The 576,716-nt window shown below is 47.4% G+C and overlaps 8 protein-coding genes and 1 non-coding gene across 10 annotated transcripts; 5 read left to right on the forward strand and 4 right to left on the reverse strand.

The window, feature by feature from the left end:
- Window positions 1-29,444: 29,444 nt before the first annotated feature.
- On the reverse strand, window positions 29,445-42,156 carry LOC119390361 (uncharacterized). Of its 2 annotated transcripts, none has more exons than XM_037657965.2 (6): window positions 41,898-42,156; window positions 37,918-38,157; window positions 35,581-35,709; window positions 34,022-34,233; window positions 33,188-33,454; window positions 29,445-30,800 (listed from the first exon to the last, which is right to left on the reverse strand). In XM_037657965.2, exons 1-6 carry the CDS (start codon window positions 41,902-41,904, stop codon window positions 29,634-29,636), a joined length of 2,022 nt encoding a protein of 673 aa, XP_037513893.1. In that variant the 5' UTR covers window positions 41,905-42,156; the 3' UTR covers window positions 29,445-29,633. The 2 variants fall into 2 exon arrangements, with proteins under 2 accessions (XP_037513893.1, XP_037513892.1); XM_037657964.2 differs by having other exon boundaries at window positions 35,581-35,715.
- Window positions 42,157-42,783: 627 nt separating this feature from the next.
- On the forward strand, window positions 42,784-63,267 carry LOC119390364 (DNA polymerase interacting tetratricopeptide repeat-containing, protein of 47 kDa). Its single transcript, XM_037657967.2, has 11 exons — window positions 42,784-43,049; window positions 46,554-46,668; window positions 47,492-47,653; window positions 52,248-52,325; window positions 52,714-52,781; window positions 53,123-53,179; window positions 53,290-53,376; window positions 55,636-55,794; window positions 56,828-56,962; window positions 60,108-60,190; window positions 62,248-63,267. Exons 1-11 carry the CDS (start codon window positions 42,906-42,908, stop codon window positions 62,546-62,548), a joined length of 1,389 nt encoding a protein of 462 aa, XP_037513895.1. The 5' UTR covers window positions 42,784-42,905; the 3' UTR covers window positions 62,549-63,267.
- Window positions 63,268-64,899: 1,632 nt separating this feature from the next.
- LOC119390363 (BICD family-like cargo adapter 1) lies at window positions 64,900-256,200 on the reverse strand. The gene is made up of 9 exons (XM_037657966.2): window positions 255,438-256,200; window positions 101,798-102,130; window positions 92,325-92,471; window positions 89,553-89,747; window positions 81,010-81,120; window positions 71,825-72,040; window positions 69,869-70,134; window positions 66,991-67,111; window positions 64,900-65,893 (listed from the first exon to the last, which is right to left on the reverse strand). The coding sequence occupies exons 1-9, from the start codon at window positions 255,711-255,713 to the stop codon at window positions 65,699-65,701; spliced, it is 1,860 nt and encodes a 619-aa protein (XP_037513894.1). The 5' UTR covers window positions 255,714-256,200; the 3' UTR covers window positions 64,900-65,698.
- A 676-nt stretch (window positions 256,201-256,876) lies between these two features.
- On the forward strand, window positions 256,877-359,312 carry LOC119390366 (citron Rho-interacting kinase). Its single transcript, XM_037657970.2, has 41 exons — window positions 256,877-257,004; window positions 260,905-261,144; window positions 267,612-267,787; window positions 268,917-269,167; window positions 272,482-272,575; window positions 276,752-276,964; window positions 279,196-279,349; window positions 281,817-282,003; window positions 283,656-283,902; window positions 284,469-284,596; window positions 287,243-287,453; window positions 288,763-288,858; window positions 289,119-289,367; window positions 294,806-294,976; window positions 295,648-295,752; window positions 297,060-297,136; window positions 304,090-304,222; window positions 304,590-304,817; window positions 307,778-307,831; window positions 309,050-309,121; window positions 312,907-313,023; window positions 314,369-314,478; window positions 316,282-316,365; window positions 317,918-318,146; window positions 319,858-319,998; window positions 320,983-321,090; window positions 325,723-325,879; window positions 328,200-328,343; window positions 328,776-328,970; window positions 331,126-331,348; window positions 337,097-337,411; window positions 337,723-337,813; window positions 338,114-338,197; window positions 338,689-338,827; window positions 339,892-340,124; window positions 348,358-348,466; window positions 350,033-350,164; window positions 350,777-350,854; window positions 351,231-351,312; window positions 354,872-355,030; window positions 358,756-359,312. The coding sequence occupies exons 2-41, from the start codon at window positions 260,919-260,921 to the stop codon at window positions 358,841-358,843; spliced, it is 6,090 nt and encodes a 2,029-aa protein (XP_037513898.1). The 5' UTR covers window positions 256,877-257,004; window positions 260,905-260,918; the 3' UTR covers window positions 358,844-359,312.
- On the reverse strand, window positions 358,953-378,843 carry LOC119390367 (notchless protein homolog 1). The gene is made up of 12 exons (XM_037657973.2): window positions 378,589-378,843; window positions 378,364-378,512; window positions 377,044-377,267; window positions 376,075-376,154; window positions 375,907-375,983; window positions 375,062-375,159; window positions 372,718-372,910; window positions 371,334-371,463; window positions 369,984-370,230; window positions 364,856-365,015; window positions 360,609-360,679; window positions 358,953-359,096 (listed from the first exon to the last, which is right to left on the reverse strand). The coding sequence occupies exons 1-12, from the start codon at window positions 378,602-378,604 to the stop codon at window positions 359,084-359,086; spliced, it is 1,458 nt and encodes a 485-aa protein (XP_037513901.1). The 5' UTR covers window positions 378,605-378,843; the 3' UTR covers window positions 358,953-359,083.
- A 234-nt stretch (window positions 378,844-379,077) lies between these two features.
- On the forward strand, window positions 379,078-387,095 carry LOC119390369 (m7GpppN-mRNA hydrolase). Its single transcript, XM_037657975.2, has 2 exons — window positions 379,078-379,623; window positions 380,438-387,095. Exons 1-2 carry the CDS (start codon window positions 379,240-379,242, stop codon window positions 381,050-381,052), a joined length of 999 nt encoding a protein of 332 aa, XP_037513903.1. The 5' UTR covers window positions 379,078-379,239; the 3' UTR covers window positions 381,053-387,095.
- A 704-nt stretch (window positions 387,096-387,799) lies between these two features.
- On the forward strand, window positions 387,800-429,555 carry LOC119390368 (uncharacterized). The gene is made up of 20 exons (XM_037657974.2): window positions 387,800-388,573; window positions 389,373-389,467; window positions 392,920-393,003; window positions 394,176-394,263; window positions 394,885-395,056; window positions 396,057-396,149; window positions 402,399-402,512; window positions 403,198-403,295; window positions 404,765-404,805; window positions 406,049-406,124; window positions 406,840-407,007; window positions 411,447-411,495; window positions 411,616-411,659; window positions 414,069-414,148; window positions 417,395-417,500; window positions 418,641-418,728; window positions 421,246-421,386; window positions 421,852-421,965; window positions 426,568-426,612; window positions 427,788-429,555. The coding sequence occupies exons 1-20, from the start codon at window positions 388,154-388,156 to the stop codon at window positions 427,868-427,870; spliced, it is 2,199 nt and encodes a 732-aa protein (XP_037513902.1). The 5' UTR covers window positions 387,800-388,153; the 3' UTR covers window positions 427,871-429,555.
- Window positions 429,556-512,938: 83,383 nt separating this feature from the next.
- Trnas-gcu (transfer RNA serine (anticodon GCU)) lies at window positions 512,939-513,020 on the reverse strand. The gene has a single exon. It is a non-coding gene; the product is annotated as a tRNA-Ser (tRNA).
- An 11,967-nt stretch (window positions 513,021-524,987) lies between these two features.
- Window positions 524,988-576,653, forward strand: LOC119391375 (5'-3' exoribonuclease 2-like). Its single transcript, XM_037659058.1, has 24 exons — window positions 524,988-525,112; window positions 526,309-526,383; window positions 527,387-527,514; window positions 528,474-528,585; window positions 528,680-528,844; window positions 531,866-532,028; window positions 532,299-532,349; window positions 534,022-534,129; window positions 539,193-539,242; window positions 540,113-540,220; window positions 559,163-559,242; window positions 559,478-559,535; window positions 562,666-562,723; window positions 563,869-563,918; window positions 564,019-564,063; window positions 565,201-565,257; window positions 566,944-567,035; window positions 568,491-568,575; window positions 570,460-570,510; window positions 572,444-572,551; window positions 573,284-573,373; window positions 574,172-574,244; window positions 574,523-574,606; window positions 576,403-576,653. The coding sequence occupies exons 2-24, from the start codon at window positions 526,309-526,311 to the stop codon at window positions 576,651-576,653; spliced, it is 2,142 nt and encodes a 713-aa protein (XP_037514986.1). The 5' UTR covers window positions 524,988-525,112.
- The last annotated feature ends 63 nt before the right edge of the window (window positions 576,654-576,716 follow it).

Here is a 576,716-nt window from a genome sequence, read left to right on the forward strand (position 1 = left end):
ATTCTACGGAGAGCGTTGGTACCTGCTAAACGCATGTAAGGCATTATGCGCACTTTGTTGATGCTGTGCCTGTTGACGATGACGAATTATGGCAGAGCCTTTTGTAATGGGTTGGAAGCATTCAACAACCTGCTCGTTGCGGAATTCGCATTGTGTGACGCCTGGTTACAGAATTTGCGTTGTGCGACGCTTGGTGCTTATTTTACTCTTCTACCACGCTATATTGCATATGCTAATGTGGTTCCTTCCCGACATGAAGCCTGTATAGGACCTTTTTGCAAAGCAGTGTCAAGCACCGGCATGGCTCAGAGGTTGAATACTGGGCTCCCACGCAGAGGGCCCAGGTTCGAACCTCGTTCCATCCTGGAATTTTTTTCTTATTTCGTTTTTTTTTTTCTTATTTCGAGCAATACTGGTTACGGACACCGGCGGCGGCGGCAGCGGCGGCGGACAACTACGGCGCCAAAAACGGCCGGTGAAATGATCTCATAATAGCTTTCGCTGTAAAATGTTCTGAGCCATCGCAGTCCGGTGCATGTTTGGGCTAGTTGGTACTCCATTTGAACAGCTAAATAGCGCGAACTTCAGGGACGAAAGACAGGAGACTGCGGCACACACAAGCGCTTTCTTTGTGTGTACGGCACTTATGGGTACTTCATCGCTCAGGAACAAACACGAAGTTTTAAATTTTCTCGTCTCAAAGTGAAGTCTACGTACGACCTGCATAGACGATTTCTATGAAAAAAGGTGATTTAACAAAGAGACAGTTTCCTGTTTTCGTCACAGATGTGATTCTCATCGCTGGAAGAACCTCGCTCGAGAATATGCACACTACGCACGGTAGGAACAAGGAAAGAAGAGCCGGGTTACGTTGGCCAGACTAACAGGACTGCACGAGCTGTGTCATGTGCGAAGTCATGAAGTTTAATTACCTCGTGATTTTCAGCAATATATACAAAACAAGACAAAGTACTTTTGTTCATCAAGGCATGCTTCGCATTTCAACCAGCACCGTTCACGCCAATGGCTAGCAGACCATGTGCGTGCACTCCGCAAACTAAGCATGTGCCCGACGCTGGCTCTGCTCTATTTCGCGGGGCATAATTTTGAGGGGCTGAAAACAGATGCGGAAATAACACGAGTACGGCAGGCCACTCTATATTGACGAGCCGCCTTTTAAAAACTTGGAGGACGCTTGAGCTTCGTCTTCAAGAATGGAACGCGATAGCGTAATCGGGCCCCGTTCGCATCGCCTTCTCATTCGCTAGCAAGGCTTAACTTCTCGGTGGGCACCTGAACAGTGTCGCGAGAAAAAGGACCGCCACTTTAAGCTATCCCAGAATGCCTACTGCAAGTCTAGTTGCGAAGCGACCACTACACCATAATTCATCGTTATGCGAATTAGAGAAGTACCCACTACGTGTCTATGGCATTACGTGCACTTACTCATCTGCACACTTTGTTGATGCTGCCACTGATGGTAATGATTAAATATGCCCGAGCGCTTTGTAATGGGTGAGCCTTTAAGCCACCTACTCGTTGCACAATTCCCATGGTGTGACGCCTGGCGCGATTCTACGCTTCTGCCCGTGAACGCTATACTCCTCGCACTATATGACACCTGTATAGGAATTTTCTTTTCTTTTCTTTTCGGAACAGTTTCAAGCACTAGCGTGGTTCTGTGGTGGGATACCTGCTCGCTACGCAGAAGACCCGGGTTCGATTCTGGCCCGGAGCCATGATATTTATTTTCGCGATTTTTCGCTCACGGAAAACGCCGATTTTTTGCTCGCAACCAACGACGCCAATGCCGACACCGGAATTTCTGCGTAAGGAACTCTCTAATATTATCGCGTTAATAACCTATGAGCGGGAAGCTTCAGTGTAGCCTACCTTCCAAACACGTAGACAAATCGTTACCTTTCAGAATCACGACTCTGATAACCTTTCCGTTGACTCTGGCGTTCCCCAAGGTTCGGTTCTTAGGCCACCCTTCTTCTTGCTCTATATAAATGATCTTGCAAAAGATCTACCTGTTAAGATTAAACTTTATGTCGACGACTGTGTTTTATACTCCGAAATAGATAGTCCTTGCGGTAAAATATTACTAAATGATGCATTTCAGAAGGTTGCGAAGATTGGCCTGGTGCGAAGATTGGCAGACGTCGGTCAATTTCGAGAAAACTGTTTTTATGTGTATTACTCACAAAAAAAAATAAATAAACACAGTTTCAATTACTCGGCTAACAATGTTTTTTTCTGTCTGAGGTAACAGAACATAAGTACCTGGCCCTGTGGATAACTAACAACCTAAAATGGAACCTACACATCGATAAAGTAACCGCTAACGCCTGCCGTAAATTGTTTTTTTTTTCTTAGGAGGGCGTTAAAGCAGTCTACATTTTCCGTACGCTCATTAGCATACAAAACAATTATACTTCCAGTCCTTGACTATGCCGCTATTATTTGGGACCCCCATACGCAAACTAACATAAAAGAAAACTCGAGCGGGTGCAGCGAAAGGCAGTTCGCTTCACTTACAATAACTACACCCGTACCTCTGCAACTGAACTCCTAAAACAAGCCAACTTGCCTGCACTTACGGAACGCAATCGTGTTTCCCGACCAAAATTCTTATTTCAACTTATCAATAAACATTACAATATTAACATATCTGATATAATTACTTTTTCTTCTGGGTATGCCACAAGACAGAGGCATCACCTAACAATTACTCCATTCAGCGTAAAAAAAAATTGTTTCAAATATTCCTTTTTTCCAAGGACTGTGAGTGAATGAACTAACCTGACTAATACCCAAGTTACTCAACCTTCACTGTCTTTATTTGCTGCAAACATCTGTTAATTACCTTCCAATATGACCTCCTTCATATGTATTTCTTTTTGCCGAGTTTTGTTGATTTAGTTGTTTTGTATAAGGGTTGTATTTGTATGCGCAATAGTCTAAAACAATGCATTCGTTCGCATAACATGTATTTGTTGTGTTTATATATTTGAATCAATGTATTCTACCTTGTTTTGTTTCGTTGCCTGCATTTGTTCCACAATATGTTGTATTTTCACCCTGCTAAAATCCCTTACGGGGATTGCAGTATCTGTAAATAAATAAATAAATAAATAAATAAATAAATAAATAGTCGCACGTGAAACCATGCCCCTCAGATATCTTGGGCCTAATACTCATTTTATACCAAACGTGGGCAAAGCGAAATGTATGCAAGTTCTGTTATCCAGGCTACAATGCATGGATAATAAAAGAAATTACTGTCACACGCCGCCCCGACATTGTGACATCGGGAGCTAATAACTGTGTTCGCTAGCTTACTCAACTTGCCTGACCTTGGCAACAATAATGAAAAGAATATACTTGTGGGTTTCTTTGCGGGGGCGAACCCACGATATCAGTATGAAGCAGTCAAAGCGGAAAACTGCCGTCGTTGGCTTCCGTTGATGGCGATTTGTTTGTTCCGCATGATAATCGCAGAATACGCATTTACCAGGCGGAGTCCTAGACAGGCAATAAACAGAATCGGTTCCTTCGAACCAGTTTTCAGACCGTTTGTGCCGTGTTTACCAGACGTTTTGGTATTACGCTCACACTGCTGGTAATGCGCGCGAAAAAAAAATACGAATGATAAAAGGGGTGAATGAGGTTGGATGTAGCAGCGCACAAAAGACACATTCACGCACATAAAGAAAACACAAATAAAAGTGCTCGTATATGTCAAGTGAAGGGGGTGTTTAAAAATGGAAACTCATGAGACAGCAATTAGAGACGAGAAATAATATTTCTTATAGGGTATATATGCCTAGTGGTTGAGCATCAGTTCCGCAATAAACCACTACTACTATGTTATGCTATAGGAGCTGCTTGGCACATACCTACTTTCTTTGGAGCTGGTCACGCGAACCGGCGGACCGAGATGTTTTAACAGCTATAATTTGCCTCAATGTATCGCCACATTAAAAGTCACACGGTCCGTTCTGCATGGTTGTTGTCCTCTGAGCAGGGCACATATCCAGTGAGGGGACTGGCCGAGCATTCCCCTACACTACTCGAAGGCGAAAGCTTTTGTTCTCGCTCGATGACTTTGATCCTCTCCACTACCCCCCCCCCCCCTGCTTTTACTAAACCTTTCTGCACCTCCCGGCCCCCGCTTCCCTTGACCCCAGCAAGGACAAAATAAAGTTATGTCTCTCTCTCTCTCTCCCGTGATGTTGCGCTTCCTCGAGGATTGCCCCAACCTTGACCAAGCGGCGATTTCATGTGAAGACGCCATCACATTTCGTCATGTTATGTGGCTTGATAGTGACGTCATGGTGTCTTCACCAATTGCGACGATATGTGACGTCATGGATAGCTTCATTGTGGCGTCATTTGTGATTAGGTTGTTTTATGGGCCATTCCTGTTGCCGCCAACGCCGCCGAGGCGCACTCTTCGGGCCTCAAGAGGCATGAAAGGCTTTTGCCTTAAAACACACGTACACGCATTACTCCTTAGAGAGTATATCGTAACCGTCGGTATTCCTTCCATTTGTTCCCTCATAGTACAAGCCGCCTTCATAAATTTCTCGTCGATTGGGGCGAGTCTCCCACAGTACATATCAGCCGTCAGTAGAGGGCCTACCGCTTGCCGCTCTTCCACTCGGTCGGGATGGATGCACAGCGTAGAATGTAGCTGTAGCGGCGCAAGTTAATAGCATCCGCTCGCAACAGCACGCAAGGATGAAAATGGGCCCATGAGTGAACGCAGAACATCAAGACGAGAAAAAAAAACAGTAATCTTAAGTCGCTCTTGCCTCGAATGCGCGATCATTATGAGTTCTATTGGTTTATTTTCACTAATCTACAGAGAGCACCAAAGAAAGGCCCCCTAAATATTCCCACGCATCATCTGCTTTACTAAATCTCCTATCATTTTTATCCACATATTCCTTTCCGTTATTCACGATAGGCGATATTTATTTTTCAAAACGCCACTAGGATCGTTGCCCATCCCTCATAGTGGGTAGGCGCCATCACTGACGGATTAAAAGAAGTCGTCAGGTGCTCGCGTCGCGCAGGTGAAAGCTGGGAAGGTCGCTGGACGGACTTTCAGTAACTGCGTCGCCACCATGCCGAAAGACAGGATACCAAATATACTCGTTGTAGGATGTTTGAATGTGACGATCACTATCAGCGCAGCAAAGCGCGCCAACGAAGAGGATGAGCCAGTCCGTCCAGCGAAAAGAATGCTACAGGACACAAATGCATCTGCATCTGTGACATCCAGTGCCAGGCCAGTACAGGCAAACAATGTCACACTCGGCGTCGAACGTGACGCCTACTGCAACGCCGAGAGGGAATCGCGTTCAGCGCTATCCTCGGGACCAGACCCTGCGAGTGCCCCTGCGGTCCCCGAAGAAGGTAAGGACGAGATTACGTCAATAATTACATCCGAGCTGAACCAGGGCTTCTGGTTAACGATGCACATATGCTTCATAGAGCAGGTAGCGCAAAAAATACGTTGACACAAGCCAGGAACATTAGCGCTCGTCTCGTGTTTATGTTCCTGGCTTGTGTCAAAGCATTTTTGCGCTACCTCCTCTATGATGCATTCTTACAAACTCGCCCAGATTTCCGTTCACGAATGCTTCGCCGATTTCCTCCGAGAAAAGCTGAAGATGTCCAACTTCAGCCACGATATTTTGTCAAAGATACTAAGCATTATCTTTGACGCCTTTACCAAGAGCGGCAGCACAGCGTCCTCAGCACTCAAGAACTCCGTCTTGAGGAATACTCTCTCCAAGGAGCCCTTTCGCTTGTTATTCAAATCAATCTACGCTAGCCTGAAATCCCTGCCGTTGTACAATGGGTTGCAGTAGGAAGCACGTCAGCTCATCCGCCAAACCATGAAATCAGCCAGCCGGTATGTGTTGGACAAGTTTGCTCCATGACTTAGCGTAAAGATCATTCATCTGAAATTCGCGCAGCAGTAGCATGCATACCGCTGGACAACACTTCTTGAAAAGCAGAAAACCCTGTCGTTTCAGGACAGTGCAGCGGTGTTGCCCATTAGCACCATGACGTATATAGTGTTAATAATAAATTATAAGGATGAATTCAACAATGTATTTCAAACTTATGGGTGAAAGCTGCACAGTAGACGCACATGCATTGTATAGATGCTATTTCAGTGCATGTCATTAAGGTAAGCACCTTAATAGTAGGTATTTCTGTGTGGAGTTACAGCAGTACTTTATCTCCACAAAGAGAGACTTACTTGTGGAACGTCTTTATTCCATCGGCTATATACTAACAGTCACACACACAAAGCGAAAACCCCCATCCAAGTATCCCTGAATGCACACATCTAATCACGAACCGGCACATACACAGAACAACCACTCGAGTCCACGAATCACAATCGCTGCGCAGTCTTTCACGCGTGCATGTTCCGATGCAACCCCACGGCGCGTTGGGCGCCTCGCCACTGCGCGTTCGACACAACGCCGTAGAGATTTGGATGCGACAGGTACGATGATAGATGCCATTGGCATATTAAAGTTATCAGTAATTTACAGTTATCAATAATTAGTAATCATGGTTATTGTAATTTTCAAATAACTTAGAAATTGGTGGTCATTGGTGTCAAACGAAAAGTATCCGAGGCAGTATCGTTTACAATTAACAGCAATGATATTAATAATCGTTAAGCAATTATCGTGATCGCCATCATATTTTGTGTCACCTGCACGACGAAGTCATCCACAAGTGATGTCCAGTGTACCATGTCCTGCGTGAGGTCGTTTGACTTTGTCTTCAAACTTCTTAATTTCATCTCCTCACTTAACCCCCACACGTTCTCTGCGGTGCATCCCATCCCTTGGTGTCCATTCCGCCGCTCTAGTTAATTATTAAGATGGGGTAATTATTAGTGCAAAGGATCATGTTGTAATGTACCAAACAAAGGCGTGGAGCAAGAAGATGAATGCACTGAAAATCTGAAGTTGATGCACAAGTACATACAAAATTTAGTTAACTCTGCATCTTAAGATCAGCGGTACAAAGCTCACTTTATCAGAAACGAATGGCCCCGGCGATTTTTGCAACCTGCATTCAGTTCTCGCTTCCTGTGCGTTGAACTGTTTTATTAGGCATCCTAGAATGTTCTGTTGACGGTTGTCTTCCGTGTTATATACTGCAAATGGGGATACGTGCGTGTCCGCTTTGGCGGGGTTCAAGGGAAAGCAAAACTATCAATCAAAACAAACAAAACAAACCCAGGGTTGTCCGGTGGTTCTGGAAATCGAGCACAGCGCCTCCCACATCGAACGTGGACGTTTTAGCCACTAAAACAGCACTTAGGCGCATCTTGTGTGGAATGTTCGCTACATTAATGTGTGCGCTATTTCACTACTGCTGCCACCGATGTCAGAGATTTGCTCAAATTAACTCCGGTCGCTCGCGTTCTTCCAGGTGAAGAGGGAGAGAGCGTGATCGGTTCCAGCCAGCCGGGCGTGGTGGACCGCCTCAAGTCATCGAGAAGCGAGGTGCGTCTGCCGGGGACGAACAAGGAAACCGTGACCTTGTACAAGGAGCGTGACATTAGCTTCTGCAGCGACATGTCGAGCGTCATCCGACCAAGCTCCGCCACGTTGAAACCGCTCAAGGACAAAAGCTCTAAGCTTAGTTCTAAAATACATTTCGCTGAGCCTTAGGAGCCAGGCGTGAGCACAGATAGACATGTTAGGGATGCAGTTACGACGAAATTAACAAACAGAAAAGAAGAAATGCGACCAATGCATTTTGTTGGCTGATGATGAATTTCGCGTTTTCAAGAGCAAGGCCCAATTATGACCACATAGCGCTAAGGAAGTGTTTGGTGCCGTGGTAATGCAACGTTCTATCACGAGATGTTGATGTGGTGTGTTTGTAAAGGGGCCTACAGCAGCCCTGGTAAAGTGTGGAACGGTGAAGTACTCACGGATTGAAACGCGAAAATTTAGGGCTACGTAGTGCACGTATTTTCATTTTACAGCTTGTGCAGCTCGCGTCATATTGGTGTAGCGGCTTGGCGACCCTGTAGCCAGTGGGGCCCTGGAAGAGGGGCACCGCCCACCCTAACCATTCAAGCCCTGATATGAATAAATGCTTCTTTTCTCTTTCTCTCTCTCTCTCTCTCTCTCTCTCTCTCGCTCGCTCGCTCGCTCTCTGTCATATTGCTGTAATATTGTTCGAGCACTTATACCAAAGCCAATATTACCTTTTGTTGATATATTTGCAGTGACGCGACGGGGTTATCACGAGCAATTGCTAATACAAGCCATTATCTAAAAAAAAATTCGGCAGATCCCACGTACCGTGGGAGTCGATGTTATGCGAAGCATGCGGCGGGAAGGTGACTGTGGCGTAATTTTTTTTACTGAGCGACACGCCACAAAATGACGCTAAAGATTTGTACGAATTTTATACGCACACATATATGTTGAAGAGCCCTATATGTTTTATATAACCAGTTGTTTACGGTTGGGTAACGCTGCCAACGGCAACGTGGGTATTACCAATACCAGAAGCGGTAAGCTGATATGTAGTGCTTATCCTTGTCCCTTATGATGGAGAACGCACGCACGTTTCACGAACCCGTGTGCATGTGTGGAAGAAGTTCTTGACAGTTCTTGAACAAGGTCATCATCACCGTGATCAGTGAGCACCAGCAGTTGGTCATGACTTGTTATAGGATCCGGTCGTGATCGCGGGGACAAGGGGTCCATCTGTAGTGAAGTATATAGTACAGCTGTTGGAATTCGTGGATGCCTCAGTAGTTTCATCGACAAATTGTGAGTCGATAGAGCCGGCGATATGTCGGAACCTGAAGCCACCCTTCGCGTTGGTGAGGTATAGGCCGTCGAGGCTGGTAGCCTGGATAATGCTACGTAGGCCAACATCAGTGGATGGCGCTTGTCGTATTCGTAGACTACCTGGGCGTATGTGGCCTACGTTACCTTGTCTACAAAGCGGCTGTCAATCAATCTACCATTACCTTCGGTCAGCATGAGGCCATCGCCCAGCCTCGTAAGAAATCAAGAGGACACTGCGTCATTCTGGCGGACGAAGTGCACTTTACGGTGCGGTGATATGGATATCATACGTAACTTTCGTTAATGTATTCCTCCGGGGTCGAGCGATGCTTCAATATAGCTTGCTGAATCAAAGGAATAAAAATATAATGTTTACGAGTATTAGACTGCTATAAAGCGGAGCCAACACTCGAACCACAGACGTTAATCTGATATGACGCCTGTATCGTATGAGTACACATCGTAGGAGTATCATGTAGTGCTCATTGCTTTCTTGTAAAATTAGATAGCAAGCACCACAACCACAATTGACGTTGCACTTATATTACGCCTGCGTAGGCTGTTTTTCGAAACCAGTTTATAGGTCTGGCGTGGCTCAGTGGTAGGATACCTGACTGCCACGCAGAATGCTTGGGTTCGATTCCTGCTGGGATCCTAATTTTCATTCTTTCCATTCGTCAAGTCAACGCTGCCGATGTTGGTTTTTCTTAACGCTCTCGCATTTAAGTTACCAATGTCTGCTCTCGCCATTCCTGGGTAGATATAAACTGTCAATCACCTGTGGCGCATGGCCCGTGGCAAACGGGTATGTGCCACACGTGTCTAGTGGAAAGGGTTTGACGAAGTACGCGACAAGATTTTCACATTATTCATGTCATGACCCGACAATCATATTCGTCAAATCCTCTTACCTTCCCATGGCAATTTTGGTCTACACTAGGTTAAGGAGGCGATCATGAGAGCACCCAGAAGTAGGCGGCTAGATAGATAGAAAGATAGATAGAAACGCTCAAAGTGCCAAAGGTTCGCTAAGAAATGCTTCGCATTTAAAAAGCGATGTATTCCAATCCGTGAGTAGTGTAAACCAGTGGCGTAGCCAAGCGATGGCACACCGAAACCCGTGCCCCCCCCCCCCCCCCACCCACCAAATTTGTTTCTGCTGTGGCATACAGAGCCCAAAATGACATTATACCACAGCTACCTGCCCGGCCTCCACTCGGGGTCAAGGAAGGGGGTGCCCCCCCCCCCCCCCCGAAAAGAACTTCTGCGTACGCCGCTGGTGTCCACGTAATAAAATTACCGCAATGAGCGATGTTGCGCACAGTGAACGTAGAGAACATAAAGATGGGTACTACGATAGGCTAAAATGTGTCAAGGGTGAAACATTGGACGCCGCACTACAGCTCTTGTAAAGAAGGGTCCGGAGAACATCTACAAAACGCTTCTACCGCAGCAGCGCCCTCGCGAGGCACGATGGACTCCGAATACTTGCGTGAGTTGGAATTTTATTTAAATGGCAGGAAATGGCAAAAAATCGACATGGTAACGGACGTCCAAAAGTGTTTTACCTTGTGCTCTTTTCATTCCGACTGAGAATGCGAAGCCTCTTCTCAATACTTTGCGCGTGCTGCCTTATGCTGCTGTCTTAAAGGCTACAGAACATCTTGAACCAGTATGTGCGTATTTTATGTACTGCGGGTGTCTCCCATAATCGAAAGTTTCGGCCACTGGGCGCCTTCAATTATTCTACACTGACAGTCTCGCACAGCCCCAGACGCTGCTCAGGTTTACACTCATTGCCTAAACGCACCGCCTCGCGTAGCCTATGAACCTTTGGAGACGGACTATCGAAGCTGCTCAGTATTCCCACAATAAAACTACGGAATTTAATGTTCATCATTTAGCGTAGCTTAACGGAGCCTCATTTAATATCATAACGGCCAGCAAAAAGACATGCGGGCAAATATACGCCACCTGATCGCGTATGCCGTGAAATATGACTGTACAGTAAGTCGACAGTGTTGAATGTGCGCGAGCGGTAAACAAATGAATTCAATTTGCTCTAAAGTAATCGGAGCTTCCGTCACCGATGCTCTCCAGGAGAGGCAGCCTGATTATATCCATGGAAGAGCCATCTGGAAGCGACAGCAGCGAGGAATTCATGCTGCCGGTCGGCGAAGAAGGCAAAGGCGCCAAGCCGGCCAGACCACCGGTCAGAAATGCTAAGCCTCTGGCCTCCCTGGGTCCGGCGGCTACCATGTCTGAAGAAAAGCAAAACCTGCTGCAAAGGCACAAAGAAGCGCGCATGGTGGCTGACAAGTACACCGAACAGGATAGATGCGGAGATACTGAGGTATCTCCGAACAACGATATAGATGCGGAGATACTGAGGTGCCGGAGATTCCCCTCAACCAGCCATCCACAAGAAGAGGCCGCCGTAGCGGTAACAGTCGCAGGCCTCAGATGCGTCGGCTCCCGGTCAGGTCTACCGAAAGCATTATTTCACCGCCAATCACTTAATCGTCGCAAGGGAATGATTACGAGGCTTACCTGGAAGGGTACATGACAGACGACGAGAAACCCTTTGCCTGGCCCTCCAAGTAATACTTATCACCCCTTTCTCAACCTAGCACATTGCACAACCAACTTTTCCGAGTCAGTGCGAAGTCCTATTCTCCGACCCTTGCAACGTTTTCGCGGCGTACCCCCCCCCCCCCAGAGGACGTTACTGGGCCCCAGATGGTGCCCTACCAAGGGGCCCTCATGCCGGTCATGTCGGGACCATCCTACCGTTATACAAGCACATACGAACCGTGATACTCGGAGTTCTTCGCGCATTTCTCTGGTTATGCCAGTTACGAGCGGCTCCCACCAGGCTAGCGCGTCGTCCGATCGGCGCGAACTGCAGCGGACGACACGGGCACCACAAGAAACGCCAGCTTCTGCTGCGTCTACACGTCGTTGGAAGTGTCGTGTTCCAAGTCGACCAAGAGTATGACAGCGAGATCCTCGTTGAAGGCCAAGGACAAGGCCAGCGAGGCTGAAAGCTAGACGCTCGGTGACAAACGTGGCGAGAAAAGAAAAACAGACGAGAAAACACCCAGCAAGGTCTGACGCTTGCTCACCTACCCTCATGGATTCCACAGCGCATTGGTCACATGTATTTATAGTTTTTTTTTGCTGCTTCAGGGAATCAGTAGAACAGCGTGGGAAATACAATGAGTAGAGAATACTTTGTAGCATCTGCGGATGAGGCCATCATCTTTTTATCCTTGACAAATGCTAGCAGTAATATTTTCCCTTTTTTGCGGCAATGTCTGCTCTCCACGGCGTCACTATGTGGCTGATGTTCCGGTAAATGTACAGGGATCTGTGAGCATGTATGCACTCGCCTTGAATGTCTGGCTACTACATGACGTACTAGTGACAGTCAAGGGCGCATCGCCGTATTCGTTGCAGCATAAGTTCCCATATTGAAACGTGTTTGCTGTGTATCCAATACCAGAGCCTGTTCACTGATGTCAGCACCATGCCTGCCTCGAAAACAGGCATTGTTCTCGTTTTTCTTCTGCTTTAATTCCTGATATAGCGGCAATAACGGCTTCCTCGCGTAGCATGATTCTGTTGCCTATACCATTTGCAAAATCGCATATACTGTAGCATTTAAGATTTTTAGTGTCGATCTTTATAAGCGACAAATAATAAAGCTTGCGAAACTGTATTACGAAGGTTTATTACTTGTTTATAGCGCAGTTAATACTCATGGAGAGCGCTCAGCCCTTGAGTGTGATTTAGTAATCGTGAACAAATGGTGCTCTGACATCAAACGCCAAAACTGACCTTACCCTCGAGAGTGCAATTATTACCTTTGAAAATTAGTAACACGGAACCGAGTTCCACTGCCGGACATAAATATCTGAAGGTTAACAGCGCGGAAACCACAAGGACGAAGGCGAGCAACTAACACAACAGAATGTTTCAGGGGTGTAGCCTGAAATTTTTTTTCAGGTAGTGGGGGGGGGGGGGGCAGCGTTCAACTATACGTTATGTATGTTCGTGCGTGCGTTTGTATGTGTGAGTGTACGTATCCACATTCAAAATTGAAAACTCAGGGGGGGGGGGGGGTTGAAGCCCAACCCACACTGACCCCACCCCCTTGACTAGGCCAGTAGTATGTTGTCGGTTAAGCTCTGTTAGCCTTTGAAATGTACCACCAACTTGTTATTTTGTTCTTTAAATATCTGTTCTTTTAAATATACTGTTCTTTTAAATATCTGCGATCGGCAATGACAGAGGAACTTAGGTGGATAAATCATGCTAACGACATAATTGCGACTGCACTCAAAACTTTTCTTCATCGGAGGCCGCCTTCGATCAGATCCCATCGATATTTCGTTCGCTTTTAACGTATTTCTTAGACCAATATCAGAACGCCCAAACATCGTGTGGTTTTCTTTCGCGAAACTTTACGAAATAAGGCATCACAGAACCTCAAGGCAAACAGAGAAAGACAATCACATTTTTTTTTTAACGAGTACTGCTCTCCTGCCTTAATTTTCACTTGCGCAGATCAGATTTAGTGGACTCACCTCTGTGCTGCCTCTGTGATCAGGAGGAAATGATTGGCCAGTTCTTTCTATGCTGTCGCCAGTTGGCGATTTCAAGAAAAACAGTACTCGTACCACCTTGCGATGTGCGGGAGCATTGCTCCCGCACTTCGCCACTCAAGCCGGACCAACCATGAAAAGACGGTATACCCCCCTCAACTCACACTGTCTCCCATGCCTCCTCATTCTTCAACCTGACATCAAGGGGCTGGAATGTCCTTCCCACCTAGGCAGTGCTTCATTACGACCTAGACATCTTCAAACGCATCATAAAAGAACTGTTTTTGTAGATATGCCCACGCCTCATGCAAAACCCTTTCCTTTAGGGGCCTTGGAAGTATCATAAGTAAATAAATAAATAAATAAATAATAAATAAATAAATAAATAATACTGACGTATGTCTTCTAACGCGAGTGCTTACGTTACGTCAGACCGTAAGTTACCCTTTAAACGCCAGTGTTGTCGACGTGCCTCGTAAGCACACGATGTGCACACAACCACTACACTTACAAAAACACGTCGATCCGCCTCGTAACGCTTGACTCAAAGCAAAAAAAAAAAATGCAGCACAGAACTCTTCGCTGACTGAATAGCATGGAACCGATTCCTACAAGGTGTGGGATCTGCCGAATTTCTTTCTTCCATAGGACACAGAGCACAAAATGACATTCGACCGCACTTTATTGCACGGAGCCCACGTCGGATCAAGGGCGTGCCTCCCAGACCCCCCACCCACCCCCACCCCGAAAAAATTTCCGCGTATACGCCACTGCCTACGGCTCCTTGAAGCTGTATTTCAAGCAATCAAAACATCCGCAGCCCTCTCCTTCAAGCTTGAAAAGTGCCGCTTTGCGTACGAGGAGCTCTTGTTCTTGGGGTCACGTGATCATCAGGTCTGGAGTGCGCCCAGACCCGCGGAAAATAGCTGGCATCGCTGCTTTCCCACCACCCATCGACAAGAACGACGTACGCCGATTTCTCAGATTGTGCGCCTATTGCATATCTCTCGTCAAGGAATTTTCATGGATCGCTGAGCCACTAACGCAACACATGAAGACCGACGTCGAATTCAGGTGGGAAACGGCGCAAGTCGAAGCCTCTCAAGAACTGAAACGCCGCCTGCAAACGCCTCCGATACTTGCTCATTTTGACGAATACGCCGATACGGAAATTCCCACCGAAGCAGGCTCTTCCTCCTCCGAACGAAAATATTCTTTATCTCAGTTCGCAATGAACCAAATTTGAAAAATTCCTGTGGTACAGCGCTTTTGATTGGGCGCGCAACAACTTCCAGTATCTAACTATAATTTTCTATGTGGCATGATGATGGTCCCTTTAAAACACACGTGCAGCTTCGCTCACATCTCTTATTCGGGAGTATATCGTAATTGTCGGTAATGTTTCTGTTTGTTTCCTTCTAGTGCTAACCGCCCTCATAAATTTCGCTGGGATCGGGGCGAGTCTCCCACAGTACATATTAGCCGTCAGAGGGGGGCCCTCCACTTGCCGCTCTTCCACTCTGTCGAAATGGATGCACAGCATGTAATGTAGCTGTAGGGGCGCCAGTATACATAGCATCCTCTCGCAACGGCGCGCAAGGAAGGATTAGTGGTCAAGGTGCGAGCGCAGAACATCAAGACGCTAAAAGACCAGTAATTGTAGGTCACTCTTACCTTGAATACGCAATGATTATATGAATTCTATTGATTTATTTTCAATTATCTACAGAGAGTATCAAAGAAAGGCTCGCTAGTTTTTCCCACGCATCATCTGCTTTACTAAATCTCCTATCACATTTTTATTCACATATTCCTTACCGTTCTTCATGACTGCCGGTATTTCGTTTTCAAAACGCCACCACGATCGTTGCCCATCTGTCATAGTGGGTAGGTCCCATCACAAGGATTAAAAGAAAATCATCTCAACAATTCTTGGCCAATGAGGAACAACAACAACAATCCCCCAGTGTGGGTATGAGCCATGTGTAGAGGCACATCATCATAATCATCATCATCATCACCGCTGAAAGCCTGGGGAGCCGCTGAAAGACCCTCGGAACCGTGTGGCCGCCATGTCTGAATGTCACGGCAAGCTCCAATGTCACCATCAGCATAAACATGTGCAAACGCCACATCGACGAAGAAGACCCAAATCGTCCGGCCAAAAAACGGCACGGTAACCTGAGCGCGGCCTCTGCAGAGATGACATCCAGGCAGGGTAAAGAGAAGACCGATCATATGCTTGCCCATTTGCCGAAGAGAGCGGCCAAAGCAAACCATCTGGCACTTATCGCGGCAACAACGAAACCGACGCACTGGAACTAACAACGGCGGCGACAACGACTACGTCTTCGATTACGTCAACATCAGCTGCACCGGTGCCCACCGAAGACCCAGATCGTCGGGCCAAAAAACGGCACGGTAACCCGAGCGCGGCCTTTGCAGATATGACATCCGGGCAGGGCAAAGACATGACCGATCATGTTCGCCCATTCGCCGAAGAGAGCGGCCAAAGCACGCCATCTGACACGCAGTGTAACAACGAAACCGACGCACTGGAACTTACAATGGCGGCTACCATGGCTATGTCTTCGACTACTTAAACATCAGCTGCACCGGTGCCCACCGAAGACCCAGATCGTCGGGCCAAAAAACGGAACGGTAACCCGAGCGCGGCCTTTGCAGAGATGACATCCGGGTAGGGCAAAGAGATGACCTATCATGTTCGCCCATTCGCCGAAGAGAGCGGCCAAAGCACGCCATCTGACACGCAATGTAACAACGAAACCGACGCACTGGAACTTACAATGGCGGCTACCATGGCTACGTCTTCGACTACTTAAACATCAGCTGCACCGGTGCCCACCGAAGACACAGATCGTCGGGCCGAAAAACGGAACGGTAACCCGAGCGCGGCCATTGCAGAGATAACATCCGGGTAGGGCAAAGACAGGACCGATCATGTTCGCCCATTCGCCGAAGAGAGCGGCCAAAGCACGCCATCTGACACGCAATGTAACAACGAAAACGACGCACTGGAACTTACAATGGCGGCTACCATGGCTACGTCTTCGACTACTTAAACATCAGCTGCACCGGTGCCCACCGAAGACCCAGATCGTCGGGCCAAAAAACGGAACGGTAACCCGAGCGCGGCCTTTGCAGAGATGACATCCGGGTAGGGCAAAGACATGACCGATCATGTTCGCCCATTCGCCGAAGAGAGCGGCCAAAGCACGCCATCTGACACGCAGTGTAACAACGAAACCGACGCACTGGAACTTACAATGGCGGCTACCATGGCTATGTCTTCGACTACTTAAACATCAGCTGCACCGGTGCCCACCGAAGACCCAGATCGTCGGGCCAAAAAACGGAACGGTAACCCGAGCGCGGCCTTTGCAGAGATGACATCCGGGTAGGGCAAAGAGATGACCTATCATGTTCGCCCATTCGCCGAAGAGAGCGGCCAAAGCACGCCATCTGACACGCAATGTAACAACGAAACCGACGCACTGGAACTTACAATGGCGGCTACCATGGCTACGTCTTCGACTACTTAAACATCAGCTGCACCGGTGCCCACCGAAGACACAGATCGTCGGGCCGAAAAACGGAACGGTAACCCGAGCGCGGCCATTGCAGAGATAACATCCGGGTAGGGCAAAGACAGGACCGATCATGTTCGCCCATTCGCCGAAGAGAGCGGCCAAAGCACGCCATCTGACACGCAATGTAACAACGAAAACGACGCACTGGAACTTACAATGGCGGCTACCATGGCTACGTCTTCGACTACTTAAACATCAGCTGCACCGGTGCCCACCGAAGACACAGATCGTCGGGCCGAAAAACGGAACGGTAACCCGAGCGCGGCCATTGCAGAGATAACATCCGGGTAGGGCAAAGACAGGACCGATCATGTTCGCCCATTCGCCGAAGAGAGCGGCCAAAGCACGCCATCTGACACGCAATGTAACAACGAAAACGACGCACTGGAACTTACAATGGCGGCTACCATGGCTACGTCTTCGACTACTTAAACATCAGCTGCACCGGTGCCCACCGAAGACCCAGATCGTCGGGCCAAAAAACGGAACGGTAACCCGAGCGCGGCCTTTGCAGATATGACATCCGGGCAGGGCAAAGACATGACCGATCATGTTCGCCCATTCGCCGAAGAGAGCGGCCAAAGCACGCCATCTGACACGCAATGTAACAACGAAACCGACGCACTGGAACTTACAATGGCGGCTACCATGGCTACGTCTTCGACTACTTAAACATCAGCTGCACCGGTGCCCACCGAAGACACAGATCGTCGGGCCGAAAAACGGAACGGTAACCCGAGCGCGGCCATTGCAGAGATAACATCCGGGTAGGGCAAAGACAGGACCGATCATGTTCGCCCATTCGCCGAAGAGAGCGGCCAAAGCACGCCATCTGACACGCAATGTAACAACGAAAACGACGCACTGGAACTTACAATGGCGGCTACCATGGCTACGTCTTCGACTACTTAAACATCAGCTGCACCGGTGCCCAGCGAAGACCCAGATCGTCGGGCCAAAAAACGGAACGGTAACCCGAGCGCGGCCTTTGCAGAGATGACATCCGGGTAGGGCAAAGACATGACCGATCATGTTCGCCCATTCGCCGAAGAGAGCGGCCAAAGCACGCCATCTGACACGCAATGTAACAACGAAACCGACGCACTGGAACATACAATGGCGGCTACCATGGCTACGTCTTCGACTACTTAAACATCAGCTGCACCGGTGCCCAGCGAAGACCCAGATCGTCGGGCCAAAAAACGGAACGGTAACCCGAGCGCGGTCTTTGCAGAGATGACATCCGGGTAGGGCAAAGACATGACCGATCATGTTCGCCCATTCGCCGAAGAGAGCGGCCAAAGCACGCCATCTGACACGCAATGTAACAACGAAACCGACGCACTGGAACTTACAATGGCGGCTACCATGGCTACGTCTTCGACTACTTAAACATCAGCTGCACCGGTGCCCAGCGAAGACCCAGATCGTCGGGCCAAAAAACGGAACGGTAACCCGAGCGCGGCCTTTGCAGAGATGACATCCGGGTAGGGCAAAGACATGACCGATCATGTTCGCCCATTCGCCGAAGAGAGCGGCCAAAGCACGCCATCTGACACGCAATGTAACAACGAAACCGACGCACTGGAACATACAATGGCGGCTACCATGGCTACGTCTTCGACTACTTAAACATCAGCTGCACCGGTGCCCAGCGAAGACCCAGATCGTCGGGCCAAAAAACGGAACGGTAACCCGAGCGCGGTCTTTGCAGAGATGACATCCGGGTAGGGCAAAGACATGACCGATCATGTTCGCCCATTCGCCGAAGAGAGCGGCCAAAGCACGCCATCTGACACGCAATGTAACAACGAAACCGACGCACTGGAACTTACAATGGCGGCTACCATGGCTACGTCTTCGACTACTTAAACATCAGCTGCACCGGTGCCCACCGTGACGAGTTACCGTGTTACCGTGCCGTCAGCAGAAAAGATGGAGACGAGCCACGGCTTCTGAGACAACGCGTATGTGTGCTTCGCAAATTTCGTTGAAGAGCACTTGATGATGCCAAACTTCAGCAGAAATTTTGTCTCAGTTGTTCTTAAATTCACATTTGGCGCATTTGCGGAGAATGGCGACGCGACGCTCTCAACCCTGACGAAAACGCTCTTAAGCAATGCCCTCAAAGCCAGTCGAGTGCACGTCAGAGACGCCGTCTATTCAAAGCTTGAGTCAATACCGTTGTACGCAGTGTTGGACGAGCAGCTTCGTCCACTGGTCAAGAAGACGGTGAAGGCAGGGTGCCATTACATAGTCGACAAGTTCACCACAAGAGACAGAGTTCCCGCACCTAATTCGTTCAGCCCCGAGGGCAAAAAATCCTCCTTGATACTTTGACGGGACGCTAAAGTAAAGCAGTGTAACACATTCGGAACAGCGGGCAGCTGTTTCCCATCGGCGCTCTCACACGCAGGGTGTTGTGATAAATTGTATTTATGAATTTAACAATGTATTTGATTCTTATGGGTGAATACTGTGGAGTAGAAGCACGTGTATTCTATAGATGCTATTTCAGTGCATGTAATTAAGGTACAATGACAGATGCCATTGGCATATAGGTGATTGGTAGTATTTACAGTTATCAATAATTACCAATCATGGCAAATGCAATAATCAAATATTCTGCAAATTCGTGTTCATTGGTGTCAAACGGAAAGTATCCGAGATGGCAATATCGTTTATAGAATTATCAGCAATGATGTTTATAATAGTCAGGCAATTATCGTCATCACATCAATTTATGTCACCTGTAGGCTGGAGTCATCTACTTAATGATGTCCAATTTACCCTGTCCTGCCTGAAGTGATTTCATCTAATGCCTTCATACTTCTGAATTCCATCTCCGCACTTCACCTTCACACATTCTCGGCGGCACTTCCCATCCCTTCGTGCCCATTCCGTTTCTCTAGTTAATTACCAAGGTGGGGTAAATATGAGTGAAATTATCTGGAGGATCGCGTTTTAATGTATCAAACGAAAGCGTAGAGCAAGAGGATGAATGCACTGAAAATTTTAACTTGATGTATCGATGGAAAGTCCTTTATTGTGAAACGGGGAGGCGCAGCTCTTCCGTGGGGATAGGCGGGACGTTGTCAGACTACCATAATCGTCCACAGCATCTTAGGTTTTCCACTCGTTTAAGTAGCAGTCACTTGTACTGAGGTTGTGTGCGGTCACTACAGTGGCTTGTCAGTCCCCCTAAACCACCCTGATCAGGCCGCTCTGATTTCTATACTACGCAAATAATAGCTGCGTGTTCGCATCTGTAAGCAGCGCTTCACCATAATTCGTGTATTGCAAAGTTTGTACCGCCTTTCGCCTTTGATCGAGTGCAAAACACTCCCATAATAAGTGGTCAAGGTCGGCGCGGCGGCGCAGCCTGCATGCAGTGTGTGTACGTCACTGTCGCAATGTCGGGTTGTCGCCATTTTGCTAGAGAGTGCGGTGTGTAGGGACAATGTGCGAAGACCTTATTGACGAATGCATCTTCAGAGCGCGAAAGGGGAGCCTGGCTCGAAAAGAGGACCGGTGGGGTAACCGCCGTAACGCGGTGTTTAATAGCACTGCGTAGGGACGTCCGCACTTAGTGCATTGCGGCCGAAGGAGCCATTTGGCGTATGGGCTCATAAGGGTTCATTCTGAGCGTTGGGGGCAGATAAAGATTGGTTGACCCACCTGCGGAAGCAGCAGCGGCGTGCGCCGCCGCATTGTCCCCGAGCACACTCGTATTCCCCGGCGTCCAGGTCATTTCTATAGACGTCAGACTCTGCCCAGGCAGCGCTACCAGAAAAAAAACACCAGCAGCGACCTCATCGCAGTCCTGACACTTACTGGGTAGTGCAAAGACAGCCGTCCGCAAGCGAATGTCGAGCCACGGCTTCCGGAATATAATGGCCCTGGAAAGCTTCTTCTGCTAATCCACGCTTCAGAAAAGTAGGAAGCTCGTCAAAGCCAAACTCTGGCTACAATACAAGAGAAATTTCAGTTATATTTGGGAGCGCTGCGACTCGCAAGGACAAGTGAAAGTGAGCATTACACGGCACCGATTTCGAGGCATGCAAGCCCTCCGACATCCGCTCTTTCGCGCCTAAACACACTAAATTTGGGTATATATATAATGTCAAAGTGATGAAGTACATACGCAATCAATTTAGTTAGCTCTGTATCTTACGATCAGTGGTACGATCAGTGAAGGGACGAATGGCCCTGGCACTTTCCGCCTTTTCAATTGCATTCTCCCTCCAGCTCTCGCTTCCTGTGCGTTGGACTGTTTTATTACGCATCCTAGAATGTTCTGTTCACTGCTGTCTTCCCTTTGTAAATACTGCAAGTGGGGATACGTGCCTAGGCCCGGTGTGCTGATAATAGGAAATGCATTTTTGCACAAGCTTTACCGGGCTGCACGAGGTAATGCTACATAGTGGCACTATGAGACATGCATAACTACCAGTGTCTTGATCGAGCTACACAGTTTCAGATAGACAATGGAATGTGCTGGACGCATGCACTTTAACCAGCACAGGTGAGGTTGTGACACCCAGGTTGTCTCTGTGAGGTAACTGCCGCGTACGGTGCGTCTTTGACGGAGTGGCGGAGCGAAGCTGGGGACTCGGGAGGGTTGGTTTGGAGGGAAAGATGACCGCCGTACATAAGTGGTCGACCTTCAGGGTCAGGGCTGAAACCGGTGCGTTTGACCGGAATGGCAGAAGAGGGGCGGGGTGTGTCATGAAAATAAAAAGGAGATGGTCAAGCACAAGGCGCAGGGTGAAAGGGACCGCCGCATTAGTTGTCCGATTCGTGGAGGCTACGACGGTGACGGGTAAAATAAGGGCGCTTGCCGGTTAGCGCTTCCTCATTGACAGATAGACTACTTCGCCTTTCCTTTTTAAAATGCCAGTATGTAACTATTCTACGTATGTAACTATTCCTTTTGCCTTCATCCACACACTGCCACATTTCGCAGCTGGTAGCAATTCGGTTGTGCGTGGCGAAAAGAGCTCGCTCACTGGGAATCGGGTATCTGTGTACGAGAAATATGCATAGGAGAATTTTTGTAGGAGAGATGGAACGATCAGCCGGTTTGTGAGCATATCGCCCCCCCCCCCCCCCCCCCCCCCCCCGATTTTTTTTTTTTACCATAGCATACAGAGCTCAAAATGACACTCGATCACATTTGCCTGCCCGACCCCCACTTCAGATCAAGGAGGTGCCCCCCCCCCTCCCCCCTCGAAAAAAATTTCTGGCTACGCGCCTGGATGCGTTTTGCGGGCGCCCAACCACTCATTCATGTAGGATGTCGTGGTATGTAGCTGGTGCTCGTGGAGGGGTGGTTCAGTCATTAAGTGAATCGCGGGCCAGCGCTCGTGGCCGGGGCTAATGCTCTACAATCGCCCTGTTAAGACAAATCAAAGTAAACCAATAGCACTCATATTCAGCATGGCATATTCAAGGGAAGAAAAGTGACACACTTGCTGTGCATTTGCCCAGGTATGCCGTATTCGCCACATCCGCGCGAGGCCTCGGTCTAGTACGACCACTCGAACTTGATCATTGTTTGCGACCATATGATAGTTCACTGTTTGACTTTCTGCACGAATCAAATCTGTTCGTGTATATTTGACACCGTGTTTTACTATGCCCAAGGACAAACTATTTATAGGAAAAAAAAAATAACTTTTTAGGGGCGAAGCTCCTCTTAGTCTAACTTTGTCACGCGTCCGGCGTAAGGCATAACCGGCCCATCACCGATTCTTTGCAAACTGCCCACTACTTCGTCTTTGCAAACATCCCACTACGATCCATCACCGATCCATTACTTCACCGACCACAAAGCCGTTATAATGAAGGGGAACGGAAGCCACCTTTGCCAACTACCCACTACTTCGTCTTTGCAAACATCCCACTACGACCCATCACCGATCCGTCACTTCACCGACCATAAAGCCGTTATAATTAAGGGGGAACGGAAGCCACATCTAGCTACCACTTACGATTAATAAAATTTCTTGTATAAATAGATACAGTGTTTGTCACGTCTTTGATGATGTACTGGGCTATCGCTTTGATTACTGCTGGGCGAAACCACTGAAGATTTCACGGTGTAACCATGATTGCTTCAGGAGCTTCGCCCAAGCTCTTCATCATTCACCCGTGGATATGCTGTGAATTTTTTTCTTCTGTCGTGATGTTCTGCGCTCGCGCTTTGACAGATCTTTCTTGCGTGCCATCGCGAGCGGACGCTATATTAGTGCGCTAAAACCTACATTTGTATCAACTTCGACAGAGTTGAGCAGCGGCAAGCGGTAGGCCCTCTACTGATGGTTGATATACCTAATGTGGGAGATTTGCCCCAATCCCGATGAAACTTAGAGAGGTGGTTAGTACTATGAGGAAACAAAACAAAACAAAAAAAAATTGGCGAACCTTTCACTAAGCACTAAGCCACGCAAGCCTTGAAACAGCGAAACGGGACGATTCTGAAGACTAATCTTGCTTCTATAGATTGCTTCTATAGACTGTTCCCACGCCTTAGCTAGGTGAACACACGGGCGCCGCGCTGCTCTCGTTTCTTTTGATCACCTCGGTACATGCTAGAGAACAGTGACGTGCAGGCGTAGGGTAAGATATATATATATAACTACATACAGTCATACAACAGATACAACATCCCCTATGCTTTGCTTGCCATTATTGTCTGTTAGTTCTCATTAATATAGTTTCTAACAAAGAAAAACGAGTCCTTAAAGATCTCCTTCTTGCGACATCAGGGCAGCTTTTTCATGAAGCTAATAAAGGAGGACCGAAGCCGACACTCTAAGGAACATGCACACCTCTCGTCATTCAAGAGATTAGGTCGCAATTCGTTTTCAGGAACCTTAAAAACAGGTATGCCACACATGTCTCGTTATACGTAAAAAAAAAATATATGCGGCGAACGTTCACACAGAATTCGCAGCCCGGTGCATGTTGCCTTGCAAAAGTATCAATGCGAGCAACAATAACAGCATACGCGTCAAGAAACGAACGATCAAAAGCGAGCCTAATGGAAAGTGATTGCACTGGAAATGTTGTCAGTTTCCATGGCGCGCTGATCGTCGTTATCTGTGAGCTCAAATGCGTCAGTTTTACGCCAAACGTAATGGGAGCTACCCGCCAATGTTATTGTGCATGAACGTTCTCAGGTAACCACGCGAAACACGCTGCGCTACTATAGGGGTGACATGAACATTCCCCGCAACAACATTTGCGAATACTCAACGAAGCATTTACCTCACAGCGGCCGCCCCCCCTAGTCACCCAAGAGGGGGGGCGCGGAATCTGCCCTGTCCATTGACCCTTCCAGTCACCAAAGAGGGGGGGCGCAAAATCAGCCCCATACATTGACTTAGTCAACGTTGGACTTAGTAGGGTGGGGGGGGGGGGGCGCTGCGATGAACCAGAGGCGGTTATAATTCGTGGGAACTTTTGCCTTATTCCGTGCGGCCACACAGCCCGTCGCTTGTCGTCTTTTGCTCCGCTCGTAATAGCAATTTAAGCGCGTTTTGCCCGCTTCTCGCCGGTCGCTGAATCCAAAAGCGCAGCACCTAGGCAGTCTTCGATGTCTTGATAAGCTTGCTAACGATCAAGCGTCTAAACGATATCGCAATTAAAGACTATTAAAAGTCGGGGCATATCCTTGCCCCGCACTCTTGCACAGCTAGGACCTATCCCGAAATTCAGACGTGAAACACTTGCGCGCTTTGCTCAGACTTTGCCAGCTTAGACCACGTGCTCTGGCGGTGCCCCGCGTTACGGTTTGACGAAGACGTTACGTCGTCCAAGTGGGATGCTGCGCTACGCAGTCCGGATTTAGAAGCACGACTATGGGCCAGGAGCGTAGGCAGAAATTTTGTAGCGTTAGCTACACTTGCCTAGCCGGAGCCGATTTCGCGTGGATCCTCATGAGCCGTGCTGCGTATGCGCGAGGATCAGTGATGTCACACAGCTGGCTCACCGGAGCCGGCATCTCACGCGCTCTCCGCTACCGCTGCGCGCGGCTCGCCGCTGCTGGTCTGCGCGTTCGGGAGGAGGGGCGTCGTAGCCGCGGCAGACACATCGGCGCCGGCGCGCGCGAGACTCCGCCACCGCCGCGCGCGACTCGCCGCTGCTGGTCTGCGCATTCGAGAGGAGTGACGTCGTAGACGTACTGGCGCCGGCGCGCGCGCAGCTATTCGCCTTCGCTGTGCAGTCGCCGTCTGACACTGCGCTGGAGCCGCTTGATAGCGCCTATGACTGGCGTTTGCAGGTGGGTAACGCCATGAAGAAGGAGAGCGCAAATGCTGCTCCACGGCGCAGAAGAGCCGAGAAGCTTATCTCATCGGATCCCGAAGTAGTTGCCTGGCAATTAGCTGTTCAGCGTATGAATGAACAGAAGAAGGCTAATAATCCTAGACAATCTGGAAAGCTGAGAACAATCAGCTGAACATTTGCTAACGCTACGTATATCCTGGCATAGCCGAGCTAAGCCACTGCAAATTTTTTTTAGATACGAAGCATCTCTTGCTCGGGGATATGTCCCGCGGCGTGGGCGTCCGCGCTCACACTACGCGTACGCAACTCTCCTCCTTCCCTCTCTCCAACAGCTGCGCGTTACTCTCTCCGCTTCTCTCCCAGCACTTGCTTGCGCTTCTCCTGCGTTCTCGCTTCTGCTCCTGCGGCGCATGCGCTACTCTCCTTCTCTAATCTCCTCTCCTTCAAGTGGTAGAGCGCTGCTCGCGTTCAGTCCAGCGCTTGCTTCGGCTGACTCCTCTGAAATGCGGGCTCGACATGCCGAAATTCTCTCCCACGCAATGCCGCGATGAGCGCCAGCGCATGCGCGTCCCCTACCCCTCTCTCTCCTCTCCTAAGCTGCCCCCTCTCGCGTGCCTGTCGACCGCGTTCCTCGCTCGCCCTGTGAGAATTAACGGCCAGGCTAGAGGGAAGGCACGACGCGCGTAGCGTTCCTCTTCGCGTTCCACGACGCGAGGTCGGTAGCATGCCCAACGAACGCCAACGGAACGCGATCGTGCAAGTGCTCCGGCTTCGCATCACCTCATGGTCCCCTTTAGCGGGAGATGGTGTAATTTTTTCGGGGGGTGGGGGCACCTCCTTGATCTGAAGTGGGGGCTGGGCAAGCAGATGTGGTCGAGTGCCATTTTGCGCTCTGTATGGCATGGCAAAAAAAATTTCGAGGGGGGGGGGGGGTCACGGGCCCGGTGTGCCACCCCCTGGCTACGCCACTGTTATGGGCAGTCCAACGGGCCTGCGACGTGGCGGAGAGGCTTGACCTATCTGTCCCGACGTGAGAGCGGCCCGCTGCGTGCTAGTTCACGCCCAGACGGACCTGAATAAAGTTTTTCCCATTCCATTCCATTCAGAAGCGTAGCAAGAAATTTTTTTCGGGAGGGGGGGGGGGGGTCAACCCCCCCATCCCCCCCTGGCTGCGCCCCTGATTCCATTCCATTTTAAAGAGAACAGTGAGCCGGCCGTCTCGAGAAACAAGCGAGGCGAGTGAGCGGGACCATTTATGGCGCCAAATGATCACGTGACCGTTAAAAACGAATCGCGAGCGTGCGCGTGAGGGGGCCGGAGCTGGGAGGGCGTGGCGGCGAAAACAAAACGAATGCGTTACTTTTCTCGTTCCAGTGACTTTAAATGTATTGAACATATACCGCGCCCCCCTCCGAAAGCTTTCTGCAACTACCGTGGTTTTGCAGTGCCTCCAGGATCGGAGGCATCGTAAGCTTTCTGCACCTTACCTTGTTTTGCACTGCCTCCGTGATCGGTCCACCTTCGCCCAAGCAACGATGTCATGCGATGACGTCACCATGTAACGTCACGTTATGTGGCATACTGATGACGCCATAAATTTTGGCGATCTGTGACGTCATAATTTTTTGCATCACGATCGTGTTTGGTGAAGCATCTAAGGCTTTCGCCTATTTTATGCGAAGTAAGGCTGACTCCTTCAACATGGGACCTGGCGCAACTCAAACAAAACGCTGACGTAAGAAAACGCGGGCGCTGCAGCGGGTGTAGCGATCTTCGTGCTTCAACGCAAAACTTTGCGATGAGAACACAACACGTAGAAAGGCGTGAGGCGTCTGCTGATCTATTCTAAAGATACGGAGCTCGCTACTGCGGGCGACCACGCCTGGTCGTCAAAGTACGCATTTTCTGCTGGACGCGCGCAGACCCCCTCCGGCTCCTATGGAGACGTAGATGGGCTGGTTCGTTTCATCTCTGCTTAAGTTGCGTACATCGGCAGCGCTCGCGCACTTTCACTCGCACCTAGAACATACGACGCGCGGGGCGATGTTATCGATTTTAACTGTAAGCGGTACATTACGGTGACGCCGACGGCGACGCAAAAATTTGCAATGATGTGTGAACTTTGTGGCGCCAGCAGGGGCGTAGCCAGAAATTTTCTTCGAGGGAGAGGGACCCTTCAACTTCAACTATGCGTAAAAATTATGTATTCGTGCGTGTGTTTGTATGTGTGCGAGCATATATACACACGCAAAAATGAACAAATGACGATTACGATATTATAGAGAAGCACTGAAGCGTGCCTAAATCAAAGCTGCTGCAGCAACCACCATCGTTCATCAACCCGAACAACAAGAAGAAGCAGCAGCCGAACTTTAATAAAACACTGCGTGCATAGTCTCTGAAATTGGAATTCCTGATAGTAGCTTAGATGAGTTGGACAGTTTCCAGAAATGCTCTGGCAGTGTGAATCTCATTCCGAAAAAATGAAAAGAATCTTTTTTATGTATTCAAGATGGCTTTATTTTCTCAAGAAGCATTTGGATCCTCCGTAGATTTTCTAGGATGTAACACAACGTGTGCAACAGACTATGACCACTAAAAAGGATTTCACGCTTTAAAGTAGAACTCCTGTCATTCCTGTATAAAAAGCAGTCCTCATTTTCCACATTCATTAACCTTGGATACGGGTTACACAATTAGTATATTACGTTGCAGCTTCGCATGATGCACGTGAACCATACAGCATTACTTATCTTGAGCAATTCATAAAAACTCTGAAAGGTAGGCTAGCAATAACTGCAGCACTGTCTTTTGTTGCATGCATATTTTTCTGGCAAACAAAGCAACTCTTCTCAAAGTTCTCATCTTATCAAGGTAGCTCTTATCAGAGCTGGTCCACAGGCATAAGCTACCTGCAAATGTGCAACACCATGATAAGTCTGATATCCCGACACACTTACAATTCTCAAAAGGGCATGTGTGCATTCTGCACGCTCACATAAAAACATACAGGATTCTGAGCGTACATTAGCCGCTTAATAAATAGGCAGTAATGAATGAACTGCAAATGTACACCACAAAATTTATGCATACATTTTAACTAATCAGCATTGTGACCCTACTTAGATGCACTCTTTCAGCTTCACATTTTGTTGAATGGCGACGCTCACGCCATCGCCAATCCCTAGCCTATGTCAATTACAAGAAGATGAGATTCACATCACAGCATTGAGGATGTAAGCACCCATGAAACAGGTCATCTTTCACATTCAGTTTCAAGCAAAATGCTAATCAATTTACTTGAACTTGAACAGAGTGGCTAAAGTGGCTGATGCAACCTTTGCATATTGCAATGAAATGGAACATTCTTGCCACAGCATTAAAATTAGGAATGGTCCCATTTCTTGAACACATGTGCATGTAGTCATGAAAAAAAAAATCACCAGTCTTGTTAAGAAACACTAAGGGTTCAAAGATAGGAAGTTGATAAAATATCTCCTGGTTATGTAGCAATAGTATTGCTGCCATTAGCTTAGATTTCTGAAATTTAGCCGGCAACTTGCAGACAACTAAAGAAATGCTCAAAGCTGTATAAAGACAACTGACAATTAATCCAAGAAACTCAATGAGGAAATTAATTGCTCATTCAAACTGTACACAACAGCAAATCGTCTGAACTTAGAATATTACTCAGACATTTTGGTAATGAAAGAGTAGGAATAAAAAGAAAAATGGGGTTTTGTAAGGAGGATGGTTACATATAATTTGCAATCATCGCAATTCTAATCCTGATCCTAAATAATAATTAAATTTGAAATTCAATTATTAGTTAATCTTACAGCTCAATATTGAAACTTTTATTTCCCTTTTTGTCATGGCATCATACAGTTGCTACTAACATACTGAGCCCCTCGGGACACCTGATGCTTAAAACTAGCAGTTTAGCACCTTAATATCCCCAATGCATACGAGATGGCTTTTTCTTTTTTGCATGGCCATTTAATTAAGCTCGAACATCCTTCGTCATTGTCCAAAGCATCGCCTTGGTACAAATAACCTGCTTGAGCATTCACTTCAAGTACCACAAGCACGACTCACACAAAACTGAAGTATCTAAAATTGCTTATGCCTACTCGCTGCTCCTATGACATTCACTAAGCTAAGAACCTATCAGTTCATTTATTACAAGGAAGGAGCCCCATCACTGATCAGTCTTCCCATCTCTGTGGGCGCATGAGGGGGGAGCACACATTCGCACGCACTCAAAAGGGAGCAGCCGGCTGCGAGGCCGAATGTCCTTCCCGCGCTTTGCAGTGTAGTCGTTCCTGGCAACGACTGTCGTGAGAAGCACTCCGGCAGTGCTTCTGCAAGGTGCACGAAGCATTGGGTGGCCGGAATCCCTGTGCCTCCAGACGGGCCACCTGCCTCGCAACGCTCTGTCGTGGAATTGTATGCACTGCCTCCACATACGGTTGCACAGTCACAGAACCGTTCGGCTTCGGACCCGCACCAGTAACCTCCGGCGTCCGCTGTTTGTTCGTTTTCGAGGAGGCAGACGCCGACGAAGAAGAAGAATGCGGAGACTCTGCCCGGCAATCCGTCGCGCCACTACTGGGCGGTTCTGTCCTCACTGGCCTGCACTTGACCGTGATGACCACAGGGCAGGCGGAAGCGAGATTCTTGGGCGTCGACGTGGCCGTCGGAAGATCTAGGGAGCTGGGACGCGTGGCGCCCCTCACTCTCCCCGCAGTGGGTGTAGCTGCTTCCGATGCGACGCGAGCTTCCGACGGATCGCGTGCTTCGCTGCAGCCTTCTGGCACCCTCCGCAGGACTGTGCTGTCCCATGAGGGGAGTGAGAACAGCTTTCTTTTGCCCGTCTTCTTCCTTGTGACCTTGTCTTCCGCAGTCTCTTGCAGGGTGGCAGAAGAGTTCCGAGCCTCTGTTGGAGGTGCAGACAGCCGTTCGAGGCCACCGGCACTCTCGGGCAGCTGCTGGTTACCCTGTGCCGAAGAACCCGTAGCCTTGGGTTCCCCGGTCCGGTTCTTGTTCGACGCCACGCCCGAGCTGTGGCCGAGGCAGCAGGAGGTGGCGATGCCTTCGGCCGACGACGACGCCCCGGCTGCGGAGGCCTTCTTGGAGGCCTTGCGTTTGGGCATAGAGAAGCGTTTGAGCCTTTGCAGGGTCCTGTCTAAGGGATGCCTCGCCTTGGGCGGGTCTGCAGCGGTGGCAGCTGCGGGCTGCGATACTTGGCCGACCTCCGGGGCATCTGCGGAAGCACTCGATTCGCTGCTGGTGGGGCTGAATGCACCCTGACGGTCGTCCACACTGGCAGTGCAGCTTGAGCTTGTCTCACTTCCACCTTCTTCGCCTTCTCCCCCCCAGGAGGTTGGGTCAGGGTACACATTGTTGTTCTGATTCGGAGGAGGGCCCTGCAAATAATGACGATAGCAGTCAATAACCGAGAGACGAAACTGGCTGTGAGTGAGCAGCTTCAAACTGCTTTAGCTATTAAAGAAGTAGAGCTAAGCCCTTGAAGAGCTATATCTTCATAGAATCGAAGGATAGTATTCACGTAAATGTAGCAAGAAGAAATACATTGAACTTAAGCAAGTTTTTTGGATGAAAACCTTTTGTTCTGTTTGTTGTACAGATTTTCACAGAGTTAGTCTGCTTGGAGAATAGTGTTTCTTGTAGTAATTAAAGCTGCAATATGAATTGAACTGACAACAGGTTTTTATCAAAGCCCTCAGGTAGAACCAGTGGCAACAATAGTGAACACTGGTGCTGAATGGTCATGTTTTGAAGTTGCGTACTAACAGGCAAAAAAAGAAGCATAGCTGTGTTACGTCACTTGTTCTGTTCCCAGTCACGAACGTTGGAACCAGTAAATCGTACAAAACAGGCGCATCAATTAGGTTTCAAGTGCATAGCTCTTAAAGGTGTATACAAGCCCGTTTTCTGCTCTAATGACATTTTCATAGCAGTTATGCTGAATGTTTCCCATTTTTCTATCAAAACATTGTACACTGTCATTACCATATCTACTCATGTGTAACTTGTGCACCTTTTCCCTCCTTACTTTATTACTTGAAAAATGCAGTGTGCAAATTACGCAAAAATTTCCAAGCACGCACTCGGTAACATCCTGCTAAGGTTATAAATGCCGTGGAAAATATTGTATTTCCTTGATTCTACCCGAAAAATCTCACAATTAAAATGAAAGATAAGCTGACCAAAAGTGGCCGCAAGTAACGATAAGCACGAATAATTGACAAAGCCATAAACCCATGTCCCAGAATGCTAAGCACTATAATAAAACCATGTTCACATGACCTGTAGGGAACACGTGAACAGGCCTATTCACCAACAAATACTCCAACACATTTTGGCTTGTCTTACCATTGCACGGAAAAAAGAATGTGCTCTCACACTGCCACGCAATAGCACACAGTGGCGATACCAGTGAACATTTTGAAACTACAAAAATGAACATGGTGGCTGAGCGGACAACATGTTCGCCTTTCCTCGATGCACGTGCACATGTTCGTAAAGTGATCTGCTACTGAGTGGAAACCGGCACTGCATCACTGAAACGTGGTACCTGCTGCTGCGTGGAGCCAATGGTGCCTAAACCTATGTGTGCATCACATCACCTGCTAAGCGAATGACATCAGTGCTAGGACACTTGCTACACTTCATGTGTGTGTTTGCCGCAGGAGTGAATGTGCAGTGAGGTGTTTTCATTCCTAAGCCATTCCTGACCGTACAGGAGTGTGGCACTTATTGGACCAACACAGTGACAGCAAGCTGCCAGTTTCTGCTAGTAACATGTTAAGCAGTCCTCCAAAAGTAGGCAGTGGCGTAGTGCGGTTGGGTTGTTTCCTATAAAGGTTTGGTTGTTGCCTATGGATACACTTACACAGCACTACACTAAATGTGCTGCCGCGATAGCTAAAGATGCTTATCATGACAGAGTTGTTGGCAATAAGTCGTACTGGCGTGTAGGTTGATGGCTACTGCCACACCTCTGTGCATTTCCGATGCTTATCTATAGAGGCCTCACCACGCTCACACCAAAGTAAGGCTGACTGATCGACCGGCCACTGTACTTACAAAATAAGTGGAAGATATTTTACGGCACTAGCCACACCGCAAGTTGGTGGGGGCAGGTAATCTTAAAAAAAAGTTAATCTGAAAAAAAAAAAAAGATGACACTCAGATTCTATTGCGACTAGGTTGGGGGATTCCTTGCAACTATTTTTTTTAGCTGTTAGTACTTTTGAAATGGGTAGTTAAACCTTGTTATAACAAAATTGCATCTGACATGAAAATAACTTCATTATATACGAAAGTTCATTATAAACATATATTCTTAACACTGTATTAAAGGCAAGCTTATTGGTCATTTAGTTTGTTATAACCAATAATTCGCTATATCCATTTCCGTTATATCGAGGTTTGACTGTACATATTAATGAAGTAATATGACAATTTCTTAGTAACAAAAGAAGAAAAATGAATCAAGACCCCCACCCCTCTTTTAAAGGGAATTCTGTCTGAATTTTTTCGTGCACCAGCCGAAGTGTGCATGCTACATTGCAACAGCAGGTCCCCCCCAAGCATGCCATGCGTCAGCGCGGGGATGGACAGTCGGCGCAAAATATGTGGGGGCACATACCATGCAAGAGGCAAGTTATGCAAATATATATAGTACGTCACAAGCTACTCCTCTCGAGTCCCGTAGGTTGGAATACGGAATATCTCCGCAGACTGGTTTGCATGTGCAGGAGTATGGCGTCTGTACCCGATTGTTCACCTGCAAGCTTAGCCTCTTGTCGCCATCTTGAACCAGGTGCCGTACAGACGGTTCGCAGTGTGACAGTCGCCTGCGTGCTGCCTGGTCCCCGACGAGCACGACTGTTACGTGTCGCAGCCCGTCCTCGTAGTAGGCATCCGAGCGAATTGCTCGTTGCTGCTGAGGTGGCTCCCCTGCCTCAGAGCTGGTTGACGAGCCTCCACAGAGCAAGGGAGGTGTGGCCGATGCAACGCGCGGCAATGGCTCGGTAGAATTTGGCGCAATTTCCTGCGTAATCAGTACGGCGTACGATTCTTTTTACAGGTGCACTTTTAAAGCGCCAATGCAAGTTTCATTAAAGGCTAGCAATTAAAGTTGTACAAGCTGAACCACCCGAACTACAACAAAGAGAGAAGCAAATAATAGACAGGTAGGGTAACCAAAAGAGATGTCTGGCTGGTTAACCTGTACTTGGAATGGGAAAAGGAGGCGTGAAAGATAATGTGAGAGGAGAAGAGTCTATGAAGGTGCCACAATGTTGTCATGACTACAACAACGGGCACCTAAATCAAAGCATGCGCACGTGTTCTATTTCAACCCCATAAAAATGCGGCTGCCCTTGGCTAGGAACTGAACCCGCATCCTTGAGCTTAGCAGCACAAGACCTTAACTGCTGAGCTACCACAGTGGGTGGACAAGAATGGTGTTTGTGGTATTGCGGAAAGGTAATTTACAAATTCATCCTACCTCTACTTGTGATTGCAGTCTGTTATATTTCACACAAGTTTCAGATGATAGCAACTTTTTTTTTTTCCATTACCAAAGCGGCGCACATATTCAAGTACCACTACTGACCTGCTGTCGGTCAATAAGTGCAGGAGGAGCATCGTAAGGAGGCGGGGCCTCTCCTGGAGGCACGTAAGCCTCTGGGGGCTTCCAGAAGGTGTATGGGGGAGGGGGGTCAGGGCAGAAACCGCCCAGGAAGCCAACACCCTGTTCCTCAAGTGCCAGCTGCCGCGCCAAGCAGGCCTCTTCCAGGCTGGCTGCTGCCCGGCACCCATTCAGCCCTGTTGGTCAGATAAATAGCCCATTACACGAAAGTACCATTCACGGCAAGTATCCATGCAATGCGTGTAATAAACGAAACCTCGTTGACACATTCCTACACCAGAATCTCGTTCAATAGAACCTTGAGGAACTGGCAACATGTGTTCGAATTAAAAGGTGTTCCGAGAACAGAGAAAGATGTGCCAAGGTGCAGCACTGTCTGCCATATGCCCTCTTAACATTGTTAGTTATGTTAAGCATAACAAAGTAAAGGTATCAGCTAGTTTGTCCTGTAGCACGGGGCATGGTCATGGGTTCTGAAAGGACAAGGCTTTGCTTGTTTAGATTCCAAAGAAACGCCAGCGAAATATTTAAAAAAAAAAGAGTTAGCTCTTACTGCTCTAATTGGTGGCTGACTATAAGATGCAGTTGTGCTGGGAGAGCCCTGGTCACTGTTTATTAAAGATGGCTTTCCAGATGGAAGACAGGTGCCATAACAATACAATATTTCAGGTTGTGCCTCTTTTGGGAAAAGTTCTTTACAGCTTGATGCTGAGAATACGTTTATAAACAGTTGCGAAAATTCTGTTCCAAGTAATGAAGGTCTTTTTTTTTACGCTACCCAAATCTAAAACCAAACAAATAGGGAACTGTCTCGTTTACGCAGTGATTCCATTTAGATGATTACTGTGTACTGAACTTCTGTATTTGTAATCTCCTCCCTGCTCTTACACTCTGAAGTACCAGTCCGGTTTAGTCTCCATAGAGTCATGTTTTTTAGCTTCCTTTTTGTTATCATTTACTCGTATTATTCTTCAGCCTCGCAGTTGTGCAGCAACTGAGCACTGCAACGGGTGTGGCAACCACCCGTTCATCGAAATCAACTGAGTTGCACTAAATGAAAAATTTTGTTGTGCAACACAAATCACAGCTACAATGCCCATGGTTCCACAGGTTTACGATATAAGGCTGATAATGGGAGGAAAAAGCTTACTCTTTCACTTTGACAGTGATGATCCACTTGCCTAGAGTTTATGTTGAAAGTCCTTTTACACTTAGGTACACTGTAGTCAAACTTTGGACAGAAAAACATGGGGTTTGTCACCAAGTGCAAATAGTGCAAGTTGAAACAGTGCCAAACGCGCTATGAATATCATCATTTCATAGTGCTTTTTTGTGAACAGCTCTTGACATGGCATAGATGTAGACTGTTCTTCACTGAACAGACAAACAGACCTTGTAATTCAAACAATGCTAGGTATGCGAAGCTCGCTACATCTGATCATTTTGTATAAATCATTCCAAGTTATTTTCTGAAGTCAAAACTAAATCGCTGCATGGGAACAAAGAAAGCATTGAGGACTGACTTCGTATCATGACCAGTAGGCGCCTCTTGCGTAGTCGATGGATCATGAACAGCAGCAGAGCCACGATGAGGAATGACGCCACCGTGCTGGCAACCATCCGAAGGCCCAGGGTAGTGGCACTCTGCACATCTGCTCCTGGCACCAAAGTGAAAGGGAACTAGATTAAAGCTGAATGAAGCTTTCTCACTAGCCCCTTTCTCTTCTGAACGTTTCAGACGGCACAGTGTTTGGCAGTTGAAATTCAACACACGAAGTGCATGGCTGAATGCACTTGTTGCGCCCTCTGCAAGTGATCAGGAAAGTGAGCTGATGAAATGGGGTAAACGCAGGGCAACAAGAGCATTAGTGCTGCTATGAGACCTCCTCCAGTCGATATCCATTCATCATTGTAGGCATCGCGAATTTTACGAAGAACAGAATACAGAAAGGACAAGAAAAAGGATATTCATTCGTTCTGTGTTTTGTGGCTGTGTGGATGGACTGCTGCAACCGATGGGCTTGTGACTCTGCACTCACGTGCCACATCGTACAGAGCAGGTCACTTCCATGGCGATAACTTATCGGATGTCCATTACGAAGGATTTGACTGCGCACTTTTCACAAGTGCATTTTATGTAGCGAAGTGTAAGGCTGATAAGACGGCCAGCAGATACAAATCAAACAGAGACAACAAATGAAATGAACCGAGACCATTCTTTTTTTTTTCCACGAGCCCTGGAATTTTTGTTTGTCTGTATTCAGGAGCACAAATTATAACACCTTACCTCTGCTCCAACACCATCTGACACACTAGCATGTCTCCATTAATGTGCATTGAAATCCCTCACAGCATGCACACAACCAGCTCGCATCCTCAAAGCAGCAACCAGAAGGTCTCTTCAAGCAGCATGGCAAGTGAGCATGGAGTAGAAAGCAAACAAGGCATGCAGCCATGAAAAAACATGGAGTGGACGATTGCAGGCCAGATGCCCTCTCCAAGCATCACAAACACACTCGTCAACACCACATACTACAATTCACCAGCATGCTTTCACGAGTGCTCACGAGCAGCGCAACATGTACCGGCAGCTGCGGCCTCAGAGCAACACATTTCAATCACTAAGCGCAGCACTTGCTACAAGCTGCTGGTATTTGCCCTACATCAATCTTTGACGCATCTATCAAGAAGAATCAAAGCATTATCCATGATCACTCTCACATGTGCCACTTTCGCATTAACCAATTCGCTACCCCAGGAGAAGCGAACATGGCAAAAAAAAAATTGTCTGAAAGCATACTCATCACAACATTTTCACAATTTTTCAGACTACTTAGCTGTCGCATGCATTGACAAAATGGGCACATTGTACACCACATTACTGAATGCCTTGTCGCATGATTCATTGAAACAAGTGGTTCCACAAATGTGGAAGTGCTGCGAAAAGTGATTAATCAAAAATGCATGCCAAAGTAACCCTTAGATGATTTGGCATGCGCTATGATGTAAAAGAGCTTCGTTCCCACACTAGGTTAATGCAGCAGTCCCTAATGCCTGTTATGCACAAACCTGGGTGTGACAATGACATTCTTGGCTTTACTTTGCACTAAGAATGACAAGAATGTCTAAGAAGGGCAAGAGTGTGTGGTGGAGAAGGTAACGCATTTCAACACAAAAGATGCGTCTACAACGAACATGTTTCTAGAATGAATTGCAGATGTTATGCACTCTTCCTGTGACATTCTGGAACACACAAAAAAGCCATGCGCATCACTAAAGAAGTGGCATCCATGGTAGTTCCGAAATCACATGCAAATAACTAGCTTTGCTTCATTCAGAAAGAGTGTCACATCTTTCACGAATATCCCATCACATCTACACAGCCACTGGTATGGCCGACGGCCGCACAGGTGGCGTGTCGCCACCTGCTTCCTAAAGGCTTACCTGGGCAACCTTTGATCTTCATTAAACTCGGCGAACGTGCCCAACAGTTTGCATTGTGGGGCATATTCTAAAATGCTTAACAAGAACTGAAACACAGATGTCGCCCTACTTTATAATGCATGTCTTTTGTCAGCTTCTCACCTTTCTCTATTCTTACTCCATTACTGCAACGCAGAGTAACCAACCAGGCAGTGCTCTCTGCCCTTCATCTCTTATTTTCTCTCCATATTGTGTGCAATTCTTCTCAGCCTACACTGTTTCATCAGGCACTGAGCGAAGTGTACAGCGCCTTCATCATTACCAAGGCACTACTACATCGCCATAAGCCTTCTAACCTAGTTTTTTCATACACATTTCTGCATAAAAGGCCATGCATGTAAAACAAGAACAAATATGTAGTGCACAACGTGACCAACCATCGGGTGAGCCAAGCGTGGTGCCATTGCAGGCGTAGTCGCAGCACTCGCCCGAGCCCCTCAGGTACGGCTGGTGGCAGTGCGCTGGTGGGTAGCAGGACGTGATGGAGCAGGAGTCTGGTCGTCCACGCTGGCAGGTACACTGCTCGCAGGGGTCCTTGCCCTCGGGTGTGTACCGGTCACCATGCTCCACAGGTGTGCCCCGCCTGTCCACGCAGCCTCCCGGTAGGGGCAGCCCATCTGCACACAGGCACAAGATTATGATAGGTGAAAGATGAAATGAAAAGCTTTGCGGAGCGTGGCAAATGTAGGTGTGGCACTTTGCAGGAAAGACTAGTAATGTGGCCTACTTCGAAACATCACCACAAGAACCTCCAATCATAGATCTGTCAAGTGAAAGACGGCAATACATTGCCATGGGGAATGTGAGCTGTTCTAGCGTCGTTTTAGGTATATCATTCCTCCGTAAAATGAACAAAGTGACACGGCCGAATTCCCCAGTGAAACGTTCACCAGCACAAGCACATGACATTGTGCGAAGTCATCACACGAGCACAGTCTTAGGAGCTTCTAAAGATACACATATTTGGCATGATTTTCAAGCGTATCCCACAACAAAATGTATTAGCAGAAGACAACAGCACTCCTGCCACAAACGAGATAGAAATGAAAATTTTTTGGTACACAGGGTGTTGGAAAAGTTGGAACCACTGGCTCCAACGACACCCCGTGTTCCAAAGATTTTACATCTCTTCAGCATTCCATCTTCCCCTGAACTTCTACCAAACAAGGTAGAAAGGTTCATGCCAGTTTTCTGCAAGATAAGCCAGCGGACTGTCTGCCTGTTGCCATGGCAACATGACTGTCTGCTTTCATCCTACTTTTCACTTGAAACAAGGAAATCATTATGAACTTCCTTGTAGCTTTTGTGCTACAAGTGGGTGGTGGTCAATTTTCCTTTTCATAACCGTTCCGCCACCTTGCGGGATTCCGCAGAACTGATTTGAAATATTCCGTATGCACAAGCTTTGAAATACCGACTAATTCGCCCTCACGCTGCCAATTGCGACCATCCTAGTTAGCTCAGTTAATAAAGTGACCATCCTGAAATTCGACTTGCGGAATCTGGTTCCTCGCAGAATGCAAAAAAGGCAGTGAAAGCGCCATGCGTACGTTTGAGTTAACAGTGGCAAAGCCAAGAACAAGCATCGCACTGCTTCAATTCTCATCATGATGTTGTTAAATCTTCCAGATGTAACCAAACTTTTGAAAAGTTTTGCATCTTAGACACTGAACAACCTTGTCTCTCATTTCTTCCACTTTACGTTGGCCTGCCTTACATGCATTATTTTCCAGAAGTCATGGCTAAAACTGTAGAGACAATGGCAAGGGTAGGTCTAGTGCCTTTATATTCATTTCGCAGGCATGGCAAGACTCGTAACTTAGCTAGTTAAAGAAAATTATTGCGGTGCTTACGAGCAGCAGGATTAGAAATGCAGAACAACGGTCATTTCCAATATGACAGGCACAGCTCAATGTTTTGGCCGAAGTGAGCTTTCCTTTCAACTTGCGACTGATGCCTTGCTATATCGATGTGCCAAAAATAAATACCACGTATGGTGGCATAAAGTGCTATTTGCTTTAGGCCTTTGTGCAGGCGGTTTGCATGCAAGATAGACATAATAGCAATCAACGCTTTTAACATATGCAAAAGGCCAGTGCTCATGTCTGCTTACAGCAAGCTAATTATAATATCTGGGGTTTTACATGCCAGAGAGAGAGAATTAAACTTTATTGTACGACCAGGCTCTCTTCGCCCAGAGGTGGGTGACTTCCTTATTCCACATAGCCATGGCTTGCAGCTGATGCCAGAGCCCTGTCCTCCAGCCGGAACTGGTCCTCAGGGTTTAGCGACGTCAGCAACGCCTCCCACTGGTGTTCCGGATTTCTTTGGATGCTCTGTTCGTCTATGGGCAGGATACTTGGGTTGTTCCGGCATCCCCATACCTTGTGGTAAAGGGTGTTAGCAGTCTCCGGGCAGTATCTGCAGTTCCTACGGAAGCTGCCGGGGTACATTGCGTGGAGTAGTGTACCGTACGGATAGGTGCCTGCCTGGAGCCTTCTCCAAGTCACTGCTTGCTCTATAGTCAGCCTTTTGTGAGCATGCCAAAACCACGATATCATCATGAGGCATGTCATAGAGGAGGGCGGTGTAAACTTTGACCATCTGGTGTCCTTTGAAGTGCATTGACGTCGCACAGTACACGGGTCTCTTAACAATACACCTCCCCTCCATTGAAATGCGACCACCGCAGCCGTGCTTACAGCAAGCTGAACAGCTGTTTCCACTTTTACTCAACCACTGCAGTTCCAAGAGTGCCAGGAATCAACACATACTTTTGTTTTTTACACCACAAGTAATACCATCGACAGCCACTGCCATGGTTCATGCAAACTTCCAAGAATCTGCACTGTGCTTGTGTGATAACACTATATGAATCTATAACAAGCTAACCTTGCCTTCACTTGAGAGTCCTTTTCTTATCGAAGAGCAATGCACAACCAGCCACATACATTTTTAGATGCTACTTGAATGATCTACTACAGTGAAAGCTAACTGGGCAATGTAGTAGCCAGTCTCTCTTCAAACCTGTCCCCAGTTGCCATGATGCTTTACATATTGGTATGCAGCTTGTGTTCCGTCAGCTTTTGCCAGGCAAAACATATTCTCCTGGCTTACCATTTCAAATAGCATGAGATCCACTCTCTACATACTTATAATTTAGTTTTTCTATGTAAGAACTCCGAGTGGAGTCTAGCGGAAAAATTTTTCTATGTTCCATAGTTTTACACAAAGCTTCCCTGAACACACTGGCACGAAATAACTGCTTAAATCAGCAAAACTGAATTTAGCGATAACAAATAACTTTTTACTGATTACATGCTCAGTGACCTCACGTTTATACCTTCGGCACACTAACACAAGGCATTTTATGTTCGAGTGGTGTCGTAAACCAACTTATGGATGAAATGCTACATATCAGGTCTGATTCATATTTCAGATCAGACTATCAGTACCTGGGGATGGCAACGTTACGTAGCTGCGTTGAACATTACCCAGAACTGAAACGTCTTTGAATGAAAACGTCGTAAGCCACTTCAGTGGCGCGAATCTTGCATCACTGGGTTGGTTGCGCCTCAATTCAAAGTCATTATCTCGCCAGCGACCCATCGAAGCGGCATCGTTTCAAATGGAGAGGGCTATAAAGTAGGCGAAGCGGTCTGAGGTCTCGAAGTTTTAGCGGTCAAGCAGGGAGGATCTCGAACAATGCCTCTCTTCCCCTTTTGTTCACTGCGCGCAAGATATCCAGGTTACGCGGCTCACTGTACTTCCGGAACGACCTCCCACGCTTGGCTGACCGTATCCTGTCGGCGTCGCCAAACGGCGGGCCGCTCCTTTTGATTTTTCGCCCGCTTCTCAATGCGAGGCCAACGCCGATCGGCGAAGCGCTTTCGAAACTGTCGCTTGCGCCGGCGTTGTCAAGGCAGCGTGCTGGTGTTCCCGTTTCGAAAGACGCCGCCGACGTGACGCGAATGACAACCCAGATGTTTGTAAGCAAGAGACCCTTCCGGCACTACCGACGCCCGCAATGCGAGCGCCCTAATTTGGGCAACGATCGTGGCAAGTAGCCACAAAAGTTACACGTTACCAACGAACCGTCGCAAGCTGTGTACTCACTTCTAGAAACAACCATCACGCAGGCAGGTCGAAACGGGAACGACGGCGTTTTTGCAGCCAGCGAAACACACAGTAGCAGCAGCACTTCACTCCCGAAAGTCAACGATCGCTGGCCGCGTGAGGCTCGAGCAAAAATTAAGAAAGGTAGACGGCCTCTAACGCCGCTGCCACCACGCACACGGGCTGCTTAGGTAAGCGGAAAAAGAAATGTTTCTCGAAGGTCGTTCCTTGTAACACTCACCCATCATCACGGCCGCTGTTTTCCCGAGGTCTAGTCCCGAGGTTGGCAAGTTTCCGAGGAGACGGTCCGGTTAATCAACTCCTTTCCGTAAACAGTCCGCGCGGAGAGACGACCCGTCATACCTACAACACGAGAGGTTCCGCGAAAAACATGAACAGAGGGATCACACGAAGACAGCCTATCGAGGATGTCCTAGACTTTGGAGCAGGATCGCCAGTCGCCTGCGCTCCATGTCCAACCGAGGTTCCTTTGGCTGGTTCCGACTTGATCCCTTTCCCGAATGGCGTCCTGTTTGTTTCTCTCTGTGCCTAGAGGTGGCGGTAGTGGCGAAAACGAAACTAGAAATTTTATAAGCATATTCTGGACATTGTGGCGAAACGTTGGTGGCAATCGTAGCTTGTCGGATGTTGGTGATTCGTGGTACTTTAAACACGTGCGAGTAACAATGCAGGGACCTAGAAAGACAGGAACAAGCGCATGTCTTGGTGTTCCTGAGTCCCTTTGTTGTTACGCGCTCGTATTTCAAGTATCGGCAATAGCAGAGTTCCAGGTGGCAATGAAGTGTTTCGGCGCTTTCCATGAGGCTTGCGGTACACCAAAGCACAACCTTTGACATTTGGGGCTGGTCATCAGCACCCGTGGCGTGTGCTCGGGCACTTATTTAGACATGTACGCTGGAAGCGCCAAAGAACGAGTCATAGCCGCATTGTCTAAACACTACCAATGAAGGTAACATATCTTAACTTTAATTATAACACCATATATAATTTTTTACAAACTACTCAATTTTTCTTGTTTGTAACTTATCTCAGAGTTAAACAGCTAAGCCAAAGGCGAACGTTTCAAGTCGAGCGAAGTCATAGGAAAGTCACCTGAAGAACGATAAGTGACGTGCGCGTGGACGTGAGCACGTTGTCACGTTGTTTTTGAAACATTTTGAAGAGTTCAGGAAGGTTCGGAGTTGTGCAGTGAAGTCCCGAGGAGAGTTTCTGACAATCGTAAACACCTATGGCTGAACAATCACACAGTGTCATGGACGACGAAGCGAGAATGAGGCTGCTTGAAAAGCTCCAACGAGAAGAGGAGGAATTCATTGCCAATTTAAAACCAAGTAAATATCGGGATGGCTGGAAAGAAGAAACATGGGAAAAGGTGGGCACGCAAGTGACATTTTTTTTTTCTTTCTCAGTGGTCGAACTCCACGGAGTGCTTCAATAACTTTTATCGATAATTACAAGTGATTTGATAAGACGCGAACGAACTGAAACCACCATATCTGTAACTAGCTGCAGCTCACAGTGAACCGCAGCTTCTGTCGTGGCGGAAAGTTTTTGCTGTCGTAAAATAGATCAGAAAATTCACACTGGCGATTAATGTGCATGATCAGCCCTTACCCTACTGTACGATTACGAACCGTCGTCATGTTGCCAAAATGGCAATTTTAATTGGGGTTATCCGAAAAGAACTGTGCGTTGCCGGCAGAGTAGGCTGCACGTAATGTTGCCGGCATCGCGCCCCCGTTGACTCGCCGCAGTCACGTTACCAAACTGCCGGCATTTTTAACTGCGAAGCTGTTCTTGGTCGAGCCTTTCATGTCCGGGATCCGCGCTAACGTTTGTGGGCATCATAAATGGGTATGCGCCACAAACATTGGATAAATCCCACTACTCGCCACTGGTCCACTAAAAATGAAGGCTCAACAAACTTGTATGTGCCACAGCAATCTGTGCGGCCTATCGGAAAACTATCATCGTCATAAACGCGAATGTGCCACAGAAATTGGGTAAATCCCACTACACACAAATACCACTAAAGAGGTAGAAGGCAACACTTAGCCCAACAAATGGCAAGCTCGTTACCATAGTCACACCACTGTCACATGATACTTTGTAGTTACAAAAAGTGGTGGTTATACTACCACCTCAAAGCTTAACCAAGAGTGTTTAATAAAGAGCAGTGATACAACATATGCGACAAGCTTGGAGAAGCCAAACAAACAGTCTCATTTTGTGTCTTAGGGTCAGACTGAGAACCCTCATTTATTAGTACTTTTCTAATATTTGCGAAATGCGTCCTTCAGTCATAGACTCCATCTCGGTGGTGTGCAACGACTCGCGGTGACTTGCCGCTTGCGAAGACTTTGGTGGCTGCGCACGCAGCATATCGGGAGCATCTTAAGCAAAGGCTTCTTTGTAAACCTGTGTATACATGGTGTGCACTGACGTCACCTTTCCGCCATCTTCGGGTACCAGCTGGCTGATACTAGAATGCGCAGAGCAAGAAACTGTGACATCAGATTAGTGCCGGTGCCCCCTCGCGTTCCTTTGTGTTCACCCTTGGTGCGGCTGGTGAACAGAAGAAAGTGGGGGGAGCAAAACACAACGCGGGGACGGAACGCTGTGTGTCCTCCCCTGCACTGACACTCTCCAATGAGATAAAAAGTCACGGTGGCCGCCATGTTGAGGTACCCAGTGCAGGGAACCTGTCGGCGACGTCACGTGAACACTATGTATAAGAGTGGTATGGTCAAGATGCAACAAAACTATACTACCACGTCAAAGCTTAACAGAGAGTGTATAATAAAGAGCAGTGATACAACATATCTGAAAGACTTACAAAACATAGAAATGTGTTAGCCTACGGAGGGAACGCCACCAGCTTCACTATTTCATCGGTGTCCGCAAAGCAGAGCTGGTTGAATTTTACATCACTGGTATTGTGCCCGCCCTGTCGCAGTTGACTCGGGCTCTGACAGTAGCGATGCAGGCAAATTAGTCAGAACCTTGGAGCGGCACGGCCTAAATTACTGGTCTCCCCAGTGACACAGTCCAAAGCAGTGTTGCGGAATGGGCGCCTCCATTCCATTCCAGGGAATTAGAACTTACCACAATTCCATTCCTTTCAATTCCTCGGAATGAAAAAACTTAGCCCATTCCCACTCCGAGAATGGCCAGGCAGCTCAATTCCATTTCTGTAATTCCTCAATGTAGGAAAGACACCTTGATAGTTTTATTGAGTTAAGAATGAACATAAAGCTGATGTCATCAGATGCATTAAGAACTGGAAAAGTACGCAAAACACGTTACCAAGGTCAAGTGATAGTAGCTTAGTGACATATCTCCTGCGGTACAACCACCCTACTAATTCCCATAGGGGCAGTTCTCCCGCTACCTATAGCATTTGCATGGTCAGCAAGTTTGAACGAATGGTGATATTAATGTTGTTTAAGCTTAAATGTGTGAATGCTAAAATGACGACATAGCGTATTTGTATGCTGACAAAAGTAGTGTTCCAGAATACTAAACAGTTTTGCCATGCGTCTGGAGCGCCTAGAAAGGGGCACAGTATTTCAAAAGGGTGGGAGGGAGTATGAGGTGAGACGGCAGGCAAGCTGGTATACCACCGCCGTAGTTCCACACGACGGATACCAACGGCACAGAGCCGCGGTTACGCAAAGAATAGAGACAAACTTCAGAGCAACACAGTCTATATAAGGACAGAATTGTGGTTGGCACGTTGCTTATAAATGTACGGTGCTTGTAATCAGCCAAGCCATTTTAAAAATACTGCTTTATTGTTAAATTAGAGGCTCTGACTTACTAATGGTTGAAGTTTGAAAAACAGCGCATAGTGGGGGGGGGGGACGAAAACATGCTCTATTTTCTGAACAAGACGTAATTCCATTTCCATTCCATTCCGTGAAAAAGGCACTTAATTCCATTCCCATTCCATTCCTCCAAGCGTTGACCCCATTCCCTTCCAGTGTCACGAAAATGTGTAATGATTCCGTAGTCATTCCGATTCCGGAGTGGCATCTCCGCAACACTGGTCCAAAGTAGCGATAACACAAGCAAAAAAGAACAAAGAAAGAGAGAAATGGACAGTGTCAGCGATTGGCACGTGTCTGTGGGGGCCAGTAACCTACAACGTGTCGCTTCGTGGTTATTGCTATTTGACCCTGGCTCTGACCCTGGCTCTGACCCTGACTTGACCCTGGCTCTGGCAGTAGCCTTGCTACTGCCAGAGCCAGGGTCAAGAGTACCAGCTGCTGGCAGTTTGGTCACGTGGCTGCAGCCAGTCAATGGGGGCGAAGAACCAGCAACAATCCATACTGCCTGCTCTGCTGGCTGGTGGCAATGGGGACATTTCCACAAAGAAATGCTGCTAATAAAGACATTTGATGCCCTGATGAATACAAGTCTTGTCGAAACGTTGGCTCCAGCGTCATTCCCTGTTCAACGAAATGTCATCACTTCAAGGTGCTCTCTGAACTTTGGTCTTGTTTGCATTTTCCTTGATGCTAAATGGTGTATTTTAGTGCGTCTAGCCACTGATAACGCTATCGTTTACATTTGTTTTGCAAGGCGCCAATTACCTTCACAAAAGCGGCAAGTATAAGCTGACTCAGCACCGGTGGTTACTCTTCAGGATCAAATTTCTGTACTCTGCCCATCCGAGTGCTACCAAAATCGTCGTGATTTCGTGCAATTTGGAGTCGTGCGATTTCAGTCCTGCAAGGACTGAAAGTGAGCTCACTTTCAGTCCTTGCAGCTCATAGTGATTGCCATCTCAGCTCAAAATACTTATGCAATGTGTGTATATCTCTATGCAAAAATTCCACTATTCCTAAGTGCATATGCTTGTGCTTTGTCGCAGGAAATGGAAGAGCATCCCCTTTTCACCAAAAAGCTTTCGGACACTGGGGAGTTGCCACCTCTTGTAGAAGCCATGCAGCAATTAAAATATGACACTGAACTGAATGGCCCAGAAGGTAACTCTTGATTTGACTTATTATTGCATTGGATGTTATTACATATGTTTCTGCTTTTTGTTTTGCTTTTTTTGTCACGGCGTGTGTAACAGAGTCATACTCTCACACTTTATTTGTTAAGTACACCTGATAATCTCCTGGCATAATCATAAAAAGCTTTTTGACAGTGTATTGACAATTTACACTGCCGCAGTGGCCTAGTGTGTAAGGGTGCTCGGCTGCTGACCCAAAAGATTTTGGTTCGGTCTTGGCCACGGTGGTCAGGTTTCGATGGAGGCGAAATGCTGGAGACCCGTGTACTGTGCGATATCAGTGCACGTTGAAGAACCACGGGTGGTCAAAATTATGCCGAGACATCCACTACGGTGCCTCTCATAGCCTAGGTTTGGAGCTCTCCCCAGAAATTTTTGAGGAGTGGACATTTTGAGACTTCCTGTTTTCAACGCACAACCACATTTCATTTGTTTTTGCACGTTTCTGGCATCTGTGACAAACGTAAAAAAACGAAAGCAAGGGCACTTCTGTTCTAGCACTGGCGCTCGAGTTGGCGATCCTTGAAACCACAAGGCCACCTGTTCGGGCTTCTTTTTGCGTAACCAGGTGGCGCGAGGCATGTCCTGATTATGTTGCACGGGCACAGTTACTGTGTATTGGTTTCTCAGGTGCACATTTCAGAGGGGTCAAGCGGAACAGTGGGTGGCATTTCCATTGTTGCCCATTGTGGGGAGAACCCTGCCAGGGTTGCTTTAGGGTGTTAAACCCCATAAACGAACCGACAATTTTGATAGTCAGTTCAATCAGACATCGCTTATTCTTTCTCCAGATTTGGCTGAGCAGTACAAGGAGGATGGCAACAACAACTTCAAGTTGAAGAAGTACCGCTGGGCTGTGGCTTCGTACACGGAGGGACTCAGGCAGAAATGCAAAAGTCTTGAGCTTAATGCCCAACTGTACTGTAACAGGGCAGCAGCCCATTTCCGATTGAGTAAGTAACTGTGGCTTTCTTGCTTTTTTCTCTCGATCACATTTGTAGCATGTACCTCTTCCTATTATAACCCTTACTCACCGCAGCAAAAGGCACAGATTTTTTTTAGTACTGCACTTATCCTTTTCCTATTACAGCTGAAAGGCAACAAAATTATATGCCACGTAAGTAGTCTAGCATCAGGTAGTGTCAATGTGAAGCAGCCTCTATGCTAAATTACAAAATTTGTTATAGGAGTGGCTGTGTCGTGGAAATCTTTCGAGCATGTTCTTGATGCCAAGACAATGATGCTGTTACCGCTGTCCACAAAAAATGCAGCAAAAAAAAAAAAGCTGCGTCAGTGTTACTTCCCAAACACAGCCATTACCTAAGACCTGGAACCAATTTATTTATTATTTATTACATTTACTTTCAGAGCCCGAGGGCATTACAGAAAGCAGTGGTTAATACATATACGAGTGCGCAGTAATACAATTTATGGAAATACAAGATAACAAAATACAGTATCTTTATGGCACTTTCGAAGTTAGTGTCAGTAATTGCAGCTATGGAGGCGGAAAGCTGGTTCCATTCTGTGCTGGTTTTGGTGGATAAGAGAGTCGTTGTATAGGTTAGTTCGGCAAAGTGGCACACCAACCTTAAACTTGTGGTCCACTTGTGATGAAATGTACTTCGGTTGAAGATAGATTTTTCACGCTTCATTTTTACGATAAATTTTGGGAAAGAGACAGAGATGAAGACATTTACGACGTAAAGACAGATCGGGCAGTTGTACGTAGTGTGTTCTTCATTGTGGATACAGAAGCGTAGTGGGAGTAAACGGGGCTGCGCAAGTCTGAGCAGAGTCAGGCGTATCGTTTAGTATGGATTGACTGCGGTCCCAGATGCTGGATGCATATTCTAGTTTTGGACGGACTAAAGCTTTGTACAGAATTTAGTTTTAAGGAAGGGAGCGCTTCAGAAAAATTATGGCACATGTTGCCAAGAGAATGGTTAGCATTGAGGGTTATGTAATCAATGTGCATATTCCAGGATAGGTCTTTAGTAATATTAATCCCAAGGTATTTGTAGGAGATAATGGAATTCAAGGGGGCTCGTTACAGCTGAAAAGCATAGTGTGTGCATTCAAGTTGCTGGGTTCATAGAGTTAGTACAGACTCCAGAGGAAAAGCTGGGCTGAAAGAGCACCAACCACAAGAACACCGCCATTACCCTACCATTGTCATTGTTGCTCTTGCAATGATTTAAAGGTTGGCTAAAATTAGCGCTATTCATTGCTTGTAATACCAGTGATATAAATCAAACACGGGCATTTTTACAAATTAGAAACGTGCAGACAGTGTTTTATGTTCATTTAGAATATTTCTAGGAAAGATTCAAGGACATTTAGGCAATTGCTACGCGCGGAACTCGCGGGGCAGAAAGATGCGTTTCCAGGCACTTTTGCTTAGTGGCGCCACCACATCCACCTGAGTTCGAGATCACGGCCGATTGTGTGTCTTCCAACTGAGTTGTGAGTAGCAGTGCATCGTCGTCTTCGCTTTCTGTTGTCACGTACTTACAACTCTATTTCACGTGAGCTCACTTTCATTAATTACGATGGAAACTTAATACCACCGTCAGGCAAAGCATGCGTCTCAGGGGCTGGTAACGCTCGCACGGTAGGGTAATGGCGGCAATGGCAGCACACTTGTGGTCGGAAGTTCTGATGTATGGGTTCTATGGGGGTCCTTTCCTCTGGAGTCTGTACTAACTCTATGGCTGGGTTATTATCACGATCTTACATTTACTAACATAGAGATGATTGGCACCATAGAGATGATTGGTCAAGATCATTTTGGATATCTAGTGAATCAGAGGAGTTTGTTAATTTGTGATAAATAACACAGCCATCTGCAAAACGTTTAAAGGGATACAGAAATATAAGTTTGCAGGCGGTGTTTTGTGGCAGAACAAGAGTTTAGCTGGCAAAAACGACAAATACAACGAAGTGATTCGAAAAATAAAGGACGAGAAGCATCTTTTTTTCAGCGATTTTTGGTTGTGCCTAGCGGCTGCATTATGTCATGACATCCCACGCGTGTGGCCGCAGCAACTACGGGGGCCGCAGGGCCTGTTTGTTGCTGTTGGTGCTACTCGCTTGTGGTACATCTGAAACAGTCGGTGAAACATACCTCTTTGTTTGACACATGCTTTCCCACGGTCGGTCTTCAGTTTTGAAGCTTTCATCGCGGCGGAAGGAAATGCCTAGCTACTGCTAGCGCGCTGAAGGTTGTCATAACATCATCGTCGGTCACGCACACCGTCACATACATTTTCTGGAGATTTCTAGCTGCATCGACTTTGGATATGTGCTGCTTAGCCATCACACTAAACCTGGACACATTTTAAAATTGACTTCATTTGCTAGCTTGGAACACTTTGTTGTTTCACTTAGATACACCTGAAAAAAAAGGAGCAGCAAGAGCATGGGACGATGGCACCATCTAGCCGTAATGCGTGCAAGCGAGGCTTGCTTTCGAATATTCCGTGCTCTCCATCGTGACGAAGTCAAACGATCTCAAATAGTTCAACCTGTAAATGGCTCGTAGTAACGTGGATGTGATAGTAGCTGCCATATGCACAGAGCTATGAAACAGCTGATGGATTGCACACATGGTGTGCCTTGTCGTGCAAGAACAAACGGCACAGCGGTCGGACAAAATACGATGCCTCGATTCGGCCATAGTAACTGCTTTTCTGCCTCAACGAAGCTGATGAAACCATTCATTTTACATCCTCCGTAACATTAATTTATCTACTGCTGCCACTGCACGTTGGCCAATGTTGCTGGCCCGGACTGCCTGTCCGGTACGTGCGCGGCGTCTTGCTCCTCTTCGTTGCTTGGATCAGGAGGCTCGTAAACCGCAAGCAGTTATATTTCTTAGCAAGTTGAAATGGCTTGCATCATCAGAGGTGAGTTCATCGCTGGTAGAGGGACTATGACACGAATGCACACTGTGCAGCTATGTCACCACGTGTGCTTCGAAACACCACGGCCGGCCAGCCAGCTATGCGACGTGGTTGTTCGTTACGTCGTGCCTTCCAACTAGCATCAGCTGATTGGCTTGGCGGGCGCTCATAAAAACGTCGAAAATAGGACCACCGACTGAAAAGTTCGCTTAGTGACGACTTCTTTTGATGTAATCGCGCACTTATAACTCATTTTCGGCATTTCCGCAAGATTTTCAGATTTTGCTTCAGTAGCCCTTTAAGTGATGGAAAAACAATACTGTCAGGGAAGTCGTTGATATAAATAAGAAACAACAAAGGGCCCAGCACAGACTCCTGTGGTACGCTGGACGTAACAGAAGAAAGAGTAGGCGAATGATAATTGGCAGTCTTTTTGGAGAACCCACGTGACCTGTGAGACAGTATGATACCTGCAGCAGACTGAAGATCTCGTAGGTGGTGCGCCGGAATTTGTGTGTCAGCTAACCACTGGGTACTCATGTTTTCTGTTGGCTTAGGTTAGGCCATTAGTGACTGTGCCGATTGTCTGAGATCATATTGAAAATACAGATATACTCGTACTCAATTACGTATGTATAACCAACCGGTTTAGACAAAGTGAATTTCCACTTCAGTTTGGCTGTGACTGCTGGTCTCTTCATTGAAAACAATGTGAATGTGAACTGTTGAGAAGTTCTGTGACATTTGTGCACAAAACCTGGAAAAGCACAGAAAGAGATTACAATAATTGCCATTTGAAGTGTTTTTGAGCTGCATTGGCAGAAAATAAAGGGAACAAGGAGGGAATGTGCAGAACTATTTCCCATGCCTATGTAGCCAACTCATGCCATGATGAGAGTGGTGCGCCTTCTTGCACTAAACTTTAGTGCTGCGCAAACCTGCTCTAGAGTGCGAATACGTGCATCCATATACCCATATGTTGGTAGCCTTGGAATCCACTTCTGGGCAATCCATTCAGCCCTGCCATTTTCGAACTATGAATGATTGGTGGTGCATTGTGACTTGGTTGCAAGGAAATTAGTGAACTGTATTTCTGATGTTGGGTTTGATCCAGCCTTTGGAGGCAACATTTCGGTGGAGGCAAAAACACTTGTGCACATAAAGTTAAGTGGAAGCAAAATAATGCCAATTGATCATGCCCCCTACGGCACGTTTCATTACAAGAGCATGGTTATGGCATGTAAAAACGCCAGGATTTAATTTTGAATTGAACTGTTGTTTCTAATCTGCACATCTGTGCGCTATGTGGACCAGTTAACAATGTCTTTAACTGGAACTCTTTAAACAGCTTAGCATCAGTGGCTAAGCAGTCTGCATTTGTACAGTAAGTCAAAGTAAACGTGCCCCAAGTCCCTTCAGCATGTGGCTGGTTATCGGTTCATTTTTATGGATACATTTTAGCGCCCAATTGTGTCTGCTATCACTAAATATGCGTTGATTACTAAAATATGCTTAACCGAGTCTGGTCACAGAGCACTGCGTCCATAAACAACCTGCTTGCTCTTGTGAAACTTCTTTTTTCTTTGTCATTTTGAAAATTACTTTATGCACTTACACTTCCTTTGACCTGCATTGCTTACAGAAAATTATGGCTCGGCGTTGGCTGACTCAACGATTGCTTCAAAACTGAAGCCGAACTACACGAAAGCAATGACAAAAGGTAAGGGTTGGCACAGCTGCTTCATTAACAATGTGATAAGGCCACCACTTTGTTGGGCTTTTGATGTTGTTAGTAAATAAATGTATGCCCACTGGATTTTGTGTTTGTTGCCATTTGGTGAACTAAATTTGCGCATCTTGTAAATCTCAATACACTCAAAGCTCATTATAACAAAGTCACATCTGCCACAAAAATAACTTTGTTATATCCGAAAATTCGTTATAAACGTTTATTTGTAACACTGTATCTATGGCAAGACTATTCTTCATTTACTTCGTTATAACTGATAATTCGTTATATCCATGTTCATTATATCGAGGTTTGAGTGTATCTCTTTGTCAGTTGGATGTACCACTGATCTTTTCCATCCCCATCTGTTTGCTTTTAGCTGCCCTATGTTGCTGGGAGTTGGAGCGTTATCAGGAGTGCATAGACTGGTGTAAACAGCTCTTAGAGGTAACGCTATACCTTTCATCTGCTTGCCTTTGTGTGGTTAGATCAACCTTGAAGTGGTGCGCTTGGTTTAGGATACCAAATGAGCGCATTGACTGGACTGTCCATTTTGGTGCATGGCTTGGTGAAAGAATTGTAGCCGGTCATCACGACCGGTTATCCAACCCTGTCCAGTCCACGTACGCCGAAGTAGACAGTCCATGTAGTGGACTCTTACAGAATAACCCACCTGTTTGTTTCTAATTGCGCATTTCTTAGTGCTAAAATATTTTTCTGATACTTTCGCATACCAGTCACACTCCAGGTTCACAGTTTGTCGTCCTTCTTTGTTTTGTTTCTTTCAGTTGGACGCTGCGAATGCAGAAATGACAATGCTTAAAGACAAAGCCGAGAAAGCCCTGGTATGGCACTAAGACTGCTCAAAAGCTGCTCGTGTTTGCATCGCAGCTTTCATGCCTGTCGTGTGCTGTTCATTGACTTGTTGCACTGCGCCTGCTCTCCCCGATTACAGAAATTAGCTGAGCGGAACCGGAGGAAGACGGAGCTGAAGGAAAGACTGGCAGCCCGGCAAGAGGCGGCTCTCAGAAATGCTCTCGTGGTGAGCGTGTTCTCATGCTCACTACTTTGTGTGTTTGTGCCAATGTGAAATACATGGTGCCAAACAACGAGGATGTAACGGAGCAGTGCTACTACTATTTTTGCAACAATTGCCTGTGTTTTGTTGCATACTTCTAACACACTTGGCATGGTTTCCTTAGCGACAATAAATTTCCTCAGCGACACATTCGTTAAAGGGGTCATGAACCACTTTTTTTGAGTAGCCATTATTGTCATCATCTAAGTGACCTCATTGTCGGAGTTTATCCCCTCACGAATCAATTGCCACAAAGATTTCTCGAATCCGTCAAGAACAAGCGGAGTTACAGGAGTTTTTTATGTGCTTACTCTCATCCCTTGTTATGACGAGCGCGCTAGAAGTTGCACGGGGGGGGGGGGATGGCATGGTGGAAAGACGTTACGTCAGCACGTGTCATGACCTTGAGCACACGTGATGAAACACGATCGCTCTCTCCCGTTGCGATTCCTGTGTGCAAGTGTGGCTCACTGTGTAATGTCAGCAAACTATGGAGCGCAACACCGACACTTGGTGGCACCCCATCACAAGAAGTGCGTCTGATCCAAACGCCACTATTGATTTATGTCGGCTGTTGGCCAATAGCATGCTATCTGCTGTTCGACGTCAAAACAGCAGGCGCGGGCTGCTCCGAAGAGAGTGAACACGGGCCTCTGTATGAAAAGAGGATGCCTGATCAAATGGCAACTTCACGCTCCGCTTGTAAACTCTCCTTGCCGTGCACGAGTGCAAGACTTGGCTCAGATTGTCATAGCAGTGTCTGCTATCTGCAGGATGTGTTTTTTCACCATACCCGAGGGGTGGTTCATGACCCCTTTGAATTTGTGCAGAAAATGTGCCTGCTGAGTGCATCTAGGCTTATTGCGAATTGGCAAATGTTAGTTTTAAGGCTTTTTCTTTTGTTCCATTGTAGGGCAGCCGGTGCTAGGACTTGGAGAAGGAACTAGTCGCACTGCGACAAACGTTAGTGGGCACTGCTCTGCACTTCCATTATATAGTAGTACCTTTCATTTTGGATTCCCGCTCATTTTGTGACTTACGAATGTTCTATATGTTTGCAAAAATCTTTTGCCTGTCAGTCTCTGGCCATACCTTTGGAAGCCTTTTGATTGTGAAAGGCAGTCGAAGGATCATTCGACTCAAGTAAGTTTATAAAAACGAAGTTCTTGGGTTGAGGTGACGTCAACATAACTGGAAACTATGACAATGTGTTGTTTGTTGGTCCATTGCTCTTCCAAGATTGCTGCTGCTTGTGTGCAGCGTCTAAAAATAAGTCATTATTATCTACAGTTTGTACGTATCCTTCAAAAGGTGTCAGCCTGAGGCTAGCTTGGGAATTACGTGTGCAGTCACCCCTCGTCACTTCGGTGTCCTGCCCATGGTATTTTTGCAGTCTTAATGTTCACATGTTGTTAGACATGTTTCTGGGGGCATTCTTTGGAACTACATACACAAAGGCCACTTTCAGGAGAGTAGAAGATACTAGTGCAAATATATTGTGAGCATAATCACGTCCACTTATTGACTCTACATTTTGGTGAAACCATAGGCATGCGCAGGGTTCCCCTTCAGGGGGGGGCGAAGGTTCATCGCAGTGCCCCCCTCCCTATTAAGTCAATTTATGGGGCAGACTTTGTGCCCCCCTCTTCTTAGGTGACTAGCGTGGCGGCCACCTCCCTTCCCCCCTCTGCGCACGCCTATGGGTGAACCGTGTGCTTCTTTAACACTCACACTGCAGCACTAATCACATGGAATAATTTAGACGAGGGATTGAGTGAGTGTGGGAAAAACAAAGGGTGCTTCTATACTGCTTGCACATAATAAACTATGTAAGTGCCAAGCATTGCACACAGCATCTGTATCCACAAGAATTTGCACCTAGGAACAGAAATGATACAATGAAAATGTGGTGCACTGATCCACGAGGTACTGGGATTCCTACACGCATGTTTATTGAATGGAAATCTTGTACTCACGAGAATCATATTGATGTTACATGATGGTCCTCGCTCACATATTGTTCCTGTCATAAAGCAGAACCTCACTAATACGTTCCTTGCAAATGTGCGTTGTCAACTTCAGATTCGCTGAAGCCTGTCCTTTTCGCTGTAGCTTTGCGTGATCTACTTATGTGGTTTCCCATCTACCTGAGTCTGCTTGCGCAGTTTTGTGGACAAGGGGTGCGCATTACAAGGGTTCTCCTCTTGCTTTTATAAACTACAGGAACGAGGAATTGAACTTCCCAAACCGAAGGACGAGGAACTGGAGTACAACCCCTTTGAGCCACTCACGCCCACCCACCCTGCCTTGCAGGGCCACAGAGTGCACCAGTCACCGTCAGGTGATGGCCTTGTGTGGCCAGCCATTTTCCTCTACCCCGAGGTACTTGGCTTTCTCGCATGTCCTTGCGTGAAATTCGAAGCTTAGCATCTTAAACGAGAAAAGGGGGAGCTGAGCGATTTGGTTTTTCTGTTGGTCACAGCTGCATAGAGCCAGGGAAAGCATCGACGAAGTTATCCGTTGGTTCTAGTTGAAATGTAGAAATATTTTTTAATTACTGTAGACCCTCGATAATTCAACTCAAAGGGACCTCAGGATGTTGTTTGAATTATTAGAAGTATGAATAACCAGAAGTTCTCATAAATATGACTCGTGACAACATACCAACTAGTTTTGGGATCTTTATTGTTTCCCAGCACCACAGCAACATCATAGACAGCTCTGCATGATCGCCATTAAAGTTTTTAGACATAAGCAATCATACTGGTACTCGTTATTATACGACGCATGCACGCAACTGTAGATAAGGGACAAAATGTGTTGTGTATTGCGATAGCTTGTAGCCCCTTTCGATTCTTATGACGCTTTCCCTCACGACAACAGTGTACTGCGGCGAAATTGACTTTAAGAAACATTCCGTATGGGATAGGCTAAGGCCAGGCCTCCTCGGTTTTTTTTCTTCCTCAGTCAGCATGCGATTGTTAATGCATGTGGTTTGACTAGTTTGGCCGTTTCGTAGGCTGACGATTGGCTTTATTTGTGACTGTTAGTGACATAAAAACGCAAATGTTCAGCTAGAAGCAACAAAGGCAGCACATATTTCCAGGCATGGACAAGCAAAAAGTTTGAATTAACCGAATTTGTGCAGTGGGGCAGTTTGAATTAAGCGGTATTAAAATACATTGAAAATACAGTGGGCCAACCAAAAATTAGAGACTTGTTTGAATTAACCAAAAGTTTGAATTGTCAAGAATCTAGTGTATTCTTAGATATCAAGCTCATTCCTAGAATGCCATAGGTGCCGAGTCACGGCAGTTCGTGACATTCAGCTTATTGGAGCACCCATCTCTGCCCATTGTAATGATAAATGACGGCGATGAACACCATCACCTCTTCATTTTGTCAATGCCTGTAGGTGATGGAGTCGGACTTTGTGCAAAGCTTTGACGAGTGCTCGACCTTTGGAGAGCAGCTTGAGCTGCTGTTCGGAGACACCGTCGACCAGCCCGAGTGGAATGCCAGCAGTCGCTACACTCCCAACAGTGTCTCCGTAGGTCACATACTAGTTGTGTTTTCCTCATCTGCACTTCTCTGTTGTACTTTTGCTTGTAGCTAAAAGGAACAGAGATAAAAATTCCCTGAACCACTCTATGGAGCAAAGGACGCACTGCTGAAAACAAAGAAAAGGTTACTTGTAAACCCTGTAAACCTTGTAAACAGTACGCCAGCCGGCTGATGCAGTTAAACTTCGACATAACAAACTTCAATAAAATAAAATTCTCAATGTAACAAAGTATTCATTTTTTATAATTTTTTATTCATAGAACACCATGTATTTTTAACCTCAATAAAACGAAGCATGTTTATCCGTGATTTCAATATAATGAAATTTCGCTGGGGCTTCAAAGGTGAAACTTGTACTGGTCGAGTGGTTGAGTAGCATGCAGTTTTTGCTAACATGCAACAACTTGAAACTTGAAAATACCCATGTTGTTGCACAAGGTGAAGAAGTTGATGGCAAAGTGAAGTTGCTTACCTTGAATCTAAGTACTTTAGCTTCAGAATAGTATTTTGCCAGCGTTTGCTAAATCCGAGTAGCTATACTCGGCGACAACTTATCTTGGCAGTGGAGTGAAGGCTACAGAGGAGGGTCATCCACACATTTGTGCTACTACGCAAGTAGTCGGGCCATCTGCACATTTGTGTTACTACGCAAGTAGGCGGGTCATACACACATTTGTGTTACTACACAAGTATTCAGGTCATCCGCACATTTGTGTTATTACGCAAGTAGTTGGGTCATCCACACTATTGTGTTACTACACAAGTAGCTGGGTCATCAGCACATTTGTGTTACTATGCAAGTAGTCGGGTCATCTGCACATTTGTGTTACTACGCAAATAGTTAGGTCATCCGCACACTTCTGTTACTACGCAAGTAGCTGGGTCATCCGCACATTTGTGTTACTATGCAAGTAGTCGGGTCATCCACACATTTGTGTTACTACGTAAGTATTCAGGTCATCCGCACATTTGTGTTACTACGCAAGTAGTTAGGTCATCCGCACATTCGTGTTACTACGCAAGTAGTTGGGTCATCTGCACATTTGTGTTACTACGCAAGTAGTGGGGTCATCCGCACATTTGTGTTACTATGCAAGTAGTCGGGTCATCCGCACATTTGTTTACTACGCAAGTAGTTAAGTCATCAGCACACTTGTGTTAACACGCAAGTAATTGGGTCATCCACACATTTGTGTTACTACGCAAGTAGGCGGGTCATCCGCACATTTGCGTTACTACGCGAGTATTCAGGTCATACGCACTTTTGTATTACTACGCAAGTAGTTAGGTCATCCGCACATTCGTGTTACTACGCAAGTAGTTGGGTCATCTGCACATTTGTGTTACTACGCAAGTAGTGGGGTCATCCGCACATTTGTGTTACTATGCAAGTAGTCGGGTCATCCGCACATTTGTTTACTACGCAAGTAGTTAGGTCATCCGCACATTTGTGTTAACACGCTAGTAGTTGGGTCATCCACACATTTGTGTTACTACGCAAGTAGGCGGGTCATCCGCACATTTGCGTTACTACGCGAGTATTCAGGTCATACGCACTTTTGTATTACTACGCAAGTAGTTAGGTCATCCGCACATTTGTGTTACCACACAAGTAGTTGGGTCATCCGCACATTTGTGTTACTACGCAAGTAGTGGGGTCATCCGCACATTTGTGTTACTATGCAAGTAGTCGGGTCATCCGCACATTTGTGTTACTACGGAAGTCGTCAGATCATCTGCACAGTTGTATTATTACGCAAGTAGTGAAATAAGCTTGCAGCTTATTTCAGTTTCAGTTTCGGTTTTGCTTGTTTGCTGCATTCGTCGACAGTTCAGGCTGATGACACCTTACACCTAGCATAGACGTTGCAGGTAACTTGCTGGGTCTGTTTTGACAGCCACTTTCTGTCACATTCATAGGTCGGCAAAAAAAATTGGAGCTAACTCGGAATCACTTAAGAAATATATTTGACTCATGAGTCCGCTGGCGTAAATTAGCTTTTTCGATCATGTTTTCAATCCAGATTAACGACAATATCACTTATAATAGGTGCTCTACTATATACGCCTTTTGACCTTGTACTTTCAAATACTAGTTACCATCATATAAATCATATATCATCATTGTCATATATCAATTCAATAGGGACATTTTTATGAAATGCGCGATTCACGCAAGATATTTTTATTGAGAACTTCCCAAGAAAGAGATTGCGGGGGAAGGTCATGGCACCCCTCCTCCTAACTCACGCCTCTGATCGATAAATACTGAAGCGGCACATGAATGCTAGTGTGCTGAGATATGTGTGAATAGACTTGAGTATGAACGTAAGCCGATAGAAGGCTGATAGTAATGCTAAAGATGTGTAGACAGAACCGTAAGTCGGCAACAAAGGGTGGAGCTCACTCGGACTCACTCAAGAAGTATATTTTGCGCTTTGGGCTCACTCGGACTCAGACTCACCAATATTTTCCTCAGTTTCACTCACTCGGACTCAGACTCACTAAAATTTTTCTTCAACCGGACTCACTCGGACTCAAACTCACCAAAATATTACTCAGCCAGAGTCACTCACACTCAGACTCACAGCCCGATCTGAGTCTGAGTGAGTTGACTCACGAGTGAGTTTGCCGACCTATGGTCACATTTCGCATATGTCTTTCTCAGAGAACGAAACTGTGGGCTTGCGGCCGCACGTGGTCCAGTCGGCATCGGGGACGCCATGTTTACTGCAAGAACAGGCACGCAGAAAACATGGTGCTGCCCATAAAATGAAGAAAAAAAAAATTTTAAGCGGGTAATAATTTTTTCCCGCCAACGGCTTCTCATACTTGTTTTATATTTACAATGCAGAAAGCTTTACTTATTCGAGCTGGGTATTTCTGAAAATTGGAAAGTAAAAATAGGTACTATTTCTCGGCGCACGCGCAGGTGAGCGTTTCAGTTCTGTAACTTCCATAGCGCTGCCAAGAAAAGTTGCTGAGTATAGAAGCTCATTAGTGCTGTTTAGTCACGACTGACCTGCTTTTAAGAAATGCTTGTTGATCACATTTCCAGGTGCTTTCAAATTTCTAATTTTTTTACCTATGTTATATCAAACTAATAATTATAGCATTGGGCTTTGTCGTAGGTTTGGTTCAAGGACCACTTCACTGGAAAGCCTGTGGCCATCTCACCAGAAACTACACTAAGGACAGTAGTTTTTGACAAAAGGCAAGTTTTTATAATTTCTTGTGCAGAAATGCAGGTTAAGACCTAATGGTAAGTAATATGGTCCATTCTAACTCGGTAAACATTATTTTTGTGAGGACACTCAGTCCAACATAACCACAGTGCAGCGTTACAAAGTTTTGAAAAGAAAGATATTAAAAAACATCCTTGGCTAAGGCAAGTGTTAGGTGTGCTTCTGCAAAATGGTGAGTCCTGTGCATTATTCTAAAGTAACTTTTTTTGATAACCATTCTCAACTGCTTTGTAGTTAAATGATAATCAGCTTGCAATTAGTAGTTTGACTCAGGAGGCAATACCCAATGTCCATGTACATTTTCTGTAAAAGAAGCAGAGGCTTTTGTGCTCGTGTCTGTGTCAATTAGTTTTGTGAGGACATGCAGTGTTTTTTGTCCTTTCAAAATACAGTGAAACCTCGGTGATACGATCACAGCTCATACGAATTTCGGGGTGATATGAATTTTTCGTTGGTCCCGGCCAAGGCCCATTGGCCTGCAATGTAATGGAGTACGGTTGTTGCGAACCGATTTTCACGAGCGACGTTTTGATGCGAACGTACGCTACCGCCCAGGTACGAATAGGTGGTGTCCGCGTTGTCGCGGAAGACGCGCCAAGCACGTGCGAGCGCGGGAACGCAGGCGTGGGCATGCGCGCCGCACCGGCCAATCGTCAGAATCACGGTGTAAAAAAAAAAACACTGTTCTTACGGTTAGAATAAACCTTCAGAGATGCGTCACGGCCTCTGAGGTCGTGCGCGCGAATCTTTGAGGCTCTTATGTGCCTCCGTGTGCCTTCGCGTTTAGATTACAGAGGACATTAGTGCCATGCTTTTTTTTAACGCATCGATGCAGGCCGTTGTCGTTGTACTGCGCTTACACGTGCCTGCCTCGTGCATCAGACATCCTATGAAAGGTGGACGAGGACCGAAAGAAGGCGAGGACGGTCTTGGCGAAGGAGTCGGGCCTCACAACGTCAACATGCACGACCGTTGAGGTCGCACTTGTGCGGGCACGGCCGTAAATCTCAAAAAAAAAACATCCCCAACATCTCCGCGATAACAAATTCATAACACAAGACCGTGGTTCTGTAATTTTGTGGTCTTGATCCATCGCGTCAAATCGCTTCTTTTGGTACTTTTGCTGCAGTACTCCGGTGTCATGCAAAAAAACACACTAAAAGTTGGAAGGGGCTACTGCTGTCGCGGGTCACAACGCACCTGGTTCTTTAAATAAATACGCGCGTACGGGCCGTATATTTACGAGTGCTGGTATGATTGCCGACATCTAAAAACTCAACTGACAATCATCCAGGGTTCTTCCTGACGTTGCTGTGGCCCTGAAAAAGAATAAATGAAAATGTACGCCAGCTTCCTTTTGTCGCATGCTATTTTCCATGCTTTCTGGTGATACGAATTTCGGATGATACGAATATTTTTGGTGGTCCCGTGAGATTCGTATCACCGAGGTTTCACTGTACTTCAAAGTGCTGTGAAATCCTGGTGATCTACTAACGGCTTTTTCTTCTTGTTTCAGTGAGAGTGTCCTAATAAGTGTTTTTGGGCAATAATAATCCCATGTTTAAAATGTGTGTATATATAAATTTCAGAGAAATAATTGCCCGCTACTGTGTCTGCGTATGCCTAATTTGTATTTCATTGCTACTGTGAGACCAGCAGTTCTTGAAGCCAAGCAAATGGGAGTCTCTGGACATATTAAGACTACACAAGAAGGGAAGCCTGGGCTAATTGGTGATAGTTCATTTTATAACAGCTTACAGCACTAAACAGACGAGGATGAAGTTCAGAGAAGGTAAGGACACAGCGCTCGTGTCTGTACCTTCTTTGAACTTCATTCTCATCGGTTTAGTGCTGTAAGCCGTTTTAGGACTGCACCAGAAGGTGCTACCTCTTAAGCAGCTATGCCTAACGTTGCATTATTGTTCCCGTTTTTTACTATTTGATGGTTATTCATTTCCTTTTTTATGCTCCCCATTGGCGTGATTGTCGTCTTAATCTCAAGACATTTTCTCTACTTTCCCCTCAGGTTCCACATTGACAATGGAACCACGTCATTTTGGGTCTTACCCAAAGGCACGGAGTACGAGGCACGTTTCCTTGCGAAACGGGCAGCACGTGACATCCAGGAGAAAATAAATGATGCGGCGTTCTTTTCGCACAAACATGAATGTGACATCTTTTATTTCACAACATTTGATACCTCTGTATTCGTTTCTTTTTTTTTTACAGTATTTGCATGCACAATTTCAACAGATCCAAAACCAAAATCAGCCCTGAATTTGGCTCTTTTGCTCATATGCCCCCAAACAGCAGCGAGTGCAACATGACCGCAGTGCCATCCGTAGCAGCAGCACTAGGTCACGGTTGGTCTTTAAAACGTGATTTTATATCAGGGAGTTGAGGTGCTTTGATTTGCGACATCGTGGGTAAGGCCTAAACAAAAAGTTTTGTTTTCCATGTTTTAAGGCCTGTTTTGGTGTACGTGTAGCCTACCCAAACTTTAGTAAACAATTGCTCTTTTCAAGTCGTAAGCGATTCTCGTAGAATGTTGTTCTCGGGGGCTCAAAGTCGACATTTAAAATATTTCGTACAAGTGACGCTGGCATTTGACCTTCCCGCCTGCAATAGTAAGTTTATACTGATGCTGTTACGGTGGCTAGCAAAAATATGCTCACTCCTCGAGTAGACGCACATCATGGTATATGTATCCGCAGCGTCACTTGTTTGCCGTATGGTTTTAAAAAGCAGTAGTAGCATTAATCGGTTATTGCTTTGCGAATGTTTGCCTAATACTCACTGCATACTATTTTCCAGTGTCTGTTGGCCCTTTCTCAGTAGTATCTTTCACCTCGGTAGCTACTTTATTTGTTGATTTTCATTTCCACAGGAGCCTCGTTGCGTTGTGGAATCTTTTGTCTCACTGTACATTCAAAATAAAGAAATCTATCAGTACGTTATCCTTTTACTGACTTAGATAAAACAAAACACAAGTGATGCCTTCGTGCACGCACAAAGGCAATAGACCGTATGTACAGTTGTACAATAAAGCTTGTATGAAGAAACTGGTGGTTGTGAAATGGGAAAACATTAACATCCTAAGCTCAATGTGGACAAAGAAAAAATGTGGCTAGTTTGGCCAGGAAAGCTGTCTGTAAATTGTGTTTGAGGGTGATCGTGTGCACTTTCTTGTGACGCAATAAGCAGAAGCTGACATTGACAAACGAGACAAAAGCATGAGAACATTTTGAAGCCAGTAAAAGCGTGCCGTTGTAAAGACTCGATGTTGTCAACTAGTCATTCTTGCTACAGGTTCATAGCATTAAGAAATTTAAACTAGATCTGAAACACTAGTGGTTGTTTCAAATAAGGGGCACGCACTCTTTGAAATGAAATGCCCTTAAAAGGTTCGCAGAGCTGTGTGTACTGAAAGCTTTTTTTTTGCCGTGTGCCTTGAATTTGTTGCTCGTTATAGCTGGCAATGCAAGACGCGAAACAGAACTTGTCTCCGTGCGAGGCCATTTGCCGTACGAAACGTGGCAAGACTGTTTCAAAGGTGAGAAACTGAAACACTAACCTTTAAAAGTAATGAAGTTAACAGGCAAAGAACATTCTACGATACTTCAAAGGCCGCGATCAAAAATATTTCCACTCGTTCAATATAGCACTCCTGCCTAGATTTAAAATTTTTGCGAACACGTTCTACGTTTCTTGTCTGTCTCGGCTGTGAATTCCGGTAGAAGGTGGCCTATGGTGATATGTTCCAATGACAATAGCTGGTCCCATGTGCACATGCGCCAAAGAACATAGCAATTTCACATTGGTGGTTGACAGGCACACCATGAATCCAAGTATATGTGTATGCATTAACGCGGGTCCACACTTCTCACGTAAGCACATAATTTTCAGGCCACAAGAGACTCGATCCAAACACCAGGGAACAACTTTTGTTTATGGAGTTCAGTGAACAAGAACTACATGCACAAACTTTACTGCATTTTTCGCTCAAAGTGATCGAACAAAGCTGTCAGTGAATGATAAATGCGTGTGCACCTTTGCAGCCAAACAAAGCACTCTAATCACCATGGCAAAGCGTTTCTAACAAAGCTTTGAACAGAACTCCATATTTACACACAGATCTTGGAAAAGACATTGATGTCCTTGAGATGTCTTCATTATCGTTTAAAATATGTACACTTTAAATATAGAGCAACACGTGCCGTCAAAAGGGGGCAACAAGTGCACTGGCACCTGTAAACACCCTTTGGCTGGGCCAAGGCCTGACAACATTTTTGTAAATAGCCTATAGTGACAATTGCAACGCGTATCTATTCTAGGGATTCTGTATTAGACTACAATTCGGTGTGCGAGAGAGCATTGTTGCTTGCATGAAAAAGAAAAGGCGTGCCGTGCATTACTTCTACGAATGCCAGAACTAACCTGCGCTTGAAAAAACTGTGAAACTGTTGCCTGCATAGCTTGCACAAACTTTAGTTCTCGGTGAGTATGTCCAATTTTCGCCGTAAGGATAGTACGACTTAAATCACTGGAAATTATCTTGCAATTATGCTGCAAGAAGCGCAAAACTGAACGAATGTCGTGTCGAAATGCATTGTGCAATGTAGCAAGATCATTTGCACTTTGTGGCAGTGTTGGAGTGTGACATAATCACAACCAAGGATACTTAAATTACATTATAGCTTTGCTCGTTGGCAATCAGTGCCAGAGAGAGAAGCAACAACACAACAGATTGAACAACTGTCAAAGTAGTTGCAAATAAATTAAAACTGCTCAACGAGTGCATTCCTCCGGAGTAAGGCATCACCGGAAAAACATTGCATGATTGTTCGCTCGTAAACATTTCACCCAAGGTACAGCACGTTTGTTTCTGAATCCTAAATAATGAAACTACAGCTAGTGCGTATATATTAGACTCTTCGTAAATCGTACGTTTCGGTATTGCTGCCCAAACATTTCTTTCGCACATAAATATAATGTGCAGTTAGGGATAAAACCCACTGACTGAACATCGAAAAGCCTTTCTCGCGATAACAGCCTCTCGCTCGACTGAAAGACAGTCCATAGAAGGCAAGATCACAAAAGTACGCTTGCAGAGCAGCGCGAGATGAGAAAGGGCCTGCATCAGTTAAAGAGTGCTAAAATGTGTGACACGCAACAACGTATTTGACAAGCAACAGTAAATATCCTAATCCTCGCTTCAGTGTGCCCAACGCGAAAGAGAAAGTCTGGGCACACGTTAACACTACGATGACGTCGATGAGATGAGAAAATGTGTGCTCGAGAGTCTGTCCAGTCTCGCTCCCTGAATGGGACCGAGGCCGGTTTCAAGATCTCTCGAATGGCAGCGGAACACCGTGGAGACCGCACTGTAGAGTGGCACTTCTGTGGTCAGTTCGTGAGACGCGCGCGAAGGGGATAGAGACGCGGCAGTGCACACACACACAGTCTCGAGGGAGTGTTCACTGGGGCGTCTGAGGACTCTGCTGTTTCTTCCACAGTCCAAACAGCTTGCCCCCCTTGCTGGGCGTCTTCTGCTGCGGCGACGCTGAGGCACCGTTGGCGGCGGCTGCCTTTGCCTTTCGCCTACGGTCCTCAGCCTCCTGAATGCGAAGTTGCTTTTGGACGCGCTCGTCCAGCAGGGACTGCATGTCCACCTGCAAGGATAAACAGAGTGGCGTAGCTGTAGTTGCATTCAGCTTTGTGAAACTTTTGAAAGTTTCCTGTACAATTATCTCACAAGAAGAGCCTATGCTGGCATTCCATTACGTCCTCAGTACTCGGAAGTTTCGGAGGGTGATGAGCAAATCTGTACTCGTCCGTAATTGCTTTGGAATACCAAATGCATTGTGGGGGCTGCACTATAGTAAGCATCTTCAAAAGTGCGCAGTTAACACACCAACTAGCACGCCTTATAGCTCTCCTCTATAATAAGCAGTTCGCTGCTCCTTGTCAGTGCCAACAACAGAGTACTAGCAGGAACTCGCAGTGTTCTTTTGCTGTGTACAGAATGACTGTGGTATAATAAACACGCATCTAATTAAGACATAAAGAAGCAAAACTAAAGTACCTCAGTTATGTCGATCTGTAACCAATATCTGTTTAAAATTAATATTAGATATAAGCAGGTATTTTCGTGTCAACCAAATTTATCATAACCTGGTTTGACCGTACCATGTACGTTACATTGCTCATATTGAGCTGGAGGAGTATTTGCCTCCAATTGTGCATAGCATTCCTTAAAAGTTTTGCAAGATAATATATGTTGATTCCTTGAAGAAGGGAAGGGAAAACCGAAGAGAAAAAAAGAAGGCTGCCCAGCTCTGCACTTCCTTCAGGCTTGGCACCACTAGTGCGAAGCTGCCTCAGTTTTTTTTTTTCATGCCCCTCTCCCCATCCCAAGTAAAGGGTAGCCAACTGGAATCTCTGGTTAGCTTCCCCGTCTTTTCTGTCTCACTAAACATGTACTTGACATGTAGATTTCTTGAAATGTTTTCAAACCACACCTGGCCCTTAGATTACGCAATGGTCAGGTAAAAAAAAGCCCTGTAGGTCAGCTGTGGATCAAAGTGTGCTTCATTCCCCAGAAGTGACTTCTTGCAAGTTATCAATAAAGCATGGTCTTCAGGGCAACTTCTGGCACTTATGCTCCAATATCCAGCTACTATGTATCGTTGCAGCCTCTCGTTCAAACATGTTCACACTAACGCCAGGAAGGAAGAAAACACAAGTAAAAAAGGCGCCTTAAACCAACCTGCCACTGCTCCAGCTGCTGTGAGAGTTCCACCTTCTGCTGGATGGCCTCCATGAGTTGGCTGTTGATGTGCATCAGCTCGATGCGGGTCTTGGCCAGCTCGATCTCTGTGTTGTTTTTCCTGCGAATACAGGACGCCGCTCGAGATTAGACGTCATGCTTAAATGCACGTACAGGGCTCAATGAAAGGAACGTAAAGCAGCAAAACGTAGCGCCCAAAACAGACCATACATGTACGTGTTTTGAGCTTTGCAACTGCTTTTGGCACATGCAGTCATCAAAATCATAGCTGCCAAGATCACCGGTTTCAATATCAACTAGCTCCGGTAAATACCGTTTTGACTTTCATTTCATTTCATTTCATTTTATTATACCCCTCAGGGCCAGAGGCATTACAGATCAGATCATGAACAGATTCATGATCAGTTCCTGGAAAGAGACGTTGCTGGGATATTGATTTAGACGCAATTCGAAGGTCGTGGCTTCCGATCTCAGTGACGGAAAGGTTGAATTTCGTCCACTTTAATTCATTTCAATATATTTCATAATTACTACACTACGGTTAAAGACAACAATTCATGTTTCCTATGCTTTTCTTGACCTAATTGTCTGCTGGATTCAATTGGTTGTATCTAAGCGGTAGAGCTGTGCACGGGCCGTATTTCCGAGCCCGAGCCCGGCCCGGGCCTGCTGACTTTGTCGAAGGCCAGCCGGACCCCGACGGCAAAGGGCTGCGAGCCCGCCCGGCCCGGCCCGACGTACGAAAACACAATCCCGCGCCCGGCCCGGCCCGGCCCGGCTTTTTGAAGGTTCGCTGCGAAAACAAAACATCGTTTTCCGGTAATTTGGCATTTTATTGAGCATATCAAATATGATCAAACGACACACAACGAACAGTCTCTATTACACAGATTACAAATTACAAGTAGACGGCCTCATGCCAGCAACAATAGAGTTCGCTCGCCAAAGCCGTCACGTGTATAGGGTATGCCCATGAAAGCGTCAGCTTGCACGAAGGCGATCGGTCGCTCGTCGCTGTCGCGTGCATTTTCACTCATATGGGATTTGGCCTTCAATCTAACGCGAACAGTCGCGTGGCGCCGTCACTAGCTCAGGTGGTGTTACTTCCCTGTTTGTCGGAGTGCAACAGAGGCAGTGCTTTACCTGCTCCCCTTTTGTTTAAAGTAGCGAATGGAAGGGAAAAGCGGTAAAGGGCGGTCGTGGAAAAGGCGCTGTATGCGTGCTGGAAAACAATTCCCGCTCATTCTCTATATTTCGGGCTTGAGTCGGGCTTTGCGCCGGGCCCGAGCCCGGCCCGATAAAACTCCAAGTAGCCCGAGCCCGGCCCGGGCCCGAGGTGAAAATACGTCGGCCCGCCCGAGCCCGGCCCGCGGACCGGGTCGGGCTCGGGCTTTCGGGCTACCCGGAGCCCGTGCACACCTCTACTAAGCGGACATATATAGCTTGCTACATACAATCATGTATTTTACGGCAGTCACTGTTTTCTTATTTCGTTTTTGTGAGAAACCGTAAGATAGCATTTTAAGTACCGAAAACAGAAGGCAAACGCTACGCGACAACGAATCCGGACTCAATAAGCGCTTTCCTTGAAGCCGGCAACACCACCGCAATTTTGCAGCGTAGGTTCACCGGCAAGCTGGTTTCACTGCAGAGTGAGTTGTAGTGTGGTGAAGCGAACAGGAAGGAGCAGATTTCTAAGCCACGAGACATTACGAAAATACTGCTATAATAATCGGATATAAAGAGGATGTAACTAAGGTTATAAGGGCACCATAAAATATTGAAAAATAACGATAAGTGGGAGACAAAAATTCACACGATTCCTTAAGAATTATTCTAAGAAGACTCGAAGGCGAATGATTCATCATTGTAGGTATAGCGAACACTTCACGAAGGACGGATAAAGAAAGGACAAACGACAAGCGCTTTAGTATAGTGCTTGCGGTTTGTCCTTTCTGTATCCGCCCTTTGTGAAGTGTTGCGCTACCTACAATGATCGTCCTTTTTCTTTTCAACCGATGTATTCACCCCCCCGCCCCTCCCCGACAGCTTTCTGCACCCCACGGAATTTTGCAATGCCTCCGGGATCGGCCCACCTTTTTGACCAAACGACGTCATGTGACGTAACGAATATTGGTAATCTGTGACGCCATGATGACGTCATCACGTGATCTTGTTGCATCACTCGTGTTGACGCCGACGGTCAATCTTCGCGTTTGATGAGAGCATCTAAGGCTTTCGCCTTAATAAAATGGCAACGAAATAGCGACGATTCGCTCCTGTGAATGTAGCCTCGAGCTATCGATGAGTTGACTTCGATATAGACTGCGTACAAACTGCCACGGTGGTCTAGTGGCTATGGTGCTCGATTGCTGACCCGAAGGTCGCGGGATCGCATCCCGGCCGCGGCGGCCGCATTTTCGATAAAGGGCGAAAATGCTTGAGGCCCGTGTATTTAGATTTATGTGCATGTTAAAAAATCACGCCATCTTCGCTAAAGGGAACCATGAGGCGATGCGAAGCAGCATTTCGGCATGTCGAGCCCGCGTTTCATAGGGGAAGTGGAGAGGGGAGGGGAGAGGGGGAAGTGAGAGAGGGAAAGTAAGGGGAGATGGGAAGTGGGAGAGGGGAAAGTTGGAGAGGGTTCGCGCATGCGCAGTAAGGGTGGTCACGCCGCACAACACCACCACCACAGGTTTGAACTCTGCCATAAGATGCTTATCTAAAAAAATCCCAGGTGGTCGAAATTTCCGGAGTCCACCGCTACGGCGGCCCGCATAATCATATTGTGGTATTGGGACGTTGAACCCCCAACAATTATTATTAGACTGTGTACAGAGAGAGAGTGGAGGCATACCTGGCGACGGCCTGGTCTCGCGTGTCCCACGCCCTCTTGACGATCTCGTCCTTGGCCATGCGGCTGCTGCCCACGTCATCGCGCAGCCTGTCCCGCTCCTCGTGCAGCGCCCGCAGCTCGGTGTCGCGCAGCGCCAGCTGCCTCTGCGCCTCGGCCAGGTCGGCGCTGCGGCGACGCAGCTCGTCGCTCTTGTCGGCCAGCTCGCGCCGCAGCTCGGCCTCCTCGCGGGCGCGCTCGGCCGCCGCCTGGCACGCCTGACACACGGCCTGCGCACGTCATGGGGTGAGGACGAGTCAGAACACGGAGGCAGCTAGGAACAAGGTGAACTATCCCGACAGCTAAACATATTGTATGTACAGCGCAACAAATATAGGAAGGAAAACAGAGATAGCATGAACCAACTCGCCCAAATCAAGCTTTTGTCACCCATGTCAAGCTCTTGTTGTCCCAACGGCAAAAGTTTACGGGGCAGTGGCTCCACAACACATGAGAATTTCTGCTCTGTTAATGCGTAATGCTTCCAATCTAGCTGGTGACTGTATAGGTTGCAATTCCAACTACAGGCTCGGACATTAATTTAGAGCATGATGTTGAACGGCGCAAATGACAAGGTACGGTTGAAAAGAAGACAGGCGCTGACTCGCAACCAAGTTTAACCAAATACGGTCGGAGATGTTTTCTTTTCAACCGCTCCTTGTCATTTGCGCTGTTCAACATCGTGAATCAGTACCAACTTGTCCAACTTTCCACTCTAACGCAACTTATTTGGCGGTTATGTTACCAGACGAAGCGAGGGTATAGGTTTCTCGAACATATTGCGTGTCCCGCAATCTTTTGCTGTTGGGTGTACTAACGTTAAAGATTGAGCCAGTTGGTACGACATACTTTCTGATGGAAAGCGCACGCACATAGAACGCTAACTATACAGCGAGTTGGGTAAGCGGATGATATTTTGTTGATCTAGGTATCTAATTACCGTTTTTATCACAAGGAAAAGGTCAGTCACGATGTAAACACAAGGCATCTAGTAGGTTCTGGCGCCTGCCTCGTCATTTTCCATTAGCTGAAAGATAGACGTGATTAGCAGTTTATGGAGACAGCGCAATTAACAACACCAATCGGTATATACTCGAGATCGTGTTCCGATATCTCGGGAATATCAACTTTCTGGGATTGTCCAAGCGAGAGGATGACGCTTGCGGAACGAAACCACCTATCAGCAGGCCTATTTTGACGTCGCCTGTATTTCGCTAATTCATCGACAACACTTGCCTGTTCATCTTAATGACAAATACGTTTCAGCTCAAAAAGTGGTCGACTGAAAACACGGGGTTCGCTCTTTTCTGAATGAATTACCCGTGAATCCTTCCTTACAGTTGGTTACCACTGGATCTCTTTTTACAGCTATTACGCACTAGCTCGGTCTTAAAAAACCGCTGAAATGTCCAATAATTTCTTTGGCGGTAAAAAAAAAACTCACAAGGGTCCCGCCTGCATTCGCCTAACACGACTGAAAGGCGAAAGCCATCTTCTACATTTTCTTCTCAGTCGATGTGTTGATCCTGCCCCGCCGCCCTCTGAGAGCTTTCTGCAACTATCGCGGTTTTGCGTTGCCCCCAGGATCGGAGGCATTACAAACTTTCTGCACCCCATCTAGTTTTGCACTGCCTCCGTGATCGGCCCACCTGTGACCAAGCGACAACGTCTTGTGATGACGACATCATGTGACGTCATGATGATGTCGCTGCTTTTGGCGACTTGTGACGTCGTCATGACGTCATATGGTGGCGTCATCACGAGATGATTTTTTGCATCACTCGAGTTGACGCCGACGGTCAATTTTAGCGTTTCATGAGGCATCTAAGGCTTTCGCCTTGAAGATTTTCCACACTCATTATAGGATATCGAATCTTAATGAAAGGCCCAACTCCTCAATATATGCACGATCATTCTCACCGCTCCTCCGGCAAGCATGTCGTGCAGCAGCGCCCTGAGGTCGGTGACCACGGCGTGCAGCATGTGGGCGCTCACTTCGCTCGGGTCGAGCTCCTGCGGCGACGGGGGCACGCCGCTGTCCGAGTTGGTCGTCGAGCTGCTCTCGCGCTGACGACGGAGCTCGGAGGCCAGCCGCTGCAGATCCTGCACCGCCTGCGCCAGCTCCTGCCGAAGATGCTGCACCACATAACACCACCAAGAGCTCGAATCACGTCAGGATATATAAGCAACTTGCATAGCGTATACTAAACGGGAGAGCGTATTACAGAGACTCGTAGACATCGTCACCTTCACTTAAAAGCCTATATTTTGTCCACTACAAAGAACGAAGGTTCAATTTGCGTGCACTGTGTAGCTGGTAGTCGTGCAGCAAATGGCCTACCGAATAATTTTGAAAACTGGGAGTTCTTTAACGTGCACAAAAGCTTCTGTAAGCGCAAGTATATTGACATTTAACTGCCGTCGCAGAAGGGTAGCCAGTATTCTATATGGCGAGTGCATTCTTAAAAGTGGAAAGTTCTAATTAAGAACAAGAGCAACGATCGCAAATGTTCTCGACTATTAGTGCCATATTCACGGATATATATTTAAAATAACAAAAAACTTCCGGAATACTCATGTAGTAGGGTTCACTCTGCATAGGAGCTAGCAAGGTTCTCGTACTCCATACGAAAGAGCGATAACTCTTGAAAGAGGGAGTCAAATGGCGAACGAGCTAATAAGTACTCCGCAAAAGGTGTCGCCAGTACCGCGGCGTGTCTTGACACTAAGACCAAGAATAAACGAAAAAAAAAAAAGAAATCTAGGCAGTTTTCACGTGTACGTACGTACGGCAAGCGCATATACATACTAGCTGTCGCGACATCTCGATGGATGAGGTGCAAGAAAAGAAACTATGCGCTACTTAACGGCTCCTTGGGTTATGGCCTGGACAGGTGAACATTTTAACGAAATATTCCCTTAATCGCAAATCGACTTACGCAAAGAAAAAAACGACGATAAACAAGTTCTGAACGTTATCGAGATTCATATGCAAAATCATTTTAACGTTTACAACTTGACTACTTTCTTTTTCTTTAACACTGTAGCACTTAAATCTGGCGACGTGTTAGATCTTGTTCACCACATTAGAAGCTGCCGATTCTGGGGCTGAGAAAGCGGCGTGCAGTGAAATCACGACAGCGGAGGTTCAGAACTGTTGAATTTCGCTGAGGGACACCATTTCCCTCGTGTCCTTTCTGTACTCTAACATGATGGTCTGAGTTACACACAATGTTAATATAAATATCACTTACTTAATATAACGAGAGGGAGTCAGGCACGAACATTTATGACCATTTTGCGAATAAAAAGCTGCAAAACATCGTTTTGCGCACGACATACATATTGCGCTCTTGTTTGGCTTCCAACTTGCACCGATCACATCCGGAAACCTTCCTGCACACAGTGATCGCTTATTCTTTTCCCTTTTTTTCACTTTCGTATGTATGTATGTATGTATGTATGTATGTATGTATGTATGTATGTACGTGTATGTATGTATGTATGTATGTATGTATGTATGTATGTATGTATGTATGTATGTATGTATGTATGTTATGTATGTATGTATGTATGTATGTATGTATGTATGTATGTATGTATGTATGTACGTACGCACGCACGCACGCACGCACGCACGTACGTACGTACGTACGTACGTATGTATGTATGTATGTATGTATGTATGTATGTATGTATGTAGTACAAAACTACACAGCGCGCTGCCGTTGAAGCAGATGTTATGTACGGCTGTACAAAAAAAAAGAAAAGTCGTGTTTTGTGGCCGCTATTGTTTCGATACGTAGAACAAGACACTGTTTAAAGCCACAACATAAATCTTCCAAGGCGTTTATAGATAAGCTCTCGTGGTCTCAGTGAATCGCCCAACATCATGTCATTCCGAGGAAAAGCGCTACAGGCATAAGTAAAGCTAAAGTTAAGCGCGCAGCAAAGATTGGTGAAGTGGAAAGTTGGGATAATTGACTGGGCGTTTGTGCTGCTATAATACGGAGGTCAAGTAACTTGAATCACGGCGCCGCATTCTGACAGAAAATCTACACAGAGTTAAAAGAAACACAAAACGCAGCTGAAAGATGATGGAAAAAGAAATGATGCGGCATCTCACCAGGCCTGCGAAGCAGACCAAGATAAGCATGATACAATTATGAACGTGTTCATAATTGTATACCAGATTAACACATGTCCAGATGACACGTGAGCTACGCGAAAGCCTCGCATACCACGGAAGAACGTTGCAGACGCGAATTCGTTGAATCATTAATGTACCTGGAAGGACCTAAGCCTTCAGTGAGATGAAGCATCATTTAAACAGGGAGGTAACAAGGCGGAACACCGTTTCGCCTTCCTTTCTCAGTTCATAACTAATTAACCATAACAAAACTGTTACGATACTAACCACTTAATCGATATAGCATAATGTACGTTGATTTTTAGCGAATGTTATGCGCAACACGTTTGCGAGTAAGGTCCGGCGTATAAGAAGGGTGCGGTTCGGCGATGGACCTTTCTGCATGCTACTAATCTGGCAGGCGTACGTCGGCCAGGAAAAATCTCTACTGCTGTCGCCCACCCCATTTCCATGGGGTATTCGGACCACTACTCGATTCTATACCGCAGATATGCCTGTCTCTTTCAGTCCCTGAACGTGCGCGTTCCGCGCAGAATTTCGCGCATGGCGACTATAGCAGTACCGGTCCGCCCGACAATGAATCTTCCCTTCGTGATCAACGAAACAGCCGCCGGAAGCAACGCCCTGGGAATCGCTTCCGGGCAAGAACGCGCGTGCGCAAGTAACTAATCCACCCGCCCTGAGCTACAAGCTCACTTGGTTCGACCGCACGGAGTCTGGCCAGGAAACGGGAACAATTAAAGCTTAAGGGAGACAGAACGCGGACGAGAAACCGTTGTAGCAACCTTAAGCAGTCACGCTATATCCGCACAGAGAGAGAGATAAAAGACGCTAGTAGGTTTCCTCTGGGTGGGTTTAGCCCTGCCTTATATTGTTCCGAGGACGCCGACGGCACGCGCACGAGACCGGTGAAATAAGTGCCACGCCGCGAATACGGCGCACGACCCAGACCAACGGCAAACACACGGAGTACGCCTTCGGGGCATTCTCAAGCAAAAAACAAAAAAAAATACTCCCTCTTTTCCTCTTTTCGAAAGGATCGAGCTTACTCGGAGAGTGGCGACATTGTACCACAACCTAAACAGTACCCCCCCGCTTCCTTTTTATTGTTTCCGCGCGACTTTAAACGGCCGCATACTTAGCCCGCTGTGGACGGTGCACAACCACTGGACCATGTGTGTCTACACCTACAAATCCGCTAGCGAAATGGCGTATAAAGTATATACCAAAGCCTTGCCAGGACGGAAAGCGAAAGTCGTCGTCCAGTTTAGCTCTCTCTCTTCCTTTCATCTGGCCTCAGAAACCAAAGGAGCCATTATTGCTTCCTCCTCCTGCGAAGGCGCATTGAAGCGTGCACGGAGGCTGCTGCTGCAGCCTACGAAATGCCTCCTTTCAGTGGTGCCTCCCAAATCCCGGCCGCTGCGTGGAAACGCTCCATTTGTTCTCGCTGTCGTGCGTTTCGGCGGCGTGCTTCGTTATCAGATGGACACTCGTGACGCTGACCTCTTTCTTTCTTTCTTTCTTTCTTTCTTTCTTTCTTTCTTTCTTTCTTTCTTTCTTTCTTTCTTTCTTTCTTTCTTTCTTTCTTTCTTTCTTTCTTTCTTTCTTTCTTTCTTTCTTTCTTTCTTTCTTTCTTTCTTCTACCTGCCCCTTTCTTTTAAGTGCGTAATTGTGGTGGCTCTTCGTGACTTTTGCTTTTCTGGTGTTTGCTGTTGCCGATGTTTATATTCCGTTTCCTTTTTTTTTTTTTGCCAGACGGCGTAGTTCCGCAGTTTACTTACGATACACTCGGCTAACCATTTTTGAGCGCTCCGAATACATTTGGCTGGTTCCTACGGAGCACCACGCTCCGGCTCGGAGCGCTCTGAGGCGCTCTAACTTCGACGACGTTCGGAGCGAGACCAGATCGTTTGGCTGGTTCCTACGGAGCACCACGCTCCGGCTCGGAGCGCTCTGAGGCGCTCTAACTTCGACGACGTTCGGAGCGAGACCAGATCGTTTGGCTGGTTCCTACGGAGCACCACGCTCCGGCTCGGAGCGCTCTGAGGCGCTCTAACTTCGACGACGTTCGGAGCGAGACCAGATCGTTTGGCTGGTTCCTACGGAGCACCACGCTCCGGCTCGGAGCGCTCTGAGGCGCTCTAACTTCGACGACGTTCGGAGCGAGACCAGATCGTTTGGCTGGTTCCTACGGAGCACCACGCTCCGGCTCGGAGCGCTCTGAGGCGCTCTAACTTCGACGACGTTCGGAGCGAGACCAGATCGTTTGGCTGGTTCCTACGGAGCACCACGCTCCGGCTCGGAGCGCTCTGAGGCGCTCTAACTTCGACGACGTTCGGAGCGAGACCAGATCGTTTGGCTGGCTCCTACGGAGCACCACGCTCCGGCTCGGAGCGCTCTGAGGCGCTCTAACTTCGACGACGTTCGGAGCGAGATCAGATCGTTTGGCTGGTTCCTACGGAGCACCACGCTCCGGCTCGGAGCGCTCTGAGGCGCTCTAACTTCGACGACGTTCGGAGCGAGACCGCGATCTGGTCACGTGACTGCTCCAGCTTTACTTTCTGGTGTGACGTCAGCGGCGAGGCTACATGCGCGGTGTGCCTTGTTTGTTTGCAACAGAAAACGCGGTGGCATGTGTCATCTTCCGGCCTCCTGATTGTTCTGGTGTGAAGTTGCATGTTCGACTCGGACACGCTTTCTCAAACTCAAATCAAGAGCGGGATCCGCGTTGTTGCAATCTAAGTGAGAGTGCGGTGGCGCGCAGTCAAATGTATCGTTTGAGAGAATAGGAATTCCTAAATTTTATACGTAGTATAAGTGCATCGACGGTGTTACCTTCTCTCTCGTGAAAATGACACGCAGGACGATTACTGTACAGCGCACATCCTATATAGTATAATTGGCCCAGTAAAGACTTGCGCTGCGTAAGTATTGTGGCCGTATCACCGACTCGCTTCCGTCATAATGCGCTGTACATATGCCAATCAGGCAACGTTATTTGATGAAGTACACATAATACGTTCTATAAACCATTGTCTCAGAAGGTATCTCCACGATAATGCGTCTACAACACTTTAATGACCGCAAGCAGAGAACGGGAGCGTCAATAATCGAGATTCTATTGCATTTGTTAAGCACAAAAGCTGAAAATATGTTTTTCGCAGTAAATACGTCCACTTAACAATCATATGTTTGCTTGCCGAAGATTACAATTTGTTAACAATAAACATAACTATAACGTCTACCTTAACTGTCACAGAGCAGCTTAGGCGCTCTGCTTAGGCACCTTTATTTCTGGTTGCGGATTTTTTTCTTAAAGAATAAAGAACCTCGCAATATTTGGCTTCGTACATAAACTGTATCGTAATCAATAACAGTTATCGGATTACTGAGATATTTACGGCTGAAACTTCGCCACTGCACATCAGGATATTGTTAAATTAGCGTCAAGCGCGTACCGCAGCTTCTCTTCCTGGCCGCAGAGACACGCGCGCGCGTGATAGGTTTTTGTTAGGATTTGATTAGGGTATCCGAGTCTGCACAGAATAAGAATAATGTTTATGGTAAATACGGGCAGCGCGAAGCACTGACGTGGGGAAATACAGGTAAGGGAGTACTGAGGAAGCGAAATAACACAGCGCTCGTGTTCGTCATTCTTTCGCGTCTCCAGCCCTCCGCTTCCGTGCTTCGCGTTGCTCATATTCACCATGAGTGTACATAGTTATACAAGCAGCCCGTGACAAAGAGCGAGTCACGTCTTGCGCCACTAAAAACAATGCGGATTCAAGACGGGCACGGAAGCGGAAGACTATAGGTTGGTGTATATATAGAAGACCGTAAAACCATATATGTTACACTCGTGATATCTTCGCATTTCGATTTATTCGAGAAAAAAAAAATATGGGAACGCGAGGCTGTTGAACCCTATAGACCCCTCGCCTATCATCTCCTCGCGGTATAGCCTGCACTCCTCTTACTGCGTGGGGGGTCGCGCGGCGACGCAACTTGTGTCGCGGAAACAATGGGGCGCGTATGGAGTACGCATAGAACTTGGCTGCGAGAGACCGAACGGGGACATATCTCGCGCCACGTGTGTAACTGCGCGCACGTTTTCGTGTCGCGTATGCCGTAGACGCCCTGATACAGGGTGTCCCAGCTAACTTGCGTCAAGTATTACAAAAACAAACACATGCGCTACGCGTGTCGAATTGGCCCAGTATTGTTCTGAACCGTATTCAGCACGTCATAATATCTTTTTCCAATTCGCCAAGCAGGGTAATATACAAAGACTGCTTAATTAACTTTTTCATTAGTAACTCTAGCGAAATGTCTTCGATACTAAAGTCGTAGCGCTTGTTCGTAAACGTCGGAATATTTAATTTATACTAACTGTCAATCTGCCAAGCTGGGTAAATAAGATTTCTTAATTACCCCTTAAAGTAGTAACTAGATCTAGCACAAAATCATCAATAGAAAAGCTGTTACGCTTGTTCAGAAACGTCGGGTTCTTTCATCTATGTTAAAATAATTGCCGAGTTTAATTTTTTTTTAGCTTTTCTTTAACCCATATGCCCAGTGTCCTACATTAGGACGCTTGTTTGATGCACTCTAACATCGCTATTTCTTTAGCTGATGACTAGCGCTACCTACAGCACATCAAGCAGGCCTCATTCTGAATGTGTGCAAGCCTAGACATTGCTTGCTTTTCATGCTGCCACGTGCCGACCGCTTTCTCCGGGCAAACGCGTGCTTTGTGTGAAAGTCGTCATGGAGAGGAAAAAGTGCACGTGAAATGCCGACCGCTTTCTCCAGGGAAACGCGTGCTTTGTATGAAAGACGTCATGGAGAGGAATAAATCAAATGTCGGTGTGCATGTGAAATGTTTTAAGGCTTACCACACCCGCACGTAGCACCCCTAATTCCCAGTGTCCTTTGTGTATAGGACGGCTTAAAACACAGTGTTGCGTTTGCCTGGCAGTAAATAAAGAACTTGTGCTTTCTTTTGAGGGTAAAAGTACACTTTTTGCGAAAAAAAAAATATTTGTTTTGTCATTTTTTCTGAGTTTGGGCATATATGGGTTGAAGTGCGCGAAATTAAAAAAAAAAAGAGTAGTTGGCGCAAGTTAGTTGAAACGCCCTGTATATTACCCACGTACATCGTTTGTTATACCAATGACCCCGAACTCTCCTTATAGCCATCTCTAGCTGCGTCCCCGTGTTACAGTCTGCATCCGACTCCCACAGAGCTTTTCTCCTATCCTCCGTGACGCTGCAGAGTCCTCTGGCGCCGTTCTGGTCCCAGATCGGCATGTTCGGCGAACGTGACCGAACAGCTCTCACGCAGAGAAAATCCCACGAGCGATGCACTTCAGGGCGAGCGTGGAGATCCGCGATATCGTCCGGCCTGGAATAGCTGTACACTCCGAGTCATTGCTTCTTCCCTTTCCGAGATTTTTTTTTTCTTCTTTGTTATCGCGTGGGCTGGGGGAGGAATATAGCGGTGGCTTTCCGTGAACCACGCGGTAGCGTCTTTTATTCATCATACATACCGACTTCGCTTTTTGAAAGGAACAGAGGAGCGGCGTTCAGCGGTACGCGGCGCAGTTTGCCGTGATCCAGGTTTCATCCTTCTTTTCGCGTGCGATTCCTACCTCGCCTACCAGGACAGACTCCCTTCTCTATACAAGGATAGTCGTCGTTTATTCATAAAGAGAAATAACATCGCTGTTTCCGTGGGCGCTTTATTGATGCCACGTCTGTGACGCAAGAGACGTGCAAGCCTCTTCGAAACAACCAGCCCTGTTTTTCGTTCGAGAAGGCAGCGAGCGATTGCCGGACACGGTAGCGGTTCTAAGCACTAATACATTCCTAATGCCGTCATACTATAATATAGCTTTACGCAGCCGACCCGGAATGTCTCCTGTTCCGACGTGCGCCTCCAGTCTCATCATGTACCTTCACGCAAAAGGCGCTCGTGCGTGACAGATAATAGTGTGGCTTGACAAGGAGCCAGCGCCAAAAATACGTTTCGGCGCAAAGATTCGTGTATACCTTACACGACCAAGACGCGAATTCGGGATAACTCGTGGTAGACTTCTTACAGCAGTACTAATAATAGACACTTCTCTTAGAAACGCTGCAGTTCTAAGTGTGTCCCGCATGATGACGATTAAATTTTAAAAGGAAGTTTCTATTACGCCCAGTGCAAGCACGCGTTTATTGTACTGAGCGCTCTCTCCTTTACTTCGATGTTGATTGATTGATTGATTGATTGATTGATTGATTGATTGATTGATTGATTGATTGATTGATTGATTGATTGATTGATTGATTGATTGATTGATTGATTGATTGATTGATTGATCGATCGATTGATTGATTGATTGATTGATTGATTGATTGGTTGATTGATTGATTGATTGATTGATTGATTGATTGATTGATTGATTGATTGATTGATTGATTGATTGATGTTACCGGAGCTGCGTTAATAAATGTAGTTCACAGCTACCAGCTAGTTCGAACAGCGAGCGCAATCTATCAACACATCACTTCAAGGACCAGATTGTCTCGTTGAAAATCGGACAGCTGTTTGTTAGCAGTACCACAGGGTTTCACGTCCAAAGTTTAGCGAAAAGAAAACCACACGCGAACGCTTAGGTGATGTGAAAAGGCAAAGGGTGCTTAAAGGAAACTGCGCCCTTGTATAGTTTCAATATGTCTCGTCAATGAAATGTTTTGAACATATACAATGCGTCATTTTCACACATTTTGTACATCTTGCGCCACTTTCGTACAACGTTGTGAAAAAAAATGCCGGAGATTTCCGAATACTGAGGCTTATAAATAGCGGCAGAAAAAACCAACATACAGGCATGGCAAGAGCTATTGAAGTAATATGGCGCAGCGTGCACTAAGATAAGATAAGGTAGCCAGAGGAATGGAGGGTACAGACCTTGTCCTCGTCGGTAGCCAGGTCGCAGTCGTCGCACTCGATCTCGTCGAAGTCCCCCGGAAAGCCCGCCGACGAAGAGCCCAGCTGCGAGGGCTGCCGGCTGCGACGGCCCTGCGTATACATCGAACGCGCATCGTCCACGTCAGCAAGGATGATAATACATATACTGCAGCAAAGGCACAGCAAGAGACGAGACGATGTACAGTTTTCGAGAAGCCCTATATGACAAAGAATAGAGCCCACGAGCTTTCACGTCGCAATATTGTTCCTGTCTCTATACGCTGTTAAATGTAAAGGCACACAGCAGCAGAAGCCACGAAAGGTGGGCAAAAGTTTGGGGCCTAGAGCGCGGATTTGCACTATACTCGCAATTGAAAAGTAATAAAGTACCGGAAGAACGTGTAGTATGAGAATACGTAGCTCTAGGGGACAAAAAGAAGGGGAAAAAAGGACACTCTTACACCAAGTATCATGCCAACGTGTAGTCTCCAGATATGTTGATAGACCTTCCCGTAGCTTTGGTTTAATGTGGAACGACCCGGAAAGTATACGTGTTCACTGACGCATTTGGCCGCATCTGCGTAATCGCCGTGACTTTTAAATGGCTCCCGGGAGTGGTCCCGTAATTTCTTCATTAGGCAGTATAGACCTTTATACGTTCTCGTATGAACCGTACAGAATGTCAACGTACGGCACATGAGCTTTTTAATGAGTAATGTCAACGGGCTTTTCTTGGAACAGACTTTGTACGGCTGGATTATACAAATTCCCTGAAGAGAACACAGTCTTTTGTATACCAACAGTCTATCGACCTTCCAAATGAACGCACGTCTTCGCGTAGTGTGACGCGTCTACAAGGACTCTAAGCAATTGATGAACTGTCCGTAAACATAAATGTAAATACACCAACTTTTCTTGCATTTCTTGCCCAAAATCGGAGCGCCTCAAACCACTGTGCCACCGCGACGGGTACAAGGATAATGTTGTAACATTGGTCAGTGACCGCAGTCTGAAATGGAACGCGCAGTTTATCTGTGTATACGTCTTCACCATGCATTACGATCATTCTTCCCCGAAATCAACGTTCAGCAATGAGTTTTCGAGTGAGCGTCGTGTTTGCGCGCACGCACCTTTCTTGCGAATGAATTTACGCCCCACTGTTCGTGATGACTGCACGAGCGATGAAAGCGGCTCATTTGCATATTACTGTAAAATGTATAACTCGCTTCTGTGCGGCGCGCATTAAGATGCCGAGCCCGCTTCAGTGGGCACAGTGTCTCGTGTAAGTTTTATGAAACGTGCATCTCTAATAAGTTTGGCGTAAGGATATCCGCATCTGGCTGACGTAAGCGTGCGCAGCGAGGTATATATACAACTGAAGAACGTGCACTGCGCGTGGTCGGCGATACACCGACCGGCAATTATGCAAATCAGGCAGCGCCGATGTATCTGCCAAGTAGTACAGCCCGAAGTGCTGTAAACTATAAGCAATATCAAACAGGCTCGCGGAGAACGTCTGTAAGCTTAATTCCGTTCTCGCTTACTCACTCGTGCATAATTACTACTTTCGTATCCAGCTGACGCACCCTATACTGTACTGTTGGCAGAAGTATCTGAACGCGGAGTGTAGACACAGCAGCACCCTATACGGTGCTTAAGCAAAGCGCTACCGCTCCGCTACTATCGCTACTATCCTGGTAACCCGTTAGTTTTGCGTGCGTTGCAGCCAAGGTATAGATGCTAGGCTTATGCACTGCACGGTTTAGTCTGGTTTAGTTTTACTCGCGGACAACTTCATCCGACTGTGAATGCACAGCTTCGGAACCGAAGTGCGTGCGCGGCAGCTGCCGGAAGCAGCCCCGTGACTGAGCTCACGCGTTTTCTAATACGACAACATCTGCGCTTCGTTTAATTACAGCGCGTGATAACTTGGAAGGAGACATATCCGCGAGTCAGTACAAGGGTAGACTGGTGGGCTAGTTCGTAGTACGTAATTCACACAGTAGCGTCAAGAACCACATGGATGGCGAAAGAGCATGACGGGACACAGTACGTGGATGATATATATATATATATATATATATATATATATATATATATATATATATATATATATATATATATATATATATATATATATATATATATATATAGCCCATTCTTTTGAGTTTGGGTCGCCATATTCGCCTCGCGTGTTCCCACACGTGTACAGCTCTTCTGGTGGCAGTCCGTAAAAGCAAGAAAAAAATATAAACATAAAGGGTTACCGGACAGACGAGGCGAAAAAATGTATTTTTAACCTTCCTGCTGATTTAAACGCGACTGCTTCCGTATAGAATGAGTTACACATGGTCTTATTTCGCACATACGCGGTATTAATGCGTGCGGAGAGGCGCCATAATATGCACACTTCCGCATGGCTGCGAACTGTCATCTGCATCGATGTGATATCAAGTAACGACGCAAGTCCACTGAGCCGAATTAATTTTGCAATGAAAAAACACCCGTGTATTTCTAAAAATGCATAAACACTGGCGTACAAGTACTAAATTTAAGCACACGTTAAAGAACACCAGCAGGTAGTCTAACGAAACTACTGTAGAGCGTCTCATAATCATGTCGTGGTTTTGGCGCGCTAATTCCCAGAATTCAGTTGAATTTGCCACTGTGATGGCCTAGTGGTCACTGTGCTAAGCTACTGACCCGAAAGACGCGGGTTCGATACCGGCCCCCGGCGGTCGCATTCCGATGGAGGCAGACTGCTGGAATCCAGTGTACTGTTCGATGTCAGCGCACATTAAGAACCCAAGATGTTCGAAATTATCCGGAGCCTTCCACTGCGGACTCTCTGATGGCCTGAGTCGATTTGGGACGCTAAATCCCAGGAACCAACCAATTTCGTGAAGAAGCGATAGAGTCATCATCAATGCGTTTGCGCCAAGATATATGTTGCACGATATTGCGAATGTCTTGTCATAAATATCTTTCCTTTCTTTATGTTTTACTCTATGCTTTTCCCTTCTTTTGTTTTCATTGAAGTGTACTTATCAAATATTTGCCCTTGTTAACCCAATTTGTTCATTTAATTGCACAAGTTTATCCAGACCCCTTACTAGCCAATGGCTATGGGTCTCATCAATGTTGTGTATTTCCATCTACTAACAGAACTTAAAATAAAAAAATCACAGCATATCCACGGAGTGAATGATGATGAGTGGGCGAAGCTGGGGAGGTTCATCGGTAAACCGTGAATCTTCCGTGAATTCTGCCCAGTACATCATCACCGACGTGAGATCGGGCGCGTTTATACTAAAGGTTCGATGAGTTATGACGACTTGCAGCTCACTTTAATTTTACATGTACGCTGTGAATTTTCATTGTTTAGAAAACCATTGCTTTAGAAAACATCTGGCGTCTTTCGTTAAGCAGCTGGCGTCTTTTCGTTTTGCTTTAGAAACATCGCGAGACATCCTTGAGCACCAACGGCTTGAGCGACGACAGTACAGTCCACCCCACCCTGATCTATCCGGGCGGGACTCTTACGACTGGCGCCGCATACAAACACATACATATCCGAACCTTTCTTTGAAACATGCCATCCACCCCACAATGTACAGTGATAGCTGTCCGTGGTGCGGAGGCAGGCCCACTCTCGCCCACATAACGTGGGATTGCCAGAACAGGCCACCCGAAATTAACTCGCCGCAAATAGCCGGCAATATTTCCGGAAGGGAGCAGTGGGAGACTTTGCTCGCCAGCGGGGATCGGGTGGTGCAACTAGCACTCCTCGACCAGGCGCGGCGGGCCGCTCAAGCCAGTGGAGCCCTGGAATAGGGGCCCCACCCACCCGCTCCCTAAACACTTTTTTCTTTTCTTTTTTCCCTCAATAAACGTTTTGATATATATCTGGCGTTCTTTCGTTTTGCTTTTACAAAACATCTGGCGTCTTTCGTTGGTTTATTTCATCAATCAATGGCGTTTTGAACAAAATTTTTATTGTTTAATCACGCACAGGAGAAATCTCACCAGGCGCTACCTTGGAGGTAAAGAATGGCTGCTAATGGGAATGAGAGACAGAAGAAGTCTGCTTTTAGCTAACGCTGCGAATTTTTTATTGTTCAACAACGCACAGGAAAAATCTCCCACCGGCACCACCTTGGAGGTCAAAGCGTAAGACTGGTTACGCACTACGACTACGACTACGACTACGAGGGACGAACGGGTGCCGCCTTAAGGAGCTTCGCCCCTAAAAATGATGATGACACAAGCACGACCCTGCCGAACGCAGTTACTCCGCAATCTGCATGATGACTCGTACGACGGCAATGAACAGCAGTGACACCTACGAAGGCAACGACAACGAAGACTAGAGGACATTTGCAACGTGCTTGCGTGATCAGATTCAGATTTATTTGTTGCTCTCTCTTGCGCCACCTATTGCCCGCCTCGCTAAGTTACAACAAGTTTCACCACGCACACGCCGCTCCGAGCGAGAGCGTAGGTCAGACGCATCACGCAGCGAATACGTGGCGTTAGTCATACGTGTTATTGTATGCTAATGAGGTCCGGGAAAACAAAGCGCACGTGCGCGCACATCGAGCAACCCTGCTCGCTCGACGTTCGTGCAGTAACACGATTGAAATAACTGCCCTGAGTCACTGCACGCTCACGAGAACTGAGAATGCTGCAGCTAGCAGCGAGAATACGCAATAATCGAAGCCACGAAACAAAGGATTGCACCACAAAGGGATTCTTACACGTAGACGCGTATAAATTAATTACGAGTTTGCAATTACGCTTACCGTTAAGTCGAGTCACGAACAAAGTTGAACGACGCGCAACGCAGACACTGCGTTCTTGTTCTTGTTCGCCTATAGTCAATGTGGCTCACACCCACTGCGGTGGATTGGCCATGAATTATGTGTTTTTTTGTTTTTTTTAGTTTATGTAAATGTTAAGAATGCGGTGTTATGCAATATCAATTGCCAAATAAAGATGAAAAAAAGATTAAATGTAAGCGCGAGATACGAAGTAGAAAGCAGAAATATATATTCAGAAATTCTCTCAGCGTTGCAGCTTCTGCTTCTTTACTGTGGGAAATACATTCGTGGCCGATGACACGCCATGCAATTACATTTGCTAGTATTACGTTTGCTAAAGTGACAGTTCTTTTTGTCATTGGGGATACACATATCTAAAGGACAGCAAACAGACTTGCGATGTCTTTGTGCACTTACAATTAGCATGTCACAATCCATCAATCTTCTTTCTTTTCTTGAGTCAAGCACAACATTTGGACATCTGTGTGTGGCCGTGATGCACACACGCGTACAAATAGCGTCATATTCCGAGAACAAAAACCACTATAGGTTTTACTGGTTAGTGTCAACTAACCGTCATATATATCGAAACAATGAATGTCGCAATTCTTGTTCTCCGTAAATTCATTGAGGAGTCGCAGACGAGCAACGGTTAGTGCGCGGACATTAACTATTGTAAATTGTGAGGTTTAAATTACCAAGACTGCGACGTCCTTCCAAACGACGTTAGGAAGGACGTCGTTTGATTTTGACCAACCATTTTTCCTAACCATTCGCCAGAGCACGCTGCATACATGAATGTTTTCTTGCATTCCATCGACATCAAATTGCGGCCTCTGCGACAAAAAAAAAAAAAAATGTCACGCTGTCCCTTATGCACTCCGGGGTCGACAAACCCTCGACCGAGTGACGATGTGATCTGATGACGTTATGTCGTGTCATAGTGACGTCATAATGACGTCACATGGTAAAGTAATCACATTATGATTATTTTTTTGTGTGTCTCGTATTGACGCCGACGCCGAAAGTCACTTTTCGCGTTTGATGAGTCATCTAAGGCATTCGCCTTAATAGAATAAGCAACTGTGAACACGTAGAGCGCTGCAGACGCACCGAGTTTCTTAACAATGGACAGAACATCTGCATGTTGTTTCTCGCGGAGCTTGTTGAATACGTTAATTACATCGGGCCACGAAACATCGGAGCAAAAAGCTATGACAACGGTCTATTGACACGATGACGCACACTCCTTACGTACCCCGTGTGAAGTGACGTCATCGAGGGGAGAGAGTGCGCCGGGCTCCGAAGACTCGCCGTCGCCGCATCGCATGCCGTCGCGCACCACAGAGCGGTCGGCACCGTCCGCCGGATGCCAGCGAACATTTTGTTCCAACGAGCAAATGCGCGCTTGATCAGAGCACACTATAGTGGCTTCGTTTTGCCTCCGACCGGTTCGGATCGAAAGGCCGATAAAAAGAAGAACGGCGAACAAGAGAAAAAGAAAAAGAAAAAGGTTTGGAAACTGGTTCCACTTTCCGCGTAATACTTTGTATGCCTGCTCCGGCCTGCTTTTGTAAAACGGTGCGGCCGTTCCGACGGATCTGTCGATGGCCGCGCGGACTCACAGCGCTCGTAATTTGAATGTGGCGGCGCTTTGCGCTCATTTGCATACGGCCTTCGCGATCGCGTTATCGCTTCGCGCTGCGTATCAATTAGTTTTCGAAGCTGTCCGACCACATCGGGCGTTTCTCCGTTTCAAGGGGGCGACGACTCGTGCACGGTTCTGAACAGGATGCTGCGCGTTTGTTACGTCATAGCGTTGATTGTAATGTTATGTGGGATGTTTTTCTGCATCACAATTCGATGTTATTCAGATGCAATGGGTGCATTTTTTTACCGTATATTTTTACAATGCATCCAAAACAGCGTGATACATTTGCGGGTGGAAGTGGTGGCCGTTGTTAAAGGGTGCGGCAGGAACACCTCGTCTCGTTCAACAGAATGAATAATAAGGAAAAAAGCAACGTACACAAAATAGAACAGAATAAAGGTCGAGTGGACGGAGGTGGAGTGAGAAAAAAGAACGAAGTTGTTTTATAAACACTGCTTTTGAAAATTAAAAGCAAATTCTGGGGTTTTACGTGCCAAACCACTGTGTGATTATGACGCATGCCGTAAACGGAGATTCGCGATTAAGTTTGAGCACCTTGGTTTTCACTAACGTGCACCTGAATCTAAGAACAATTAGCGTTTTGAATGTGCGTTTCGCCGACCACGAAATGTAGCTGCCGTGACAACAGGGGTTGGGTGAAAATTTGACCGAAAGAAATAGAAAAAATCGTTCCAGATGGGATCGTCTTGCGAGTCAGGAAAGTAGACTCCATGCACACGAACGGGCTTCGATCACCTTGCGTCTTCCACCTTCTACTTCTGATCGACCGAGGCGGCGGAATCATATTGGTCGGCAGCCAAGAAACGCGAACGCATAAAGCAAGTTCGATCACTCTTACCGCAACCACAGGCGAGGGTGAGGGTTAGCTTTGTCCCTGGAGCTGCGTTTGTTGTGCGTGCGTTAATGCAACGAACCTGCCGTACATGTGCGGTGCCGCAGTCGATACAATCTTCAGAACTGGGCGGGAACCCGCGAAGGTCGGATGATGCAACGGCCCTACCAGGCACTTGCCGCTACTTCATCGACTTTGCTTTCGCAAACAATAAGCAGAACTGGAGACAATGCGACTTCCATCATACGGGGCGTCGGGGAAAGTGCAGAATTGACAGAACTTCTCCGGCACTGCGACGGTTGCGTAAAGACATTGTCGCTATGATTTCTTTTCTTTCTTACCTGAGAACACAATAAAATAAAAAAAGAGTTTCTAAGACACTGCGTTATATCAGGCTCTACACCTCGCAAGATGGAAGGCAACGCCTGCAGCAATGGAATATTGGGTGCACTGATATTGCTTGTTGATACACGAAAGTTGATACACTTCCCTCTGCTATGTGATTGATGCGTGATGTAGTCGTTATATAAAAGTAATGAAACAAGCACAGACAACAGAAGACAGGACATCGGGGAAGGTGTACACGTTACAACCGTGATGTCCTGTCACCTGTTCTTCTCGCATGTTTTGCGTGACCCACAGATACAGTACACAAGTACATACGCCGTTGTAAGACGGTAACGTACAGTACACAGTATCGTATAGTATATTATAGTATATAGTATAGTATACTTAGAAAGCCAGCGCGATAACTACGGAGGTGCACAGAAAAAGGACACAGGACGAACGCTGCCCCGTGTCCTTCCTTTTCCGTGTGCGTCAGTAGTTTTCGCGCTGGTTTTCCAAATATGCGTCGATTCCAACTCGCCCTACTTTCTACCTTACTGAAAAGTATAGTATAGTATAGTATAGTATAGTATAGTATAGTATAGTATAGTATAGTATAGTATAGTATAGTATAGTATAGTATAGTATAGTATAGTATAGTATACTTAGTACATAGCATACTATAGTATAGCACAGTAGAGCCTAATGAAACCAGCAGACAATGAAGCTGAGAAAGGATGTCTGCTGGCTTCATGAGGTTGTGTCTAACAAAAGAAACGAGCCCTCGATCAATCCCCCTCCCCCTCTTTCATTCAGTACAGTACAATGTAGTATAGTACAGCATAGTGCAGCCCGGTACAATATAGCGTAGTACACATCGACTGACACTCACCATGCTGCCGGCCTCGTCGTCGGCTGACGAACTAGAGGACATCTCGATCTCGTTGAAGAGCGACCGCTGTCCCGTGTTCAGCAGGCCGTTGAGCAGGGGAGATGAGGTGCGCTGCCTCTGCAAAGCGTCCACGCGGTCCTGCAGATGGCCGTTGGCGATCCTCAGCTCCTCCATATCCCGCTGCTGCTGCCGGATCTACGTATCGAAGAAGACAGAATGGGGTGTGGACACCACCACCAACGACAGTATAGTCTGTTGTGTATCCCCATCACCGAGCGCCATAGCGTATTCCTCGTTCGAACAAACCCATACAGGGGAAAGACACACATTTCCCTGGACTGCGTTGATTTCGACAAACGAAGTGCATTACTATATACGACTTGTGCTTAGTTATACAAACAAAACAGGGGTTCAGAAAGGTGAAGGCTTGAAGGATGGAGCTACAAAGAATGTCGCTGGCGCCAAAGTATCGACGTGGGGACTTCAGATTTGTCATTTAAAGTTCCCGTGGTAGTAAGTTAGGCATTCTTTGGTCATAATTTGAGATGGAGCTTCTCGTAAACATTTGTTTTTACCCGAGCACCATCCCCTTCGAAAATGGTCTATAGACCTACCAGTCCATATAGACTACTGCACTGATCCGCCGTAGGTAACACAGCGGCTGAAGTGTCCGCGCTGTTAAGCGCAAGGACGCGGGTTCGATTGCAAGCCATGGCTGGCAGTATTTCGATGGGGGCGAAATGCAAAAGCATCCTTGTACTGAGACTTATGTGCATGTTAAGAACCCCGCTTGTTAAAACTAATCCAGAGCCCTCAACAACGACGTGCCTCACAATCTATCGCGGTTTGGCACCTGAAAAACCCCAGGATGTAATTGACATTAAACTACTGTGCTCTCAGTGCAAATCTCAAAAAGAAAAAAGAAAGCTGAGCAGCGCTCCCATTCCAGTGAATATGCGAACAAGAGTGAGAAGTGAGCGAGATGCGAAAGTCGTTAGGTGAACTCATTTTCTTCAATCCATGTCGTAAGCACGCACGGTAATTAAGTTCGCAGTGCGCTCGATTGTCTGTCACAGTTCGCAAGCGAGTCAGGGACTTGACTGTCCGACAGCGCGAGCTAGTACTGCTGCGCTCGGATCCGTTATGCGTACGACGCGCAGTCCAACGTATAGTGAGTGAAGCGAGTCGCGACAGCCGTGCGCGGACGGTCAATTAGCGGCGCGCGTTGCGAGGGTCGTGCGAGGCGCAAGAGCAGCAGCAGCAACAACAAACTAGCAGGCAGAAAGCGAGTAACACAGCGTACAAACGCTCGCCAAGGAGGCGTGAAAATTGCTCCTGTCAACCGCGGCTCGCGTTCCTTCGACGCATCATCGTTGGCGCCGCTAGCCAGAGAGGCGGCGCTGGAATTTTAAACGCTTCGCCACCTGCGCAACCGCAGCAATCACGAGGAAACATTACAGTTCGCGCAGCGGAGAGCTTCTCTCTATCAAGTCAGAAGAAACGAATAGTAAAAGAAAGAAAGAAGAAGAAGAGTAGAAACAAACGCGACTTCCGGTTTCGACGGGACTCGTCGCTGTCCCGTGCAGCGGAAGTGCATAAATGAGGCGGACACTTCCTCCTAATTGTCCCCGCGCGCGTTCGCGTAACGGCCGGCCGGCAATTTTTCCGCGTCGCCTTCATCCCTGTTCCATATATCTCCGAGATTACGCTCTCTATTCCGTCCTCCTCTTCTTCTTCTCCTGCATTTCTGTTCCTTCACGCGAGTGTCTGAACTAGCGTTATAGACAACACTCAGTGCTATGTGTAAGAAGATGAACAAGAAGAGAAAATAAGAGGTGCAAAGGCAAACAAGCTGGGGAGGGGGGGGGGGGGGGGGCAGGTAAGGGAGAAGGAGTGGACAGCGTTGCGTGACTCGCCGCTGCGGACAACGCCTTCGTATTGTTCTCCGCGCGCGCCTCAACAACACGTGTCGCCAAAAACGGGATCGCGTACGGCATTTTTCTTTCGATCTTGTGTAATAACGCACCTTCGTGATCGACAGCGTTCACGCCCCTGGTCGGAAGCGAAGGGTGCGGAAGCGGCGCGCTCTGTACTAAATGAGCGACGGTGTGCTATATACGCCGAAGCCCGTGTAGACGGCGTGCTCCGATTGTATAGCACACCCGACAGTTTATATCGAGGTTCACGCTCACTGGACGCTCGTGTAGCCGTGTGTATACGTGCCTGACTTTGCCAGCGGAAGTTGCGCACCCTGCACGTCCTGGAACACAGGTCCAATTAGGCGAGACGTCTATAAATATAACTCTTCCGCATTGTTCATTCAAGCATCTGCACCCTGTTTCGATAGAATGTCGCAATAAAGTGATAGCTACGACACCTTTTCCGATGCTAGCGACTGCTTTCGAGACTGTGTTTGCACTTGAGAGAACGTGCGGAAAGAAGTGCATTCATGCACTTCGTTCCGCATTTCGTATTGCTTAATCCCATAGCCATCTACACCATCATTCCATACTGAACAGAAGCTGCACAGCGCAAATCTAAGCGTACAAATATACAACAGCGAGATCTTCACAACTCGTATCAGCGTGCCAGTGGCGGATGTCGTTCATTATCATTACACTTGTTCTTTATATCAAGAGGTTGGGTACGCACCGTCATACATCCACACCAAGCGCACGCGCGCTTCACTCGGGTCTAGAAAGTAGTGAAACAAGAGTGACTAGCTTCGCATCGCCCGGAAAGACCCATAGGACGAGCTCTTTCCAGTCTCACCTGCGTCTCGTATTCGTGCCTCTGCTTCTCCAGCAGCAGTATGCGGTCCCCGGACTCCTCGAGGGACAGACTCAGGCTCTCGCGCTCGTCCACCAGTGCAGAGATGCGCCGCTCCAGCTCGGCCTTGCGCTCAGACAGAAGCGTGATCTGCGCAAGAGAAAAGCTCCGGATGAACAATAAAGAAGACATCGAACCAACAATTATGCTGACTTTGCACGTTCGTGAGCCATGTGGTCATTTAATGATTTCATGTACGACGAGACGCGACAGCCATTATAGAGAGATCGTCGGCCGTAAAAAGCAGTCTATATGTAACTATATAGTCTCGTGAGCACCGGTGAAGTAGCCCGTCATATGGTACTTAGAGCCAATTGTGGTGAGGCAGTTGCTGCATCGGCCACTCACTGATGACTTCAACAGCGACATGTCCTCGCCTTCGCAAGAGTTATACATCGTAAAGTTACATCCCCCCGTTTCCAATCTGCCCTTTCGATCGCCTCTGGAATATCGATCATACGCAAGCGTGCGCGCAAGCCACGTATATTTGTTTCATTGATTATTGTAAATAATATAATTCTTGAACAAAACATTTACGCGTTGCGTATTTATAGAATACAATAAAAGCGAAATGCAGTGTTTAATTGCATTGCTCCTCCATGATATGGACAACCAGCGGCAGCTGCTTTTTGAACTTCACGTGCACTTCGTCGAGCAATAGATGACCTCCTACGTAACCGTGGTTGATGCGGAAAGCCTTCGGATAACATTTCGATGTATAATCAATCTCCGATTAGCTGCACGGTTGCGACAGACTCGACTCGCTACATTACTCGTGTTCACTCCACCAGCTTCGAGAAACACTATATGTCACGCTACGGCTACTTGAACCTAGAGCATCGTCAACTACGAGCATGCTGAATATCAACAGCGCGCATCTTTGCCATAAATTCTGGTCCTCGGGGAGCAATAAGAGGCGAACGCAAAAGGAAAAACACACAAATAAAAAAAAAGAAAGAAGAAGAAGAGCTCGGAAACTGCGCCTTCGGAGGAGGGCTTCTCCACGCAAGATGTCTTATAGCGGTAAAGCCAGCTTTAAAGGTGTCTGTTACACACGCTCGGACGAACATTAACACCGCAGTGTTCACGCTAGTTGACAAAGGAAACAGAAGTAGAAGAACGTGACAGATCCAACAGTTTTAAACTCGCCCCACAGAAAATACTATCAGCCCGCGTTAGCTTATCCCCCTTAGTTTATCTGCTTCAACACTTCCGCGCACAAAACATTATAAACCCAACACGTAAGCTAGAAAATACTCGCTTCTATCGGTTTCGGAGGATAAGCGTTGCTTGAGATACTGAGAAGCCGAACGACGAGCTTACTCAGTTAGCACGTCCTTTTTATCACAGCCAGCAAATGAAGATAACAATCAAAGTTCCCTACTTAGCTCCTACCAGAGAAACATCGAACCGGTCGCGATGTACAAACAATGGGACATAAAGGCTTAATCGAAAATGAACAGTACTGGGAAGCACGTTGCACTTGTGGGCAAACCACGTGAATACGAATATTACGCGTGTACCTTTGCGAACCGCCATCGTTTCGCGCGAAGTGGCATGGCCCAGCCGCTGGCTTTTTGTTTTATTTTCCTTTCGAGGTCAACATACCTCTGGACTACGTTCCGGCCCTGTGCTGGAGGCTTTCTTATGTCTTGTAATCAACTCATCGAGAGGGTAAAGGTGTACGGAAGTACAACCTTTGTTGGTCTATACCGGCATCCCGCGTGACTGTCTTAATTTTTATTTTATGCTCATTATTGCACCTTGCATGCTTCTGGAGAGTGAAAAAAATTTTTTTCCGCACGAGTTGCCGCCCAGGACTCAGATGAAAAAGTGCATAAGTCAGGACAACGTAACTCTCCTCGCTTCTGCTTGCTTCATGTCTATTAAAGATACAGCACACAATGTGTCGTCACAACGCCACCGTATAGAGGCGCATAAAGCAGGATCTGGTAATTTCTATACACCACATTCACGTTCTCCTATTCATGCAGGTAACTATGCATTCTCTCATGGACGAAGTTGGACGAGGGAGGCGAATGTGATCGTCGGGTCTCTTGCTACCGATTCGACCTCGTTAGCCCCGTGTAGATGACTGAGGTCAGTGAGGGCGGGCGACATGCAGCCGAGTCGTTATACAGGGCGTATTTGTTTTCGCATCGCTGTCAGGAACGCATCGACTGCTGGGCCAGAAGGAAAAGGACGCGCGCTAAAATATATACCATGCGCTTTCGTAGTTCAGCAGTGTCTGCGTACGTCCTTGATGTCCGCGGCGCTTTGGAGAAAGACAGCTAGGGCAAAGGAGATCGCGTAAGCAGGAACCTTACACGAAAACGGCGACCGATCTCCGCGAGTTTTTTTACGGACAGCGTCACACAAGAAGTGTCGCGCGCTGAGGCGTGCATGAAAGTGACGGATAAGTCTGCGGTCGCTTCCGCATGTCGCATTGACCTCGTTCACCCAGACCGTGTGTACACCGAGACTGTACCGCGACGACAATGGAAGGGTGTAGTTTTAAAAGATAATCACAAAAAAAAAAAAAAACATGCCTGCGCGCCGACAAAAGGGGACCGTGTTTTGCGGAGTGTTTATACACGCATGGCTGGGCGAGTAAAACGGCTGGTTGCTGCGGGTTGTGGGCAAGGCAGGGCGATTCGTTGACCGTTTATGCTTCTCGCCGTGGCCTGGCGTTCTTCTAACAACTGATGTCGCGGTTAAAATAAGGAGACAAAAAAAATATAAAAAAAAACACGCACACAAAAGCACACACACACACAGTGTCCCACAGCCGTGGTTCTCAAAGAGTCCAAAATGATGTAGCAACTAAGACTCTGAGCCGTAACTCTAGCCGCCGAATAAAATTCAGTCTTCCGCGTTGGAAAACTGGGGCCTATGCGAAATTTACAGCGAAAAAACCGCAACGATAGCTACACTGGAATTAGAGTAATCAGAGGCGGAAACGGTCGAAGCGTGCTTCTATAAAACACGTATACATGCTTGTTTTCCTTCTCTGAGCGGGAGATGCTACCAAGCGTGACTGCTGGCGTTTACTCGGCATAGCGGGCGAGAGCGCCGGCAAACTGTTGGGCGGGAAGAGCCAGTGACACTTTGAGCTCACCGCCGCGACACCGTGACAACGGAGCTCGAATTTTCAACGCGTCTTCCGCAGTAATGGCGCATGGGTGATGCATTCACGCAGCACTTACGAGCTCCGTGGCGCCACACGATATTTAATTCTACCGTGTGGTTCAAACCTCCCAGGTAGCCTTACCCGCCAGGAGGAGGTGGTGTTGCGGAGACTTCGCGTGGGGGCGGCACCTACTGCGTCGGTCACATATATGCCTGGCCACAACATCTCCATGGGTCATTTCGGGATACTTGCCCATATTGTATACAGCTGAAGCGTCCGCGGCTACCATCAGGCACTTATTACGGACATGCCCTGGCCTGAACCAGATAGGACGGCGCTATACCTGAAAACAGTGGGCCTTCATCCAACGAGACCACCGCACTACGATTCGTGGTTCTATGAGCCCAACCGTAGAGTACTGTTAATGTATATAGTGGAAACAGGCCTACATTTATATATTTAATTGTGTATGGCGCTGGGCAAACTTTCGAAAATAAAAAAAAATACAAAAAGACAAGCCGATGTTTTATTGATAGGGCGCTCCGCGCGTGCACCGACAGGCAGCGTAATAATAATTACACGCCTGTTCTCGTGCCGTCACTGAACTTAAGCGACATTATCCTTGGTCAGTATGCCTCGAAGGACGACTGTAACCGACTGCTGGTTCACTTTCTTGCGGCTTGGGAAGCTTTTCGCGTTGATCGGGGCAGCTACGGCGTGCGCGACTAGATATATCGACCAATAATAAGTGCTCTTCGTATTCATGAGGTATCCCCACCTTAAAAGTCAATCAATCATAAAGTCAATCATACAGTCAATCAGTATGTCACGTGTACGCAGACTGGCCACTGAGCGCCTCTTCTGGAAACGTAAGTGGTACACACTGAGCGCTGGGATAGCCACGTACGGTGACTGAGAGTGCTAATAAGTTCGTGTTATTGTCGAATTCACCATCTTGAGAGTCATGATTGGCTCAAAAAGTTGTTACAGCCTCTCCGATTGGCTCATAACGCATTCATTGACGAATTCACCACTTTGGCGGAATTCGATCACGTTCCGAGTAGCAGCCCGTATCGGCGATCTAAAACGAAAATGCGCAGTGCAATTCAGCAGCACCAGGTATACAGGTAAAACAATGACAGAGTGCACGATGAATCCCGTTGTCCTGCTGTTCGTTCGGCTGACATCTCTCTCGTGTTCGTTGGCTTACATGACGTATTATGACAAAGATTCTTTACGGCGATACGTTCACTTGTATGTCCGGGTTTAGCGCGCCACTAACAAGCCGCACGCCATTCAGAGTGCGTCAGTTCTTTCCGCGGTGCCGCTTAGTATTCAACATTTCAATCTGCGTGCCACGGTATAGCTTGGTAACTATATGGCGCCGGACTGCTGAGCTCAAGGTAGCGGGATCAACCCCGGCCGCGGTGGATGCATTTCAATGGGAGACGAAATGCTAAAACGCTCGTGTGCTCGGATTTAGGTGCAAGTAAAAATACCCAAGGCGGCCAAAACTAAAGCGGAGAATGCCCAACGGCACATGTCTCATAACCACATCGTGGTTCTGGTACGGAAAACTCCAGAATTTTTTTTTTTACCACATACACTGTTTCCGCAGTCGTGCGTCTCACAAAAGGATATCCATGTTGTCATGTGCCAACTACAGCTAAATAAACATGCCTTTGAGAGAATGAGTGAACCGTCTGTGTACAGTAGATGCCGATCAGTCGAAAGCTCTTATATAGACAATGCGCCGGCGCGTATAGATATACGTACGCCCGGCTTCTTCGCGCGATTGTTGTTGCCCTCGCTCGCAAGAACAATGACTGTATTTAAGGTCACGACCTCCAGAACCCTCTCGATTTACGCGGGAAAGCAGAAGGGATCGTCTTCGCAAAGTATGCATGCCGCAACGACGCTCTGGGGGAGTCGCGTGTTTATACGCTCAGGTCGGCATACTCTGCAGACGCTGCGAGGTTGTCGCGCGATTGTTCCAAGTCACGTATTCAGTCAAGTGTATCACCGGGACAGAATCGCGTGCACGCAAGACGTGTTTTTTTTCCCTTTCTTTTTCATTGAAACTTCGCCAGGAGCGTAAACAAGAGCGGACCCTTTCGGTGAGGACGTATAGTACTTCATGCGTATAGGGCGGCCGCACGTGGCCGCTACAACGCTTCTGCAAGTATATATACTTTTTCACGAGAGAGAAGAAACACGTCCTTTCTGAACTGTGGCTCGGTAGTATAAATGCTGACGTCACTGCCTCGGCAGTGCGACATTTTTAAGTGGGAAGGGGGGGGGGGGTCACGTCTATTTACCACAGCCCAGAGGGGAAAAGGTGTACACAGTGTGTTAATTGTCGCAGTGGGAACAGTTCCCTCGTTTATTGTGAGGTAAGCGATAAACTGGAGACACCATGACGTCACTGGAGGTGTGACTGGCCGTATCGAGGCCCTCCACGCCTGTAACTCGAGGCTATACTCGCTCGCCGCATGGAAAAGTATTTATTATTGGTGGACGTCGGAAGGACATGTAACATTATTCTTCACGAACGTGATAAAAGATCACAGACCTCGTCGTATAGGTTCATAGGGGCCTTCAACACGGATCTGTGAAGCGGGAGCAGCGCGTTCTTTGCTCGTGAATAACAAGTGCCCCCCCCCCACCCCCCTCCCGCTGTGAAGAACTTTGTTCTACCAAATTTCATTCAGTGACGAAGTGGTAACATCAGTACACTCTTTATATATCGAGCTTCAATGGGCACGTGGAATAGGTATGGAACCGCCATGTTAATGCCCCACTTGCATCGCTATCGGTGCTCTAAAACGTGGATGTTACTGATGTTCCGTTTGTTACGTTTTCCCGGATCATGCGACATTTTTCTGCACGGGACTTGTATGTGAAGTAAAGTGACGGTCCGAAGCGCTCTACGTACGCTGTAGAGTCTTTAACTGTCGTATAACACATCTCCGTACTTACACTGCGGAAGCCGACTTTAACACACACACACACACACACACACACACACACACACACACACACACACACACACACACACACACACACACACACACACACACACACACGCACACGCACACGCACACACACACACACACACAAATAGTTGTCAGGTGCAGGGTGCCTTGATAATGTCGCGATGTAGCCCCGCTGTAACTAAAAAGCAAGCGCACACATCAGCTTGCGCACGCTTGTGCAAGCACTGTCACCTCTCTCACTTTGTAGCAATAAATCACGTACAACAGCTGACACCGCGTTTTGGACCCTACGGGCGCACAGTTGAAGCGATGAAGCGTCGTAGCTATAAACTCAGAAAGCGAATAAAAAACAGCGTGAATGTTCGAGAAATATGCTCTCTATACGGCAGAGGAAAGAAAGCAAAATTCAGGTAAGCGCACGTTGAATTGCAAGAGTTCGCTGACTACGCAGGGCACGCTCAACGATTTTGCTGCGACAACTTAACGACCGACAAGAACGCCAAACGAGCGAAACTCAACCAAACATGCAACCAAGGCTCGAAAGTTTGTCCGACACTAAGCTGAACTTACGGTGACGACGTCTAGCTTAATCCCCCCGTCAGATATTGTATCGTCAGATATTGTATGTTTAGGGTCTAATCATCAATTTTACAAAGTGTTGTGTATTATAATTGAATAGAAATTTGTGTAGAGATTTATATACCCCTCCCTGCTGGAATGTCTGCAAAGGCGACGCAGGTATCAAATAAATAAATAAATAAATAAATAAATAAATAAATAAATAAATAAATAAATAAATAAATAAATAAATAAATAAATAAATAAAAGTCAGCAGATCTGTGAGCGTTCTGAGCAATCGACTTCTTATAGTACATATATACGCACGAGCTCAGTCAAAAGACATGCAAGCTGCATTTTAATGTTTAATTTTAAGGAGGCAGCGACTGAAAATGCATTAGAGGTATACGAGTTTGTTCTTCAAATTCTCACGGGGCCAATTATCTCATACGTCCATGTTCTCACGTCTCACGCACAAGGGCGCATTAGAGCACACTACTCGCCTACGCTGGGAATTCTCTTTAACAGGAACAACAAAGAGAAGAGCCGGCGAAGATGAAAAGCATTTTTTTTTTTCTAATTGCGTCGCAGCAGACGGGCAGTTGTGAGCGCATATATGCGCCGACATACTGCTACATACCACGTTGTCTGAGACGAGTAATAGTTTCGAAGTGTTTATTTTTTTACCTCGCTCAATCCTTATAAGCTGAACACATGTGGAATTTCACGTGGGCAAGTGTCCCGCGTACGCGCGAATAGTTTACGGCGGTGCGAGAGCTGTGCGGGAGTTGTCGTGGGAGCGTAAATAAGCGGCAGCGAAGGAAGTCGTCGCGTTCTTTAAAAAGCGTGGTTTGCCGGAGACGCGTGGAACGAGAAGGAATTCGTGAAAATTGGACGCTGGTTTGGGAACTCCTCGCCGACTGGTGCACGCAGTGGCCTTCATGATGCCGACAGGCACTGCAGACAAAAAAATCACAGCATATCCACGGGGTGAATGATGATGAGTGGGGCGAAGCTACGGAGGGAATCATCTGTAAACCGTGAAACTCTTCCGTGAAATGCGCCCAGTACATAATATAAAGAGTGTGAAACATCGTGTATATATTAAACATCAAACTTTTATTGTACTGTTGGTTTACGTGGTCCCTTCATTATCACTTGTGATCGGTGAAATACAAGGAAGAAGTCCGCTCCCGAGCGAAAGAGCGCCAAGAGCGACCGCATTCCCCGCTCGCCCTGTGCGAATTAAAGGCAAGGCTAGAGGGAAGACAGGACGCGCGTTCCACGACGCGAGGTCGGTAGCATGCCCAACGAAAGCCAACGGAACGCGATCGTGCAAGTGCTCCGGCTTCGCATCGCCTCATGGTTCCATTTAGCATCCCAAAACCAAACATATTGCTCAAGGTGTGCCTTGCGTTTTTCGTAGAAATAATTTCTTTATCATGTACACTAAGACGAAAAGTTGAAAGCTCACTAGAGTGTATCGCCCGCAAAGTATGTCTTTTAGTGTGATTTAACTCTCGTACGGCAGGGTCCTCGCGCCGTTGCCGGTCCACCTCGCCCGTTGACGATCGGGCGAGGTGGCTACATGCAACTACTACTACTACACTTTAAGAAAAACATCTGGCGTTCTTTCGTTCTGCTTTTACAAAACATCTGGCGTCTTTCGTTGGTTTATTTCATCAATCAACGGCGTTTTGAACAAAATTTTTATTGTTTAATCACGCACAGGAGAAATCTCACCAGGCACTACCTTGGAGGTAAACAATGGCTGCTAATGGGAATGAGAGACAGAAGAAGTCGGCTTTTAGCTAACACTTACACTTCTACTTCTACTAACGTTTCCTACTGGAACATGCCAATGGCTGCTAATGGGGAATGAGAGACAGAAGAATTCGGCTTTTAGTTAACGCGCACGCTGCGAATCTTTTATTGTTCAACAACGCACAGGAGAAATCTCCCACCGGCACCACCTTGGAGGTCAAAGCGTAAGACTTGTTACGGACTACTACGACGACTACGAGGGACGAACGGGTGCCGCCTTAAGGAGCTTCGCCCCTAAAACTTCGCATACCGCCCCTGTGTGGCATGTATACCACATTGGGGGCGGCATGCGCGTGCATAGCGAATTTTTGTAAGAATGCCACACGTGACGTCATAATTAGACCTTCTCTCTCGTGAGCGTCCCGTTTGGCTTGATTAACTGGGGTTCCGGATGTCGCGAAATCGCGATAACAGGCTAGAATAGGCTGTAGCAGTGGTATGTAACTGTATAGTGCAGTACTCCTTCAAATGCTTATCACACATATATGAAAGGAGGGGAGTTTAAGGGCTCGTTTTCTTTGTTAGACACAAGCTTAATGAGAGCTAACAGACAGTCAGGCCAAGGAAAGCATAGGAGACGTTATTTGCAGCAATTATGTACTGTATCTACATTTATATCATAATTGCTGCAAATAATGTCTTCTGTACTTTCCGTGGCTTGATTTTCGGTTGGTTCTCATTGAGCTTGTATCACACAAACAAGCATTTATTCCGCAAACTATATTTCGCCTTTGAACTGACGAGCACTGTAAATCCCACATTATACTGAGGCTTTTTATAGTAATCTATTCGTAACGAAACACCGCTTACAGCGAAGAGATTTCTCTACAAGGAGAGTTCGCTGTCTATAATACAATATGACTGTACAAGATATAAATATCGATCCGAAAGTCAAAGCAAATACCCACCTCGTCTCGCAGCCCTTGTAGCTGCGCCACGTGGTCGTCCAGGCTGGAGCGGCGCATGGAGAGCTGCTGCCTCAGGCTGCGGTACTGTCCGGCCGCCTGGTCCTCGGCCCTTCGCGCCGCCTTGAGCTCCTGCGCCAGCCTCTGGTTCTGGTCGGCCATCTCGTGCACCAGGGCGCCCCGCTCTTTCTCCAAAGCCCGGAGCAGCTCCTGCTGGTCGGCCAGCTGCTGCCTGGCCTGCGACAGGTCGGCCTGCAGCTCGGCCAGCCGGCTGTCGCTCTCGCCCGACAGGGACTCCAGCTTGCGCCGCAGGGCGTGCTTCTCCTGCTCCAGCACCTGAGACAAGGCATCAGAAGGGGGGTAGGGGGAGAAGAACCACGGTCAGCGACACTCAGTGTACCACGCCACGTGAGCACACGCGTTACTGTGCTCGTGGGCCACTGGCGCAGCCAGGAAGGGAGAACGGAGTTCAACGCTAAAAAATTGGACCGCCCCCTCCTTGCCTCCGAATTCTAGGTGTATGCTTATTATTACTTGAGAAGGAACATAGAGAGAGATGCTATTTGCGCTGTATTGAAGGAGCATGCTTGCCGAAGATTAAGACGGAACACGTACACGTACAAAGACACGCACGCACGGTGATGACGCAGTCGGTTCTGTTAATATGCGTCGTAGAATGGAAAAGCCACCCTTGTCATTTTTGAACGCTATTGATGATGATTTTCTTCGTCCGTAAGAGTCACAAGTTCAGTCTCCCTCAGTTAACTCCCTGTCATCAACGAAGAGCGTCTCGCTAACAACTCGTTATCGCTAACGACCACCACAAGTTACTCATTCGAAAAGCTTTGTTTGCCCACAGCTAGAACGAATGGGTTGCCGATTTCTCTATCTGTAGATACACTAATCACGACTACAGAGAAATATAGAGAGAGACAGCAACTGCCAGTCAGTCCTGTATATGTATTTCATTTTCGCTAGCACAAGAACTAAATAACGCAGAAAGACACACGTGGAAGAACAAGGTCGAGGCGATGTGCCACTACACGCCACCTATCGACCAAAGGATTTCTACAGCGCCCCATTGGGGTATGAGAGTGCACCTGCAGTAGATAAACACTTGCACAACGCTTAACGCCCCAACTTGTGTGGGTGAAATGGAAGCACAAGAAAAATAGTTGCGTTCAGCACAAAGAGAATCTGAACGCTTCATTTCACGCTTGCTTCATCGCCACACGCTGCCGGTGTCATAGAAGACGCACACAATGGATTGTACATTGTGGAGGTTCTTTGATTATTTTCGCTGCATGTATATTCTCCTAACACTTGAAGCTCTATACCGAAGCGTGAAGTGGTTCTGGCAGTTTACACTTGCACGTTAGTAATATGATGCATCGCGAGGAGTAAGGGCGAAGGATCGGAGAAACGCAAACGTTACGCTAAATAGAGCATGTCACGCAACACTATAGCGTGCCAGAACATAATTATGACTATGAAACACCGTCTTTAAGAGGTACTAATGACTACCGACAAGTAGCCCGGTTACAGCACGACCATGGCATAGAGTAAGCACCCACTTATAATTCAGGCTGTTACGCGAGCCAAGCGGATATGCAAATCAGTGTCTCTTCAATGAGTCAACGCGCTTTGCTACTTTTTTTTTTTCAGAAGAAACAACGCTGAAACACGAGTTATATTCATTTTAACTAGATATACGATTCACGGTAAGCCTAAACCACCACTGCACGCATGGACGTTATAAGGCAGCAGTACAGTGACCGCAGTCAGTAGAAAACGCAGCGCAAAGCACGTGAACGCGTTTTGCGCTTTGGGCGTTTATACACGCGAGGGTTATTTTCAAAGAAAGCAGTTGAGGAACTTCCAGTGACCGCCCCATGCGGGAGAGTCAGGTGACTTGATAAAAACATCGCGTATGATGGCACTGGTAAAGCGGTACGTCGCCTTCGACGACTTTGGCTCTGGTAGTAGCGATGCTGGTTACGTAATGAGAACCGCAAAGCGGCACAGCGTTTACTGCCCCCCCCCCCCCCTTTTCCCCAATGACATTGGTGAACCGCTGACACTGGCAAAATAGCGACATTTGTGCAACGCCACATAGAACCCTCCCTTTCATTAAAATTTTGCGGCGGTGGTATGACGTCGCACGTGATTTTTTCGCTCAGGTCACGTGACTCTTCCGCACGTGACGGCGACCGGAAGTTCCGCTATAGATCACTTGCACGTGACGTCATGGACACAGCTTCTGAACGCACTGCCACTCCACGATGGCCGGCTTTGATGAAAAACAAGTTGCGGTTAGCTTGCTTCAACGCGATGACGACGTGACAAGAACGCCTCTATGCGTGAATAACGAAAGAACCTGCATGTGATGTTTTGAGAACATTTACTTTACACCGCAAACGTCCAGCTCCCCCCCCCCCCCAAATGCTGGTGCTCCAACACGGCGGTTTCAATAACGTCGATGCAAGCCACCTCTTGCGCTCTTTAGGATTGGAAACACGCCACACGCGAACATATACGAACGTCAGCGAAAACAGCTGATGTGCAGTAACAGGATAGCTCAGCGAGAGGTTCGTACGCTATAGCGGAACACTTGCAGTGGAAATACCTCGAGTTCCTCGAGCAGTCGGCCATCGAGTCGACGCAGTGTCCGGGAGAGGGCATCCCTTCGAGCGGCGTTGCACAATGCGTCTTCACAAAGGGAACGTAAAACTGGCTCCGGACATCCGCACAGACCGGACTCCTCCGAACTGGCGTCCATGGCGAACGAGAGAAGCGGAGAGCGTGATCGAGAAAGTGAGAGCAGACAGCAGCCCGCCCTGGCGCAAGGCCGATACGCCGCGGAGATTAAGGCCTCGAGATAGAAGAAAAAGGTCAGGGGTGTGGCAAGGCGGCCATAAGCGACAGCGTTGCATTATTGCCACCACGCTGGGGACTGCAACTGTATTCGACACTCTTGGCAAGAGTATAAGAAAAAATGTTGATCTGCGTGCATGCTAAGATAGTCTGTAACCGAGTGAAGTCACCTTGGAGCCATAGAGAACTTGCGGCACGGTGAAGGCGTACACGATGTGCCTGCCAAATCAGCTGCGCCAAGCTGGTTTCTATGAGACAACGTCTCTATATATCTTTCAATGTCTCGGAGACCGATCGGACGTGCAGAGCGCCTATTAAAAGCAAACACAAGCACGTCATCCTTTACCAAAGAGACACTTTGTCTCACCGCAGCCTACCGATCTCTTCATGCTGTTCCCGTCGCACAAGCAGACGCGGCTTACAAAGGCGCCTTATATTAATCGTGTGTCGTTAGAATACATTAGAAAAGCGCACAGTTGACACTGTCGCCGCTGTCCCGCATATATGAGTAAGATGACGTCGGTTTCAGGCAAGCCAGCCTTTGGAGGCGCGCGTTCTGCTCCTCCCTATTATAGTCGACTCGCCTTTCATAAGAAGAATTAGGCATGGCTGAGAACGCAGCGGTCGCCAGCTGTACGCTTCCAATGCATGGCAAGCGCATGGATGCGATGATAAAACTAGCGTAGGAGGGCAACAGTCCGCGTTCTTATATTATCTATACGGCATACAGCTGCAGGCCAGCAGAAATCATCTGCCAGCTGCATCTCCTCGACTTATGCGCGGCCACACAAACATGCTGGGCAGACGTGCGGCGCGTACGGATGCATCTATAGGCCGACGTATTAAGAACGACATCCCGTGTGGAGGCCCAACCCACAGATGTCATCCAAAGCTTCTTGTCATGAGCGTATGAGAGGAACGCCAATCGCACGCTGGGAGACCCAAATCTCGCGGCAAAGCGTTCACGTCAAGATGATGATACGACTGGAGGTACAAACAGCGTGCCGCGCTGAAGCTTCCTCTTCACAATCTTGGACGAGGATTGTATACTCGAGACAGGTGCAGCGCAGCCTCAGGGGGCCCGCTACTTATGCAAAACTATGCTTCGTCCCGAGCAAACGAAAGAACTCCAGTCTGGCACCTGTCTCGAGACTTTCCTGGTAAATCAGCAATACGGAGCTGCGGCTATGAAGACTGTACGATGCGGACGCTTAAGCGACCCAATTTGATAAGGCACGCATATAATCATTATTCAGCCTCAAGTCTGTCTCTGCCCTTCCAATCCTGCCACTAGTACAAGTTTTGCACCAGTGCAAGAATTCTACACGCGGAATGGGAATCCATATATGGATATTTATAGCCATCGAATGCTGATAACATGACCACGGATGCTGCTTTTCGCACAGCACCATTTCTCAGAGGGGTGTGTGTCGGGCTACTATCAAATACCGATTCAAGCCTTGCAAAAGAAAAAGAGAGATAGCAACGGTACTGCGCTCTCTAGGCTGGCTTCGTGTGTTGAGATATAGCCTGCAGAGCACTCCAAGCAAAAATTAACGGCGCAGAAAGGACACCACTGTATTAGTAAAGACGAATGGATAAGCCGAACGACATGGACGGACGTCGGGTCGGACAGAGAGGACAATGGCACTTTACAGCTGTAAGGGACAGCACAATCGAACCTTGGTGGAGAAACGCCCAGCGCGCGTTTGCCACACCTTCGGTTCGTATGCATGCGTACTACACGGCGACGCGGAGCGGTGCCAACAAGCGGTCTCTCTGCAAGGCGCCTTGCGCTCGATGCAAAGGGGACGCGGAGGAAACAAAAGCAGCACAAGAAGAGCCGTGGCGTGGTTCTCGAGCTGATCTTAACGGCGCCCTTGTATTCACTTGCTCGCTCGCCGCGAACGGCAGTCCTTGAGAGAGAGAGAGACAAGTGAGACTATATACATTCACCGCGCTTACGCATGCACCTGACCTTCGCTGGAAGGAAGAAAATCAGGTCGACACCATCGAAAGAGTGCCTGCACGAATACGAGTTGGCCGCGATACCGCGAATGCGAAGCGAACGAATCTGCACCCGAAAAATGGGGACCGCCCGCAGCGACAGTAACACTTATCACTTTCACTATATGGCGGATTGAATAACGACACGTGCCTGTGCCACGATCTTGGAACAAAAGGCATCTCGTTGTTACAAAAAGCAGGACGTCGCGATTTCACCGACGCGTTTCGTATTCGAAAGCGACGACGTGTGTCCGTGAGTATCCAGACGCGAAGCACGTGCGGCCTGCAGGACGTCGCGAAAACGCTCAAGGAGACCGATCGCGTCGACTCCACCGTTCCGTCATCCGGCGGCCTTTTCCATTGAAAGGACACGACGGCAACGACATCTGGCGGCTCGTGTTCTCCGAATATTGATGATGGCGGCCCTCTTTTTTCCTCAGCCGCACTACGCAAGTGAGCCTCGTTGGAGTTTGAGAGAAAGGAGCGTGAAGTGCGCGCTGTCTCTCGGTTGACGAAACCTCAACCGCTCAGCACGAGCACAAAAAAAAAAAGATTATGGCTCTCCCCGTTAAGGACACCTTAACCGCTCAGCTCGAGCAGAAAAAAAAATTACGGCTCTCCGTTAAGGACACCTCAACCGCTAAGCACGAGCCCAAAAAATAGTGACTCTCGGTTGAGGACACCTCAACCACTCAGTACGAGCAGAAAAGAACAGAGACTCTGGGTTGAGGACACCTCAAGCGCTCAGCACGAGCTGAAAATAGCGACTCTAGGCTGTTTCTTTGTGAAGGAGGCAGACTTATTTCAACGCCGTTTTATCCTGACCATCCGCCCACGACTCCGTTTTTCGCTGACTCACTCTGACGATGTCCCTACTCCTTTAATTCTATGCCTTCCGACTCAACCCGTAATAACGAAACGAATAATCGCTACGTACGACCGGAGCGCGCGGTCGGGTTGTTCCTGTATGTTATCCCACGCAGATGACAGCCCAAATGACGGGTGCGTCCGCGGTCTTTCGCGTAATGGTCTCGCTTCGATCACCGTGATGGCCACGGTGAATAGAAAAATATATGTGGATAGAAAACTGGGTCAGGCTTGCTGCCAAGGCCGCGCACGACAGATTGCTCAGATGTATAGGCGCTTATCTGATTGCAGTGTAGCGTCGTCGGATCCCAAGCGATCGTTGCATTGTCTGTATACCAGTTGTTTTGCTTTACACGCTATAAGATCTAAGGAAGTGTATACACCCGCAATCTGTATACCCCGTTTAGTAACATCTAATAATAATTGTTGTGGTTTTACGTCCCAAAACGAAGACATGATTATGAGGGACGCCGTAGTGGAAGCCTCCGGAAATTTCGACCACCTGGGCTTCTTTAACGTGCGCTTAAATCTATATACACGGCGTCTCTATAGCACTTCGCCTCCATCGAAATGCGGCGGCCGCGGCCGGGATTCGGTCCCGCGTTTAGGAACACCTATACGGTTGCCACAGAAAGAGCAATTCGGGAAGTAAAAGACAGGGACCACTATGCAGCAACTTGTGTGGGCCATCTGACGATGCGGGACACCCCTTAAGCCTCGTAAATGAACCCGAAATACGCGGACACCCTACAACGGCGGGGGCATACATGAGTACTACCAGAGTTCTTCAATGCATTGAAGGACTCTGGTACTACTTATAAACATATAACTTTAACTATATATAGTTACCTGCAAAAAGGTGTCTTAGTACATTTGCATGCGTTAGGTGAAGCAGCATGTAGCCTACATCGCGTAACGTGTTTGGTTCAACACAATGCACATTACACACACCGGAAAACAGCGGGTAGATATTAGGGATGGTTATACAAACGATGCGCACGAGTCCATTTATATACAGCTTTGCCAAGCGCTGTACACATAGACACAATGCCTCAGGGGCGTTCGCACGCACGTGGCAATCTGAGCGTCGTCGTAAGAGAATGGAGCGACTTATAAATATCTACCCCGGTGGCTTCGTGACACGGAGCGATCGCTCTCTCCATTCTATATAATTTAACCGTTCTCTGCTCGCACGCGCTACCTTTAGCCTAGATTAAATAAAAAATAAAAAATCACCCGGCGGAGAAAGAAGGGTCCCGACCCGGTCGGGCTCCTCGAGAATTACTATCGTTCAAACCCTGTTGTTTCGCGGTTCACCGCGGGGATGCGTTTTTGATATACTACGTATTCCTGGTGCACGACTTGAGGGAAGGAGAACGGCGAATCGTGACTGCATTCTTTTTCCGGGACAACACTCGGTATATATATATATATATATATATATATATATATATATATATATATATATATATATATATATATATATATATATATATATATATATATTGTAGTGAAGAGGGTTGAGTATACCACACGTTATGCGTGGATTGGTGTGTTAGTTTGTGTGTTCAGACACGTCCGTCATTGCGCAGCACCATAACCGAAGATAGTCGTTGGGATGACCTCGGTTATGAAAGATGGGCCTTAGCGAGGTATCCGTATATGCAGGACGCATATAGGTTACGGGCGCGACATATATATACGACTATAATTGTGCCCCGTCCCTTATCGTTACTATAGTATACTGTCGTATAAAGGTAGGGGTGTGCGAATATCAAATTTTTCGAATACGAATCGAATACGAATATCCACCTTCGAATATCGAATCGAATATCGAATATCAAAGGAAACATGCCTCCACAGTAACGATATTTTATTTACCATGTAGCTATTTGAAGAAAAAAAAACATTAACAGCCTGACTGGCAACACAACATACATATCTCCAGAACACAATGTCCAGGCTAGCACAATGCACATCACAACACAAGTAAATATCACGGCACAATGAAAGTAATGACTACATGTTACCATGAAGAAATATGAGTTGCTCCACATGATCAGGCAGCAGGCGCTCCCTTCTAACAGAGACAACCCCCCCCCCCCTGCCACCGAAAAGGCACGCTCGCTTGGAACAGAAGTGGCTGGTATAGGGAGTTACATGGGGCAAAGCTTTGCCAGACTGGGGTATCTGAACAGTACGCCACCAGTCACGCGGGTCACTGTCTTTCTTTAGAAGTGGTTCCCCCATAGTGAACGAGTGGTAGTGCGGCACGTTACGGCCGCATAATATTGAAAATGTACGGTTACATAATCGCCAACAGCGCTGCACGTCGGAGATGCACCAGCAATAAATCATACGTATTGGGGCGCTCGTCGCAGGCAGATATCGTGCCTCCGTGTACTTACGATGTTTATCGCTCCTCTCGGCAACGTTTTTAGCGATACGAACGCAGCAGAAATGTGGAAGACGAGTTATTCGAAACTTTTCGAATACACGACTTCGAATCGAATACGAATATTTCGAATGTAATATTCGACGAATATTCGAAAATTTCGAATATTCGCACACCCTTATATAAAGGCTATCTTTAGGCATGCCCACCGTAGCAATATATATCGGTAACGGACAGAATCTGCAAGGGCACCGAGTAAAATCATAGCTAGTATTGGTTACTGTTACTTCGTGTACGTAGCTTCAATAACCACGTGCAGAGCTTCAGCCAATGTTTGCGACGGCCAGGCGACACGCGCGCCTGCCCAGCAGTGTCAACCAGAAATTTTTTTCAGGGGGGTGGAGTTCAACCAGCCTTTACGTATGTTCGTTCCCTTTTTTACAGCGAAAGCTGTTATGAGATCATTTCACCGGCCGTTTTTGGTGCCGTAGTTGTCCGCCGCCGCCGCCGCCGCCGGTGTCCGTAACCAGTATCGCTCGAAATAAGAAAAAAAACTAAATAAGAAAAAAATTCCAGGATAAAACGAGGTTCGAACCTGGGCCCTCTGCGTGGGAGCCCAGTATTCAACCTCTGAGCCATGCCGGTGCTTGAAACTGCTTTGCAAATAGGTCCTATACAGGCTTCATGTCGGGAAGGAACCACATTAGGATATGCAATATGTTAAGGATTTTTCGTAGCCTCCCGCGGGGCCCACAACCAACAGTAGCCCCCCGCTGGGTCCCCAAAGACGAAACATCTCAGCGTTGGGACACAAGTCCGTTTTCTACAGGGTCGTAAAGCGTCTCTCACAGCCCCCCACCGCAGGCCCGCAGTCCTTCCCTCCTGTCAACGTAACTGTACACCACACCGCCCTCTCAGGCACGGCAGAAACCGCGCGACGGGGTTGTGGGGCTTTCCTGGAAAGGCATCTGGACTGCGCACGTGGCGTTCAGCAAGTGAAAATGGAAGCAAACCAGGAGAAATACCACGAGGGTGAGAGAGTGGCCGGTGCGGGCGAACTTCGAAGACGAGGCAGAGACTTTCGAGACACGAACCAAGAATCACGTCTCAAGACAGTTGTAAATTCTGTAAATAAACTTCTTGTTCTAATTGTAATCGAAGCTTTCGTAACATTTTGGTGCCGAAACCCGGGAAGCTCTACGGAAACAAGAAGTTCAACGAGAACAGATGCAACTGTATTGATCGAAGATGGAGCGTCTACAAACAAAGAGGAGCTTGGCGCGCGTCGACCTGCAGAAGCTGAGCGATGAGCTTATGCTGCTGAAGACAACCGATGACCTGGAACCAGAGCACGAGGACCGCATCGCGGAAATAGGAGCTGAATTGGAGGTCATCGCCAAAGATCTGAAGCATCAAGACGCGCTCATCGACCCGCATGTCAGCGACGACGACTTCGCCGAGGAGTGCGCGGGCGTGCGGAAGTACCAGGCGCTCATTACACGTATGCGGACCCGTCTTGAGCGCTTGCAACGAAAGAGCCTGTCTGGTGGAGGTACGGTGAACGGAAGCACAACGGCCTTATCGTCCACTAGCAGCGCAAGCCCCCTCAAGCTACCGAAACTGGAACTTCAAAAGTTCAATGGCGACCGAGTTGGCTGGCAGCCATTTTGGGAGCAATTCCGACAGGCTGTCCATGAAAACTGCAGCCTTTCGAACATCGAGCGATTCTTATACCTGCGTGCGGTGCTGACGGGCAAGGCGGCTGCAGCGGTGAGTGACATCCAGGCCAGTGAACAGAACTACGACTACGCCATAAAGACTCTGAAGGAGCGTTTCGGCCGACAGGACGTGCTCGTGCAGGAGCACCTCACGCAGCTGTTGAATCTGCAGACAGTTAAACGGCTGGATGACGTTAACGCGCTCCGTCGGCTACACGACAACGTCCAGAGAAACGTCGCTGGGCTGAAGAATTTAGGTGTTCAACCGGACACATATGGTGCGATGCTGTGTGCGGTTTTGTTTCGGGTGCTGCCCACCGAGTGGGCTGTTGAGTTCCACAAGACCCACGCAACGGACAAGGATGTGCTCGACAGCTCGACTCTAGATGCGATTCTTGGCTCGCTTCGCCTGGAACTGGACAGCCGTGAAAGGGCCCACGCAGGCCACACACAAGCTCCACATGAGCCGGATAAGAGTCGCCCTCCGAAAGATCAGCATCCGGATTACATCAAAGGAAAGGGTTCTGCCGCCAGCCTTAAAGTGAGTGTGCAACACGAGAATGAAAAGTGCCCCTTTTGTGATTCTCCCTCACATGACGCGGCTGAATGCACTGCTCCCATACCGATAAAGGAAAAGAAGATGAGGCTGCGGAACGCGGGGAGGTGCTACCGTTGCGCGAAAAGAGGGCATATGACGAAAGCGTGCAGAAATTGGACAATCCGGTGCGCGAAATGTGGTCGTCGCCACATTACCCCCCTATGCGACCCTCCCGTGCCATCTTCTGACCCGGATACCGCTGCGGAGCTCCACTCGACGGCTTCGCTGAGCAACAGCAGCAAGAATTCGGTTCTGCTGCAAACGGCGCAAGTATGGGTCGACGGTCCCTGCCGAAAGCACCTGGCGCGCTGTCTATTTGATGGGGGCAGCCAGCGCTCATTCGTCACCAAGAGCCTCTCTCGAGAACTGAACCTGGAGGTGATCGGTGACGAAGAGGTGACTATCTATCCGTTCGGTGGGGCTGCTAACGTCATGAAGAGCAAGCGACGCCTAGTTAGAGTGTGGCTTCGGAGCCAGTACAGCCGCAAGGAGCATTGCGTTGAGGCGCTCGAAATCGAGGAGATCTGCTCCGACAAACTTGTACTACCAAGCGACGTGCATCGCCTCCCCGGAGTGGCTGATCTACAGCTGGCAGACGTGGCGATATCACCGACCCGCGGTGACCGCAGGGACATTGAGATACTCATTGGAGCCGACAGCTATTGGCGTATAGTGAGCGGTGAAGTGCGAGCTATTGAGGGAGCGCTGGTCGCGCTTAACACTGACTTTGGATGGACGCTGCAGGGCCCAATTCTGCAGGCGGCCTCGACCGTGTGTTGCTCGACGGTGGCCGTCCTACGCACCGGGGTGGTGGAGCCGGCGTCCAGCCTTTCCAACGAGCTCCGAGCCTCCTGGGAATTAGAGAGCCTCGGCATCTCGACGAAGGACGGCCCATCGGGAGACGACGAACACGTGAGGCACGATTTTCATTCATTGAACTTTGTCAACGGCCGCTACGAGTCAAGCCTCCCTTGGAAGCCATTAGACCGGCCTTTGGAAACTAACAAGGTAGTTGCTGACGTTCCCGCAGAAATCATCCACGAAAAGCGAAGGTTGACCAAGACGGCAGTGGGTAGTGTCTGCGCGACTGCCCCCCCACTTCTCATAGACATCGAGCGCTTCAGCGACTTGAATCGTTTGTTACGAGTGACAGCTTGGGTGCGTCGGTTCACGCATAACTGCAAACACGGCGCCCAGAGGCGAAATGGCGCGCTCAGTGCTGAAGAAATTCGGGAAGCGCGGGATCATCTGACCCGACAGGTGCAGAGGGAAGCGTTCGGTGACGCACGGGGCAACGTTGAGTCAAACAGCCGCCTCAAACAACAGCCAGACCTCAAAAGTTTGGAACTGTTCATCGATGACAGCGGATTGTTGCGGCTAAAGGGGCGTTTGCAGAAATCGAATTTGGCCTATGAAACGGCGCACCCCATCGTACTGCCCGCGTCACACCACTTCGTGGAGCTCCTTATACGGAACGAACATCGCCGGCTGCTTCATGCTGGGTGTTTGGACACATTGACGCAGTTAAGAGAAACGTTTTGGATCGTTCGAGCTCGACAGGCAGTAAAGAAGGTGTTGAACCGTTGTTTTGTGTGCAAGAAGATGAGCAGCAAGGCTGCAACGCAGCCTGTCGCGCCACTACCTAGAGACAGGGTATCTGAAGCGGCACCTTTCATGGTATCGGGCCTCGACTTCGCCGGACCAGTGCTCACGAAAACGGATGGCAAGACACAGAAGTCCTACATCTTGCTACTCACATGCGCTGTCACCAGAGCGATCCATTTGGAACCAGTCACCAGTCACCGACCTGTCCACGGGGTCCTTCCTTTTGGCTTTTCGCCGCTTTGTGGCGCGGCGCGGACTCTGCCGCACCATCTATTCTGACAATGCTAAAACCTTCCACCGTGCGGCAGGTGAGCTGAAAAAGCTGTGGAAAGCGGCACGCGACCAAGAAGCGCTCGACTATTTGTCTCAGCAGGGAATCGAGTGGAAATTCAATGTGGAAAGAGCCCCCTGGTGGGGAGGTTTTTGGGAGAGAATGGTGCGCTCAACGAAGACCTCATTGAAGAAAGTGCTTGGGTGCAGCTACGTAACGTTTGAGGAACTCTGCACTATCCTGACGGACATTGAGGCGGTGATAAATTCACGCCCGTTAACCCGCGTTTCCAGTGACGAGGACGAAGCGGAGCCGCTGACACCAGCCCATTTTCTCATAGGAAGACGCTTGACCTCCCTGCCGACTCGCGGAGAACAACCGACTGCTTCTAACGCCAACGAACTAGCGCGTCGGTGGAAGTATCGCCAGAAATTATCTGATCTACTATGGAAGCGCTGGCGAGCAGAGTACTTGTGCTCTTTACGATCACATCACCACGCCACGCCGGCAGCAGCAAGTGACTTGCAGATCAGCGACCTGGTGTTGCTACATGATGACTTTCACCCACGTCATACGTGGAAGGTTGGCAGGATTATGGAAGTTTTTCCGGGACGCGATGGACGCACCCGCGCCTGCATGATACGCCTGCCTGGGGGAAAGAACGTACGACGGCCTGTTCAACTTATTCATCTCTTAGAGGCTCGAGGTCAATGAGCTACGCTCATTGGGCGGGGAGTATGTTAAGGATTTTTCGTAGCCTCCCGCGGGGCCCACAACCAACAGTAGCCCCCCGCTGGGTCCCCAAAGACGAAACATCTCAGCGTTGGGACACAAGTCCGTTTTCTACAGGGTCGTAAAGTGTCTCTCACAGCCCCCCACCGCAGGCCCGCAGTCCTTCCCTCCTGTCAACGTAACTGTACACCACACCGCCCTCTCAGGCACGGCAGAAACCGCGCGACGGGGTTGTGGGGCTTTCCTGGAAAGGCATCTGGACTGCGCACGTGGCGTTCAGCAAGTGAAAATGGAAGCAAACCAGGAGAAATACCACGAGGGTGAGAGAGTGGCCAGTGCGGGCGAACTTCGAAGACGAGGCAGAGACTTTCGAGACACGAACCAAGAATCACGTCTCAAGACAGTTGTAAATTCTGTAAATAAACTTCTTGTTCTAATTGTAATCGAAGCTTTCGTAACACAATATAGCGTGGTAAAAGAGTAGAATAAGCACCAAGCGTCGCACAACGCGAATTCTGTAACCAGGCGTCACACAATGCGAATTGCGCAACGAGTAGGTTGTTGAATGCTTCCAACCCATTACAAAGAGCTCTGCCATAATTCTTCATCGTCATCACGCACAGCATCAACAAAGTGCGCATAATGCCTTACATGCGTTTAGCAGGTACCACGGCTGCCTGTAGAATGACGAAAAATGGCACAGTGCGTACTGCCCTACTTCTCAAAAATTACAATGATTTATAGCGTAGTGGGTTCCTCGCAAGTGAACTTCTGTTGGTTGCCAAGGAAGCCCATAAGGCTCCCATGATCCATTTCCTCAGGGTCTCAATAAAGTCAATTCTCTCTCTTTCTCGCTCTACGTTTCTCCAGTTAACGTATGTTATAAAGCGTGGTGGGACAGTTAAATAACGACCGGGCGTCACACAATATGCATTACGTAACTAGTGGGTCGTTTAAAGCTTCCAACCCATTACAAAGGGCGCAACCATGATTATTCATCGTCATCAACCGCCGCATCAACAAACTGCACATAATCGCTTACATTTGGTACCTCGCTTCTCCGCAGAACAACGAATAATGTCGTGCTGGGTGCTTCCCAACTTCCCAAAAATTACGCTTTGTGGCGTAGTGGGTGCGTTGCTAATGTACCTGCATTAGTAGCCACAGGATAGTTTATAACGGGCTCTAGAAATGCCGCTCTTCCAGCTTTCGCTGTGACTGTGCTGCGCTTTCCGCGCAGGCCTGGCGTTTTTTTTTGTATGTGTGCATGTATTATATATATACATGTAAAATCGACTAATGCCGGGGTGGGGGGGGGGGTGCGGCCGGGCTAATGCCGCCTAGCGTTTCCACCAACGGCAAGCTGTGCTTTCGTAACCGTCGTTTACCACCATTATCAATCAAATTGATTGATTGATTGATTGATTGATTGATTGATTTATTTATTGATTGATTGATTGATTGATTGATTGATTGATTGATTGATTGATTGATTGATTGATTGATTGATTGATTGATTGATTGATTGATTGATTGATTGATTCCACTGCAGTGCCACCCCATTGTGTAATAGGACATAGATATTAGGATAATATTGTGTAATAGCGTATAGAGAGACAAAGCGAACTAAAATTGATACGTGGTGACATTTAGAGTTCTTTACGAGCGCACGTATAGTACTCCAAGAAGGTGTTTCATTAATCCAAAAAGCTTATGCACCAAAAACTGGCATCTCCTGCGGTGGCGGCGAAGGCGTGGAATGCCGCGTTTTCAATGACACCCAGACACAACAACCAACGCAACGCATGTAGGATGCCTCTCGCGCCTGCAGTACCGTCATTCCATCGCATACACTCGCATACACTGGGTGCAACGTGGGCGCATACCTGTCTTCGTCAGTGCGAATCCCTGCATCCCGGACCCTCGTCCATTTCGTTTAAATGTCTCTAACGTCTTCCTGTCACTGATATCGCTTTACTCGCACCGAGGTTCCCACGTTGACGGCGGCGCGCGAGCGAAACCTTCCTTGACAGGCTCGTCCGTCATCCCGCGCGCGTCACTCAATTCACAAAAACGTGACTCGCACGCAGCGCATGCGTGTATGTATACACCGCGGTTTCCTATTGTGTGGGTACGCAATGCGGCCGCATGCAGCGTTCGAGCCTTCTTCCGCTGCAGTACGCAGTCGTGCAACAAAACGCGTTGGGCGTCAAGCGCCAACCACGCACAAAGATGGCGGCAACAAAAACAAGAGCCATCCTATGCACATATGCCATACCATATGTACTTCTCGCTGCAAGCGTGGAAATAAAGAAGAAAACGAGGCTGATATTTTCATTTGCTCAATATTCAGCGACACAACTCGAAATCCAATCGTACCGTAAGATCAAGAAAGGAAAGCCTCGACAGAATAGAGAGTGCATATGCACCGCGAAATGCGAGATGAACTGCATGCGATCCATGCGAGTGTCTTGCTCCATATCACATTGCACTATTATAACAGTAACTTAAGTACGTAGCAGGGAAAGAATCCTGAAACGCGTTGACTGTCATGATAGAGTTAATACTTAATACAATATGCCGTGGCCCTCGTGTTGTAACCTATCGCTAACGGCTGCAAATGAGCAAAAGCTGGCAGGGTGGCGATTTGATTGGCTTCTATATTTATGTTGAAGCAGAGTCGCATGCGAGGATCCGGGTCATCCCTATGAGTCAGGTAAAAGCGTATATGGTGATCTAATAGTTGGCACCGTTACTGACACGAGTGAATACACGAGTGAATACGCCTTCGTTGAAAGTAAATCAGCTACTTTACGTTGTACGCTTTTATAAGGTTCGAGGGCGAGAAGGGGCACTCAATTCACGTCGATTCCAATTTTCAGGCGAGGAACCGAATGGTAGTCTGAAGTATGCAGGCGGAAACCGACGGATCGAAACGCAACGTGATACGCAGGCTGTCTGAGGCACTTAATGCTGTTCAGAGAACGTCTATATCGTTCCGAAGGGTGGGTGGCACATAAGAGCGCGTTACATCACCGTAGGTGCAGTTTACTTTTAGATGCCGCACCATTTAAATTAACCCTCGACATAGCAGCGAGATTTAGAGTGTTTCCAACAGGGCTTAAAGTCAGGGGGGGCCCGGGGGGGCCCGGCCCCCCCCCCTCCATTTTTTAAGGAGGGGCCCGGCCCCGCTCGGCAGTCCGACGGTGGCACTGCGGCACCCATTTGACAAATGCTAGAGTTGAATTTTTTGGCAGTATTGCTTTGTGCGGGGAAATTATGCTCTGCAATTTTCCGAATAATGATTTAATCGCGAATATTTGGTTGACGGGGCGTCAGCAAAGCAGAAGAAAACAGGTATCGTCGTACTACTGAATGCAATTAACTGAGACACTGAACACCACGGGCAGCGCCTCCTTAAACCACGGGTCACCACCCTGTTCGACAAAGCTTCTTGGCACAGCATACAGTTTCACGAGGCACCTGAGTGTGAAGTGTGCTCGTGAATCGGTAACGGTTCACCTTGGTCTGTTTAGTTTGCCACTCAATTTTCATTTTTTTAGTTGTGCATCGCAAGTCTGTAATTGCAAAGACGCGTGTATTTTGCCTACTTTATTAGGCAAGTGGTAGTGAAAATAAAATATAGCATTGTCGTGTCCGAGGTTCCAAATCCAGTGAGTCAACTAATGTTACTCATTTTGAGCTCACATATCTTTAAACCTTTACATCCCGAGTTATTTTTGAGAAATCGTTCCCAAAATAATTTAATTTAATGCTTGATTGGATTGACACGTTGAATGAGTGCCCGAAATACATTCGGAATAATATATGTATTTGTATAGCATTCATAAGCATTTGTTCAGTTTTAGAGACAGTTGGCTTCACTACACTGTGATCATCGCAAACACCTCTCTTAACGCTTAATCTATAGCATATATATATACAGTGGAATCTCGCTGATACGATTCTGCATAATACGTTTTTCAGCCTAATACGTTTTTGTTTTTATTCCGGGCCAACATCCCTTGGAAATAATGCATTTTCATGCGTTCAGTACGATATCATTTTTGCCCAAAATTAGATAATACGACCGCGAAAGTGGATCTTGACGGATATATCTAGAAATCCTGCGTTTATTCTTCGGTATGCCAGCTCGCACCGCGTTCCAGCAACCCACGATCTGCGCGTTTCAGAGCCGCTGAGGCCACCGCAGCATCGGTTTTGCGGCGAAAAGATCGTTAATATATAGATATCTATATATATATATATATATATATATATATATATATATATATATATATATATATATATATATATATATATATATATATATATATATATATTGCCGCTTTATGAGGCCCCCCCCTCCAATAAGGGAGACTTTAAGCCCTGGTTTCCAAGCTGTTATGCGCACACCCAATGAACCGAAACGTGTCAGTGCGCATTTTACATTTTTCGTACACCTGACCGACAAAGTTCCTAAGCCTTTGGTTACCTGTTGCTGAACCTTTCTAATACGAGCTATCAAAGAACCTTGTTAACATGTATACACTGGCACTGCAGACGTTTATTTATAGGCATTGATCTCAGCTTCCTACAGCAAGAATTTCTGCCGCGCCGACAACGGTACATCCTTAAGATACGACTCTGTCATCAAAGGCGCAAGTTCCCTCCTTTTTCAGCTTATATAAAGAAAGACAACGAGGGTCCAAAGGCGTCGGACGGTGGTGCCACACGGGCGACGCTACAAATATAGTGCCGCATAAGGAAAAGTTAAGGCGCTCGTAAACTCGTCAGCGCTCGCCAACAAAACCTCCTGTTTACGCGGTTGCGGCACTATCGTAACGTGCCCCTGCACACACAAAGCGCTCTTCACGCGAAGTTACGCACGCTACGCGTTCTCAGTTTCCCGTTTTTTCGGCACTTCACATAAGGCACGTGGTTCCGGGTGCCATTTCTTATCTCCGGCTGCTACGCATGTGCGTCGGTGCTCACGTGCCCGTCTAAGTTTGAGACACGCCATGCGTGGACTCGCGTGCACGCGTGGTCCTAACTTCGGGCTGCAAGACACGAAGCAGGAGAAGCGACGCGGTGGGAAGTCTCGGTCGGGGGGTGTAGCAAAGCTCGTGTCGTGGTTGGTTTCTTTCCTTCCGTATGGTGAGAGCGCTTCCTTCCGCGAACTACAACAGTGCACGCGCATGCATGCCGGAGTTGCGATATGCACGAAAACGACGACTGCGACGTATAGCCGAAGCCAGAACTCCTGTATAACCACTCCTCAGGTACAAAAAGAAGCTCGAAGACCGCAGCAAAGATAAGCAAGTGCGCCAGACTGTGACAAGGTGCAAGTTAAAGAATAAAGGAAGCAAGAGCCAGACGTTGCGCCGGGAAGTAAGGGAAGAAGCGACAAAGTGGATAAAAGGCAAGGAGCAATCTGAAGCATTCGTCGACCACGAATGCGTGGGCGTGACGGTTAAAGGGACACTACAGACAAATAACAATTTATGCCAGAATGAAAGCTCAATGTATGACAACGTCCAAAACGGCAATATTATCAACAGCAGCGCCCTACTTACCGAGAAATTAAGCTAAATGCATCACACGATCAGCGCCACGAGCGGGACATTTTGGAAATGATCCCGATGACGTGAGAGAGTCAGACTACAATTAATCACTAGTAATCAAACTAGCTGCAAGAAAAAAAAAAACCTTCTGTGCATCATGAGACGTAATAAAATGCTGCTTGTTCGTTTCTGTTTGATTAATGCAAAAAAGAACCTATTTGGCGTTGCCACGGGGAACGGCGCGCGTGGTTCAAAGGTCCGTTTTCACCGAACTGCGCTTCGCCCGGCGCCCTGCTTCGCTCACGCGGTAGCGCCTCAGTGGTAGTACCGCGGCTTTCCACTGAGAAAGCCGCGGTACCTACCACTGAGACTCAGTGGTAGTCTCAGTGGTAGGTGCCGCGGCTTTCGACGAGGTCGAAGGAAATGATAATGACATTGCAGGGTTTTTACGTATGATTATGAAACACGCCGTAAAAGGGGAGTCTGAATTAACTTCGATGACTGGGGTTCTTTAACGTGCCCGTATATGTAAATATACATGGTTGCTTTTTCATTTCGACACCATCGAAATACTGTCACCGTGGCCCCGCACCCTCGTTATTATCAGGCTGTAATAAATGGGATTTATGAACATAACAAATAGTTTTAGTTTCAACGTGTTTGTTTAGACTAGACTCCCTAAAGTGTATATCCGCAACTATATATATATATATATATATATATATATATATATATATATATATATATATATAGATATATATATTATATATATATAATATATATTACACAACAGCGCCAACCCTCGCAGCAGCCGACAGTTTCAGATCGTCGACTGAAGCCGGGCCGAAATAGCGGGTCAGCGGGTGCATTACGATGTCTAAACGCTCTGTCATCATACGCAGCCCATCAGGCTGCATAAAGGGCATTAAATGGGCCCACCAAGCCACACGAACCGACCATCATCCGCGTCTGACCGTGTACTCTATAGCCGCGCTCGTATTTAGGCCCTCAATCCTTTCTCCGAGCTCAGCTTGGTCATATATGCTTCCTCGAGTCGGGCCTGGATTTGCGGCTTGACTCGACTGGCAGCGATTATAACCCCGGACGCTCGCTGTCCCAGATGAGTTAAACCTACATTGCGTCGGGATAGCTCACAGCGTGTATAACATGGTTGAGGAAAGCGTCATAAGCCTTTGACGCAAGCGAAAGGCGAGAAGTGCATGACCTCAAGACGTGGCCGCGATCACGACGTGACGTCACGTGAACTGTTCGCGCCGCCGTCAGGCGAAATGCATCGGAGCTTCGGAAAGAAAAGCCCCACTCAATCTTCGCTAAAACCCGCTTCTCCAAAGACACATCGCGGCCATTCTAAGCGAAAGGCCTGTCGGGGACCCTTCGAATGCTTCTGCGTTTCGCGCGGCAAAATAGAAAAGGGTTTAACGGACTCATTACTTCGAGGCCCCCGAAGAGAGGAAAGGTCAGTCCCGTAGAATGGGAGTCGCCGTGTCGCCTCTTGAGAGGTTGCAAGGTGGCGGCTGGAGTCCCTGGTAATGAGGTTCGCTTCAGCGGTTTTCTCTCCAGACAGCGAGAGGGAAAAGAAGGCCGCGCCGTCCATTAGCGGCGTTCGGTCGCCGCTTTTGTGTTGTCGATAGAATTCCTTGCTGGAGAAACACACACACACACACACACACGCACGAAAGAACTGAATACTAAGAATGCTCTGTATAGCTAAATGCACCGCCGAACACGTGGAATGTTGGTTAGTCCATAGTTAACTATCTCCCTTACCGCGATAATAACGTCGCCAGAAACTCATACCACTGCCTATTCGCTCGAGTCGCGGTAACCGCATGGAACACAATTTCGGTCAATAAGAAAAAGCAAAGAAAGAAAGAAAGAAAGAAAGAAAGAAAGAAAGAAAGAAAGAAAGAAAGAAAGAAAGAAAGAAAGAAAGAAAGAAAGAAAGAAAGAAAGAAAGAAAGAAAGAAAGAAAGAAAGAAAGAAAGAAAGAAAGAAAGAAAGCATAGCTCCGTGGAGTACTATATGGATATCTTCTCCGTGACTACTACTTCATATAGACTGCTATCGCCAACGTGGCATCGTTGCAATACTGTTCCCGGTATTGGGTTCGTAGCCACACATATAGCTTGTACGTTTTAACGAAGGCTACACACTCACTATTACACGAAGTACGTTTGTTCGGCGTTTGGAAGAAGTGTGCACATGGCGCGCACTCAAACGCACAGAATGGGCCAAAGGAATGGCATAAAAGCGCACCTAATTAGTGTATGGATGTACGGCTTGCTGTCCACACTTGTTGCCGGTGAAATATTTTGGTCGTCATAAGGAGACAAAGATGGTGAAGCGCCTGAAGCAAGTGTGCACTGCAATGCTAAGTACCAAATTAACCAGGAATAAATTCTTTTCTATCAACGAGAAGAGTTTATTGACACGTGCCAATTATACAACCTCGCACATTAGCTCCCTGACTCGAATGCGACCGCTTTGTTCAACGGCAGATATCAAACATCGTTCCTCTTCGCTGGAACCACAGCCGTCCGACTCTCCCCGTCATCAGTATTCAATTTGCCATGCGCACTTCATGTAACGTGACCCTCGCTCCTTGCATGCATGGCTTCGTCACGGGACACGCGACAGTTCTCTCTTACCGCACCATCATCAGTACGCCGCATGCGATTCCGTGCCAGCCGCCGGAAGGTCGTCCGCCCGTCATTCAACGCTCCACGCTCGAGCGCCTTCCTAACAGCCCCCCTACTTCTGTGCGGAGGACAGCCAAAAGAAATTAGACCGGTCTAACAAACCTACGGCTTATTGCGAGCCGACCACGCCCACGTCGATATGCTACGGTAGAGCAAACCATCCGCACGGGAAACATAATGGCGCTAACAGTCCTTATTGTAATGGCCTATAATTGGGCCATTCCGGACGCTTAACGAGCCACCGAACAAACGCGCACGCGCTCTGGGGTAAGTTCCAAACGGGGGCCCACGCAACTTCTTCCGTATCCCAAACGATCAGTATGACAATCAAGTCTGGTTGTAGTGGCACACGTGAACGTAATTCTTTAGTCGTGTAACTATGAGCACGCAGCTTTTGTTTAGAAGTAAGGCACATCGACGAAGTATAAGCTTTGAAAGCCCTTAATATTGCAGAAACGAAAAAGTGAGATGGAAACACCAGGACCCGTATGTCCACAAAAACGCGTAACGCTAGAAATGGTCGTAGCAGAAACTTTCGGCCACTCGTAATGCGGGTCATATCATTAGCGAAGCAGGCTGGCCAATCAGATTGATTCCTTACAAGAGATAAGATCTGCTAATTAGGCAACCGTGTTTTTCTTCATTAAAATCGTCTATTTTGCTTCGGTTACGCTGGCTTAAGCTTTTCAAGGTTCCGGTGTGTGTGTGCATGCGTGTTCGTGCGTTTGTATCTATCTATCTATCTATCTATCTATCTATCTATCTATCTATCTATCTATCTATCTATCTATCTATCTATCTATCTATCTATCTATCTATCTATCTATCTATCTATCTATCTATCTATTTGTTCTATCAGTGCCTCCTCTATAACTTTCAGTGCCTGGTGGATGGGGAGGAGAACAAAAGGCGCGACCGTCGGCGCGAGTACAACCGGTCACCGCCAGGCGCCGCCACCCAAACAGGGTTTCGCGGTCTTTCGCTCGCTGCCCGCGCATCACTTGCGCAGGTGCGGCTGCTAGTTTCGTTTCCCGATTTTCTCGACTTCAGGATATCTTGAGATGCTGACAATGATCGGTAGAAGCAAGGCCTACTCGACGGCTAAGCTCTTGAGCTCGCTCGCAACAAACACAAGACTTGGCAAAACCCGCAGCTGCTGTTGGCACTCGGCCGCGGAGCAAGCTTATACAAAACCCGATTCAAAATCAGTCTACGTTCCACCCAATAAAACTTGCTGCTGGGCGAGTTGGTTCATACTTGCAAGGAAAGAATACTGATGCGCACACACATAAAAACACGGACTCAGGAGACTCGGACGAGCGCAAACTTTCAACTAACTTTATTTTTCGTCGTCAACAATATATGCCATCATCACTCATTCCGAGCTATTCGCAATGCCCATAGACTGTCGCGCCGCCAAGCGGAATTCAGGAGCGTCCTCTCGAGGAGGGTTAGTAGACGATAAAATGGCAGCACTACGCAGTCTCTCCCTTGTTCGGCTGTGCTAACTTCAGTGTTAACGCATTGGCAAGGAAGGAACACTACGACTCTGCATGTTCCCTGCATCAGTGAACAAACCGGGCCCTCCGTGACATGAGAAATCTGATTCGTTCTTGCGAGACGCGAAGTTTTCGTGAAAATACGTGGCAACTCGCGCTTTCAATGCTAGCCCACAGTGTACGCATACTATCAGCTTCGCGAGGCTTTCTGTAGCCACGTAGGTTAGTTAAATGTTATCGTCTGACAAATTCAGTTGAATCTCACCCTGTTTTACTTGTATATAGCATTGGTCAGTGTTTCTTGCAGAGCATGAATCCCATAACACTACGCGGGAGGTCGCGCGGGCTCGCGATGTGCTCTTGTAAAACTCAGCGATCTCAAGTTGTCGATACATCAAAATAGGGCCTCTATCCTTTGTCAGCAAAGCGTTGTTACTAATCGTGCGAGCGACGTTTCAATCACTCGAGGACGCGTCTGCTCCACGCCTTTCGTGGAGAGAACGCTTTCCACACCGTTCTTCGCCAGTGTGTTGGTGTTGGTTTCATAGCCAGCGCTGCGCCGTTTGTTTTTGTACGTTTGTTCATAGGTGGCAGCACACTGCAAGCGATTTGCTCGTTGACCGATCCGAGAGCATAATGTTCTTCGCGCCTAGACCCCTAGACGTCTCTCTAATTGTAAACGTGGTGACGCGGAGTGGTCGCAGTCGTTCGGCGGAGGAATTTCTTCGGATTGCTTTCAGCAGTGATGTTGAAAGAAACCATCTTGACGACGAGGATTTTTCACTGGACATTGAAGACTGTGAAAGCACCGAGAGTGACAGCTGTGACAGCGACGATGAACGATCAGCTGAACTCACGAGGAGCGAGTTGCACTTCACGTCCCCTCGTGCGTTAATGTTCTTTCACGCTCGTAAGTCACTTTGATTGTATTTAACGTATAATATCCTTGAGCGAGATCAGAATAAAAGCATAGTTCCTCTTGTGCATTGCATGTATCACAATTATTGTGGATATTATGGAGCGCCGCATCGCCAACACGCTCGAGCTCGACCTGCGAAGCGAAATGGTTAGAGCGATGGAACGTGCAGTCACGGCCACAATCTACGCCTCTCGGCTAACTTCTTCGACGTTGCGAAAAGCATACGTGTGCATTCTTTTCGATATTCATGTTTGGATCGGGCTGATCGAATCTGCAACATGCGAGTGAAGTGAATTGCACACGGCTAGTCTCAGCATGGCTGTGACACAAGCGCTACTGAATGGGATGTTAAATGCTCGTGTTCCGTTGAAGACGTAATACCGCGTTCCCGACTGCGCAAGTAATGACGACGGCGTATTATGTTTGCAAACCATAACCACGTTAAACGTGCGGTCCCGTGCTGCAGCGATGACGCTACTCGCTGGCGGCCTACTACTGCGGCAAATCCGTCAGGCAGGCTCGGTACGTACTACATCGGTGTGCCGTTCAGCTCATACGTCAATTTTAGTTCATGCAGTTTTATGTAGCACGCACAGGATTTCGCAAAGCATCGTTATGCACGGTAACGGAGCTGAAATATAACCTTTCACACCGCAGCAAATAATTAGGTGGGGGGTACTTTGCACTTTCCATGGTTTGGGAAAGTATTTTAGTCTCGTATCCAATTCAGCGCGGCTCATGACTTCATCCGGTGAAAGTGGCACGGGCCGTGCGTCCGCACGTCCTATCTGTTCCTATGCTAACAAACGGGTTGACCCTCCTCCTGGCGCCATCTTGAAAAGCACGGCGCGCCACCTATAGTCCGTGGGCATTGCGAATACCTTCTCGCCATGAGACGCACAGGAGGAGTAGAGTAAGAGCAAAGCACAAGAACTATCCGCGCCGAATGAAGTGTGAACAGCGCTCTGAACGCGCGGCTAGTTCAGGCCGTCTGCTGCCGACATCTAAAATAGGCAAGCGCGTCCGGTTACCGATAGTTTTGCTTTTCTTTCCTTTGACATTCCATATTTTTCTTTGCCACTGGAGCGCCACGTTAATGCTTTCCACTGATCGCAACTGGCGCAGCGCAGTTTCTCTGGCAGCAGCGTGCGTGAAGCGAGTGCTCATAGCTCCCTTATAGAGTTCTCATCTTGCTTCCATCTCTGCCTTGTTATCAGCGCCTAGCTGCGATGCGAACAGAGGGCGGATAGAATAGCGAAGCTCCAGTGCACGTGCGTTCAAGTCACCCGGGAGGTGTTGCTGTTTCGAACTCAATCGGTCTGAGGACGCGGAAACGAGCTCTCACTGCGCCGTCTCTTACAACGAGCATCTAGGGTGCGCGCGCGCCTGCTCGGTAGCCCCGCGCTCGTGCTGCTGCAGTGACCAAATAATTTCAAAATTAACGTCTTCAGTGCCGGCGACACCTTTTTCGGTACCTGCTGGTCTTTTAATAAAAAAGCAATTCAATCCTGCCTGCATTTTATACACTTGCTGGGCAAGAAGTCGGAATTGCCAATCCTTGCCCAAGGGGTCGTAACTATTAGTGCAACGACATTATGCTACATGTTTTCAATGATTATGAAAGCTGATGTGGAGGACAATAAGTGGACAAAGTTTAAGAAATATGAAAAATGTTTTTTTTTAATTGTCGTCAGAAGTTTTCATTGTCCGGTGTTTTCTTTAACTTAGCCCGATCATGTCTCTTTACTGAAAAGTTATATAAATATAAGATTCGGCAGTGTGGTAGATAAGGATGCGAAGAACGTAATGCGCAATTTTTGTCGCTCTGCTACAAGGATTTTTCGAGATAAAGACCTTCAAAGTAAAGAAAATAACGTCTCCTGGGACTATTTTGAGGTTTTTTATAAAAAGATCTACACTACACATCAAAACTAAAAATACCTGAGCAGAAGCAAAAACATGCATATATTTAGTTAAAGAAATTTCAGCTACCTAACTTTAATATATTTTGTGCAATTCATAACGAAAGTTGGCCAAAACAGCAGAGCGGATGAGCGCTCTACTCCACCTCTTCGTCATTATTGATTTCGTGTGCTTCGAAAAAATTTTTGGCGGCAAAACAAATTGCGGATCTCTTCTTTCCACTCATCAGGCAATAATATATAAAATTTTGAAATAAATTTGAGAGGTCGACCAGCCATCGATTGTTCGATCTTACGTGGAATCACCCTAATAAAACTTTGAACTCGATTTTCTCCTCTATTAATAAACCTATAGTGATGGCGAAGTTAACGACATTAGTTCTCGGAGCACAATTATCGATCTAAACCGATTCATTGTTTCTCTTTAGTGTCCCTTTAAACGCATAGTTCGAGAGGAGTGGCTTGAGGAAGTAAATACATATGAGGTTCACGTGTCGCACCCTGTGGTCATAGCTGTTATCACTGTGGCATTTAAGGAGCCTTGATGCACAGATGGCTGGAACTGTGTACTTTGTCAAGGTACTGAATGGCTTTGCCAAAGTTGGGTTGCCTTTGAGCGCACCGTCTGCAAAAGCTCGCAAAGTATCAAAGACAAAAAGGAGCTGGTCAGATGGATACAGTCCAGGCACTTTCTTTTTTTCGTCCGACTTGCACAGCGGCACGCAGCAGTACGACATCGCACTTCATGCAAGCTACGTGGTCACGACAAAGGATCAAAAAATCTTCCATCGCATTCAACTCGCTAAACCCAACCGCACGTGTCAAGGCAGAGCAAAGCAAACAAGCGCTCTAGGCCGCGCCCGCACCAGCACTACCGGCTCAGCGCCCGACCCTAGGGTGCCTTGATGCGCGTTTTGTGGGCGCACACATCGAGGCACACTACCGACCCTGTTTGCACAGCGCCACCACGCAGTCGCGGCGAGCGGGGGAAACGCAAGCGCCGACGGCCGCGGAAGGGTGTTCTACCAGGCACTGAAAGTTATAGAGGAGGCACTGGTTCTATGCCTAAAAAACTTGATATGATCCGCCTTACTCAATGTCCTGTATTGGTCCTGCAAGTCATAATATATGAAATCTGCACGAACCAGGCCAGACCTTCGACCTCAGTGTAAGTATAGCACGTCTCAACAAGATGCACGATAGAAAACAGTAGGTACACGTAACAGCAAAACAAAGTAAACAGAACGAGTTTCTATAACGAGGAAAATAATAACGGAGTGTCAGATAACTCAGCCTCGTCATTGCGGCAGGATTCGAACGGTGGGAGGTCGGCCATGAATCCGGGAAGCACGCACAACTAGCGATCGCAGTGCCGCCTATCACCCGTCCCTCCACGCTGGCATTGCCGAGTGACGTCGCGCGACCTCTGGCCCCCGTGTGCCATTGACCTCGTGCACGAACGCGTCTCTTTCATGGCCAGCTCGTGCGCTCCGATGATTCCGCGAGATGGCGCGCAGGTCGGGTGTCAGAGGATTTCCAGACCATTAAGCCGCTCAACCGGAGAGTAGTTGAGGGAGGAGGGGTCGCCCGTCAAGGGGGCCCAGAGATATGAGCTAAAAGGGATGACGAAATCTGCTGCGCGACTGTCGCGTCTATTTATGGAGCACGTAACAACGACGTCTCTCAGTTATATTGTATGACGGGTATGACATTAGAAGACACCGCCCCTTGCAGTGCAATAATCAGAGTGCTTTCACAGACCCTTTTTATCTGTCCGTCGTGCATGTTATCTATCACTTTCGTCGCAGACGCGGCGATGATAGCTACATGATAAGCTGCAGGCCCCGGCCCACGTACTTGAATCACCGTTGTGCGCAAGTGCTCGCGTAGCACTTTCCGGAAGCATCGCGATAACCGACAACTGTGCTCAACCACGAAGCATTTAATTAAATTCTGGGGTTCAGCGACTCGAAAATCCACGGTTGGTTAAGGGTGGACACTGTAGTTGGGACGTTGGTGTCGTTGTGACCACCTGGTGTTTCTCTCTGCGAAAAAGAACCGCGGCACACCCGAACCTATTTTTGCGCATCGTCTCTTTCAAAAGTTCATGGCCGCGTACACCCATGCAGTATATCGTTATGTCCTAGCTGAGCCATAGTTATTCCTTTGTACACCCCGCTTAAAAATAAAGCCTTTCAATAAACAGTTTTCAATGAACGTTCTTTTCTGCTTGCTTGACTTCTGTTTACCTGCACGTTGTGAAAGTCATCGAAACATTTCAGTAAACTATTCGTGAGCTACTGGACTTCATGAGCTTTTTGGAAACGCATGAGAGAACTATAAGGACTGCGCAACAGGTAATATTAGACGTAACGTTAAAACGCACCAAGAGTTCTGTATAAGTATTACAGAACAGGTGTAGCCAGTACCATAGTTGAGATTAAACCGTTAGAAGGATAGAGAGGTCATGTATACTGCAAGAAGCAGATAACTATAGATAATTGTGCTCGACTTGAAAAATTGCGTGATATGAACAGAAAGTAACAAGAATATCGCCTCGAAACACGTAGGAATTCCGCAGCTACTGAGCAAGTATGCATCTCACAGGAGGCTTACAATGTAAAAATGTCAGAAATTGAAAGTTTCAATTGGTAGGAGATGCTCTCGTCATGCGGTGGTGATGGTGGTGATAATGAGGATGACGACGGCGATAGTACCTGTGACTTTGATTTATCGCTAGGCGCTGTCACCACACCCTGCTCAAAACGTGTGTTGTTCCGCAAGCAGCAGGCGCCTGCCTGTACATTGGACAAGGCGGAACCTGCGGCACAAGCACTGCCATCGGTTGGTTTTTCTCGCGCACCCCATCGCCGCCACGTTCCATTCGAGATAAGTTATCAGCGTTATTTTTGCCTTATCTTCAGCGTGCACAAACTTAGCGTCAACTACGTGCGCAACTCCGCACACCTGCTTCACGACCGTTTTATACCTTGAACCCACGTTGTCGTGTTCCCGTCAACCGTCACGCTTGCTAGAAAAACGCATCGCGGAATAAACGTCTTGAAGCCCCGAAACACCGTTGAGAAGATAAAGGCGTTTTGTGAAGGAAACTGAAAGGGTATTTCCACTAAGTATAAGTTCCTCTGCGGGGTATAAAGAGCTGTTCAAGGGTCAGGAACACGCTGAATGTAAACAAATACATATCCCCACCCCAGGTTTACGCGCACGCCTATATACCCAGGCAGATTCGCCGGCGCTTGTAAGTTCGGTAATGAATCAACGCACCTCACCCACGTCGTCTGGTGGCGCACAAAATTTCGATTTTCAACATAACTGGAACGCCATGGAACAGATTGGAGGCCCTAATGCGCAGATCTGATCCAGCCTGGATCCAGCCAGTCACTGGAAGTTCGTACACCGGTAGGTCTACTGTATACGTGACGCAGATTCATGAGAGGCGTTTTTAAACTGTAAATAAAAAAGGCCAACATTTGAGTATTATCTTGTCCCCGCACTAATGATAGTCGTCATGAATATTGAGCAAGGTTATCTGCTTACACACTCTACGTTACCTACTATCTTGTCAGGAATGATAAGCCACGCATATCTTTCCTATGAGTGCCAGACGTGCAGACTCAAAGAATGACACGAAAGAAATGACAATTACTTTCAGAAATCAAGGTAAATCCCAAAGTATGCAATATCTTTTATTATAAAACACCATATTTCGCTGGCTTCATCCAATCACTTTGTGTTTCCAGTATTCGAAACTCAGACGCACAGAAAGTCACGGGACTTTTCAAACAGTCGAGATTAGGCTAACCCATACAGCGAAAAGGATTCAAACCTCTGTACACGGTTTAAAATATGCATGTATACGCGCAATATTTCGCGAAACGCAAGTGCACAGCAACGCAAAGTTATAAAATAAGGACAGTCAGGTATAAGGCGCACGTGCAATGCGGCGACGCCATAGCGACCGGAAATATTACCATGGTGACGTAATTGCAGTATATTCATCCGTGCATGTCCGTATAAGGCCCTCGCGGGAACATTATAATTTCCAGTCCGGCTTCTTCTTCTTCTTCTTCTTCTTCTTCTAAGCCAGAAAGGTGCGCTCGGTGACCCAGTATATAGCCGTGCTGCCTCCGGAAGCGTTTCGCGCATCGCGGTTCCTCTCCCATTAGGGCGGCCACGAGAGTATGTGCATATTTCCGCTCGTACCGCATATTATCGCATACAACAGCACTCCCCAATCGAAGGTTTCGTTGTGCACATACGGCCGATTTTTTGTGAATCTGTCATTGACGAAAAAAAAAAACACTTTTGAAACTTGGAAGCGCGCGACTAAAAACTTCCCAACACTGACTGTTCCTTAATATATGGGGTTACCACGATATGATTATGAGGGACGCCGTAGTGGAGGGCTCCGGAAATTTCGACCACCTGGGGTTCTTTAACGTGCACCTAAATCTAAGTACACGGGCCTCAAACATTTTCGCCTCCATCGAAAATGCAGCCGCCGCGGCCGGGATTCGATCCCGCGACCTTCAGGTCAGCAGTCGAGCGCCATAACCACTAGACCACCGTGGCGGGGCAGTGACTGTTCCTTAAGCGCAAGCTAAAACAGACGTAGAGTAGTGATAGGGGGGCGGGGGGCGGAAGGTTATTTACCTAGTAGGTACCTAAGCAGGTGGTGAACTTTACTGATTTTGCGTTGCTATGCGCTTGCGATTTGGCTAGTGACCAAAATAAATGAAACTAACCCTTTATGTACTAAAGAAGAGGCCGAATCCGAAATAATACGAAATAATATCTACGAAATGACGCAGCGTAAATAGTCTAACCAATAAAGTAACCAAAATAAAGGTAGCAGCCATACAGTACAGGGTGGTGCATAGGATAGGACGAAATAATCCGATCACGCAATTTCGCCGTTTCTTTTTTCGTTTTAACACGAAAGTGTTTTATGCCGGGGTCCACCAAAATTTCAGTGACGTATTTCCGTCACAGAAATGACGTCGAAAAAAATTTACACGATCAGATGGCAAAGAAAATAAGTTCCATCAACAGGCATCGAACCCACGACCGCTCGGTCCGCAACAACGCACGCCGGGCACGCTATCCACTGCGCCACGGTCACAGACTCTATAAAGGCTTTACAAACGCGCCTTTTATATGTACCACTCTCCCTGTCGGCGGTGTGGTGTTGGCCTCTGGGAGCGGTAAAGTAAAGTAATTCGTGATTACTGTGGCCTCCACGACTAGCACCTGCAACGCGTTACACGTCCGTCCCATTCGGCGCGTTTTCAAGAGAAGGTTAATTTTGTCAATGAAACACACCGCGAGGTGGCCATCTTAGCGCAGGCGTCGTAAAAGCGTCGGCGTCGCTCATATCATCACGCTAATCCAAACCAAAAATAGCTCTGCGACGCGCGCCTGCCTCACCTGGCTGTAACACCGCGTTCCCCGCTCACGCGCTCGTGAGCGGGAAACGCTCACGAGCGCGTGAGCGTTCCGAGAAAAAACGCGGCCGGGCTACCGGGGCAGCACGACGCGCTTTGCGTTTCCCTCTAGTCCGGCCGTGGTGTTCAATCATTTTCACATGCCGCGGGATCGATGGCGACCAAGTTCTGCGTCCAATATGCGACGCTCTTCTGGCTATCACTCCTCGTTCTCTGATTACGCTTTCATGGTTAACTACAGCTACCACAAGGGTTTGTTTAATCATTTAACATGGACGTTAGTCGTCGGGATGGAGATGTACCACTAATCATCAAAGTGGGTGCATCCACATTAAACGGTGCTGCCAGACATCAATTTACATTGTACAAACTCTCTTATATCAATGTACAGTAAACATTCAGTTACTTATGTAAGGGCACACTTTACTTTCGTGTTATTCCGATTCCTAGGACGGAGGGATCAACCATCTTTTTAATTTAAGGGGCGATAGAAGGCCAGGTTAAGGCAACGTGCGCATGTCTGCACCCCCCCCCCCCTCGCCGTCCGTTCGCCCAACCTGTTGTTAAAATGACCTCGTACTGAGTTTTGTTCCACTGACGATTCTCTCTTCTTATAAGTCGCTTGATTTGTTCGGAAGCTTTCTGATTTGAACAATACGCATGAAAATATTTGACGCCTTGTGTACTGCGTTCTTCTTTACTTCTTTTCTCTCTCTCTCTCTGTCTCCTTCTTGATGATTGCACGATTATATTCCTTTCGTAAAGGCCAGACGAAGAAGTTACGTCCTAGATCGCACTCGCGAAGGCGTCATCTGTGGGCATGCAAGCAGGCGTGGACACCGAATTACGTCTTCGAATCATCGTATACGAGGTAACATGCGGTACACACGCCGACTCTTCCGGGCGGCGCCTCGCGGTATAGACTCGCCTGCCGGGGCGGTGGCTTTAGCAGCGCCGGTGCTGCAGCAGCGCCCGCACCACTGCCGCCGCGGTCAAGGTAGGACATTCTTCGCGCGTATAAGGGTGTAATTACGTAAGCGAAGGACGCTATAATACACCACCTCCTCTCTCTCTCTCTCTCTCTCTTTCTTTATCATTTATTTTCGGTTCTGAGGTCATTCGCGGAAGGCCGTCTCAAACTGCGTCGTCCTATAAACCCGCTTTGCTGTTCAATCAACTCTCCTAGCTCACTCCCTTCTTTGTAGGAGCTGTCGTGGTTTATTCCGCAACTATGACTCGCGACAGCGGCGTAAAGGGCACACCGCACGTACCTATTGAGTGAATACTAGAAAGAAAGAAAGAAAGAAAGAAAGAAAGAAAGAAAGAAAGAAAGAAAGAAAGAAAGAAAGAAAGAAAGAAAGAAAGAAAGAAGGAAAGAAAGAAGAAAGAAAGAAAGAAAGAAAGAAAGAAAGAAAGAAAGAAAGAAAGAAAGAAAGAAAGAAAGAAAGAAAGAAAGAAAGAAAGAAAGAAAGAAAGAAAGAAAGGGAAACAAAAGCGCGGAATAGGGAAGGCATCGTCGCATTCTTCATCGTGCCTCACCGTCCTGGGCGGTCTAAAAAGCATCACACGACAAAGCGAAAGCCCATCCATTCGAGTAGTGGGGTGCCTGTGCGGTCCAAATCGACTGCGCCTGCTCAAAGGAGCCGTCATCGTCGGGGTTACGGGGGAAAAGGGTCGGTAGGTTTATCGCATTCGGCCCCATGCGCACCCTTTAAAAGCGACGTGCCCCGCCTCCCCCACCACCACCAACGCTGCTCGCCGCGGCATCAGTCTCTTATATAGGCTCGACCGCTAGGCGCATACGCATGGAATGAATCGTGCACACAAACAGACGGGGTAGGCGGTCGGGCCCGAAGACGCGGGGTATTGTCCGCGCTAACGGTGTGGGAGAAGAAGCGAAGTAAATAAGCAAACGACCGACGAAGCGGCCGCAAATGTACGTATAGGACTCCGTTGAGTCATTGACGGAGATGCGGTCACACCGTGAGGACGCGAGTAGCGCGGTGCAGTTAGTGCAGAGGCGACTGCATGCGACGTCCCATAGACTCTAACGATACACTCAGTTGAAGAAACTCACAGGGTCCCTTATATGATCGCCTGAGACGAGTCGAAGGCGAAAGTCATTTTAACGCGATAGCGTTAAAGAGCTCGTATCGCAGAAATTCCGCCGTCGGCGTCGGCGCCGGCACCGTTGGTTGTGAGCGAAAAATCATCATCTTGTCCGTGACCGAAAAATCGAAAAAGATGCAAATAAAATAAATAATACAAATGTTGGGTCCGAGTGAGAATCGAACCCAAGCCGTCTGCGTGGCAAGCAGGTGTTCTACCACACAGCCACGCCTCTTTTTTTTTTTTTCTTTATTACTTACTTTTGCACCTCATACAATAATATTACAGTGCATAAACAGTACATACAGAGGTAATTACCGGAATGGTTACATAGTGACTAGAATTCCTTTAGACGGATAAGTGGCTCAAGATGTTCGAGCCACTCTGGAATTGGGTCTTTAGTTTTACACTCTTCAATAAACTTCGTGATCATTTGGCGGAAATATTCACGAATGGGGAGTGTATTGATATCAGCATGGCGAACTGCCATGTACTTTTTCCAAATACTGTGAAGGCCGAGCAACATAACAGTATCATAAGGTGCTCCATCGTCTTCTTCATTAACTGGTAAAAACCTGATCCCGTAGGCATCAATCGGTAAATCTTTTTTTATAGTTCTCTGCAGAATGTCCCAGAAGAACATCCCTTCCCAACAATCCAGAAAGACACACAGCCACGCCTCAGCTTGGAGCTGCGCTGAAAGTAAAGTAACTTTGATGCTTCCCAAAAATACGCGTCCTGTATGCAGGTGTCACAGTACGAGATGTAATATGGCAGTAATATTGCGTGGTACAAGCGTACATTGCCATCGGGCGTCACACCACGTCAATATCATAACGACTTGGTGGTTTAAAGACAGCCACCCATTACAAAAGGCACACAAATTACTGCGCGTATTCCCTTAAGACCACGTAGTGGGTGCATCGCAGCTTCGAAAAAGGTTCTCGCGTATAATTGCTCCTGGTTTAAAGCATGCTACCCATTACATAAGGCACACACCTTATTGCGCGCATTCCGTTAAACACCCGTAGTGTTCGAAGTGCGCACTAGGGGCAGGATATTGCTATCGCGTTCAACTCTTAAAGGCGAAGCTTAAGCGTCCCCCGATTTTTCTTCTTCTTTTTGTTGACAGTCGATGTATTAACTCTGCCTCCAGTATCGGAAGCATTGCAAGCTTTCTGCACCTAACATGGTTTTGCGCAGCCTCCGAGATCGGTCAGCCTTTGACCGAGCGATGTCGTGCGATGGCGTCATGTCACGTCATCATGACGTCATAACGGCATGGCAAATTCTGGCGACCTGTGATGTCATGATGACGCCACAGGGTGACGTGGCGTCATGTTGCATTGAAGTCATGCGACTTTTGGTACGCTCAATGCACACACATGTTCACTTGAGTATCAACGTGACTTTGAGTGACTTTTATTACTTAGTTCTCTCTATTTTTTGCATCATTTATGTTGAAGCCTATGCCGGTATCGCGATGTATCGTCAGGTCTCGCGAAATCTCGAAATTTTTGCGCTTAATAAGGCATCCCATTAAGGCTTTCGCCTTAAAAATGCCGTGTACGCACGGCACGTACAGGCAGTTATAACTGCGCGCCGTTGATTTATCCGCGGTCTAAAAGCATTTGGGAGCTGTGAGCGCAGCTGCTGGAAGATGGAATTGTGCAATCCAATGAAAAGACGGTATGTGCGGTTTTCTTGTTCCATGTTTACGGCACGCAAAAGCGTCGTTTTGCTTCGTGGGCTAGCGCCCCCACAAAAGCTTATGCTCACACCCACACGAGTTTAATGTCTGTTACGTATGTCAGTGCAATGCCTCTACGACGATGCATTTTTTCTTTCTTTCTTTCTTTCTTTCTTTCTTTCTTTCTTTCTTTCTTTCTTTCTTTCTTTCTTTCTTTCTTTCTTTCTTTCTTTCTTTCTTTCTTTCTTTCTTTCTTTCTTTCTTTCTTTCTTTCTTTCTTTCTTTCTTTCTTTCTTTCTTATTCAGGCGGGTGCAAGAGGACTCGCACAGCGTATACGTATTTTTAGATTTGACGTCGTGCAGGAGTTGGCGTAGAGTGAGTATGGCACAGGGTTAGTGGCCCATGTTAAATCCGCAGAAAGATTGGCAGTTGGCACGTGGCAAACTAAGTTAGACCAGCGCCTCAGAGGAGGCGCTGGTTAGATTGAATTAATATATACTGTACTGCGTAGTCCCATGCAAACATATAGAGTGTATTTCACTATACTTCACTTCTGTTGTTACTGCCGACAGGCAGCGCGAAGGTCAAGGGCCTGAAAGCCGGCATAATTATGTGAGTCATATAATGTATAAGCAGCGAATGCGCGGTTAGCTCGCACTCAGTCCTACATGTCAGTACAGTGTTTCATTGTAGTTTACCATCCTACGGTTACTGCTACCGCAATCTAACCACCACTCCTTCTTCCTGTGACTTATCACTACTGAACGTACACTAGTGCTTGGCTAATTGTTTCGTGGCAATATTTGCGGACTTCTGGGCTGGGCAGTCAGCGGCATGCGGCCGGCATTGGTAACGGCGTAGGATGGTAATGCTATGCTAAGAGACTTTACTCACATGCGTGTTGTGAATACTTTGCCTATATAAAGAACAATATAGAAAGGGGTAGTAGGTATCGCAATGAGTGAAGCAATGGAGTTCTATGATAGAGCTACGAAGATACATCACGAAATAAACATAAATAGAGAGCCAAGCCTGTTCTGATTCAGTCTCACGATTTCTAAGTCAAAACTAAGGCACTTCATTCAATACGAGCGAAGGCTATTAATTCAGAACAATTATCAGGCTATCCGGAGCATATCAACAAAACAACGGCCACACACACGCAAACCCCCCTCCCTTTTCCCATCGAAGCTATGATTCCGGTTGCTGCAGCTCAAATCGGCTTTCTGTGCTCAAAGCTCTCACAATTATGCAGCATACGTGCTTGCATGGAAGCAGCCGATACGCCCCGACCGGCGAAGCGTGGCCTTGAAGAAAGTCCCAACGCTAGGATACAACCGTAGCTGCACTTTGAAGGAGGTGGCCCGGAATTACTACACTCGCCGGGGCCACCGACATCAATGAGAGTGCTCACACTTCCGTGTGTGGCTCTCAATCGGCACGGTAAACACATACAGAGCACACAAGCTGCACTCGTAACAGCCTCGTCTTCCAAAGGCCCATTCGGCTCGCGAGCTTGCGACACAATGGGGCGCGCGGTGTGCGTGCGTGTATGTGTGTGGCGGGTGGCTTTTCCGTGTGCATTGCGGCGGGGGCGCCGATTGCCTTTGTTATCGGCGGATTAAGAGACGCCGAAGGCGCGAGGAGGGGCCGGTACGCCTCTGATTCAGTGAAGGCTTCGCCGGTCGGGCCATGGACCACTTGCGCGCGGCGTTATAGGTTCATGGACTCGATGGGAAAAAAAACAACGACTCGCTCTGCGGAACTCGAAAGCGACTAGATTTCGTTTCTCCGTAACAGCTGCCGTAGGTGTGCCCTGGGAGAAACGCAAGCAGCGGGGCGCCTTAGCGAGAAGGAGCGTGACCCGACTCGGCAAGGTGACTTCTGCTGCGGCCATGCGGAGCGACCCAGCAGTGGGCGCCCCGCTGCTGCCGCCGTGTGCAAGTGCGGCTCTTTCACTAGTTTAGTTCGACCGTCGAGGCCCTGGCCGACCGACCGACCGGCCACTGGCTACGCGGTCATCGCCGGAACGCCCCAGAAAGGCACGGCCCGCGGCTCCTGTAGCAGCACGACCTCCTCCCCTCTTTGGTCTCGCGCCGGTACACCGCTTCTGCATGCAGTGCCTGCTTTCCGCACGGCACACGGGGTGCGAACGAGCGAGGTCAGGTACACGAGCGGTGAAAGACTCGGCGGATTCGGGGTAAGAGTAATTTAGGCTCCGCCGCGGATGAGAGGGATGCAGACATGGGTGAGATTAATCTATACAGGCTGGTTTCGCAAGCTCTTGGTGATGTGCCCTGATGCGCGAAGGCGCGTTCTCGTCGTTTCATCTTTCTGGCCCGAAACGGGATCACCGTATTGTTGGTATGCCCAGGAAATGAAACTTTTTGCGGGAACATCGAACCACATATATGTATGCCGACGAAAGCCTTGGCTTCTGAACCAGTTCACGGCACGCCAAAGAGCAACCTGGAAGTCAATTTGCAACATTTCTCTTGCGTTCAGATATGAATTAAAGGTGGGCAAGCATGCAGATGACGCAGAGAGTTCGGTCTTTTTTTTTTCTTTTTGTCGTTGTTGGACTTCAGTCGCACGATGTCGCAGACGAAAGGAATGACGCGCGATATTCCGATTTGCTTTAGGCACGTTTCGCTGAACGCGATGCGCTGTTTGATGAACAGGCGTTATACGGCTAAATGCGCCACGGCGCGCATGCATAATCATCACAAACTTGTGCATTCGTAGCGCAATACCTTGTTGAAGTACTTCACAAAACCGGAAATTCACAAAACCGTTTGAAGCCGGAAGAGCGAAGTTCAGACAAATCCAGTTATACAGGCCCATCATTTCCTCGCTTGTTCAACCGCTATGCTTGTAGCTTACACAGACACTAGCCCCAGAATTACCCCTGGCATTTTTTCAGCAAGCAATGGCATCACACATACCGTCCCGTGTTTCGCACACGCCCACACCAAATCGCTGCGCTTCCGCGCTTGCGTCATCAACCTGATTAGCGAATCAGAGCGGAGCGGCCGACAAACATAAGCCGACGGAAGCGATAGATCGCTGCTCCCCTTTTTTTGCTTCTGCGACAAAAAGAAATGGCCGCCTGCGTCCCTGAACCTTCCTGCGAGGCATTCAGGTAGGCTTAACAACGACGTACGGATGCAAATTAGAAGCGGTTAGTTTCTCTTCGATGGGTCACGCGCAGCGCACATAACGCTCGAGGCGCTCCTCGCGGCGTTTGTATGAGCCACCGGCGGCCATGTCCGTTGGCGCCCTTGGCGCGTACGATTAACGCTCACCGCGTCCAGCAATCCAGGCCAACTGCTTCATCAATTCTATTTGAAAGGCACGATCGACGGTGCCCGCCTACTACGAGAGAACAAGATCGAAACAATACAGCGAGAGTCCAGCGCGTAGCCTTCGCGTACGTACAGACACGTCAAATATGACAGCGATCACGCGTATAAGCGGGATACGACATCTTTGCACTGTCCCCGCAGAAGCACACACATAGCACTGCTTTGTACGCTTCTCTTCTGACAGGTGTCAAGACGCAACGAGAAGTGATCCGTGTGCGTGCCACCAAGAACTGAGTTGATGAAGTGAATGCCAACCGAGTGAAGCACACTTACGCGTGCACAGCGCAAGCATAATAGCGCATATCCGTATCAATGAGGCACGCTCAAGAAGGTTAAAAAAATATTTTTAAACCTCATTGGGCGGCACGCTAAATTTCCAACCATTTATTCAAATGACTTACGCAACCTATATAAAAGCAAGTGCCACGCAAAATCACCAAAAAAAATCTTCAAAGGCGCATCCCTTTGACAGCGTCACGCATTTGATTGTTTCGTTTTAGAGTGACATCTCAACTCGAGTCCTCCTGGCACAAACCTAGAAAACGCCTGTGTGCATGAGTTTGACCTTCAAGCTCAGCCAATGTCAACGCCGGCGAAAAAACTTCAGCGTCGTGTGGAATGTCCTTGCATACAGAGGAAACCCACAACAGGCTTGTTATAGCCTCGAAATTTGATGGCACCACCCCTTTAAGGTTATCTAAATTTCGCGCGATAAGACAAGCAATAAAATTAAATATCTTCAAACCAGTGGATCTCCTTTCCCAAAGCTAATAAAACTGAGCTATCACTCGACAAACTTGGTTTAACCACGTTTGCCACGGCACTCTTTTTTTTTTGTGCTAAATGACCATAGTTTTACGATCTGTTAGAATAGCTTATATATGAACACGCAGACCCATTTCGCATATGTTCCCCTAATCTACATTCTCTACGTGCGTAATTACGACAAAGGGTTCGTTTAAACAGCTGCAGCGTATCGTTACACCCATGACTCACGTCGGAGAAAGATCGCGTTCCTTCACACATACACCACCTCCGAAGTTGTTAGCACCATCGCTCCGGAGGATGCATACGCTCTGCATGGTGCGATTGCTGGAGGCCTAATGATAAAGTTCATACGAAATGCGACGGAACAGCGAATGTTGGTGGTATAGGTGCTGGCTTATACAGTGCCGGCAGGAAGAAGGAAATTAATTGAGCCCGTCGTTAGCGTCCCATTATCTGCAGCTGCTGTCGGAAACGGCGCGAACAATTAGGCCTGCTTATGGGGAGTTGTGCTTCACACGCGGTGGTGCGTATAGCTTTGCTGAAGCAAGTTTTGTCGCTTCCAGTCGAAATGGTGTGCATACATATTGTACTGAAGACACACACACATACACACACGCACGCGCACGCACGCACACCCACACACCCACAAACGCACACACAAGCAGACATAGTGCCGTGTGTGCAGGTCTGCAACCTCCCGATTAGCGCATCGAGTTGGGCTTGTTGGTTGTTCATTGTTGAATGAGCAAGAGTGCTCGTGAATACGAAAATACCACTGTAAGCGTCGACATAATCCGCTGGTCAGGTAAACGTCACGTGTGAGTCACGCAACTGCGCGCATTAGGCTGTGCGCGTTAGGTTGTTAGGTCCGAAGGTAGTAGGTTCGGTCCCTACTCGGCGGCAAGTTGTTTTTTCGTCGACTTTAATTCCTTAGCATTATGTCATAATTGCGACAATACAATTAAAAACAACAAATAATATCCCACCTGCGTTCCTCGGCTTCATTAGGCTGTGTTTAACAAAGAAACGAGCTCTCGATTCATTTTCCTTTCGTTCATTGGGGGAATCAGGTGTCGTAAGTGTATACACACAGCACTGTTGTATTCGGGCGCGCTACGTGCATTCCGTTGCGCTGCATCTTTCAATGCCGCTCGCCAAATTACAATGGCCACAGCATGCATTCTTCTTCCTTGCGAAATCTCCAGCAGATCCACGCAGGGGGGTGCTCACAAACAATGCGCCTACTTTCGTTCTTTTTATTGCCTACCCGCTTAACCGTATTAACAGCGGCACGGCGGCCCTGCAGCGACACGGATCGACGGCGGCTGCCAGCCGTATATGAGCGCACGCAGCGGCGGCCATCGTAAACGTTTCCATTGTTCGTTGCCCGGTCGACGCCTGAATACGATCCGTGTGCGTGACGGAAGGCGGCGGGTATATGACACACCGCCACGTGCCAGTCAGCTGGCCGAGCGCTACGAAAGCTTCTGAGACTGTTGCTCAACCCAGAACAAGAGATTGCTTCCGTTTTTCCCGACGGGGGCCGGGACTCGCTCAAATGGATAAGCGTTGCGCAAATCTATTGACAGCGCGCCCCGCTCTACAGCTATACCCTGTATGACTGTCCCTGCAGGCACCCTCCCGCGCAACGCGCGCCGTGCGCGAGCGTCGCCGCAGTGTCGATTTCAAAGCGCCGATGCAAGAGCAGCGCAATCTAAACCAACAAACCCGGCCACGGCGTTTTCCTATACAAACGGCATTGCAGCGTAAGCTCCGCCGGCAGGGCGGTCTTTGTAGCCCGTGTAACTGCCGATATATTCAGAATCGCCTCGTTATTTTCATTTTGTCGCCACGTAGTACTATACGATATCGTTGAGAATTCCCACAGCGTAGCCATACACCTCTAATTATGCACCGAAAGTTAATGTCAAAACGTGTGTTGCTCGAAGGCCTATTACTGCCAACACGAGGAAACGTCGATCAAATTACCTATTGACATCCGACGTATTACATGCGAGAGCCATACGGTTCGAGAGTAAGCGGTTCAGCATATTTACACTTGTATGAATTCCAAGGACGTGACCGTGTCATCCCAGAACCAAGGCATCTTCGCTGAGGCAAAAACCAGTCAAAAAAGACGCCGGACAAGGGGAAGAAGTGACACACACAAGGACGTCATGTACCAACTGACCCAGACTTCGACCCTTATTGCAAGGCATCTTCGTTCACTATAAGGTCGTTACGTTAAGGTATTGCCTGATTTGCGCCCTTCTCTGAAAAATGGCTCCCAGTAAACAGCTAGATATCGTCACGTATGAGTATATGAGCGCCTTTCTCGGAATCCAGTCCATTCTATGACGTCACGATAGTACTTGCATCAACTTGCACGAAAGAGCAAGGCCACACGCGCGAATTACGTCACACCACGAGAACGGAATGCGCAAAAGTCTGGCACAGCTGGCAGCACGCAAACCTCGGAAGGTGACCGAAGAAAACACGCGAAGAAATAACCGCCACCGAAGCAGGCGCGCCATCACCTTGCAGCTGTAAGGCCCGCGACTTCAAGATTATGCAAAGAAAATCTCCGGCTGAAAAAGCTCGCGCTGGCACAGCACGCATGCATACACGTAACGCGCGCGCACGCGATAGTCCAAGCCAACCGGCGACCGCATGTATAGCAGCACTGCGTGAACACCGTGCGCGTGCTCAAATGAGCGTGGCTCTGTAGTTCTGGTTTACGGACGAACGACGAAACTCTATAGCCGCAGCCGCCGCCGCGCAGGAAGCGGGCCGGCCGCCGACAACTGGAGCTGTCACATTTCTACGCGCTGCGGTGGCCAACGCACACAGCAGAGTTGCGGTGCGCACAGTCCAGCGACCAAGTGGGCCATAAGCAAAGGGACTTCTTGGAGGGGTGAGGACGCAGGCGGGGAAGCACTGTACAAGGAGAAGATGCTGCGGCGCGAGCAGCGAGAGCTCGGGGATGCATGCGGCGCTGGCGCTGAAAGACATCGCCCTTCTTCTTCTTTGCACGTTATGAACGGCCGCTGTTCTTCGCCTCGCTTCCTTTATTTGTTTCGTTATATCAACCATCAACCTACTTCGTTGTGTGTGTGTGCCGGCTGCGCTTGCAATTATAGCACACATGGCGCACATAAGTGAACGAACGCGGTAGAACGTTCTACACCGCTGTAATTGTTGTCTTGAACAGTGACGTCATTCTGGTCGTCTGCTTGTTGCGCTCATCGGCGCTTCGGTTTCGGTTTCGCCGTTAAATTTGGTTTAATTTCATTACGCCACAATAATTAATAGAGGCTGCTTTTTCTTATATCTCAAAGCTGCGATGGGTTCTTCGTATGAAGAACTTCAATTCTCCCATTTCACGTAACTGCCTAACTCCACTAAATAAAAAAATTAATTAATTTAACTTTCTTAATTATTGCCCCAAACGATGTCTTTAACCACTTTAAGATGCCTGACGCTACAGAAAAAGTATTTGTGAAGGCAGCGAGCAAACATCGCATTTTCCTGATTTTTGAGGATTTTGGACACATTTCTTGAAACACCCCGTATAGTCGTTGCACAAATTGATGCCGGCTATCTGGTTCATACTTAGAACTGAAGACGAAATAGCGTGACTATAACAAGGACACGAAGGAACAAATGGCACAAAACAAGCATTGACTACCAAGTTCTGTTTAATAAGGACGCGGTCCTTTTATACAATTCTAGAGTAAACGCACGCATACAATACTGATGCGTACTTGCGTTAGTGCTCTTGTAATTTCGACAGATGCACGCATGTCTATTTTGGGAGCGTACTATAAAATACCGGTTAAATAAATAAAAAAAAAGAACTAGTGTTTGGCAGTACCAGCGCTTTTCTTGTGGTGTTTATTCCTTTGTGTGTTTTGGGCTGCTATCGCGTGATTTCAAAATGCGTCACAACCTGTACTTTGTTGTCGCGTCCTTTTCCACTTACTATAGGAAGCCATGTTTTTCAAGTGACAAGAGTATTCGCATTTTACAGTACTCGACAGGGCAAAAGTGGGACGGCATACTGCTCTCCCATACTATAGAGCACAAATGGTGTAGTTCGGTCACCTTTGTTCTTAACACAGATCAATTTAACGCTGCTCTAAAGCGCCCTCAAGGCTGACCGGCCCGACAGGATAAATCTAAAGCAGTGCAATATTGCGACACGTCGTTCTGACAGTGGCGGATGACACCAGTGATGTAGCGTATAGGAGAGAGAGAAAGATAATAAACGTTTATTTTGAGCAAGCGCCCAAGGTAGGCGGTGAAGATACGGTGAAGATACGGTGAAGTGATATACCGTGAACGTGTGTGTTTGAAATCTTCCGAGGGTTACTGCCTCTTCCCTAGTTAGACTGGGGTGAGCTGGCGGATAAGTTCTTCGGCCTATATAGTCTGTAGTGCTGCAAGATGTCGCTGTAGTTTTTGGGTGCATCTTCCTTCCTCCTTAGTGCGTCCTGTGAGAAGGCCCGGTGAACATGAGCTCGGGCGGAAGCGTCGGCTGCCTCATTTCCCATGCGAAGGTGTAGCGTAGGATGATAAGAAGAAAAAAAACGGCGTCGCAGTTCAGTCACATTATGTTGTGTAGTGAATGTACTGAAGTGGTGAAAATATAAGCGTAATCTAGAATCTCCATACGTAGCTTAACTTAACGCTACTGAAGGTGCTCCTTTCTGGCTGATCGCCGGATGATTTCGAAAACTTTAGATGACTTCCGTAACTCAATACGTCATTTAGATATGTGGTAGACAACACCAAGCGTAGGAGGACGATATTGTTAAGCTAGAACGGCTCAAGAATGTTCTCAGCGGCGCGATTCGAGAGACAACGTCCGCTGACGCTTCGAGGCTGAGCGTTGGCAGCGTATAACGCATGCACGATCCCTAAAAAGTGGCTTTAATTCGCGGAATGAGCCTAAAGCAGGAGAATACCGTGGAGAGGCCGCGCATTAGTTGTGCACACACACACGTACCATTCATTTGCAACGCCGCAACGCGCGCGTCTCATCTTGGGGCGTTGTACCACGCGCCGTGAAAATGGCCTTGTTACACGCCTGCGCACCGCTGAGCGCAAAATTCCCATCGCTTTCTGCGGACTCGGCGAGGAATGAAAGCGAAGGCGTCACTTCGCCGGGTCATTCACCGTAGACTCCGCCACACTTCTTGTTTTCCTTCTATTTTGCTTTTTGTTCATTTCAACGGGCTTTTACTTCTCCTGGCAGTCGCGAAGGTCAACTGCTTCGGGGGAGTCTAAAACCTTGGAATTCGTCTAAGGTGTCTATTAAATTTACAGCGCACCGCACGCGTTAATGCGAAGTTGTTGTGGTTTCGGTTCCCAGCGGAAGCAAGCTGTTGGTTCGTCCACTTCTTTCAATGGATGCACTAAGTTGTAGAGTGCACAGTAAGAAATTCCGCACATGAATGTGTTTGTCTACCCACAGACAGCTCAATTTAAAGCTGTCTCGCTGCTAAGCCAGAGGATCCTCTGGCTTACGTTATCATAGGCTCGATGTATGTCCATCGCAATCAAAGTTCGTACACGGTGTGAGCGGCCACCTATAAGCATCGCAGAGGAGAGTTATTCTAGGCCATCTTCGGTTCCAAGTTGAGGCCGAAATCCGATCTGGGCGGGATGGTACCCAGGTCGCGACCTGGGCTCGATTCCCAGTCGCGGCGCCCGCATTTCGATGGGGGCTAAATGCAACAACAGCCGTGTTCTCATATTTAGGTGCATGTTAAGAGGACCCCAGGTGGTCAAGATTAATGTGGAGGTCCTCACTATGACGTGCCTCATAATCCACTCACGGTTTCAACACGTAAAACTACGGGAATTAACTACTTTTTTATGATTTTTAGTTGTTTGTATAGCGTTCACTTATGTTATTATATCTATAAGGGACGACAGATTATATAGCGCTCACGGGGCAGTGTTATTCACGTACCTTGCAAGTTATACATAAAGGTCTATCGCATAAAGATTGGTTACTCATCACTTACACGACGAATATATATATGTTCATTCGTCGTCGAACAAACGGAGGTAGGGCCAATCTATACGCGTTTATTCTATATTATGCAGAGGCAGGTTACTGGGATGCTCGTTGTACAGTGACATGAGACGCTGCGAAGTGCGCGTCACCATATTCCAGCAATACACCGAGATGCGAGCTGTGGATTTTGGCAAATGGGATTGTATGGGGGTTAAACGTACAGTATATGCGCTTTAATTCTTTCAATACCCGTGTAACATCGATCGGACGGAACCCTGCAATTTCTTTTGCAAAAAAAGAAAAAAAAGACGACGAAGAAGAACGTCTTAAGTGCGCCAACGCATGCCATAGCTACGTCACTTTCAGCTCACTCAAGCAAGAAAATCAAGACGCTTCTTTCTTTATTTCCTTCTCTTTTTCTTTTTTCGGCTAACTATTTCGACATTTATAACATCAAAAACGAAAAAAAAAATAAAAGAGAAAAGGAAAGAGCTGGAAGCCTCACAAAACAGCTCTGAACGCGTTGCACACAATACTGCCCCTCTCGAGGTACGCGGAGTTATCGCAATCGGGCACATTAGGTGCGGGAGAGATAGCGAAGAGCAAAGTGCAGAAAAATGAACGCGCTGAAAGTGACAGTAAAAGGAAACGAGTCGAAGTGAGCGGAGAAAGCCACCACACGCAATCTCTGCGTCACTTTGTCGCGGTATGAGAGCACTTACCCGCATGGGAAGTCCACTCTCGGTGCGCGCTGCTGGGGGTGCAACGCTGCTACTGCACTTTTGCTCAGAGTACATTTCTTTACGTGTATGCACTCCGCGGTACACGGAGAGAGACCATTTGGGAAGAACATCGGAGAGTCGATCGCGGAAGAGAAAGTCTGGCAGCCGCGACGCTATCTCTGATGTTCCTTCCTCCATTTTGGCGGCGGCGACTACGACGTAATTGGTTCCGCCGCATGTCTTTCTACAGTTTTGTATTTCCAGTGCTTATATATAGAGTGACGTCGAAGGCTTTGACGAGCTCCTCACAGTGCGAGCAGTCGTGCTGGGCCGGCATCTAGTACTACCATTGTAGGAAGGAACGAACATTTCTACCGCATGGCATTGACCGAGGTTCGCGTCACATACGTCACGAACGGGCGACGTGTAAACGCAAGTCTTGGCCAATCGCGTGCGACAAAAAATATTATTCGTTTAGTTCGTTCTTAGAGGGGGTATAGGATTTGGCTCTGAAGGCGTATACAAGATTCGTGGAAAACAATACTGCGCATAGTAGGAGTCTTTGGGGGTTAAACTACCCTCCCCCTTCGGAAAATTTTAGTTTCCATGTGCATGTTCACATATACACGCACACATACAAACACATGAACATGTATAAAGCGCGATCGAATCCACCCCCTAGCCCCCTCTTTCTGAAAAAAAAATTTTGGCCAAACACTTGATTTTTTCGTCTGTAGAAATGGATCGTCTTGGTATATACTTAATTTGAGCGCCGGGTTTTTTTTTTCTCTCTTTTTTTGTTTCGGAAGAACGACGCTAACGGGGAAACTTTTACTGCGAATATTTTACAGTAACATTAAACAGAGCCTCGGGGCAAGAGCTGAAGCTTTGCAGCTCCTCTCGCAGCGTGTGCAGCAGCCGCCTTCAATGTCGCCGCCACGCGCGCGTTCCCTTTCGCGAGGGCCGTGCGAATTTTTTTCGCGATCCGCAGCGCGTCGCCCGGGAACAAATGCGCGGTGTTTGTGTGTGTACGGCACACAGCGCGCGGTGAGCCGTGAAAGATGTTGGCGCGCAATTACACGTTTGTCTCGTCGTTGCAGGACGAGAACAATGCGCTTCCGCGAACAGCCGTTTTTTTTTTTTCCCTCATTTCACTTTTTCTTTCCTCCACGCAGGAGAAGAAAGCTCAAGCGAGGTCGTGTGTTCACACGGTGAAACGCTTTGTTTTTCGCTTCCCCCTCTCCAAGCTTCTTGCTGAGTCATTCGAATACCTTTTCACGCTCTTCCTATTCTCTTTCCTATCCTAATTGAACGCGCACTGTAGTTTTTCATTGACCTGTGACCATTTCGGTCACTGCAGTGTAATGAGCTCGCCACACTGTTTAGCGTTCGCTTAGTACTTTCATTTAAAAGCGTGTAAGCTGCGTGTACGCCGCTGCCCGCTGCCGGGCTTTTCTCTTCCCACGCGAGTTCCCAAGCCTCCGTAGATTGTATACATATACCGTTAATTAAGCGGTGAGCGTAAGCCCTCTGTCAAAAGTTTCCGAGCCAATTAGCGATTGTCCGGAGCTGTATGCCGCTGGGCAACGTGTGCATACCGAAGAGGTCCCCCTGTAGTGACCGTTCGGAGCTACTAAGCCCGAGAGACTAAGGTGCAGCGTGCAATAACCGAATGGCAAGTATTCATAAATCTGTAATCATAAATCTAACTCCTAACACGCTTCGCTTGAATAACTTCCTTAGCGCAAGCAAAACGACTCGATAAATGATACACAAGAGGCAGATAATTACGGCTGCTTTCCTCTAAGCGGGGTGGCTGGTGCACGACATAGTAAGGATGTTAGTTGAGAATGTAGCGTCTTGTCTCTTTTTTCTTGCGAAGTCTAGTTTGTACTAAAAGTCATTATGAAGGCTCAAAGTAACAGAGATTCCTGTTTCCTCTCCTAACTTTCGGAGCGCTATATCTGCGTGGCATTCAACGAGCTTCGCTAACGAGGCTGGGCAGCAAGTATGGCTATACATGCTGAGAGACTGCGACATCTTTCTGCGATTACCGAGTAGCGAGAACAGTCTAGTTGCAGCGCATATTGCTGTATGTATTCGTGGAATGCTTGTTTCAAAGTGCTATGTGAATGCGTTCCATATCTCGCGTTAATTTCCATCGTTCAGCAGGTTAATCAATGCGACATTATGACGAGCAATTTAGAATGATTGCCGGAATCAATTCGATTTCACGTGATGCTGCAGTTCGGTGCAATACTTTTCCGGTTGTGAGAAAACGAGGCGTGTGGCGCGTGCGTTTGTATGTGTGCGTGTATATATATACGCAAGCAAAACTGAAAAATTTCGGTGTGTGTGTGTGTGTGTGTGTGTGCGTGCGTGTGTGTGTGTGTGTGTGTTTTGCGCTGCAAATAAGAAACTGGGATGACGTGAGAAACGTTCCATTCATTCTCCAACAGGAAAAAAACACAGAAAAGCAAAATGGCGTTAACTTATCCGCCTTGCACTATCCGCAAAAACTGCAGCTTGCTTCGTGTCACTATACAAACGTAATGCACACGACGTCTCTCTCGATGGTTTAGGGCTTCCTAATTACACTCGTTCAGAGGCGAGCCGCATTAATATTCCATCTTTGTTTTTTTCTCACGGTCACATTCGTTTACGCCATTTCGTTGTCAGCGTCAAGGTCGCGCTGTGCTTACCGCGCCTGGCACATCGCAACTCGGGACGCTTTCAGTCGCAGCATCGCAACTTGTTCTCAAGAGCGACCTCGGAAGCTCTCAAGACATCGCAACCTTAAGCAGGGGAAGGCGCTGTTGATAGCCTCCTGCCCTGACTCGCTCCCTCCAACTTAATCCGAGCAACATATCCCCACACAAATACCACAATGCAGCGATGAAACGTGCGCACATGTTCCAAGTGGCGCTCGTTTGCCTCATTGCCCCCGGAAGCTCACGCGTTCGCGGAGAGGACGCGGCAGTGAAAAAAAAAAAAAAAAAAAGAAGAAAGCGGTTGTCGCCCGCTAAAGCCATGTTCCCAGCGCACGTGAATCGGCTTGTCGCCGCAAGACGCGCTAATCGCGCCTAATTGGCCGCCTCCCGAGAACAAACGCGAAGCGCGCTCTGGCGGGACAAGGAGAAGTGGAAAGGGTCAGCGGCTTTTAACAACTTTCTCTTTATCTCTCTCTCTCTCTAACAACAACTTATCTCCAGGTATACAGTACAACCCTCACCACATGTTTCAGGGTACACAACGAGCGTACGTATACGCGCTAGCGCTTGCATCCCCGTAAGGTGCACTTTTGCAAGAGCGTGGATAGTGCTGGGAGTGGTGGGGATGTCCATGGTTCTTCTCACAGTCAAGTCCCAAATCAGCCAGCCCTTCCTTCGCTCTCCAAGCCTCACACACTGCCTCATTTTCTACAACACAGCGACTGCGCGAGCGCTTATTATGCACTTTTGCGTATATATATATATGCCTCTGCTTTAGCGGCTGCATGCCCCAAGCGGCCGTGGGCTAGTTAGCCGTTGGGAACTTCCGCGAAGTGCCCTGACTCTCCTGCAGGGGCGCGCGCGCTATAAAAAGCGCGAGGTCCGAGAAAACAATGGAATCGGCCGGGTGGCGGGAGACGCGCATTCCTTGCTTAGGTGCGAGCCTGAGGCAATCACGGCGGCCTTCAAGATAAAACGGAGGCTGCTAAACACTCGTCGTTTTGCACTTCCTTAACTCCTTTCTTTGAGATCTTCTCTAGAAAAGAAAAATTGCGGACGCGTGTACCTACCTTAGGTCAGCTGACGGGGCAAATTTAGCTCGCGAAACTAAAAGCGATGAATATGACCGCGAAATACGCGTAGCCGGGCTTACATTGCAGCATGGAATACAGGCTTTACGACGTAGCTGTGTCCTGCATGCGAGCAGTGAGCACACAGCCTCCAATTCAGTGTTTCAATATACCATATTTTCTTGCGGTCTGCGGTGTATTTCATTAAACTCGCAGTATCGTTCCTTAGCACAATAAAATTTTGCATTTCGCAGAGGAACGCATGCCCCGTAAACTTTCGTAGGCGACCGACTACACGTGCGTGCCCAGTCACCTTGACGACTTTAGGTGGATACATTACAGTCGGTCATTTATATCTAAAAAGCTTAACACTTACGGAGTGCAGTCGTCGTGAGGGAATTTTCGCAGTCTTTATTGTAACCACCTTTAATTACCCAAAACTTAACGACTCGGCTGCCTGCATAGTGGGTCATGCCAGTGCGGTGGTGTTACTGTGCTTCGCGTTGTTTAACTTCTGGCGCACCGAAAGTTTCGCGTAATAAGCAGTGGAGAGAAAAGCGTGAAATATATAACTTGAAGACAATGGGGCAGCGGCTCGGCTTCCCTCAAGGCGCCGTTAACTATATACAGCCCGGCAATTGGAAGAAGGCCGCACACAGTGTAATAAAGCGTTGGGAGACGAAGCCGTTAAGTATAATGCCATGTGCGAGGTCTGCAGGCGCCACCGAGCTTCCTTAAAGGTGCGCCTCGCCGGTTTTTATTACGTCATACGAAAGCGGCCCGCGCCGCCTCAGCAAGTTGGTGGTTGCTTTAAGCGTTAATCTCTCGCCTCTTTCTGCCAAGGTCTGGTGTACAACAGCCCTTTATTTGTATGCTCCGAGCGGCAGCCCCTTCTTCTCTTGGGTCGGAATAGACGCCTCACTCAGGCGGCTGTAAACGGGTCTTTCAGTTCTCCTCCTTATTCGTTGTTCAAGTTAACTCGGTTTTTCGCTGCGCCATTCGAGCATGCACTGCATGAGGTCCGAATTGAAAATCAGACGCACGCTCCAAAGGCGCCTCCTGACTGAATACAAAGTGTTGGCCTTGCTCCTCTACACATCTCGACGCGAGCGCCGGCTCCACCAATTGACGAGCGATCTAAAAGTCGGGGAACGCGCGGTGTCGCAATCGGACATATAGATGATAGGCAGACAAAGGACTCGGCCGTGCTGGACTCGACCAAGGCGCCTGTCTATCTCGCGCCTTCCCGTCTGTTATATATACGTCTCGGTGAAGCTATTCTCAAGACGCAAATATGAAGAATGTCGGAGAGAGAAAACATGCCGCTGCCACTGTGAATGACAGCGAAATCAAGTTAGTTAGGTGATATGAAGTAGTAAACGCAGTTGGGCAAAATGCTAGAGGCCCGTGTGTTATGCTATGTCAGCGCACGTTAAAGAACCCCCGGGTGTTCGAAATTATACGGAACCCTCCACTACGGCGCCTCCCATAGCCCGGTTCGCTTCGGGACGTCGAACCCCATAAAAACCAACTAAGCACTAAATTCATTGGCTCCCATCAACCAGCTATCTGCAGCATATCGCCGATGTAGGCTTCAAGGCATTCACACAAACTAAATCTGCAGCCATTGCAGCAGCCACACAAAAGCGGCTGCGGCTTTCTAATTGCCTTCTTTCTGAACCGGGTATTTCAAAGGCAGGCTCGGCACACAGGCATTTTCTCAGCTCTCACGTACGGCACAGAGTTACAGCGGCCGAAAGCAAGCAACCAAACAGGTGCATGAACGAAATAAAACGACGCGCAAAACTACCTTCCAACCCCGTTCTGCATGCAAGCTCGCCAAGCAGGGGGAGGGGCACGCCGCATTACGTCGCCTTCCAGCCCGACCTTTTGCTCCCTCCCTCCCTCCCTCCCTCCCTCCCTCCCTCCCTCCCTCCCTCTCTCTCTCCATCTCTCTCTCTCTCTCTCCATCTCTCTCTCTCTCTCTCTCTCTCTCTCTGTTTCTAAGTGTTGTTTATTTACCTATTTTATTTTGCATTATTTTTATGCCGCAAGGTGTGCTTTCCGAGCCAACGTCTTCTCCTCCTACACACGCACACACATCTGAGATCCCGAGGCCAGAATTGTGTAAGCAAGCTCCGGGATGATGAAAGACCTGGAGACGCCGCAGTGCATGCGTGTGACCACCATGCAGTCTGACAAAAAGAAAAAAAAAAGAAAACGACAATGGCCTCACAGCTGGATGCTCATCAGAGGAACCGCGGGAATCTCGGCCGCTTCAGCAGTGTGTGTGTGGATGTGGACCGCCCGCGCGGCGTATAAGACTCGCTGTCCGGTTGTCCAGGCGTGACAGCTGATCTATTTCGCATGCCGTACGCACTGTGTGTATACATATATGTCCGATACCGTGGCTGTCCCGAGTCGCGTCCCGAAAGAATGGGTAATATGACCTCGCTGTCTCTCGCGCAGAGATCTCGCATAAATGCAGCTCTACGGCCCTGTGGCATAAGTCTTCCAAGCCATTACATAGGTTTACCGTTGTGTTTCAATAAACTTATAGATAAGCTCTCATAGGAAAGTCTACGCAAATTCAGTATTTCCTTTTGTAAGAATCATATATGCAAAATCATGCACGGTACTCCACCGCATCTCATGAGAACAGGTAGTGAAGACAGAAAAGTCAGCAAAAAGAAAGCAAGTTTTCACTGGCTCGAGTTTAGCAATGCAACGTGGTTGTTGCACCATTGCACAGCTTGTTTTGCGAAATTGGATCATTAATGTCCTATATCTGCTAGCAGATTTGCGCGGACTGCGTACGAGAACGCATATTCGTTGGAACTGTAAATTAAAAATATAACAAATGAGTTTAGGCAAATACACGTAAATACCGGTGGATGGCAGTCTTTCCATTCGTGCCTATTCTACGTCGCAGGAATCCGCAGGAATGGTTTGCTTAAAGTAAGTACGAAATGGAAAGCCTTCAGTCTTTGCACAGGCTTTCCCGAAAAGTAAAAAAAAATAAGCCTGCACCACAACTGTGAAAAAAAAAAAAATTGATCGGTTATTGACTTTTTCCTCCGAATAGTAGTCAAACGGACAAGTCGTAAATATGTGTCCAAGAACTTCGTTTTATTACTGCGGCAACAGTTAGGAGCTAAAACTGACTTTATTTTCACAGCCCGACCATTCGTCGATGCTTTAAATTACGCCTTCACCGTTGCATCATCAGGCTTCGTCCTCAGCTTCGCACTCACCTAATGACGAAGCACAATACGACTAAGCAATTAAAAACAAAATATTAACATTCACCTCCACCACGAAGAACCATACACTTGATCCTGCGGACGTTCAGATGAAGACGTACCGCGAAAACGCTCGTCCACTTATGATTAGGTGAACGTTGAATCAATTGGTAAAAAAGAAGACTGATACACGACTCAGTCATTGAAGTGAACCTTAAAACAGGTTATGCAGTTTTACAACAAAAAATGGCTAATCGACAGTAGCCGAGCTTCACCGACAAACAGTCAACATTAGCCGGCAGTTAGCCGACAGTTCACCAATATTAGGCAGTACCGGTCCCGTACGAATAATTACAGTAATTTAAATTGTAACCAGATTTACAGAAGCGCCTACCAAGTTAATGCGATGTCCGCCGTAACAATGTGCCTCTGGAACGCAACACTGGAATTTTTTTTTTTTTTTTGCCACCGAAAATTTGCGAGGGATCTGAGAGCCATATTTATACATTAGAGAAAGAGTTCCATTGTCTTCGATGGATAAACCCCTCGGACTTGTACACATCCGCAAAGATTTTTCATTATGATATATCTCCTTTTTGTTACAGAGGACGCACGGAAGTTGTTTAAGACGTAAATAAATCTCTATCTGGCCTCGTCGGTTTTGCGCAACGACGGCGACAACAAGCGAACACGTAAAGCGAACGTCCATGACACGCCATCGTCGCGAAGCCGCGGTCTGTGGCTTGCCTTCCGCGGTCGCTGCAGCGTCCATCATCTGCGTCCCCGTCTTGGACGGCGCACAAAAGCAGCAGCAGCAGCAGCAGTGAGCGCGACGAAAAACCCATCGGGGCGTTGCACGGGCGGACAGGCCTTCTGGCCTTTACGAGAAAAAAACAAGAAAGACTCGGAGACGAGAAAGCGTGTATTCGCGGCCTCGTTCCCTTTGCGTCCGCACACACACGCGGAGGCGTGCAGTCACGAAAATTGATCACGTGCTCGAGCATGCGCAGCTTTCTTTAAGGGCGTTGCGTTATATGCTAATGACGCCGGAAGCGGCGCTGCTGCACGGTGCTTCATCCGCCGTGTATATGTATACGAGCTGGAAACCCTATGCGCGAGGCGTGAATCAGCAAAAGCTCCTACCCGTGACAAGAAACGAAGGACGGCCGTCAGTGGTCAGTGTAGATAGACAGCAGGATAGTATAGTATTATAAAGGCCTGACCACATGTACGCGTTGCAGCGCGTCAGCGCGTGGCACCGCGCCCTCTCCATATTGTGAGAGAGGGCGAGCAGCTTCGTGTGGCCACTCGCCCTCTCCCTTCATAGGGAGAGGGCGCGGCACCGAGCACGACGGCGCTGACGCGCTGCAACGCGTACGTGTGGTCAGGCCTCAAGGCTGCAGCCTCGTCTGGGCAGTTTAACCTGTAGTTTCGTCACAAGTAGTCGGTGACACATTACTGATGGAGTCGTTTACTGGGGACCAGCAAAGGACAGCTCCGTGGCTTGAGAAACAAAGGCCTTCGTCTTTCAAAGTACATAACTCTTGGGTATAATGTACTGCGGGAAAAATGATGAACTGCGTCTGGCAATGCAGACATTGTTGCGCGACCGAGAGAGAGCGTACAAAGAAGCCAGTCCCAACTCGGATGTTTATTACACTTTTCTGCGAGATATCCTGGACTTGAGTTAACTTTCCGACCGAAAAGCTTACAAAAGGGAAATAACACACACTGACAGCGGTAAAAATTGCAGAGACGGGGCTTGCTTCCAACTTAAAGTTTAAGTTACTATTCAGTTGAATGTCGCCATCGCGTTTGCGTATCTCCACCCCCACCCCTCTTTTCTTCTTCTGTGTTCGTACGCCCCAGAAGCCTTCCCCGCTGACGTAAAGTGTGTATTGTGTTCGGCGTTTTTTCTTCCAAAACTTATCAACTTATCTACAGCGTTGTCATTAATACAGGACATCAGGTCTACACCAAGCGGCAGCATAGAATAGAAAAAGTTGCAAGTATATACACACGTGGAGCTGCCGGCAGTGTTGAAAAATTAGACCTTCCACTTTTCCAATATTCTTCCTGTCGAATCACTCGAGCGTGAAAAAAACCTTCGACGCTGCATGAAACCTGACACGTGCTGCGTGCGCCCAATTCGAGAGGAATTTTCAGCGCGTATTACCGGAGTGACGTAACGCAGGAGGCCAATCGTGACTCGGTGGTGGTGCTGGTCTCGCGTTCGCTTGCTTATTTCACTCTCACGGCACTAAAAAGAATCGGAGATGAAGGACGGGCAAACGTTACGTGCTACCTGCATCGTGATAGTAATTTCTCGTTGCCCGAGGCTCGCAGATCTCAACGCGCATGCACCTGTACTACAAGGATACTTGAGCTATATACACGAAAGACTCGACAGATTTCAAACGCCTGCAAACCCAGCGATTCTATACAGCAAGAAGACGTAATCGGTGCAGAAACACATAACAGCTGCCTGACGCGCAACGGAGAACTGGATCAAAACAAGAGATACGGCGTTCGGAAACATCGCCCCGAGCTTTCCTGCATAACGTATATATACAGCGCCCTATACAGATGTGGATTAGTAGCACAAAGTTTCCAAGAGCTCCGAAGTACACAGCGGAGCGACAGGAGTTTGGCCGCACCCTAGATCGTGCTCGTTTACCTTGAACGCTCATGCCTGCCTGTATTTGAATGCGTTGTTGAAGGAAACGTAAAGAAATAATAATAATCTCGTCGCCCGAGAAAAAGTCTTTGAAAATCAAGAAGAGCAATCTTTCTGACGTCCCTTGGCGAAACGTGGATCTGTACAAACGACAGCTGAAAGTTTTGCCAACACTCATCTGTTATTACTATTGTGTAATACCTCGCATCATCTTAAGCATTAAGCCTTAAGTATAGAGACATTCTGGCAAAAAGTGCGAGTTTAAAGATTACCGCATTTACTATTCGCATAGTTTTCAGCTCTATCGGGTATACTGTTGGCTATCAGAGTAATTAGAAGTAATAAAAAATAATACTGGCGCGTTCCTCTCGGATATACCGATAAACGATTGCTCGTCCTTTTTTTTTTTGTTCTATACAGTATCGTACTACGGTAGCTTATTTTATTACATTGTTCAGCGTTGCGCTTTGACTGCAACTGCCTTTTGTTGTGGTCTGTTGCAGAGTTCGCTCCAGCTCCATGTTGCTATGGGACCTCTAAAGAACGAATGAATAAATGCCGTGCTCTTGTGCCTTACGAGTGGTAAGTATATATAAGACGCTTCGAATTATAAGATGCTGAAACACTGTGTGAGCACGCGCATATACAAAAGCCGTAACTTGTATACTGGTGAGCACGTGATTCGTCCGTATATTCATGTGTATCAAACGCAGCAAATATCCATGCCAACTAAGCACAAGCGTATCATAAACTGTTTTGCGCGAAAGGACGGTTCCGCTCTTGTTGAAAACGGAATTCTGACTACGCGCGAGTTCTTCGTGTATATATTGTTTACTGTTGTCGAGATCACATATATATTACGGCGGAAGAAACAATTTGAATTGTTTGCACGTGAGAGACCCTGAATCAAAGGCACACAGACACGCATAGGTCGTGAGAATCCGGCAATTCCGGCCACTATACACCTTTACGCAACAGTGTAATTGTGTTCTGCGCACGCGAGGCACATTTTCGGGCCATATACGACTGCATGCATGAACATTTATTCATATATATACACCGGACTATAGAGTGGTAGACACGCAACACGTATGTATACACGACGCGACACGCGCGCGGTCGTGACGTCGGCGTGGTCACGGAAGACACGCGAGAGTCGGCGAGATCCACCGTGGAATACGCAATTACTGTGTAAGTTACTGCGTATACGATCCTCCTGAAGCGTTACTCTAGCCATCAAGTAATCACTGTGACCCCTTGCATGCGGTCGCTTCCACGCAGCACACACATAGGAAATCCACGATCCTCCGAGATCAGTGCGTGCGTGCAAAAGACATGCGTCAGCGCCATTTTCGGGGCTTGGTCTTGGAGTCGAAGCGGAAACGCGCTCCGAGAACGTCTCCACGCTGCAATCGGATGTGCCCGCTGCTGAAGTCGTGCGAGTATAAGTGTACCGAAAAGGGTTTACCTGAGATGACTCGTGAAAACGTCTGGCGCGCTTGCAGTGTGACTGCAAAGCTCGATTTTCGCATATAATGTTCACGACTATTCGTGTACTGCAGGTGCGCTAAAATATACGCACGACGTATGCGGCGTTAGATGCGCGTGTGTATGAGAAGCTTTAGCCAAAGTGCAATGGAGGACGGATTCAATGGGACAAAAAGAGACAAGAAGAGATTCATGAAACCGCGCATATATGCATTTTAAAGCACTACGTATAGCTCCAATCACATTGCGACCCGCTGGCGCCGTTGTCATCTCGGTTTCATTAGAGTTTCTTGAACATATAGTAAGTAGTAACTGTAGCCTTCATATCGTATCGAAATCTTTAGCACATGCTACAGCATAAACACATCGCAATGTGGTTAGCTAAAGCGTCCACGATATTTATACCTTCTGAGTTTAGTGCGTTACTGTTGCCAATATGCTGCATATCATTCGCTCCTTTCTGTCCATTTTTAGTGTGTATAGGAATGAATGCTTGTGCGCATGCCTCCAACCTTCATCTATCCACAATAATACAAACACGATAAGTCGTTAATCACTGCGGGTGTCGGGGCGTCCGTTGTACGGTGTTGTTAATTTGCACCGTACGGCATACAATTACTCTCGTGCGAGGAAGCGCGAAACAATTGTGAGAAGAAAAAGTCCTTTCCGACGTAGACACGGCACCGGTCATGCATACAGCAGCAAAAGGAAAAGTTCACGCGACGCACTTAGCAACGACCGTACGACTGTGCTTTTCTTTTCTCTCCCGACCTTCACTCGACCGCGACAAGTTCAATGGCGCTATACCTCTACGAATCGACGAGATAGCCATGGTGGCGCCATATATATAACCACCGCCGTCGATTGTGTCGTCTTCTTCATGCACGTATACAACTCCATTCCATGCCGGTGCACGTGTTTCCACCAAACGAAGATAACAGCAACGGAAAACATCCACCCGCCGCGACTATATATCGACCACGTTCCCACTGCGGCGACGCAAACAGCACGGTCGGAAAGCGCGAAGCCGACGCGCAGAATTTCTAAACCGCTCGCGCCAGTGCACCTCGAAACAAACGCACGGGCCGGTTACCAGGCAAAGCTCGATCGAGTGCGTACTGCCGTAGAAATGTACAAAGATATAAGAAGCCATCGTTCGATGAGACACCACGTCTCAAGGTCACGGTGGCCGCGCCGCCGGATCCGGCCACGCAATGCCGCAATGGTGTAAAGAAAGAATCGACGGCGCGAGCGCGGCCGCAGGCGATGTCCCATACAAGGAAGCCCGGCAGCCTATACAGGTATACATTTATGCGCTATTCCCGCCGCTGGCGGTTGCTGCTGCTGTTCTTATAAGCGGACGTGATCAATTGCTCTGTCGACGCAACAGCCGATTGCCATTCGACAAAGGAGAAGGACGGCTTTCTCCGGTCATGCATGACCGCCAAGCCGGAATGGCGTTCTTTGAAACCCCTCGCATCGCAAGGAGCTTATACCTATATGTAACGCTGTGGGATGACGTATCGCCTCTTCCGATGAGGAGTGATCGAATAATGTATTCGTGAGCCAGAAGCTTGGGCTTGTCCGGTCGACACTTAAATGGCAAAGTGGTGCGAAATACATGGACGAAACGAAGATGTATAAGACGAGTATACAAGCGCTGATTGACTTTAAAAGCCCGTGAGCGCGGGCTTTCCATCACCCTGTCCGAAAAAGGAATGCCATTCTCTGAACTGCTGAGCAAGATAATCAAGATTTATCTCCCCGTCCTCCTTTCATCAAAGTCGTTTCGCCGCAGCTTTTGCAGTTCCTTCCTACACGCAACCCCCAGCCACAAGCAACGGAACAACGTTTCCATATACCGGGATCCACTGCGTAATCCCACCATATATTATCGAATTCGCCATCTTGTCAGTCCTGATTGGTTCACGGGGTTGTGTACGACCTCCTCCCCGATTGGCCCAGTACGCCTCAATAGTGGAATCTCAGAAGCATCGTGGAGCTGAAACTTAACATAACAGAGAACGCACTAGCGATAACTCGGGAGTTCGAATGAATTTTCATTTCAAAAGAGATTTGATGTGACGAGCCACGGATGCAAGGAACAGGGTTATTTTGGTAGCTTTCGCAGGCAACGCCAGCACTGCAGCTGTACATATATAGTCGCTTGACACTTCAGTGACCATTTATAAATTGCGACGTTACTTTCTCGGTGCGACCAGTTAGTGTTGTTCCTGTGAATATATCTTCCTTTCTTTTCTTTTCTGTTCTTTCTCGCAGTATGCTTTGGAAAACAGGACTCGCGTCTGTTGCGCATCTCGTGTCTTGCGTTTAATTACCTGCATCTATATTAAATTACGTGACTGCAGGGTCCACTACATAAACAGTTGTTTGTGATGTCTCGAGCTTTAAGAATAACGCACGCGAGCGTCTTTTATGCACCAGCGCACAAGATCGCGATGCTAACGTACGGGTGAAAACTAAGTTGAGAGAAAGAAAGACAGCGGTGTGTCGAAGTGCACGATTATTTAGATAGGAAGAGGCGTGGTCCGTGCCTCATGAGCGAAACGGGGCAGCCCGACTCTTTCGGGCTTTGCCACATCGTTCATCCGCCCACGTTTTTTTTTTTTCTTTTATGTTGAAGATCCGAATGAGACCTTTGTCGTGAGAATTCACTGTACCTTTCATCTAGAGTGTATTTACGCGTTGTTTTTCTGATGTTCATTCTCTGTAACCTTGTATCCTTGACTTGCTACTGCCTATTACATATTTGCATTTGTATATAATTGTACATACCTGTCTTTGTAAGTGGCCCCAAAACTAGCCTTCGGCTAAGGGTCATGCAGTGTTTGGACATGTTTTGCATTTACCTATATACTTATACTTGAATTACTGTCTCCTGCTGACTGCCCTTCGAATGGAGACAGCGTTCTTGCCGAAAACACACACATATAAACATTTTTGACGGCGAACGACTGCTTTCTCTCTTCACCCATAACAAAAAAAAAACAATAAAACGAGCAGATAAAGCTCGGCAACGAGGCGCGTGCTCTTGATTATACAGGAGGACGTTGTATGCTCCGCCGGGAAAACAGAACAAAACAATAGAGCTTTTCCCTTGTTTTCAAAGCGTAGCCGCAGCGGCTACACGAAGTCGCAACGGGGACTATCTGTCGCCCACCCGTGCTCACTCTTTCGTAGAGCTCACAAACAATAGCACGTGATCACGAAAGTAGTACTGCGCGTGCGCATGCAGTGACAGAATATACGGAACGGCGATTCGCGTAGCGCGATCTGCATACCTGCGCATTCTGCGTGCCACTTAGCGCTGATGACGCGGACGCGCACCGATGCAGCTGGGTGCCATGGCCGCAGATACGGATTCGCCCCCGGTCTTTGCAATTAGAGAGATTGGCAGAACAAAGCAGTCACGCTCGCTTGGCTATACAAGGTGTTCTCGGCAAAAAAAAAAAAAAAAGGAAGATGAAGAAAGAAAATGGACATGCTCCACAATGAGTCATTGTTCATTTGTACCTTTGACTCCATATATGTTTGTTTCGTTTCAGGTCCGAGTTTCCGCTTAATTGTCAGCGATGACAAATAGAAACACGCTTCTGCCGCTAATGTACTCCGGTACATGGCAGCTTGCAGCGACAAATGTTATTGTGTTTTGTTAGCGTATAGTTACGCGGAAGGATGACAATGGACGAGCTAGCGCCTTTTCGCAGCCCTTTTTTCGAGTGAACCGATCCGCTTTTAAAGCATCCGCAAAATGAGGTTACTCTTCATACATTCTAAAAAAAAAAAAATGAGCAGCACTGGAGCAGATTTTTTTAGGTCCAGAAAACACAATTACACTTCGCTAATTTTTACGCACAGTTTCGACTGACAAGAAGAGTAGCCTGAGACACGCAGTCTCCATGACAACTACATAAACGCAGGTAAGAGAACATGAGAACAAAAAAAAAAACGACGCCAGTTTTCTTTTTTTTTTATTTGACAATATACGGTATATGACGCGGCGATGAATTGAAGACAGCGTTGCAAATCTCCTGTGGGCTCCGGTGGTACCGAGTGTTTAAGGAGCCCAAATATTTCAGTTGCTGAGTAACTGACTAGGGGTGCAAACCCAAAAGAGTGAGTGAGTGTACAGGCTACAGGCCTCACGGCTATGAAACGCCAGCAACTTTCTCACCTTCCTTATATAGCATATAGCGGAAGCCACCACGCCGACCATTGCGCTGATACCGATCACCATTTTGGATTTCGCACGACTTCCGAAACTACCGAGTGAAGTGAATTCTCTCACAGATTCACATCACTATATAAAAAGCACTTCAAAGAGGCGGAGCCAAAACACGTCTCGTAATCTTATCTCCGGTGCCACATCATTCTGAAGTGCATGGCAATGCATGGAATGATGTTAGGAGACGTTTCCTGACATTCAAAACTGTACCGGAGTGCTGAGCAGATGGCGTTCCGTCGCGTGCATTCGTAAACGTAATCGCGCTCCTGATTGTCTGATGCTTCCTGTCTGCACGCTGAAGTCGAAATTGTTGCGAAAGCAACAATGCGACTCCTCCGGCTTCCACTTAGTGCAGACTCTTGTATACTCTATGTAATACGTTTGAAAGCTTCAACATTTTAAACAAACAAACAAAATGGAAAGGCGTAAATTCGTTACAAATCTACGTGCCGTTATCAGAATACACCTTCTTCGCCTCATTCCTAGACACTGCGCAGGAGGAGTTACCAGAAGCCCACCACGTCAGCAAGCCACAGGCGCTCTAGAACGCTCAACCTAAACCACGACGCTGCTCAGAAACCAGTTTCACCCACGCGCCTATTGCTTTTCATTTCGAACATACCTCCCACCTTAGGTCAACGAGAAAAGTTAGCCTTTCTTTATTGCTTCGTACGCGGCCGCTTAACAGCCTTGCTGACCACAATGACCTCTTCGCCACCTCCTTCCAGGCACGAGAACAAAAGCGCGATAAAAAGAGAAAAAAAAATGCTCGACAGAAAGCGCGGCTGAAGTGTGCATTGTTCTGGCTAGCGCGCCATGCTTTTACACGTCCAGTACTGCGCGAGACGCGCATCACTCGTGCATATGTATTTGCAGAATGCGCCTGCGCGCCCGTCAGGCCTCGGCGTACGCTGACTCACCGCACGGCGCGCAGTTAGAACGGTAAACAACAAAACTGCGTGAAGTTCCGATTAAACAAATGCGGAGCGCACCGCGGAGGCAACAATTTCGCGCAGTCACTGTACGCGAACAGGTTCTGACCCATCTCCTTGACCCGCAAAAACAAAAGAACAGACACAACTCTCGCTTTCATACGAAGCGGCGAATGGCATTACGTACATACACGCACACACACATACTGCACTGCGAGGCAGGAGTTTTTTTTTTTTTTTTCCATAGCGGTTGCCAACAAAAAGTGGCTTTCTCCGCACAGCGCCGACAATAAGCGTATTTCGAGAGACCACGCGATGACGCCTGTGTTATTTCAAACGTCCGGCAGCCAAAGTGCCCCAGGAGACAAGCTCCATCGTGCATGCTTACGCTCTTCTTCGACAAGAGGCCTCAAGGGGTCTCTACGCCCTCTTTCTCCAAATGGAAGTTCTCTTCGCAATCGAGACGAAGCGAGCTCAGAGGAAGCGGCTTCCCATTGTGTGCCCATCATGTGAGATTGAGGGCTGCTGCCCCGGCTGTGCCACGGCTGTCCGGACGTCGCCACGCCGGCCTTGCAACCTGTTTGCGCGACCTCTGACCTGGCCCCGAGACGTAGCGCTCCAACCTCGCTCCCCGCCCCCCTCCCCCTTTTCTTTTCCACGCACACACAGCTCTCTCTGTTGTCCGGCACAAAAGCCGTGTAGTTGTTCGCACTAGCTTCACTCATGGAGCCACTATGCCTTGATAATATGCAGGCTTTTCAGAGATGTGGGACGGTTATGCATAATTTCCCTTAGATGCATATTCGACACGATAGGGTCGTGACAGCCTATAGGCTGACCCAGAGCGACCCGACGAACTTTCTTTCTGTAAGTTTCACCGCAGCCATCTCCTACCCCCCCCCCCCCTGCATTTCCTCCCCGTTGGTCGACTGCAAAAAAAAAAAAATACAACTTTGCAAACTTGCGAATATTGTTTGCTGATGGATGCAGAAATGAAAATTAAGCGATGACGCGCTTCCCACAACGGCCTGCCTTTGGTCCCCGGCTTTCCGGAGGCAAGAGGTGGGAAGGTTGAACCTTTCTTCGCCTGCACGTGGCAACGAGAGCCCGCGTTTCGCATCCACTTTTTTTTTTTTTTGTCTCGAGGTCGCCTACACATAGAGTTCACCCTCAGAGCCGCTTAGCTCTTTAGTGTACTTGCAGTAATGAAGCTAATCTGACCCGACGTATGCGTACACGGAAATAGACGGCTACAGTTAAGCGTATAGCTCAGTGTAGAGAAGGCTTTTTCGAAATCAGCTGTAAAACACAACCAGACGAAGCAGTTACGTCAGCCCATTGCAACTACATATACGAACCTCTCTCAGAAGTCCTTGCGAGTCCTTGAATAACGTAAAACAATAAAAAAAGAACATAAAAATTGTGAAAAGGCCTTGGAGAAACGCCGCTAATTCAGCACACGTATAAACTCGAAGCCGCGCAGAACGGCGACGAGCGCCAGCCTCGGGGGTCCCGGATGTGAGCAGCCAGCGTACTTAGAAAAGAAAAGAAACATTCGAGAAAACCGTGCACGCCTTGCCATGCGCCTATCTTTCCCTTCAATCGCCCGCATGCTAGTTCAAACTGGGTGCTGTGTCGACGAGCGAAAAAGTACGAATTCCGAACGAACAGCCTTCTTTTTTTCTCTTCTTCCTATCAGTATTAGCATACATACCTTAAAACACGGTGAAAGTATGGAAAATGCTTTTTTTTTTTTTCGGGCGCGTCCAAGAGACTGCGGGGAAGGCAGCGAGGAAAGAGCGCTAAGGTCTCCCCCGTGTTGGCCAGAGACCGCATCTGATAAACGCGGCGCATGCGAAAAAAGGCTGAACGTCCGGACTGCATAAGATCTTCGAGAGAAGAACGGAAAGAAAAAATAGCCCTTTAGAGAACGAACGCACTCTGTGCAGAACAAAGGACAATACTCTCTCTCTCCCTCTCTCTCTCTCTCTCTCTCCGTTCCTTTTTATGGCGCGCGGTTCGTGTGCTGGAAATGAAAGAGGGGGCAACCTGCCACGAACCAGGCCGAGAGAAAGCCGACAAAACTGCCTCTGTGATTAGAGACACGATGGCGTGGGTTAGACCCAGCCCAGCCGAGACTACATAGACAGTGAAGCTTTTAAGCGGAACGTTGCAGCTCTAGCTCTACTCGTCCAGTGTCTCGTCAGCCATGCAAACGCGATACGTGCGTCTTTGCCTAACTCGACGATACGCTACGAGCGCTCGACGCTATGGCTTGGAGTCACGATCGCTCTTTTCGCCCGGCTTTCATGTATAAGCAGAGAAACTGTATCCAAAGCGCGGCGCGCGTGCGTGCGCTGACGAGAAGGCGGGCCCGGTTTGGCCTAAATAAGGCACCGCGGTGACCTGGAAGATCCGATGGGAATCGGGTCCTTTCCGAGTTGCATTGCGTGACACGCGGTTCATTTCTGCGCGTTCGATGTCCTTTTGTATATCGGGTGAAAAAAAAAAAACTGATTGCAAGTTGCCGTACGAGAAAATGTCTTTTTTTATTGATTAGGTGAGGAGATGTTGGCGCACAAAATTAAGCGCCGGCACACCCCAGCTCTTGAACGGAACGAGCATAAAGCACACAAATAAACACACAGACAGTAACACAAGGAGCAGCTGAACAGAGAAAAAAACACACGCACAACAGGCACACGAATGTCACACAACGTTCTTTTCGTTTTATTCACATTTATATCATAATTACTACAAATAACATCCCGTATACTTTCCTTGGCATGATTGCCTGTTATTTCTCATGAACGATCTCATGCACAGTAACATCCAAACACAAGTAGTGCGTTGCACATACTATAGACAGTTTAAGTAAAACCGTGATAACGTAACTCCTTCGGAGTGAGTGAGTGAGTGAGTGAGTGAGTGAGTGAGTGAGTGAGTGAGTGAGTGAGTGAGTGAGTGAGTGAGTGAGTGAGTGAGTGAGTGAGTGAGTGAGTGAGTGAGTGAGTGAGTGAGTGAGTGAGTGAGTGAGTGAGTGAGTGAGTGAGTGAGTGAGTGAGTGAGTGAGTGGAAAAGGATGTCCGCTTTCAGTGGCGACGTCACCATGAAAAGCCGAGATTTTGTGCATTCTATATTAAGCTGTTGCTCTCGATGTTCGCAAAGGGATATTCAACTTTCTCACAAGTGACGTCACAGACAAGCCACGCGGCTGTTCCATTGTCTACGTAGGAGGAACTTAAAACAGGCAGGATCGCACGGTGCCGCCGTCGTTGCTTTCGGGCAATAAACGCCTCACCGAGACAGCGGTGACGCAAGTGCCAGTCCCACGGCGAGTGCACAGTACACGTAACAGGCTATAAGGTTACAATGACAGGAAGTCCCGGCTGTGCTTCGACAACTGCAGGGGTTGGGCGCCGTGATACTTTTTTGATACCTTGGTTCCGTTCGAGATACAAGGGGACGAGAACTTTCAACTCCCCGTTCTCCTCTTACCTTCTTTCTTTCTTTGAGCGCTGGTGAAACGAATATATCTTATCCCAGTCTACACTTGCGAGCTGTTTTCTTCCTCGTTCGTTTTGGGGCTCCCGTAAATGTAGACGAGATGAGCGAGGACATAAAGATTATAGCCTTTTGTTCTCAGTATCTCCTCCCCTTTACAGCGTGGGTGGCTCGCCCATGGGTGCATAATACATACACGTATATATACATGATACGTTAGAGAACATTGCAACGGAGACGGAAGAACGGAGTCGGCCAAACGGAAGGAAAACCGAGTAGGAACAAAAGGATGGGGGGGGGGGGTGTAGTTGACGAGGCGCATCCTATTCAATTGTTTCGCTAAATGGTGAAGAGTGACTGCGGCGCCATTCCATCCGTCATGGCATATTGCGTCCGTGACCATGCCGCGCCGAGTATGTAGACCAGAATGGAGGGGGGGGGGGGGGGGGCTCGGAGCGGAGGAAAAAAAGAACGGGGATTAAGCGCGGAGGTTCCTTTTCCGTGACAGGATGATCACGTGAGCGAGCGAGCGCACGCTACAGTGAGCACTCGCGTTAAACGCACCCCTTTCGGAGCGCCGACTGTGCGCGTACACTACACTATACATAGTTCCGGACAGCGCAGCGTAAGCTTCAATCGTGGCTGGCAAGATGAAGCATGAGAAGCCCGAACAAGCCGCCGCACCTGGCGCTATACGTATGTTCGGCTCCGATGAAATGCTTTGTGCCTTGGAGTTTGGCTCGTAATCACGGAATTCGAACGCTGTAAACACTCGAGACTCCCAGACCACGGTGGTATAATTCTATTATATGGCCGCGTCGTAGAACTCGCCTTCTTGACAGTTTGATTGGCCCACGGGTCTGTGTACTACGGCTTGATTGGCTCTAAACGTCTACGTGTGTTCTAGCGCAGCAACATGGGCAATTGGAACACGCAGCCATGCATAGCACAATGGAGGCGGGAAGGCGGGGCCATTCCTTTTTCGCAGCGAGGTGCAGAATCTATATCTCTGCCTGAGTGAGACTACAATGACATGAAAGAGGCCAAACAATGAACGGTCAAAGGAGGACAAACGAACGAAAAGGGAATGTATACGCGGCCTGTTTCTTACGAAACCTTACTGAAACACATGCGTATACGGCGTGGCACAGTCCATAGATAGAGAAAGGCAAGTGACGTCAATGGCCCCCGACAGAGCTGCCTGTGGGGCAGGAAACTGATCGTTTAGAATATGCGCAGTTGCTCCTCGGCCAGAAGCAGAACTTGCAACACCCGAACTTCAGTTGCAGATGCGCAGCACGGCCAGCAAATGACCTGTCAAATGACCTGCCGCACACTGAACGCCAGCTGCCAGCGCATCTTCCTCACGGCACTGGTTGCTGTGAAGCAACAAGGACTGCGTGCTAAGCAGATGCGAACTCCTTAGCTATATACTTCACACGGCCAGTGTTGTCTCGCGGCTACACGTGTGACGAACTTGTATCGACTTTTATTCATGTATCGTAGCCCATTAGGAAGGTGAAGACACGAGCACTTCGCGGTCGACCACGCAGAATCTGTCAAGAGAAACCGTCCGGATGTCTGACGTACAACTATAGAACTTTTCAAGCTCTTAATGAGTAGGCGAAAATGGGTCAAGAGCGAATCATTAAACCATCCAGTGCTTTCGGGTTCAATGTACAAAGCATGCATCTCTTCGCCGGCACGTGATCCGTCTGATCTAGCGACATCGTTCCCGTGGCTCTATAGCTGCAGTGTGGGGCACCATGACATAGTACCTGTGCATTGCGTACCAAATGTACACTCCACCGTTCTCGAACAGCAAGGAGAACGGTGCACTCCTAGACTGCCGCCAAGAGCGCTCTGCAACAGCTCCTCACAACTTTCCGCGTCTCCCTTTGAGAGATGCATTCTGTATGTATACCGGAAGAAAGTGCGGCAAGTGTGTCTCGCTGTGCTTTGCAGCTGAAGCGAATTTGCAAGGCTGGGCACGTTAGGTTACCCTACGCGGTTCACTCAAAACAAGGGCGAGTCAGCCTAACGAAGTTAGTCGCCTTTACGCTAGCTTCTTTGTTTGGCCTTGCTTCAGCGCGCGGCTCGCCGTCTCGTTATTTTCTTTATTTTTTTTCTTTGGTAACGCGCATTAATCACGGGGCCCTCCCTCCCGGGAAGGAAGGCTCTGTCGAAAAAAAAAACGACCTTTTGAAACCTCGAAATTCGTGCTCATACGCACTTCCCTCACGCCTTATTGTTATTTTGTTTTTCTTTTCCTATTCCACCATCACTGCCCAGAAGAAGCACAACAGTTTCTCCACTGTAATGAATGAACTGCACAGAACTTGCACCTTTCGGACACCGCACATACGCACAAACATACGCACACAGCCACCGCTGCATGTGCGCTGTTGCTGCCGAGGACCGTGACCGGGCTCGCGAGAAGACTCTCGGAAAATAAGACGAGGAGGAGGAGGAGGAGGAGAGAAAGAGACGACAAAGAAAGAAGGAGAGCCGAAAAAAACACAGCACCGGCCACAGCGTCGACCTCAATGAGCAGCCATGCGCCGGAGGCGCCCACAATAAGCGACGGCGCGCGCAGGTAAGCAAGCGGCATGTGTGGCGTTGCGCATACACGGCAGCGCAACCCACAGGTGCCCCCCACCCCCCTTTTCATGGACGAACTCTGTGCTCGGACGAGACCACGCAACCAACTCTTCGACACTGGACAGCAGAGACTGTGTCGTTCTGATGAAATGTCGAACAGGGCTTGTCGTTGGAGCCAAAGTTTCCATAAGCTCCCATGTTGAAACGTTGACTTCAGCGACAGCCTTGTTCGATAATAATAATAATAATAATAATAATAATAATAATAATAATAATAATAATAATAATAATAATAATAATAATAATAATAATCAATCAATCAATCAAACGTTTATTTAATGTGCCCAGGAACAACCGTAAGGTCTTTGTACTGGCGCACGAAAAAAAAAATAACAAAAAAAAAAACAAAGGAAACATTCATAATAAAATATCAGGGATAAAAAACGTTACAAAATTGTACATATACAACTATGCGCAGGCAGAAAAAAAAATATCAACAGTGTACAAGGCTATGTAAGTACAGTGCAAAGCTCGGAGCAGAACAACGACTGGGAGCTGTGAAAAACATCGAGCTCCAAAAAGTAAGCATTGTAAAGACGTTGTATCCTGCCAATGGTCGAATGTTCACAGAGGCAGGCGGTTACATGAAAAGGTCTATTCTCTCTGGTCAGCTTACGTGGAATTCGGAAATTAAGACAGTTGAGCAGTACAGGGCAGGATATGATACCATGCACAAGCTTGTAAAGAAATAACAGATCAGCGCGATTTCGTCGGCAGCAAAGTGATGGCAATGATAATAATCCAGCAGCGTTAGAACGAGATCCAGAGTCATTTCTAGCGAAACGATGGTTGTAAATGCTTAGGAATTTTTTCTGGACTCGCTCAATGGCGTTGCTGCTGGAATTAGGAATGCCATTCCAGATCACAGATGCATACTCTAGTTGAGGAAGACATAGCGCGGTGTACAATTTTCGGAAGGGCACAGGAGAACGGAATTCTCTAGACATTCTGCAAACACAGCCTAGGGTGCGAAGACCCCGCAAAGCAACACGCTTAGCGTGAGCAGAAAAGTGTAAGGTGCTATCAAAAAGAACACCTAGATCATTGATCTCACATACCTTACACAACGACACAGAATTGACAGAATATAAAAATGGCACACTAGATGTTTTTCGAGTGAAACTCATTACCTTGGTTTTTGAAATATTTAGGGAGAGGTTATTGCTCCTGCACCATTCAGAAAAAGAACACAAATCAGATTGCAGCAAGCGACAATCGATAACTGAATGAATTTCCTTAAATATCTTTATGTCATCGGCATACAAAAGGAAAGAAGAATTCCGAATGACAGAAGAAACATCATTAACATAAATTAAAAAGAGGAGTGGGCCCAGTACCGACCCTTGAGGAACCCCACTAGTAGCTTTATACAAAGAGGACGTTTGGCCATTAACGGCAACGTAACATAATCTATCAAGAAGATAGCTATGGAGGAGATTCACAATTGAAGAATCAACATCAAAGTGTGCAAGTTTATCCACAAGCAGCGAATGGCTGACAACATCAAAAGCTTTGCTAAGGTCACAGTAAATAGCGTCAACCTGTCCTCTCTGCGAAATAGGCGTGGAGACTTGCATCATGAAACTGGCAAGATTAGTGACAGTTGAGCGGCCAGCGAGAAACCCATGCTGATTCACAATCAATGAATTTTTTACATCAAAAGACAATATTTTGTGAAGAGCAAGCTCAAAGATTTTGGATGCGGCACAAAGAAGGGAAATAGGGCGGTAGTTCGAGACGTCACTTTTACAGCCAGACTTAAACACTGGGAAAACACGAGCAGTTTTCCACATGCTAGGAAACGTTGAAGCATGCAGACACTTATTAAATATGGTAGTCAATACTGGGACAAGTATACTGCCATAGGCTTTTAGTATGGCAGAGGGGATGCCATCTCGGCCAGCTGAAAAGGATGGTTTCAAGCGCTTAATGCATTCTGAAATGGAATCTTCATCTAGCGACACAGCATCAGCTGCGCCAACTGCCTTAACCTGTCGACCGTTACTAGCTACAGAGGCTGGAGACTTATAGACAGATGAAAAATGCATTGCAAAACAGTCAGCAACGGCTTGAACTTCTACTCCATTTGGGTCCAGTATCCTGAAGGACTCGCCACTTTTGCTCGACCGTTTGCGCACATACTTCCAGAACTCAGCCGGCCTGTCAGACGCGCTTTTTTCTAAAAATGAAATATATAGACTGTGATCCCGTTTATAAAGGCGTTTACAAAGAGTACGAAAACGACAGAATTCTTCCTTCAAATGAGTTGATGCAGAACGTTTATACTTCCTGTGTGCACGATCTTTATGTTTCAGTGCACTTATAAGTTCTGATGAGAACCAGGAGGGATATTTACAATGATGAGGTGTATACTGGGGAATGAACTTGCGCATGCTGGTCAAGATAAGCTCCGTAAACTGATCGACTTGATCATCAACATTGGGTTTGTCAGTTACCAGTGACCAATCTGTGGTGGACAAGTCATGGTACAAGCCAACGTAGTCACCTCGCTTGAAGGCAAATCTGGGCGTTTTGTCGATTTTTCTGGGAAAGCTTGGTTTTTCTGGTGAAATACAGAGTGTTAGTTTGAGTGGTGGGTGAAATTTGTCAGGACGAACAAGAGAGATGTGAGAGAGTGATACTTCGATAGGTTGATTATTAGAAATACACAGATCTATGACGTTACCACAGGAATTGGCAATACTATTGTGCTGCTGTAGGGAATTAAAAGCGAGAAAATCTAACAATACGCTGCATTTGTTCTTCAAGAAATTATGATAATGAGAAAATTTAAGTGTGGTCCAGTCAATTCCTGGTGTGTTAAAATCGCCAAGTACAAGAATTTTGTGCTTATTATGTGAAATTACCACATTTTCAATAGAAGAGACGATCTGATTAAAAGCAATTGGTGAAACGCTAGGCGATACATAGAAACATCCAATCAACAATTTTTCACAGTGCTCAAGACTAATTTCGATCCAAATTGATTCAGAAATTGTTTCTATGTCCTTGCGTCTAACAGATCTTAGAGAACTGTCTATAGCCATCAATACACCACCACCTTTTTGTTTAGTTGCACAGAAGTCCCGATCACTGCGGAAGGTGGTGTAGTTCGACGGAAGATAGTCACAGGAAGGAATTTCACTGCACAGCCACGTTTCAGAAATCGCAATAAGGTCAAAAGAAGACGAAACAACATTCGCAAAGAATTCGCGCGTCTTAGTGCGAAGACCACGAGCGTTCTGATAAAATATATCCAAATTACACGGCACCGTTGCTTACGGGTGCGCACTCTGAGGGATGGAGCATGTCGTCGTGGAGAATCCCACGGAATGGTTTGAAAATGCAACCGCACGGCCACATTGACGGGTCATTCAGACGTTTCGATAATAATAATAATAATAATAATAATAATAATAATAATAATAATAATAATAATAATAATAATAATAATAATAATAATAATAATAATAATAATAATAATAATAATAATAATAATCAATCAATCAATCAATCAAACGTTTATTTAATGTGCCCAGGAACAACCGTAAGGTCTTTGTACTGGCGCACGAAAAAACAAAAACAAAAAAAAACAAGAAAAACAAAGGAAACATTCATAATAAAATATCAGGGATAAAAAACGTTACAAAATTGTACATATACAACTATGCGCAGGCAGAAAAAAAATATCAACAGTGTACAAGGCTATGTAAGTACAGTGCAAAGCTCGGAGCAGAACAACGACTGGGAGCTGTGAAAAACATCGAGCTCCAAAAAGTAAGCATTGTAAAGACGTTGTATCCTGCCAATGGTCGAATGTTCACAGAGGCAGGCGGTTACATGAAAAGGTCTATTCTCTCTGGTCAGCTTACGTGGAATTCGGAAATTAAGACAGTTGAGCAGTGCAGGGCAGGATATGATACCATGCACAAGCTTGTAAAGAAATAACAGATCAGCGCGATTTCGTCGGCAGCAAAGTGATGGCAATGATAATAATCCAGCAGCGTTAGAACGAGATCCAGAGTCATTTCTAGCGAAACGATGGTTGTAAATGCTTAGGAATTTTTTCTGGACTCGCTCAATGGCGTTGCTGCTGGAATTAGGAATGCCATTCCAGATCACAGATGCATACTCTAGTTGAGGAAGACATAGCGCGGTGTACAATTTTCGGAAGGGCACAGGAGAAGGGAATTCTCTAGACATTCTGCAAACACAGCCTAGGGTGCGAAGACCCCGCAACGCAACACGCTTAGCGTGAGCAGAAAAGTGTAAGGTGCTATCAAAAAGAACACCTAGATCATTGATCTCACATACCTTACACAACGACACAGAATTGACAGAATATAAAAATGGCACACTAGATGTTTTTCGAGTGAAACTCATTACCTTGGTTTTTGAAATATTTAGGGAGAGGTTATTGCTCCTGCACCATTCAGAAAAAGAACACAAATCAGATTGCAGCAAGCGACAATCGATAACTGAATGAATTTCCTTAAATATCTTTATGTCATCGGCATACAAAAGGAAAGAAGAATTCCGAATGACAGAAGAAACATCATTAACATAAATTAAAAGAGGAGTGGGCCCAGTACCGACCCCTGAGGAACCCCGCTAGTAGCTTTATACAAAGAGGACGTTTGGCCATTAACGGCAACGTAACATAATCTATCAAGAAGATAGCTATGGAGGAGATTCACAATTGAAGGATCAACATCAAAGTGTGCAAGTTTATCCACAAGCAGCGAATGGCTGACAACATCAAAAGCTTTGCTAAGGTCACAGTAAATAGCGTCAACCTGTCCTCTCTGCGAAATAGGCGTGGAGACTTGCATCATGAAACTGGCAAGATTAGTGACAGTTGAACGGCCAGCGAGAAACCCATGCTGATTCACAATCAATGAATTTTTTACATCAAAAGACAATATTTTGTGAAGAGCAAGCTCAAAGATTTTGGATTCGGCACAAAGAAGGGAAATAGGGCGGTAGTTCGAGACGTCACTTTTACAGCCAGACTTAAACACTGGGAGAACACGAGCAGTTTTCCACATGCTAGGAAACGTTGAAGCATGCAGACACTTATTAAATATGGTAGTAATAATAATAATAATAATAATATTTTTCTGGGGTCTTGCGTGCCATAACAACGCTGTGATCATCAGGCACGTAGTAGTGGAGGGCTCCGGAAATGTCGACCATCTGTGGCGTTCTTTAACGCGTCCACCACGGCCGGGATCGAATCCGCGACTTTCAGATCAGCAGCCGAGCACCGTAACCACCGAGGCGGACATGCCTTGTTCGACATTGTCACCCTTTGAACGATGAAGACCCCACGCCGTCGTACAACGTTCAATATGTTTAATGTTTTCGATATATCGATAAAATATTGGAAATCTTTTAAGGTGTGATTCTCAACGCCAATCGGTTTCTTGGCGAACTTTCTTACTCAGTCCGAAACTTTGTGCATCATCTGACACCTGTGGCGTGTAAAGTATCGTCCGTCTGTCAAATGGTCTGTCTGAGTGCATTTTATATCTCACGAATTGAAACGCGAAAATTTAGGGCTAAGTAATGCACGTACTTTCGTTTCCAGCGTCTACACTTCGCGTCATATATCGGTGTAATTTTGAGTCAAACACTTACATCAGAGCCAGCATCACCTTAGCGGCCAGATTCGCAGCGACATGACGCTGTTATCACGAGCAATTGCTCATAGCAGTCGCTATACTAAAAAAAAAAACCGATGTCGCGTTTAAATCCGTTAGTACACTTTACATACCCTTATTCAGCAAAGAAAACACGTTGTGGGGCTAGTTGGTGATGCATATTATTCTTTTTGAAATATATCCAGCGCTAAACGTTAAACAGAAGCACACAGAAAGACGTGGCGATACGGGAGCCCGTCCCGTCATGTCTTTTTGTGTACTTCTGTTTAAAGTTTAGCGCCGGATATCTTTCAAAAAGAAAAATATCTTATTCAGCAAGTAACAAGGAATGTGCCCCATAGAGCGTTCCTCCGGGTCTTCAGTTCCTTGCGCTGTGAGCCGTCTCGTTTCAGCGGAGCTAGACAAAAGTGCTCGCCGCGAACAGCCTCCTTGTTTCGAGCACCGGGAACGCCATCACTCTTAAGCCTTCGCTGAACGCAAGACCGTGCCGTTGCGCCGCCTAGTTAAGGCGTTGTATACGACCGAGTTAGCGCGCATTTACATGAAAACTAAGAGGGCTGCGCGTGCCGTATAGCTCGTATGCATAGCGGCTAATTATAGCGCTTCTACTGCACGGAACAGTGCACTAACTGCTCGTCGAGGAACGGAGGGAAAGGAGAACCAGGAAGAAGGAGGAACGGCCGAACCAATTAGCGTGACCAGTGTTTTTAAGGTTACGCGAATTAATAGACGCGTTAAACGTAGTTATAGCCGTGAGGTCGACCAGTCTATCATAACCAAGGTGCACGCGGTTGTCGCTTCTGGCGAGGTACGCGTGTATGTGGGTATACAGACGGCTACAAGTGTTTACGAGAAACGGGACTCAAGGAAAGAGAGAGAAAAATGTTTAACTCTCGCTAAACCCGAGGTAAATAACTTTGAATTAAAGTGTCAGTCATTTAGTGGATTATAGACACGCCACACTTTATCAAGAGAACAGGAATTGACGTTTGCCGTGAAACACTTGAAAAACTTTCCAGCCGGCTCGATCATCCCGTGCCGCCGTGTGTACAGTGTACACGCCTTGCTTCCGCGCCAGCCGTGATCCGTATTGCCCCGCGATACAGTCTACTCGATACTTTTTTACGGTAACAAGGCTATGGCCGTATGCTTCATACCTCCTAGTTTTTTTTTTTGTTTTTGTTCTTTTACGGTAGCGCGTAGACATGGTAACCCAGAGCTCCACACGCACACATAGATGAATACAAAAATTCAATTCTGGGGTTTTACGTGCCATAACTATAGGATATGACTGTGAGACACACCGTAGGGCGGGACACAGGATTAATACTGACCACATGGGGTTCTTTAACACGCACCTAAATCTAAGTGCACGAGCGTTCCTGCGTTTCACCAAAATCAGAATGCAGGTCCGCCGGGGTCGGGAATCGAACCCGTGTCCTCCAGCTAAGCAGCGCGACACTTCAGCCACGTCCTCCCGTGGCGAGCAGTAACGATATATACCCGAACTTTTCAGTTATGCAGCGTTACGGGAAATAGAACACGCAAGTTCGTCGTATTAAGATGTACCGGCGGCACCATCAGTATGCTCGCTTGTATACATTTCGCTTATACAATTACCTGTGTCTCTTACAGACAGCCTCAGTGACGTTGGTTAGGTACACTAGAGTTCACCGTCATAACCACTCCATGCTGTTCGTATACCAACGCGCAATGGCATAGTTCGATAAGAGTTTCCTGGTGTGCCTGTGTAGGTGTTGGGAGAAGACGACAGTGACATCGACGCGTGCACGCACGCTACACAGCGACAAGCACTCGATCGAACTCACGTTTTAGCGGCGGGCGTGCACGCGGGATGCGGAGACGGCACACTGCCGCTCGCTATAGGGTTTCGCTTACTCGGTCGTCACGACACGATGCTCCGAGCGCCAGTGCTCGCGCTGTCTCCGCTGAAGCGAGCTTAAGGCACTTTCCTCCAACGTCAACATCGGAGAAACTGTACAGGCTGTCCCGCGCGTCCCCAGAAACTGTCCGTGCGTCTCCAGGCCGTTTATGCTACGATTCGCCGCATCCTTTTTCGACTAAGTGCTGCGCGGAGGGTCTATTAGCGCTCTCTGACTTAAGTGGTCCCTTCACAGAAGAATCCTGTAAACGCAGTTGGCTGTGGCGTCGTACCGGCAAATGTATGCAGTCGCAATAAGCGTGGGAATCTACTATCTCTGTCACGTACGGTTGATCTTTGAGTAATTTTAAAGCGTGATCGAGCAATCACGACTGCTCACCGCCACATGGTATGGAAGAAGCTGCAAGACCGCGCACCCCACCGCGCCACTTAGCCGGGAACCTCCACAGTATAGGTAGACTGTCTGCAATAAACCCTCAGTTTCTTTGTTCGCTACCTCAAGTTATAGGCCGCCTTCTTTCCCCGACTGTAACGGCTAAATACGAAACAATCTCCAGGCCAAAAAGCGCTGCGAGACGCGGACAATTATAGACGATTTTCCGCAGCGGCGCACGGGCGCTGCCATGTTTGATCACGTGATCCTAACTGGCCTTCCCCCAGCCATTTGCCCCAGCCAACGCATTGGGCCAGCGAAGCGGCCGTGGCCGTACTACACAAGCTGGTTGCTGCAGGGTGTAAGTCACATGCTTGCGCAGCAAAACATAGTTCTACATGTAATCGCCTCAGAGTTGAAAACGTTGAGACATTTGCGTTTGTTTGGTACGTACCACGCCACAATGATAAGGGATATGTTTAATTTGCGTCGTATTTATGGTGTATGTCTTTAATTGTTGTATTGGCAACCGCCAGAAGCTGGGGTTACAAGCCAACATGGCAGCACCCATGCAGACGCGACACCCCGCTTCGATCCGAACTCGCGCTTGCTACTCGCCCACTGTCCTCACAGCAGTAAATAAATGGCAAAATCGGCCATCGCTTTGTGTCAGCTCACGCTGGAGATGAAACGTCAGGTATGCTTTGTCTTTATTATTGCGATCAGCTGTGTTTATTTAGCCATGCCTGCTAGGCCTTGTCTCGGACAACATGAGAATGAATCTTGGAAATACTGCAAAATACCGACGAGTACATCGCTCTCGAAGCTTCAGGACGCGAATATAAAGCAAATAAATGCGTAGGTTTTGAACTTACGGGCCACACAGCGCAGGACGACGACGTGATAAATTCGAGGCGGAAGGAAACTACATCCACAGGTGCCGCCATGTTTATTTTTCCGGCGCTACCGTCTGCGCCGTCTGCTCGCTTTTACTCGTGTGCGCGCAGACGCCGAGCAGACGACGCGACGCGGATGGAGACATATTGAGCAGCGCTGCCAAAGGCCACGGCAGGGGCATGGCCATGGAGACGGCCACTGTAGGGGGACGGCCACGGTGCGGTGGCGCCAGTGGCGCCATCTAGTTTGATTTAATAAACCAGCTGCGGAAAATCGTCTATACACGTCGCCAATTGTTCAACAAATCACTATCACACAGAAAACCGTACACCAGGCCCGTCGCCAGGAATGTTTTCAAGGGGGGGGGGGGGGGCTTGCTGAAGGCCTTGACTATTTGAGATAAACGCCTATTTACATTATTTATTTTTGGTGAAGCACTCCTCCATTAAAATTTCGGGGGGGAGAGAGGGCAACCCCCCCCCCCCCCCGAAAAAAGACTACACACGTAGTCTTTTTCTTATGCCTTTTTTATAGCTTCGTGCTTCAGACAGGTGGATGCCAATTCCTCCTTTCATAAGAAGTATAAGAACGTCGAGCTGGTAGCGAAATCGCACATCTTGTTGCGAAATTCTAATTGATAGAATTTAGATAATTAAGCTCTATTAGCATGATTATAGCAAGTGAATATGGTTATCATTTTAATACCATCCGTCTATTTACAAAATGTCTCATTACTCCCCTCCTCTTACCCCCGACCATCCTCCTGGCCTATCATTGAATGAGTCGAGGTAAATCACCAACAACCAGCCAACCAACCAACTTGTCGGACGAACCTAGAGTGGTCTATCCCTTCTAGAGGATAGGCCACACTGATGAAATCTGAAGGTCAATGGTCCATTACCTCTACTCTATCAACGGTAATCATCATCACGATAGTCATGCTAATAGCAATAATTGTAATCATCACTCGCTCTCGACGCGCCGAAGTGAGCACTTCTACGCCCACTCGGGCAGTGCGCGCTCTACGCTCATTCCGCCACACGACAACTAGCAAAACCTCACTTCTTTCACAATGCACGTAACCGAACACTCCGCCACCCGCATTTTCTGTTTGTCCGCGAAACCGAGAAGACGTTCGACCCGTCTGCTGCTGCCCCCAAGCCACAATGCCGTCTGGGTCCCACAATAGCGGACGGGGTCATCATATCGCCGACTTCGCGAGTATCTTCGAGCGCCGGCCGCAAGGCGGTAATGATCTCGTGCCTGCTTTCACACCTACAGCCACGGCCGTGCATGCATAACGCATACAGATCCGCGTCGCGTTGCACAAAGGCGGTCTTGCAAATCGTCGCCGTCGCCGTATACGTATAAATACGATCGTTTCGAGAAGCGTCGAAAAGTTCTTTTCATACTCGTCGCGTACCACTCGAGCGAGCTCTGTCGCGCGACTCCGCTGAAGGGGACAGAAAACGCGGAGGATTTCCTTCTCCGATAAAGTGACGCGGGCAACGAAATGACCCGAATTTTGAACGCGGGGGTATTATATGTACGCGTAAGGTAACCCAATTCCCTCGAGACCTCTCCCACGCACGCAACCCACCCACACGACATGGGACATCAACCTTAAAAAACGGATGGATGACAAAAGAAAACCTAATATTAGCAACACCGAAGCCTTTGGGAGATGCAGGCAACAAACTATAAATATCTCGCATCTTGCATTCAAGCGGTACCCAAACAAAGGGGTTTTGTAGCGTTTTCTAATTTTCTTTTTCACGTGGGAAACATTTCTATCACCACTTAATTTCTCGATCCAGAATTATCTGTGTCGCCGAAGTATCAGCTCAGGGCAAGCAAGAGCCATCCATGTTCTGCTGGCATATACGTCACACCGATTGTGTCCCACTAAGAGCAAAGCAGGTTACGAGTTCGGGGGTCGTTAGCGCCCCCTATTCCAAACCTTTCTTACGATTCACCCATAGTTCGTTACAACACACTGCACAAAAACTAATGACGCCCCCGTGCCCATGCAGGCTATAGAGAGCGTTGAAATTTTTAACGGAACGCTAGGTCACATTGCCTCAATTTTTTTTTTTTTGCGTGCCTTTTAGCTTCACGAGATTACGACTATACACGGCAACGTCCATACAATTAAGCACGAGTATCCGTGTCATAGGGTCCTATTGGAGACGTTTGTTATTCATACATCCCCCAACTTATTCGACTAATTTATATGGTATACACACGTCACAACCACAGTTACAGATAAACGAAATCGCTGCAGGCCGTTGCAATCATCCACTTGGTGTGGGAATCGGCATAGGAGGAAGCAAGGGGCGATCACGAAGCGCTTGGAAATAATGAGAAACAATCGAAAGCCGAATTGGCCCGCGGGTGATGTAAAAAAAAAAAAATCGTGACACGCGTTGACTTCGTTCCGTGAGCGCCGGCGATATACCTTCTATAGAGTACGCAACAGCCCACTTCATGTGAACGAAGAATAGCCTGCGAAGTTATAGAGCGCTCTATTACAGAAGTTGCAGAGCGCTCTAAATAGAGAGAGAACGTGATAGAACGCAGCTCCTATATACGCCGACGACATAAGCGCGCGCGCGCGCTTTCGTGTACTTGGCGCGCGCCACCCGCAATAGCATGCAGGTACGCTGACAAGCAAGAACAGCAACATATATACGCAGCTCATGCATCTTGCGTCCACACCGCCTGCGGCGTCAGGTATATCTCTGTGTGTGCATAAGCGTGAGAAAACACGCACACACTTCACGCCCCTGTATCGAGTTCCCGCTGGTGCGAACTATTAATTGGCTGTAGTAAGCAGAGCGCCGGGAACCACGACGCTGCATGCCTGTGTGCGTACAGCGGCTCCTCGGTGTTTTTGCCCGTTCCTTTTGTTTATTTTCGTTCCGTTTTCCTTTTGAACGCCTCTCTGTGTATGTTTCACCCAGATAAAGATACTTAAGTCGTCGTTCCTAAAACGCGTTAACGATGACGGAGTACAGGCGTGGACGAGATCCTTCCCTCCGCCTCACGCCAAAACACCCCCTGCGGCACGTGCATGTATACACGTAGTATACGTTCCCGTCCCGCGCACAGAATGACGTCGTGTATTAATACAGGCGTGCGAAAGATTCTCGGACGAAGCACGAACATGAGAGGAAAAAAGCTCGTCTGCTTTTGATGCCATGCGGGCCATCCCCACTCAGTAAAAGAAACCGCGGGATCCCGATGGCGTGTTTCTTATGCACACTCGAAATCTATAGGAACACATGTATTCTAAATCGCGTATATCTCGATGTTAACCTTCTGTGTCACCCTCACTTATGTATACAACCATCCTGTCGTGCTTCTGCTGGTCTCGGAGCAATTACCTCCCGTAAATACAAATCGGGATGATGATATTCGATAAGCTCGCTGCTCGAAGAACTAACAAACGAAACAAACAAAAAACAAACCGCAGTCTGGTCAGACAGAGAGTGTGGCGCATGCAATGAGACAAGATTACAGGCTGTGTTGTTAATGTATCCTTTCCAAGCCCGTTCCGCATTCTTCCTGCGAAAGTACATCTCATTTCGTATGTGCGTGATGATATACACGAGATACCCCATGGCAAGCTTCATACACACTCTTTCGCAGGTGCCACGTACTTGATATCGCGTGTACGCACACGATTCTCAAGCGATGGCTACGGGCAGACGAGTCTAGGGGCATACAGAGGCGAACTTCGCCGGAAACAAACATAAGCCACGTGAACACTGATGCATATGTCGGTTATAAGTTGGCATTTGTTTGATTTTCTACCGCTCAGCCTCCCCAGCACGAAGTCCCTAGTTCGATTCCCGACCGCTGAGATTTCATTTGAATGTTCACTTAAACACGGCTGTCGATAATGGGAGAAGCACGCAAAGGGGCGAAATACAATAATGGAAGGTACAGAAGTTTCGCATAATCATATCTGCCTGTAAACGTGGTGCTGCGGATGATAAGAGTCGCTCACGAAGCTGATCCACGGCCACGCTCGAAAACTAACAGTGCTAGCGGCCCTATCGTTCGACACACGTCTGGCCGAAGCCCGCATTGTGAAAAAAAAAGTGAAGATCGCCTTCGTTGAACGCTAATACAGCATTTCACCAATCTTCAAGCAGCTATACGCGCAGCAGTTCAGTTGAGGCAGCGTGCGTAATAGTTGGTCACACAGCGCGAAATGCCACCCATGCTGTCCTATCGGTCTCGTCCCCGTTCTTCAGCGCCGTGCAGTTAAGTGCTTCCGCAGCTCAAGATGCCCGCTATCTAGACGTCCATTCCACGTAGAGTCGTCTCGGAGCGGTCGCTGCAGTCGACAGAAACCAACAGGGCCGTTGAGACAGTGTACAAACACGAGATGAAAGAAACGCGGTATACAAGATCAGTAGTATACGCCATAGGCGTGCGCACAGGGGGGGGGGGGGCGGCGCCCCCCCCCTAATCACTTAAGAGGTGGGGTGCAAAATCTGCCGCGTACATTGACCCTTCTAGTCACCTAAGATGGGGGGGGGGGCGCAAAATCTGCCCCATACATTGACTTAGTAGGGTGAGGGGGCGCTGAGATTAACCTTTGCCCCCTCCCCCTCCCCTGATGGGAAACCCTGCGCACGCCTATGGTATACGTTGTACAGAGAGCGATGGCAGCCTCAGCGGTGGCCCAATGGTTACAGTGCTCGGCTGCTGATCCGAAACACGGGGGTTCGATCCCGGCGGCGGTGATCGCATTTCGATGGGAGGCAGAATGCTGGAGGCCCGTGTACTGTGCGATGTCAGTGCACGTCAAAGAACCCCAGGTGGTCGAACTTATCCAGTGCCATCTATACTACGGAGTCTCTCATAGCCTGAGTTGCTTTAGGACGTCAAAGCCCACAAAGCAAACGACCAACCAGCCGACTGCAGGGAAGCGGGAACACGGCCGCTTCGTTACGAAGCAGGAAGCCCCGAAAACTGCACCGCAGCGGAAGTCGTTTTCGCGGCGCCGAGCGCGGTTGGGCTAACGCGCGAAAAGCTAGATCGTGGTCTCGTTCGCACTCCGCTGGTGTGCCGGTAACCAAAGGGATGTCGCGCCCTGTGCGTGAGAGCCTGCGGCGCGCATGCGTAGACACCCTTCTTTCCTTCCTCGTGGCTTCTTGCTGATCTTGCACACTAGAACGCAGGGGGGCTATCTCGAACGAAAGATCTTTCGCGACGCACAAGAACGCGGCCGATCCCACCCCGCGCACTTAATCCATTTCGGCGTCTGGCCCCCCCGGGGGAAGGGGCGGGTACAAAGTCGCACGCGGCACTTGGAAAGCGCGGTGTGTACAGAAGCGTCCTCGTCATTTTTTTTAATCCGTGTACCTCAGTCCTAGTTTCGTCCTGCGCGCTATCTGTAGGCGAGATTATTATTGTCTCAACAAGCACTTGTAATGAGAATATGCTGGAGCGCGCGGCAGAAAGAGGAACAAAATTTTTGCGGCGAAGTTTTTTAACAAGGGGACAGACCTTGCGGAGATGTAGAGCGGAAGCTCGACAGTGCTTCCGTTATGTCCAGGACACACAACAAGACAAAAGTTCAAGGGAACATGGGAGAAAAAAACTGGAAGATGACAAATCTGGCACATGTTCATATTCATGTTTAGGGTTGAGCGAAAAAAAATAAAAACGCACGGGCAATGGAAGCATACACGGTTCGAGCGGCCGCGTCACCTGTTCTTCCTTCGTCCGTGTGTTTCTTCCTCATGCTAACCACAACGTAATCCTCATATTTGCCCTAAATCTGAATATGAGCAAGACGAAAGCCCATGGGTTGTCGTTGGAGCAAGCGACGAGAGGACTTAGCTGTCAAGTTCACTTGTTGACACGTTGGCTCACATGCAGAATGATGCTCTCCAAGAATGTTTCCTGGATGTCCGGACCGAATGAAGTGTGTTAATGCTGACATCCCCTGTTGCACAGCTTATCATCAGTACTCACTGAATAGTAACACAATGAAGTGGACCAGGAATGTATCAGGTTGACTTAACTTAGGCTTAGCTTATACTCATGAGCAGGTAAGTTGAACAGAGGTTACTATAGGCATGCGAACAAAGCGAAACGAGAGACACTCGCGCCAGCACACAGGCATGTGAGCAGCCATTACGCAGTACATACGCCGTCTGGTTTCATGGCTACAAGTTCCGAGCCTGGCGTCCTATAGAGATTAGCTTTCTGTACACATAGGCGAAGTCCGAGGCCAGGCCGCCAGGATAGACATTTTCCTCTGTTAAATAATTGTACCTGTCACCCGAGTAACCACGCTATGGCGCCAAGAGAAAGCTTTTTTTTTTCCTGAAGTTTCCGCTTTGCCGTAAGACTTGCACGTGTCGCCAACAGTCGTTATGCGACAATAAAAGAATATAAGCGATCATAAAGGTAAGGAAAAAAATGGAGTCGGTGCGACTGGCGCTTGGTTACGGCGTGGCCTCGAATGTCAGTCTTGGCTGCGACGTACGACTGTTTGACCTACAAGGCATACGAATCACAAGCGTACATGGCTGAAGCCAATGTAAAGCCACCAAAGAGTGTATACGGCCTGCTCTCTCACTGCGCAGAAAAACGCCTCCGCTGACCTTCATCGTCTCTTCTGTACTTCTCTCGGACAATGACAAACCAGCACACGGTCATGAGTACATATATAATGCTTCCAAGGACACTCGACACACTCCATTCGGTCCGGACATCCAGGAAACATTGGTGGAGAGCATGATTCTGCATGTGAGCTTGAATGACTACATATAGCTCACGATTTGTAAATGCCAATAATTCTTGCGGCCCAACCTTTGGTCCTTTCATCCGTATATGACAAATGGCAAGGGATGATTGACCGCCCCTCCCCCTCCTACAAAAAACAAAAAAATTAAAAACACGTTGACCTACCAACTAACCCACTTCCTATAAAAGTACGTCATGGACGCTGTCCATAAGGATGCACATATTTCGTCCGCAAGAAGCTTTCATTTTGATGCGTATTTTCCTTTATTTTTTATTGTTATTCTTCTTCTCATGCAATGGGGGCTGTAAAATACACGGGCGCGTACGAGAGACCCTCGGGGCAATCGATTATCCCGTTAATGGCCCCAAATTGTTGCTTTTTGCCGGCCGTGAGATTGCGTCCGCATTTACGTGGAACTACCCCAGCAGGCATTTTGTGCCGGTCGGCCGTAACACGTACGTATAGGCGGGCGAATCGTCCTCGCGGGCAGGGCTATATGCGTGGACCCGAAGAGAATGGAGTACGCATATTTCCTAGCCCTTTCCTATATATGGCATATATAGCTACAGAATGTACATCGCATATAAACGCCCGGTTCCCTTCTATATTTTGAGCACACGTGCGTTATCCGATCTCGGAACTTCCTTTGGTCATCTTTCTTTCCTTTCTAACAGGGGGTGGTTGGATGGGACGCTTGAGGTGCTACATCAGAAGCTTGTAAAGACGCCCGCGCAGTCACACAGAACGACGGCATTGCAGGGTAGTGAGAACAGGCCAACCGCCCAGCGCTCGCACACTTAAAGAAAAAACAATAATAAAAAGGAAAAAAAGGAAAACACCGGAGCTCAAGCGTGCACTTCCGTTCTGACGTATGTAACAAAAATTAAGCCTCCAATAGTACGTCGTCGTTCGTGATCATTTCCTGGTGTCGTCTTAAATTATTAATTCCGCTGTCGCCACCGCGCAGTAACCGTGCGTGGAGCCTGTTATGCTGCCACAAGGGCTGCTGCTGTTGCTGCGGATGCTATAATATCAGTCCTGCGAGATAATGTATATATAACGCTATTCCTACTGCTTGCCCGCGTTGCGCACTTCATATTAAATTAACTGCGTAGGATTAGTTTCCAGCCGTGCTATAGTATGTAATAGTGATTCCATCACCGCCATTACAACCTTGCGTCGTGTTCTATTTTGTTCATTGAACAGCAGCTACCACGGCTGCGACAATATTGCAACAGCGATATTGTATAGCATACTGTGGATACCGAAAGAATGAGGGACAAAAGAGCTATTCCGTTTCACATACGGAAGCAGTCTGGAAGCAGTCTTCATGGACCTTGAATCGGGCAAACGACAACGCTTGAAAATGACCGCGAATGTCGGTTTCTTCCCACTATAACTCCTAATCCTTTCAGCTAGAAAATGTTACTTCCGCATCGTCGAAGCCAATACTCCTGCTGAACAATACCGTTTACCAGTAGCCGCAAAAAAAAACACCCGCCATTAGTGGTATATGTCATTGCGTAAACGTATTCTCTCTCGCTGTCCCGAGCGTATACATACGACCAGCCATGCACCTCTTTTCGCGGTCCAAAAGACAAACGTTTGAAAGGCAGCCGTGGACAAAGAAGGCTGCAGCTTGACCACTTCCGCAGCCACCAAGGCGGTGTACACAGAAACCGCTAAAGCTCGGCCCTATTCTGCGCCTTCCACGTAGTGTATACGCCAACAATACACTGCAGGCTGCACGAAAGGCACAGCCGGCCGCTATAACAGGTGTGTACACGCATAGCCGTGTGTAACCGGCAGGACGTAGCGGCAGCAGGTTTGTGTCTATCATTTTCTTTACTGTCAGAAGAGAAAATAGAAGGAAAGTATGCTAAGTTGCAGGCGTGTTCCTGTTGTTGCTTTTGCAAGCAATGGCTCGGGTATGCCGTGTGGACGGATGCATGTATACAAGGCGCGAGCACGAAGAGCTTCGCGAGACAATCCACGTCTCGCAAGCACGGAAGTGCAAGCGCGTTGACGTGTTGAATTTGGGCCGCGCACTTATGCTAATGAGACGAACGCTCTGCCAACGCGAAACGGAGTTCTGTATACGTACACGAAATAGCGTCAGCTCCAATTTGAGACAACTGAAGAGTATACACAACGTTGTAGCCGTTTCCTTGGCCGAATATAGGCCGAATTCGTTAACCGTAGTACAACGTGTGCGTGTTTTGTATCCGGAACTATACTGTAGACAACCGGCAGCTACGTTACGCAAGGCGGAAGAGTTGTAAGCCACATTATCGACCACGAGGTCTTGTTCGAACTAGTAAGAGCACTTCGCGCAATACTATTATTCTTACAGAAATATTAACTTCAAATTTTAAAAGGCCGAACATTTCACTGTCACTTCTTTTTTCTCGACATATGCTATCGCACATTCCATCATATGCATGGCCCATTTATGTGGTCTATTCGTCTTAACTAAAAACCGTGAGAGGCGCCACTTTCTAAGCCGCGTTCTTTAAGTCTGTGTCTTCCGTTCTTTCCCAGGAGAAAACGCGATGACGGCCAGCCCTATCTTCTCCGCGAGATCTCGCACTGAACGTATAGCCTCTTCCTACGCGAGTTGTTCGCATATAGCCAATCTCGTTCATGAATCTCGCTCTAACCCCCTCATTAATCTCCCTAACTCCTTTCTTTTAGCGCTCTAAATTATATCGCTGTCGGCACGTGGAGTATAGGCACACCCACGTGGCGAGTTAGGCCTGGCTATACGCCGCTTTTTTCCTCGTGGGAACGGGGAATATATAATCGACGCAAGACGAACAACAAAGGCCGATACATCAGTTGTTTTACAACCGCCGTTGAAGAACGGCGGGGCGCACGTGCGAACACCGTGCGTTAAAGAGTGTCGAAATGAGATCGAGAGCGAAAGGCGCTAAGCCTAACGTGGACTACTAAGCCTAACAGGCGCGAAACGCGCTGGCACTAACGAGGGCGGCGCGTACGCATTGCGCGCTTGCGCCATGTGGAACACTCTCTTACGCATCGTTGCTCATTCTTTCAGCGCGTGTCCAACTTCACGAAGTACGCGTTGGCGGCGCGGATGCGCTTTTTGTTGTGGAACATGCTGCACGGTACTTATATTACAAAAATCACCAGACGGAACTCTGGCGCCGCGATCGCTCGGTTACCGTATGGTGGTTATATAGTGTGCGTCCTTGTGATTTTGTTCATGTGCCTATACTATATACGCCTTGTATGCTTTATTAGTGACCAGGAAATAAGACTGTGCCTATGCGGAAAATCTGTGCTAAAAGTTGTAGCGTTAATATAGCCAAACACTTACTTGGAAACTGTGAACCTTTGAGAGGGCAAAGGAAAATTCTTATATCCCACACAGTGTGGGAATCGACGTAATGCGAAGCAGTCAGCGAGGAGCTGCATACACTGCATCGTTTGGCTTTGAGACAAAAGTTGTATCTTGCCCGTTTATTAGCTCTCTCGCTTCTGTGAACAATTAAGAGTTGGTAATTGCGCTCTTTCCTGTCTTATATCTTCCTTTTTCGTTTCCACACCTTATGGTGGTTCTGTTATGAATGCAGTGAATATAAAGTTTTAGTATGAACCAACTAGTTTCCAAAATATTACTCATTGAAATCAAGGCACTACTGTCATAGCATTTCATTCAGTATAACACTACATGTAGAACCACAGCTTACTGCATTAAGTTTTGTAGGAAACACTATGGAACAAAACCCTTGCCGAGGGCCCATCTGCACGAATGACCACGCCTGCACGGTAAGCGCCGGTCAGCAAAAATACTCGCGCACCTTGCAGGCATCATACACACTCTACACGCATGCGGAAATCAGGTTTGCGATGCCTCTGGCGACGTCATTAGAGAGACGTCCTGCGCGCGCCAAACCAGCGATGCTCTACAGCGCTACAGTTTATAATAGACGGTCCTCCGGTAATTGTACAGGTGGCTCGGTTAATTGAAGCGCCTCCGGTTGTGTGTCCCCACAAGATGTTGTAGACGCAATGCGATCGCGAACTTCCGCGAACGTGTAGTGTAGGCTATACACTACACACGTATCGCGGCTGCCGAATGGGCTATTTGCAAAGCGAGAATCACGCCTTGCGGCGTGATCTGTAGGAGGCTGTAAATGTCGTTACGCCGTGGAATCCATATGCCTGTATACGCGCGTGTACGGGTACACAAACACAACCAGGAGGAGACCTGAGCTCTCCAAACTAGTTCAGAGCCGATTATATGCTCGCGCGCTGAATGAACCATTAACGAAAGCGTTGCAGGAAGTGACGAGGATGTCTGCGGCACCTGAGGCGAGACAACAATGCTTATGATACGGCACAGGGCTGTGCGGAAACTGTTGTATTAGAGGAAATCAGGTCAAGAGAAAAGAGCGCGCGTGAAGCGGAGACGGCCGTCACGCATAACGATGCACAATCTTAGAGGTATATATACATACTGTCGCATTTCAGCGAGGCCGAAATAATCGAGCGTGCCGCATCAACTAGCAGAATAATTTCACATCAGCTTTCACGGCGCTCAGTTGTTAGTGATGTACCGGTGCTCAGTTACCCCATCCAGAAAGGAGTTTCTGGCGCATGAAAAGATGCATGTTCATCCTTCTCTAAATCGTCAACGCATCGGGGTATTCGCAGTGCTATATGTCATGTTATGACATGGTATGGTATGTAATTGTGACCGCGCGGTGATATATTATTTGCAATGACATACGTATGTCACGGTTTGGTCGCGGCATGGCTTGGCACCGCGGGTATCATGGCATGGCGCTATTGTGATATGACATGTACGACGATCATGTGCGGCTGTGTACTGCAAATGTGACCTATACGTTCTCACGTGTGCTGTATCGACGTATTCTGATGTGCAGTGTGGTACGGTATACATTGTATATGATACCACGTGGGGTTCGGTGGCATGATGCTTTCTGATCCCGTTTTGATCTTATTTGTATAACGTATAAGGTTTGGTGTATATATAAAATGAGCTATACGGTGCGGTATCCAAATATCTAGTGCGGTGACACATGACATTCGTTCCACGTAAATGCACGGAAGCCAGTTGTTTCCTCGAAGTCTTGCTCCGAAAAACAACGCCGCGCTGTAATGTTACTGCCCTCCTCTCCCTTACTCTCTCCTAATCTATACCGGCTATGGCATAAGGTGGCACCTCATCCTCTCGTATTTATATCGATCGAATCGTATATACCGCAGCAGTACTGCATGTACTGCGCCGCGTCAATATATATTGCACCCGCGCGCACATGGAACATGTATGTAGTGACGCACATTTCCGCGGAAACCGGCATAGCGTGACCGGCCGCACCGGTACACCGTCGTGACGTCGCAGTCGCGGATAGCTCGCGTGCTCGGTCGTGTCACGCAAGAGGCGTCCCGTTGCCCATGGCAACCCAACCACCACCTCGAACCGCCGACCGGCACATGTCACCTGTTGTCGTCGGGATCGATTTAACGGGTATACATTATACACAGATACGCGCTAATGGGTGAAACGGCCAAGGGCACGTCCTCCGCGGGGCAGTGACGCCGCCACGAAGGGCAGGTGTGTTTGTGTTTTTGTCAAGGAAAGACACAGGCAAGAAAAGGAACGAGCGAAGAAAAAAAAAACGGTGGAAGACTCATCCATTAGATGGAGACTAAATGAAGACGATCGTTGCTGTTATAATAGCGGACAGACAAAAAAAAATCCCGCTTAATCAACACTAATAAACATTTACCAACATTTACGATCACTTAGCCGAGACTAGCCACGACAAGCCTACATTAGCAACAGTAACCCGCATTGTTAATAACTTCGCCATCTTTATTCAACGTTAACCAGCCGCCATTAGACTGCGCTGACGGGTACTGGTTGGTGGACAAGCAAATAGGGCAGGTGACGCGAAATTACTGCCATGCCTTCAGGATCGGACCATGCATATTTTTTATCGGAAATCTTACATTGCCAGATACCGGTAAAGAATGTGGGTGGAATATACCGAGAAAGACACTGTTTTTGAAAATTTCGCCTTATAAAGAGACACCGATAGGCGCGACATGACTGTGCAATAAACGGCCGGTGCGCAGTTTTATATATCTCCCCGTGTTGTTCTGTGGATAATCGTGACACAAACAGCGTCACTGCAACGCGTACCCGCCCCACGCTGTATACGATGCAACTGCACTGTGACAGTGACACTACCCGTAAGACTAGCGATATAACGCTCGTCAAATTTGTATACGAGCGAAACTCCAAAAATCGTTACAGCTAAAGTCGACTCTGATCATTCCTCGAGCATATTCGGAAGGCAACGTTGTATCGCATTAAACAAAAAGAAGCCAGAGCACATACAGAAGGTAGCGGACACCTGTGTTAAGCGGGCGTGCCAAGCCCGGGGTGGCGCGGATAACCATGGCCTCAAACAAGCAACGAACAGAAAACAACGAAACAGCGTACATAGCAGCTGCGCGTGTGTGCCGGGTTAGTCAGGCGTGTGAGTCATGCAACGTCGATCAGCTGCACGAAGCCGCCAACAGCTGCACGTCACACCTAGCGGCACAACACGCTCTGGCTTTTGTCGGTTTCAAGCTTCCGATGTCTCGAGCTTCGCAAGTAGTAATGCTTAGTACAAGTAGTTCATATTATTCTCACTTAATAATGACCGTGAGGTCTATAATCGCGTTCGCGCTGAAACGACTTAGAGATTTCGATGGAAATATGGCGCTGGCGTATGTATAACGGGACGCGGGAAACCAGTTAAGCGAACGACAGCGGCTCTGGGTCGAGCGCTGCTTTCACGTCTCGCCAGCCGTCAGCGCACGGTAATAGCTTTCTCGCTCGTACGGCTCAGGGTCATGCCGGAAATTTACGACGACAGCCAGATCTCTAACAGCTAGCCCGCTTATTGCAATGTAATAGTTAACTGTTTTGCTTATATGTAGAAACTACGGAGACTGTTAGGTCTGCTTTGGTTATGCTCGCATAGACGCTGTATTGGCCCATAGCGGGGAGGTTTGCTGAAGAGGCGGAGTCGTCAACCACCGCTTCAATATTCCATTTCATTATCTTTTGTTCTTTTTTTTTCGCAGTGACGCCAGGCTACATCCAAATGAAAGCAAGCGTTGTCCTGACTGCGCGCCCTGCATAATAATGATGGCAGGCAAGCGAGAGTCACCGCTGTGCGCTCCTCTGAGCAGACCACGAGCAGACCACGTAGTGTCGTACAAAAGGCAGCAAGACTGTGCTGAGCACACTTGCACACCTGTTCATTTCACCGACTCAATCGTCCCGAATGACGTCAACGTGAACCGATCCCCTGAATATAAAGCACATACAGAAGGTAGCGGACACTGAACAAGGTCGACTGTATACTGTGGACTTCCGACGTTCTGTACACCCAGGTGCTTACCAGAAGCAGCGACTCTGTCGTTTTGGACCAGGACCATATTGCATGGCATACCTTTTCTCATAGTAATTCATTCGCGCTATTCCCAAGCAGCGACCACAAAACGTCAATGCGGGCTATCTACTGAAGATCGAAAGCTGAATGCTCAATGAAAACGACAAAGCAACGGAAATTCCACGACTCCGCTGGTCACTACAATACAGCAAACCAGGCGTTCGTCGTGCGCGCTCCACTTCGACGCCCCCTACCGCGGCGCGGGTTAACGTAGCTCCCTTTTTCTAACCGCCCCCAGCTGTTTCTCGCCCTCCTTTGTCCAGAGCACAAGACACCCCCGGATGACTCGCAATGAGAAAGAAGAAAGCCGTCCGGCGGCGAACGCATAACCACAGCGCACGCGGCGGGCAGCAATCTACGTAGCCCTGCAAGCAGCAGCGTGCGCAAGCACAGTAGGAGGCACAGCCACCGTCAAACAGCAGCAGCACGCCTGCCCTGTTCTATACAACGCCGGCGGTGGCGCATATGCTACGCGCACAATGCACCCACCAGGCGCACACAAAACACGCACGAGCGAACGCGCCGGCTCGCCATGCCTGCTGCATGAGAGATAACCCTCACCGTATCGCAACAGCTTCATTGAGAACGCGGCCGACCGTGAGAATGACGCGGCAGGCGGACGTCATCGCAACCATACCCGTAAACACAGAAGCTCCCATGAGACTCTGTGTGTGTGCGTACGGGAAGTCCTGCAGTACAATGCTTACGTATAGTTGGGGACGTGAGGAGATGAGCCAAACACGGTATCGACATACAGTTCATCGCCAGAGTTTCAGCGATAAAGACACTGAAGAGATGGACTAGGCGTCCCGCAAGAAGGCCGCATGGCTAGGCGCATGTACTGCCATTGGCGTCGTCCCCGACCGCCGTCGTATACCCGACCACCGTGCATGTGGATACCTGTACACGATGCTGTTTATAAGCGTGGCTCGATGCACCCGAGCGAGACAATCGATGGCCTGCGGACACACGACCGTTGCTGCGGGCGTGCGTTCCGAACTATGAGCGCGCTTATGCACTCTGATATGTGCGGTGCGTGGCTCGGGGAGGGTTGTGTGCATACATGTCGCTTCCGCGAGGCCTATTGTGATCGTGCTTCTAAAAATAAAAGACACGACCGTGCGCTGGACAGGGGACAAGAAGACACGGCGTGCACGCATGCACTGTGAATGATGACCGTTGCGGTGGCGCCGTGGTTTCACAGCGCTGTGCCTTTATACCACAGTGGCGTATACGCCGAAGATATGCCTACAGGCTTGTGCACAGGGGGGAGGGCGCTTAGTAATCGAAAGGGGGCGCCAAGTCTGCCCCACTATTTTACTCATTCAAGCCTGTTTCGCCATTGTTTTATTGTGCAGAGTTATGGCCGTGCAGGTTTATGACGATAATCGCGGCCAATGACGAGTGATGTTGCATTCCAAGAACTGCTTACTTCCAATTTTTATTCCCGGAGAGCCGGGGACCAATGGCAGGCCTTTGAGAGCAGCACGTCATCGGTTCATTTTCCAGTTTGCATCCACTGCGAAGCTTCCTTTCTTTTCGACTTTCGAACATGACGGATTGGGTGAAGACTGCAAATTAGGGTAGTTGGATTTGGTTTATGGTGGAAAGGAAAGTGGCGGCGCAAACCAGGGTGTCGGAACGAAATGTTTTTCGTTTCGGTTTTAGTTTCGTTCCAGCGCAAAAAGTTCCGTTCCGTTTCTGCTCCGGAACGAAAAAAAAAAAACGTTCCGTAACGGTTCGTAACGGTTTTTTTTTTCTTTTGCCGGAAAAAAAAAATGAAGGTAAGGCAATCCTAAAAAAACATTGGATTTGTGATGTAGTTACTTGCCCTCCTCTTAAGAAAGTGAGACAAGGGTAAAACACGTTCTTCAGAGGAGCGGAAGTAACTGTACCACGTATTCCTACCAACTAGCACAAACCAGTATTCATTTCAATGTCATAGTATTTATTAGTATTTATTTTCTCACAAGACAAATACGAATTTTTTTAGTGGGCTCAATGCTTTGTGTCAAGGGAGTGAGCACGATCTCAGAAGCAGCACGTCATTGAGTGTACTCTGTGTTGTGCGAGACCGCTGTTCTGATAAAAAGATCGCCATGTCTGCGTGGAACACGCAGAACTGTCACAGCAAAAGCTGGAAGAGCGGACTTTGTAGAGCCCGTTGTTGTCTCTTGCGGCAACTAATACAAGTACACGTGCAAGGTACCCACTACGTCATAAATCACCGCAATTTTTCTGAAGTAGCGAAGTTCCCACTATGCCATTTTTAGTCATTCTTTGGAGAATCGCGGTACCCGCTACACATCTGTAAGGCATTATCTGCACTTTGTGCTGTGGCTGATGATGATGAAGAATTATGGCTGAGCACTGTGCAGTGGGTGGGAAGGAGTGTTGCGGAATGGGCGCCTCCATTCCATTTCCAATTCCATTCCGGGGAATCAGAACTTGCCGCATTTCCATTCCTTTCAATTCCTCGGAAGGAAAAAAACTTAGCCCATTCGCACTCTGGGAATGACCTGGCAGTTCGATTCCATTCCTGTAATTCCTCAACGTAGGAAAGGCATCTTGATAGTTTTATCGAGTTACGAATGAACGCCCTATAAAGCTGATGTCATCAGATGCACTAATAACTGCAAAAGTACGCAAAACGCATTACCAAGGTCGAGGGATAGTAGCTTGGTGACATATCTGGTGCAGTACAACCACCCTACTAATTCCCATAGGGGATTTCTCCCGCTACCTATAGTATCTGCATGGTCAACATGTTTGAACGAATGGTGGTATTTCAGTATTGTTTATGCTTAAATATGTTAATGCTAAACTGACGACATAGCGTATTTTTATGCTGATAAAAGTGCCTTTGCATCGAATACGGAACACTGGGCCGCACTGCCCGTCAGCACTCACGCTTGTCAAGCGCGCCTCGCAAACATGGATGGGGTGAGGAGAACTCTCTGTGTTCACCTGTCCGCAGGCTTGCAATGTCTTCCTTGTCGCAAAGGGTATTTACGTGTATCGGGTACTAACCTGCTCGTGACATAAAGATCAGGGTGTGCATAGAGTATTCAGCACTTTCGTGTGGGGGTATCAATGGGAACCAACGCGCAGGGGTAATTTGTTTTTCCCTTCAGTATGTGCTGGGATAATGCATTTGTTTGCACAGTAACTTATACCTCGGTTTGTAGTAGGCGCGTTGCTTATAAATGTACCGTGCTTGTAATCAGCCAAGCCATTTTAAAAATACTGCTTTATTGTTAATTTGCGAGGCTCTGATTTACTAACGTTTCAAGTTTGAAAAACAGCACGTACACGAAAACGTGCTCTATTTTCGGAAAAAGACGTAATTCCATTCCCATTCCATTCGGTGCAAAAGGCGCTCAATTCCATTCCCATTCCATTCCTCCGAGCGTGTCCCCATTCCATTCAGGGGTGGCGAAAATGTGGAATGATTCCGGAGTCATTCCAATTCAGGAGTGGCAACTCCGCCACACTGGTGGGAAGCATTAAACCACACACTCTTTGCGCTATTAGCATTGTGTGATGACTGGTTGTTATTTTGCTTTCTGCCACGCTATATTACATATGTTAACAGGATTCCTTGCCCGACATGATGCCTGCACAGAGTATTTTTGCGAAGGAGTTACAAGCAGCAGCGTGGCACTGTGGTGGAAGACCCGACTGCCACGCAGAGGGCGCGGATTAAAGTCCCATCCGATCCTAGAATTTTGTTTCTCATTTAATTTTTTCTTATATCACGCTATAGCGATCACGTACACCGGCGGCGGCGGACAACTATGGCGCCAAAATCAGCTGTTGTGATCTCATAACAGCTTTCGCTGTAACAAACTTCAGCGCCGACAATGCCCTCTCCACTTTGACCTGCGTGACAGGCGCGCAAAAGTCCACTTGCGTTAATATAAACATCTCTAGTTGTCACTGTTTTTGTTTTTCGCACAATTTCAACATATCTTTACCCTGGAATTCCTGTCTGAGGTACGCGCTAATACTACACCCTGAGATATGCTCACATTGCATGAGCTCAGTTCCGAATTACGAAATTTTCTCGTGAACCGAAAAACGATTGAAAAAATGTCGGTTTCGCTCCGGAACGAAATAATCGATAAAGTTTCGGTTACGTTTTCGTTCCGGTCAAAAATATCGTTTTTTTTTCGCTTTTCGTTTTCGGTTTTCGTTCCGTTCCGACACTCTGGCGCAAACACAGGGGCGGAAGAAGCGCTCGTGTTGATCATAGAGCAGGTAGCGCAAGAAATACGGGGACACGAGAAAGCAACATAAACACCAAACGAGCGCTCCCCCGTATTTCTCACCCCTTATTTCTTGCGCTACCTGCTCTATGTTGAATTCTTACAAACTCGCCCAGATTTCCGTGCTCGTGTTTCGTTTCTTCTTCTGTCCCCCTGTTTGCACTGGTTTCCTTTACACCATTGACTAATTGGGGAAGGGGTGAGGGGGGGGGGGTCGCGAAACTTCGCTCCCATTAATGGGGAACTCAGTGCCCGCCAATGACGCCGACGTGTGGCTGCATGCGAAAGGCGCTGCCCTTGAGCGCAGAGTCTGTTGGGGCGGCCTTGGAACGCGTGGCAGGCGCCGAAGAACTCGATCAAGGACCACGTTTTATTCACGGGAACTCGGCAACCAGTCGGATGTATCGCGCGAGCAAGTCGTGTATACATCATAATTCGCCTGTAGGGCTTTCGGGCGTGCCCTGCATTTGGACATGTATATATGTATACTTACGAGAGGCAGGCTATACATACGTATACAGAGGCGATGCTGGCATGACTCACCGAAATAATTGCGCACTCTACGAGTCAGAACAATACAAAAAGAGCGAGTCATTCTGCCGCCCTTTTGTTTCTTCTTTATCGATTATTGTACGCCAGAAAATAAACGAGCTTATCGTACAGCCACCAGGGTGGGCGTATTGCACGGAAAAATATGACGCGCGTGCACGTGCGTGCCCTCTTTTTGCGAAGCGGAACCTTCAAAACTTTATTGAGGAAACTTTCGACACAGCTTGCGGGAGGCTGCGAAATGAAAAATGATGTGTTTCTAATAGCACGCGCACACATTATATACAGCAGTATGTAGAAACATATTTTATTGTCAAAAAACACAAAACTTCACGTTGAGACCTCATTTTGCCACTTCTCCTTTTTTACGATAGTTAAGAGCTTTCTGACAGAAAAAAAGTACCACCACGACGCAGGGGCACTTATAGAACTGTTTTTGTTTGAATCGGTTGCCAATTTATCTTTCTCTCTGCGTGCGCGTGCGTGCGTCAGTGTGAGTGAATGCTTACATAAGTCAACATACTAGTTTATACATATGCTGCGATTGCAATTGATGTTCTTGGTCCCCTTTCCATAATTGCAAAGCCAGCTTTCCTGCTACGCAGTTTGCCCAACCAATGGCGGCTAGTCACTCACTGTAAACAGCCTACTGAAGAGCAGTTTGCTTGCTCTGTGACGTGGAATATGTAGACTCGGATCTCTTGACATAAACACGCATAATAAACAAGCCCCAGCACGTGCAACCAGGACCTCGTCTTCACATGGAAGCACGAAAGGTGCCGCCATTAATTGGACAAATGTGTAGCGCAGGGAAGCGCATTTGCGGATTATGAAAGGGGACCGAGAAAGCGCAACACGTCTGCAGTGTCGTTAACGAGAGGAGACATAGACTGGGACAAAGAAAGATTGTTTACTGCACGACGATCACTCTGTCACTTGCCACTACCAGGGCATCTCCTGAACCTCTTTACTTACGCTCGTGTTTATTTAAGCCCTCCTTGCACTGACTCTTCTATAGTTCGTCTGCAGCTGTTACAAGAGAAGGTGCGCGTTACCGCGACCAACGTTCCACGCTGAAACGGTTCCGCTTCCCGCGCCCTAAACACCACCAGACCGCAGTCGTCGCGCCCTGGTGTTCAGTACAGAGTTGTGTATTCCGTGGCGGGCCTTCAAAGTCGTATAAGTTGGCGTCCCCTCCGCTCTCGTCGTGTAAACAATCGATGAAAGACGCAATCCGCGATGAGCGCCAACGTAGTCACTACAGAGTCCGAATCACACGAGAGCACCGCGCTGAATTACGTATCAAGCTGCGAAGCTTGCCGAGCACGCGACATTTCGATTGCGACACAATGTTTTGTTTGTTGGAAACCCGCCTGCCCCGACGTCTTGGTATAAAGTTTTGTATCCACGAATTGCATCGGGCGTCGCGTCACGGCCTTGCCTCACAACACGCGCTTAAATAAAAAAAGAACATAAATTAAGGCGGCGCGATCGCTTTCGGCTCACGAGGACTGGCTTTATGGCGGTCACGAAGCAGTTAAATGCTTCGAACGATTTATTGTCTCGTTTAAAGAAACGCACATGCATAGATTTAGTACGCTACGCATACCTTGCCAAACATCTCCGAAGGTGAGGGCCGAAATGTATCCTCAAAACAACGACCCGGAAGCCATAACCGCGTGCATAGCAACATTTCGTCACACATAAGGAGGCGGCCGTTAAGCCCACGTATACGAACGCGAGGAATTCTCTTTCGTGGCTTTATTCCCACGATAAATCTCATCTCGCTGTGAAACCTAAGCGGGGAAAGATTGCAGGTTCCCATATCAATAATTACGCTAATTGGAAGATGTCCTCTCTTCCCTTCTCTTACTTCAATACACAGCAGCACCGCACGCAACCGAAGATGCGAAAAACGACGATTAAACGCATCTCGGGGGAGTTGTTTGCGTGCGTGTATACATGACCTTCGTGCGATAAACAAAAATAGCTTCACATCATGGACTAGCCCCCTCCCCCTCGTTCCCCTCCTCCTCCTTCTCTCGGTTTAAAAACACTAGCAGAGTGTAACGTTGCGCGAGGTGGTGTATAGCACTTAACGAAATATTTGCGGCGCAACTGAGAACAAGATAAACGAGAGAAGACAGGACACGGCGCCAGTATTTTTTTTTTCATTTTTTTTTCCTGTTTTCTCTCGTTTTTCTTCCTCGTTCTCAGGTGCGCCAGAAACATTTCGTTAAGCTATAAACACTAATTTCCTCTCTCGCAATGACCCACTCTGTGCGGAAGCGATCAAGCGACGTTATAGCCGTCAGCAGGTGCAACGTGCGTCCTCGCCTCCATACGAGGTACACGCCCAGCGGAGCTTATACCTAAATGAGACCAAAACGACCGGGAAATGACAGCCCGTGCTGGGGCGGACCCGCGACGCTTCCGAAGGCCCTTAGGGCACATATCTCCCCTATAGAGAGATGTGGGAGAGAGAGGGCAAGGTCGTTGCGTGGCGCCGCAGCACGCTGTAGCGGCTGCTCGGCGCGACCTTTTCAATATGAGCGTCGATGCTCGCTCACGTATCTGCAGCACTGCTAAGCGTATAGGACCGCTTATACGCTCGTAATACGTATATGATTGCCTTCCGCTCGTCGTCAGGTGCGCATATATAAGGCGGCTATATTGCTGGCAATCGTGGTGATTACTGTGCGAGCGCAAACTGCGTACCCGATCACCATCCTCTCACCCCGACCTACTCACCAATCCGCAAACTCACCAGACTTTGGACCTGTACAGTTCCATAGACTGTACGGCAAAGTTTGCGCGAGATAACAGCTGCTGAAATGACCATAGAATTTTTATAGCTTTTCAACTGAGTTTTTCCGTGCCATTCCAAATGCTTTATGTTGGATTCCATTGAAAGACATCTTTTGCCAAGGGTATTCTCCACATTGCATTGGAGAGAATATCCTTGGCATTGCTCAACTTATTTCTACGGTGCGACCAGACGGGGTAGAAAAAGAAAGGAAAAAAACAAAATTTGGTAAGCAATTACCACCATTAGGTCAAACAATACGTTACTATTGCAACAGCGCGTATACCCAACACTATAGTGAACACTAGCCATAATATAGACAGCAGCCAAAAGATAGCTGGTCCAGTTTTCGTAGCATCCGAGTAAATACGGTAGTAGAACTCGGTCAGCAATTATCATTATATCGGGCGTCATCACAACCCTTACAGAGAGTAGGTGGAAGAGGCGCAGCTGCTGTCTTCAAAAAAGACACAACCGGCAGAATCGGCCGCGGCTTTTATGTGGCCAACCGACGTCCCATGCACAACTCGCGAGACGTACTATGTACGTACTCGCATACGCCTTAAGACTTCATCGTGAAGCCCGCCCCTTGCAGATGGCCCATGCAGGGAGAGAGAGAGCGAGATCAAGGCGGCATGGTACATGAGAAGGACTATTTATACCGCGATATGGCCAATGACCCACGGACGAGTGCCATCATCCTGTGACGGGTACAGGAACTACGCCCCAATGCCAGACGCGCACGCGCTTGCGGCTGGCAGATGCAGCAGGCGGCCTTTTCCAGGATGCTGTAGCACGGTCGCCGGCATCCCTTCGTGACCATTCGCTTATGGCTGCGGCGGAGTACGAGGGTGTGCGCAAGGAGAGAACGTGGAAACGCGTTACGCCTTACACAATGTACCTTTTGCAGGTCTTGACGTACGTGCAAAGAAGTTTCGAACGCTGGAATTATGTGGCAGTGAGAATATGCACAAGCGACGACATACTCCTCCTGTCATATCTGGTGTTGGTATACACAGTCTATCAGAAGTTATTAAGGGGCTCCCGTATAGAGGGAATAATAAACGAGCACAAATGAACGTATAAATTAGGGTCTTATTGGCGCAGCACCCCCCACAACTATGGCACGTCAAAGTAGAAAGAAAAAAGACACACGAGTGTTCTGTATACGTATAGAATCGCGAGTAGGAACACGGGCAGAACAGGTCGCAAATTCATAAATATGCTCGTGTCTGTGCTTGCTCAACCAGAACAGTTCACGATTATATATTAACGAGTGAGCATACATTCCAGCGCATGCTCGAGGCATTCGCACATGAGTGGTATCGGAATTGCAAGTTATTTCCGCTGCATTGCGATCCGATGCTTAGACACACAGTGATCTATATAAGGACATTTACGGCATGAGCTGCTGTAAGGACGGGGTAGCGCGGAATGCTACAAGTTATACTTCAACGTCTTGCGGTTTTACGGTAACACATTAAAGCAGCAGGAATATTTAAGAGCTAACCAAGCGTACGGAGAGGAGACGGATAAGAGTGGTGGCTGTCGACAACAAATATGCACGATGTTTTACGTAAAACTGGACAGTTTAAACTTTTCAACTATGTATTCAGACAGCCGACAGTAACTTATGCCTTCCAACGTGTGTGCAGTTATTAAAGAACGACTATCAACCACCGTAGCTTAGTCGACGATTATCACTGCTCACAGAGAACTCAAAAGACCGGCATTAATTGTGTCGCTGATATTCAACGGACACAAAGCACACGGGGACGAGGAAAACTTGGACATAAATCACGCGTTTTCCATATGCGTGTATGCCGCATGCCGCGTTATATATGCTCAATATTCTGGTCGCGTATTCGCAAATGCGAACAAATGCGAATGAATAACACCACCTCATCAGGACGAATGCTGGCTTGCATGCGAAGCCTCGTTCCATATACAGGATCAAGGAAGGCGTCGCCCGTAAAGGACAGAGTCCAGTCAGCAAGGCACGCCGGAACGCCGCGTGCAGCTCGATTTAAGGTTGCGCCACCGCGCATGCCTAGCTGCCCGATCCGGGTTTCGCTTATTCTAAAAAAGAAAATAAGAAAGGAAAAAAAGCAAGAAAGGCGTCTTGAAAGGAACACGGAGAGAAACAAGGCAAGTCATGCGTACCGCATGAGCATCGAGAACGGCTGGGCAAACGAAGAAAAACTCGCGTATAGAAAGAGACAAAGAAACGAAGGACGGAGAAGAAAGAAAGAAAGAAAGAAAGAAAGAAAGAAAGAAAGAAAGAAAGAAAGAAAGAAAGAAAGAAAGAAAGGAAGAAAGATAGATAGATAGAAAGAGAAGGAGGGCGAGAGAAGTTGCACGCGCAAACCCTTTCAAGCGGAGATCCTAGATGGCCGATGACGTGACCAAAGGGCAGCAAGGCCGCCGCCATCGCCGTCTACACAGCTGTATGAGTCACACAGCGGTGGAGGTCTCCTAGCTGATGGAAGGAGGCCGCGCGAGCGAGTCCGTTTTCGCGATATCACCGCGTCCGTGGTCGCCCAACGGAAGTTGACCTCCGCCTCTGCTGAAGTGGGGAGGGGGACGCGAAGAGAGGAGGTCGAACGGAACAGATGATATATCGAGTCGTTGTGTTCGAGCCGTGTCTAACCGACCTACTCCCGCGCTCACTGCTTCGTTTCCAGTCGGTTTTGAACGGGTACACCATGCCGCCACTCCCGCTGAATTCTTCCACATATTGACACTATAGACCGAGATCTCGAGTGGTGGTTGTAGCTCGGATTCGGCTGATGCACAGCCGCATACACAAAGCATTTATTTCTCTTATTGACTTCAAGGACTTTACCAGTTGTACAAGCGCATTATCACAAAGATGAGGTGGACGGGAGCTGCCGGCGATAACAAATGAACATGAATCGTGAGCGATAGTAATCGCTATTCGCTCAAAAGGTCCTGCAGCCTCCAAGCGACCGCGCTCTCTACAGTATCTCCTGCGGTGGTTGAAACTACGCTGGTTAATGCCAATTTAGAGCAGCACCGGGTTCCCGAGCAAGAGGTAGCGCGCTGTGTACGTTTCGTACAGGAAGAAATTATTGCATTTTTTTTGCAGTACCTTTCCGTGATACGGAGCACTTAAGGGCTTGTCATCCCGTACTAAAGCGCGTTTAGGCGCCAGAATTCCTCTCTTAAAATTGGAGTGATCGAGAAGCCGTAATGTGCGGGAAGCCACTAACGTGTGCTATACGTCCAAGATAATATCTACCCATAAACCCGTCAATGACCAAGGCGTGGAACTATAGCTCGCTATGCTTTTTGTTCGTTAGGACTGCTTGTCCTTGACGAGCCGCCTTTGCGGATTATGTGGATGCCTTACGCGACAAGCCGGTACCCGTACTCACACACACACACCTTCATAGCTGCGTGTGCGGGGGTACTGGTCAATGGCTTCCAAGCAAAGCTTGCCAATTAGTATTCCAGACGTCTTTCGGAAGGTTATATTGTCTCTCTCGTGCAATATGCATCGTGCACACACACACACACACACACACACACACACACACACACACACACACACACACACACACACACACACACACACACACACACACACACACACACACACACACACACACACACACACACACACACACACACACACACACACACACACACACACACACACACATGGTGTTGCCACACAACTGCCGGCTGAAACAAAGGGGCCCGCTCGTGTGTGTACGGAAAGGACGCAGGTGTTGTGTGTGCCACGCTTGAATGGCGACAGAGAAAGGAGCTGCTGCGAGGGAGTGCTGACCGATGGTTACATGCCATACGCGTCCACTACCGGAAGCCTCCCTGCCAACTGCCGGACGAAAAACAGTCCCGCGCGTCAAACAGCTGCTGCACGGAACGGCGCGCCTGCATGCAGAGGTGCAGAACGTTGTTTGTTGCGAATGGATGATAGGAACACCAACAAGGCATCTCCTGCGGGTTCTTTTCAAACAGGAACAAGCTACGAGGGTGGTACTGTTATATTGAGAGAGAGAGAGAGAGAAACGAACACTGTCTGTGCATTGTATTGCTTCAAGGTTTCGTTCCTACAAGACAGAACTAAAATCCGGAAACGCACGACGCATGATACACGCTATAACCCGTTATATGCGAGAACCGCAGCCGGTAGGTAATAAAGCGCAGCGTGAACAGAACCAAGTAAATGAAAATAATATAAGCGAATAAGGGAGAGATAAGCTTAGATGACATAAAAACAATTCGCTATCGCTAGGACAACCGCTTGTGTGTATAGTCCTCCGCACCCCAGGAACACGGGGGCGATCACGCATTCGAGATAAAGCCGACAACGTCATATGTTACAGATGATTACGAAAGCCTATACTGCTGGACAGAGAAGCACGTACTTTGATAGTGCGCGAGGCGAGGCAGGCACGTGGAACGTCTTATACCGTAAGCCGATAAGAAAAGCACAAGCCGAAGTCGTCCTTAGCTGCAGTATACTCCACAAACAGCAACTTCGCTCAGAACCGATAACGAGCGGTCCCCCCCCCCCCCCCGCGTGGTGTCTGGACCGAGCGGGCACCGCGGTCGCGCGTGCGCGCTCGCATCCGAACGTCTCGGCGTCGTGAGCGCCGCGACCTCTTCGTATAAAGTACAGCACATTGCGAGTACTGGGAACCGTCACCTGTGTCGCTAAGCTGCTGGTATACACCATGTACAGTTACTGCTATACCTTCAATGCATCTGTACTTTACGCCTTTTACAGTGACTGGTGCCAGCGCGTAACATGCACCACTAGAATCTGTTATTTATCCACTGACAATTCGTAACAAATCGCCTGGCGCCCTCAGTGGCTGCAAACCTGCCTGCAGGGCCGGTATTTTGTAGCTATCTTGAGGCCTTTCCATCTCCTAATCCTTTCTGTTGCTTTTCGCGCTTGGTGAGTGATCGTAGCGATGGCCCGCACGTTATCAACGGGATTATACTGCCGTGGGCTCGATAAGACAGCGCAGAATCGATCATATGTAACGTATCGCTACAAAATATCGGCCCCTGCAGGCCAGCCCAGGCTCACGCAATATCAAGAGCGATTTCGCACGTAGCGGCATGGTGCGACTGCGTGACAGCGTCCGGCCTTCTCGACGCTGGCGGAAAAGCGGCCCGTGCCCGGGCGTGCGGAGGCGTTGTCGGGGGGCGGACAGAACAGGGTGTAGGTACACAGGACGACTCGAGTGTTGGTGCTGTTATATGCGCTGTAGAGGGAAGGCATAGCCCGCATGTATCCAACGGAAGATACATGCGTGGCGTTGTATACACACGTGCTGCCCGCCGTTTCGCCTCGGTGCAGAGTGGGTGTGCGTGCCCCCGAAAACCGCTCCGCACGTGGACGCGTCAAACGTCCGCGGTCTCTCGGTAGTTGTTGGCAGTTGCGTTCGTGTCCGCGGCTGCTGTTTTTAAACCGGGAAACTCGTTCGACCGCAAACGCGTGGCGCGACGCGCAATATATATACGCAAACTCCGCGAAGTGTGTTGCATTCCGCCGCGGAAAAGATATACGGTGCAGGGCCTTATCTTACAGGCGACATTACAATCAAAACAAAGGCTGACTCAGGCCGTTAAGGAATTCGGGCGTCGAGGGAAAAGATATCTATGTCCTTTCTCTCCCTTCTGCACTTTCTTTTCACTAAACGGCAAAGCACACGAATGCGATGTGGATGAGATGTCGTCCTCTTCAAAACGAAACCTACGTTCTTTCCGACACTTTACAACTGATTTGCGAGGTGATAGACTGTATACGCCCAGTGTTATTGGATTTTTTCATCGCAAGCTTCCATCTTACACTTCCTGCCGGTTTTTTTTTTTTTTTTTTGGACAGCGTTATTGGCGTCACATGGCTATTCTGATGCTGGTGGGGCCCTGCGCGAGGGGCACCACCCACAGTAAACTTAGGAGCCTTATTTTATTAGCGTTCTCTCTCTCTCTCTCTCTCTCGGATGCTTCTGCAAAACAGCATGCGATTGCGCAGCACAGTTGCAGTGAACAGCTGCACCAAGCGGTCGTCAACTGTTTTCGACAACGGACGCGCGCACGACCTGCCGACTTGATTTTCTGGCGTAATTTTTATGTATGAAATATCATTATCACTCACCAACTGCAAGCCGCCAGCCTATATTTAATATTTTTCTCAGGGAAAAAAAAAAGATACATACAGATAGCAGAACTAGTAGCCCAAGCCGCAATAGGTGATTATACTGCACCACTGTTGCTTACCCTATCAAGTGAAGAGTCACAAGACAATTAGGAGGAGTAATTTTATAATGTCCTTGCCTTATTTTGCTCTGTTACATTCCAAGCATTATTACCTAAAGAAAGTGTCTAAATACCTTACCGCTTTCTTTCTCTCCCTCTCTCTGTAATATATATATATATATATATATATATATATATATATATATATATATATATATATATATATATATATATATATGTAGGAAGCTTGCTAAGCTCCCCAAGAACCACCGCTATAAAGGAACAGTACAGACCGTTGCTATATCGATAATGGACGGAATTTCGTCCCCATAAGAAGTATGAGTTTGACAGTTTGTTCAGTCGACTGCTCACCTTTTGTCGAAGACCATCTACGTGCACTGATGAGGCAGCCGCAGTGTAGCAGACATAAGAACGGTGTGACTCTGCTTCACTGTATATCTTCAAAGGGAAAGCGCTGGCAGAATATCTCGACTACGAATTCCTAGGACTTCGAAAGAATGCAACCTTGAGATCTTCTGAAAACGCTCTGGAGGGGAAAACTATGGCGCGTACACAACATCCAAAAATTCGCCACTAGATATGTACCTGTGCCTGCGTTATTCCGGCATTTTTTTTAGGTGCGCCAGAAAAAAATGTAAAATCCGCGTATGTCAGTGGTTAGGGGGGAGGGGGGCAGGGGAAAAGGAAAGGAAAGAGGGAATAGGAAGTGCCGCATTCATATTGTAGAGGTCACTCAGTCAAGAATAATGCTATATATATCATACAGCGCTGAGGCAAGAAAGCAAAAAAAAAAGGGAACTAAAGAATAAGGCAGTTAACGAGGGATCGTTAAATGCGCCATGAAGAAAAAAGAAAACAAAAAAAACAAGATGGAATAACATGTTTTTAAAGCATGCGTATACCACAAACGCGCGATAAACGGGAACGAATAAAATGAAAATGTGTAAAACATAAACCAAAATATAACGCCAAAAGTCAGAACCAAGATCTAAAAACTGCAGTGGATATTCCATATACACCAACAAGTTCGCTTGCCGCCTCCGCACTTTCATGAAAACGCTCTTCCTTCAAGGATAAATTCTATAGACCCTTCCTTTTGCCGTCAAAAATCTCAGCGCTCGGTTCTCAACAATTCCGAGCATCTTCCCTCGAGTTCCGCGTGAACAACCTTTTTTTTATTATTTTTTATATATTTCGATTTATATATCTTCTTACTGTCATTATCATACGAGAGGCAGGTGGAGTATAGAAGCGCTGACAAAACCGCAGCGAGACCGCGAAAAAAAAAAAAGAAAGCGAAATAAAGGAACAAAAAAAAGAAATAGAGAGACATAAACAAAGATAGGAAAGGAACGTTTGTCGGGAGCCTCCTCCATGCACCGCACTTCCGCGGGGCACGATGCGGCGGCTGCGCTCCATCGGCTGCAGCGTGCCGAGGAAATGCGCGATCGCCTCGAGCTGCGGTTCACTGTCAATGGCGTTCCGAAGCGTCTATACACACTGCTTCCTTCAGAAAGCGCGCCGTCTTTGTTGCCGTTGCTGAGCGCACGACGTTGTTGCACAGAGCCTCAGGGGCACGCGGCATGCTGCGTGGTTGTGTTCGCATTCCAAGGGCGGCCGTTTCAAAATCGCGACCCGACAACTGTTGTAGTTGTTGCCGTTGATACGCCAGCAGCGCCGCTGGCATTCGAGTAGTGGCTATAGCTTCACACGCCGATACACTTCCCGCTCAGGTTGTTCGGGCTCCCCGAGGCATGGTAGAGATGAAAGTGGACGTTTCCCTCGTGTTGTTTATTAACCGTTTTGATATTGCGGGCTATGTACAGGAAGTGAAACTGAAAACGCACAGCTTACGCGGAAGTGGCCAGCAATACGGTTATCAGATCTATCGGGCATCGACGTATCGCAACGCGAGCAGACGCCGCACAAACACGAAAACTGGTAATTCCTCTCTCTCTTTTTTTTTTTTTTTTCATCCATCGCGGCAAAACTCGAGTTGCCCAGACTCTCCCTGCTTTGGCTTCCATTGTTGATGGCCCTGCATATATTGTCTCGGTCGATTTACTCGACGGCGACATCTGCAACGTCCAGTACATAACAACCACGACGCCACAGTCGATGAAACTCGGCTGTAACGTCACGTTTGTATGCCGCACGCGTGCAAGCAACCAGGCACTTCAGACGTCTCACTGTCGACGAACTCGACGTAGTCACACATAATCAATCACGACGTGTGTTTTCGTGTATATGGCCCCCGTTTTCTTACGTCACCGTCCGCAAGCAATAAACCTTTGCCCAATTCCTCTCCCTATAGCTCGGTGTCGTGCGCACACCATGGCTGAAGCCACGCGTGACCTTTCACGAAGTTCTCTGCACCGTCCTCTATACAGCATACGCACACATGCACTCATATCATCCGAGTCAATCTGGCCGCGGCTCGCGGTTCTCCAGATGCATTCTTCGCTTCACTATATATATACAGCCTCGGGGAATCACGACAGTAGTGTTTCTGTCATCGAGGAATCGCGGCTGCGTCCCTCGCCGATCGGACGCGTCGTCGAAGAAAGCGGCGGCCGGTATCGCGCCGACAGCTTTCCCCAAGTCTTCTCGCCTATCTCGCTCTACGGCAAAGACACACGAGCACGTCCTCTATAGGCATTTGGTGCCAAGGGCATCGATCCTATAAATTGATTGGATTGAAAGAAGCACGCACACATAAAAAGAAATCGATTGAGCCGTAACTGCGGGGAAAGGACGACCGCTTTTATCACGACGCCGTCGGCTACACGTCGCCGCAGGAGCGGAAAAGCCCTCGTCACGAACTGTGCCGACCGAATCGCGCCGTTCCCTGGCAGAATCGTGAAGTCAGTACGTATACGCCTTCACTGGCTCGTCGTTGTTCGAGATTGGAAGACGACGAATCGTGATCACTAGCGCGGAGGAAACTCCCACGCTCGCTCGATAGGCAGCAATGACTATGACGTCATGGTTGCATAAAACATGCATACAAATAAGCTGCGCGACAGTTGCTGTATAGGCCTGTCACGTCTGCCACGACGCTGTTGAGACAACTGTTCCTCGTCTATCTTTCTTTCCGTCCACTTGCTAAAGCGCTGTTGTAGCTCATACTGATCGTCAGACAATCCTCAGAGATGAAAGCAAAGCGCGAGCTTCTGCAATATATAGACCGAATTGGGAGTTTAAATAACAGGGTAACGATTAAAAAATGATAAATTATTATGCATGAGTAGAAGACATATCATTAAATGTACTATCGGCAACTAAAGTGCCTATGGCACAAGATTTGCGAAAAATTCTCGTTTAACCTGAGAACCTGTATCTCGTAATTAAATGTTTTCGTCTGTAATAGTGTTCGCGACCATTAAATTAGAACGGTCATTCATAACAGAGCACGAATTCGCAATTGTTCGAGATACTTTTGTGCAAGAGGCAGTACACACGAATCATTGGAACTAACATTTAGGCCGAGTAGAAAAAAAAAAATCTAAGTGTGAGTGCAGCGAGTGCAGATCAAGGCTTACTTACTAACTTCTTACAATACTCGGTCATCGAGTTTCAGAATGACAGGAGTAACTTTGCTTTTCGAACCTTCTCCGAACGATGACAGCTAAGAGCACATCGACCAATACACACAACGCTTCCGTGCATCTTCGTGTGAATTCTAAGCCAGTGCGTAGATCTCCTATCGAATTCACACACGGCTGTCACTAAACACCGAGCCCTCGGTTTCCTAGATTCACCTCACTCTATCAAGGCCACGTGCATCAAGAGGAAAGCGAATGCTTCTCATCCACCGAGACGAAAACATATCACCGCAGCCACTGCAGCCTCGTGACTATATAGGAGAGCTCCACGCACGTTGCAGATATATGCGGGTACAGACTTGTACGCACGCTCGCTCGAAATGGTGCCACATCTGTTCGCTACACATTATCATACCGACATTCGCTCTCAGGACGCTCGCGCTCTTACACGACGCGTCGTACATGTCGTGGCGAACGCGAGCCGCCGCTTTAGTATATACAGGCTCGGCGCGTCTCGACATTTCGTATGCACCCGCGTGCACGCATCACCTCGCCGTCCGTCAAACGGTGCACGCACACGGTAGGAAGATGAAGAGGAGGAGGATGGGATGAGGGTTCAAGTACAGCCAGGCAGGAAGATGAAGAGGATGAGGGTTAAAGTACAGCCATCCCCGAAGTGGAGCGTGAGATGATCGCACCCCGCGCCGACACTCCTCCCGTCATCGAGCGTGACGCTCGCAGGTGCGCGGAATAAGGCACCGTGCGGTCTATAGACTGCTACTACTGTGTACGAAGCGAGCACGAAGAGACGATCTCCATGCGAGTACAGCGCGCAAAGCTTCGTGGTGAAGGATAGACATAAGGAGGAGGAGTGGTATGGTCATCCACCCACATGGATGTCGAGGCACCCATTGTTTTTTCGCCTTCGCGCCATCTTGTCCCGGCTAGCCGCGTGTGCAACTCGGCCGCGGCCGGGGGCCACACCTACTCCACCAACTCGTCCTTCTCGCCCATTAAGACGACGGCGCATGCGCAGGAGGAGGTATATGGTCATGGAACAGTATGCACTGCCCGTCAGAGCGAGACGTCTTTCGGGGACTGTACGTGGGAAAAAAAAAGAGAAAAAAAAATGAGGCCTGTGACAAAGCCCGCCACACCCAGTGATATCCGAGCGAACCTTTGTCCACCACGCAATGCGTCCTACGATCGCACGTCGTTCTTCGCGCCCTTCGCGAGACGAAGCACAGGCTGGGCGTACCTCCGAGTCAGAAAGGTGTGCGAAGTTGTCCCGAAATAGCCTTGAAGAGAGAAAAAAAAAGGGGGGCGGGATCCTTACACAACAAAACGGCGACTTCATATAATTGTACTAGGAAAATTTCGGCGCTACAAATTTTTCTATTTGTTCGTCAACGCAGCTTGCAATCCAGAGTATCTCCGCGCGCCCTTCAAGACAGCTGAATGCGTATTAAATTAAGTGACGTGTGAGAAGTTAGAAGGTGTGCAACTCGCTGGTCTCGAATTACCAGTGAAGGAAAGCAGACCTGTGGCCACCAGAGAGACTGCGCGCAGACTTGACCTTGCTGTAAGAGAAGCTAGCTGTCTTCGAAAAAGGCACCGTCTTTCGCCGCCGCTTCCGCGATGCTTCAGATATGAAAAGGCGAAATGAAGCACGGTCCAGTGGAACCCCTTCCGTATTGTCTATACGCTCCCTCGCACGACCGGACAGCGTAACACTTTGGAAATGGATGAGACAACGAGCCTTACTGCAGGACACGTTAAGCATCTATAGCAGCAACTATCTGACCATCAACGCGTAACCCTGTCAGATGGGCTTCGAGAAATACAATAGAACGCACTCAGCAATGACCTTCCGGACTTTCTGCGGTGGTTGAGAACGAGATTGTAAGGCATAAAAGCCACTTGTCTACCGCTTTCGTTCGTACAGGTGTCTAAAACCGCTTCTTGTTCTTCCGTAGTCGTCACAGCAATATCTGAGCAGCCGCGCAAGACAATGCACGCGCACATCAAAATCGCAAGTGAGTAAGGGACTGCTCCGAACCGTATTTGCCACATTACACAAGAAGGAGTTGTCTTCGAGCCAACCGCGTGCAAGCCTCTCATCTCAGGTGGCACAGAAAGATGTTTCAGTTAAAGCGCAGAGCGTGAGTTCCTCAACCACGCGCTTCTATATACGCGGTGCATATGACGTCCGACAGTTATCACGGACGGGGCTGCTGTCGAGGAAGACAATGGAGATTCAAGGTCTTTCCCACTCGGTGCCATAATGCGTGCACCTGTCCTATAAGTTGACATTAGACCCCGCTCCGAGCGAATTATACTTTGTCTGAAGACATGTTTAAGGAAAGTCCGATAACAGCGTGTATACGCCCTACAATGAAAACCAGTAATAACGTGAACGATACAAAAGAACTTTTAAAGGTGCGCGCAATCGCATTTCGTAGGAGGGCAGAAGCGACAGGCCTTGCACGTTTTTCAAGGTCGGCAATTAAGGGTGAAGGGCTATCTCTTCTTTCTTTCAACTCGTTATAATTACCGTCCACGCAGTGCTCAACAGCGGCGAGGTGTCGGGTATTCCGCGGACAGCTACTGACTGCCACATTTCGTTCGTAGAGTCGCCATTCGAAAGTCGACGTAAGAGAAGGGGTGGGGAAAAGAATAGAAAACAAAGATAAGAATTCACTGGAATCGGCAATAAGGTTGCATGGCAAGCGCGCCCGCGGGAACCGGGAACCACGGTTGGCCGACAATCGGCCATCTAGCCGCCGCTATTGCTGTGTACGGACGTTGGGGTGCCTCCTGACCTGCCCACTTGACCAAGACGCCTTCCGCGCTGTTTGGCCATGCGTAGAGCCGCGGTCGCGGACAATGCGCCCTTCGATCTTGATCACGTGACGCCCTGAAGTGCGTGGCAAGTCTACAAAAGACACATCCACGTATACCTAGACGCGCACGGCGCCCGAAACATCTAGCGTCGAATACACGCATACTTTCTTTGTCTATCTCTGCAGACCTATCGCGTTTGTCACTACGTAGTCCCATCTTGCCCAATCGCACTTGCGGCCTTGAGAGTTATATCAACGCTGACACGCTCGGTAAATGCAGGTCCGCGTAGAGAAACCACTTGTGCGACTTAGTCGCTGGACCACGAGTCCCGGTGCGGAGTAATTACCGGATGCTTACGATATGGCCGTTCCTGCTTGCTTGCCTTTCGAAGCTTCCGACGGACACGAAATGGAGAGGAGAGTATAAAAGAGGCAAGTGGGGGTTCGGTGGTCCGGCGTTTCGGGCGAAGCGTATAGTCTTAATAACAACGGATGTTCTTTTCAATACAGGGAGCCGTGTACGCAGGAGAGCCGGTATTCGAGAATGAAACCGAAGGAAGCCGGCCGAGCAATAGGGGTGACTTGGCGGCAACCCAAGAGGCTATTTATGCAAAACATATAAACACACATTATACATAATTATACTTTCATAGTTTCGTGTACATCCGCAACGGGGGACGTATGCGGCTCGAGAGAAATACATAGGCGAGGTAGGGACAGGTAAATATTTGCGCAAGCGGATGGAGGATACAGAAGAGACGATTATTCACGAACCGTAGAGATTCACGTGCAGTTAAGCGAGCTTGATGTTGATATGAAAGACAGCTCGTTCACCTGGATGACTAATCTTCAGCAAGCAAATTCAAAGGCGCAGTGTTTGTCCGCAAGAACGCTGCGGTTTCGAACAGATAGGTCAGTGCACAAAATACCAGGGGATAGAATCGTTCTTAGACGACACGCTGGATTGGAGGATACACGTGCAATCTACCAAAAACGCAAACGCATGGACATGGAGGTCAGTTACTGCATACGGCAGTGCAGGTAGAACAAAGATGCCTATCGATACGTTTAATTGTACACTATATAGGCAATCTTGCGAAGGAAAAGAAAGTGAATAAAAAAAAAAGAAAGAAAAGAAACGCGAGAAACAAAGGTTCATTCTGCAACCGTCGTGTCGGTGATAACAGCAATAAGAAAGGCTTTGTTTTCGATAAAAAAAAAAGTATCGATATTTCAGTATTTCCTAAGCGCTTCGACAATTACCCTTTTAGCTCAGCACCGTGTCGTTTGACGTCTATCGTCTCGTGCCGTGACGCGGACGCAAGCTTATCTGATGCTGAACAAAAGCCGCAGAATAATATCGCAAAAGACTTCATATCAGACAGCGAAACAAGTTCCTGATGCGAGGCAATTAAATCGTGGCGCGAATTGTTATGCACCATTTATATCTCGCAATTCGCTCTATTCGATGGAGCAATATCTGAGCAGCTCGACGGTGCTATCACGCAGAACCGTGCAGGCCGTCCGTACCATTCGTCGAGCGCCTACAGGTTTTTCTTTTAATGTTATTACTGCCTGTGAAATCCATGGAATGAATAATTAATTAACCTGGGGATGCTACGAGTCGAAACCGCGATATCATTATGAGGCATGCCGTAGTGGAAGACTGCAGATTAATTTTAACCAGCTCGAGTTTTTTAAAGTGCACCTAAGTTTATATGTACATGAGTATATTCTTGCGTGTCTCTCGCTCCGATCAAAATGTGGCTGCCGTGGTCGGGAATCGAACCCGCGCCCTCGAGCTTAGCTGCGCGACACCTTGCACATGCTAAGCTAGCACGGCGAGTTTCGTCTATTTCTGTTTCGTTCCCACGCAAACGTAACCGCGTGTATATGCACAGTGTTGTCAGCACTGTTTCGCCTTGTACACGTCCGTCAAGCTGAAACGCCTCTCCGCCGTCGCTACCGCCTGCAATAAAAAAAAAAAAAGGTCCATTTACTCTTTTTTGTGAGTCCTGACTGGCCACGTGTATGACTCTCTTTGAGGAGACACGTGAACTCTCTTTGAAAATCACTGTACTTTCTTCGGAGAGTCGTGTGACCCAAAAGGGAGTTAGCGTGCCTCTTTAAAGAGAGTCATTTACGTGGCAAATCAGCACTCTCTTCAAGTCACACATACTCTTCTTTTTTTTTTTTTTCCTGGTCGACGCAAACGCAATATGGAGTAGTTTTACATCAATCTATGAATACCCCATGCATTTATACGAGCCTATCAAGCTACACCCCATTCGAGGCTTCTCCGGCGTCCGGATCATGCGCGGCAGGCAAGCCCAGGAAAAAAATAAACAAATAAATAACCGGAGAGAAAACCAACGAAAGGCAAGAACAGGAGAAAATAACAGCTCTCGCACGCCTCCTCAAGAGTTCACCGGTGAACGTCGATGTTCGATGGAGCGACGGGTGATAGTGTGGTTCGGCTCACGTAGAAAAAGACAGAACAAAGCGCACGAGCGCTGCCTGCGAACAACAACAAAAAAAAAAAAAAATGCGTGCCTTCGCATTCATACATACGTACCGGAACGTCACCGTTTTGCTTCCGGTGTACGAACAGCACTTCAAAATATATACGATATAAACGTCCACTCGGGACCTCCGACCTCGCGCAGTTTTTTTCAAATACGGGCTATGTATAGCGTACAGTTTCAATCTCGTCGAGCCTGCGCCGCGTATCAGGCGGCAAACACGCGTGCCATAGGCGTATAGGAAAGTATATAGCTCGGCACTCGTACACACAGCTATGGCCATGTAACCCTCCGCTCGCATCGATATATACTGCCGTCACGCACGCAACATGACGGAAACAGCCACCGGAGATCCTCGCTCTCCTACACGTCGTCAAAGCATCGGAAGCGAAAGCGATCCACCTCCACGACCTGTGACCCGTGAAGTATAGGGGAAAGTTTCGTACATACACGCCAAAAAGAACAGTCTTCTGCGCCGGTGGGCGCGCCTCACGTGTTGTATCAGAGGACACATATAACCGCGAGCACGCATCGGTAAAACTTCCCCTCCAATACCGGTACCGGATTCGTTCCTTCCTCCTTTCCTTCCTGCCTTGCCTTGTCTTGCGATCGAGGTCGGTCCACAAAGTGAGAGGGGACCCCCCAGACGGCGGTGCAGCATAGCGGGAGCAGCCGCGGTATATACTATAGTAAAGCATAACAACAGTGTCGACCCCATAGTGTTGTGGTGAGCACCCGTACCTATCGCAAGGGGGGGGGGGGGGGGAGGGAGGAGTGAGAAACAAAGGAACGCAAGCTGTAGAAAAAGGAGGCTGCCTGCCTCGTAACGCGAGGACAACGGTAGGGGGGGGGGGGGTAGCAGAATGGGGCGACGCGCAAGGCGATCGCAATCGACGCCACAGAGGTCACAGTCCCGTGTCGATCGTTACCCCGCCCCGGTTCCCGGTGAAGGGGGGGGGTCAGTTGCGGCCGTTGTCGTCTCGATATCACAAAAGAGGAAAGGGAAAAGAGAGAGAGAACCGAGATAAAACAAAGAGTGAGACAAGGACTGTATAGTGTGTACAGCTCCGTAGAGATGTCATCAGCGCGTGTGTGCGTGTAACACCGAAAACAGGATGCTATACGTAAGGGCAATTTGCGGGTTTCCCACCGCGATCATGGCCGCAAGGATGAGGAACTCGCATGCGACAACCCTCGCAATAACGAACTGGTTGTGACGACAGCTTTCGCAACCGTTGTGTACCTCACAGGCGTGTACAAGAAAGGCCACCGCCTTGATAGCTAATGAGAAGGATACCGATCCGAGGACGCACTTCGAACTGTGTTCTAGCGAGGAGTTATGCCGTGGTTACGACACCGAGGATTCCTTCGGAAGTTCGTTGGAGGCTACGTCATTACGTGTCCTCGCTAGTGCGTCACTGAACATAGCTGGTGCGCCATCGCGACGCCGCACGACCTGTGCGTGAAGTGGACGCACGTGGCGAGCAGTCATGCGTGGTGTGTAATAAACGCCATACTATACTCCTATAGCTTTTTCTGGCTCGTTAGCGCTGTGTTAGTCTCATTAGCGTTTCCTTTGCGCCTTTGTGCCTGCCTCGTTGTCGTTATCGCTATTTTTTTTTTTTCTATCGGTTTCCGGGACAATGGTTGTAACGATGAGTCGAGGCTAAACTGCGGCAACGAGTCGCCTCATCAGCCTTCGTCAATACTGAAGCGATAAGATAATATTGTTGAGGTTCGCTACTCGAAATAGCACGAATCAACGACTACGTGCGACGATTTCAGACGAATCGCTGACATACGTGGGACAAACAATGGCAATTTCGTGAGATGACGATGTATAATGATGATAACGATGATCCAAGGAATATTGGCTCCTACCCATCGAGGAGGATCGGCCGCTTGAACTAGTTCTTTAATAAACATGTTGTTGGGCTAGGTGGTTCATGAAAAGGTAATGCCCCAACGCAAGGCGAAGAAATAAGAGATACAGAACTAGTTCTGTCCACCTATATATATAGTTACCATGTCTCAGACCCACTATGGGGGATCGTCCAAGAACTTGGTGGTTTTATAAATTTATACAAAAATTAAGGACAATTTATAGAGAATAAATTACTAATTACGAAGGAAACTTGAATTGCTCGATAAAATGTAGAAAAAAATTACGAGACCTGTATTACAAATAATACTCCGGTGCATGCTTCGGTTTCTTCTAATTCATCTTCTTACTCTTTTTGCTTCCTAGTTTTAAAGCGACCGTGCACGATGCGCCTCACTGCAACATAAAAAAAAAGGAAGCGATTCCGATCGATTCCCACGCGAAAACCACCCAATTCGCACGCGCAATCACACGCATATACTCTTCCTTATTCTTGCGAGCCGTTCGACTCTTGTTGTGGGAAATCGGCGATATTATACACCGACAACCGAAAGAGGTCAGCTGCAGCTTCGAACAACTGAGAGGGTGTAACACGGGAACCTTACAGCAGCGGTAGCTGCACGGGCGGCTATAGGAGAACTTACTCGAGCGGAAAAGGAGAAATCGAAACGAGGTCGTATGGTATACGACGTGATCGCGAAAACAAAAGCGGAATTCCGATCGAAGTCGGGCGAATAAAATAGGACGGCCATCACCAACGACCGCGGCTGTATAGTTGGGGACAGCGATGACACGGTGGGAGGCAAGCACAAAGAAGAAAGAGAGTAGAGTTATTTCCCTCCTCCTCCTCACAATCATCATCTGACCGCCGGAGTTCGGACAGCTGAGCAACTGTGCGACGACCCACATTTCCGCACGCCCTCGCTCACCGAACGCGCGCGTCGTTTTGATTCCGCTGGCGCGCCCCACCGTCACACGCAAGAACTTCAGTTTTTCTTCTTCTCCCAAATCGCGCACGCCGGTGCAGATGAAAGAGCTAAATCGCGCATGCGTTTTACGTGTATGCCGTTTGCTTTGATAATGTCATTGAGAACAAAATCCTATATCAGATGTTTCTTCGGGGTGGGTCTCGGAAAGAACTTCGGATGCAATGGTGGGCGGGAAGGGGGGGGGGGGCTATGTGCTAAAACCAGGATATATGATTATTAGGCACGTTGCAATAGGCGACTCTAGATTAATTTCGACCACTTGGTTTATTAACATGTAACAATAATTGTTGGTGTTTTACATCCCAAAATCACGATTATGAGACGCCGTAGTGGAGGACTCCGTAGATTTCGATCCACCAGGGTTCTTTTTATAATGTGCACCTAAATCTAAGTACACGAGCCTCTGTAGCATTTTGCCTCCTTCTAAATGCGGCCGCCGTGGCTGGGATTCGATCCCGCGACCTTCGTTCAGCAGTGAAGCACCGTACCCACGAGACCACCGTGGCGGGACGTTTATTAACATGAGCCTAAATCTAAGTACACGGATGTTCATGCATTTCATCTCCACCGCGATGTGGCCACTATGGCCGGGAGTCGAACTCACGTCCACGCGCCTAGTGCGAACTTCATTTTTCATCGCGTAGCCCCCACGCTGACGATGCATTTTTTTCTTCTGTTCTCACGTACCACCCTCCCTGCAAGTCAGCCTGCCCGTAAAGACACCCACTTCAAAACTTTCCTCGGCCGTTCTTTCGGAGTGGGACAAAAAGCGTGGTCAGCGCGGTTGTATCAAAAACACCCGCTGTTACCCGCTTGTATACAGGACAAACGGACGGACACACTTAAAGGAGACGCGGAACAAAAACGGCGCGTAATTGGTTCCGCTTCCACCCACTACGACGGATAAACCTCAGCCTCCGCGGGCTCTCGATCGAAGGCGCTGTCGCGCTTGATCGGTTTTAAATGTATATCGCCGCCCATTAAAAACCCCGGCGGCCCCCTTTTATTCCTTCGTAAGTCGCTTCGCGTCGTCCGGTGTTTAGTTCCGCCTGCATTCGGCGTCGATATGAGGAGAGGAAAAAAAGTAGGAAAGGATGTTCTGAGAGGAGGACGAGAACGACGTGTAATTGAGCGACACGCGTATTTTCGCGCTTCCGTGCAGAAAGTTTGCTCTCTCCCTCTCTTTCTCTTGCTTCGGATTTGAATGTGTGCCTCCCCCCCCCCCCTCTCTCTCCCTCGATTCGGATGTGTGCCCACTGCTGCAGCGTTGCAGGCCGGACGGAGATACGCTCTGGCAGCGACCAAGTCCTACTACCCTTGTCCCGAGCACACGCACGCACACGTGCGCGTGTGCACACAGACACACATATATACACACGCTCTGAAAGCACGCTGTGTGTGTGTTGGGAAACTAGAAAGAACTCAGTCGGTTCCGCATGCGCATACATGTAGGAAAGGTACCCGGCCGTTCACGATGCTGCGTTTATACGCGTACGTGAGTGGTCATCTCAGGGACAGAATTAGTCCAGGAGGCGAAGCCTCGTGAGAAAGCATAAGCCATAAGAAAGAGATCATTTCAGTTGACCGGCTCTGCGTGGGCCGCGACTGGCTCACGACCTCAGCAGTTCCGAATTGAGAACGTCGACTGAGAAGGCAGGACTGGGTCTACACCCTTGACTTTTTATTATTATTATTATCCTTTAAAAACTAAAATAGTATTCGCACCATGAGGCGGATCTGTGATTCACGCAGTCTGCGGACAAGCTCGGCGCCACACCGAAATCACGCCGCGTGTATGCATAAAAATGTTTCAAGTATACTATATGTACGCCGCAATTCGCTGTAGCTCAGAGCACGTGTGACGCGCTCGTCTAACTGTAACGATCCGTGCAATCGGGTCTGTATACGGAAACCCGGTTTATACGTGGAAGTCGGCAAGGAAGTCTCGTAAGCGTTCGCATATATAGGGCCACAACAAAACTAGCGAGCGGTAATGGCACTGAACGACCAAGAAATACATAGCTCTCAGAAACCAAATACAAACATTCCTTTGTGCATAAAGCGTCGTTACTTGTAGCTCAGTGACTTGTAGTTCTCTGTTCAATTCGGTCGGCTCACGTTGGTTGGCCACAACTCTGGCAGGACTGCACAGTTCAATGTAGATATCAAACTTTTATCAAGGCAACCTTTTATAATAATAATAATAATAATAATAATAATAATAATAATAATAATAATAATAATATAATAATAATAATAATAATAATAATAATAATAATAATAATAATAATCTACCGAGTGCCGCTAGAGCCTCATCGGGAGCCACCTCTCTTCAAACCGTATGCATATAAGTAGGCACGCCCAGGCAATCTAAGGGAACGTGATGCCATATATTGGGAATGTCCTCGCACGGGTAACTGGCGCCCTTGATTACCGCGCAAAACGTGAGTCCACTCAAGCACTTCGAGTCCCAAGGAGAAGATATATAATCCCACGGAAACTTTTTATTCCTTCCTCGTATAGTGTATGTGCACTCTCACTGCAGCACATGAGACGTGCACGGGAGCTGCTGCTGCTGCTTCTTTAAAGTTGCACTCACGCCTCTTCGGACTTTCCCACTCCGTCCAATGTAAGCTGCGTGAGAGGCGTCGCCGCAACAGCATGCGGCCAGAAACCAAGGGAGGCATCATCGTGCATGCGAGCTTATTAGGAGCATCGTGAACGGAACGGAGCCGTGGGAGCAGAAGCGCAGCCGCTTTGTTTCCAAGTGCCCGAATGTAATACATGTAGCGTTATACTCCGTGGGGGGCTTAAGAAATAACGTGCGTACGTGCGAACTTTAATTCAAGAACATATACCATAGATACTTGAGGTTCTCAGAGAAGTATTTACGAAGGCTCGGAATGCGTCGTGCTCGTGTTCACGCGCTTCTATATACAAAACTTGGAAGAGAGAGCAACAAACGAGCACCCATTGTTTACTGTGCATACGAAAGGCAATTGACTTCGTGACATACTTACGTAGCTTAAAGGAGCCGAGCCTGCAGCGAACGCAATACGCAGCTGGAAATGCGAGCGACATAGATTAGAACGGAAGGAAGCTAAGTTCGTAGGGATTCTTGGCACGAAAGCAGGTGCTGGGTAGGCAGAATAGAAGAGAAAAAGGGAAGTAGGTGATGCTGTGTATCTGAGATTAAGGGGATGAGCAGGTCACGTGTTTAATATCCACAGAAAAGGTAGCGAGGTGGAGCAGAGAGAAGTGAGCGCAGTACGCTGAGCTTCCTTTTTTTGCTTTATCCACCGTAAAAATAAATTATCTAGGTAGTGTATAACATCGATTGTCTATATAGACTACAAACCGATTTATTTGCCTTGTTTGGACGTCCTTTCGGTTAGATTAACTCTGTATGTAAGGCATGTGCATAAACAAACTTCGTCTTAATTATTTGACCTTAATGTGGTCCACACGACCAGAACGGTTGCTTGTGGAGACTGTATACAGACATGTTCGGTATACAGCCTTCACAAAATAACGTTCGCGAACTTTGTGCAGAGCACCGCAAGAATTTTCCTAATTGAGGAATATTTACGACAGCAAACTAGAAATCAACATAACCAGAGCGGATAACAGACGCACCAGGGTACGTACTTTAAACCTACAAAGCGTATGTACGTATAGTGCTTCTCAGAGCACGATCTTTACATCGCTTCCTCTCTACATCGACTAGCAGCCTAGTATGGTTAATCCACCAATAAGCCACCACCCCGCCCCCCACCTCCCTCCTACCCTTTTATAACAAGAATAACATCTTAATATAGCAACGAAAAAAAAAAAGGAACATTAAAGAACACGCCGAGAGAAAGACTGTGTATATTATACGACTGCGGAAGAGATTAGGTGACGAAGCCTATGTAGCAGCCGCCTTCGAAAAACTCTCGCGGCCACGTAGCCCTAGACGGGTTTATAAATACCCGCCTCCAGAACTATAACTATTCCCGGCTTCGCAAATATGTGAGGCTCTTCGCGCCTTTCTAGGAGTTGCGCGTGCCGGAGGAAGCGACGGGGGTCTTATATATAGGCGTCACCTAATTACTCACGAGGTTTTCCGCGATATACGCGGAGACGTGGCTGTGGACAGGTATATATACTGCACATATGATAGGGAGGGCGAAATGGAATGTCTCGAAATGGAAGTGGAATGTTGACCAAAGGGAGAAGGATAGAAAGATAGATGGAGAGATGACCGGAGCAGTGGTTCTTCCGTATACATCCTTCTCTCTTCTATACCTCTTCATTAATTATGACTGCACAAAGTACATTATTAGAGAGAGAGAGAGAGAGGCGTCGTTTGCTGAATCAGGTGAGGAGACGGCGGCAGATGCTTGGAGTGGCATTCGAGAGCAAAGCTTAGAAATGTGGCATGTCAAACGGACGTGCGTATAATTACTTTGTTTTTGTCAGTCTTGAAGATACGATCCAACTATGTGAGCTCAAAACTTTTGCGGTTTGTGCTGTGAGTACCACGTCGAGTAACTTTCTGAAGAGTCATAAATGGAGAGAGAGAGAGAGAGACAAGAAGTAAAAGATGTCCTTGCAGTACTGACCTAGAAAAAAAGGACAGTAAGGTAAAGAGTGAGCGCAGTCAAATGCGATTTAAACAATATGTTCTGAAACAGAATTGTATGAAATGAATGGTGAAAGCGTCTGTTGTTTTGTTCCTTGCGCTAATTCATCTCAGCCAGTTATGCCAGTCCAACTATTAATTCTTGCAGAATTAATACAGGCTCCTCAACGCACGAGCAATTACATCACAAAAACATATAAAAGCAACGGCTCAAAACTCGTTCCAAAATAAACGAGAGCTATCGCGTGGTAATCGACGGAAGTATCCCGATCCCGAAGGCTGTACACGAAGGGGCTATACCAACAATAGCTACCGAAGGTTAGGTAACCGAACAAAGGATCGATGTTTACTACGAAACAGGGCTGGAAGAAAGCGTGTGAAAGGCTTCTTATCAACTCGATATACGTATTCCACGCACGTCGCACGCTATACAATCGAGAGCGTGGCGGTGTACGACGAACGAGAAAGAAACAGAAAAAAAAAACAGAACGCGCCATTCAGTTACCCGCGTATACAGTGCCAGCCACCCAGACTGATAGAGGGCCTTGTATAGCTTCGAGAGGGACGCCGAGAGGTGTACGCCCAAGACAATGAACGGAAGCACCATTTATTAGCCCCGAACCTGGCACGCCCATACTTCGTTCGGACGCTGAATTGTCCCTACACGTATCGCGGAGTGTAGAAGATAACAATATTGACATCTCCGGGGAGCGTACTCGCATTGCACGTATACACGAATCTATTTCCCTTCCGTTAAAACAGAAAGAAAAGGTCGCCCGTGCACATACAATATATAGATACGTACAAAGCTAACGATAGGAGAAGCGGAGACGCTATCACGCCGGCGTCACCCGTGCACCCGATTGGCTGGGTGCTATTCTATTCCGACTATTGCATAGCAGGTCACGTCCACGAATTTCCCACGGGCAGGGCGCCATTTCCGTTCCCGGAGCCACGGTGGCATGCACTCACGATATGCTGTATAGCCATCGACCTATTATGCGTTGTAGTTATTTCGTTCCATTTCCTTTCTCATTTTTCTTTCTTTCTATCCCCCCCCCCTCTCTCTCTCCGGTATTTGGATACATGCGCAACACTGCTGCTCGCATGGACACCTTGCGGATGAGAAATATAAAGTTATAATGGAAAAGTCATGCTCCACACCCAGAGCTTCCGTTATACTGACGTATATGCACGCGTATGTAGCGAAAATTCCTTCTCTCTCATATTGTTACTCTTGACATTGCTGCCGCGCGTGTGGAGGAGGAGAGGAAATGGGATTTGGAGTGGAGGTCGGTATGTAACCCGGCGTGGAATGACTCCCGTCTATGCAGTTGTTGCGTGCGCCCAGGACGTCCGTGCATGCCAGCGACGACGGCAGCTGTGCACAACGCAACGGTGACAACAATGTCGTGCATTCATGCATGCATACGCGACCCCAAAATACGACAGCGTTCCAGCTGTCCTGCTCACTGAATCAAGTTTCAGTTCGTCATTTGTCTACATATTTATTTATTTACAATTTCCGTCCAATTACAGGTATGCTAGAGGAGATAATTCGCCGTCACCTGCAACAACAAACGTCATGATATCTGGGATTTTACGTGCTAAAACCACAAAATGTGTGCTGACGCACGTTATAGTGAAGGGCTCAGGAAGTTTCGACTGGGTACTGTGACATCGCAGATTCCACGGGTTCCTAGCATTTCGCCTCAATCGAAATGCGACAGCCGCTGTCGGCGTCGGACCCACGACCTTCGGTTCAGCGTCCGAGCACCGCAACCACTGTACCACCGAAGCGGACCGAACGAAGTTACAGAACGAAGTTACACACAGAACACAGAACGAAGTTACGCACTAGTGCGTAAAGAAAAAGGCCGCCGCCGTGGACCAGTGGTCACGTGTGCTCGGCAGCTGAGCCGAAAGACGCGGGTTCGATTCCGACCGCGGCAGTCATATTTCGATCGAGGCGATACGCTAGAAAGCCCGCGTATACTGTGCGATGTCAGTGCAGGCTAAATAACGCCAGGGTTAAATTACATGGAGCCCTCCACTACGGCGTCTCTCATATCCAGAGTCGCTTTGGGACGTTAAACCCCACAAGCCAAACCGAAAAAATTACATACTACAATGAATCCCCATAACTATGTGTTTTGTACAAGATGAAATTACAAAAGAATTCAGGTAGATCGCACGCTTCGTGGGAACCGATTTTATGCGAAGCAGACGAAGCAGACGCAGCATATTTTGGCTTTGAGCCAAGTCTTACCATCGCAAATTGAGGCTCTATATATAATTTGCAACACTTTGAAAATGCAAGGTGAAAAGACGCGAATGCATTGCAAAAGTCATTACCGATGTCATTTGCTGCTCGCCCAACAAGGACGAGTGTAAACTCCGCTTTTCGTTCCTATCTATAATGCAACGCCGCCGAAACTACTGAAACGCCGCGCGAGGTCGCTCGGGGCCGTTTGAGTCACCCTATCTCACGAAGACTTAAGTGCGACACGTGACCTACTGAGCGCATGCGCAGCACGATAGAAACGCCTACATAAGGAGTCCTCGGAGACTATAGGAACGACCACGCAGAACAGCGCTCGAAAAAGCGGTCGATGTAAATTCGATTTGTAGAAAGCCTATGCAGGGTCGAAGCGCAGGCATAAAAAAAAACCCACGCCAAGAGCGCTGGTCTTGCGAGAACTTCCAAAAACATAAAATGCAAATGCTCTTTTATAGGACTTGGAAAGGAAAGAAAGAGGATGTATATAAAGAAAGGTTTGACCCGAATGACACGCACGCAAACTGTTCTAGACCATGGTCACTGTTCAAAGTTTCGTGAGCACCCCTCACTCCTTCTAGCCCAAGGTCAGCGAACAATATTCACTCAGAGGATCGTATAAGGCGCACGACGACGTACGAAGCGGGAGGGCGCGCTGAGAGCAGGGTTACGGCTTTCGAGCTGCAGCATTCACACAGCTCGGTCGATCGGCTCGCCCTTGAAAACGACCGTCGTCGTGGACACAGATCGGCCGCTAAAGATTATACAGACGGACAACATATACGTACACCAACGCACGCGCTCTGCGAAAGGTCTCGCTCGTGGCTTCGAGATCGTGCATGTGTGAGCGTTTTCTTGCTCCACGATCATCGTTTGTTTGTACGAGACGACTGCAAACAGCGCACACACGCACACACACACACTTCGACCCACGCACGCGCAAACTGCAACGGGCCGCGCACGATCGTAAAAATGGCAGTGCCTGCGCGCATAGGGTGGTCGTGTGAACCGCGTGGCTTTGTGTGCTATTGCTGAGAAGAGCGTCTGCTTTATGGTTCGTCTGCTGGATATCGTCGTTCGCAAACACAAGACGACGGTTTGTGCTCGTGTGTGATGCGTTAGTCTGTTCGGTCTGGAAGAAGTGTACGTTGCACGACTCCTCCTTCTTTCAGCCACGAACGGTCGTGAACTAGTATACGTATGTAAGCGCAAAAAAATGACGAATAATGCGAGTGAACGAGCGAAGCTTGAGTGCTTAACCGTTAAGAAGACTTGCGCAAGGCGACCCCGCGTGGGAGTCCAGAAGTGAAGGCTCAGCGAAAACAAAAGAAATACGGGGAAGTTGAACTTCGAAACGTTCTCAGACGCGCCATGGCTTTGCAAGTGCAGCGAATTGCGGCATTATTTTAGTTACACACAGGAGGTTGGGACGTTATGTGCTGCGGAGTTCAGGTGTATTCTTTGTACGGAGACGTTTAACACAGATGCGCAGTTCTGCACGTTAACTGTTGTTATGGTCTAGTGTATTTGGCTCATACCCATAAAGGGTTATATACGGCCTAATAGTCACTAGGCGAGAGGAAACAACTACAATGCAAGTAGAGAGAGAGAGAGAAAGAGAAGCAAGGAAAGGCAGGGAGGTTAACTAGAAGCACGTCCGGTTTGCTACCCTGCACTGGGAGAGAGGGATAAGGGGGCGAAAAGAAAGATGAAATGCAAGTAGAGTGATGACTGTCGCTTTAGAGTGGAGTGAGGTTTAACTCAACTGATCCGAACATATATCGCGTGGTAAACACTATACACTCGTATCGTGACAGTGATCGTACCGCCTTTGGAGCTAAGCAAAGTATGGCGCCTTGGGGCCTTTAGACATCACGATTTTGAAAAATCTCCCGCTCGAAACTTTGCATTCAGTGTACCGCAAGTTCGGCACATCTACAACAAAGAAGTGGGAAATAAATCGTAACGAAAGAAAAGATGCGATCGGACGATGTCAATTGCACTCAAAGTTATTAGCTATAAGTTATTAGGGGACCATATATGGCGCAAAGGAACAGACGACTGGGCTAGTTGGTCGATACGCACCGTGTAAAATAAATAGAGCACGCCGCAGACGAAGACAAAATGAATACTACAGGACAAAACACTTTGTCCTGTTGCCTTCCTTTTGCATTCGTCTGAACTGCGCTTAATTAGTTTTATACGACGTATTAGGGGACCTTTCTGGTCGTAATTAAACACGTAGTCGCAAGCACGGAGTGTACGTGCACAGCCTGTGGGAAATTATTCGGCATCTAGGGTTAGTGCACATTTATTTTCTCCCAGTCCTCCAAGTGCATCGTGCGCAAGCAAGCACGGCGTTTCCGTGGTATGACGGCATTCACGGCAGGCTGACTTTGAGTTCGCCAGGTTTAGCACACATCCTTCTTCAGCAGCCCTTCCTGACAGGCGTGAAGACCCCGAGCCACGCTTCCAGCACCGCTCGCTCTCCGTTAGAGCGCGATTCCACGGAGAGAGACGTTTCGGTTCACGAGCACGCGAGCCTGCAGATTCGGTCCGCGCGTTCCATTTCCTTCGTTTCGTACATGGTTCCTGCCGACTGCAAAAAGTCTTCCATCATGTTCCCCCCTCCTGCAGCTTTCCTTACTCTCCGTCGCTCGTCTTCTCCACCACGCGCCACGTGCTCGTGCGCCGTGCACGCTCGTATGCACACAGACGCACGCAGGAGCCGCTTTCTTCCGAATCGGCCATAATCTCACCACAGCCGCTATCTCGCGAACCTGTGTTGTCCCTGTCGGTGAGCTTGTGAAACCCGCCTTCCGTACATACACGGCGTGCATCGTATGAGCGGTCTTACAACGTGAACTATAGCAAAAGGAGACCAAAGCGAGCTGACGGTTTCGTGCAAGACATCCGCGGCGTTGGCGCGGTATTAAACTCGCGCGCGCATCGCGAGCCAGACACGTAAAAGCAAAGCGACCCGGCGAGCAGAGAGAGAACGCTGACGTGCGGCGCCGAATGTCATAAACTGGGTAACACACTATAGACAGTTTTAGAATAGGGCACGCTAAAGCTTTGCGTTAGCGTTTGTCACCGCAGCGCATCCGTCATAAGCCGCCCTCTTGGGCACCCACGTTAAGTCAACTTAAGTGACGAAAATGGCGTATACGTACGCAACTAACGCTATCTTTGCGTATACCTTGTTCGGCTAACGATCGCGTGCGCTGGCCGACATCACACACAAGCTCGCTGGCTTCGTTTGCACTCTCCTCCAGTTTACTTGTGTCGTGTCTGTATTTACTACGCCCAACGAAGATGTAGGAGACGAAGAACGAACGCATGTGCAGGCAAAGCATGACGTTTGTCTTCATATAAACGGAACGCATGCACTGCAGCGCCACAAACAACGCCCGCGAGCCATGGCAGGTAGTTGCGTGCGTGCGAAAACTCCCAGGCGCGCCACAAAACACCGCAGTGCGTCGCGCGAGTTAGCCCTCTCTGCAGGGGAAGAAAGACGAAGCGTGTCCTCCTAGCAGACTCCTCTTCCGGAAGCCTTCGACGTCGCCGTCGCGCTCTCCGCGGTTCCCTGCGTACGCCGTGCACGCACCGTTAGGAGCGAGAACGCACCCAGCGCGGCCATTCACGCCTGCCTGCCTGCCCTGCTCACGGCAGAGCACGGGGCCGCGGGGCCGCACAATGGAAGCCGCGGCAGCGGGACACGCGATACGCCGCATGCGGCATCGAAGCGGCCAAGGGTGCGCAGTGGACCGCACCGTGCCGCAAGCAGTTCCCGCGGCTGCAGCTTCACCGGTGAAAACCCGTCCGCGTACAGTGACGGGGCACAAACGTAGCGCACGTGCAGCAGATGTTGCTTTCGATCGTTTCTCTCGCACCTTTTCTCTATCTTCCGTCTTTACTAAAGCGCGGAGAGCGGCTGCAGAGGCGAGGTCTATGAGAGATGCACACATACACGGGGTAATGGAACGTCGACACAGTGAACGTCTGCTGTTGTTCGTCTTGCAGTACGCACTTTCTGAAGACTGCAATGCCGAGATCACGCATTGCGTATTAAACCGGAAAGCACAGATTCTGATGACATGTGGGCGGGCGCAATGAGCGAAAACAAACGGCTTCACACGGTATCGGTACGTAGAGCGATGACATGTGCGTCACTGGTCGCCTTTTACTCCGTGACGCCGAAGGAGGCATGAGCTCAGCTGCAATACTGAAATGAAGTACAAAGGGCTTCGTGAACCCCTACTCCCCTCCCCACCTCCCTTTATTTGTATTTATACATATTGTGCAGCGATTTCTCGCGACTCAACTGGCACTTGGACTACACGGTGAACAACCTTCGAATCGTGACGTCACTGATGTCGTCACCACGCAGAAATCCTCCATACATCACAGTCCAAGTAAACACATTGCTTTGTTTTATTTTTTCTAAGAAAACACGACTGCTTTCAGAGCTTAGTTTTATAAACGGAAATAAAGTTTCCATAACAACACATAAAAGCAGACCAGAAAGTTCCGCAGAAATCCTCCGGGTGCTAAGCAAGTTTTATCAGTCAGAATTTCGCCTTCAGCAAAATATATAGGAATGGAGCTAAATGAAACTCATATGGAGGCACCCCAGAGAAATAAAGACCAACAGTTAAAGAAAATTTCGTCATATACAGTCAGCGGGGGATCGAACACGGGACCAACGCGTTTCCGCACCGTTCGCACCAGGTTCACACTGCCATCCGAACTAACAACCGTCAACACCGCGTGTAAGCCTGCACAGCGGCGCTTGCAGACACACACTCGCCTCATCAGAGCCGCGGAGGACGCGAGTCATGCATTATTAATACACCGCAGCCATCGCGCACGCCGCAAGTCATTACAGCCGGCAACCGACAAAACAAGGGCGACCATTAGGACGCCCGTGAAAAGAACTGGCACGTGCGAGAACGGCAGTCATATTGGGGCTGGCATGCCTGTTATATACAGCTGCAGGTGCGGGTGCAGTCTATATGCCTTGGCGCGCTGTGTACCGTTTCAGTAAGACTGCTCGTGCACGGAATACGCGGCGGCGCGAAGTGAGAAATTATATACGGGATCCAGACAATGAAACAGCTCCTATTATTTCCGAGGTCGCATCGAATGGTAGGGTGGGGTTGACCTGCGACCACGTAATCACAAACATTTATTTTGCGTAGCTGCAAAAGTGGGTGAATTCATGTGACGCAGTCAGAAGACGATGATCATGTCAACGGTAAACCGTTGGTTCTCATTATGTACACCATTAAGCCGCTGGCGACAACTGATGACACCATGACAACTGACCAAGAGTATCTGGATCATTCATTAGCCGATCAAGATCGTCTCGAATGTTTAGACATATACACGCAGCATTTCGTATAAGAGCGACTGCCGCATGCGAAGAGTGAAAGAAAAGAAAGAAAATAAAAATGTAGCAACCCTTGGTACAACGGTAAAGGCGATACCGACAGAGAAATTAAAAAAGACCTCGGAGAAGTTTGGTATATAGTGTACCATATGACTGTTCTGGATTTGAGAATTGGAGGGCAGCCTTCAATACACATGTTTATTTAAACCCCTAATTTGTCTTGATCGACAACACTATTTCGCCCTCTATATCTATCTATCTCGTTATTAGACATTGTCTCCACAATGCTGAGTACGCCAGGTCAGAAATTTGGATTCAGACCAACCTCAGCTTTTCTACCATAAGAAAAATCTCACTCACTCACTCACTCACTCACTCACTCACTCACTCACTCACTCACTCACTCACTCACTCACTCACTCACTCACTCACTCACTCACTCACTCACTCACTCGCTCGCTCGCTCGCTCACTCACTCACTCACTCACTCACTCACTCACTCACTCACTCACTCACTCACTCACTCACTCACTCACTCACTCACTCACTCACTCACTCACTCACTCACTCACTCACTGGACGAATAACAACGCTGCCTAGAATCTTCTCTAGGTGGTATTGCGTACGACCCCGTCACTCGCTTCCGTGTCTGCTTCATTACGACCAGCGAAGACACAAGCCTCCAACGATATATCGCTAGAGTTGAACGATCGCGCTCTTCATACCACAAGCGTACGCAGTCTCGATTGATCTAGATGTACCGATAGGCGCAACTAAAAGGGCGTGGCCGAGCGGAGCTCGGCACCCATGCAACAACCTTCGTCATCGCATACAATAAAGACGAGCGATCGAGCTCGCGGCATCTTCCATCGCCTCTCACGCAGAATATTCCTCGCCTGTATATGCAAGCGCAGAGTCCCGTGTGCGCAGGGACACGCCCACTCCGGAAGCGACGCAGACGTTCGGCGTGCTCTTTCGCGGCGAACGAGGGTGCGGTGTCGACGAGGGCATCGTTTCGCAGGCATCGCGATGCCAATAACGCGTTGAGAAACACCGCGTACCGATGCCCTCGCCTTCTCCCGTGTGCTCTCTCCTCCGTGGATGAGCGACGACGAAATTGACGGAATGGAGCATCAAGCGATGAGAGAACCAGACGTCAGAATAGCGACGCGGAAATGCGCAGGCTATGTAGTTCTCATGTGCCCTTATTCCTGGCCATTGCTTCTTTCGATGCATAGCAAAAAAAGAAAAAAAAAATACGCGGATTGTGAAACAATGTGCGCTTTCTACGGAGCAAGAAGTACACGCACAACAAACACGATCGCTCTTTAAAACAATGCCTTCCTCCATTGGCATCTTACACTAACTTCCTGTAACGGGTTGTATGATATCCCATAATGATAATATCTATTTATTAATTAATTTATTTATTTACAACATACTGCAGGCCCACATGGGCCCAGGCAGGAGGGGTAAATTGCAATAGAAAACACAAAATTCAAAAAGGCGAAAATATACAAATAAATGCTTACATTTCAATTTCAGTGTTGGAATATCAGTAATCAATCAGGTCAATCGACTCAACGGAATCAATCAATGATAATGGCAGTGTGTTCCATTCGTTAATAGTGCGAGGAAAAAAAGAAATCTAGCGGAATACAACTACCGTATTCGCTCGTGTATTATACAAACGTTGGCTAATGTTCGCTAATGCAGCCTGGAGTTGGCCAAATGAAGTCTAATGTTGGAATCCATTCTTATAACAGCAATACAGTCTTCAGTCAACGTAACAGAGACTTTGCTTTGATTCTATCCTAGTCGAACGATTAGGTTGTCTGTCAACTTATAAACCAGCTGTGCATCAATCAGAGGACACCGATCCGCACTGGTCCTTGTACAGCTGATCCACCTCGGATGGTGATATACGGCCGGCAGTCCACATTCTAAAGGTCGAAATAGAGAAGTGCCTCGCGACGGTTATAGAACACCATGACGACAAAATTATAATTCGTAGTCCATCCCCGAATAATTATTTTAAACTTTAATCCACTTTACGACTAGGTCGGAAACTACCGATATCTTCATTATATCCGTGCGCGTACCACAACCTGTCCAAATTATCGCTGTCTCGACACACACACACACACACACACACACACACACACACACACACACACACACACACACACACACACACACACACACACACACGTATATATGTCTGTGTTAGATAGATAGATAGATAGATAGATAGATAGATAGATAGATAGATAGATAGATAGATAGATAGATAGATAGATAGATAGATAGATAGATAGATAGATAGATAGATAGATAGATAGATAGATAGATAGATAGATAGATAGATAGATAGATAGATAGATAGATAGATAGATAGATAGATAGATAGATAGATAGATAGATAGATAGATAGATAGATAGATAGATAGATAGATAGATAGATAGATAGATAGATAGATAGATAGATAGATAGATATATTCCCAGCACGTAGCCTGACTTACCTACATAGTTACCGTATATGGCTCCTCTGAAGGAGCCTATGCGGTACAACTCTTGCCTGACCTGTCCATAGCATGCCACGTGTCGGCCGCCGTGCATACATAAACACGCCGGACGGAAAAAAAAATGGTGTTATAACGACGCCCAGGCACTGTATACAAGAACGCGATAATGACGGCACTGCAAGTGGACCAGCGCCGCATGCACGGCAGGTGCCCGGCATCACGCACGCGCGCGTTACTACATCGGTCGGTCGGTCGGTCGTCCCCGCATAATTTGCCGAAGCCAGGTCAGTGGGGCCGAACGATCGCGAGGCCTTCCCTCCACGGAAGCAGCACGCAAATTCCGCAGCCCGGAAGGTTTCCGTATACCATGATGGCGAAACATTGATAGCAGTCCGTGCTCTTGATAATCGTACTGTTTTATGCGAGGGGAAGATTGTCGTACGCCTGTTTGTGTCCCGAAGCCACAAGGAAATACACACGGATTTGCCATAAAGAAAGCTGTCTTATTTGATTAAAACACCGTCCTTGCCCCGTCAGAAACTTGGTCCTCGTATTCGCATGCTACAGGCGGGTGGACGAATATTCGTTTTCCTTTCACGAGATTTTGCTACTCCGTACACCTAGCGGTCCTCCGCTGGACTGTCTTGCTCTAATGTTCCGTACACAGGTCACGACAGAAGCTACGACATGGTGAATGGTGGTGGCGAGGAGCGTAGTTTTGCCATTTGCTCAAGGGGAAGGAGGAGGCGTGACCCCCCGGGGGGGGGGGGAGGGGGGCTGATTCATTAATGAGAAATTAATACAATTACACAGTGCATATAATACAGAAGGAGGTCCCAGAGTAAAATCCTCAGGTGGACCTCCTGTTAGTACATGTATGAAAATGTGGAACAAATTGCGCTTTGTGAAGTCAAACCGAACTGTGTATCGACTGAAGTACGCAAAATAAATCTGTGATTATTGTGATCATCAAAATATACAAATATATACGCAAGGTTCATTGCAACAGTGTACTAAATGTCTGCAGTAAAATGCAGTTAGGGCTGTTATGGTATGCGGTCCTATAGGAGGGCAAAAAGGGGGAAGGGCGGCCTCCCCCCCTCCCACTGCTCCTGCCTGTAACTAACGCCTCTGGCGGTGACCGTTTGAAGCAGTGACTCAAGAACCCCAGACAGACGAATCCATATAATTTGGCTGTTATCGTAGGCGACAAAAAATGCGCGTCGGCGAAGTCGCCAGCAATTATCACTTAACTACAGCGCAAAACGAGCGCCGCGGCAGCCAGGGCGAAACGAGGAAAAGATAACAGCTGTCGTCCCCCGTGCTACCGGCCATTTAGCGCTACAGATAAGCACGCAAAACAGCGGCCTCTGCCGATGGAGAGACAGCTCGACACCGTTATAGTTAACTGTCTCGCAGGTCTCCGAGTACGCCTGTACGCATACCTGTGATGGGCGACTGCTCGCTTCGATATACCCCCGCGTATACCTCGGTGCTTCCCACCATTCTTTTCGTACAGAGTACGCGATTAAGCTTACATAATATTGTTATCTCTGTCGCGTGCGCGTGCGTGTTTGTAGCATGCACACGCACGCAATCACCGAAAAAAAAAAAAGAATAAAAGAAAAGCACTGCTGGGATCGATGCTTTGCCCACGCTCAGTGTAGGAAACGTGAAAGAGAGAATTTAATTTCTCGCACTGGAAAAATTCGTCCTTGTCCGGCAATCGAGCCCGGGACCAAGTGCTTTTACGAGGCAGTGTAGCTCGGTCGTCTATGCTAACCAGAAGACTACAGCCATGGGCGACGGCAGGATTTTGTCCTGGGGTACAAACCCGTGTTTCTTAGCAGGATTTTGTCCCTGGGGGCACAAACCCGTGTTGCATCGCGGTGAGGGGGAGGGGAGATCGCTGGTTTGGCTTGGGGGGGCAGTGGGAGGCGGGGGGGGGGGGGCGGGCAAGTGCTTTTTTTGCACCCCCTGCCGACGCCCATAGCTACAGCAACGGGCAGCGTGAGGTCGAATCGTTAGAAAACTCGAAGGAAAGACAACACCAAGCAGTTTTTTTCTTTCGTTATCCTTGCTCCCGATGCGGGCTACCACAGGACAGGATTTGCCGATAGGAGATAAAAACTCAAATTATAATCATCTGTCTACTTAACCTTTGGTGTGCTGAACACACATAGAGTGAGATAAACGTGCCACCGCGGTTGGCAGCACAACTCGTCGCGCAAACACAGACATATCGCGGGGGCTTTCCCCGATAAGGTGACGTCATCAGATTGCCTGAAACAGACGCGTGATGCGCAGGTGACAGTTCGGAGTCTTTCCACGGTTGGCACAAATCGCCGCTGTTTAAAGGGCTTTTCTTTCCAGCTCAACTCTGACAGCTCGCCGGAAAGGTGTCCTCTCTCACGTTATAACAACACTCACGCGAGGTATCTCATTCTTTTTTTTTTTTTTTACGCGTTCTTCGGAAGGCGCGATAACTGAAAGGCACTTTCCCATTCAGATATTCGGAGAAGTCTTTAAACTATGCTTCGTCCTACCTCACGTTTTCGTCGGTTTATTTTCTTTAGTTGTTTACGACAGCTCAGCTTAACAAAACGTTTCCACCGAGATCGTCGTAAGTTCCGCGCAGTCGGACAAAGACAGGATGTGACCGCCTTTTATCCTCCGATACCGCCTGCAGCTGTTATCACCACTTAACGGAACAGTAATACGGTCACAGAAAAGAAAGGAGAGCCTCCAGCAGGAAGTGGTTGCCGCTTTTTTGAGCTAGTCAATGCCTCCGAAAGCGTGGCACCTTATTCGCAGGCCTATTGAGTTTTCTTGCACCAAGGTGGACGCATGTGACCTATTTATTTACTTATTTATCTACTCATTTATTTATTTATTTATTTATTTATTTATTTATTTATTTATTTATTTATTTATTTATTTATTTATTTATTTATTTATTTATTGTGTACTCAAACCATGAATGCACGGCACTGCAGAGAGGAGGGGCGAGAAAGGACACTTGAGTATTTCGTAAATTGAATTTGAGAGAAAGACGTAAATGACAAAGAAAAACGTACGTAATATTACGAAGGTTGTGACGCGCAAGTCACTGCGGGGCGCACACACACACACACACACACACACACACACACACACACACACACACACACACACCACACACACACACACACACTACATTATACGATTTCAACACAGTATAACGTTTCAACCTAGAAGTAAATGAACTCAGCCTTCCCTCTCACACCGAACACTTTTCATTTGCAACGGACTACACTATCAGCACTCGAAATCAGGTACACTGCGTAGCGTCAAATTTTTCACCATTGGCGAAGGACTGCATAAGCGGCGACAGTCGCGGCAGTTAAGTAATCGCTTCGTGTGACCGTGTCTATCCCTTGCCTCGTGGACAGCTCAGCCTATATTTTCGGGTCCGCATGCGACCTCGCAGCTATGCAACTTAATCGATAACTTCCCGTTCGAACCATCGCAGTCGTCGCTTGCGGACTCTGCGTAACACGGCGCAGGTATTTCGGACGAGGCAGAAAAGCTTGGTGACCTGAATTTTTCATCATTGCCCCTTGGCTGTCTCCGTCCATGCTACATGCATGCAATCGCGTTCTCGAACAAACGAGGAAAAGGCGGGAAGGGGTGTGATATTATGGGCACCGTCGAATTCCATTATGGTGCCCAATTCTGTAATGGTGGCATTTTGAGCCGATCAAAGAGGCCGTATTGCAGAAGCCTGGGCGAATCAGAGCTGATAAGGTGAGTATATAATGGGAAAATGCGGAGGAATTCAACAGTGACCACAACGGCACTCAGATTCTAGACAAAGCATTGTATACTGATGTATATTAACTCGTGCCACGGCTTCCAAAAGGCAACCGGAAGTGTGTGACAAATATATAAATGAAAAAAATATACGTCATTTGCTGAAGAAGCGGCATCGCAAAGAAAGTAACTTTTACAAATACGATTTTCTTAAAAGACTATTGCAAGAAACAAATAGCAAACAAACAAAAACATGCGCGCGCGACCACCACAAGGACACCTCTGTCATCGACGGAAAGCGGCCAGGAAAGAAAAAGACGCATTTCGAGCTAAACGACCTCGAATACATCCTTGGACGGTATTGGGCACACACGTCACGAACAGCCTGATAACGTTAACAGGTCTCTTCACAATACCTCTAAACGCGGTTACCTAGGAGGTTCCATCACAATGACAAAGGTCTTGAACTGTTAACTCAATGCGAACTCAATACGGGTATACCGTTATAGCTGAGTTAATGGCTCGTCCGAGTTCCCTGGTGTGCGCGACACCGTTAGCCGTCGACTCTTTAGCTACAGAGGCAGAGATTTCCTTGCTTTCAACGCAACCCATTTAGATATCTCTCAACCTTGTTGTGCTTCTTTTCTCGCAACTATCCGAACGTTTTCTTCTTCTACCGAAAGAAGGTCTGCGAATACGGCAAGCGCGACGTTTAAAGGGTGTCCCCGCGTACATTATCCGATAGCCATTCCACGCAATGGACTAGCGGGACCTCCATTCAGGACGGGCAAAGCACGAAAAGTACGGAATGACGAGGGGGTGTGCATATACCGCAAGCCACGAAAAGAAAGATGTAAAGACCGAGAGAGCAAGAAACAAAGAAGCAAAATAAGGCAAAGTCCAGGCGCCTGCAGCGTTTGTGTTGCACCCTGCAGAGTATAAGGCGGCCTGCTGCCACTGGCCAGTGTCGTTCCAGAGACCAGGCGGCGCGCGCGCGTTTAGTGTCGCTATAAAAAGACGCCGCACGGGACAAAAGAGAACTCAGCCGCGGGCCTGTTAGCCATTCAGCGGGTCCTGAGCGGCCGCGCGCGTGGATAGGCCCCGTATCTGCAGCGCGCGCTGTACTGTATACATATACGCTTCCAGAAGGGCCTCTTTAGATTAAGCCCGCGGATGACTTGCACGCGCCCAGCGCAAAGTGTGGGCGCGCCTTTATCTAAGCGCCATATGCCGCGGAAGAAAGTATCATGGAAGATTCTTTCTCTCTTGCTCTCTCTCTCTCTCCTTGGGATGTTGTGGTCTGGGGGAACGGTGACGAACAACAGTGGACACTAACGGGAGAAGAATGCAAGGCAGTAAGAAAGACAGCTGAGTGCACACAGAAGGACAATAGCGGGTCCCTAAAGAACGCTATTGTACCGCTACCCGTTACCGTCGCTCAAGAGAGTTTCAAGAGTGTTTAATCATAATTCGAAGTTTGGATAATTCGACCAATGTTTGCTTTTCGCGCCGGGCGCTAATTAACGGACGCCTGCTGCGTCAGTTTGTTTTATAGAGATGAAAGCGATGTGGTTTCATCAATGAGACCCCGAAAGGAAAAGAACACGAGAAAACGAAAGAAAAGAAAGAGGAAGAAGCTGCAGAAGAACCGAAGGCTGTGCGCCAAGTGCCCAGCAGATTCTATCATGACACCAAGTCCGTATAACACAAGCATAGCCGAAGGTGGGGTTATATTTTTACAGTGTGTGTCCATACCTAAAGGCACACATACACAAACACACGCGCACATATATAGGATAGGGTGTTAAGATCATCCCGGAAATAAAATCCTGGCTATACGGCCCTATATATAGTAACTTCTGGGGCTTTACGTGCCAAAACCACGATATGATTATGAGGTGCACGCTATAATGGAGCCAGGCTCCGGACATTTCGACCTCCTGGGGTTCTTTCAAGTGCGCCTAAATCTAAATACACGGGCCTCTAACATATCGCCTCCATCGCAATGCGACCGTCGGGGCTGGCACCGAAGCCCCGACCCATGGGTCAGCAGCCGAGCACCGCAACCACTGTACCACAGCAGCGGCATGGCTACTGCCCTGTCGTACAACTAGCGACTACAGGAAAGAGTGAAAGAAGGAATAAGCTAGAACACCGAGTGACTACAGCGACAAGCCACGAGAACAACCCGTTTTATTCTCACCGATTCCGCTATGAAACTCGAAGAGACGGTGCGAAAAACGGCGTGAGTGCGTACTCGCTGATGGCTGTACATGCACTATACGTGGCATGTACTATACGACGAAAACTATACCCGCCGAAACAAAATGCCAGCGGGAAGGGCCCGTTAAGACGGCATTTTCCCAGGGTATACGCCTTCCGAGTTCCACGCAACAGCAACAACAGAAAGAAGTCGGAACGTTCCGCAAGAAACGCGGATGTGTTTGAACGTGCACGCTGCGCGTGCAAAGCCCTCGTAAATTCACAGCGACCCGCTGTCGCTTCTTCCCACGAGCTCAGTGACACGCCGCTACATGTAGCATATAGTCTTCGGGAAAGGTTAAGCGCAGAACAGACAGTCACAAAGCCGAGTTACACGGGAGTGTAGCAGCACCCACATACCGACTTCAAAATACGCGCGTTGTTTTGCCTGCGCTATGAGCGACAAGCCGACACGCTTCGCTGGATGAAGAGGAGGGGGAGGAAGCTTTGCGGTCTCCGCCTCACGGAAGAAGAAGACGACGACGTCGTCGACAACGTGGGAAGGGCCGGGCGCGACACGGATGCGACGACACAGCAGCCGCAGCAGCAAGAAGCAACGGCGGCAATGGAGCAATCAGGAAGAAGGGTGTTCGCTCCGGCTCGTCACCGATGGGCACGAAGGCGACGCGCCGGATGGAGACGCGAGCTTTGACTTTTTGCTGCGGATGGTGCGGCGGATTCCAGCCGTGGAATCTTGCTTCCCATTCCGTGTGAAGCGGACGGCGGCCGTAAGTCGCCGAACTCGACAGCGGCGCAGCCCCGTTTTTTATTGCATAGACTATACATACATGGTGTTCCGTGAAATGTGTCCGAAGTCCTCAAAAATCGGGAAAATGCGATATTTGCTCGCTGTCTTCACGATTGCTTTTTCTGTAGCGGCAGGCATCTCAAGATGGTTGAAGACATCAATTGGGACAGTAATTAAGAAAGTTAAATTAATTAACTTTTTATTCAGTGGAGTTAGGCGGTTACGTCAAATGGGAGAATTGAAGTTCTTCGTGCGAAGAACCCATTGCAGCTTTGAGATTTAGAAAAAAACGGTCTCTGGTAATTATGGTGGCGTAATGAAATTCAACCAAATTCAACGGCGAAATCGAAACCGAAGCACCGATGAGCGCAACAAGCAGACGACCAGAATGACGTCACTGTTAAAGACAACGCGATTACAGAGGTGTAGCTCTTCCGCATTCGTTAACCTATGTGCGCCATGCATGCTATAAATGCGCAGCCCGCACACACACACAACAAAGTTGGTTGATGGTTGATATAACGACGCTCACTCATTCTGGACTTCTCATAAGAATATGTCAGTGTCGCTCTTCAAAGTTTCGGTTTCGGTTTCGCCGCTGATCTTGGTTAAACTTGATTACTTCGCAGTTATTAGTAGATGCCGCTTCTACGAAATCTCAAAGCTGCAGTGAGTTCTTTGCATGAAGAACTTCCAATTCTCGCATTTGAAATAACCACCTACTCCAGTTTACAAAGGTAATTAATTTTACTTTCTTAATTACTGTCCCAAATGATGTCTTTGGCCATCTTAAGATGCCTGCAGCTACAAGAGAAGTAACTGTGAAGGCATAGAAGAAATACCTCATTTCCCTGATTTTTTAGCATTTCGGACACATTCCTTGAAACACCCGGTAATATCAGTTTTTCGGACACTTTGGACGCTATGGGTCAAACTTGGGAGCTGTACTCTAGCCGCCGTCAGGAGTTTATTGCAGAAACTGTACTGCTGAGTACACTGTGGCTTGCAATCGCTCAGCTGTCATGGAAATGATGGTCGGTTTATGCATATTCGGGGCAGAGAGATTTTGTGATTAAGGAGCGAAAGATGTGCCCTTCTGGATCGTGGTTTCTGGCATTATCGCATTACTAACCATTATTATTATTACTTTATTACCTGGGGTTTAACGTCCCAAAACCACGATATGATTATGAGAGACGCCGTAGTGGAGGGCTCCGGAAATTTCGACCACCTGGGGTTCTTGAACGTGCACCTAAATCTAAGTACACGGGCCTCAAACATTTTCGCCTCCATCGAAAATGCAGCCGCCGCGGCCGGCATTCGATCCCGCGACCTTCGGGTCAGCAGTCGAGCGCCATAACCACTAGACCACCGTGGCGGGGCCGCATTACTAACCACAAAGAACAGATGCGCGTTCACGGCTCACACGCACCTGGGTATAAAGGGGTTGTTGCATAATACTCTTATTAATTAGGTCCCGGGTAAAGTCTAGCGTCCAGGCTGTATCTAGCACTTTAGCAATGTAACGTAAGTAGGAATAGCAAGTGCATCTTAAAAGGATGAAGAGGCCTCCGGAAACTATCAGTACGCGATAAACGGATTCTTTATGTTGACTTGAAGATGTATATTGATAAACTCCACCACCATCTATCTATACGACGTAATGTCCGTTTTTTATTTTTATTTTTAAAGCACTGAAACACCTCAGACGGCGTATATATACGCGTCGAAAACATGTGCAAACGAAGGAAACGGGGACACGTTTCGCAATGAAAGCATAAACAGCGCAGAGCGCTGACGAGCGCCGAAAAAGACAAAAAAAGTTTGTCTTTATATCCCCGTTCTTATAGTTGATTACGTCGCCCATTTTGCGCACACGCCGCGGTTTAGTGTCGTTCTCTCCTCGTTCTTCTTCCTCGTATATAAGGTTCACTTCCTCGTCTTCTTCGAGAATATATAGAGTCAACGCGCAACTCCCGCTTGCGACGCTAATTACATTACGGCGTCGCGACAAAAAGCGCAAGGCTAAACTCCTCCATGCATTATCCAAAGAGTGACTTTCCTGCTCCGTTTTGGCCCACTGCAGGCCATTTATATCTATATTCCCCACCGCCAAAAACCAGGCAGCAAACGGCTGCTTTTGGCTGTCGTGGTGAGAAGAGCGAAAAAAAAAAAAAAACGCACTTACCGTGTTTACTAAATGTGGGCACGGTGGTAGACAATGGAGTAGCGAATATTAATAAAGGACAAGCCCGCCGATTTGGCGCAGAAAACCAGTGAAGCTTTAAAATGCGAGATAAAAGCGCATGCAATGTCGTATATACCTACGTACACATATCCGCACATAAACGCGTTCTTTCTTTCTTTCTTTCTTTCTTTCTTTCTTTCTTTCTTTCTTTCTTTCTTTCTTTCTTTCTTTCTTTCTTTCTTTCTTTTTTTCTTTCTTTTTTTCTTTCTTTCTTTCTTTCTTTCTTTCTTCATCGCAGCGGTAACGACCAACATGTACAGATTATACCAGCGGATTAGAAACTGCATTAAGAATTCCGAGCGCCGCAAAAATCTCTCAAATTATTAAAGTGTCCATTAAAGTTGCATTTGGGGTGGCCACAGCGCGGGCACCCCAGCTCTATGCCATCCATGTATTTAGAACATTTTAGAGGCGATGCATACGCCTCCGTCTATAACAGACGTACAGTGATAGATTGCTGCTCTGTTTAAGTATGGGTGCGGGAGTGGGTACTTCCGCCGCTCCAGTTGGTAATGTTTGCAGACATCATTGAAGGCTAACAACGGATCTCTAAAGTACCAAGTAACGTCCTCAGCCTCCGAGTGGTTCTCCCCAATGTGGAATGTAAGACCTCGCGCCCGTGAGTGTGCCAACTAGTGATGCAGAACTATCGATGGTACTATCGATACTATCGATAGCTGAGTCACTATCGAACTATCGATGGTAAAAAATACTATCGATAGCGCTATCGATAGTAAAAAATTCGATGGTACTATCGATAGTATAAAATAACAGCGCGAACTCACTGCAGAGTAAACTTGGTTCCCCGCTCTCGTGGTACATAGGGGAGCCGGAGGAGCAGGCTGAAGGGCAAAAAAGTTGCCATGATTTAGTTCTTCACCAGAGTGCTTTGCTGACATATGATTATAAAGTCAAACTCTTCAGCTGTAGCGGAAAGGAAGCCTTTACATGTGGTGGGACTGCGTTTCTTCAAATAGATATTGCATTTTATGATTTCAAAATAAAAAAAGAAGTTAATTGTAAGGTGTAACTGCTTGCTTTCGGATACTAGTTTATTGATGGATATATTCCGCCATTTTCACTGCGGAAATAATTAATTTCTCTGCCGACAATTGCTAATAAATTAAGCGAACTTCGCAATATGGCCGGCCAGCAACCGTGTCCTTATTCACACCACTATCGATAATATCGTCACGTGGCTGTGACGGTGAGGAATGCTGCAGCAAGACTGGGAAATACGGAGCTCTTTATTTGGGCGAACTTGTGCCCAGAAAATCGAAGCTCAAGATATAAAGCGATACGTGCTGCGCACTGATAGCGGCGGGAACAGTCGTCAGCCGTTAAGTAGTAATCTGATCATCGGTGGAACGCGTCGTACTTTATACATTAGTCATCAAACTTTCCAGCGTTATCGCTGGCGCTCGCGTAAGCTCTCGAATAAACTTGACTATTCGCCTCCGGCGCGTGATCTTAACAGAATGATCTCAAACAATTGTGAAGCTTCTCAAAACATTACGGCGCGGTCTGCGTCAAACGTTGCTAACAGCCTTTGTGGGTGAAACCCGAATAAGTGAAAACAAAGCAATAAACACGCGTGGCAGTAATATTGCTAGTAATATTACGATGGTACTACCAATTGCACTATCGATAGTTTGTCGATAGTAGCACAATCGATAGTTTGTTTACACTATCGATAGTTTCAAAAAAACTATCGATACTATCGATAGTCAATTTACCGATAGTTCTGCATCACTAGTGCCAACTCGTTGCCATTAAGGATGGTTCCGTGTACGTGTCGGCCAACGTGTGCCGGGAACCAGATGACGTTCTTTTTGTCTGACCACTTGGCAGCAGAGAGAACGCACGCGGCTTCCCGACAAACCGCGAGCCCGTCATGAAGGCCCGTGCGGATTCGGGCGAATCTGTGTAAACACCGGTCAATCTCAACCAATTGTTGCAGCTTAACGTTTTGACGTTCTGCCCGTATTCCTTTAGACTTACAGGATCGGTGCCAAATGAACGGAAGCGACATCTATATAGAACGGCATGAGAAGACAGTATAGCGAGTCGGCACGAGCGTGTTCAGATTCGGTATAGTTTATACCGTAACGTTCGGGTAAACACGGTAAAGCGGGTATAAGCCAAGTAAAAGGAACCTCGAGAGTATATTATTTGGAGGAGGCTACGGCGCGGGGAGCAAACAGGACGGCCCCTAAACCATGCAGCTCTTTTCTCCATGGTTGGCTAACCTCGGCGTCGTTTGCCCGCTTTATCGAAAGCGGAAATTTTCGGCCACATTCTTCGCCGTCTACAGCAAAGGAAAAGTTTTGTTTCTTTTTTTTTCCCTCCTCGCCCCCTTTCTACTTCGTTTACCGCATAATTTCCGACGTCTCCTTCTGTTTCCTCCGCTCGCATCGGACGAGAACAGCGCTAAGTACACACACGAAGGAAGGTAAACGCACGTAGAAGAGCGCATCGTGTCGTGTTCAACAAGGTTTTCTTGCAAGCGCTGGCTTTCGATATGGCGAGTACGGCAATACCCTGCCGTCGTTGTCGACGAGTGGCTACTTTAGTCTGCAAAAAGACCTGCATTAGACATTATAATCATCTTGTCATCTTACTGTATATGGATCGAGCACCGCGCGCAGCTAAAACGTTTTTGGGTCATGGTAAGGAACGGTAATACCATGGAGTAAACGGTCCGGTATTACCGGCGTTGCTCAAAAACCCTAATACGTACCCGTATATATTAATCAGTCCGTGTACTTAGTGGTGTTCCTTTCTTGTACAACCACCTAGGCGGTGACTTGATTGCTCACAGTATACACACCGAAATTGAGGTACACAGACGTCTCCACGCGAGACGGGCGCCGTCGTCGGGACTCGAACCCAAAACTATAGGGGCAGATGTGGCAAGTGTGGGTTTTGCTTACAGTCTATGATGATCCGTGGTTCCGAATTAGCATCGATGCCACTTCAGATAGTTCTGAATTGGCATCGCTCAGCGCGTTGGGTTGGAAACAGGAGGGCGTCTGCTCCAGTGGGAAACGAACGCGGCACCCGACGCAGTGCACTCGTGTTCCCGCAAGCTGCGTTTACAAACACGGCAGCCGGGCACTGATCCTGCAGCGAAGTATCGCTATACGTTCATGCTGCTGTAAACACGGCCTTGGAAGCGAGCCGTCGCAGATCATTTTGTGCCTCGTCACGTCCGCGGTTTGCGCCTCGCTACACCCGCAATGCGGTCATGCAGTCGACGATTCCATCGATGCTGTATCATCCAAGCGACAACAATTCGTGGGACGCCAGATCTGTGATAGTTCTGAATCCCCACCTAAACACAATTAGTAGAGGCGGGAATCAAGATCTCTCGCATGTGCTATAAAACATCAGAAGTCTCTACGCTGTTATCTAGTAATTTAGAAGTGGTGTGCATTGGAAGAGAAGAAAAATTCACGTTTGCCGTGAAGCTCCACGTCCCGAAAACTTTTGTCGTCGGGTGCAGTACAAACGCACAGATGATCCGTGTCTTACCGAACCTTGTGATCTCGAAGGACATGCAGATATTTTACGTCGCGAAGGCCTAAAATATGTATCTGCTACGTGGGTGACGTCAGATTTCCCTCAGCCGTAGGCGTAGCCATTGGAGGGAGGGGTTTGCAACGCTCCCCGATTTCTTAGAAAATTTTCAGTTCGTATATACACTCACACGCACACAGACATAGACATACATAGAGGGGTCGGAACCCCCAAAATTAAATCTTGGCTACGCACCCCTATCAATGTGTTTCGACCTCGAAAATATATTCGCCGTGTCATTTTAGAACGTCGAACTTAAAAGCCGCCGAAGTTAAAGGATTCGAATACGCTGTTGGAGTTCTTACTATAGACAAGCCTGCATGAACGACTACAACTAAGCGCAATCCGATGTTGCGGACAGCGGTGACAGTGCGCGTGTGCTGTGTTTCCATCTCTCTCTCCTTCTCTTCTTTCTATCCTCCCCCCAGGGTATAGGGTAGCAAACAGTACATCTCTTATGGTTGACCTTCCTATCTTTCCTTGCTTTCGTTACGATATCTTATTTTTATATTGATACAAACAGGCAGACAGATGCATACGTGTATCGACACAGAGCGAAACAGTCGAGCTTGTAAACAATAACACAACTGTCTGTGATTGAGAGCAGGTGCTACGTTTACGTTTAGCTCATGGGAACCTTACTGTTTACCCTTCCAAAGCGCCAAGATGTACGTGTGTTTTCCAACTGACACTCCAATAGCGTAGTCCGAATTTTATTTTTTTCGGGGGAGGGGGGGGGGTCGACCATACTTTATGTACGTTCGTGCGTGCGTTTGTATGTGTGCATGTATATATACACATGCAAAAGTTGAGAATTTCCGGGGCGAGAAGGTTTGATGTCCACCCCTCCCCCCCTCCCATCCCCTCGCCTTTATGGCCACGCCAGTGCCGCTGTCGTCTCTGGTTATCGTCACCTTCTGGAGCGTAGCACAAGCTCCTTCTCTGACGTCCTGTTTTATTAATTTTATTCTCTCGTTTCTAGCCTCCCTCTTTCTGTTCCCTCGTATCGCGATGAAATCGCGCATGCAGGGAGTCATGCAGAGGCACGCGTCTCTACACGTATGACCTCCGCGTTCCACCGCCGCCGGCTCTAAACTCTCCGGCGCATGCACTGGAAAACCCCGGTGCTGTAACTCTCGGCGCCCAGCCGTCTTTCAACTACACCGCGCTTTCAACATAACGTACCCTGCCCCTCCTCCTTCACTCTGCCCACCCACCCACCTACCCTAGCTCGGGCGTGCGCTTCGCACAATGAACGCCCGCGCTGCAGCGGGGGAAAGAGCCATACGCGCGGCGCGCCGATGCAAGCGATGTGTTGCAGATGGGAGGGAGGGCTCGCCGGACCCGTAGCCCGGCGCAACCCGTGTATACAGGGAGGGAAAGGAAAAAAAGAAAAAAAATTTGGGTGGCTGAACGTGAAAGCCAGCGATAATAAAAAAGAAAAAAAAAAGTTAGTCGAAAGCTGGGGTCCAAGTTCCGAAGCTCCCGTAAGGAAACCGTGCGTTTAAGTCGCGCGTCTGAGTCAAACACGTAAAATAAAATGAAAACATTCGGGGAGGGTTTGCGTTATATACCGCTGCATCAAGGCTTCCTTTTGCCACCACTCAACCTCTCCCGTGTCTACTAAACTTGCCCCCCCCCCCCCCCGACTTTTCTTGTTTGAAGGTTTACCCCAGCTGGTCTTCTCTCTCCTCGCATCTTCCTTCCCTTTCCCCTTCAATGCTACGGAGGAAGGAAGTGGGGAGGAAGTGGAAAAAAAGAACAAATAAATTGAAATTTTTCGAAACGAGAAGTTTGCCGGCAGGAAGACCGGAGAAGGGGAGAAATTGAAGGCCATATTTTCCCGCGTACCTGGATTCTCTCTCTCTCTTCACTCTCTCCCTTGCTCCCTTAAGCTTTCGTAGGGCTGCAGTGGTAAGGCTTTCCCCTCGACTCCGAGGCGCCATCGAGAAAGGATCGTCACGCGCCCGGGAGCCGAAACCGGACGTCCATATAACGCTATAGCTACATCAGCCCCGTCCGTGTTGGCGCGCGTGCGTGCTCTCGTGTGTGTGTGTGTGCGTGCGTGTGTGGCGGGCGTAGCAGCAGCTGCCGACTTGGGTTGCAGCTGAACGGGAACGGCCGCAGGGGAAAAAGAAAAAAGAACGAAGTTGGCGGCGTGCGATCGAAAAAGAAGAAACGAAACGAGAGAAAGAAAAACGACCGAGGAACGGGGAATTGAAGGAGAAAGCCATAAGTGCGCCGGGCATTATGGTCCCGAGCGCCGCGCTTGATCGCGACGCGCACCGCGCTCAGAAAATGTGCCTCCGTCGAATCGGCGAAGGTACTCGGGGCCTTCCCGAGGCACATCTCACTCGCTATTTTCTTTCTTTGCGCTTTATTTCGAGCTCGGACTGACGCCAAGCAGCGTGTATGAGACTGGAAAAGTAAAAAAAGAAAATGTTATTCGGAGAGGGAAGGAGTGTAATTCCACCACGTTTCCCCGCAAAGACCGTCGACGAATGATTCCCGGTTGTTGGGTTTTCTTCGTTTCGTCGAGTTTTTTTCTCGGTGAAGCGAAAGTTGTAAGGAGGCTTTCGCGTTTCCTCTTTGCTATGTAGGCCTACACAACTCGTCCGTGTATATAGGTGAACGTCGGTGACCTTCTTCGGGTTCGTGAGTGAAAGCACATCTAGGAGACTCTTGCAGGGTTGCGAGCGTGTACACTGTTTATATATGTGCCACATACAAACCATATAATCCTTATAAAGTGCGTGGATACAGACATTCAGTGGTCGTATAGACTCCCTATACACCGCTGTTACTTATAGAGTTGGATTTCTGGCACTTTATTGAGTGTACGCCCTGTTCGCAGAAATAAAAATGAACAGAAAGCTAAGCAGCATATTTCTTTGCGTATATAGTATAGTTCATATATATAAATACATATAGGAAGACATCAAGAAGACTGTCACAACGTACCGTCACAAGCTTGATCGAACGATTAAACTTCGGAGAGGGCTACGCCATCACTCGATTCCTCTGCAGTACGTTCCTGTACAGTTGAAGAGCTCTAGGTACTTGTAACGACATTCGTGTCATCCAGTGCAGGTTCCATGCGGGACGCATCCGCAGTATTCGATTCTTATATAGAGAGTGCAACACTCGCATCTGGAAGGAAATGCCAGGTCAATTCCGCGCGAGTCACGTGACTGTTACTAAACCGAGCTAGAAGACGCTCTTCTAACTGCCTCTGATGGTACTAATCTGCGGAAACATACAGAGGACGACGTACGGGGCGGACAGAATGAAACCACGTTCACTGATAACACATGGGGACAGGGAAAAGCTCGATCGCATCGCTTACACAATGCCTCCGCTGATTCAAGATCGACGAGCACTTGTTGGCGGATGTAGAGCATGCCCAGGGCGGTCTTAAAGGGACACTAAAGAGCAAAACGATTTTTCTCGCATTAGTAAAGCAGTCTTCCACGATACCAAAAACACCAGCTTTCTGCGCGAAGACGCTTAATAACCGAGAAAACGCGCAAAAAGAAAATACAGGTGGCGACGCCACCTTGGAATTCCCGCACCATTTGCCGTGACGTCACATATTTTTGACGGCGCCTGCTTGGACCTACGTAGTTCCTAATCGGTTAAATCGAAGTGTATTGTCCTCTGAGGGGGCCAGAGACTTGACATAACGAGTTTGTGGAAATTTCGTCGAGCCAGTGGCGCCAAAATACGTTAAATGCTCTTTGAAGTCTTTTACGTCCCGAATTACAAAGTTCGGCGCGACATTTTAAAATGAAACTTTGAACTTGGTTTTCTCCTCTAATAATAAGCCTATGGTGGTGAAATACACTACACAAGAGTTCTCCGCGCACACTTTATCAATCTAAACCAATTCATTGTTTCTCTTTAGTGTCCCTTTAATCGTGCCGTCAGCTCCACGAAAGGGTTACACCTGCAGAGGTTGTGGACAACGCACACGTTTTCGCAGAGCGCACTGCACTTGTTCGTGGGAACGGCGCCGACTTCCGCGGGAAACACCGAGTACTGCACCACTGCAGCAGTTCGCAAATCTATAGACACCAGTAGGCAAAACCCTGCAGAAACTCCCCGCACGCGTTGCAGGACGCATTGCAGACCACAGCAGTTTGTTCAAACAGATTATACAAGTTTCCTCTATACGAAACTGCACTCAGGCTTTCGGATGTTTACACAAGTCCGGTGCCTCGGGCGCCGTCTGGAAGCATGCGTTGTTCGCTTTCCCGGCGGTTTCTCCACTATCGACAGGAAAATGACCGGGGTAAATTTATTTTTCTCCGCGAAACACATCCGCCGGCTCTCGCACACAGCTCAGACCTGTCTTTAAATTTTAGTCAGCCCACACTGCGCCGAACCTTTTTCTGCCTTTGACAAGACCTGCGGCCCCGTTCGCGACGAGTGAAACGATGCTCGCGCATCATCGTCATCATAACGTTTATCCATTTTAAACCGAAAGCTATATACTCCCAGCATCTCAGGGGTCGCCGATTCACTCTGTCCTGTGCCAGGCGACATTGCCTATACTTATATACTGTATAGTGTACCGCACACAACTACATGCTCCCATCTCAACCCTCCATGGTTTAGATACTGCTTAGATACTGTTTATTTCATACTGTACATACTGATAACAAACACTTATCTATATATACAACGTACGAACTGACGCAACGTAGAGAAGCAATAAACACGAACTGACAACTGATATATACAGCAGGTTATGAGTGTTTTATACTGTAGAGACAAGGGAACCAGGCCGGTAGCCAGGGGGGGGGCTACCCCCCCCCTCCGAAATTTTAGTGAAGTAGGTGTTTTTACCAAAATAAATAATAAAAATAAGTGTTTTTCTCAAAATGTCAAGGTTTTCAGCAAGTGCCCCCCCCCCCCCCGAAAAAAAAATCCTGCCTGCGGGCCTGAAGGGAACGCATATCAAAAGGAACAATGATGTCCGGAATGTGAACGCTATAAAGGTATTGGGGAAGAACAGGCATGATTAGATGAGCACGACGGTAAATTAAGAAGACCGATAAGATATCGCGACCACGCAGCTGGTGGATATTATTATACACCAATTAACAGTGATAATGCTATAACATTTACGTTATACCTTAGCGTCGACAGCAGCTATGGAAACACGCGCGCTTGCATATTATGCGCTGTCACGCGCTCTAACGTCATCCTTAATTGATACATTAAACCTCTTTCAGCTTACAGGCTGTGTATATACAGGAGCGATTAATGTTCACAACATCCGAGCAGCACTCGCTGTGCTACGGCGCGGGAGAACGGCTAATTGAATTTAGCTGCGACGATTCATCATATACCTTCGTCTCGTGGCCACGGCCGCCAATAAGGCGAGGATCGGTGTAAGCAAGGAAGAAGAAACGGGAACATGTAGCGGCTGCCCAAGAACCAGTGTTTCTTGAGTGGCGTAAGCCAAATGAACGGCGGCCGCCTAATTAACGGCAGCCGCGCGGAGAGAAAATCGTGCACGAAGCGTTTTTTTTTTTTTTCTTTCCCATTCGAGCGCTGTGATAGGTTATACGCATCCCTCGTGCAATACGCCATCAGCACGCAGCATGCCACTTGCACATGCATCGCATGTACACCGAGTGGAGGCTACGAGGCGCAAAGTGAGAATGGATTTTGCAACTGCGACTCAATCGCACTTGCGATGTCAGTGCTACTCTTTTGTTTTTCAATTTCTTTGCTTTTTTCGGTTGCTCGTCGCGACGATATACGTAGTACGTACGTATAAGCACCAACCCACCGGCTCTAGCGCTAATGTAATTGGACGCAGCTCCCAGCAAAGGAAAAGGAAAAAAATACGGACGTCGTAAAAACAGTCCCAACAATAGTTGCGTGAACAGCGAGACAAACGCGAAAACACGCGAAGCCATCATCGTATAGGTCCTTTCGGATTCCCTTTCAAACTAAAGGCATAATAATAATAATAATCGTTGGGGTTTTACGTCCCAAAACCACGATACGATCAGGAGGGACGGCGCAGAGGAGGGCTCCGGAAATTTGGACCACCAGGGGTTCTTTAACGTGCACCTAAATCTAAGTATACACGGGCCTCTAGCATTTCGCCTCCATCGAAATGCGGCCGCCGCGGCCGGGATTCGATCCCGCGACCTTCGGGTCAGCATTCAAGCACCATAACAACTAGAGCACATACGGCGGATCTCAGGTGAAAGGCATGTTATCATCGCTCTGCTATCGTTAAGACGTCTTATATACGACGAAGCACAAAACAGGTGTCCTGCACGGGCTGTTAAACATTAATTAACTAACACTAATTAATTAATAACTTTTTAAGCTATAGAGCGAACTGTGGTGTTCATCCGCTTTGGCTTAGGGACAACCGGCGCTGCCGGTGAGTGACAGTGCGCATATATATGGTACAACAATAAGCTCAGGTCCGGAAGGTCACCGAACGACGTGCATATTCGTCGCCACCGTGGAACTCTTGTCGTACGATGTGCGGTCTCCGTCACGGCCCGTCGACTACGGGAATACTGTTATTTTGTACACACTGCAACCACTGTGCAACTTGAAACGACTCAGGCACCGTAACGTGTTATAACACGACCGGCGCGTGCTGCACAACAGAAGCGGTCAATTCATGCAATGCCGATCAGTCGCTGCCGCATGGATAACGCGGCGAATAGCACGGCGGCACATATCGAGTTGATATGCCGCTCTGGAAACGTCCATCAAGGTTAACGATCCATCCACGGGCACGTGCCGCGTTGGAAACCACTCTGTTTCGTTGCCGTGGCAACCGATCGTCACCTTGGCAGAAAACAAAGCGGGTCTTTTCTGCGCGCGTTCAAGAGAAAACACTGCCTTTTTTTTCTTTTCTTTAACACGCGACGCTGTAAGCGGACTTATATCAACGCTGTAAAAGCTCAAATTTACTTTAATTAAATTAGATCAAGCGTGTTAGCAGAAGCCACAACTTGGCGATCGGACACGTCGCAAGAAGCTGAGGATTAAATTTCGGACACCTAAATTTTTCATAGTGAGTCCAATTTTCGGTACACTAATGGTTTCGCTTATACATACCGTACAATACGCCGCATCCGGGAATCGAACCCACAACTTCGTTCTATGGCAAGCAGGATACCACGACCATACACTGATCGTCGATCTGACTCGAACACTTGCATGTAGACAGCCGCCGCAAGTCCCTCATGCATACACGATGACTTATTCAAGCCTTTTCAGCTCTCCGTGGTGGCCATGTCGTACAAGTTAGAACTACTGATTACAAGATCGCGGGTTCGATACCCAGGCCATGGCATATGAATTTCGATGGTACCAGAATGCCAAAACGTTACATTTGTCATATCTTGGATGCGCTCAATGGGAGGCAGGCGGTCAAGTTGAATTCATTGCGCTGTTTAACCGTCCACTTCTCTCGCAGAATAGTATGCATACAGTCGTAAGCAATATGAAAGGGAACAGCGAGTTCGTGTACAAGCAACAATTACTGGTCGTGTGTGCGCAAGAATCTATCGCGTCGATTTGCAAAAGGTTACACCTTTCCACTTGAACGTTCAGTGTTATGAATGCTTTCTGCGCTTGACAGTTGCGTTTAGCCACTGTACGAAAGTAGTTTCGGTATTCCCTTTCATGTTGCTCACAACTGTACGTTCCCAGAACGCCCACGTATACACATTTACGTGCAAATCGGCAGGATTACAGCACTCACTGAAGCGAGGACTGCAGGACAGGCGTTCGGATTCCCAGACAGGTAGTTGTACCGCGGATCAGCAGCGATAAGCGTAATCGCGCTCGACGGTGTGACTCACTTCACGGCCGAACATGTGCTGCGAACTCGTCCGTCGCAGACGGCGAGGAAGCGCGAAAAAACAAACAAAAAAACTACCCCGTGCATTCTTTTTAGAAACTGGAACGTTCCCCCCGTTTTTCGCTCGTTGCTTCGCGAGCGGTTTTGGTGGTGAAAGCCTCGAAATGCCTGTTATTCTAGCGAGCTCAGTGTTAACCTCGAAGTCAGTAACAAAATGAGCGCGCGTGAGGAGCGGGCAGTTAACTTTCAACTCGCCAGACAGTGTGAAAAAAAAAAAAAAAAAAACGAACAGTGAACACTGATGAAAAAGCAACGCCGCGGGAAGCATTTTCCACAGCTGTCAGCGAAACCGCTCCGCTCTTTTTGTTATTTTTTTAACGAAGTAAATTGCAGAATATTGCAGCACGTGCCCTAAAAACGTGCCGCAGACTCCCCTTTTTAGGAGTGCCAAGTGGGGCGTTAATTATAGTTAATGCTAAGCATCCAATCTGAACAGCAATAGGCCCTACCCTTGTAGTGACACCATTGAAACGAATAAGGTTATCGCGAGGCGTCAGAACGCGTACACGTTTTTTTTTTTCGTTGTTTTTTTTTGACAGTTCATACGTAAGCGCTATATACTGTATTCAGCGATCGTTATAATTAATGACTAAAACTTTCAATTTCATCGTTGGCTGAACAGGTAGCCGTACGTGTGATCACACATCGGAAAGTGTTGGATCTCGATAACTAGTTGATTGCAAGCAGATTGTGAAGCTATATAAACCGAAACGATTTGATCACCATTAGGCTGAACCCACAGCCAAACACATCATTAGATGGTTGCTTCATGTACAAACGGGTCCATTCTTAAAGGGAACACTTGTGTGCAGGGGTGTAGATCTCGCTTTCTTGCAAGATTATAGTGGCTTAGATTTGCATAACACTGCTGGTGTTTACGGCACTGGTAGTAGCGTTATGCAAATTAGAAACAATGTTTACACATCCACTTGCAGTTAGGGTGGGCATCAATACGAAAGGTGCTCATTCGTGTGTTCCTTTTGGGCCGCACAGCAAATCGCTGCGATATAACCCCCAAACACACCAGCGAGGCTCAGATAAGCATTCGGACGTGCAGCGAGCACACTTGAATTTAATTGCGATGCGAGCCGCGTTATTTTTCCCAGAGCATGCAGTGCTCACCTCGAGTTTCCTTGAGTACTCCTCAGTGAGCCTCTCATTCTGCCGGCTGAGGTCCGAGTTTCGCTCGAGCAGCTCCTTTCCGATCTCGGCTGCCAGCAGAAGGTCTTTCTCCTTCTGCGCCAGCTGAGAGTACACGTCTCCGGGCTCAGCGTCGTCATCTTCGGGCGCCACATCGCGGCCCCGAATCTCGTGCAGGTAATCCTCGAGTTCACCCAGCATGGGAGAGTGACTAGCGCCGGTCGTCGGCTGCATCCCTTCCAGCCGGCATGCACACATCACAGTACTCACGCATCAGAAGAGACCGCGTCACAAACAAACAACCACACGAAAACAGGAAACCGAGTCGCACACTCAATCAACAACACTCAAAAGGCACACAACGTGACGACGTTCCGGGAATCCAGCCAGCGTGCTCTACGCGTAGATGTGCAGGCGGCGAAATGTCAAGCACTTAGGCGAATGACACCGGTGGTTCAGTCGCAAGCCGCCTGTTGGTATCCATAGAGCGATGCAGCTGTCGACACACAAGCTCAATCAACCTCGGTGAAGGAATGTCGTTGCCATCTGCTGGCGGATTTCAATAGCGATGCGGTTGCCGCCGCTGTTCGTGTCCCATCGAGCACGAGGTGAATCCGTGTGCTTCTGCGAGTTGATCACCGTATACGCGCGAGTCACGAAGCCATGTCCCGAGCGCGCGCCTCGCATCGGACGTCCCGAGTGATGCCGCGCTCTCTCCGTACGCGACTGCCAGAGCTTTGCGCTTTGCTTCACCCCGGCAAGCAGCCCGGCGGCTTCGCCAGCTTCGCCTCGCTACCTGACGCCGGTGGCTCGACGAGAGAGAGGAGGTCGACCCGTCGCCCGGAAAATTGCGAAAAACTAAAAACAAAACTCGCGCGCGCGCGCGCGCTGTCTCGCGTTCCGCCTGTATCCTCCTCTCTCACCAGGTGTGTGGGTACGTCACGGTTATGGCAACGTCATTTTGTCGTCACGAGTTGGCTGACCAATCCTAAGAGACCATTGAATAGTAGCGCTTCAAGCGGCGGTTTTCCTCGAGAGGCGATCACAGGTCTCGAAGGCTACGTTTTTATGGACTGCAAGCGCCGAATAAATCGAGAAAAAGTGAAATTAATGAGGTAATAAGACGTCACGTTTGCCATCTTTAAAACCTAAGACATTTGTCTACGACGTATTTTGACTGCCGTTATCCCTTCTGCCTCATGCAACGAGCAGAACAATGGCCTCAAGATTTGCATAATTTTATTTCATAGAACCTATGTTTTATTTAAAGACAGCTGCATTCAAGATAATGTAATAAATTTTTATTCACAACAAATATAATTTCAGCTTAATAAGATTTTTGAGTGAGTAAACTAGTAGCTAAACCGTTTTGAATTTGGAAGCTTAGGACGAGCTTAGCCTGACTCCACCGCTTCACCGGGCAACAATGATGCTGGCGGCGTCGCTCTTTTGCTTTTGAGGTGTTTAAATGCAGTTGTACACAAACCTCGCGGTAACTTCGAAGAAACAGCTCTTTTCAATGGATTAACCGCTACTGGTCGTCGCCGACGTAAGTTTAAGTTCATAACCCAATGCTTTAGTCGCTATTTGAGTCGAGAAGTACTCGACGCCCAGTTGTTATTGGTGTCTGAACCGTTACGGTATGAATGGTCGTTCGGTTTAAAATCCTTCCGAAAGCCGCGGCCTCCGGACGCTTCAGGCGATAACTTTCCGTTACTAGTTTAAAAACAGTAATTATTGTGGTATGCAAATGCATCAAGGAAGTCCGTGCCGACGGCGGAAAAGCGACCGCATCGGAATCTTCGTTTATTTCTTTTAGTTCGACTGCCATTTATAGCAAGTGAAGAGGCGGCGACGGAGGTGGCGAGTTTACCGGATCGAACTGTTTACTGGTGCGCGGAGCGCACTTTTCTGCGCATAAAGTGCACCGTCAGATGAAGGAAACAGCTATCCTCTTCTAAGTGTTGTTCGCGGGAACGCAGCAAGTACGTATGTATGGCCTCTGCGTCCTCATTATCTGTGCATTTAGAAACCATCCGCGTATTTCTAGGACGCTCTATCTGCTAGTTCCGGCTTGTCAGCTTGAATCAAATCTGCTGTGTCATTCAAACAAGATTTGCGTGTTTTTCTGTAGTCAGGTCTGTTCTTGTGTGTGCTTGGACTTTGCGAAAGCAATCAGGTGCGTGAAAACACTCATTTTTGTGTTCATCAAACGCGTAGGCGCGCCCTTTTGTGGTACCTTCAGAATGACCCCTTGCTTTCGTAGTTTTGTGTTTTATATTCAGTGCATCGTTCATCTCGCTGCCTACTGATCGCATCAGTTCTTAGTCTGATCGGTAGAACACGGGCCACTTCCGATTACGACCTGACGTTGTACCTGTCATGTGGTCTGTTTGATGAATGGCCATGATAAAGCTAACGCATCTCGTAGTTATAAACAAAAAACCGGGCTTTCGAGTTTTTTCTTGTAAGTCAATCATCTCGTGTTGTTTCATGTTGATGGTGCCGCTCAGTGCGTAAACATTTTGATGCAATATAGAACCTTAAATATAGTTCGATGACAGCGAAGCCCCATTAGTTATTAGATAGCGCATTCATATTATGTAACTCATCGTTGCAAGAAAAGTGTAATGAGTTGTTCGAAACAACCAAATCGGAGGTATTGTTGACATTTAAATTGAAACGAATGTTCAGTGGGAAAACGCAAAAAACAACAACAAATGTTTCAAGCACGTGTAGGGAAAGGACGAAAGCTAAACCAGCGAAGTAAAAATGTATAAAGCTCTGCTGGGGAGAAGAATCAAGTCTACTGCAAAAAGAAAAGAAACGTGTTTATGGCAAGAATATTAACAGCCAAAAAATGCCAAGAGAGAAAGAAGAATCTTACCAAAAATCGACCCCACGTACGAATGAGCAAACATTTTAAACGCTTTGCACATTGGCGATTATACGTAAATTTAGCGGGTGTGGTGGAATAACTTGTCCTTATAGTTAAGTGCGTAAGAGCTGCTTGTCAGGGACTTGTATGGTTGTCATATTAGGACCTCCTACCCACGCGTTATTTATGGTGGCAGTGGAACTTTTGCTCTTTTCTGGGTAGTAGTTTCATTGAAATTCACAAAGTGCTAAACGTGTAAAGTTTTGGCGCACTCGTAGACACCGGAAACGAGTGCTTGTGTAGCAGCCTGTAGTGAACAGCCGATGGGCGATTCCTCATGACCATGAATTGTTGTTGTTTCGGTAGCGTACTGTCTCTCTCTTTTTAGTGACGTCACAGAATAACATGAAAAACACCGCATAATACGCGAGCACAAGTGCAATCTGTACCAGTTCGTGTTTTTAATGTTATTCCTTGGCGCCGCTTAAAAATAGAAATCCTTACCAGCTCGCCCAAATGTTAGTTTTAATTAGTTGTGTAGCAAAGTTTAAAAGCAAAACGTTCCACAAAAGCTATTTCTGTAGTCTGATACCATACACGTCTGGAGAGGCCCCGCCCAGACGACCGAAGCGTGACAGCCGATCGCTTCCGCGCCTAAAGAAATAGTCCCACTCATGCACTCGGCAACGTTCTCGTGGGCGGGGTCACCGGCCGTCGAGCTCATGACGTCAGTCTGGAGCGTGCGCTCATTGGCGCAGGCTTGTGTTCGTACGCCTTTGAGGAGGAAATGCCGCGGACTTGTAAAGTTGTATCCGGCTATAGTTTCATTTACGTCTGAGTGGGCTGATGGTAAGAATATCGTTGTTTTCCACAAGAAATGTGTTCCAAAATGCAGGAAAATAAAATTAAATATTGCTGGCGCTTTTAATGGTACCCGTTCTGAAATGACATTGTGAAGTTTTTACGTATCGAAATCGTAGCCGCAAAGACGCGGCGGTAAGATTGCTGTACATAAAAGGAAGCCGGGGAAGTCGTGTTTGTTAATCCATCCTGCTCTCACCGTTGACGCTCCTCGGTCACTCGTGGGCATCTTTGTCAAATGGCAATATTGAAGGCCTCTGTATCTCGGTTACTAGATCCTGAAATTTTTCAATTGGAATGCGTTCATTGGAAGACCTTTCCAATGAGTGCTTTTCTCAGGTTTGAAGAAACGGTGCTCCATCACTCTTTTGTGAACTGTTTTCCAAGCAGACTTAATGATGTGCATGTGAGGTGACGGACGTACGGAGTTTGCAATTACTAGTTTGCAGTTACTTGCTTGTATAAAGAAGCTAGCTTGGTAGTTATAAACTATCTGTTGATCGTCACACACATTTCGGGCGTGTATGTAGAAAAATAAGTCATGCCTGCTTGCATGCTTTGGAACCTAAAGTCAATCTTGCAGGCATCACTTTTTTTTATTACATAAATTAATATAGTTACCTTAACCATTCATCCAGTTGATCAGTAGTTCATTAGTAGATTTTCTTTACAGGTGCTTCCTGGCTCCATATCTCGCATTCTTTTTTTTTTTCCCGTAATTTTATGCTGATCGCTTACCTGGTGCCCTGTGCAGAGGCATGATATAGTTGTTATGAACTAAACGAATGCGTATGTATATCAAGTGGCGTAACCTGATGGCGGCTTTGGTATTCAACCCCTCCCCCATCCCCGGGGATTTTTACATTTTGTATATGCAGGGGTGGTCAAAGTTCCCACGCCGCTACACACACACACACACACACACACACACACACACACACACACACACACACACACACACACACACACACACACACACACACACACACACACACGCACGCACGCACGCACACACACACACACACACACACACACACGCACACGCGCACGCACAAACACACACACACACACACACACACACACACACACACACACACACACACACACACACACACGTGCGCGCGCGCGCGCGAGCATTCATAAAGAGGGTCGGAACCCCTCCCCCCTGTTCCCCTCCCAATCCCCGAAATGAGTTGCTGGCTACACCCTCATGTGTCGGCTATGCCTAAAGTAATGCCAAGAAGGGTTTTGTGTTGATCAGCATCAGTATCATCATCAAATACCACCACATGCACTACTCTCGCGTCGTTCATGCCGCGTGGCTCCAGCCACGAGCTACGAAGAACGCGCTCTCTCGGCCGGCGTGGACGCCGCAACTTCCTGTCCCACATCGGCTTTTTGCCTCCCCTTCGGTCCTTTGGACGTCGGCCGCCTTCATATGCATCTCGTTACAAAACTTTGCTGTCAGTTCACACTCCGCGGTCAGTGCCCGTTTGATGTTATAGCTGTTGGCACAAATAGTTGACGCCTTAGTAAAACATTTTCTTGGGCTAGTTGGTTCATGACTTCTTGAAGAAAAAAAACTCGTAGTGCCAAACGACACAAGAAGGACAGTCCCGTGTATGTGTCTCGTCTTGTGTCGTTTTGCGCTACGATTTTTTTTCCTTCAAGGAGTTGACGCCGCGTTCGCTTGCATGTTCCGCCTTTCAGTTTGACGAGACAAGATGGCTCAAGCTGGGGGCGGCAACGGAAAGTCTCCCGCCCGGGAACCGATCGCGCTGCGTTCGACCAAGTTGAACCACCTGGTCTTGGGCCGGGCGAGCTGCTCAGTGCCGAACCGTCACCTGGCGAGCCGGGACAGCCTGCTGGATGCCCTGTTTGCCCTCTACGACGAGTGCAACCGCGAGGTTCTACGCCGGGACAAGAACGTCGCCCTGTTCCTGGATAAGTGTGAGCCTCCTGCTGTTGTACCCAGGGCTACAGCACGCGCCACGCTGGTCTAGTGATTGTGGTGATCGACTGATGACCCGAAGGTCGCGGGATCGAATCCCGGCCGCGGCGGCCGCGTTTTGGACGGAGGCGGAAATGCTTGAGGCCCGTGTACTGATTTCGGTGCACGTTAAAGAACCCCAGGTGGTCGAAATTTCCGGAGCCCTCCACTACGGCGTCCCTCACAATCATATCGTGGTTTTGGGACGTTAAACCTCAACAATTATTATTAACTTGGCCTACCTAGATTATCTCTGCAAGAAGTTAAGGGACACTAAAGTGGAACTGTGAATCGGTTTATATTGATAAATTGTACTCCAACTCTAACGTCGTTAATTTCACCATCATAGGTTTGTTAGTAGAGGAGAAAATCAAGGCCAAAGTTTCATTTTTAAATTTGGCTCGGAAATCTCCTCTCGTTACGTCACAAACTTCAAGGTGTATTTTTCGTATTTTAGCGACAATGGCTCAACGAAATGTACCGAAACTTGCCATGTTAGGTTTATGGCTCCCTCAGAGGACAATGTACTTCATTTTTACTGATTAGGAGCTACACGAGTTACGAGTACCTGGTAGACGCCGCCGAAATCTATGACGTCACGGCCATTGGTGCGGGAATATCAAGGTGGCGCCGCCACCCGCACTTTGCGTTTGCGCGTTTTCTCTCGACAAGCGGGGTGATTTTGGAATTGTGAAAGAGCAATTCACTAACATGAAAAGAAAATTGTTTTTTTCTTTAGTGTCTCTTGAAAGGAACGTGTTTTCGGATTGTTGCACTAAGTAAAAGCACTGGTGTCGAGAAACCTAGGGTATCGTGCTGCCTGGGAATGCTTTGATACATTTTTAATGCCGCCACCATAAAAAGAAAGAAAAAAAAAACACTTTCGGTTTCGATATCGTGGGGGCTGGGTACGCTACTGTCGCAAAATTTCTGGCTACGCTACGGTCGCAAAACCAGTGCAGTGTTGACTCATCGTGATAACATTCCTTGCGATGGGGCTGGCTTGAAGATGCTTTGAGATGAAAACTTTAAAATCAAAGTAACATTTTATAGGTGTTGCTTGACCCTTCGAAAAAGTACACACGTATTGTGAATAAAACAGCAAAACAAGAAAGCTTTATTGTCTCAAACACGAGTCTGCGTCTGCATGTGTGTATCAGTATATCGGCTTTTAATGTGTGTATGCAAACTTCTGATCTGCAACATGTGAACGCGCGCGGGGTTATAAAATTTTCTAACCATATGCGGAACACTTTGGCTGCAGTACACTGGTGTCATGCGGAAAAGCGTACTAAACTTGGGAATCTTACCTCATACACGCGTTCACCCGCCGTTTGATTACGAGTACCAGTACGATCGCTGACGTCTAAAAACATTACTGGCAACCATTCATAGCTGTCTGTAACGTTATATTGCTGCCGCGCCTAGAAAAAATAAATAAAAATACGCGTTTTTTATTAATTTTTTATTGCCCCCACCTCCCTCGCTTTACGAATCTCCCGAATTACGAAGTCCCCAGGTTGGCAGGCATGACATTCCCACATTCGGCATATTTCGAAATTTATTGGTAAAAACCTAAAAATCGAATCCCTGGTTGTGCCATTGCACACAGGGGTGGTATTCTCCACTTAGGTGATACGTTCGCTTGGGAAATATTTCGTCTGACTCGGCGCTGTACACTTCAGGGTGTACAGTTCACAGCGATCTGGGCGCTGTGTGAACCTTGCTACTTGATTTACTGTATAGCAGGGGTCTCAAACTCACCTCAGCTAGCGGGCTGGTGTCACGAAATTTAGTCCCGTAAGGACCGGGACAGTAAAGAAAGTTGGAGCGGGAGGGGAGGGGAGGGGGGGGGGGCGGAGTATACCTTGTACAAAATGTCAGCTAACGTTGCAAATTGAAAGAAGACATTTCCCATGTCTCGTATATGGGTCATTTCTGAAGGGGATTTGTCGCCAGGATTCCAACATAGATACCGTTCTCCAAAACGGCTGAAATCTTGACGCCGATACTGAAATATACAGTACGTTGTTGTTTCACGGTTATGCATCAAGACATGGTGACCGCAAAGGGTGCCTAAGCAAAAAAGATTCTTTAGACCAGTCATGTCTGTGTATCTCACGAACAAACTTATTAAAAAAAATGTTGCAGTGACTTAGCTCGGCTATGCCAAGATAACGTAGCGTTAGCAAACGTTCAGCTGATTGTTCTTAGCTTTCCTGATTGTCTAGGATTAGCTTGAATCATGCTTAATGCTGCTCCAATGACACACACATGGCAATCCGTATTATGTGGCACATGTATATTTATTTTGCCAGGCAACTTCGAGATCCGATGAGTGAAGCTTCTCCGCTCTTCTGCGCCGTTGAGCAGCATTTGCGCTCGCCTTCTCCGTGGCTAAACCACACTGGCAAACGCCAGTCAGAGGCGCTATCAAGCGGCTCCAGCGCAGTGTCAGACGGTGACTGTGCAGCGAAGGCGAATAGCTGCGCGCGCGCCGGCGCCAGTACGTCTATCTCAGCTACGACGTCACTCCTCTGGAAAGCGCAGACCGGCGGCGGCGAGTCGCGCGCGATTGGCCGCGAGATCGAGCGGAGTCGCCGCCTAGCGGCTTCTGGCTGACCGCGCCTAGTGTGGATTGCTCCATGCGTCGTCTGCTAGCCCCGTTGTGTTTTCATGTGCGCGTACGTCATGCAGATCCTCAAAAGGTGGTTTGTTCCGTTGTGTTAGTGCAACTTTAACCGCTCGTACTTACGCCTAACACGATGTAAAGAAGCATTTGGCCTTGATCGGCTGTATATGTACTGTAATAATATCAGAGAGTGCACTTGTCGAGAGTGCTGTGTGTGGTAGTCGTACCCTCCGTTCACGAGAGTCATAGCAGTGTAGGTGCCGCTCTGTGGTTCAAACGCATTGCAAAGTGCACTTGGCGTTGCCCTAAAGATGAGAAGTATTAAATCTCATCTGAATATAACCTTTTAGCGGCGCGGTGGTAAAAAAAAAAAAAAAAAAAACATGGTTGATCCCTCTGTCATAGGAATCGGTATAACACGAAAGTAAAACGTGTCTTTACGGACGTAGTTGAGCGTTTGTTGTGCATTGTTTCGCCCCGAGGGCGAAGGAATGAATGCTATAGCAGCAAGTTGTAATGTCACGCGAAGAACGGCAAGCAGCTCGAAACTTCCAACGCGTTGCTCAAGCAGAAAGGACGCACGGAACGAACATACACAGGTTGAGCGCGAACTAACAACTGTCACAACTTGACAGTTAAAGCGCGCTGGTGAAATACAAAGGAGAACGCACGAAACGAACGCACAGGTATACACAGGATGAGCGTGAACTGTCACAGTTTGTGAGCAGCGCGCTCCTTTCGCAAAAGCGGCCGCTGCAGTGAGCGAAATGACCTTCGTGCTCTCTGTAACTTGAACGCAAACTTGCGATGAGAGCGCAAGACGTACAAGATAAGCGCGCGCGCAGGAACGACCAGGCCCTGTAGAGACACACGCTCATCTCAACGCGGGGGCGACGACATTTAAAGGGGTCATGAACCACTTCTCCAAGTAATGATCTAATGGCCTCACTATCGGAATTTACTGCCTCCCGAATCGATTGCCGCAAAAATTTCTTGAATCCGTCAAGAATGAGCGGAGTTACGGGGTTTGGGCGCACGCTCTCAGCGCTTTCTCTCTTTTCTCGTGCCGACGAGCGCACTGGAAGCTACAAAGGGAGGGATGGCACGGGGGAAAGAAGTTACGTCAGCGCGCGTCATGAAACGCGATCGCTCTCCCGCTGTGATTCGCGTGCGCAAGCGCGGCTACCGTGTACTGAGGTGTGCGGCGCCGGCAAGTGGCGGCACCCCGTGGCAAGAAGCGCATCTGATCCGAACGCCGCTCTCGATTTGCGTCGGCTATCGGCCAATGAGGATGCTATGTCTTTTGCGACGCGGCAATGAAGATCGCGACGTCAATCGGCAGACGCCCCGCCCACCGACGAGATTGAGAACCGGCCTCTGTTTGAAAAGAGGGCGCCTGAGAAAACAGCAACTTCGCGTTCCGCTTGTAGCCTTTACGCGGCGCGCACGACTCCAATATTTGGCTGAGCAGTTCATAGCCGTGTCAGCTTTCCGCAGGATGTGTTTTTTCAACAAGCCCAAGGGGTGCTTCATGACCCCTTTAAAGCGCGCTCTTCGAGCCCTTCGCGCATGCTTCGCGCCATCTCGCTAGTGATAAGGAAAACACGCTGATGAACCCCCTGGTCTCTGAGTACCGCCACTGGCAAATGGTGTATAGACCTTTTCACAGACGGCTCCCTGGGCGCCGCCATAGACCTCTTTGGGCTGCGCTAAATAGGCGTGACCCCCCAAAAATGCACTACCGAGGCTGTGACCTCGGCCTTTGTACTCCCGCGCGCAGCCCAACATGGCGGCGTTTTTTTCTCTCCTGTGAAAAGGTGAATAAATAGCACGCCGTTAGTATGACCAAGAACGTGCCGTTTGTGGCGGAGTCGTTTCGCGCTGGTGATCGAGAGGTCGCGAGTTCGATTCCAGGTGACGGAACTTTTTCTTCTAGTTTTTTCTTTGCCATATGTTAGTTATTATATTTTAAACGTCATATCCGTGACCGAAATGCGTCAGTGGAGCCGTGGTGGACCCCGGCATAAAACACTTTCGTGTAAAAAAGGCTCGCATGTACTTGAGCGTTGTGGTTAGGTGTTGTTTATATGTTCCGCGACGAGCTTTAGTTGTGTACGGTCCTGGTCTCACTAGAGAGAAATATTTCTGTTAAGTCACTCCTGACACTTCGGTACTTAAATTGTCCCCTAAGAAGAGCAGAAAATGAAATGCCACGGAAATCGCAAAACTGAGTTGCCTTGCGCAATTTTAACTTGTGGCGAAATTTATACAAAAACACCTGTGTACTGAGATTAAGGTGCGCGTTAAAAAGCGCTGACGGTCAAAATTATTCCAAACAGCGTAGTTTACATTTATGTCGTAGTAATTTCACGCGAAGCCACATCTTTTTTTCTTTACATTATCTTGAGTGTTTGTGTTGCGTTATTTAGATTGACCGAAGACAGCGGACATTATTGGTATGAAAAAATGTACTTTGGTCCCGTGAAATAACCGGACCTTTGTTCCAGTACTGTCGTGCAAGTAATCAATCGAAGAAATTTCCGTGCTGTACAGTTACCTTTGTGTGACTGGAATAAAAACAAGCGTGTGCGTGTTAAACGTCTCCGTAGCGCTAAAGCGCTGTCAGCCACGTAGCTTTCCTTAGTAAACCTATCAACTGTCCTACATTTCATGGAGAACTGAATAAGAAATGCGAATGAATATTTGAGCACGCAGTGCACAAAGTGCTATTTCAACTCATCGTGCAGGAATACGGGCTTTCTTTTTGTTGAGGGGCATCCAAATGATACAAGAAGTAAAGACTTCAATCAGTCGCGCTATACAGCAGTGCGTAGTAGGTGGAACACAAGCTAAACATGTATAAATAAAACAACAAGAAAACGTCACCCATTGCGAAAACGCCGACTGTCGCCGAAGGCGAGCAACCCGTTCGGTGGCAGAATGCGCTTTTCTCACAAGTAATTGTAACGTTCGGCGCGCTTCGTGCATTAATTCGGGAATGAAGAGCGCACATATTACCACAAAGCTGCAGTCAACGCATTTTGTTTGCAGGAAATCGGGTCACATCGCTCACAACGAAGCGCTGTTGCGCACTTTTGTATACGCGCCGACAACCGCCTATCCACACTAGCGCGGCGACGGTGCTGCCACCTGTTGCCCGATCTCGCGGCGAATAGGCTCCCTTTAGGGAGCCAGAGCTTGCGCAAAAGTACGCCATCTTGGGTTCCGAAGTTTTGCGGGAAAGCCACTCTCCGTCCGCGTAGGAGCCGCGCTCGCGTGCCCCTGCGAGTAACATTTTTATTGAGATAGCAGTTGTATGGACGCTTCAGGCGCATTTCCGCCGTCGCCGTGATGTTTCGTATAAAGTCCAAATTGATAACATCGCTCCACGCGTCATGTTTCGTGTGCGAGTGACAGTGTGCGGGGGCTGCCGACCATCGCGGCTGAAGCCGAGAGGAAACGTGCCGGCCGTCTCTGTCGCGCGAAAGGCTCATGGCGGAGACCCGGAGGGGAGGGGGGGGGGGGGGGGCTGCGTCAAAGTTACTGTCAAATTGGGCTTCGTAATAGCATGCGCCCTAAGCGATGTACTTACCCCTTGGGACCAAAAAAAAATCATATTCTATGGTTGAATTGAGTAGTTAGCTTCCGAAAGTTGTGCTTTGCTGAATTTCTCTTGCACATACTGGCATCCCTCTGAAATCCTTGCTGCCTGTTGGAATAGAAATAGATTTGCTTATTTATTTTTTGGGAAATACAACAGACTGTAGACATGGCTTGCTTTGTTTTGCCTTCCAGACCGTGCAATAGTGCAGGACTTGCGGCAGCTGCGCGTGAGCATAGCGGACTTCGAGGTGAAAACGGTCATTGGTCGGGGCCACTTTGGCGACATCCGCATGGTCAAGGAAAAGGCCACCGGTGACATCTATGCCATGAAGATTCTGCGCAAGGATGAAACCCTCAGCCAGCGGGAGGTCAGTGTTTGCCACGGGCTCACTCTAACTGGAATGCCTGGTATTTAAAGTATCGTGCAGTGCATGAGAACTACCTGACTAATTCCCAGTAAATAACTATATAGTCGGCGTGCAAGTGTAAGTTGTCAATGCTGTTTTCATCTTCAAAGTCCGTGATTCTTTTGAAGAATCTTCTCAAAGAGCCAATGTAATACTATTTTATTCAACTTGTCTTATGAGAATGACATTTTCCGCCTTCCATGTTGTGCATTTAGCCTTCTTACGAAGTTTTACCTCCTAAAATAATTGTCCCAAACTCTGTGCATTGAGGGAGGTACAGAAAATAACTTTGTCATTGTCGGGGTCAAGATTTACAACTGTGTTTGCACATGTTGCTTGAGGAGAGGTGGGGTGTCTTAAGTGACACCCGTGTGTGCACATATGCCTGCAGTGGCACCTGTTTTTATATCCCTTGGGAGAACTCAATGGCAAAATTGGGGGCTACTCCTGTGTAACGGATTTAAATGCACTGTACGTACGGAAAGCACACCCATTACCAAATTTAAAGTCTTCAGCGCAGAAGGTGTTGAATGTGTTGTTGCATTTCCTGCAGACAAGTGGACTAGACAGAGACATTACTACACTGCATTCATGTTACAAGTTCTTTTCCTTTCTCTACTCACTCTAAGTAGGAAAAACTGGCGCAGCTACGCACTAGTGGTGCATAGCTGCGCCAGTAGTGGTGCGTAGCTGCGTAGGTGAGGAAATAGCAAAGCAGGTGGTGTCCACTTCTCCTTTCCTTTCTTTTCAACCTCACTTCCCTTTCCCATCCCTTTCTATACTATACTATACATAATATACTGTACTATATGTGCTATACTACACCATACTATACTACATGTGCACCGGACAAGTTGGAGCACATGTTTTGGGAGTGAAGCAGAAGATGAAGACGAGGACGTGCAGAAGAGCGTGTGGCAGCCAAGTTATTGCGTTCATGATGGTGATAGTTTGTGTTCATGCCTAACGGACTTTCTCCAAGCATACGCAGCTCTGCTGTTAATACAATGGTCATTGCTTTACCACCAGACAACAGCCCAGCATTTCCTTCGGATGTGAAACCTTGCTAGTGCACTTCGTCTTTTCGCAGGTGGCATTCTTTGAAGAGGAGCGGGACATTCTGGCGCGGGCGGCACAGACGGGTCCCTGGCTGACCAGGCTGCAGTATGCCTTCCAGGACGCTGGCCACCTCTACCTGGTCATGGAACTGCTGCCCGGCGGCGACCTGTTCAACTTGCTTGACCGCTCAGGGGGCCTGCTGCCCGAGGAGGAGGCCCGCTTCTACCTCGCGGAGCTCACCCTTGCCATCCACGCTCTGCACTCTCTGGGATACGCACACAGGTGTGTGGTAGCTTTGTTCCATCAGTTGGGAGGGTCTCTGTAGGAAAAGCTAGTCTGATCTGTCATGCAAAGCATTCTGTGGGAAGTAAGCTTTTCTTTTTTATCAGTTTTTTTAGCAGCATAATAATGAATAAAAAAAAACAATTTTCAACTGAAAATGGGGAATCGAACCTCTAGTGATGCAAAATGGGACATACAGGCTGTTGTATATAAAACTTTGATCAACATGAAACATAAACTAAAACATTAACATTGAAAACAGTGCATTACTTGCGTGAACCATACCATGTATATTCACAATGGCTGAAAGATTGATAATGGTGGCTTCTATGAGCTGTCTGTTGCTATGGCAATGTAATAAAATGATAGATGCATGCTACTGTGCTTCTGCTGCACTCTGTTACAGTCGCTGACCGTTTATTCGGACTTGGCGGGAACCGCCGAAAAGTCCGAATAATCGGGAGTCCGAAAAAAAGGATTCACCAGAAAAAAGCACTTTTATTGGCCCAGCGGCCGGAAAAAACTTGTCAGTGCGCGTCTGCACACATGTACGCTTACGCGCGACCAAGTCGGCCTGTATTTCAGCCAATGTTTGGCCACCCGTGATGGTCGGCAGTAGCACTGTGCACTGTAACGGCCTATGCTAAATCCGCATTTGATGACTGGTGTGGGAGGTGCGTCATCACGGCAGTCACTGTCCACATGCGCTGGTTCGAGTAGCTGACGGATATCTCATCGCCCAACTCGGCGAAAACTCTGAAGGAACTTCCACCTGGTGAATAATCGCCGCTTTTTTCGCCATCGTCACGGCCTTGTAGTTGCCGCGTTTCTTTAGTTCCGACGGCGCACATGGAACGGGCAGCGTCGGAGCAATTTCAGCAGATCAGGCCTCGCACGCCAAGCAACAAACAAGGGAGCGGGACACTAAGCTCGGGATGCAGATCAGGCCTAGCCACAGAAACATCTGACAACGCAAACCCTCACACGCCAAAAGGAAACGACGTTGGGCTAATTGATGTTGCAGCGCTTCTGTTGTCGTACTCTTTGTCCGAATTAGGATCCGCGTCGTACTCGTACGCGCTGTCATTCTCCTCAAACGCCGCACCGATAGCACCGAGCCGATTACAATCTTGGCTTGGCTTGGCCTGCTGTTCGGCCGTGGTAGCCGTTCAATGGATACTTGACTGGCTAAAGCCAAAAGGCAACCGTTACGTGTAGTTAACAAACATAGCCTTCGAGATCGGTAATTTCTGCGTGGATTTTTGACACTGGCACGATCTCCAGTTATAGCCAGTGCAACATTTCAGTGCTGGCAACCTATCAAAATTTTGTAAACATTGCTGACAGCTTGTTATGGCGGTCAACGTCGCACTCGATCAGCCAGCCGGTGTCCGAAAAATCAAACGGCGGACTGTGGGGCGTCCGAATTTTCGGTCGTGAGTTTACATTACTTCAATGGAACGAGTGGCGGTGCCGCGAAGGTGTCCGAATAAATGAGCATGTCCGAATTTTCGGCGTCCAAATAAACGCTCGGCGACTGTACATGCTTCACACACTACAGCAGATCGCTGCGGGGAATTTTGCCACAAGCCCTTTTTACAGTGAAGCTCTGTACCTCTACTTAGCAACGGTTCTGTCTCTGTGAACTAAAAACAAAACACCAGGCACCTAAACCACCAACAGACGCTCATGCTCGCGTTCTTCTCTGCTAGCAGATGCACACGCTTGCTGCGTTTTCACCTCGGATGCTGAGGAAGGGCATTCGGAGAGGTAGATAGACGACCCGACGAACGCGTTCGCTGTAGACTCTTGCACAACTGCGATTCCACAACTAAATTTCAACCTCTGGGTGGTTTATGGGCTCTTTAACAATTGCAGGCAAACGGCCTGGCTTTCTTTGCAATCAGGCATACATCATAGAGCCCACTATTCGTTTCAATAAACAAAACCGTAAAACAAGCATCAAAACTGCATGATAAATAAGGCGCCTGTGAACAATGGGAACACCCTCCCACACGTTCCCGGTAAATATTAGGTTGCAGCTCCTTTGCACTTCACACGAGGGCTTCGAATGATGTCAAATGGCCCTTCCTTCTCCCCACGTGTTTCCCGCGTTCATATAAGTAGAACCCCGCTGTTACGTTCCTCACTGCTGCGTTTTCCCGGCTGTTACGTCGTTTTCCGCCGGTCCCGGCATAGCTCCCATAGGATACAATGTATTGGGAACCCCGCTGTTACGTCGTAACTGTCGGACCGTTCCCGTATGATACGTCGCGAAGTGCGCCCGGAGCCGACCGAGTGACTACCAAAGAGAGCGGCCATGGTGCATTTTCACGCAGCTTGGCCTCGTTTGAACGTAATATTAGCCGCATGAGAGGCGCAAGCAACAGAATCTTTCAATTGATGCAAACAAAAGCATGGCCTTCGAGATTCAAATTGCAAAGATGGCGTCTATGACGTAACTGCTCGCGAAAGCAAGGCCTTCGAGATTGGCATTTACTATTGACAAAAGCATAGCCTCTGAGATTTGCATTGCACAAACATTGCGTGTATGACGTAATTGCTTGCGAAAGCAAGGCCTTCGAGATTGGCATTCACTTCTGCCATCGCGTTGGCGTAGACTCATCATCATCGTTATTTGTCGGAGAACGGGGGGAGTTCGAGCTGGTTGGAGCTCGCATGGTTGTGCGTGCAGTTCGCGGTCGGACTCGCCGCGCCGGTCGTGATTGCGTGTGCTTAGTTCTTTCATGCCTACAGCTGTTGGTGTTAAAAAAATCACATACGTTGATTACATTTCTGTGGATAAGGCCGTCCTAAGCTCCGCGTTTCTATCCATCGACTAGATCGCGGCTGAGCGCGCCAATTTTCGTGCTGCTCGTAAGAATTGAAATAAAATTCTGTACCACTAAATATTTTGCCGTTTTTCCTGTTTTTCGGCTCTTACGTTTCCCGTCTCTTACGTTTATTTCCTACGGTCCCTTCAAAAACGTATCAGTGGGGTTCTACTGTATAAGATGAGCAAAATGACAAAAAACTGAAAGGTTGTGTTTAAGCCTGCTGCATTTAGGTACTCGAATAGTACCGGCACTGTTGGCTAACGTTGGTTAATGTTTGCAAACAGTTGGCGATCAAGGTAATTGATGGTAAGTAGAGGTAATTGAAGGTAATGCCATTGCATTTCTCTCACAGCTGCTGTTAAATCACCTTAGAGTGTCAGCCACAGCGCTTACAGATGCAATTGGCTCTGCCTGGCGAGGGTAGACCTGATTTGCAAGAGCAGTGGTGACGGCAGTTTTCTTTTGCGTTTCATGCAGGGACGTGAAGCCCGACAATGTGCTTATTGATCGCACGGGCCACATCAAGCTGGCTGACTTTGGATCGGCTGCCAAGCTGTCCGACAAGAAAAGCGTAAGTGCACATGTGGTGTACACGTCCGCTTTGTACAGTCACAGTATGATTTTTCTGACTTTCTCGGGACTGAACTCATATGAAAGGATGGGTAGTCTGATAAAATGTTTGCACGCCATTTTGTTGTCCACGAAGGCTAAAATTGTCACAGCCATGTCCAACAGCTTCAAAGTCTTCTACTACTTGGACTACTCTGTTTATACTGGGATGGGACAGGAAATTGAAGGTGTAAGGTTGTAAAATCCAGCAACGCATTATGTTCCACGATAGCAGCTCCTTTCCATCCTTTGTACTCGTCATGGTAACTTAGGAGGCAAGGTGTTGCTGTACTAAGCCTGAGGATGAAGGTTGAATTGCCAAAGGCTAAGGAGGCCACATATTGATGGTGAAAAAACTCGATAACACCGGCGTGCTTAGATTTAGGTACACATTAAAGAATACCAGGTGGTGATAGTTAATCTGGAGTTCACCACTACTGCATGCCTCATAATCATATCATGGTTTTGGCACGTAAAAACCAGATAAATTACCTAGTACAGTGCAGACCACTTATAACGTAACCGCATATAGTGCAGGACCGGTTATAATGCGGTCTTTTCGACTCCCGTTTACCCTCCCATAGAACCGCATGTATACGCATACCGCTTATTGTGCAGTCCCCCAAGATGAAATACCGTTTATAATGCGGTTGCGGGAAAATATTTCTGACAAACGCAGTAGCGAGTGCGGTTGTCAAAGGAGGTACGCCGCTGGGGAGGGAGCGGCGAGGTCGTTACGAAGGGCGAGGGCACGCACAGCGAACGAACGAGGGGCGGAGGGAGGAAAAAGACCGCGGCAGCGCTGTGCGGGCTCGCCGAGTGGGGAAGGATGGTGGTTGCCTAGGCGACGGAGTAGCCTTTGCACCGGCGGCGGCAAGGCTCCGCGGCCGCTTGCCGGCAGCGCGTTACGCGTGGAACGAATGCTCGCGTCCTCATCAAGTGCGCTTTAAAGTAAGTTTCCTGTCGGGAAAAGCGTTGTCGTTATCACACTTGCTACAGATATCGCGTTTGCTACCTCGTCCGCAAATTGCAAAGTTTTGCAGCTTCATGACGCGAGCTTTCGCCTTTTCTGCCAGTGCGCGGACTTAACGAGCTTGGCGGGCTTTTGTCGCCGTTGATCTCCCGGCCGCGAACACAAACTTCGTATCACGCGCGCTGTACTTGGGTTAGTGCTTGAGTGAGATCTTTTCGACGTCCGATCTTCATGTTGTCTTGGACAAACTTCCCACGACAACATGCTGAACCGCGCGCTAGGCCTAATCAGCGTTGGCTGCTTTTCGGTAACGGTTGCGGGCGATAAAAGTTGCAGTTTGGTGCGGAATCAACGAAACTTTTTGCGATGGTTGCATTTGAAGGGAAGAGAATCATATCATTAATGAAAACGAGGGCATGGTTGGCACATGCAACTCTCGAATGGTGGTTCCGGATTCGATTGCAATGTCTTGGACATAGGCCTGACTGGCTGCCCAGGCGGCGCTGCGAAAACGGTGCTAAAAAGCGCCCCCTACGATAAGTTATTTGGTTTCGAGTAGTCAGACTGGCGGCCGCATGCAGCACTAAGCTCAGATGCGCAATGGAGCCGCCGCTGTCGGTTGTGCTGCGCTTTGGATCTCGGCCAATTTCTGGCGTGGCTGAGTTCTTCAGGCCAAGCAATCTGCGTAAACGCAAGAAGCTCGTCAACGTCAAGTATGTTTACGACGTGCAGGAGATTGAAAGAACCATTTCGGCGCGCTGCAACTCGCAAGTGCAGCGAATCTCATACGACGTTGAACTCGAGTTAAGTTTTATGAGGCATGCTCACGCGACTAACGACAGTGCATAAACGAAAAGAGTGCTGTTAAGAAAGCCGAAATGATTTGCATTACACGACGAAACGGAATCAAGAAAGGTCCAGTGACGAAGGCTAGCCGTCGGCGGCCCGAATGAGCGCATTCGCGCCGTGTGTCGTTTTCTGCCGCATTCAGTCGCAAACGCACTTTTTCCCCATGCACGGTCGTAATTTTCAACATTTGCTTCTAGGGAATTCGTCAAATTCTGTCAGCGTGCGGTGGCGGTCGAGAAGCGACGGCGCGCAATGTTTACAGCCGGCCGCTGGAAGCAGCCGGCTGTAAGCTGCCGAAAAAATCGTAGGCACATACGCAGGGTGACTCATGGCATCGTTTTTCTCATTTCCCATGAAATGCCGGCTGCATATCCTCGTGATCGCCGTCGGCAGCCACGGCGTGCCGTCTGGACTGCACACAGGGAATATATACATATATAAACGTGTGCATGCGCGTACGGAAAGTAATCAGCACGTTACGTTGCAAACCACGTTTTGCTCGCCTACTCACTTCACGCGTCAGACGGCACGTATCCAGCGGTTACGTCGCTCCACTTCGTACGGCTTTCAGGGGAACCAGTAAAACCGCACATTAGGATCCTTACCCCCATGTTCGAGGCAATTAACCACGCAACAATAACGGCGGCGACCGCGCTTCGGGACCGCGCGCTGCTCAGAGCCGTCGCCCGGACCACCTGCTTTCGGCACGGTTTGTTGAAGCAGGGATCGCTCGTCAAACATGTCAGACTCTGCAGGCATAGCGGACAAGTTCCTGCGTACGTTTTAAGCACTTTTTGAGCCTGAAAACTAGGCGCAAAATTAAGTAAAACGCTCAAAGCAACTGAGAACTGCGTAACTCGCCGGTCGGCGTCCATTTTTGACTACCCAAGCAACTTCGGCGCACGCCACCAGGCTCCGCCACAGTACTCAAAACTCCAGCGCGTCAGCCCTATCGCGTGCGCGCCCGTGAAATCGAACGATCGGTACTGCTCAGCACGTGAAATTTCGGTCGCGATTCGACATGGTTTCTGTGTAATGCGCATACCTTGAGGTGGCCTGAAACGTAGTCCGGGAATTTCCGCGATGGCACTTTGTTTTGTTTGCTTTTTTCCCCCGTGTTCATTTCGTTGGCAATGCGGGTTTTGGGAGGTTAATTTTTGAACATTCGGAGATTTAAGCGGTTGTAAGTGCCCCAAATCGCATATGTCGATTATCGGACACGCGAGGCTACATGCTGAACACGTTTTGCGCAAGTGCAGCTTTTGAAGAAGGTTGGTTTGGTTATAGTGCGGTACCGCTTATAGTGCGGATATTCGCGACTCCGGCGACTTACGTTATAAGCGGTCTATACTGTATTGCTTTCCATTGATGGTAAGCTTCACCACTATATGTTGCACTTGTTTGGACAACAGTTCACAGGTCGGTGTTGCGCATGATATGGACATTGTATAGAGACCCAATATTTGATTCCACCTTCATGACTTATTCATGCTCTTCAAGCCATGCAGATCAGCTAAAGCTGCATAGTTTCTTGTCTTGATATGATTCGCTATAGTTCTGTGCAGCAATGCATTGACAGTCTTATTTATCTAGCTGTAGAACTTGGCATCTCTTCACTGTTTTACAAATCCACACTTCTTGGACTTTTTAGGCAGTTCCCCTTCAGCCCAAATCATTGCTCGCTGACTTCATTCAGTAGGCTATTCATCATTGAGTTGTTTTGTGTGAACATCGGTTAGCATCTTACACATGTTCAGCATGAAAAACAATTTATTTGATTTAGGGTCATAATATTTTGCTTTAACTGGCTTGCCACTTGTGCGCACTAACTATGGCTAACATACTGCTACCTATATGGCTATTCACTTGTGAAATAACATACTGTTTGGTACTAACCAGTTATCTTCGATGGGAGAACTGAAGAACGAACTTTTTCCATTTATTCCTCACTCTCAAAAGTCTGCTAATCAGTGTTGCTATGGTTTGTTGTCTTTCCAGCTTTCTATATTTATGCAGTGGTCACCTTCTTAAAGCATTCTTATCATGTGTACTTTATGTATTTTTATTGTTAAGGTAATTACGTAAAGCTGTGTTTTTGCTGCATTTTTGTCTATGTCTATCTCCGCTCAATTTTTAACAGGAAGTCTTCTTTCAACATTTTGCTTTCGGACTTCCTTCTGAATAGCTATCCCATGCTTATATTATTAATGAGTGAATAAAGATAGATTCATTAAGATAGATTGATTGATTGATTCATTCATTCATTCATTCATTCATTCATTCATTCATTCATTCATTCATTCATTCTACTCGCAGATTTCAAGTCGTCTTCCTGTCGGCACACCTCACTATGTGGCACCCGAAGTGCTGAGTTCCATGAGCGGGGGCCTCAATGCCTGCGCCACGGTTCAAGGCCCGGCTGTGGACTGGTGGTCTCTGGGTGTGCTGGCATACGAAATGCTCTATGGCTTCAACCCGTTTGCCGATGATCGCGTGGTCGTCACCTACAACAGGATCATGAACTTCAACGTAGGAGGATTTCCTTTCTTGTAGCGACTTTAATTCTACGACAACGGGACAGTAGAGATGCATGGTTAAATATGTGTTCAGAAGCACACAAAGCAGATGTGAAATTGCCTTTGCTCTGTGTATGCTCCTGGCCTATCTTGGGTTTTAAAACAAAATGATGTTGGTGCTTATGCATTTGCATTAACTGCCAGAGAGATAATTACAGTATACTCACAGTAAACGGAATCGCTGCTTAAATGCAAGAACTACCTCTAATATGATTGGTTTCGTACTTGGATTCTGCTCCTCTGTTCATCTCTCACTAAACTGCACTCCTGTTAAACGGAACATATTTTCCTGGTCCCTTCAAGTTTCATTTAACGAGAGTCTACTGTATATAAGCTGATGCTATGCCTATAAGGTAACGGTGGCCAGAATTAAGCCTAACAGCATCAGTACTGTTTTTAATATCTAGTATGTTGACTTCTGGGATATGTCAGCCTATGGGCCTAGTGAGGCTTGCATATTTTTGTACCTTGATTTCAACGTTCATTAAAACTGAGAGTAAAGTTCAGGTTCTTTTGATGATGGGAAACCACACTCCACACTCGGCGCCCGAGACGCACCACCCGAGGTGATATAACGAAGTGGGAGGTGAAATTAAGTTTGAAGGTAGAAGAACAACGCTTCACACTCGTCGCCCGAGACGCACCACCCGAGGTGGTATAAATGAAGTGGGAGAAATTAACGTTGGATTCGCTGGTTGCTTGAAGAATAAAATACGCTGGAGAAGCTTAGAGGAAAATCAAGACAACTTATATTTACAGACTTACAGAAGAGTTACAAGCATAAATGTTACAGAGAAATAAAGAAAAACAAGTACTGGAAATGAACCGTCTGTAGGGCGACCCTACGAGATTCGGCAGAGCCGACGGTGCCGAACACCTTAAGCCCGGTTCAGAACACCAGACGGAACACCGGGGCCGCTTTTTATTACCCTGATGCTCCGCCTTTACATTACTGCCGGCGAATAGCCGCCTAGTTTGCCTGTAATTGGGCGCTGCATGCAGCAAATCAACAAACTCGCGACAAAGTCACCGCCTCCTTAAACCCATGCGGGTTCATGCTCCTCGCCCCAAGCAACGCACAAACAAGAGGCAAATAAAAACAAAGTAAACTAAAGTTGTGGCCAGGGCAGGCTCAGCTGACGCTACACGTGTCTAGAGCTAAGTGTACGCGTGCAGTGACGAGAGAAGAAAAGAAAAACGTGCCTGAGAAAAATGACCCTGGTGGTATGTCAAACACATTTGCCAAAGGGACACTACACTTTGACCACCCTCGGGCCACTTAGCTGCTCCCCCCTCCGCGCACAACGTTACACGCGACACCACTTACAAGCTCGTTACCTCAGCTCCCGCTCCAGCTCCTCTGCTGAACCAGACTGTAAAGCAAAGTGCGGAAATGGATGCCACGCCGAAGGGAGGCCAGCGCACAAACAATTGTCAAAGGTGCCGACCGAGCGTTCGACTGCCTCACGACGTGGGCCCGCTCCTCGTCGATCACGTATTCGAGCGTCAAGAGCCTGTACACCGTCTGCTCCACCGGATGCACGCCACACATGACGAATGCCTCCGGCGACCGCGTGGTGCCCAAAAAGCAGGCCGCTTTGTCTTGTACCTCCCTGGGAGGCACCCGCGAAGCGCAGCGAACGCCAAACTGCGGGCCCGTAGGCGGCCCATTCATGCGCCGCCGGAAGGCATCGCTGAGCAATCAGGGAGGTCATTACGACAGTGTTTCTAACCCTTCCTGCCGCCGTCCCGCGAGTGGGGCCGGGCACCTTTGTCCTGGGCGCGAACAAGGAAACCGATGGGCTCACCCATCTCCGGAGTCTAAGTACTTTTCGGGGCGATGCACAGGCACTCGAAGCACCCCCACCGGCGTGGCCGCCCAAGTTGGCCGCACCAAGTAAACAAAAAAAAAAAGAACCGTGCGTCCGGTCTTGACGGCAGGTCCTACGCTGAGAATGTCATTCACCTACAGGTCAAATTTTGTGCTTTAGCTGCAGCCTTTTTTCGAGTGCTGCAGTATTCTGCTTATGAGTGGACATCACAAAGACTTCACCATAAATTGCCCCTGCACTGCAAGCAGTTCCCTCTTGTGCGAGCCACGTGACTTATTGTAGCAACAAGCTAACCTTGCTTCAGATTGCCCGACGTGTCTTTTCTTTTTTTTTTCCTTTTCTGATGCAACAGGAGACACTGGACTATGCAAAGGAGCCACCGTTATCAGAGGTGACCATAAAAGTGCTGCAGGGCCTGCTTACCACGGCCGACAAGCGGTTTTCCTACGACGACATGTGCCGTCACGAGTTCTTCGCTCCAATAGACCTGGATAATATAAGACAGAGTACGTACCTAATGCCAGAATTGTGTCATCCGTTCTGCATTTTCCTGATGTAGTCAATGCTGCTTTTCAGACTTGTGCGAATATTCGAGCACTTTGAATATTCGAACGAATATTACAATATTCAAATCCACTTCGATTCGAATTTAAATTGTTGGAAATTTCAAACCGAAATGAACGAATAGGGGTATAGTAGTCTGCATGTAACGCCCCCTGTAAAGGTGGTTTCACTGCAGGGGAGGGATGCTTTGCTGTGAATGCACCTTTCCAGGAAAAATCCGCACTGACACGAAGCCTCATTTCAAGGTTAAGCGAACATATTACCTTCACATCGATTCATCATTTTTGAAGTTTAAAAGCTTGTTATACCGGCTTATATGCTCCAAGTATAGTAAATTTTAAAACGTCACGTATTTTACAGGTTATCACTAGCATTGTACCGAAAGTCAAATCCTGTTGCAATCCAAAGTTGCTTCCATTTCCTTTGAACCAAAAAGAATGACATTCGCACATGCCTTGTTTCAATTTTAAAGAAATATTGTGCAGGTGAGTTGGGTCGTGACAAATATGCTAATTCTTCTTTATAATATGTGATATATATACTATTCGAATTCGGTTTGAAATTATTCGACCAAATCACTGTTCGCCTCGAATTCGCTGCAAACCTCAAATTTACTATTCGCACAGGCCTACTGCTTTGGTATTATATATTACAGTAAGGTGTTATTCTGTTGAGTATGATGGACATATCATTCGGTCTTCTTTTTTTGCTTGCATATTTACTTCCCTCAATAGACTGTTATTAGATTTTGTGCTTGTTTGATATTTTTTGCTACTGATATTTATCAAGTGCGTCAATATATAATCTTTTTTTTTTAACTGGGCTGTGCATTATTACGCCCCACTGCCCCATGCACCATGTAACGCAGAGGGTGTTTTGAGGATAGCGTTTATAAATAAGTAAATAAACAACTTGTCAAAGTTTCATTGAATACTTCAATGTGTGTAAACCAAGAGGCACACAACTGCTAATTACTGAATGAAGTAGTTTATTGCGCTTTAGAACACGAAATGCACGTGTTTGAGGTCATTTGCGTAAAAAACTTGGATCTGTTATGAATCATAAGAGTTCGCTCAAAATACAGCATAGACCGCTTATAACGTAAGTCGCTTGAGTTGCGAATATCCGCACTATAAGCGGTACCGCACTGTAACCAAAACAACATTTTTGAAAGGTTGCACGTGTGCAAAACATGACCAACAGGCATGCGCGCGATTCCGACTATCGAGGCATGCGACTGGGACGTAAGTTTGCATCTGCTTACATTTGAAAATGTTGAACGGTTAGTGTCTGCGGACCTGCGGTGCCGACATAACGCGGAAAAAATGCGCTGTCACCGGGAAGTCGCCGTGGTAACACACTGCGCGTGTGCGATGTCGAAAACGGTGGCGACTACAAACCAGCACTCGAGTGTTTCACACACACGCCTGCGTTTTCGTTAAAGATGTAAGTCACACCTTCTTAATGCAACAACTGCAAAATGTTTCATTGACTCGGCACCAAAACGCAACTTCTGTAGTCCACGGATGCCACATGGCAGCGAGTGCTCGTTAGGCCTAGCGTGTGCGCTGCAACTTGGCATACCGTCGCGAGAAGCTTGCCCTAGACAACATGGAGATCGGGCGTAAAAGAGATCGCACTCGCGAGCTAAACCGAGGGCATTGCGCGTGAAACGAAGTTTCGGTTCGCGGTCGGGAGAGCAGCCGCGGCAACTATCCTGAAAAAGTATTTCAAGCTTGTGTAAGTCCGCCTGTTGGTGGCAAAGGCGAAAGCATAATGGCATCTCAAAGCATTGTTACTTGCGGAGGAATCGAGGTTGCACGCGCGATATCTGCGCTCTACGACGAAGCAACTATTTTCCCGACAAACAGCGGTAACGCGCTCTCGATGCGGAGACGGGCGCCCGTACGTAGCGGAGCGCGCATGTCAAGCGGCCGAAGTAAAGGGGGCAAAGACTTTTCCGTCAGCCACGCAACCTCTCCCCCTCCTCACACGCACCCGCGCTGGGCTGCTGCCTCCCACCACCATCCCTTCCCCCCCCCCCCCCCCCCCCCCCGCTCCTTGTTCGTTCGTGCCGCGTCCCCTCCTCCTTCGTAACGCCGTCGCCGCTCCTCTCCCCCGCCGGCGCATCTCCGCTGAGAAGCACGCTCGCTCCCTCGCATCTCTGCGAACATTCCGGCAGCCGCATTAAAACCGGTCTTTCATCTCGGGGGTCTGCACAATAAGCGGTATGCGTATACATGGAGTTCTATGGGGAGGTAAACGGGAGTCAGAAAAGACCGCATTATAGCCGGTACTGCACTGTAAGCGGTTACGTTATAAGTGGTCTGTGCTAACCGAGTTGGATTAGCTTTCTCTAAAGGAAATGTGGTATAAGTGTGCCGATAATCTTTTTTAACGAACACACAGCTGTGCCCCCGTTTGTGCCGAACTTGACCGGGGAGGAAGACACGTCCAACTTCTACGAGTTTGAGGATGAGCCGGCACGCGCCAAGATTCCCGCCCTGCGGGATCAGAACAAAAGCTTTGAGGGCAAGAGCCTGCCGTTTGTGGGCTTCACTCACACCCAGAGTGCCAGCAATGCAGCACTTGAGAGGTGAGTGCCGGATCGAGGACAGGACGAAAAATTTGTCATCTTGCAAGTCCATTGGCCATCGTTTTTCGTGAAACAGTTTGCGTTACTAAGTGTAAGCAGTCATGTTCTTAACGTGCATCTGCGTCTTGCTTCAAGGGGTATCGCATTTTCATTAACTGAGAATGAAGGGTGCGTAAACAGTGATACTGAATCGATCAAGAATCCAAAAGTGTCAGAAGTGAAATCAAGTGATCGTTGAGTAGTTTTTGAATTATGAATGACCGTTCTGACCACTGCAACAATGTTCAAATCCTGATGTATTTGCGTTAGCAAGGTTCTGTCAACGTATTCAACGTTAATGTGTTATTAAGAACTAAATGTGAAGCATTAGGAACGAGTGTGCCGTTCACGTATTTGCATTCTCATGACTCGTTTCCGTTGAACACGATAGCAAATCAACGTAAAAAGTCTGGCTTCCCGGGTGACATTGTGCAGTCTACTTCGCAGCTTCTCGTGTTTAACTTTTAAGTCCACTATGGCCATCGGGATCAAATTTATCGCAATTTCACTTAAATTTTATACTAAATCACACACAGTTGGCAACTTGAAACTACTTGAAAGGTGATCCTTATTAATGAATAAGGATTATTTGACGTGTTACTGAAAGGTTCCAGATATTTACACACCCCTACTGAGCAAACACCCAGCAGAGGTTCACAACAGACGTTCTGTGATAGCTGCATAGGATGACCTGTTACGGTGGCTTAGCAGTAAGCTCGAGGACGCAGATTTGATTCCTGGCGACGGTGGCGACAGTTTGATGGAGGTGAAATGCGCAAAACAGGTGCACGTTAACCAATACCATATTGTCAAAAATAATCCAGAGGCCCTCACTGTGGCATGCCTTATAATCTTATCATGGTTTTGATGCTGAATGTTTTCCTTTACAGGTAATCTATATATGGCAAGGGTTGCATGTATTTTTCTTGTCGGTAAATAACAGCGTATGTGCCACGCAAATTGGGCAAACCCCACTACTCGCTACTGGTTCACTACAAGGAAGAAGGGAACACAGGCGGCAAACAGCAATTAAGATTGTGCATGAAACGCCAAGCATGCGCTTGACGTTTTATGCACAATCTTAATTGCTGTTGTAAAAAGGCACATGTTGCTTAAGTGAAAAACTATAAAGGAGCACAGGCTCAATTGAAATAGGACTTTCTGGGCAGCCATTTCGGATTTAGTTGCGGGGTGTGTGATTGGTTATGGTTCGAAATTTTGTGCCAGACAAAAAAAGTTGTTTTGCTAGCTGGATTATTTAACCAGAAATCTTTCCATCTGGAAAGACTTAAGGTTCAGTAATTCAGCTCGAAATGGATAAATATCCAGTTGTAACATTGCCAGTTGCCAGCTGGAATTCCCCCATATTCCAGCTGGATATTGGACTTCGAGCTGAATTATAGTGCAGTATAGCTTAATTTTCCCGCTGTAAATCTTTCTAGCTGGAAAGATTTTCCAGCTGGAAAGGTTTGATAACCCAGCTGGAAATGGAACTTTTTTTTCATCTGGGTGTCACCTCTGTGTAATGTGCTACACAGCTTCGATGGTCATCCACCTTCACAGAGTGAAATGGCTCACAGTTTTTCCCCTCCCCGCTTTTCTTTGCTGGATAGGACGGTGAGTTTTCTGGAAGTGGGCTCGCCAATGCGAGAGACCCTAAGCTCGGGGGCATCGCTGCGCCGACGCAGCCAGCGCCAGGAGCAGCTGCTGTCCGAGGTGACCCAGCGGGAGGAGAGCCTGCGCCAGGAGGCACGAGAGGCTCGCACCCGTCTGGACCAGGCACAGGCTCGGCTGGAGGCCCTCGAGAGCAGCCTGGTGGACGCAGAGGCACGCGAGGCACAGCTGCGCTCAGACAACCAGGTGACCCTGCTTATTATTCTCGTTTGTTGTACTATTTTCAGGAAGCATCATGAAGTAGTAGTAGTAGAAAACTATTTTTCATTTTGCTTATGAAATCCCAGTGGTTTGAGCCCCCAATACAGGGCCCTATTTCCTTCTGTTATCCGGCCAGCCCACTCAATCAGTCGTCGCTGGTCGTCCAGGCCTGTGCTGGAAAGAGCGGCTTCCCGCTGGGGGCGGAAGGGATTGGGTATTTTAGGTAGGCCGGGCAGTTCGGGGCATTCCCATGTGGAATGGTACAAGCTTGGGTGTCCTCCACACAAAGGACATCAGTCAAGAAGCGTGAAGAACATGCCACTTCATTGCAAGAACAAGAATGATTAAAAAGGCTGTAGTCGTTAGTGGCTTTATATCCTGGCCATGTGGCTAGAGAATGCGCAGTGCGAGTGTGTGCACACGTGTGTTATCGGCATCGACACTGCACTGGTAAATGCGAGATAACACGTGTGTTATCTCGCATTTAACAGTGCATCGACGCCGAATTTTCTTTCTTGGTCTTAGTCTTCTTTTCTGCTTTCTCTGCTCAGAACCTGAACATGCTGGTGGACCTGGAGCGCAAGAACCGGCTGATATCGGAGGAGAAGGCTGTCCAGCTGCTGAATGCCATGAAGCGCAAATACCGCAGGCAAGACGAACTTCTGAGGAGCGGCTACTTGTGAGTCGAGGCACTAACCACCCGGAGCGCCCACACTTGCTTGCTGCAACGCTTGGCCAACCGCCTACTGCTGCTGTGGGGCTTTCGGTGGAGATCCCACGGGCCGTGCTTGTAGCCGTTCATTTGTTGTATTTCCTCGCACATAACTCTCACTTAAAAATACAGAAAACTTGGAGCTGAAGTTGAGGTCCGGGTTTTGCGCTAATATCAGTGTGCAAAGTGGCTTTACGGCAATGCAGCGAAGGTAGCAATGACAGTGACTGCTGGAACTGACGTTAGGTGAGGATGGAAGAGTGACACTGGTCACTGAAAACAAGTGAGAATTATGTTTTTTGCAGTCTTCGAGCACAGCTGGTGTGGTCATTCCTGTCAAGGTGTAAAAGTAATTTCCGAGGTTGAGACGTGTGGGTAATGCATTCGGGTCTTATTAAAGAATTCTTGGTGGGTTGTAGTTGTGGATTTGGGTTATATGCAGGGGTGCGTTATATGGGAGAAAATGCGACATATTTAGAGCAAAGCTTTGTTTGTGGTTTACACTAAAGGGAATATGGCTGCTTGTGCAAGCTTGTTTCTGTTTAGGGTCTAACACTGGCAAAAGGCTAAACGAGCACAGCCCTGTGGGTTTCTCACGCACGTGCGCACTGCTGTGGGGGTTGGTGGATACATCTATTCAGTGTACAGTGGACTGCGTGACAAAAGTAGGCAGAGGGTACTAAGTGGAGTGGCACGCGCAAATGTGCAAGTGTAACAAGAGGTGTGAGGGGAGCAAGCAGTGAACGGAATGCAGTGGCACTTCCATGGCACAGATATACAGTTGAACTCCTTTATAAGAGGCACTGACGTAACAGACAAATGGGCATAAGGGACACCAATGTGCCCACATCGAAGTAAGGGTTGATCAGAAAATGAGAATGTGGTACCCTGCTTATAAGGGACCCCTCGTGTAAGGGACAAGAACTGCTCCCCAGTGCGTGTTTCTTATAAAGGAGTTCAACTGTACTGTGTTCCATATATTGTACACAATGCTGCAATGACTTGACGTTACTCTCTCTTTGTGTGCATGACCATAAAATATTAGTGTATCACATGTGAATGCAAGAAATAGGTATGCATTATGTAATTCTATGTAACAGTGTCTTATCTCTCTCTTTTCTTTTTTTGCCTCCAAACATGCTTGCTTTATTACGTGGGAGGTGTAACATAGAAGAACCTACTGCACATCAATTTAGTGGCACATTTCTTGACCGGATGCCTCTGCTGGCCAGAACATTGAATGTCGTATATTAATAGCATAATGGTATGAAAAAAAAATCCACGGCATATCCACAGGGTGAATGATGATGAGTGGGGCGAAGCTCCGGAGGGAATCATCGGTAAACCGTGAATACTCAGAGTAATTCGCCCAGTATATGATCAAGTAAACACGTGAGAAACACCGTGTACATATTAAACATCAAACTTTTATTGTACTGTTGGTTTACGAGGTCCCTTCATTACAACGGTCCCCCTAGCGTATGTCGCCGCACTAAATCGAACGATTGCCTTCCACCAATGACACGCGCCATATGTGAATCTTCCGCGAATTCTGCCCAGTACATCATCAACGACGTGAGATTGGGCGCGTTTATACTAAAGGGTCGATGCGAGTCATGGTGACTTGTAGCTCACTTTAATTTTACATGTACGCTGTGAATTTTTATTGTTTAATCACGCACAGGAGAAATCTCACACAGGCACTACCTTGGAGGTCAAAATCCAGTGCCTATATATACAGGGTGGTCAGTGAACGCTTGTGCAGTGCGAGCAGTCGGTTTTTTCAATCAAGAAACTCGCTAGCAGACGCTGCCTGCGTCGGCCTTGCGAGGCGAGAGAGGGGGGGGGGGACTAGAGCACGCATCTGCAACGATAGATAGATAGATAATGTGGCCAAGTACCCTTTGCAACGCAGCGAGTGCCTCCGCGCCATCTAGGGATCTTTCTGAGAACTAGAGGTGGCTACGACAGGGCCATCTAGTGAACACTCCAAGAGCTAGAGGTGGCTACCTACTACTACTACTACTACTACTACTACTACTACTACTACTACTACATACTACAGAGGAGGGACAGAACCACACCCAAAGGAGCTTCGCCCCTAAAAATTATACAACGCATAAAGTGGCGGCACCGTTTGTTTTGCTTTTTAAGTTTGCGTAACTTGTTCACGTTCTTGTTAGCCAGATGTGCGCTTGCTTTCAAGGATTATCTATCGCTATCAGAGGCAATTGAAATTCACCATCCCCACTGGCTCCCTTCTGTGGGCTTGCACAAAGGAGCCACTTAAGCATGCACATTTTAATAACTATACAGGGTTTAAGGCACAATGGTAGTTCAGAAGTAAAAATAGAAATGAACATGTGGGCCAGTTTGTGTCTATTTTTAGTACTCTTTATTTTGCATCTCATGCCCCTTTAGTAGTGTATTGATCGCAGACACTGCTAAGCCATTTTAACGCTTCTGGCTATTGAAAGCAGGGTATTGATGCGTTCATATTGCCTAGTCTCGGCTCTAATGGCACAGCCCTGGCCAGGTGGCAAACAGTATTTGCTGATTCATTGCACTACCGAGCATTATGCGTGAGTGGTGCTGCATGGTATGTTCACACAGTGTGGCCAGCCCTCTGCGGAAGCCCACCCCGAGAGCCTTTGTGGTGGACGAGGCAAACGGTGATGGTGAGAAGGCTGATGAAGAGGAGGAAGGGGACGAGGCGTCGGTGCAGAGCGAGCTGCAGCTGGTGCTTCGCGAGAAGCGCCACTTGGAGCAGGAGCTGGCCAAGGAACGAGCCCTGTGCATGCAGTACAAAGAGCAGCTCAACTCGGTCAGAACTGTTTGTTATGATCGTGCAAGTTTCCTACAGTTAGCTAGAGGGCAGTCGGGTGCTGGATGCGGTTATATGCGGGGGAATGCTGTTACAGTAAAAGCTCGTCAATTCGACACTCGTTAATTCATAAAATTGGATAATTCGGACATGTTATTTGGTCCCGGCCGGCATATGCTTTGTTTAATGGCATCAAACTCTCGTTAATCCGGTCATATTTGGCCGCAACCCGGTTAATTCGGACGATACACGGAGCGTGCCGAGCGCAAAGTGGCGCAAATGTGCGACGCAAATTAACGAGCTTTTACTGTGTATGGCGACTTCGGATTGGCATATTTTCCGGAAAACCTGGTCACATTAAAAAAATTCGTGCGTCTGGCTATCTTCGGTTACAACCTTGGAAAAAATGTAAGGTCTGCACACGGCACCATGGCACGCCTGCCATTCATCTGTGAAAGACAGTCGTGCTATCTGATTTTCATATGAATCGCAAGTACGTTTTGTCGGCTAATGTGAACACTACGAGCACTAAGAGTTAAAGGTTCGTTGTCACTACTTGAACGCATTATGTTTGGCTGAGCAGCGATGTTAGAATCCCTGACGAAATTTATCGGGACGTTCAAGTTTCCCACCTAAAACCAGTGACACAAACGTGTGTCTGTATGGGAAAATCAACTATCTGAAACACTCGACAAGTGCTTGACGTCACGAAAATGAGTAAGTGCTATTGGGCGGAGTAGTCATGCAAATTCTTTGTGGGAGGAACAGTGATTGCTGTGAGAGGAGCCGACATTTTTTTATTGGGTTTTAAATATGTATAGCAGCGTCTTGTCTGTCACTACAGTTCACCCTGTACTAAGACAGCATGTAAAGAGTTTATCATTGTTTTTTTTTTTTAGTATTACACACAAATGTGTTGTTTTTCTTGGATGTTCAGTTTTATGGGACATAAAAGTTTATCAACTGGCTGCTAAAGCTAGACGACAGACGGCAAGGTCAGTTCCCACTCTGACAGTCTGTCACTTATTTCTCCTTTCAAATGCATGATTATGCACTACAAGCGGTCAAACTGGATAAATGAGAGCCATTCAAGAAGTCTGTGTTTTAAGGAAGCTTTACCTGTGTAGCCATGTGTTTTAGGCCAAGCTTCACTCGAAGCCAGCTAACACAAGCCTAGTAGACGCATATACCATGGTACCCATGATGGCACAGTGCCCATTAGGAAAGTGGCATAGACAGTGCTGCCACATTTCAAAGAGCTATGTCTCCTACTTTTGATTTCCTTGTTTCCTTCACCTGTCTGTTGTAGGCTCTCTCGGAAGGTGTCCACTGCATGGAGGAGATGCAGAAGGAGCACAAGGCCAACGCGGACTCCATCGACGTGGTTCGCAAGGAAGTTGCTGAGGTCTGGAGCTGTTTTTTTTTAATCATGATCCGGGCTGTTTTCATTGATATGACACTTGCTGTGCAGTTGTAATTTATAACTCATCTCGTGTAACAGTGCTGTAGTGGAGGTAGTGGATGGAAGGTAGGTTTGTGAGCATGCCTCCGGTATATATGGCAGGTGCATCGATGTCACAGGTGCTGTGGCATTATTGTAATTCCTCGCAAACAGCGTGCCCGAAAAACACTCCGGGGTGCGAATTCGTTACTACATTGGCGTAGGCGGTGTGCAAGCAGCGGCAGGCCGAAGAGGCCCTGTCGGTGTGCCGTGACGATTGCTCCAGACACCAGGCAACGGTGGGTGCGCTGGAGAAGGAGGTGGCCTTCCTCAAGGGGCAGGTGTCAGCATCGATGGACAAGCCGGCTGTCGCTACTGGTGCCACCTGCGCACGGTGCACCGCATCACTGGCAGAGGTCAAGCGCCTCAGCGAGGAGAAGGCAAAGTTACAGCTGGAGGCATCCGAGATGCGGGTGAGAGTTTCAGCTTGTGTGCAAGGGAAGTATGCACTCTCGTGTCTCGTGCTGAGAGATGCACTAGCCACAATTTTCAGTACTGAACCTTTGTGCCAGATGAATTACGGCACGGTGTTGGTGGGCTGTTGGATAACACAGCCTTCAGTGAGAAGTCTTGGTAGTTTGTCTTGTGCTGACCTCAGCACTTGACCTTTATTAAAGGAGTGGTGACACAAAAATTTGGACACAATTTGATTGTTGAATCACGCTAATGGGGGCATATAGGTACCATCTGTACAATATCAGCCACAAATACATCCTAAAAAGTATTTTAATTGATTTTTGAAGTTCGTGAAAGTGCCGAATCGGAAATAGAAGCAAAAGACGATGAGGTCATCGAGGGGGTACCACGTACGTCACGAGTTCTGGCCGGGTTACCGGAGGTGTGTACGAGACTGACAACGCTGGTAGCGACACCTGATGATGCACAGCCTAACCAGAGACGTACAATATAACATCGTAGCGACTTACCCGCTTACTGATTCTGTGTAAAGCATTAGCAATGAGATAATTAGCAACTCACAGTATTCTCATTGCCTTTTTTCTCGACAAGAGCAGCGACGCGACGGAAAAAATAGGAAAAAAAAATATTGTACAGTAGAACCCCGCTGTTACGTTCCTCAGTGCTGCGTTTTCCCGGCTGTTACGTCGTTTTCCGCCAGGTCCCGGCACCCATAGGATACAATGTATTGGGAACCCCGCTGTTACGTCGTAACTGTCGGACCGTTCCCGTATGATACGTCGCGAAGTGCGCCCGGAGCCGACCGAGTGACTACCAAAGAGAGCGGCCATGGTGCATTTTCACGCAGCTTGGCCTCGTTTGACCGTAATATTAGCCGCATGAGAGGCGCAAGCAACAGAATCTTTCAATTGATGCAAACAAAAGCATGGCCTTCGAGATTCAAATTGCAAAGATGGCGTCTATGACGTAACTGCTCGCGAAAGCAAGGCCTTCGAGATTGGCATTTACTATTGACAAAAGCATAGCCTCTGAGATTTGCATTGCACAAACATGGCGTGTATGACGTAATTGCTTGCGAAAGCAAGGCCTTCGAGATTGGCATTCACTTCTGCCATCGCGTTGGCGTAGACTCATCATCATCGTTATTTGTCGGAGAACGGGAGGAGTTCGAGCTGGTTGGAGCTCGCATGGTCGTGCGTGCGGTTCGCGGTCGGACTCGCCGCGCCGGTCGTGATTGCGTGTGCTTAGTTCTTTCATGCCTACAGCTGTTGGTGTTAAAAAAATCACATACGTTGATTACATTTCTGCGGATAAGGCCGTCCTAAGCTCCGCGTTTCTATCCATCGACTAGATCGCGGCTGAGCGCGCCAATTTTCGTGCTGCTCGTAAGAATTGAAATTAAATTCTGTACCACTAAATATTTTGCCGTTTTTCCTGTTTTTCGGCTCTTACGTTTCCCGTCTCTTACGTTTATTTCCTACGGTCCCTTCAAAAACGTATCAGCGGGGTTCTACTGTAGTTGGACGAAACGCCACAAGATGTCGCTACGGGCTCCGCAGTTGCTTCTACTGCTGCAGCCGTCAACAGCTCTGCTAACAGGGTACCCGCAAACGTTAGGAGGTCTACAGACGAACTAAAGCTCTCTGCTGCCGGGATCGTATTGCGTAGTAGACAGATAACTGCTTCGGCCCTCCGACGTGCGTATGTGGGATTGGTATGCCTTGAGAACGCGGCGTTGCCCGATATAAATACGAGTCAGTAAAGCGTACATCTCGTCACTTGCATGTTACGCATAAACACTGTTACAGAGCGCCACTGTTGTGATTTCACTGCTTCTTTCGTCACTTCTCATCCGGCTACTTTATGAATGATCGGAGCAAAAATGTTTCAGCACGTCTAATGATGCGGCTACTCCAAGCCTGGCAAAAAACGCCGCCTCAGTTGGAAGATGACGACAAGAACAAAATCGCAGCTACCGGCGAGATTCGCAAAGTGGATCGAGGTTTTCTTGCTGATTTTTGCACTCCTTCCAGCTATTTCGTCCATCGCCGCACTAGATAAGCAGCGTAGTTTGACGATCGAGGAAACAAGCACTCGCAATACTCAACACCTGCTCAACACAGCAGACGAAACAGCAGCGCTGACAACATGCAGAAGCTGGCCAGTGACGTCACTGGTTCTTGCGGTCTTGTTTATCAAGTAGTCCGACTACGTCATGGGGGGGCCACCGAGTGCTCTTTGAAATCGAAACTGCCTCCGGTCGTAACATACGAGCATATAATTAAACATTCGTCTCACGCTGGGGCAAATGAGTTTCGTTGCCGCTATTATCGAGTCAGTAGACATTAAGAGCAAAAAACAGAGGTTCACAAATTTTCTGTCACCACTCCTTTAAGGCCTTAGATGGCCTTAGATGCCTCATCAAACGTGAAAAGTAACCGCCGGTGTTGGCGTCAACGCGAGTGATTAAAAAAAAATCATGATGTGATGACGTCACCCTATGACATCACAGGTCGTCAAAATTTGTGACGCTATCATGATGTCAGTATGATGTCACATGATTACGTCATCACATGATGTCACTTGGTCAAAGTTGGACCAATCCCAGAGTCAGTGCAATACCAAATTGGCAGGAGAAAGCGTTTGGGGAGGGGTGATCAGTGCTATCAACTGAGAAGAAAAAGAAGATGGCTTTCGCCTTTGAGTCCTCTTAGGTAAATGCTAAGGGATCATGTGACTTTTGTTATTACTTTTCCTTATTCTGCTTGGCGTAGCAAAAACGTCTTTGCTACTTGCTAAGCCGAATGTTAGACTTGTGAACAGTAGCGAGGCTGTTTAGTAGTATTGGCAACCTTTCTTCAACTGGCAACGTTTTTCAAATTTGCTAAAGTATGCTTTGGGGTGTTGTAAGAAGCTCTGAACATGTCATGCTAAGTAGAGGCATGAACTGTCTCTCTCTGACTGCGGTCTTCTTGGCATGCTTCTGCTGCTCCCTAAGCTGCTGCAGCATACATCTCCACATTCCGTGTGCACACCACACTGGGCACCATCTATAGTGTGTTTGAATGCAAGCCTACTTGGCTGTCATTGTAGTCATAGCAACAAGACGGTGGTCTTGCTGATGCTTTATGTCAGTGTTGCTTACACGCAAATGGATTCGGGGCTTGCAAAAAATGTTCATTTATTTCTGGCCACATCGAAATGGGGGTGTTCTTTTTACGAAATCCCCTCTTTTGTTCCAGTTTTGTAGTTGCTGGTTATGCATGCAGCGTTTAAAGCTACGTCCAGCACCTTAACATAACAATAGGCCCACCATTAAGTAATCGTGACTTCCTGAAATCTGTTAAAGGGACTGTCTACCGCTCGGAAAATTTTTTTTGATTGTGGTGAAAATGAGAAGATCGTTCGTCACATCGGCGGCAACGAGCGCGCTTTCGTCCCATAAAAAAAGAATTATAATTTTAATCCGATGTTTAAAACCGTGAAAGAATGACCGCTAGCGTCACCCAACAGCAAAGTGGTCGCAATTCCCGCAATCTATAGGTGTGACAGACTATCCACGCAGGTGGACTTATAGCTTAAAAACAAACATGTAGAACTTGAGAGTGTATTTTCCGCTCTTGAAACAGCTTTCGATGGCGTCAAAAAGTAATTTTTGCTGTTTTTTTTATCTCGCGCGTCCAAAAAGACGCCTGGCGGCGCTGCCGACGCCGCCGCTTTCGAGTTCGTCTGCTTCAACACCCCGCGCTGGTTGTACCGTTATGCTGCACTGTCGTTAGGATGTCTCGCGCGTGCTGCGCTGTGAAGGCATGCATTTATCATCGCTACATCAGTACAGGAGTTTCGTTACATCGTTTGCCTGCAAAACCGTTACAGAAACGTCTGTGGGAAGATACCCTCGGGTACAGTTTGTCCTCTTACAGCCGAGTGTGTTCCAATCACCCAGTCGTTCAGTGCCTACTCACCAGTCGAAATTTCCAAGGCGCCCAGCTTGCGGTGACGGAGGCCTGTCAAAGTCTGGGTCATCGCTTGTGCGGGCGCTACTCGAAGAATCATCGCGGTCCGGTGCGTCGACGTAGGGGTCTGAGTTTTGTTCCCTCATGCTTTCCAAAATTCTCTTTTCTAATTCGCTTAGGTTTCCCAACGGCATGTCTCGTCTGTTGATACGGTCTGCTACAGCGCCGACAGCGCCAAAAGCGCTGTTTTGTTTTTTCCAGGTCGACGTGGCTTAGATTGCGGCAGCAGTGCTAAAATAAACGCATAGGCTGCAATCATAGCAAAACGAGTGTTCTGTATATAATAAGGCTTCATGTAACCGATAGTGCGCTTAAAACGACTGTTACATTCATTGCATTAGTGTTCAGTGAAAATAAAGAAATCCTACAGAAATGACATGTGCTTTCGGTTTTAAGTTTTACCGGCACTACAATCATCATCGCGTCCACCAACCAGTGTTGTGGGGCGTATTCATACCAATGGAAGAAGACCGAACGCAGATCGAAAAATTCCGTTTTAAAATTTTCTACTCACTTTCCAGACAAACCGCTGCAAGGTTGGACACTTCAGATGGTATGCTTTCGATTGCAGTACAAAACAAAAAAGCGATGAAGGACGGTAGACAGTCCCTTTAAGCACATTCTGCTAGGCGACTGCAGAGTGGATATAGGTTGTCGTAAATCTGCCGCTGGATTTAGAAGTACGCGCGCTTACATATTTCGAGCATCACCATCATCATAACTTAGCATGATCATGTTCTTTTTATTCTTCGTCATGATCATCATTTCGAGCATCAATATCATCATCATCATTTTGATGCTAATCATGATCATTTTTGCATCATTTCATTTTATTTGTCTTTTTCACTCCCCCTTATGGTCACATGACCTGTGTGACACCTGCTACTACTACTACTACTACTACTACTACTACTACTACTACTACTACTACTACTACTACTGCTACTACTACTACTACCACTACTACTGCTACTACTACTACTACTACTACTACTACTACTACTACTACTACTACTACTACTACTACTACTACTACTACTACTACAATGATGACATTGACGGCACAGGGTAGACTACAGCAGCTTCGCTTTAAAAAATATTGCGTCAGCCTGCTTCCATTTTTTGGTCTGATGTTATCTGCAGCTGCATGTGATGTGTAGCAGTTAGCAGCGGTTTCTCGATACCTGCACGCCTTGTTCGTTTGCGAAAGAATACACACCAATTCGTTTCCTCCACCGTCCTGCGATTGCTCTGCCGTGAGACTGCACATGCGGCTAGAACACTCCTTCTCCGGCTTGATCATGTGTGGGCTAAACACAGTATAACCCCGTTTTTTTTGTTTGTGTATTTTTGTATCCTGTCAAGGAAATGTCATGCAAATTGTTTTATGCCCTATGCTCCTTGCACGTGGATTTCAGTCCGAGCAACAGCGACTCCTGGGGGCCTTGGAATCCCAGCGGAGGCAGGACAGCCAGCTGCAGAGGGATGCAAATGGTCTGCACTCGGTCGTGACGCGCCTCGAAGGGGTCGTCAGCACTGTCGAAGCCTCTTGCGTAGACAGTGCAGCTGCTGCTCCACATCCACAGCAGGTGCGTCCAGTTTGATGTTTGCTTGTCAGGACGTCACGCCAGAAGGTGGGACGTCACACTCTGACATGTGCATATGTCTACACAAGCGTGCGAGTAATGTCAGTGCAGCGCATATGTACAACGGATAAGCATAAACACTTAAAAAATGTAAAAAATGTTTCATAAACCAGATTTCAATCCTGATTTTCCTAATAAAGGTACGGTGCTCTAACTGCTCCGCTACAGGCATCATCAGAGTGGGACACCTTTAAGCATGTCCCACGTGCAAACATGTTGAGACATTTAGTGTGTTTCCGCAACACCAATGGTTTTCACGAGATTTTAATTCATGGAAGCCAGTGCATTATAAAACACTTGACACATCTTTAGCTGCCATTAAGTGATTTGCATCGATGATGATAATTGAAAGAAGTCAATTTCTGCTGTTTTGCTTGTCTTCAGGCTTAAGATGGTGCCGCATGTGCTGCAGGGGTTATGGTTATTCTTAAAATTTTCAACACTGATATGCAGTTCCGTAATTTACAAAGACAAAAGTCGCTTTTCTAAATTTTCCTTTTCAAGAAGAATTTGAAATACCATTTAAGGCCCTACAGTACAAATAGCAACTGATCGTCTTGTTTTGTTTGTTTGTTTCACATTCTTTCTTTTTTCGTTGTTGACACTCCTCCCAGGTTCTTGTCAAGCAGGTGGCAGAGCTCGAAGCTTTGCTTAGGGAGACCTGCGAGTTGGAAAAGGCCAATGCACGCTCCCTTGAAGAGATCGAAAAGTTTAACGCAGTAAGTTTGCCCTTCCCGAGTGCACCCACGATTCACTTCATCACCCAAGTCGTGATGAAATGACAGGTTGCTGAACTTGGACATCTTAACAAGCGCAAAGCAGCACTTGCACAAGGAAGTGACACGCAGACAGGATGGGCGCTAGCTTCTCTTCCTTGCACAGGTGTTGCTTTGCTCTTGTTAGCAGCATGTCCTAGTTGAGTTACCGCCAACTAGTCCAAGTTCTGTGTTCACAAGTTAACAAGTTGCATGGGGAGCTTGACCTGTGTTGAATCTTGTCACTTGACTCAATTCGCTACAATCTTTGCCGCTAGTCTGTGCAACTGCAGGGCTGTCTTGGTTGGTAGGGGTGCGTGAATGTCAAAATTTCAGCTTCGAAGCAAATTCCAACGTTGCAAATGAAGTGTGAATTAAACCAAATATGCTGGTAACATTTTTCGAGCCAAGTACTAATAGCTTTTTCAAAAGCCTATTTCTCCAACCAGAGATTTATAAAAAAAGAAGCAATTTTATTACGCAGAACGTAATATACAAGAAAACTTGTGTTGTACAGTGCTATTGCTAGGCAGTATGGCAACTCTAGTTGTGATACCATTATGTTCTGGTAAAAGTGACACTCTTCCCATGGCATAATTCCTCCACACACTGAAAAGGGCAGCTTACTACAGACACACTAGTGCCTATGTGTTTTGCCTTGTTATAGTTGAATTCTCGAAGCAAACTGTCTCAGCTGAAAGGAATGATGGCAGCCGATTTGCACAGCGTTCGTTGCATGTGCTTTATTGCAGGTTAGCTCAGAGTAATGCTAGGTTTCCCTACTTTAAAGTATTTTTTGATAATATTGCGACGTTAGCGTCCTTCAGTTATGGCCACCTAACCGTATAGGGGGTTTTCTTCGAGATAATTTTGGCACTTTGTCGCAACGGCTTGCCCAGCCCTATGTACATTGTCATGCGCTGGCAACTATGGAAGAATACTGGTTCAGTATTAAAGTGCTCCAAGTGAGCTAATTATAGTGTCATTCAAGAAGTGGCTTAATTCCTTTGTGGTTTGGCAGTTAAAACATGAATACATTATCACATTTTTGGGGGTTCAGATTTTAAATAGTAAAAGTGTGTTTCAAATCAAGTACGTAATTATTCAAATAGAATATTTGAAGTTCAGGATACTTGCAAAGCATGTATGGAATAGCTGAAGGTATAGCTTCTAGCTCTGTATGAACTTCAGTGATGCTAAAAACGATGCTTTGCACTTTGAAGCCCCTTTGTTTCATTGATTGCTCTCAATTTTGTTTCGTCACTTTGTAGGAGGTTGTAGAACTGGCCAAGAAACGCAACGTCTCGGCTCCTGCCAATGCCGAAGTGAATGGTGTCAAGACAGCACCGTAAGTTTATTTGTTATTATTACTTAAGTTTGTTCAGATAAGTTGATGCCATAGGTGCAGTCGGACCATTTATCACCTGGTTGGAATAATTCTTCTTTTTATTTATTTTTCTTACATAAACTTGATGTATAAATAATGAAATGAAAGGGAAGAAAATGATTCAACGGAATAAACTCCACTCTTGCTGTGTGCAGCCAACGCACACAGCTTTGCGTAACAATTTATGAAAATGCGTGGTTAAGTCTCGGTAACATCGAATACAGGCTATACTAGCTCTCTTGTGAAAGTCTACTTCAGGAACAGCGTATTGTTTAAAGGTCTCACCATGAAATGGCAAGGATTACGCTTGCTCTCTATCAAGCTTGATTGTGGTTCATGTCGTTGTACCACAATAACCATATCATAGAGACAGAGAAGTGAGAAGTGCTTACCATCACAGATAGATGACATAAACTGTTTGTCACAATGTTAACAGCTTACATGCAGCGCCCTCACGCGGTGCTGTTGCTTTGTGTGTTGTGGCGTCACGCCTGGGGACTGAAAGATGGGGACGCGGAAAAAATAAAGAGTTAGTTTCTTTTGGCTCTCGTAGCGCCATGTCTTATTTTGCTATCTAGTCTCCGGCTGTCTTCCGGCCATCTGCACTTGTATCAACTGGCGACGAAGATAAAAAGAATGTTCTCCTGAGTTCCTGCCGCTCCATCATCCATCCAAACGCCAAACTTTGGCAATCTTGAGCCTTTCGAGGGAGGAGGCGATGACTGGCCCTGCTACGTGGACCGGCTGAAGGCATTTTTCAGGGCGAATGACATCGCTGAAGACAAGCGAACAGCCGTCTTCATCAGCTGCTGCGGGCAGAAAACGTATGCGTTGCTTCTCAATTTGGTCAAGCCTGACCAGCCAAGTGACAAGATGCTGGACGAGATTCTGTTGGTGCTAGGAAACCACTACTGCCTGAAGCCTTCTGCTGTTGTGCAGTGTTTCCGCTTCAACTCGCGCGTTCGCGCGGAAGGAGAGTCCGCCAGCAACTTCATTGCAGTGCTGAAGAGCCTTTCCGAGCACTGCAACTTCGGCAAAGAGCTTGAAAACATGCTCCGTGACCGCGTCGTGTGTGGTATCAACAACGCAGACGTCTAAACGAGATTGCTGGAAAAAGCGGACCCGACTTTCGAAGACACAGTGCAAACCGCCCTAGCAATGGAAGCAGGAAAGAAGGATGCAGGGGAGATCGCGCAAGCTCACGCTAGCACCTTCTGTTACACCCTCCGTGTCTCGGCAGCGCCGGTGGGCGTGTCATGTTATCGCTACGGGGATGCACACCTGGCGTCCGCTTGCCAGCATGTGAAGACCGTCTGCAACTACTGCCACAAACGCGGCCACTTGGCGAAGGTTTGCAATACGAAACGAAAAGACGAGCAATCAGAGAGCGACAGCTCTCCCAGGCAGCGTTCGTTCGCGGGCCGAAGTTCACTGTCTGTGAGCAACCGTCATCGCATGAATACTGTCCAGGATGAAGCCTCCGCTACAACTTCACCCGCCGAAGTTTTCGACACGTGGCAAGTTGACTACACCAAGGCGCCTCCACCTTTTACCGTCAATGTTGAAGTTTGCGGCAAGCCGCTCCGCATGGAAGTGGACACGGGGGCGAGCGTCTCAGTCATTCCCAAGTCGCGTTTGCTGCAGCTTCTACCTTCAATTCCTGTGCAGCCGTCTCAAGTATTTCTGCGAAGCTATTCCGGGGATTTAAAGAAGGTACAAGGCAAAGCTGATGTCCAGGTAAAGTTTCATGGCAAAGAGGCTCACGTACCGATTTTTCTGGCCGAGAACGGATCACCCACTCTGCTCGGACGCAACTGGATGCAGGAATTGGGCACCGGCGCCTCCGACGTTGAAGTGAACATTCATGCACTTGCTTACGTGAAACACGTAGTGCAAGATTACACTGAAGTGTTTGAAGAAGGCTTGGGTACGTTCAAGGGTGCGACGGCTTCACTACATGTACCTTCAGATGCGCCACCACGGTTCTTCAAGCCATGCCCACTGCCGTATGCCTTGACAGACGGAGTCACGCAAGAAATTCATCGATTAATAAGAGATTCCATCATTGTTCTGGTGAAGACAGCTAGGTGGGCTGCTCCAATTGTTTCCGTGACAAAAAGGGATGGGCGCATCAGAATCTGTGGGGACTTTGGTGTCACCATTAACCCAGTCGCAACGGTGGAATGCTACCCTATTCCAAGGATTGAGGTCTTGTGGACTGTGCTGGCTGGAGGTGAGAAATTTACGAAGTTGGACTTGCGTGACTCATACCAGCAAGTCGTCCTGGATGAGACCTCCAGAGAGTACGTCACGATTTCGACGCACATGGGGTTGTTTCAATACACCCGCTTACCTTTTGGGGTCTCATTTGCTCTAGCTATTTTTCGACGCGAGATGGAGAACTTGCTCAGGGGTCTGCCACATGTAGCGGTCTATTTTGACGACATTCTCATAACTGGTGCAAATGATGCCAAGCACTGTCGCAACCTCCGTGCGGTACTGGGCAAACTTCAAGAATCTGGCCTCAAGTTGAAACTCGAGAAGTGCCACTTCTTCATACCCCAAGTTGAGTATCTCGGGTACATTATCAGTAAGGAAGGCCTCTCCCCGAACATGGACAAGGTGTCCGCCATTCTGCATGCTCCTGTGCCACAAGATATCAAGGAACTTCAAAGCTTCTTGGGACTCGTCAACTTCTATCGGCGTTTTTTGCCCAACCTTTCTGGAATTCTCCGTCCGTTGCACTTGCTTCTTGGTTATGGAAAGAAGTGGCAGTGGGGAAAGGACCAGCAAGATCCTTTCACTGCCTGCTAGCATCTGGTGACTTCAGCTCCAGTTCTTGTACATTTCCGCCCAGACAGGCCTGTATGTCTCAGCTGTGATGCATCACCTTACGGTATAGGCGCGGTTTTGGCGCACAAAGACGCTGATGGCCGAGAACGTCCCATTGCTTTTGCTTCGAGAAGTTTATCAAAAGCAGAGCAACACTATAGTCAACTTGACAAGCAAGCACTGGCTTTGATGTTTGGCGTGGATTGGTTCCATCAGTACTTGTGGGGCATACCGTTTGAAGCACACACTGACCACAAGCCACTTCTTGGACTTCTGGGTGCCAACAAGCCTGTTCCTGTGCAAGCTTCGCCAAGAGTGGTCAGATGGGCTCTGAAACTCTCCGCATACAATTACAAACTTGTCTACAAACCTGGCAAAGAGCTCGGGCATGCCGATGCGCTCAGTAGACTGCCCCTGCCCAATGACTGCACTGCATTTCCTCGTCCTCCTGAGATCTTCATGCTGGAGGAGGCACATCCACAACTCCTCTCACTAGCTGTTGTAGCACGAGCCATAAGGGACGATCCAGTATTGAGCCATGTTGTCCTATCCGTGTTGAAAGGAGAAAGCCTCCCAGCGGGACCAGAGTGGAACCCCTTCAATGCCAGAAGTGCGGAACTCAGTCTCCATGAAGGCTGTCTACTATAGGGATCAAGAGTCGTGATTCCGGAAAAATTGCTGGCCCAGGTACTTGGTGTGCTCCATGCCAGCCACCCGGGTATTGAGAAGAGCAAGATGATCACCAGGAGCCATGTCTGGTGGCCAGGCATTGACAATGACATTGCAAACAGTGTGAAGAGCTGCGCTACGTGCCAGGCTCAACATCGAGCTGCCCAGCCAGTGCAGCAGACACCCTGGCCTTTTCCACAGCGACCCTGGTCTAGGCTTCACATTGATTTCGGGGGACCATTTCTAGGGCATACATTCTTGGTTATAGTGGACGCCTTCTCGAAATGGATAGAAGTCTTCCCTGTGTCTTCCACATCAGCAGATGCTACCATTCGCCCACCACGGCCTCCCCGACATCATAGTTTCGGACAGTGGTCCTGCTTTTACCAGTGCACAGTACCTGGACCTCTTGACTCGAAATGGAATATGCCGCATGCTGGTACTGCCGTATCACCCTGCGTCCAACGGTGCCGCAGAGCGAGCTGTACAGACTGTCAAAAACAAACTCAAGAAATCTGGGTCGGGCAACTTCCAAACACAACTGTCCCGGTTCTTATTCCACTACAGGACTACACCTCACGAAGTAACGGGTCGGCCACCATGTGAACTCCTGACAGGGAGAGCCTTCAAAAACACCGTTGGATGTCTTGCGGCCAAGCCTGCAGACGTTGGTGCTTCTAAGGCAACTTAAGCAGAAGTTGTATGCCGACAGAGGATCCGGACAGGCTCCGTCATTGCAACAAGGAGACAGCGTGTATGCGTGAAACTTTCGACAGGGAGCACCATGGGCGCGGGCCAGTGTTGTCGACGTCACTCCGCCGTCGGCCCGCGTCATTCTCGACGATAGGTCTATATGGCACCGACACGGTGACCACTTGCGTCTTGCCCAGACAGGGCCACTGGCTACGTCTGAAACGGATATGCTTCACCATGCTAGTGCTGCGGCCATACCACAACGGGAACAGCCTCCTCTCCTTGAATCAACTGTTCCGGACATGCTGGAGCAAGAGGCTGTCGAGCCGTCTACAAGTTCGCCTGAGAGGGGCTGTGCCATAAACACTGACATTACTGCAAGCAACAGTGGTGTTCATGTGGGTACTGTCTCTTCCGTGGCTGCGCCTTGCACACCAATGTTGCGACACAGCAAAAGGTCGAGGAAACCAGTGCTTAGGTACTCCCCGTAGTGATTCTTCTTAAGAGTGTCACAATGTTAACAGCTAACATGCAGCGCCCCCACGCGGCGCTGTTGCTTTGCGTGTTGTGGCATCACGCCTGGGGACTGAAAGGTGGGGGCGCGGAAAAAATAAAGAGTTTGTATTGGCTCTCATAGCGCCATGTCTTATTTTGCTATCTAGTCTCCGGCTATCTTCCGGCCATCCGTACTTGTGTCACTGTTATGTACTGTAGTCTTTCGTACATCTATGTTGTTTTGCCCTTTTTCCAAGGTTCTGCAACGTTCAAGTTAGATATCTTAGCCAATGCTTGTCTTAATGACAACCAACTAATGGCTGCCAGGATCCTTCCCAATAAACCAGACTGCGTGCACATGGCTGTCTTATGCTGTCTCCAAATGTTCAGATCTCGCTATGTTGTATTAACAGTGTGGTGTGTTTGATACGAAGATGGGTGCGGCAGCTCGCATTGTTTTTATTTTTCTTTGGGAGCTCCTTTTGCAGTTTGTGGAGGTGTCCAGTAGACAGATTTAATTGTGATAACCGATAATGTGTCGTGGGGACATTGTAGTTAGTGGTTCATTTTACCATAGAAGACATATATAAGTTCACCGTGCAGTTTCTGCCCATCGTTATATCTGATATATTGTTGAATGGGGGTTATAGTGGATTTGACTATACAAAATTGAAAACGGGAATGTGCAATATGACAAAGAAAGAATGCAATGAAAGACGAACTGGTGATACTTTAAAAACATGAAAAATTACTCACACAATATGGAGTATTCGAACATAGAGAAGCATGCAAATTACAAGCAGTTACTGTTCACGAATAAGGTGCTTATGTAATTTGTTTCTTGCTGTTTATTATTTTATGTTAGTTAACGTGTTATTAATGCTTTACTTCCCAAGTTATTGTTGGAAAAAACATTCTAAAATGGCAAGTTACCTTCTTTTATCAGTGGTCTTTTGAATTGACTCATTAAACAAACGTAAGAAATTAATTTGAAACATTTTTTTCTTGTACAGTATAGGGTAAAAAATGAGTTAAGAGAAAGTTGGCTTTTCTGCACATCTTGCATTATTGATGTAGAAGTTTATTTCAGGCAAAAGTACAACTGCTGAGGGGACCGATAAAAAGGCAAAAAAAACGCCTGATAAGGCACCTGCCCCCTGTAAACCCAGTATCCCACCAGAATGACACAATTCTCAGTCTTGTAACTGACACAGTCTTAACAATGTGGTAGATGTATACAAAAATAAGCACAAATGACAGTTATTAAACATAAGTCACACGTGTATAAGAAAGTTAAACCGATGGCAGGATTAGCCTGGGCAATGACATCAAGAAATTAACAGTTGGCACACAGTTTAGAGAACATAACCAAATGCGAATGTGATTTACATGACCAACAGCTGGCATAAACTCTCAGAAACACAAACAAGAAATACTTTACAGAGTACAAAACGATGATTATGTTTGTTTAGATACTAGTAAGTAGGAGTGTATCTTTGATTTAAAAATTCTATGTAGGTCAATATTCTCGATCAGAGCAGCTGCAAAAGGATATACGTTGCGAAAATGCGGAATCTGAATCGTTATTTATTCTAAAAAGACAAGGCGTGCAAACACGGACACAAGAAAGTGCGTGTTTGCACGCCCTGTCTTTTTAGAATGAATACTTACCAACTAGCTCAGCTCTGTGTTATTCTGAAATGTTAGTTCTTGAGTGCCATAACTTGTACATGGTCTTTCTTTGCTATAAGCCTTATGTCGTAGATTGTGGCGGTGGTCACTCTGAAAAAATGCTGAAAAATTAGCTTGTACCTGTTTATAAATAAGCATTGCCAATTTTTTTTTTTGCAACGTTCGTTATCATTAATGCTCGTGTCTCTTCAAAAGAGGCGCTGTGTGATACCCGTATGATACCCCTACTTGTATGACTATAGTAGAAAATCATGTTATTGTATAGCTGCATGCTCTGTGCATGAAAAAAACAGAACTAGACACATAGTCTTGATCAGTCAGTCTTTCGAAATAGAAACTGACACATCCTGCCATGCAAAGTGTGTGAATGGGCAGAGTTCTTTTATGGCAAGTAAAGGGTTAAAACGAGTCGGGCTACTAAGGCTGAACTAATGATGTGGGTGGGTTATTCCGACGGATTGGAGTCCTAGGAAGGAACAATAGTGAGCACGCGACAGTGTTACGATGGCGTACGACGCGACTGCGTGTCACAGGTCGTCGCTGGAAGCGGAGCATCAAGCCCTGCTCGAGTCCAGCAAGGCCCTGGAGGCTCAGCTGGCAAAGACACGGGAGTACCTCTCCACCAGCCGTGCCCGTTGCGGGGAGTTGCAACTGCAGCTGCGAAAGGTAAGGCAATGTTGGCTGGACTGCCTTTCACTAGCGAACATTTAAGTGGGTGTGCATCTGTCTTAGGCTAAGTCTTCCGTATCCCACCTCCCTCCATTCCCTGATCTTGTGAAACCAGGTGAAGGGCAGAAGGCTTGCAATGCCTCTGATCCTGGCGGCAGTGTAAAACAACATTAGGTGCAGAAAGCTTTCAGGAGAGGGCAGGGGAGGGTCAATACATCAACTGAAAAGAAAAAGATGGCTTTCGCCTTTGAGTCATCTTATGTGAATGCGGGACCCTACAAGTTTTATGGAGGGGACGTTGTCGTTGAGGCGTGGATTTGCACACTGTTGACGTCCAAGTGTTGCTCTGTCTCCCCGTCTACAGAAGGAAGATGAGCTGTCCGAGTGCCAGCTGGACAGCCGAGTAGCCAAGCGGGAAGCCAAGCGTCTGGAGGAGAGCGAGCGGCTGGCACGCGAGCACCGTGACCGTCTCCAAGAGGAGATGTCTGAGCTGCAGAAGCAGGCCGAGGAAATGAGGGCGAGGGTGACCCAGCTGGAGCACTCTCTGGCACGCGCCGAGAAGGAGGCCACTTCGGCTAAGCTGGCCCACGAGGTATTCACACTCTGCATTCCAGGCATGTCAATTAAGTAGGTGTGTGTGAATAGTAATTCTTGAGACCAAATGGAGTAGCGCCAGAATCTAATTGAATACTGAATACATTAACAGTGAAGCTCTCAGCCTATGTACTCCGATTCTCACATTAGGTGCAACGTTGTTGAAGCTATGCAAAAAGTTCGGTTAGCAAAATGTGTAACTCCATGTGTCTCGTGCTTGGCTTTTGTCGTTGTGAATTCTCGTGTGATCCTCCATAATTGCTCCGGCTGTGCGCTGCCGGGGCTAATTACGGAGACCAGGATACGAAAACAGAGCTGCTAAGCGATTCAGAACAACCTATTGACAACTGTGTAATGGGGTTTGTTTATTACCAAGGCACAAAGCATCTTTATTTAACTTGGCCTAAAACTAGGGCTGTGCGAATATTCGAAATTTCGAATATTTTTCGAATAGTGTTTGCTATTCGATTCGATTCGCACTGAAATTTTACTATTCAAACTATTCGAACTTCCCAAAGACGCAGTCAACGTCCGGTTGAAAGTGACCCCATCAGATTTTCAATATGCTTCACCTCATTACACTCTCGTATTGCGGCAAAGCTGCCTTTCAAGCTCCGTTACGGCCGAACTTAGCTAAGAGACAAAGTCCGATTGGAAGTGGTCCCTAGATTTTCAATATGCTTCACCTCATCACACCGCCGTATTGCGGCAAAGCTGCCTTTCAAGCTCCGTTACGGTCGAACTTAGGCAAGAGACAGTCAACGTCTGATTGGAAGTGGTCCCTAGATTTTCAATGTGCTTCACCTCATTACACCCCCGTATTGCGGCAAAGCTGCCTTTCAAGGTCCGTTACGGATGAACTTAGCCAAGAGACAGTAACGTCCGTTTGGAAGTGGTCCCTAGATTTTGAATATGCTTCACCTCATCACACCCCCGTATTGCGGCAAAGCTGCCTTTCAAGCTCCGCTACGGTCGCAAATGTATCAACTCAAGAAAACGCTGGTTCCAATATGGAGATGAAAGATGTGGCAGAGTTGGGGGCTCAATTAATGCTGTTTTGGACCTGAAATTTGGGCAGGAAGTCCGAAAAATTGGACGTCGAAGCTTTTTAGCATCCAAAATTTCAGATGTTCTTATATATCGACGTCTACGAGGCAGATTTGGAACTCCGGACTTGAAGGGAGCACACCCTTATCCGCCACATCAGTCGGCCTTCCACAGCACTTGAAAGAGGAGGAGAGGCTGAGGAAATGGCATCTCTGCCTATCACATGTAAAGTGTTGTCGGCAACACTTTGGTTGCACCAAATCATGTACATAAATACAATTCGGCCTCTACATTGCCTCACTCTTGATAAGAAAGACAACTATGAAATATGACCCCACCAGCGCTTCATCAACCTAGCGAAAAGAAACACTTTCATGTTGCTATCTCACAAGAACATACTTAGGGGTTCTCTGCAACTTTTTCTGTAATTTCACTTCGAATTATTCGAAAAATGTATGAGAAATATTCGAAAATTATTCGAAATTATTCGATTCGATTCGCACTCAATCTTTATTATTCGAATTCGCTTCGCACCCATAATTTTGCTATTCGCACAGCTCTACCTAAAACCGAAAGAAAAGTGATGTTACAGGTGCTAAATCATCAAACTGTATTGTGGTGCGAACGCGCATCTGCTGAAAGAAGTCTTGCTAGCTTCTACAGCATTGCACCTGCTCTATGAAATCAGGCATGGTTGGATTTTCTTGTGGCAGTATCATCCTTGCAAAAAAATGTGGCCTGATCCTGAATACAGTGCAAAAATATAGGGAATGCAAAGTGTGCTGCTTATCCAACAGGCAAGCGACATCAGGTGACATCAGATGGCATCATCACGTGGCAGTGATGTCATCATGTGATGTCACACTTGGTGTGATGATGTAATCAGGTGATATAGTCGTGGCGGTGGCGTTGTTGCTGGATGTTTGACGTATTGATGTCATCACAGTGACATTTGACAGGATGACGTGACCATGTTACATCATGTCAAGTGCGACTCCACCACTTGGTCACTTGGGTTTTGGTGCTATCAGACGTAAAATGCCGGATTGTACAGTAAAATTACAACAATTTGCATATTCAAGAGCATGATTCAGGAGTTCACAAGCAACCTTGGGAAAACTGAATGACTTGTATTGTTTGGCACAGATCATCAAAGTACCGAAGAGATACCAAGTTTTATTGAGATCAGTTCACGTAGAAAAAACGTCGGTGTTGCTCCTCAGTACATCAGTAGAAAATGCTATTTTTCAGCACTGGTGTTCTGTGTATTGCTGAATGGTGGTCGTACAATATGTTTCCTGCTGCTAGATCCCACATGAATGAGAAAAGGTCTGCAATGTGCCCGATTAAAAGCCCACGTGCTGGCACAGCAGCTTTTTCACAGTGCTCGCCCACCCATCTCACGTGAAAATGCAGGCGTGCAATCTTTTTGCGATAAGCATTTTCACCTGTCTGGTTGATTGTGTGTGCAGCTTGGTCCCGTTGGAAGCTGTTCCAGTTTCAGCTTAAGCACTTCCCTCGATCATGTGCATTCATATTGTACTATGCAGGAGGAGATTTCAGGGCTTAGAGCTGTATGAGGACCTCCGATTCACAAAGGGATGGTGTTGTACATTGTAAAAAGCAGCAAAAGAAAAAATGCAGACATGAATGGACAGTAGCATCCTATGTCCACATTCTGGAATGTGCCCTCATTTTCATTTTTAGTTATTTGTTTACCTATTATTACTGTTACTATTTTTATTGGGTGTTTTACTAATTTATTCTGACACCTTGGTTGCGGCTCTAACCTCATGGCTTTGTGCCGGTGGCAGAACTTTGTAGTTTATATTCTTTTGATTTTATCTACCTCCTGAGTTTTGTGGGACCTTGTGTTCTCCTCTCCCCCAACCCCTCCCTCTCCCCTTGCAGACTGAAAAGGCAAAGCTGGAGGAACGCATTCAGATGCTGAGGGAGAGTTGTGTTGTAGGTGGCACTTCATATTGATTGCCTGCGCATGGCTTTGGCATCCTTTCTCGATTCTTGCTTATCTCCTGACTTCATTAGCGCACTTCTCCTCTTTTCTTTCTCTTGCTTTATGTCATAAAATGAGTTGACTTTTTGCTGCAGATGGTTAAAAAAAGCTGTTTGGTTCAAGTTATACTGTCTGGCTGGAAATACTAGAGGTCTTTAGTTGTGGGACCAGTATAAATGACTAATGACAGATGTCTCAGTGCCTTTGGTATTCTGCCACTTCGTGTGAGGTTGTAGGTTTGGCTCCCAGCCATGGTGGGTGTATTTTGACAGAGCTTGAATTCAAAAACGTGTGCGCACCATGCTTGGGCGTACATTCAAGATTCCCGAGTGATCCTGATTAACCTAAGGCTTCCTCCATTGGCTACAAGGCACATCTCGCCTCCTAGCAAAGTGAGCAGCTTTGAGACTTTCAAGTGACTGCAGTGCTACATTTATACTCAATGGTAGTTGAACATAGTACTTTATTAACTTCTTGCTCAACATCAGTGTGGATCCACTTCCCTTGCACTCATTTAAATGTGTGTAAGCCTGGACGTGTGTATTGTGATTTGTACGTGCCACTTGTTTAATGTTTTCCTAAAAGCATTTCCCTTAATGTAGCTTCATATCCAACTTGGTAGTATAATTTCGGAAATGTCTATTGCTTTCAGCTGTGTTTTAAATGCAATATCTGCATAACACTAATGGACCGTTTCATGAAGAAATGTCCAACGGAGCCAGTCAGATACTACAACATAATAAGCGTATAACGTGCAGGAAGTGGATTGCTAGAATATGCAAGTCTCGCACATTGTATAGCCACATTGTATGTGCCTTGCTTTCCTTCTGTGAATATTTTACATAAGAGCAAGAATGCTTGCAGACATCTGACAGTGCACACAGTCAGAGCTTTCAGCGTCAAGTATAAAGCAAATGATGACGCTCATTTTAGAAAAACGTGCAGTTTGCTCTCGTACGAAATTAAGTCCCTTGCCACATGCCTCAGTCTTCCTTTCCTGTGCATTACCTCACACTCTTTGTTGTGGTGGTGGTATCTTTTCTCACGCCTGCACGTTGGTAATGACATGCTTTGTGCGCATATGCCTTTTACAAAAGCTGTGCACTTAGCTGATCTTTGGGGTGGTGTATACGTACGCGCTTCCTGGATCAACTTTTGCCACTTTGCAGTCGACGAAAGATCTCGAAGCCAAGTGCGTCTCAAAGGCCGATGAATGCCGGGAGCTGACTGTGAAATGCAAGGTATGTGCAGCAGTGTGTTCCATTTCACCGAAAAAGAGTGATCTGGTACTGAGGTTGAAAATGCTTACTGTAACAGTGCTACCTGAAACTGCTCTGCCTATCTAATTATATAATGTGCATTCTTGTTGCAATTCTTGCTTTTCCAGTATGATATTTTTGGAATTAGCAGTTCAATTGTTCATTCCCAATTGAGGTGTCTATTGTACAGCCACCTCATAAAAACAAAAACTAAAAGAAAGTTACATTGTCAATAAAAAGAACCTAAGGGTTGCATGGCTTCAACCATTAAGTTTAGCACATGCAAGGCTTTGAAGAAGTTTTCTACCGAGTTTTGTCTCGTAGTGATAAAAAGTTGTAGTGGTTCAACTTCGAAATTTCTGTGGTAGCACTGCAAAAATACTGCCAATAACTGTGCCAATGTCCCCGTTTAAGTTAAGCTATGTGTACTAACTCCCCTGCAGACTTTTACATCTTGCAAGAAGAAAGTAAATTAATTAGTTAGCTCACTCAAAAATGTGATTGAGCGAAGTTGTCGATTGCAGATTCAGCAAAGAATTGAGGAAATAAATGTAAGTAAACTGGTAATAGAAAATGCTTTGCGTTGCTCTTGTTTCAATAGCTACAGTGTCTCTTATTCCCAGAGTCTCTTTGCGACATCAGTGCTCTCTAGAGGCTTACTGTATTCAAAAATGATGTAGCATGATGGCTCATTTTGGCTTTGATACGCTGATTGTCAGAGCATTTGAACGACTAATTTTACAAAAGCAATGATGATAGAATGTCTATTCTAGTCTGTATTGACACATACCATCATTTATGAACCAACCGCTACGGCAGATACACGTTTGGGTGAAGAAAACGTTTTTGCTGCTCATGTTAGGGGGAAGACGTCGACTCCTGACTGTCTATCTTGTTTCGCCCATGACATTACTGTTGTAGAAAGAACAAATCTCTATTTTCTTTCGCTCTCACATGCATTCTAAAAAATGGCAGAATGTATGTGATAAATTGGCCACTTCGTCAGCTAAAAAGTTCAACGTTAATGCCCATTATGAATCTAATGAATTATATAGATCTGTTAGGGGATTAACACTTAACTTTTACTATATTACTGTACTTAGTTTTTTGCAGTTAACTTTGTTCAGTATGAAACATTTTGACTGCAACTTTGAACCAGAAAGGCTGACTGACCCTATTCTTTCATTATTTTTTTATGGCTTAAAAAATGTGAAATGAGCTTTTCTGAACTGATGGTATTTTACTCGCTCATCTCTTTGTGCCCTCACCTGTAAACCCACCTCCATGCCGACGTTCTTGTGACTGTGAGCAGCTTCTTTATGCCACAGCCTTGGTTTTGATGTTTTACTACTACATTTTTGTCTAGCGACGCCCTGCCTCCTGCCGTGTTTTGCTTGATATCTGGAGGCATGGTTTTATTTTTTCATCTTGAAGACTTGAATGCTTTTTTATTCTGTACGTGCCTGTATACTTTTGCGCTGTGGTCTTGCGTGTCTTTCATTTGCAGGATAAGGTGCTTATTTCATTTTTGAAATTTGATTTTCGTCCTTGTGGTACTGTTTTTATGTGTAATGTCGAAGAGCATTAACGCAGTAGAGAGAATTTGAAATGATAGACAGAGGGCAAGATCTTTCCTTGCGTTGAAAAATCGATAGCACAGAGCGAAAAACGGGACATCGTGTGAAGAAAACAATGAAAGCATGTGCCGTAAGCAAATGCAATAACTGCAGCAATACTGTAAGCAATGGAAGCACAAATGACAGGACAGTATTTGTGTATTCAAAAATTAGCACGCGCTCATCTGTTCTTTAATACATTGATTGGATAAAACCCATCCTTTATACCTGCTGAAAATTAATTCATTGATGACAGCAACGTAAAATGTTTGGTTCTTGTAGGCTTTGATAGTCAGAAGTAACAAGTCTTGCAAGAAACATAGCCAATTGACAATACAAACCCAAATATTGTAACGTTTAGGTGGTAGATTAGATGACTTCTTTTCTTTCCTCATCATAGTAATGCAGCAGATCGTGAAGTTAACCATCTACGTGAAGGGTGCAAAGTATATCTCAGCATAAAGTGCTCTTGATGCCGTTGTACTATCAATCCTAAGTGCAATCTTTTTGGATAAGTGCTCCTGGTACTGGGAACGGATGACAGCACAAATTGTGGAGATGATGTCATTGCTCGCTACCTATTTTTGTAGCTATTTTATTGGCCGTGTAGCTGGTGCAGTCGTGTGTGGTAAGCCTCTCCTGGTGCCTGAAAAATAGCATGCACGCATCTATATTTTGGAAACTGTGTACGGTAGCGCGTGCTGAAGTGCAGCTTGTAGTTTTATACACTTTTTGTACGCTTATACACGCACTGAGTAGGTTAGCTGACATTACGCACATGCCGATACTGTATGCAAACACCTGTATGCTGTGTCTGAATAGTTAACTGTGGTGCTTCTTGCTTTTCTGTGGAGCCGTACCGCATTCCTAGCATTCCTGATGTCCGCCTTGGAAAAGTGCTTTAAGGTGCTGTGCTATATTTTACCATGTACTGATGTACCCTAATGGTGCCTGTTATTATTTTTACTTTGGTTTTTGTCGACGCTTTTGAACAATACTTTTTATTGTGCAAGAGTGGGCTGTAGTTCCTGTGATTTCTTTTGAAGCATGAAGTTAAAATGCATGTAACTTGAACATTGAGGACCATGCCTGTAGTGTGCCAGTATTTATGCATTTATTATTATAGTATTGCTGGTGCCATCAGAGGTCTCATTTACAAGTCCCATATCAAAATGCTCATTTATCATGATGTTGTGGGCCATTGCAAGCAATTTATTGGTCAATTGATTGGTTAGATTTATGCTCGGATATCATATAGCTGCCTTCGTAGATACAGTTATTTGTGCATCAGACACCGAAGGTGTATAAGAGAGTTCCTACAGGTTTGCCATTGCCCAAAGTCTATCAAAGGCTTTGCAGACATCCATCTTGTTATGTCCAGTGCAATTTGTTGACTACATATGAAAATCTTCCCTAGCTTCATTATTTGCGAGACTAATTCCACAGCTTCTATACTTTGCTATATTTGACGAGTGTGTCTGTAGTTTTTCTTGTGTGTCCTTGTAAGGATGCAAAATCTCAGTAGCAGAAGTCTTCGACAGGAGAACAATAGGGCAAATACCGGTGGCAAGTGAAGTTCTAACATGTTTGCGAAAACCGCTGTTTCAACACAGGTGAAGTGTTCCCTTTCATATTAGGCACAGGCACACAATGTGTATGGGTCTCCGCAGTGGTATCTACTACCAGGTCGTGACACCTTACCCATAGCTAATGGATGCAGCTTTCATAGAACAAAACTCGTTGTGGAACTCTCCTATACAGCTTCGCTGTAAAAAGAATTGCCTCTCATCATCATCATCATGCAGCAGCTTCACTCATTTAATCATGTACGAAGAGAGAACTCTGAGAAGCCAGCATTATTTATTTTCATGAGTGCCCTTGCCTGTTCTGCTGTGCATTGGTCCGGAGCTGTTTATATACGGAACCTCAGGTCCCCCCTCTGGTTTGGAATGACACGGGTCGTTGTAGTGCCTGCTCGTCTTTGGCTGTATATGCGTCCTCATTTTCGTTGTATTTTTTATCTCTCCTACGTGTTGTTTTATTTGGTTTTGCATGCCTTCTTGCTTTTTTCTTCCCTTCCCTACCCCCTCTACTTTCTTTCTGAACTCCCCCATCCCGTTCCCACGACAACTGCGGCCTCGTACGAGACAGGTGCTGCAGCTGGAAGCGCAGCGAGAGGCCGAGGTGCGCACGCAGGTCCTGAACAGCTCAAAAGAGCTCGAAGAGGAGCTCAAGAGAGAGCGAGCCAAGACTGAGAAGCTGCTCAAGGTGAGGCACGAAATTCACGCTACCCTCTTTTGCATAAGCTTAGGTGAGAACAGTTTTGGGTTAAACTTTAATGAAAGTCGTTGGAAAGTAAGACATCTTTGAAGTGCGAGTGCTTCCGGCATGGCTAGTAACCTGCAATAGTTGGTGCTGTCGTGACATTGTTCTTGTGGAACATGTTTCAGCAATGTCCAGCGGCTATTGTAGGGTGGTGTTTTAAGAGTTCTAAACACTGCAGAAGACAATAAAAAATGGTTCAACAAGGTTTGTCTCGAGGTGTAGCCAACGTTTCGACAAGTGCAGTTGCCTCCATTGGAATTGTTGCCCTGATGAAGGCGAGTACACTCGTCAATATGTTGGCTGCAGCCCGAGGCATCCCTTATTGAACCACTATTGCTGAAGCAAGGAAACAGCGTGTCACAAGGTGTAGGTAGAGTGTTGGTGTTCACTGAAAGAGCAAAATGGTTTTAGTACACCTACCCATTGACGAATAATGCCTCAGTGTTTGTGGTGCTCAGCAGTAAGTACAGTGTCTGGGCTTCGATTCCCTGCCACTGTGACCACATGCCGATGGAGATGGAACACAAAAACCTTGACGCGTTATCCCCTGAGGGCAGGATGTAGAGTCCGAAATTGTCAAAATCAATCTGAAAGCCTCTCTTATGGCTTCCCTCTTAACCCACCACGCAGTTTTTAAGCGTGAAACCCTGCATTCAGAGAAGGCCACATGACAGTGAAGGTGTAACGACACGCCTTTTGAAATCATCCTCATGCAAGGCAGCACATCGGGACACCCGACGTATTAGCTGCATTGCGTAGCAATGATTAGCTTAAAAAAAAACTAATGAGGGCATTTTATAGCAGACTATAAACACTGAAATCAAGAGACGTGATCATAATACAAAATTTGCTGTGCGTCCCTCATTAATCTGTGGCACTGTGCTGTGTTCCTAAGAGGTTGAGCATGTACATGTTGAGCATGTTGAGCAGAGCATGATGAGCATGTACATGTTGGGCATGTTGAGCAGGGTATCTTATAGTTAAACATGTTTTAATGCTGAATGAAATTTCCACTTGCTCTGCAAAGTGTTACATGATGTCTATAGGATGCCTTTGTCACTGACATCTGTAGCATGTTTCTTATCACAACACCTCATTTAGCTTTGCTGTTTCATAATAACTTCTCACACAGACATTCTTGCAGTGCGTGGAATCTGTGCTGTTATTTTGTATAAGTGTCTGTATTCAAAGGGTTGTGTGTGCTGCTGTGTGGTCATCACCTTAACTTTCACCCAACTTTCAAGTCTTTTAAGTTCAGTGGTCATCTATTTTTAATGTTTTCTTGCAGACACTTGAAATGCTGAAGGAAACCTGTGAGGAGTTAGACAAGCAGGTGGTCAGCTACGAAAAAGAACTGTCATTGGCTGACAGTAAGAATCAAGAGTACGAGGCTCAATGGTGATTGCGCTTTTCATTTCCCATCTGTTCGTTCATTTCGGCTGAGCTGTAGGTAGTTTGTCGTCGCGGATGACCTGTTCATTTCACTTTGTTTCCTTCAAGGTGTGCAGTGCTCACGGAATGAAAATCGGCATCAAAACTTTAACCGTGTAGTGTCACTACGAATCTGGTCACTAAAGCTGATGTTGGATCTGATGTGGGCGTACGAGCCAATATTGTACTTATGTGACACGAACTTCAGAAGGTGGAAATGAAGGCGTGTATGCATCACTTAGCCTTAAATTGGTTCGTTTCATTCTGTAAGCACTGCGGCCAGTAGCTGAAGCTGGTGTAGGCCCGCATTCATGTACATTTTGCAGCAGTTAAAAATGAACGAAAACATTGGAGGCTTACGCCAGTTACAACGCATGATATCGATATGTATGTAAGTGTAAGAACTTTTAAATGGTGTGAGGTAAAAGAACTACTTCCATCTCCAAAAGCGGGCATGTCACATATGTTAAACAAAATTAGTACGGTGCTTAAAGGGGCCCTGCAACACTTTCATGAGTTATAATGGAATAGTCTCACTATTATAGTGCATGACGCTTCACAAATCACGTGCCGCAGAAATTTTTAGAACCTGGGAAGTACGAGCGGAGTTGCAGGGATATGTCACACGCTTCAAGTGCTTTCTCTCTCTCCTTTCATATCAGGGAGCGTGCTGAAAACTACGCTAGGAGGGGGATGACAAGGCGGCAAAATGATGCATCCTTTACTATTTACTCATACCTCTCATAGATCTACGAGCACGTCGTTGTTGGCGTAGTAGGCCTTCCATCGCTTCGGGGTCTTCGGCTTGCCGCCGCCGCCCGCTTCACAGCGATTTGTTGGGCTAACTGTTGCCTTCTTCATTTTTACTGGACCAGTGCTAAGTAGTGGGATTTACCCAATTTCTGTGGCACAAACCCGTTTATGATGATGATAGTTTTTTTGGTTCACCGGACAAGGAATGATTTGCTAAACAGCTTCACTCTTAAAGGGGTACTGACACAAAATTTCGCGGCCGAGATAGCCTGCTGGATCGATTCCCGCGTACGTGCGTGTGCCATCTGCAAAATATCGACAGCGAATAAAGCTTGGAAGGTATTTTATATGAATTTTGAAGTTCGCGAGCGCGATCCAGCATTATAGGCCACACCTATTGCATTGACACCCTCGGAGGTGACCCGAGGTGACCCCCCTACTTCCCCTACGTAACCGTTGCAGCCGGTACAAGTTATGATGACGTCGTAGCCGCCATTTCTGTTTTGACGCGCTTCCCGACGAATCGCTCCTCGCCAGCGGGTCAAACCTGAAGTGATTCGCCACGTTGAAAATTCCTTCCATCCCCGCCGCAAAAAAATCGTCGCCATCAGACGACGATGAGCCCGGCGACGACAGACCGCGCGGACATGCGTCACTGTTCTGTGTGCTCACGTGACCGAGCGTTTCACTCGCTAGGTGGTGATAGTTGCACCCGGCGGCTTGTCGTTTTTGGAGCTCTGTCAAACCGAAACTGAGGCTGTGTCGGTAATGAGAAGCTTGTAATTAATTATCTGTCGCGCGCTGCAGCAAACGATGTGCCGTGTTATGACTAACAGGCCCCCAGCAACACATTGCAGCAAAAAAACGCGGGGCGAAAACTTTTGTGTCAGGACTCCTTTAAAAGCTTGGCCAGCTGTGAATTGTGTTTGTAAAGCAATCACTTCAGACTATGACTCCTTCAGTGTAGTAGAGTTACCAATGTGCAGACAGTGTTGCTAATGGCTGGCTTTGTGGCAGGGCGGCGCACAAGGAAACCGTGGACAAGCTCAACAAGAAGATCTTCGAGCTCAAGGAGTCCCTGTTGCTGGAGAAGACTAGCAAGTATGTCTCACACCTCTTGCATGCTTATTTACTGAAGCTTTTCCGATTGCGTTTGTCGGGCTCTGGTGATTGGTGTGAGAACGGTACTTTAGCTGACTTTTGTGCAGATGCTGTCGACTCGAGTTTAGCTTCTGTGAGAAATTTGATTTCTTGCAGAATAGAATGTACCTAACACATTGTCAGTTCTTGAAAATCTAGCTACTATTGCGAAACAAGAACTAGATTTAGGGCCACATACTTCCTCCACCCAGCATGCCTGCTGGGGTATTTGTTTAACCTTTTTAGTTGTATTTAAGCCTTGTTTCTTTGGTACCGCAGACTGTCTTCAATGTGAAAACTTTACCAGCACTCATGCATTCTTCATTGTCCTTGTCTTCGTTCTCACTGTGTTTCATGTGATGGACCTACAGCATTATGTTGGACGTGTTGGTACTCAAACTTGAAAAACACCTTTGTACTAGTGGACGAGAACAGAATGGGATGTTGACACTACGATGCGTTTTTGCATTGGATTGCTGTCTTCCTCATTCTACCCTTGTCTGCTGGCGCTGAGATAATTTCTAAAAGTGCACTCTTATCCCCCTTAGGCGTGAATTGTGATCCACCGCCTGCAAATGTCAAATTCGCACAACATAATTCTAAGGCACTCGATATCATATTCCAGGAAAGAAAATTAAGTAATATGTTGTTTCATGTCAGGTTTGGAAATTAATTCTTATTCCTGTAATTAAATACCTAGTTATTCTGCAGTCAGTCACGTTCCATTTTTAGATAACAAGAATCAAATCGTAGGCTCAAAATGCATGCGCAATTTCTTTTTTGGTTGTATTCATTTAGAGCAAAGAAAAATTATACTTTTGACGTTGGCCTTCAAACGTGGCACATTAACTGAGCCGCCAAAAATCGTAGTGCCTTCAGTGAATTTGTCAGCTGCATTCATATGCAGCACATTGAGATTAAGGAAAGACACAGTGGTTATGCAGAAGGTTCGATTCATCCTATGTCCAACGAATCTTGCTCTGTCTTGGCTGCCAGCCCAAGGAAATGGAAAAAAATCCCACTCTAAATCCTGCGCTAATGTCGTTCTTGTGTAGGCCCTGGTGTAGTTCTAAATCCTGCACTAATGCAGCTCCACTACCGTGAAACCCGAGGAAGTGCATAGGACGGCCAACCCAGCGATTCCCTTGGCAATTTCGCGCTTGCCGATGAGGTGGCGCCATCTCTCGGATGGCGCGGGTCTCAGCCGCATGCTTTTGAAGCGTTTTTCGCAATTTAGGTCAATTATTGCAATTAATTCTTGGTTATTTCTGTAGTTTATTTCATTTTAGACCTTGTTGGTATATGTTGTACTGGTTTTGAGCATTGTTAGCCTTGTTCTAGGCCTGTATTGACCACTGTGACCATGCGACATGAGACAGCGGATGGACGACAAGCAGGGCCCCTAAAGTGCTACGCACTTAAAACAACTTGTGTCCACATATGTGGACGTTACGCCTCAAGCCGTTATAAAATTAAAGCTTCATTGGAATGAATCCATGTATACCTGATGCAGGCAGCGGCTGGAGGAACAGCTCCAGGACCGTGCACAGGGCGAGAAGGAGGCAGAAGCGGCCCTGGAATCCGTGCGGGGCCACCTGCGTGAACGGGAGGCCCTCGTGCGAGAGTTGAGCGACCAGGTGGCTGACCTGAGGCGCCAGCTGGGCACGTACGAGGCCTCGTCCAAGGCGTGGCAGCGCAGGGAAGCCGCCTACCAGCAGGAAGTGGTCGCCATCAAGGAAGAGGTACCGTGTGACATCTGTGTAAACTAGGCGTAGGCAAGCATTCGAATGAGCACGACAGTATTCGAATTCCCTTCGACGCAAACTTACAATTTCCGAAATTTAGAATTAGTATTCGAAATGAACGAATACATGCACCAGTGTGTAAAATTGGGCTAGTTGGTTTAACTTCATTGTTTAAACAGCGCATTGTTTTATGCGCTGTTTAAACAATGAATACATGCACATTTTGCCATTGTAACCGCCCTGAAAAGGTAGTTTCACTACAGCGTGGGACTGCTATGCCATGAAGCCACCCAAACAGGGGGAATCTACACTGCCACAAAGCCACACTTCAAGGTTAAATGTACATTTTACTAATTGCTAGTTGCTACTAGAGCTAGTTGTTAAGGAGACATATTGAAACTGAAACCAGTAAGCACACCAAGACGAGGACGACACTAACGAACACATACAGCAGACATTTTACTTGTACCTCGATTAATTCTTTTAAATTTAAAGGTATTTATTATACTGACTTATATGCACTAACTGTAGCAAATTTTTAAACATAATGCATTTTACCACTTATAACTTGCACCCTATTAACATTTAAATATTGCTACTATTTAAAGTTGCTTCCACTTTGCTTCAAACAAAAAAAAGTGACATTCACACAAGGCTAGTTTTAATTATCAAAATATTGTGCAAGTACATTGAGTCATGATAAAAACACACATTTTTCTTTATAATATGTGATATATACTACCATATATGCTCGTGTATAAGCTGCACTTCTTTTTCATTAAATCTTGCTCGGGTGCTGGTTATACAGCAATCGGGCCTATAGCTACACATTAACACACTGTAGCGCCGCTGAGACTACTGTGTGTTAAAGTGAACCTTGTGTTATGCGTGACACTCCCGTGCGAAGAATGCGTATGTGGTTGATGCATGTTGCCTGTATCCTTGCCGGCTCACTCTTACAACCGTTCCCTCGCAACCACAGTTTACAGCTCAAAGGGCACAGTATCTTACACGTGGAAGGAAGAAACATGGGAGAAGGGCCTTTGAAGTTCAGGGAGCTGAGAAGGCTGGGAAGCTGGCCCTATTGTATGAACACGTAGTGCTCGTGGTATAGTAGTAGCATGGGCATGGTGGCTTTTCTTTCCTGCGTACACATCCAGGAGCTGCATTCAGTTATAACTGATAGCGTAGCATGGGAACATCGTAGTAAGTGGTTTATTTCCTTGTAGGAGGCATGCAAAAGCTCTCTGTGCTCATTGTTATCCTCTATATATTGTTAAAGTTGGTATCATAAGTGGCTTTGACTAATGCAGAAGTTGTGGGTTCAGTTCCCACTGGCAGCATTTCATGTACTTGTCCAGTTTTATTTACTCTTATCTCATAATCATTGAACTTCACTTAGAAACTATGAATTATGCGTCCTATGCTTTTCTTACCTTCATTATCTGTCGCGTTCATATTGTTGTATAATAAAAGCGATCCTCTAAACCAATTCCTCCTCCTCTTGTTCCTTGGTGATATCGTTGGATGCCACTGATTAGCAAAAATTATGTGTTAAATTAAACACCAAATGATATCATGTGTGTCTGCCTGACCTGCCAGTTGCCATTTCTTATTAGGCCAACCATAGTACAATTAAGTGCTTTAAATATTGTAAAAACCCCAATGAGGCGCAGTCTTGGATCTTGGCATATGTTCTTTACTACAGGCTTCCCAGCACATCACGGCCATTGCGTCCCTGAAGGCCAGCAATCTGAAGTTGAGCCGAGACCTAGAAGAGTTTGAGGCCACCCACAGGGAGACCCTGCAGTACCTGGAGAAACTGGAGAGTGACATGGATGGACAGAAGGTGATTTGAGGCACTTGCCGTGGTAGCTCGAGGATGGCGGGTCCTGTCTGTGGCGGCCACACTTCAGTGGAGAATGGAACGCAAAAACACCCGTGCACTTAGATTCAGGTGCATGCTAACGAACCCCAGATAGTCGAAATCGATTCCCAATCCCCCCACTACAGCATGCCTTGTGATCATATCGTAGTTTTGACTCGTAAAACGCTAGAATTCGATTTAGGGCACATCGGCCGAAGTTAGCTGCCCATTGTGGGGACACGGTGCCCATTGTGGGGACAGAGTGGGTCAGGCAACAAACGGGGGTTAAGGACGTCATAGTTGAAATCAAGAAGAAGAAATGGATATGGGCCGGGCACGTAGCACGTCGGCAGGATAACCGGTGGTCATTAAGGGTAACTGACTGCATTCCAAGAGATGGCAAACACGTGAGGGGCAGAGAGAAAATTAGGTGGGTAGATGAGATTAAGAAGTTTGCCGGTATAACGTGGCAGCAGAGAGCACAGGACCGGGTTGATTGGCGGAACATGGGAGAGGCCTTTGCCCTGCACTGGGCGTAGACAGGTTGATGATGATGATGATGTGGGGACGGGACACCAGCTTCAGAGCAGAGACATCCCCACCTCTCATTTCTTGCCCCTCTTTGTATGCCATGATGACTATGTGCCTCATACATGCACCTTGTGTAAGGAATGATGTGGCGGTAACCAGTGTGGCCTGTCATCACCCTTGCATTTATGAGAGGAAGTGGTGAGCGGGGTGGTAGCTGCGGCGACCAGCCATGCCGTGAAACAGAGCCTAGCAAGATGAACGGCACATTGGTGGGAGACGATGGCACTACACTTGCTGCACGTCCAAGTGCAAGCTTATTGCACACTCTGTGTCCTTGACATCTCTGGCTTCGTTACATTTTCTCTAACGCTCGACGTAGCTGCCCTGATCCTCACCCTTGGACCCCATGACTCGGTCATTCTTTGCATGCTGCAGAGCTTTTCCGAGACGGAAATCATGAAGCTGAACCAGACCATCGCACAGCAGACGAAGCTGATCAACTTCCTCCAAGCCAAGGTCACCGAATTGGAGAAGAAGAAAAAGGTGAGGCCTAGCGTTTGGTGTCGGAGCACATTTCTTTGCACTTTCAATGTCAAGATTGACCAATTTTTGTAGTGCTTTAAACAATGTGTTTGTATGTTAGATCTAAAAGTGACTATACCATATCTCATCTCATTTTTTGTTTTTCTTGAAGTTGTGACATAAAACTTCTGAGAATCTTACAAGGGCATAGTAAGCCTATTTTTTTAAAGACACCGTCAAGAACTTGCAAAAGTTAAAGAGAATATTAGAAGCTAGCATTGTGTTGCTTTATGCAGCACATTAAAAAAAAATTGTATATTTACATTTAGACGTGTAAGCTCATCATGCATACTAAACATTTGCTTGGGAAACAATGGTTCAGCTGTAAAGACCATTCAGGCATTGCAACCAACCACGGTGATACTTTTCCACTGAGCACGGCTAATGCTTAGCAACCAGCACGGCAGCTTAGTACCAATGACGTTACACTGCTGAGCTAAAAACCATGACTTCTATCCTGGCCGTGGTGGCCTCACTTCGGCAGTGGCATTATGCAAAGGCTCTTGTGTGTTCAAATTCATGTGCACAGTAAAGAACACCAGATAGCCAAAATTTGATTGCACACTGAAAGAATACCATCTAGAGTCTCCCTATGTAACATCTCCACACAGCCTGTTCTTTTACTGCGATGGTAACGGTGTCATGTCATTTCTTCATTTTTTAATTGTCCATATGGAGTGGTATGCTAGGCAGGCTGAAATGAAAATCTCTTCAAGATTCATAGCCTCTCTTTATCGACCAACCAACTGTGCAATCCATCATACCTTTATCCATAGAGTTTCCTAAAATTAACTAGAGCGGACTCAGGCGCTGCGATCGTTCAGCTACCATGGGAATGATGGGTAGTACACAAATTTGCCTAGTCTTCGTGCCTGCGGCTTGAAACATACTTGTGGCTTTGTTTATTGCTGTGTTTTGGCGTTTGTTTCGGATAAAAGAATAGACCGTTGTGAACTTCGTGACCAGGTTTGATTTGGTGAGCCTAAAAAAGTTAAAGTGGTGAAGTGGAACTGCTGACTTTTGCTGAACTTTGTTTTGCGACAAAGCAAATGCAGGCGACGCGCAGCCAAACGGAGCTGAAAGAACGAAGTTTAGACAAATTTGTGTACTACCCATCATTCCCCTGCTGGCTGAAGCGTCATGCGTTGCAGCTCCCATAGACACTAGCGCCAGAGTTCCCTCTAGTAAGTATTGTAGGAAACTCTATGCCTTTATCGAAGTGTCACTTAGTACAAGGGCAACCAGAATCTGCCAAATCACATTAGGCTGAAATTGCTAAACTTCTATTTTAACCCTTTGAGGGTCGAATTTTTTCGCGAAATCCAGTCCAAAAATGTGTAATTTTTTTATTGCTGAAATAAATTCTTCAGGCGATTTTATTTAAGAAAAAAACTGTCTAAAATTTTTTTTCGTGACCGTAAAGTGACAAAAAAATCATTTGTGTTGTTACATACACATGGTTTATTCGTAGTAAAATCAAGCAAAATCCTGACAAAAAAAAGCTTAACAGTTTTTTATAAATAAAAATTATGCATTGTATTAAACGTAGCTCACAGACATACAAAAATAAGCCCACTAGAGTACTTTTCCGGTAAAAAATGTTCGTGCTCTAACACTAAAAACTTTTCAGTGTGTGATATATAGTCATTGAAGAATGGCTCGCCGTGCACGATTTTCAGATGTCGCTCCGTGATCATCATCGGAGTCTAACCTCGTCAAAAAATCCTCGTCTGACAAAGTGAAATCCAATTAATTAGATTCGGATTCAGCACTTGGGGAATAGTCCGCATCGGAAGAATCGCTGCTCGACTCACCGGCAGCAGGGCAACCGGCGCGCTTTCATAGCGTAAGCGAACTGCGTCAGTGAGCGCACGGAAGAAAACTCTGTGGTTGTGCGCCTGTCCGGAAAGCAAAACGAGTGAAAAATCTACAGTAATCATTCGCCTTATTGCCAACAAGACGCAGTTAGTTTTTCCGAGACCCCAAAACAGGAAACCCATTCGCGGCGGCGTCGTTTGTGTAATTTAGCGCCGCACGGAAACAGATGCAATCGCGCCCCGGGGTGCAATAAACGAGAGAGTAACAAGCGGTCACCCTTTGAGAGATCAGAAACCAAACAGCTATCAGCTTTGCAGGCGCAAGAAGCGAAAACCACCTGAAGGACGAAAGCGAAACCAGCCGCACCGCGTGCGCGCGTTCCGATGCGCAACTGAACGCCGCCGCACCGCTTCGGAAAGCAAAAAAATAATAATAATAAAAGAAGAAAGACGGAGAGCCATCGGCGCATTAAAAAAAAAATTCCACGTGTTCCCGAAGCGTGGCAGCACATTCCAAGCAAGAGAAATGATCGAAGAAGGCGCGCGTTTGAAACCAACCACTCCGCGGGCGCGCTCGGTTGCGCAAGCGATAGCCGGGGCGCCGTTTTGCGAAGCATAAAAAAAGCAACAACGGAGAGACATCGGCGCATGAAAAAAATTCCACGTATTCCCGAAGTGTGGCAGCACATGTAAAGCAAGAGAAATGATCGAAAAAGGCGCGCACTTTAAACCAGCTGCACCGCGAACGCGCTCGGATGGGCAAGCGATAGCCGGCGCGCCGTTTTGGGAAGCAAAATAAAAATACAACGCAGAGACATTGACGCATGATAAAAATTCCACGTATTCCCGAAGTGTGGAAGCACAGGCCAAGCGAGAGAAATGATCGAAAAAGGCGCGCGTTTTAAAAATAAACGCTATGCCGTACATGTACGACGAAAACCCTTTGGTACCAGGAAGCTTCTGCCGTACATGTACGGCGAAAACCCTCAAGGGGTTAATGAAATGAAAAAGAAGAGACAGCAGAACTGCTAGCTGTTCAACTAAAGTTGCCAGAAAGTGCGATACATTTTCATTTTCGTCCTTCCTTTCTTTCCCAACCATTCACAGGCTAACTGGGTAAGTAAATCTTCAGTGCTGAAAACGACCAGTCACTCTGCCCGTCTTTTATGTTTTGCCACTGCTTTCAACATTCCTCATTTATAAAGCACAGAGCTTCTGACGCTGCGCACGAGAGCCTGTACGTAGTTTGCAGTAGTTATATATCATTGTGTGCCTGGTATTCTCCCGATGACAAAGTAGATTTGTACGCATAAATCACGCACCCCACGGGCTGGGTATCACATTTGAATCACAATAATCGCAGGGGCATAGATGAGGCGTGGCATCACACCTCCACGAAAGAAGTCTGTCAAAGCACATGAACTCTTGCAGGTGCTACGTTTCTTCGGTTGCTGTGTTGCACGTATGCACTGGCAGTCCTGTTGCAAATCTCATCAGCATTTTCTTTTGTTGCACTTTGGCCAATGCGATGATGTATATAGCGTGTCGTAGAGTATTTAATGGCTCAAGTATATACTTGGACACCGACATTACACCGATCACCAAAAGGAAATGCTTTTATTGTTATCATAAGTGGAGCTATACCTTGATGTAATGAATTGTAAGACATAATGAAGTAAAGCTAAAATATTTTTAGTCTGTGTCAGTATGTAAAACATGTGCTTTTAAAAAGAAATGCAGATGTAGTGAAGGCATCACGCCAGAAATGACTTCATTACAGTGATGTTTCATTTCACCTTCGTTCTTGCAAAAACTTTTCTGATTAACTTCAGTTTTTATTTTGAGGATAACATAGGTAGCAATGTCAAGCTGTAGTGTGAACAATTTCCAGCAATGTACCCTTGGAATGTTGGATGCCCTTGCACCTGATGGTGTGTTTGTGCATGCAGCACAGTGCATGAATTTTGTCTCCTGCACATTCGCATGGAAGTTATCGCAGAAATGCATACAATTTCTTGTCACTTTAAAGGCTACAAGAAGGCTATTTGTTTCGTCACTTCTGTAAGCCTGTGTATGAGGTGTGCGTAAGAAAGTAGCGGAGATCTCAAGTACTTTATGGAAAGCTGTCAGGGCAGGTGAAAATATGATTGAAGTTTTCGGGTCACTTATCAAGTAAATGCAAAAGGACATCTGGCATTTTTTCAGTGCTCCACTTGCAAGAGTTCTGTATGGAACGACGCATTTTGTGTGGAATTAATAGTACATAACAAGTGTTCCGTATTTCATACGATACAAGGTAGACATGTTGTGAGGTATTCTTAATATGGAACAACCCTTTCATGTGCCGTTATTTCTTTCTATAAACATTAAATTTTTGTGATACAAACATTTAAGCACTATTAGAGGTACCTTTAAGCTAGCTTTTTGACAAAACATTTTGTATGCAAGTGCAGATATGTAGTACTAAATAAATTGGACTAAAAGCAGTTTTACAAACTGTTTAATATTGCCCTTGGCTCTTACTTCAGGCAGATTGCTTGAGAAGGTGTTGGTTACTTGCCTTAAAGTATTCATTTTAGACTTGGTTAGTGGCCCTACTTTCAATTGACAAAATTACATGAACAGAAATGAGAACTTGCAAATTTTTACGCCTAAGCTTCTGTCAGTGACATTGCTGTCAAATATTGCGCCCGTTTTGATGTAGCTTCACAAAGTTCGGGACTTCTTGATAAAAAGAGGGGTCTCCCATCTTTCTTTGCCGCCGGTACTCACGCAGAAGCTGTGGGGTGGGCGTAGCAAGGACGGCATCTGCTGCGGCACGCCCCAGACGTCGACGCTGGAGAGCAGCTTGAGCAAGTACCAGTCCAAGTGCCGTCAGCTGCAGGACGCCCTGGATCGGAGCCGCTCCGAGGCCATGAGCCTGCGCCAACAGTGTGAGCTGCCACACATTGGCTTTAAGGGGTCATTGCCACCCCTCGTGCTTGGTAAAAAAAAACGCATACTCCAGAAAGCAGACGCTGTTCTGAACAGCTCGGCCAAGTCTTGCAGTCGTGCGCAACTAGGAGAGTTTAGAAGCGGATCACAAAGTTACGACTTTTTCAGATGCCCTCTTTTTATACAGAGACGTGTGCTCACTCTCTTTGGAGCTGCCGGCACCTGCCGGTTGGTGTCGCACAACAGATAGCGTGCTATTGGCCGATAGCCAACATAAGTGAAGAGCGGCATTCGGATGCGCTTTTTGTGACGGGGCGCCGCCATGTGACGGGCGCCGCACTCTGTAGTGTGCTAAAATTACCCGATAGCAACACGAGTACACCCCGGAATAACATTGGGAGGCAATAGTCGTGTTTTATGACGTGCGCTCAATGTCATGGCATGCACATGATGTAGCTTCCAGCGCGCTCGTCAGGACGAAAGGAGACAAAGCGCTTAAAGTGTGCGACAAATGCCTGTAACTATGCTTGTCCTTCACACATTCGAAAAATTTTCACGGTGATCAACTCATAAACTCCGATACTCCGGTCAGTTCGATCATTATTTTTAAAAGTGATTCAGGACCCCTTTAATGTAATGGTAAAGAGGAATGCTTAAATTAGTTGAAACTAGTGAGGTATTCTATGAAAACCTTGTTTTTCTTAGTCTTGCCTTAAGAAGTTGATTGAATTTCATCTTAAAACATCAGCACCTGTACTTCAGTCCAATGTGAATATCAAGATTTGCCTTTATGGCTCTGCCGAATTTTTGAAATGGGATTAGTTCATCTTTGGCCGCTCATAAATACATCCATTACTTCACATAAATGGTAAACAAGACCGGTCGTACTTTTTCCAGTTACACGGCATTGCAGTGAAGCATAGTTGTCACCTGTATTTAATTGTTCCATACTTCTTAACTTATTAAAGGGGTCATGAAGCACCCCTTGGGCTGATTGAAAAAACACATCCTGCGGAAAGCTGACACGGCTATGAACTGCTCTGCCAAATATTACAGTCGTGCGCGCCGCGTAATGGCCACAAGCGGAGCGCGAAGTTGCCGTTTCCCCAGGCACCCTCTTTTCAAACAGAGGCCGGTTCTCACTCTCGTCGGTGGGCGAGGCGTCTGTCCGCTGTACGTCGCAAGAGACATAGCATGCTTATTGGCCGATAGCCGACGTAAATCGAGAGCGGCGTTCGGATCAGATGCGCTTCTTGCCGCGGGGTGCCGCCACTTGCCGGCGCCGCACTCATTATATGTGTAACTTACCAACACAGCTCCATTTATTTTTTCTCTTTAGCCTCCCTTTAAAAGAGCATCTTGTGGTATTATACTGTATACATTATGAGGTATGTGTTTTCATATTTTGAATGAGAGGCATATACTTGTGTTTTTTTAAGCGTAAGTGGACCACCTCATGAGCTTTAGCAAAGAAAGGCTTTCTGTATTGGATACAAAACATAGCATAATATATATTTTGGCTGGCACAGTCTAATGCCATAGTCATACCTGTGTACTTTTGCGGATGGCTGCCAGGGAATAAAAATGTACTGTACAACAAGTGTAAGGAGTTTTTAAAAAATGAGTAATTTTGGCACATTGAAGTTGCTTCTGATAATATATTGACACACAGAAATATCAAAGCGCTGTTTGAGAAGCTTTTGGTCTTATGTGGCCAGAACAAACTAAGTGCCCTTTGGTAGATGACGTGTGTACATTTTTCGCGCTGCTCAAATGTGGTAAAAGGCAGTGAAGGAATGTCACTTCGTAAATGCCGATTGAGGAAAAAGAAGGTAGCGTCTATGTTCCAAGCTCACCTTCTGGCACCATGTCAATGCCACAGTTGAATATTTTCTTATCTCCTCTAACAGTGAACCAATTTGACTTTGTGAAATCACACAGTCGTTCTGGCACAGTTTCCTCTATGACCAGGATTTCCAACGGGGCCTGGCTTGGATCCCTTTAAAACGGAATAGACAAGATGATTGCTATAGCGCGAACTGACAAGGAGAGACACGAGCACAAGCGCTACTTGACAAGCCATAATCTCATTCTTATCTGTGGCTTGACTCTCCCATTTTTAAAGTTTTTAATTCTATCTACTGGATTAGCAATTTTCTAGCTCATGAGAATTTCATGAGATGAATCTTTGCAAACTACTTAGGTCTGTTCTACTTTTAATAACTTTACCTAAAAAAAAAAATGTATAGCATACTTCACTGAAGCAACGTGGAGTAACTTGCATTTCTGTTTCTTCTTGATGTGTGTGTGTTTGTGCAGTGAACCATGCTCTGGCAGCAAACGAGTCTCGCCACAACCACCCCCAGGGCTCCGAGACGGCTGCAGTGCCGACTTCTCCTAAGAGCCGCGCTCTGCTCACTGCGCTGACTCTCTCTCCTAGCGTCAGTGGGGCTGCACGTACAGGTACAATGCACTTTTCGTTGATTGATTCATTCATTCAGTCCGTTCATCCATCCATCCATTCATTCATGGTTAACAGAGCAAAAGTATGCGGACAAAAGAGGAGACCAGACGACACCAGCGTTCATGTCGTCTGGTATCCTCTTTTTGTCTGTGTACTTTTGCGCTGTGTTTTGTCTGCGTCCGGGAACATAATCCAACTCTCCCAATTTTCTATCCTCATCCATCCATTCACCCACACATCCATCGATCAGTCAAATAGCTTTCATATGCGAGAGCACGTGTTTGGATTTTTTTACCAGTACATTCGAGCTTACCTCGTTATGGCCCTGACTGTTGTATAGAGGTGCGTTATCATTAGATAATCTCTGGCTGCAACTCTGCAGCCTGTGAGACTGTGTGTGCACTGGCTCCCTTCCTTGTCACATGTCCTAGGGGTGGCCAAGGCCCAAGTGTCTCAGGAGGACGCCGGTGACGTCAGCGGGGAGAGCAGCGCATTGCCACCGCCGTCTCTGCGCATGCACCACAACATCCCCCACCGGTTCCACGTGGTGCTATGCATGCGCCCCACCAAATGTGCTGCCTGCCTCGATGCCATCCACTTTGGCCGCTACGCATCTCGGTGCCAAGGTGTGTCCGATGGCTTCGGTTGTGCTGACACGTGGAGCTTCATACTGAAATTACTGGTGGGAAGCTTGGTGTTGTAGTTGCTCAGCTACTGCAAGATTGATGGGAAGTAGTGTAGAACCTCATAAATACTTCTGCAAATCTAAGTGCTCAAGGCTGTGCCATCAGTGATGGTTCGTCTCAGCAGTACAGTTAACTCCTTACTAGTAAGTGGTTGGTGAAAAAAAGTAATTGAATTATGGTGGCTGTTACAGTGTAAGAGAAGAAATTGACCAACCACAGAACTGACAAAAATGTAATTGACTGATTAACAGTAATTACAGTCAAACCTCGTTAATACGTACCCACTTTAAACGTACTAACGGTTAAAACGTAGTTGCAACGAATCCCCGACCGAGTCCCATAGCATTCGCTGACCGGTTAAACCGTAGTGGTTCGCCCTATGCCTACCGGTTAGTGCGTACCCTGCGTACCGCGATAACTTTTTGTGCCATAAAATTTTACTGCGCCGCTCAACTTCCCGACGCCAGAATGTGCCGCCAAAGGTCTTCCGCCTTTTTGAGAAGTGCGCAGACCAGTCGATCCCCGATTCCGACTTCCGCGCGATTGCGGCGACGCCTTTGCGGGTAAGCATCGGGAAAGAACGAAGGCGAGGTGGCGGCCACCGACGAACGCGCCGACATGACTTATCGCCGACAACCTTATCACAATTAGTATCTTCAGCTGTCTGCTCGGGCACGCGTGCGGCGCAGCGCTACGTTTTAAGCCTACTGCACGCTTTTATTAGGTGACAACCTGAACGCGCTGAGCCGCCGATCGCTGCCGCTTCGTTGTGCGCGGCCGTCTTCAAGGCTGAAGTTGAATTAATGGCACAAATGCTCGGGCAGCGACGAAGAACTTCAGCCATGTACCAACTAGCCCGACAGCAAACGCTACTAAGCCGTCATCATGCGCGCACCGCTTTGTAGAAGCGAAAGCAGATCGCTGTTGCGTAGTTAGCGTTGCGGGTCGCGGGCGCCGAGAAACCTCGCTGCATTGACGTTGTCACACTAAACGCACGTGTACAATACAGCAAGTGTAGCGTGGTTGTAACCATACTGCACGCTTTTATTAGGCGACCACCCAACGCGCCTCCGTCCGCTGCCAGGACCGCTAGAGCATCGCGGAGTGCGCATCGCTTGCATGAAGCTCGTCATCGCTGCGTTAACCGAAGTGGGTACGAACCGTTGGTACGAACAACATTCCCACGATAAATGCGCGCGTGCGGCACAGCAAGTGGCCCAGTAGTGACGGCGTGAGCCGAGTAGGCGACGCGCTGCACGCAACTAGTCGGGAGACGATCGGCTCCACGCAGCCGTACCGCGTTTCACTGGAACTGTGTCAGTTTTCGTTTAGTAGCAGATCGCGGTTAGACGCACGCACATATACCGCGGAAAGCAGACACTGCCCGTTCTGTCGCTATGTCGGTTACTGCGTTGACCGCGTATCCCGGACCCTGCAACAGTTTCGAAATGCTCTTCGGCGTCACCACTACGCGCTATCGGGCGGTCGTGCGAGTGTGCCAGGATCTTTTCTCCACTTTGGCAAAAAGAAAGAAAGGGCTTTGCGGTGGGTACTTTAGGCAATATTTGCTGTGGCACTCTATTTATTTGCTGGCGGCAATGGCGTACGCTAGGAGATGTAAATTTGTACTTGGTGTTTAATGCGTACTACCGTTTAGTGCGTAGTTATGCCGCGTTCCCGGCAGGTGCGTATTAACGAGGTTTCACTGTACATGTAATTCATTACGTACAAAGCTGCATTCTGGTCAGATAGAACTGATGTCACTTCTTGTGTTCATCTGGTTGGTGCTTCGTTCCTTCCGTAACATGCACAAACTAGCCCAGCGAAAGGTTCTGCTTGAAGGCCAAGAAAAATGCTCAAGTGCGAATTTCTTTGTCAAAGATCTGTCTGGCTGAAAGAATTCTAGATTTGTAACTGGTACCAACCTCAGTTTTAAAATAGCCCAGACGTTTCCAGACTGCCTAGGAAGCTGCATCATTCTTGCTTTTTGGGCAAAGCACTGAAGCATTCACTTAAAGCTTATCTTCCGCAAAAGCAATGCGATAGCTTAACTTTGCTTTTTTTCCTGTTGTGTTTTCTTCTTTCCCCGCTGCAGAGTGTGGTGCGGTGTGCCACCCGAAGTGTTCCACGTCTGTGCCGAGCACGTGCGGAGTTCCCGCCGAGTACGTGCGCAAGTTCTCGGACGCCGTGGCGACCGAGCATTCGTCCTCGGCCACAACTCCTCCATCCACCCCTGGCCCGCACGTGAAGTTCGCACCGAACGTGTGTGAGGTGACCTTTGACAGCTCGCTGCCCCGTGGCTGGGTCAAGGTGCTCAGGTGATAAACGCTTCCCTCTCCACGGCTAGTGATCATCATCATCAGACTCCACTGCCATCATCATCACCACCTTCTCCAAGCCTGCTTTGCCACATTTTCCAGCCTTGCTCTAGTGTTGTGCGGCACTGCGCATGCTGCTCGCTTGTTTTCACGCTCCTTGCTTATTTCACCGCTGTATGACCTTTGGCTCTGGACTTTTTCTATGAAGCAGCATGTATGTTGTACTCTTCGTTACGTACGACAGCCTCAGTTTCCGCTCCCGTTTCTTCTCTGTCCTGAAGCTATGCATCGTGTCTGTTTATACTTTAAGGGATCAGTCACACTGACGACTCGTAGAGGTTGTGCAACCAAGTTGGTCACAACTGTTGTGACCAAAAGAGGTCACTTGTGACCTCTTGTGACTGACCTTTAGTCACATGTGTCCGCTCGTGACTGAAAATGTTGCAATGCAACCATTTGTGGCTCTTTACGAGCAGTCTTTTTGCAGGTCGGGTGCGTAGAACATTTGCGGAACGCTTGGGTGGTCACGCAACCTCTGAGAGTTGCCAGTGAGAGTGAATCCTCAGTATGCTTAAAAGCATGGTTTGGTTCCGTGCTTCTATAAAAAAGATCTCACGGTACTTGCGTTGTGGTAATGTGGATGGACTTTCCTTGTGAAGCATCCCATTTGGCGTTATTAATCGCTTATGCAAAGTCTATGCAGTATGCCATGTAATAGTTGCGCTGCACTATTATTTCCAGCACCGAGTGCTGCAAGTTTGTGCTTGGCAAAAGGTATGCGTTCACTACAGCTGCGGTCGTCCAGTTGTCTGTACTGATGAGATGCTAGGTATCAACTAAGATGCATTTCTTTTTCTTATTGTGGTTTGCGTATGAATTAGTTCATTTTTGTTTTATTTTACATATTACAGCGCAAGTTTTTTAACGCCCTTTAATTCGATGCTCGAATTTAAAGTACTCAAAGATTTATAACTGAACGATGTGTGTTATGTGAGCTCTAAGTTGAGTTCACTAACGAAAGATTATCTTGTAGTACCTGATCATTTGTTGACTTGGTAAGATGGCCAGTTGTTCAAACTGCAGGCCACAACCATACTTATAGTTTTTTTTTTTGTAATTGTAAAATGTTTGTCGATTAAGCATTGCATTGCAGGAGTGGTTGCATAGCTGTGCTTTGGGTTGGCATTTATAAGTAATGTTATGTGTTGATCATAATTGATGTCGCTTTGGTTTATTTGTTTGATAATAAAGGAGTGCATCTTTTTTGTCAGCAAAAATCAGATTGACGTAGTTTGCTGCTTGTCTTGTTGTTGTAACGTTTTGGTCATATGCTGTGTTCCTGTTTAAAGCCACATATGCGTTGTTTCATCCTGTGTGAATTGGAGTTATGTATAAATGTGTAAACAACCCTTCAAACTTCAGAGATATAGGAACAAGTTTGTCTTAACTGTTGGCACACTACCGACAATGTCTTGGGTGCAGAGAAAAATATTGCTTTTCAGATCTGCATTTAGTAAACCTCTGTTTAGCTTGATACTTAGCTAAAGTTTGCACCACGGCGTGAATATTTGAGTGGAAAATCGCCACCGGAGCATGTACAAAGTCTGGGAATCGCCCCTTTGACCTGTGGATGCCTACGCTCTGCGCAGCGAAGCCATGCCCACGACGGCAAGTTTTCTGCAGTCACTAATGTAGTATGAGACTGAGCAAACCCGGACAAAGGAAAAAAAAAAATGTGGTTTGAGAGAAACGTACAACAGATGTCAAGACCACTTTGCAGCTTAGTAACCTTGTGTTACTGTCATGGTGTAAGAATAATCAGGTGTTGACACTGCGCGCACTAAAGCGGCCAGAAAATGTTCGGTCATGGGTCCGTTTTAATGCGCCATCTAATGAGCACCCGTGAGAGCGCCCGCGAATAACCGAACCACGGTGGTGCCGCGTGATCGCCGCCGCGCTCGCCGTGCCCTCTCCTCTTACTCTCTCGATTTCGCCCCTCGAGGCCGCTTAGTGGCTCCGCCAAGCCAAACTGTGCGTCAAGCAGATGACGCTCTCTAGCAGACGACGCTCTCCGCCGCCCACGCGCCGACCTTTTGCTGTTTTTCAGTCTTCTGCTAAAATAATCACGAACGTTGACTGAAGTTGTTGCTACGGCAGTAACGAAAATAACAATGAAATAAACTGTCAATGCGACTCTTACCGGAGCAATAATTTGCACCCCAGTCAACTCGCAGACTAGGATGAAAAAGAAGTTTTATGCAGAAAAAAAATAAATTCAGGCAGTTATGGTCGGGCCCTCAGTCCATGGCTACGCTAGCACTCGTTTTACATTTCTGCATAAGACCCATCCTTTGCCCATAAAGTGACATTGCATTCATGAAGAGCTGTCCCTACCTTTCAGATTTTCCAGCCCGCATGCTAGCTTTATGAGTTCATTGAAGCCATAGCGCTGTTAAATACAGGGATCAGAGAAAGAGGGTGGGACGTGGAATACAATGAACGTTACAAACCAACTTGCCCAAAAGTCTGTTCTCTTAGCTTTGTGAGGCCTACATGAAAAAGTATAGCTCCCTGTGGGGTGCCTCTATTTTGGCAGTCGAAAGTTTCAGATGCATCAGTCTGTTTGTGACAAGTGATTGAACATGCCTATATTCGTGTCGGCATACACGGACATCACTAAGTTCTCATGCAGTGTAGCACCACGGTTTTGTGCGGCAGCGACCATGGCTTCATCGCCCAAACCCGGGACCCAACGAAGCGGTGCTGGCGACTTGAAAATTTCCTGCCTCCCCAACGCTTTCGTTCGTAGTGGCGTGAGTAACTCTCAAAAGACGAAGGAAATTCGTTATTTCAGATTAAAATGAAAAGTGCACCAGGCTTGAGGATTCACTAAGTTGAAAACACCTCGTGCAGGGTATGAATGTCGTGAATGCGAATCGATTGGGCTGCACTCAAAGCCAACTCAAGTTCTGCTCACGCGCACTTGTAGTTTCGTCTGTTCAAGACATTCATTCTGTAGACATTAGCGTTCGGTCTGCCCTAGGAATTGCACGGCGCCACTGCTCCAGATGATCCATGTCGGACGGTGCTTTGAAGAAAGGCACATGCTTCGCGCAAGTCCGATAGCCAGAACGGCAGTTCGATACGAAGCACGTCCTACCCATTGCAAACATCTCTCAGCAGTCCGTTGCCACCTTCGTCGATACAAGAGCATAAAACCACCGTGCATAAAACGCACACGAACAAAAATGCCTGGCTTCAAAACAGTGCCGCTGCACATGCCAGCAAAAGGCACATTATCAGCAGCATGCGCGTTGCTATGGAGACGACTGCCCCGCTTTTCGTAGCGCCCTCCAAGAAGGCACCGATGAAACTGCAAGTCAACTACTGTTAAGAACCCGAACATTATCTGGCTGCACGTGGATTGTGGTTTTCCATGCGTTTGGGGAAGAGTGTCAGCACCCGAGTGTATTCTTACACCGTGGTTACTGTGTACATCAAAGTGCAGAGAGTGGAGAACGATTGGGTACGTCCTGCCGCAAAAGCTTACGAGACACAGCTTTTTTTAGAAAATTTATTGCTGCTTTTTCTGAGAACAAAGCCTCCAATTAAATGTTGCAGCCTGTAGTAGTTCCTGTGAGTCATGCGCTAACAGAGCAGAAATTCGTATTTGCAGTGGAGCCCACGTCTTGTAAACTTCTGCCTCTGGGTGTACATCAGTGACTTGGTGGGAGGTTACGGGTACATCGTTGATACTGAAAGGGCTTACGAATGATAGTACGGCTAGCAACAGTACAAGGACGTTAACAGCACTGTTAAACTTCACTAAGGCTGATTTTAGTGTGTTAGTGCTACTGTCACAAGGATAGACTGCTTCATTGTTGGCCAGATTGGCTTTCTTATAGCCACATTGCCCATATTGAAAAGGGGAAAATTCAAACGCCTATGTTACACGTCTATTGATTTGCTCAAGTATATGTTATGTGCAAAAGTGATCAACAGCTGTAGGAATGAAAAGGATTTTGGTCAGGATACCTACTTCTTAGGCTAATATGCCTTGAGCTCCAAATACAAAACATAGAGCAAAAAGACCCTTTCACAGACCTCAATTGTAACATAGTGGGTGGTGCAGCTTGTCATGCTTAGGTATGACTTTGTTCTTAGGAAACTACCAAGCTGCTTTGAGTCATCACAGTAATCACATGTAGATCATAATACTGTCATGATGGTGAAAATATTGGTTCCGTGATGGTGGTGTGTTACGTGAAGCAAAACTTAAATACATAAGTGAAATTTGCATATGGTACTGTGCATATGTACTGATATCATTTTGAGCTGATGTTCGTGGAGTACAGTGGTCAGGAGCTAATTAGGAAGTACGCACACTATAATATGTCCTTTGATCTGTGGAGAGAAATGCCGAGAGGCTTTCGGGAAGGATCACTTGAATGTTTGTGAGAAATTAGTTGAGACAAATTTTTTATCCTTTAATGTCCTTTTTAAGTTGTGTGAGGCACATTCAGGTACTACATTTAGAGGTTGTGCATCTTATCTCTGCTAATGACTTAGGTTGTAGTACCTTCACTTTTACGCAACTCGCAGCATACACTGAAGTAGGGAAGTTTAGACAACATTAGTGGACACTGCTGGCTTTTTGTAAAAGCATGTTTTGCCTTTGTACATGTGCAATCACAGTGATTTCATTCTTTAAAAAATGTTTTTTTTTTAACTTTCAGTAGGGCTCTAGGCATGTTTTGGCATATGCAAGTCATGAGTTTGGCTGTTCTCCTTAACTCAAGGTAAACTGACTCAACTTTTCGCTGACATGCTTTGTTTACATATACAAAGCATAGTGCAAACAGAGGACAACACAAGGTTGCCGTTGTGTTCAAGTCCTAAATTCATAGGCAGCATTTCATGAGGCTAGAGTGAAAATACACCTGTGCTTAAATTTAGATGCGCACGAATAATAGTGTCAGATGGTTCGCAGTCCTCCCAATATGCGTTTCATGGCCTAGGCATTGCTTTAGTATGTCTGTAAACTAACTAAATTAATCAAACTATTCTCGCATTAGTGCAAATTGCAAGCAATCTAAGCTCTCTGCTTTTGCTAAGCCACTGCAGTGGCTCTCCGAAAGATGAGGGTTTGATCCCAACCGTGGCAGTCTAATCCCAATGGAGCAAAATGCTAAAGGCCCATGTACTGTGTAATGTCAGCGTACGTTAAAGAACCCCAGGTGGTCGACATTATCTGGAGGCCACCGCTAGGGCATCTCTTATAGTCCCCCCTTATGTCCCCCCTTGCGCTCAGGCTGGGGGGGACACCCCTTGCAAGTGTCCCCCCTTAAAATTTATCTTTCAAACATCAGATATTTGAATTGATTCACAGTTTAGTATAGCATGTTCAACTTCTTTTTGAATGCCTGCTTATTTTGTAGTGCGTAGGCCTGTATTCGACACCCCTCAGCTCTGTGACTTGATATTGCAACTGCCCTTCGACTGGTTTCAGAGGCGACTCAGTAGAACAATGCAGTTACCCTAGCTGGGAACCAATGCTCGTTTCTTCAATTCGATTTCAAAGCATGATTTTAATTTTTTGGATAAGTGAAAATAAAGCCTATATTTATAAAAACAAAATGGCTGCCATAGCAAGATGTGTGTCCCCCCATGCGATTTTTCTGGATTTACACCTCTGTTTGGGACCATAAACCAACCACCTCCTTTTGCTGTATTTCAACCTGAATGCAGGAGCAGTGGGGGCAAACAGAGCTGGCACAAGAGCTATCTGGTGCTCTACCGTGGTGTCCTGTACCTCCTGGACCAAGCGTTGGAGCCCACCGCACTGGCGGGTGACGGCACCGACCGAGCGGCAGAGGTAGAGGATCGCTACGGAGAGAGGCTCGAGTCTGCGTGCCACGAGCGCATACAGATGTCCCCGTCGGACGGCGAGGTTCTGGTGAGCAGTGCCGTGCCTGCCACCGAGCTGACGGGCACCGCCAAGTCCGACATCCCCTACACCTTCAAGGTGGAGCTCAAGCCACACACCACGTGCTGGCCACCCAAGTAAGCACAGACTGCATCATTCGTCACTGAGGTTTAAACAGTGACATGTTATGCCGAGTTTTGTACTAACATCGCTGAAGCGAATGCTGACACCGTGATAGCATGCGTGGGTTCCCACATTAGGGATGGTAGCTGAGAGCCCTGTAGCATCATCCATGTAAAAACGAGAATTCATTGGTGACTGTACTTAGCATAAAAGACTGAATTTCAATATAACGAAGTAAATTGGCAATTTTATCAACTTTGTTATGGGGGGGTTTAACCGTACTAATGTTCATCACATTTTTCTTTCTCCTCGTGTTCCTCCCCAGGTGCCTATACATCATGGTACCAACATTTGCCGAGAAACAAATGTGGGTGTCTGTCCTTGAAATGTGTTCTGGACACAACGTTGACCCTTCGGTAAGTTCAAGAGTGTGAGCTGTTTTCGGTGAAAGCCTCAGAAAGCTAGAGTGGCAGCGAAACAGGTTATTTATTATTGCATTATGCTGACGGCCACAAAGTTACATTTAAGATTCCTAGCCACTTCAGGCCGCATCGTAGCCTGGCTATAATGCAGGAACGCTCGTGTTACCTAGATTTAGCTGCATGCTGTGGCCTCAGACAGATATAATAATATGGAGTCACTGATGGCGATGACGTAAACTGTGTCTGCTTGAACAAAAGGCACCATGACATTGTCATTTTCTTATCATGCTCCAGAAATGCAACGTCGGCGACACAGTCCTGAGACTCGCAGGTCAGCACATCCTAGACGTCAACTGCGTCCACGAACTATCCTATGAGGTGAGCAGATGAGAAACAGGACGCATGTCGCTGCCACAGGCAGTTTTGTGCAGCTTTTTTTTTTCACGTGCCCATAACTTTCAATGCTGCCCTTGCACACTTATAGGTTGAACCACGAGAATAAACGAAACTTACTATAGGAGCGTTAGACAGTGCATATATTTCGTAGGTGCTGTGTTCTTTATACTCTTTCAAAGGTTAGGCACCGAGAATGCAGAGACTACGGGAGGAAAAATGACGGTGCACTGTAATTTGCACTGCCTCCTTTTGTTCTTTTTTGTGTTCATATGGTCCACCCTGATTGTTCACCCGATGAACGCTTATAAACTTCCTCAGCCTTCTGTTGTTTCAAGCTTTCATTTGCTGCTGTCTTTATTTTGCTTCTCATCTTATGCATGTGTATAGAAAAGTGTTCATTTTCTCGAGATATTGCTTGCAAGCGGTGTTGCACAAAATGTGGAGTACTGCAGCGTGCATTACCGTACTTGCAGTACCTTCTTGTGGGTGCCATGGAAGGCCTTTACGTCGTCGACCTGGTAGCGAGGACCGTGCGGCGCCAAGTTGCAGACGTTCCTGCTGTCTTTCAAATTGCCGTGTGCACGCAACTGGGCGTGGTCCTTGCAATATGTGGTACGCAAAAGCTCGAGTAACTTTCATTCCATCAAAGGTCAGCCACAAAAAATTTTTCGCCTCAGCTGAATTGGTTGCGAGCAATTATTGTTGCCTATTGTTGGATCAATCTTTGCAGAGCTGCAGGGCTGGTAATAACATTTGTTATTAACCTTCTTTAACCCTTTGAGCATCAGGTTGTCTTGCAGGTGATGCACCCCCAGTGTTGGGCTTTTTCTGCGATGTCATAAAACAAACACAAAGCTTTACTTTACTTTTGGATATGCAGAAGAAAAAAAATGACACAGCAGTTATGGCAAATTAGCTCTTAGTATATCTCTCATGTACTTATCGGCAAAGGATTAAAATATGCAGCAGGCTAAAAAAACATTGTTCTCAGTACGCACGCACTTCCACAATGGCGCTGCTGTGTCAGGGTGCCTTTTCCTTGAACAACATGCTCTTAAGTCCTAAGTCTGAGCTTTTGTCATACTTGGAGATGGAAGAGCCATCATGATTCCATTCAACAGCTCAAGATTCCACACGAGCAGCCATCTCAGAGCCATCACTCAGCTAAAGGAATAAGCGCTTTCATTTGTTTGAACTCTAGACAAGGCAAAGAAGGACAGAAGCAGGTAAGAGTCGTGAGCAACATAAGAAAGAGATACAAATAAAGGCAGAGGCCATCCTGGAGCAGCGAGAAGGCATGCTGTAGTATAGACAGATGAACGTAGAAAAAATTCTTTGAACGTATGGAAGATATTAAAAACATGCAAGAGGGATAGTCATAGAACCGTGGTAACGTGCAGTTAGTGGTGTTAACGCATGTGTGTAACGAGCCTAACGTCAGACTTGTGTGTGTTGTACATCATGCAAGACTGAAATGCAGCCAGGAAGAAACAGCCCTCTGCTTGTCATCTGGGTTCTGCTTCGTTACGTTGCAAAAATTAGATGTGTTAGCAGCCGTACTCAAAGTTCACATTATCTTGTTGTTTGCTGTGAGAGAGACTTTGTCGACAAAGCAACGTATCTAGTGTACCAACTGCTTTCATCTTGTAATCCATGTCCGGGCTGTCACTCTGCAGGTCAGGAGCGCAGGTTGATGCTGACAGACTGGACGGCAATGCAGCCTTGGGTCGAGTCCCTTGCAGGCAGGGACGTTGAGGCTGATCCACCGGAGTGGCGCCTTGTGGAGGACACGGAGGAGTGCCACCTGTTTGCCACGTCACCGGATTACACCACGCTGTGCATGGCGACGGGCCGAGCCATCTACGTGCACATCTGGAATGCCTCACGTGCCAACTACACCTGCCGAAAGGTGTGACTGAAAAGCGCTCGCCTGAAAAAAAATCTTTTATGGAATTATATTAAAGGCATGGGTGTACTGCAAAAGATAGGTTTTTTGAAAAGCTGTGCAAATGTCGTATACGTAGCCACATAGGTATTCATGAGTGTCAGAGCGTGGTATGTAAGTGAGGGCATACACAAGCAATAAAAATAATGGCTGTGTTATTGGCATGCATGTGTGGGCCCATCAGTCGCTGCTTGGTGGTCATGGTAACTTTTGATTTCTGATCATGGTGAATTAATTATGTAGATGTATATCATGTAGGTGTGTGTTGATTTGATTGTAAATTCAGCTATGTACCAAGTTAACCGAATAATAGAGCTGTGCGAATAGCAAAATTTTGGGTGCGAAGCGAATTCGAATAATAAAGATTGAGTGCGAATCGAATCGAATAATTTCGAATAATTTTCGAATATTTCTAAAAAATTTTTCGAATAATTCAAAGTGAAATTACAGAAAATGTTGCAGAGAATCCCCAAGTATGTTCTTGTGAGATAGCAACATGAAAGTGTTTCTTTTCGCTAGGTTGATGAAGCGCTGGTTGGGTCATATTTCATAGTTGTCTTTCTTATCAAGAGTGAGGCAATGTAGAGGCCGAATTGTATTTATGTACATGATTTGGTGCAACCAAAGTGCTGCCGACAACACTATACACGTGATAGGCAGAGATGCCATTTCCTCAGCCTCTGCTCCTCTTTCAACTGCTGTGGAAGGCCAACTGATGTGGCGGACAAGGGTGTGCTCCCTTCAAGTCCGGAGTTCCAAATCTGCCTCGTAGACGTCGATATATAAGAACATCTGAAATTTTGGATGCTAAAAAGCTTCGGCGTCCGATTTTTCGGACTTCCTGCCCAAATTTCAGGTCCAAAACAGCATTAAATGAGCCCCCAACTCTGCCACATCTTTCATCTCCATATTGGAACCAGCGTTTTCTAGAGTTAGTACATTTGCAAACGTAGCGGAGCTTGAAAGGCAGCTTTGCCGCATTACGGGGGTGTGATGAGGTGAAGCATATTGAAAATTTAGGGACCACTTTCAAACGGACGTTGACTGTCCCTGGGCTAAGTTCGACCGTAACGGAGCTTGTAGGGCAGCTTTGCCGCAATACAGGAAATACATATTGAAAATCTAGGGACCACTTCTAACTGGACGGTGACTGTGTCTTGGCTAAGTTCAACCGTAACGGAGCTTGAAAGGCAGCTTTGCCGCAATACGAGAGTGTAATGAGGTGAAGCATATTGAAAATCTGAAGGGGTCACTTTCAATCGAGCGGTGACTGTATTTGTTTTTGGGAAGTTCGAATAGTAAAATTTCAGTGCGAATCGAATCGAATAGCAAACACTATTCGAAAAATATTCGAAACTTCGAATATTCGCACACCCCTACTGAATAACACCCCCCCCCCCCATCTCTTTCAATGGCACACTTTGGGATGTTGCTTTAGCACAATAAACCACATCAATGAGCCATCCACATGGGCATAGACAGAAGTGATGGGTCTTTGTCATTCAGTGCAGCACTTGTTAGCTGATCTAATGCAAAAAAGTTTTGTCTTGGCTTTTTTTTTTCTTTGCTTTGTTAGTGACAGACACCGTAATCACAGTACTATATTGCTTCAATGTCTTGAACGTGCAACGAATAATGAATAACATTTTTTACTGTTATTAACTTAAAAAGCTTGGCAAATTTCTTGGTGTAGTGTTTGTATTGTATGCCATGAGATTTGGAGTGGGAAGGGCCATGTGACATAACTGACATTTTAATCAACACAGTATCATTGCTGCCTTGCAATGGTTTTGCTGCCTTGTAATGCTAAGAGTTTTAGAGAATGAGATAAGAAAGGAAAGGAGGCAAGAACAGAAAAACTCTGCACATTCTGATAGAATTGACAACCAGGATACAAGCCTGTTATTTCCATGTGGAGAAATGCAGAATGAAAGAAGCTATTGTAGACTCTCGTTAATTCAAAATCAAGGAGATGCCAGAATTTTATTTGAATTATCAACTCAAGGGTACCCGAGAATTTTGTTACCATTATCAGAACTTCTGAGGTATCAGATGCAAGCATAAATAAGACTTGGGGCAACAGATCAAGAAGAGCAGAGACAGCAGATTATCAAGTGCATTTCCACATTTGCGTGTATTTTTCTTCCTTTCTTTTTGCTACTCGTGGTTTTGACCACTTAAACAAGTCCAGGCAGGCTTCACTTTTGGCTGTTTTAAAAATATATGAATCCAAATGTTCAGCTAGAAGGAACAAAGGCTGCTGATGTTTCCAGTACGGGCAAGCAAACAGTATGAATTAACAGAATTCACCAAATTGTGCAGTTTGAATTAAGCAGTTTTTAAGTACATTGAGAACACAACGGGCCAACTTGCATATTTGTTTCAATTAACTGATTGTACGAAATATCGGTTGGAACTATCATTAACCTACTGCCCGTTTTATGGGGTGTGCATTCAGGTTTCAGCAATACATGATCATTGCATGGCTTGCAACCAGCAAACAAGGCTGAGGGGCATGTATGTCGGCGGTTTGTGACCAGTAGCTTTGATTTTTCGTGGCATGTGCAGAGATCCCTTGTAAACAACAAATCGTACGCTATAAAGCAGTACTCCTGTAAGGCACACTGTACATTAAAGGGGCCCTGCAACACCTTTCTGAGTTATATTGGAATAGTCTCATTATTGACGTATGACTCTTCACGAGTCATATGCCGCAAAAATTTTTCGAATCCGTCAAGTCTAAGTGGTATGGTATGGAAAAACTTTATTTAGGTCCGTCGGGGCGTGAACTAGCACGTAGCGGGCCGCTCCCACGTCGGGACAGATAGGCCTAACCTGTCCGCCACGTCGTGGGCCCGTTGGACTGCCCATAGCTGCGTCCTGAAATCCGTACTGCGTAGCGCAGCATCCCACTTTGACGATGTAACGTTTTGAACCCGTAACGCAGGGCACCGCCAGAGCATATGATCTAAGCTGGCAAAGTCTGAGCAAAGCGCGCACGTGTTTGACGTCTGAATTTCTGGGTAAATTTTGTGCAAGAGTGCGGGACTGGGATATGCCCCGACCTGCAGGAGTCTGAGCGTCAATGCCTGAGGCCTGTTCAGTTTACTGTGCGGTGGCGGATACTTTCGCCTCCTCAGATAAAAGTTCTTGCAAAGTTCATTGTACGTCGTTGGGGGATCTTTGTTGTCAACAACCTCATCGTCATGCCGTTCAGTAGCTACGCGGTCGACGACTCCTCGCGCAGCTCTATGGGCCTTCTCGTTGAGGTTGGACGGAGCGCCCTTGATCTGTCCCATGTGAGCTGGGAACCAGACGATTGTGTGTTGTTGTACCTCCTTATTTCGCAGGATCCGCAAGGCTGATTCTGAGATGGTGCCCCTACCGAATGCTTCGAACTGCTGATCTCGAGTCACTGTATATTGTTGTTCTCCCGTCGTCTAGCAGGGCCAAGGCTATTGCGACCTGTTCGGCAACCTCAGCCGTTGTGGTCCGGACCGACGAGGAGTTTGTAATAATGCCATCTTGATCAACAGTGACTGCAACGAATGCTTTTCCGTTTGGGTACCGTGCAGCGTCAACGAAACAGCAACTCCGGGCATGTGCATGGGCACTCTCCAGGAGGGCTTTAGCCCTAGCCCGTCGTCTGCCTACATTGTATTCAGGGTGAACATTCCGAGGTATGGGTGCCACGGTAATACGCTCTCTTTGTTCTCGAGGAACGCTGCAGTAGCGGGTATCGATTTCTGTCGGGTGAACTCCAAGCTCTTTCAGGATGTTTCTCCCGGCACTGGTGGTAGAAAGTCTCGTGAACTGCGCCCTCTCTTGTGACTCAGCTATCTCTTCCAGCGTGTTGTGCACGCCAAGTGGTGTTACCAAATTATAGAAATCACGTTCCGCAGCTTTCTCCCTCTGCTCGACGCCGCCAGTGCGCGGAAAGCTGCGCGGGGCGTGGAGGGAGGGAGAGCGGAGGTGCGAGGAGGTGCCCAAGAGTTACATCAGCGCCGGCGGAATTTTTTTCTTCATTTTTTTCTCTCTGGCGTCTGGGCGCACCACGTGGTCTGTGGCGCCACTTCCAGTCGGCTCGCGTGGTCCTCGTCGAGCGGAGCCCATCGCACCGTGTATCGCGCGTGCTTGAAAACTGCGAGTCGGTTTGGTAATGTTGGGTGTGCACCTCGAACTTCCGTAGTGTTTTCATCGTTCTGCCAACCATGGACGCAAACCTGTGTGCGCGTTTGGAACGAATGACAGCTGAGATGGGTTTCGACTAGAGCTGTGCGAATAGCAAAATTTTGGGTGCGAAGCGAATTCGAATAATAAAGATTGAGTGCAAATCGAATCGAATAATTTCGAATAATTTTCGAATATTTCTCAAACATTTTTCGAATAATTCGAAGTGAAATTACAGAAAAAGTTGCAGAGAATCCCTAAGTATGTTCTTCTGAGATCGCAACATGAAAGTGTTTCTTTTCGCTAGGTTGATGAAGCGCTGGTGGGGTCATATTTCATAGTTGTCTTTCTTACCAAGAGTGAGGCAATGTAGAGGCCGAATCGTATTTATGTACATGATTTGGTGCAACCAAAGTGTTGCCAACAACACTTTACACGTGATAGGCAAAGATGCCATTTCCTCAGCCTCTCCTCCTCTTTCAACTGCTGTGGAAGGCCAACTGATGTGGCGGACAAGGGTGTGCTCCCTTCAAGACTGGAGTTCCAAATCTGCCTCGTAGACGTCGATATATAAGAACATCTGAAATTTTGGATGCTAAAAAGCTTCGGCGTCCGATTTTTCGGACTTCCTGCCCAAATTTCAGGTCCAAAACAGCATTAATTGAGCCCCCAACTCTGCCACATCTTTCATCTCCATGTTGGAAGCAGCGTTTTCTTGAGTTAATACATTTGCGACCGTAGCGGAGCTTGAAAGGCAGCTTTGCCGCAATACGGGGGTGTGATGAGGTGAAGCATATTGAAAATCTAGGGACCACTTCCAAACGGACGTTGACTGTCTCTTGGCTAAGTTCGACCGTAACGGAGCTTGAAAGGCAGCTTTGCCGCAATACGGGGGTGTGATGAGGTGAAGCATATTGAAAATCTAGGGACCACTTCCAAACGGACGTTGACTGTCTCTTGGCTAAGTTCGACCGTAACGGAGCTTGAAAGGCAGCTTTGCCGCAATACGGGGGTGTGAGGAGGTGAAGCATATTGAAAATCTAGGGACCACTTCCAAACGGACGTTGACTGTCTCTTGGCTAAGTTCGACCGTAACGGAGCTTGAAAGGCAGCTTTGCCGCAATACGGGGGTGTGATGAGGTGAAGCATATTGAAAATCTAGGGACCACTTCCAAACGGACGTTGACTGTCTCTTGGCTAAGTTCGACCGTAACGGAGCTTGAAAGGCAGCTTTGCCGCAATACGGGGGTGTGAGGAGGTGAAGCATATTGAAAATCTAGGGACCACTTCCAATCAGACGTTGTCTCTTGCCCAAGTTCGACCGTAACGGAGCTTGAAAGGCAGCTTTGCCGCAATACGGGGGTGTGATGAGGTGAAGCATATTGAAAATCTAGGGACCATTTTCAACCGGACTTCGTCTTTTGGCTAAGTTCGACCGTAACGGAGCTTGAAAGGCAGCTTTGCCGCAATACGAGAGTGTAATCAGGTGAAGCATATTGAAAATCTGAAGGGGTCACTTTCAACCGGACGTTGACTGCATTTGTCTTTGGGAAGTTCGAATAGTAAAATTTCAGTGCGAATCGAATCGAATAGCAAACACTATTCGAAAAATATTCGAAATTTCGAATATTCGCACACCCCTAGTTTCGACCCATACTCCGATACACCGCCTCGTCGCACTGCTCGCGCTTGAATCGTATTAACACGGCAAAACTGCGTGCACCCTTCTCCCAGTGGCGGTACTGGATTGACAGCATTTAAGCCGGTGGGTGGGCACTTCGATACTGTTTGCTCTTCGAATGCGAGCGCACAGCTAGTGCGGGCTGACAACAAAGAGCTAAAGATTAGAAGAAAGGATCGTGAGGCATCGGGCCGGCGCGGACCCATCCCCCGGCTGTCTGCAGCTACCGTGAATGCGAGTCTGCTTGCTTGCTGTGTCGCAGTTTCTCGGGAACGTGAGACTACGGGGAGGATACGCCGAGGTACGGCTCGATGACATACTGAACAGACAGCGAACGGGACTCTCGCCATACAGCGAACACAGGTATCCTAAACTAGCCAGTGCCAGCATTGTTATCGGAGAAATGCTGCACCCCTGCCTTGGTCGGTTGTGAGAACGTGCCGACGATGCAGTTTCCAGCTGACGAGGCAACACTCGAACGGCTGCCACTCTCAATGGCAACCGGCGATTAGAGCTGTGCACGGGCCGTATTTCCGAGCCCGAGCCCGGCCCGGGCCCGCTGACTTTGTCGAAGGCCCGCCCGAGCCCGACGGCAAAGGGCTGCAAGCCCGCCCGGCCCGGCCCGACGTACGAAAACACAATCCCGGGCCCAGCCCCGCCCGGCCCGGCTTTTTGAAGGTTCGCTGTGTAAACAAAACATCGTTTTCCGGTAATTTGGCATTTTATTGAGCATGTAAAATATGATCAAACGACACATGACGAACAGTCTCTATTGCACAGATTACAAATTGTCGTGCAAAAACAGCAAGCATGCAGTCCACCGATTCCGGCTTCAACGCTTTTGCATTATGTAGCCCGCCGAACTGAAGTTACGTGCGCTGCTTGCACTCGTCGCCGGAATTGCTAATATCCTTTTTGCCAGCCTGGCAAGCTTGGCATATCTCTGCTGCTTGTTTTTTCCAGAAGACTATAACTTCAGATGGACAGGAGAGCGATTCCATGAAGATAATCGGAGAGCTCATCTTTTGTAACTGCTACATTCTCACCACTGTCGCTCCACTCGCCGAACAACTGCAATGGAAAGGAAAAGCGGAAAAGGCACTGTATGCGTGCTGGAAAACAATTCCCGCTCATTCTCTATGTTTCGGGCTTGAGTCGGGCTTTGCGCCGGGCTCGAGCCCGGCCCGATGAAACTCCAAGCAGCCCGAGCCCGGCCCGGGCCCGAGGTGAAAATACGTCGGCCCGCCCGAGCCCGGCCCGCGGGCCGGGTCGGGCTCGGGCTTTCGAGCTACCCGGAGCCCGTGCACACCTCTACCGGCGATGGTCAAAAGCACAGAAATATTTTAACGGCATAACACAATATAAACATACATATTATCTACTTATTGAACTCAAAATTAACAACGAAGGTAATAATGAGGGTGTTATCGTGATTATAACATCAGCCAATGGTGGAACTGCCGACAATCGCGTCGTATATTGTGGACTAATACATCATATGTCGAGAGAAGAGGGAGCGATTTTCAGCCGACTTTGAGAATTTATTGTAAATTTCAGGCCGCGCGCTTCGCTATAATATTTGGCTCGCGTGTTCTTGGGAGTCTCGATTACTGATTAGCAGCGCTTTTTGACCCTGCTCAAAAAGTGTTGCAGGGCCCCTTTAAAAGAGGATGTAATTAGTTGTTCTTTTTTGCCATTCAAAAAATTCTATCATAGCAGTAGAGTTACTGAATCGAGAGTTATCGGATAAAGCAAAAGCTGGATACAAAACTTTGTGTTGGTATCTAGTTAAGTAAGACTTTTTTTTTTATCTCTCTCTTCCTGCAAATACACCAACACATGCTTTTTTTTTTTCAGCCTCACGGCTGCATTTGGTGGCCACAAAACAGTCCTCCATTAATAAATGCACTCTATCTTGTGAATAGCTAACGAGCTACTAAACCACTGTCTGATATTTTAAAAAAGACATTACAAATGTATGGCACAAAAGAATAACCCACATTGAATATAAAGAAGACCCACAGAATATAAAGAAGTGACGATTGCTGTGGCATTAATCATCACGCACACCATTTTGAAGGGGATATGCAGGGCCTGGAGTAGCACACTCAGGCAAAGCTCTTTACATTTGTGTCTAAAGCTTGTAAAAGACATTGCTTGCAACAGCAGTGACTGTTATACAGGCAGGATTTCTGGGGATGGGACTCAATGCAGCAGGCACGCAACTATCTCAATTGTTTCTATACATCCACACAGTTCATCACGAACCCTAAGAAAAGTTGAGTGCACAGCTGCCAGACTGGTTATTCTGCTAAGTGGTTATTGCGTGTACTCGTGTCTTTGCAGGTGGCAAGGACCAGTGAGCCTTGCAGCTGCATATTATTCACACCCTACACCATCCTGATTGGCTGCGACATTTTCTACCAGATTGATGCCAAAGACTTTTCAGTTGAGGGTGAGTGCCCTTAGAATTTTTAGATCTCGCATTGCCGCTTGTTGTGTTTAGATTTTGTGTTTGCCACACCCTTTCACCGAGTAGCCGTCGACTAAATATTACATTGCAGTCAAATGTCAATCAGAAGCACTCAGTGCTCTGTCACAGAGACCAAAGTTCACGGGTGAAACGAATTCACCAATTCACCAATTCTTTCGGTTTGATTTTGTGCTAATCTCGTCATTCGCTGTGCTAAATTGTTTATCTTTGTCACGGCACGAGCTAGGTCCTACATAGGAGAGGGGGAATTGTTTAAATGAATTTGTGCTAGATGAAAAATAAATTAAACCCAATTCCAGTCCAGATGGCTGTATTGCAGTTCTAAAATATTTAGAGACATCTGTGACTAGACAGTAGGCTCTCATAAACGGAACCTGAAGGGACCAGGAAAATGTGTGCCATTTAACAGTTGTTCCGTTTACTGAGTCTACTGTATTTGGATTACAGAACTGCGTCCTAGAAGGATGCCTACTTTTTCTAAAGCCAAATAGGAATAAAATACAAGGACATGACATCAAACTGCATACACTATAACCTCATTATAACAAAGTCACATCTGATACGAAAGTAACTTCGTTATATTCGAAAATTCGTTATAACCATGCATTCATAACACTGTATCTATGGCAGGACAATTTTTCATTTACTTCGCTATAACCGATAATTCGTTATATCTACATTCGTTATATCGAAGTTTGAGTGTACTACATGTCATCTTGAAAGCATCACCTGGTTCTTACAAGCTTCCTTAGACATTTTCTACAATTAACGTGACGGCGTTAAAGAGGCCGTGTCGCAGAAATTCTGGTGACAGCGGTGTTGGTTGTGAGCATAGAGTTGGCCTTGTTCGTGAGTGAATGACGATTGATGCAAAGACTAAATATCAGGGGTTCAAGCCGGAATCGAACCCAGACATTCTGTGAGGGAGTCGGGTGTTCTCACAAAGCTACGCCAGTGCTTGAAACTGCTCCAGAAAAAAAAAGCACACACAAGCTATACAGGCATCATCTAGTATGAGGAGTCTCGCTAACACAGGTAATGTTGCATGGCAGAAGTATAGAATGGCGCCAGGCGTCAAACCATGTGAGTTGCGCGACGAGTGGGTTGTTTAAAGGCTCACCCCTTACAAATATGCTCAGGTATAATTGATGAGGCACGGCACCAACAAAGTGCGCCTATTTCGTGACGGACACGTTGTGGGTACTTTTTGAATTCACGAATTGATTGAATATAGTGTAGTGGGCACTACACAGTAATACTTGCAGCAGGCATCCCAGAAGGGTTTAAAACAGCTGGTGTTGCACACACAGATGTTCCTTTCCTCGTGACACGGCTGAGAAGCGAAGTGTGGCAGGTGAATTAGAGGACTATGCAACCGGAGCCCCAATTATGCTATCGCGTTCCACTTTTGAAGGCAAAGCTCGAGCATTCTCCGAGTTTTGCACATGTTCTGCTGAAGTATCTGTGTTCGGCGCGATGTGCTTTTGATGTAATCATGGCATGCACAATCACCGTGCCACTTCGCAGAATTCCTGGATCCCACGGACCACACGCTGTCCTTCTTGACGTACAGCGCAACGCAGCTGCGCAGCTTTCCGGTGTCGGTGCTGCAGGTGGCGCCACCGGAGTACAACCCCGAGTACCTGCTTTGCTTCCATGGTGAGTTGGTTTTGCAACGATGCGTAGGTGTTATGGCCTGGGCTCCCGTAGTCGCTTTGATGCGACATGATGCTCACCGTTGCAGGAGTGCCATAGTGCTCTCTGAGAAGTTTATAAGGTGCAAAGGAGCAATTGCATACCGTATTTACTCGAATCTAGGCTGATAGTCTTTTTTTTTTCCAATACTTATGTAACAAACTCTAGAGTCGGCTTACATTCAAGGGTTTAAAAAAGAAGGGGGGGGGGGCAAGGACATTAAATAGCGTTACTGAATGACGTTTCCTTCTTTTTGAAAAGGGATTGCTTGCCACATTTTGTGAATATTTGTACCAACCACTGACAACAAGAAATGGCATTTTTGGCAAATCGCACCAGTGTACACTGGGCCGTCCTGGCGCACAGTTTTGTCCAATCGTCGTAGAGTCTGGGCACCCCAGTGCGCACCGGTGCGGTTTGCCGAAGATGCCAACTGCCACTCTGCCATGGTAAAATGTATCGGGCACTTTGTGAAACTTTGGTGCACACACTTCTGCCCCAAGTCATCAAGCGAACGTGTCTGAGTGCATCTCCCTGTTCATTTCACGTGCTCATTTTTGCATATTGATTTTGCAGAACTGGGAGTGTTTGTGGATGCTGATGGCAGGCGTACACGTGGTGACCTGAAATGGTCCAGGCTTCCTCTTGCCTTCGGTAAGTTCATGCTCTCTAGACATTCAGCGAGACGGTAAGCAATATTTTGCACCGAAGACATTTTGCATGAGGCATACCGTGTGCCTTTATTATTTCACTGTTGTCATCTTAGTGCAGACACGAGCACAACTTCTGACATTTTCCCAATATGTTTGTTGAACATGTTTCTGAATTGTGCTTGCTCAGGGGTGATTCCATTATCATCGCACTACTATCAAAGTTTTGGTGCATGACTTTCAGTGTAGTCGAGTTTGTCACCATTGTTTCATGTTAGGGCATTTTGTTGTAATTTGCACGTCACGTGCCTAAGCAGGCTTACTTTCAGTATGTGCAAGTCTCAATTGCCCTTGTGTGTGTGTGTACTTGTGTTTTACAGCATACAAGTCACCGCACCTGTTCATCCAGCATCTCAACTCAATAGAGATCCTGGAGATCAAAGCCAGGGGTGCCAAAGAAAGGTACCTTTTGAAAGTGGTGTTTTTCTGTATGACTTAAGGGGGGAGGCTACCTTTGAAGGGCAACTTTTTTGTTTGTTGAGATATCCTATTGAAATTTTCAGGGTAGGCTAATAGCAAAGCCATTTGAATAACCCCAAAATTTCATGCATTTATGCTCACTGGTTCCCAAGTTACAGCCATTTATCAGGATAGTCCACATGGGTTTCTTAGTCAGGCTCTGGTGAATTTGGTAAATGTGCTAGCACTGTGAAATTCACTATGATGATTCCTGGATGGGTGCTCTACACTAAGACAAAGCTCATTTTTAAAATTTCCTTGCTGAAAATTTTTAGCAGGGCACTGGATTTAGTGTTTGCCATTTGGCTTTTATCAATGAAATTTTAATTAATTATCACAAATTACAGACACAATAAATTTAAAAAGCGGCTTTGTCTTTGTTTGGGCAATTTATTCAGGTGCATAATAAAAAAAACCTGTCGGAAATCGGATGAATGGTTCCAGAGATATGTCTCGACTAAGCAGTATCACCAGCCAAAAAAGTCATTTCGAGATATTGGGCTTCGAAAGTTTCGATCACATATCTTGGTCTGAAATGACCCTGTAGATTAAAGAAAATGCGTTTTTATTGATTTCTGTTCTTTGCCACCTTTACTGGCTTTTTTCTATTTTTCATACGAGTCGGGGTTGCGATCGCCGAGGTTGATTCGAGACGCCAAGCTCATTTCAACTATGCATTCACGTGCCGCTGGCGCACACTGGAGATACGAGGGCTGACACCGCCGATGCAATCGTCTTTACCGATACAGAGGTTGCTTCGCTGTGAAAAGGGCCGTCATAATCGTTGTTGGAGGTGTGCTTGACCACAGTAACACAGTTTATATAACGATTCAGCACACCAATCCACCGAACGCGTGTACCGTGACCAGCGGCGTGTCCGATAACACAACGATCGCAGGCACATGACACTTCTTAGTCGGCGGGCAGGATGCGATATCGTAAACACGGTGTAGAGTTCAGAAAGTGCCGCGAGCGATAACGAAATAAGAAGCTGCGATAACAAACGCTGGCTGCACGACGGTGACGACGGCAGCAAACAACGAAGAAGCGCTAGCACTAGTCGCAACCGGCGACGCACGGAGCAAGCCGCGCAAAAGGCCATCGCCTCATCGCGCGCGGCAGCCAATAGCAGCCGCGCGTTCCCCCACTCTCTCGAGGAGCGCGTGCTTAGTCCAATGGTAGCTGCGCGTCGAGACGCGGGAAACTCAAACCCCTGCGAGCTTCCCCAATCATAAGCGAATCATGCTTCGGCCGCGCCACCACCCCTACCGCCGCGGGCGGTAAAGAAATGCGCGGGAATTGACGAACAAAACAAAACCAAGATGACGCCGATCGGTTGAACGGCGCGGGAACGGTGCTCGCTCGAAGTTGGGCTTGTTTCGGCGCTTCTTTGGCCGGCGCAGCAGCTGCCGCTGCTCGTTATTACCCGATTTGACGTACTTTTACGATGTTTTAGGCGTTCATAATTACAGGAAAGGTCGTTTGTAATACGTACAGCCCAAATATACGGTTTTTCAAGAACCGAGTTTTTCGCGATTTTTCGATTTTCAAAGGGCGCGTCCCCCCCTTAAAAAAAAAAAAGAGAGAGATAAGCTAAAGCTCTTGCCTTCGCTTCAGCTTTTGATAGAGAAATTAACGGCAATAGAGTTCTCAAAAAATAATCCATCAGTCTAAATCAATTTAGCACTCACTTTAGTGACTGTTTAGGGTCTGCATTTTTGGTTACTTTCTAGCTTTATTTTTTTGGTACTCTGATGTAGGCGAACACTGAAGGAACTATGGGAGGTTGAAATTAATCATTCGTGTTTTATATATATAGAACTCTGCTGAAACATGTATGTCACCACGATGACATGAAATTTGATGTCAACTCGGGCATGAGCAACTGCCTATTTGTAAGAATGAGCTATGTGACAGTAACTGTACCATTTTATAAACGACACGAGAGACTGAACTTATTGAACAAGTTCTGAGAACTTTTACCGTGCCACCTTGAGCGAATACAGTAAAAGCTCGTTAATTCGGATTTCTAGGGACCGGAAAAAATGTCCGAATTAACCGAATGTCCGAATTATCGAATGGTCGAAATAAACACAATAAATGCACTAGTTTTTTCAACATACCTTTACTTAACAAAGTAATCGCGGATGCTTGTCTGTTTTCGAGCAGATATTCGCGCGGACACAATTTTTCTGAGCCCTTCAAGGTGCTCAGCAGCTCGCATAATGTCTGCAGTGTCCGCAAGTTTCACCCGTCATCCACGCTTTTCGGTTGGCACGGTAATCCACAGGAAGATTGTTGATGTTCTTAAAGCAGCGTGGCTTTTGAACCTTTCCGATAACGAGAAGCAGCAAGCGCTCTGTTCCCGTCACGTTGGTGGCTAAAAGTACGGTTACTCGTTCCTTGCTTCTTTTGCCGCCGATACAAGGATACCCTTTCATCACTCTTCATGACTTCTTGTCGGGAGAGCCCATTATTCAGAGCACGCAAAAGTTCTACTTTGGTGGTGAAGTCCTTGGCCTCGTACTTGGGCTGCGTCGCCGGCTTTGCCATCGGCGTGGAGTGCGGTCACACGAGAAGTCAACACAAAAGCACCAGCAACGATCAAGCTAAAGGAGCCGTAGTGAAACGTTCCTCGATAAATCGGCGATCAACGATGCAGCACACCAACGGGAACAAAGCAAAACCCACACGCGAAAAAAAGGCGTTCAAGCAGTCTCAATCCAAGCCAAGTCGATAATTGATGTCCATGGCGATGCTGCGTTTGAGCTTCACTTTTGTTCCGAATTGTTCTTTTTTCGTTTTCGAGCCTCGCCAGCGGCCCGAAAGTCGCCGAATTATCCGATTTGCGGTCAAATCTGTCCGAAATAACGAGCGCCCAGGGACCAGATGACATGTCCGAATTAACCGATTTTCCGAATTAACGAGAGCCGAATTAACGAGCTTTTACTGTATGAGAAGCTAGGCAATTTTAAAATATACAGAATGTCAGTGCCGAGGTGTTGGCATTAAAAAAAAATGCTCATCTTTCATTTTCTCTTTCACCGATCTACCTGTAGCTGTAAAACCAATAATGATAGTCTTGAAAGAATGCGTTATCAATAACCAATTTGTATTTCCTCTGCAGTGAAGCTCCATTTCTGTGCAGCACTCACGAATTGAAATGTGACAACTTATGGATAAGTAATGCACGTACTCCTTGTTTCTGCCAGCTTCAGTTTGCGTAATATTGGTGCAATTTCGATTTGATCACATACATGAGAGACAACATTAACTTTAGCGGCCAGATTCGTAGTGACATGACTGTTATCTTGAGCAATTGCACACATTGGCCATTACTATGCTAACATTAGACTACACTGCGCTGAGTTATTCTAAGTGACGTTGTGTTTCAATCCGTGAGCACTGTACATGCATGCATACGCCCTTGCCATTGTTTCCTCATCATTGTTGGTAGTCTGACATTCTGACTGACCCATGCGGTGGCCTCATTGTGTTTCAGTGGGTTGCATCGCATTGTGCTGGTGAGCAACCCTCGATTCCTGGGCCTCTCCTCGGTGGGTTCCATGTACCTGGCATCATTCCACACTGGTCAGCTGGAAATCATCTCGGTGCACACCACTGCCACTGCACACACCGATCAGATGGAGCTGCCTTCGAGGTGAGCTTGAGCTATGGTTCCGTATGCAGCTCACTGAGCGCTCGTTTGTCGCTTCAGTGGTCTGTCTGTTATTCTAAAAGGAGTGCTGTTCACTGAATATTTGAGTTTAGCGAGTCGCGGCGCTGCGTCAGCCGTTGCCATGCAAATACAAAAAACCGTCGAGAAAAAGCGATTGGTGCAGCACTGGCATCAAATCCACTAGTTGCATCTTAATGGAATCGTTATTTGCCGACCAGCTTCCTGGCAGCAAAATAGCGAGGATGTGCTCAGAGTGCTAAAGAGCGTGCCCATTTGGATGAGCATTTGTATTTTGTAGGCTTGTGCGAATATTCGAGCACTTAGAATATTCGAACGAATAATACAGTATTCGAATTTGCTTCGAGTCGAATTTAAATTATTGAAAATTTCGAAGTATTCGAAATGAACGAATAGGTGTCCGCATATAACCCCCTGTGAAGGTGGTTTCACTGCAGTGGAGGGGTGCTATGCCGTGAATACATCTTTCCAAAAAAAAATCCGCACTGTTCGTCTGTAATTTCCTGTAAAGGTAGTTTCACTGCAGTGGAGAGGTGCTGTACAGTGAATACACCTTTCCAGGAAAAATCCGCACTGCCGCGAAGCCCCACTTTAAGGTTAAATGAACATATTCCCTCACATCGATTCATCATATTTTTTTTTAAGTTTAAAAACTTGTTATATCGGCTTATATGATCCAAGTATAGTAAATTTTAAAACATAACATATTATCACTTGCCTTCTACCGAAAAGCAAATCCTACTACTATTAAAAGTTGCTTCCACTTCCTTTGAACCAAAAAAAATGACATGTGCACATGCCTTGTTACAATTAAAAAAAAAATGTTGTGCAGGTTGGTTGGGTCATGACAAATATGCTCACTTTTCTCTATAATATGTGATATATACTATTCAAATTCAATTAGAAATTATTCGACCAAAATCACTATTCGCTTCGAATTCGCTTCGAACCTAAAATTTACTATTCGCACAAGCCTAGTATTTTGTGCCACAAATTCATAATGAAAGAGCTTATCTGTCAGAATTCACAGGGTGGCAAGAATAGTAATTTTCTTCGTGAATGAAAAAAAAAAGGTTTGTCTAAATGAAAACAAGCGTTTCTTCACTGAATAGCAGTATCTTATTATGTACTAAGCACTTTAAAAGTTATTTGATTCAAACATTTTTGACACTCATCCAAGATGAAATTAACGTTTTACTATATAATTTCGCTTCAGTCCCCAAAGTAATACCAAGATGCAAAACTAGGGGCGTGCGTGTACTTGAGTTTCGAATTCGAATTGAAGAATACCTAATTGAATATTTTGAAACGAATGACTAAGGGTATTTTATCACATGCAACCCACCTAAAAGGTTGGTTTCACTGCAGCGTTAGTCGCTGTGTAGCGAAACCGTTTATTCAGAGAAAATACGCACTGCCGTGAAGCCACACTTCAAGGTTAAGTGTGCATATTACACGCACCCTAATTAATTTCTTTTTTAAATTTGTATGCATGTTCAACGGGCTAAGTGTGACACATTTTAAAAGGTGACGTAATTTGCTGCTCATAACTTGCACGCTACTACTATTCAAAACCTGCTACTATATAAATTCGCTTCAAAGAAAAAAAAATGCAGGAAGTTTGCACTAAGTCGCGCAAAGCTTGGCACAGCGAAGCACGGGCCTGTCGCTGCTCGCTGGGCAACCTATCTCTTTACATTTCTCTATAGAGCACGGTGGCCTTATTTGTTTCTCTTTAATATTCTCTTTCTTTCTCTCGCTCTTTCTTTTTGTCTGTTTTTTCTGTTTATTTCTATTTCTTCCTTTCTCTTTCTTTCCCATCTTTCTCTCACCATCTATATTTCTTGCTTGCTTCATCTTTTTCTTTTTTTCTCTATTTCTTTGATTCTCTCTTTCTGCATTTCTTTCTCGTTCATTATATGCTATGCTTTACTCTCTCACCTCCTCCTCACCCTCGCTTCCCTTTTCTACCCCCTTGCTATACGATACTATGCAAGGCTATGCTATGTTCTGTCAGCGTGCCTGGATAGCCGAGTGGTTAAGACTTAAGACGATCGCCTTCGGATCTTGGGTATGCGAGTTCGAATCCCACCGCCTCATGAGGAACTTTTTTTTTTTTTTGCCAAGATTTTCTCATTTTTTATACCTTTCTTTCTTTCTTCACTCTCGCATCTCTCCTTCACCTTATGCTTCCCCCTTGCCCCTTGCCATACGCCGGACAAATCTGTGCACATGTTCTGGGAGCAAAGCAGAAGATGAAGAGGAAGCTGAGGACGTGCTGGTTCATGATGATGATAATTTTGGGTCAGGACACACTACGCCGAGCTAGAACAGCTTCGCTGTTGAAAGTGACACCATCTTAAATGCTGCCATTAACAAGTGCTGAAAGTTCTTTTGTACCCAGAGCACTCATGACGATCAAGCACGATGATCAAGCACAACAGTATGTAGAACACGGCCATAGAAAGAATGTGCCAGTGAGCCAGAAAAAAAAAAGCTCGTCCATCGGTTGTGCCGCCGCCGATTGGAATAGCGGCTCTATGCATCAACAGTTTACACTTCCACACACGGTGTGGCATTAGATACTTTTGGCCACTATTTGGCACTAAATGATTTGAATTTGATTCGACACAAAATTTCACTTGTTGCACAACCCTAGTTTTTACGAACTGTTTTCTGTTGTGTTAAATGAATGTCGAAGTGCGGCAAACTGTCGGAAAAATATTGGACAGCATCATAGTTCCCAGAGTATTTTGTTGCGTCATTACTTGTTTTGGTTCCAATTTTGGTATGCAGAATATGGATATGTCACAACATTGTAATAGTGCATTGGCTTGGTCGTTCCCTATGGTCGCTGCAACCTCACACTTCAGCGCAGGTAGAAGTCTGCAAAGCGCTGTACCTGACCTTATTACTCAGCTTCACATCATGATGCCATGCTAACACTTTTAAGTAACACTTCAGTTTGAAATTAAAATGTTTCACATCTCCCAACATTAGTACTTGCTAAGTGTCCTCTTGTGTGCCAGAACTGGGTGGCAAAGTTTGCACAATGATTAAAAAGGCTTTTCCTTACTTACAAACATATTCAAGCGAAGCTTGTAGGTATTGCCTCACAAATGTCGTTAGCGTTGTACACGTGACCGAAAAAAGAAGTCATCCCTCAAAGTTCTTAATTGTATGCGTTTTCCCATTATTGATGCTCTCTCGGTTGTGGGCTTGTAAGGAATCGGCTATTTCTGATATGGCAATGTGATATTTTATCGAGGTGACTTGTAATCTCGTTGTTGCCTGTATATGAGCACGACTGTTGCTTGCAGCAACTGAAGTGTTGTGCTGCTGAGATCGTGGATGACGGTCCAATTCCCAGCATGGAGGAAGGAAACAGCTAAGAGGGAGCATTGCACAGCACGATAGATAGAAGTACACTCAAACCTCATTATAACAAAGTCACATCTGGCACGAAAATAACTTTGTTATATTCGAAAATTCGTTATAAACGGTTATATGTACCACTGTATCTATGACAAGACTAATCTTCATTTACTTCGTTATAACCGATAATTCGTTATATAGAGGTTTGAGTGCAGTATGTCAGGCATGAATACGCCATGCTTCGCTTGCCCCCATTTTGTCGATAGGGCAAGGGCTTCAGAATTTTTTTTCTTTTGTCTTCTTCGGCAATGCAGCAGCCTGGAGGAGAACAGCGAAGCCGGCGAGAGTGACGAGATGCAGTTTTCCTTCACGTCGTCGGTGGTCGAGGCACTGGAAGAGTGAAGCTGTGCTACCAGCACAAACGCACATGTTGCAGCCAGTGGCCAAATACACTTGATGTGTGCACACACACACACACGATGATTGTGATAGGAGACAAGGTCACAACTCCTTCCTCTTGTCCACACGTCACATTTTTTTATTGCGTTTATATATATATATATGTGTACATTTTTACGTTTTTTAGACTGTGCAAACCTCCTGGAAGTTTTTTCACTGGATGCCGTCTTGCACCGAACAGTCTTACTTCCGCCACCTGGAAAAAAAAAAAGAACAAAGAAGTCATAATGCCCAAGCACTGAGGTATACTTTTGGTTGCGTCGAATTATTTACAGGTACCTGACTTGTGAATGAAGTCGGGCAATTATTTCGATTTCTTTCGGAACACAATGTACAGTAAAAGTTTTATAATGTGTTTTATGAAATTTTAGTGGAGCCAAATTTATTGAATTAAAGCTGTATTTTACCCTTTTGACAAGTCTCGGCTTTGTGTTTATTTGCCTGTGTCATGAGCGAGTTCCTGGTTCATTACACGATGACAAGTGAATAGTAATGCATGGGGTGCGATGAAAATGACGGGCATTTGCTGCAGCATTGATGACCGCGTCACACCTTGCTCACAATGTGTCACATTTGTTGGCAAATTGTATTACTGGTACTAAACTTTGCTCTGCATCTGGTCCATTACAATGGTGTGCAAGGTGACATAACCCTTGCAGCCATGGTTTCTTAAAGTTGCACAATGGGTTCCGAAGTTGTTTATTAACTGAGTAATGCTGTGTACAGACCCTGGCCGCCGAGTTCAGCAAATAAACTGAGCATGGCTAGTCAACCTTGATGAGAGAGTGCCATCTTCCAGGACCCGCACAATGTACTGACCTCAAAGCCACAAAAAAAATACACTGGCAAGCCTCAAAATGCCCTGAATAATTTAGTGAGCTTTCTGACGACCACTTCTTTTGTTTCCATAGTTTTGCCATATTGTGGCATCATGACCCCGAAGGTCAAGATCTTGTGAGCTGGAGCAAGCGTCAAAACGGCGTAATGCACTGCTTCTGTGTGATCGCCTGCGTAATGATGCCACGATACCGTACAACTGGAAACGAAACCGAAGTTGGCGATAGAAAATCCGTCAAAATAAATTATTTAAGGCACTCCAGGGCTTGACAATACGGTGGAACCTCCGTGATATAATCACTGCTCGTACGAATTTCGGGGTGATACGAATTTTTCTGTGGTCCCGGCTAAGGCCCATTAACCTGCAATGTAATGGAGTACGGTTGTTGCGAACCTATTTTCACCCCACGACGTTTGATACGAATGCATGTTACTGCGCAGGTACGAACAGGTGTTGCCCCACTGTCGTGCGACGCAGCAATCACGCGCAGGCATGCGTGCTGCGCCGTAGCCTCCAAGATTGTGCGTGCGAATCTTGGAGGCCTAAATGCTCCTTCATGTGCCTTCGCGTTTAGATGCAGATGGCGCTGGCGTCACGCTCTTTTTTTTTCATCGCGTTGAAACTCGAGGCAGTGTCATAGTACTGAGTTTACACGTCCCTGCCACGTCGATGCAAGTCATGGCCTCGCAATTGGCCAAGACCAAGAGAGGAGCGGACAGTCTAGGCCAAGGAGCTAGGCCTCGCAACGTCAACATGCACGATTGTTGAGGGCGCGCATGCCTGCCAACTCTCCAATTTGCATGGGAGAAAACCTCTCGATTGTGTGGGCACGGCCACAAATCTCTAGAAAAACTTGAAGTTGAAACTCACAGCCGTAGCACCTTGTCCTTGCCTCCACTAACAACCTGTGATCCGTCTGGGCTCCAATCGACAGCATACACCTGTGCAATGCAAGCAGGAGAATAAGAAAAAAAAATTTGCATCTTAAAAACATGCTCTACCAGACATGCTTTTACAAAATGCTCTTTTGGAAATTGCAAAAACGTTTATGCGGTTCAGTTCACGTGCACATGTGCATGATACCTTCAGCAAGGTACGAATGGTGAACCAGTCAAATGCATTAACGTCGTAACGTCGTGCCCGAGGATTTCGGCACGAAATTTAGAAATGAAACTTCAACCTTGATTTTATCCTGTATTAATAAACCAACAATGGTGAAATTAACATCAGAGTGTAATTTATCAATTTAAACCGATTCATTGTTTCACTTAGTGTCTTTAAAAATGCAAAGAAATCAGAGTGGAAGAAAAGACAACTTGCTTCTGGTAGGGGCCGAACCTACAACCTTTTGATTAAGAGAGCTCTCGTCGACCTTGGGGACTTGGAACTCGTAACATTGGTAACCCACTGAAGGTGTCCTGGGGCGTAAGCTCTCATTAAGGCAGAGTTGGAAGTGTCAGGAGCATGAAACAGGTGTGTTGGCCACAGATGACGGAAGAAGGTGCAGCTTGCGATGTCGGGATGGCAAGCGCAGGGTTACTCAACCAATGACGTACAAGGCAAGTGCAAGTGGCAATCAGACTGAGCTGGCAGAGGTCAATAGACTGAACTGCACCATCCACTTCTTGAGAAACCAGTATAGTTCAAGGAAACACTTATTTGTAGCAGAGCCTTGGCAAAGCCCACAATGAGATTCAAATACAGGTGACAAAGAGGAAAGACTAAAGATGGGCGAATAGTAAATTTGAGGTTTGAAGTGAATCCGAAGCGAATAGTGATTTGGTAGAATAATTTCGAATCGAATAGTTCGAATAGTACTCACCACATATTATTAAGAAAAACTGAGCATTTTCTTCATGACCCTTGCACAATATTATTAAGAATTGGAACTAGGTATGCGTGAATGTCACTTTTTTGGTTTGAAATGAAGTGGAAGAAACCTTGAATGGGGGGGGGGGGGTATCAAAATTTGAATAGCAGTAGGGTGCGAGTCATAAGTGGTACAATACGTTACAAGTTAAAAATTCCTATACTTAGCGCATATAAGCCCATATAACATGCTGTTAAATTTTAAAAAATATGTACACTTAACCTTGAAGTGTGGCTTCGCGGCAGTGCAGATTTCCCCTGGCAGGGTGGTTTCACGGTACAGCAAACTGACACTGCAGTGAAACCACCTTTACAGAGGGTTATGTGTGGTGAAACCTACATACAGTGAACTCCCGTTAAGACGAATCCTCGCTTATACCGAACAACACTGGACCATTTGTTTGGTTTCCCATAGACTCAATGCAAAAAAAATTCGCTTATACGAACCGCCCAGCTGTACTCTTCTGTTAAGACGAACTTTCGCGGTGATCGACAACGCTAGTGATTCTGCGAAACGAACACTGCAGTCTTGGTGGGGCATTCAGGCGACCGACAAAAAGCAAAAAAGATTTAAAAAAAAAAAAGCGCTTCCTGGAGCAAAGATGCGAAGCAAATCGCGACGCGGAGGGCGTGAGATAAACGAAGACCGGTCAGCGGATAAAGCCAGTATCCCCCCTCACCCCCAGCCTGTGGGTAGGGTGTGGGCTTTATCAGCAAAGAAAGCAACAAAAAGAGTAGAGGATTTACAACTTAGACCCCCAAGCCATTGCGTCCTTTTGTATTCCCCTCCCGTTCTTCAGTTTCCCAGCTGGAGTACAAAGGAGAACAGAAGAACACGAGCCTGGGGCCCCTCCGCCATGGTCAGAGGAGCAAACGCAAGGGGAGTGGGGGGAAAAAAAGCAACAACAGGAACAAAAATTCTCTGTGCATTACAATCGAGTACGAAACCGAAACCATGATTGCGGCGCACTCCCGTCAGAGGGGTCAGGTGCATTGTCATCGCCATCACACAATGGCGGCCGAGCACGTGTATTTTGCGGCCAATTCGCGGAGGACCTGTGCGCGTTGTATCTGTTCCCAGTGAAGTGCAAATTGTGATGAGCCAATTTGATTATGGAAGCGCACGACAAAGGAAGGCTATTTTGAACAGTGAATATAGCTACGTCGTGTCTTTTTCGTGTGCGCGAGGCTTGTGACCGTGAGTAGCGCGATGGGATACCTTCAGCTGCACGTCTATCAGGAAAAGTTACTACAGGCCGAAAACGGGAAAATATCCGGACCTCGAAGAAAACCTTGCAGACTTTCTTAAGCAACTCGGCGTATAATGACTTTGTCAAGACAACAGCACGCGACCGAGGCGTATCCAGAAGTGATCTTAGAGCCAACAAAACAGGCTCACAGACGAAAAGGAACTGCCAGGACAATAAATTTTACATTCTTTGAAGGAAAACTGTGCTTCTCTCTTAAATTTTTTTTTCTAATCGTCAACATAGGAGCTTGTTACAGTTTTATCATTAAATGTGGTAGCAAATATCTTCATGAGCATTTTTATTTTTGAACATGCGAAATCGAGTGCTCGTGAGATTCGTGTAAATACTCTGCTTGAAGGCATAGTTTTTATCTAGATGAGCCAAATAATTGCTTTCTTTTTTTGTCTTTTTGCCCCCATTGTAAGTCTACTCCATTCAGTGTTTTCCAGTAACATATTTGGATGCACTTGGCTTGTTAGCATGTCTCTTTTTGAGGGTACTTCTGATAAGCCGAACTCCTGATAAGATGAGCAGATGACTGCGGTCCCTTCGAGTTCGTCTTAACGGGAGTCTACTGTATATTCGTTCATTTCGAATACCGTATTTACTCGAATCTAACGCGCACCTTTTTTCCGGGAAAACAAGCCCAAAAATCACATGCGCGTTAGAATCGAGTACCGAAAAAAAAAAAAAAACTCGGTTATCATATTGCCATCGACATTTCAAAATGGCCGCCTCCTACGCACTTTGGCCATTTCTGCCATTTTTTCAGTTCGTACGTATGCTGAGGAGATTTTCATCCCGTTCTGCATTCGCATCGACGGCATGGAAGTGCCGACTCTAAATACTCGACGAGTGCACCACGATGCCGCATTTAAAAGAATAGTTATTACATGTGCAGAGAGACGGACGGAAATCGGGCCGCATCGCGGTCGTTCGAAGTTCCCGAAACGTGCGTGCGAGACTGGCGCAAACAGAAGCAGAAGATTTTTTACAGCAAAGCTTCACGAAAAGGTTTCAGTGGACCAAAGCAGGGCCGGTTTCCCGAAATCGAAGAGTGTTGAAAGCGACAAGGAGTTGTCCGACAGCGACGAGGACTGATCCATTACCCGACTCGTATCGCCGCCGTAGTGGTGACAGTTTTAGCGGCAAGGCCCGCTTTTTGACTTTGTGTTTTACTTTTTTGAAAGTTTAGTTTAAAACCCAAATACTTGTTCTTCGAATGTGCGAAGTTTGACTCCTACGGACTTCTTTTGTTCTTTTCTCTCACGAAAAATGGGTGCGCGTTACAATCGATGTATTAGTTTTTTTTTTTTTTTTTGGTCACGGAAAACGGGTGCGCGTTACAATCGAGGGCGCGGTAGAATCGAGTAAATACGGTACTTCGAAATTCCGAATAATATAAATTCGTATCGAAGTGAATTCAAATACTTTAATATTCATTCAAATATTCGAAACGTCCGAACATTCACCCATCCCTAGGAAAGACAAAAGAAATGAGAGCAATATACAGATTCTTCCCTTGAGTATGTACTAGATGCGGTCACTGACCAAGCTGAGACCCGTATGGGTCCTGAAACGTCTATGTGTTCTTCGTCTTGACTTGGTCAGTGACCGCATCTACATCCTCATCTTGATACCTGACCAGATGAACTTTCGTCGAACTCTTGACTACAGACTCTTCCCTTATTGCCTTTTTTATGTATTCTCCCTTTATTAATCCATAACATTTTTTTTTCATCCATACACAGTAGTAAATGCCCACAATATTACTAGAAATTCATCAAATCTATGGGAAATGAGACCAAAATCCACGGACTGTTAGGTCATCGAAGAACTTGTCTGATTGCTTAGAAGGCTTGGATTTTCATTTTGAAAAATAAGTTGGAGATGTCATGTCATCGCCCCTTTCAATTCAGTATATCTGAGAAGACACGTCAGCACGTTCTGTCTTAGTGGTAGTCGAAACCCGCCTGCTGAGATGATAAGGTCTTGTACCTCATCGGCATGCCCTGGGAGGTCTCCCGTAAGCTTTCCAGTCAACACGTCCCAAAGCTTGAGCGTGGAATCCGAGCTGCCACTGACTATAAGTCGGCTGTCGGCTGACCAGGCAAGTTGGTAGACACAGCTGACGTGACCACGAAGTGCAGCGAGAAACCTTGGAGGAAAAACAAGAAAAATTGTAAGGTTCATCTTATAGTATAGTAAAACTTCTGTCACTTGCAAGCAGGGCAGGCCCTTTGTGATGGCAACTAAAATGTAGTAAGTATATGTATATTTCAACTGGAGAAATAAGTCCGATACTGCTCAGGAAGGAAAAGGGTCACCCCATCTTTCACAAGTTGCATAAGTCTTGGAACTACAGTCAAACCTCAATCCAACAGACCCTGATCTAGCAAACTTTTTGTTCTTTGCTTCTGCTGAAACACCTGTATGTTTTCTCTGTTTATTAATGTAGTTTTATGATGCAGCCTTGGTACAACAGTTTTCATGAGCAAGAAAGCAATATTAAAATTCTTAATTCAGGGGCTTTACATTGCAAAGCCATTTAAATCGAATTGCACAAATGTTTTTGCATTTCGCCCTTCATTGAAATGCAGCCGCCGTGGTCAGGAATGGTTGAGCAACCCCTATACCAAAGAAATTGAATGGTATTTTTCAATTGCAAAAGCAATTATTAGATGTCTGAGGCACAGTTTTCCCGTCACCGTCACATTCCGTATAAAGTCCAGATCGATAACATTGCCTCACGCGTCGTACATTCTATGTGCAAACAAAGCTTACGAAGGCTGCCCATGGGCACTGCTCAAGCAGAGCTGAAATGCGCCGGCCGGCTCCATCGGTTGAAGGAGCAAGGAGGGGTGCCAATGGAGGGGCTGCGTCGCTCGGGCAGAATTGTGAACTTTGATCAAGCAGGCGCGGTCGCACGCTCTATCTCGACAGAGTTTAGCAGACAGCTGTTACCTTTCTACGTGCTGTGCTCTCACCGCTTACTTCGCATTGAAGCACGAAAAGAGGCGGCATGAAAACTGCTTCGCTCCCTGGAGCGGCCGTATTTCCTTATGCCAGCATTTTGTAGAGTTATGCCAGATTGGATTATAAAGGAGTTAACTGCTAGCCTTCGTATAACATTCCAACTTGTTGCTATCGAATTGCGTCACCCTTACAGTGAAACTGACTTTTTTCCCCACACACATTCATTCTCATCTGCCTATGTTAAGTGTGTGATAGTTCACATGGTTGCTTGATGGCATTTATGGCCAGCATTGCAGGGTTTTAGTTTTGTATTTGGTAAAGCCACTCGCTTCATACCGGTACAGCATCATGCAGAGCTTTTGATTTTTCTTTTTGTGCGCAAATATTTTACGTATGTGCAACACTAATTGTGCAACTAAGAAACCCTGATGCAACAAAGTTTGTGATACAGTGAAGTCTTTCACTGCACATACGACTTCGTTACATCGAGGTTCAACTTGCATGACAGGTGCAAAGAGCAATATTGTCACGTGGTCGTGACGTCGACGAAGACAGCAGTCAGCACGTCCGAGATGAAACTGTTTATTTGGCCGAACTTGTGGCCGGGAAAATGAAAGTCAAACTACAGCAATACACTGATAGCGTCGAACAGAGCGTCGACCGTCGATCAACTCACAAGCGGTCACGCGCGTCGGCTTTTATACAGGCGCTATCGAACTTTCCAGCAATATCGCTGGTGGCGGCGTAATCTCTAGACAAAGCTGGAACATTCGCGTGCGGGGCGCAATCTTAACAAACCGATCTACTACAATCGCGACGCTTCTAGAACACTACTTCGCGGCCAGCGTCGAGCGTTGATAACCGTCCCTGCCGGTCAAACCCGAATACATCAAAACAAGACAAGAAGTGGGCGTGGCATTGCCCCCCTCTGAAAAAGCATCGTCCCGATGCTTGTGAAAGAATAGAAGAGAGAGAAAAAAAAAGAAAACAAGTGCATACACAAATAAATTAGTACAATAACAAAGGAAAAAAAATAGAGTCCCCAGTATCGCTAACGCGCAAAAAACGGCTTAAGGCGCACGACATGGACGACTTCAGGTCGCGCACGGCGCCGCTGAGAGTTCGTAATGCCGTCAGGGACAACCTCACAGTCGAGTGCGCCGAGGCGTCGAAGTACCCTGTACGGTCCGAAGTATCGTCGAAGAAGCTTCTCACTAAGTCCTCGTCGGCGTATTGGCGTCCATACCCATACACGGTCACAGGGTTGGTATTCCATGTGGCGTCGTCGAAGGTTGTAGCGGCGGCTGTCAGTCGTCTGCTGGTTCTTGATCCGTAGGCGGGCGAGCTGTCGTGCTTCTTCGGCGCGCTGTAGGTAGGTGGTCACGTCGATGTTTTCCTCATCGGTCACGTTTGGTAGCATGGCGTCGAGCGTCGTTGCCGGGCTCCGTCCGTAGACCAACTTGTATGGCGTCATCTGCGTCGTTTCCTGTACGGCCGTGTTGTACGCGAAGGTCACGTACGGAAGGATGGCGTCCCACGTCTTGTGTTCGACGTCGACGTACATGGCCAGCATGTCGGCGATCGTCTTATTTAGACGCTCGGTGAGGCCATTGGTCTGTGGGTGGTACGCGGTGGTGCGGCGGTGGCTTGTGTGGCTGTATTCCAAGATCGCCTTAGTCAGGTCAGCCGTGAACGCCGTACCTCTGTCGGTGATGAGAACCTCTGGGGCGCCGTGTCGAAGGACGATGTTCTCAACGAAGAACTTGGTTACCTCAGCGGCACTGCCTTTGGGCAGGGCTTTTGTTTCGGCGTAGCGGGTGAGGCAGTCGGTTGCTACGACGATCCACTTGTTGCCGGAAGTCGATGTCGGGAACGGCCCCAGTAGGTCCATCCCGATTTGCTGGAACGGCCGGTGAGGTGGTTCGATTGGCTGCAGAAGTCCCGCGGGCCTCGTCGGTGGTGTCTTCCGTCGCTGGCAATCTCGGCAAGTCTTAACGTAGTGGGCGACGTCGGCAGCAAGGTGTGGCCAGTAGTATTTTTCCTGTATTCTGGCGAGCGTGCGGGAAACACCGAGGTGCCCAGCCGCCGTAGCTCAGTGGTAGAGCATCGGACGCGTTATTCGAAGGTCGCAGGTTGGCGTCGTTGGGGGTGGCGGCGGTGCCTGGCGGCGGAACTGCTGCGGCGGCGCGGCATCTTGACGCGGGCGAGGAGGGGGGGCGTTGCGTCGGGCTGCAGCAGCATAGTTCATTGCTTGCAGCTGCGGCTGCGCTGCATAGGGGGTGCCCAGCGACTGCTGGATTTCCTCGCGGACCATGTCGGTGATCGAATTGACTTGAGGCTGCGCTGAAGGCAACAGCTTGCGCAGCTCCTCCCGCACTATCCCGTAGGTCGTCGGTTTCCCGTAGGTCGTCGGTGCCTAGCGAGTGCCCTTCGGTGTAGCCTGTCGACAGGGTTGAGTGGTTGTACTGCTTCGTCCTAATCTCGAGGGATTTTTCGATTGTTGTAGCCTCCTTTAGAAATTCGGTGACAGTTTTCGGTGGGTTCCGCACCCATCCTGCAAAGAGGTCTTGTTTCACTCCCCGCATAAGGAAGCGGACCTTTTTTTCCTCAGGCATGGCAGCATCGGCCAGGCGGAAAAGTCGCGTCATCTCTTCCGTGTAGATAGTTACCGTCTCATTCGGTAGCTGTGCTTTTGTCTCCAGCAGAGCAGCGGCCTTTTCCTTGAGGACGATGCTCGCGAAGGTATTGAGGAACGTCGTCCGAAAGAGGTCCCAGGATTGAAGGCTCGATTCATGGTTTTCGAACCACGTCTTCGCGGCGTCTTCTAAGTAGAAGTAGACATGGCGCAGCTTCTCTTCAATGTCCCAGTGGTTGAAGGCGGCGACTCGCTCGTACGTCTCCAGCCAGCTCTCCGGGTCTTCAAACGACGATCCACGGAAAGTTGGTGGCTCCCTTGGCTGTTGCATCACTACTGTTCTGGGTGGCAGGGGGTCTGTCATCGTCTCGGCGGTCGATGTGACGGTCTTCGGCTGCCTGGCGTTTTCGGGAAGGAGCCCGTACTCTGGTTGTAGTCCCTTCTGCCGGCGGCTAGTTCGAGGATCCGGGTTGTTCTTAGAGTCGTCTTCTTCGCGGCTTGGGCTTGGGTCAGCGCTCCGCGGTGGCGTCCGGATCATGAAGCAGCACCTCCACCAGATGTCACATGGTCGTGACGTCGACGAAGACAGCAGTCAGCACGTCCGAGATGAAACTGTTTATTTGGCCGAACTTGTGGCCGGGAAAATGAAAGTCAAACTACAGCAATACACTGATAGCGTCGAACAGAGCGTCGACCGTCGATCAACTCACAAAGCGGTCACGCGCGTCGGCATTTATACAGGCGCTATCGAACTTTCCAGCAATATCGCTGGTGGCGGCGTAATCTCTAGACAAAGCTGGAACATTCGCGTGCGGGGCGCAATCTTAACAAACCGATCTACTACAATCGCGACGCTTCTAGAACACTACTTCGCGGCCAGCGTCGAGCGTTGATAACCGTCCCTGCCGGTCAAACCCGAATACATCAAAACAAGACAAGAAGTGGGCGTGGCAATATGAAAGACGAGGTGGACTAGGGCTATATAATGTACACACGACATCAGGCAAACTAACAGCTTACTCTAAAAAATCAAAGCAGTTTTATGTAATTATGGGTAGATTGGACGAGAATTTGCAACTAATGAAGAGACCGTGATCCCAGAGAGAACAGCGCTTCAAGAGTAGCTAAGAATTAAACCGGCACATTAACCTGAACATGTGGGGTTTCGCAGGTTGCGGTGCAAATGCCTCCCAAGGTCAATGGCACAAAGAAATGCAGTCTGGTGACTGATTTTTCATTCCCTTGTCTGCCGTTAACAGCAATAACAGGCCATCAGCTCCTCAATATGTTTGGAGAACTTGACATGATCATCAGAATGCAGAAGGAAGACATTGAAACTAGAAACTGTAGTCCCGTTGCAAGAACTATAGCAAACACATGAACAATGCTAAGATGCTATGCTGCAATCTGAAAACTCATGGAGCTCGCACACGGAAGTAACTCGGCATGCCTGGTTTCGATGCTGGATTTTGCGATAGCGTTGGGACAATTACACTGTGACAAAGACCGACTCACTTGCCCGTCCGGCCATCCCACAGTTTTAACGACTTGTCGAAAGAGGCACTGGCCAGGAGTCGCATGTCGGGGGAGAAGCGAACATCGTTGACCACCCTCTGGTGGCCCGTCATGTGCGCTGCCGGCTTCTTGCTCGTCTCTGGCAGCCACAGGGCCAGCGTGAAATCGTCCGAGCCCGAGGCCAGCCTCTCGGGCTCACTGCCTCGAGCCTCCTTGTAGCGTTGCTCGGCACGCCGCTGAAGCTCCTCTGGGTTGTTGCGAGAATAAACGTTCAGAAAATAAAGAACAATGCTAGCAGAGCAGCAGACTACACAATGTTCCAAGCATTTCTGTAAAACCTCATTCTACGTAACCAAATAAATCGAACAGACAGACAATCCCACCGAGGGAAAGGGTGATTTTTTTGTCCACTTCAATTCATTTCAATTTACATCACAGTTAGTACATCTCACTTCAGTCAAAGACAACAATTAACGTCCTCTATGCTTTCCCTGTCCCAATTGTCTGTTCAATTCATTTGGTTGTGTCTAACATATAAACAAGCTCCTCGGAAAAAATTCTCCTTCTTTCACTCATTCTACGTAGTGCCCTGTAGCATGCGTCGCCATTGAAATCAATGATCATTCAAATCTGTTAGCTCCACTGTGTGAGCTAGCAGAGAAGTTGTTCTTCCAGTAGCCACTGCCTTTCAGTGAAAAGTCACTGAATGCACCGACGTGACAAATGTGCAGTAGAACCTTGATATAACCAGTACAGATATCACGAATGAGTTGATATAACAAAGTAATGAAGAACTCCATTGCCGATATAAGCATATAGTGAATGTCAGATTTGACTAACATATTTTTGCATTAGATGAGACTTCACTGAAATTGGGAGTGACTGTATTAACTAAGACACCATAACAGTCTCATACAATGTGAAAACACCTCAGTTAAAATTGACATTCGTTATAGGCTTATATGCCCATACCAGCGAGAAGACTTCTTTATTTACATTTACTTCATTACAACGCCTAATTTTACCACACTGCTGCAGCAGGACAAAACCAGTAGTAACATGAGAACCAATACACTGAAACCTCGACATAATGAACACAGATATAACGAATTATTGGTTATAACGAAGTAAATGAAAAACAGCCTTGGTAATAGATACAGTGGTTCGAATATAGGCTTATAACGAATTTTCGGATATAGCGAAGTCATTTTCGTGTCAAATGTGACTTTGTTATAATGAGGTTTAAGTGTACTACAAAGTAAATTTTGGATCATGCTGTCTTGTAGGGTATATATTTAACCCATTTCATGGCTCACGCAATTCTAAAGCAAGAAGGAAAGCAGGTGTTACCTCTCGAACAGGCGGAGATGCCTTGCTGCTTGCGTGGATCAAATGCTCCCGTTCGCATTACGTAGTCCGTATTCAGGGCCAGCACATTGACCCAGTGTCCATGGCACTGCAACGTCCTGCACAGGATACCCTAGGGGGCCCAAAAAGGATAAGCACATATATAAGCCAATTTCTTCTATGCTTGATTTCAGGAGTGTTGAGTGCAAAAACACTTACAATAACAGACAGCTGAGCTAGTTGATAGGTACTATATTCATGTTAAAAGAGTGGGCATGCAAACATGGACACAACTGAGAAGCCAAGACAATATAAATGGCGAAGTTTGTATTGTCTTGACTTCTCTCCTGTGTCGGTGTTTGCACGCTCAGTCTTTTAATATGCAAAAACACATTTAGTAAGGAAAAAATGACATCAGTGAACTTTTATCATTTATCATGGAATGTTTCGCTGGGCAGACGTTACACAAGTTTGTCATCGACTTGCAGCACCTTACAACAACCTGTAAAAATGTGACTGCACAACTTGTGACAATGTCGCAAGCTGTGCAGATGCACACTTATGTATGCGTACAAGCTGTCTACTGTGTAACATTGTCATAAGCTCCACCACAAAAATTTCAAAAGACAACCCAGATGAAAGGGCTGGTGCCACAGCTGTGACTCGCAAAAATGTGGTGTCTTGTCACGGAATGTCTGTCCTTTGAAACGCAGAGTGCAACCAAGCTTTACGGAATTCCTTTAAAATACTGCGCATGTATGGTAGCTCCTCTCGACACAGCTGGTGGACTTTATTCTTATGGATGACAGCGCTGGCAGCTCATGCAGTTTAAGCGTATCAATGTTCCTTAACACTATGAGGCTTTTGTACACATTTGTGTACACAACTTGCTTTTGCAGGTTGTGTTGACTAGTGGCCAAGAACGAGCAAGATACATTGAGGTTTGGATTAACTGAACCTCCAGTATAATGAATGCGTCTTCATTTAACTTTATTTTGCAGTGTACTGCTGCATATGCTCATTTTGCTGAAGGCACTACCCTGTTGAACGAGTCGTTCAACGAGCTGCTTTCTGCAAGCAATGTCAAAAGTATAATTTTCTTTGCAGGAAATGAATATAACCGAAAACAAAATTGCACAATATTTCTAGCTCGTGATTTGAGTCTACCTATGCAAAAACAGAACATGAGTGACTTCGGGATAAATTGATATTTAATTAGAAGTTAATTAAGATTAATTACTATAAAACACATGAATAAATGTATTATGACATGACTTTTGTTGCAATAGAATACCGAGTGGCTTGAAATAATGTTGTGCAAGTTTGACACATTTACAGACAGCTTCTCACACGTTGCGCCAGAAAGGGTGAAGTCAGAAGCACTCACAGTGTCAGCTCTCCAGACTTTGATCGTGCAGTCCTGGGAAGCAGTGTAGATGAGCCCAGTGCCACCCCATCGAACACAGGTCACCGACTGGACGTGGCCAGACAGTGTTAACCTCGTCTGTGCCAGCGTCGTGTCCCAGATGCGCACAGTCCCATCCTTGCTGCTGCTGGCCAGGGCTCGGCACTCCGCATTTCTGCGCAGTCGAGAATTACATTTCGAGCATTCTGGTCAAGGAAAAAATGAAATTTGTCAAATAATGTCACAGCTTCAAAACGCAACACACTGAAGGAAGTACACCACAATATTAACAGTCAAAACACCTACTGTGTAGAATTTTTTGCTATATTAGGTTTTCACAAAACTAGGTCTGCAAATAAAAAACTACTCAAGGAAGAAAAAGTTTGTAACGCTGTTGTTCCACTGCGCCCTTACAATGAAAGGTGGCACACAGCAACATTTCTAGATTGCTCTGTCAGTTTCTCAATTGCCAGACTACACTGAATCGACCCCCCTCCCCTTTGCTTTTCAATTTGCCTCCTTGATTTAACGGACCAAGCTTTGTACGAGCTTAAAAATAAACACAAATTCACAAGAAGATAGACGCTCAAATGGTTGAGAAGGTGTCGAGAAAGGATTGTCACTAAAACACTGGTTCCAACTACATGAAATTATTGGCAACTCCTTATTTGAAATAACATAAATCATCACACGGAGGACAACACATGAAAACTGGTTCTACTTGTCAGACAGATTTAAAAGGACAGAGTGGTGGGCTAGCTGGTACTGGATAACTCGGAACAGTAGCGCAAAAAATCACACAGATGACGACAGAGCAAGACGGGACACAGCGCTATGTCCCGTCTTGCTCTGTCGTCGTCTGTATGATTTTTTTATGCTACTGTTCTGAGTGTCAGAGAGAGGCCAGGAGCCAATCACAAAATGAAAACGCTTCATAACATAACCTCTTTTAAAAAATTCACCGATGATTACGATACTGCCTAATGCGAATTCTGAGCGCAGCTGTTTAGGTGTCTTGATTTTGCGATAAGTAGAGCAAATGCACCTGCGTCAAGGCGACGCGGCGTGGCACGAGTGGGAGTACAGAATGCTCGGTTTTCACGTCAACGTAACGTGGTGAACCTGGAGTCACCAACTTCCGCCGCTGCTGGCTGATGCAAACACTGCGCCGGACCATAAAGGGCCCTTAAGAGTCTGCCAGAGCGTACCGCACACAAAGTGTCCCTTCGACCAATGCACGTCTTCTTTTCCCAAGCCTCGCAGGTCAACCTACTTTCACGTGCCCGTGCGCAAGAGGCATCTGTTGCGCTGTCGCAAGAAGCACGAACAGGCACGAGGCATTGCAGACACTAACACAGAGGCTCACTGGCTCTCATGGTGGAAAACTCCTTGGGGCAGTCTCTCTTTCGTCTTCGTTCGCTCTGTCGGTTACGGCGACAACGGCAATGCTGCTCAACGCAGGAACGCCTAAGAGCTGCACTCTAAAAGAATTTTGATCAGGCAATCAATCCAACAATGCATTCCGAATGCACTTCTATCTTTAGGCATTATTGTGATACCAAATTCATGTTTCAAAATATGAGACATCTCCCACTACTCCTAAATACAGCACTTACACAAACCTGTACCAAGGATAAACGGTATCAAACCAACGTGCATAATTTGTCATACAAACAACCGCAAAGAGTGCCATTTCTTGCATGCATGTGTGCACGTTAGTGTTTTTAAGGAACAGAGCTTATGCAAAAATGTTCAGAATTTCAGTATCTTATCGTCGTTCATTCCGAGCGCACAGACCTTTTTTTGGGTGGCAGTTTGATCAATTCATTGACTTACACAGGCAATGCTTGGGCAAAAAGAGATGTTGCAGCAGAGGGCTCCAGATAATTTTTAGCCACGTGGAGTTCCTTAGCACACTGCTCTATATACACTCAAACCTCATTATAACAGTCTCATCTGAAACGAAAATAAGTGCGTTATATCCGAAAATTCGTTATAAATGTATATTCGTAACACTGTATATATGACAAGACTATTCTTCATATACTTCGTTATAACCGATAATTCGTTATATCGAGGTTTAAATGTAAGTACACAAGTGTTTTTGCATTTCAACCCTCAGAGAAATGCAGTAACTAAAGCAAGAAATCACACCTTCAAGTTTGTGTTCAGCAGCAGAATGTCACAGTCATTAAGCTGCCGCAGCAGTGAGGACTAGACAGTGCAATTGCTCACGTGCCACTATTTCCCGCCGACTAAAGCCCTTTCTGCCAAATAAGTACAAGAGTCAAATACAATAATGCAACAAAATGATCGTGGGCCTCACAGGTGCAAAGGCTCCCAGCAGAGGCAAGTTATCCATTTTTTGTGACCAGCCAGGGGCCGTCCGAGTTGCTTTCCAGACTCTGGATCCCAAAGAAATATCTGCACAAGGCAAGAAAATGCAAGCTTTCAATACTCCGAAGGCCCACTGAGTGAGTCGGCTGTGATGTTCTACCGCCATATTTAAAAGCACTAATATGAAATAGAATAGCGAATTTGCATTTAAAAAGAAAAAGCTCTTTTTCTGAATATCTTTGCAGCTGCCATGTATTAAAATTTCCAGCTTGTACTACTATATGTAAACAACCAAGTACTGTATGGCTTCACTAGCAATGGCCAGAAAGGTGCCTGAAAATTCAATGTCTTTTCAGATTTTGCGGACCATAAGCTTTTGACACCAAGCAAAAGTGTAGGCTTTCCAAACAGTGTGGAAAGCAGCAATTGCCATCTGAACACCAGTGGATAGGGTTGTTATGTTCCACTTTGTATGGACACAATATTAATGAGAACGAACAGACAATAATGCCCAGGAAAGTATAGGGGATGTTATTTGTAGTAATTAGGATATAAATGTGAAGAAAGTAAAGTGAACGAAAAGATAAAATGGCCGCCGGCAGGGACCAAACCTGCGACCTTTGAATAATGCATCTGATGCTCTACCATTGAGCTACGGCGGCGGTCATCCTCCCGTCCACTTTATGGGGCATATATGTGCATTTAAACCTAGGACTGTTAGTCAGTGCCGATCGCAGCCATGGTGGCGGGTGTGGAACACTTTTTCTGCCTGTTGGCGTCACATAGCACTTTGTATGGAGCTACTCGTTCTACATATGCACAAAATGCACAGACCTGGCCGTTTTTGCATCCAGATGCCAGCTTCTTTCCGTCCGGGGACCAAGTGACACAGAGAACCCAGTTCTTGTGTGCTAAGAGAACATAAATGAAAACAGTTGACATAAAGCCATGATTCTAGAAAAAAAATAATAAAATTTGTAGCAAAGTATAGCCCACATGTACCTTTGCAGGTATGATGCGGAGTCTGCGTGTTGAGGTCCCAGAATCGTACAGTCGTGTCGCCAGAGCCGCTTGCCAAGTGCCTATCGACCAACATTGGGCACAAGTATGAGACAAAAACAGCACAGCAAACTGAGCCACTTGTGTGACTGCCATGATACTACTTGCATATAATTTTGTGCTACTTCTCGTACAAATAAATAGCCAGTGTTGCCACAGCAAATGACGGCCACGAAGCATTGAACCACATTACTAATATTGTCATCCTAGTTTTCACAGTGTTCAGCTGCAGCACTGCACTGGCAGTCAGAGCAAAGGCACTCGCTTCCATGATATCTTAGTCGTTTGGGGAGGTTTCCAGTCTCCAGATGTGCTTGCTCCTGCTTTCCTTAATAAACCATTAATAGACCTTAATAAACCGGTTGTATGCCTTCCAAAAGCCAACCCTAATGGTGAAGCTGGAATGAGTCCTAACTCCAAAACATTTGTTTATTTCTAATGAATTTTCTCAATTGGCGATTGTTTAAGCTGTGTAATTTCACCCACCGTGACAACTTAGCGGTTATGGCTTTTGTGCTGCTAAGCAAGAGAGCGCGAGTTCAATTCCCAGCCACATTTCGATGAGTGCGAAATTTAAAAATGCCCGAGTACTTAGATTAAGATGCACATTAAAGAACCACAGGTAGTCGAAATTAATTTGAAGTACGGTACCCCTCTCGTAATCGTATTGTGGCTATGGTGCGTAAAACCCTAGAGTTTGTTTTTTAACTCTGTAATTTAAACTTACTGCTTTCTGCATTAACACAAAACACTGACAAAATGTCCAAAGATGTTGTTCGTCCCAACTTGAAGATAGAAACTTGTATGGAAAAAAACTACAACTAGTTATTTAGATCTGTGCGCATACAAAACAAGTTATAATTTCGTAACAAACGAATAACAATGACCCAATCTCGACGGAATGTCTCTCACCTCCCATCAGGACTGAAAGCTGTCACAAGCACAGCTTCTTCATGTCCTGGAATCGAAGCAGTACAGCGAGTAACTGCCTGCACCTTGAATAATGCCTGCGGTGCGTACACAATTTCCACGACCTTCTCTGGCTCCAGAGGTTCGGTCTTTGCAAGCAGGGTCTTGGCCAAGGACTCCCTGATCTCGACACCATCCACGAAAAACAAGTAGGGCACCTTTTCCTCCTTCGTGAAGAAATAAAGAAAGAGCAATTTCCAGACACAGGTTCACTTTTCGCACCAGAATATGAAATCACTCACTGGCTACCACTCCTGCAATGCATCAGTTACGCAACACCCACAATTCAGCACCCTGCTCAAATAACACTAATAAACCGTCATGAATCTATCCGAAACTACAGTGGCCGCTATAACATGTTTGACTTTCTTTTTTCTTAGTCCAGTGTTTTGACAATGAAACGAAACATGTGGCGACAGCCGGCCATACATAACCTAATTAGGGTGCAGCCAGCCAAATCTTGAACTAGCGAGCGCAGCGGCGACTTTTTTGTGTGTCAGCGCCATATGATGGAACGAAGGTGCAAAATATCATTCTGTGGGCATGTGCTTTGTGGGAATGCACTTAGCCTCACCCTTTTTGAAACTTAATTCAGCCATATGGCGAAGATAAAAAAAAAAATTGCCGCTCGCGCACGCTAATTAAGATTTGGGCGACTTTACATAACTGGAAGTACCTTAATTGGACTGTGCCTTTTCCAACAGACTTTCTGTGCTATTGAGCCCCTCAAAGACAAACTGCTTTTTCGGCTATCGACGTACCATCTCATTAAAGCTGTTTGCACTCTCATGCCGCACCACTATATACTAGGATTTGTTTATGCCTTCTCGCCGTCACCAGTGCTGCTATAAATCATCCTAAATGATTTAAATAAACCGTCAATGTACATATTTGCTGTTCCCCCTCCACTCTGTAAGCATTCATTTTCTTATTATCATGATAGTGTAAAATTAAATGAATGAATTGAACACTCGTTTGTTATGCCAACTACTGTTTACGCAAGCATGAGAGATTCTTTATTAAGCGCTGCAGTCATACAATAGATTATGATCATAATTAGGCTCATGGCCGATGGGAGTACCGTAGTTGGAGCTAACTACAGTTTACTCTGGTTAACTGAGGTTCGTCGTAAGTGAGGTTAGCGTGCCCGTGTAACTAGGGTATAAGTGCATGCGGGATCTTTTACCATCGCGAGATGTCACGCACGCAACTGAGGCGCGTTCGAATGAAGCCACTACCCGAAACTGTTGTCGGTGAACTCACAGTTTCCAAAAAGGCGTTGCAGAGGAGCTGAAGCTTTTCCACCGTGACGTCGACAGGAAGGTCGAACGGCGCTCCAGCATTCTCCCCAGACTCCGACTTGAACTGGGCCAGGACTCGCTCGATTGTCAGCTTCGGCTCGGGCTGTTGATCTGCAGATTAAAGAGCGTGTCCTCTCTACAACTGCGCTTATTAAGGCGTCCGAACTACATATCGAAGATGTCTTACCTCGTTTTCGCTTCATCTTGCTCAAGTTTGGCGAGCTATCACGGAGTATGTTGCAGCCGCTAACAAAAAGACGTCACCTCAATCGCACGTACACCGCTAATTGAAGATCAGTTTTACCCGGATATCATCTACTTGTCATATCGTCAATAGGCACGACCTTTTTTTCGTACAACAGCCTGATCGAGACGAGAAACTTCGGCAACCCAAACCTCGTTCCACGTGGTATCGTCGGCCAGCGCTTTAGCGGCAATCATCACATGATCAAAACAAATAAACTGAGCATGCGCACAACCTTACGTCATCGCGCAGAGAACAAGAAATAGTCCTTCAAAATAGTGAAGTTTATTTTATAGTGACCCCAGGAATCTCAATGTAACGTTAGCATGACGTTTAGATAAGCTGTATGAGCACTATTATAGCGTTCTACTATCATGAACGCTTTAGGCGAGCTTCCGGCAACAACGCGTAGTGTTACAAACTGCGCAGTGAGACACGTGAAACCGTTCCCGTTCGTTGCACCGGTTGCACTGCGAGGCCGTGTGTCAGCTATGTGTCTGTTTACATCCACCGCGACCTCAGTTTGACATGCGAGCGTTTTTGTTCGAGGTGCCGTGTTAATCAGTGGTTCGGTGCTACGAAATTTCTCTCACCATGCTGCCCCGACAGGCTCCGTTGGAGATACTGGACGACCTGTGTTCTCGCTTTATCATCAACATACCCGAGGAAGAGCGCAAGGACCCGATTCGGCTGTGCTTTCAAGTGGAGCTCGCCTACTGGTTCTACCTCGACTTCTACTGCCCCGAGAACCCCATGTACCCGCAGTGCAGCATGAGGGAGTTCACGCAGATGATATTCCATCACGTGCCTTCGCTCCAGGAACACCTGCCCAACCTAGACGCTATCCTGAACGAGTGGAAAGAGTACAAAATGGCTGTTCCAACTTTCGGCGCTATAGTGATCGACGAAAGTCTCGAACACGTCCTCCTAGTGCAGTCCTACTGGGCCAGGGCGACGTGGGGATTCCCTAAAGGCAAGGTACGTCGACGCACGATTGTGCTATTCGATTAGCAGTCGTTGTTGAACGAGTGATGCTGCTGGAGCCGACGTATCGACGAAGGGACCTGACTTCGTCAGCTGCTGCTTTGACGAGGGCAGGTCCCCTTAGCGAAGCGCTGTCTCCATTGACATGGTTCTTAGCTGGGCTGATTGGCTTACGAACATTGTTGGTTCATGAACATGAACGAACAGCGCACAGGCAGCAGCGCCGTGCCCTGTGTGCTCATCGTTCCGTTTTCCGCGCTGTTCTGCCACAATGTCTATTGACATTCTTTGTTCAATGTTCAAGCCTCAATTTCTCCCGGGACTTCTGTCTTGATGGGATTGTGCCTTGTGTGACTTCTAAAAGTTCGCAAACACGGTTCTTCTTTATAGTTCCGATTTCCTCTCGGAACGAGCTTTTCGAAAACAAAGCGATTTGTAGCGCTTCCCAGGAAATGTCGGAAGCTTTGTGATGTCAAAATGCGAAGCATTTTTTGGCTAACCGACGGCACCTTGGTTCATGGGCTGGGCAGGGCACGTAGTGTGCAGGCACTGTATTCCGAGCGAAGGCAAGCGCGCGAGGGGGACACAGGGAGTTAGGTGGGCAGATGAGATTAAGAAGTTTGCGGTGATAACGTGGCCGCAGCATGCACAGGACCGGGTTGATTGGTAAAACATGGGAGAGGTCTTTGCCCGGCAGTGGGCGCAGTCAGGCTGATGATGATGACGTTGATCTCTCTATCATCCACCTATGTCACCCTGCTCTCGCGGCCGTTTCATCATTTCTTGTTTCATTCTCTCATCGTTACAGGTGAACGAGGATGAAGAGCCGCACATCTGCGCAGCTCGCGAAGTGCTGGAAGAGACTGGTTACGACATAACCCCGCTTCTCTCCAAGAATGAGTTCATCGAGCGCCAGATCCACGACCAGGTGACGCGTCTCTACATCATAGCCGGCGTTCCCCTGAACACGCAGTTCAGCCCACGGACGCGCAAGGAAATCCGAAGCATCGAGTGGTTCGCCATTGCCGACTTGCCAGCCAGCAAGCGCGACCAGTCGCCCCTGAGCGCTCTGGGATTGAACGCCAACGCCTTCTTCATGGTGATGCCCTTTGTGAAGAAAATTCGCAAGTGGATCTTCAACAACCGCCACCGCCTGTTGCAACAGCAGCAGCAGTCTAGTGACGGCATGCCTTCCATCACCGATGCAGAGAAACTGAAGCAGAAGGAGGCGCAGTACTTCGCCGGCCTGTACCGGAACGAAGTGGCCGACATACTTCGCCAGAAGGAATGTTCGGGGCCCATGCCGGCGAGAAACGGTGTCGAACGTTCCCCCAGGAAGCAACGATGCGTTGTGCCGTTGTTCAGCGCACCGTCGTGGACGAAATTTTCTCTGGACTGGGACTCCTTCTCGTCGTGCCTTTGAGCGCGAGAGTTTTTTTTTTCTCAATGTGGGGTCGATTCGATTTGGCCTGCACTGGCTGCACTAGATACACCTGCAGTGACTGACACAGTGTCACAGTTGAGCGGTGTTGTCGTCACTGCATGGTGTATCATCAACCGCGGAAGTCTTTTAACAAGAACACAGGAATTGTGAAAAAAGTTATTTTCTTGTTTCTCTCACAGTGCCATCAAGTGTAATCAATGTAAAAAGAAGCAATCAGTAGGTTTTCCTCCATAACTGTGGACATTATACTGCAGACAGCTGCATTGCCAAGCTGTGAGGAGAACGGAAAATATTTTGCACCTCCTGTGTCCTGAAAGTGTACACAGTCGTTTGTGCAAGATCTGCGGAGGCTTTGTGAGGAAAAGGAATGTTGAACGATTCCTACAACAGGGTGATCAAGGAAAACCAAGACGATTATACATTTGCAACAAATTACAATTGAACGTTATGAACTGAATTGATGGAGGTTCTGAGTGCTACAGGACTGCCTTTTCTTCGTTGATTTGTGTATGTAGTATGTAGATTTTGCATTGAGCTTTTCCTGAGGCCAAATGCCACTATGGCAAAGTTCAAGCGGCTGATTCGAGTTTGTTATCTTGTTCCACCTCTAACTTTTTGATAATTTTATGTACTGTTGTGGGAACACCTGTTTTCACTTGTTTATGTGCACTTGTAGGTTTTGAGCCTGCAGTATACGAACGCCAAAGTGTCACGATACCACGTGTACTCCTTTAGGCGGCATTCACATGCGTGACTTAAGGTCGTCTGACAACTTTATAAGTTGTGGAACTGGGGAGATTGAGGCACTGGAACTGCCGAGTTCTGTTGCACTCACGTAGTTAGCCCCAGCTCTGAGGGCTGGCCTGTCCTGTAATGCAGTAATTCGAGCCTTGGTTTGCAGAAAAAAAAGTTTGTGAACAAAGTGACGCTGAGCTGTTGCTTGCCCACTTTTCGCATAAAAGAAACCATTTGCCACGGTTGATTTGGGAACACCTTGGTTGCCCAAGCTCTCTGACACACCATGTTGCCTGAAAAGGCTTTCGGTGCGCTCAAGGGCATGGTTTTAAATGCCACATTTTGCATTTGTTGTTACACAATGCCTTCCAGTTTTTCCTTCGCAAAAATGTATCCTCGCACTTAAAAAAGCAAAAGTGACGTCTTGCAGCAGCACATTGCACCTACACTTGTAGCGTGCAATGTTGCCACAACGTTGAAGCAACTTTCTCAATCTGGCGGCAACGTTGTGTCAACATTTGGGGCTATAGGGTAACGTGGAATCATGGTGATTCAGAATCTTTTGGCAGTTTGTTCAGTAATTGAGGAGGTTTCCTAAGAGGCCAGATTGTTCGGCATTAAAAGAAGTGTGTTTTGGGGCCCTGAGAGAGGCAGGTGAAACAACGTTTTAAGTGTCCAACATTGTAAATAATAGGCACCGTAAATTTTAACAGCATAAACAATTTCCAACTAAGAAGTGCACGACCTATACCTGCGAGCAGGAAGGTTGTAATGCGATCATTTGTGATGGCGAAAAGGCGCCAGCGGCCGAGCGTAGCCGTTCGATTGTCTCGGAACACTGCCTCGCGTTTGGCAGAACACGATGTCTGCGTTTGTATTGTGTAGTAGGGGCAGTCAGATTGTGCACTGCCAAATCAACATACCCTTTCCTTTAGGCATGGCTTAGCAGCGCAGAGCAGATTGTTGACTGCTGTACAACCGCAAGAGCAATAACACGCACTGGGACCGTGTATCACAGTTGAGCGTCGTAGTGTTCACAATACTCAAATCTTGCCCACTAGTGTGAGTGAAAATTCCAAGGCAAATTCACAAGGCTTTTCGTCAGTGCTTTGTTTTTCTTGCCACTCGTCTTTACTAATATTATGTCCACCATAAATATCAGCAACAGTTTTTTACATGAATATGAGCCCAGGGGCCCGTGTAAAAAAAGATATTGTCTTGGAATTGTTCGTAAAAGAAAATTTGAGCCAGTCCTGATGCTCGACGTATTGTTAGTGGAAGCAACCAACCAATGGCAAGAACACGAACAAAAAACTTTTGGCCATCTGTCCCATGCTCTAAATTGCAACTGAACTCTATACGTAGGGGGCAATGTTGAAAACGGCCGTTTGTGTCTGCCAGAGTTAGCTGTATATTGTGGTGTCGTGGGGTTTCATTAAGATTGTATAAGGATGATCACACTTTCCTAGTGGCGAACTACCGGGGTATGAAACCAAAACCCCACGATACCACATGTATAGACATTAAAAACAGTACTAAATGCCTTTTTAACACTCAGTTCACGCTTCTTTTATCTAAGAGGCCTGATATTGAAGCAAGGACTGAAAGATAAGCATCTTCCTAACATCCAATTCTCTAGCTGTAATAATGCATAATTGACTAATTCATGTCTTTAGTGCTATTTCGGATGCGAACTTATTTGCTCCATGCATGCTTTTTCGTGTATTAATTTAACTAACATGGAAATTCTTTTTAACTTGCACATGTTGTTTACCCGTGAGCAGCACGGTCTGTGCTTCTAGGACAGGATGTTGTTTTAGTATGACGCTGCTATTGAAAATATGAAGAAGCTTATAACATGGGGTGTTGCTGCAGCCAATGTTTCGACAAGTGGTCTTGTTTTCTTCAAAAAGGCGAGACTACTTGTCGAAACGTTGGCTTCAGTGACACCTTCTCCTTGAAGAAGTGGTCTTTTTTGGCAAGTGGTCCTGTCTTTTAAAAACGCGAGACCGCTTGTCAAAGAAGAGCACTTCTTCAAGAACACAAGACCACTTGTCGAAACGTTGGCTCCAGTGACACCCGTGTTGAAGAATTTTTCATCTTGTTAAGCGTCCATCTTCCTCTCAATTTCTACCTTATTTGCTATTGAAATTGTTTGCCTCTTTTTGTTTGAGAGAACAGTGCTGAACATAGGGCAGGGTAAAAAAAATAGATCCATGCTACTTATGACCTCCAACTGACTTGACTCTCAGCAATGTTTACGTATCTTAGTAGAGGAAAACAAAACTAAATGATAACGATAGCGTGCTTCAGTGTTCTAGAGCAGTTTTAAACATGGCGGTGTCCTACTTTTGATCACGAGTCTGCACGTGCATCACTTCACTGTGTTGAACAACATGTCAGCATTGCATTTCTCAATGTAAACATTGACTTCTTGTTATATCAAGCTGTGCCAAGTAAAGTAAGGTTTTCTTAAAATGTTGCCATTCTTGCAGTTAGAAAGTTGTGTCAATCAGAAACCAAAGTAAAACTAAACTATGAAACTTCATGTCCTTGCAATTTACATATTAGGGTGCAGTAGACTGCACTTTTTTTTTTTTTTGAGTGTCAGCAATAGTGCAACCTTATTGAGTGGTCTTCTTGCACTAAGCTATGTTTGCCAGTGCTGTTAATGCTTTTTTGATTATCACAGTTGAAAGCTAAAACACTGGTACTACCCTTCGGCATTCACATCTCTACTTATCAAGGCACCTGATGACACATAGAAATGATCCACACACACACACACTTCATTACTTGCATTTTGTACATTTATGTAAATGCTTTCAGTATTTTAGAATTTCCATGTAAGGAATTGGGTGATAGTTAATAGCCAGTTAGCACCATCATGCTGTGATTGAAAATGTTTTACAATATTCTCTGCCATTCGTTAACCTTGGTTACACAGAACATGTTTATTCTTGTATATCATGCTTGCCTGCGATGATGCTTGCATCATCGCAGGCAAGCATGACATGTTTTGTGTAATTTGTTGGTTTGTCGTTTACACGTTCGAACCTCTCCAAGAAACCAGTTGTCAAATCTAGTAGTAGTTACAATGTGCATACTTGCATCATGTGCCCATACTAAAAAAAAAAGTGAAAGGTTTTCTCGGACTGGTAGTTGTGCAGTATCTCCCGCTCTGGTTGATGCCCCACATATTGTTGCTTGCAACAAAGAATGGTTGCAAAAGCGAGCCTTATGTGCTGAAACAGGCTGAATGACGTCGATATTCACTGTAGATGCAGTCTAAACTGATGGGCCTGTCTCAACACCAAGGCCCTACTTGGTTGGCATAAGGTAGTACTTAGCACTGTGGTAGGGACCGCATTAGCAAATCAAATTTCCATAGTGATGTGCGGTGATCTCTTACCTACTCGGCTAAGTGTGCACGGAGTGTGCACTGAGGTTGATTTTATTTTTTAATGTGTACTGGTAGCTGTGCAACTTATCGTGAGACTGACCCTTGCTGGGAAAGTGGATGTGTGCACGTGGTGTCAATATTGCAAGCTTCTTTCAAGTGCTTCTTGGCCTTGTTCTTACTACTTGGTTTGTGTTCAAGCGTAGATGCATTCCTCTTGCTGTGTTCTATTGTTCCCTAGTGCTGAGATTTTGGGAAGCTTTTGTTCCTAGTATAGTGTGGCACAGTACCACGCTTTTGTCTTCCCTTGTGAAGGTGCTGCTGCCGATAGTTTTGTTTACTCTTGTCTTCAGTGGTCACATGTCACGAAAGCACGTCTTGACATATTTCCCTTAAACATGTCACCAGATCTGACCATTAGTGCCACATCTTTTTGAGATCTCTCTTGGCAGGGTAGCCCAGAACGTGTGCAACTCTTGGTTTCTTGTTTTGAATTTTGATGTCAGCTCTCTTCGCTCGATGTGTGTGTGTTTTTTTTTTTTTTTGAAGCGGCACGCGTAAGGCATCCACCATTTTTTTTTTATGCACAGGCTGGAGCATATTTACTCTGTTGGCTTATTTCATTGTGCATGCTAATACTGATGGCATATGAAAGGTTATCGTTTCATGTCTGGCCCTAACACAGCTGCAGTGTTCTTGGGACACCTTTCTGTAGTTTTGAAGCGATTCTGAGGGCAGTTCACAAATTCACAAGCCATTATTTTGGTGCCTTAATACACGTGCACATGTTGCTATCCCACTTTAGAAACACTATTTAAATGCCGAATTCTGCCACTGAGGGATTACAGACATTGTGTGAAACTCACTGATGGTTAGAATAACAGGGAGCTGAGGTAGTTGGTAATTATTCATTCTAAAAAGACAGGGTGTGCAAACACGGACACAAGAAGTCAGGATACTGTTAACAGCTATCTTCCACGTAGACCCCCATGCGTGCCGGATTGATAGGTTCGCCTATTGCGTGGGCATGCGCAGATAAGTTTTCGCGCCTTCTTTCTTTCCCGTCGTTATGCATCTCTTCAGTTGTTGGTCGGCGTTTGTGGTGTCCTGACTTCTTTCTTGTGTCCGTGTTTGCACGCCCTGTCTTTTAGAATAAATCACTGATGACGTGATAAATGCAACAAATCCCGTGCTTCACTCGCTGACGATGCACCTGTGCACATGTTGCTGCATCTCTCCCACATGCCAGTAAACTTTCAACATCACTCGAACACGTGCACTTCGGCATTTTCTGATGCGAAAATAAGCTCACTCTCATACACATTTTTTTAAGTGGAGTGCATTCATGAATATACGTGCCTGTCACACATATAATGAATGGCTACTTCTGAGGCACGTGTACTTTTGGGCATTTTTTTAACATACATCCTCACTCTCATAATCACATAGAAGTCCAAAGTAAAGGAAGGAGCCGATGGATGGAAACACAATGTCTGAGGCACCTATTCCTGTTCATACAACCGCTACAGCTCTTAAGTGCATAAGTTGTACCATTACCGACACGTGTGCACTTTATTTGCTCTAGCAACTATGAAGCAGTGCACATGAATTACGCGCTCGTATGAACTCTTTTTATTCCCCAACCTGTAACCCTAATCATTAGCAGCACTTGGGATGCAAAGGTCTGCAATTCAGGCTGCTGTAGTTGAGGTGCGAAAACCATCTCTAGAATTTCTTGAAGGTCTTTATTTTGAGTTTGTAACAAACTGGCTCCAGTGATCACCAAAAACTAAAGTTTGGTCATAGATAGGTGCTGTCACGCTCACTTGGACAGTGAAGGCAGTGCAATTCTTGTAATTGTTGCATCGTAGTCAAGCTTTTTTTTTTGTGTGGCTTTCCGGAAAATTTATCTGGAGAAATTCATGCATCAGGATGATGTGTGTTTCATAGTTTTCTAATTGATATGTTTACCTTGATGCATTCACTGAGAGTAAATAAACTGATTTGAAAACATTGCGTGCTAACTTTGTGCACACACAGCCACAACCATTGAAGTTGGAGCACATACTGAGCATGAAAACATTGCCACCAATGCATTCTTCTTTGAACCAGGGTGTGGATTGTGTACTTCCCCACAATGGTCTCATCGTTCACCTAATTCGAAAATGATGGAGACGGACACCTGAATGCTTGTGGCATTTCTCATTTCGAATGTTCGTGTTGCCATCTCTTTGTGAGCTCGTTGCTTACAGAGAGACACTAGGCTGAACGCGAGCTCGTTACAACGAACTCTGCAAATAACGAAGAAATTGGTCTTGAATGACCGTTGGATGATGAAGCCACCAGTAAAGTTTGCCTATGAACAAAATCGGCGAGAGTGCGTTTCGCACCGAATATGCACGTAGATTACGCGTCAAGCAGTCCATGCACACCGTTTGCAGTGTTGGTGGGTGTCATTATGGGTGCCCCAGCCAACAGTGGCACCACCAACACGCCAGCGTTGCCATTGGCTACCGCCAGCTGCGCGGATAACAGCTGCGCAACACCAAGCCGCATGACGGCCACGCAGCCACTCTTCAAGCCGACCGTATCCAAATCCAGAGAAGGAAAAGAAGATGGCGAGTTGTTTGTTGTCCCCATACGGCACAGTTTCCGCACCTCTGTAGGTCTTTCATCACGGTAGAGGTAGCAGTTTTTCGGAGCGTAACTAAAGCATGCACGTCGCTCGGCCCAGCGATCGCGACAACACCACGTGAGCGTCGGCGGCCATGCAGTGCGCAGTGACGAAAGGTGCGAAGCCGCCACCAGCGTAGTAGTGAGAAAAGCAGCCGCGGCAGTTATCCCATCGGGAGATGGTGTGATGACGATCCGCTAGCGGAGTCAAGCGTCGCCGGGTTTATCGTCGCCGCGTTCCTCTCAGCAGGCTGGGCACTGCGCGTTTCGTCATGTTCTCGTACGCGTACCGAATACGGTGCCTGCAGAAACTGCATTCGGAAGCGTTCATGGGTCTGAACGCGGTGTGCCTGCCGGACTGCCTGCCTGCCGGCGCCGTCTACCGATCGAGCTTGCCTGCGACGCCCGTGTCGACGCCGATCCGCGAGAGCTGGATCTTCTCCGAGCAGCAGCTGCGCGATCGGCTCTGCAAGACCCCTTCCCCTAGAAAGTGTCGCTTCTTCGACCCTAGGCGCTCCGAGTCCGGCCTCAACAGCTTCGACAACGAGTGGCTCGACTCGGCTCGCCGGAAGATGGAGACCGCCATGGAAGACGACAAGTCGGACGAAACGAGTCCCGAGGACGCGGACAGCGTCAAGGAGAACGAGACCTTCTACCAGAAGAAACTTTTCGTTGGCAACATCAGTTATCGGGTAAGTGCCCTTGGCACCCAAGCGTTTGTTTTGTTGGCCCACCATCGTACACTTTCGTTGATGTTTACGCTCGCTTGGACGTTTGCCAAACGCCTCTTGTTTCTTCATTTACCAGTTTCGAAACCACGTGCTGCTATTTTAATCTTTCTGTTTTTGACAGGCTTCTCATGTTTCGGTCGCATTGTAGTACTTGCCTAAAGTCAGCCGGCCTGTGTTCGAATGTGGTGTAGGAAACAAGCGTGTTCAGTCACGTAGTGTGCGTTTCGAAACAAGCGCGCTCGTGTCTTTCTCTGGCTGCCTTACAAAATAAGGGCAGCGTAGTCGGTGTTGTCTTCAGCCGATACGCTTAACGTTCATTAACGCGAAACCACGGCAAGCAAGCCCCTTTTCCCCACTGCTAGCGACACGTTTCGCGGGGATGAGTATACGCGCCACCGTTGCGCAGATTGCGTGAACGCCGATAAGAGACGGTCGATAAAAAAAAAAAGTTATTTGCACCTGTCCTCTTTCTGTCGTGTCTTTTTGCCGAGAGTTGTCAGTGTCCGCAAATGTTGACGCGACGGCGCGAAAGGTCTTTGCGCTTGCTCACGAGACATCTACTGTTTAGTTTAGACAAAAGTGGCACATAAGCCAGGCTGATAACCCACGAGTGCTCTCGTGTGTTAAAAGGCTGTAGTACCTCTCGTACTAATCGGTGGTTTCGTTTTGTATGCACAGCTCAGCATTTTGTTCTGGAGTTTATGATAACAGTAATTGCTGTGAATGATGTTACGATTTTTTTTTCTTTTCCTCGCCTCAGGTTACGAAGCGTCAGCTGGCTAACTTCTTAAGCAAGTTTGGGAAAGTTGTGGACTGTACCATTGTGCAGGACCACATCAAACGATGGCCCAAAGGGTAAGAGATTTTTTTTTCATACATTGTTGATAGAATAGAAGTAGTTTGGACATAATAAAATGCAGTGTACTAAAGAAACTGGGTACAGTAAATGTTTCATGCTATTACCGTGTTGCTTAAAATAAAGCTTTAACATCGGGTGCTGTTTAATCAGTGTGCATATGTTTTCATTATAATTATTTTTACATTTTTATTCTTATTTGTCATTAATGCTGTGCTAAATTAAATATTTAAATATTGTTTTTGATTCCAGTTGATAGCAGCGTTGAGAAGTGTGCATGCCCAGGGCGTCCTGCTAAGCTTTCTTTTTTTCATGCCTTTTTGCTCGCATTACCTATTGTAATATGCTGTGTCATTGTGTACACCTTCCATAATTTATCAAAGATGGAGGTTTGTGCAGTGTGTCGGACTATGAAAGGGGGAAAAAAAATGTATATCCCACCATGGAAAAGCCATAGATTGTGACGAATAATTGGTCAACTCGCATTGCAAGCATTTCTCAGTGGTGTCGAAGCAGGTTTGATGATATCGCAATCAACGATGCATTCAAGCATGCATCACTAGCCATCAGAAGTAGCGCAGTTTGCCGCGTCTCACAAGTCTTGCTCCAAATGGCCGTAACTTCAGTGGCGTAGCTTACAAACTAATGAGCGTAAACCATATTTTTGCTTATGTGAGGAATGCGTATATACAGCTGAGAATGTAGACAGGTAAACGATAATATGCAGGTGGCGGCAGTTACAAGCTGCCGATATTGTGCACAGTTAAGCTGCAGTTCCTGTGACAGTGGCGTCTCCGTAGGACTTCTTTGGGCAATAATTCGACGTACTTTGAAAATTGATACTTCGTTCAAAATGTAGTGCGGCATTTAATGAATGTGTAACGGCCAGTTGGTTGGTATTACGAGGGTATGTTTTGTTCTGAGCTTTCTCAAGTGTGCAGCTTCAGTGACACAATTATTCTGTAGAGTCCTGATTACATTGACCGAAGTAGGGTAATTTGTTTTACAACAGGTCTGCCTGTGTAAGCAGTTCCCTCTTGTTTGACTATCTGTTCCTTAGGCCTGTTTCTGTCGTTCTCTATCTAAATCAGGTGTTTAAACGTACTACATCCTTTATTGTAGTTGAAGAGTGGTACTAGTTCAATAAGGAGGGGTAAACGTGGCGTGTTGTAGATAAGGATATTTATTTGTCCTTGCCCTGTCTGCATCATTCTGCATTTACTGCTCATTCTGCTTACTGCTAAGTTACCAGTAAAACTCATTTAGTTGTCTCGTTTCTTTTGTCTCCCGTTAAAATGTTAGATTTGGTGTAACAGGATTTTAGAGGACAAGTGTAACAACTACGTGCAATTGGCGACAAATTACTTTAGGTTAAAAAATGGCCTCTTACGACCTAAGTGTTTTCACACGTGGTGAGTATTTCACTTCGAAGAGGTACCGGTGCGACTTTCATTTTTCAACTAGGTCACTTCAAGATACCTAAGTGGTACCCTGAATTGACCAAGCTGTTAGCACATAGCGAAAGCACTTGACAGCACTGTAGACCAAAACAAGGCAGTGAAACCGGCATTGTTGCATCTGTCTCGTCCCCATTTCTAGTGCTGTTGACTGCTTTTAACACTGTACCTCTTGCAAGCCTTATACAATGTACCGGCACACCTCAAAGCACTACAAATATATTTCACTAAAATCGCTTTCTTATGAATCGGTCGTAGTTACCCAGAAGGTGTATGTGTCATAACATGGAATGTGTGATAAGTCATTGAACAAGGAACGCCACTGGAGTCAATGTTTTCATTAGGGTATCAAAACGATTCATCTTGTAAAACAAAATTGGCTCCAGTGACATTTCTTGGTTGAGGATGTCTCATAGCTTTAAGCTTTCATCTTTCCCTGAACTTCTGTCTTGTTTGGACTTTAATGCTCAAGGTGGTTACAGGGAAGTGAAACATTTTAGTGTCTTGACATTCGCTTCAGCCCGCTCGGTTGTTTGCTAAGCTGCTGCTTGTGCAACTTGATGTAGCAGTGTGCAGCAGGCGACTGAGAGAGGAGGAACAAGTACTAATACAATACGACGCCCTGCTTCCTAACCTAACCTAACCTACATTCTTCGATCGAGCTGTGCAGCAGGACGGGACAAAAAGAAGGGAGACAGTCGGGCGCAGACTTGCAACTGAGTTTATTGAAAACACGCAATCAGCCTTGCATCTTTTTAAAAGCACAACTGAAACTAGCTGTTAATAAGCTACCATAGTAAACTAGTTAGGGCACACCAAGGCTTGTTAGTATATTTTGTACTTCAATTTTCTGTGCAAGAAAAACGCGGAAGCCAACGTACCTCTATCTGCTGTGAAGAAATGCTAGTTACTATCGCACCATTTGTTTGCCCATGGAGAAATTTATTATCGTGTTAGCACAAAAAACAGCAAATATATGTATAACAAGAGGACATGCCTGTAAATATGCTTGGTGTCTTTTGCACCATGCTCTTACTGTTCAAAAAGCAAAGCTGTCTGACGTCTTAATGCATGTTGTATAACAGCTGGTATTACCTATGTGAAGCCTTCAATTTGTGTGCAGGGTCACACATATATTTAAAGGTAATACCTCATTTGTACGTGAGCTAGTAGATACCGAGCATTTACTTTTCTCCACTTGGAAATTATGTGTCTTGTATGACACCGAATGATATCAACAAATGAAAGTGTTGCTTTTCAAATCTTACGCCAAACATCCTCTCTTGGATACCTGTGAGATGTCACCTAAATTTGGCTGATTCCTCAGGTGTGGAAGCACAGCTACAAACGGTTATTCAGTGCTCAGCATGGTTGGAAACTGTGTTTAAGCGCTTAATTTTTGCAATGTGAGATCATTACAAACACACATATGCTATTGTCAGACAGTTGTACAATGCACGAAAGCAGCCTTTTTTTTTTCACACACTTCAGCATTCCATCCCGGTTCAGCAGCTTAGAGCCTACAGTTCATGTTGTGACAATCATTTAGAAGAGGTTAAACTATGATTACTTTTTTAAACCGAGCCACAGTGGATGTATCATCAGGATAAATTAGTGTGGATAGGTAGGAAGTGAAACAGATTAGAAGGTTTGTTCCATGTAATTACGTGGTTGAGTGGCATGTAGTGTGTAGTGTGTTTCTAAGCATGGAGTAATTCCGAGTATATGTTTTCAATTGTGAATTAAGCCACTTTTACACATGCAGATGAAACTATAAACTGGATAATAGTACATTGGAGTAGCGTTGGAGACATTCTTGCTTAACTTTACGCTAATACTTGCTTAGTAGAACAGAAGTGATGGCAGACATCCAGTTTGCCATGAGTGGTGCAGTGCAAAACACGGCTTTGTCTATAATTTGCAGGCTTTCGCTGTGATGTCCTCCTTCATTTTAGTTGCATACCTTTGACACACGCTCGTCCTTCGGCATGCAGGTATGGTTTTGTGACATTTTCCAAGGTCGAAGAGGCCGAAAAAGCAAGGAATGCTCCCCCCGACCAGTTGGAGCTTGATGGCAGGTAAGTGGCAGTGCTCGTGATGCAACTCATGTTCTTCCAAACCTGTTTGCGTTGGCTGATGAAATTTGAAGTGCTATGGTCTGTTGTGCATGGAATGTTGGAAAGGTGATAACAAGAACCAAGTAGTAAAAACGTTTGTTTATTTAATTCTCCTTAAGTCAATGTTATGGTGATAAGTATAATCTGAAATAAGCTAGGTGCTATTTGTCAATCAAAATGGCGCTGGACGGAGTCAGTTCACACCAAGTACTCGTGTAGCTCGGCCAGACTGCAACATGCGAACTCTCAATCACACACAACAGTTGCATGTAGTTTCTTCTGTTGCGTTATGTAAGCACCCAGTCCACAATGGGGTTCTGCCAAACTCTAAGCTTTGTTCCCTGGCAGCAAAAAAACTACTAAGAATAACATGGAGTAACCTGCACCACACTAAGGTGTGATAGTTTTAAAGCCAACCTTAGACATAAAATATAAGGGTTCAGAACACTTAAACATAATTTTGTGGGAAAGCCAATTAAGAAAAAAAAAAACATACGGGAACTAACGCCCACAATGTGCGTACCAGGGAAATGACATTCGTTAAGTTTTTTACCATTCATGTGAAAGATTGAATTGAATTTTTAGTGCTACTGCAGTGGTAATTTACGCTTCCTTGTTATCAAAATAGTTATATTGTACAAATGATTGTTTTACGAAGTTATTGACTAGGCTACCAACTTGATGCTTTTTCTTTGAACCGCGTAGGACGTTTAAAGCTTCCTGAGTCAAGACCATTAGCATGCAATGAACATGCAGGAAAGTTGAGGGGCTAAATGTTTTGTTACCATGTGGGATATCAACTTGCGGGTAATAGAGTCTTCTCTATCTTTGCTTGTTGTCTCAAAATTGTAGTCAACTTTTATACCATCACTGTCTTGTAGAGGCCTAGATGTTGAGCATTCACTTTTCTTCACCTGGAAATATATCTCTTAGTACGGCACTTAACAATATCCATCACATTTTGATGTCAGTTAAAAGATGTTCAAATCTTGCCTTGTTTTGAAGTTATTATTTGTGGTCATCAATTATTATTGTTATTGGTATAGTCTAATGGCGCAAAGGATACAGTGGCCATAAAATGTGAAGTTCATTATTCTCTTGACATTGACTCGTGTATGTGTCTGTGCATGCAGGCAGTTGCGGCTGCTTCCAGCCAACAAGACAAGGGTTTCCAAAATTCGAAAAGATGCCCAGGTGGCAGCCGAGCGAAGAGCCCTTGCTGTGAGTGACCATCTAACTTGCATTTGTTTGTTGAAAAAGTGTTTAACGATTATGGATCATGCTCACTTTTCCTTTTCTCTCGCGTCTTGTAATGCTAGAGCTTAGTTTGTTTCCTTAAGTTTATTCTAATTCTGTGCTACAGATGACCATGGAAACAATCGAGAAGGCAAGTATTTGACTGCATGGCTAATTCAGCGCTGAAAGGTTCACTTGTCTATCAGTGTTTCCCACGTGTAGTGTGTGTGTAGTAAGTAAAGAAGGTTAGCATGCACTGGTTGGTACTACGCATCTTTTAGTTTAACATAAAGAAACAACGCAGGGTGACGGAAGACATGAGGACACAGTGCTGTGTCTTCATGTCTTGTGTTATCCTCCATTGTTTCTTTGCGCTAAACCACAAGATGCGTAGTGCCAACCAACCCACCAGTCTGTTCCGTTTTGGTGATACGTCTTCCAGACAAGGAAAATGTACTTATTGAGCCAAAAGTTGAATAAAATGAAAAGTGAGCTCTGATCTGTTGCCTTTGTTCCTTTGCCCTAAGAAAAGGTTTTCCTTGTCTGAAAGGGTGTCATAATGCTCACTTCTGGGGTGTCGTGAAACTTGTGTTGCAACTTGCGCAGAGTGAACTGGACGGTGATGAAGAGTCATCAGACATGGAGGCGGACGTGACCCCAGCGACCCCTCCTCCCTCCCCTCGCCGGTCGGTGGACCACGTGGACGACCTGCCGGACGATGCCCTGCTTTTGGTGCTCGCCTGGCTCGACATCAAGTCACGCATCCGCATTGAGAGAGGTGCCACCCTCTTCGTTTTATCTAAAGTTGCACAAGAAAACTGCTGCTGTTATGTTTTTACATTTTGTGGGTGCTCTTGGCACATTGCTGTGTGATTCTTTAAAGCATACCATAACAAGACATTAGCAGTTCATATGTCTTCATAAAATTTATCACTGTATTCTTGATATTTTTCTTTTCCAATTTTTTTCTGCTTTTACGTTTAGGTAACTAAGGTATCTTAATTGTTGTCTATTATTATGGTTGTGCATTAAATGTAATCTGCAACTTTGACTCTTGCAGCAATGTGAATTGCTTGAAGTCAGTTCATTTACACTCCAATGCTGAGGACATGACAAGGTCAAAGTCTCGCATTATATTGCTGCTCAAGTAATTTTTACTTCTTTTTCTTATTCGCATTAATTTTCATGGCTGTAACATTGCCCTCCATGTAATTTTTCTCTGCATTAACATCTAACCTGGTATTGAGACTCAATGATATGGTGAATAATATTTCTTTTTTATTGAAGTAATGTATGAGGCGGTAATCATTCTATTTGTGTTGTAGTGCCAAATGCACTTTTTTAATTCCTGTACGGCCACGTGACTAAATGCTGTTGTGCCCTTTCTAGACTATTGCTAGAAAGTTTTTTTTTTTTGCATTGGATTCAGCGAATGAAGTTTTTCCATCAATAAAGTTTTTTTCCATCCAACCATTGGAATCAGCTACAGTCTTGGATCTCATTATGACATTGAGGAAATTATTAAACCACAAAGTCACTGAAAACAAACTGGTGAGCTGTATGAGAACAGTTATCTACAGTACCAGAAAAGACTGAATTGACAGGATGAAATGAACTTCAAAGGAAAAAATTAAAATGTTGAATCCTAGTTACATGGCAGCAGCTTGCACGTATATTAGTTTTGTATGAGGAATGGAGGGCCTATTGCAGTTTCAGTGATTAGTTGGTGGCATTCAATGATTTTTTTCAATTCACACATCTGCCTATCCTGCTCGCAGTTTGCCAGCGCTGGCGGCGACTGGCACTCCGTCTCTGGAGGTCCCAGGACAAGCTGTCTTTTTCAGGCGTTTTCTCGGTCGGTGACGGAAGGCGTGAGTGGGCTGTGTTCATTCTGCTGTTGAGCTTCAGTGTGTTGTGAAAAACATCTGGATTACACTTTTGGGACACGTCTTGGCGGCAGCAGGGCAAATTGTCATGCGTAACACATCAGGCATTGTGCAAGCCATAAGTGCGACTCCTCTGAAATACTTCGTACGTGTGGTTAGACTAGTTTTGTCAAAGAAAGGTTCTTCACGTCAATTGTGCAGCCTGGTTTCAGTGTCATCAGTGTTGGCCTCAACCAAATCCAGGAAACCTTTTTCCATGCAGAGGTTTCATTTACAGGCATCTCAAAACACTCACATGGCAGGTGGTTGTTAAATTAGTTACGTGCGATACTGAGGAGATGTCGTGAAAGAAAGTGTGGTAGGTGGCTGTGGTGGTACTGAAGCATTCGCATGTTGGGTTTAAGCCTGTCCCAATTATTGATTTACTGTATTACTTTTTGAGGCCTGATAAAGGCACCACGTTGTTTTTCATTTGCACTTTGCATGATTTGTGAGATGGACGTACAAAAACCTGTTATAAATTAAGCACCATACAGGCTTTCTGTCTCTGTCAAGCTTACCAGAGCCTGCCTTTTGACATTAGACAAGTTTTTGTCACTGTGGTACGGGCTCATGTACCATAAATGAATAATGTATAATTGCAGTTTCCAGTTTTGGTAACCTTTTCTTTCAACAGCTCTAGGTGCATGGCTGCATTGTAGATGGAATCATTAATTCTTGAGACTGTCTTAACAGTTAATGGTCATATGCTAATTTTAAGCTTGCAATGCAAATGGGTTCGTTTTTGAGAGCTACATTTGCAGTTTCTGTGTCTGACCCTTTGTTTGTCATACCTCTGTAGCCAGCCACTGCAGCACAGCCAAGTAATCAAATAGATGTCCACAAATTATTGAGAGATTCCTGTGTTGAAACCGCTCCGAGTTCAGAGACGAGAGAGTAGTTTCTCTCTCGCCTTCCTACAGGCGCTATCCCCTCCTTGCCACATACAGTCGAGCTCAACTATATCGAACCCGTTTATATCAAATTATCCCGTATATCGAACAATTTCTAAACACGGTAAATTTACATTGAGAATATATAGCAAAAGTTACTGTTACATCGAACGAAAATAGCAACGACAACCGATATATCAAACTCCATGTGCCTCAAAAGTGCCCCAGCAAGTTGGCTTTCCCTCACGGTGGCGGGGAAAACTGCCGGCGTCACCCTAGAAAAAGTGGTTTAGACCCGGTTGTGCACGGGTGAACACCCCCCTGCAAGAAATGATCCTGGCCCGTTCGCAGCGCTTACAGCCAATCAGAGGCCGTCGTGCTTTCTCCGAGGCGCGGAGGCGGTAGAAGTGAGCACCATTTTTTCTTTCTTTATGCTTGTGTGCCTGCTGCTGCCTGTTTTCCTCGAGTCCTCATTCAGCGTGGTCCGTGCTGGTGGTGTTGCCTGTTGGTGCTCTGTGAACTTTATTGGCGCGCTGTTGTCATGGCATGTGCAAAGAGGCAGAATTTGCCGTTCGCCGCGAAACTCGAAATCATAAATCGGTCGAGTGCGGTGAAAAGAAGTCCGACGTCGCCACCGCGTACAAAATTCTAAGGAGCACCTTGAGTACTATCCTGAAGAACAAGGCAGACATCAGGGCCAAGTCGGACAAAAGACCAGGTGCCCGTGGCACCCGACGTGTGCGCACTGCTGTGTACGAAGATGTTAAAGCGGCCATTTACAAATGGTTTGTGGACGTTCGGTCGCGAAACATCCCGGTGTCCGGCATAGGTCGGCAAAAAATGTGGAGCTCACTCATACTCACTCACGAAGCATATCTTACCCTCAGGGCTCACTCTGACTCAGGCTCACCAAACTTTTCCTCATCCGGACTCACTCGGACTCAGACTCACTATAATTTTTCTCAACCGGACTCACTCGGACTCAGACTCACCAAAATTTCATTCACTCGAGCTCACTCAGACTCAGACTCACTGCTCGATCTGAGTATGAGTGAGTCTGAGTGAGTCGACTCATGAGTCCGTAAGCATTTAATTATCCTTTTTCTACCATAGTGTCAATGCTCTTTAACGCCAATATCTCGCATAATCGGTGCGCTACTTAGCACCTTTTGATCTCGTACCTTCAAATACGAGTTATCGGAAGGAAGGAAGGAAACAGAAAAAAGGAGAAGGCAGGGAGGTTAACCAGAAACACTTCCGGTTGGCTACCCTACACTGAGGGGTCGGGGAAGGGAGTTTGCAGTTCAATAAGGACCTTTTTATTGAAAGTCATGACACACATGAGATATTTTTATGAGTAACTTCCCGTGAAAAAGTTTGCGGGGGGGAGGTCAAGGCACCTCCTCCCCTCTCCCTCCTCAACTCACGCCTCTGATCAATAAATATTGAGCTGATGTATGAACGGTAATGCGTTGAAGTATGCGGGAGTATACGGGAGTATAAACGTGAGCTGATATAGGGCTGGCAGTAATGCCAAAGTTGAGTAGATAAGACCATAGGTCGGGAAAAAATGTGGAGCTCACTCAGACTCACCCATACAATATATTTTGCCCTTAGGACTCACTCGGACTCAGACTCACCAAAATTTTCCTCAACCGAACTCACTCAGACTCAGACTTACCAAAATTTTTCCCAACCGAACTCACTCGGACTCAGACTCACAAAAACTTTACTCACCCGGACTCACTCAGACTCAGACTCACGTCTCAATATGAGTCTGAGTGAGTCTGAGTGAGTCGACTCATGAGTGAGTTTGCCGACCTATGGTGTCCGGCCCTATGATCGAGCAGAAAGCCAAGGACCTTGCTTTCCTGCTTGGCAGGAACGATTTCCAAGGCGGTTCAGGCTGGCTCCAATGGTTCAAAGAACGGCACGACATCGTTGGCAAAGCTGTTACAGGTGAAAGCAGAGCGGCGGACCTGGACAGCGTAGGCAAATGGCTCGAGGAAAACTGGCGAGATATCGCAGCAAGATATCAAACCCAAGATATCTTCAATGCGGATGAAACCGCTCTATTTTGGCAAATGTTGCCAAACAAGACACTTGCGTGTCGTGGCGACAAGACTTGCGGCGGCAAGGCAAACAAAGCTCGTGTGTCCGTGCTGTTGGCAGCTAATTTAGACGGATCGAAAAAGCTTCGACCTCTGGTTATCGGGAAAAGCACGGCACTGCAGTGTTTTCGAAATGCGCTGTCGCTTCCAGTTACCTACCGAGCAAACTCAAAAGCGTGGATGACCGGGGAGCTTTTCGGCAGGTGGCTATTGTCGTGGAATGATGATTTGGTAGGCGAAAATCGCAAGGTGTGCCTGCTCGTGGACAATTGTTCATCGCACCACTGCAGTACGACCTTCAGCAACATCGAGCAGCGTTTTTTGCCCCCAAACACTACGTCTGTACTGCAACCACTGGATCAAGGCGTTATACGCGTACTGAAAGCCGGCTATCGGAAGCGCCTGGTGGAGAGGCTGCTGCAGAACCTTCGTGTCGGCAGGGAGCTTAAGATCGACTTGCTCGGAGCTCTTTCTATGTTGAGTAGATCGTGGGCAGATGTCACGAAGGAGACGATCCAGAACTGCTTTAGGCATGCCGGCTTCCGCATGCCTGGTGATGACACCCCAAATTCCGATGACAGCACTGAAGACACCGCAGGTGTTTCTGCCGAAGTTTGGAGCGAGCTGGCAGAGTTCCCGGGAGCCATCGGCGGATTGACATTCGACGAGTTCGTCAGTGCGGACGATGATGTCGCCATCATGGGTGAGCTACAAGATGAGGACTATGTTGCAGACGAAGCCTCGACAACGAGAGCCCAGGAAACCTGCGAGATACTTCGTCATGTCCGGGAGGCCTATCACGTTGCCCCAATTCCACGCAACATGGACCCCAACCTACACAGCGGCAGAAGGAGAGCAAGGGCCCAATACTTCCAGAAAACCTATCGATTCCAAACTACAGCCCGTTTTACGGACGCGGCCATGTATGGGACGACGACTAAAGGAGCAGTGGCAGTGGTATGCGACCGCCGAGGCCACATAACCTCTGGAGCATCTGTCCGCCCTTGCAAGATCACAGAAGCCGAAGAGCTGGCCATCGCACTTGCCATCCGCGAAGGCCTGCATGCAAACAAGCCGCTGACAATACTCACAGACTCCCAGCAGGCCTGCAGGAACTTCCTACAGGGCAGAATTGGTGTGCCTGCGGCACGTGTCCTTGCACAAATACCAAGGGAAGGCAAGGATGACTCCTACATACAGACCGTCATATGGATACCAGGCCACTCTGGCGTCATGGGTAACCTGCACGCCGACCGGGCAGCTCGAGGCTTCGTACACAACCGAGCGCTCCTTACGTCGACTGCAGCGGACCCGGAGCCAGTTGACCTCCAGTATGCCACAATGCTGAATTACCACAGAGGGCGACGCCTACGGTATCCACCACCTCATCAAAAGCTTGCGACGAAGGAGGCCACTGCATGGTGTAGACTCCAAACCGGAACCTACAAAAACCTACACACACTACACCGCATGCACCCCACATCTTACAGGGATGAATGCCCATGGTGCGGGGCCACACCAACCCTGTACCACATTACGTGGGAGTGCACACTACACGACCTTGAACACCACAACATGAACACCTCATGTGAGCAATGGGAGGCACTGCTGTCCAGCCCGGCCCTCGACGACCAGATCAGGCTCGTTCAGAGAGCAGAGCGGATGGCAAGAGCCAGCGGAGCCCTGGACTAAGGGCCCCGACCATCAGCAAGGCCCCTACGGGGCAATCCACAGGAGCTTTGCCTGTACATAAATAAAGTTTGTCATCATCATTACGTTGCAGACGTCGTGCCGACCACTAGCCAAAGCGACAGCAATAAGGAAATTGATGATGGCCCATTGCCTACATCCTCCGAAGTGATTAGTGTACTTGCGTTGGTCCGGCGCTATTGCGTGAATGTGGAAGGTTGCGGCCTCAGCTGCTCCGACTCGTTGGACAACGTGGAGGTGTGCGTGCTGTCGCAGGCAGCGAAGTCGTTGACACAGAAGAAAATCCAGGACTATTTTGTTCCAAAGTAGGGCACGCAAGTAAGCCACCATATTAATAAAGTACTTTTCTTATTGTTATGTGCCTTTGTGTCAAAATCCTATAGCGGGCCTATATCGAATTATGCCATATATCGAACTAATAAACGTTTTTTGGCGAGTTCGATATACCCGGGTTCGACTGTATTTCTGCATAAAACACGTGGACAATGCCAGCTCTAAGCATTGAGCCTATCGGGATTTTGCACTTTTTGGTTACACGCTGTAGTCCCCACTTGCGCAATTGAAAACGTACTAAGTGAAGTGACATAAGTTGATCACGCACGATAGTCATGCGAGACAAGGCAGAATGGGCGTCCGACTGCATGGCAAAGCAGGGTATAGGAGACAATTCACAACTGACATCCCTCGCATATGGACCAATCGAGAACTTATTTCCTTGTGACGTCACGTGAACCGAAAAGACTGGAAATTAGGGATGGGCGAATAGTGATTTGGTCGAATAATTTCGAATCGAATAGTTCGAATAGTATTTATGGCATATTATTTTAAAAAATGAGCATTTTTGTCATGACCCTTGCACAATATTTTTTAGGATTGGAACTAGGTATGAGTGGATGTCACTTTTTTGGTTTGAAATTAAGTGGAAGCAGCCTTGAATAGTATCAAGATTTGAATAGCAGGAGGGTGCAAGTTATAAGTGGTGCAATATGTTACAATTTAAAAGTTACTATACTTAGCGCATATAAGCCCATATAGCACGCTTTTAAACTTAATAAAATATGTACATTCAACCTTGAAGTGTGGCTTCGCGGCAGTGCAGATTTCTCCTGGATGGGTTGTTTCACGGCACAGCAACTAGACCCTGCAGTGAAACCACCTTTACAGGGGGTTATGTGCGGTATGCATATGTTCGTTCATTTCGAATACTTCGAAATTTCGAATAATCTAAATTCGTATCGAAGCGAATTCAAATACTGTAATATTCATTCAAATATTCGAAACGCTTGAATATTCGCCCATCCCTACTCGAAATGCCAGGAGAGAATAACGTGCTTGTTCTTTGTATTTTAAGAGCTTGTTTAAGGGCCCTTTAAATAGTGAAGCATTGAAAAGACATTATTCGTGCCTGTTTGTCATGGGCTATGTTATGTGGGCATTGTGTGGGTGGCTTGCGTTAATGCCAACTGACCACATTTCTGCAGCGCTGACCGTGAGCATTCTGCGAGCCCTCCTGGTTCGCTGCGGCGAGTCCTTGCGCAGCCTGGACTTGGCCTCAGCTTCCCACGCCCTCGACTACAAGGCAGCTGAGGCCATCAGTAAGTGTGTGTCCGTTCAGAGGCTAAAAGATTTTGCGATAGTCTTTTGTGCAAGTCTTCTGTACATTGACATGCCTGCCGAGTTCCTTGCAACACGCAGCTGCCGTGTCCAAATAAGAGGGCACGGAAGGTGCAACTGAGTGTGGTGGTGCTCTGGCTCATAAATTCTGTGCAGTGCATTGTAAGTGACGGAGCACGTTAGCAAATCTGGAATCAGAAATAACTCCGCATCTAACTGTGCACCTTAAACATCATTCCATTCATACCTAGCATTTTGTATTTAGCGGCAGACAGAATGAGCCATTGTGTTGTTCTCCATTCATTTGTGACTCAAGGCACTCCTAGTTTTTACTGCAGTGGATAAAGTTAACGAGATTGCTGTACGTAGCTTCTAGAATGTGGTGTATGGCATTGTCTTTTGCTGTGCAACCATTACGGTCCAGACTTGTCTAGACCCTTCTTTTCGTGGTACACCACTTTGTTTTTAGCCTCAAGGAAAAGTAGGTTCCCTGACTTTTCAGTGCATACGAGTTCGTCAGAAAAACCCACCTGTAGAATATCATTGAATCCTAAGCCTGCTCATCCTATTCATGGCACATTGGTGCATTCAGTACAAAGTTATGGCCTGGAAGTTATTAGGAAAACGAAGTAAGCTTTTGGTTAAATGTGTTACTGAAATGTGCAGGCATGCTTTGCCCTAACCTGGAGTACCTGGATGCGTCTGGTGTGCAGCTGACCAATGTGTCTGTCCAGCAGCTCGCCCAAAAGTGCCCAAAGCTCAAGGTTGGTCAAAGATCGAGTACAGCACAAAATTTATTTTCTTTTTTTTTGGATTTCAATTTCCTAAAAGCACCTTAAGTTATGTTCGCTTGGAACTATGTTCCAATTAAAATTTGAGAGCCTTTTTTTTTCCTCAAATTGCACCAACTTGAACTGAGTTACATCAGATGTTCATGGGTGTTCTTGCATGAGCACAGGTTGCTTTGTTTAAGAACAGCGTTTTAAAAATAGCTGTGCTTTTTTGTTGACCCTCATTTTAAGATTCAGTATTTGTTATGAGCATGCATCTGTATATAAGCAAGAAAAAAAATATTCTCAGCAAAACAAATGGTATTGAGTGGCCTCTGACAGGCGAGCGAGAGGTTCTTTGAAGTTCTTGACAGCGCATCACCGTTTTTCCTTGACGTGCATAGCTCGTGTCAGAAGCATTGTGCGGTATCCAGAATTTCGCTTATTGTGGCGCGAGGCTTGTGTGGCAGAGCCATGTGGATGTCTAAGAATTCAGATGCATAAAAAAATTTGTCGGTGACTATATTACAAAATTTTGTGACTATATAATTTATTGCTTGAGCCACCTTCAAATGAAGATTTGTTTCTGCTATAACGATTCTCAAGTTGGATACCTCTAATCTCATTATTGGAGAATGCAACAAGAGGCATCTCTTTATGCAGTTATATATCTATGCCACTGCCTTCCACGATCTCGTGGCTGCCACGCGGAGAAGCCGAATGTAAAGAGGCATGAAAGCCATGTGGGAAAGGCATGTGTTGGGAAACAAGGAGAATCAAAACTCCGAACAAAACTTGGTCCGAACAAAACTCTGTCATGATGCCTGCTTTCGAAATTGCAAATGCCACCTATGCTACTTCTTTGGCAATCTGTGTTGCGTTGAACAGTTCGAGTCTGCGTCTTCTTCTGCCCTACTCCTTTCATGATGCTCATTTAAGAGGGCCTCTGCATTGGCCCCGGGGTTACGTTGCTCGGCTGCTGACCCATAAGAGACGGGTTCAATCCAAGTTGAGGCTGTTGCATTTTGATGGAGGTGAAATGCTGCAGGCCCGTGTACCCAACTAACTAGTCATTTAAGAGCACAAATAAAACAATCTCATAGTACTGTGCAATTGAAAAACAAGGCATAGGTGAGAAAAGGAGCACTTTCCTGACTGGCTTTTATTGTGAAATTCGAAATTTAATGTTAGGTTTACATGGCTATATTCATTAATTTGTTATGTCCGTGTTCAGAACATTTGAGGTTTGACTGTATTTTATCACGGCTTATATCTCCGGTTCATGGGTTGACCCTCCTGACATTATTTTTTGTGGTTGTATAACATTTGCATGAATACAGTATATCGGAACTCATTCAGAGTTTGGATACACTGCTGTAAAAATTCATGGTGTAATTTTGTCTTGTCATTTCTACAAGGCTGGTTGAACTGCCTCGTCCTTGGGGACTTCTTTTTTCTTTCAGACGGTGTTGCTGAAAAGGTGTAGCGACGTTGGCGAGAAAGGGTGAGTCCTTCAGCACACCTCTGCAATGATTGCCCTTGCGTCAGATGCTTCTGTGCATGTGTGATGTGTCTGTCACGTCGTGCTTCTTCCATTTTGTTTTTATTAGGGGTGTGCGAATATTCGAAATTTCGAATATTTTTCGAATAGTGTTTGCTATTCGATTCGATTCGCACTGAAATTTTACTATTCGAACTATTCGAACTTCCCAAAGACAAATGCAGTCAACGTCCGATTGAAAGTGACCCCTTCAAATTTTCAGTATGCTACACCTCATTACACTCTCGTAATGCGGCAAAGCTGCCTTTCAAGCTCCGTTACGGTCGAACTTAGCCAAGAGACAGTCAACGTCCGTTTGGAAGTGGTCCCTAGATTTTCAATATGCTTCACCTCATCACACCCCCGTATTGCGGCAAGGCTGCCTTTCAAGCTCCCCTACGGTCGCAAATGTATTAACTCAAGAAAACGCTGGTTCCAATATGGAGATGAAAGATGTGGCAGAGGTGGGGGCTCAATTAGTGCTGTTTTGGACCTGAAATTTGGGCAGGAAGTCCAAAAAATCAGAAGCCGAAGCTTTTTAGCATCTAAGATTTCAGACGTTCTTATATATCGACGTATACGAGGCAGATTTGGAACTCTGGACTTGAAGGGAGCACACCCTTGTCCGCCACATCACTTGGGCTTCCACAGAAGTTGAAAGAGGAGGAGAGGCTGAGGAAATGGCATCTTTGCCTATCACGTGTAAAGTGTTGTTGGCAACACTTTGGTTGCACCAAATCATGTACATAAATACAACTCGGCCTCTACAAAGACAAAATATGACCCCACCAGCGCTTCATCAACCTAGCGAAAAGAAACACTTTCATGTTGCTATCTCCCAAGAACATACTTAGGGATTCTCTGCAACTTTTTCTGTAATTTCACTTCGAATTATTCGAAAAATGTTTGAGAAATATTCGAAAATTATTCGAAATTATTCGATTCGATTCGCACTCAATCTTTATTATTCGAATTCGCTTCGCACCCAAAATTTTGCTATTCGCACAGCTCTAGTTTTTATTGCTCTGCAGACATTTCTAAAAATGGCTACACTAGCTGTCATAGCTCCTCACGAAGTCATATTCATTTTACCTAAAACTTGGATGCTACTTTTGAGGGTGGTGTGTATACAACTCAATGCATAACTTACTTTGTTTAACGGCATTCAACGATTAGGCAGTGTAATTGAAGTACTTTTTTTTTTCAGGCTTTGGTGGCTTCTTCATCTGTGCAAGTATTTAGAATATTTGGACTTGACGGAATTACACAAGTTATCTGGTCAGGTAAGAAACTCATTCTACTATCATGCATAATCTAGGTGCCCACGAAAAAAAAAAAGTTTTAATCATTGAAATTGCAAGAAAACAGACTTGTACCAAGTTAGAGGTGCGCGTCCCTGGATTCCTAATTGAGCAATTAATTCACTTTACTAATTTGGTAAGATTTAAGGCTTCAAGGAAATGCAGGAGTTATGACTTGCACTGCGATAATGGAGTTTTCCTGAATCTATATTACATATTTATTCTGTATCAGGAGGTGTGCATTTGCCACTAACAGGGGTGGTGCTTTCTAGTGATCACTATTGTAGTGGTACGATTACTTTTTGCAAAGTTCTGTGTGACTTAACACAGGACATGGCAAGCATACGCTGGCAACACTGCTGGCAAAGTACCAGGATTGCTGTCAGCCTTTTACTGTGACACGTCCAATTGTGATGAAAGTTTGAGAAAGTGGCCATATAAAAAAAAAGGATTACTCAAGCATGCCAACCCAGAAATCGATCCCACAACTTCACACTCAGCAGTGGAACACAACGTGCACCTAGCCAACAAATTCTAATTGCATGCCAGGGCTGTCATTGTTGGTATTTGTGAGCAGTTATGTGTAAGAACTTGTTGCATTTGGTGCACATGCACAGACGGGATTCACTCGCGTGCACAGGAATTGCCACTGCGTTCTGAAGGAAATTGCGTGCATTCCCGTCTCTGCTACATGCAGTGTTTCCACATGGCGGGAGTCCGGTTGCGTCGCCTCGTGCTTCGTGGCTGTTCGGGTTTGACTGCGACGGGCCTCTCCAAAGTGGCCACCAAGTGTTGCTTCCTGTCCGAGCTGACGCTGAGTGACTGCCTCCAGATCTCAGATCACGACCTGCTCCTCCTGTGTCAGGTGCAGTCAGTTGCCCTGCCTTGTGATGTCTTTCGGTACAGGCCTTGCGTAGTGTCACTGATTGCAGCAACAACATCCGAATGTGCAGGCACGTCGTTTTTGAATACAGTCAAACCCGGATATATTGAACTCGCAAAAAAACGCCTGTCAGTTCGATATAGGGCATAATTCGATATAAGCCTGCTAAAGTATTGGCCGTCATAAATTCACACACCATTCATAAAAGCACTTTATTGGCGAAGCTAGCTTAGTTGCGCTTGAAATAGTCTTCAATTTTTTTTCTGTTTGAGCAACGTCGCTGCCTGCGACGACACGCATTTTTCAACATGGTCTAAAAAGTCGGAGGAGGGGAGGCCGCAACCTTCCAAATTCGCGCAGAAGTGCCGGACTAGTGCGAGAGCACCAATCACCTCCGAGGATGTGGGCAAAGGATCGTCGTTTCTCACGCCTTCCATTGAACCGCTGTCGCCAACCGGAGCCACCTTGAAAATCCTCCCTGCCAAGGAGAAAAGCCATGTCCTTTGCTTTTTGTTCGATCATGGGGCCGGACACGGGGAGGTTGCGCAACCAAACGTCGATGAACCACTTGTACACGGCTGCCTCGACGTCTTCGTACACGGCCACGCGTACGCGTCGGACGCCACGGGCACCGGGTCTTTTGTCCGCTTTATCCCTAATCTCCGCTTTATTTTTCAAGGTCGTGCTGAGAGTGCTCCTCGGAATCATGCACGCTGCCGCAACGTCCGACTTCTCACCACGTTCGACGACTCTATTTATAATTTCGAGCTTCACGGTGAAAGGCAAATTCTGCCGCTTCACGCTAGCCATCACGGCACAGGCGCATGGTGCGAAGCACGACGAACGAGAAGTGCAGGGAGATAACTCGCACGACGAGAGTACAAGAGGCCTTGATTGGCTGTCTCAGCAAGCGCTGTGGGTGGGTCAGGATCATTTTTTGCAGGGGGGTGACGGCGGCTCGATTGACGCGGCGCGGTCACGGTAGGGAGAGTGGGTCATGCGCCGCCGGGTTAAACCACTTTTGGAGTGAGCGGTGAGGAAAAGCGCCAGTGTCCTCGCCGCTACGAGGGAAAGCCAACTTCCGGGGGCACTTGTGCCCCGCTTGACGTTCAATATATCGGGAGTCGCTGCTATTCTTGTTTGATGTAACCGTAATTTTTGCTGTATATTCTCACTGTAACTATACCGTGTTCAGAAGTTGTTCGATATACAGGATAATTCGATGTAAACGGGTTTGATATAGTCGGGTTCGACTGTACCTGAAAATAAAATATGAAGAGTGGGGTGAAGAAACGCATTATATTTGGAAAATTGTTCGACTGGAGCAATATGATCGTGATGTGAATATGTTATCATACATTGTAGGCAACTTGTATCATAAGCATAAACTGAAATGCAAGCTAGAATCCTTTAGCAGCCAATTTCCAGGCATGGTGTCATCTCGCGCGTAGCCTAATGTAAGTACGGGTGCAAACACATGCAAACGTGAAAGCGTGACAGTGCCCTGTAGTCATTTTCAACTTGTTTGCACTGGGATTTATGCTGATAGTACAGCGACCTCCACTCGCAGTGATGTCAAAGAAGTAAAAAAAATCTTGCTGGACATGTGTCAAGTTACCACACAGCTCAGCATTCACATTTAAACATGGAGGGCTGTGCTCATTGTTATAGTTTAACTAATGATTGTGATAACTAGCATCTCTACATGTGGGACTCTTTCGTAAGCCACTAAAAAACTTTGTCTGCTTGGAATGCATCAACATGGCTCTGCTGCCTAGTTTGCAGAGCACTTGCTTGAGTCTAAAACCATTGAAAATGATGCACCTGCAAAGTACCGTATTTGCACGTAAATAACGCGACCGCGAATATAACGCGAGGGGGGTACTATCGGCCTGGACGAAAAAAAAAAAAAAGTTTATTACGATTATAACGCGAAGTGATGCAACTGTAAACAGCAGTCAAAAAGTGGTCGCGCGCAGGGCTTTATTTACATTTACATCCGTCGGAAATGCTAGAACCACTAGCTCGCCTGATTACTCTTCCTCGCTGCTCGAGTCTTTGTCGCTGTCGGCAAAAACCGCGTCGTCGTCCGTGCCGTCCAGGCTGTTCGAGAGGCAGCACTTCAGGAATGCCCGTGACACTATTGCCGACGGCAGGGCCTCCCAAGCATTATGAATCCATCGAGCGACCTCGCTCACTGACGCTCGCTTCATGCGACCCGATGGAGTCAGTTGGCGATTGCTAGCCTCCAGCCACTGCTCGTATTCCCGTCGTACGAGATCCTTGAAGGGCTTGTTTATGCAGACGTCCAGTGGCTGGAGCTGCGAAGTCATTCCTCCGGGAATGACAACAAGGTCGGTGTTAGACTTGCGGAGCGCTTCTTTGACCTCATCGGTCAAGTGGCCTCTAAATGCGTCTAGCGCAAGCATAGCTGGAGTGTTGAGGAGCGCACCCGGACGTCTTCCCCACACAACACGGATCCACTCTTTCATCATGGTACTGTCCATCCAGCCCTTCTCGTTGCACCTGACGTACATCCGGGGCGGGAATGTCTCGTTCTTTGGGAGAGTCTTTCTTTTAAATATGAGAAAAGGCGGCAGCTTGCGGCCGTCCGCCGTGCACGCCAGCATCACCGTCACCCGAGTCTTCTCGTTGCCCGTTGTGCGGACGCGTACCTCCTTGGTGCCGAGTTCGTCGATCACGTAGCCAGCCGGAATGTCCAAAAAGATTGGTGTCTCATCCGCGTTTCCGATCTGGCCTACGGGGTACTGCTTCTCCCTCCTCATCTTAATTACATACCGCTGAAACTCAATTAGCTTCTCTTCGTACTCCGCCGGAAGCTTCTGGCAAATCGAAGTCCTTCGGCGAAGCGAGAATCCCGCACGACGCATGAACTTCTGCACCCACGAGCGACTGGCCTTAAAGGTGTCACGGGGCACGCCGGCCTCACGTGCAAGCTCCCTTGCCTTGATCTGCACGAGTTCGGCATTGACAGGCAGAAAATGGCCGCGACGTTGGCGCACGAATTCTGCTAGGTCCTCTTCAATTTTCGGGAAACGGCCGGTCTTGGGCCCACGGAACGCCTTGCGAGTCGGTGCAGCTTGGAAGATGCGGTCACGGCACTTCCTCCAACCTCGAACGGTTGACTCCGTCACTCCGAGATGCCGCGCCGCACTCGAATTTCCCCTCTCTTCGGCCAGCAGGATCGCCTGTTTTTTAAACGCGGCAGTATATTGAGTCCGCTTGTTCATTATGACAGGCAATGCGGAAGAAAGTACGTTCCGAACACAGCGACGAGCGAGCGCGAGGCGTAAGGAGGCGAAGTTATTCCGAAATGATTGTTATCCACGTGTTGCCACTGTGGCTCCCATAGCGCTAGCAGCGCTAGCGGCACAATGCAATCGCCGCAGCATACCGTAGTGGCGCGTACGTCGACTGCGATACGCACGAGGTTTCCGTACTGAGCGGCGGTGTTCCGAGACGCCAGGCAGGCGTCGGCGACACGGTGCCTTCCCGCGCGCGGTCACCGGAGGCGCAAGTAGGAATAAAATGTGCTATATGGTGCGACGAACCCGCCAAGTCCCTGGAACGTGCGGCGCACGCTACAGGGACGAAGATTTTTAAACAAAACAAAAAAAAAGCTCGAAAAAATTTCGCGCTATATTTGTGTTATTTTTGTCACGAACCCGAATATAACGCGAGGCGCCTATCTAACTCGCAAATTTTTGGAAAAAAACTCGCGTTATATTCGTGCAAATACGGTAGATGGGATTATGGAGTGCGCGCTGTTTTTGTGTATGTGCCTGCACTGCTTCGGCTTGTCGGAATTCGTGAATGTTATGAATTCACTGCTTAGTTCAGCAGCCATGGAACATGGGCCATTACTTTGCCCACCAAGAAGCTTTGTTAGTGCGTGCTTTTCAAAAATTTTTTGGGGTCGAAGGCATGGATCACACATCACTAGCATGGCAGGTGACGGCAGCATAGGCTTTTGTCCCAATTTTATTTGAAACTAAGCCATCTATTGTTAAGTGGCAAAAAAAAAAAGAACCCCAAAGATCTGATTTCATGCTGTGCTGCATTGCATTGGACTTGGTGTGTCCATTGTTGCGAACTAAGCACGGTGATTGGTGAAAACTGTGGCTTTTTTGTTACAAAGCACTGAACTTGACACATGCCTTTAGAGATGCTGCATTGTAGTGTATCTGTATACACATACGCACCTTGTCTTTATTTAGGATGGGTTTGCAATCTAAGAAACTAATTTGGTTGGTGCTAGTTTAAAATATTGCACCTTGTGTAATGTGCACATCTTGTCTAATGTAGTATTTGCAGTGCTAAAGTCTCTATTTGACAAAGTTAAGCTTGGTATCTATAATTTCTTTCCTACTGCCTCCGTTTTTTTTTTTTTCTGAAAGCAGAACCTGAGGGCGCTAAGGGTGTTCCACCTGTCAGGATCATTCCTCAATTGTAAGCAGGCTTTTTAATTATTCTTTGAATTGTTAGGTGCATGGTCTTCCACAGTACTCTGTGTTGGTGTTCGTAATTTTTTTTTTATTGTGGACCTGGTGCTTTTTTTTTTCCCTGCAGTGACTGGTGACAGTATTGGTGCCATTGGCCATTTGCCCCTCTTAGTAAGTTGACTGCTTGACTGTGGTCATGATAAGCATTTATTTACTGCTAATAACAAAGGAACAAAAAGTGTTTTCCTGCTTAGTGTTGCTTCTGATTTATGTATAGCTTTCGTGCAGCAATTTCTTATCATAACTACATACGTGATACCAACTCTTGCATTTTTTGATAGGAGCCTGTTTTTTTCTCAAAGTTATCATTAACCTTTTTTGTACATTATTCTCATTTACATTATTATTAGAGCTGTGCGAATAGCAAAATTTTGGGTGCGAAGCGAATTCGAATATTGAAGTGTGAGTGAGAATCGAATCGAATATTCTTCAAATATTTCTAGAATATTTCTAGAATATTTTTCGAATACTTCGAAGTGAAATTGCAGAAAAAAAGTTAGAGAGGATTCCTAAGCATATTCTTATGAGATAGCAACATGAAAGTGTTTCTTTTCGCTAGTTCAATGAAGCACTGGCGGGGTGGTGTTTCATAGTTATCAAGAATGAGGCAATGTAGAGGCTGAGTTTTATCTGTGTACATGATTTGGTGTAACCAAAGTGTTGCCGACAACACTTTACACGTGATAGGCAAAGATGCCATTTCCTCAGCCTCTCCTCCTCTTTCAACTTCTGTGGAAGTCCAACTGATGTGGCGGATAAGGGTGTGCTCCGGCCCTTCAAGTCCGGAGTTCCAAATCTGCCTCGTAGACGTCGATATATAAGAACATCTGAAATTTTGGATGCTAAAAAGCTTCGGCGTCCGATTTTTCGGACTTCCTGCCCAAATTTCAGGCCCAAAACAGCATTAATTGAGCCCCCAACTCTGCCACATCTTTCATCTCCATGTTGGAACCAGCGTTTTCTTGAGTTAAAGGGACCCTGAAACGATTTTTTGAAGTTTTGTCAGCGTTTAGGCAGGAGCATCCCCAAATCATTCGCACCAGAAATTAAGCGACGCACCGTGTACCAAGGCCGCTACGGAATTTATATCCATACCCTCCTCCTCACCACTGCCTTGCACCCTCATCTCACAGACACCCTGACATCGCCGGCGATCGCAGCGCTCTCATGAGCGCACTCGACGGTTTGAGCTTTGCCCAGTCATGGCCTCAGATATTGCGCGCCGACGGGTTGCGTGCAATCTCGGAGGCCCAACAAAGACGAAGCTCGCGGAGTGGTTGATATCTGCTCCGACAGGTGCCGCCACACTACCAGCAGATCTTATTTTATTCTCCTGTACGGCGACGATCTGCAAAAGCATGCGGACAAACAAAAATAATTCCAGAACGATCACCGACGAGCGTAAACTCGGGCAATGTGGTTGTGTCTTCAGGGGTGAAGTAACAGCCACAAAAACGTGGATCGTGGCGTTGAACGGATAGCGAGAGCACGACGCTCATTGCAGCGACGAACTGAAGGGATTCCGCTCGCCAGATGCCTCACGAACATTGCACGATGTCGCAGCTTTACAGGTCACCAATTGCTAGAAATTGCTAGATATGTGGTACACAACACGGCTAGGGCAATTCATTGTGTCCAAGAAAAGAAACCTCGAGATAAACACTGTCGCTCAGCTCACGTCAACACGGAGCACGTTGTAGCACAGATAGATGACGCTCGCTGCCCACATGAGGTTCAGTGACGTGGACTGAACATATCCAATCAGATCAGCCGCCTGCGTGACGTCGCGCTTCCAATACGACGCGCACTGGAAGTGGGCGGTTTGAAAATGCGTTTGGGTGAGCCGCTGTGATTGGTGGCGATTCGCAGCTTTAAAGTCTTGTAATAAATTACACAGTTTACGCACAGAGCTTAAATCGGTCTGTAAATGATCCTTAGGACTTGCTCTACAGGCTCAATGTGTTCGTACAAAATCGTCAAAACCGTTTCAGGGTCCCTTTAATACATTTGCGACCGTAGCGGAGCTTGAAAGGCAGCTTTGCCGCAATACGGGGGTGTGATGAGGTGAAGCATATTGAAAATCTAGGGACCACTTCCAATCGGACGTTGACTGTCTCTTGGCAAAGTTCGACCGTAACGGTGCTTGAAAGGCAGCTTTGCCGCAATATGAGAGTGTGATGAGGTGAAGCATATAAAAATCTGAAGGGGTCACTTTCAATCTGACGTCGACTCTATTTGTTTCTGGGAAGTTTGAATAGTTCGAATAGTGAACTTCCAGTGCGAATCGAATAGCAAACACTATTCGAAAATTATTCGAAATTCCGAATATTCGCACACCCCTAATCATTTTACATTCTCATCTCATTTACTGTGTTTTCGCAGCCATTGATGAATTCTGAAATTCATGTTTGCTCTCGTATACATGTAAGAACAGCGTTGACTTTTAGATGTGAAGTTTGTACTACGCTTATCATGAGAACATTTCTGGACTTCTTTTCTTTCTTTTCCTTGGAAATGCAGGAGGAGCTAAACCTGAGTCACAACAAGGTTGTCAACGACGTTGTCATTGGAGCCATATGCGCAGGCTGCACCAAGTTGAGGTGAGTGTAGGCAACTTCCTGAAATGTGGGCTCTCTCATAAGCATCGTACATTGAAACTTCAGTCATGCGAAGCCTCATGGGGTACCGCGAGATATTTTGTGTCGTCAAAACATAGGCAAAAACCACGAAAAAGTGAATTTACTTGCGGCCTAAAGAAATCCTAAATCTTTTTTGACTGTGTATGCTACTTCGGGCACGAGGCAACGTGAGCCAGTTTGACTGCACACGTCCGACGCGTCTCTGATGCTTGAGATTACTCGACTTCCATCCAACATGAGGCTTGCGGGAACATATGGCATGTGGGAACACTACAGTTGCACTTCTTGGGACATTCGTTTCTTTGGGAGTTCGAATGCCCTTTGTAGGCAAAGCACATGGCACTCCATAGTGCAAACGTAATGAAGAGGCATTTAGTACTGCTCCTTTTATGCAACAATGTCAACTGGCCGAAACCATGCAAGGAAGAGTTCCTTGATTTGTCTGTTGGTTTTCATTAGGTTATGTTTAACAAAAGAAACGAGCCCTCGATCAATTTTCTTTCTTTTGTTCATTGACGGGAAAAAAGTAGGCTTGTGCAAATATTGGAGCACTTTGAATATTTGAATGAATATTACAGTATTCGAATTTGCTTCGATTCGAATTTAAATTATTGCAAATTTTGAAGTATTCGAAATGAACGAATAGGTGTATATTAGTCTGCATGTAACCCCCCCCCGTAAAGGTTGTTTTACTGCTGTGAAGGGGTGCTATACCGTGCATACACCTTTCCATGGAAAATCTGCACTGCTGCGAAGCCTCACTTCAAGGTTAAATGAACAAATTACCCTGACAAACATGCTAATTTTTTTGTATAATATGTGGTATATACTATTTGAATTCGATTCGAAATTATTCTACCAAATCGCTATTCGCTTTGAATTCACTTTGAACCTAATTTACTATTCGCACAAGCCTAGAAAAAAGACATAGGTAAGTGGCGCAGTCTTCTGATTGGTGCTGATTGGCTTTTTGTTACTAAGTGAGAATTCGACAATTACATTAATCCCTCCTTATAACGAAGTCAGCGGGACAGCAAAAAAATTCGTTATAAGCGGCATTTTGATATGAGCGACCACTCGAGGAAAGCTAAAGCAGTTGAGCTTTAATTGCGCTACAACTGCGAGCAAGTCAAAACGCAGTGTATTCTGTGAAGCAAAACTTTATTCAGGTGCAAAAAAAAAGCACTCTGAATAACACAATCACATGGCCAATCACACAGCGCACCCTGTGGAATGCTACGGCACAAATTAGCCCGCGGTCTTTTGGCCACTTCTCAGCATCCTAGAGACCACGGTTTTCTGGCACCGGAAAGCACCAGGAAAGCTTTATTTTCATGTAGAATCTATCACAGGGACACCAGCAATGCAATTACGAGCGAAATTTACAGTTCAGGTGCGCTGCACCATGGAATTTGACAGCTCCTGTTCGCCCGCAGTGTAGTCGCCGACCGACGATTTTCCGGATTTGGCGGGGACCGCTAAATAATTCGAAAAAGTTAAGACAAGAAAATGAAGTTTATTTGGATTAGAACACCCTAAAAAATTCTCCAATAATGTCCTACTTCATGCTACGCTTAGGGACGAGCAGATTTGGTTGTATTTGGGCTACACTAGCATCGTCAGCGCGTTGGCAATCACTGCCGCCGAATATTGCATTGTGGCACACTTAGTGGCTTCATAGCACCAAGCAAGCAAAAATTGACGCCGGTCACAACACTTGGCACATATGCTTGACACACCGTCAGCCGCCAAAGCCGCGTGCGGATTGACAACTGGAAAAAGAAACGCACGCAGAAAAAATACCCTGCCAGCGTATTAATGATGACGATGAGGCTGACTGAAAAAGAAAAGTTGCGTCCCATAGAGCGTTTTGCCAGCCAAGGAAGAGTGGGCATGGTCTTTGAAACTGGAAGATTGTGCACACTCCGAATCTTGGAGGAAACACAACTGGCCACTGGAAGCCAAACTTGACCAAGCAAGTGGTAAATCCAACGTGGCGGCTTTCAAAATAGAGCAGTGTGGCTGAAAACAAGCGATTTAGTAAAAAAAATCAAAGTTTAGGCCATAAATTCATCCGAAAAATCAGTTGCAAAAATGTTTAAGTGCTATAGGAACCTTGACAGTGCATTTATGAAGTCCGAAATATCCATCAAGTCTGAATTTTAGGAGTCCGAAAAATCCATCGGCAACTGTAAACAGCTGGGAGCACTGGGCTCTCACTTGGTGTCCGTTCATCAGTCGTGGGTTTCATCAGTCATGGGGTTCATCAGTCGTGGGTTTGGTACTTTTGTGGCTTCTTCTGTGCCTACATGAGACTAGTTCATTGAATGTGTAAAAGGGTCACTTCATTATAAATGGGTCAAGCGCTTCGTGCGCTTCGAGTAATGCAGCTTAATATTCATGCATTTGGATCAGGACCGGAATAAACTTCAAATAAAGCGATATTTCGAATAAAGCGATTTCGTTATAACAAGGGATTGCTGTATACGTAAACTCTGAAAGGCCACTGGGTAACTCATTGCATTCATGCATATACAGTAAAAGATTGTTAATTCGACACCCATTAATTCGGAAAATCGGATTATTCGGACGCGTTATCTGGTCCCTGCAAGCAAATGTATTGTTGAGTGGCATGAAAGTCTCGTTAATTCGGACATTCCATATTTACGTATTCATCAAAAAAATGAAAGTGCATTGACATAATAGACATTTGTTTATTGTTTTCTTGATACTTTTGATAATTCAGAATTCAGTTGATTCGGATATTTTTTCCGGTCTCGTGAAATCCAAGTTCACAAGCTTTTACTGTAGTTTTTATTTAACCTCTGTGCATTTATATCAACCAGCTTTAATTTCAACTGCCGATGGTTTGGTAATCTGTGCTGCCCAGGCTGGCTAGCTGCACCCATGTGACGTTTTGCCGCCATAGTTTGCACACAAGAAGAGTAGTCGCTACTTGCAGCAGTTGGAGTGAAGAGCATATTTAATGAGCGACATTAGCACATTTCAGCCATAGCTTTAATCTTGGCATTATGTAGCATACATACATTCATGATTTATCAAAGTGTGTGCCAGGTCATGTTTCTATACAGACGTCTTTCTATGCTTTATTTAAATGTGACATGTTACCAGTTTGTCAGGATATCCAGTACGAAAGATATTATCAATAATTTTTTGGTTTAATCGCATACGACATATGTAATGCAGGTTTCTGGACATCACCGCCTGCAGCCAGGGCATCACTGACATTGCGCTGAACCACTTGTCAAGGTGCTCTGGATTGCGGCAGCTAAGACTCAACTATTTGGGACAGGTGAGCCTATTTTGATTTCTTGTGTTTCAAGCTTTTCTGTAAGTCAACTTCAACTCATGCTTGATTTTGGCTGAGCTTAAGCAATGCTAATGCTGTAACAATGCTAATGTCATGCTCATGGGTTTATTTATTTATGGGCGCACCTTTCTATATTTGCATCACAGCATATAGCACTTGGCTGGTTCAGTGAAAAAAATACCGGCATATCCGGATTGATCGAAACACGTGATAAGAAGTTGTCTTCCATCACATTATGTAAAAAGCAGTGCTCGTTAAGCAGGTTAGAGGCCTGCAAATCAAGCAGGTGCATTTCATAATTGCTTTTAGCTTTGATTTTGCTAAGCCTGATAAAATGGAATTGGATTGCACAGGGTAGGGCGATCATCGGGAGAGGCCTTTGTTGTGCAGTGGACATAAGATAGGCTGATGATGGTGCTGGTGATCTGTCTCAAACAGTGATTTAGTATGGCTTTGTCCTGAAGATGTATCAATGAGACTCCAAATGTCGCTTTAATTTAGTAACCTCAAGGTTTGGGCCAGTTGGCACTGCACAATTCATGTATGTGCCTTTTTTCTTGGCTCTTGCCCACGTCTCAAGAAGGTGCATTGCTTATTTTGAGTTATTTTTTGTATTGTCACATAACTGTGTAACATATATGCAACATAGGCCGCTTATAACGTATAGCGGCCTATGTGGCCGCTTATAACGTAAGCCAAGCCTCGCCGGCGCCGGTGCAAAGACTTCTTCACCGCCCTCCTTCCCTACTCAGCGCACTGCTGCCACGGTCTTTTTTCTTTTCCTTCTCCTCCCTCTGCCTCTCGTTCCTTCACTCCGCGTCCCCCCCTCCTTCGTAATGACCTTGTCGCTCTCTCTGCAGCGGCGCACCTGCTTTGAGAAGCGCACTCGTTGCCGCGTTTGTCAGAAAAATTTTCCGGCAGCTGCATTGCAAACGGTTTTTCATCTTGGGGGACTGCACTATAAGCGGTTACGTTATAAGTGGTCTGAACTGTATTGAGATATTATCTGGGAACGTGCAGTTGTAGGCTTGGTGCCTGCTTCTGGTTTTTCTCGCACATTTGTGGGCATTGTGTAAATGCTGTGTCATTGTTAATTTGTATTTTTTTGGACTGTCTCAACAGATCACAGATTCTGGCCTGGGTAGCCTGTCCTGTCACGGTTTGCTGCACAGTGTTGAACTTCGGGGATGCCCTCAAGTGTCCGATGGAGGTTAGCGTTCTTCCTTCCAAGTGTGACTCCCACTGATGCGAAATGTTAGTCATAACTTTTCTGGCCAGGGTGCACATGAATAGAGCTGTTGCTGGGCCGTATTATCATCATGTTGAGGCCAACCTGGCTAGGACTTGCCACCAAAGTCATTGACTGTCTTGCTTGTCATCACTCTGCAGCCATTTACGTGCAGAACCCTTCTTGTGAAGCACTTTTTGACGTGCTTCAGTCCTTTTGTGCAATAACAGCCTGTGTGCAACCGGTGAAGCATGGCTGCTTTTACCGGATTAAATACAGTGGAAACTAATTTTAATGATGTTGCACCCAGCATACAAGCAAAATGTGTCATAATGTCTGGCGTACATTGTAAGCGTACTTCAACATTTTTGGTTTAAACTGTATACAAACTCCAGCTGTTACCTCCCAATAATAAAGATTTTGGGCAAAGGAGGAAAGAGTAATAAAGTTTTAACCAAAAAGGGCCACTGACATAAATGTAGCTGTAGTTTAAGGACAGTGCATTGGATGCAACCACACTCATAAAAAAAAGCAGTTGTCTTTCCTCATTCACCATCTTTGTTGTAATCAAAGCGAGTGAAACATATACAGTCGAACCCGTTTATAACGAACTTGAAAGTGTCGCGAAAAGTGGTCGTTATATCAGTAGTTCGTTGTATATAGACTCGCCCTTAAAAACGTACGCTTAGCGGCCAAGCCGTCTTTTTTTTCCGTGCACTTTTATTAAAGTGCTAACAACCCTTCCGGTGACAAGCTAAGCCTTTTCGCGTCGTGAAGCGACGCCCGTTGCGGTCTCACGAGTGAATTAACCGCCTTTGCAATGAACTGCCACCGTTTAACCGAAGCGCGGTACCGCCACGTGGAGCCAATAATCCGTGGCTAGTTGCATGCAGCGCGTCGCCTACTTGGCTCGCGAAGTCACTGCCGGGCCGCTTGCTGTATGTCGTATGCGCGCGTTTGTACATTCTTCGTGCCTGCTTCACTCTGGACCGTGCACGGGTGCGGCGAGTAGCCTGTTCGTTCAACGCGGCGAAAACAAGCATTTTGCAAGCAACGCGCACTCTACGTCTCCGCGATGCTCTCGCGGCCCTGCACGACGATGTGCGGCGCACTTGAGTTGTTACCTAGTCAAACACGCAGTGTACGCTCACTGTGTACATCGATGTCTCTCGGTGCCCGCGCCGCTCAACAAGAGTGAGCTACTTTTGTTTCTACAAAGCGACGCGCACTTTAAAGCGGTCTCGCACGACGCGGTGGCGGCGAACTTGCGAACGGCAGCATGGCGCGCTCGTACTGCCGTCAATCCGCACAGTGTACGGCGTATGCCACACGCGCAGTCGAGCAGGTATCTACAGATGACTCTGATTAGGTTGTCGGCTATAAGTCAAAACTGCACGTTCATCGACGGCCGCCACTTGCCTCCGCTCCTTTCTGATGCTTATCCGCAAAGGCATCGCCGCAGTCGTTATCGCCGATCGACCGGTCTCTATCGTTACCGAAAAGACGGACGACCTTTTGCGGCACATTGTGGCGTCGACGAGTTTAGGGACGCAGTGAACCTTTATGCGGTGGAAAGTTATCGCGGTTATCACTCCTTGCATTTATGCCTTCTTGCGTTCCAAGGCATTGTTTGGTTCATCGTAGGCAGTCGTAGCTGCGGAGAATGGTGTCAGGAAGGGTTACCGTGCAAAAGCTGATCGCAAGGCTTCATGCTGCCTCCAATTATATCTTTTCCCCCCTTAACTGCCATTCTGTCACTGAAGAAACGGCTGGAAAGTGAGCGACCTCGCTCGCAGCATCCGAAATCTGCGTGCGGTGCTCGCCGATCTGGGATATCTTAGTCGCAAGCAAACTGGAGCGGGGCACGTGCGAGCGCACGCCCCTCTCACGCTTTAGAAGGCCTGTTTTAACTTTTTTTCGCTTCGTATGCCCCATATTTTTACCGCGACCGTCCATGAAGTGTTCGTTGTAAAAGTAGGAGGCTTTGAAAAATGTTCGCTATGTGTAGACACAGTTTCGATGGTTACCATTGGAAAATCGTAAGTGCAACCAAATATGGTCGTTATAACCGATAGATCGTTATATGTCGGTTCGTTATAAGTGGGTTCGACTGTGTTCAATAAAAAGAGTGCGGGGAAAGAAGGCATGGTATGAAAGATTATTCATTGAAAACAACCAGAGGAGTTTAAAAAAGAAATGTGTAGAATTTTTGTAAAATATAATTATTTGAAAAACGCTGAACCCAATTTATGTTCCGATATTGGCATCAATATCCATGGAAATATAAGTTCAATCATGGGGCGAAGGTAACTTATGATCACGTAGTTAGATATAAGTTGATTAGATAAATCCATGTTTGTTGTATCAAAGTTTAAATGTGTGTGTACAGCTACTATTCCTGTGCAATTATGTATTATAATGTGAATGTTGTTTCTTTTTTAGAACTGCATAGCAAGTGCATTTTTTTAATGCGACCATCTAAATTGGTCATCTTTCCAGGGGTGCTGATTCTCGTGGAACTGTGTCGTGATCTGAGGCTGCTTGACGTCAGCGGCTGTGAGCTCGTGACCAACGCAGCTGTGACCGGTGCCATGGATATCGTGGGCGAGCGGTCAGATGTGCTGACGATCGTCATAGGAGGTGAGTTTGATCTTTTGCCACCTCAGTCTCTGAGGCTCGGTAAAGTCACAGTAACAGCTTCCTTCTGTATAAAAATCAGTGGAACTCTTTCTTTTTTATTTCTTTAAAGTTTCACTAGACATGATTTTGCTGGTTTCAGAGAAGGGCAGGAGACTCGTGCAAATTTGCAAGGCTGACAGTGGAAAGCACTTTGCTGGATGGACAGCATTTTGATGTTGTGTTTAAAATACGGATGTAACTACACTCATACCTCATTATAACGAAGTTACGTCTTACGTGAAAATAACTTCGTTATATCCAAAAATTCGTTATAAACGCATATTCCTAACACCGTATGTATTTCAAGACTATTCTTCATTTACTTCGTTATAACTGATATTTCGTTATATCCGTGTTCATTATATCGAGTTTTCAGTGTAGATGCACATTTTAGCAGTGGCCAAGCAGTGTTGCGTTTATTTCCAGGCACGCTTGTGGAACCGAACCAGCTCTACCTGGACCCAAAGAGCAAGATTAAGATTGATCGGCGCAACTTCTGCATTGAACTGTACAGACCAGACAGGTTGGAGCGCATGTTGTGTAAGCAACAATTGTTTTTACTTGATTCTTTGTATGCTCTGAAACATTGAAGTTTAGAGGGACACACATGTGAAACAGTGTATCGGTTTAAGTGTATAAGTTATTGTTTGAAGCAGTTGTTAATTATGCATATAAACATCCACTATTCGAGGCAGAAACGAAAGCCAAAGATTAATTTTTCAATCTTGTGTCGAAATCTCTGCATATGAATGTCCCTGTGACGTCACAAATTTCAAAGTGCTCCCTCGTATTTTAGTGACAGTGGTGCAACGAATATTACTGAAAGTTGGTACATTAAGGCTGTGGCATCCTTTGAGGAACATCTACTTCACTTTACCAATTAAAGACTGTGCGGGCCCTAGTATATGCCGTCGAAATCTGATGTCACGGCAAGTTGGTGTGGGAACTTCAGGGTCGTATCAGAATGTGCATTTTCTTCTTGTGCGTTTTCCCGTAGCAGGAGTGGTACCTTCAGAATTGTGAAAGCGTAACTTACTAATAATGAGAAAAATAATGTTTTTCTATTCGGTGTCCCCTTAAGATCTTGTGTACACTCAAACCTTATTATAACAGCCGCAACTGCCACGAAAATAACTTCGTTATATCCGAAAATTTGTTTTAAACGTTTATTTGTAACACTGTAGCAATGACAAGACTATCCTTCATTTACTTCGTTATAACCGGTAATTCGTTGTATCCCTGTTCGTTATAACGAGGTTTGAGTGTATATGGGTTGGGGGAATGCCAACTGCGAGGCCTACAAAGAAGAAAGAAGAAAAAAAAAGGAAAAGCTGGTTTATTAAAGAATGCAAGCAAAGTGTTGGTCTTTGCCGTGTAATTTTGGCACGTAAACCCCCTTCGCCCCTTCTATGAAAAAGTAATTCACTTGCAAGTGCAGTTGTGCAAGCACATACTAACTGAAAGTGACTGATGCATGTTAGTCCACCCGCAGCATTTTTCTACAGCTTTGGAGCGGAAAAGAAATCCCTTCCATGCTTGGGTTATCCTTGTTGAAAGTAGAGCTTGCACTTTCATCATTTTTAGGGGTGCTCAAATATAAAGATTTTTTATGGAATGCCGAATGTTGTATCGAGTATCGATATGTTAACATTTCTGTAACGACAGCATATTTGAAGCTTTTTCAGAGTGTGCTTTATGTGGCCCCGCCACGGTGGTCTAGTGGTTATGGCGCTCCACTGCTGACCCGATGGTCGTGGGATCGAATGCCGGCCACGGTGGCTGCATTTTTGGTAGAGGCGAAAATGTTTGAGGCCCGTGTACCGTATAAACGCGTGTAAGGGCCGCACTTTTTTTTCAAGAATTGAGGGCCAATTTTCAGGGTGCGGCCCATACACGCGACATTTTTTTTAAAAGTAAAAACGCACCAGTTAGCGAACGAAGAGCGTTTATTGCAGTATACGACATTTCTTGCTACATACGTGCTCAATCGTCGTCACTCGGCGAGTCCTCAGACTTGGAAGTCCGAGATGAGATGGTGTGCTGCGAAGCGCCGTCACCCCACAAGCAGTCATCTTCCGTGCCATCCAGGCTGTTAGATATCCCGGCGACTTTAAAACTTCGGGACACAATGTCTGTCGACATCGAGCTCCACGCAGATGGGATCCACCCAAGTACAGTCGCCAAGGCTAGTCCCTTCACACGCAGCATGTCCGTTGTGAGTGCAAGACCATCATTCCGCACTTCAGTCACATAGCGGAGCAAGTCTTCTTCCAAATCGGGAAACTTGCACTGCTCTCCTCGGAAAGCGCGCTTAGTGCTGTTGGTGTTTCGCAAGGCTTCTTTTTGAGCACACCAACGTCGAACACACTTCTCGTCAACGTCGAATTTTCTGCCGGCGGCACGTTTCCCATGCTCGAGAGCATACTTGATCACCTTCAACTTATAGCCAGTAGTGTAGCTATTCAGGTACTTGCCTTGCCATCTTGCCAAAACGTGAACGCCGAGTAGAAAACAAGTTAGCACGAAGGTCATCGAACAGTGCAGAAAACTACAGCAAACGGCTGGCTGAACTGCAAAAACCGAACAACGCGAACGCCATGCTATGGCCATGCCAAAGTTCGTGATGCTAATGCCGATATGGATAGCGCCGATAGCGCGTTTGTATAGAGATGCGAGAAGCTAAAGATAAAATCCTGCTTTAACCTTTAGTTGGCGGGTCTATGAATACTAATAAAAAGTTAAAATTTTTAGCCCACTTCACGAACATCTTAACACGAATAAAATCCAAAAATATATATCTATATACTCTGGTGACGATGATGATGGTTGCGTTTCCTTGCGCCATCTATCGACTACGCCTAGAAGCTTACGCGCGCGCGCATTTTGAATACGTATTGGTTGAGGAAAGTGTGGGTGCGGCTCTTACGCGGATTTTTTTTTTAGAATATGCACTTCAAAAAAACGGGGTGCGGCCCTTACACGCGTTTATACGGTATTTAGATTTAGGTGCACGTTAAAGAACCCCAAGTGGTCGAAATTTCCGGAGCCCTCCACTACGGCGTCTCTCATAATCATATCGTGATTTTGGGACGTTAAACGCCAAATATTATTATGTGCTTTATGTAAGAAGAAGCAGGGCTTATATTTGTATGCACTTAACCTTCTGTTGCATGAATTATGAGAGTGTTATCTGAAAAGTTATTTTCTCAACTTTTATCATAAAATCGACGAAGAACATACGCAAATATTTTCAGGTATATCGTCACTGTAATAATGAAGATAAAGGTTTGTGCTAGATATGGCACACTATGCAGATAGCGATATTGCTGCCGTAGTTGAAAAACAAAATCTCACTGATTGTGGTCTTCTCAATGCGATGTATGGAATAAAGCAAAGCAGTTGTTTGCTGTGTTCAGGCATAATTGAACATTTCGCTTAGTGCATCTGACCGCTGACATCTATGTGCAAGATGGCATGGCCGCTAACACATTTGCCTGTTTGCATGGTGGTGTCTTGCTATACTTTTCTGCACGAATTACTAACCACCAACTCGCATTTGGGAGCGTCAGTTGCCGAGGAAACCAGAAACGCTAAATATTGACTTGAATTGTTCGGGCCTCACATAATTATTTTCATGTACCCACACGAATAATGTATCATAAAATGTCAGGTACTGTTGCTGGCACCTCAGACTGCTCACAGTGGTTGGGCTATGAAACAGGTAGACTAATAATCGGAGCGAATTCTTACGCTCCTTGGAAGAAAGCGAGATAATGCGGATGAAAGCTGTGTTCAGCTACACTGGTGCTCACCCTGGAAGACGCGCGAGCACACATGCAATGTCTGCTTATTAAGCTTGCATCTGTGCCTCTGTGCCAAAGGCCCTGAGCGCAAATCTGTGTGGGCAAAGGCACGAAATGGATGATCTGGGTGCCTTCTGGACTTTCTGATGGCACATTCGTTTGTTCTTCACACAACCGTTTGTGCTTGCCCCACATGCTGCTTTTGCTGTCGCCTCTGTCCGGGTCATGCTAATCACGTCACTTGATCCTCTCGACCCTTTTACCTACAGAGATAGCGTGCCATGTGAACGCTGCCTATGTCAAGGCATGCACTGAAACTGAATTTTTTAATTAATTTACAAATTGCATTCTTCGATTTGTATTCATATATTGAAGCACGCACCTAGCCAGCAATTTTCGTTATCTTTTGTGTGTTTGAATGAAATGACGTATCCGAGAGCTTCGATCAGTGAATTCCCTAATCAAATGCAAATATAACACGATGGATTGTTCGATCTGTATTCAAAATTTCAAACATTCGCACACCACTAATTATATTCCTCGTCGTACTTGTTATGATACTGTTTCCAGCTACAAGGGATGAAAAATTCGTCAACATGGGGTGTCGCTGCAGTATGAATAATGTGTGTGCGTGATGCGTATAAGCCAAATTATTAACAGATGTGAGAGTTATGTGGCATAGACAAACGTAAGGGGAAATGAGAGAGTTAAGACAGGGCCAGTAAGGTTGATTGAAACAGTGGGAATGTACAGTACTCACAGATTGAAACAGCACAATTTAGGGCTAAGTAACGAAAATACATTCCTTTCCACCGTCTTCAGTACAAGTCATAACGGCGTAATTTTTACTCCAACACGTAGATCAGAGTCCGCATTATCTTTAGAGACCAGATTCGTCGCGACATCACGTGGTTAGCTCGAGCAATTGCGCATACCAGTCGTTGTACGAAAAAATTTGATGTCGTGTTTGAATCTGTGAGTACTGTACAACAGTGCGTGACTGGGGCAATTCTTTGCCACTTTCTCTCTTATTATGTGTTGCTATATTATGCCACACTTAAGGCACACTGTGCTCTAGTCTTCGACTTGCAATAGTATTACTTCATGTGTCACACTGCAATCCAGATGTTCTAGTCCTTGATTACATTTGTGCCCCCTCCTGGCAATGAAGCATTCAAGTCATGCAAGTGGCAGGACTCATGAGCACTAAATTTCCTTTTGGGTTTGCGAATCAATCAACACAAGCGGGTTCACAACAGATAGAAGGTGGTAGTGTTCATATGTATGTACATATAGATTCTTTTTCCCTGTCGCCTAATACTGTTTGTGCCTCTTTTAGCTTATCACGAAGACCGTGACGATTGGGATCTGGATGGCTACGAAGGTATGCACATCATCTTGGCTCGATTTATATTCTTTTTCTTGTTCTCTTTTTATGGTTGAATGACATCAAAGACGAGTAGAGGACTTGCTTTATCTTTGGTAGCACCAGGAACAACTTTCACTTTCTGAAGGTTTGTAATGTGCGTTGTGGCAATCGTTAGGACAGGTTGGCATTTTCAAATTGTCTGGAGACTGTCTGCCTGTTTGTTAGTACTCTGACGGAATGCATGCCATGCTGTACATGAAGCATTACAAGAGAAATTCTTGAGGTCACAGCACAAAAATATTTGTTTTATCAGCAGGGTCTTAAAGCAATTCTTAAATGGAGTTGTTCAATCACATTACTTAATCACATTGCATCGGGACAATGTGGCAATAGGTGTTCACCAAGAATGCTTAGGACAAAGATGATTGCAATTTTTTTTAGAGGGCTAGTCTTTTCCGTTGTGCACTCAAAGGTCATGCGATTGAGACAACTTGTGTGCAGTGCCTGTAGGAAGAGAACGCAACCTTGCAGCAATGTCTTCAGCTCTTGCAGGGAGCATTGCCAGTGTTGTAGAAAAAATTGGCAGGTAAATGCGAAAGCATGATTATAATGTTACAGAACACACAGGGTAGAAAAGAAGCAGACAACATATTCATTAGTTATGTATACAACCACCCAAATATTTTAACTGGCATGCATGAGCAGTGACTTTTCTGTCTGTCAGCTCCATATGACGAAGCCATGTTGCAAATGGGCCGAGTGTTGGCACATGCCCACAAAGTATGCTCAGCTGGGCCCATTGTCTTCTAGGCTGTTCCTTTAAACGGATGTCACTTCATATTAGCACATGTCGGGTGAACAGGCAGTGTGAGTAGGCGGTTTTGCTGGTGGTTTTGCTCGTATTTTATGTTCTGAAGATGGACGTTGCAGCAAACAATCAGGGAAATCAAATTTAAAGATGCTACGCCCTACTCATGAGATAAGCCATAAAATATGGTTCGTCTGAGGTGTGCTATTTTACTTCATTTTTCTTTTTAGTGCTCCTTTAAGAGTGTTAAGGACATTACACTTTGCCTAATTGAAGACCATAGCTCCTCCTGACGGGAGCTTCTCGTTTCGCGCCACAGCGTGCAAAGTGTGCGGGTGAATAAATGGATGTAGGCAAGTGGCAATGCGGTCCCTGTCGACAGGTGACGGCGAAGCTGAAGCGAGAGCCCAAGACATGCTGGAGAATGACGATCCCCTGCTCATGGAAGACTACGTCTTGTCATGATGCCACATGCTGCAGAGGGGATGGCTGCGTCCTGGGGCCGACTTGGAAGACGCGTAGTCTCGCAGCTCTCCGGATGTGCCGTGCGCTCTCACTCTCCCCGTACCACTTTGCTCTCCTCCTCTCCCACATCACCCACCTAGAGGATCTTGAGTGCCTCCCCTGCCCCACCCTTTTCATCGTATAGAATGGCCTGAACGCGGTGTACATAGCTTGAAAAATGGCGCGTCTTGGCGCGTCAACACATTTTACCAGGTTGATGGTTTCGTTTTCTCTTTAGTCGTTCAAGTCGAAAGCAGCCCGCTCTTTTCCCCTGCCCCTCCTCGATTGTTTGCCAGCAAGAGAAGTTTGTGATATAGGTTTAGGCTTTCAAATAGGCGTAGTACTGTTGTGGCCACTTTTTCTGGTTTTTCGAGCGATGAACGATGTTCGACGAAGTGTGAGGATTTGGGAATGTGTAGTAGGTTTTTTTGTTTGTTTTTGTGTGCAAGTGTGCTGAACAGCTGCCGTGTGTTGTGTTATCAAAAATAAGGTTCCATGTTGCTTCTGACGCCTTTTGGGGTAAATTATGTGCTGTAAAAGTTTACTTATTTAGGGTGTTGCTAACACAGCTGTGTTATTGCTCTTGTTTGGGAGATACATTTAAAATGAAGGCATTTGAAACGATAGATTGTTGCCTTTTTGCCCCCGTTTTCAGCACTAATTTTCTCTACTGTTGAGCGATTGAACACAGTTTTTACATTCATGCTGTTATGTACCCGCTCCGGAATGTTGTTGCATTTGGTTATTAAGCTATGGTGCCTTCTAGGCATCTGTGCAGGGGGACAGCATTAGGGCTCTTGCATAGTCGCATTCACAGTGGTGCATGTGTTCGTATTATTAAGACATACGATTTTTAAAATATTGGTGTAAGTTAGGAAGGTAATTTGCTATTCACAGCTAAGCTGTATGCTTGTTTTCTATGTCATCTGCTTTAATGTTAGCAAGCCGAAAAAAACAACGCTCACTGTCTTCTGATGCAATCTCTCCCATGGCAAAACACAACCGTTCTGTGTTTACTACCCACAATATGCATACATATATACGCGTACACAAAGACCTGTGGTGCTTGCTAGGATTGTTGTATGTAAGTCACTGTTTTCGTTTGATTCCTAGAGTGATTTCAATGCCCAGTTATCAAAATGCCCCATTCCACACCTGACATATTGCCACATATTTTCCGTAAGAGCACTGGCTGAGATGGTGTGTAATTATACTGTGACGTCAAATTGATTGCTTGAAGTGCACTGTTAATAGTCCGCGTAAATTGGCGATTGAAGACATTTGAGCTCCTCGCAGTATTGTTTTTCATTCACGAAGATTGTCGTAAGTAGAAAATGCCGCTTGAAGCTTGCAAGTATGCAAACGCCAAAGCCTGCATAAACAAGATGCGTAGACGAACAGAACCCTCCAAACACATCACAGTTTCTCACACAGCTTCATTTAAGACTGCAGCATCACGAAAGCCAATTTCAAGTGTTTGTGCAACGCCGACATCTGCATTTCCAGAGTGCTTTTCGTTGTCGATCTGATGTCCGGCTAACCTGTGTGTGGCGGTAGCCGCTGTTGAAAAGAGTTGTTGACTGCTGTACACAATGCTCTATTTTTCTCTCTCCTTGTTGTTTGCAGCAGCTGCGAAATAGAAGAAAAGTATAATGAGTAAAGGTGGGCGGCCTGCCCATTCTTTGTTGATGTGACGGTGTCCCGTTTTCTTTTGCAGCCCAGGGTGGACCATTTCATTTTTTTGTCTGCGGGTGCTGCCTTGTTTGAAACATGCAGAGGTCGTATCGGAGCAGTTTTATTTCTGCGTGCTGAGGCCACACCAGGAGTTAGCATGGGTGTGTGGGCCGGCTTTACAATCGCAAGCCTGCACGTAATTACTGAGCATTAGCGTATACGTATTCATTCACGTAACTTGCGCGCCTTCTTTTTATTATTATTGTAAAGCTTGAAGAATGGCATGGTGGCAAATCACGTGAAATTTTGCGAATACGTCTACAGCAGTGTCTACAAAGATCACCTTATACAAAATGTCGTGTTTGCTCGATTCAAAGCACAAAATCTGCCGATTACAATGGAAAGAGTCTGATTTTCAAAAGTGGCAGCAAGTGACGATAAGTGCCAACAAATTGACCGAGGGACAAGCCCTCATTCCAGAGTGCTATGCACTACGGTGAAACCTCATTAGCATATACCTACCAGGAACATGAGGTATCACCACTATAATTACAGAGCTGGGTGGGCACCTAGCTAGTGCTGGTTTTGCTAGGCTTTTAGCCTCTCACCTGTCTCTTTCCCACTTCTTGCTGTACTATACTACATATACATGGCTATGCTTGCTCTTTTTTTCTATCGGTTTCTTGCCCTATGTTTCTCTCTCTGTCTTTCTATTTCTGTCTCTGTTCCCTTTCTTTCTCACTATTTTTCTTTTTCTACAACTTTCTCTCTGTAGGCATTCTCTCGCCTTCTATGTTTTTCTCTTTTTCTTCCCTTTCTTTCCATCTATTTCTCTCTCTGTCTTTTTTATCAATTTCTCTCAGTATTCGTTCTCCCCTCACTTTCCTTTCCCAACCCCTTGCTGTACTATACTATACAAGGCTATACTTTGCTCTGCTAGCGTGCCTGGATAGCCGAGTGGTTATGACGCTGCCCTTCGGATCGTAGGTACGCAGTTTCGAATCTCGGGTCGCCAAGAAATGTTTTTTTTTTTTGGCCAAGGATTTATCTTTCTTTCGCTCACTCTGTACTCGTTCTCTTGCCCATCGCGGGATCGAATCCCGGCCTTGGCGGCCGCATTTTCGAAGGAGGCGAAAATGCTCGAGGCCCGTGAACTTAGATTTAAGTGCACGTTGAAGAACCCCAGGTGGTCGAAATTTCCGGAGCCCTCCACTACGGCTTCCCTCATAAATCAGTGGTTTTGGGACGTCAAATTCCAGCCCATCGGAATTATTGCATCCCACGCCGGACAAATCGGCACGTGTGTTACGGGAGCAAAGCAGAAAGGGGCGAAGAGGGCGCGTGCCGGTTCGTGACGATAATTCTGCTACACGTGACAAACCTCGAGCATAACAGCTGCATCGTTCACGTCGACTTTGCGTCGTCGCATGAGCAGCAGCGCCGTAGGGGCGTGAAGAAGGGCTGCCGAGTGCTCTGCACCGGTAATGCGGCGATGGCCCTGCCAAGCATGTACTACAGTCAGACGGAGGGAGACGCGCGACTCGCGTCCACTTCTAGTCGGGGGGGGCCGGCCCCAATGTGGGTGCTTCCGCTCCCCAATTTGGGTGCTTCTTGCGCTCCGATCGCCCTTCGAGAACTTTTTCACATCGCCATTGGTCCTGCCAGGCTTTCGCCATGATATACCTAGCCTACTAAGTGTCAGGTAATTTTGCAGAGCCAATATGGCCAAAATGCGCAAAACACTTGGAAATCCGCGACATTATGCTGGCGGTCAAGTGCCGGCATTAGGCGCAAAATTTAAAAATGAAACTTCGACCTTCATTTTCTCGTCTTTTCATAAACCTGTCATGGGGAAAATAGTAAGAGATTTTTCAAAGAATAATATACGTCTAAGCTCATTCATTGTTTCACTTCAGAGGACACCGAAATCGGGCTGTAACCTGACACGAAACTTGACTACAGCATGAGCAGGGGCGTAGCCAGAAATTTTTTCGGCGGGGGGGGGGGGGGGGGGTGGTTCAGCCACACTATGTACGTGCGTGCGTTTGTATGGGTGCGTGTATATATACGCAAGCAAATAGAAAATTTTCGGGGGGATTCAACCCCCCCCCCCCCTGGCTACGCCTCTGAGCATGAGGTGTGTGTGCTTGCAAGGAACGCTGTGACCAATTGTTACAGAGAACACAGGACTTGAAGCTCATTTATTTGACCTTTGAAATCTAGAAACGAAACGTGGCTTCTTTTCCAGACATCGCAATAACCTTTAGCGAAACCGTCAAAAGAGAGCTGCGAAAGGTGTCACGTTGGAGATGTGTACGGCGAATATGATGACTGCAACCGAAAACATTGCAGTGGATCATGCCAATAGATCAAAATCGAAAATGGCTTTCCATCTCCACTCCTTGCTCGCGTCCAGGCTCATGGTCGGATTCCGCTGACGCGGATAGCGACCACGACACGGTCTCGTTCAGGGGCGTAGCTAGAAATTTTAGGAGCTGGCTCGCCAGGTTCTTAAGCTGGGGCAAAGTCCCGCGCCGTAAGCTTAACCGTAGTTCCAGAGGCGACCTGTGCAGGGTAGCATACCGGTTATGCCAAACTGGTTAACATCCCTGTCTTTCCTCTCCCGTTTTCCTTCCTTCCAGAGGCGACCCCTACAGGCGCAGCTCGCGCGAAAGAGAAGTCTTCTTGCTCTTGTTCTTCGAGCGCCTTGATGATTAAGGGACACTAAAGAGAAACAATGAATCGGTTTAGATCGATAAATTGTGCTCGGAGAACTCTAATATTCTTAATTTCGCCATCATAGGTTTATTAATAGAGGAGAAAATGAAGTTCAAAGATTCATTTTTAAATTTCGCGCCGAAATCGCCCCGCCTGACGTCACGGATTTCAAAGTGTACTTATCGTATTTTTGCGCCATTGGCCCAACAAAATTACCCCAAACTTGGTATGTTAAGTCTATGGCCCCTTCAGAGGACAATGTACTTCATTTTTACCGATTAGGAACTACGTAGTCCCTAGTAGGCGCCGTCAAAACATGTGACGTCACGGCGAATGGTGCGGAAACTTCAAGGTGGTGTCGCCACCCACATTTTGTTTCGTGTTTTCTCGCTTATTAAGAGTTTTCTCGCAGCAAGCGTGGTGTTTTTGGTATCGTGAAAGTACTAATATGAGAAAAATCGTCTTGCTCTTTAGTGTCCCTTTAAAAGGACACTAAAGGCAAATATTAAGTGGACGTTGATTGTTGAAATAGCGGTCCAGAAACCTCGTAGTGCTACTTTTGTGCCAAGGAACTGCTTATTTTGAAATGAAATCACCTTTTAGTGGTCCGCATCGCGTTAGCGCAATTCAAATCACCCGCCTGAAAGCGGTTTTTCTGACGTCACTGTTGCCGTGCCCATCGTTGCCCGCCTTTTAGCCCCGAGAAGTTGTGGTGGCGCCGCCTGGCGGGAGGCCTTGATGACGTCACGACACGGTCTCTTCGACGCCCGCCGTGACGCGCCGGGATATCATGCGGTTGCTTTGTACGCTGTTGCGCTGTTTGCGCTTGCTTTTTGCCTGTCTCAAGCTTCAGAAGAATGACGAAAAACCAGCATGGATAATGTTCCTATTGAAACGACAAAAAGCTATACAATCTTTCTTCACAGTCGCCAACGGTGCCCGCGCTCCATCGTGCACACTTTGAAAGGGGTGATCAGGTTTGTTGTGTCGCGCTGCTAACCTCGAGGATGTGTCTGATTCCCGACCACAGCAGCTGCATTCCGATGGTTGTGAAAAGCAGCCATTCTGCTTAGAGACAGGATCACGTTAAAGAATTCGAGATGGTCAAAATTAATCTGCAACGCGCCTCACCACCATGTCGTGGTCTTTGCACGCAAGACGCCTCATTCACATTATTAGGTTGAGTTCTTCACGGGCGATTCCTTTAAAAATTATGATTGCTTCGCCTCCACAAAAGTGTCATTTGCATCGGACGTATCCGCGATCTGCGGACAGGGTTTTTGCCTGTGTGCCAAGCCCCGCGCACGAATACAAAAACGCATGCAGTATTGGCTTTCGCAAAATATCTTGAAAGCGCTCGCCGGAGAATACCGCCGCAGTTGTGTTTGTTTTCTTGTGTATACTCGCTCAGTAATCACGTTGTTTAGTTTCACGTTTTTCTCGAAATAATTTCGGGGCTTCATTTCACTACAAAAACAAGTTGAGGTTAATTGCAGAAACTTCTTATTGCTGTCAGATTGTGTCTTCATGCAGCACCGCAGCAACGGCGCTGTTATACTTGTATAAGTACTAGTTTAGATAGCCCGCTCGTAAATTATTTTTCCTTGCATTTTATTTACACCTGAGCATCATCAGCCTTTATGCGGACATGGCGTGCGAGACAATTCATTGACTCATTGAGGCGAAGGACGTTTAATTATTACGTGGGCCACCTCGCAGAGAGCGCCATGGAAACAGTTCATGACGCTCATTTCGACTTTCAGGCGTTTGTTTTGCAGACGATTGCTATCAACAGTGCTCCAACGAGAATTTAACATTACCGCTCGTGACCCGGTGGTTGATCTGACCAGCAGTTCACGCAAATCAGGATATACGGCCACATAATCCCAGACGAGAAGAAATGTTTACATAATCCAAGTATACTAAGATCTCAGCATTTCCGAAACCATTGTGTGTGGCGGTATTATTTTGTTTAATGAAGTGATTCTTTATGATAGACAGATTCATCTAAAGTCCCCTGTAGCAGAAAGCGCAATGATGTCAAATCACCTCTGGAAAAGCAGACATAACTTCTACGATAAGCCGCAATGTATTTAGTGAATTGAAAACGTCCTCATTTCATTTGTAATTCTTCGGGACGCATGTTCTAACCGTGGAGTCCACGCCAAGTTGTAATGATGTTAGAACCATTAGCGTAAGTTTTATTAGCACAGATGTCTTGGAATACGCGGTGAAAACAACCACTGTCTTGCTCTCGTGCATCGCCATTTTCACGGTGAACCTTCCGTTCGGACGGTAATTCGCCCATCATAAGCTATATTATCCAAACATTCTACAACTTACTTAGCTTTCGCTAGTAGTGTAAACTTCCACCTTCTACCTTGGGATATTTGCATCGCAAGAATGAGCAGTCATCACCACCGTATCGCGAAAGAACGGATACGTGGCGGGCGCAGAAAACGTGCTTGCTCCTGAGCAAGCGAGTCCTTGCCGTGACGTCACATCGCCGCGACTGCCGCGCCGCCAGTGTTCGTTCTCGGGGCTATTACTGCGCGGCGGCGTGTACTGGCGGCGTGCACCATTCGGGCATCCGGCAGCATCGCATGCATGCGGCATTTTGTCGAACTTTCTGTCAGAGCGACTTTGACGAGCGTGCAAAAAACACGCGGCAGTACGCATTACCGAAACTACCACTGCGACTCGACCGCGTGCAGGGGCGTAGCCAGAAATTTTTTTCGGGGGGGGGGGGTTCAACCATACATTATGGATGTTCGTGCGTGCGTTTGTATGTGTGCGTGTATATATACACAAGCAAAACAGAAATTTCGGGGGGGGGCGGGGTTTGAACCCCCCCAAACCCCCCCTTGGCTACGCCCCTGACCGCGTGAGCTAAGCCGGGCGCCGGGCGATGCGCAGTTCGGCGAAAACGGAACCTTTGAACCACGCGCGCCGTTCCCCATGGCATCCAGTGCTGGGCAGTATCGAAGATACATGTATCTTAGATAATATCTTAGATACTCTTTGGGTATCTTGTATCTGTATCGCGATACGTCTCGCAAGACGAGTATCTGTATCTGTATTTCCGATACATTCAATAATGTATCGTGTATCTTAAGATACAAGATACTCCTATAGGAACACCGCCGTACGAAACAATAATCGCTGGCTCAACTTCGCTTTTCAAGCTGGTACTGGTGCTACTAAACCACCGGAATAAAACTAAGTGCAGTGACATAATTTTATTTTTCCGCCAGAGTCCACCAGTGAGGGCAAGCGATGGGGTGTGCGCGTGCGTATTGGTGGAGCAGAGCAATATGACAGCGCTCGCGCAGTCTCGACAGAACAAGCACGCGAAACGTCTATGCTTAGCTCAGGTGCCTTTCTTTTTTCTTGCTTTTTTTCTTTTTATTTGTGCCAGTGCCATGACACTTACCCTTATCCACTGTCCAGCGCCGCGTACCACAATGCGTGCGGCGATTATCGCGCAAATTCTGATGCCGCTTCCCTGCGTAGTGCTTGTTAGGAACTTGCGTCTTGTGGCTTTCACACATCACCGATATGAAGGACCTTGTCGATGTAAGTTCGACTTACATGCGATTTACTTATGTGCAAATAAGATCCTAACTATAGCACCACTAGTACGGATGCTAGATCTAATAGATAAAGCGCTTGTCTAACAGAAGATATGTTCGTGTACCGTATCTTTTTTCTTCCTGCTGTTGATCGAATCCCGGCGGTCGCATTTTCGATGGAGGCGAAAATACTTGAGGCCTGTGTGCTTAGATTTAGGTGTACGTTAAAGGTGGTCGAAATTTCCGGAGTCCTCCACTGCGGCGTCCCTCATAATCATATCGTGATTTTGGGACGTTAAACCCTAACAATTATTATTATTATCTTCCTGTTATTTTTATTCCAATAGCTTTTGAAATCATAATTTGATTGTTAGGAAAAGTGCTTTCTTAGTTGTCTTTCTTTTGCATCCCATACATTACCTAGGGCTCTGAATTCTTTTCTTTCCGGTGTGGTCACAGCAATATGTCTCGTGTAACGTGCTGCCGAAATGAGCTGTCTGCTTTATTCTTGCTTTGAACGGTCTACTTTATTTCTGCCACTGTTTACACATTTATGTTTCTATTGAGCTTACTCTTCTGCAAAGGCGATTTTGAAAACAAATATGTAATTATGTGGGCGCGCACTGAGTATACAATACCAAACATCCTACTTACCGCTTAGTAAAACAGCGAAGTTGAGCTTGCATCATAATTGTGGAAATAATTAGGAGCCATCTTAAAGTTGTTAGGAAGGGTGTTCGAGAAACGTTGCTATACCAAATGACCCGTTTTTCTCATGAACGTCCCAACGAGCCGTTTCAGTCAATTTTTCATAGGCACTAAATCTTTTTATTGTCTTACATTAACAGGTAAGTTCACGGTACTTCATGCTTAATTGTCATAGCTATTAGGGGTGTTGCCTGTATCGTGTTTCAGTACTTATTCACGATAAATGTTTGATACGGAACGGCTCTTCAATTTTATTTACATATATTTGTCTTTTAGGCCTCCCTATTTCATTTTGCTATTACTAATCGCCAAGTAATCGGAGCTATAGGTGGAAATAGCGTGAACAGCAGCGGTGTGCTGCGATGATTTGAGCAACATTACTGCCACGCGCTCTTATATCTTTATTTTGATGTGATCGGGTTTAAACCGCAAGAAAAATTATTAGCAGCGCTCGGCTCAAGCCGCGACACGATGTTTCAGAAGCTTCGCAGTTGTTTCAGATTGCCCTGTTAAGATTACGCGCGAATCCAGCCACGGCGACCAGATTTCGATGGAGGCGAAAATGTTTGAGGCCCATGTACTTAGATTTAGGTGCACGTTAAAGAACCCCAGGTGGTCGAAATTTCCGGAGCCCTCCACTACGGCGTCCACCATAATCATATCGTGGTTTTGGGATGAAAAGCTGCAACATTTATTATTAAAATTATGCGCAGGACGCGAAGACTGTAGTTCATTCGGGAGCTTACGCGAGCACCATCGGTAACGCTGGAAGGTTCGATTGGTGATGTGACCACGCCTTCCGCCGATGATCAGAATACCGAAGGCCAACAACATTTATTGCCGCTATCAGTGTTCAGCGTGCTTTGCTTGTTCTACGAGTTACTTAGTTTTCTGGACACTAGCTTGCCCAATCAGCAGTTTCATCTCTACGAGAGTGACTGCCGCTTTCTTCGTCGTCACCACCAAGTGACAATACAATATGTATTAGGCATTTCTGGGGTCCACACGTTCTCTCGTTGAAGAAAAATTGTTAGAAGATTGCACGTTAGTGAGTATATTGATGAGTAGAACATGAAAAGTCATTGCAGTTTTATGAGCTCTACGTACACACAATGCGTCACTAAAAATTTCGCTAGCAACGTTGTTGCTGCGGTACACCGGTGATTCGGTATTCCCTAAACGGTCTTTTGAAGACAAGGTAAAACTCCAGACCGGCATTTGCGCCATCGTGCGAAGGCTTCTAATTGAAGTTCTTGTGATTAGATGGCGACCCGCTAGCTGGTCGGCAAGCTGAGCAGCGACTCCCATAAATTACAGAAATGTCAAGCAAGAGCCGCTGTCAGTGAAGAGCTGTCCTGTTAAGCAGCCAAAACAAATTCCAAATACTGTCGGAAGTAAACTAATGCACTTTGAGCAAGAAGGACAAAACTTCTGAGATACTAAGGGATACTTCATTAAAGTGAAACAAAATTGGTCGCAATAAAGAAATTTTCAAGCAAACCTTTTCGTGCATAGGCGTTCGCAACTACATTATGGGGGTCTATAATAACAAACTTGCGAATGTATCGAAGTATCTTAAGATACAATTGGCAAGTATCGTATCGGATACAATAATTGCGGCAGTATCTTGTATCTGTATCTCCAATACTTCTTGCCTGAGTAGCTTGTATCGTATCGCGATACAATTTCAAAGTATCTTTGCCCAGCCCTGCCCATGGCAACGCCAAAGAGGTTCTTTTTTTCCATGAATCAAGCAGAAACGAAGAAGCAGCATTTTATGATGCCTCTTGATGTATGGAAGGTTCTTTTTTTTTATTGCAGCTAGTTTGATTACTAGTGATCAATTGTAGTCGGACGCTCGTACGTCATCGAAATAATTTCCAAAATGTCCCACTCGTGGCCGTCGTGGCGCACGTCGATCGTGTGATGCATTTAGCTTAATTTCTCGTTAAGTAGGGCACTGCTGTTGATAATATTGCCGTTTTAGACGTCATACGTTGAGATTTCACTCTGACATAAATTGTTATTTGCCTTTAGTGTCATTTCAACGCAGGCAAAACCACATATAGCATAGCCAACTGTAGCATGCGCACGCTCGCGCGAAAGAGAAGTCTTCTTCCTCTTGTTCTTCGAGAGCCTTGATGATGATAATGCAGGCAAAACGACATATAGCATAGCCAACTGTAGCATGCGGCGCTCGCTCCATTTCGGCAGTGCGCTTCGATACTAATAACATGAACGAAGACAAGGCGGCGGAGCGGAGGGCTCGCAAGGCAGCAGCATCGCGGGCTCGCCGCCAAGACTGCGGTGAGAGCTCGCGAGGCCGCAGAGAGACGGCAGCGTCGTGCGGACCCCGACATACAAGCCCGCGAAGCCGAAGCAGCGCGGAAGCGCCGGCTAGAGAACCTCGAAGAGGTACGGGCGCGGGATGCAGCGGCCAAGCGCCGAAAGCGGTCGCTACCTGAAGTTGGCGCCGACGCGCGCTTCAAGCGCGATTTCCTCGACCATAGGTTCGGCCACAGCTGCAAGGTCTGCGACCGCTTGTGGTTCGACAACAACCTGACCACAATCGCTACAATAACAACGTGTGACGTCTTTATATGACAGGAGAGGAATGTACGAAGCATTTACGGTTTACCCGATTATCTCCGAGCCAGCTCCTCAATCATAATTCACTTCGTGGATATGGCGTGATTTTTATTTTTCGGGGGAGGGGGTGTTCAAGCACCTTTTATGTATGTTCGTGTGTGCGTTTGTATGTGTGCGTGTATATAGGGAACCCAAGCTACCATACTAGAGTGACCTAGAATAGGGGGAGTGTCCAAAGCGCCGCCTCCCGCGTGGGCCTTTTGTCGTGAACTCCCGCGCCGCGCCGCTGCGCCGGACCTGTGGGCTTTCCGCACTCGGGAAGCGCGCGGAAAGCGAGGGGCGTCTGCTACGCGCTGTAGTTTTTTGCGCCGCGGTTCCACACAGGGCACTTGAAGTCTACTTAACTTTTATAATGCGGTGCGGAATGGAGCTTATCCATCTTTAAGCGTTGTGTTAGTGCTGGGACAACAACAGAATGCAAAAAATTATGTGTCAAGCGGCATCAGCGTGGTCTAGTTCCGGTCACAAAGTTCGAGAACGTTGGTGCGTGTGTAAATACGCGCAAAACGGACACGCACAAGCAAAGAACGAAAAAAAAAACCTTATTCGCACGAGTAATCGGGCAATAGCATCACGCATGCACGAATTAAGAGTAACAAAAAAAAAGTAAATTGCACGCACAGCCAGCTGAAATACTTGCGCGCAGTGACCGCTTCACACTACGAGCTTTCTACTCATGGTCGCCACTGGTTTGCCAGCCATTTGCACACCACTTTATTCGATATATAAAGACGTTTATTAGCGGGCACTCGGCGACGATAAACGACTGCGACAGTCAAGGCGGGGTGCCGACTCTGAGCGCGTGGAGCGTGCTGTCCGAGAAGAGCGGAAGAGGACGACCCTAGTAAGCGCTCGAGAGGGCGACCCATTACAGGCTTCCAACGCTTCGCTACAATTACCCCGGGTACGAAAAGGGAGCCGCCTGGCGACCGAACTGCTTGTCACTATGAGCGGGTCATGGTAGGGTTTCAGGCGCTCCACGTTGACAATGTCGCGCCCTCGACGGCGCATGTCCGAAGATGGTTCAAGGGGTTCGATCACGTAGTTGACCGGGGACGTGCGTTCGACGACACGGTAGGGGCCGTCGTATTTCGGCAGTAGTTTTGAAGAGAGGCCAGGTGCAGTGGTAGGGACCGAGAGCCATACGAGTGCTCCAGGGAGGAAAGTGGGCGCAGAAGTGGTGGTGTCACCACGAATGCTCTTCTGCCGCTCTTGGTCATTCGTAGTAAATATCTTGGCAAGCTCCCGACACTCCTCAGCAAGTCTTGCTGTGGCAGAAATAGGCGCACACTCAGACGGGTCCGGCTTGTATGGAAGGATTGTGTCGATTGTGTGCGACGGGTGCCTGCCGTATATACAATAAGAAAAAGGGCGAGAAACCAGTAGTGCTCTGCGGGGCGGTATTATAGGCGTAGGTGACAAAAGGCAGAATGGCATCCCAATTTATGTGATCGGCGGCGACGTACATCGAGGGCATGTCGCCGAGCGTGCGGTTAAAGCGTTCGGTGAGGCCATTCGTCTGCGGGTGGTAAGCAGTAGTTTTCCGGTGAACAACGTTGCACTCTTTGAGAATGGCTTCGACGACTTCGGACAAGAAGACACGACCTCGATCGCTGAGCAGCTCCTGGGGTGGACCGTGGCGCAGCATGAATCGGTGCAGCAGGAAGGAGGCAACATCGCGCGCTGTAGCCGCTGGGAGGGCGGCAGTTTCGGCGTATCGCGTAAGGTGGTCAACAGCGACGATGGCCCAGCGGTTACCAGCCGACGTTAGAGGAAGTGGTCCATACAAATCGATGCCAACGCGCCCAAACGGCCGGTCAGGGCAAGGTAGAGGTTGCAGACCTGCCGGCGACAGGTGCGTTGAAGTTTTGCGGCGCTGACAATCGATGCAGGAGCGAACGAACTTCTGCACGTAGCGGTACATCCCTCGCCAAAAGTACCGTTGGCGAATGCGGTGGTAGGTTTTCGATACCCCAGAGTGTGCACACTGCGGGTCAGAGTGGAACGACTCGCATATGTCAGAACGCAGACTGCGGGGTATTACGAGTAGCCACTGGCGGCCGTCGCCGTAATTGCGTCGGTGGAGGAGGTCGTCGCGAACGGCGAAATGGTGCGCTTGACGACGCAATGCGCGAGTGGATGGTGTCGCCGATGGATCACTCAGCAAGGCTATCAGTGAGGCAATCCAGTGATCCTTGCACTGTTCAGTGGCGATGGTGTGAATGTCGATAGACGAAACGGCATTGTGAGACACTGAGCTGGAAGTATTGTCGTCAGGCAAGGGGGAGCGCGAGAGTGCGTCGGCGTCAGCATGCTGGCGTAGAGCACTGCACGGGCCGTAATTCACGGCCCGGGCCCGGCCCGGGCCCGGAACTCGTTTAAATATACCCGCCCGAACCCGGCCCGGTGACTCAGAATGATACCCGGGCCCGGCCCGAACCCGAGAAAAAATTTCGCCTACCCGGCCCGGCCCGGCCCGACCGCAGATCAGGCCCGACTGAGGCCCGACCCAGTAATCTAAAGGTGGTGTTGCCCAAACATGGAATCGACAGCAAGGTGTTTAAGTGGCAAATATCTACGCTTTGTTGGCGTATGTTTCGCAAACAATTATACTTTAACATACGGTAATTTCTTGTAAAAAGCGGCTCACGGTGCAAACAGTTGAGCGGACACATTGGATACAATGACTGTTTGTTCAGCAGTGGTATACCGTACCCCTTCTTTCTGCAAATACACTGGGGACCATGAAGGGCGTTTTGTAGCAGACATTGTAGCAACGAAAGTGATTTGCAGCACGAGTTCAATTTCGATAGCAACAAAGGATGGATTGATGGATGAATAAACTTTATTATGGTCCATCGGAACACGCTCCAGCACGTTGCGGGCGCTCCAACATGGGAACAGAAATACCAAGTCTCTCTGCTGCGTCGCAGGCCCGTTGGACTGCTCATATAGCTGTTCCAGCGCGGAGCTGGTAATAGCAGCCTCCCATTTCGACGGCGTGATGACTTCGCCGCCACGTAACACGGAGCACCGCCAGAGCATGTGTTCTAGATTAGCTTGGCAGAGAACAAAACGCTCACTCACTTTGTTTTTATTGCACTCTTTAGCCTATTGAAATTTATAGCATGCTGTAACCACAAAGCCAATCGTGCACCCTTCTCGATATGTAGCACCTGTTTTCACCATTGTAATACCTTGCCACAGCAAGAGAAACAGAGGAAGAAAAAACATTTGTGGCCGTTGTTGTAAATACACTAATTTAGGTAAAGGTATGAAACCGTGTGCACCACGTGTATGCGTATAAGCAACCGAAAGAAAGAAAAAAACTATTTGTCATAGCATTATTTTCATATACCACACCACTGCTAGTATATACAGCCTAAGCTTCTTATGGCATTATTTATAGTTTATTTCTTCACATGTTATTGTGCGAAAAATCAAAGTATCAAGAGATTCCTGCTTTAAGCACGCCATGCGCTGTTGCATCACATATCCTGCCGCGCTAAAGCTTCTTGCACTGCTCGCACTGGCCGCACGGGCGCACCACATCTGCCTTGCCAATTGCGAAGGCGTCGGCAGCCGTTGTTCTTAACTTCCACCAGTGGAGCAAATCTAGGATGTCTTTGTGGACCTCTGCAGAATGACCATAGCTGTCCAGCTCATCCCTTCACTTCTCTGGTTCCCGAACGTCGTGCCACTCTTCAATGTCATCTATAAACCTCCTCTTTGAGGGCTTCTCCTAGCAATTTTCAGCAGTGTATGTTATGCACGGTTTGCACCGTGCTCGTTTTTTCCATATTATAATGGCTTATGCCTTCCCAGCGATGTTGTACCGGTAGAGGGTGGCCATTGGACTACGCGGTTAGGACTGGCAGGAAGGGGACGAAGCGATTTCGATATATTTTCGGGGTTCGTTCGAGTTTGGCAATAAAAGCGCGAATAAGCTTCTAGAAGCTTACTCATTGGATGCATATGGTTTGAGGTAAGGGGACAGCACCCGGCACGAAATCTGTCATTTTCCTTTTTCAAGCCAGATATTTCGTCAAGCGAATATACTTCACCGCACGCCTTCTTTAATGGACATATTCTGTTCTTGCACATTCCAACGCTGTTGCGGCAGTATCATGTAGCTCTCGCACTATATAGCGCACCATATTGGCGGCGAGATCGAGCAGAGTAGGCACCTAGCGGCGAGTGGACGAAACCCCGCGGTGTGGATGGTTCCTTGCGTCGTCTGCTAGCCACACCGTGTTCGCATGTGTGCGTACGTCATGCGCGTCCTCTGCAGCTTATTCCGTTGTGCTAGCACAGTATCAAATGCTTGTACGTATGCCTACACGATATACATAAGCACTTCGCCTTACGAGACTTGTATGCACTCTAATAAGCGAGTACATGCCCGTGTCGGTATGGCGCTAGGTCGTACCGTCCATTCGGCAAAAACATTTCAATGTGGGTACCGCTTTCTCGTTCAAGTACGTCACACAGTTCATTCGGCATCGTCATAAACGGGAAAAAAAGTAATAAATGTCGAGGTGTGAATGCAGAATTTTAGCGACACCATCTCGTGATGTGTTCACGATTTGGAAATCCTTGTGATACCGCAAAACATGAACTATAGCGTCTGCAGAGGATGGTTAGCGGTAAAAAAAGACCTGAAGCCACGCATTTCTACAGCAGTAGGCGTATTCAGCAAACAGAAAAGCAGAGTTAACAAAGTTCTACTTCATCTAATTACGCAGAAATACAGGCTCTCTTTCTTTGTAGCCGCTAGAGCAAGAAGTAAATACTTCATTGGCTCAGTCGCGCAACACAGTTTATATTGTGGTATAGGCAAAATACAATTTAAACACATGCAAAAAAGCAAGAAAAAACATCGAGCACAGTGCAAAACACGAATGTGACTGAAGACCAGGGGCGTAGCCAGGGGGGGGGGGGGGTTGGGGGGGTTTGAAACCTCCCCCCGAAATTTTTCGATTTTGCATGTGTATATATACCGCACACATACAAACGCACGCACGAACATACAAAATGTATGGTTGAATCCGTTCCGCACTATTTTGCAACAATGGGTATAGATATGTTGCTGGACTCCTGCCGCCAAATCCCCTTCAGCAAATGATCCCGCATATGAGATATGGGAAAGGTCTGCAGTGAAATGACGGTAGTTTTTTTTAAAACCTGTTATCCCTCCCACGTTTCTACCTTCGTCATTGCCCTCGCCCTTGCGGGAGTAAATTTTCGTGAATGCGGCCCGTTAGCTGAGGTGAGTTTGAGACCCCTGATATGGTGGATCAAGACGAAAGCTCAGACATTAACAATGTGGCCACAAAAAGCAGGTTGCGCATGTCCATCTCGCGCCACATGACCACTGGGAGCCGTCACAGAGTCGCAGAAAAAGAATGTGCCTTTATAGGGATTCTATGTATAAAGACTCCATGCAGTCCTTTAGTTTTAGAGGGGGGCTCTAACTTTCAACAACGTTTCTACGCTTTGTAGCTCTGCGATCGCTCTTGCGATGACATCTCATATGAATAATTTTATTATACTACATTTATTACTGCGATTACAGAGTAACATTTGGGATATAAAATAATAACGAAAGCAAATAAAGCACGGAATCGCGAGATGTTACATATAAGCGCCTGGTCTGTTTACTTTTAGCTCGCCCGTTTCAGATAAATGAAGTATCCCATATGCAAGAAGAAAAAACAGTTCAGTACTTATCCCTCATAAAACTTCTCCAAAGATCTTACCCCACATAGAAGAAGCGTTTTCTTTTTTCGAGATAAAATGCGGGGCTTATATGTATGCACAAAACGGTTTTTTTATTATCAGTAAATTACTCTTTACCACTCCAAAAGCACCACGCTCGCCGCGACAAGACTCTTGGTAAGAGAGAAAATTCGCAGGAAAATGCAAGTAACGACGCCAACTTGAAGTTCACGCACCAAACGCCGCGACGTCATAGATTCTGACGGCATCTTCTGGGCCCTACGTTGTTTATAGTGGGTAAAAATAAAGTACATTGACCTCTGAGGGGCCTTAAGAGAATTGACATACCAAGTTTCTGGAAATTTCGTTGAGCCAAGGTCCCCAAAATACGACGAATACAGTTTAAAATGCATGACGTCACGTGCGGAGATTTCAGCGCGAAATTTCAAAATGAAACTTTGACCTTGATTTTCTCCTTTATTAATAGATTCATTGATGGTGAAATTAATGACGTTTGGATTCTCGGAGTACACTCTATCGGTCTAAACCGATTCAGTATTTCACTTCAGTGACCCTTTAGGAACGGAGCAAAGTCCAAGCCCAGCCCGACCCGAGCCCGCCACCTCAAACCCGGGCCCGGCCCTAAGCCCGGAGCTTCAGGCCCGAGCCCGGCCCGGGCCCGCCGTGATACTTTACCCGGCCCGGCCCGGCCCACGGGCCGGGCCGGGCCCGGGTTTTCGGGTAGGCCCGAGCCCGTGCAGTGCTCTATGCTGGCGTCCGTTGCGGTACAGCACGCGGATATCGTAGTCCTGTGCCCAGCGGGCGAGGCGGCCTGAGGGATCCTTCAATGACGACAACCAGCATAGTGCATGATGGTCGGTGATGACATCAAATGGGCGACCATACAAATAAAGTCGGAATTTCGTAAGGGCCCAGATGATCGCCAGGCATTCCTTTTCGGTGACGGTGTAATTGGTCTCGGCTTTAGTAAGCGTACGACTTGCATATGCCACGACATATTCAGGAAACCCTGGTTTGCGCTGCGCAAGGACAGCGCCAAGGCCAACACCGCTAGCGTCTGTGTGTACCTCTGTAGGGGCCGCAGGGTCGTAGTGGCGTAGTATGGGAGGCAACGTCAACAAACGACGGAGCTTTGCGAAAGCGTCGTCGCACTCCGACGACCACGAATGGAGGGGCCCGTTACTTCCGAGAAGCTTCGTCAGTGGCGATATGATAGTCGCGAAATTTCGAATGAAGCGCCGAAAGTAGGAACACAGTCCTACGAAACTGCGCAGTTCTTTGACGGACGTAGGTTTGGGGAACACGGTCACGGCCCGAAGCTTGGCGGGATCAGGAAGAATTCCGTCCTTGGACACGACGTAGCCGAGGATTGTCAGCTGCCGTGCTGCAAATCGGCACTTCTTTAGATTCAGTTGCAGACCGGCGTCGCTCAAACGCGTCAAAACATGCCGTAGGCGTTGAAGATGCGTGGAGAAGTCCGGAGCAAACACGACGACGTCGTCGAGGTAGCACAAGCACGTGTGCCATTTCAGGTTGCGCAGAACGGTATCCATCATGCGCTCAAAGGTGGCGGGCGCATTACACAGCCCAAACGACATGACGTTAAATTCGTACAGGCCGTCGGGCGTGACAAAGGCGGTCTTCGGTCGAGCGTCATCAGCCATAGGTACTTGCCAGTACACTGAGCGCAAATCGAGAGATGAAAGGAATTCGGCTCCTTGCAGGCTGTCAATCGCGTCGTCTATTCGCGGTAGTGGATACACGTCCTTACGAGTGATCTTGTTGAGTCGTCTGTAGTCCACACAGAACCGCACAGAACCGTCCTTCTTCGCAACAAGAACGACAGGAGACGCCCAGGGGCTGTTAGAAGGTCGAATAACATCTCGTCGAAGCATGTCGTCGACTTGCTCGGTGATTACACGGCGTTCGGCGGGAGATACGCGATATGGACGTTGCCGCAGTGGCAGGTGGTCGCCAGTGTCGATGCCATGCGTAACGGCCGACGTGCGGCCGAGAGAAGTTTGAGCGACATCCAAAGAAGGGCGAAATTCTTCCAACAGCTCCAAAAGCTGGGAACGCTGGACCTGCGTAAGGTTGTCAGCTATGGAGGAACCAAACACGTCAGCGTGTGATGAACCAGACGTCGAAACAGCACTGAGCGTACTCGAACTTCGGCCGTGCGAATCATCGGGCTCGTCCATAACTTGTGCGTCTTCGAGGGGTTCTACGCTGCCCAGACATTCCCCTCGCACCAACGTAACACTGTACGGGGAGGGGTTGATTACAAAAATAGAGGTGCTGCCCTGGGTGACTTGAACGGTCGCGAAAGGCACCAGCAAGCCTTTCCTCGTGCAAACACGGTCATATGGCGAGAGGAGTGCAACGGTGTCGGATAGGCTGGCGCAGTAGACTGACACCGCCGTTGACGAGTTTGCAGGCACTTTTATGTCGTCTTTGACGAGTACCTTGCTCGCAGCCGATGGACTGTCTGCCGGCGTCAAATTAGAGAATGGTGAGAGCTCTATTTCGGCGGGTGCGCAATGAATTACGGCGTCGTGGCGGGAGAGAAAATCCCATCCGAGGATGACGTCGTGAGAGCATGCAGGAATTATGATCAATTCGACGGCGTACATAGCGTCCTTAATCATGACGCGGGCTGTGCATACCGCTGTAGGGTGAATGCTTTGGGCGCTGGCTGTACGGAGGGAGAGCCCGGAAAGTGGCGTCGTCACTTTTCGCAGTATTCGGCTAAGCTTTGCGTCCATAACGGATACGGCGGCTCCAGTGTCGATAAGGGCAGATGCACGAACACCGTCCACAAACACGTCTATCACGTTCGATGGGCTTCGCTGAGGGCTTTCGCAGTTCGACAGCATCGCAGCCCTTGCCTCGTGGACTGCGACGACTAGTTTTCCTGGTCTCGTGGGACCAGACGTGGCCGCATCGGTGACAGCGAGCGGCGTCGTGGTGACGGTGAACGGCGGGTAGGTGGAGCGGGGCGAGACGTCGGCGACAGAGGCGTAGGTGGGTCGTAATATGGGCGGTTCGCCGGGCTGGTGGCAGGCGACGCGACTCTAGGCGGCTGCACGCGATTGCAATAGCGCGCCACGTGGCCGGCGTAACCGCATGCGAAGCATATGGGGCGGTTGTCAGGTGTGCGCCATCGGTTCGCTGGGGCAGGGCCCGCCCATGGTGCAGGACGGGATTGACGGGGCGGCAACTGATAGGACTGGACGGTGGACTGCAGTCGTGGCCTGTGCGTGACGTCGGCGCAGGTTACCGGTACATCCGCTTCGAAAGAATGAGGTCGAGCGGAGGCTTCGGCGTAAATGTGTGGGGCAGCCGTAGGGATTGCTGGGGGCGTTCTTGCGACCACTTGGGCGTAACTCAAGGGTGCAGGAGCCGTATGGTGCTGGTGGTACTCGGGCATGACCTCTGCGATTTCTTGCTCAATTGCTCGACGGAGCGGAGGCAGAAGTGTGGTCGACGGCTGTTGAACGTACTGCGGGCGAGCAAAGTCCAGCAGAGAGAATTGGCGCGCGATTTCCTCGCGCACGAATGTCTTCATCTCTGCGAGCAACGCGGAGTGGTCGGATATGGTCGACAAGCCAGCGAGCTCGGCGTCGCGTGATGGAGAGCGACGGGTCATCGATTGCTGCCGGCGCAGCTCCTCATAGCTTTGGCAGAGCGTTATGACCTCAGCCACTGTGCTGGGGTTCTTGGCGAGCAGCATGGTGAAGGCGTCGTCGTCGATGCCTTTCATCACACAACATCACAACAAAAGAAAGTGTTCTTAAGAAAGTGTTTCGTTATGTAGACGATTTTATTAGTTTTATTGACAGCTCGTGGAACGATTTTCAAAGTGAGAGTGCCAATGTGTTGAATGTGTTTCGCGAAGGTCTGGATCCCCTAGAAGTGACAGTTGAATGGCCGAGCGAGGGGCGTATTAGGTTTTTAGACTTAAGTCTCGTTTGTTCTGACAACCAGCTATGCTGGAGCTACGAACCACGTGCTCAAAAAGCTTTACTTCCATTTCATTCGAATCATTCGAAACTAACCAAGAGAGGTATCGCAACGATGTGCCTCAGCAATGCTTTGAACAAATCTTGTGGCCACCTAACGAAGCATAGCTTCCAGAACCAGATTTCACGCCTGAAGGAATCTGGCTATCCAGATCATGTTTTAGTGTCTGTCGCAGAGAAACAGTTGAAAAGAAGTCGCAGAATTTCAAGCCAGTGTAACGCACAAGGCCGCGTAACGACAGAAACGAGACGCACTGCTGTAATCCCCTATGTTCACCAGCTGTCACATAATCTCAAGAAGGTGGCACTTCGCGATAATATTAGGGTAGTCTTTTCAGTGCCCGATAAGCTCGGGAAACTGTGCGCCATGACAAATCCAGTTAGAGCAGAAAAAGTTGGTTGCACAAAAAAGCATGCAAACAAATTTGTTGAATGCAAGTGTTTTGTAATTTATCGTGTTCCGCTTTCTTGTGGAAAGCAATACGTCGGCCAAACCAGCCGACGTGTCAATGAGCGATTAAGAGAGCACCATTACAAATCGAACAGAGTGGCGCCTGATGGGTTTTTAGCACTCCACGTGCATGCATGCGGTTGCCGACCATTGTTTCATAACACCGTCATTGTTGGTCAACATAAAGAAGAGATCACCCGTCTTATAGTTGAAGCCGAGCTTATCGATGCGCTCGGTGAGTTGTGTGTGAGCAAGCCATCGATAACATTGTCACCTAGAGAGTTGGGATTCTTGCGAAAGCGGTAATTTACACTTTTATCCTCTCATGATTTTGCTTAGTGAAGTGGTTTTTTACGAATTATCTGAGTGATCCCACGTGTTCAGCTGTCTGCCTGATTTTGAGGTATATAAGCGGTCTGTTTCTTGAAAATAAACATGTTGTTGCTAGTAGCGCTGTGTGGTGTTCCTTTGTGCCTTCTCGTGTCCGTGTTTCCTTTCGCGCTACACCAAAAGCTGTTCAAGTTAGTATATGGAACGTTCGTGCGAGATGCATGCATTGCTTCAAGCCTTCACCATACGAAATGAAAACAGTTTCAAACAACGCATTCTCAACTTCAGATGTTTTCACGGTTCTCGGAGGTTAGCGTTCGCCCGGTTCAGAGACTTTACAAAAAGATGTGGACGAGTAGTTACATAAAATACCATTATTTCCGCGGCAGTTGAGTGCGCGCCAACAGGGCACACGACCGCAATTTCCCGCTTTTTCCTGATGATCTCAATATAGCGTCCACGACAATTTCGTGCTGAAGCTCCGGAGTACTTAAATAGCGAGTCTTCTCCTCTCTTGAATAAATATAAAGAGATGACCAGACGGGTAAAGCAAGCCTCTTTTGTATCGCAGACGCGTGCAATCAGCTGCTCTGAACTGAGAATCACGTTTGTTTTTGGGCGATCGCTCGTAACATGATGTGAGGCATACACAATGTTGCACTGTTACCGTTTCATTTTTTTTGGTTTGTCTTTTTTCATAAGGCTGAATCCTTAGATGCCTCATCAAACACGAAAAGTGACCGTCGGCATCCCGCGTAGCCAACACGAGTGATGCACAAAATCATGACGCGATGACGTCGACAGAGCTTGTGACGTCACTATGACGTCATTCAACGTGACGTCATATGATGACGCCACCACGTGACATGGTTGCTTTGCATTGCCTCCGTGATTGGGGGCGATCACGGAGGCAATGTAAAAGCAGATGAGGTGCAGAAAGTTTGCAATGCCTTGATCACGGAGGCAATGTAAAAGCAGGTGAGGTGCAGAAAGTTTGCAATGCCTTCGATCCTGTCGCCAGTCTGAAACCACGTTATGTGCAGAAAGCTTTTGCTGAGGGGCGAGGAAGGTTCAGTGCATCGACTGACGAAAAAGATGGCTTTCGTTTTCGAGTCATCTCAGGCGAATGACCATGTTTTTTTCTCATGTATTTTTTTTCGCATACATTTTACCTATGAGGTCAGTTCTCCGAAATGTATGGGTAAGTCTTACATGTTGACATCGATATCGGTGACCACCGCATTTTTTATAACCTGACGGAATCAAATCGTCAGACCACACATCGTCAGAATTATTTCTGGCTACAGAAAGCGGGTTTGCGCGCCACACACCATGTTATTATTGTTAGTCGTTACGCAAACGGCAAGCAGTCAGGTTAGTGATGCCATGACCCATCGGTCGTGTTGGGCATACGTACATTCTTACCTCTCCCTGCCATTTTTCGTGTATACCAAGTGAACGAGACGCGAGTTACGCGAGTAATTTTTTACTTTTGATACCGCGGCCACGCCGACTGACACATTCGGCTTCGCATGAAATGGCTTGAAACAGCAGAGCGCCGGAGGCAGCCTTGTAAAACAAATCGAATGCACGAAATAAAAGATAGGAGCAAGAAAAGATAGGATATAAAGGGTGGAAACGCGTTAGCGTGCATGAGCTAGTTACTACGTGCATATGTGCTGCCCGTTCTCCTGGTTATCTCCAGTTTATTCTCTCCTGCAGCAAGTTTACGTTCGTCATTCCACACGAACGTAAGTTAAGCGCCTTCTCTAACGATGAAGTGCGCGCAGGATGCGTTCCTCAAACAGCCACGGAAGTGTGGACCAATGCGGTGACAAACCAGCTGAAGGGATATATACAAAATCCCCGTTTCACAACACACAAACTAGCAAACGCGTTCTCTGTGTGATGAGTCGCTGCAGTATTACGTTGCACTGACGCAGTATTAAATATTGTCCAAATCTCCGCAATTTTAGCTAATAGCGGCCAAAATATCACGCGCGTAGCAGACGCTCGCCGCTTTGAAGCGGCTTCCGCCGCGGAGAAAGCCCACGGGTCCAACGGATGGATGGATGGATGTTATGAGCGTCCCCTTTAAAACGGGGCGGTGGCATGTCTGCCACCAGGCTCGAAGAAAAAAAAGAAAAGCTTCCTTGTTTCATTTTGGCCTAATACCTTATGTACATTGATTAAATTATGTTATTATACCAAAAGAATATAAATTCACGGTCCATCTCTCTGCCTCTTAAGGCAGAATGACCTTATTTTTCCCCCATTATTTATTTTTGTTCTTTATCTCTACTTTTCTGCCACCAATATTCTAACCGTCTCTTACTTATTTCTATCGCGGACGTGTTCAGGTTTCCATTGTTGTCCCTAAAACCCAAGGCTTCATGTAGACTCGTGCCCACACGTATACCTGGGTGAATATCGCCACATTCAATCAGTACATGTTCCATCGTTTCCTTAGTTCCCCCGCAGCATGTACATTGTTCTTCTTTGTTACTGAATGTCGCCTTATAACTACGCATGCGTTCTAAGGCAGCCCGACCTTGCTTCAAACAGTAAAGCGCTTCCCCTTGAATTATCATAAAACCTTTCCCTCCTTATTTCGTTTTTTCCCTTTCGGTAGTTACTCAGAGCCGGCTTCTTTTCCATCGCTGCCATCCAATAAGTCCTCTCCGCCTCTCTGACCTTCCGCTTAATGCTCCTTGTTGCCATATCGCCCGCACCGCTAGCCGTATATTTACTGGTGAGCCTTCTAGTTCTTTTTCTCCACTGCGTGTCAACGCTTTTTCTATACAAATGCCTGAAAACCTTCTCTGCCCATCTACTCTTCTTCATTTTCCTCAGCCTCTCTTCGAATCTCATTTTGCTCTGAGCTTCCCTCACTTCAAAGCCTGTCCATCCCATATCACCCTTTACAGCCTCATTTGTAGTCTTCCCGTGAGCTCCCAACGCGAGGCGGCCCACCGTCCTTTGATTTACATCCATTCCTGATTGTACCTCTGACTTCATGCACACCACTGAGTTCCCAAATGTAAGCCCCGGGACCATCACACCCTTTCCACAGCCCTCGAAGCACCTCGTACCTATTGTATCCCCATAAAGCTCTGTGCTTCATAATTGCAGCATTCCTCTTTCCCTTTGCTACCGATGCTATCTCTTGTACCTCCATACATCTATCCCCCTCATTTACCCATACTCCGAGGGTACTTGTACTCGCACACCCTCGGTATTTTTTGGCCCTGTATAAAGACCGCATGGTCTTCGTGATCAGTACCATCAATCCACATTTTGTTGCACTAAATCCTAGTCCTAGAGCCTCACATTCCCTTCCGCATATATCTGCCAGTCGCTGTATATCATCTTGACTGTCCGCAAATAAGACAATATCATCAGCATAAAATAGACCTGGAAGCTTCTGCTCAACCACCGTGCCGACCTGCTTGTGCGACAAATTAAATCGAATGTTGCTACCTTCTAGCGCTTTTTCCATCCTCACCATGTACAGCATGAATAACAGCGGGGACAAAGGACATCCCTGTCTCAGCCCCTTGCTAATTTCAACAATGTCCTTGCTACTTATTCCTTCCCATTCTATACAAACTGTATTTTCTCGGTACATTTCCCTCAAAAGCTGTATACAGTCGTCCCCTATGCCCACTTCTTTCAATATATCCCACAAAATTTCCTGATTAACGTTGTCATACGCCCCGGTAATATCTAGATAAGCTACGTATAAGGGCCTGTTTTCTATTTTCGATATTTCTATACACTGGGTAAGAACAAACAGATTATCGTCTAACCGCCCGTCGATTCGAAATCCATTCTGAAGTTCTCCCAAAATATCATTTTGTTCTACCCACGCTTCTGTTTTTAATTTTACTGCCTGCATCGCCAACCTGTATAGCACCGATGTAATGGTTAGCGGTCTATACGAGCGAATGTTATCCTTTTCTCCCCTGCTTTTATAGATTAAGTTCATTCTACTTTTTCGCCAACTGTCTGGTATTTCCCTCTCCTGTAAGCACTTTTCTACGGCTTTGAGCAGTGCTTCTTTAGTGTTATGTCCGAGTTCGTTAATGAGGCTGACGGGAACCCCATCTAAGCCCGGAGTAGTGCGCTTAGGAATTTTTCCTTCGGCCTTCTTCCAATTGAAATTCTCTAGTACTACATCTTCGTCGGTTGCACTCCTTTGCGTACTTTTACTCGCCGGGGGAATCCCCTGGGCGACCTTTTTAAACGAATCGGCTGTTATATTTCGGATGTAACCTAGCGCTTCATACCCTTCCAATTGATTTCCTCCTTCATCTACCATATGTTGTTGCATTTTGACGGACTTCCTACCCAGCGCTTTTAGGTGGCTCCAAAATATCCTAGGCGCGGCCTTCTTCTTTTCGCGAATCTCTGTCATCCAGCGTTCGCTTTCACCTTTAATTTTTGCCTCGACTAATTTCTGCACAATGGATTTTTGCTCTAAATATATTTCCCATATTTGGTTGACTTCGTCCTGTGGCCGCTTCTCCTTTTTTGCTTGTCTGTGCTCCCGTGATGCCTCACGTCGCTTCTCGATCGCCTCCCGGATTTCTTTGTTCCACCAACTTTTTGGCTTTCTCTTTCCTTTCCAACAAATAGTTTTCTTCTCTTTTTCCATTTCTTTCGTGATTACATGTAGCAGCTCACTATACTTCCAGTCTTTGCCTGGTAGTTCGTCTACTTTTTCCTCGACTCTTGCGGCTATATTTGATATTTGTTTGTCATTTAGATACAAATAAGCTGCCGAACTTTGATTCTATGTTGTTATTTTCAGTTTTATATCCCATTTGTAATATTATGCGTTTATGATCACTACCCAAACTGTTAATGCCTTCCTCGTCTATTCTCATCTCTCTAAGTTTGTCATATATTCCTTCTGTCATGAGACAATAATCAATGCTCGATTGCCTGTTTCCGACTTCCCACGTGGTCTGCCCCTCACACTTAGGCCCCACGTTAACTATCTCAAGACTATGTTGCTCGCAGAGATCTAGCAATAACTTGCCATTGGCGTCTGAATATCCGTCAAGGTCATGAATGTGAGCGTTCATGTCCCCTAGAAGGATTATTTCGGCATCATGACCAAATTCTTTAATATCGGTGCTTATGCATTTCACTATCTCCAGATTCTTTTCTTTGCAGTTATTCCCCGTCCACAAGTAAGCTACACCTAGCCACGTTTTCTTTCCACCTACTGTGCCCGAAACCCACATGTGCTCTGAAACAGTTTGTTTCACTCTATCCAATTTTGTTCTGCTATGAATTAGCGTTCCAACACCCCCACCTCTCCTTTCTGACGTGATCCTGTTACATCCTTCCCAAATATAATTGTCAATATGTGGTGGCTCTTCCAAGTCTCTAAGATGTGTTTCTGTAACCGCATAAACACCTATCTGTTCCTTGTTTAACTGCTCCTCAATCTCCAACCATTTTGCCTTTTTTCTGCCACCCTGCATGTTTATGTAACTAATTGCAACACGCGCCTTCTCCCTTATTTTACGTTTTCTCTGGTTTTTCGCTATACTGCCTGTCAAAGTGTCCCCCTGGTTGTTTTCCTCATTAGAAGCTACCCTGGGCACCGAAGGGCCCGCGTGCCCCCCCAGAAAAGCTACTGCGCGTCCTGCCAGTCGCCAGCCCACCTCATGACCAAGCCTCTTATCGAAGTGAATTCTGTCTCTTTGGAAACCGCCCCACCTGTGCACCTCCCTGTTTATATCCACTACCTCGAAGCCCTTCTCCCGACTAATTCGCCATATCTCTTTGTTTGCGTCGACAACCGCTATTTGCAAATTGATATTTCTCGCTGGTACTTCCGGTATTGTGCATACCACTATCTGCACCTGCGGGGAAATGGCGCGCATGTCATCGACCCCTTTCGCCAATGTGGTCGCTAGTTCGGGTGATTCTTCATTCAAGACGTCGTTTAGACCTCCCGCGATTATCACGAAGTTACGTCCATTAGCCTTATTTGCGAGTTTTGCGCTAGCTTGTCTCATTACTGATCCCAGCCCATGTCCCGGGAACTTCCCTATTAAAACTCGTTTGTCGCCTCTCACCCTTTCCTTGACTGCTTCTGCGCATCTAACTAAATTCGAGTCCCCGGCGATTATCACGTGCTCCGACTTTTCTGCTGGACTGTCCCGCACCTGGCCACTGCACCTGTTACTAGCGCGTGCTACTGCTGTTGTTTTGTCCCCTCCCGTTCCCAAGACTACTTCGCGGAAGGTGGGTCCTGTGACCCTTGCACCTGTCTTTTCCAAACCTGTTTCCCCCTTCGCGCCTACCACTGTGGGGGTCGATGCCCCGCTGTCGCTTGCTTCCTTGTTCACCATGACTACCCTTGCTAACCCCTCCTCGGCTGACTTAAGCCTTTCCCCCATAGCCATCGTTTTTTCCCGCTCTGTCGCCAGCGCATTCTCCAGCTCGGCGATTCTTACCATGAGCTCATTCTGGGCAGCCATCATTATTTCCATTTTCGCCTCTACCTCGCATTGCTTACACTTGGCGTCAGCTCCCTCTGTCTTCTCATCCGTACAAACCTCTATTTTCCATCCCATTCCGCACCCTGAACACTTTACGGTCTTTTTGACCATGGCTAGATCGTTCACACGGCAGATTATAGATACACTTAAAGTCAAATGGTATCACAAAACTCCGCAAGTATGTTACACTTCAACGCACATGTGTGCCTTTCAGCCACGTGGTGGCCGAACAAACAAACAAAAAAAAAACCTAGGCGACTGTCGCACAGGAAACAGTAGAAAATTGTAAGCCCTATTAAGCTTCAGTCTAGTGGCTTATGTACTCATATAACTAAAACAACAAGCTCGAATCATGCAAAAAAAAAAGAAAACTTATCTGACGCTGTCATTCCAGAGCCCACGAAAAACACGTCCGTCCTCTAGCAGAACCCTCGCCGAACGGATGGATGGATGGATGCTATGAGCGTCCCCTTTAAAACGGGGCGGTGACATGTCTGCCACCAGGCTCGATGAAAAAAAAAAAGAAAAAGAAAGCTTCCTTGTTTAATGTTGGCCTAATACCTTATCTACATTGATTAAATTATGTTATTATACCAAAAAAATATAAATTCACGGTCCATCTCTCTGCCTCTTAAAGGCAGAATGACCTTATTTTTCCCCCGCGGCACGGCAGCGCCGCGGCGCGGAAGTTCACCGCAAAAGGCCCTCGCTCCTCCCATGTATTCGCGTGGCGCTTTGGACACTCCCCTATTCTAGGTCACGGCTTCCCGGTCAAGGAGCTAACATCCGGGACTCGGGACCGCCATATTGTGCTTTCTGCGGACCTCGCCGCGCGTTGCGTTTATTGAAGGAATTGAACTCTACGTCGTACGAGGAGCCGCATTGCTGCTTACGCAATGTCAAGAGGCTGTGTTTGACGGCGTTACACGCTGCATATAGCTAATCTGATGGTCGCGGGATTGAATCCCGGCCGCGGTGGCCGCATTTCTATGGAAGCAAAATGATAGAGGCCCGTGGGCTTAAATTTGGGCGCGCGTTAAAGAATCCCAGGGGGTCGGAATCGCCTGAGCCATCTACTACGCGTCTCTCATAATCATGTCGTGGTTTTGGACGTGAAACACCAACTATTATTACGTTACACGCTACATAAACATTGAAAACAACAATACGCTCCCATTCTTCGCCAGGCCGCAAGCGGGTGCCCTTGTAAAACGCGTTTATCTTTGAATGTTTAGAACGGGGCATCATAAACACACATACAAGAGTTAATTGAGAGTCGGGTGAAGTACGTCTCCAATATAAACCACGATATTGCAATTTTATCGCGAAAGCTGCAATTGACGCAAGCCGCGAAAACGCCACGCCATTCGGAATGCAAATGCACGTAATGGACAGCAAGTCCTCGTCACTGCAAGAGTCCGAAGCCACACGGTAAGCCATGTTGAAGACAAGATGTGTTTGTCCGCCTCGGTGATACAGTGGTTACGGTGCTCGGCGGCTTACTCGATGGTCGCGGGTTCTATCCCAGCCGCGGTGGTCGCATTTTGATGGAGGCGAAATGCTAGAGACCCGTGCACTTCGCGGTGACAGTACACGTTAAGAGAACACCAGATGTTCGAAATTTCTGGTGCCGTCCACTCCGGCGTGCCTCATAATCCTATTTTGGTTTGGCACTTAAAACCCCACATGTTATTATTACAACGGCGTGTTCGCATATGTATATCCCTCCTAACATTTTCATTGGACAACAGAATTAACGTAAAATGTTGGTGTATTTCGTTAGAATGTTGAAATGATCTCGGCAAATTACTGAACTCCATGGAAGAATGAACACTGCGAGAAGCGTAACTGCGAATTGCTTGCTGGCTGCACAGCGTTGGTGTGATCGTAGGCGTGCGCACAGGGGGGGGGGGGGGCGGGGGGGGCGGCCGCCCTCCCTTACCACCTAAGAGGGGGGGCGCAAAATCTTCCCCGTACATTGACCCTTCTAGTCATCCAAGAGAGAGGGGGGCGCAAAATCTGCCCCATAAATTGACTTAGTAGGGTGGGGGGGGGGGCGCTGCGACGAACATTTGCCCCCCCCCCTAACGGGGAACCCTGCGCACGCCTATGGGGGTGATACCTAGAACAACGCCAGCGTAAGATCTGCGTTTCCGAACCACAAAACAAGGGGATGAATGGATCAGCGTGCCGTCACCATCGTTACACCAAAGTGAAATCTTGTACCTATATATATGTAACATGCCACACAACAGCACCATTTGATATTGCCTATCCCTACCCCTTCCATGTCGCTCAGATATTTCGGCTATGAAAACTACGATGTGATTATGAGTCACGTTGTAGTTATAAGCACTATGGACTAATTCTGACTATACCTAGGGTTCTATAGCACCTACATCTAAGTACGTACACGGGTGTTCTTCCATTTGGCCCCCATCGACTGTAGCCGCCGTTGCCGTGAATCGAACCGGAGTCTAGGAGCTTTGTTACCCCAACTTTTTTTTTGTGTGTGTTTACTTAATTATTTCCTAGATAAGTGTCAACGTGACAACTCAGTAATACTTGGTTGTTAGTCAACACCTGGTATGTGTCCTCCTGCTCGGTCTTGGTTACTACAGCTGTTCTTTTCTCCGAGTTAGCTAGTATACTTAGATTTACGCTAACAAAATTGACCCGGGCGCAGCTACTTTCGGCGTGCCTCATAAGCGGATTGTAGACACGTAAAAGAGCTTATAATTTAATCAATTCGGAATGTGTGGCAACACTCGTGGTCAGAGCGCCACCGCGAATCTGAAGGCGGCCTTGAAGCAATTAACACATTCGGCAATATATTCTCTCTCTCGGACATCACAAGCAGACCTTTCGCGCGCAAGTACCGAAAATAAGGGTAACGTCCAGATTGCATTTTTAAAATCACGCGTTAATGTATCCCTTTCGCGAATTTTTGCGTTTTATATCGATAAAACGAATCCGACAGCGCTAACTACGCAGTTCCTGACAGAGAACACGGGAGCAGCTTCTAGAACATGCCATGTTCGGCCGCAGCGCGCTGACACGACTTTTTTTCTTGAGATTTTCTTTTCTACATCGCCAGTCGCGCTGATCGCTGTGATAACAGCGGCGTCGTGGCGGCGTGCGCCAGTGACGTAAAGACAAGGTTGACCAATGCGCGAAGAAAGACAATATCCCAGGCATGTCGGCGCATGCGCCAAGCATCATGAGATCGTGATTTTCGTGGTCAGGGAGCGTCTTTCCGCGGTTTTGGACCGCCATTTTGCTTTCATCTTTCGACCGTGGTGGTTGCTTTGTCTGTCTGCTGAGCGTTGAGTCGCATTGCTGTCGTACGCGCGCATTGTAGGCTTCTCTTGACGACGTCGCGCCCGTGTTTCCGTGCGTCTTCTACATGGACTCCGAAAGAACTGGCTTCAACTTCTGAACATTGCAAATGTGAGGAACGTTTCGAAAAACTTTGTGCCTGAGAAGCCTTCTGACACCGCCGCAGGCAGTGTGCTCCGGTTGCTACCAGAGACTGCTCGCTGCTCGACATGTGCAAGAGAGACTGTCAACTTGCCACGGGCATTTATTTCGACCCTCAAGTTCCTCCCGCACGACAATTCTCGCCCTTCACGCGAGCTTTTGCAATACATGCGACGCTCGGCGAATACTCCAAACCTCGGCAAGTTCACGACGACGTTATCGTAGGCCTAACGCTAATGGCTCCCACTGGGGAAGCCGGAGAAACGAACTTACAAGTGGCAAGTCATGCCTGCCGTGGACCCATTTTTCGTTGTGCGCGTTCACCAACCGTCGGCGTCACCTGGACAAAGAGCTTTGATTCATGGTCGACACTTCTCCGAGGACCAGTGGAAACGTCCCTCGTCACGGAGTGCCTGGTCATCGGTCAACAAGTAAGATAGGGAGTCCCCGAGCTCGCGAGGGTGGTACGCAGCTTAGGTAGTCTGTCAGTTGAGTTTCTCGAATTGGTACGCGCCAGGCGTCTTGGTTACGCTCGCGAAAAGTTACGTGAGGTTAGTTGCGTCGTAAAATTAAGCCCGAATCTTTTTCTGGGCGTGCTGCGGCCACGTATCGGGTGTTCGCCGTGACGGAATTTGAGAGGACGGAGCGCGTCGCTCATTGGCGTAGCCAGGGGGTGGCACACAGGGCCCGTGCAACCCCCCCCCCCCCAACAACAAAAAAATTTTCCTCTTGGCTCAAACAGCACAAAATGTCACTCGACCACATCTGCCTGTCCGGACCGCACTTCTCAAGGCGAAGCCTCCCCCCCCTCCCCCCCCCCCCCCCTCCGAAAAAAATTTGAGTACGCCCCTGGCGTCGCTGGTGTGGCGATGCATACAGCTTCAGGCATAGCTCACATTTAGGCAGGTAGCTGACACTAGGCAGGCTAGCTTGATAGCCGTCCTCTTTCGATTTCGTCAGGGACATTGCCCGTTCCGAATAACTTTGCGACCTCGACCACTATTTCGGGATTAGGTACTTCGCGCGCGGTACGAGTTGAAGTGAGGCGTAGTTTTCTGTTAAGCGAAATGTGGTTTCGAGGAAGCAAACGGCATGCGGAATTAACCTCGTTAGCTCGATAGCTTTGTTAGTGCTGCGAAACTTCTTCGGGCTGCAGGTCAGCGCTTCCTGCTGCAGCCAATGTGAGTGGCCGTCAACCTTATTGCACTTCATGTGCGTGTGCGGGCAGTCTCTTTGCCCATTACTGTGTTACGCACCCCGCACACTTGGTTGGACGCGCCGCTCGCTTTGGTCGAGTTCTTGGAACACGGCCCACGTACGCATGCGAACCCTGTCACGGTGAGTATATATATACCATTTGTTCCTATGCGTCCGTCTTAAATTCTAAAGACTGTTTGTTTAACGTTTCAGATGCCTTGTCACTGCGGGCTGCCATACATCGACATCTGACCACGGCTATCATCCGAGCACCAGCGCGTGAATCCATCGTTGCGGTGAGTTTCGTAGTAATATTGCAAGTGAGATGAGTGATATACTACGCTGGTGTCTAACCAGAGCCCCCAGATTTGGTGGCCGGCTGTTGCAGCCATATCGGGTCTTCTCCGTGACGGAATCGAAGATGATGGGATGTGGGTCGGGGGCGCGCCGCATAGCTTCAGGCTTAGCGAACACGATAGGCAGGATATGGCAGGTATCTTCTTTCGATTTCGTCAGGGACATTGAGCCCGTTCCGAATGAACTTGTGAAGCGACCACTATTTCGTGTCGAGTAGCCCGCGCGCGATAGTGCGCTCGAGCGAAATGTGCTTTCGCGGAAGCAAGCGGCATCCGGAATGGCCTCGGCCGCTTATGATTTAGCCGTGCAGGAGAACGCGCTGTTGACCCTACAGTGCGATTTCATTGCAGTTATTCCTGCTTTTCCTGGTTGCTATGTTTCTCATGATCCCTTTATTCACGATGCTGCTTACTGTGCACTTTTGAGGCTTACTTCCAGGTTTTTCTTCGAGTCCAGCCGACCTTCCAGAAATCTATGAAATCTATGGAGCGCAGAACACTATTCTCGAAATGGTGTGTAGGTGCGTATTTTTCATTTCCATTGTTTAACAAGCCACTTTTGCACCTCTCCAGACACGCCAGGGCCTCCGATGTCCCGTTCCTGAAGGAGGCTGTGCATTAAACTGTCCAGCCTGAGTCCAGTGAGACGTGACGCTGAACACCATTCGTCCTGTGGCCGTGTGCAGCAGCACTTCCACATTCAACCGCCGATACTCCTGTGAGAAGGAACTTCAATAAGCGCCCCACATTCGCACAACTCTTGCTTCAGCTGTGTTTACATGTGCTTAACAATTCAGCAACATGTCGTTGCAGCTTCCCCATGCCTGTCTCCCATTGCTACTCGTGACAGGGACATGTAGCTGACACCTGCAGACTGGTTCTAATGCCTACGTTCCTGAGGGCCCCTGGACGTCATACGTCACATGACCGAACTCACTGCCACCTTTGCACAGCTTCGCTGATGGCGCCATTGAGGGAGACCGCATTGCTGCTACTCATGGACTTCTGTTGGTAGGGGTCACATTCGCGCAACTCTTGCTTCAGCCGTGTTTACATGTGCTTAACGATTCCATCACTTGTCGTTCCAGCTCCCCGTGCCTGTCTTCCATTGCTACGGCGTGACAGACACGGAGCTGACACCTGCAGACTGGTTCTAATGCCTACGTTCCTGAGGGCCCCTGGACGTCATACGTCACATGACCGAACTCACTGCCACCTTTGCACTGCTTCGCTGATGGCAACATCGAGGGAGACTGCGCATTGCTGCTACTCATGGACTTCTGTTGGTAGGGGTCACATTCGCGCAACTCTTGCTTCAGCTGTGTTTACATGTGCTTAACGATTGCATCACTTGTCGTTCCAGCGCCCCGCGCCTGTCTTCTATTGCTACGGCGTGACAGACACGGAGCTGACACCTGCAGACTGGTTCTAATGCCTACGTTCCTGAGGGCCCCTGGGTGTCATACGTCACAGGACTGAACTCACTGCCACCTTTGCACTGCTTTGCTGATGGCGTCATCGAGGGAGACTGCGCATTGCTGCTACTCATGGACTTCTGTTGGTAGGGGTCAAATTCGCGCAAGTCTTGTTTCAGCAGTGTTTACATGTGCTTAATGATTCCATCATTTGTCATTGCAGCTTCCCCGTGCCTGTCTTCCATCGCTTTGGCAAAGACATGGAGCTGGCTCTTGCAGACTGGTTCGAATGCCTACGTTCCTGAGGTCCCGGGGCATCACTCATCGTATGGCCGAACTTATTGGCACCTTTGCACTCCTTCGCTGATTGCGTCATCCAGGGAGACGGGACGCTGCTACCACGTTTGCAGATGGTAGGAAAAAACTTCATTATTTGTATCGTCCTCCATTATTGACTCTCGAGCCTCGTAACTTCGCCCTCCTCCTCGCCTTGGAGTCCGCACACAGCAATCGATGTCAATGAAATAAAAGTGCGAAGACTATCAGCTCCGTTTGTACATATCTAGTGTAAACACCTAGATTTCTCGACCTATACTCTAATTGTCAAATATTGAACGTTGGTCGGAGTTTTGCGAGGCTGCCAGGCTAAAATTCTTTCATTCCATTTATTTGTCAAAATTAAGCATTCGTACGGAGGATTTTATAGTCTCAACTAGGTCCTTCCGTCGTAGACACGGTCCGATCGTAAAACCTGTTTGTGCGCACAAATGCGCTGAATGTTTTTTTTTTCGCAATCTGTTTCCATAATATTCAGTATCACTGTCCTGCTAATTAGCCATTCCGTCTAACTTTATTCCGTATATCGTTTACTGCCTTTCTTTTGTTAGCGGAATTAAATCTGTGCTGCACTATCTGGTTGCATGTACGAATTTTATGTACTGTCGTGTGAAATATCACCTGGCACACCCAAATTGCTTTTTAAACGTCATTAAACCACCTTTTGTGTAAGTTGATGCATGTGTTTATATGCGTGTGTGTATGCGTAGAGGCAAAATTTAAAGATTTCGGGTAGGGGTCATGACAGCACTAGAATAGCTATTTGCAGGCAAAGCGCCAATAACCCTCCCCCCCCCCCAGAAAACAAATTTTGTTACTGGAGCAGCCACACTTGTGGTGCGAAGACTGAGGAAACAGTGGAGTTGGTGCCTATTCCTTCTCCATTCCCTCCGCCTCAACTTCGCTTCCTTTTCCCATCCCGTGCTATACTTAAACACGTGGGCTATGCTATGCCGCACACTCTCCTTCTCATTTCCTTCCTCCTCACCTCATCCTCACCCTCACTTCCCTTTCCCACCCCTTGCAATGCTCTATGCTCATCTGTTGGTATTGCGTGCCGTTGAATAGCTAACCCTTCTGTTAACGTGGCTGCTACTCGCTCAACCAGTTCATTCGTGACGACAACGGAGTTTCGCGAAGCTTCAACAGCTCTGCTGTTAAAAAAAAAATAAAGCGACCAGATACTGTAAAATCCTACGAACGACTAGGTGAAAGAAAAGCCCAAATCCGCCTAGTATAAGCGGAACAGGCAACTCTGACAGGTAATGTCGCTGGAGCCAACGTTTCGACAATTGGACCTCGTCTATTTGCTGCCTTGAACAAGATAAATCCACTTGCAGAAATGGTGGCTACAGCGGCGTTGCCTGTTACTTTTTTTTATCTGTGTGCAGGAATGATAGTGCAGCCGAGTGTTTTCGGATTCCTCGAATTATACGAACACACCTCTCATGTCGTTTCAGGCTCCCAGCGTGTTCTGGCGGGTGGCGCGCTGCAGAAGATTGATCCAGCCCGCTCACTGACATCTAACATCCGTGGCATCCCCCCCAAGAGCGACTACGTCCAGCCTGGTCGTTCTACCGGGGACTCTGGACCGGTCAAGTCTTCGTGCGTTTCTAAGACTTTTTTGCCATCACGCACTATCTTCGCTGCGTGTGGGCGTTCTTCCGAAAGACTGCAGTCGGCGTTGCTCGATCACCTACCAGATCTCGTGCTGCAATTTTTTTGCGTTCAGTAGCCTATGCAGGAAAATTTCAACAATTCAATGCAGCAAGCCAACCTATGTTGAGAGCTTCCCTTCGCTCAGCCAACGGCTGGGGCATCTAGCAGTTACAATAATACGAAGCCAAAGGACTGTAATAAGCACTGATTTCTCACTCATGAGCTGATCTGTAAATATTTGGCGGTGAGGGTAAGGATACTTGTTTACACTGTGCGCTTTTGCAGCAATGCATAGATGGTGTCTGTTCATGTGCATTTTCATTTGCTCCATCCCCAAGTTCGCAGCTAATCTCTGATCGTCTTGTTGGGTCGTGAACAGATCGAACTTGTTTCAATGGGGTTCGGTGCACATTGTGAGTTCCACACTTGTCATTGTCGTTGGTAACGACCATAACCCGTTGATAGTTCAGTGACGAATCGTATCCACTTTTTTTTCCGGCCGTACTGGTTGTGTATAGGGTGCCGAAGTGATGGTTCGCTATCGTTCATGGACATCCACTTTGGAAACTGTTCAGGCACTTCGCCAGCCTCCCTGTCGTTGTCTACTTCTTCGTACCCCTTCACATGTTTCTCTGTCTGTCTTCATTCATTGAATTGACTTGTTCAAAATTCATTAGTTTGTGTCTGTAGAAGCCCGTTTGGCTTTGTCCCGAAGTTAGACCTCGGGCCTTTCATTCATTGAGCTTACTTGCACAAAATTCGTTGCGTCGCTTCGGTAGAAGCCCGTTTGGCTTTGTCCCGAGGTTGTAACTCGGGCTTTTTCATTCATTGAACTTACTTGCCCAGAATTCGGCTTGTCGCATCGGTAGGAGCCTATTTGGCTTTGTCCCGAGGTCCGAACTCGGGCTCTTTCATTCATTAAACTTACTTGCCCAGCATTCGTCCTGTCGCATCGGTAGAAGCCCTTTTGGCTTTGTCCCGAGGTGAAAACTCGGGCCTTTCATTCATTGAACTTACTTGCAAAGAATTCGCAGTCTCGCATCGGTGGAAGCCCGTTAGGCTTTGCCCCGAGGTTATAACTCGGGCTTTTTTGTTCATCGAACTTGCTTGCCCATAATTCGTCCTGTCGCATCGGTAGAAGCCCATTTGGCCGTGTCCCGAGGTTAGAACTCGGGCTCCTTCATTCATTGCACTTACTTGCGCAGAATTCGTCCTGTCGCATCGGTAGAAGCCCGTTTGGCTTTGTCCCGAGGTTAGAACTCGGCCTTTCAATCATTGAACTTACTTGACCAGAATTCGTCCTGTCGCATCTGTAGAAGCTCGTTTGGCTTTGTCCCGAGGTTAGAACTCGGGCTCTTTCATTCATTCAACTTACTTGCCCAGAATTCGTCCTGTCGCATCGGTAGAAGCCCATTTGGCTTTGCCGCGAGGTTAGAACTCGGGCTCTTTCATTCATTGAACTTAATTGCACAGAATTCGTCCTGTCGCATCGGTAGAAGCCTGTTTGGCATTATTCCGAGGTTAGCACTCGGGCTCTTTCATTCACTGAACTTACTTGCCCAGAATTAGTCTTGTCACATCGGTAGAAGCCCATTTGGCTTTGTCCCGAGGTTATAACTTGGGCTCTTCCATTCATTGAACTTACTTGCCCAGAATTCGTCTTGTCGCATCGGTAGAAGCCCTTTTGGCTTTGTCCCGAGGTTAGAACTCGGGCTGTTTCATTCATTAAACTTGCCCAGCGTTCGTCCTGTCGCATCGGTAGAAGCCCTTTTTGCTTTGTCCCGGGGTGAAAACTCGGGCCTTTCATTCATTGAACTTAACTTGCAAAGAATTCGCAGTCTGGCTTCGGTGGAAGCCCGTTAGGCTTTGCCCCGAGGTTATAACTCGGGCTTTTTGTTCATCGAACTTGCTTGCCCATAATTCGTCCTGTCGCATCGGTAGAAGCCCATTTGGCCTTGTCCCGAGGTTAGAACTCGGGCTCTTTCATTCATTGCACTTACGTGCCCAGAATTCGTCCTGTCGCATCGGTAGAAGTCCGTTTGGCTTTGTCCCGAGGTTAGAACTCGGCCTTTCAAACATTGAACTTACTTGCCCAGAATTCGTCCTGTCGCATCGGTAGAAGCCCGTTTGGCTTTGTCCCGAGGTTAGAACTCGGCCTTTCAATCATTGAACTTACTTGACCAGAATTCGTCCTGTCGCATCTGTAGAAGCCTGTTTGGCATTATTCCGAGGTTAGCACTCAGGCTCTTTCATTCACTGAACTTACTTGCCCATAATTAGTCTTGTCACATCGGTAGAAGCCCATTTGGCTTTGTCCCGAGGTTATAACTCGGGCTCTTTCATTCATTGAACTTACTTGCCCAGAATTCGTCTTGTCGCATCGGTAGAAGCCCTTTTGGCTTTGTCCCGAGGTTAGAACTCGGGCTGTTTCATTCATTGAACTTATTTGCCCAGAATTCGTCCTGTCGCATCGGTAGAAGCCCATTTGGCTTTTTACCGAGAACTCGGGCTCTTTCATTCATTAAACTTACTTGCTCAGCATTCGTCCTGTCGCATCGGTAGAAGCCCTTTTTGCTTTGTCCCGGGGTGAAAACTCGGGCCTTTCATTCATTGAACTTAACTTGCAAAGAATTCGCAGTCTGGCTTCGGTGGAAGCCCGTTAGGCTTTGCCCCGAGGTTATAACTCGGGCTTTTTGTTCATCGAACTTGCTTGCCCATAATTCGTCCTGTCGCATCGGTAGAAGCCCATTTGGCCTTGTCCCGAGGTTAGAACTCGGGCTCTTTCATTCATTGCACTTACGTGCCCAGAATTCGTCCTGTCGCATCGGTAGAAGTCCGTTTGGCTTTGTCCCGAGGTTAGAACTCGGCCTTTCAAACATTGAACTTACTTGCCCAGAATTCGTCCTGTCGCATCGGTAGACGCCCGTTTGGCTTTGTCCCGAGGTTAGAACTCGGCCTTTCAATCATTGAACTTACTTGACCAGAATTCGTCCTGTCGCATCTGTAGAAGCTCGTTTGGCTTTGTCCCGAGGTTAGAACTCGGGCTCTTTTATTCATTCAACTTACTTGCCCAGAATTCGTCCTGTCGCATCGGTAGAAGCCCATTTGGCTTTGCCGCGAGGTTAGAACTCGGGCTCTTTCATTCATTGAACTTAATTGCACAGAATTCCTCCTGTCGCATCGGTAGAAGCCTGTTTGGCATTATTCCGAGGTTAGCACTCAGGCTCTTTCATTCACTGAACTTACTTGCCCAGAATTAGTCTTGTCACATCGGTAGAAGCCCATTTGGCTTTGTCCCGAGGTTATAACTCGGGCTCTTTCATTCATTGAACTTACTTGCCCAGAATTCGTCCTGTCGCATCGGTAGAAGCCCATTTGGCCTTGTCCCGAGGTTAGAACTCGGGCTGTTTCATTCATTGCACTTACTTGCCCAGAATTCGTCCTGTCGCATCGGTAGAAGTCCGTTTGGCTTTGTCCCGAGGTTAGAACTCGGCCTTTCAAACATTGAACTTACTTGCCCAGAATTCGTCCTGTCGCATCGGTTGAAGCCCGTTTGGCTTTGTCCCGAGGTTAGAACTCGGCCTTTCAATCATTGAAGTTACTTGCGCAGAATTCGTCCTGTCGCATCGGTAGAAGCCCGTTTGGCTTTGTCCCGAGGTTAGAACTCGGCCTTTCAATCATTGAACTTACTTGACCAGAATTCGTCCTGTCGCATCTGTAGAAGCTCGTTTGGCTTTGTCCCGAGGTTAGAACTCGGGCTCTCATTCATTGAGCTTACTTGCCCAGAATTCGTCCTGTCGCATTGGTAGAAGCCCATTTGGCTTTACCCCGAGGTTAGAACTCGGGCTCTTTCATTCATTGAACTTAATTGCACAGAATTCGTCCTGTCGCATCGGTAGAAGCCCGTTTGGCATTATTCCGAGGTTAGCACTCGGGCTCTTTCATTCACTGAACTTACTTGCCCAGAATTCGTCTTGTCACATCGGTAAAAGCCCATTTGGCTTTGTCCCGAGGTTAGAACTCGGGCTCTTTCATTCATTGAACTTACTTGCAAAGAATTCGCAGTCTCGCATCGGTGGAAGCCCGTTAGGCTTTGCCCCGAGGTTATAACTCGGGCTTTTTTGTTCATCGAACTTGCTTGCCCATAATTCGTCCTGTCGCATCGGTAGAAGCCCATTTGGCCGTGTCCCGAGGTTAGAACTCTGGCTCCTTCATTCATTGCACTTACTTGCGCAGAATTCGTCCTGTCGCATCGGTAGAAGCCCGTTTGGCTTTGTCCCGAGGTTAGAACTCGGCCTTTCAATCATTGAACTTACTTGACCAGAATTCGTCCTGTCGCATCTGTAGAGGCTCGTTTGGCTTTGTCCCGAGGTTAGAACTCGGGCTCTTTCATTCATTCAACTTACTTGCCCAGAATTCGTCCTGTCGCATCGGTAGAAGCCCATTTGGCTTTGCCGCGAGGTTAGAACTCGGGCTCTTTCATTCATTGAACTTAATTGCACAGAATTCGTCCTGTCGCATCGGTAGAAGCCTGTTTGGCATTATTCCGAGGTTAGCACTCGGGCTCTTTCATTCACTGAACTTACTTGCCCAGAATTAGTCTTGTCACATCGGTAGAAGCCCATTTGGCTTTGTCCCGAGGTTATAACTCGGGCTCTTCCATTCATTGAACTTACTTGCCCAGAATTCGTCTTGTCGCATCGGTAGAAGCCCTTTTTGCTTTGTCCCGGGGTGAAAACTCGGGCCTTTCATTCATTGAACTTAACTTGCAAAGAATTCGCAGTCTGGCTTCGGTGGAAGCCCGTTAGGCTTTGCCCCGAGGTTATAACTCGGGCTTTTTGTTCATCGAACTTGCTTGCCCATAATTCGTCCTGTCGCATCGGTAGAAGCCCATTTGGCCTTGTCCCGAGGTTAGAACTCGGGCTCTTTCATTCATTGCACTTACGTGCCCAGAATTCGTCCTGTCGCATCGGTAGAAGTCCGTTTGGCTTTGTCCCGAGGTTAGAACTCGGCCTTTCAAACATTGAACTTACTTGCCCAGAATTCGTCCTGTCGCATCGGTAGACGCCCGTTTGGCTTTGTCCCGAGGTTAGAACTCGGCCTTTCAATCATTGAACTTACTTGACCAGAATTCGTCCTGTCGCATCTGTAGAAGCTCGTTTGGCTTTGTCCCGAGGTTAGAACTCGGGCTCTTTTATTCATTCAACTTACTTGCCCAGAATTCGTCCTGTCGCATCGGTAGAAGCCCATTTGGCTTTGCCGCGAGGTTAGAACTCGGGCTCTTTCATTCATTGAACTTAATTGCACAGAATTCCTCCTGTCGCATCGGTAGAAGCCTGTTTGGCATTATTCCGAGGTTAGCACTCAGGCTCTTTCATTCACTGAACTTACTTGCCCAGAATTAGTCTTGTCACATCGGTAGAAGCCCATTTGGCTTTGTCCCGAGGTTATAACTCGGGCTGTTTCATTCATTGAACTTACTTGCCCAGAATTCGTCCTGTCGCATCGGTAGAAGCCCATTTGGCTTTTTACCGAGAACTCGGGCTCTTTCATTCATTAAACTTACTTGCCCAGCATTCGTCCTGTCGCATCGGTAGAAGCCCTTTTTGCTTTGTCCCGGGGTGAAAACTCGGGCCTTTCATTCATTGAACTTGCAAAGAATTCAGTCTCGCTTCGGTGGAAGCCCGTTAGGCTTTGCCCCGAGGTTATAACTCGGGCTTTTTTGTTCATCGAACTTGCTTGCCCATAATTCGTCCTGTCGCATCGGTAGAAGCCCATTTGGCCTTGTCCCGAGGTTAGAACTCGGGCTCTTTCATTCATTGCACTTACTTGCCCAGAATTCGTCCTGTCGCATCGGTAGAAGTCCGTTTGGCTTTGTCCCGAGGTTAGAACTCGGCCTTTCAAACATTGAACTTACTTGCCCAGAATTCGTCCTGTCGCATCGGTTGAAGCCCGTTTGGCTTTGTCCCGAGGTTAGAACTCGGCCTTTCAATCATTGAAGTTACTTGCGCAGAATTCGTCCTGTCGCATCGGTAGAAGCCCGTTTGGCTTTGTCCCGAGGTTAGAACTCGGCCTTTCAATCATTGAACTTACTTGACCAGAATTCGTCCTGTCGCATCGGTAGAAGTCCGTTTGGCTTTGTCCCGAGGTTAGAACTCGGCCTTTCAAACATTGAACTTACTTGCCCAGAATTCGTCCTGTCGCATCGGTTGAAGCCCGTTTGGCATTATTCCGAGGTTAGAACTTGGCCTTTCAATCATTGAACTTACTTGCGCAGAATTCGTCCTGTCGCATCGGTGGAAGCCCGTTTGGCTTTGTCCCGAGGTTAGAACTCGGCCTTTCAATCATTGAACTTACTTGACCAGAATTCGTCCTGTCGCATCTGTAGAAGCTCGTTTGGCTTTGTCCCGAGGTTAGAACTCGGGCTCTTTTATTCATTCAACTTACTTGCCCAGAATTCGTCCTGTCGCATCGGTAGAAGCCCATTTGGCTTTGCCGCGAGGTTAGAACTCGGGCTCTTTCATTCATTGAACTTAATTGCACAGAATTCCTCCTGTCGCATCGGTAGAAGCCTGTTTGGCATTATTCCGAGGTTAGCACTCAGGCTCTTTCATTCACTGAACTTACTTGCCCAGAATTAGTCTTGTCACATCGGTAGAAGCCCATTTGGCTTTGTCCCGAGGTTATAACTCGGGCTCTTTCATTCATTGAACTTACTTGCCCAGAATTCGTCTTGTCGCATCGGTAGAAGCCCTTTTGGCTTTGTCCCGAGGTTAGAACTCGGGCTGTTTCATTCATTGAACTTACTTGCCCAGAATTCGTCCTGTCGCATCGGTAGAAGCCCATTTGGCTTTTTACCGAGAACTCGGGCTCTTTCATTCATTAAACTTACTTGCCCAGCATTCGTCCTGTCGCATCGGTAGAAGCCCTTTTTGCTTTGTCCCGGGGTGAAAACTCGGGCCTTTCATTCATTGAACTTAACTTGCAAAGAATTCAGTCTCGCTTCGGTGGAAGCCCGTTAGGCTTTGCCCCGAGGTTATAACTCGGGCTTTTTTGTTCATCGAACTTGCTTGCCCATAATTCGTCCTGTCGCATCGGTAGAAGCCCATTTGGCCTTGTCCCGAGGTTAGAACTCGGGCTCTTTCATTCATTGCACTTACTTGCCCAGAATTCGTCCTGTAGCATCGGTAGAAGTCCGTTTGGCTTTGTCCCGAGGTTAGAACTCGGCCTTTCAAACATTGAACTTACTTGCCCAGAATTCGTCCTGTCGCATCGGTTGAAGCCCGTTTGGCTTTGTCCCGAGGTTAGAACTCGGCCTTTCAATCATTGAAGTTACTTGCGCAGAATGCGTCCTGTCGCATCGGTAGAAGCCCGTTTGGCTTTGTCCCGAGGTTAGAACTCGGCCTTTCAATCATTGAACTTACTTGACCAGAATTCGTCCTGTCGCATCTGTAGAAGCTCGTTTGGCTTTGTCCCGAGGTTAGAACTCGGGCTCTCATTCATTGAGCTTACTTGCCCAGAATTCGTCCTGTCGCATTGGTAGAAGCCCATTTGGCTTTGCCCCGAGGTTAGAACTCGGGCTCTTCCATTCATTGAACTTAATTGCACAGAATTCGTCCTGTCGCATCGGTAGAAGCCCGTTTGGCATTATTCCGAGGTTAGCACTCGGGCTCTTTCATTCACTGAACTTACTTGCCCAGAATTCGTCTTGTCACATCGGTAGAAGCCCATTTGGCTTTGTCCCGAGGTTAGAACTCGGGCTCTTTCATTCACTGAACTTGCCCAGAATTCGTCCATTCGCATCGGTAGAAGCCCGTTTGGCTTTGTCCCGAGGTTAGAACTCGGCCTTTCAATCATTGAACTTGTCCAGAATTCGTCCTGTCACATCGGTAGAAGCTCGTTTGGCTTTGTCCCGAGGTTAGAACTCGGGCTCTTTCATTCATTGAACTTACTTGCCCAGAATTCGTCCTGTCGCATCGGTAGAAGCCCATTTGGCTTTGCCCCGTGGTTAGAACTCGGGCTCTTTCATTCATTGAACTTAATTGCACAGAATTCGTCCTGTCGCATCGGTAGAAGCCCGTTTGGCTTTATTCCGAGGTTAGCACTGGGGCTCTTTCATTCACTGAACTTACTTGCCCAGAATTCGTCTTGTCGCATCGGTAGAAGCCCATTTGGCTTTGTCCCGAGGTTAGAACTCGGGCTCTTTAATTCATTGAACGTACTTGCCCAGAATTCGTCATGTCGCATCGGTGGAAGCCCGTTGGGCTTTGCCCCGAGGTTATAACTCGTGCTTTCAAACATTGAGCTTACTTGCCCAGAATTCGTCCTGTCGCATCGGTTGAAGCCCGTTTGGCTTTGTCCCGAGGTCAGAACTCGGCCTTTCAATCATTGAACTTACTTGCCCAGAATTCGTCCTGTCGCATCGGTAGAAGCTCGTTTGGCTTTGTCCCGAGGTTAGAACTCGGCCTTTCAATCATTGAACTTACTTGACCAGAATTCGTCCTGTCGCATCGGTAGAAGCCCGTTTGGCATTATTCCGAGGTTAGCACTCGGGCTCTTTCATTCACTGAACTTACTTGCCCAGAATTCGTCTTGTCACATCGGTAGAAGCCCATTTAGCTTTGTCCCGAGGTTAGAACTCGGGCTCTTTCATTCATTGAACTTACTTGCCCAGAATTCGTCCTGTCGCATCGGTAGAAGCCCCTTTGGCTTTTTACCGAGGTTAGAACTCTGGCTCTTTCATTCATTAAACTCACTTGCCCAGCATTCGTCCTGTCGCATCGGTAGAAGCCCTTTTGGCTTTGTCCCGAGGTGAAAACTCGGGCCTTTCATTCATTGAACTTACTTGCAAAGAATTCGCAGTCTCGCATCGGTGGAAGCCCGTTAGGCTTTGCCCCGAGGTTATAACTCGGGCTTTTTTGTTCATCGAACTTGCTTGCCCATAATTCGTCCTGTCGCATCGGTAGAAGCCCATTTGGTCTTGTCCCGAGGTTAGAACTCGGGCTCTTTCATTCATTGCACTTACTTGCGCAGAATTCGTCCTGTCGCATCGGTAGAAGCTCGTTTGGCTTTGTCCCGAGGTTAGAACTCGGCCTTTCAATCATTGAAGTTACTTGCCCAGAATTCGTCCATTCGCATCGGTAGAAGCCCGTTTGGCTTTGTCCCGAGGTTAGAACTCGGGCTCTTTCATTCATTGAACGTGCCCAGAATTCGTCCTGTCGCATCGGTAGAAGCCCATTTGGCTTTGCCCCGAGGTTAGAACTCGGGCTCTTTCATTCATTGAACTTAATTGTACAGAATTCGTCCTGTCGCATCGGTAGAAGCCCGTTTGGCTTTATTCCGAGGTTAGCACTCGGGTTCTTTCATTCACTGAACTTGCCCAGAATTCGTCTTGTCGCATCGGTAGAAGCCCATTTGGCTTTGTCCCGAGGTTAGAACTCGGGCTCTTTCATTCATTGAACTTACTTGCCCAGAATTCATGTCGCATCGGTAGAAGCCCATTTGGCTTTGTCCCGAGGTTAGAACTCGGGCTCTTTCATTTATTGAACTTGCTTCCCCAAAATTCATTGCATCGGTAGAAGCCCGTTTGGCTTTGTCCCGAGGTTAGAACTCGGGCTCTTTCATTCACTGAACTTACTTGCCCAGAAATCGTCCTGTCGCATCGGTAGAAGCCCGTTGGGCTTTATTCCGAGTTTAGAACTCGGGCTCTTTCATTCATTGAACTTACTTGCCCATAATTCGTCCTGTCTCATCGGTAGAAGCCCGTTTAGCTTTGTCCCGAGGTTAGAACTCGGGCTCTTTCATTTATTGAACTTGCTTCCCCAAAATTCATTGCATCGGTAGAAGCCCGTTTGGCTTTGTCCCGAGGTTGGAACTCGGGCTCTTTCATTCATTGAACTTACTTGCCCAGAATTCGTCCTGTCGCATCGGTAGAAGCCGATTTGGCTTTGTCCCGAGGTTAGAACTCGCACTCTTTCATTTATTGAACTTACTTGCCAAGAATTCGTCCTGTCGCATCGGTAGAAGCCCATTTGGCTTTTTCCCGAGGTCAGAACTCGGGCTCTTTCATTCATTGAACTTAATTGCCCAGAATTCGTCCTGTCGCATCGTTGGCAGCCCGTTTGACTTTGTCCTGATGTGAAAACTAGGGCCTTTCATTCATTGAACTTACTTGCCCAGAATTCGTCGCATCATTAGGAGCCTGTCTGGCTTTCTCCCGAGGTTAGAACTCGGGCTTTTCATTCAGTCTACTTGCTTGCCCAGAATTCGTCGCATCGGTAGAAGGCAGTTTACGCTTTGTCCCGAGGTTAGAACTCGGGCCTTATGCACATTATTCGTCGTGTTGCATAGGCAGAAGCCTGTTTGTTTTTTTTTCCGAAGTTTGATCTCGTGGTGGTTATTGCGACAATTGCACCAATATCTTGCAAAACGTCATTGTGCTTTTATTGTTGGAAGCACCTGCTTGGCTTTGGCTTGAGAGTGTACTGCAGCGCGGTTTTTCGTCATTTCAACGAAATTGTTATAAAACAGTTTTCTTGTCAATAACAAGGGTTTCATACAAGTTCTGTCCTCGCACATTTCTGACTGCGTCCGCAAACATGTTTGAGTGGCAGGTCATTATAGCTCTTTTTGTGAAGTTCCCACATTTTTGTGTTCGCCATCACGGCGGTTTAGTGTCCGGAGTGATTGCCACTTTCTGTTGACGTCCTTCTTTTGAATGTGTTAGTGCACTTGTTTAACTTTGACCAGTAGCTGATCTCGGAGTGATTGCTTGACACATTGAGCGGATTTGTTTAATGTGATGCTGTTGTGCGAAAGTTTGAAGTGCTCGTTTGGTGTTGCGTGTTAATCTGACATGTTTCTTTCATGTATACTCTCCTGTCGGGCGCGAGAGTTTCATACATGGCCTCTGTTTCTTGCATGTCGCTCACCACAAATTTAGAATCTCAACACGCTGCTTCAAAAGTGGTGGTGGTGGTAAACATTTTATTCAAGAAATTCACAAGAGAACTGCTGTGTGCCTGAGTGGCAGTCCCTAGTCCGGGACGCCATTGGAGATGGCCGCTGCCCGGGCGCGTGCCACCAAGGAGCGTTGCGCATCCAAGGTGGAGCAGCCGAGCAGGTACTCCTCCCAAGCCTCTCTAGTTGGGATGGGGAAGGGGGATGAGAAAGAAAGTGGAGTTGCAGGACACGAAGCCACAACGTGAAAGGTGTCGGCGAGGACCTGACAAGTCGGGCACGTGCCAGAGATTTCCGGGATGAAGTGCCGGGCGACCGCCGGACTAAGGAAAGTATTAGTCTGAAGGCGGCGTAGTATTCGTTCGTCTGCTTTCGCCAGACCGCGAGCAGGGCCAGGGTAAAGTCGACGCGAAGTGCGATAATAATCCAGAATGTCACGGTAGCGTGTGAGTCTCGAGTTTCCAGGATCCGACTCAGGACATGGAAGGGCAGCGGCCCGGAAGAGAGAAGCGCGGGCAGCGGCATTCGCCGCCTCGTTGCCGGGAAGTCCTGTGTGGCCTGGAGTCCAGACTATTCTTACGGAGTGAGGGCTAAAGCGCCAGGAGGCGGCTTGAAGGAGACGAGCAGCCAATGGGGTGATGGAACCCTGGATATATCGGGAACAGGCTGAGCGCGAGTCTGTCAAGATAGTGTGAGTGGCGGGGTGGGAGGCGGCCAAAGCGATGGCAACCTCCTCTGCATGAGTTGCACTATCGGCTCTAAATGAGAGGCCATCGACGTGGTGACCTTCTGTGATCACAGCGGCCGTGTAGTGACCCGAGGGGGAAGGGCCCGAAATGTCTACATAAAATACGCCGGGGCGATCGGAGTGACGCGCCTCAAGGGCAGCAGTGCGCGCGTGCCTTCGACCGGAGTGTTGTTCGGGGTCCATGTTGCGGGGGAGTGGCTCCACCCATAACTTCTGGCGCCACATTTCCGGTACTGGGGATGGAGGTACCGGGTCGGAGATTGTGTTGAGGCCAAGTCTGTGTAGCAGGCGGCGCCCGCAAGGCGTCTGCGAAAGACGATTAAGTTGGTTGACGCGGTGGGCTTCCCGCAGCTCCGCGAAGGAGTTGTGCACCCCCAAGGCCGCAAAGCGGCTATTGGAAGTGGCAATGGGAAGGTCCAGCGCGCGCTTATACACGGAGCGGAGAAGAGTATCTAGTTGGTGTTCGTGGTGACGACGCAGGCGAAGGTAGGGTGGGGCATAGAGGACCCGACTTGTCACAAACGCTTGGGCCAACCGGAGGGACTGGCTCCCTCGGAGGCCGCCACGCTTGGTAGAGACCCGCCGGATCATACGACTCACTTGTTCGCTGGTGCGTCGGAGAGAGGATATGGTGCCCTGAGGGTCCAGTGAGGACGAGAGGTACAGCCCGAGAATCCGAAGGTCTTGGACTACTGGAACAGGTCCGGAAGGGAGGAATATCTGGGGTGATGGTAGGCGGGAAACCGAGAGAAGAGCCGATTTTGTTGGGGAACACTCCAGGCCGCAAGAGGCGGCGTAAGTGTCCACCAGAAGGGCAGCCTGTTGTAGGCGTTCCTCGATTTGAGCCGGAGAGCCGGTGTTGGTCCAAATTGTTATATCATCGGCATAGAGCGCATGGTGTACCCCCTCGACCTCGTGCAAAAGAGAAGGGAGGTTCATCATGGCCAAGTTAAACAGGAGGGGTGACAAGACCGCTCCTTGAGGCGTACCCCGTGTGCCTAGTGGGAACGGGCCGTGTTCAGCAGTGTCGATGCGGAGGAAGACCACACGATCGGAAAGAAAGGCGCGAATGTATTCGAAGGTCTTCTGTCCGCAATCTGTAGTGGAAAGATTGGCAAGAATGCTACTATGTTTGACATTGTCGAACGCGCCTCGAAGATCGAGAGCTAGTACGGCTTTGTCATTGTGGCACATGGTAGTCGGCTCTATGATATCGTGGTGGAGCTGGAGCAGGACGTCCTGTGCCGACAGATGCGGGCGAAAGCCAAACATCGTGTCGGCAAAGGTCCCCCTAGCCTCCAGGTAAGCGGAAAGGCGTTCGCGGACCATAGTTTCCATGAGTTTGCCGGCGCAAGAGGTGAGAGAAATGGGTCTCAGGGACTCAATGCTAACTGGCTTGCCCGATTTGGGGATGAATGTGACCAGCGAAGTGATCCATTCTGATGGAAGCGGCGAGCCATCCCATATGGAGTTGATGAGGTGGAGCAGTGATAAGAGGGCCTGGTCGGGGAGATTCGCCAGGAGCGATACTGTGATGCCATCCCGGCCAGGAGCCGTGCCCCGTCGCATTTTCGCCAGCGCTGCCCGCAGGTCGGGGAGCGTGTATGGAGCGTCAAGCTTGGAGTTGGGGGAACCAGAATACGTGTATTCTGGGCCCACGGGGTCGACCGTGCGACAAAGGTATCGGTCGCAAAGGTCCCGCGCGAGTTGGTCCGTCGTGCCCTGATAGGCATGCCAAGCACGACGGAGTTGACGCTGTGTTTCTCCACGAGTGGTGGATGGATCCAGAAGGCTCCGGAAAAGTCGCCACGTGCTCTTGGAGCTCATCTGTCCTGCTGCCTTCGTGCAGGTGTCGATCCAATTTGAGTCAGCAAGCTGCACAGAATATGCAGCCGCTTCTGCGGTGAGGGCCTCGATGCGGGAGCGGAGTTTACGGTTCAGCTTGTTTCGCCGCCAACGGCGTATTATTCCGCGGCGGGCATCCCAGAGATGCCGGAGGTGTGGGTCGATAGCGGGAGTCACATTAGTGGTAGCAAGTGTCTGAGTATGCGCTCGTTGCGTATGAAGGGCATGAGATGCCCACGCCGCGTATTCGCCTGAATTAGGGATCAGGGGGAAGGGTTGCGATCTGAATTTAGTCCAGTCGGTAAGACGGGCCTGGCCCCAGTGGTGACGCATTTTCTGACGCGGTGTGAAGGCAATACGGAGCAGAAAATGATCGCTACCTAGAGTTTCATCGAGATTCTCCCACGTAGCATCGCGTATGTTACGGGTGAGGGAAAGGTCGGGACAAGTGTCACGCGACACTGAATTACCGGAACGTGTGGGATGTGCCGGATCAGTGAGCAACGTGAGACTGAGCGAGGAGATGAGCTCTTTAAGCTGTCGGCCCCGGGTCTTTTCATAGTGGTAGCCCCAGTGAGGGCTGGGTGCATTGAAGTCTCCAACTATCACAAGGGGTTGACGGGCCGCCGTACACAGGGCCTGATGGAAGAGTTGCGTGAAAGACACCCTCGAGAGATGAGGGGGGCAGTACACGTTCAGAATATGGATCGATGGTTGCCCCCTCCGCTGAGGGAGCACTGAGACCATGCAGTAGTCGTACGGGAGGTGCAGATCGAGATCGATCTGAATCGCCGTGTACGCCTTATGCACGAGGACGGAAGTGGTGGTGCCACCTACGTAGGGGCAGTATCCGGGAAGGGTCGGGGTTGGGCCAGATTCCTGGAGTGCCAAGACGGCCGGTTGAGAGCAAAGGGATTGGAGAAAGAGGGAAAGGTGTGAGCGCTTTCGCCTGTTCCCGAAACCTCTGGAATTCCACTGTATGATTTCGAATTGTGACGGGGGAATTGAATGGGGTGTACGTTTGGTAGCCATCATGAATGTCTTAAATTTTAGATGCCCTCCGCCATGTCCTGTTCGGAGCTTTGGGAGACAGGAAGGGGGATGGAAACCGAGTTACCTGGGGTCGAGGTGCCTGAGGCCACCTTGCGGCGCCGGGGAGCGGAACCGCTTTCAGAAGGGGAACGGGACCGTGAAGTTTTGGGTTTAAACTGCGTGATCGCCCAGGCCTGGATGGCCTGCACTACCTCAGCTACAATGCGTTGCACGGAAAAAGTGGAGATGTGGTGGAGGAGTAGATTTTCAAGGCGGGGGACGCGCTCCTCAATTGACAGAGTTGGATCAATGGGCACTGGAGCCTGAGGTGCCCCGGGAGCCAACGATGCTACCGGAAAGGAAGCAGTAGCTACGGGAGGCGTGGGGGTGTTCGATGTGGGCGCAGCCTGAGGGCTAAGCTTGGGGGAGGTGGCCGGCGGGGCCGTCTGGGCAGGGACGGTGGGACCGGGTACCTGCGGAGTGCCCTGCTGCAGGGATGCAACTTGCTTGGTAAGTAACGCAATTTTCCGCTGAAGGTCCGCGTTCTGCTTGCGGAGAACCGCAAGTTCAGGGGAGGGAGGGGCAGCAGGAGGGGGAAAGAGAGGCCCGGGAGCAGCAACCCCTGCCCAACCACTCACCTGTAGTGGCGCCGTCGAGGCAGCGAGTGGCGGAAATTCTTGAGTGTCGGCCGGGCGCGCTGAGCCAGGCTGTTTTGGGCGGGCGCCCTTGTTGTGGAGTGGTGATGGCGTGGGCCCCGGAGAAGGTGTCGAGGTTGGCGTGAACGTCCGGTATTTACCCGTGCAGCCTCTGGCCCCGGTCTCGTGAGCACCTTGGCAGAGGAGGCACTTGGGGTGGCAGTCGTGGTCGGTGAGGCCCTCGGCAGCGAGGGTCCCACACTTGGCACAGCGGTCTGGGTTGGGGTGGGGGCACACAGACGGCCGATGGCCGATGGTGCCGCATCTAGTACATGCCGGAACTGTCTTCTTATATGGTCGAACGTACGTCGCCACGCAGTGGTAGAAAAGGAAGCGGGGGAGCTTCGTGCCCTCGAAGGTCACCACCGCCGCCGCGGAGTCACCGAGTTTACGAGCCGCAAGGATAGTTCCTTGGGGCCAGTGAAGTTCCGACTTAATCTTTTGAGAGGTCTCGGCAGGGTTGATGGTGATGACCCCCCTGCACGTTTCCCCAGAAGGCTTGGCGTGACCTCGGACGGGTAGCTGCTGGTCCCCCACCGGCAGCTGGAAATCTCCGAGGAGTTTTTGAGCCTTGGGCAGCTCGGTGGTGCTGCAGACGATGATGTTCTGGTCCCAGATCGGCCACACTTGGACTTGTGCGGTGGTCTGGTCTCCCAGGTAGGCCCGGACAGCGTCGCCCACACGGTCAGCCGGGACGGAGGTTCGGAGCTCGCAAGGAACGCGAGGCTTGAGGACCACAATGTAATCGTCTCGAGAGAGGCGAGGAGTCTGACGTGGACGCCACTTGCGTTGCTTCGCCGGCGGCGAAGGAGCAGAGGTGCACGCGGCGTCTGTGGGACGGCGCGCCGTTGTAGCGTCTTGCGGCAGGGACGCGGGCTTGGATTTCGCTTTCTTGCGTTTCCAGGTGTTCACCATGTCCTCGAGATATTCGTTCTCCGAGGGCATAACGTAGTCGGCGGAGGATGTCTCCATGGTAAGCACTTGCATTGAGGTAGGGTCGTAACCTGTAACCACGGTGGCTGTCGCCATCGCCGGGCTCAGAGCCGCGACGAGGCGCGCTAGGCCTAATGAGACGCGGCCTAGCGAGGAGCCGCGGTAGCCGGGGGTGAAAACAGTCTCTCAAGGTATCGAAAAAGGGCCCACCGGGACAAAAGTGGTATCCGAGTGAAGCACAGAACTTGGCGACAACGATAGACCTGGTCGTAGCGGAGATGGTGGTGATGGCCCGCAGAAATTCGACAACATCCGCGGAGCCGATGCGAAGAGCGTCCGTCGCCGATGAGCGCTCGTACACTATGTGAATAAGCGGGAAAGGGGTGGGTGCTTACCCTCACGAACAAACACTCTGGCCAATGCAAGGGGTTCCATTTTTTGAGACTCGCAATAAAGCTGGTTCGCGGTGCTAGCCCGCCGTGCTCGTAATTTATCCCGTGTGAATCATTTCGCTTCGATGGATGTGCACAAGCATCCGCTCTGAAGTGTGCTCCTCAATCTGTGTACTCCCTCCGGTTTGTTGCAGGTAAATACGCGCACTAGAATATCTTGAGTTTGTTGAACCTTGGAACCTTACCGAATTTGTTGATATCGTAACCCCACACACCATCGGGCGTCTGGTCAGCCTATTGTTTTGTCGAAGTGGGCCGTGTGGAATTTTTGTCGTACCTCTTATGTCAGCTGTTTGTACATGGGACTGTTCCTCGGCTGTGACTGTTTGTTACTCGCCACCTGGCCCTCACCCCGCAATAACCCACGAGGCATAATCAGTGATGTACAATTATTGCATAGATTGTATTAGCCGATAAGTTTCCATGACCATATGCTCGAATGACTCTTTCCACATTGCTTGAAAAGTCAATAAAAATGTGAACACTGTCTTTGGTAAATCGTTACAAAAGGTGTGCACTTTTCTGCGTTCTTGGACTTTCATTCGCCTTGACGGTGTGGTTTCAAACCGAAACTACAAGCACGATGGTAAGTGTTTTCTTTGTTCTTACGTTCTTAACATGGCCATGAAGGTATATTTATGCGAAAAGGAGATTTCGCTCTAAGTTAACAGACCTTAGATTCAGATTGATATGTATCTAAAGAGCGCATATGGTGATAGGTTTCCTGGTGGGAATGTGCATGGCCAGATAGAAATAAACACGTACAGATATCATTGAGACCAACATAAAGATAATAACATGCATACCATTCTGCGTAAGAAATTTCGGAAGCCTGTCTTTTATGGAAAGTATACTGCAAGGCTCTATCATGTCTCTGCCCGTGTCATTAACTGATTGTACTGCAGATACTTTATGCAGCATCCAGCTACGTAGGAAAGAAGCAGGACTAAATACACAATGTGCCAGGGATCACGTGAAAGACATGAATGAGAGGTTGAAGGTCTGTTGATGAAGCGCAATACAAGATTGTACCCGGCACACTGCAGCATATCTCGTTAGCTTATGCAAGCTGCATTAGTCCGAAGTTTTCGCTTTACTATAATAGGGGACATTCATGAAGGCGTTGGGGGGGGGGGGGGGCGTCGAAAGTTTTGGCTATGTCGTCATGATGACTTCATATGGTGACGCCATCACGTGATGATGTCTTTGCATCACTCGTATTGACGCAGCGGATGCCGACGCTGACGGTCAGTTTTCGCCTTTGACGAGGCATCTAAAGCCTTCGCCCTAATCTGCTTTGATTATCATGTTATAAATAACTTTCACGAACCAACTCGCTGCCCACTTACCTTGCTTTATCACCATATGCGCGCAGCCGGGCTTTCACTCGCTTGTTACGGCTTTGGATACCCAACTGACGTCACGTGATATTTTTTGCTTCAGTTTTTTCACGCCGGCTTTTGCGTTCAAGGCGAAGTTCCATCGCATAAGACTTATAAGGTTTTCTATATATTTACATTTTCTTCTTCATCGGCTTAATTCACAGTATATTTTAAATTGCTAGCAAAGCCACAGTCCACTGGTGTTTCAACGTGCAGAAGTACGCGAAAAGCTTAAGCCACGAAGAGAAACGGCCGGGATGCGGATGCATATTCGCGATGCGCAGCGCCTATAGGGTTGCCACTGAAAGCCGCGTAGCGGCGGCCGTTGGAACCGCACACGGGTCGCGTAGCGGACGCCTCCTTTCACTGCAAGCATGACGGAAGTGCGCGCGTGCGATTTGCCGCTTGTGCGCGTCCCTGATAATTACTTTTGCGGCGATAGTGTGCGCAAAGGAGCCGCGCTTTATAATAGTGGACATGTGTCCGATGTAACAGCTGTGTGGGACGACAATGTCACTATACGCGCCAAGTGTTTGCCACAGACAAGTGTCAACAAGCTTCCTTACGAAGTGGAGCTCATCGTAAGTACACCGCTTTCTTTACAACGTCCCGATCACTAATGCCTGCATGCGTTGACGCATGAACCAACGTTTTTTCTCGACACAGTAGCTTCGTTTACGCGCCATGTGTTTATATAGTAGATTTTGAGGGAGCGCTGTCGCGCCGGCGCATGGATTTCACGGGTGCGGCCACGCGATGGTCAGCGTTGGTAAAACTTTGAAACCAGCACGATAAACTTGCGAAAAAAATATCTCGGCAGCTTGCGCTAGTGGTGCGGGACTGAGTCACTGCGGAGCTGGTGGTCACCTAGCTTGTCATAGCAGCTTGGCTACGTATTTGCTGGGTGTCTTCAGAGAAGAACGTCGGTGCATGTCCGTCGACCCCCTGTAATATCGCTGAAAAAAAATATTTTGTTGTCTTCAGGAATACGTGTAGCTCTTCGACAGCAATTTGTTCGGGAACAAAATTTTCGTCAGAATGAGACGCATCCAGAGACTCTACGGCGATCTGTTTGAAGCGGTTGAAACAGTTCTGGCACAAAATGTCGGTTTCTCTGATGGATGAGGCTTCTTCTGGCGTGCGCCTTCAGGAGGAGTGGCGTCTTAGCCGCGCCAGGCAGACAGACAGAAGGGGCAGATTTTTCGCCCCCCCCCCCCCCTCTTAGGCAAATAGGAAAGCCCCCACGCCCCGTGAGCACGCCTATGGCCCCACTCATAACACAGCTTTTGTAAAGCGAATGAGTATTAGTGGGATACATCACGGGTGTTTTTTATTAGCATGAAGTCATGTTACGAGGCATTCAAAGGGAGGTTGAATCGGTTGAATGTCCTGTCAAAAGCCTTCAGTGCGAACAGGTGCCATGTTTTACAGCCAATATGCATACAGTTGAGGCGAGCGCACAGCGAACATTCTGCACCGGTGAGCGCATTCCAGTGCCATCATTAGGTAGAATGCAGCCCATTTCGTGCAGCACACGTGTGATTCCACGGCGCTTTTATAAAGTAGCCGCCACCTGCCCCACATTCTCTGGCATAGCGCTTCGCGCCATTCGTTTTTCAAGAAAGCCTAGGCATCGCGTCTTATCAGTGATAACAACCTCATGTGCATTGTAGCGTCTACAATGCAGGCGAGGCGACCAAATGTAAACGTAGTAGCGTTTGCTGAAGACGTAGCGACATAAATAGAGAAATAAAAACACGGTAATCGTTCTAACACTGCCTAAACAAAGCGCGATTGCTACCTTTTGCGTCGGACAGCCGCAATCCACCGTCGCCGTCGCTCTCGCTCATGAAATAGCACCGGAAACATGTAGAAGTGCGTTCCTGGCGAGTTTTTGTATGTGTTTGAGCAGCCGACAACGCAGCAGTCATTTTTCGACATCGCTGAAGCCCGAGAGAGTCGTTAAATCACATTCAAAAACACATCCATCCGTGCACTCGCGTAGACGCTCGCTGAAACACTGTTCGCCGGGCCCCGCGAGCGCTTCCGAGCCATGGCGGCAGATGGCGTGGTCGGCGCTTTGCGCATCGCCTATACTTAATGAACGGCGAGTTCTTGACGCTATGGCACTCAGAAGCAAGACCGCCAAGTGCGCGATGGATGCGACATGCAGAAACGCTAGTGTATACTTGGGTACAGGTGGTCAAAAATAATCCGGATACATCCACTTATGGCGAGCCTCATGATAGAGTTATAGATCCCGCCACGGTGGTCTAGCGGTTATGGCGCTCGATTGCTGACCCGAAGGTCGCGGGATCGAATCCCGGCCGTGGCGGCTGCATTTTCGATGGAGGCGAAAATGTTTGCGGCCAGTGTATTTAGATTTAGGTGCACGTTAAAGAACCCCAGGTGGTCGAAATTTCCGGAGCCCTCCACTACGGCGTCTCTCATAATCATATGGTGGTTTTGGGACGTTAAACCCCAGATATTATATTATGATAGAGTTATAGAATAGGGTCTTGCGTTTGTCGCCACTGTGCGTGCGTCATTGGGTACACACATTAGGGAGCTTTCGAATAGCGTACGCTAAGTTAGCGTTAGCGTTTGCGGCCCGCTATTTCCGTCAGCGTTGGCTTTTCGCGCAACTGCGAATGCATCGTACGCTAACCGCTTGCGGGCTCCCGTTAAGTGACGGAAATAGTAGCGAGTTTTAGTATAGCGGGAAACGCTTACGTTAGCGTTAGCGTGCGTCTCAACGCTAACGCTAAAACGGAACGCGCTGCGTGTCAACTGGTGGTCTTTTAGTACAGCGGAAGGCATTCCCGCTAACGCTAACGCAAGCACATACATCGCCATCTAGACATAAAAACATTAAATGCACTGTAGAATCCACAAAAGCGCCACCAAGTCGAGCTGATCCAAAGTCATCACTGTTGCGTCTCCATGTTATCCATGTCGCGTTTGCAGAAGTGTTGAGTTCTGACACATTGGTTTTTGTCGACATGCCGCGTTCGATAATTCTTCAAGACCCCTATTACTTGGCCTTTTTAAGCTGGTACACATCACGCGTCACATTCATGCACTGCCGCGAAAGGCATGAAGGGAAAGGACGCCTGACATGTATCTGCTTGACTTGTGGCCGTATCTTGGAAAGAGGCGACTAAAGACAGCGTCGCCATCTCTGCGCTGCTACAGAAAACATGAGCGAACCTTGCAAACAAATCTTGCTAAGCCTTCTACAGCGCTAATCCACTTTGTATCTCAAAAACGGAGCTATTTTATCGGCGGTACCGGTTGGCGAAGCCTCATTACTCAAATCTAAATCAAATACGAACATTATTAGGGAATGAATAAGTTTAATAATGCAGGACGACGGCTACAAAGATTCGAAGTGGACGGCTCTCGCTTCAACAGGCACCGCCATCTTGCCGTACGTACGGGATCTCTTGCGTGCGTTAGCGTTGAACGCTATATTCCAGAAATAGCGTTCGTACGTAAGAGCTCGGGCTAAGTTTACGTTCTGCTCATGCGCAGTTAGGAGCACGCAACGCTAACGCTAACGCTAAATCCTTGCGTTTGCTGTTATCCGCTATACTAAAACTCGCTAGTGGGCCGCAGACGCTAACGCGAACTTAGCGTACGCTGTTCGAAAACTGCCTTATGTTACGAAAATAGCGTGTCGTACCCAACGAACGCTAACGCTACGAACCCTATTCGAAAACTGTCTAATGAGCTCTCAGTTTTCGCACGTAAAAGCTCATCGTCTAATAACCTCTAAACGTGCTGACGCGTCCGTGAGTTGCAAGTCATGCTCGTGGCCTAAGCAGCGGCCGTAGCCCGCTGCGAATGCGACCACGGAAACGAGATGTTCCGTTGACGTGTCTTATATATGCCCTTAAAACCAAAACGACGGTGACCGCGCTAACGCCGTGGTTGACAAAGAACGCGAGAACTGCGCCCGTGTTTCTATTTTTAGACATCATCAGTCGCGCTGATCGCGGTGATAACGGCGTCGTGGCGGCGTGCGAGCGATACGCGCGAATAAAAAACGCTGTCTGGCCGTATCAATGCGTGCGGCAAGCAGCGCGGCTACCATACCCAAGCTCAAGTTTGATGATGATGATGATGATGATGATGATGATGATGATGATGATGATTTGTGGCTTTGCCCTTTGTAGCGGGTGGACACACATGGTGTGTTCTAGCCTGGGTATGAAGAAAAAAAAAAGGAAAGAAAAAGAACGACAAAAAGAAAGAAAAAAATAGAACGAAGGCACGAAAGAGTTCACTTCTGGCACCACTTCCACCACTGTTGGAGCCTTGTCTTTGTGGTGGCAACGGCTTTTGCATTCCTGTCCGTCAGGGCCAGTGCCTGAGGGAGAGTAGTGGCCTCCGGCGGGCGGGGTGAGAGTTTTTGGCATTGCAGTACCAAGTGCTCCACTGTCTCTTGTTCTGCTCCACACGCTCTACATAAAGTTGAATCGATGTTCGGGTCAAAGCGGCTGCGATATGCCAGCGTGCGAAGCGCTCCCGCGCGCGCCTCGAACAGTAGCCCACTTCCACCACTGTTATCGTACAAAGATTCCGGGGCAATGGCCTCTTTGTATGTCTTTTGCTGCAGCGACATTTGCCATTGTGCGCTCTCCTCTTCGCGTATCCGTTTCCGAACTGCCGCGGTAAACTTGCGCTCCGTGTTCTCGAGTGTTGAGCAGTCCAACATTCCGTACTTGCGTCGGAGAAAGTAGACTCTATTTAACCACTGCGTTCTGAGCCCCACGAAGTGCAGGTAGCGGAACATGCAACGGGCCCACCGGTGATCATTCATGAAGCGTAGGCGTCCTTCATAAGCGATCTTGCTTGTGGCTTCCCTTGCCTCGAACGTTGACCAACCTACGTCCCCCTGAATGGCCTCCACTGCGACCCTTCCATGGCAGCCTAGTGCCAAACGACCCACCTCCCTTTGGCCTCGCTCCAGCCACTCACGGGTCCTGCTTGACAGGCATATAATGGCATTCGCAAAGGTCATGCATGGGACATGGACCGACTTCCACAGCTCTCGCACCAATACATATATGTTGCAACCCCAGAGGCTTCTCCGGCGCAGAATGCAGCTCGCGCGCTGGGAGGTCTGTCGCAACCGATCCTCGTGCCTCAAGAATTGGCCTTCCCCCATGCCGATGGTCACACCCAGATACCGGTATTCTGTTGAGAATGGCAGTTTGTCTCCATTCGGAAGTTGCAACGGGAGGTTTGTATCCACTTCTCCGGCAAATTGGACAACAGCCGACTTCTGAGGGTTGAACCGAAGGCCTGCCAAATGGTGAGCTGATATTGTCACCAACTGCTGGAGCTGATGTCGGTCTTCCGCAAGGAGAACAATATCATCTGCAAACACCAGCCCCGGTAGTGTCCATACTTCGGGCTGTCCTTCTGACAGGAATTTCATTTTGAACCCAATGTTTGATTGGATGAGGGCACTTTCTAAGCCTGATGCATACAGCATGTATAGCAGGGGCGAGAGTGGGCACCCCTGCCTGAGTCCTCTGCTGACCTTTACTGGCTCAGAGGACGTATCTGCCAAGCGTGCTACCACCGAGCTATCGGCATAGAGGCGACGTAGGAGGTCTGTTCATTCTTGTGGCATGCCCAGCTCGGTCATGCGCCGCAGCATTAGGTCATGTGGAACGCTGTCGTATGCCTTCGCAACATCTAGGAAGCATGTGAGCAGACCGCGGGATTGTTTACGTGCCACCTCAATGCATTGGATAACCACGAAAAGATTGTCCTCCAGGCGTCGGTTTGGGCGGAAGCCATTTTGGAGTTCCGTGAGGTGCCCGCTGCTTTCGGCCCAGCCACTCATCCACGTTTTAACCACTTGTGCAAATAACCTGTATAGCACACTGGTCACAGTTATGGGCCTGTAGCTGCTGAGGTAACCGCTGTCAGCGCCTTTCTTGGGAACTTGGCATATGCGGTTTCGTAGCCAGTCTGCGGGGATGGGGTTTCCCTCTATAATACCCGTGAAGATAGCAGCGAGATGTTCTCTCGCTATCTTTCCCAGGCGCTTCACCAGACCCGCGGGTATACCATCCAGTCCCTGTGCTGTCTGTGATGCTATTCGCGCTAAGGCACGTTCTAGCGCTACTCGTGAGACCTTCCATTCACAGTCCTTCGCTTGTGAATGTCCTGGGGCTGGTGTTATATGTGTCACGTTCTCCGCGGCTGCTACAGGAGCCGGGGTCCCAAAAACGTTTTGGATGTAATCGGTTATCTGCTTTTTGACATCGGAGACCGGTTCTCCTGTCGCCTGTTTCGGCCACAGCAAATAGGGTGAAGTCTTCTGCCCGGAGAGTCTGGTACAGTTCTTCCCACCTTGACATCCTTCTCGCACCATGTAGGTTGATGAAGCCTACATTGACTCTAGGTGTAGTATGCTTGTGTCTTCTTGGATGGCGCCTACGCCTCATTGGCGCACTCTCGTGGCCATCACGAGGTGGTGCCGCACCAGCTCCCCTACAGTGTGATACATAGTGTTTGGGGCGTCTGGGATGGTCCATGGGAAAGTTGGAGTCTGTACCCATGCTGGCAGTCCTGGCAGCTGCAGTGGAGCTGGATGTTGGCCGGTCACAGGATGAGGTGTCTTGCGCTGTTGGCCTGCAGTTGCCATCTGCTGTGCGTCTCCAACCTTGTGTGTAGTCCGGCTGTCTTTCGACCTCCGTGGACTTTTCCGGTTGTGGCGTTGCGGTGTCTGCGGCCTGAGTTGCTTGTCGCCGCTGCGCCGCTGTTCTAAAAAAGCTTGAGCCACGGTACTGATTTTCATGGCCACAGAGCACACTCCTGTGTTGTTGTAGTGGATCCCATCTTTGTCCATCATATCTGGTCTCCAACCCTCGTTTATGTCGAGGAACTTGTGTCTGCTTCGCTTGCACCAGTTCCTCAACTGCGCGTTGGCTAAATGAATTGCGGCCCTGGTCTCGTCTCCTCTAGAGGTGATTTCTGGGATGGAGCATACCACGAGCTTGGCCATGCGATTGTGCCAGCTCGTTTTCAGGGTCTGGGCGATACGACAGGGATCCTGTCTGATTGCGCGACGACAGCGCCGCGCTGCGGCTTGAAGAGAAGCTTTGACGAAACTGGGTGGAGGCGCAGCGGCGGAGCCGACTCAGCCTGTTTGTTGGCAGCGGGAACATGCGCGCGTGCGCGTTGCTCAGTCGGTGCGGGGAACTTGGGTCAGAGAACATCTATTGGGTGGCGTGCCGACAGCTTGGCACGCTGAACCGAGAGGTTTGCTGTGCGAAGCGGCATTTCCGCGTTGCAGAAGCGACCCCGCGGAAGCGAGATCCGAAGTAATGCTGTGTCGTGGCCTGCCACAACAGTGCAGACAACACCAAGGCACGCGATTCACGTGTGAAACTGCATCGGTTCCCGAGCATGTCACACGAGAAATAAAGGCGACAAGCGTGGATCACCGCAGTAAGGAGAATCAAGCATGTCCTAGCTGACAGCGCTGTCTCGCCTTCTGCTTTGGCTGTCTCAGTTCATCGCTTTCGTTCGTTTCGACTACCTGAATCAGTACGTTACACGGCGCATGCACGCAGCGACTACAGTAATGATTACTCGCTGTCTTCTCGCATTGTGAAAGTCCATGCAGTTACGGTTGTAGGTGAACTTTGTGTTTTGATTGCCCGTGTTCGTGAGACCTACCCGTCATTGTTCAACTTTCACACTCGCGTTATACCGTTATCATTGCGCGGTTGGTTGAATTCAATTGAACTCGGCACATTGTCGAAAGTTCGGCGCCTGCAATTTGCGCGTCGGGAAGGCTGCTTTATCACGCCGGAAGGGACGTCTGTGCATTTTCAGCAAAGTTTTGACATCGTTCTGCTGGTTTGATTTTGTTTTTTTTTTTCACTTTATTATGGTGATATATTTAAGCCGCTAAATATAACTGGCACTTAATACAGGCTTTGCAATTGCCACCTTGCAGTAGACCTTCTGACTTTGTGCGATTTTCTAGTCGCGTTCGCGCAGCAGGTTTTATACGCCTGTAAATTCGATATCCTCATAAAAAGAGAGTGCAAGCATGACGCGAGAGCCGAAAAAACGAGGCGAGCAGTTCATCTTGCTTCACCGTGGTTAAAACTCAGCTAGCTGCCTCGCGTCTTAATCGGCGGGTTATGCTCCAGCGGCACGGAGGGCTCGACTCTAACCTTCTCAGGAAAATGTGCCATGACCGTATAATTCCTTTTTTCGCACGCCGCAAATGTTTGTTCACGAAAGTACATACACGCTGCTACTGCAAGCGTGCCATATCAAAACAACGATCATATTATTCATAGTCCACAACGCAGAACATCGATAGCGTGCACGACTTCATTTCGGAGTGCATACGGACCATTACGTATCTTTAACATGACAGAATGAGACTTACCTCGATGTATACGTCCTACACGGTGTAATCGCGACTTGGGAAATGCATTTCGCTTTGAGTCGGGCGTCATTGTCTTCGATCGTCTGCTCTTCACCGTAAACATGATTGACGAGCCTTTCTCCTTTTATCAAGTTCGCTTTTCGAAATGTCTGTCCAGCTTGAAGATCTTTTTGAAGCCGCATTGCAGGCGGTACATTTCTGAGGCCCGGAAGTGCACCGCGAGAGGAGCTCTGCACGTGCACGGAAGCGAGCGGCAGCGCGTTGGAGAGAAGGGAAAACGCGCGGTGTTTGCCCCCAGTTTCTATTTTTATGCCAGAGATGGCTCTGCCTGGTCCCGATTGATGGTATTCAATGATCACGAATACCATGCGGTCATAATACAGGGCCAAAAAATACCGAGGGTAAGCGAGTACAAGTACCTCGGAGTATGGGTAAATGAGGGGGATAGATATATGGAGGTACAAGAGAAAGCATCGGTAGCAAAGGGAAAGAGGAATGCTGCAATTATGAAACACAGAGCTCTATGAGGATACAATAGGTACGAGGTGCTTCGAGGGCTGTGGAAGGGTGTGATGGTCCCGGGGCTTACATTTGGGAACTCAGTGGTGTGCATGAAGTCAGAGGTACAATCAGGAATGGATGTAAATCAAAGGACGGTGGGCCGCCTCGCGTTGGGAGCTCACGGGAAGACTACAAATGAGGCTGTAAAGGGTGATATGGGATGGGCAGGCTTTGAAGTGAGGGAAGCTCAGAGCAAAATGAGATTCGAAGAGAGGCTGAGGAAAATGAAGAAGGGTAGATGGGCAGAGAAGGTTTTCAGGTATTTGTATAGAAAAAGCGTTGACACGCAGTGGAGAAAAAGAACTGGGAGGCTCACCAGTAAATATACGGCTAGCGGTGCGGGCGATATTGCAACAAGGAGCATTAAGCGGAAGGTCAGAGAGGCGGAGAGGACTTATTGGATGGCAGCGATGGAAAAGAAGCCGGCTCTGAGTAACTACCGAAAGGGGGGAAAAAACGAAATAAAAAGGAGCGAAAGGTTTTATGATAATTCAAGGGGAAGCGCTTTACTGTTTGAAGCAAGGTCGGGCTGCCTTAGAACGCGTAGTTATAAAGCGAGATTCAGTAACGAAGAAGAACAATGTACATGCTGCGGGGGAACTAACGAAACGATGGAACATGTACTGATTGAATGTGGCGATATTCACCCAGGTATACGTGTGGGCACGAGTCTACATGAAGCCTTGGGTTTTAGGGACAACAATGGAAAGCTGAACCCGTCCGCGATAGAAATAAGTAAGAGACGGTTAGAATATTGGTGGCAGAAAAGTAGAGATAAAGAACAAAAATAAATAATGGGGGAAAAATAAGGTCATTCTGCCTTAAGAGGCAGAGAGATGGACCGTGAATTTATATTTTTTTGGTATAATAACATAGATTTAATCAATGTAGATAAGGTATTAGGCCAACATGAAACAAGGAAGTTTTTTTTTTTTTTCTTCGAGCCTGGTGGCAGACATGTCACCGCCCCGTTATAAAGGGGACGCTCATAGCATCCAGCCATCCATCCAGACGGGAGACGCTGTTGTACGTTTCGGTAGAACAGGCGCACGTCGGTTTTGCTAACGTCACCGCTTTGGTTCTCCACGTGATGTTGCTCTCGCATGAAACTAACTTGTTTCGTCACACGGAGGTTTTCTACGTCTTGGCGGGAGTTTTTGAAATATTTAGTGGAGATTTTGGTGTTTACATTCCTTTAACGTCTGTGTAGCTCGACAAAGCGCATTGGATAAGCTGGCTTCTCCACGGTAAGTGACCTTGACAGCTGAAGCTCAGCTCTTGTGAGTGCGCTCGTTTCGCGAGAAATATTTGTGCATTTCTCGCGAAGTGCTAGCGGTACGTAGTGCATTGCTAGACGCTGGTTAACTGCAGCTTCCAAGAGAGTATACAGGACGTGCTCAAGACGTTGTTGGTGGAACGTGGAAGCTACGTAACGCTGCGGTGAAGTCAAATTTTGGGAGTATATTGGCAAGGTGCGTATGTTAAAACAATTCGATAGCTTTAAAAAATGAGCATTTTGATTATTCACGTCGCGTATCCTCGCATGCCGTTATCTAACGACTTTTGTAGATACGCGACGTGAATGTGTAGGTACAAGTGCAAGGGTAGAAACTTGAACGAGCTGGAAGTCAGAGCGACACTCTATCAGGCCCAGAACACAGCATCGGACAAAAGTTCAGGGCACCCGTCGATGATCATCAGAAACAGGCGGTGATGACAAAAACTTGTAGATGAGGATGGTGTGCGTAGTGAACACGCACAATATTTATTAAATAGCGATGCTGTCGGTTGACTTTATTCATAAAATGTCTGCAAATACGCGGCTATCACAGTGTACAGAAAGTGGTCCCATAGCACGAGTCTGTGAAGAGGCCGCCTGTTACTGAATACAAACAAAAAGGTCGAATATGATGCAAGCAAGCGTACACAAAGTTGCAATGATTTATCACATAGGAGATGTCTGTAAGGGAAATATGCTAGTACAATCAAAAAACGACAAGCGCATCAATAATCTAAAGGTGTAGTTTTGATTACAAGCCTTTCAAGGTGATAACATAAAGGGGGAAAAGAAACTTCCGTTTTAACAATACTGTGAAAATGATTGGTTGATGCGTACGATAATTAGGTGTCTCTGATAAGATTCTCTAGATGCAAGCTCTGGTACGTTAAGCGCTTTTAGGACACCAGAGAGGCAGCGTGCCAGAGCACTTATATGCAGGGTGTTTTTTTTTTTTTTAGACAATACACGTCTTCATATAAATAAAAATTCGCGCCGGGCGCTGTCAGTTTCGATTTCGCCGTTAAAGTTCGATTATGAATATCTCGAAATACGTGCAACTTTTGTGCTTGCTAAAACATGGGTATGCCATATATTTGCACGCACAACTTTCTAATATAAACAACTGTCCCCAAATCAACAATTGAAAAGTTAATTAACGTGTTTTTGTAATTACTCTCGTCAATGTCATCTTAGTTGCGGCAAAGTATTTCCGCCTCGACCTAGAGTACGTGCGCGAAAACAACTGCGGTGTGACTGTCGTAAAATTTTTATTAAAATATCTGTATTGTCTTTAAAAAAACACCCTGTATGCAGTTACACTGACAACTTATCTGTAGAAAGAATTTACATTAAACCGTAAGCCGAAAAGGCTTAAAATTGTCAGATTCTCTTTGAACAATATGTGAAAGAAACGGTTACGTTGCGGTCGGTGAATATATGTACGTACATGCCATATTACGTTGTCCCGCATGACTTATTGGATTTAATTAGTAGCAATAAATCAATTCGGTAATGCACGCCCTTGAGCACGAGTTCTTCTGTGCTTCTGTAAACTACGTCGTTTGTCATTTACAAAATATAAATGTTCCATAAGCAAGTTTCACACGTCACTGGAAAATAATAAGCGAGAAGATAAAATATCGAATTGTAATTATAAAAGAAATCGAAGTTTCTCCCTGAGCTGAGTGTCAGGTGCGGCTGCCTGGGCGATCTTGCGCAGTCCGATTATGAGGACGCCCAAGAGCACGAAGGCACCGCCGAACATGCTGAACAAGTCCGGGTACACGCTCAGGAACACGGCCTGCGTGAAAGAGGTACGCCAAACATCGTGCACATCGTGCAGAGCATAATCACGCATTCGCACCTTAAAGTAAGAGAGTAAAAAATGTTATACGTCGTACAGACTGCTCATATTCTGAAATACTTCAGCGAATAACCTTTGCCAGTCTTGAAGCGCTAAAAACAGAGGGTTGTCCGTAAGGGCGGGGAGATGGGGGGGGGGGGGGGTTCGCTGCAGCGCCTCCCTTCCACCCCGACTGGTCGAGCAAATAAAATAAAAATGAAGCGTTATACTTCCCGCAACGGACTGCCATTGGTCCGCGGCTTTCCGGGCGAAGGTGGGAAGTAAACCGTTTTTAGAGATCAACATCAGGGGTCCTCGGCTGACATTGGCGTCAAAAGCATGCATTGCCAGTTGAAAAATCCGACTGAGTAAAGGCATGGCACAGACTTGGCGCCCCCCTCAGCTGACTAGGGAGAGGGGTGGTGAGGGGCTGTAGCATCTACACCTGTGATTATGGGATGCGCCTGTAGCACCACACTTGTTGATTTCGTTAGCAAGCGAATGTTTAATGCCGTAGCTATAATGCAGCCGATAAAACTACGACCATTTTTGTGATTGTCCAATCAATGCTTTGCGTCCGAAGCGAAGCTGCCTCTTAATCATCATACCTGCATGACAAACCCAAAGATGACATCCGACGACGTCTTGACTATGGTGACAACCGCGGCATTTTCGATCTGAAGCGCCTTAGTGAGGAACATCTGGACGGCGAAGGTGAGGTGCGAGATGAGCAGCAGGTAGCCGATCTGAGAGCCGTTGTAGAAGATCTTGAGCCGACCCATGGCGATCGACACGACTGACACGAGCAGCATCGACAGGCAGCCATAGTGGAACACGACGACGCTGCGCGACACTCCCTTGGTGGCCCGGATGCAGACAGTGGTGACGCCGTTCAGCACCGTGTGGCTGAGGCCGTACGCGATGCCGATGTACTGCTCCTTGGTGAAGGTGACGCCCGAGTTGGCCAGGAAGGGCGGCTTCACCACCAGGGTGATGCCCAGGATGGAGAGGGCCACGGCGACTCCCTGCGTCCAGTGGCAGGGCTCGGCGAGGAAGAGGCTGGCCGTGATGGCGACCATGAGCGGAGTCAGGCTGGTGATGATGGAGGAGTCGGCGATGCTCAGGTAGGACAGGCTGGACAGCCTGAACGCGGCCGCGCCCAGTGAGAGGATGGTTCGCACGAAGAGCAGCGGCTGGGCGCTGCTGGGGCCGAAAGGCTGCACTTCCTCCGTGGCCGCCGGCAGGATGCCGATGAAGACGCCAAACGCCATGAAGGTGAGCACCTCGAGCGAACTGACGGCCTCCAGGCGCTTGATGATGACGTTGACTAGGGAGAGGACGGCGCTGGCGCCAGCGGCCATCAGGATTCCCAGGACCAGAGAGTGGCCCGCGGCATTCCACTGGCGCGGCGCGGTGCTGCTTTCGCTTGTGCTTGGATCGGTGCGCTTCACCACGCCGTACGAGCGGACCAGCTCTAGCACAGTCGACGGAGATGAAATCGAGTTGCGCAGCGCCCTTAGGGACGAGATGATGTGTTGAGACGTGTCGCGCTCCTTGGAGTCGCTGGCGTTGCTCGGAGTACGCGGCCTGTCCACGGACTTCCTGCAGCCTCTAAGTGGGCCGGTTGGCTGTGGTTTTTCGTTCGTCAGCGACGGTCGACTCGCCTGCTGCTGCTGAGGCTGAAAGGCGATCGGCGTCTGGGTCTCTGCGTCGATGGAGTGCTCTGTCAGCGCCAGCGTGGACGTGGAGTCATCGACCAGCGACAGAGTGACGTCGGGTTCCCTCATACCACCGATGTCGACAGCGTGTTCTGTAACGCTTCGACGGGTTTCCCTGCTTTGATCGGGCGCCGAAGTGACAGCGTCGTTGATTGGCGGCAGGCGGCATTCTTCTAAGCCTGGAAGCATGACTCCGGAGTTGTAGCGTCGTAAGCGCCTTGAATCTCGACAGATCCTCTTCCTTCGGCTTCTTGGCGCGTGGGTGAGCGATGATGATGATAGCTATAGTTGTTTCCCGGTCTAGGGTGTGCTAGTACACCCTGCGAGCAACATTTGGTGACGATGATATTTCATAACATGGCGCTACAGGGGTAATGGCGCGTGCCCGCTTGCGGAATGAACAAGGTATCGGTATACAGGTTGTCCCACGTAACCTTAGCCACAACTTTAAGAATAAAAGGCGCGTCGGAAGCGAAGTGAACCGAAAGCGTAGTAATCGCATTCCCCTAATCTTACTCATGAATTATGCTTAATTACCCAACTTTTAATTATTGGCTGAAGACCAATAGTACGGTACGCAGAGCTGTAGAGCGCCTTCAGAAACCACCGATTGAATTGTTTCTGGTACGATACGTGTCACGTGGTCCTTTTTTCTGCGTTGCAAAGAAAGCCCGCGAAATGTGAAAAAATTTGGGGGACTCTTGAGCTTCGCGCCTTCAAGAATATAGAACACGATGGCGTAATCGGGCCCCGTGCGCACCGCCTTCTCAATTGCTAGCCTAGTTTCGCTTCTCGGTGGACACCTCAACTGTGCGGCAAGGAAAGGAACGTCTGTGCGCGTGTCAATTGGCCGTTTCAAACGATCCTAGAATGCCTACTGCAAGTACAGTTGGGAAGTGCCCACTACGTCATCATTCTTCCTTTTCCCAATTGGCAAAATGTACGCGTCCATAAGAGAACACGCTCACCTGCGCATCTGCCCACTTTGTTGATGTTGTTGCTGATGATGATGCTTAATTATGTCTGGGCCTTTGTCACGGGTAGGCCTTTAAACCACCCACTCGTTGCGCAATCCATATGTTTTAACGCCGGGTGAAATTGTACGCTTTTAAGGAGACTGCTCGCGCTACATCATATTCGTAATAGTTTTTTTCCGCAACAGATTCAAGCACTGGCGTGACCATGTGGCGGAACTAGAGCACTGCACGGGCCGTGATGTTCGGCCCGGGCCCGGAACTCGTTGAACTTTGCCCGCCCGAACCCGGCCCGGTGACTCGAACCGAGACCCGGCCCGAACCCGAGAAAAAATTTCAACTACCCGGCCCGGCCCGACCGCAGATCGGGCCCGACAGGGGCCCGATCCAGTAATCTGGGTGGTGTTGCTCGAACATGTAATCTACAGCACGGCGTTCTAAGTAGCATATATATATTTGCTACTTAAAACGCGCTAGGTATACTTACGAAAATGTAGGTATACCTACGTTTTCCTGACGCATGGTTCGCTAACAAGTGTCATTTAACATACAGTAATTCCTTGTACAAACGGCTTCACGGTGGAAATAGCTGAATGGCAGGCCCGTAGCCAGGAATTTTTTTCGAGGGGGGGGGGGGGCACTTGCTGAAAACGTTGACTATTTGAGAAGAACGCCTATTATTATTATTTATTTTTTGGTAAAATCATCTACTTCACCAAAATTTCGGGGAGGGAAGCTAGCACCCACCCCCCCTCTGGCTACGGGCCTGCTGAATGGACATTCCGGGTATCATGAACGTTTGTTCCGCAGCGGCGTACTGAACCTATTTTTCATGCAAATACAGATGGGAATCGTCAAGATCGTTTTGTGGTAGATACTGTAGCGAGGAAAGTTGTTTGCAGCATGACTTCAGTTTCATGAGGGAGCCCGATAAAAATAGAGGAGACAGAGACTGTTGCCTTTCTATTTTTGCTGCGATCTCTATGGAAATAGTAAGCATATGCACTATCAACACACCCAACCGTACACACATCTAGGTTTGTAGCACGTGTCTTCAGCGTAGTATCACCTAGCCACAGCAAGAGAAATGGAGGGATAAAGTCACATTTATTACATTTGCTGTACATACACTAACATAGACAACAATAGACCTTTTTCAAGCACACGAGCGCCACCAACAGGAGCGCAAGCGCTCATGGGAAATGTGTGTACGCCGCAGCAGCCGCCGCGACGAGCGCGCGGGCCTCGCGCTGTAGCTTTGCGCTTGCGCCGTGCCAGAACTACTTAGACACAGTGAATTTTGCAAGGTGCAACATGTTACTGCGCAATTCAATCACGAACTTCAGTGTTTATTTGCCACGGCCTCTCGACGATTTCCATCTGTCCCACTGTTGGACCAGTTGAGCGGCTCAGAAGCGTCACCTTTTTTTTTTTTTTTGCGCCAGTGCACCTTACGGCATAAATAAAAAAAAAAGCCAACTCGGTTGCCTGTGAAGTACAGGAGTGGTCTATGATTCGCGGGTGCATTTAGAATCAACGTCCATCGACACTGTCGACGAGTACAGTGTGAGGTTCTGATATAAAGAGTACACTAGAAAGTGTAGTCGGCATTTGGGGAAATGACATACATTCACTGCGTCGCTCGCACCATATATGTAACGAACGATAAGTGCCTACTAACCTTCGTTGGTGCCATAACTACAGGTTAGAATAATACTTGTAGCGAAAAAAGAAATGAGCAGTACAAGGAAGGAAATGCACAAACCAGCGCTCACGCACAACTGAAAGTTTATTGCACGCGTGAAAAAAAAGCATATATACAAAAATGGGAGTGCGTCGCGCGTGTCATAAATAGGCACAAAAAAGTTAAACAACCAAGGCGCGTGCTTACAGTCGATTAATAAAGTTGAATTCCTTGTCGTAACGACTGAGAAGGTTGACTGACACAAAGTGTGGCGTTGTTTGTGACATGATATGCCTCCGAAATTTCTCGCGCTGTCTGATTAGGTTGATGGTGCAAAGTTACTGTGCTTTCGAAGATGGGACATTTGCATGACTGACATAGTGAGGCGAGATGAGACGGCTCCATTCAATGAATTTCGATGTTCGCTGAGGCGCGTGTTAATACATCGACCAGTCTGGCCGATGTACATGTGAACACAAGAAAGAGAAATTTGCGGTTAACTCCTACACAATTTACAAAACAATTGGCATGCCTCTGACCGTATTTTTCTTTGCCCGCCGCAGACTCCTGCGACCTTAATGCGACTGAGCTTATTTGGGGCGGCAAACACAACCTTCACCTCCACATCGCTTCCCTACGTTCTTCAGGCCACGCGACTTCTTATACATATGTGGAATAACTGCAATATTTATGGTTTCTTCATTATTTACGGATGGAGGACGTCCGTGTTAATCTTTCTTTGCCATGCGAACAGATCTTCGCAAGCCGATACAACGATACGCAGGATATCCCGCCTCTTTGATCACTTTGCAGCTGGAAGCTACTGCTCACCTTATGTGCGCAAGTATTTTTCCAATGCCGTGCGTAATCATGACATGACAATTCCTCGTTTAACAAAATTGGAATGCGTCGACGCGCAATTTAACACCTATTTCGCTGAACGGGGGCTGTATACTGCCCGCAAACATGCTCCGCAGTGAAACTTAAAAGCATGTATCAAGAAACTGCAAATTACCAGAGCAAGGCATCTCGCAAGTGAATTCTAGTCCCATCCCTTTTTTTTAACACCTTTTGGATGTGCCCACTTCTTTGCACAGCCCGTGACTTGTCAATTAAAATCAAATATTCATCTGTATACCCGAACACTGTAACACCTCTCTACAGTTTGGTCAAACCCGGTCACGAACCGCTATGGCATTAAATGCCATAGCGGCTTGTGAACAAGTAATCATTGAATAAATACGAATTCGGTGTTTCAGCTCACACATGCTCACTATAGCACGTTTTGACTGCATGTATCGGCACGTGATGACTCGCATGCTGCCTAACTGCTACATGCGGTATACATCCGATCGGTAATACGTACACTGACTGCATCATTCCTTTCGCATTTCATGCGTAGAGATACATGCAGGCGCGTTCAGACGTGTGTAGTATTTAGGATTTAATAATAGTCAACCAGCGGCGACGCGTTTTATTCGTTTGGTGCTCCCACGGCGCCAACGAGCAGCGAGCGACGGAACTGCCGGCGGGCTTGCCGTACACACTTTTCCCATAGTGCTTTGCGCGCCCGCGGGGGGTTCTGGTATTGCTTGAAAAAGGTCTATTGCAACGAACCGCGTGCACCACATGTGCGACTTTTTTTGTGCGTCAGCGCCGTACGACGGAGCCAAGTTGCAAACAGGGCTAGAGTAAGCCCCCCTCTTACAAGGAAAAAAAAGCGTTTGCGTCGCCAGATAACAAATGAACGATCCACATTTGTCAGCTTATCTCATGCGCGCGGGCGTGTGACGTCTGCAAATTTCATTTTCTCGGTCGCTTCTGATATTCGAAATATAAGATACGAGCAAGACGCGCTGCCTGTTCGTCTGAAGTGAGTCAATGCAGCGTGACGTTCTCACGAAGGAACAACCAACAGACGATGGGCCCAGCTGAGCTCGCTTCGTGGGCATGCGTTTACTCTCGCCCTGTTTGCAACTTGGCTCCGTCGTACGGCGATGACGCACAAAAAAGTCGGCGCTCGCGCGCGATAGTTGAAGATTTGGCCGGCTGTACAGTCTCAAAAGAAAAACATTAGCACAAGTGAACGCTGGCCGGAGCCGCAAAATTGCTACACGCGGCGCTATTGTACGCCGACAGCGAGATTGCCAAGCATGCACATTCCACTTTCCAAAGCAGGGGTGGCCGGCGGACTCGCCGGAAAGCAGCCTATCTTTTGGCCCGTCCGAAAGTCTATATAATTTTCTTTTTTTTCGCTGAAGTTGCGAGCAGCCGTATCTTTGTCGCAGTTGTCCAGAAAAAGCTGCTTGTTGGAGTGCTGTCCGCCGGCCACCCCTCCTTTGGAAAATGGAATGTGCTTGGCATGCACTCTCGATATCGGCGCGCTCGGGAAAAGCGCAGCGCCGCGTGTCGCAATCTTGCCGCTCCGGCAACCGGTCACTTGTGCCAATCTTTTTCCGTTGATACTGTAATTTTCGAAATACGTTTGGACAACCGGAAGAAAGAAAAAAAAACTATTTGTGATACCATTATTTTCACGTATCACGCCACTGCTATTAGTTAGTCTATAAACTTTTTGTGGAATATTTTACAGTTTATTTCATCACATGTTACTGTTTTAAAGAAGGAAATTATCAAGAGATTCCGGCCTTAAGCACGCCCTATGCGCTATTCATTGCATCCCATATCCTGCCGCGCTAGTTTTTATCACTGCTTGCGCTAGCCGCAGGGGCGCGCAATATCTGCCTTGTGAGTTGTGAACGCGTCGGCACTCGTTCTTTTATCGCTGGAGCAAATTTCGGATGTGTTTGCGGACCTCTACAGGATGAATATAGCTGTCCAGCTCATCCATTCGTTTCTCTCGTTCCCGAACGATCGTGCCACTTTTCAATACCATCCACAAAACTCCTCTTTGTGGGGTTCTAGGTTTCAGTTATGCGCAGAATTTGGCCATTGGACTACACGGGTAGAACTGGCAGGCAGGGCGTAGCCAGGGGTGGGGGTGGGTGGTTCAACCCCTCCCCCCCCCCCCGAAAATTTTCATTTGTGCTTGCGTATATATACACGCACACTACAAACGCACGTACGAACATACATAAAGTATGGTTGAATCCTACCCCCTCCGAAAAAAATTTCTGGCTACGTCCCTGCTGGCAGGTTCGATCTTAACGATTTCGATCTTAACGAAATGATTGTGGCACGGCTCAGAACGAGAAAGAAAAAGATTAGAATACAAAATAGGGCACCATCCTGGCGCCCTATCCTGTCTTCTTTTGTTTTTCTTCCTCGTTGTCAGTCTTTCTAAAAATATTTCGTTAAGCTATGCACCAACTCGCCCAACGTCACACTCTGCTAAAGCAGATTTCGACCTATTTTCTGAGGTCATTCCAGTTTGGTGATAAAGGCGCGATTAAGTTTATCGACGCTTTTACTTATTGGGTGCGTGTCACTGATCCCGTTAATGGGGATGGCAATCGCCGGGCGGATTCCAAGGGCGGACGTATCGGCCCCCCGAAACGCACCACGAAAGCGTGGACAATTTAGAGTTGGTCCTTTCGTGCGCCAGCGAACGCCGGTTGTGGTCCAAAGACCGAGTCAGAGCCGAGAGTCGATAACACAAACGAAAACGAAATATATTCTCAGTTAAGGCAATACAAATAACACAAACACATGCACACTCGGCTGGTACCAGTTAAAACTTCACAATATAACTAAGATGGTGTTTACACAACGGGAGCTAAACATACAGATCACACGCTACAAATGCAATCACATGCATTATAACTATTCAACGACAGTCAAAGTCTTGAATGTACAATGACGTATCCAGTCCACAAAATTTGGACGGCAATCGAATGCTTCTCTTCAAGGAAACACTCACGCCAGCTCCAGCGTTGATCGTCGTAGCTCAACCGTCGTCGTGACTTGTCACGGCTCACACGGTGTCGTCATCGGATTCTTCCAGATCCACGATCGACTGACCGCACACCATCATAAACACGTCTTCTTTGGCTAACGGAGCCACACTTAGCGTAACTTCACCATCACCGGGCCGACTGACTCACTCACTCCTGTCTCCGACTTCTCGACCCTCTCCTGTCTCGACTGTCTGACCCGTCGTCGTTTGCACGCTTTTATCCCTTCTCCCCCGGTTTCTAGAAGCGTCGGGAAGGTTCTTCGGCGTGCAGTACAGCCAAGGCTAAGGATAGTTCGAGATTTCTCTCGCCGGTTCTACTAGCGGCGGCGTCGCTCCGTAATGCGTCCCCCCTTCCTTCTAGAAACATCCAGGTTTTGCCGGGCGTTTGATCGCGTTGGCTGCGTCTGGCTCCAGTGGGTGAGAAGGATGCAGCGCGCCGGCGTCTCTTGTTGCTTGTTTTAAATGCGAAGCATTTCTTAGCGAACTTCTGCGACTTTGAGCGTATCTATCTATCTATCTATCTAGCCGCCTACGACTTTGTGCTCTCCTGGCCGTTTCGTTAATCGGATGTATACCAAAATTGGTGTGGCATAACATGACCTTATTACGAACATAAATGACAGGTCATAACATGAAAAATCATGACATGCATGTCATGAACAGCGTGACTTACATTCCTCGGCCTTGGGGCTCTTGCGGCCGTTCCGTTAATTATATATATATATATACCAAAATTGGTTTGGCGCGATAAGAGTTCATGATGAACATAATGACAGGTCCTAACGTGCAAATCATGACACGCATGTCATGTGCAGCATGATTTACATGCTGCACATGACATTTCGATTTGAAATCATCGCATAACATTCATATTTTCACCTCGCGCAGCAAGAAATATTTCGTTCAAGAATTAATCAACTCATCCGAATTGTGTAATTAACTGTTAATAGCTCTCAACATTTGACTGCTATTTTACTACTTCAATTTGCCTTTGTATAACTGATAACTCTGATAATGAAACGTGTTGCATCTGTCACGTAGAGTTGTTCATTAATATTGTTTTTTGTCTTTCCTGTTTCACCACTTGCTTTTGATTATTTTCATGTTATTTTTCAATAGTGAGTATTACCATTATGTTATGTATTGATCGTATTTTTATTGTTAATCAAGCTTATTCATTATTGCTCACATGTCCGTATACTATTGCTGTATTTTTTGTAATTACCCCATCCATGTAGCCATAGGAGGTCCCCTGTCAGTTTCTCTGAAACTTTGGGACCCCCTGCTGTAAAACGCTAACCATGTAACTCAACATGGTTTCGGGGCGCTCGCGGCCGTTTAAATGAATGGATATATACGAAAACTGGTATGACGAGACATTTCTGTATGAGGAACACAACTGACACGTGGTAACGTGAAAATCGTGACATTCATGTCATGTACAACATGGTTTACATGCCACGCTCATGGTGCGCTCGCGGCCGTTTCGCTATGTTGATATACACCAAAACTGGTATTGCGCGATGTGACTGTATGAAGAACATGAATAACAGTTGGTAAGATGAAAACCATGACATGCATGTCATGTATGTCATGATTTACATGCCACGCTCACGATGCATTCGCGGCCCCTTCGCTACCTTGATATACGCCAAACTTGGTATTGCGCGACACGACTGTATGACGAACGTAAATGAGATGTGGTAACATGAAAGTCATGACATGCATGACATGTACGACATGATTTACACGCCATGCTCATGGCGCACTCGTGGCCGTTTCGCTAGATTGATATACACCAAAATTGGTATTGCGTGATGTGACTGTATGACGAACGTAAATAAGAGGTGGCAACATGAAAATCATGACATACAAGTCATGTACGACATGATTTACATGCCACGCTCATGATGCATTCGCGGCCGTTTCGCTTGCTTGGTATACACCAAAATTGGTATTGCGCGATGTGACTGTATGACGAACATAAGTGACAAGTGGTAACGTGAAAATCATGATATGCATGTCATGTACGGTATGATTTACATGACACTGTCATGGTGCGCTTCCGGCCGTTTTGTTAACTGGATATATACCAAAATTGGTATGGCATCACACGAGTGCGTGATGAACATATATGACAGGTCATGCGTTGTTATACCAGAATACACGTTTCATTCGAATGGTATATACCAGACTGTGCATGCATTCGTGCATGGCAAACATGCGATATAGGGTAAACTAGATGCCATGGCATGAATGATTTCATTTGGCTCAAAGACAAACAAGGCGGTGTGTGCAGCTCTTTGCTGGCTGCTTCGCATTACATCGATTCCCACTGTGCGTGGGATCTGCCGAATGTTTTTCTTTTTATTGCGATAGCAATTATATGAACAGTCTCGGCTGAATTTTGCCGTCGCCGTCGTCCGTCATGCACCGTATATGTATAAGTATGTATATATATATAAAAGCCCCAAAGAAAATTAATTCAGAGAAATGCTTCCGAAGCGTGGAATCGAACCAGGGACCTCTTTCTCCGCAGCGAGTGGCGCTAGCCACTACGCCACGAAAGGCAGATCCTCCACGTAGGTAACGGCAAGCGTTATATACACACCCTTTACCGCTGGACGGACTCAGAGACGGCTGCGCTTATAAGCGTTTCTTCATTACCAGTGAGATGTCGTTAGGAGCGCGACAGGCGCATTAAAATCGTCGGCGGGCTCGCTCGCTTCTTCTTATATACTTGCGCAGGGAGAACCTTGCCCTTCCGCTGTCTGCTCGCGCGGTTTTCTCGTGCTGAGGGGAAGAGGGATGTTTCACGCTTTCACCGTGATGTCCGCGCTCATGTTATGGAGCGTACGAAATTCACTCGAGCTCAAGGGACGCCGCTAAACGAACAAACAGAAGATGAGCGCGAACCATCAAGTGTCACAGCTCGACACTTGAAGCACTCTAGTTTCCTTCGCTGCTTTGGCCGCCTTTGCAACAGGAGCGCTGTTCAAACTGAGAGTATCCATTGGCGAGCCTCACTTCGTATAGCATTAGTTTCTTGCGATCGCATTCATTGCTTCGCCCTTGCGGCGAAGCTGTGACTTTTTTTCGTCTTTCGCGCTTCTTGGGCGCGCGGCTCGCGCCGTTCTGTCTTGTAGCCGTTTGAAAGCGGCCGCGCGCGCGCTTTATTAAGCGCTCGTTTGTGACAGTGCGTATGGTTCGAGGTAAGCCTAGCCCCGGGCACAATAACAACCGTTGGGCAAATAAGGTTTATTCAACTCAACTAAGGCGACATCTCCCAGCACGGAATTCGTAATTGTCTTTCTTCAGGCCAGATATTTAGTCAAGTGGATATACTTTCCTCGCTCCTTGTTTAATACACCTACACGCTCCTGCACATTGCAACGCTGTTGCCGCAGTATCATCTCAGGTAGCACATATGGTCAACAAAACGTCGATTTCAAGAACAGACGGGATAAAACAGATTCTAAACCAATTACGACGTTTTAAGAACGCCACAGGAAGGATAAACGGATTAACGCTGAAAAAGGCGTAATTTATCCCTTCTGTGCTACCTGGGGTGTAGCTCTCGTACCATATAGCGGAATAAGACACACGTTAACGCTCACAAGCTCACACGTTAACGTGGGCTGTGCTTGTCGATCTCGCGTCACATGACCACTGGGAGCCGTGAAGAAGCCAAGGAAAAAAGTCGCAGCTTATCCACGGTGAATGATGAAGAGCTTGGGCGAAGCTCCTGAAGCAATCATGGTTACACCGTGAAATGTTCAGTGGTTTCGCCCAGCAGTAATCAAAGCGATACGCCGCTTTGATTATTTATTTATTTATTTTTTCTATCTATGGGACGGCGCGATCTAGTATATCGTCACCCAACTGCAGTTTGCATGCATCTCTATGGGACAGCGCCATCTATTGAATGATACGGGAGACGCGACGGCGAGGACACGCCGGATGGAGCGACGACCGACCAGGTGATGCTATAAGGAGCTCCGCTCCTAAAAACGATTGCTTCTCACTAAAATGACTCTATGACTCCGCGCAGACCTTTCGTTTTAGTGGAAGGCTGGAACTTCCAAGAACGTTTCCCCTCTCTGGAGCTCTGTGATCGCTCTTGCGGTAATATGTTATATAGATTTATTGTATTGTTATATTATATTACAGATAATAGTGCGGTTAAAAATAGCATTTCGGATATAAAATAATAACGAATGCAAATAAAAAACATAATAGTGAAATGTTAACTACGTAAGCGTATGGTATATTTACTTTTAGCTCGCCGGCTTCACAAAAATCAAGTAGCTCCGTGCAATATGCAAAAGAAGTTCAACGCTTATAAATAATAATATATGGGGTTTAACGTCCCAAAACCACCATATGATTATTAGAGAGGCCGTAGTGGAGGGCTCCAAAAATTTCGACCACCTGGTGTTCTTTAACGTGCACCTAAATCTAAGTATACGGGCCTCAAACATTTTCACCTCCATCGAAAATGCGGCCGCCGCGGCCGGGAGAAGTTCAACGCTTGTCCCTCATAAAACTTCTCCAAATAGCTTGCCCCACGTAAAAACAGCGTCTTTTCTTCTAGATAAAATATGAGCTGAGCAAAGTCCAAGCCCGGCCCGACCCGAGCCCGCCACCACGAACCCGGGCCCGACCCTAAGCCCGGAGCTTCAGACCCGAGCCCGGCCTGGCCCCGCCGTGAAAATTACATTACCCGACCCGGTCCGGCCCACGGGCCGGGCCGGGCTCGGGTTTTCGGGTAGGATCGAGCCCGTGCAGTGCTCTTGGTGGAACACCTGCTTGCCACGGAGAAGGCCTGAATTCGTTTCCCACTCGAATGGGACATATTTATTAATTCATTTATTTGCATCTATCTCGATTTTTCGCTCACGGACAACGCTCATTTTTTTGCTCACAACCAACCACGCCGTCGCCGACACCGGAATATCTGCGAAGCGAGTTCTTCAACGCTATCGCGTAAAAAATCCACGTGACGGTGCGCTTGCACTTTGCTATCTATCGTGTTGGTTTCAAGCGTGCGCCAGGTCAACTGCAGCCAGGGGCGTAGGCAGAAATTTTTTTCGGAGGGGGGGGGGGGGTTACCGCCATTATCATAGGCGTGCGCAGGGGGGGGGGCGAGGGGACGAGAAGGGGGGGGCGCAATGTCAGCCCTATACATTGTAGGGGGGGCGAGAAGGGGGGGCGCAAAGGCAGCCGCATACATTGACATAATAGGGAGGGGGGCGCTGCGGCGAACCTTCGCCCCCCCTGAAGGGGAACCCTGCGCACGCTTATGGCCATTATCATAGGTGGGGGCAGGGCAGGCAGATGTGGTTGAGTGTCATTTTGTGCTGTGCATGCCATGGTGTATGCTGTACGTGTATGCCGTGCTGTGCTTACAGTGCTTACAAGTTGGTCTCAACATTATTGCCGCGCATAATCTTAAAATTAATGCTAGGCTTGTATGTTCAAGCCTAGCTGCAGGTTTGACTTCAAAAATATTTTGGTGTAATTAATGACGAAGACTTATTGCTACATCCATTATATGTCTCTTACTTTGCGAATTTTCGAAATATCCATGCATTACGATAAAACAAATCATAGAAGCATTTTTTAACCAAAAAGGCAAGCCAAAAGCCTTGGGCGGAAGATGCCCCTGAAATCAATTTTAGGAAAATTGAACAAAACAATGGAAAGTAGAGATACTAAATAAGCCCAAGCCCCATTTCATCAAAATCTGACGAACTTCTGAAAATTCGAAAAATACAAGACTTCCAAAGGCTGAAGGCTTACTATTTAGGCCGAAAATGGCCCCAGATCGATTTCATCTGATTATGAGGAAATTTAAAAAAAATCGCAAAATACAAGACTTCCAAAGGCTATATTTGGGCCGAAAATGGTCCCAGATCGATATCATCTGATTACGACGAAACTTTAAAAAATCGAAAAATACAAGACTTCCAAAGGCTATAGGCTTACTATTTAGTTCGAAATGGTCCCAGATTGATTTCATCTGATTAAGACGAAACTTTAGGAAATCGAAAAGCAGAAGACTTCTAAAGGCTATACTTAGGCTGAAAATGGTCCCAGATCGATTTCATCTGATTACGACGAAACTTTAAGAAATCGAAAAATGCAAGACTTCCAAAGGTATAGGCTTACTATTAAGGCCGAAAATGGTCCCAGATCGATTTCATCTGATTACGACGGAACTTTACAAAATCGATAAATACAATACTTCCAAAGGTATAGGCTTACTATTAAGGCCGAAAATGGTCCCAGGTCGATTTCATCTGATTACGATGAAGCAAAGTCTGCCCGATACGCTTAATCAGTTAGTCACGCAGGTTATTTGAACGATAATTGCGGCCGAAGGCCCCTAATGTTGCATAACAAGAACTGTTTACCTCTCATCTTTACTGCCGGCTAAAGGCGGGCCATTGTCAGAAGCACGTCACAGCTCCATGTTTTTTTTCACCCGCTGTGAAGCATGTTGCCCTTTGGGCTCGCCCAACGCGGGGGGAGGGGGGGGGAAGGTGCGCTGATATGAAACATTGCCCCAACCCCCTAACGGGGAACCCTTCGCACGCCTATGCTTGTCTGCACCAACATTCCATGTAACGGCGGCTCCACGTGCGTACACAGTCAACGTTGTGAAAAAGGGATCAGCGCCTCAACTCTATGGCTCGCACCAAGCGAAGTTTTGTAGCGTTAGCTACACTTGCCTAGCCGGAGCCGATTTCGCGTGGGTCATCATGAGCCGTGCTGCGCATGCGCGAGGATGAGTGCGGAGCCGGCATCTCACGCGCTCTCCGCCACCGCCGCGCGCGGCTCGCCGCTGCTGGTGGCGGAGAGTGGGAGGAGTGGCGTCGTAGCCGGGCAGACAGACTGCCGCCGGCGCGCGCGACTCGCCGCTGCTGCTCTGCGCATTCGAGAGAGGTGACGTCGTAGCCATGGCGGCGCGCAGCTATTCGCCTTTGCTGTGCAGTCGCCGTCTGACAATGCGCAGGTGCCGCTTGATAGCGCCTCTGACTGGCGTTTGCAGGTGGGTAACGCCATGGAGAAGGAGAGCGCAAATGCTGCTCAACGGCGCAGAAGAGCCGAGAAGCTTATGTCATTGGATCCCGAAGTAGTTGCCTGGCGATTAGCGGTTCAGCGTACGAAGAATGAACAGAGGAAGGCTAAACGTGCTGTCGAGACACTGGAGGAAAGGGAGGAACGTCTAGCAAAGCGGCGTCGCCAGGATGCTGAGCGACGTGCCCGACCACATCTGCAGCAGCAACAACAAGACACCGTCGATGACGTCAAGGCTCGCCGATCGACCGCCTATACTGTGAAACTTAGCGAAAGCGCCAGTGCGACTCGGACCTTCGAGACGGACTTCGTAAACAATCCGCTTGGATACGTGTGCGAAAGACTATGGCACATGAAAGACTTGACGCCGTTAAGTAGTGCCATGCGTGAAACGTTGAGTTTAGTGGCGGCGCCTGAGTGGGGTGAAACCGTGGCGCGGGTTTGTACAACGTGCAAGAACTTTCTCGTTAAGCAGAACATTCCGCTCTTTAGCGTTACCAATGGGTATCGTTACCCGGACATGCCGCCAGGTCTACCGGTTCTGAACGATGTGGCCGAATGTGTGTCATTGGAGCAGCAGTAAGCATGACAATCAAGCTAATCCTAGACAATCTGGAAAGCTCAGAATAATCAGCTGAACCTTCGCTAACGCTACGTATATCCTGGCATAGCCGAGCTAAGCCACTGGAATTTTTTTTAATCAGCACTTTTAAAAATGCGCCAAACGCGTCTGAACGCCCGCGCTAGCATGCGCGTTCAGACTCCTTTGTGTATACGCATGACGTTTGTGTGCACGCATCATGGAGTAGAAGCACGTCTGGCAGCCATGTGTAAAAAAAATATCTTGCAGCCAGTAAAAAAATTTGCGAAGCTTGCACTATAAGTCGCGCAAGGCTTGAAACAACGAAAATGGACGATTCTGATCTGGTTGCTTCTTGGTTGCTGCAAGGCTTTAGCTGGGTTAGTCACGACACGGATGTCCGAACTCCAGAACCGAGCGTCCGCACCTCTCATAGATCCACGTGCACGTCGTCGTAGGCATAGGGCTATCGCTTCCCGTTCCCTATTCACTGTAAACCACTTTGCACCCTTAAGGGGGTTTCAAGCAAGCAAAACACCCTTTTCCCTAACCAAAATTTGCAAAAATTGGGGTGTAAGGGTGTTTTCCTTCCTTAAAATAGCATTTAAGGGGTAATGCTCTAACTAAACACCCTTTAGGAGTTAAGGGTGTTATGTGTTATCGAAACACCCATGGCCCATACCACAGCGTGCCAGATGATAACTGGGACTCGCTGATTAAAATGTCGTTGGATCTTAGGCGAGTTTAGATTAAAAGATATATCTCTTTTAGGGCTATCTACAAGCGTACCATGAATTTACGCCTATTCTCTTAATGTTTAATATTCATTTATACGGAACAGGAATATCTCCACCGGCACTGAACGGCGGCTTAAGATACTATGGCTATATATACCAGATGGTCAGTGTAAGGCTGTGTAGCACGAGCGCTCCGTCCATGTGGTATTTTACAATACACTCTGTTGTGTGTGCGGTTTGGCGCGTGCGTACACCTTCTATGCTGATGTCATCTATAATTGCATGTTCCCTGACTGGTAGATTTTATTTTTCACATTTTTAAGTGATAAGGGTGTTTAGGCCATTGGAAACACCCTATGGTGTGGGTGTTTTGATACATGAAAACACCCTTTTCCTAGGGTGGAAGTTATAGACACGGCAAAACCCCCTTAAGGGTGTAAAATGGTTTACTGTGTTGTGGCAGCTTCGCACTGTTCGTGCCAAGCCTGAAGGGAGAGCGCAGCTGGATGTCGGTTGGTTGTTCCTTGGCAACCTGGCGCAACCCACTGCGGGGGATCGGCCATGAAATGGGCGGCACCTTATTTTAGAGATAAAATTGTTTTACATTTCGAATATGCTTAGAAAAGGATACTTAAAGAAAAACTCAATCTAATAGTTAAGGCTAAAAAAAGATAAAGTGAAATGAAATAAACTTCCTTCTCTGTTTCTTATTATTTTTTCTTTCTTTCTTCTCTTTCTTTCTCTTTCTCTGTGTTTCTTGCATCTCTATTTTGTATCTGTTTCTATGTCTTCCTTTATAGTTCTTTCTTTTTCTCGCTCTTTTTACCTTTATTTCTCTTTCTTCCCTTTCTTCCTCTCTGCCTTTCTCTCTCTCTCTTTCTTTCTTTCTTTCTTTCTCATTATTTCTTTCTTGATATTTCTATTTTTTCCATCTCTCTCTCTGCTTCTCTCTCTTTCTGTGTTTCTTTATCTTTCTCTGTCTTTCTACCTTTTAAATCTTTATTTCTATTATTTCTCCCTATTTTGCTCTCCCTCTTTCTTTTTGTAGCTTTCTCTCTCTTCGTGAAGCAGTGGTGAGTAGTGGGACTGGCCCAATTTCTGTGGCACATACCGGTGATGATAGCCATTTCTTGGGCTAATCATTGCCTTCTTCATTTTTAGTGGACCAGTGGTGAGTAGTTGGATTTGCCCAATTTATGTGGCACATACTAGTCCATGATGGTCATAGTTTTCTGGTAGGTCGCACAAATTAGGGCTAGCTTAAACAGATTCGCTGTTTACAAAAGTGGAAAGAACAAAAGTTAAAGGACCGACCATTCGCAGTTACCCCTGTGAAAAAAAAAAAAAATACGACGAGGATGGGATTCGAACCCGCGCGGGCAGAGCCCAATGGATTAGCAGTCCATCGCCTTAACCTCTCGGCCACCTCGTCTTTTTTTTTGTGTCTTTATTGCAGGGCTTCAGTTTTCAACCGTGAGAAGAGAGTACATCCTGTCTACAATTGTTTCATGTGTCATACGAAGCACGGTGATTTGCAGCTGTATGTCCAGCACGTAACAAAATCAAATAAAAAAAGGAAAAAAAATGTTTCGGCCCTTTCGTAACGTGATCAATCATGCGGCGACTACTGAATGCCCACTGCGAGCCGTAAGTAAAAGTAATCCCATTGTAGCTACCTTACGGCACAATACCTCGTAAGGTTCGGCTCTTACCGAGTCTCATGTCTTGCGCACGCAGAATAATGTTCATTCCTCCTCGTCGGAATCGAAAGCAGCGTAAATGAACAAAGATTCATTGGTTGGGTGAATATGCATGACTTGCTGGCAGACCTATTTCACGAAATCAGTGAGACTGAAAACGCTCGTGCCATACGCTCAGCGTAGCCACTGCAGAGTTTATTTTTGTCGTAACTCACTGGTTTAAGCGCAAAATAAGCGTGTCCAAGTCGTCATGCAATTCCAAGGCCTTCTTCCATTTCTTCCACTGAGGTTCCGTAGCAAGGGCTACAGCACGGTTTGCCTCTTCAAGCAAAGCATCGCAGGAGACTCCGAAAGGCAAGTCGCAAAACACTACAACGTCCCAGCTGTAGCGTTGTAGGGTGGGTATGTCTGCCGTGGTCGCCACCAGAACAAACGTCGGCATAGACTCTACGTCATCGAGCCGTTGGGCGAGCTCCACGGATTCCCGCCTTTGGAGCCACCGCCTCAGGTCCCGATGGAAGGTCACAGTGGACGTGAGGGCCAGCGTCCTCCCGTGAGCATTGTCCAACAGGGCGTCTCCTTTCAGCTTCGTCATGAGTTTCTGGCAATGCGTCAAGAACGCTTGCAATTCAGCCCGAGGATTCGCCGCGTCCATCTTTTTGGCTAAGCAGCAAGCAGCGATGATGCCTCGCTCCCGCAGCGTCGTGCCCACTTCTTGCACTTCCGGGTCGTCGGAGCAGGACACGATGGAACCGACTTGCGCCGACCAGTCCAACTCGAGTAAGCAGACCTCGAGTGCTGCCTCCCTGGCGTGAGGCCTCGTGGGCGTCGCCAGGTAGCACGCCAACATCAGAGGCGTCCTCAGTCGCTCCAGGTCGCTTTCGAGGCCATCTAGACTGCAGACCTGCAGTTCGTCGGCGAGCGCCAAGATCCACGTCGCAGCCGGCGACTCCTCGTTCCGTCCAGGCGCTTTTTGGAAGCACGGCACGATCTTGCGGTAGGCGTGGCCGGGGTCCAAGTAGTGCTCGAAGTCGCGCATAACTAGAACGCTGATATCTGTCGCGTTGACGACGCCATTGGCCAGGACGGACCACAGCACGTCTGGTTCCACCAGGAACACGCACTTGCCGGCTACTCGGGGCCAGGAAGACGGCGAAGGCACGGCGCAGATCTCGAATGGAAGCAGTATACGCAGGTAATCCACGAAGTAGTCCTCCTCGGCAATTCGCTGGCCCAGAATTACGGCGAGCGAGGAGATCTTTTCTCGTACCACTGTCAGGCACAGATCACGCCTCAGCTCCGGGGGCCCCAGTGCTACCACGCAGTCTTCGGAGCAGACTATTGCTCTCAGCTCGGCTTCTCGAGGACTAGGCACGTACTTGTCGTCCTTGTTCAGCGTCGGCTCGTCTCGCGTTGCCTCGAGTTCTGCGAGGCAACGCGAGAACTCGGTGCACACAGTGGCCTTCTGCACACAGCGGTCGCCCATCTCTGCCATGATGAACGGACGCTGCCTTGCCGAGGTCACCTAGTTCAGTGCCGAAGAAATGGCGGCGTGCAAATTTTGATCTCCGCGACGGTGAGGTTCTGCCGAGATCATCATGCAGCGTGCACGTGCTGCGCGTGTATAAGGCAGCAACTTCGTGAAAGAAAAAGTGGGGAAGAAAATGACGATCCAGTTTCCCAAATGTACTCAATCATAAAACAATAATAGAATTTGATGATATATTTCCAAAAAATGCTTAGATATTTAAACGGGTTGTTGAACGACCACCTTAAGAGTCTACAGATAAGTTCAGTCATAGCCACAGATGCCTCCGTTACAGATGTGAAGGCAGGAGTGGGCATAATTCAGCAGCATTAAACTGGTCTTTTTCACGTCGACTGCCCGATTTTACGCCAATATTCCAGGAAGAATTAATGGCAAGTATTCTGGCATTACGCAAACTCCCAGCATCTATTTCTTCAGTGGTTATACTGAACGATTCTTTATCAGTTTGCGCTGCTTTGACAGTACCAAAGTCATCGAGCTGCCGATCAGAACTATATACATACATGCCCAGTCATGTACGTATTGTCCGTTTGGTTTGGGTGCCAGGTCATAGTGGAATGACTCTAAATGAAGCAGTGGACACATTGGCGCCAGCATCAATTCAGGGCCCGGTCCTGAAGGTTCTAAGACCCTCATCCAAAAATACTATCGCACGATTTCGATATTTTTGTATTCGAGAGGAACACACAAAATCTTCTGTTCTATACTGTGCAGATTTTCAGCACCTTAGATTTCCGTGGCATAACTCATGGTGTGGCACAAGACAATTAGAAGTTACATTAACTAAAGTGCGATGCAGAAATCCGTCTTTAAATTTTTATTTACACAGGCCTGCTTTTGTTCCTTCCCCTCAATGTTTTCATTGTACGCAAGCAGAAACCATAGAACATTTTTTCACAGAATGTCGCAGGTATCAAAATATAAGGCAAAGATTGCTTGAACCTCCTTTCCGAAAACTTGGGCTTGAGCTTTCCGTAACGGCATTACTCTCCCTGGGGGCGTCGGCACTGGGTCACTGCAACAGGGACATATGTGATGCGGTATATATAACTATATAAAAGAATCAAAAAGGCTGCCATGCTAATATTTCAAATACATGCACATTTTATTTATTCATTTATTTATTTCATTTATCTTTACTTATTTATTAATTCTTTTATTTAACTCTCTCTATCTTTTTTTTCTCTCTCTGTTTAGCATTCAATACAGAAACCGTGAACAAAAATAATATTTTCGCTTGCCTACAAATTATCGCTTTAGAATTATCCATTTTAACACGAAAGTGTTTTATGCCGGGGTCCACCACGGCTCCACTGACGCATTTACGTCACGGATATGACGTTGTAAAATATAAAGACTAACATATGGCAAAGAAAAAACAATAAGAAAAAGTTCCGTCACCGGGAGTCGAACTTACGACCTCTCGATCGCCGGCGCGAAACGACTCCGCCACCGACGGCATGTTCTCTGCTATGCTAACGGCGAGCTATTTATGTACACCATTTGCCGGTGGCGGTACTCAGAGATCGGCGGTACAGCGTGTTTTCGTTATCACTAGCGAGATGGCGCGAAGGGCTCGAAGAGCGTAGAGTTACTGTATATGCTACCTTTAGGTAGCAGAGTTGCGCATAGGTCCGCCATCTTGCCCGCCGTGGCATCCACGCTAAGCAGGAAAGCCACCTCTCTGGAATGTAGGAGCCGACGCGGCTGCTGTTGTTGCTGGTGTCCTCTCGGCCCAGCGGCTCCGTCTACTTTCTCGTTCGTTCATAACGCGTCGCTGGCGCAATGACTTTCGATTCTAAAAAAAAAAAGGAATGGAAAGCTCGGAGAAACAATAATTTGAGATGGAACAGGTGGAGATAAAACACTATCGCAAGTAATATTTTTGTTTTAAATGGCAAATAGGAAAAGTGCGACGGTCACGATTCTGGACCAAATAAATTCAGCCTAATTATTCGTTTCACGTAGTTTTTGATGCAGCGCTTCAAAAGATTAAGTGAATAGCTCGAGAAAACAAGTGCTAAAATTATCACTGTGTTTTACAAATAGCGCAAGCTAACGAGAATTTCGCGTACGTCTAGGTAGATGTGGCAGATAATAAACACTCGGTCATGCTTCAAACTTTTATGCCGCACAGTGCTCGGAATGAATCATGCTGTTTTGATAGACCTGTAAGGTTCATATTCACACACATCACCTCCTTCACACAGTCACTCGCGCATATTTTTACCGTTTTGTCCCGCTCGATTTTTAGTCAACCTTTGACCAGTGAGAGAGAAGCGATATATATCCTGTTCGCTATCGCCGGCTTCTGATGTCTCATGCGCAGCAGCCACTTGAAACGGCGACGGACGACGGAAACAGACTTTAAGAGAGTTGACTGTTGGGCTAGTTGGTGTTCAGACATGGGAACCATCGTTAAAGGCGCAACACCACACAACACAAGAGAAGACCAGACGAGCACAGGCGCAATGCTCGTCTGGTCTTCTCTTGTGTTGTGTGGTGTTGCGCCTTTAACGATGGTTCCCATGTCGAAACAGACTTGTCACATGGAATTGAGAAGAAGGCCTTTCCGTGCTCTTGTCGGTTCGTGCAGTGGGGAGCGCAGCATCCTGTCATTGTCGCAACTTCGCAACACTGAGTCAGGGGGCTGTGCCGCGCAGACGTTCGCAAAAACGGATAGCAGAAGACACCACCACAACAACGACCAACAATCCGAACTCAGCTGGACCGTCTTGCGCTTCGCCAGACGGCTTGATTTGGCTTGATACAGCGGTGGTGGCGCGGCGATCGCCAGCACCCGCGCGGCCGTGAAGTTGGCTTTCCCTAAAACGGATGCTTTTTGAGCACGTGAGCGCGCTGGGCGAATGGTGGCGCGAGCGGCGAGTTCTATCAGAGGCGCAACTCTGCTACCTAAAGGTAGCATATACAGTAACTCTAGAAGAGCGCGCTTTAAAAGTCGTCCCCCACGCGGATTAGCGCGCGCCTCGACAGGGCGTGGTCGCTCGTGCGGGCGCTTATCTCGTGATCTCGGTGGTTTGTACGTCTTGCGCTCTGCCTGCAAGTGTCCGTTGAGAGCACGAAGGTCACCTCGCTCACTGCGGCGGCCGCTTTTGCGAAAGGAGCGCGCTGCTCACACAGAAATAAGTTACAACTGTGACAGTTCGCGCTCATCCTGTGTATGTTCGTTCCGCGCGTCCTTTCTGCTTGAGCAGCGCATTGCAAGTTTCGAGCGGCTTCAATCAATCAATCAATCGTTTTTTATTTCAGGTTCTTATTACATGAAAATACACAACGCTGATTAGACCCATAGCCACTGGCTAGTAGGGGGTCTAAATAAATATGTATTTAAAGGAACAGATTGTGTTTACAAAGCAGATATTTTATAAGTACACTTCAATCATAAGAAAAAAAAGGAAAAATGGAGCAAAATATAAAACGGGAACATAATTGTGATAGGTAGATTACAGTATCGTGCAACATGTTGCATGCATTTAAGGGATTGTATGTGTACAATACAACAAATATAAATACAGAGAAGTACGTAAACCATGTCAAGTATGATTTTGTTAGACATATAATCAATATATAACGCAGCACAGATTACAGCAAAGTGTGTGCTAGTGTTCCTGTTCATTTTTCTGCAGAAAGTATTTTTTAAGCGCACAGGAAAATCTTTTGCTTTCTTTTATTTGACACGGTATATCATTCCAGATCTTAACTCCAGCAAATTGTAGCAATCGTTTTCCGTAAACATTGTTAGTAGGCGGAAGATTGAAATTATGTAGTGTGGCACGTCTGGTAAGGCGGGAAGAGGATGAAAATACTGATATATGAAAGGGCAGGTTATAAGAAATGACATTATGGACGGTAAGTGCAATTTTTTGCTGTCGTAAATTATCAAATGGTATGATTTCCATATTATAAAACAATGGCGCGCTGTGTTGATCATATCTAGCATTGTTTATTATTCGAAGTGCTCGCTTTTGTAGTATACGTAAGGGTTCTAGATATGTTTTAAAAGTCCATGCCCATGAATCTATGCAATATGATAGGTGACAATGAAAAAAAAGCGAAATAGAGAATTCGGAGAATACTACTTTTAAAATAATTTCTAGCGGTTAATAACGTACTGCATCCAGATCCTAGTTTAGCGCATACTGAGTTAATATGGCTTTGCCAGTTTAAATGGCTATCGAAAATTACACCCAGATATTTGAAATCTTTCGTTTGCTCAAGCACGCAGTTGTTTATTGTAATGTAAATAGACTCATTACTTATATCCTGATAACGGGAGTGGAAAATAGTGTATTTAGTTTTTTTAGCATTAAGTGTCAGTTTGTACGCTGAAAACCACTGACAAATATTTTTTAGTTCTGAATTACTTTTATGCTCTAGATCCCTCATATTGTCGGCAGTAACAATAACGGCTGTGTCATCAGCGTACATTAGCATCTCCGCCGATGTCAATATGTTTGGTAGATCGTTTACGTAAAGTGAAAAGAGTAAGGGTCCCAGAACGGAGCCTTGCGGTACCCCTGTGTGTATATTTAACAGGGTGGAGGTGAGATCACGCATAATGACCATTTGTTGACGTCCGCTCGTGTAACTAGAAAACAAGTCAAACATTTTGCCGCGGAAACCGTAGTGTTGTAATTTCATTAGTAAGATATCGTGGTCAACCGTATCAAATGCTTTCTTTAAATAAAAAAAAACTACTGCTACAAGGAGATTATTATTTAGTGCTTCGTTAATTTTTTGTGATAAAGATAGTACAGCAGTGGAGGTGGAGTGGTGCGACCTAAATCCATGTTGCTCGGCGCATATTGCACGATATTTTTCTAGAAAGACGCGCATCCGTTTTGCTAGAATTCTTTCAAAGATGTTATTTATTATGCTTAAAACAGATATAGGCCTATAACTTGAAGGGTCAGAGCGATCACCATCCTTGTACACTGGTACTACTTTAGCATTTTTCAGACAGGATGGGTATGTTGACGTACGCAAGGAGTGGTTATATATATGGCATAAGATAGGGCCCAAGACGTCAATATTGTCCTTTACTAACCGCGCTGTAATCCCATCTATCCCGCTGGCTTTATTGGTGGCTAAATTAGCAGTAGTGCTTTGAATTTCTTCGAGGCTAATGTTGTGTACCGCAAACGTATTCGGCAATGACGGCGAAAAACATTGAGCAGTGTAGGAAGAAAACTGCATTGCTAAGGTCGGACCAATTTTAGTGAAATACTGATTAAAGTTATCTAGAGTTTGTGCATCAATAGTATCAATAGTATCTTGCCGTTCTTCGCGTAACATTACAATTTGATGCTGTAGCATTCATTCCTTGGCGCTTGGGGCGAAAGAATGCACAACAAACGCTCAACTACGTCTGTGAAGACACGTTTCACTTTTGTGTTGTACCGATTCCTATGACAGAGGGATCAGCCGTGTTTTTTTTTTCTCTTCCTTCAGAAATCCTACTGCCGCACGATTTCATGGCCGATACCCCATGGTGGGTTGAGCCATTGCTCTAGGAACCAACCAACCAACCAACAAACCGCGCAAGCTGATTACACCGCAGAAAAGTATTTGCATTAGTACAGATACAGAGAACTATTGGAAAACGTCCCCGAATAAAATCGTAGATTATCATTTAGTTTTGATTTTCCAACAGTAATATTATTTCTTATATATTTATATATATTTCATGTTTACACAACGATGACAAAAATCTATATCTACTAAAAGTGGTTGCTTGGGCGAGTTGGTACGACATACTTCACATAAAAAACAGCGCTAAAAACGGCGGACAAGAGAAAGAAGGTCACAGACGGCGGCGCTGACTTACAACAAGATTTATTTGCTAGCACCGCGCAATATATAGTTGTGCAGTATCTGACAAATATAGGAAGAACAATAAAAAGATAAAAACAGTGAAAACCTATGGAACATAATCATCGTGATAGCACGCTATGAGCCTCACGTGTGCAAGCGTTCTGAAGAAAATCAATTTATTTTTGTGATAAGGCAATTGAAGGCCTGCTGACACACGCATCGCCCAGCCTTTAAGGATGTGGGCAGAACAAATCTGCGCCTTCGCGCAGATTTGTTCTGCCCACATCCTTAAAGGCGGGTAAATTTCAGCACGTACTCTAATGGTGTAGGGGCGATGCTCAGACGTTAGTCTAAGGTCCTCAATTACAAGGAACACGTCGGGCGCCGTCGTCTTCCACCCGTGGCAGATAAGTGCGCTGACGCCTGAAGTGGATAGCAAAGCGCGAAAGCTGGCTAACGCCGAAAGTCCACCGTAAAGGTGTTTATTGTAGTTGGAGCGTCATCAGTGGTGTGTACTGTTCGAAGCAACATGCTTGACACCAAAGCAGCCGCGCTCAACATGAATCGCCGCACAGCGTACGTCGCGGTGCCCATGTTTTGCTGCCGTTGCATTCGCTTTTTATGAGAGCGACGCCTGCGAGTGGGCTCGCATCGGTGTGAGCGAATGACTCATCGCCTGCCTTGTTGCCGCCATTGGACATCGTCGCACTCTAGCTAATTTATCTTTCGGTGTGAGCGTGTAGAGTAGATGGAGGCAAGTTAACTTGAAAGTTTGATTCGTGAATAGTGTACTCGTTAGTAAACCATAGTAGTTCGCTTTACTCAGCCGCACCGACGTCATCACATAATGAGTACACTTTATATTATCTCAGCCACACCGAACACTTCGGATCGCGAGCGATTCCTATCGGAGGATGTCCTGACAGCCTCCGTGTATTGGTGCAGCGCACGCCTTCAAGGTTGTGCTGGCACATACCAAACATTTACAGGCTGGTCGAGGTCGCTTACGTGACTAAACTGGCAGAACATCGCCTTGCGGTGTCGAGGGGGGATGAGACGAAGGAGACATGGATCTTCGCCATTACTGATGTGTTCTCTAGAAGCTGGGCAGCCTGGCGGCCTGCACTGTCTTTTCGCTGATTGATTCGTTGGGAACCAAGAACCGCCACGGCAACGATGATGATCATGGCACGATGTTCGAGAGTGCGACCTTTGTCCACTGGGCTTAGCATTGTTTTCAGTGCTGTCTTAACGTATGCAGCGAGTCGGATTGGTGATAGGAGTGCTTTGGTAAAAACACCTTCTGTTGGCGTTCAAAGAAGTCGTTGTTACCGCTATCGCGAAGGCCACGGGTTTCTCGTCGAGCGCAGATTCGTTGGGAAGCTTTGGCACGCTTACGAGCTGCTTGTCGCAGTACAGAATACTGGCGCCGTTGCTGGCTTGCTTAACATTCCTTATAACTTGTGTGTAACTTGTAACTTGTGGTCAGTCCCGGAGCGGGCCTCGCTCGGAACCAGCCGCCCTTCGGGGAGCAGTTTCCTTTTGCTCCAACTATCAGGGGGGGGGGGCTATCCCGGTCCCCCTCCTCCCCAGCACGGTCGACTGCAGAGGGCCATGTCTGTACCAGCGGGTGGGTGAATTCTCCGCGGACACCGCAGCAACAGCCGCAGCCTCAACCCGGTTTTGGGAGTGCGTACGGTGCCGCACCCGCGTCCTCATCGTCCGCATTTGGTCTGGACGCTTCGCTCCAGTTCAACTTTGAACAGCACTCCCTACACGAGTTCGCGTCTGACAGGAGTCGAGTCGGGGGCAGCATGCCATCTGAGTACGTACGCCAAGAACTCAGGGCCATAGTTGGAGCCGGAACGCAGGAGGCCCCATTTTCACTTGTTTATGAACGAACGCCATCGATTCCCCCTGACTCGACAAAAAAAAAAAGAGGGTGACCTTATTTTTAGGTCTGGCGGTCCCATGCCGCCAATTTCCCACAGGGTGGGTGCCCTCCCAAGCGACTTTGAACTTCGTTCTGCCGAGCACCAGGCCAGAAGTGCGCTTGTCCCTATTTTACCGGTAGGTACCCGGCGGCAGCAATTCTCTGCCTCCCACAGCAGAGGCGGATGCTCAACTATTTCACCAAGGCTGTGGTGGGTCAAGGTGCGCCCAGGGGTCTTTGCAGAACCTTATGGGGCCACCTTTCGAGATGAGTACCCATTAACAACCGAGCGCCAGGTAGGTGTACTCCTCTACCCCTTTAGAAAAACCGGTGGGTTCCCGGTCGGCACTGGGAATCGAACCCTGTACCTCCCGCATTGGAAGCGGACGCTCAACCATGTAGCCACCGCTGCGGTCAAAGAGGGTGACCTTATTTTTAGGTCTGGCGGTCCCATGCCGCCAATTTCCCACGGGGTGGGTGCCCTCCCAAGCGACTTTGAACTTCGTTCTGCCGAGCACCAGGCCGGAAGTGCGCTTGTCCCTATTTTACCGGTAGGTACCCGGCGGCAGCAATTCTCTGCCTCCCACAGCAGAGGCGGATGCTCAACTATTTCACCAAGGCTGTGGTGGGTTAAGGTGCGCCCAGGGGTCTTTGCAGAACCTTATGGGGCCACCTTTCGAGATGAGTACCCAGAAACAACCGAGCGCCAGGTCGGTGTACTCCCCTACCCATTATGAAAAACCGGTGGGTTCCCGGTCGGCACTGGGAATCGAACCCGGTACCTCCCGCATTGGAAGCGGACGCTCAACCATGTAGCCACCACTGCGGTGGCTACATGGCCTCGAGTCGGGGGCAGCATGCCATCTGAGTACGTACGCCAAGAACTCAGGGCCATAGTTGGAGCCGGAACGCAGGAGGCCCCATTTTCACTTGTTTATGAAAGAACGCCATCGATTCCCCCTGACTCGACAAAAAAAAGAGAGGGTGACTTTATTTTTAGGTCTGGCGGTCCCATGCCGCCAATTTCCCACAGGGTGGGTGCCCTCCCAAGCGACTTTGAACTTCGTTCTGCCGAGCACCAGGCCGGAAGTGCGCTTGTCCCTATTTTACCGATAGGTACCCGGGCGGCAGCAATTCTCTGCCTCCCACAGCAGAGGCGGATGCTCAACTATTTCACCAGGCTGTGGTGGGTTAAGGTGCGCCCAGGGGTCTTTGCAGAACCTTATGGGGCCACCTTTCGAGATGAGTACCCATTAACAACCGAGCGCCAGGTAGGTGTACTCCTCTACCCCTTTAGAAAAACCGGTGGGTTCCCGGTCGGCACTGGGAATCGAACCCGGCACCTCCCGCATTGGAAGCGGACGCTCAACCATGTAGCCACCGCTGCGGTTAAAAAGAGGGTGACCTTATTTTTAGGTCTGGCGGTCCCATGCCGCCAATTTCCCACAGGGTGGGTGCCCTCCCAAGCGACTTTGAACTTCGTTCTGCAGAGCACCAGGCCGGAAGTGCGCTTGTCCCTATTTTACCGGTAGGTACCCGGCGGCAGCAATTCTCTGCCTCCCACAGCAGAGGCGGATGCTCAACTATTTCACCAAAGCTGTGGTAGGTTAAGGTGCGCCCAGGGGTCTTTGCAGAACCTTATGGGGCCACCTTTCGAGATGAGTACCCATTAACAACCGAGCGCCAGGTAGGTGTACTCCTCTACCCATTAGGAAAAACCGGTGGGTTCCCGGTCGGCACTGGGAATCGAACCCGGCACCTCCCGCATTGGAAGCGGACGCTCAACCATGTAGCCACCGCTGCGGTCAAGAGGGTGACCTTATTTTTAGGTCTGGCGGTCCCATGCCGCCAATTTCCCACAGGGTGGGTGCCCTCCCAAGCGACTTTGAACTTCGTTCTGCCGAGCACCAGGCCGGAAGTGCGCTTGTCCCTATTTTACCGGTAGGTACCCGGCGGCAGCAATTCTCTGCCTCCCACAGCAGAGGCGGATGCTCAACTATTTCACCAAAGCTGTGGTGGGTTAAGGTGCGCCCAGGGGTCTTTGCAGAACCTTATGGGGCCACCTTTCGAGATGAGTACCCATTAACAACCGAGCGCCAGGTAGGTGTACTCCTCTACCCCTTTAGAAAAACCGGTGGGTTCCCGGTCGGCACTGGGAATCGAACCCGGTACCTCCCGCATTGGAAGCGGACGCTCAGCCATGAAGCCACCGCAGCGGTGGCTACATGGTTGAGCGTCCGCTTCCAATGCGGGAGGTACCCATTACATAATGTGCCCTTAGAAAGTGTATAAAATTGAGTCCGAAGTTCTTGTCTAGCAGTGTGTTCTTCCTTATATCGAATTTTGTGAGCACCGCCTCTTTGCCAAGCTTTCGTGCAGCTCGTGCGGCATTGCGTCCCTGGCTTCGAACGAGAAGAAGAAAAGAAGCGGCAGCGTGGCAGCGGCTGGCGGTTTGGAGCGAGCACTGGGCTTCACAAAAATCCGAAGCGGAAACAAGTCAAGCGACAGTGAGTAAACGATTATTCGAGTTCATGAATATATACCATACAAAACCGGCATTTGTTGGCGCAGTGGTGAACGTCAAATCCGTTGTCATTACAAAATGACACGCGACACGAGTGCAGCTCGGTCAGCCGTTGATGGAAGAACGGTAAATCGTCGTGAATATAAAAGAACAAAGTTTTGGCGGTTCATAACCGGTGCGTCATCATCGTTTCAGCATGCACCACACACATCGGTATAACCGCAAAAACGTGCAACAGGATTTCTTTTCCGGATTGGCGGCAAGTATACATAGCTACAATGAGAGAAGCCCATGATTGCGACACGGGCTCCCTTGGAGAAACTAACTATATCGTCGGCTTTCTTGTGCTCCAAGAAGAACTGGGTGGTGCGACAGGGTCAGCTCATAATTTCCCTGGGGCGGCCTTCTCACCTGCGTGGTTATCTATTCACGCGCGCCCTTTTAAATGCGAGCCAGTTAGCACGATTTCAACTTGCGCGCTTATTTAAGTCCAAAACCACGACTGACAACCACATAATTAGTGATCGGACATGTTCTTCCGGATTATCACTCGCGAAACCACTTATACATTGTGGTTTATGTGCGTTTAATTTGTCCGTTACTGCACATACGCTTGCCGAACGCGAAACGCTTATGACATCAAAATGGGCCCTATCTAGCTCAGGCTGGCCCAGTAGCTACGTAAATACAGTGATCCGTTTGACGTAAGCTCACGTAGAGGGACCACATTATAAATGCTATTTACGTCGCTGCTGTCAACCCACGCACTCAAGTCTCATAAATGCAGCATTTTAATTTTAGGGCAACACTCTGGTTTCCCTTAAACATCGCTCGTCATTGTTTCCCTAAAACATTACCCATCATTGTTTGCGTCAGTCCAAACACTGATGGGTGACTGGCTGGCAGCCTTTCTAATATCGCTTTGTGTTTGACGGCATAGCAAAATTAAAACAAAAAGCGCCAAAAAGCGCCAGGCCTGCGCGGAAAGCGCAGCACAGTCACAACGAAAGCTGGAAGAGCGGCATTTCTTGAGCCCGTTATAAGCTCTCTTGTGGCTACTAATAAAAGTACACTAGCAAAATACCCACTACGGTATTATGATACGAGCATCGCACCAGTTCTCGCCGCTTTGCGACATCGCGCGAGGTCTGCTTTATTTCGGTTGTATACCGTTTGCAGATGGGAATCCCAGGATTCTTTTCGTGGATCAGCAAAAAATACCCGTCCATTGTCGCCCGCTGCGTCGAGGAGAAGGTAAACATTTTTATTGATAGTTTTCGTTTCGCTTTCTCAATACAAGCAGCATATTATGCGAACATCCTTCTGAGAACGGATACGTTAAAGGGACCCTGAAACGGATATTGAAATCTTGCCAGCGTTTAGGCTACAGCATCATCAAATCATTCGCACCAGGAATTAAGCGAGGCACCGGCCGTGTACTTTAAAAGTATTGTAATAAATCAAACAGTTGACGCAGAGACCTTAACTTCGGTCTGAAAATGATTCTTGGGACCTGCTTTACCAGCCCAATGCGTTCATACAAAATTGTCAAAACTGCTTTAGGGTCCCTTTAAAAAAACACCTGCTTGCCTTTAAACGAAAGAAAGGGAATGGATCAAGAGATTGTGTTCTTTCTTAGGCACAACGTGATGAAATTAACAGACAATAAAGCCAAGGAAGGTGGATGGGACGTTACTTGTAGTCTTTTAATGTAGTGTAGCTTTTATATCTTCACTTAACTGTATACTGTAGCCTTTATATTTTCACTATACACGGCGCATAGGGCACAGCCTAGTTATGATCCTCCCGCCGTAGGCCGCAGTCCGGCGAGGCTAAGGTGGTTACTTTGTCATTAGTGGCGTCGGCCGATGACAAATCCGCCAAGCATGACACGTATCACGAAGATAAGAAGATGAGTACGGCATGATAAGAAGATGAGTACGGCATGACATTGATGGAGGATGACAACGACCGTAGAAAAATGTGAAGTAGGTCAAACTGCGGCATGATGGCTTGGTCGAGAACAGTGGCTGGGAACATAGGGCGGCGGGAAGGAGATGCTTGTGAGGCCTAGCGAGAAACTAACTTGTCAGAAGGACCGACTCGTTTGGGTGGACTGCTGTGTGGCAACAGTTATCAGTTCAAAACGTTGGCATCCATTGCACGTGTAGGCACGTTCAAACGAATTTTACAATCTCGCTCCTTAACCATTAAAGTCACGCATGACGTATACTTGCTTTGTTTCACCGATTTCCAGCCAACCATTGTTGATGGTGAGGTGGTTCCCGTGGACACAACCAAGCTGAACCCGAATTATGTAGAGTTCGACTGCCTGTATGTTGACATGAACAGCATCGTCCACATGTGCTCGCATCCAGAGAAAAGGCAAGTCACAGCACTGGAAGAGGTTATGCTGTTGCCACTGAATGTATAACTTCCTAAGTGCAAACATTTAGCGCGTAGTCAATTGCGATTTCGCTATGCATATGTGCGTAAAACACTGAACTGCTTTAGTGAGGCAAACGACGGACCGATTTGAAGGAAATTTATTCTGTTTAAGGAAACAAACTTGACAGTCTATGAAGGAGATTCTCAATATGGGAATTCGGTACAAAAAATTGAAGAAATGTGGTTTCGTTACTTACGGCGCCATCAAGTATTGCACGGCATTCTACTGGCAACTATCTCTTGTATGTTCAACGAATGAACTCGGAGAAAAGCTGATATCGCTTTATTCACTAGTTCTAACCATTTATTCTTCATCAAAATTGCCCTTTTGCTGTTTGACGTTCAGTTTGTATGAGTAGAAAACAAGCGACTCGTATTGATTTGTATGTTTTTTTTCCCGCAACTCTTCATACCACCACCTTCACATGTTACCCACGTGAACTGCGCGTCAAATTACAAATAGCGGTGCTCCTTTTAGCACTTATGGACTTGTTGCATCGTGTAGCCTATTGTGTAAGCGCTGACGACTCGTTTTCCTAAAAATGTTTTCTTGAATCAGTGGCGAATATTAACGGCATGAGTGCGCTTCGCGTCACTCGTAGGAAATCCGGTCGTCGAACTCACTTCGCTGATAAACGTAAAATAGAATAATTTTAGTGCCGCAAAGACCTTTTAGACTCCTGTATACTCGAAATGAAATTGTTCAGGCACCTCAATTTACGACGTCAATTTGAAATAGCGAAAAATGGATGCTTTGTCGAAGGAGTACTGGGAGGTATGGAACTATGAATACACTTCAGCGAAACGATGGAATACTTGAGCTTGCTCATTGATTGGACACTGTCCAGAATTAACTTAGTTATGTTGGTTTCCCTTATTTTTTTTCTGTTCGGTAGGCCGGCTCCGAAAAACAACGACGACAGGCTCAAAGCGATGTTCGAGTACCTCGACCGCATCTTCGCCATCGTTCGGCCCAGGAAACTTGTCTACATTGCCGTGGACGGTGTGGTAAGACTGCACACTGCAACTGCCGGCCTAATCGTCGCATCAGTGACATGTGATATTCCGCAAGCTCTTCGTTAACAATACCGTTTCTACGCAGGCACCAAGGGCAAAGATGAACCAGCAGCGCTCCCGTCGCTTCAAGGGCGCCAAGGATTCAGAACAGTCCGCCCAGCAGATGGCGCAGCTCCGTGCAAAACTCGTGGAGCGAGGCGCTCGCCTGCCGCCCGAGCGTGAACCCTTCGACAGCAACTGCATCACGCCAGTGAGCACGCCCCCTCTCAGTTCGCCAGCATGCAGAATTGTAAAGCGCGTTATCAGTTAAAACTAGATGCGTGGCCTTTGATGAATAAGCAGACGGCCCTCCAGAGGATGAGGCCGGTGCTGCATGGTACATGTGTACTTTTCTATATAAACCACAGCAGTGAATTCGCAGCTAGTAGATAACAGGGAAACTTTAAATATGGCGGCTCCCAAAGCTGGTTGTGTCCAATAAGATCGAACACGAGGTCCCAGTCACCATTCCCGATTTTGATGAAATTTGCTGTAGGCCTAGTCATTAGACGCAGAACAATGATTTCCGAGTTAGTTTTGCGAGAAAAGATTTTGTTCTCCTGAAAAAAAAATATGTAAATTCTGGCCACAAAAAGCAGTCTCTGCCAATTTCGCGATTTCTCAATTTTGAGTGCACCTAAGGAAAAATGGTGCACTTCTTTGTCGCAATATTTATTCCCCTCAAAGAACATGAGTTTATGAGTTTATTATTTTTCTTGCTTGTCGAAGCACTTTTGACGAAAAAAATCACAAACATGGCAAATCGCAAAAAATACCTGTATTTCTGGAATTTATTGCGGCAAACAGCTTAAAGTGAGGACAATAAAAATAGGTACTTATTAACTTTGATATTTACGCTCTCTTGTAAAATAATTTCTCTGGTTTTATCGCGCTCCGTTTCACTCGATAATTGGGCTGAAACGTGTTTTACAAAAAAAAAAAAAAACGCCGAAGTTTGAAAATACTTGTCTCAAAAAGAAGGAAAGAAGATAACTTTTAAAGGCTCGTTTTTTCTTTGATAGACACAATATTAATGAGAACTAACAGACAATAATGCCAAGGAAAGTATACGAGATGTTATTCGTAATAATTGGAATATAAATGTGAAGAAAGTAAAGTAAAGAAAGGAACTACGGGGGGATGACCGCGGCCGTAGCTCAGTGGTAGAGCATCGAACGCGTTATTCGAAGGTCGCAGGTTCGGTCCCTGCCGGCGGCAAGTTATCTTTTCGTCCACTTTGCTTTCTTCACATTTATATTCCAATTATTACGAATAACATCTCCTATACTTTCCTTGGCATTATTGCCTGTTAGTTCGCATTAATATTTTCTCAAAAAGGCCATTTCTAATTTTTTTTAAAAATCCCTCTGATTGAAGTGAAGGACGTCATCTACCATTCTGCATTTAAAAAAAGTGGAATAATTAGGTTGCTAACACGTTATAATGCGTCAAATGTGACCAAGTCAGCCTAGCGGTCGCGCCGTTCATTAGGTGCTGAAAATCGGATATTAGTTCAAAATAATTGTACGCAACATAATCACAAAGCAGCAGCTCCACACCAAAAATCCGCAGCCAGGTGTCATGTTTCAGCAAGCTTTGTCTTGCGATCAGCCGCTTGACAAACCCGCAGCAGCGGCCACTCGATGCTGCTAGCGCTCACATTATGTAAGTACCGCTTCAACTGCGGATGAGCTCCGCTTGCGCGCCAAACTACGCTCAGAGGACGAACGAGAAAAGGAATGCATCACTGTGAAAGTTAAAGGCTGTTAAGTGCCAACAAAAGCCATATTATACAACGAAAACTCTGCCTGCAATTTCGCAGTGAGCGCCTTCAATACAGCAAGCATGTATTTTCTTTTTCCGTTCTGTTATGCCCGCAGCCGCAAAATATCGTGATAAACCTCGCAAAATATTGTGAAAAGGACCTGTGTTGTTTTCTCCTTTCTGTCCGTGTTTAACCCGTTGCGCTGTCAATTATTTTACGATGAACAGGGTAATGGCCATGCCAGTTTTTGACGATAATGGCGACCGATGTTGCATTCCGAGGATTGTTTGCTTTCTATACCTTTACCCCCCGGAAAGCCGGGGACCAAAGGCATGCCGTTGTGAGAAGCACGACATCGCTTCGTTTTGATTCTTGCATCAGTTGCGAAGCTGGTTTTCTTTCGGACTCGAGCAACGAAGGGTGGGGGTAGGTCTGTGGTTGAATTTGTCGTCCCCTTAATCCTCTGCGACACGGCGTCCTCGTTTGGGTACGCGAACTTCGGAGGTGCGTCCCACGCCGCGTGTTTCTTCAAATGGCCTGAAACTCAGTGTGCGCATTCGTGCACGCTTCCTAATTGGACAACTAGTGGTCATTTAACTTCATTGCCCTGCGTATTGCTGCAGAGGATCACTTTGCTGGAGACACTATCATGTTAGACGATCGTCCGACGTGCCGCGTTCCAGGACCAACATCGAGTGTCTTTTTTCTCCGCTCGAAACGAATACAACCAAAAAAGCAAGTGTGCATGCTTTTCGGGCCTAATAGTTGATTCTTATTATGCAAGTATTGAAGTTGACTGATGGCAGAATAATTAAATAATTAGTTACACGCTTTTTAACATTAATTACTGAAACTCACACAAAACAACACATTCCTTCGTTTTCTTCATTGGAATGTAATAGTGAACGTCTTGAAACCATGCCATCGAATTTGACGCATTTGAATACAGTGCATCATAATTCGTCTCTGATGGGGTTAAGGAGAACTTTTATCACGCCTATGCACAGATAGCGTATATTACAGCAATCACAAAGCTGTGACTACAACTACGAAATCATGAAAATACTTGTACCCTTGTATAACCCTGTGTGATGTTCCAAAGCTTCTTCCAGTCAACTACCTTAATAATAATCTGGGGCTTAACGTCCCAAAACCACGATATTATTATGAGAGACGCCGTAGTGGAGGGCTCTGGAAATTTCGACCACCTGGGGTTCCTTAACATTCCTTAACCTAAATCTAAGTGCACGGGCCTAAAACATTTTCGTCTCCATCGAAAATACAGCCGCCGCGGCCGGGATTCGATCCCGCGACCTTCCCGTTCAAGTATATCTTCACAGAGTGAAACGGCTCCTTATTTTTCTCGCGTTCTTCTGTTTTGCGTGTGTCGTCCCGTTTCGCGCTTGCAGAAGCTATGCCACTTTTCTTTTTTAAGGGTAGCCATAAACATATTTTTGGGGAACGCAGGGCACGGAATTCATGGAGTTGGTGAACGATTCCCTCCACTTTTACATCCACCACCGGCTCAACTACGATCCTGGCTGGAGGGACATCGAGGTCGTCCTTTCCGACTCCACAGTTCCCGGCGAAGGGGAACACAAAATTATGGATTTTATTCGCGCCCAGCAAGGTTAGTGGGCGCATCGGTTACGACATTGTTCCCGCACTTTCCTTTTATTCAGTATCTTTTTCTTTTCTTCTTTGTTCTGGCACACCGTGCAGAACATTGCGTCAATGTCTCCGTCTTCGGGCGAAGCATGTATCGCGTTCGCGTTTAGATTTCGTACGGAGGTTGTAGTCTCATTGCCAAAAGATCTTTCGCAGCGCTAAACTATCGGCTCTCGCACGGGTCGACACTCTATAGTGTGCAGCCTGTCGCCTCTTTCGATTTCTTTCGCAGCCAGCGAGAAACATGATGCCCAGACAAGGCACTGCCTCTATGGTCCAGATGGTAGGTACCGAATATTCTGATTCTGTGTGACTCTGAAAAAAAAATTAATGACTGAGATTAGTCAGTTACCCTCTATAACGAACGACATAAATCAATTATTGTTTCTATCCAGAACCATAGAGGGTTCAGTTACGTTTGTTGGACGGGCCTTCGTGAGGTTTTGGAGACAAGTGGAAAGTACATGGATGATTTTTACATCAGCTTTGACACAAAGACACCCACGCAATAAGCAGTCGGGCAATATATCTAAGTGAAGGTTCCGAGGAAACCGACGACGCCATTACGAGGCTTCGTCGTTGTATCGAGGGCCTTGTCTTATTTCCCCATGCATGCCTTCTGAATATTATATTGAGTCCGACGCAGCACTTGGATTACACAACACAGCCAAATTCCAAATATGTCCTATCCGTACGTGCGTGTTCTATATTATCGAAATGGTGCTACCACTTTTCCGGAGCGAGATTGGGAGGTCAACGTACTGCGCCCATAAACAATACTACACCAAAAAAGAACACAAAAGTAATGGAGTGCCACGCGCAGGTCATCTTTCATGCAATATGTTTATTTCATAACATATGGCCAACGCAACGTTGTTTGAAAAGGAGCTCCGAGAAATGGCGTTGTTTCTGCAGTGGAATAGGTGGGCAGGTCTCGCCTGTCAGCTCATTTGCCTCGTATTAATCCAAGAACGGCACGGCGACCGTGGCAGCGCTTTCAAGCAGCCGTATTTGCAGGTCTTCATTTTTTTTCCTGAATGTTTCTCGACAACACGTAGAAAGAGTGAAATGAGCTCGTGTATGCGAGTTGGGATCAGTGACATCTTATTATGTTCATAAGTGATGTTTGAGGGGTGACCGACGTTGTGTTTAAACATTGCTTCTCGGCTCCTTGTGGCTACTGTCGTTGGACTAGCGGTACTTCCAGTACATTTCTTTCACTGAGCGTTGATAGCTATGCCAGATCTAATTTTGAGCTGTACACAACTGATTTTAAACATTTTGTACAAGGTCTCGCTACTTTCCAAGCTTGAAGCAGCTATCGCGTCTTATTTCCGGTTGCACGAAGTATGACAGGCCGCAGCAGGAAGGGAGGACGAAACTTTCGTCCCAAATAGCTCTCAAGAATGTCGGCGCATTGACGACTGCGACTGTTGGGCATTGAGGGACGTTGACAGCGAAGCGAAGTTCTCAAACTAGCGATAATATTCAGCATGGGACAGTTAGCACCCAGATACTACGAATAGCACGTCCACCGGTCGAAACCGTTGGCAAATGAAATTAAGATAACCGCTAAGTTGTGTCTCCTCTTCCAAAGTACGTTTGGCCCATTGAAAAAGTTGCTTCACTCTGATATATATATATATATATATATATATATATATATATATATATATATATATATATATATATATATATATTTTATTTTTTTTTTCAAGCAATGAAGAGATGTAAAGAGAAAATCGAACGCTAGGCTTGGTCCTTGAAATCATATTAACCACATTTCTGCAGTCTTGTTAGATCCACTTTTTTTAGGCTTCTGTTTACAACCACGCAGATGACAGCTAGAAGTCTCCGTATTTTCAAATTAAAAAGAGCATTCACAATGCATAGTTCTCTATTTAGCACTATCAAAAACTATTTGCTTTTGCGCATACTACAATTTTTCTTTTCAGCCGACCTTATCATGCTGGGGCTGCTGACGCATGAGCCCCATTTTACCATCATCAAGGAGGACCCGCGCTACAATCAAGCCAAGTTCTGCAAACTCTGCGAACAACCCAGTAGGCTTCTCTGCTTGCATGCTTGACAATATACCGACATAAAAGTGAGAGCTAAATAATTTCAACAAGCTATCGTGACGCAAAGCGTTGGTGTTCTCGGATGTGTGTCTACATATATACTGTCAGGGTTGCCGATGGTGGCTACTTTTCGCCAAATTGGCGAATTTGAGAGGCCCGTGTGGCGACCTAAAATTATGAATGGCGACATGGCGAATTGTTGGCGATTTTCGGCTTAGGTCTCCACTGAGTTATGCATCAGTGTCTTCCCAGCGCAGTGTCTTCCCAAGCGCAGTGTCTTCCCAACGAATGAGGGACAACATTCTCTGTATTTTTCTTGGTTTTAGACCCACTAGTGTAGTATGTGCACATTGCGCGTCATTCGGTATGTCCGTCCAGTAAGTCGTATGTCCAATTCTTCAAGACGCAGGAGGTACTTGAACGTCCCCCAGCAACATTCTAGCAAAATGTAACTCAGCGGACTGCCTTTCAAACCGCGAGGGGGCCGTGTTTGACTGTACGTTTATGGCTTCAGGCGCTTTAAGCTTCTCTGAAGTTTCGCTTTTGAAGGGGCTAGACGACAGGTGGGCCGCGTGTTCCGGCCATTTGTTCCGCCAAAGCTCCAACTGTCCTGAATAGATTGGCGACTTATTCACTGTTGCAGTGCCCCCAATTCAGCTCGTAAAGACTGTTTTGTAATAGCGAAGAGAGGCGGATACGCGGCTATTTGTGCAATAAAAAATATTTATAGCGGCATTTTTCACTGTTCTCGATCAGCGTGTGCAATGAAAAGAATTGCTATGTAACATTTGACATTGTATACCTATTCATTATTAACGCATCGGATTGAGGCGTGTAGATATACGTGACTATAGAAAAGGTCGGTGGCGTCCGGTATTATATTAGTTAACACTGAAAAGGTGTAAGACTCACTAATGATCGGTTCCTTTAAGAATTCTCTCGTGTTACCTTCAATGAACCTTTTAATCCTTTTAATTCATATAAGGGTACGTAAAGGTGTCTACAAGCAACGCTTTCACGTTTTTCGCCCAAGGTTTACTACACTTAGGGCTGGGCAAAGATACTTTGAAGTTGTATCGCGATACGATACAAGATACTCAGGCAAGAAGTATTGGAGATACAGATACAAGATACTGCCGCAAAAATTGTATCCGATACGATACTTGGCAATTGTATCTTAAGATACTTCGATACATTCTCAAATTTGTTATTATAGATTCATATAATGCAGCAGCAAACGCCTATGCACGAAAATGTCTGTTTCAAAGTTTCTTAACTGTGACCTATTTTGTTTCACTTGAATGAAATGTCTGTTAGTATCTCAATGGGTTTGCCCTTCTTGCTCAAAGTACATTAGTTTCCTTCCAAAATAACTGATTGGGGTTTGTTTTAGCTTCTTCGCAGGACAATTCTTTGTACACATCACTGAGAGCGGTACTTGCTTTGCACAGCTTGCCGACCATGTAGCAGGTTGCCATATAATCACAATAACTTCATTAAGAAGCCTTTACACGACGGTGCAAATACCGGTGTGGACTTTTACCTTGTCCGTAAAAGACAGCTTGCACAATATCGTATATCTGGACAGGTGTACAGCAGCAACAACGCTGGTCGCGACATTTTGTTTCTTTTCTTTTTTTTGGGGGGGGGGGGGCGCATGGTGTATACTAGGGGTTTGAGCCATTTCGCTAGCGGCCCGCCCGCACACATGACCGTCTTCGTCTCATTTGTTTTTGTTTTCTAAATAAGTATGTTCATGAGCTGCACAGACATGACTGGTCTCAAACATTCCTTTCGTGAGGAACATGTGGTCACCATGTTCTAAAACATACCCGTGGAACAAAAACTCTATATTTCAGAATCTGCGTCCAGATATTAGTCATTCTGTACATCGCTATCGATGTTCCTCGAATCCTGACTCCAAACCTCCTTCAGAAATGACGTATGTGAAATATGGGAAAGGCTTCCTTTCAAACGTCATTTTGTTCAAACTTTCTCCCACCATCTTCACTGTCGCGGCCCTCGCAACTAAATTTTTGAGACCCCTGGTGTATACGTAGATGACGTAAAACTGCAATGAATTGTCATATTCTACTAATGTGCTGGCGTAAAGGATTCTTTGTTGAGATACTCACTAACGTGGAATCTTTTTAACGATTATTCTTGAACGAGAGAACATGTGCAACACAGGAACGCCGCTATTCGCGCTATTGCCACTTAGAGCTCCCATTACGTGGCGACTATTAATGCGAAAAATATTTAAGAAAGCCTGAAACAGGAAAACAAATATGGGTAAAATAGAGAGGTGGTTGTGTATCAAACGTTCACACTGAATGAGTACAGAAACACAATACAGACGGCGCCCTTAATAGCTATGAGTAACTTACCAGTTGAGACAATAAAAAATTCAGTGCCTATGGAAAATTGCCTGAAACGGCTCGTTAGGACGCTCATGAGCAAAACAGAGCATTTAGCAAAACAAAGTTTTTTTGAATCCCCTTCCTAACATCGTTAAGATGGCTCCTAATGATTTCCATTATTATAATGCAAACTCAATTTCGCTATTTTCCTAAGCGGTAAGCAGAACGTTTTGTACTGTTTACTCAAGGTACGCCCGTATAATTATATATTTGTTTTCAAAATCGCCTAGGCAACGTGTAAATGTGTAAACAGTAGTGGAAATGAAGTAGACATAAGAATAAAGCAGAGGTCTTATTTTGGGAGCACGTTGCAAAAGACATACTGCAGTGACCAGACCGGAAAAACAGTGCAGAGGCTTGGGTAATGTAAGGGATGTAAAATGACCAGCTAAGAAAGCACTTGTGCTAATAACCAACTTAGGATTTCATAAATTCTTTAAATAAATGTAGCAAGAAGTGAAAAATACGGTACGCCAAGATAGTTTCTGTTAGGTAAACGCTTGCTCTTTTAGATCCAGCATCAGTACCAGTGGTGCTAAAGTTGTTAGATTCTTATTTGCATAAAAGTTAATTCATGGCATGCAAGTCAAACTTACATCCACGAGATCCTTCATATCGCTGATATGTAAAATCCACGCGACGCAAAGGAACCCCATTCTTGCACGCATCACATTTCGTTAGGGAGCAAGACGCAAGAAGGAAGAGAATCTTCAATAACGACACTGTAGCAACATCAGAACTTGCGCGATAGACGCGGCGCAGGACAGTGGCTAAGAGCAAGTGTCGCGTCATTGGCGCAACTAAAGAGAAAAGAAATCGAGCAAACAAAAGGTACGTGGGCTGGGCGTAGACGACCGCGCGCTTGTCTTCCTCATCTTCTGCCCTCATTGGAGTACACTGGCGGAAAAATAAAATTGCATCACTGCACTAAGACTTACTCAGATGGCTTAGTGGCACCAGTACCAGCTTGAGAAGCGGGGCTTGGCTAGCGATTATTGTTTCGCACGGTTGAGTTGCGATAGAAGTATCTTGTATCTTAAGATACACATACATTATCGAATGTATCGGAAATACAGATACAGATACTCGTCTTTCGAGAAGTATCGCGATACAGATACAAGATACCCATAGAGTATCTAAGATAGTATCTAAGATACATGTATCTTCGATACTGCCCAGCACTGACCAGCACTGACTACACTTACCTTTGAAACAAGTAGACAGGGATGGAAGGATATCATGAACGTTTCATTCATTCACCATTGCGCCACCACGCACATCTTGCGGCTAGTCGGAGAAGCAGCACCATGGACTCCCATGGTGAAGCGGGTGATACGACTGGCACTGAGAAACGTCAGTATAATTTAAGGGTCTTGGATGGTACTGTATTCTACGGGGCGATACGTGAGTGGAAATTTTTTATTACTAGGTATGCCGCACATATCTAGAATGGCGACTTTTTTGGCGAAATCTGTAAAAAAATTGGCGACTTTTGGCGACTTTTTGTTCGTCGTTTGGCGACATTTACTCGAAAGTCAGTGGCAAGAGTATATATGCTACACAATTCTCAACACTGAAACTGAGAGAATGTGACAGCAAGGACATATGCGGTGCTATTGACCTGTCCGTATTATACGCTCGACTTGCTGACCAGAAGGTCGCGAGATCGAATCCCGGCCGCGGCGGCCGCATTTCGATATATGCGAAATGCTAGAGGCCCGCGTACTTAGATTTAGGTGCACGTTAAAGAACCCCCGGTGGTCGAAATTTCTGGAGCCCTTCAATTCCGAAGACAGTTGGAAATAGCATAACGGTTTGATATATTTGTAAGCTTTCTTGAGGGATCGTAAGCAAAGCGAGATCCTAGTAACTTCAGCTTCAGCCCACCCGGCAGTCGTGTGCGCCTTTTCTTAAATCCATTGGACGGTCGGGCCACACCATTTGTAAGATACGCGAGCATTTCTCGGGACGCTGCGATACGCTTTTCCACGCATGCGCCGCGGTGGATTAAAGGTCGCCCGCGTCTTCACCTGCTCCGAGCAAGCACATCTGTTCTGCATCGGCTGGCTCTCATTGCCACCTACCTGGCACAATGACACTGAGTCCGCGTGCTGTTACCGCATATAGCGGCCGCCTGAATCTTTAGGAGTATACATTGGCCGAACTACTTCATGCGTGCGAAAGACCGATGCATCTTTAGACCCGCTTCGTTCTCTGGTAACAGGCACGGCGGTTCGTGTGCCTTAGGTTCGATTGCTGCATTTAGGTCTTTAACCATTGCTAGTTAATAATAATATCTCGGGTTTAACGTCCCAAAACCACGATATAGTTGAGAGACGCCGTAGTGGAGGGCTCCGGAAATTTCGAGCACCTGGGGTTCTTTAACGTGCACCTAAATCTAAGTACACGGGCCTCAAACTAACCAATGCTAGTTACCAAACATCCTACTGTAAGTAAGAAACAACTCGTACGGAACTCATTATGCTGTAAAGCCATTTTGCAGCCTTCGTTTCATGGTGTATCGTCAAACTTTACCTCCATTAATCATGATGTTTCCAATAAAGTCTCAGTTGACAGTTAACGTATGTATTTTAGGATTTATATGCTGCTAACGCCTTTGTACAGACCACGAGAAGGAGCAATGCCGAGGCCTTCCCGACGACGACGGGGAGTTGGTGAGTCATTTTCCTCATTCGGCGTGCTAATTTCTCAAAACTTCGCCGTTTTCTCAAATACTGAGTCAAACGGACACCGGTAACAGCGTGTCAACGTGGATTGTTCGATGACGCTTATATGGTATATATTACAACGAACTCCGTGCGGCCTCACACCTCGAATCCTGTTCATAATTCACGAAAGACTGCTTTTAAAATTTCTGGGAGACTTTCTTCGGTAGACCGCACCATTTCACAATTCCTGCTAAAGCAATGAAAAGCATGACCTGGCTTGAGCGGAACACGTGGAAGATTCGCAGCGTAAGCTGCGAAAGGAGCCTCGTAGGAGGCCGCAGTAAATTCTCTGGGGAGGCTTACTGCGAGAATGAAGCATTGAAAGGAGTGATTTAATCAGCACACATTTGTCAAAATATACCTATATAGTCGTGTGTACTTTGTGGTCTTGGAGAGATATGCAGTGTGACTCTGCCGGAAGCACGAAGCCGAAAAAAGATCACGGCAAAACCATCACAAACAAGGCTGATAGCACTATCTGGCTTCGTATTGCGGATATACTCGTAAAGGAGCTCCCGCAACGCAAACAGCTTGCTTGTGTTGTTTTTCATTTAAGCAATGTAGCGGTGCAAAATCTATCATCACGTACGACATTTTGTAGTACGTTGCACGCGTTGTATATATTTCATTATTGGTGCGGTAAGTTGAAGAAATGCTGTAGCCGCTGCCCATGTAACACGCTTGACTCAATCACATCAGCCCTTGCGAGCGTCACGTGTATCGAGAAGTGGGCAAAGCAATGTAAAGAGTGTAGTTTAGCAATCTGAGGAGATAGCTCGTCTCTTTCTCAAGTCTCTCGATTCTCTCGAAATGCAGGTGTCTGCACCCGAAGTGTCATTCATTTTTGTCCGCGTCAACGTCCTTTGGGACCTGCTGGCACGTGAACTTCGCGTGAAGGACCTTCCCTTTACCTTCGTCGAGGAGGTGCGTGTCTTTGGGAATATAAGAGTATATCTTTTTGTTTTCTTTACGGCGTCGCAGTTTCCCGCTCTTCCAGCACAGGTATGGGCTGAATGCGATTTGGCATATTCTGAATTCAGGAATTGAGAAATTGCCATGTTCACGAACTCCCAGAACACGAATATCAATAGTTCAGTGTCGTGCGTCCACGTTGGGACACCTTCCAGGACGTGCACAACATGCTTATTGACCGACAGATAAAAAGCTCACGGGGTCCCTTATGCGTTCGTGTGAGACGATTCGAAGTCGAAAGCCATTCTCTTCTTTTATTGCGATAGAAATCATATGGACAGTCTCGGCTGATTTTTGCCGTCGTAGTCGCCGCCGTCATGCTGCGTATAAGTATATATATATATATATATATATATATATATATATATATATATATATATATATATATATATATATATATATATATATATATATATATATATATATATATTGTAGTGATAAATACGGTTACCATAGAGAACGATGAAGAAGACGGTTGTTGTGGTTGGTGCTCGTGCTGGCTCCGTTTCGGGGAACTGACTGCTGTCCCGTCGCTGTCTCGCCTCTAAGACGCTCACCGTACCTGAACTATTAAACGCATACTATCAATTGGTGGAGCGTGCTGGGTTCTTCACCCTGGAACTTCGTTCTCGGACTCTACCTCCCGCCTCGTCGATTCCTGACGACATGGCCCAGCAAGCTGCTACCCCAACCCCATCTCTTACCTGTTCCGGCATGCCAAGACAGCGCGATCCGGTGATTTTCAACGCCTCCGACGAGCAAGACGCCGAAGACTGGCTATCTTCATACGAAATAGTAAGCGCGCACAATAAGTGGGATGAAGCCGATAAACTTGGCTACCTTCACTTCTATCTCGCGGGTGTGGCACAGCTGTGGTTTAACAATCACCAAGCTGACATTCCTACCTGGTCGTCCTTTAAGACACGCTTCGCGGAAGTATTCGGCCGACCCGCTGTTCGCAAGCTCCGCGCCGAACAGCGCTTGCGCGGCCGCGCGCAGCGTTCTGGTGAGACCTTCACGTCTTATATCGAGGATGTTGTGGACCTCTGCCGTCGTGTCAATCCAGACATGTCTGATACTGACAAAATCCGGCACATTATGAAAGGTATTGAAGACGACGCCTTCCACATGCTCGTTGCCAAAAACCCCCAAACTGTCGCAGAGGTGACTCAGTACTGTCAGAGCTACGACGAGCTGCGGAGACAGCGCATTTCTACGCGACAGCCGAGCTTCGACACGGCCGCAACGTCTGCATTAACCGTTGGCGCTGTTTCTACCGACCAGACCACGTTCATGCAACAGATACAGCAGTTCGTCCGCGAAGAAGTGGCGCGACAACTGTCTCTTGTGCCTTACGTTCCGGCCAGTGCGCATACGCTGACCCCGACGCTCAGACAAGCGATAGAGGAGCAAGCCTCTGACGCTCTCCCTTCCACCTACCATCCTTCGCCTATCTCCGCACCTCTGACTTACGCTGAGGTCGCCAGACGACCATCGCTGTCGCTACCACTCGTCACGGACCCTGCTCGACAGGCTAATGCCTTCTACGCAGCAAGTCCGCCTGTACGCCCGGACCCGCCCCCTTTTCGCCGTCCCGCACCACCGTCCTCCAATCCTTGGCGCACACCCGACAACAGGCCGATCTGCTACTCCTGCCGTCTCCCTGGCCATGTCGCCCGTTTCTGTCGTCGTCGTGATTTCCGCCAAGGTGCTGGCGAAGAAGGGTACGGCTACTATCGTACAGAGCCACCTCAGTCGAGTTCCTTCCACCCCACGTCGGACACGTCATCGTCAAGTCGTCGCGGCTTCGACAGGCATCGGTCACCCTCACCACGGCGCCGTTCCATTTCGCCTATGGTTCGTCGCCCGCCACCCGTCCCAGCGGAAAACTAACCGTCGCAGTTCCCGAGGCAAGAGCTGCGCTCACATCGAAAACTTCAAGGCCTCGATTTCTACTCGCCAACGAAATAACTGTGTATATTGATGGTGTAGCTGTGCAAGCGCTCGTTGATACTGGTGCTGCTGTGTCTGTGCTGAGTGGTGAACTGTGCCGCAAGTTAAAGAAGATTACGATTCCGCTTTCCGACGTCTCTCTCCGTACGGCAACTTCGCACCACATCCAGCCTTCTATGGCGTGCACAGCTCGGCTAGTCATACAGAACGTTTTGTATGCAGTTGAATTTGTCGTATTTTCACCATGTTCGCATGACATCATCTTGGGCTGGGACTTCCTTTCCGCTCATCATGCCGTCGTTGACTGTGCGCGTGCCGAACTAGAGTTGTCAACGATGTGTGAACTGCCGCTGTGTCAAACGCCGATGTATGACGGGCCCTCTGACCAGGCATTATCTTCTCGAGTCGTCGTCGCTGCGGACACTCACATTCCTCCTCTGTCCTCTGTTCTTGTGCCACTCTCTTGCGACGGCGCGTCCTCTGTCACTGCCCTGTTTACACCCTCCGAAGCATTTGGCTCTCGCAAGAGCTTCCTTCTCCCATTCGCAGTTGTCACTATAGAAAACTCTTGCGGCGCCATCTATATCACGAACCCGTTTTCTTCCCCAGCCACCTTGTTCCACGGCGAACTAATAGGTCACCTTGAGGAAATAGTCTCTGTTTACTCCAGTCACCTGCCTGATGGCTCGACAACTCCCCACGTCAACAGCATTACCTCTGATACCACTACCACTTCATCTCTCGAGGCATTCCTTCCATCGATTGATTCCGAACTCCCCCCTGCTCAGCGTACGCAACTCTTGGCGCTACTTGATCGCTTCAAGACGTCATTCGACCATAACCAACGTTCTTTGGGCCGCCCGTCTGCCATCGTTCACCGCATTGACACCGGCACCCACGCACCTTTGCGCCAGCATCCGTATCGAGTCTCTCACGCTGAACGCCGGGTCATCGACGAGCAGGTGAGCGACATGCTTCAACGTGGCGTAATTCAACCTTCACACAGCCCTTGGGCCTCCCCGGTTGTGCTGGTGAAAAAAAGGACGGCAGCATCAGATTCTGCGTTGATTATAGGCGTCTTAATAAGATCACGCGAAAAGATGTTTACCCGCTGCCCAGAATTGACGACGCTCTCGATTGCCTGCAAGGAGCAGAGTTCTTTTCTTCTTTAGACCTTCGATCGGGCTACTGGCAGGTTCCTATGAATGAAGCCGACCGCCCCAAGACTGCGTTTGTAACTCCCGACGGACTGTACGAGTTCAACGTGATGCCGTTTGGCCTCTGTAATGCGCCTGCCACCTTCGAACGTCTGATGGACAACATCCTAAGAGGCCTAAAATGGAACACGTGCCTGTGCTATCTGGATGACATCGTCGTTTTCTCGAAGGACTTCGACTCCCACCTCACTCGCCTCGCAAGCGTCCTCACTTGCCTTGCGGACGCGGGACTGCAGCTGAACTTGAAGAAGTGCAATTTCGCCGCACGCCAGCTTACCATCTTAGGGCACGTTGTCAGCAAGGACGGTGTCCGTCCCGATCCTGCCAAGCTTCGCGCTGTCGCCGACTTTCCCAGGCCGTCTACACTAAAAGAACTCCGTAGCTTCATAGGCCTTTGTTCGTACTTTCGCAGATTTGTGCGCGATTTCGCGACGATAATCGCCCCACTCACACAGCTACTTGCCGACAACCAAGACATTTCGGCGTGGTCTTCAGCTTCCGACAAAGCATTCGCCTCTTTACGCCATCTTCTGACATCCCCACCTATCCTACGCCACTTTGACCCGGATGCTCCAACCGAAATCCACACGGACGCTAGTGGAGTAGGCCTCGGCGCTGTTCTTGCCCAGCGTAAATCTGGCTTCGACGAGTATGTCGTTTCCTACGCCAGTCGCACTCTCACTAAAGCAGAAAAGAACTACTCAGTCACGGAAAAAGAATGCCTTGCCATCGTTTGGGCAATCACGAAATTTCGACCTTACGTATATGGCCGCCCATTCGACGTCGTGACTGATCACCACGCTTTGTGCTGGTTATCGTCATTAAAAGACCCATCTGGTCGCCTAGCTCGTTGGGCGCTCCGTCTTCAAGATTATGACATCCGTGTCATCTATCGGTCAGGCCGTAAGCATTCGGATGCCGACGCTCTTTCTCGTTCACCACTTCCCCATGAGTATGGTGTTGCGTCTATTTCGAGCTGCGATTGTTCATCTCTTGAACATGCCGACATGTCATATGAGCAACGCCAGGATCCATGGATAGCCTCTCTCCTAGAGTATCTGTCTCAGGCGTCTCCACATACAACCAACCGCTCGCTTCGACGCACTGCTCGCCACTTTAAAATCCGTGATGGCCTCCTGTACCGCCGAAACTACCTGTCTGATGGCCGCAAATGGTTGCTGGTAATTCCTCGCCATCTACGTTCCGACGTCTGTGCCTCCTTTCACGCGGATCCGCAATGCGCCCATGCTGGTGTGGTGAAGACATATGCACGCCTCCGGATTCGATACTACTGGCGCGGAATGTACCGCTTTGTTCGGCAGTACGTCCGTTCATGCTCCAAGTGCCAACGCCGGAAGAGCTCTGTGCACACGACCACAGGTCCACTCCAGCCACTGCCCTGTCCCTCTCGGCCGTTCGACCGCATCGGGATCGATTTGTACGGTCCCCTACCGTACACACCAGATGGCAACCGTTGGGTGATCGTCGCTGTGGACCACCTCACGCGCTACGCTGAAACTTCCGCACTTCCAGAGGCCACAGCACGTGAGGTCGGCTTGTTCATCCTTCGAAAGCTCGTTCTTCGGCATGGTGCACCTCGCGAGCTACTCAGTGACCGCGGACGTTCCTTCTTATCCGAAGCCGTAGAAGCCCTCCTCCGCGAATGCAACGTTGTCCATCGAACTACTACCGCATATCACCCGCAAACCAACGGGATGACCGAGCGCTTCAATCGCACACTCGGCGACATGCTCTCCATGTATGTTTCCGATGACCACACGAATTGGGACCGCATACTGCCGTTTGTCACGTATGCTTACAACAGCGCCATTCAGTCTACTACGGGGTTTTCTCCGTTCTTCCTGCTTTATGGTCGGGAACCTTCCTCGTTCTTGGATACTATTCTTCTGTACCGACCGGACCCCTCAGAAACTACGACTCTAGCCGAAGCCGCCACTTATGCCGAAGAATGTCGGCAGCTCGCACGCTCGCTTACCACGCACGACCAGGCCCGCCAGAAACACTCTCATGACCGAAACTTATCTGCTTCGTCATATTCACCCGGAACAATCGTGTGGCTTCGCGTGCCGTCATCTGCCCCCGGCCTTTCCACAAAGCTCGTCCCTAAGTATGACGGTCCTTACCGGGTCCTACGCCAGACTTCATCGGTCAACTACGTTATTGAGCCTCTTCAGCCACCTACGGATCAACGCCGCCGCGGGCGCGAAACTGTTCATGTCGATCGATTGAAACCTCACTACGACCCACCAGTACTACCTGTGCCATAGGTCGCCAGGATGGCTCCTTTTCTGCCGGGAAGTGATTGTAGTGATAAATACGGTTACCATAGAGAACGATGAAGAAGACGGTTGTTGTGGTTGGTGCTCGTGCTGGCTCCGTTTCGGGGAACTGACTGCTGTCCCGTCGCTGTCTCGCCTCTAAGACGCTCACCGTACCTGAACTATTAAACGCATACTATCAATATATATATATATATATATATATATATATATATATATATATATATATATATATATATATATATATATACTTATACGCTCACACGTCAAACGGGCTCACACGTCAGGGGGCAGGGCTGGCACACATCGGCTTCTTCTGGCTGGGGTGTAGGTTCAGCCATGCTTGGGTACCCGCTTGATGAAACGGACTGACCCTTGGCGAATGTGGCATCATCTATCGATTTGACTTCGTGAAGCGATTTGTCGATGAGCAGTAGGTGAGCGTCTGCGCATTCGGCCAATGACTGCGTTGAAAGCGGAGGACCATGCTTTGACGCGACAAGAAGGACCTCTTTCCCAGAATTTGCAGACCGGTCAGGTTTCGCGTAAAGTGAGGGCCGCTTCTCCGACTGTCGCTGGTGCAAAGAGGTCGTAGTGACGTGCTCATACGATGGTGAGCTTCGGGATCGCTTCTCCAATGGCTGTGAACGAGATGTGGTCTCGTGGTCTGTCAGAGACGTTAGTGTGTTAGTTACGGACGCCGAGTCCGTGACCTGAGATGGTGAGCCTGGTCTGAGTTGTGTGGCTGTCCTAGAGTAGGTTGAGACACTGTCTGCAAGTGAGCTGCAATGCGCAGCTGCAGCCTCCTCGAGGTGGTGCCCCTTCAGAGCTCCATTCTCGGTAGCAGTGAGGTTGGACTGGGTGGTGGTAGCGAGGTGGTGATCAATCGGTCCAAAGGCAGCTATGAGCCTGGTGCTCCACTCGGCCCAGGATTGCTGCCGCACGCCTTCGTACCTGTGCCACGCCGCGGCACCATTCCGAAGGCGCTCAATGGCCACGTACCACTTCTGCTGGTCCGTCCAGCACTCGCGAGCTCCGATTGCGTTTACGGTCGCCACCCAGTCGACGGCGTCGTTCTGGAAACCGTGGAACTCCGGTAGTTTGCAGGCAGCCGGTGATGGTGCTACGGTAGGCGAAACTCCGGGGCATGACGACGCCAACCAGTCGAGTTGGTATGAGAGCTCCGTGAGGGCACACCGCAGCTCTCTGCGGCTCTCGGGTGAGCTCTCTTCATGGTCTTGCGAGGCGGCGGCGGCCAAAGCGGCATTGGGCGAGTGCAGTGCTGGCAAGGCGGTAGGACACAGCACGGATATTGACGCTGCCAAGGCGGTCACCGTGACTTGGAGTCGCGCGATGGTGGCGGAAAGCTCGGCAGCGCTCTCGGGCGATCCGCGCGTGGTGCCTGTGGTAACGTCCGAGGAATAGGACACGACCAGCGTACTCACAGAAGAGGGACCCTTGTCCAAGGGAGCTTGGACAGCACCCCTCAGCGGCTCTGGTGCCGATGGAGTACTGAATAAGCCGTTGTCGCTGCGGGAAGCGTGGACGGCATTCCCGGGCAACGGTAAGCCGTGTACTGTCTTGGCGGCGCCGGGGTAAGCCTGCCCTTGAGCCACCGAGGAGGCCTGGACGCCGTCCTTGAATGGTGGCACAGGTGCTTCCGGCAGTTGTAGCGAGACGGGCTGCATAAGCGTTCCTTGGAAGGAAGGCCCACAGCGCCGATGAGCCACGAGGACGCACTTACGGTTCATAGTTCGTAGACTGCGCCATTGTAAAAGAGAACAGAGACAACGCCCTTGCTGCAGGCCGGCTGTTCTTATTCTCTACTTCATCTTCCTCTACCTCGCTCCCGCGCGCCGGAGCCTCGGTGCCGCTCTTCGTCATCACAATATATATATATATATATATATATATATATTCGCACGGTCGCGAAAGGTACCAGCAACCCTTTCCTAGTGCAGACGCGGGCAGACGGCGAAAGGAGTGCAATGGTGTCGGAGAGACCGGCGCAGTAGACCGACACAGCCGTTGACGAGTTTGGAGGCACTTTCGTATCGTCTTTGACGAGGATCTTGCTCATTGCCGATGGACTGTCTGTCGGCGTCAAATGTGAGAATGGTGAGAGTTCGATTTCGGCTTGTGCGCAACGAATTACGGCGTCGTGGCGGGAGAGGAAATCCCATCCCAAGATGATGTCGTGAGAGCATGCCGCAATTACGATGAACTCGACGTCGTACAGAACGTCCTGAATGACGACGCGAGCAGTGCATACTGCTGTAGGATGGATACTCTGGGAGCTCGCGGTACGGAGGGACATCCCAGAAAGTGGCGTCATCACTTTTCGAAGTAAGCGGCAAAGTTTTGCGTCCATAACGGATACAGCGGCTCCAGTATCGATAAGAGCCGATGCGCGAACACCGTCCACAAGCACGTCGATTACATTCGATGGACTTCGCTGAGGGCTTTCACAGTTCGATAGCGTCGCAGCCCTTGCCTCCTGGACTGCGACGACTAGTTTTCCTGCTCTCGTGCGACCGAGCGTGGCCGCATGGGTGACAGTGATCGACGTCGTGGAGACGGAGAGCGGCGAGTAGCTGGTGGTGGGCGTGACGTCGGCGACATAGGTGGAGGTGGGTCGTAGAATGCGCGGCTTGACTGGCTGGTGACAGGTGACGCGACTCGAGGCGGCTGCACGCGTTGACAATAACGTGCCACGTGACCGGCGTAACCGCAAGCAAAGCAGATGGGCCGGTTGTCGGGGGTGCGCCATCGGTTCGTCGGGGTAGCTCCGCCCATGTCGCAGGACGCGATTGACTGGTCGGCTGCTGAAATGACTGCATGGCGGGCTGCAGTCGGGGCCGAGGGACGGCGTCAGCATATGTAGCCGGCACACCCGCCTCAAAGAACGGAGGTCTAGCGGCGGCTTCGGCGTAACTCATTGGGGCAGCCGCAGGAATTACTTGGGGCGTCCTGGCGACAACTTGAGCGTAACTCTGGGGCGCAGGAGCCGGAGGTTGCGGGTGGTACTCAGGCATGACCTCCGCAATTTCCTGTTCAATTGCTCGGCGGAGAGGAGGAAGAAGGGTGGTCGACGACTGTTGAACGTGCGGCGGGTGGGCAAAGGCGAGGAGAGAGACCTGGCGTGCAATTTCCTCGCGCACGAACGACTTGACTTCTGCCAGCAACGCGGCCTGGTCAGATATTGCCGCCAAGCCAGCAAGCTCTGCGTCGCGTGATGGGGAGCGACGGGTCATCGAACGCTGCCGGCGGAGCTCCTCGTAGCTCTGGCATAGCGTTATGACCTCGGCCACTGTGCCAGAGTTTTTGGCGAGCAGCATGGTGAAGGCATCGTCGTCAATGCCTTTCATCACGTTCCGGATCTTGTCAGACTCAGACATGGTTCCGTTGGCCTTCTTACACAAGTCTAAGACGTCTTCGATATAACTTGTGAACGATTCACCGGCCTGCTGAGATCGTTCACGTAAGCGCTGTTCGGCTTGCAGCTTACGAACTGCTGGGCGGCCAAAAACGCTGATGACGGCGGTCTTGAAGTCGGACCAAGTCGCAAAATCGGACGCGTGGTTGTTGTACCACAAGCTTGCTACGCCCGCGAGGTAGAATACCAGGTTGCTTAACTTGCCTTCCTCGTCCCATTTGTTGGGGATGCTGACGCGCTCGTAAATTGCGAGCCAGTCCTCCACGTCGGTGCTATCGGCGCCAGTGAAGATAGGTGGATCGCGTATACGGGGGACACCGGGACATGTGCTCGTTGCGAGAGGAGGCGTTTGCTGGGCGGCGTCTTGAGGCATGGTAGATGGCAGGGTACGGGATCGGAGCTCCAGGGGCATTTAATGGGAGCAGAGCACTCTCCACCAAATTGTTAAGGTGTTTAATAGACAGCACTCAACGACAATGAGTAATGGCGACAGTCACGGCAAGGCACGAACTCCCTGCGCGAGCGGCGTTCTTCTTCAAGCAACCAAAGAGGACAACCCACTAGAAGGCGCTGGAGAGGGTAAACCATTACCATGTCCCAAGGCTTCTCTACAATATATATATATATATATATATATATATATATATATATATATATATATATATATATATATATATATATATATTGCCACGCCCACTTCTTGTTTTATTTTGAATTATTCGGGTTTGACCAGCAAGGACGTTTATCAACGATCGACGCTGTCCGCAAAGCAGTGTTCGAGAAGCTTCTCGATTGTAGTAGATCGTTTTGTTAAGATTGCGCGCCACCCGTGAATGTTCTAGCTTTGTCGAGAGATAATGCCGCCACCAGCGATAATGCTGGAAAGTTCGATAGCGCCTGTGTAAAAGCCGATGTGCTTGACCGCTTGTCATTTGATCGACGGACGACGCCCTGTTCGCCGCTATCAATGTACAGCGTGTATTGCTGTAGTTCTAGTTCTCATTTTCCGGCCACAAGTTCGGCCAAATAAACAGTTTCATCCTGCAAACGCCGACTGCTGTCTTCGTCGACGTCACGACCACGTGACATCTGGTGGAGGTGCTGCTTCTTCCATGATCCGGACGCCCCCGCGAAGCGCTGACCCAAGCCCAAGCCGCGAAGAGGACGGCAGCAAAGAAAACCCGGATCGTCGAACAAGCCGCAGGCAGAAGGGACTGCAGCCAGAACACGGGCTCCTTCCCGAACAAACCAGGCAGCCCCAGGTCACAACACCCACCGCAGCGACAATGACCGACCCCGTGCAACCTGCGCCGATCCTGCTCCGGCAGCCCAAGGAGCCGCCAACCTTCCGCGGGTCGTCATTCGAAGACCCGGACACCTGGCTCGAGACTTTCGAAAGGGTCTCAACATTCAACAACTGGGACTCCGAGGACAAGCTGCGTCACGTTTACTTTTACCTTGAAGACGCAGCAAGGACCTGGTTCGAGAATCGGGAGTCCACTCTTCAAACTTGGGACGCCTTTCGAAGCGCTTTGCTGCAGGCGTTTGCAAGCGTCGTTCGAAAGGAAAGGGCCGCAACCTTGCTGGAGACACGGGTTCAGCTCCCGAACGAAAACGTGACCATCTTCGCGGAAGAAATGACCCGGCTGTTTCGCCACGCTGACCCCAATATGCCTGAAGAGAAGAAGGTTCGTTTCCTCATGCGAGGAGTAAAGGAACAGCTCTTCGCTGGACTTATGAGGAATCCACCGAATACCGTCCAGGAATTCGTCTCAGAAGCCACGACCATCGAGAAGACGCTAGAAATGCGCACCCGCCAATATAATCGCCGATCAATCCAAGACAGCCCCGTTGTTCATGCGCTCGGCTCCGACAACCTGCGCGAAACAATCCGAGCGATCGTGCGAGAGGAACTGCGCAAGCTGTTGCCCTCACCCCAGCCTCAAGTGGACTCCATCGCAGACGTCGTTCGAGAAGAAATCCAGCAATCGCTGGGCACCCTTGAACCGCCACAGCCTCAGCCGCAAGCCTTGAGCTACGCCGCTGCCGCCCGACGCTACGCTCCCCCGCCGCGCCCGCGTCAAGACACCGCATCGACGCAGTTCCGTCGCCAGACACCGCCGCAATCATCGACGCCCTACCGCCCACCTGGCGGCCAGCACTACACCCCGAGGAAGACCGACGTTTGGCGCGCCCCTGACAACCGCCCGCTCTGCTACCACTGCGGGGAGGCCGGCCACACGTACCGCCGCTGCCAGTACCGACAGATGGGGCTACGCGGATTCGCCGTGAACGCGCCGCGCCCGCAGCCAGGCGAACGGCCTCGCGACATCGACGACTACCTCACCGGAACACAGTGGCAACAACGACGACCTTCCCGCTCGCCGTCGCCCGGCCGCTACATGTCACCGCACCGCCGGCAGTACACTGGCCCAAACCGGGGTCGATCGCCTAGCCCGTATCCGGAAAACTAAGGACAGCAACCGATGGAGGTGCGGTTGCTGAACGACGAAACGTTGAAGATCCTCCGCCGTCGACGACGACGCCGCGACGAAGTTCCGAGCCCCCGCCGCACGCCGAAAGACGTCCTGAAGACTAAACTTTGCGACCCGTAGAAGCAGACCTGACGACGCAACGCGGAAGCAGCGGTGCAAACCGACGTAGCCGTGACCCGACGCCGCGACGTACACGCAACGCAAGACGGCGGACTAGCGACCTCGACGTACTATTCGACGGACACAACGTTACCGCTCTCGTCGACACTGGGGCCGACTATTCCGTCGTCAGTGGGTCTTTCGCCGCGAAGTTGAGGAAATTTAGGACTGCTTGGGAAGGTCCTGAAATCCGCACCGCTGGAGGTCATTTGATAACGCCGGCTGGAGTCTGCACAGCAAGAGTCAGCATCAGTGACCGAACCTATCCTGCGAGCTTTCTTATCCTGCAGCACTGTTCCAGGGACGTGATACTTGGGATGGACTTCCTAAGTGAACACGGTGCCGTAATAGACCTGAGATCTGAGTCAATAACACTAACCTCAGAAAAAGCGCTGCCGTCACACACGACGCCAGGAAAGCCCGCATTGAATGTGATAGAATAGCACGTCACCATTCCGCCTCTCTCCATCATCATCATTTCCGCCGGCACCGAAGAACACGCAGACCTTGAAGGTGTCGTCGAGGGCGATCAGCACCTACTTCTCAACCGTCAGATTTGCGTCGCAAGAGGCATAGCCGAGCAAAGGTAGTGCTGACAAATTTCAGCCACGAATATAGGCACCTCAACATTGGTACGACGGTCGCCTACATCCACGAATTCGTGGAATCCAGCAATGCTCTCGCCCTCTTCGATGCTACCGAACCTGCTTCGACGAATCGACGAAACCAACCAGATTTCGACGTCAACCTGAGCCTCCCGAAGCACAAGCAAGACCAGCTAAAAACCCTGCTCCTACAATTCAAGGAATGCCTCTCCTCGTCGCCAATAATTCGACAGACCCCAGTCGCGAAACATCGCATCATAACAGAAGAAAGTGCCCGACCAATCCGTCAGAACCCGTACCGAGTTTCGACGCGAGAAAGCGAGGCCGTCAAGAAACAGGTCGACGAAATGCTACGCGACATCATCCAGCCGTCCAAGAGTCCGTGGGCGTCACCTGTGGTGTTAGTCAGGAAGAAGGATGGAACCCTACGTCTTTGCGTCGACTATCGTCGCCTGAACAAGATCACGAAGAAGGACGTGTACCCTCTCCCACGAATAGACGACGCCCTAGATCGACTCCACAACGCCAAGTACTTTTCGTCGATGGACCTCAAGACCGGCTACTGGCAAATCGAAGTCGACGAGAGAGACCGAGAAAAGACTGCCTTCATAACACCAGACGGCCTGTTCGAGTTCAAGGTCATGCCCTTTGGTCTTTGCTCGGCGCCCGCGACTTTCCAACGCGTTATGGATACAGTACTGGCCGGCTTGAAGTGGCAGACGTGCCTTGTGTACTTGGACGACGTCGTTGTGTTTTCCTCAAACTTCGACGAACACCTTCGACGCCTTGAAGCTGTACTTCAAGCAATCAAGACCTCCGGACTCACCCTGAAGCCTGAAAAGTGCCGTTTCGCGTACGAGGAGCTCTTGTTTTTTGGGTCACGTGATCAGCAGGAATGGTGTTCGCCCGGACCCGCGGAAAACAGCTGCCATCGCTGCCTTCCTGCCACCCACCGATAAGAAGGCCGTACGCCGTTTTCTCGGCTTGTGCGCCTACTACAGACGCTTCGTCAAGGAATTTTCACGAATAGCCCAGCCACTAACGCACCTGACGAAGACCGACGTGCCATTCAAGTGGGAAACGGCGCAAATCGAGGCATTTCAAGAACTTAAACGACGCCCTCAGATGCCTCCAATACTAGCGCATTTCGACGAAGACGACGATACGGAAATCCACACCGACGCAAGCAGCCTAGGACTCGGCGCCGTCCTCGTGCAGAAGACTGACCGGCTGGAGAGGGTCATCAGTTATGCTAGCCGGTCGCTGTCAAAGGCAGAAATCAACTATTCCACAACGGAAAAGGAGTGCCTGGCCATCATCTGGGCTACATCGAAGTTTCGCCCCTACCTGTACGGCCGGCCCTTCAAAGTTGTGAGCGACCACCACGCCTTGTGTTGGCTAGCTAACTTGAAGGACCCTTCCGGTCGCCTCGCACGGTGGAGCCTACGACTGCAAGAATTCGACGTTCACGTCGTTTACAAGTCCGGAAGAAAACACTCTGACGCCGACTGCCTGTCTCGTGCCCCCGTGGACCCGCCGCCGCAAGACGACCAGGATGATGACTACTTCTTGGGAACCATAAGTGCCGACGACTTCGCTGAACAACAGCGATCCGACCCGGAACTCAGAGGCCTTATGGAATACCTCGAGGGCAAGAACGCCGTCGTTCCGAAAGTGTTCAAGCGAGCACTGGCGTCGTTTTTCTTACGCAACGGCGTTCTCCAAAAGAAGACCTTCTCGCCACATCGAGCCAAGTACCTTCTCGTGGTGCCCCCAGAATTGCGACCAGAAGTCCTCGAGGCCCTGCACGACGACCCGACAGCAGGACACCTCGGTGTTTCCCGAACGCTGGCAGGTGTACAGGAAAAGTACTACTGGCCGCGCCTTGCCGCCGACGTCACTCGCTACGTAAGGACATGCCGAGACTGTCAGCGACGCAAGACACCGCCAACAAGACCAGCGGGCTTTCTTCAGCCGATCGAGCCACCTCGGCGACCGTTCCAGCAGATCGGGATGGACCTCCTGAGGCCGTTCCCAACGTCGACTAGCGGTAATAAGTGGATCGTCGTAGCTATACCGACTACCTGACCCGCTACGCCGAAACAAGGGCCCTACCTAGAGGCAGTGCTGCCGAGGTAGCGAAGTTCTTTGTTGAAGACATCGTTCTACGTCATGGCGCCCCAGAGGTCCTCATCACCGACAGAGGTAGGCCGTTTACAGCGGAGCTAACTCAGGCGATCTTGAGGTACAGCCAGACAAGCCACCGCCGGACCACTGCCTACCACCCTCAAACCAATGGCCTCACCGAGCGGCTAAATAAGACCATCGCCGACATGCTGGCCATGTACGTTGACGTCGAGCACAAGACGTGGGATGCCATCCTTCCGTACGTGACCTTCGCATACAACGCCGCTGTGCAAGAAACGACGCAGATGACGCCGTACAAGTTGGTGTACGGACGGAGCCCGGCAACGACGCTCGATGCCATGTTACCAAACGTGACCGACGAGGAAAACATCGACGTGACCACCTACTTACAACGTGCCGAAGAAGCTCGACAGCTCGCCCGCCTGCGCATCAAGACCCAGCAGTACACCGACAGCCGTCGCTACAATCTTCGACGACGCTTCGTGGAATACCAACCCGGCGACCATGTTTGGGTCTGGACGCCGATACGCCGACGTGGGCTTAGCGAAAAACTCCTTCGGCGATATTTCGGGCCATACAAGGTTCTTCGACGCCTCGGCGCTCTTGACTATGAGGTCATCCCGGACGGCATTACGAACTCCCAGCGACGCCGCGCACGACCTGAAGTCGTCCATGTCGTGCGCCTTAAGCCGTTTTTTGCGCGTTAGCGAACCTGGGGACTCTACTTTTCCTTTGTTATTGTAATTTATTTATGTATGCACTTGTTTTTTTCTCTCTCTTCTTTGTTCTTTCACAAGCATCGGGACGATGCTTTATTCAGAGGGGGGCAATGCCACGCCCACTTCTTGTTTTATTTTGAATTGTTCGGGTTTGACCAGCAAGGACGTTTATCAACGATCGACGCTGTCCGCAAAGCAGTGTTCGAGAAGCTTCTCGATTGTAGTAGATCGTTTTGTTAAGATTGCGCGCCGCCCGTGAATGTTCTAGCTTTGTCCAGAGATAATGCCGCCACCAGCGATATTGCTGGAAAGTTCGATAGCGCCTGTATAAAAGCCGACGTGCTTGGCCGCTTGTCAGTTGATCGACGGACGACGCCCTGTTCGCCGCTATCATTGTACAGCGTGTATTGCTGTAGTTCTAGTTCTCATTTTCCGGCCACAAGTTCGGCCAAATAAACAGTTTCATCCTGCAAACGCCGACTGCTGTCTTCGTCGACGTCACGACCACGTGACAATATATATATATATATATATATATATATATATATATATATATATTATATATATAAGTCCCAAAGAAAAAATAATTGCGAAAGAACCTTCCGCACCGCGTGGCGCTAACCACTACGCCACCAAAGGCAGATCCTTCAGGTAGCTAACGGCGAGCGTTATATACACGCCCTTTACCGCAGTACTCGGAGACGGCAGGCGCTTATAAGCGTTTCTTCATTACCAGCGAGACGGCACGAGGAGCGCGACGGGCGCACTTTGCGCAGGGAGAACCTTGCGCTTCCGCTGTATGCTCGCGCGGTAGTAGTTGCCGAGTAACGCCGTTGCTCTTCGCCCTACAGGGCCGCCATCGTGCGCTTATCTCGAGGAAAGAAGGGGGCGGCCGGGGGGGGGGGGGGGGGGGAGCGGGGGGTTGTATGTCTTGTGCTTTCCCCGCGATGTCCGCGCTGAAGTCACAGAGCGCACGAAGGTCACTTCGCTCGCTGCAGCGGCCGCGTTTGCGAAAGGAGCGCGCTGTTCAAACAGAAATACGCAACAATTGTGACAGTTCGCGCTCATCCTGTGTGTACCTGTTCATTCGTTTCGTGCGTCCTGCTTTATGTTTGAGCAGTGCGCTTCAAGTGTCGAGTTGTGACGCATGATAGTTCGCGCTCGTCCTGTGTGTGTTCTTTTCGTGCGTCCTTTGCGCTTGAGCGACGCGTTGGAAATTTCGAGCTGCTTTCCGTTCTTCGCGTTACATTACAATTTGTTGCCATCGCATTAATTGCTTCGCCGTTGCGGCGAAACTGTGACTTTTTCTTCACAGTCGATGTATTGATCCTCCTCCGCCCCCCTACGAAAGCTTTGCGCACCTAACATAACCGGGTGAGGTGCAGAAACCGGGTGAGAGAAGGTTGTGCACGGCCTCCGTGATCAGTCCACCTGACCAAGCGACGATGTTGCGTGATGACGTCATCATGTGACGTCACGTTATCGGAAGTCACAGAGACGGCATAATGGCGTCACAAATTTTGGCAATCTGCGACGTCGTGATGATTTTTTGCATCGATCGTGTTGACGCCGCCGATGCCGACGGTCAAATTTCGCGTTTGATGAGGCATCTGAGACTTTTGCCTTAAAAACACACTACCAAGGGACAGGTATACACATATTATAGAACAACTTTGAACTGACACTGCACAGAACAGGGAATTTTACGTCAATTTAGGTCATGCCAATCGGCCCCCAAAGATACTCAACATGGGGGTCAGTGCCGTCTTCGCCGTTTTACACACACGTTGCTTAGCTGTGTCTTTTGAAAATTAAGACGAAAACCTTAGATGCCTCATCACACGCGAAGAGTGGCCATCGGCGGCGTCAACGCGAGTGATGCAAAAAAGTCATGTGATGACGCCATCATGACGTCACAGGTTGCCAAAATTTGAGACGTCTTCGTGACGTCACTGTGACGTTACATCACATGATCTCGCGTGATGACGTCGTCACATATGGCATCGTCGATTGGTCAAAGGTTGGCTGATCCCGGAGGAACTGCAAAACCACGTGAGCTGCACAAAAAGCTTCCAATGCCTACGATCCCGGAGGCAGTGCAAAGCCACGTTGGATGCGGAAAGCCTTCGTCGAGAGCTGGGGGGGGGGGGGAGTTGTGAATACAGGCGACTTAGATGAAAAAGGAAATGGCTTTCGCCTTCCAGTCGTCTTAGGTGAGTGCGTAGGACACCCTTCGTGCGACGCACAGCAGTAGTTGACGCGTGTTCGCTTCGTGCTTCTATACTTTAAAACGAATACACTGGGCAAATGTCACTATGTGCTATGTTTGTGCGTTAAGGGCGCACATATATATTGCCACGCGCGCTTCTATTATTTTTATCTAACAAGTCCGTTGCACGTGTAGCAGCTGCCTTACGCAAGACGCGCCCTAATGTATGGGAACCTTCCAGATTATGTTAGAATCTTCTCATAGGCTTGAGCGCGCAACGGACACAAATTAGGTGTGAATACAAACGTACATAACCCACCTCAGCCAACAAAGGATAAGGGTTTACATTTCAAAGTTCAGACGTCCAATACAAAGGTAATATTTGACAGCTCGTTAAGGAACACCCTAAGCTCAGATTCACCGTCAGCATTTAAAATACGCGCAAGAGTGTGTTAATCTATGGTAATTAAGAGGGTGTGACCATGTCTAGGAAATCAACGAAAGCAAAAATAGGTTTCAGGGCATTCGGTAAGAAATGCCATCTCATGACTCCTTGAAAAGTGCACAATTATTACATATCCCCAGCACTAACGTACTGAGCAGAAAATCAAAGGCAAACAAAGGGGCTTACTAGAAGAGCGAGGATTGTACAATAAATAATAAAATAACAAAAATTTTAGTACTAGGATCATGGGACGGCAAGATTCTTAGAGTTTTAAGGGGACGATTTATATCACTATTAAGTGTAAATGAATACATCGACGTAGCACCTACCATGCGTTGCGAAGGGTAGATAAACAGTGTTCGGCGAATGATTGGCAAAGGGCACAAAGAGAAGCGGTGCGTGGTCACTATTGTAGATTTGTATATGCTATCGAGAATTGTGGAAATGTTAAGGTATAAAATGTAGTCAAGATGTAGATGCAGCACAGTTCGGTTAGTTGGACAATGCTGGGAGAAGAGGTCGTCCTTCAGTAGACCTTAATAGGCTGATGACAATTATGATGTTCATGTTGATGATAGAGACATAAAAATAGCGAACAGTGCAGTAAAACAAAGCAGCATACACAGGCACGAAAGAAGGAAAGCCAAGGGCCGCGAGTACGAACAGCAATATGTTTATTGAAAAAATAGAAATCTTGCTAGCCCCGCCACGGTGGTCTAGTGGTTATGGCGCTCGACTGCTGACCCGAAGGTCGCGGGATCGAATCCCGGCCGCGGCGGCTGCATTTTCGATGGAGGCGAAAATGTTTGAGGCCCGTGTACTTAGATTTAGATGCACGTTAAAGAACCCCAGGTGGTCGAAATTTCCGGAGCCCTCCACAACGGCGTCTCTCATATCGTGGTTCTGGGACGGTAAACCCCAGATATTATTAGAAATCTTATTAGCAGGCTATCTGAGTGTAGGCTTTAGAAATTCAGATAAAAGAGGAAAGATGACCGAATTCTAAATTGTGCTGCGTCACAGAAACAAACGTCAGCACACAGAGATGGCAGGAGCGCTGCGTCATTCGCTTGTGTCACGCAGAATATTTCACATGATCTTTAAATATCACTTCGCCCAGCCGCGAACGATGGCATAACGATAACATAATTATTTTTGTTCATCTTCGCCAAAAAGTACCAACATGCTTGTGAACGTGCTTGTTTCAGCGAGCCATCGATGACTGGGTATTCCTATGCTTTCTAGTCGGAAACGACTTCCTGCCCCCTCTGCCGTCCTTGTCGATCAGGTAAATATCGTCAGTTTCGGGAATACTGTAATCAACGCGCACGCGCCGTGAGCTGGTGTCCCTGAACATCATACATGCAATGAAACTTCGAGTACACCAAGCACATTCAAAGTTTTCTTGGCAACGCTAAGATGTATTTCATTTTCTGCTGTGACAGCCCATTGCTGTCGCAGTAAACGAATTGGGAGTTGCGAAGGATCATTCAAAAATATGTTTACTTTTTTTTTTCTCACAGCGAACGTGCACTGGAAAGGCTGGTCAACGTGTATAAGGAGACTCTGCCGCAGAATGGTGTAGGTAGCGTATTTCTATCTGCACGCATTCTAGATGGCTTGTTGGTTATCAGAGATGCTGATTCTATTGCAGGGGTCTCAAACACGCGGCCCGCGAAGCTTTCACCAGAGGCTCGGCCCACACATTACTGTCTTCGTCTCACAATTTTATTGTGATAGCAATTATATGAACACCCTAGACGGGTTTTTGCCGTCGCCGTCATGTTCCGTGTAAAGTCCAAATTGATAAAATCTCCCCGCGCATCGTATGTCCAGCCGGGGTTAAAAGCGCGCGAGCGGGGTGAGGAACGCGGCTGAAGCAGAGATGAAATGAGCCTCCATCGCACAGAGGGCGCATGCGATAACATCATCCCGTGTGCGAGCCCTGCCGTCGATTGCTGCTCAAGAAGAGAGCAAACGCCCCGCCTGTCTAGGAGGAGCATGTCGGGACACCGGTGAAGGGGGGGGGGGGAGCTGTGTCGCTCGAGCAGCCACTGTGAACTTTGATTATAACGGCGCGGTCACGACCGCTGGCGCGCGCGTTATTTCGGCAGGCATCTGGAAACGGCTTGTATACCCATCGACGCGCTGTGCTCTCAACGCGAAGAGACTGAGCGAAAAGCGCTTCTCTCCCTGGAGCGGCCGTATTCTCTTACATCAGTGTTTTGTAGAGTTACGCGAGGTCGGATCCAAAAGAATTAGCTGCTAGCCTTACGTCGTATAACAATACAATTTGTTGCTGTCACATTCATAGGCGTAGGGTTCCCCATCAGGGGGGGCGAAGGTTCATCGCAGCGCCCCCCCCACCCTACTAAGTCAATGTATGGGGCAGATTTTGCGCCCCCCTCCCCCCTCTTAGGTGACTTGAACGGTCAATGTACGGGGCAGATTTTGTGCGCACGCCTATGATCACATTCATTGCTTCGCTCTTGAGTTGAAACTGTGACTTCTTTTTAAATTTTCTCAATAAGTAATCCATGAGCCTTCAACCCACAGTGGACAGCTGCCCGCACAGGAAAGGAACTTGACGGGCAAGGGCGACAGCGTGATTAAGCGAGCCGTATTGAAAACTTTAGCAGTTATTTGATGCTTGACAAGAAAAAAGTTCTCCGGCTTTGCTAAATGTTACTTGTATTATTTTCTCGCCTACTGCGATTAATAACATGAATTAGCTCAGGCAAGCTAGACAGACGTGACCGGTCGCAAGCATGTCTTTCGTGAGGCACCACACGCGGTCACCATTTGCTGAAACATAACCGTGGAAGCAAAACTCTATTTTACAGAATCAGAGTCCAGATTTGTAATGCTGGAGATTGGTATCGATATGCTTCTCGAATCCTGACGCCGAATTCCCTTTAAAAAATGGCCCCATGTAAGAGATATGTGAAAGGGCTTTTAAATAGCAACATAAGCTGACGTTTCATTCAAACGAAACTCCTCTGCCCCGTGCACCCCTTTCCCGGCCCTTGCGGGACTGAATTTCGTGACTGCGCGGCCCGGTAGCTGAGGTGAGCTTGAGACTCCCGTCTTAAGAAGTACATGTACGCAGAAGAAGTGACATTTGGGCAAGTTGGAATTGGTTATGCATTTTTGAAATGGCAGCGCAAGAAGCACACGAGAAAAAGTACAACCACACTTTTGTACAAAAGTGCAAAAGTGTGGTGTTCTGTATTTTTTCTCGTGTCCTTGTTTTTGCGCTGCTCATTTCAAAGATGCAGAACATGTACGCAACGCTTTCTTTTATTTATAGAATATTGTCGCGTATCTAAGAAAAAAAGGCATCCACTGAATGTTTTCTGATAACTTTTGTTTTGTCAAAGCAGACAAGAACGACAAATTAGAAGCGGTGCATATTGACAAGTGATGAGCTAGTATGTAACCTTTGAGCATTTTGCAAGCGTCAATCGATAATAAAAAATTTTCGAACTATTAAAGTTATGCATTAACTGGGTTGCTCTGCAGAAAAAAAAAAACTAGAACGATGTTATAGTTTGTTCGTACTATAAAAATATGTACTTTCGGTACATGCGTGACGCTTCAGTGCGCCGGTAATACGCGTTTTGTAGCAATCACTTACAGAGTGAGCGTAGTGTATTTTATGTTAGCAGTAAGCTACTGTGGTATATTTCTTTGATTTTTTCACTTTAAGAAGCGCAGATTCAGACTAATATGCACAGACGTCGAGATGGCGTCATCATCCATCTTTTCTTAATGGTGCCTTTCCTGTTGTTTTGCCGCGTACTGTCGAGTTGCCGACCACTCCTGTCGACGACGTGAGTGTATCGACAGTATGAGTGTACTGATACCTATTTAGTACAAGTTCCTTGCCCACACAGAGACGTTTGGAAGTTGCCTCCACAGTATACATCTAACCATCTTGTGCATGGTCGGTCTCGTCTTGTTTTACCTTCCACTTTGGCTAACTTTCAGCTGGATTGACCTGGTTGCCAGCATAACATGACCAAAACATCCAACTTCTCTCTCCATTACTTCAAAAGACCATTTCGGGTCGATCTCTCCTCGTACTATCCCGCAAGTGTAGCGTACGATTTCAGCTGAACGCAATGTTGTCTATTCAGCGTCCCATTAGAGGCGTGAGGCTGGCGATCAAACCTCTTCATTGAGCCCGGCGAAGGTGATTCATCGCGAGATCTTAAGTATTGATTCACACAGCCGTCTTCCTTACCACCGCATAAGCGTCACATCACTGGTTTAGTTAAGCACAGGGAAGAACATCACTGGTTTAGTTTAGCACAGGGGAGAACGATTCTGCGGCTCGGTCTCACGGCCTCCCGTGGTGAGTCGAACGTCGGCGACGCTGAATTCGTGGTACATTGTATGTGTTATAGTGTTTGTGTGTATTATGTTCTCTGTGTATTATATTGGCATTGTATTGGCTTATTTTTCATGATACTTCATTACTCCTTAGATTCGGCTGGCGAGCTCGCCGTTATGTAAAATCAGATAATAAATGTCCACGTGTTCGTTTGCACGACGGCGTGGACTGTGTCCGTTTGTTCCGATAGCGGCTCTTTTCTTAGATCCCGCAACCTTCAGCGTTCGCCTAAGGTGATGCGCTAGTAATCTTGGGGCGCTACTGTTTTACCCACGCCTGCCCGGCTGTTGAGATCACCCTCACTGGTTTTTCCAGGGGTACCTGACGAAAAGAGGCTGCGTCGCGCTCAAGCGACTGGAAGTCCTCCTGAATGGTAAGATATAAAATGAATTCGAATAAAAATGGAACGTTTTGGTAGAAGTGAATTGACAGTAACTGTCGGCGAGTGGGTAACATGTTAAACGTTCGTGTACGATCACCGTGAGTTGGACAGAATAATACACGGATGGATAAGTCTACAACACGTGTATTGTAGACCTCGTATACTCATTAGCAGCTTGAACTATTGCGACACTGCCTATTTGTGCCTCCTTGTAGTGTGACCCCACCATAAGCAACTATACCACAATATCTTAAACACTGGATAGCGTAAATTCGATACAGGACAAAGGAAGAACACAGATGCACAGGACAAGCGCTTTGTCCTGTACATATGCATGCGCAGGGTTCCCCTTCAGGGGGGGGGGGGCGAAGGTTCGTCGTTGCGCCCCCCTCTCAATTATGTCAATGCCTGGCACTGACATTGCGCCCCCTCCCTATTATGTCAATGTGTGGGGATGACTTGGCGCCCCCCCCCCTCTTAGGTGAATAGGGGGGGGCGCCCCCCTGACCCCCCTCCCCGTACGCACGCCTGTGGTCCTGTATCCAATTTAAGATTATGAACCAACTAGCCTAGCAACGAATTTTATTCATACCACTATAGTCGCCCTGTTTATGGCGTGTCAGTGGTTTTTGCCGCCGGGCGATTTTCTAGTTCCTCGTTTTTGTGCAAACCGCGCGCCAGCCTTCCCCTGATAAGCTAGAAATATCTAACTAGTATCAGCATTGTAAGTCCCAATGATAACGCTCTGGAGGCAAAAACACATAAGCAGGACTACGGAAGAGCGTGTTGTGTGGGAAAGAGGGCACTAGAGAAGCCTTATGTCAAGGAGAATAAGCGGTACGCCGCCAGCGAACAACAAAAGGACACATTTGCAGCCTAGTGCCATTATCAACGGCTGTTAACACATTTGGCAGCAGCAGATAGTATCTGCAGATTACAGCACATCATCAGTTACATATCAGCATATTTGCACGCAAATAAGTTAGGTAATAATGATTACGAATACCAAGAAATGGCGAGAAAGAGACCTGGGGCATTGTATTATGATATATTGTGCAAAGATCAGTGCTATATCACTCGGGAATTGATACCGAGAATTTATACTCGGAAATTTATACTCGGGAATTTACACGCAGAAATCGCCAAATCTGAAGAATATATTTTCAAGCAGCGCCACAGACAGGAAGTAAGTTACGCTAATTTTACATGTGTACAGATCAACATTTTTCATACAGCTCACTAGGCCACCTTTGTCTGTGCAAATCTTTCCTGACCATCTCTTCTAGGTCAGCATCAAGGCAGCTGCAAAAGAAAAGGCAGAGAGGAGGGCGGTGAGTCTGCGATTATTTAGTCTGTAGGCTTCATTTATGCGCTAGTTTGTCCTTCATACAGGAAAACGGTCATGAGCGTAAAAGGCGTTCTAATTACCTATGGTGCAAAAAAACGGAGGTGATTCGCTGATTCTTTTTCCACACTGATGTCATGAACTTTGTGAAGTGTCAGTAGCATCTTCATTGGAGGGCGAGGAATGCAATAGCTGACGGAAGTGAAATTACTGCTTGTTCGTTGAAAAAAAAAAAGAAGGCATGGCCGATCCCGTCCAATACAATGTTCCTCATAAAAATGTAGAGTACACTAGTTCACGCGTTGATTGATATCAGTTTGCTCATACCTCGCCGCGACAGAGCTGCGCCAGGTAGATTCTGTACAAGTCTGGCCCTCTGTTTCGGTGTTCATTCAAAGCTCGCGTTGCTCCAGCAGCAACTGCGAGCTATGCTCGTAATCGCGAGCGCTGCCGCGCTTGCTATACATCAGGAGACGGTTCGTAAACTTGCTGTGTTCTCAACGCTGACTTCGCGTTTTGAAGACTGACAGTACGAAAACCGCTTCGGTCCCTGAAGCGGCCGTATTTGCTTAAACCAGCGTTTTGTGAAGTTACGCGATATCGTATTCAAAAGAGTTAGCTACTAGCCTTACTTCGTATAACATTACAATTTGTTGCTACCGCATTGCTTCGCCCTTGCGGCGAAGCTGGTTTTTTTAAACAAGCTGTTCAGGCGCTATTCGTGCTCGAAGATTCAGCGAGGTAATGCTTGTTTCCTGCGCCCGCGAAGGGGAGCGAGGGTACTGCTAAATGCCTACTTTGCGAAATACAGCTTGAAACATCAGAACGCCAACGGTTCTAGCTGCCCTCTTGCAACGAGTGGGCCTTTGAATTTCGTGTATGCGCATTGCAAAGTTGACCTCTTTCGCAGTTTGTTGAAGTTATACACTATAATACTTCTCGATGATGATGATAACGTTGTGGATTTCAGTGCAGTGAGAAATGTGAAAATAAGTGTGTACTGTTAGACTGCACCACCGTTCTTTATGAATATATCGCGTCGATATGGTATCTAGGAATTGTAAATTTGCTGTATGTAGACGAACACTGTTGAACATTCGGCGCATCATTGTTGTAATTTCAGGAAGCTGACGAGGAAGAGAGGCAGGCGCTGTCAACTAACGAACGGCTCGCTGACGTCGTAAGTTTACGGGACTCGAGCTGCACTTAGCGAATGAAGAAAGTCGGGAACGCCGGAAAATACAAAGCCTTAAAATAACGTATAGGTTTTATCACTCAGTGATATTTGCTAACATATGTAACATTGTGCACCATTTCCACAAGCGCTTTGTTGCGCTTTTCAACGAGGGCTCCTATAGGACGTCCAGATACATAGGTGTGTTTTGATAAGACGCATGAAGCTCCTCCTCAAGTGCGGCTGAGGTGCCTGGACGGGCGCCTTACACACACGTCTAACAATAAAAGTGTATTATATCTGATGCGTGCATGCGACTTATCGTTGGCGCTGCCGCGTCTGCTTCGTCATTTTCCACCAATCCGTTCCATCCGCATTACTCTGCGCAAATACCTGCTCTGTCGCGTGACCCATGTGGTGTCACTGCTAAACAATGCAGGGTTCGCGGCGAAACGGTATACGGACGAGGAAAAAAAAAAGGTAGGAAAAGCAAACACACCGTGCCGTTAAGCGCGGAAGGACAAGCTACGAATTCGTGGGATTTTCTTCACGAAAAATATGCAATTCAGGGAGGCAAGGCATTTGGCAAAACTAAAAATACAGCCTGGTGGCTCACAACGATAGGAATTGTAGTAGGCTGATAACGATAGGAAATGTGTGTAACTTATAGTACTACTGCTGCTTAGCATCCTACGAAGTCGAAATAAATTTGGAGGACGCTTGATCGAGCTTCGCCTCGAGAGTAGAACGCGATAGCATAATCGGTCCCGTTCGCATCGCCTTCTCAATCGCTAACCTCGAATTATCGCTCACGGACAACACAATTTTTTTGCTCACAACCACCGACATCGACACCGGAATTTCTGCGAAACGAGCTCCCTCATGCTATCGCGTAAAATGGATTACGGACGCAATAATTGTGTTAGCGTGTTCGGTGGATGTCCTAATTAATCGCATGACTTAGTTGAGCAGCTGAATGTGCAGATGAATGCATCAGTCGAATAATAAATCTAGGCTTGCTGTCCCGCTATCGCCAGCACTATCACCAGCACATTGTCACTCACGGATAGCGATAATCCGCGATCGTTATACTTTCAAATGTTTGAGCTTTCTTTTGGACCTAACCGTGACTTCCTGAGAAGATAAAGTTTCGATGGTCCGATCTCGATGATAGTACGGTTTAACAGTGATAAGACCAGCTGTGTGGTAAGGTATCGTGGTTCTATTGTACAACTGATTACATTTGCAGGGGGACGGTATTGCATTGCCTACTCGCAAGAGGTAGCGTTTTCTGGTTTGGGCGCGAGTGCTCAAACGCTGTTCCTCTAATCGAAGACGTAAAAAGGTTCATTTTAGATTTTCCATCTTGTGTCGCAGCGTCTTCTTGCCGCTAGAGGTAGTCGCAGACGCAGCACCGTGCTCCCAACTTGAAAGAGCTAAAAGCACCGCTCAAATTATGGGTAAATCGCGAAGGTAAACGGAGCGCTGCAAACACAGAGCGCACCAATGTTATGCAACAAATCACTTGAAAGGAATTTCTAGCCAGATTATACAATAGAAATTGAGGTTTATATGCTTCGATCACTATTCGTTTTTCTCACTTTCAAGCATATGTTTTACTGCTATGGTTGCTTTATATCATATTTCTAGCAGTAAGCACTTAACCAGGCTGTCTTATCTCACTATCTGCAGAAGTACAGCAAACTCATGCCTCCGCGTGGCGTCAAGCGCCCAGTCGAAAGCGACGACAGCGACGACGATGACTCGTCTGAGGACGAAGTGCGGTGAGCGCTGATACGACATTAAATGCGAAGCATTTCTTAGCAAACCATGGGCACTTCGACCGGATCTATCTCTATCTATCTATCTATCTATCTATCTATCTATCTATCTATCTATCTATCTATCTATCTATCTATCTATCTATCTATCTATCTATCTATCTATCTATCTATCTATCTATCTATCTATCTATCTATCTATCTATCTATCTATCTATCTATCTATCTATCTATCTATCTGTCTGTCTGTCTGTCTGTCTGTCTGTCTGTCTATCTATCTATCTGTCTATCTATCTGTCTGTCTGTCTGTCTGTCTGTCTGTCTGTCTGTCTGTCTGTCTGTCTGTCTGTCTGTCTATCTATCTATCTATCTATCTATCTATCTATCTATCTATCTATCTATCTATCTATCTATCTATCTATCTATCTATCTATCTATCTATCTATCTATCTATCTATCTATCTATCTTAAAAAACCTTCAGAAAAATCTTATTTACCTCTTAAAGAAAATGCATACTGGGTAATGTTGTCTCTCCTAAATTCCTTAGCTTTAGGAGCTCGCTTTCAAAGCAGCCTTCTGACACTAACTTAAAATTTGTTGAGGTTATATGTAATATTGAGGAAAGCCAATTATGCAAAAATTGCAGATAACTCACATAATGGACGTGCTATCTGCGAACGTGTCACGCCAATGGGAAATTCCAGAAGTGACCTTTTTTTTCTAAATTCAAACTTTGAGGAATTCTGCTATGCGGCTCCGATGAATTAGTGCTTACTGCTGAGCTACGTTTTTACACGACGTTGAATAACGGCACTTGATGCAACATCATCTATATATTCGTATTTGGTTTATTACTCTGATGTGTTTTTTTTTTCGTTGTGCGTGACGTAGCTTATCACAGTATATTCAGAAGTTTTTGAAAGAATTCATTCTAACCTTTTACTAATAATTTCCGATGAAGGTAAAATATTTGAAGGTAATACGTGTTAAAAAGCACTTCACTCGAGGTAACTGCTAAGGCCTGTAGATATACAATGCAAAACAATCATCATTATCCTCAAGCCATAAATGGGTGTTAAAAATGAATTAGGGAGGACTATTTCGGGCTTCTAACATTAATGTCGCTAGAGCATATTCATGCTAAATGACCTTTCGTTCTTATTTGTCTCACATGTTCGTGTTAGATTCAGTTGCTTCACTGTCTTATAAAGTTTCCTGTATACCCTTCTTTTATTGTTTACCGGCTCCTGTTGCAGAGATTTTCGTAAATAATTGTAACCGCTTTTGCCAAATCCCCGAATCAGCGAACTAAGACGCAATAGGGTAACACGCAAATTGATTAATGATTCGTCGGTGAGACATGCATCAACTTGTTCTACAAAGAAGGAACGTTCTGCACGAGATACAGTGCGGTACCTTATTAAAGTGGGAAATCTATCACGCTTGTCTCGTTTCAGGCTTTGGGAGGACGGCTGGAAGGACAGGTATTACGTGGCGAAGTTCGACGCCAGCCCGGAGAACACAGCGTTTCGCCAGAACTTGGTGAGCACGGCTTATGTACCATCTATGGCGACGCGAACTCTCCATATTTGGAGACAGAAGCATAGATATGCTCGACAGGAACTGGTCCGCCCGCGGCAGCCACACTTAATATGCACGGTAGCAAAACGCAACCATTCTAGCCTAGGTACATTTAATAGCGCGTTCAATATTCAAACGCGCACCAGGAAGCTTAAATAATGCGGATTAACCCACTGCGGACTGCCATGCATTCATACGGTTGTTTTGGCATTTAAAACTTCATAGCTCATTTTAACTACGCGCCTGTGCATACAACGATTGAGTGAAACAGGTATCCTCAGCTTCGCGTTATCATCGGAGAGCGAAGACATTCTGAAGGCGCATGTGGGCAGCATCTTTCAGCCGGCTACGCTTATTCTTTCTTGTACTATACAGAAGTTTTTCTCTTTAAACAAGCAAAACGTCCGCTGCCTTGTGCAAACTAAACAGTACGAGCGAGAAAGTATGGTATAATGGTGACTTCAATGTTCGGGGTCACCGTGCGCTAGTTTAGCTGCGCATGTCTGCTTTATTTCATATCGCTAAATTTTAGTAACCGATATTTCAGAATGGTCTGTTTGCCATCAACTATAATTACAAGACAATTTTTTTTTCTCGGGAAGTGTCGTTATCTGTCGCAATAAAAACATCTAAACCAAGTCTCATTTGCAGTCAAAACTCAAAAAAGCTCGCCTATAACCCGCACAAAAAAAAAACGCAGTCTGCACCAAGTCGCGCAAGGCTGGGTCACGTTAGAGCTGGAGGGCACGTCTCAGCTTCTCTTGCTAACCATCTGTGCAGAATGCTTGGGTGGTCATTGAGCGCGTGCCGGTCCATGATGATGATAATTTTCTATATATGACACGCGGCAAATCTCGACCATAACAGCTCTGCTGTAAAAAAACACCGTTTCGCCACAAGGCCGAAGCAAGGAATGCGATAGCAACAAATTGGAATGTTATACAAATAAGGCTAGCAGCTATAGCTCTTTTGGACCCGAAACGCTGGTATCAGGGGCGTAGCCAAGGGGGGGGGGGTGGGGGGGTTCAAACCCCCCCCCCGAAAATTTTTAATTTTGCTTGCGTATATAGGCACGCACACACACAAACGTACGCACGAACATACATAAAGTATGGTTGAACCCCCCCCCGAAAAAAATTTCTGGCTACGCCCCTGGCTGGTATAAGGGAATACGGCCGCTCCAAGGATCGAAGCGGTTTTCGTGCTGTCTGTTGTCTCAACGCAAAGTAGGCGATGAGAGCACAACCCGTACAAGGCTATACAAACCGTCTACTGATGTCTATCGAGATAGCGACCGCGCCCTTTTGATCAAAGTTCGCAGTTGCTGCTCGAGCGACTTAGCCCCTTCGCCCGGCGAAAGACGGGCGGGGTGTTTGCTGTCTGCTTGAGGAGGCATTGACGGCATGCCTCGCACGCTGGGCGATGTTAACGCACGCGCCCTTCGTGCGACGGAGGTGGACGGCTCATCTCTGCTTCAGCCGCTTTCGTCGCCAGCGCTAGCGCGCTTTACTCGCGCGTAGAACATAACGATGCGCGGGACATTGCCATCGATTCCGACTTTATACGGAACATGACGGCGACGGTGACGGCAAAAACCCGCCAAGGCTTTCCATATAATTGCTATCGCAATGAAATGTAACTAAAGTCAAAACAAAAAACAAAATTTCCTGTTTGCAAAGGTGGCTTCAGGGCATTTCTTTCTAGCTGTACAAGGAAGCTAGCTTCGCGGTAGTACGCGGGGATCAATTTTAGAAAGTTTTCCGCGAATCGTTGTTGAGATTGCGGGTTATACGAGAGAAAACTTATACGAGAGAAAAAATTATTGATTATCCTACGTTCGCGCAGGCCCGTGAATACATCAAGGGACTGTGCTGGGTTCTGCGCTACTATGTACAAGTAAGATTTCTTTTCTAAGCTTCCTGTCACTGCACGGTTTACGGATTTACTATATCTCGTCAAACGCGCTCTTCAGTCTTAGCAGGGCCTCATAGAGGAGGCGTTGGTCTTGGTTATCCACAGGTAGTTAATTGTGCCTGACGATAGGAACGGCTGGCAACTTCGACACCAAAGCTTTTGAGGCGTAATTAAACGGCTTAGCAGCCGGCCACAGTGTAGTACACACACTAAGAAGTCATTTGACTCCTTTTTGTGAGTCGTGACTTGCCACGTATATGACTCTCTAAAGAAACACGCGACCTCTATTAGGAGAGAATTATACTCTTGTCGGAGAGTCGTGGGACCCACAAGAGAGTGAACGTGTCTCTATAAAGAGAGTCATATACGTGGCATATCTGGACTCACCGAAAAGAGTACTCCTTTTTTTTCTTTCTTAGAGTGCAGATGTGATGTTCACGCGTCTTTCAAAAGCAGGGCTGTGACGCGAGGTCGCTTTGGACAAACATGGTTTCAGGAGCATTGTATTGTCTGCCAGAAGAGGTCGCCACTGTAGAAGTAAGTGCGCAAGTGACCGCTGTATTTGTGAGGCCTCGACGCAAAAAAAATAATAAAATAAATTCAGCGAGCCTGATAGGGTTATTACGCGCTTCAACCAGTTAGACCCTCGAGACGCACGCCAGTGGGAATGACAACGTTTTTCACTCGTTTGAGGCGCAAGCTACAATCTTTGCCTCTCTCATTCCTGGAGCTGAGCGCATCACAGCGTGCCGGTCGCCCTTAGGTACTACGCAGCCGGGACAAAAAGCTCGGCGGAGATGTGGAGATGAGTCCACGTCGAAGGCTACAATTGCCTCGCAGTAGCAATGCACAATGTCCAAATTTCTTAACACGCTACGGGGCTGCGAGAACTTCTATGGAGGGAACGTTTCGCCTTGGTGTTACGAACGATTCTAATTTGAAAGCGCGTATGCTTGGGCATGTTGGTAAATTCATGTTCACTTTTATAGCGCACAATACGAAGTTCCTTTCCATATTTGTTCTTATTGTGGGCTATAAATGTGAACGATTTCTTTGAAACAGGCACGAACTGATTTTTTTATTAATTATTCTCCGAGGGTGAACCGCTCAGCCCCATTCAATGCAGCATTCATCCTAGGCCGGTAAATCAGTCTACGCTTGTCTTCCAGAGCTGTGCTAGAGAGAACAGTTTCGCAGAAGGAGGTGAAGCCAGGCCCGTAGCCAGGGGGGGCTACGGCCTGGCTTTCGGGAGGGAGGGGGGGGGGGGCAGGCCTCCTGCCCCCCCTCCCAAAATTTTGTTGACACATGGTGTTTTATCGAAAATAAATCATGAAAATAGGTGTTTTTCTCAAATAGTCAAGGCTTTCAGCAAGTGCCCCCCCCCCCCCCTGGAAAAAAATTCGCCTGGGTGAAGCAGTAGGGTGCTTTTGACTGATCGGGTGGTTTGGGGCATTTCCACGTAGGGTGGTGAAGCCTTGAGAATCCTCCGCAGAAAGGACATCGGTCTGAGTACTGGTTTGGACAAGAAAAGTGGCGGAGCGCAAGGCGCGGAAATGTATCGCTTTGTAGCTGGTACGAAGTGGCACCGTCTGCACTGGTTAGCTTTACTTGTGGCGGATGGGATGTTTTAGCGGGCAATTTGAAGCGCTGTAGTATATACGTGTGTATGTGAGTGGTACCTTCTGCACGTTGTCTGGGGTGGTCTGTCTGACCTTCCGTTGGCGCCCACAAGGAGCGTTCATGCAGCGTCCGTTGAAGGTTCTGTAAGCTGAAGCTTTAAATGGTTTCTCTCTTGATAGCATCCTTTCGCAGTTCCTCATACAGCAAGGAAAGAAAACAAAGGGAGGTAATCATGCGAATAAAATATGCATGCTTCGGAATTTCACAACACCCACTGTACCGTGTCCATTTGCAGGGCTGCGCATCGTGGACGTGGTTTTTCCCACACCTGTACGCGCCCTTCGCGTCGGACTTCGACAACATGGGTGACGTCGCCATCGACTTTGACCCCGAAACAGAACCCGTGAGTCAATTTTACCTCATTGTTGGACGTAGGGCGTATGCCAATAGGGCATTTATACAAGAGAGATGGCGCACGGACCGACATCACGCGTAAAATATATATAAAATGATATATACGTGATAGAGGGCCAGGTAGAATTCTACAATATCTAAGCTTGTGCGCCAAAATTTTATACGAGGTGGACCATTTCGTTCTTGGAACTGGCGATGATAGCATAGTTTCTGTCTTCTTTAACGCCTCAGTGCCTCACGAACTGTTTTGTTGAAATCCAAGCTAGGTTGTTGGGTAGTGATTGGATGGACCATGTGTCCGCGTTGTCCTCCACGCGAGCAGAGCTCCTGGTGGGATGGAACTTCTCAAGACTTCGATGCATGCATGAGGGTATAACTTGTGCGCCAGCACGACTCCCTGTGTGCACGAGCACCCCTATATCCGTGCGAGCGCGCGCGCGCGCGCGCGTGTTTGTGTGTGTGTGTGTGTGTGTGTGTGTGCGCGCGCGCGCGCGCGCGCGCGTGTGTGTGTGTGTGTGTGTGTGTGTGTGTGTGTGTGTGTGTGTGTGTGTGTGTGTGTGTGTGTGTGTGTGTGTGTGTTCGCGTGTGCTTCAGGAGCGCCGTGTAAGCGCAACACACAAACTAGAAAGAAATGACAACTTCATCGAACGATCACTCACTCTGGTACACGTTTGCCCTTGAATTAACTGAACCTTTTCAAACCGATTTCCCTGGTTTGCAGGTTAAGCCTATGGAGCAGCTCATGAGCGTCCTGCCTGCATCCAGCAGCCGATTCCTTCCCGAGCCTCTTGCCGACCTCATGGATGATCCTGTAAGCTTACTGCGCAAAAATTACGCGAGCTTAAATACAATGGTTCTACTCGGAGAGCAAGACTTGATCCTTTAGTTTATCTGACCAATGATGTACTGTCGCGCGTTTGCATTCTAATTCTGATGATACAAAAGGAATGATTCTGTTCTTACCGATGGTCTTTGATAGATGTAATTTCTAGAAAACATTGGTTGCGTTTTGTGTGAATATTCTTACACGTCGCGCAAAGCATATATCTAATTTCCTGCTTCGCATCTAAAATTACAGATCAATATTCGCCCTTCGTTAACGCATCTCAACAGCAGCTTAAACCTATATTACTTTGCTTTAGGTTGTTCCCAATGACTACTGAAGGTGGAGAAACTAAACAAACGATCGGTCGTTTTAGTGTAACAGTGCTGCCTTCTTAACAGAATCTTGATGCGCAATGTGTCTGCTATTACAAACACTCACTGCTATCGCGCCGTGTTGATGTTTTTTTTTTTTTCAGCAGACCGGTCGCCGCTTTGTCAGCCATTGAGGATGGCCGAATGAAATTGTTGATGACATAGTGGAATCCGACAATTATTCAATAAAATTTCAGCGTAAATGTCTCACTGTTCAGGTAACAACAAAGTAAAAAGAAATATTTACATAGATAACAATAATGGAGGGGATCACGGCTTGCCATGATATCCGGTCCTGCAGGTAGGAAATGCGGAGACTTAGACTTCGATTCGCCTTTTGCCGCATCATTTGTGTTGTCATGAAGAGGTGGTCAACAGCGGATTTTCCTTGTTGCACCGCGCTTTCTTTCAGAGGTCTCCCATAACGGACTTTTACCCGCTCAACTTCAAGATAGACCTCAACGGCCACAGGCACGACTGGCAAGGTTAGTATAAGTTTAGTAAGCTCCTTGACGCACGTTTACTTAAGCTTATATTAGCAGAAGAGAAGGTGAGGAGGGGGAGCTTGGCGCTTGTTGGCGAATACTATGAAATGTATAGCTCTATAACGCGCACTAAATCATTCCTTACTTTGCATGCAGTGCTAGGTGTTAAGATTATATATGAAACCCATGACTTCAAAACGCCTTAACAAGCAAATTCTTTGAAAATAATCTTTCAAGTGAGCAAACGACCCTCCAAGTTTTACTGTTCCTGATCGCAGGTGTCGCCCTCCTGCCTTTCATTGAAGAAGACAGGCTTCTCGACGCAATCAGAACAGTGTACCCGCTCTTGGACGATGACCAAGGTAACGACTGACGTATTTCAAGAATTGCGAATAATATGTGCCATGAATACGGATTGTAGTAGCCGCAAACGCTTTCAACAAGCATCTATGAGGTGTACGCCTGATGATGTCGTAGTCGGCCATCTTGATTGCTTTAATTGGCTCTCAGCGTTCTTGCGTACGCTACACAATAACCTTAGGAAAATGCTTATCAGTGGAACCAAAAAGTATACATACGTCTCACAAGCAATTACTAAGTATTTAATAGCTATTTCTTACTTAAAATGTGCAATCGATGCAAGTTAACTATGGCTACTTCTTCACATTGCCAGCGGTGCATTGTGTTCTATGACGGTACTTCCTGTGAGAAAACAAAATTTGCTACGGCAATTTTTCATTGTTTTGGATTCACCAGGGAACCATTCTCACTTATTCGATCTTTTGCCTAATTCTGACGCGGCTTAGCACGCCTTGGAAGCAAGCAAATGCTATCGATCCTGTGACATGAAAATCAATTTTGTCTCCGACGAGTTAGCTTAGCTTGTATATTGTCATATGAAATACTGCACTGCAAGCCGTTGCGTAAGTTTGTACTTAGTGTCGACGTATGCAAGGTGGTCTTTCAATGCACGCAGTTCTTACTGGAAACACAAACGCATCTCAAAGGTTATGATTTTGCTAACTGTGTATGGCAGAAAAACAAGAAAGTCGGAAATACGTCATAGGCGAGAAATCTTAGCATCACCATTTAGGAAAACAAGCCGCTAAAATTTGTTTAACAAAGGACTGCACAGGAACGCATAATCATTGTCGCATATGTTCATTTTTAAATGTTTTCTAAGATGAAAATGCGATTAGTTCATGAAAGTTCTTCTTACCTCTCTGAAATCTGCCAATATTTCAGCTTTCTCAGTTCGCCAGGCGGCGTCGCTGTCATTTCCTAAATCTTTCACATTTGCGACTTGCATTGGTCGAAATTTACTACACGACCGACGTTCACACCTGCGTGTGCTATTGCCCTGCAAAATGAGCTAACGTCCTGTTCCTGCGCATCTCATTGGTTCAGAGGTTTGCGACTGCAGTCGCGTGACTGGAAAATCGAGCAAACGAGCGACTGAGCCAAGGTAGTCGCTTTGTGACCAAGGCGTCCATTGGCGACCAGTCACTTTGCGACTTATTTATTTGGTCGCGAGACCAAGTTAGTCCAGACATTCCTGGGAGTGTTATTAGCCTGCGCCGCTCGCCGTCATGGCTGCGAGCGGCGCTGCCCACTTTCAGGATTACACACGCATAAATACTCGGTTAAATGGATGGGAAAGCGACCGCCGCTGTAGCTCAATTTGTAGAGTATCGGACACCTTATCCGAAGGTTGTAGGTTCGGTTCCTACCTGCGGCAAGTTGATTCTTCATCCACTTTGATTCCTCTCCATTTATGTCATAATTACTATATATACTACAGTTAAAACATACGAGTAATTTCCCCTATACCTTCCTTATCTTCATAGTCAATTGGTTCCATTATTTCGTGCCTTGTGTCATGGCGCTGTCGTGCAATCCTGAATTATTTTTACTAATTACCTACTGCCTCTTTTTTTTAATATGCCAACAATTCGTAAGACTCCAGTTCTTCACTTTTAGCACGCATAAAAGCGAGGCCTCTTATTAAAGGTTTTCCCATTGTTGCATCATATTATGCATTGTGAGGACACTTACGGCCTTCCTTACCATATTTATGGTGTCCACTCCGCATACTATAATGTACATCACAGCCCTTTACCACTGAGTAACACGCTGCCTGTCAACTTATTTCTCGCAGCCAACAGGAACTCTGAGGGCGACGACATATTGTACGTCCGCGAGGGCCAGCCAGCCTACGACTCCTTCGCCGCAACCTACGAGGATTGCGACGACTACGACAAGGTTGAACGCACCGTGACTCAAGTATTAGGCGTGTACTGTGGGCATGTCAAGGGGGCTATTATAGGCTGGTGGATTCACAACGATTCCAACAATGTTCTTTACCTGCGTCTCCCATGCTCCCCGTGCCTTGAGCTACAGTTACCGTGAACAAGCACTGCATCTCTTTTCAGTATTTATCAGTGAAATTTCGATGGTCACCGTAATGCTGTT

The sequence above is a fragment of the Rhipicephalus sanguineus genome, chromosome 4 (genome assembly GCF_013339695.2).
Source record: "Rhipicephalus sanguineus isolate Rsan-2018 chromosome 4, BIME_Rsan_1.4, whole genome shotgun sequence".
Taxonomy (NCBI): domain Eukaryota; kingdom Metazoa; phylum Arthropoda; class Arachnida; order Ixodida; family Ixodidae; genus Rhipicephalus; species Rhipicephalus sanguineus.

Bases quoted from the DNA above. Each gene is read 5' to 3' on its own strand.
- LOC119390361 (XM_037657964.2), bottom strand. The intron at 33,455-34,021 runs GTCAGTAGTGGT...CTGATTACGCAG, and splicing joins CACTTATTGACCGACAGCAG to GAAATTGCGCCAAATTCTAC. The intron at 30,801-33,187 runs GTGAACAATCGG...CATTATTTGCAG, and splicing joins ACAAGAGGCTAAGCTTGCAG to GGCCCTCCTCCGAATCAGAA.
- LOC119390364 (XM_037657967.2), top strand. From the start codon at position 42,906: ATGGCTGAACAATCACACAGTGTCATGGACGACGAAGCGAGAATGAGG. The intron at 43,050-46,553 runs GTGGGCACGCAA...GCTTTGTCGCAG, and splicing joins AAGAAGAAACATGGGAAAAG to GAAATGGAAGAGCATCCCCT. The intron at 52,326-52,713 runs GTAAGGGTTGGC...GTTTGCTTTTAG, and splicing joins CACGAAAGCAATGACAAAAG to CTGCCCTATGTTGCTGGGAG.
- LOC119390363 (XM_037657966.2), bottom strand. From the start codon at position 255,713: ATGTGTGCATGCCGGCTGGAAGGGATGCAGCCGACGACCGGCGCTAGT. The intron at 102,131-255,437 runs GTGAGCACTGCA...GCCTTGTCTCAG, and splicing joins AGTACTCAAGGAAACTCGAG to GTGCTGGAGCAGGAGAAGCA. The intron at 81,121-89,552 runs GTGAGTGTCAGT...ATGTATACGCAG, and splicing joins ACGACGAGGCCGGCAGCATG to GGCCGTCGCAGCCGGCAGCC.
- LOC119390366 (XM_037657970.2), top strand. From the start codon at position 260,919: ATGGCTCAAGCTGGGGGCGGCAACGGAAAGTCTCCCGCCCGGGAACCG. The intron at 287,454-288,762 runs GTCAGAACTGTT...TGTCTGTTGTAG, and splicing joins ACAAAGAGCAGCTCAACTCG to GCTCTCTCGGAAGGTGTCCA. The intron at 297,137-304,089 runs GTAAGTTTATTT...TGCGTGTCACAG, and splicing joins AATGGTGTCAAGACAGCACC to GTCGTCGCTGGAAGCGGAGC.
- LOC119390367 (XM_037657973.2), bottom strand. The intron at 375,160-375,906 runs GTCTGTGCATTT...TGCCTTGTGCAG, and splicing joins CTGGATGCAAAAACGGCCAG to ATATTTCTTTGGGATCCAGA. The intron at 372,911-375,061 runs GTGAGGCCCACG...TCGACTGCGCAG, and splicing joins TGCTGGGAGCCTTTGCACCT to AAATGCGGAGTGCCGAGCCC.
- LOC119390369 (XM_037657975.2), top strand. From the start codon at position 379,240: ATGCTGCCCCGACAGGCTCCGTTGGAGATACTGGACGACCTGTGTTCT. The intron at 379,624-380,437 runs GTACGTCGACGC...TCATCGTTACAG, and splicing joins GGGGATTCCCTAAAGGCAAG to GTGAACGAGGATGAAGAGCC.
- LOC119390368 (XM_037657974.2), top strand. From the start codon at position 388,154: ATGTTCTCGTACGCGTACCGAATACGGTGCCTGCAGAAACTGCATTCG. The intron at 411,496-411,615 runs GTAAGCAGGCTT...TTTTCCCTGCAG, and splicing joins GTCAGGATCATTCCTCAATT to TGACTGGTGACAGTATTGGT. The intron at 418,729-421,245 runs GTTAGCGTTCTT...TCATCTTTCCAG, and splicing joins CCCTCAAGTGTCCGATGGAG to GGGTGCTGATTCTCGTGGAA.
- LOC119391375 (XM_037659058.1), top strand. From the start codon at position 526,309: ATGGGAATCCCAGGATTCTTTTCGTGGATCAGCAAAAAATACCCGTCC. The intron at 539,243-540,112 runs GTGAGTCATTTT...CTCGAAATGCAG, and splicing joins CCGACGACGACGGGGAGTTG to GTGTCTGCACCCGAAGTGTC. The intron at 565,258-566,943 runs GTAAGTTTACGG...CACTATCTGCAG, and splicing joins ACGAACGGCTCGCTGACGTC to AAGTACAGCAAACTCATGCC.